This window comes from Drosophila mauritiana, chromosome 3R (assembly GCF_004382145.1).
Source record: "Drosophila mauritiana strain mau12 chromosome 3R, ASM438214v1, whole genome shotgun sequence".
NCBI lineage: Eukaryota > Metazoa > Arthropoda > Insecta > Diptera > Drosophilidae > Drosophila > Drosophila mauritiana.
The window spans coordinates 23,663,051-24,102,283 of NC_046670.1; the positions used below are offsets into that span (position 1 = coordinate 23,663,051).

Genomic DNA, 439,233 nt, shown 5'->3' on the forward strand with positions numbered 1-439,233 from the left:
TAAATTTTGACTTGCGCACTTTTTTCTCCCAGTCCCCTTTTGGGCCGAGCAGAAAAACGCTTACTTAATGCTTGGAATTGCCTCTCTTGGCAAATGATAAAGAAAAGAAAAACCCATAACTTGTAGGAGTAACTGAGGAAATCCAGAGGCTCAGCTTTGGCCATGTTTATGATTCCACATCTACGTTGCATTTTTGGCTCCACTCCGGAGAGCCGGCCAAGTGGTGGTTACATAAAATCCAAATTGAATTTTTGTCATCCCACTCGGTGCTCGGTGCCCCCCCTTTTTTTTTTGTTCGCGTCTGAACCATTTATGCAAACGCAGCTGCGGCGGCTCAGGCACGTCCTGCATTCCAGAACTCTCATAAAAAGGACATGCCATACCATACCATACCATGGCAGGCAGGACCCGTAGCACGTGTCATCGTGGGCCGTTCCTGATGGCGAATGTGCAGCCATAAATCATGGCCAGCAAAAAAAGGCGTACAGTCATGTTCATGAATGAATCCCTAATTACAATATCAACACTGTAATTGCAAATCCGTCAGGATGGAGGAATTCTGAAGAAAGGAAAGTGGATCTGTCAGCTGCTGTGTATCCTAGTATCCTAGCATAATCCCCTGTGTGGAATAGCGACAGTCGCCTTGGGTCATTGATGTTGCCACTCCAGCAGGTTCTCGCGTTTCTGCCATTTCAGCATTTGCTACCTTTGGTGGCATTTTTAGAAAAGCGCATTGTTGTCAGCGCGGAATGTCAACGCTGCTGGCAGGCGCCATTGTCACAAGATCTGCTCGCCAAAAACAACACAAACAAGTGGCAAATGCGCGAGAGGAGCAGCTAGGAAAATCCTAGAAAAGGATGCTGGTTGGCTGGCTAGCTAGCTGGCCGGCAAAAAGTAGTTTTTCATTTGCGCCATTTGCCGCTGCCGGCGCTCTGCTCGGCTTCTGCTTCTGCCTCTTCTCCCCTGCTGCCGAGTGGCATCAGCAGCGGAAACGGAAACGCAACGCCATTGTCACAGGGAGCCACCCCTCTCTATTTCCTCCCCCGCTAACCCTGCCCCTCTGCTGGCCACCATCTCCGGCCGCTTTTGGCCGTTGTTATTGTCATTGGAGCAAAACATTTCCGCCGACATGAATTTCGCTTTAGAGCTTTGTGTGTTTTTATTATTTTTCCTTTTTTTTTTGCTGCACCCGGGCGCTAGTTTATTTTTCCCTAATTCGTATTCCCTTTGTGGGTCAGGGCAATTACAGAGATGCGCTCATAATTAAAATCGAGGCAAAGAAGCTTGGTTAGTCCAAGGATGGAACTCCATCCGTTTTAGCCACATATTTAAAAATTAATTTGACTAAATTGAAACAACATTGGCCAGATTCCAAGCCAGACACACACGCAGTTGGCACAATCCTTTTTGCCTGATTGAAATGCAAAAACCCAATTTGTTGAAATTCGAATTGGCAAGCGAATGCAACAAATCAATCAGTTTCTATCAGGATATGGTCGATCCTCATCTGTGTGTGTGTGACTGAGTGTGGAGTGTGTGTGCTTGTGAGAGAACACACACTGCACACCTGGTCTAACCCGATGTCCATTCAACCAGGACACGTAATGTATCAATCTATTTTGCGGTTTATTCCATGGCCCAGACATCCACCGCATCCCCCAACCACCGGCGTGGTCGCCAATTCGTATTGGCCAAATGCGAGTGGGGGAATTAAATTAGCAATCTCCTCAGACATCGTGTACTACAAATGTATAAAAGATTGAAATCAATTCGGTAGCCACTCGCCATTCAAATACTGGCTATCCGCCAGTGATTAAATGCAGTTTTAAAGTCAAGGTGTACAGCATTATGTTTATGCAACGATTTTTTGTACCGAACAACTTTTTATGACTTCAACACAGAATGCTTTTTCAGCAATTATTTCCGAAAGCTTTCAATGAATCTATTTGGCAAATAAACAAGTTGGTTTTTTTATACTTGGCAAAACGTGGACAAATATTCAGTTAACCAGACTTATTTCATTGAATTATTGCCAATGATTTCGGTTTGCTGTTAGTTGTTATATTTCCTTTTTTAACTTTTTTAAGTCATACAAAAAAAAACTAATTGTGATTATGCAAAATACTTCAACGGACATTTTAGTGTATTTTTAACAACACTAGGTTAACTAAAGATGATGTCCATTTAACATATCTATATAAAGTATTCATTTGTATTTCACTTTAAATACATAAAAACAGCTAGTTCACAAAGTGCCCGTCATAAACCAAGTAAACCAGTTAACAGACCTGTTAACTGAGCAATGACACTTGCCAACACCATTTTAGTCCGAGAGTTGACAGACATTGTTAAGCACTCTTTTCATTGTCCCTTCACTTCCAATCTTTGGCAAACGCCTTAAATATGCATATTTTTGTAATTAGAAACTGGCTGCGGAGGGTCTGAGGGCGGGGGGCATGTCCCTGGGCCAAGTTAGCGCAAAACATTTTTTGCCGCCTCAATTAGTGGCAGGGCGTGGCAACTGGACGGGCAACTCCAACAACACCAACACCAGCTCAGTCACGTAGTCAGCCAGTGAGATCTCATTAAAATTAAAAAGCTCTGCAAAGCCATCGCACAGGGGCGGAGTGGGTGATTTCTTACAAAGGGTGCTGGGAGGATGCTGGGATGGGACGGAGGCTGTGCTAAATTTGTATAGACAACATGGGGGCGTGTAAGCCGGAGCAACACTTGAGGTCCAAGGGCTGGCAGGCGGAATTTAATGACTGAAATTGCACAAAGCAATGCTCGGATGGGCGGAAAAGGACAACGACGCCCATATATCTCACAGTGTTACGGCGCCAGCAGCAGCGACCTGCTCTCCGTTGGTGCAACTTTAATTAAGTTTCGATTTAAGCCAAGGACCCACATCGATGAATGTGTGAAAATCAAAATATCCAGCAACAGGGCGGGAAATTGGCACAGCAAGCAATTTGCTCCACACTTGGCTTGTCTTGCAGGTGGAACTGCACGAATTTGCATAATGCAAAAAGGAGTTCTGGAGGAAAGCACCTGGCTAAATTGGTGATGAGTGCAGACTGACAGAACGAAAGCTACTCTTTAAGTACATTTCTTTGCAAGCTATAAGTGCTCTCTTTCTCACAGCCGAAATGAAGATTTATGACCCCATCGTGGTCAGATAAAATCCAAATTAATATGCAAGTCGTCATCATTTGCATTTAGGACGCTCTAAGTAATGGCAAAAGTTTTTTCATTAAACTGTCACTGGCTAACTGAATCTTTTTGGGGCAGTCGGGGCAGTTGTTGCAGGCGTTGCTGGAAATTCTAGAAAAGCTTGCTCGCATTATTCACCCAGAAATGTGGCCTGCAATTCGTGTAATTTCGCCTTCAATAGAGCCTGCTCCTTGCAGGATTATTCTAATGGCCACAGCGACACACCCTTTTCTGCTGGGGGAGCTCGGTGTGGCGCCTTGTAAATATGACACAAATGGGTACAATAAATTGAAATAAATGCAACACGGGGCAGCAACAACGAATGGTAATGTTCCGACCACAGGGGAACTTCAACAGCATTCGTCGGTTATTAATACTCGGACTATTTGGGTTGGGGGTCACTAGACTGTGGCGATGGGAGTAATATAAATTGGTGTCATGTACGGCCAGCAAACACTCAGTCAGCAGCAACAACGTGGCAACAACATTTGTGGTTGTATAACCAGCAATTATAAAGCCTGCTCCTGCCGTTGCAGCCATTGTTATTTCGGTTATTGTTGTTACTGCCAACTGTGTGTGTGTTGCAATTTTGAAATAGAATGAAATATAAATATTAAAAATTGCGCTTATGCATAGAACACAAAGGCAACGAGGGCCCAAAAATAGAAGACCAAACTACAGCCCTACCGAACTATAAAACCCACTACGAAATCCTCTTTCGTAGAACTGCGCCAGTGTTTCGCTTTCTGTTTGTGTTTTTATGTTTATTTAGATGCATTACGGTTCGTTGCTATTTGCAGGCACTGTGCGTCCTGTCCGGTCCCTTTTGCCAGTTGTTTGCATATCCATTAGCTTAGCTTTTTATGTTTTATTTGTGTTATTTGTGCTATTTGTGCGGTGCTCTTCGGTTTTTGTTGTAAGCTGCCGCATGTCCTGGGACCTTTTGCATTCGGTTGCAGTTCGTTAGAGCTATGGGAAATGGTCAGGGGGAATGCCATAAATGTTATAAGGAAATATTGCCTTGGTTGGCCAAAGTCAGCACATCATCAATCTGCATGTTAATATCCTGCCATTGCATCGAGCAGAAGCCAGAAGGATGAAATCAATAGGTAATTCATTGTGTATTTCACTGGAGCGAGCACAATGGTAATGGCATCATTACTAATATGAACTCATGAATTAATGATCGAAATTTGATTCCATCTAATTACGATATGAACGTGTACGTAATGAGAACGTTGCGCATACGCCATGTTTAATTTTGCATTCTATATGGGGTTCTGTCATAAATTACGCATACGCAGCGTTTGATTTTGCAGTATCTGTTTCGGGCGCATAAAGCCCAGAATTTAATTTACTCCCCAAGAGAAACATTCTTAATTATCTTCTCCCGATTCTGATTGCTAGCCAAACATGGCGATGGCAACAGTTTCAAATTGTATTAAAATATATATCTGCGAACGCGCCGAACTCCTGCTTTCGCTCGACCGGCCGACTGGTCGAATGGCCGTGGCCAGTTCATCCTGTCCACTTCCGGCGCCAGGACCAATTCAAGCTGCTGGCCTGCAGCCTGTCATCCTGCCATGTCATGATTGTGATAAATGACGTAAAATGATGCCAGCGACAACGGGAACGACAGCACTGTCGGTCTTCGTTCTGCTGCCAGGATCCTCTGCCTACCTACCCGCTGCCCCTTATCCTGCCCCTTTTCCTCCTCCTTTTCCCAGCTCTGCACGTCTCTGATATATTTTTTATGTTTGCAAACACACACACACACACACTCATCGGAGACTGTGTAATTTCAGGACATATAAAATGCAGCCTGCAATTTGCCGCCGTCATCCAGCCAAGTCTCTTCTTTCTGGAGATGCAGCCAAAAATTGTACTTCTTTGGCTTGTTTGCCTTAACGAAATTGAATTTCCTGTTGGATCGCCCCCGCTTACCAGACAGCCCAACCCATCCCTTCCGATCCGATCCCATCCCTTGGTTAATAATTTAAACTTGTCGTGTTAAGGCAAACACTCAGGCACAAAAAAAATCATCGTGAAAGTTTTTCCGATTGTGCAATTAAATAAGCAAACACTCATGGCTGGCGCCTTAATTAAAATGCAAAGGGCTTGCAAGCCAACATATTTACACTCCGGCTGCGGGCTGGCTGCTCTATACAGCCTGCGATATTTGGCTCCTGCGCAGCTTTTCCGATAAGGGACGAAAAACAATAAGGAGCCAGGCGGGGCAAAAAGTTGGCGGGAAAAAGCAGCTATTGCTGCATGGAAACGAGCACATTACGCTAACGTAGCTAGGATAAGCGCCAAGTACTTAGGGGCCATGCCTGTGCTCGGGAAATTGGCTGATAATACACCTTAACTGGCAACTGGAGCAAACTGAGAACAGGAGGTCGAAGGATACACATTAATCTGCTGGCTAATGGATATTGGCTACGAACGCACTCGGAGAAAAGTCCCTTGAACTCGGTCTTTGTCTATTATTTTGACTTTAAAAGACTGTTGGATAACTTTAGCAACCGGGAAAACCCACATCAAAGTGCGCAGGAAATATTGAAATCACGTATAATTGAAATATTTATGCCTCTTATACCAGAGCATTTGTCTTTTGCAGCAACATAACTCACGGAATCGAAACAATCCTACCCTGTGGTCGGTGTTTTTCATATTTATTGCCACACTAACAAATCGTTTCCTTGCTGAGTACTAAATAGTCACTGCGTGGTGGTAACCAAAGTGACAAGCTTTCCATAAATCATTAATTACAATTTATTGTTGGCAATTTGCACCTTGCAGAGGCCAATTTATGTCGCCCAGTTCGATGGGGCGTAAATAAAGCGCAGCGCATTGCCATGGAAGGTAACCGGCAGTTCGGCGATTGTTTACGGCAGCCAACTAAAATATCTGTTGTCAACAACTATCCGTTGTCTTGGTAGTTTTCCATTAAGGCCATTGTGCGAATTTAACCATAGATCAAAAGTGTGGCAAATGTGCAAAATGGCTTATTAATCATTGGGCGTCTTATGCTCTGCGAAGCACAATGAACATTTCAAGCAGCAAACTAATAACGAACGAATTTGGTTAGCTCAACTAGAAACGATTTTAAATATGAAGTAGCCGAGCTGTGGGCCTGAATATTTAATTAACGCATAATTGAATGTAAAGGGAAACTGTGAAAATACGAAAGCGGCTGAAATTAAATATCGTATGCACACACATATGCATTTTTGCTGCTCTCGTAGGTTTCAATTGACAAAATATAATTTGTATGCACACAAAGGAAATGCAAACTTTCCACATTGTATTTGTATTTGCATTTAAATGTGTGTGAATGTGTTTACAATTGTCATGAATATTGCAATTTATTTGGCTTCTGCCGTCGTTTTTGCACCCAAAAACATTTGTTTAACAACAATTTGTGGCCAGGTTAGCCTGCTGCAGTCATTTCCAATGCCCAGCACCTGTCACTTCGCCGCCCCCCCATCCCCCTCACCAGTGTGTGTTTCTCGGTGTTAATTTGATATTTTATTTATTGTTGTTCAATATTTATACATAATTGTGTTTGCGCTTTCACTTTTATGGCCAGTGGACGTGTGTCTGCTTCAGATCAGAGTTTTAAATCAATTAAATCCAGGAATGGCCACAGAAGTTTCCCTCGTTTATTGACCGGCAAAGACCCCCCGTTAAGTGAGTTCAATTAACAATGAACGGCGGCATTTTTTAATTAAATATGATTTGTTCTACCTGGATACGGCTACTCAACTGTGAATTATTTCATATGCATGCTCATTGATCGCAATATGGGAAAAAGCGTGAATAAAGTAAAATTAATTAATAAAATACAGCTTGATTTACCAATTCAATACCGTACTTAGCCGGCAATACTACTCGTATATACCTTGAAAAGATAGATTATTTTAAAGCCCATAGCTCATGACGTCTACTGTTATAATAGACCCGGTTAATTCCCTTAAACACGATAAAACAGTCACCATAAATACTAACAATGGCTTCTGCTCCCCATAAATTTTGCAATCGATTTTCGTAGTAAAATCCAAAGGGTTTACTTAGCGTGGCGCTGTCAGCAGTTGAGTAGGGTAAATACGGCCCCAATCAACTCGTCTACAACACTATCAACATCAACGTAGCCCGATTTGGGGGCATAATTTTTATAGACCCCCCATCGCTTTAGAGGCAATATTTTGTATTTGGAGCGAATTTTCCTATTTTTTTCTGCCGGGTTGGGGAAAGTGGCGGCAAAATGGCGCATGTCAGAGTTAGCCAAGCAGAATGTGAATGCATTTTTATAGCCAGTTGAAAGCGTAACGTGATAAAATGCTTTGCGAAATTTTGTTGTGAGCCAAAGTTTAGACGCCGCCAGTCCGCAGTTTGCCCTTGGCTTTTCCCAAACGACGATGATGAGGTGGGTTTCCGCGGAGCTGCGTCTGTGTGTGTGTGTGTGTGCATATTAAAAGTCCTCACCTACGCAGCCATATGCCACATTGCGTCGGTCGACCTCCGCCGGCATGTCTGAAAGTTTTGCTGATAAGGTGGAAAAGTTGAAACGTTCATAAATCACGACACCAGAAAGTTATTTTCCACTATAAATATGCAATGGCCCTAGCTCACCCGTTTGACCCAACAACATTGTTGTGCCCAGTCCACTTGATTTGCTCATTTTCTGCGCAGGATTGGAAGATGGCTGGCCGGGCAAAAGTCAAACTGTTTATAATCCCCGACACTGTGTCAGGCAAACTACTACTTTGCCGATCGCCCGCCTAAGCCAAGGACTTACACTTGGCCAACTCGAACTCCAACTCCATCGGCTTTTGGGGCCAGCCGCAGGCCAGGTCGGCCAAAGAGATTTGCAACACTTGTAACACTTTGCCAACATGTTTACCTCGAAATGCTTTTGCATCCCGACCGGCTTTTGTTTGACTGAGTGCGGCTGCAGCTGCAGGTGCAGTTGCAAGTGCAGATGCATATCCTTTTTGCCGTGAATGGAGACTTGCCCCTTTTTTGTTGACCTCTTGGGCGGCGGGCACATCCCACCGCCCACACTGTGTCACCTCCGCCCACTTCTCCTTGGTGCTCCTGCACCAGATCCATTGTCCTGCTTTGTGTTTTTGTGCTGACATAAGTAATCGCTCTGATTCTGTGGCCCGACTTGTGCCGAGGCATGTACTACACTCACTGAACAAAGATGGCCCTAAAGTGCCCGGAATGTGATTGCCACTTGAACAAAAATGAGATACATTAAAAAACTTCTTGAATAATCAGTTTATGGCAATGCTAGAGGGTTTTTATTGCCCAAACTTAAGTATGATTTTCAATTTAATTTATTTAACATTTATATTTAAGATGCTAAAACTGCATTCAGAGTCTAGGCAGTTAGAACTGTATTTTGCTGAGTGCAAGCTCCCAATTGATTTATGTTCGGCAAAAGTGTTGTCGTTCACTTTTTGGTTTTTGTGAGATCCCTTTTGTGTGCCCAGAGCAATCCCAATCGCAATCCGAATCCCCTCTGGCTCCATGGATGCCTGTAAGGATTCTTTACTTGCGGCTTGCCATTAAGTTGTTAAGTTATCTATGTAGTATCGGCATTTCGTGCGGTTGGAAACAAACATTACATTATATTGTTGTAAATGTTCGAAATTAGAAATTGGCCGACACAAGGCGATGCTTTAGGATGCCCATAGGAGAGATGCAGGCCTCTATCTTGGCCATCTTGACCGCAGTTTGTCTGTCTGACGGCTCTTGTTGTTCGTGGAAGCCAATTTTTTCTGTCGGCCAGGCCATAAAGACGAACAATCGGGCTGTTTGGGAGGTCGAGAAACGGACGGTAATAAAGTAGAAACGTGCAAAAACTAGAAAAATGTGGTCGGAGCAAATAATAGAGAGAACTTAGCACAAAAATGCACAAAGTGGGTGGAGTACCATAAAGAAGAAAAAACCCCCAAAGTGGAACAAAAAAGAAAACTGAAATTCGACTATGAGCAAGTTTTGGCTACGTGCAATTCCTGCTCTCAGGTCACTTTTGCGGCATGTCAAAGGTTGAGGGGATGGGGCTGGTATTTTGTGGAGGGGTGGGCGGCGGGCGTTATATGTGGCTTGTAGCTTTTGGCCATAAACTTTCGCCTGTTGAAGCGCAAAGCAACAGAACAGGACACCCACCAGGGTTAGTCGTGTGCGGAAAGTGGAGATTGCTGGCTGAGAGCTACGGCTGGATTAGTTCAAAAATATCTTCCCCTTTGGTTCTATAATTCTTGGCCAACATTTAGCATACTTCCGGTTTTATGGAGATGGGTATTTAAGTATTTCTCCACCCTTTACCGCACGCAGACACCCTGTTTGCAGAGAGAGATCTCTTTGGACCTACGCTTCAGTTTCAGTCAAGTATGTCAGTTAAACAGTGTTGTAAGTCAATTACCTGCCTCTGAGCGGAAATCTCCGACCGCTTACATAAAGCTTACGTGTCCTTCTACTCAGCTCACTCTTGCCACTTGCCACTCGGTGTTGCCTACTTTTGTGCGCAGCGCTGTCTCACTTCGCCGCTTCGACTGTCAGGATACAAAGCAAATTCCCAATGCAACGACTGCATTATGATTGTCACTTCAAATCCTTGAAATGCTGATTGAATGGACGGCAATTCGCTCGGAAAAGCCAGTCGGCGGGAATGGGGAGGGAGGCCGGTGCCGAGTTGGTGGATACCGAGCACTCGAATGCTGACGCATAGCATCAAACATGGAGTGCAGCTGAACGTCACGCACTTGGCTGTCGCCGTTTTTATGCTGCCAATAATTCAAACTGCTGTGCGAATGCAAAAATGACAAGCCAAGTTCTCGACTTTCAAGTGGAATCGCAGAATCGCGGAATCGATGCGCAGAAGCACTCAGGAGATAACGACTGGCGACACAAACGACCGGAGCACATCTACATAGCAGAGCCCACTCCTCCACTGGTCTGTGGCATAATAAATGAACTCCTATTCCCCAGTCACGTCATTTAATAATGCAATCCCAGCCGATAGCTGAGTTGGCTCGCAAGGCTGTACAATTAATTTATCATCATAAAATTACGCAATAAATTTTGAAATGGAAATGCCTTGACCGCTGTCAAAAGTTTCCGACTTGAACTAGCTAAATAATTCATATCGCTACACAAAGGAAGTGCACAGGAAGAAACTTTATTCTACATAGTACATCCAATATTTAATTTATAAAAATTAAGAGTGTAGAAGAAGTTTTTCTTAGAAACATTAAATGACCTAATTTTCTTTAAAAAATTGGAAATTATCAGCAAAATCAATATTTTCCGGCATTTCCTTTCGGTGTGCTGTAAGTCGAAAAGGCCACCAATTTCGACCATGAAAATCTTTAAGAAAGTTTACGTTATGAATAGAAGGCCGAAAATAGGTTGCTAGCCAATAGCAACTGAATGTCGAAGAAGCTGGCAGATGAAGTTGAGTTTGCCCATCTGCGTCAGACACGTAAAGTTCCTAATTGAATTCCATGGAAAGCAGTGAGAATCTCGTTATGAATGGCCAACTCAAATTACTTGTATCAGTTGACTGGCTTAAAATGCTTAATGATTCCAACTTTTGTCTCGGCCAAATTGTGTTTTAAAATGTGTTTATAAAATTACGGCAACGAGTCAAATCAATTGAAGGAAACTTTTATCAACTTCATTTGCAGTGTCGTTTGCCTAATTAAAGTCAACTTAGTTTTCGTTTTGGGAAGTAATGGCACACGAGGAGGTGACTGGTGACTACAACGTAATGCAAACAAAGTCAGTTGCAGGAAATGTAGTTTTCTTATTTTTCCCGGCAATTCGCATGTCAATCATGATTTGCACAGAGAAGTTGGCTCAAAAGTAAATGTAAAAAAAAACGAAGGGCAGCAGTAAGTGTATAAAGGTAAAGTGAAACTGTTAACTCCATAGCACCCGTAGCACGTTTTTCATTTATGCGCATGGTGGCCAAAAAAGGGCAACTGACACTCCCAGTTGACATGCATTGAAATAGAAGTAAGTTGCCCAAGTCCTTGTCGCCACCTGCTAGCAATTGGCACTCTGGCAGGGAAAGTTTGACAAGGTGTTGACACGACACCTGCTCGAGTACGTTTTATACACTTTATACAGTCGAATGAAAAGCGAATATCTGAATCTGAATATACATATATACATATATATACATATATACATATACATATATACATATAAATATAACTTGGCCTACAATTTATGGCCACTTAATTTGACTGAATTTTGCGATTCATTAGTTGATGCGCCGCAACCAAGTGAAACTGCTAATTCCCATTTCGAAATTGATTTGATGTAATTAAATTTCAATTTGCAAGGCATTCAGCTGGAAAACACATACATAACTAACTAACTAATTTGACGCTCACCTGGTGTCCAATCTATAATATTTCATGAAACGAATTATTGACACCTTAATCGATGCTAATTATAAACATTTGTCCTCTAACAAAGCCGGAACATGGACAATTTGAAATGGCGGTGCCATGAAAGTTTAGCTAAACAACACATTATGCATGAGCGGGAAATTAAACTCTAATTTTATATGCATTATTTTACGCTTATTTGCATTTCGATTATGCTCGGTTCCATAACAATAACGAATAGGTGTGGTAAGAAGAGCACTTCAAAGGCTTAATTCGGTTAGAACGCTTGCCACCTCCGGTCCTGATTGACTCGCCTGCCTGTTGGCAGTCAAGGCATTCTCAGCTTGAAACCATTATTTTGATAAATAATTGAATATTGTTTCATTATACGGCGCAACTTGCCATGTAAATGCATTGTGGCTTCTGCTCCGGCTGCTGCTGCTGCTGTTGCTTCTGCTCCTGGCATTCTGCTTCCTGCTGCCGACATCAAAATGCAATTGACTTTTCACTATATTGCAACTTTGAGGTTTTATTGGAGTATGGGTGTGTGTGTGTGCCATGGGTGTTGATTACAGCAGCCACCACTACTACTAATACCACTACTACTGCACATTGCAGCCCTACGACCTCGAGTGCGTGTCTGCATTTCCGCTGACGTGGCCTTGTTGCCAATTTGGCAACACGACCACAGCTGCCAGCGACAATTTGAGGCAAGCAGCACTAGCTGGAGTGGAGTCTGTTGTTTCGACTGTTTTGTCTTCAAATTTGGTAGCAATTCAACCCAAACTTTGCCAGTGACTTGGATGCGGTGTCTGCTGGCTGTGGACCACAACACTTTGGCTTAATTTACCGGAAACTTTTCCGCAGAGCATCTCACATATGAAGCTTTTCCATTTTCATTCCGCTTTCCACTCGCGCGCGTTTTCTTCCTGCAGGCACATAAATTAGACTCGTCTATTTTCAGCAGCTGTCAATTGACATTTTTCCCGCAAAATGAAGCCATTTAGGCAAGTCGAGGGCAAGCCAATTCTCTTGGGCGAAAAGTCATAAACCTTCGGCTCCGCTGGCTGTGCAGCATAATCGTTATTTATGTGAGCGCGTGAAATGTATAAAAATGTTGCCTTTAACAGGCCATAAAATTCCACAGTGCGACGCGATATGGCGACCCGTTTTTCCGCTCTTCGTTCGCTGAACTGCCCCATTTCGTGCAGCAGGCCAACGTGGCGTATGCGTAACGTTGCATAATGCAAAGGTCGCATTGGATATGATTGGATTTTTGTTCGGTATTTAAAAAGCATTGAACTTATGGCGTACGCCAGCAGCGGCAAATGGCAGCAGCTAAATGCAACACTCGAAAGAATAGATTATCCTTATATGTAGATTAGCCTTTGAAGCAAGAACACTTAAATGATAGAAGCTGCAGCATTTTTACATTAAAAAATATAAAAATATTTGGTTTGTTTACAAAACCATTTAAAGTAATAACTTTCTCCTTTTTTTTTGCATGTTACTGCATTTTTGTCGCTATTTTTTGCAGTGCATAAGCAGCATCCATAGCTTTGGAATGGATTCCCCTGCACACAAACACCGCTGCTGTTTTTGATATTCTTGCTCCTGTTTAGCAACATTTATCGTCGTTTTGACATAAACACACATACGCACTCACACACAGGGATAATGGGCGGAAGGGGAAAGGTAGAGGGAAGCGGGAGCTGGAGCGGGTTGGGAACGACAGGCAACACATGCTTGGCAGCCATTTTCACATTATTTTGTAAACAATTTTAAGTTGAATGGAAAATGTTTATGTTTTGCCAGCGCCATCGCATGCTGCACCCTATTTAACTTGTACTTTAACCATTTGCAGTCGCCGAGCTGAAATTCAGCTTTTTATTTTTCTTTCGCCGTGTGCGCGTCTGCTTAGGGTTTTTAGCATGCGTTATTAAATTTATTGGACTTGACAGGAGCGGCCCTATAAAGAATACAAATGTGTACGTGCAACCGCACACGGCGTCATAAAAATTATATACATTTTTTCACATTGCTTATTGTGATTGTAGAATAACTCAACTCTTTGCCGCCATCAGCGGCTCACTTTTGTTGGTGTGCAAACATTTACACTGCTTTTCATTATGCCAAAGCACACCCACACAGCCATGTTTATGCAAATGTTTGCTAAATAGTTTACATCTTCGTGTTCTGTGTGCATGTGTGCCAGTGTGTGTGTGCGTGTGTGCGTGCGTGCGTTAGTTCACTGTGTTGGTTGGTCTCGTATCAAGCTTGGCATGAAGCCCTGGGCATATTTGCATAAATTACCACAGAATGACAGAAAACAATGGAGCACCACCGCTGAGTACTGGACAAGGGCATATATTGGTTTCCTAATACAGTAAAGACTGCTTGGAAAGAACGTCTCTTTTTAACACCATAGATCTGTGTGAGAATGTTGTCTATAAGTATGCACTGAAACATCAAGTTCGCTGTGGAAAGAAAGCATTTAAACCTTTAGCACAATGAAGCAGAATGTTTTTGGGGGTAGATAATTTGGTTCTCCTATATCCTTCTGTGCGTTCCCGATCCTTTAGACGCCATCCTTGCGGCACGGACAGTTACCGACAACCCACGAATGCGTAATATTGAAGTGGATTGATTGATCTGGCACATGCGCCAATAGCACTTGTACGCTTTTGCTTGAAAATAAATTTGATTTTTTCCACACTCCGGCTGCCTGTTTTTGACATGGGCTCCAATTAAAGTAACGTGCCACGCCTCGTAGCACGATTATTGATTGGTCGTTGGCTGGTGGTCGTTGGACTAGCTGCACTCACTGGCGGAGAGCTAACGTTTTCTGCTGGGATGTCATGCCCTATATTATAGAATTCAGTGCTCCTTCGGATGACGCCTCTGTCGACCAGGACATTATTGTTGCATACTTTTTAGCATGCGCTTAATTACATGGCATTAACAATGTGTGCTTGTGTTAGTTTGTTTGTGTGAAAATTATGCGCGTTAGTAGCGTTTTACATGCTGTACTGTTTTACTCGTCTCTCCTGTTTTTCCCATTTTTTCCCGCTTCTCCCTCAAAGGCAGCTCATATTAATTGAACAATTTTTTAGCATATTTTTTTGCTCGTTTTTGCGATTACTATCGCCGGACATTTTTACTCTTTTTTTCTTTTTTTTCTCCCACTGACCGCTGAATGCGGGCTGCTTATTAGGAGCCGCCCCGTGGCGGGTCTGCGTGTTTATAATTCACACTTCTGTTGAATGGCATTCGGGGAGTGCATTGCGCAATGCAATTTCTCGCTGGCAATCGGTCGTGGACATGGCCGTCCTTCCAGATGGCTACTTCCGCCATGAGCCGGGGTGAGTGGCGAAATGAAGTCATTACCTGTAGTTATGGCATGACAGACTTTAGTTGTCGTAAATAGCAACCTTAGTCAACGCCTCAGCCATCAGCCAACTTCTCCGTTTCGGGCCAATTATAACATTAGGGCCACAGTAGCTGCTGGAATGTGTAGCGAATAGCTCATATAATTCAGCGGCCTTTGCGTGTCTTTAGTCGGCAAGTACATAAAATATTAAATCCCAAAAGTAAGTTTGGAAGTTGTTGAAAGCTTAGCTGGTTGGTTTGTCCACACGCACTTTGCTGAAACTTAATATATATGGAATATCCAGCTGCGTTTCAGATTTGCGTATTTATTGCTCAGGGGCTCGGCTTTATTTCTGTTTTAATTCAGTGTAAACAAATGTTTATGTGGGACTTCCTTTTGTTTTCCATAATTTGCGTTTGTTCTCCGTTTCACAGTATCGCAGATTTTTGTTTCATTTCGCCATTCTATTTTCGCCCCACGTGTTGACACTTGCCAAGTGGCAGAGCCCGCGGCCATTTCACAGGGCCATTGTGCAGCCGCATTTGGAGCCATTGTTGTGGATTCCACCCACATCTCAGCTCGTTAGGCGCAGCACTCTCAGCACAATCACAAGGACACTGGAAACAAAATGTATAGAAATCCCATTTTAGATTCGCATATCACTCACGTGTGAATTTAATCAATAAAGTTTATTTATAACCATACTTTACCTTTTGTTGGCATAATCACATTAATATTTAATTAACATATTTATGATATTTTCCTGCCAATATTTTTTGAGAATATGCAAAATTCAAGCAAGAAAAAACATGAAATTAATACATTTTATGCTAGAGAAGTTAATTAAACGTAGAATTGAACATGCCTGTGTATGTACACATTTTTTGAACTTAGCAAAGAAATTTATTTTCATCATACATTTTAGAGCTCTGTTTTTTTTTCCTATGCTTAGTATGCATATATCCTCTGCAAAAACGAGGACAAGGATGAGTGTGGAGGGCACTTGAAAGCGACACGACTAATTGGAGCCAGCTTTCTTACATACGATTAGACGTTACGTATGCGCCCCGTTGTTCGGCATGTGCCAAATTTATGAGGGCCTTTTTAGCCATTAGGCGCGAGCTGTGAGCCATGAGCCGTGAACCGGGAACAGGGATCCCCCCAAATGGGTCACAAAACTGTCGTCGATGGGCGGGTCATCGGCGGACAGCCTTCAAATGCAGAAGCGTCGGATAATTAACGACGTGAGTGAGGAAACTGCTGAAATGGCGCTAATTGCAAAGCAATCGTCGCACGTGAAGGACTCGCTAAATCACAGTCTCTATCTCTATCACAAGTTCCCGGGCAAATAGCCACCATTACGGACGCTCGACTTCGCTCGGCATTATTTGCTCTCTACTTCTGGCTGTGCTGCCCACGGGGGAAATGGCCAGGATCTAAGATGACGAAGGTCAATATGCCTACACTTAACCCGGTTTGGTTTCCCATTTTTGGGTCACCATTCTGGGACTTTGTGTGTGTGTGTGTACTCCAGTTTTTATTGACAAACGCATAAAATTCGCTTGAACCTTTTGTTAACCCAGAGGACACCTTTGGGCACCAGGGTCCTCGTTCTCGGTGCCATTTCCTGCCGTGTCCTTTTTCCGGTACGCCTGGTTGTCTTGGGTTTTGCCTTTCATTTCGCTTACTTAAGTATTTATGAGCTAGCAATCCCCGGAATGCTGTGTGTCTTTATTTGTGCTGCTACTTTGCTGCCTTCTGGGCGTTAAATTGAGTTGGCCCACACATGGCCACACCTGAGCGATCATGGAGTTTCACTTAAGTGGAAATCTTTGGTTTTGGTTTGGTTTCCTCTGTTCTCTTACACTTTAAGAGCTGCGCCTGAAGAACTTTAAGGACTCGCCCAAATAAGAATAATATATAGCCCGCGATTACACAAAACTTTAGCTTGTAATTTCCAAGGGGAGAATTTAGTGCATTTGCTAATTTCGAAGCGGAAAAAAGGGAGCTCTAAGCCGAAACGGTTAGCGTTTTTTATCGCCACTCCTGTGCCATAAATATGCCTAGATGGTTGTCGGGACAAGAGGGGGGAATTGGAAGGACCAGCGAGGACCAACCGGCTTGGACCACACAATGTCTCTAAGTAGCTACAGCACTCCGGGGACCAATTACCCCATAGAGCCGGATCGAGTCAGGTAACAAGCTGGGTTTGACCCGCAGCCCTTCGAGTTTGTCGCTGGCAAAGCCAAAAAATTAAGTTACGTTTAGGCAAGCGAAAAAGTTTGGCCCAAAGACGGTCCGTCCCGCTCCGGCTGGCCATATGTTTCACTAATGGTCGCGCACATTGCGGCCATTAGGATATGGCGCCCAGCAGGTGGGTCCTTCCACCCCGCGGGTATCTGCCGACCAAGGATTTTGGCATGCCAGCCAAGTCCTTCGCTCTTTTCACTCTCATATCGAGTCCTTTTTCTCCAGGAGAGCGACAGAGTTTGGACACCCATTTTGGCAAAGAAATAAAAAGATTAAAGTTGGGGAAGTCGCTTGAAAGTATATATTTAAATCAATCTGCATGGCGTTACATTTTAATACTTGATTTTCTAAGATGTGCCTGCATTTTATATAACGCTTTGAAACTAAACATTTTAATGCTTGAGACATAGCTGCAAAGGATATGTTTTGTGGCTTATTATTGAATTATTGTAACCTTAAAGCTTAATCTATTACTATGATTGGCTTAGTGGTTTGTCATCCAATATTTAATAATTGGTAAATGCGCAGATTAAAGCTGCAGATAGCATTTCGCAAAAGTACAAATACAAACAAATCTACCTAAATTGGCCAAATAATCTGAAATGTTTGATTAAATTGCAGTGCTGTTTGTTTTTCTCTTCGAGCTAAATTAATGATATTTGAGACATTATCTGCACTGAGCGCAGTTAGGCAATTGTTGAAATACATATCCCGTTGCCAGTGCACCTGCTGTTAAACGTCGCTTAACATTTTCTCATTAGTTATAAAATCACTTATTTGCGATGCAAATTGATTGAAGTCAAATGTGGTCGTGTGCCGCATGAACTAATGGCGCACATTTCGTCTCGGGCTTCAATGAAATTGCATTTGTGCATGACCGAATTACCAAAACTTGAGCAATCATAATAATAATTATGCAAAGCAGGGACGGAGGCGCGCAGGAAACACCTGGAATTACGCACACACTTACACAGGGCGGCATTCAGGATCAAAAGGACGATTTGGGGGGCGTTGCGCAGCGCTGAGGACAAGTGCAAATTACTTTGGCTTTGTTTGGTCGTCGTGTCTGTGTTTATTTACTCAGGCTTGCCTCACGCAAGTATTATGCAATCCGGTCGACAATAACCTTATCAATGTCTCTGTGTGCAAATGCAAGTTGCCCAAATTGAAAATGCGACCTCCATGCCCCCTTGTAGTCGAGAAGTCAGCTCAAGTTTTCATGCAGTCGCATCGTCAAAAAGTTTGTCAAACTAATTTCAGTGACTCTGTCGTCTGTGTACTTTCAATTAAATAATTGTCATTACAAGTATGTGTCAATAAGCCCGACAACGAACTGCACTCGAAGTCAGCACTTTCCGCTTTGTTAGGCACTCAGACAATCCTGTCCAGACATTAATCAACTCTTACCCAGCTCAACCCAAATCACAAAATGGGGAATTTATGCAAAAAGAAAAGTCGAATAAGGAAAATGAGATTGCTCTGGAGAAAGGCAAACAAAAAAGGTAGCACAAAATTGAATGCAAATTGGTTTCCTTCTACAGACTTTTCTGCTGAAGTCCGCCATGTGCCATCAGAATCGCTGACCCTCTGCTAATTATGATATATGAAGGTGAGCCATTCGAGGGGAACACATAAAAAGCCATTTAAATAAATATTAATTGCGCTTCTAGACCAAGCCCCGCAAGTCCAGGCAACTTTGCCTAATTGTTTTTTGTTCATTACATCGCGCCCGTGGGTTTGTGGCAGACAGCAAACATATTTCCACAGCGTCATTAAATCACGGGTAAGGAAGTAAAAGCACAAATAATCATTTAATTGCCTTTTCAGTCCAGGCTTGAGTCACAGTCGTTACCCCAAGCCGGCAAAGTGTTGCCCATAAATAGTAACTACTGTTCAAAAGTGAAGGGCTGCGCCGTATCCTGCAGGATGGCGATGGCAGGCTGCCATGTGAGGCACCCAGGATGTCCGGATAAACCAAAGAGCATTTGAACACTCTAAAAAAAAAGGAATGCGCTCGAAAAGCAAAAGGCTTATTTCAGTTCCTAAAGCTTATATGGTTATTAAAATATATACTAATTAGCCTGCTTGCATGTTTGAAATAAATCTAAAACTAATTTAAAGGAAAACTCCATTACAATGATATTTAATAATAATATTCAGGCAAATGGATTTTAAATGAAATTCACACACTAGTTTGCTTTGTATGTAAAAAGTATTCATTTACTATGCTATCTAATTAAAAATAAAAGAAAGAACAGTTTTTACCTCAATAGAAATATTATCCTGTGAACATTTCTCGTTTTGGCGAATTATTTATAAACAATTGTGATATATTTTCATAAATATTATTATTTTTTTGTGTGCACATAGCGCCCGCTGATGAGTGAGCAGAATGTGGCTGCTTAATCATGGGGTGGTGGCGCGGGGAGTTTTTGGTGCGGCAAGGGAAGCGGAAATGATGCTCGCTGGCAATTTATTTGAAACCGCATAAAACAAGCGACGAGTAAAAATGTATCCGCCGCTCCTTTAGAATGTTGCTGCTGGTTGGTGTTGCCGCTGATTTTGCCATGGACCGAGCGGCTAATGAACAAACAGCGGAGCGCAGATAGGGAACGGATGATGGAAACCTCAGTAAACAACTGCAGTGCTGGTAAATAGACGCCGCCAAGGACTTGGCCCGTAAACAGGCTGGCTCCGGCTGCATAAGCAAAAACAGAAGGAAATGGCAACGGCAAACCAAGCAAAGCTGCCAACTAGAGCAACGTTATTAACTTGAATAAAAATATTTACTGCCCGTCGAGCACTCCAGTTATCAATGGTGATGCAGCAGCAGCAGCAACAGCAGCAGCAGAAGTGGCAGCAACAGAAGCGGCAGCAGCAGAAGCAGCATCTGCAGTTGGCGCTTTAGCGATGACAAGTCGCTGCATCCCATCCATCCAGGACTTTGATGACGATGATGATGCTGGTGATGATGATGAAACGCAGCACTTAGTGCGCTGCCGGCATTTACTTTGGCACTCACTTTTTTCGTCCTTGTTTGCCCACCCTGATTAAAGTTTATTTTAATTTGTTGCTGTTGTTCTTTGCCGTGCTGCTGCGGCTTGGCTTCATGCTTCCTGTTCATTTTCCCTATTTTCTTTTTTTTTTTTTTTTGCTGTTTTCGGTACACTTTCTTACTTTTGGCTTCTGCTGCTCCCCGTTAAGTGGCACAATTTGGTGCCGCTCAGGCCGCCGCATCCCGCCCCCTTTTTCTCAGCCGTTCTTCATAACGCATCGCCGCTCAGGCGTGGCCCCAAGTGCAGTCGAGTGCGAAAAGAAACCGCGACGGCATGGTAGGTGCCAAAAAGGGGGGCCGGCATCCCCAATTTCACCTGGCATTCCTGCCGGCATCCCGGCATCTCCATCACCATCTCCGACTCAAGGTGCCGCAGCTCGGCCGGCTATACATGCGCGAATTAATCTTAATTGAAATTCCTTGCCGGAAAGTCCCACGGGCCGCCGTATGTGCCATATGCTGTTTGCTCATGCAGATGTCGGGCCGTAATGAAATATTAAAGGATATTAAAATGCTCGCGCGAAACACGGGTCTTAAAACGTATTTGCACCGCATTAAATTCCATTTTCGCATTTTGGGTGCTCAGTGATGGAAAGTATTGTGTACCTCATACCTCGTATCATTTCTTCTTCGATTGTCATGATAAATTTTATATTAAGAATTGCAATAATATTAAAGCATATACATATATTTTCAAATATTAAATTCAATGTAAACAATCGAATTCTATTCAATCTACTCCTGAATTCAAAGCAGAAAGATTGTGTGCAAAAACAAACCACTTCGTTTCCCATCACTGAACTTTAAGGGGTGGCAATGGCAGATGCGAAAGCAAAAAGCGAAAGCAAATACCCATGAGGTTGGATTCCGCCTCCTTAAGCTCAGTTTATGTTCCATTAAAATGTTTTAAAATTCTATCCCACACGTATCCCCATATTCCGCTCTTGCGCTCTGCTAACAATTAAGCAAGATGCTAATTGTTTCACAAAGCATTCGCACTTCGTCGCTTTCCAAGCACCATGCCAAAGTCCCCCATGCCCCCCCTCCCGAAGGATGCCAGGATGCGGAGTTGCCCCGATGTTCGCCTTCGAAGCGTCCAGCTTAAATTGAAATTTAATGCCAGGATATAAGAAGCTTAAGCCCTCTCCCTCAGCTGGATATGGTTGTACACATGTTAAACACTTTTTTGCCACCTACAGCCAACCAGTCAGCCAGCCAGTCAGCCTGGGAGAGTTTTTAGTTTGAAATCCTTTGGCAGATTGCTAACCAACTGCCGGGAGAGTCCTTGACTTGCTCCACTCCTGGATTCCTGGATGTGCAGATTCTAATTTGTATGCAAATCAAAATCAATAGGATTAACCAAGTTACATAGTTGGGAAGCATTGTCGAGTTTTTCCAGTGCCAGAGAGCTGTTTTCCTGCAAAATTGTTTTCTCAAAAATATTTCATGACTGCCTTTCCCCCCTTTCTCCCTTTCCCCTTTTGAAGGTGAGTGTGTTTTCCGTCGATTGCAGATAGTGTGGGCTTACCAAAGTTTTCTGCTTTGCCTCATAAGTGCGAATTTATGTTCCAATGAAGTTACCTGACTTGATTATGAAAACGAGCCCAGGTCCTGGGAATCGAAAGTGGCCCACTGAAGTGTGGGCTATATGGAAGGGCTGTGCTTTATAAACAATTGAGAGCACTTTTAGGGGATTTCAGGAAATCTGCTACACAAAAATATAACTCGGAAAAGTAAGAGCTAAGTTTCGTTTGTGGCACAGTTTAGCATGTTCTTCAAAATGAGCTGCTAGACTCCGAGTTTAAGCTTTAAAACTTAAGCTTAACTAACTACTTTACTAATGCAACCAAAATTTTGAAAGTATTGGTGCGTAAGACCTCCAATGACTATTTTTTATTACTTGCTACTCCAACACCAGATTGAAAGAGCAAACTTCGGGACCAGAGCAAACTGAATTCGACCAACTTGTTGGCCATTTTTCATTGCTTGCTGACATGCAAATACCACACACAAATACACACACACACAGAGGACACTCCCGCATATGTGTAAATATTTAAAAACTTACGGCTGTCGGCAAAGAATAAAGGGAATTACTTGTGTGTGCCAGTATCTGGCTTACGTTTAGCCAGCGGTTCTGCAGTATATGTGGCATCCTGACACTTGGCGATGCCCCGTTGCAGACATAATCCTCCGGCCATATATCGCTATCTGTGGCGCATGTGGCTCCTGTTTCCGTTTCCGTTTCATAGCCATAATCGCCATGGCCAGTGTCGTCGCATCGCGTTTGGCGCATTGGGTGCTTTGTGCACTCGCAGGTGTTCGCGGCAGTTTTCGCCATGTGTCATGCCAAATCAGCAGCTGCAGCTGGCCAGGATTATGCCTTAAGGTGCGGAGCAGCCGATCGAACGAAGGGCGGTGGCGGTGCAATTAATTAATTTGATTAGAGCCTTTCGGGCGGCAAAGAAATCCCGCTCACTTTTGCTAATTTCATTAATGGCTTGCTCGCCGCACACAGCCGCGTGCCATTTTGCGTACAAGTGGCGCATTTAATTAGGCTAATAAAGTAATTCAGCCAGCGAGTGTAAATGAAACAAGCGGCGCGCAAAGAGAACGCAGATCCTGCCGGAGTTTCTCGCGCGAACTGCTAATAAAACAGTCATAATGAGTTAGCAGTAGTTGGGCGGCGCAGGAGGCGCTGAAGTGGGTGGCCAGCTCTTCACCCACATATGTATATCTATATATTACATATATCCTGGTTGCTCCTTCGTGCCAGTCTCAATAAAATTAAATTATCCCCGTTTATTTGTGTGTGAGTGCGCGCTTTGGCTGAGTTTGTAGCAAGTGATAAACTGATTAGCACTTTGCCTGCCGCCTCTACAGGCAACAGGACCATGAACCACGGATTCCGGACCATGGTCACCTGGACCCGGGACCACGGACCTCGCAATCCAGACTCCGCACCTTAGTCGCTGGACCTTGCAACAAAATGGTTGCCCCAACGCGGGCTAACGTGGCCGGTAAAATCCGGATATAATTAATTTCATAAATCATGCTCACTGCATGCGTATATTTATGGGTATAAATCATGTAATTAACTGGAGCAGCATAGTCCCGACCCGGGTCAACATATGGCCAATGGCCAATGGTCGATGGCTGGGCGAGTCGGGAGCCGTGGAGGCCATGATAAACAAGATATTAACGACTTAATTTACTGCAGCCCGTGTGCCGCGGCAAGTGTCTGCATGGCCATAAAGTGCAGGCACGCAACACAAATATAAATGGTAGAATAAATATGTATGTATATATGGAACGTAAGTGATGAGAGCTAACGCAAAGTGGTGCACCCTTTGGATTGCCAGGATTGCAGGATAATGTTCATAATTCTCCGAGTGGCCTAATTATAATTATAGTTGTTTGCAAAACGCAAGGCTAGCAGCACTAAAAAATGCACAGGGGAGTAATAAATATTAGTACGATTTGTAATTTATCAATCACAATCATTTTGTTTTATGTTCATGTTCACTGAATACTAATAATATAATATTTTTTATTAGTACACATTTTAAAAAACGCATAGACCCCAAGCAATTGAATGTAGCGCATTTAACTCCGCGTCTCTTGTGTGAAATTAAAACGCTTAACGGTCGTGCAAATTTCCCCCTTCTGGTAACCCTTTTGCTCGACTACTGTGTACGATAACCGCCAATTTTTCAATAAACTGCAATAAATGTTTATCCATTTATATGCTTGATGCAATTCTTCTTTATGTTGCTACTGTTGCCGTTTGTTTTTAAAAGCAAAGGTTGCAAAAAAAAAAAAAGAAATGCACCCATATTAATGGCGGTTCTGCACTGCTGGGTAACCACGAACTCCCGCACCCACAAAGTACTGCGAGTCCTTTTGAAGTTAAATTGGCTGATTTAAGTAAAATATTTTATTCACTGCCAGCCTATTATGGCAGTTAAAAAGGGGGTTAAGGGTTAAACAATGGTTTTTTAATATTATTCGGTGCATTTTCGTATGTTGTGTGCCACATTTGCCTCACAATATCATTAATAAATGTTACTAACTAAGCGAACATTTCAACGGAGCTGTCCTTTTTGTTCAGCTGCTGCAACAAGGAATAGGCCTTGCACTTTTGTATGGTGGCTCTAAAGCAGTGTCCATAAAAGGGTGTTTCTTTGAATTCTGCAAGCATATATGAAGTATGTGACCCATACTGATTATTCACTGTACTGCCTAACTTACTGTACACGTCCGGTAGCTTGCAGTTGATCATTTCCATTTCGCAGGTGCTCTTGAAACTGGTATAGCATCTATTATTATAGCCACATACCGCACGCTCGACCCAAGCAGCGCAGGTGGTACAGTTTCCCTCACCCTGCGTTGAACTCAGATACGATACTTAAAGCTGGGTTTGAAGTCGCTGTCAGATACTCAATATGCCACAAACTTACCCAGAAGAAGCAGCCAAAGAACCTTCATGGTCGACTGGCCGAAGGAAATGATCTTGCCCCACACAGTCGTGAGTTGTGGAAATGATTGGGTGTGGCGAATGGATTTCAGGGAATTTGCATAATCACCGCATGACTCGAGCCGTGGCGAGGCCTTTTACTTTATTACAAATGAAATTAGAAGGAAATTATAATTGCTGTAGTGTATGCAGCAAGGCAGGAGCCCAGGAACCCAGAAAGCAAACTCCCTGGATGTTGCATGTTCCTGCCGCCAGCAAGGAAATGAAAACGCCCCCATGTGTGAGCCAAAAAGCCAACGACCTGGGCAGGGCAGGCACAAACTGCAGAGCGGGGAAAAAAATAAACACACCGGAGTCGGAGGAGTCCTGCCGCAGAGCAACTATAAAAAGGACACCCTGCAACCGTGTGTACCGGAGTCTCTATTGGTGTCAGCCAGCAGCTTACAAAGTCAGACGCATGTGTGTGTGTGTGCTGTACGAAGGACGCTCCCAGCTTTTAAGTATAATTTTCCAGATACACAGGCCGAGCACTGGAGTCCAGGTGGCAACTGCTAGACAAAAACGATGTGCACGCCCCCACAAAAGACACACACACACACACACAGACAGGAGCGTACAAGAGCACAAGGAGCAGAAGGACCAGCCAGCTAAACGAGTAGGTGGAGAAAATTTAATATGATTATGTTGAAGTAAATTGCTTGAAACAAATGTTGCATGGGCATCCGCCCAGCGATCTCCACCTGTGCAACATATATACATACACCTGTGCATGTGCATATGTATGTGTTTATACACACACCCATCTATTTGGCAGCCAGACTTTGATTCACTCAGTTGGCAGACCTTTAAAAAGCAATTAAGGACAATACGATTTGGCCCTCAAAGGCTACAAGCTGTCAACGAGTTGAGAATGATGGTGGGTAAGTGCTCCCCTTATTGTGTGGCCAATAAAATACTTTATGGGCCTCTGTGATTTGTAAACAATATAAAGAAAATATGTTAGAGCTAGCAACAAAGATAGGATGGTATTTGTATTTTTTACATTTTGTTTAATAGGCGCAAGAAGTTTAACGAGCGAAAATCATTAGACCTATTATTGATGCCTCATTAGCGAGCTATCAAATAATGATATGCCATTATAGATGTCATCCCGTTGGTTGGTCATCCGAATGTGTAACTCTAATACTAATTATAATTATCAAATGATGTGCACACGGATCCACAGAAAAAGCTGTGGCAGTGAGAACATTGTTGCCAATGTCTGCGATGTGGCATGCCGCAGTTGGCAAATCAATTGACATGCCGCGATGCCAACCGTCAACAGCCCTCAGTCCATGATAATTAAATTGCGCATTGCATTTTAATGCAATTCAATTAAAATATAAAATATTTTTCAATTGGTTCACTGAAGCGGTTAGCCGTCGTTCGACTCCGAGCCACGTAATTAAATTAATCAACGATGCTTTCACTCATTGCTGCCAACGTCTATCTGCTACCAACATGTGAAACAATTCGGTAATACGTATATATTTCTCATGAAAAATAAATAGTAAAAAAAAAAGGTTCCAATTATTATGTTATGTTATGTATTCAACTTATTTGGGGTCCCTAACATGTGGCCTACCGGAGAAACCTCAAAACTTCCCCAATTATTACAAAACCATTGACTTTGGCTTAGTTGATTGACTCTTCCCTTTCCCAATCAATTGCTTTTCCAGAAGTCATTTGATTTTTTTACCGGTCAACCGCAATTGCAATTGAACGTTCAAACCCGAAACCAAACAGAAATTTCTGATGCTGTCTGCGGCTTTGCCTAATCGAAATTAGCTTTGGCCTCAAATAGGCGGTGGCAATTAGCCATCGCCGCGTTCTGGCGGCTTCTGGTTGGAGTTGGGGAAGCGGATGCTGAGGTGGGTGCCTGATGATGTCACATTCAATTGAGAGCAAGGACCGACATCCATTAGCCCACTGTCACTTTTAGCCCTTTCTTTTTGGGTGGACAAATGCTGCACAAAAGCGAAACAAAATAATTTAAAGCCTGGGTGGAGCAGCCAACGCACAGAGCACAAAAAAAAAAAAAAAAAACAATTATCTTCGCACTAAAGCCAGTTACAGGCTGCCGCAGTGGCAAATGATTGACACAAGGCTGACAGGCATTGCAGCTCCTGACATGAACAGGATCAACGGGGAATGACTCGTAGCCAGGATAGACCCTGCCAGACTCGCGCTGATGTTTTGTAATCTGCTTAAATGTAAAGTTAACAATTTCGCCCATTTGGTCAATTTGGTCAAGGCAAAACAAAATGCAAAACATTCACAGCCAGCAGTTGTGGGAAACTTTTTGAGAAATGAATGCATGCATGGGATCCTGTTTTTGTAAAAGCTCTGGGGCTCAAATGCACTCGCATCGAGGGTCGAGAGTGCTCGTCATTTTAGGCTGCTGGTGTAGGGCCACTTTGGCCAGACCCTGGGGTTTCAGGTCAATGGTTTGGCCAAAGCGCCAGACAAACGCACAAAGGGCCACTTGAGTGCCATCTTCCACGTGGCGTATGAGTAATATCTGCTCAGCAGGTGAATGAGGCACGGCACGTTGGGGCACCAAGACGTTGCGGCCTGTTAATTTGATTTCTTGTCAAAGCAAACGGCAGGTGCCAACCAACAGCAGACGGTATCCAAGGACGCACTTTTGACTTTCTCTGGTTTGCCGTTGACGTGACAATTTCACACGCAACACACACGGTCGCGTTTGCTCAGCATAAATAAACAATGGCTGACAGGATACATGAGCAGGTCCTTCCTGTGCTGACTTCTCGCCGCATCGAAGCGATAAATGGTTAACTCAAGTCATTTAGAACTCATTTGAGGAGGCATCCATATAAGGTATATAAGGTCTTTAGCAAGATGGTTTTAGTGCACATCAAGTCCCTCGAAAAGTGCACTCCCAAGTACAGTGGTTAATTATGCAAACTGCAGCATTAAATACATAATTAAATAGCTCGGCCATTGCATTTGCATACTGAGACCACCAGAAAAAAACCCACCCAACTTCGCCCCCCACCACTAACCACTGGCCAATGGCAGCTTAAGTCTTCCGCTTACAAAACCGCGCTGTGCTTCATGAATTTCATACAAAATGACAGGCGGTTGAGCAGTGGAGCTACATAGTACAGAAAAGCTTCATAAAAATGGCCAAAGCGCATTAAAATCGTGAGCGCATAAAAAGAATATTTTAAGCTAACAAAAATGGCCGCTAAAATGGCGGGAGTGAGAGAGAAAGAGACTTTGTCGGAAAGAATGGGCGCTTAAGCTAAAACGCTCCACCAAAATGGCCGGCAGAAAAGCGAATGATAAGCGCCGTTTTTTATGGAGCCCAGAAGAGCGGGCGATGCATGCATAACGCTGCAAAATGGTGACACATTTCAATTGGGGCTAGAATGGAAAAAGTAATAGTAGACTTATAAATGCTCTACTTATATGTAATTAACATATACAATATGGTACTGGATGTCAATATGATGTTTGTTCTCTTAGTTCAGTTAAGTATGGTATTTCAGTGATAGTTCTTTACAGTAAATATCAAGAAGCAATCTCACATAACTGGTAATAATGCAAAGATATCCTGCAATACCCTGTAAACTAACTAAATCTTGAACAACTTTGGCTACCTTGGAGCACCTGGCTCGTTCTCTTTTAGGGCATAAATCGCTTGGTCTAGTGCGGGGATAAAAATCAACACCAAAGAGCTGCACTTTTTAGCCTTGCCGCTATGAAAGGCGACCCACACATATACACACGCAATTGGATGGCTGTGAAATTGACAATATTTCACTGGTAAAAGCCGAATTTAGTTGCAGTTTGGCATCCGTTTTGGCCCATTGAACTTTGCCGTTGATTGCGGCAGCCCCCATAAAAAAAAGAAGAGGGCTCAGAAAAGCAAGGAGAAAAAAAAATGGGAAACACATAGCCAGCCGCAAGGGGTTGCCAATTCAGCCGGGCTCTTTAAAAGCTGGCTAAAAGCAGTCGCAGGCAGTCAGGCCGACAGGTCTCAACTGGGCCTTTAAGATGGCAAAAAATAAAGCGCAGCCAGGCGTGTAAAATGTTATCGCAACATCAAATTTCATACATCATAAAACATATTGGCTTAGAAAGTAACAATTTTGATTGCGGTAAGACGGAACACAGCAATGGGATCCTTTTGGGGCAAGCAGGCGTGGCATGCAATGAGGCGAGATGCTGAGACAGGGTTCCCAGGACCCTAAGCGGCTTTTGGGCTGGCTGCGTGCCTGCTCCTTTCTCGTCCTTGTCGCTTGTCTCCTTATCGCCATAAAAGGATCTGTAGAGGCTTCACGGCGCCTCTAAGTGGGCCATTCCGGCGCAATTTTGGGTCATGACGACAACGCCACGAGCTCCGTGAGCTCATATGTGGTAGTTTTCAGGGTCTGGATTCAGACGCTCAGACAACGAAATGACTTTATAACTAGCTGCCAGCCATAAAGATCCGCCCACTATGTTCTTCGATTCCAAAACTGCTGCCGCTGCTCCTGCTGCTAATCATTGATTCGGTCTCCGGCTCGCTGGCAAACTTTTCACTTTCCAAACTTTGGCTGAAAGTCATGAGCGAAAAGGGCTCGAACAACTTTCGCTTGCGGAAACAGGATGCGATCGTCTTCGGTGAGTTGGGCACTTTATTTCTCCACTGACGTTGGCCAAAAGTTAAGGGGGCAACAGATGCCGTTCCATTCCGAGACTCTCAGGTATAAATCAGCAGGGAAAATCAAGTGTGCGGGCCATGTATGCAATTAATTTTGGCCCAGTGCGTGGTAGCTGGTAACCTGGAAACTGCAGCCGGCGGAAATGGTTCGAAAGTTCAGTTCGCAGTGACAACAATCGGGTCGACAACCTGCCAGGCAAAAGACGGTATGGGGCATGGGGCATGGGGCATGTAGGCGAGTATCCTTGTCTGCCCGCATTGTTGTCAACCTTTTTGTCGTTATCCTTTTGTCTGGCTGCAAACGTGGCCAAGTGTGGCACAACTACAGACACACATGCGTTGGCACAGAAACACGCGATTCAACTTCTGCTTAGACACATTCACTTTTACGTCAGTCAAATTGCTTGTGTGTCGCTGGTTATCCACATACAATTGTGGTCAACAGTGTGTTGCAAGAGATGACAGAATAAAAATCATTTGATTTAATTTATGGAATTAATTTGGAGCACATTTAGTATTTACCAATCACATAACTGCTCAGTGTGGTCAAAACGAAGAGTTGACAGCCATAAAAGTATTATTAATTCATACATTCCCATTAAACTTACTCAATGAATGATTAATAATCTGTCTGTTAATTGCGTATCCTAGCTGTAATCACTGGCTGATATTTGATAAAATTATTGAGCTATAATTTAAAATAACACTGAGAAGATTAATGCAATAATCATACATTTGATTATTTATTTAGTTTGATTAAGAAGGAATGCATTTAATTGTTAAGAATGTGTAAAGCTTTGAATAAGTTTAAGAAAACCGATCATCTGTGCTAAAAAGTTGACCTCAACTATACACCATATATGATATTCTCTGCTCGGCTCAGCTGGTTGTTCATTTGAATATTTCATCTGGCTTTGACGCTGCACTTACTTTCGTTGCTCGTTCCGGGTGCACTTTAAGCAAGCTCCTTGCATCTTGCTCCTTGCCAGTGTTTATGTCGCCGGAAGTTAAGTTTTCACATGCGGTTAACGTCGCCTGGAGAGGCGGCATCCCGCACCGAGCCGTCCTCCTTTTTTGACCCATTTGTGGGGCCAGGAAAGACAGCAGACAGAAGACAGTATCCATAAGACAGAGCAAACTCCGGGGCTGACTGGCGTTCTGCCACTGAATCTGAATCTGCCATCCAGTTCTGTTTCAGTTTCAGGCAGTTTTAGCCATGCATCTGAGGCCTGTCGGCTGCCTGAATGTGAATGCAAATGCGGGACACACACACACACACGCGCTCGTTCACCTAGCTTATATATTGTGTAAATATGAAAAGTACTTAGTGCAACAATGCCGGATTATAGTTAAATTTATTAGCTAGTGTGTGCAGCTGGCAAATGGGTTGATGCACCACTTTTGCCCATCCTTTCGGGCCATAACTCACTCCAGTTTAGAGCGTTTGTGGCGTTTTGGTGGAAACTGCAGCAGTAGCAGCAGCGGTAGCTGACTACATTTTCTTGACTGACTTGATGCTAATTAGTTTTGCAACTTGTGCGCTCGAGCGGATGCAGCTCGTCCTGCGTTCTTTGCTTTTGGCTCAGCCATGTGATAAGTGATAAGAGCTTTAGCCAAATTTAATTTGCAATGCAGCCACAAAATGTTGTTTATCCAAGCAATGCATATCAGCTTTTGTGGCAGTTGCAGTCGCTTGTTTATTTGATGGCCAAACAAAATCTCGGCAGCCCCAAACCGAAAACGAACCCAGCCATCGAGCTGTAATTAATGATAGGGAAACAGAGATGTTTCCTACTAATTGACATGTGGGGGCGAACGAACCGAAATCCAAAAGATATTTCAAGACACGTGGTGTGCTGTGGTGTGCGCCCAGGAAATGAAGAGATAACATTAATCCAAGCTGAATACCTTTACGGACTGCATTAGTGATAAAATATAATTGGAAAATCCACTTCACATGCAGCACTCAGTGATTATGCTTCAAGTGCCTGGGCTTCTGGCAATGATCAAATCAAATGCATGGCTGTAGCTTAATCCGACTTAAAGACTCGACCACTTTAAGCAGCCAAAGATACATTTGCAAACGCTTTCAGTTTTTCCGCTCGCTGCGCTCCATTTGTATCTTTTATTCTGCCAACTGTCAGCAGCAGAATCAGAATTTCTGTGTCACTAAGCACTGAATCCTCCCTCAGTGTAATTGTCGAGCAATTGTATTGGATGCTGATAAACAGGGTATATATACGATATTATCTACTCTGAGGACTTAATCTTGTCATACAAATATATGGTTGCAACTTAATTTTACTGCATTTATATTTGCAATTAACCCATATCTAAATATTTATATTCTACATCTTATATTTTGTATTTCTCATATAAAAAGTGTAGCGAAAATTCGCTGATACCAAAACTTTTTCCTGGCAGTTTCGTTTCACTTTGATTTTTGTTGCGATTTATTGTGTGACAAAACCAACTTTTATCCCTGACATTTTTTCCTTACATCGACCATTTTTTTGTTATTGTTGCGATTATTATGATTCCTCAGTTGACTGCCGGTCCATTTTTTAATAAATCATTTCCGCTGCTTGAGCTGGGGAATATTATTTCCGCTTCCGCTCGACATCGTCCGTTGTGCCCCGTTCCGTTCCGTTCCGGCCAGAATTTTGCATGGCTGCCTTTATCCAGCAGTTTTCAGTTTTCAGCTTTCCCGACTCGGCCACAGCCGGGAAACGAAGAAAGCAGTTGTGAAAACCAAGCGGAGAGAAACCAAACGGTTTGGAATCATTGAAATAATTGGCAAATCGATTGAAGCTCCACCGACAAAAGGATAGCGCCATGGGGCCATTAGGAGATTAAAAACTACCCAAAGCTAGCAATTAACCAAATGGAGAAGAGGAAATAGCCGAAGTCATCCAGATGCCATACTCATCCCCGATCTATCGGTATCTGGTTCTTATATCCGCAGTATCTGTAGCATCTTCCATCCTTGGGAAATAAACAACTCGGGCGGAGCTCAGCATGCGGTGGTAAATGGCAGTAAAGCAATAACTGTAACCATTTATTTTTTGGCAACTACCCTCACACACACACACACGCGCACAGTGGGTGTCCTGCACTAATGTCACCACAAAATAAAAAAAAAAAAACCGAAAAACGCAATGCGATCTGACCTCAATGAGCGCTGGGATTTGTTCTCCGCTCGCCACAAAAAAGAGATACGGAAACTGAAAGGATATAAATAGTTCAAGTGGGTTGCCGTCTGCTGGAAATTTAATTCGTTTGTTTGGCAACAATTTCTGAGAAATTCCACCGAAGAATTGGAGCGCCAGCGCGCACTCGAGACAATGGGAAAAAAGGGCACGAAAACTCCGACAAGACAATCGACAGATGGGCGGGCCGGGCCAACTTTGCTCCGTTTCTGCCAATTTCGAGGGCTGAAATGTAAGCGTTAAATGCATTAAACTTGCACAGGACGACTCGAAGGAGCCCGGGACGTGCCAGCTGGAACAGGTAAGCGGAAACGGAAACTGCTAAATAAGCTTACTGGGCTACAAATGGCGCAGCAACATCTCCTGACTGTCAGTTGGCAGGTGCAAAAGTGGAGACTCGCTAACTTTAACCACCCATAACCACACCATCCATGCTCCACTCGCAGTTTGATTGTTTAAATATTTCATGAGATTTTATGGCAAGCACATGCTCACCCCTTTTTTCAGCCCTCGCCCTGCCACGCCCCTTCATATACATTATATTGATCCGAGACTCGCGTGCTGCACCCGCTGGAAATGAAATCAACAGCCTCCACTTGAGTACCCCCAACCGAGGCACAGATCGCACATAAATACCACACCATACCAAACTGACGAGATGGAGGGCAAAAATGCATTTAAAAATTAACAACCCATCATAAAACCGGGCCAACAACTCGGAACAAGTCCTGTCCATAAAACAGTCTCGGCCCTTACTGACCGACCAGATCGAGTGCTTACCTCCACGCCACTTGAATAAAATATTAATTTATTTATTTCACTTCTTGCTCTTCACGAATCTCGTAAAATGCGTGAGACCGCGCATAAATTTGAATTTTACGCTTTTATTGGTTAAAATTCTGGGACAGAAGATGTAAAATGTATAAAATATAGAACAATTTTTAATATAATGGAATAGAAACAAGAGGAAATCTAATAAAATATGAATACAATAATAAACTAAACTAAGTGGTTAAATATGTGATTTTAAGAGATTTATTAGAATTTGAAAATGTTATGAATATTATGTGTATTAACTTTTCCAGCATCTCTAACAAGAATACTCGTTAAATAAATAAACTTCTCAAATGGGCAAGGATTTACTGGGATTTTATACAGTGAGTGGCTTGATCTTTGCTTGCCTGATCTCCCGATGAAAGTTGGGCCATCAATTCCAGTTGCCACCTTGCCCCAAAGGCCACCCGCCACCGAACATGAACCAATTAAACGATTAACTCAAGTGCAGTTTCAATGGCAGCAACTTAATTTACCGCAAACAACCGCAGCAGTTGCAGTTGCAGCAGGAGCAGCAGCAGCGGCAGTGGCAGCAGCACAAACAAACAACTCAGCAGGATTCGCAGCAAAGGTCGCGGGAGTATCCCTGGCAACTGTCCGAAAGTTGTCGAAAAGTTTTCAAGTGAAATAGCAGCAGTTGCAGCAGTGGCAGCATCGGCGAGTGCGCCATTTCCTGTGTCCTGTGCACTTTCGAACTCGACTTGGCCGGCTAAAAGCCAACTAAGAAACCCGGTCACGTTATGCACATTTCGCTGCACTCGGCCAGGATAACTGGTGGGTGTTGCGGCAGGAGTGTAGAAGCAGTGGATGGAGTGAAGAAAACAATAAGCGGACGGGGCAAAAGGGACAACGCCCACGTACAAAGGCCAAAAAACGCATTTCATGCACACGGGGAGCGGGAATGAGTGCAACAACATCGCCCCGATGAAGACGCGGCTAAAATCAACGGCCAGCATGGCCAGAAATATTGGTGGCAACAGTTTCGCCAACGTAAATTACCTGGAAAATACGTGACTTTACCGCGGAACGTGCGAGGTCGTCGACGTGCGGGGGAAAATAAAAAAGGCAGCGAAATGGAAAGGAAAGGCTGAAAAGTGCAAACAACAAGCAGCTCGCCGGCGAAAAAGGACATCGGAAAAGCAACTGCATACATCCTGCCTTCACCAGGATCACCTTTTCCGAGGCCCCGTTGTTGCACGTGATGGCAACGCGTCCAGTGCACTTAATTCAATTTGAGCCGCCGCACCGCTGATAAGCCGCCAGCAACCCACCACCACCACGTGCCCCACCGAAAAAATATAAATACATAAATTCGGAATGAATATGCCGTAATGCGTTGCGCTCCCTTAAATCAATTAGAGCCTTCATAAACGTCAAAAATAATCCACTCGATCCACTCGCATCTGTGGGCCCCCAAGTTCCGTCTCCTCTGTATTGTTCTACTCCATCTAGCCAGCTGTAATGACTCTTGAACTTGACATTTTCCTTTCGGGAAATCCCCCATCAACGTTGCGCTGTCACTTATATTTTTAATCTCCTCCAGCAGCAGGAGCAGCAGCAGCAGCAGAAGGCGACACACTGGGAAAAGCCCGAGAAAATGTATATAATTGAGGGAGTGTGTAGTATCAACGAAGTTTCCCTATTTTTTTTTCGTTTTTGTAAGAGCGATTAACGCGAATGCGCAATTGAAATTAATTGTCAGTCAAAGTGGAAGTTGTTGTCTGGCGTTGCAAGACTGCTCCCCATTCGACGAAGACTCCACCACGCACGTGTTTAAAACGGATTTTTATTTTTAACTTTAGTCCAAAAAGGAGCCACGCTCTGTTTTCCGCTGAGTGTTGCGCACACATGTGGCGCAAATTATGTCAACGTGGATTTGTGGAGTCAAATCCGCTTCTGGGTATCTCCAGATCACGCGCTCACAATGGCTAGTGCCCCATGCGCCCCATTCCGGGCCAGAATGTGTTTATTTTCAGTCCGGAGGCGGCAAGGCAGGCAACTCTTCCCGACGCAATTTGAATTAATAAATTTTCGTATAAATTACAATTCTTTTTGATGGCTGTCTACAATGTTTATGCTATGCAACGCGATCTTTGCCACCGGCGGAAGCATCAATTAGGCATCGGAAAATACCTTAATCACTTGGAGTGTGAAAGCCACGCGACAGGATGTTTATGCCTATGCGTTGCAACCTAAACCAGTTCGAAATATTTGATTTCGATAGCAGAAACCAGAAATACGATAAGCCCTGCCGCCTAGCTAATAATAATAACTAGTTGCAATGATATCACGTCCACTTGCAACCAGTTGCAGGCAGATCTCCAGGAACTGGAACCCTCGGCAGCGCGCTTCATTTATCCCATAATTTGCATCTGCTGGTGCAAAACTATTTTTACATTTGCGAAAGTATCTCTGGTGGGGGCATGCGGTATCTGGAATCTGCTGAAGCGGCTCAGAGATGCGCCAACTTCCGGCCAAGCTGCATTTGCAAATTAAGAGTGCAACTGCAACTGCAACTGCAAACTGCTAATGCAACATTCACATATGTTGCGCATGTGCCGCTGCAGCAAATGCATCGCTGCCACTTGAGACTCGGAAATGCGGCTCATATGCATATTTCAACGCCTCCTCGAGGAAAACAAAAACCAACGGTAGCCGACGAACCGAACGAAACTCACACAAAATCATATCAAATATCGAAGGAAGCTGACAGCCATGGGATAAACAAAAAACAAAAAAGACAAAATATGAAATAACAATAACGCCGAAATGGGAAAACGGAAAGGGAAAGGGGAAGGGGAAGGGCAGGCCCAAAGTGGGCGGGGGTGGGGCTGAAAAAGAAACAAAGCGAGTTCAAAGCAAAGTATACAATGCGGATACAAGTGGAAACTAAATATTCACTGGGAAAATTTAATTTATGCATTTTTAGGATAGTAGCAGATAGATAGATACAATTATCTGGGGTTTAATAAACAGCATAGACAATATAAGAGAATTTAAATATGATTCTAAAAGATGCCACTCATACATGTATCCATAAGATATCTATTAGATATGTATCTATAAGATAACCGCTTTCTTGCAGTGTTTTTTCCCTTATGGGTTTGCTCCAAGCCTTTGTTTGTTCCTCTCGGCATGTGCATGAGTGTGCATGAAACTTGGTAACTTCTTCGTCTTGCCATTTGCATTTCCCACGTTGTCAGGGGAAAGGAGGCGATGGGGGGAAAACTCGGGCGCAGTACTGAGGAAAAGCCAAAGTCAACGTCAAAGTTGAACGTGTCAGATACAATTCCATTGCCGGAGCTGAAACTGTTGTTTCTGCCGGGTTATGTCTTTGTGTTTTATTATTTCGGCTTTTTGGGCCAAAGAAGCTGCCAGCTGTTAATTGGAATTCGGACTGCCCTTGTTTTGGGCGCCCCGCTTGCGATGAAATTTATACAATCTTTCTATTTGGCAGCGCTCGGGCAGCTCGGGAAACAGAAAGATAAATATACAAAATTAACACGTACTCAGGTGAAAATGAGCAGGTAGTTACCCATGCGATAGCAAGTGTGTGTTCTTGTGTGTGAAAGGACGTCTCACACACACACAAGACCACCAGTCGTTGAGCAAATAACCCTAATAAATAAGCCAAGTTAGACCGATTCGAGGGGCAAGAGGAGGGGGAGCCGGGTTCCAAGCCAAGATGTTCATGAAAAAAGTTAATTAAGGTGTTTGCCCCGCAACAACAACAAGGCCGGGCATTATATGCTAGATATTTATCTCCCGGCTGGGGAAAATGGATCTGGTTGCATGCCGCAGAGTGTTTGCTTTTGAAATGTTTGTCATTATCGTCGTTAACTTTTTGATGAGTCGAACGTGTGTGATAAAAGTGTCACACGGATTGAAAAGAGCGACGAGCGAAAGGAAAAGAAACAGAAAAACTAATAACGCAGACGGGCCAGAATGTGTGTGTACGTGTGTGTGAAGAGATATATGTAGGGATATGTATATAGAATGTATCTTTCGGATACCAATTGCCATTAGTTTATTGAGAATCCGAAATTTATGGCTCTGCGTGTCGTGGCCAACCACGCACAAATGGTCACAAATCTGGACCTGAAACACATGTGGGCCTGCCTTTCGTTGCTCCAGCATCTGTGGCACGTACAAATTTCATTTGTTGCACTATTTATGTGCGTCCCCACTGATGAAAATGAAATCAAATTAAATTTTCGGCACAATTCAAAGTGAAATTTTGCAGCTACCATCAACAAGGCAAATGAGGAATAAATCTCCTGTGCGCTGGGTTTTCCCATGTGGGCACATTGAATGGGAAATTGCTGGAATTTCCACTCGGTCAGAATTACATGCGCATATTTCGGTAATATCTTAGCTATTTACAGCAAATCCTAGGTATTGCAAATGAAAAACACGGGCAGTGTGGCAAATGTGTATTTTAATGCAAATGTGGGCGAAAAGTAGTTATAATGTTGCGTATTAAGCTTATCCATATTTTCTTTGCTTTGTTGAAGGAAAATATTTAAAATCCTTGAAAATTCTGGTGGGAACTCAGTAATAAGCATTACACTTTTTTAAATATTTCAACAATTTAATTTTAATTTACGACTACAGATAATTACCTATTGGGAAATGGAATCAAAACAAGATGGCTATGAAAATTATACATGAATTCAAAGATTATTCATAAGCATGTCCTTATTTTCCGTACGCCGTGCATAATTACAGAAAACACAGTTGCAGAGGGATACGATTTCCATTTGCATTTCCCATTGCCCGTCCCTGTCGCACTTCACACGCTGCTCCCCCGGGAGCTATGTCCCATCCTTGTTCCGCATTAGCAGAACGCACTTCCACTTCATTTGAGTCGCAAACGGCAGAGCGAGAGGGGAGATGTTATGGAAGTGTGCTTTTAATTGGCACACAACAACAACAACAACAATCAGTCTGCTACGTGCTGGCAATTACATTTTACATTTTACTCAGAGAGGGACTAATCAACTAATAAATCCATAATCACTGTTATTACGTATGCTGCCTGAGAGATGCTTAGACTTCGAAGTTAACCGGTTAAACTTGGCTAACAAGAACTGAGAACTACTGGCCAACAACAACTGCCGGCTTTTCCCCCAAAAATGAAAACAAAACAGTAGAAGGCTCTCTTCTCTCTTTCTCTACCACTTTCTCTTATACTCTTATACGAAGTACCTGTATTTCAACTGTATTCCTCTCTCGCATGACTTTTATCGCATGCGATTTGTTTATAGTGCAACGACCACAGACACGAAGATAATTCGTGTGTCTCTCTCTTTTTCTCCCTCGTATCTGTACGTACGAATGGTATTTGTGGGGTAGAAGGAACTGCTCGACTTAATATGTTGTTTGCAACACATAAGTCAATGAGAGCATTTATTCTTTAGAAAAATCCTAGTCAACTTACATTAAATCAACTGAAAGCTCGATTTCTCATATTATCACATTGTGTTTTTTCTACAAAAACTGTTTTATTTTAAATAACAACTCTTATCGGTACGTCAAAAATATCCTTATGTTTCGAGACTAGCATTTTTTTTCCTCATGTTTATTTATATTAAGCTGATAATGTATAAAACCCAAACAGCTGTATAGAAATAACTCCAGAATGTTAAAAAAGTAACAAAATATTATGTTATTAATAGTAAAATATTTTGATCTTACTCTCATAAATTATCATTAAATAATTTAAAATGTATTAACGAACTGGAGTTTAAGGAAGGTATAGACTGTGACAAAATTAATATAATTTAAGATAAAAAATATAAATAGTGTGATTACATATTTAAGTAATTAATGTTTTCTATATTGAGCAAAGGGTATCTTCTCTCCGACTCAGTCACTCTCTCGTCTTTCCCTCCACACTAAGCGCACTACCAGCTCTTCAGCTCTCAGTTCTTCTTTCTTTCCGAGTCGAGTTCAGTTTGTTTCGAATCGCCGACGTGAACGCACGCTTGTCGCGCTTGTAGCAGTTGGATTTTAGATTTTCCCAGCCAGAGTCGCGGGTTCGTGTGTTGTGGGCCGCTTTTGTTTGTCTCGTTTTATGGCCAGCGATTTGGCAACCGATGCGAATAAGCCAAGTTAGGAGCAACGCAACGCAGCACAAAATCCATAAAAACAAGAAACACAAGGCGCAATTAAATGCAAATGTGTGAAAGTGTAGCAAGCATTTAACCAAAAAAAAAAAACGCGAAAATTCGCGGCTTCAAAGTGCGAACAAGCGCGAACAGAGAAGCTAAACAACAGTGCCAGTGCGTGTTTGTTCGTGGCAGCTTAAGAAAAGCCAAATAAATATTCATATTTGCACAAGAGATCGCAGCGGAGTAGCTAACCTCACATTTAATAAAACACGTATTAAAACGGTAAGTATTTACGTCTCCTTGTTCAGTTATTACACTTTGAACCATGCCATCTCGCTCTGTCTCGTTATCTCCCATTCGATTTCGCTTTGTGCTAAGCTTCGCTTGGCGCGCTCTAAGCTCGGCTATCTCTGTCCCACTCGCTGATCAGTCCAATTCGCCTATAATTGCACAGAAAACAAAATTTACCTAATTGATGGCTCATCGGGCAATTGGTTGACATTTTGTGTACATTTTGACTGCAAAAAGATAAAATCAATTTAAAGTACATACAATAAGCTGAAAAATATTTGTAAACATCTTTAAATGGATTTATCAATAACATCAGCGTAAAACCGTATTTTTTCCTGTGCAAATTGGCGATGAATAACAGTTACAGCAGTTGTTACCGTTGCACAATTTTCCCCAGTGTTTGTGTGTGTCACACTCTTGTTGTCCACAATTTCCGTGGTTTTTCTCGGCACTTTCCAGGGAAATGTGCAAAATGCTGCAGTGCAGCAAGTGCTCTTCGGCCTTGGGGTGTGCTTTGCGTTTTGGCCAACCCATGAACGAAAAAAAAAAATGAAAAAAAGAAAACAAAGCCACACGCACTTGGCCCAAAGCTCACGAGCCAGCATATTAACACTCAAAATTTTGGCCAGAAACCAGTTTGGAATCGAAAAAAAACAAACAGACACAACAAAAGTTTATTTACTACCAAAGAGAGCTTCGTTCAACAGGTTTTCATTGCGGGGACTTTTATTTGTATTTAAGGTGGGAATTCCAGGGTAATGCTGCAGTTCGGCTTTGTGCAATTAAACGAACGTGATTTAGCCAATTATTTATAGAACCCTTCGATGGAGAGTAAACAAAGTTTCCTGTTATCTGGATATTCCATGCAGCAGAAGGGCTGGTGGTTTTTAGTTGCTTTTGATAGTGGGAAATATACTGATTGCCATTGTTGTATTAAATTACGCAAATTTATACAGAACTCATCGGTTGAGTGTGCTGAACAAAGGGAAATGAAATTCAAGATTCGGGATAACATCCAATGATATATGTTTGAGGTATCATTGATTTGACATGGACTACCCGGACCGAAGATTGAATAACATATAGTCATTACGTTTCATTCAAAAGTACTTCTTCTAACAAACTCGGAATTTCCCATCACTTAAAGTTAGGATTTACCAACCTGAGCGTCAAAAGCTGATAAGTTGTTGATTAGAAACAGCAAAACAAAATAAGAAAAGAAGCAAGTGATAATCTGCTCATTCGTACCAATTATAGTAAAAATTCTATCATTAAAATCTAAAATCCCGCCTGACCCTATGATAAACTTGGACTAATGTTTTAAATTCATTCATGATTCTTCTTGATTTTCCCATCTCCCTAAATCTCTTCTTAGTTGACATCCCTTGAGCACGAGCTACATACATATATATTAAAAATATTTGAAAACCCCAAGATTATCAAAAGTTCAACGCTTATCGCTCAGAAGCAGCACATCCCGAATTCAAGAACAATGCTGTTTTATCAACAGTAATACAATATATATAAATATTGATTGTATTTTTATTCCGATACTAAACATTGAGCTCCTTTCGCCTGCGGCTTTTCCGTATAACTGTACTTTGGATTTGGGTTAAGATTTTTCCTCTTTGGCCCAGATCAAAGGCAAAGAAGCTTTCAAAGCGGCTATAACAATGGCGGCAAGCTGATGAAAAAAATGTGAGTCTTCGTCTGTGAAGGTAAAACTGCGGAAGTCATTTAACAGTCTACTTAACTTCTGCCAAAAAAAAAAAGAAGTGAGCGAAAAAAATGAAGTGGAAAACGGCAAACTGCAAACGTTCAAGATGCTCTCGCTTGGGTCTTTCGTCTTGGCCACGTTAGAAAGTAGCTGTAATTGTGGCTCCGTTATTGTTATGGCCAAACCGCAGCCACTCGTTCAACTGCAGGCGGTAAAAGTTGCCCAAAATGAATTGTCATACATACACGTTTGTTATAAATATTTCTGCACAATGAGAGACTCATTTAAGATTCATTGTACTCGCTTTTTTAGTCGTTTGCTTTATTTTTCCCCCTCTCGGTATTGAGGGCGTTTGTCCACTCGGTTGATAAGCGAAATGGCAGAAAAACAATATTCAAAGCTGACTCCGCTTTGGTTTTTACATCTGCCAAGTGTTTTTTAGCTTTCTGCTATTTCACTCTTCGTTATTGGCGACTTGTGTTGATAATTAGCACGTCGGCTTTCAGCGTTTCTATGACTTGCGGTCCGCTCAGCGCGATGAGTCAGCCTGCTAAGCTGAGAAGAGCGTTACGATCGATCCAACATATGTCTTACTCTCCCGATCGCAGATCAGCAGGCGGTTAAACCCAAAGTCAAACCAGATCCGTGACGTAAATGGGAGACAACTACACGGTAAAAAACACAGCTTCAGATTGTATTTATAAGATCTGTTATTGAAAAGATACTATCCATATGAGATTCTTATATCGAGTATGTCTAATATAAACATTTTGTATTGTAGCACAATATAATATTATGTCATTTAAGAGTATAGCTAAATATAATACTTACCCTATCATTATCACCTGTTTCTTTTGAACATCTCATTTCTTTCCGTGTGATTTCGACGTGTGAGGTTTTTTACTCTCCAATCAGATTGAACTGAGATAGACCTGCCTGGCCAGTCACCGGGCTTATTGCGTTGCATTCAATTAATTAATTTCAATTTTATTGCTTCAGCTGACCATAAAATCGTGAAGGGAGGAAGAACCATAAGTTCCCCACTGCGACATTCTCTCGGTGGAGGGAGGGAAATGAAGTCGTTGCACTTGCTTTCACCCTAATGCCTTCATCAGCTGCACAAACGAAAAATCTCATTAATTTTCCACTGTCTGTCTATCTTTGGGTTATCTCTCCATTGTTTGTCCCCGTCCTAGTGCCCTTTATGTTCTCACTTTTTTTTTTGGCCCTACCTGCGTGCAGGAGTTTTCCCTCATGAAGTTTTCGGTCGCGACATGTTTTCTGATCCTTGGACTTGGCTAATCGATTTCCATAATCAAACAGATGGCGCCAGAATGGAAACGAGAATGAGACATAGCAAATGAAGCCGGGTAAATGTTGATATAATAAACCCCGTGTGGCAGGGCCAATTAGGCCTTACTTCTACTCACCTGTGACACAGCCACATATTTTCTCATTTGAATAAAGAAACACAACCACAGCAGGGGAAACATTAGACGCGCCTAAACGTGGAAATTAGCGGCCACAGAAAACGGCAGGGAAAAATTCAAAAAAAAAAAAATAAATAAACATACCGAAAAAGAGAAATTTAATTAAAGCCGCATAGAAAAAAATGCATAAATTTAGTCACCCAAAAACACCCACCCACCTGGCATGTAATATTTGTAACCTCATTGCGGCGGCGGGGGCAGGGGAAAGGCGGTGTAATTTTCACGGTTCCCGATCTGCAGCTTTTCACCAACTTGGCGGGTCAGTCCGGCACAATGATTAGGGTCAGTGGTGGGGTGGAAAGTCGGGAAAACTCCTGCCACCCAGCTGGAAAAGGAAAAGCAACAGCAGCGGCATAAGCATCAGCATCAGCAGCAGGTTGCCAACAATTTCTGCTTATAATTTTCCGTTTTTCATCCTCCTTTTCTTTTTGGCCCGCTTTGTTCTGGCCGAGATAAAAGCATTTGTCATTAGCATAAAATGTTCTGGCTCAGGTTTTGATCTGGAGTTTGGCCCGAAAAAAAAAATAAAAAATGCTACGAATATTTGAACTTCATTAGTGGGCCAGCGAGCACAAATGGGCACTTGGCTATAATTAAAATTTAAGCTAATTTCAATGCTCAGAAAAGCGGGCAAAGGCAAGCCGAAGAACAGTAAGTCAGCAACGATTTGGGCCAGATATTATAAAATACCTCAAATGGTGAATGTCCAACGCTTGATTTAGCTTTAAGAATGGAACGAACACGAACCCAAAGTGAAAGATAATGCATTGGGAAAATGGGAAAACCTACGCTTTTCCATTGATGGGCATTCAGTGATAAGAAATGCCCACGCAACAATAAGAACAGGAAGACACGTTTTTTCGTAGGTTCCAGTAAAAGGCGATCGAGTCATCATGCCTCGCCGAGCACCCTTGAAAACGTCTCTAGATTAAAGTCACCGATAAGTCGAAAATGTACTTAGATGGACAAGATGCCATGATAACGCCACTCCCAAGGGCCAACACTCAACACTTTGCGTGGTTGGTCTGCAATTAAAGGGACTTCTGCTGCGACTCCTGCCAACGTTAATGATTGATATCCGGCCATTCGGCCTGGGAAAATGTTTGAACATACACACACACATATTTCGCCTTGACATGATCCCCAATAACCGAAAATGTCAGGAGCCAGCCCCTCGAATTTACATCAATGTCATATCGCTTGAAAATTTAATAGCACATTAAGGGCGGACAAGGACTAACATTTGCATTCCTAATGAGACGCCCGCCACGCAGACACACACACATACAATCCGTATCCCCGTCCACGTCCAAACTGCAATTGGTGGGGACAGTCGGAATTATATAGCAATCAGTCGCGGACTGAAATGTGTCAATATGTTGCAGACAGGGGATGGGGCATGGGGCATGGTATCGGTATGTCTGCAATTTTTATGCAGGCTCTATAAACAATTCACTTCATCCAGCAAAATCGGAACAAGACTGATGACCAGCGTACATGTAAATCAATACACAAACAAATTATAAATGCAAACAGAGACGGGGCAGATGGGGCAAATGGGCCAGACAGGAGCGAAATGTCCGACTGTTTGCACAGATTGACGCCATTAAAATCAACATATGACAGTTTTTCCTTTTTTTTTGTGCCCATTTTTGTGGACCCTGGCCCTGGGAATACCAAATATATGTATGTATGTATAAATCCAGGCCACCTCTTAGATGGAAGTCAATGATAATGCCACCACACAATCAGAACTAAAAACACAAAACCCAGACACGAAGCCAAATCTGCGCTGGAGTCTTGCATGTTTTAAGCTGCCCGCTGTGTGGATCCACATAAGAGGTCGTAAAAAGCGGAGTATCACAAACATAAAATTGATTTTGATTCTTTTTTTGTGGGTCTTTCCCACTCTCTCTTCCTCTGCGAATGGTAGAAATCTGTTTGTGGGGACAGTGCTTAATTTTTAATCGAGTCGCGTGGGCAGACCTTCACAAGGGGCCCCCATTTAATATTGATTTCAGATGCCGAATCTACATAGCATTCCAGTACACATTAATTACTGTTATTATTAGGACACTGCGCATTAATTATGAACAAGGCAGCGTAGATATTATATCACAAGTGTCTGAGCAACCACTGTCCAGAGTCATAACCATAGTCATACTTTTTAATGGCCCATAAACCTGAAGGGCCAGAGAACATTATTGATATTCTCTGTATACACACATATGTATGCCTGCCTAATTTATGGCCCAGTCAGCACAGAAAGTTTAATGAACCTGCAGCTTAAAATCATAACTTCTATGGCTCCCGCCCATGATGATGATGATGATGATGGTACGGTACGGTACGCCTATCAGCCTCGCAACAGGCGAGTTATTAAAACTGACAAGTAAGTCTGAGAGACGCCGCCGCCACAGAAATAAGCGCAGCTAAAGTCAAGACCCCAAATTGAAACTCGAAAATATATTACAAGGCACCATACAGTGCGTCACGCATTGTTAAGGCAAGCGGAGGCGCACAGCAAGTAGCTTTATACAAAAATTGTGTAGCGAAAACGTAAATAATGTGGTAATAAAAGCGGAGAAAGTACAAATATTATTTGCAATAGGGTTAAACAAATGTATATAAAATCAGTGGAAAAGCAAACATTGTTTATTGTTGTTTCATAAACATGTAACTTCTTCAAAATACCTATTATAACTACGAAACGCACTGTACTTTGAGCCTGGCTTACACAAATGCCAGTAGGAAATGCCTGTGGCTTACTCACACATAACGGGGTCTTCTTCGGTTGGACTCGTCGTGATTGCCGCGTTGTGGCAACACCTTTGATGCGGCTGCGCATGCGCCGTAAAAAGCTTGTGAGGAATGCATTTTCCAATAATTTAGTTAGCGCGATAAAGTGGACGGGGCAAAATGGGGGTCTACTTGATGCGATTTTGTGGCCAACCAATTTACTGATGGATCGGATCTACCTCGATTATGTTAATCGAGGAGGGAACCTAGCGTGGGAATCTGGCCCGGCAGTGCCTCGCTGCTGAGATTTCCACGTAAGCCGCTTAAGCCGCAGAAGGAGTGGGATGTGATTTCTTCCTTCTCCGCCATCGCCACCGGCAAACAGACGAGTCCAATTTTGGGCTCTGAGCCATTTGACAAATAAGACTTTTCATGTCGACATCAGCGCGCTGTGGCAGCAGCATCAGTAGAAGCAGCAGCAGCGTTTCGTTTTGTAATTATTTTGCCAAGCAGCAGCAAAATGAAAAGGAAAATTCTGTTTTCATGAAAACTGTCAGAGGCCAAAACTAAAAGCAGACACAAGATAAATAAAGCAATGCTTATTGCTGTCCTTTGGCTGTGTGTTTGTCATGAAAACAGGACCGAAGGCCGGCAAACAAAAAACCAAAATGAAAAACAAAAAAAAAAAACAGAAAAAACGAGAAAAACAGAAGGCTGGCAAAAGAAAATGAAGCTCTGGAGAAAACTTTCATCGTTTGGTCGAGAAAATTAATTAAAAGATAATGACGAATTCGCTGTTTGAGTTCTAAACACATACACACTAAGAGAGATATTTTGTCAGAAAGCAATTAGAAGCGGCAACCAATTATGCGAAATAGTTTACCCAGGCAAAGGCCCCTTAAACTGGGGGTTCTTTGGGGTCCTGGGGTCCTGGCCTATCCCCCAATCGGTCTTATCCGTGTCAGCCCGCCCAAGTCACCCTGATGACCTGTTTGCATGTCTGGCACTTTGCCTGTCGACACTGACGCGCTGCCATGCTAAATATTGATCAATTATGTCGGTCCTGTGGGAAACTTGGAAATTTGAGCTGTCCCTGGCAAATGCATTCACACAATCCATCAAGCGAGCTTGTTCTAATCCAGTACATTATATTCTTCCTTTTTTTCTATATATATATTTGCAGGTAAGCAGAAGCACTGAGCAGCTTTAAGCATCCGAACATCAGAGCATTTTTTATTTGAACCTCCTTTGAGTGAGTATCCAAGGATTTATTTTGAAGTTGGGTCGTTTCCTGCCTGTTCAAACGAATTGTATTTGCTTTGTTTATCGCTTTTCAATTGTCTGCAATAGCTCTATTTATGAGAACTGAAGCATAAGGCTGGGAACGAACGAAAACTTTCCCACACAAATTCGACCTGTCAACCGGGGGCATGTTTAGCAGGCTTTGGCCGCAGGATAAGTGCGTAAATATAAATGAATATTTAAAAAGCTTTTCAAGTATTATTTAAATGCCCCATCTAAATCCCCCTGGGCTCCTACATATGGGCCAACTCTGACTGGCTAACTCTGGATGTTGCGAATTAACATTCAGTGCGCCCCGAGCACTACATTCAAATGTTTGCCGGCTAAAAACTTCCTCTGACATTCATTTCTTTCATGGAGCTGGAAGCGCCTTTTGTTGTTGCGGCTGGCCAGATAAGCAGATAAGCCAAGTTAAGGCGATTTCATGAGGATGCAGAGGCAATGCTGAAATTTCACGCCTCAACAGAGTATCGATTAGAATTGTTCAATTTCAATTATCATCCAGAGGCGACCGGGAAATGAAAAGATTTTCCCAGATGATGACAACGATAATGAGCAATGGGCGGGCATTTCGGGCGGCCCATTCGAGCGGGAAACATGGAAAACGTGAAACGTGAATTGCATAAAATTTAACACTAAATAGCAAGCCAAAAGAAGAAAAAAACAACAAAGTTGCTGACTTTCAGTGGAGTCTCAAATTGGGATTCTTGAGCGCGCGCCCCTTCTTCAGTCGATTGATGCGCCAATAAAATGAAATAAAACAAAATTAATGAGCAGCCGTTCGTGCTGAGCCAGCACAGCATTGGAAAATTGCGCAAAATAAATTAAATTAAGCGTTTGTTTCCCAGGATTTTTCGCCCAAAATCGAATTGCGCCGATTCGAGCCGAAGATGTATGGCATTTTAAAAAGTTTTAGCCCAATTTAGCGCAGTTGATTGTAAATAAGTACATACATATATATATATATATATAGTACCTACTCCAAGCGAGACGACATCTTCAAAAGCCAAGCAAATCGAAAATCGTGACAGGAATGCATGAGAGCCGATTTTCCCAGGGGCAACTGGGACTGGAGGCCCAGACTGGCCCTTTTTCACTCCGGCTTATTTATCCTTAGATCGCCTTAATTGCAGCACACAACGGCACACATTTGATTCAATCAAATACAGTCATTGATTTTGTGTCTTATTATTGCGCCTTTCTTTTTTTTCTTCCTTTTTTCAATGACTTCTTCGTATAATTGAAATTGCTTTTACTTTTTGCCTCGATTCCTTTTTTTTCTTGGTGAGAGAGGCGCAGAGCGCGATCTGGCTTGAAAATTTATTTAAAGCGAAAGCATTTTCAATTAATTTTCCAGCAGCGGTTTTTGGTGCCAGCCGACAACACCGCAAAACAGCCGCAAAGAATTTTATTTATTTATATTGAGCTTGCTGGAGCAAAAGTGTCAAAGGACGCAGGAGGCGGGCTGCTGGGTTTGAGGACCCCTTACGAGTCCTTTCCTTTTTGCTTTTCATGTAGATTTTATTTGCGACAAGCAGCCGCGAGTCAACAAACATAAGCACATACCCATGCCCAGGCCAAGAAATTGAATTTTACATGTATTTTTAATATTTACCAAGCGGCAGCAGCCCAGCAGCAACAACAATAAAAACGAAAGCGACTTGTTTGTCTTGTTTGCGCCCCAAAGGCAGCTACAGTTTTTGATGTATGAATACCCTTGCGTTCAGGACCCCGGGTCCTCAAACTTGCTGTTGGAGTTTACATTTAAGGGTTAACACTGCTGCAGGTTTCATTTTTTAAGAAGAACTTTTTATTATTCTTTTCGATATCCTACAGGCACCGAGTGTGTTGGTTAGTTTGTTTAAACTTTGTTTAATATCGATAGTATTAAATATTCCTAAAAATGCAGGTTGGCTTTAGGAAGCAGTGTTCTAAAGTGCATAAACTATCAGAGAATTATTATATTATATCTGTCAGATTTGGGTTATTTTCTAAGGGGTACTACCCATTCGATGCCCTCCTTTCAGTCAGCAGTCTCATCTGCATCCTTTTTACCGCCGAGAAACAAAAACTGAAGACAAAACATATTGAATTTCACCGCTGTCTGTCGGTTCTTTGCAGCTTGGCCCGCGCTTTGTTATCATTTTCTTTTCGGGTCCCACTTGCCATAATAAAATGGAAAATATTTGTTAACGTTTTTATGCAAATCAATGACGCTGGCAAGCGAGCTAAGCAAGCGGCATGGCCACAGAGGCGAAGATGCGGGCCAGAAGGAGGCCAAAATGGGTGGGTGGGGTTGTTGGTGGGAATTTATAATAAAATTTTGACATGGCGACAGAACAACTTGACAGCCATAAAACATCAAAAAGTTATCGCTCCATCCGCACCGAATCCCCCTGCATCAGCCTCGGGCGGATGGGATGGACATGTGTCCTGGCTCCTTGGAGCAAACCGTTTTCTTATTTTCCGCTGGTGCCGTTCGTAAATTTTAAAATCAAGAAAATGCGGGAATTACGTTTGTTTTTTCCTGCTTGGTTCTTCTCTTCACTTCACTTTTTTTTCGTGTAGCCCTTGTTTTCATCATCAGCAGTGAAATGCATAAAGTTTTTCGCAAAAGTTGTTGGCTGGATTTGTTTGTCGCAAAGGGTCGAGAATGGTTGGTAGTGAATGGAAGTGAATGGCAGTGGAGTGGGATCGAACAAGGAATGGGTAGAGCCGAAGGATCTGGAGATTGTGAAAGTTTACCCCGCTGTTCGCTGGGATTTTCCTGGGGTATTAGCGTTGTTAGTCCCACGTTTTGCCTGTGTTATACTTGATTTTGCCTTCGTTTGCCATTGCCTTGGCCCTTTCCCAATTTCGTGTACCCTCTCTACCAACTTTCTTCGTACTTTTCTTTTTCCCGCAGTTGACTTGACTTCACATTGCCTTTGGCCCTGGCGTGAAATTTGCTTTGGTGCGTATGTGCGTTTTGGGGGCAGAGATTTGTCAGCCTTCGAGTTGGAAAGGCTCGGCAATCTTTTTCTTGCGGTTAGAGGCGAAACCAATTTGTAGATTTGAAAAGTTTCTCTTGAAAAGCGTTAACAGGACACTTTGAATATTACAAGAACGAGAGGATGAGAGTCCTTTCCGACATCTTGGCACTTTTTTATGCCTTTTTCGGCACTCTTGTGGCGGTAAGGACAAGCGAATAATAAGTTGGCAGGCAGCTGACACAGAACGAGAAGTTGGCTTTTATTAGCTGCGAGACCCTTCAAGTATCTGGTAATAAGTTTTCAAGATTTTCCCTGATAACCAAGTAAATGGAGACCGGCGGAGGCCTCTCGGATTCCTGCATTCTTTTGTGCCCAGTCACTTGGGACCTATTCAATACTCCCTCCATGCTCACCTTTTCACTATGCCTCTCAAACGAGGCAAATATAAATTCCGAGATTAAAATCTATATGGTGTGCATATTTCGCGCACCTTGACTTGTTTGTTTTTTACCGAGCACCCTCTATGCTTCATTCACTTTCAATAAAAAAGCATAATTCTGGTTTTACAACGCGAGGCCGCCAAGGATAATGCCAAAGAATCGCCATACCAACGCACAGCGACATGGATGGCAAACACATTCCCTCGTCCGACTGTTTGCATGTGTGTGTGTGTAAGAGTGTGATAAAGGGGATTTAAGATTCAGCGAACGATAAATTGCGGTAAAAGGTGTCTCTTATTCCGGGCAACACGGATCCGGATCTGTATCCTGCGGCCATGTTTTGCTGATAGCCAAAATCTTTCGCATTGAAAACATGATTTTTAACTGGCAGAGCTGAAAGGCGAATACGACAGCCTTGCGTGTACCTTCGTGTGTGAGAAGGCTGTTTGCATGGTGCACAAATGAAATGAGATTTCCCAGCAGAGATAGAAATACTTACTCACTTACAGATGGAAAAATTGGGAAGTCTCATTTAGCCAACATTTAAATGTTATTTTGAGATTGAATGTTCTCAAATATTTAAATTTAAGGCAATATCTTGAATGAAAGCATCATAAATCTTTGCCTGTTGCCGGAATATTAAAAAATATAATATTCCTAAATTTTCTCTCTGTGCACAAATACGCACACAAGCGCGGAGGCAGACTAACGCACACATTCAAAGGCATATACATACGTGTTCCCATTCAGGTGGAGCATATGAGAAATTCTCAATTTGAATGCAAACATGTTGGATTATTATGATTTTCTTCCTACCGTTGGCAGTTTTTCTTGTTAGTTTGCTTGCTGGCTGGCTTTTTTGTGCTCCCAATGTGGTGGATGCTGAGCAGCTCCAGCTCCTGGGTATTTTCTGTGTGCGGAATGCCTTTGCTAGGAATCTCTTTTTTGCGCCGTGCTGTGTGACAAGTATTAAGTGCAATCAAAAGAAGATTTACAAGCGTCATGAATGAAATATTTGCACCACATATGGCCGCACACACGAACGATTCACAGATTGTATCTCTGTTTCTATCTGCATCCGCATCTGAAAACGTATCTGCACTTGCGCATAAAAACCCATTTCACGTGACTTTATATTTATGGTTGCCCAGCACATTACCCCAAAACCAAACACTTTGTCTATCTTGATCAGTCCGCAGGCGACTTTAATTATTGATTATGACACAGAAAACCCAACTGGTGGGGAGGTAAAAGTCAGAAGGGGTCAACTGGCAAAGTGAAAGGATGCGACATCGAGTTGTGGCAAAAAGTCGCTAATAAATTTGTAGCTCTTTGGTACGTGAAAGCGTGGCTTTTGCCCGCTTGGCTGTTTGTTTCAGCGCTTTGGGGTTTCGTTACATTTTCCCAGGCGGCGGTAGTCGCATGACTTTTGAATAACCTTTCCCACAATTGTTTGCGCTTGTTGTGCACCAAATTGCACAGACAATTGCCGGCGACTCACTGGATTCGCAGCTTCAGATTCGGATTCGGATTCAGATTCAGCTTGTATTCGAGCCACAGTTGATTGGCGCAACTCGCTATCACATTCGCATATTCATGATGACACACACATATACTCGTATGTGCATGCATAACTAAGCAATCCAGTTGGCAAACTGGAGTTCGCCTCCATGATTTAGCAATTGAGACGACTACTACGACTGCGACGATGACGACGAGCCACGATTAAGATGCGCCAGCTGGCTGGATTACATTGAATTGACTTTGGGGCCATAATTGATGGCTTTCCAATTCGCAGGGACTCGCAACAGCCGTATGGCTTAAAATGCGATATCCACCCGAGCCTTTGATGTAATACAATGCGCGCTTCTCGCTTTTGACACTCCCCAAAAATTAATGATCTGGCAAGCCGCAAAAACCAAGCGAATTCGAGTGTGGCTCTGGCTGGCTGGATGGCAGTTAATAAACGAGTACCAATTCTCATGAGTGGGGTGCCTCTTCTGGTTTCACTGGGGTTTTAGCTTTCGCAGCAGATTGTTCATTTCGAGTGGCACTTCTTTAATTAATAATCCATAGCCATAGCTGATAATTGCAAAAAGAAGAGTGGCTCATTAGCATGAAACAAATATCCAAGATGATTATGCTAGATTATCTAAGCTGAGTTATAGTTCAGTGCTATATGAGTACTTTAAAATATTTTAAAATGAGGAGATAAAACCATAAAATATGTATGTGTGTATAATCTTCACTTGTTTTCAATGAATCATTTCCGAAAATGATTCTTGATGTCGAGCTGCCAGTTTTGCTTTCCCGTCAAAAGTTTGACTTGAGCAGGCATTTAGAAAGCGATTTGTTCAAACATTTTTTTTGGGCAGTTATCGGAAGTTAATGGCTGCGCTGATAATTCCCCAAATTGCTTTTCTTGTCTTTGGAGCATAATTTACGCATCGTCGCAGGCGAAATGATGTGTAATACGTATATTTATATATGTATATACTATGTGTGCGCCAGCTGGCATGTGAGTGGCTCGTAAAATGGCCGTCCACAAAAAAAATTGGGCTCGAAACGGCAGTAAAAATCGATGCAGGCCAGATATACACCGCTGGCATGTGCGGCAGTATGTGCGTATTTACCAGAAATCTACCAGCGAGCTTTAAAGTGTAAAGCGTGTTCGTTCGGACGAAGACCCGCGCAAAATAATATGCTAAGGTTTAAGGTAAAATGCGGAGCGCACGGCTGTGGCAAACAAATATTGCGCATACGCCGTGTTAATTTGCATTGTTATCAGACGCCGCCACTGCGGTTCGCTGATGCGCATCCTTAGAGGCACGGCATGGCATGGCATGGCCACATCCCCACTGCCGCCGCTCCACGTGGCGTATGCGTAACTCCATACGTCGGTTTGTTTTTATGCCGTATGTGTGTATGCGTTATTAAATTTATTTGACTTGACGTGCTCACACACACACACACTCACCCGCACAGAAGGAGGAGGCAACAGCGGCAGAGTAGAAAATGAAATGAGGATGCGGAAATGGCTACACAAACATCGGCAACGGACGGAACAGACGGAAGTTACGTTCCAAGGTTTCGGATTCCAAGTTTTGCGGCTGCTGGTTGGTGGCTATGCAACTGCCCCAACTGTTCTCCTTTACATTTCTCATTCTCATTTAATATTTAAATTGCTTGTGGTTAAAATATCTCATGTGCTCTTGTGGCAATTTATATTTTAAATTATTAATTCTGCCTTATTACGTTACATTCAACCTTTTTTGCTCTCCCCCAATTCTCTTTACCATTTTGCCAGCTCAATTTCAAGCTCGACTTCATATTTATTCAAAAACATACGCCATGCCCAAGCAACAGCTCACATGACTTAGATTTTTTGGATGGGGGCGGATTTGCTTTTGGTTTGGCAATTGAATTTGGTCTCTCTTTGGATTTTCTATTTGCATTTCAAAAGGAATTTTCAATTAAAATGTCAACATAATTTAGAATTATTTCTCGAATCTATTCCACTCATGTAAATGGGATCTAGGCTGGATAATTTAATTTTATCTTGTTTTATATTCTTTAAACTTGGAGCAAAACGAAAATTGCATGTTGAGTAAACAAGAAAAATTACAGAATTACACTTCTCGGTATTTGCTTGTATCTTAAACGTTTCTTTAGAATTCGATGAAAAGCCATCACTTATTTCTTATCAATTATTTTTATTAAAAGACTAAAGGCATCGCACAACAAAAAACGTGTGCTCTTTGACCTTCAAAAATATATGTTTATTTGTGTCCAATTGAATTCAATAGAAGCCTTCGATTTATCATTCTTTACCGATAAACCCATGTTTGATTCCATAAATATCGGTTAAATGTTCTTTATCATTATTGTGCACTCGCTTTCTGTATATGGATGTAAAATCACTCTTTGATATTCATTTAAACTGAATAAAGGCAGATAAGAAGTGGCTGCAACTGAGTTGCTCTGACTATCAGTCTGAAATCCCCGCGCCCCCCTTACGACTATGTTCATATCGTTCTTTGTGCCTGATGGGTATTAAAAACAAATACATTTTATTCATGGCTGCATGTCAAAAGTTTTCGGGGAATATTCATTTCACAGTGGCTTGTATTTACCATATGCCGTACATACCGACGTTCTCAATTCTTTCGCATCCAACATTTTTTCTCTCTGGATGGAAAAGTTTTTCTTTTTTTTTGCTTTCATTCAGCGAGTCGCATGTGAATTTTATATTCTTTATTTACGCATAACTTTTCCTCACGCGTTGCGCAACAAAAGTTTGTAAAACCGCTGAAATGCAATTCGCAGAAGTTGCGCGTTACTAGAATGGCTGATGCAAATGAAACTTTAATTTGTATTCATATATAAAGCATATTTTTGTTGAGTTTTTCATAAGCTGAACACCGCGAAATGGTCAACACGTTAAGTTTACGGGTTTTGTTAGTTAAGCAGATAAACACGCTAATTGGTTGGCATTATTTTAAGCTGCTTTTGTATGTTGCCTTATTCCAATTTGGCATTAAAGCTCATCAAATGCTTATCTGCTATCAGCACCCAGCCAACTGCTAAAAGCTGCAGATCCTGGCCACGCATTAGGAAGCCCAGGCTCACTCACGTACACAAAAAATAAATGGAAGCCTTAATAAAAAAGGAAATGTCGCATAATGGCGTGTGTGTGTGTGTGTGTGACAAATGATACATAGCCCTAGGGAAAGAGGGTTTAGCAGTTCATAGACCCCCAAAGCAGACGCCCAGTATTTTTCATTAGGCGCGAAAAATATTAAACAGACGACAGGCAGAAATTATTATCCTGAATCTGGCAGCCAGCGGTGGCGATGATAACAAATTACGTATACGCATCACACATACGCCGCGTTGTCGCAGGAAAGCTCATCAGCGGGAGCTGGCATTCCGCATATTTTTTCCCGCCAGTTATATTTAAGCATCGTTTTAGCTCCACTCGAGGCAACGTCTGGCTGTGGCAGTTGGCCCTCTAAGCTGTTGTGATTGTCAGTTGCGTTGCTAAGCTGTTTCAGCCGGGTCGGGGGAAAAATAAGCAGGAGGACAGACATGAGGAGGAGGAGGAGGAGATGGTGGTTCCCTCTTCAGCAAACAATTGTTTACTCTGCCAGCGATGCGTGTGCTCGGGTCCTCGGGCACTTTATTATATTTGTAATATGTATTATGACATTTCTTTTATGGGCTTTTCCCTCTTACCCGATGATTTGTCGATCGAGCAATCGGCACGGCGCAGTGCGTTAAGCATTTATTAAGCCCAAATGCGAGGGTGGCATAAAAACCAACTTATGGCTACCCAAGCTCACGCAGGAAGTGGGCGTAATTGCGTTTCTATGTTTGCTATTTGTATGCCTTCATGTGTTCATTTCCGCACGCAAATAAACAGGATAAAATCAGGCAATGGCCAGAGACTCAAGCGAACCCAAGTGCCACCTCCTGCTAGAAATTATTGATCGAAATACAGGAGGTGCGGGTGCGATGTGAAGGGGGGACTTTCTGCAAATGATCCCGAGGCCACATAAATTTATTCTTTATGAAACGCAAGCATGCCAGATTGAAAGGGGTGTTGACAAATCCTGGGGCCCCAAAGCCTGACCTGCGGCACTTCATAAAACGTAATCCGACTGCCAGGGCCGCTTATGACAAACATAATCATTAAGCCATTATTATTATTACACTTATGGCGGGCGGGTTACGCCGCCCCCACGCACATAAATTACTCGAGGATATTGTGGGTTGGACCGCCGTGCCAACCGGAGCAATTCTCAATGATTTACGGTCCATATTCCGATTGCCGGCGAAAAAGGATGGCGAAGGAGCCAAAGGCGTCGCCGCTGCGTTGCCATCGATAAACAACTCAAAATGAAATGCAATTCCGAGGGAAAATGCAAAAGGAAGCTCCTCCTGGCTTCCAGGAGCCACGAGTCCTGCGACTGTCTGCGGCAGACCATCCTGCGTATCAAGTGTGTGCACAGGCTGACTTGTCCATCTATCTGTTTGTCGATATTGGAAATCCGATTTTATGGGTTTTTATTTCGTTTGACTATGCGCTGATTTTCAATTGCTTTCGCACTCCCTCGACGTTCACCCCATTTTCCTCCGGTCATCATTTTAATAATAACTTTTGCCAGGGATGCAGGACCTTCTCGTCGGAGTCCTTGTGCCCTTTCTCTTTTTTTATATATCCCAGTACGGCAAATTGTTTGTCTTTCATTCTCCAGTACCTCAGCCACTACCATTCGTTCTCGTACTCTGCGGTCCGAGCCTTATTTTTGATTTTATGAAATATTTATGTCTGGCTTTGGTCAGCAGGGAAATTGATTTTTCCTACCACCTCTTGGGGCCTCCAAGCACCCAATCACCCAATCACCCATTCCCCATTTCACGTCGCCTGTCACGTACATGTCCTGCGACAGCCTGTTGAGAAACAATTACAGCGTCCAAAAAGGACCACGCCCCTGCGTCGTCCGTGCGAAACAGGTGTTGACATGTGTCGCGGCAACGAATTAATAAATATTTTATCATTTGTATAAACACAACATTTCATTAATTTTTATATATTTGTATTTGTGGCCGCCGGCATGCACGCATATCCTTTTGTCTGTGACTATGCATATTCTTCTTAATTAATCGGCCGTGTCGCGTAGTCCTTTGTGTAAAATTATTGGTAAATGCAGCCGGCAATTAAATACTTAATGCCAAAGTGCAGAGTTAAACAGCCGCAGCGCAGTGCAGCGCAGCAGAGAAACCAGAAACCAGAGGCATTGTCAACATCATCATCAACAACAAAGGCAGCAGCGCCAGAATCGCCATTATCGTTATGTTAATGGAGTGGCGCTCCAAAAAGATGGCCATAATAATAATAATAATAATAATAATGATAATGATAAAAACGATAATGTGGACAATTCCTTTTTGCATATTTTCAGTATTTATTATCAAATGCTTTCAATTGGGTTTCAACCAATTAATTTTCATAATGACCACACAGCCGCCGTACTTCAAGAGCGACGTGCGATTTCAATAATTTTAATTAACCTATAGACAGTGCTTAATGTTGCCTGTAAATAAATTAATGTGCCAGCCGGCAGTGCCGCTTAACTTGTTAATCCTTGCAATCCCGAAATCTAAATGCCCCTGAAACGGCATTAGCCAGTTTGACACTTTTACTCACTGTTCTTGTCATTCAAACCTGCATATTAAAAATATCATTTTTCATTTCCTGCCCCCAAAAAAAAGTGGGTGGAAGAGGTTTGGGGTTGGGTGTCGAGTAGTTGGCAGTGGGTGAAGGTCGCACGCACATGACGACAGTCATCAGTCAGTTGGTTAACTCGCTGTGGCCCGCTTTTGGCCCACTCTATGCGTTTAAGTGCTTGTTTGAGGTTTACTCGCAGTGTGACCATAATCTGCCACAGACACTTACACACACAGAGCGACGTCAACAGATAAATAAACAAGGACGACAAGGACAGACAATCGGAACAAGACAGAGACGGGGCGAGTGGATATAAACGATGTCCTGGCATAGCCTGATTAATGATGTTGCGACAATAATTAATTATATGCCTGCATCGGGGGAGTGACGCCTGGTGAATGGCTGGGTGTGTTGTAAAATGTGCGATGTGGAGTGGGCTCAGTACAGGGTTTTAGTGTGGCCGATACCGCAAGTATTTCATTTCATTCGCGCAGCGTTTTACATGGCTCGGTGTTGGTAAGCCACAAAAGCCACTAAATGTTGCCTAAGCTGTTTTCACGGTGGCCAGTGGCGTAGGTTCGGGTTTTACAGGAGGTTCAACCTCAATATTTACCAAATTACGCTTCTGCATATAATGGAACTTACAAATGGTAGCTTTTCGAATGGGTACAAGAATCTAGTTTTAATCAACTGGAACTCAAAACCCCTTCAGTATTTTGCTGCAAACCTCCTTCGTTCTAATGCGAGCTGCTAGCACGTCAAAATATATTAGACTCGATTGTTATCGGACACTCCTTTAGCCACTCAAGTGCTGGCAAAGCTTTGGGGTAGCAATTAAAATGCAATTTAAGATATTTCTGCATATCCCTCGCCTCGAAATTCTTCGCCCGTGTTTTTCGCGTTCATTGCCAGCGCGTTTTTCACCGTTTGCGAGTGTGTGAGTGCATGATTTAGACATTTCAATTTGCATGTGTTAACATGCAATGCAAAAAGGATTCGATTCTTATCGCTGCCACATGCCAAAGGCCAAAAAAAACAGCACTGCCAGGCGGGAGCAGTGCCCGAGTCCTGTCTGTGGATCCCAGAAACTGTTGGCCAATACAGAAAGCACTTTCCGCCACTTTCTTTACTTCAGTTGGAGTCGAGGTTTATAATGGCGCAACTTGCATGGCATGCGATGTGCAGCACACTCCCACATATGTATGTATGTGCTTTTCGCTTTCCTTACCTCTCCGCAAATGTGGAAATTTGAATATCCTGCGGTAATTTCCACTATTTTTAGTACTTTGTTGCCCTTTTGAACTGTCATTACTGCGGCTTGCGGAGTTGAGTGAGGAAAATGCTAGGAGGAGTTGTCGCAAGGGGTTAAGTGACTGCCTGCTGGGCTTGGGTTTTTGGGGTGGCGCATCTTTTGTGCCATTCACGAGTTTCTTCGCCCTTCCGTTTTCCGCTTCTCCTTGCGCCCATTCAGCCCCCACAATCCTTTATTTGCATGCGAGTTGAGTTACTTTTTATGGATTCCTGCATAAGCGGTTGGGTTACTAACAAAAAATACAGCGACCATTTATATATATATATGTATATATATTCCGCAGAACTTGGCAAACTCACACAACTTTGATGGGGATTTTTGATTACTTCTCAAATGGCTTCCAGCTCCATCAAGTGCCCCACCGCTACTCTTTCGCCCTAATGCGCAATTAGAGCGCCATTCGTTGATTGAGAAATTAGCCAAGTTTGAGCTGCTCCCGTCAAAAGACCGTTTTCGGCGTGGCCGAAAGGACTTATGTGGCATTAAAACGTTCAGAAGCCATTCTTCATTATGCTGGCCAAAAGCGGATGACTGCGGACGAGTGCGGACGTGGTCATTGCGTGAGCCTCCATTTTGGCCACTTTCCCAAGCATATTTCTGTGTGCGTGACAATTGTCCGTGGTTGGGCAAAAACTTGGAACTCGCATCTAGCACTGGGTGCTTTTCAGAATGCCAAATGAAATGCTCTAATGGCAACAATACAAATTTTTTAAAAATTCTACTTAATTATCGCGAAGCAAAGATATTTTTCACATGGGTTGTACAGTGAAACCTAATATAGATTTAAATTTAACTTTCAAAATCGAGCATTACATTTTTGCTCTGTGTACTTAACCATCCAATTTCTCGCCTCTTTCCAAAGTCGCGCCTTGGAGTTTCGGGGAAATTGACCAGCTCCACTTGGGCTATTTCCACTAGCACATTAACCCCGAATCGGTTAAAACGCAGCGAGAGCCCCACAAAATTGGCACGTTAAAAGCGTCTATAAAATGCATGTGTAAACAAGCCCCGAACTCGTGTCCAATTATGGCCGGCACACACGGATTGGAGGGGCAGGAGCTGGAATGGGGAGCTCGAGGAAAAAGGCGCTTGGGGGAGATGATGAGGAGGGGCGGAAGCCGAAAGCAAACTTTTATCTAAACAAACAGCTCGTTTGGGCCAGGCCAAAATGGACGGCAGTTGACTGGCGGAGCAGCGAGGCGCGGCATGCTAAAAATAAATGAAGACATTAGCGACGCTCAAATGACATGTTATCGACTTTGAGGGCCAGCGGGCCAAGTGATGGCGGACACCGCAATTACCGTTAGCAACACACACACTCACATTACACACACATGACCCTGTATGTGTTAACCTGGATAATAAATAAAGAGCTATAATGAAGGTAACCTTTTGGGGGCAAAAAATAAAAGAGAAAAGGAGAGAGTGAGTGAGAACAACGCGGCTGTGACTGCGTTTGCCTTTCAGCTTTTTTAAGCGCGCTTCAGATTCTTGCGAATGATATAGGAACATGCAAACTTCCGGCGGAAGTGCAGGCGCGCGACAGAGACGGAAGACCATTTCCCCCGTACTCCCAAATACACGGACACGAAAAACCCATTAACACACACGTACACACTCATACATGTGCACACACACACACACTTACTTCGTTTTGGGTAGCCGTTTTTTATGTGTTTGCGATAAATTCTCATTTCGCCGAGCTGCGCTTTTTCGCCGCAATCAGTTGGGTGGAAGCAACATAAATATTTTACCATCCAGCCAGACTGACAGACAACCAGGCAAACGGCAAACAGCCGAACAGGCGAAGGGACCAAGGATCAAGGGAAAGGACATTGGACAGGACATGCTCGAAGGCGCTGGCGCTGGCGATGCCGATGGCGATGGCGAAAAGGCCACCACATAAAGTTACAAAAGTTGCGGCATTTTCAAAATGCAAATTACCATGTGCGAGTTCTTTGGACGCCTCACCCCTTGCCCCCTGCCCCTAACCCCCCCCCTCGACGCCCCACTAGCACTCAATCAAGCCACTCGAGCCCATCAATTAAAGGTCATTTACATGTCAATGCAGCGACCGGCGGCCAGCAGCAAATAACGAGAACAACAGCAACAAACCGCAAAGTTTTACACCCAGCACAACTTCTCTGTAATTGAAGCATTTTAGCCCACGTCATTCCACAGATTTGTATGGCCAACTGAAAACAGGGGCGTTGATTACACAAAGGGGGGTTTCGTGAAGATGGAAGACCAAGGTGTCTAGACATCATTAGTATGTAAGTTGTGCTTAAGGCCAATAAAGTCCTCATGACTCTTTGTAAAACTGCAGATCGAAGCATCTGATATGTGAGTTTAAGGAGCCCCCTTCGCCGACGCCTCTGCACAATGGCCCTTGCATGTTTATGGCCTCCATTAAAAACCATGCTCCTTTGGTTGGGCGCAAAAGACTTTTGTTACGAAATTGCATTTGCTGTTGCCAAATACTTTGCAGTTTGTAATTTTAACTGCGTTGCAATTTGTTAAGTGCAATGGCCAGTGTGTTTATTTTGGAGAATTTAAGTACAGACCCATGGTCTAGCTACAAAAATGAAGTTATTAAAGCCACGAAAAGATTGCCAAACAAAAACTGGCCAATGAGATTATATGTTTTTGAGCGATAGAAATTAATTTAAAGCCGCTTTAATAACCAGAGAACTAACACGCTAACGCACAAACTGAGGCCAACAAACGGGCCTTTGTTTCGTCAACATCATAATGTCGCCCGCTGTGCTGCTTCCGCGACAGCGGCTAAAAGTTCCAACCCCTCCCATCCCGTTTTGGCCAAGACCCCCCAGCCAGCAAACAGCAGCAAACAATTCGCACAACACCAAACCACCCACTCACCCATTCACCCATTCACCCACCCACCCACTCACTCACTCAGACACCACAGAGTGTACTAGTCTGATTTGCATTTTCGACATTGTTTGGCCCGATGATGAGTGCCACGCCTCCGACGCTGATGGAACCCATTACCAGCCCATTCCGCACTTGGCATCGACGGCAATTTATGCGTTGCATTGTTTATGACAGATTTATCGCAAGTTAATGACATGCGACCGCTGATTTATGTAGCCAACACAAATATGCCAACGAAATGACGCGGAGCTGACAGGACGAACGCATACTGAACGGCACCCGAATCAATCTGAATATCTGAATGCAAGGATCCGCCAGATAAAAGCACTAATGAGCACACCTCTGCGGATCGCAATGGAATATATGCCATTTGATCCGCACTATTGGATGAGTGCTGCGAAGAAAAAAGCTGCAACTGAAATCAGGACGCCGCGTGGAGTGATTATTTTCACATTAACACAACGGCATTTTCCTTTCGGCTTTTTAACTTCCTTGAAAGAGGTATTTAACTTATATGATGTGGTGACCTCTGAATATAATGAAATTCTGAATTATTTTTCTCGTAATGATGTTACTATCCTATTTTACACTGCATTTTACTTCACACCTATTTCATGTAATTTGTAAAAAATTAATCATGTTTTTGTGAGTTGCATTTTTAGATTGCCATTTAATGGCAACACTTTTAACATAATTTTTTAAAGAGTATTTCAAGGTTGGCCTATTCAGTTTCCACGTTCATCGTGCAGTTTCTTTTCCTTCTGTTGCCTGGGCGCTGTAATTTTAATAATGAGAAATTGTCAGCGCATAAAATGAAGTCCAGACAACGGCAGCTGACACAACAACCCACAGTAGTGGACCTTACTGAACAGCATCCAATTCCCGCGCTGCCGCCACTTTTAATTTAAAGCTGTTGTTGATGCTCGTATATAATAATAAGTGCTCGCTCTTCTTCTTGTGTAAACTTCCTTTCTGGTCCGGGACATGCAAATATTTATATGCCAGCGTTGAACTTTGTTGATTACAAAAAAAAAGCGGAACGGAAAGGAAAGGCACACGAAGAACGGAGCTACAAAAGTGAAAAGATTTTTTTGTATCCTTCAGATAGGTTTTTTTCCCAGTTGGCTGAGTAATTTTTTCGTTTTCGGGAAGTAGGTTAAGAGAAAACACACTTTTTTCAAGGCTCTCCTTTGCCTGCCTTTGTACGAATAAGTTTATTTGGCCAAAGGTCAAGTGTAATACAGCCGAGAGTGATGTGCTCGTATAAATTCTACACTTACATTTCTATATATCTGCACGATCCTTTGCGTGCTGTGAGAAATGGCCTAGCCAATTCGGAGTTCCAGTTTTTTGAGGTCAGCCATATATTTCAATTAGAGTTGAACATGCAAAGCATAAAGAATAAAATTCCAGCGGCATGAAGTCAAACATTCTCCGTTTCCACTCCGTTTCTTTCATATTTTTTTGGCTTTTGTGAAATCCGAATCCCAGGCTACGGAAAGCCATCGTGTGGTAATGCTAATAAAAGATGATTTATGCGTGTGGAAAATGAAGCACATATTCATTCTCGTGCAACTTCCCAGGGAACTTTGTTGTGGTTAATGCGTGCGACTCGCTTCCTGGCCAACAAGCGGCAGCAGCAACATGGCCATATCGACTTTCCAGTCGTCGAAGCAGTAGAAGAAGGTAATTAACACGATGCACAACGGCAACCACAACTCAAAACACCTAGAACGTCAGCAGCAAGAACAATGCATAAATCTACTTTCCTGGTTCAATGCGCCGGCTGCGGTGAGCAACAACAGACGTGATTAGAAAAGAAAGAAAAACCCAATGCGAGGGAGCCACCGCACAAGAACTAGTTTTCCTTTTTCATTTTCCTACCTTTAGCATAATGGGAAATCGAAGCCGCAACAAACGGTAAAAAAGAGGGGGGAAAAAGAGCCGCAACGGTATAAAGAACTTCAGCTAACCATGTTGCCCAGAATTGGTAAAAAGGCAACCGAGGAAGCTTAGAAAGTGCTGTGGAAACCAAAGCAGGCCAATGAATCGTTTCGGCCACATTTAAAAGGCTTTTCCAACACAGCACAGCAGACTGGCTAAGTGCAGCCGAGCGCGAATTATGCCCACGAAACATGTGTTGTAAAAGATACAGAAGAGGGAGTTGCTGCAATTGCAATTGAAGTAATTACAAATGCACAACCCATTCGGCGGCATTTTATATTCTATATTCTACATAGTAAATGTGCCGAACAAAGGCTGCAAATTGCTGAAAAACTCAAACAAAAGAAGAGAGCCGGCGAGTTGCATGAATGCCAGACCCAAATGCATACACAAATAAATTAGCAACTAAACAAAAAACAAAGGCGAGCTCCACCAGCAGCTGCTGCGATGTAATTATGTAAAAAAAGGAGGGCGGCGGCTGCATGCAACCACATGAGCTGCATGCTGCTGCACACACTCGCCTGGCAAACGTGGCAACACATTTGCACATTTCATTATTTAACAAAAAGATGGCAGGGCAATAAAAATGTTGCCTCCGCCAGCAGCAAGCATCACTTCTATTAACATCCATTGAGAGCTGGCTGCCCTAAGCAGGCCTCATTATGCAAACATCCACAGAAAGGCTAGAGCTTTGGATCTACCGAGCCCATGTCTATTAAAATTAAAATGCGCTCGGCTCGTTTTTTATTTTTTATAATCTTTCATTCGCAAAGTAAGAGAACCGAAATTGCCACACAAACGCGGAACAGCGGGGGGCAGGGGCAAATGGTCTGCCACTTCAGTGATTTTCAATATGAAAATGCAGCCAGACACAGCTGACAGACAGGCAGACAGACAGAGAGGCAGTCGAAATGGGGGGGAGTTTGGGGTGGCATGAATGCATGTTACCGCATGCTTGGATGAATACGAACGCAGTAGCATTATGTGGCAACAGTCAGGGATTGCGGTTTTCAGCCTATGCAAATTAGCAAGATATACGCATAACAGCCATAAACGCGGTGCAAGATAGTAGGATAGTAGATAACAAACTGCTTGCATTTATCGCAGCCATTTAACAAACTTATCGCAGAGATAATGCCTGTTAAAGACTTGACTACACAGTAACAAACAGTTCAATGCACCATTTAACTCAGAAATTTCGAGAAATAGAAAATAATAGCATAATCGGTAGTTGTGAAACACACATCATATTATGCTGTATCAGGTTACCTAAATGAACTATTGGGATTATTTCTGGTTTTTCCAAAATGGTATATATTGATTGTTTTTCCAACTGTGCATCTGCTCAATTTATGGAAACAATTGTCGATCCATAAGAAATTTAAATTAGCTGAGGTGCCGAGGTGGCGAGGAAAATGTTTCGATAATCTCTGCTAAACATGCCATGTAAAATGATGAAGAAAATCGAAAGATTAGTCCGAAGCGAAGAGCATGGAAAGTCAAATAAATATTTGCGAAAATACAGCACACATACTTGGTATTCATTCAATTTGGGCTCGAGTCCCTAACCCCGGAACAGAAAAAGGCAATTGAATTAGAAATTCTTGAGAAGTTGTCAGTTCAGATAACTGGCAATTTGTATGCGGCGAGCAATTAGAGAATTTTGGGCCTCAAAATAAAATAACAAAATAACCAAATAACAGACACACACGAATGCGACAGACAGGCGGAGATGAGCTGATGAATTTAGTCAGCAGGAGCTGGCCATGCATATAAAATAAACAAAGAAATACAAAGGATGCTTCCTTATTTATGGTCGAGTCCCAGAAATATATTCAAATATGTAGATTTGCCAAGTTTATTCCCCATGCCCCTTTCTTTCCCCCTTCTCCCCCTTTTTGCAAATGGCAAAAGGCAGGCAGGAAATAAACGAATTACAGAACACGACCTTTCCCATTTCGACCCGGTTGAAATTTGTCATTTATTTGCAATCTGGGCTTAGTTCTTAATTATTTTCTTGAAACAGTTTTCTGGCTTTTTCCAATTTCATTCGATTGGCCCCGAAATGCAACGCAAATTGAATGGAATTATTCTAGAAATTTGAATATTCTTTTTCGAGGAACTTTTCGGATTTTTTCCAAAGCCATGCCACCCATTGCGAGTGATTCATGTCAAGTTGCAGCAGCACTCAGTCAACGTAATCCTTTGGCCGCCTCTTGTCTGCATTATACGCTCTTGACTTGCAAATTGTTTGCGGTTATGGCTGCATTGCAAATTCTAAGTAACAGCCAGCTTAATTAAATTAAGCATACACATCCAGCCACGCCCTTAAGCGGCTGCAACGGGGGCGACATCGCTCATGAATAGGCATTACGTATGCGTTGAAATTTAAGTGGCTCACACACACACGTGTCGTGTGCACACCGAACACACACTTGAACACACACGTACACAGCTTGTTTGCCACTTCTGCGTATGTATGACATAATTAGTGTCATAATGACACTCACACACACACACACATGTATGCCACTTGTCTAGCAGACTAAAAGTTGAAAAGTCTCTGAAGAAATGGCCCCACCACACGAGTCATTTGGAATGCTAATAAGATGCCCTACTCTTTCACCTACATCCTACCCAGCTAATTTGCATATTTTTCACGCTTTTTGTTGCAGTAAATTACTTGAAAATACATTAAAAATGTTCAACCGGCTGCAGCTGCATCTGTAGTGGACGCCAGGATACAAGGATAACACTTCTGCCTTTCTCCAACCAACAAGGACATTTCTGAGCAAGGTAAGTGAAAATAAATATTATTACAGCTCGCCTAGCGCTGCTTGTAAATATTCATTACAAATTTTATAATTAATATCCGGCAAGCATAGGCGGTAAATAGTAAAAAAAAAATCCTTTGGTCACTCCATATTTGTATATCATTAAATATTTTATTATTCAATTGGAGCCCAGTTTTCATTTAACCTTTTTGTTTTGTTGTGGTTTTTTGTGTAATTGAGCATAAAGCGAACTACAAATATAAATAAATTGCATTAAATAAATATGGGACTGCCGTGGACAATAGACAAAGTGGAAAAAATTAGAGAAATAAAAAACGCAATTATTTTCACAAATGTGCAGCACATTGGAATACCATAAAAAAAATGGCCAAAAAGAGCGCGGAACACTTCTAAATTTTCAGCACTTTCCCCACCACAGAGTTCATAACTATTCACACACTCACTGTCAGCCGCACAACCAAACACACACCCACTTACACACCCACACTTGGCACTTGTTGTTACTTTTTTATTGCCACCTCTTGCCACACCATCTCCTTCGCTCTTTTTGCGAAATGCGAAATGCAAAATGCGAAAATGCATTGTGACAGCCATTTTTTTCATTTTTTGTAAATGTCAACAGGAGGAGCACGAAAAAATACGTATACGCCACAAACACTTTGTCGCCGCTGTGTTGCATAAGGAAAAACACTTTTAAAACATTTTCAGCGCCGCTTTTATGGGCGTCTAAAAACAAACGGGGCGAATAGAACAAAAAATGGCTGAAAGGCTTTACGCGGCAGCGGCCACTATTAATGTACTTTTATTCTTTTCATTCTGCGCTAGATGTGGCAGCGTGAGAAGGTCCTTAAAATATAAACAAATGCTGTCACGCACGACACTTGTTTTTTCTTTTTTTTTCATAACACATAAGCTTGCATTATCACAAATATCATATTATTTTTATCATAAAGGAGACTTACGATTTAATCTTTAAAGGATATTTGCTTAAAAAAAGTTGTCAAAAAGAATCACCTTGCCCCGAGCAGTATGCAACACTCTATCAATACATATAAGTCATCTGAAATATATTGCTACAGCCATGTTTTTTGTACCACATGTACAGTAGCTCTTCGAGTTGGTAGACAAATTATGCGTTAAGAGTGCAACCCTGCGGCTTAAAAAGAGCCCAAGAATTTAATTAAATTTTGACAGAGTTAGCGGAGGGCATGAAAAAAAAAACGCAGCTAAACTGCGTTAAAGTTGAGCACTGACAACCCAAAGCGGCAAGAGGCAAAACAAAAAATTGGTGAAAAATGTTTAAATTTCGCGCATGGTTTTCAATTGGACGCGCTGCTAGAAAACGCGAGCTTTAGAGCCCACTTAATTGGTTTTCGCTAGGCAACGGCAAATGCAACGGCTGCTGACCGCAAATTAAAATAAAAGCGTTGGCCAAAACCCACGAAGGCCAATGGCGTATTTGGCCCAGCCGAAGAATAAGCAAAGCGGCTATACAAAATTTAAATTGCATTTGCCAGTCCTGCTGTTTTGACCATTTTGCCGACCGAATGCGGCAGCGACCACGTGGTGAAAGGACAAACACAATGTGCACGGCTTATTTGACTTTATGCAAATTGATTGCATAAATAATTTATGATTAAGGATCGAGCAATAATTTGCCAATTTAAATGCACAATTAGTTTAATTGATGCACTGTCACACGCCCACCAATGCCAAAATGCAAGAAAAAAAAATAAAAATGCAAAAAAATCTACAAAAAATACACAAGCGTCAAATATGCAGCTGCAATCCGAGCGAAACAAACTCGACGGCTCTGTATTTGACAAATAAATAATAAAATGTTTATTTCCATTTCGAAAATGTTGCCATGTTGACAGTCCGGCCAGTACATAATTATGCAAAATTCAGCGCCAGCGTAAATAAATAAATAAAATAAAGTTCCAAACAAGCGACTGCAATTAAAATTAAAAATTAACAAAATATTTTTGCTAGCATTATAATCGCACACACACACAGGGACTCAAAATTAACACCCGCACATGGATGGCATCGAGTTAAAGCTCATTAAATTTGCATTTGCATACGAAATGCATAGTTTCAACACCTCGCACGCCCGCCCTGTCCAAAAAATGCCAACGTCATCAGCCCTTCTTAGCCAGAAAATATATATATATATATTTTAACGAATAACCAATTAATGCAGCCAAGCGGATGGGCTGCTCCTGCAACTGAAATATTTTCTATACGGCGCAAAATATGTAAATGTACAAATTTCATGTGAATTACCATCAAATTATTTTTTGGTTTGGTTCTCGCGTCATTCCCGCCAACAATTATGCAAAATATTTGTGTGCTTATGGCAGCTGCTGTTTCCAAATATTAAAGTATAATTAAGAGGTGGTTACCAGACGGAACTCCTCGTAATTAATTGCTTTGAAATCATAGAGCTCCATTTCAGCGCTTACCCTTTATAGTCTTAAATTTTCGAGTCCAGCGAAGTTTGAGCGAATACCACATAGCACCTTTATTCAACCACTATCTGTGCAGCTATCAGCACTTTTTACTCACTCATTTTTTCATGCACTTTCCACTGAGTCCTCGTGGAACGTTCATTAAGTTCGAGTGTTGGTCACAAACGTTGCGCATAAAGTGCACTTTACGAATTCGCGCATTTTTATGACAAGATTTCAGCTTTTCATTTTCATTTTCATTTGAAACCAAAAGGCCACGCAACTCCACGCCCCGCCATCTATTAAGGCTGTAACGAAATTTTTATTTACTTTCTTTTATTTGTACTTTGATTTAATGGCCATAAAAATGCGGGGCGAAGGAGCCAAGTGAACGCGCGTGCATAAAAATCACAAGGCACGCTGTGAATTTTAATACAACGCTGCGTATACGTAATGATTTCACTTCGGTCGTCGCCATTTTGATTTTCCATTTCACCAACAACCGTTGTTGTTGTTGTTGTTGTTGTCCTTGTTGTTGTTATTGCTATAACTGGTGACTTTAAATCTCCCTTTTTTATCCCTGCAATTGAAACATGAAATTGCATTTATTGTGCGGCAACAATGCAAACAGGGAGTACTGAATACTGACAGAGTCCTGGAAAATAGCCTTATGACATCCAAAAAGTAGGCAGAGATTTTTGATTTATCACCACAACACCACACACACATACATGCATGCGAGTGGTGCATCGGCATATACATATATGAATACTTATGTACATAAATTGAAATGAAGTGCCAGGCACTTTTGTGACCGTTTCAGAGATTTTAATCTTTATTTATAGCCATTGCGGTCGGCATTGTCCTGCGAGCACATCCTGCATTTTCGCGGCTATTGGTAAATTTATGTTAAGCAGCATCGGCACTCTCAGTAATTTTTGTTGATAAATGTTAATGTCTCTATAAACGCGTGTGAAGCATATAAATATATCAACATAAATGTCCATTTTAAATGTTAATCAAGGCGAGGCCAAAATCTATCAATATTTATACATATTTAATGCGCAGCCCCAGAGGCCAGAAGTCCAACAAAAAACATGCAAACTAACACAAAATATATTGTAACAATAAATAACCCAAATCAAAATGGGGACAAAAAGCGCCAAAATCGTACGGTTTTCGGCCGACAATGAAGGGCAATCAATACTTTTTTCTGGCCACTGCAAAACCAAGTCGGACATTCATCGGATGTGGTGACGGTTTGTCCGTCCGTCCGTTCGTCTATGTGCATTCGTTGCATAAAGCAATCAGTGCAAATATACACACAAAACTGTGCTCTTACAAATAAATATTGCATTGGGATTAAGCCCCGTCACAGATAACTCTATTCGCATGGTATGATTTCATTTCGTTTTTTTTTTTTCAATTGTATCTGGAATTTGGAAGCGTCACGCGGAAATATGTTCTGTATTTGCACCTTTTTTCAACGCGAAAAATTCACTAGAATTGTTAGCAGAAAACTATGCAAATTTGAATAAAATTTTAATATAAAATCAAAAGCAGGTACAGAAAATTTAAAATGAACTAAGCTAATGAGTGCCTCCAAAAAACACTGTCTTATTTAATAAATGAATTTAACTACTTGCAACTAAAATCCCTTCCACACATTTAAACATGTTTATTTACAGAAGTGCTAAAGTTTCCCGACGCCGAGCTAAAAGCAAATGGCACCAACGAAACTTGCTAGCTAAAGTGTCTTAATTATTGCAGCTACAACAGTAGGTGCTCCGACTGCTCGCCAAAAAAAAAAGAAATGACGGGGTGCCCCCTATTGAACTAAACCGAACGAAGCAATAACCGGAGCTCAAATGGGCAACAAACAGCAGGGTCGTGTGCGATTATTTATAACAAGCGCAAAATGTGCACAATTAGCGCTATATATGGCATCGGCCTATAAGTGGGCTACATTGGACCGCCATAATCATGGCAAGCATGCCATTTAGGGCTCCAGAACTTTAAACGTGACTCACATTACATTTCAGGAGGGGAGTTGGGTTGGGGAGCTTGGGGAGCACCGGCGAATTAAGCTGCATACAATAAAACAAAGCGAAAATTATGAGGGGCCAGCAGCCGCGGACAGGAACAACAGCAAATAAATGGAGGCGACTGGGCGAGTAAATAGAAATCAAGAAAGCATAAAAATGATCAGGGACCCCAAAGACCGACAAAGTTTGAATGCAGCGAAAAATTAAGTAGTTGCGCGGCTAGGAGGAACCTGTCCGCTCAGTCTCCCCAAAGAAACGAGATGCTGCGCCTCCATCCGCATTGGTAATTGAAGTGTACACGTGCGTCCCCTGGCAATCGGACTTAGCCACATTGGGCGGATTGTCGGCTAGTTTGGATAGCTGGCTTAAAATAGGTTGGGCTGGCCAGCACTATGCTGTATTATTTACAATATGAGGGCCTGCCACTTAGATCCCCATACGTAGCCCCCATCGCATGGGCCCATAAAACGCTGTTTAAATGAACGCTGGCCAAGCGTGGAATGGACGACATTTTCATTTACGATGCCAGTGGCTCGCGGAGGTGAAGCCAAATTGAATGCGGACTGGGTGTCTATTATTTTATTTCTATTCCGACGTCAGCCGGCAGCCAGCAGGCAACAGCCAGTACAGTAAAGCAACGAGGAACGGAACCCATTCCACCCGACGTCGAGTTGTTTATTTATGTGATGGACTGTGCGTGTGTGGAAGTTGCAGATAAATTTACTTAGCCGCCCGAGGAGAGCGCTCTAGTTGAGCAGCTCCCAAGCTTAAGGAAATGACAAGTTGCAAGAGTGGAAGAGTGGACTTGGCCAGCGAGATTGATGGTGCTGGAATGATGAAGCGGGGCAGAGGCGAAGAGATGTACCAGCCATTGTCTTTCCACACGGAAAGAAACATTGTGATCTGGAAGCTTTAAAAATCAATAAAATAATGCTATTAATTTTGGAATATTAATACATGTCTAAACCTATTCATTAATATTGCATAGAAAAAAGTTTGAGTATATGTGGTTTTTGCGTGCATGCTCCTTGAGCTTGTTTGCAGTGCGTCATCGCCCGGCGAGTGGAAATCAATTTACGTTAAATGTTTGCCCATCCACCGAATCTAAACACGGACGGCCACATCAACCTGGGCTGACAGGATGTGCGCTAAGTGAGCCAAGGAGCAAGTGGAGTGATGAACGATGGGCGAGGGAGCAGTGGAGGCGTGCAGGAGTGGAGCAGTCAGCCGCAAAGTATCCATTTGAGTGACTTTGGGCTGGATGCGAGGCTGAGCCACAAAGTAAACAATCGACCACTGGCGCTTCTGCGTTTTCTGACACGGCAAACAACTGGCGGTGCAGCAAAAACATCATCATCATCATCACGGTCTTATCGTCATCGACCTGGCCAACAAGAATGGGGCCTATTAAACTTGAATGCGTCACGCATGCTTGCTGGTTCTTCTGTTGGCCCCAAGAGGTGCTCCTCCACCTCCTCCGCCTCCTGCCACTGCTCCACTGCCATTTTCATGGGCTCAACAAGTTTTTGCATTTGTCTCGGGCACGAGCGCATTATGCTTAAAACTTTGCGCAAAACTTGGGACGACAACATGATTAACAGACAAATGACATTACAAAGCCTTTCACTTGGCGACTTCTCCTCACTTCGCTTCGCCAAGAAAACAAAAAAAACGGGGCTAGGGTTGGGGGAAAAAACTGCAGCAGCAGCGCCTTACTGCCTTTCTATTTCGCAGACAATGAGCGGGCTTTCAACGAGATCTGAAGAGGCAGTGGCCCTTTGCGATGGGATATATATGGGGGAGTCTCGGGTCTCGGGCTGGAATGCGCAAATCAGGTCTTAACCCCTTTTCTTTCATCTGCTTAGCTGTCTGCCGTAACTTGAACTTTCAGTGAGCTGTGCAGCTGGCAAGAGTAATGAGTGAGCCGAGTATCTTATGGATTTGGCATTGTCGCTGACTTTGAAGTTGGTTTTTTGTTCACTTCACAAAGTTGAGCTCTGCTCTGCTGATGCATTTACTAATAGAAATTTTAAATTTAAATGCCAGCATTTCGTACACTCATCCCGCCCTTTGGCGGTTTGCACTTAACGCAAAGGCGTTACAGCATAAGCAGCTTCAAGATATTTTCAATTCACTGCGGCTCCAGCACTTTCGCTTCGAGTCCGCACTTCTTTCGCCTCTGGAATTTTGATGCGCTTTGGCTGAAGTTCTACAGAGGAGTAGGAAAGTGTAGGCCATAAATAATGAAAGGGGACTTAATGTATTCATTCGAAGGATGCCTTAACCTTGCGAACCTTGCTATGTTTGTGCATAATTAGCTCAGGAGCAGCAGCAGCAGGAGCAGCTTGGGAGCAATTCCAAGTAGATGTTCTACATTTATCACTGGCTTTCACTACGCACAAAGCTGTATGTATTTATTGCAACTGGATATTTATGAAAGGTTTCTGAGAATGCCAGACTTGACATTTAACATTGTAAATTATATTGTAACATTTGTCGAGACACTTGGCTGTGTCTCAGTCTTGTGCATTCTTAATGCTCTTATTGAACCAGAATAGCAGATATGTATGAATTTAGTTGGGAGATACTTCTTTTGTGGCCTTAATAGTTTTGCACACTTATATGCGTTTTTGTTTTCCGAATAATATTCTTCTGTTATGCACTTAGTGAACTACAATCTTTCATTCAATTGTATTGGAAAGAAAAGCACTGCCACATTGCCAATCGAACAGTTTCCAATTTTGTGATATTAAGACCCGCTTAGAGACTCTTCACATGCCGCCCCCAAAAACATCTTGAGATGTGGAGTACACAGATGTTTACTTAAAGCTCCCGTTTGGCAATACATTGGCCCATCTGGCTGGCTATATAAACATGTCTCGGCTGCCTGTTCACCAAAGTGTTGGAGGCGATGCCTGTAAAACCAGAAACATGGGGCCAAAAGATTTGCAAAAGTTTTTGGGGGAATTGAAATCCTTTGGCAAACAACCGAGCAGCCGCACACACATATATGTACGTGTATGTTCCTACACACACAAACATTCGTATTGAAAATGGGGGAAAATGAAATATTGCCAGTGCAGTGGGATACAAAAACCGCACTTGGCCAGACTTTCGGTTTCCTAGCAGCTAGGGGATAGGAATGGAAAATGGTCGAAGGACACCCGCTCTAAAACTCCCTCCTCGAATGTACTTCACATGCGTGTACGAACTTTTTTGAAGCATTTGTAAGTTTTTAATAAGAAATTGTTAAACAACTTGTTCTGCTTTTTTTGTTTTTGCCTGCCTTACACTGCTTACTGCTTACTGCTCCTTAGGAGCTTTGGAGTGGCTGCTGCTGCCGCTTGGCAGAAATTGTAGTAATTAGTCATGTTGATTGATGAACGGGCGTAATGTGCGTGTGTGTGTGTGTTAGTGTTTCGCTCGTATTTCCTCTTGATATTGCAAAAATAAATTTAAAGGGCGAACAATATGTCAACGCCATTTAAACACTTTGGCATTTGCCGTAATCCCGACAGTCGAGCATTAAGAAAACTTAACCATTAAATGCCTGGCTGGGTGGCTTTTTTGAGCAGGATGATGCCTCCTCCGAAAGCCAATTTTCCAAGAGCAACCTGCGGGCGGTACGACTATTAAACATCGGTCTTGGGTATACCCACACACTCACATACCGAAGTAGGGTTTCCTCTTGGGAAGGCTTACATTGTGAACTCCTTGGGTGAGCAATAAAAATCCGAGGTGGAAGCGAGAAGCTTCCTTGGAGCTCCAAAACTCAAATTCTACCCACACAACCTCATTGTGCCATGCCTGCGGTTGTAATTTAGTGTGCCTAATGAATTTAGTACCGTTACATACCGGAAGTGAGCATGTGAGTGCAAAAATGCGCACTCAACTGGAATGTCTGTGAATCTTCATGGGGTCTCTGTATGTGTGTGTGTATGGGTTACTGCGTGCTGGTATTGAGGTTTCCCCAGTATCCTGTGTGATGTGCTCCGTGTGTGAAAATGTGTGAAAAATCTGCGCTCTGGCAAAACTTCGTTAACCTTTATTAACGACACGAAGCGTCTAATTAAACAAGACAAAATTTTAAATCGAGCGTAACGCTTGCGCAGGTATGTGTGTTCATAATTTCCCGACATGTGTGTGTGTGTCTGAAATGAGCAATTATTTTTAATTGCCTGGCGGGATTAAATTGGGTGCCAGAGCAGGATTCAATTAATTGGCAGGTCTCCAAAAAGTTTACCAAGCAAAGGCCACACTTCTAGCCTGATTGCCCAGAGTAAATGTTGGTGCTTCACATTGAGGAGAGGGAGCAGGAACAGGAGTAGATGGTTCCGCTCCAGGCGAGATGTCAACAAACCGGGGCACAATCCGCCCCAGATTAGATTGCATAAACAAAACGCGCTCGGGATATCAATGCGGATTGAAGGAGGTGCCTGGTTCCAGGTCTCAGGTCGTTTCTGGATATTTACACGGCCAGCGTGGCATAAAAGCGAAAAGTAATTTTCCTAAGTGAATATAAATGTTTAAAATCTTGGCAAGAAAAGCAACACAATAGCCAGTTTGCTCGGCAAACTGACTGCCTGGCCAACTGACTTGGCCAAGAAGAAATTTAAAAGGCAAAACACTGTGGGCGAATGTAGTTTAGATCCACTCATTGGGTGAAAAGTGCTTAAAGTTTAATGCCAAATTGAAGTTGGCCAGGACGAGGAAACCTTTGTCGTTGCAAAAACAAGGTGTCGAGTTCCGAACTCCTGTGGCCCAGCAAAGCGTGTCTATTTTGCCATCTAATAGCTTAAGGGGAATATGGTCGATATCTGCCATCTGATGGCTGGCAAACACTTGGCCGACACAATGCCTTCAATTTGCAATAACTATTAGCATTAGCATTTAGCCATATTTCGATAGCCAAACACTTTTCAAAACAAATAACCTGTCTATCTACCTATCTAACTATCTATCTGCTGTCCCATCAAAGTATCTTATCGGTAAGCTGCAGAAATTTAAAATGGCCAACAGTTGCAGATTTTTCGGTTGTCCAGAAATTTATCAAATTTAACGTAGCACAACTAAGATTGTGGGGGAAGTCAAAAATCAATATAATCTGCACAGCCGGGGGCCAACCCTTGGAAAATGTCCTAATTAATGAGGAAAAGTCACCAATTTGAAAATCAAATTACAGCGCGCATAATTAAATTGCCTTATCAAAATTTCATTCAAAAGCGTCTGTGGGGAGGCACAAAATACGAGACTTTTTTTATCTCAGCTTTCTTAGGCTAATGGGACAGTTGACAGTGAATGCAGTATGGCCTAAAGTTGCCGATTTCACGAGCGACAGCTAGAAGGCCAAAAACTTTTAATTGAATTCCTTTCAAATTGTACGTAATGGGCACAATTAAATTGTCACCATCAGATTGAGAGGACGTCAAGGAGGAGGAGCTGTGAGCTGAGCTGAGCTGAGCTGAGCTGCTGGCTCAAGTTCTCGTAGAGCTTTGGCAAAAATCTCGTATTATGCAGCACTCGAGCGCATGACAAATTCATTAAATGCACAAAGACCGTAAAGTGCTCCGCTGTCCGCATGGAGCAACAGGACGAAAGGATGTCGGTCGACGGGCGAAGAAATGAGGAGAGCGTTTTACAAAATTTTATACACTCCCTGACCGTAATTACACCACACAGAGGTAGAGGGCAGCTGGGATTACAGGGTATGCCGTATGGCGTATGGTGTATGGCATACCCGGCAGATGGGAGAACAGTAGTTGGGCGTGGTTTCGAGGTGAGCCAACCATGAAATGCAACATGGCAGAGGAAGCGAACTCCGAGAAGCGAAAAGGATGTGTGTGTGCTCGTTCGTGCCATATTTATACACGAGTGTTGTGTTGCCACTAGGTGTCGTCCGGTGCTTTGTGTGTGTGTACGTCCATTTTTTTTTTGCCCAGGAGTCATCCGGATTTTGCGACCCACAAACGTTGGCATTTAAATTAAATTCATTTTTCGGCCTTTGCCGCTCGCTCATACACGTCGTATGCGTGTTGCTAATGAAATATTTTGAACGGGCTGTCAAAAATTCTGACTGGCGCTTAATTAACCGTTCCTGATTAAGCCGCCGAATTCAAAGGACTTTACGCACCGACGTGCAATGAGCACACTTGCCAAATTTACTCCATTCGGCGCAATGGCAAATGTTTGTATTCAGTTTTATTTCACTTTCATATAATTACGTAAATGTTAATGCCGCCTCCGAGTCGCTGCCTTTTCATTACATTTCGAGCATTTGCTGTTCTGTCTGTCACTATGAGAATGATAAATGCGCTAAAGTTTTCTTCTAGTTAATTACTGAGTGTGCACTAAAGGAAAAATCACCTTGAGTACGGTATTTCGTAGAATAATTAGCCCATAATTAATCACAAGTGGATAGTAAATATGAATGGAATGATATTTTCTATGACTGCACATTCTTTCCGATTGACTGCCACACATTTCTAATCATTCCTTTTAATTTCTCCATTTGCAGTGAACCCATTTGGACAACATGAGTCGACTAAAGGCCGCCTCCGAGCTGGCAATGCTTGTGATGATCCTGCAACTGCTACAGTGGCCAGGATCTGAGGCATCCTTCGGTCGGGATGCGTGCAGTGAGATGAGCATCGACGGGCTGTGTCAGTGTGCACCCATTATGTCGGAATACGAAATCATCTGCCCGGCGAACGCAGAGAATCCCACATTTAGGCTAACCATCCAGCCCAATGACTACGTGCAGATCATGTGCAATCTGACGGATACCTCGGACTACAAGCAGCTGCCGAAGAAGCTGCGGATCGGTGAGGTAGACAGGGTTCAGATGCGACGGTGTATGCTGCCCGGTTACACGCCGATAGCCAGTATCCTAGACTATCTGGGCATAGTGTCGCCCACGACGCTGATCTTCGAGAGCGACAACCTGGGCATGAACATAACGCGGCAGCACTTGGACCGTTTGCACGGTCTAAAGCGATTCCGGTTCACCACCCGCCGTCTCACACACATTCCTGCCAACCTACTGACGGATATGCGTAATCTGAGTCATCTGGAACTGAGGGCAAATATCGAGGAAATGCCATCGCATTTGTTCGACGATCTGGAGAACCTGGAGTCCATTGAATTCGGTAGCAATAAGCTGAGGCAAATGCCGCGTGGCATTTTCGGCAAGATGCCCAAGCTGAAGCAGCTCAATTTGTGGAGCAATCAACTGCACAACCTCACCAAACACGACTTTGAAGGTGCCACCTCGGTGCTGGGCATAGATATTCACGATAATGGCATTGAACAGTTGCCGCACGACGTCTTCGTCCATCTCACGAATGTCACGGATATCAATCTGAGCGCCAATCTCTTCCGTTCCCTGCCGCAGGGCCTATTCGACCACAACAAACACCTGAACGAGGTGCGCCTGATGAACAATCGAGTACCCCTGGCCACGCTGCCTTCGCGACTGTTTGCCAATCAGCCGGAACTGAAGATCCTGCGGCTGAGAGCTGATCTGCAATCGTTGCCGGGTGATCTCTTCGAGCATTCCTCACAGATCACCAACATCTCGCTGGGAGACAACCTGCTGAGCACTCTGCCCGCCACCTTGCTGGAACATCAGGTGAACCTGCTAAGCTTGGACTTGAGCAACAACCGGCTGACACATCTGCCGGATTCACTCTTTGCTCATACCACCAATTTGACGGATCTGCGGCTGGAGGATAACCTGCTCACCGGCATTAGCGGGTAAATACAATACATTTATTTAGTTTCAGGCAATCGCCAACACTCCTATTATCATTCTTTAAGAGAAAAAGGATATTTTCTTAAAATAATGACCTATGATTTTTAATTACAGCGATATATTCAGCAACCTGGGCAACCTAGAGACCCTCTTCATGAGCAGGAATCGACTGCGTACAATCGATTCCAGAGCCTTTATAAGCACATATGGACTGCGACACCTGCATTTGGATCACAACGACATCGATTTGCAGCAGCCATTGCTGGACATCATGCTCCAGACCCAGATCAACTCCCCGTTTGGTTACATGCACGGCCTTTTGACCCTTAATCTGCGCAACAACTCAATCATATTCGTCTACAACGACTGGAAGAACACAATGCTCCAGTTGAAGGAGCTGGACTTGAGTTACAACAACATTAGCTCGCTGGGCTACGAGGATCTGGCGTTCCTATCGCAGAATAGATTGCACGTGAACATGACGCACAATAAGATACGTAGGATAGCGCTGACCAAGGATGTGCACTTGGGCGACGACTACACGAATCTGGTACATGTGGATATCAACGATAATCCCCTGGTCTGCGACTGTACGATCCTCTGGTTTATCCAGCTGGTGAGGGGCGTCCATAAGCCGCAGTATTCCAGGCAGTTTAAATTACGCACAGACCGATTGGTTTGCAGCCAGCCAAATGCCTTGGAGGGTACTCCAGTGCGTCAGGTGGAACCGCAGACGCTCATCTGTCCGCTGGACTTCTCCGATGATCCACGGGAAAGGAAGTGTCCGCGCGGCTGCAACTGCCATGTGCGTACCTACGACAATGCACTGGTCATCAACTGCCATAGTGGCAATCTGACACATGTTCCTCGCTTGCCCAATCTGCATCAGAATATGCGATTAATGGAACTCCACTTGGAGAACAACACACTGCTCTGGCTTCCTTCGGCCAATACACCCGGCTATGAGAGTGTAACTAGTCTGCATCTGGCTGGCAACAATCTAACCAGCATCGATGTGGATCAACTGCCTACCAATCTCACCCATTTGGACGTAAGCTGGAACCACCTGAAGACGCTGAACGCCACCGTGCTGGGTTTCCTTAATCGGACCATGAAGTGGCGCTCGGTGAAGCTGTCCGGGAATCCGTGGATGTGTGATTGTACCGCCAAGCCGCTACTCCTCTTCACCCAGGACAATTTCGAAAGGATTGGAGATCGCAATGAAATGATGTGCGTGGACGCTGAGGTGCCCACACGCATGGTGGAACTGTCTACCAACGATATTTGTCCGGCGGAAAAGGGCGTTTTCATAGCCCTTGCCGTCGTGATTGCCTTAACTGGTCTTTTGGCCGGTTTAACGGCGGCACTGTACTACAAATTCCAGACGGAGATCAAGATTTGGCTGTATGCTCACAATCTGCTCCTGTGGCTTGTCACGGAGGAGGATGTGGACAAGGACAAGAAGTTCGATGCTTTCATCTCGTACTCGCACAAGGACCAGAGCTTCATTGAGGACTACTTGGTGCCGCAACTGGAGCACGGTCCTCAGAAGTTCCAGCTCTGTGTGCACGAACGCGACTGGCTGGTGGGCGGACACATTCCCGAGAACATTATGCGCTCCGTGGCGGATTCGAGACGAACGATTATTGTGCTCAGCCAGAACTTTATCAAATCGGAGTGGGCACGCCTTGAATTCAGGGCGGCGCACAGATCGGCACTGAACGAAGGACGCTCGCGCATTATTGTGATCATCTACTCGGACATCGGAGATATGGAGAAGCTTGACGAAGAGCTGAAGGCCTACCTGAAGATGAACACCTACCTGAAGTGGGGCGACCCGTGGTTCTGGGATAAGCTGCGATTTGCCCTGCCCCATCGCAGACCCGTCGGCAATATCGGTAATGGAGCGCTAATAAAGACGGCGCTGAAAGGTTCCACGGACGACAAGTTAGAGTTGATCAAACCGTCGCCGGTGACGCCGCCGTTGACCACGCCGCCAGCGGAGGCTACGAAGAATCCGCTGGTAGCGCAATTAAATGGCGTCACCCCGCATCAGGCCATAATGATTGCCAACGGCAAGAACGGTCTGACGAATCTGTACACACCCAATGGCAAGTCGCACGGTAATGGCCACATCAACGGCGCCTTCATCATCAACACGAATGCCAAACAGAGCGACGTATAGGACTGGGAGAAGGCGGAGCTGTTCCAGTTCGATCCCGATGATGAGCTATTGTTCCGTTAAAGAGAAGCCTCCAAGAAGAACACTGCCACTGACAAGGCGGCGGTGAAAGGACCCAGCTGAATGTAAAAAGTCTAGAGAATATTATCGATTTCCTCGTGTTTGGTCAAGTTACAGTCGCCCCTTATAGGTTTAAATCTCTTGCGCTGGTAGAGAAGCTCCAGGAAAACTAAGTGAAAATTTCAAATTTCAATATTTCATGTGGCCTTTGTTGACGAAAAATGAAACAAAAATATTTAGTTTGAGGAAAGATGAAAACACACAAGCTAGTTTTAACCACATCACTCTGTTTTAAGTGTTATATGTAAGCTTAGCATAGACCCTGTGCAGACTCTTGTAGACATAAAAATCTCATTTATTTAGTAATTATTTGTACATTAGGATTATTGCAAGCTGCCGCATACAAAACTGAGAATAGCTCAATGCTAAAATACCTTTTGAAAATACCACTTTTATTTATGTTTTACCTTTGAACAGAATCTCAAACGAATCTGAATTTTGGACAAATCGAGCTTTATTTCGAACTAACTACTGATTATTTGTTAGAACGCAGCCTACAAATAGGTGGAACCACTTGCAATACACATACGACGTATCCAAATAGTAGAATAGACTCTGTAATTGTGTGAACAAACGCAACAAAAGCAGCCGAAATGAAATACAAATTGCCTTCTTTGTATGTATGTATGTACGTATGCTAGATATATTCATAATCGTTCATAATCGATTGCATTGCATTCACACCCCGTCTCTGTACATAAGCTGGATAATGATTTCTGTACTTTTCCAAAACTAGTATGTGTATCGCACAGCAAATCCAGGTCCTTACACACAACTATCACTAGTATCAACTGTAATCTCACGCCCATTTAAATGACGCTATATAAATAAGTACATACCGCGCGAAGACATAATTCAGTGGACACACATCATGTCATCTACCAAACAATTAGTCTAGCTCTTCATCCATACAAAAACCAGAATGAATATCGTCTATGATACGTAAATGTAATTAAGCTAAACTATGTGTATATCGTCTAAGCTATAGATTGTCTCTGATATGTAATACCTAAGGTACCTACAGATTTATGCAGACACACACTCATCTACTCTGTATGCGTATGAGTACATTAAATCTAATTGTATATGAAAAACACATACAACGCAAATAAAATATATTTTAAAAATTTAAACCCTTGAGATACGTACATTATTTATCCCAACCAAGGCAACAGAAGAGTAAGATATTCGTATATATTGTTTTAGATTTTATTATGTATACACTTAAAATTGTACACTCAGCCGTGGCTCGCCTTATTGAACTAAAAACAACACAACTCATAAATGTAAGTACAGATTGCCTTAAAGTAAAATACAAATCGTTTCAAAGGAATACCACTAACAAGCTGCACCCGAAAGTGTTAAAAATGAAATCACATCTTTTATGGAAGTAAAAAGCTGCTGCGCTATACAGGTTATACATTTTGGCGTCAGCGGAAATACGATTTAAGCAATTGTCCTTTGCAATTCTCTGGCGAATGCAGGCCGCATTTAACTATAGCTATAGGTACGGGTTAGGTTGGGGATTCTCCTTTACATACGAAGGGTATATAAAATATATAATGTGTATATATATGGTTCCGTTAATTGGTTTTCGTAAGTCGTCGTTGTAGCCTACGCGTATTGTACAATTTATATCAGCAGTTCGCCCCCCTCTTATCGCTATTTGCCTACTACGGTTTTCTTTAGTTTTCAATTGGTTTGTTTAGCTCACAATCAGTTCCAGTTTTCAGTAATGTCTTCTTTGGTGTCCTATGTTACTCACTTTGGGATCTCTCGCGACTTTAACTAGCTACCCCCGCTCCTACTCCACCACCATCTGTCCCCCATCAGCCCCATCATCCTAATGGCAAAGAAGGCGTCCCGCGACGACTTGGCTTAGATTGGCCCCACCTAAAGCAGCATGTCGTCATCGCTTTCGGTGAACTCCCCATTGGGCTCCAATAGCAGGTTGGCCTCCTCATTGGATTGCACCTGCAAATATAAAAAAAAAAAAAAAAAAAAAAAAAAAAAACATGTTTTCGAATGCTCAGCATTTTAGGAAAAATCTGTAGGTATTTGCAAAATGTAACTGCAACAATGAAACCCTTCGCTTAAGCACACACAAAACTCTGAGGAATTTATCAATTTTCTGGTGACTTACCCGGGAGTATCGCACCGCGGAGTTGCTGCGCCGGAAGAGACGGCGGACGCGCTGCCTCCGTGCCGGCGAAAAGGCCAACAGGCCCAGGCACGTCACGCAGAAGGTCACCGAGAGAATGGCCCCCAGGATGGCTGAAAAGAGCGGAGACAACGAAGGGGCGGATAAGTGACGGATTAAAGGGGAGGAGACCGTTTGGGCCAGCTGCACTTACTGCCCACGGACGCCGTTGGCCCAATGGGAGTAGCCGCCGGATCGGGACCAACTGTTGTTGTCGTTGTCGACGTGGCCGCCTTGGTTGGCTTACCCGCTGGCGATGCCTGGGTAGTGGTGCTGGTGGTGGTGGAGGTGCTGCTGCTGGTGCTACTGCTCGTGGAGCCATTGGTTTCAAAATTCTGCTGCGTCGTGCCGAGGGAAAGGAACTCGCAGATGCTCGGAGTTCGCTGCACATAAAGCAAATTGCATTGCTGGTCCTGCAAGAAAGCGGATTCGTGTAATTAGAAACTTTCTTCATTAAGGGCTGGGCACAAAATAAATAAATAAATTGATATGGGTATGGGGGCATAAATTCCAAGTAAAATACGACTGGACTCCGGCGCAAATTCGTGGCGCAACAACTGCTTTGCTGCTTGTTTCCGCCGGCATCCTGCTGCCTTGGTGGACAAAAAAAAAGGAAAGGAAAGGAAAACCCTTGCTGCTGTGTAACACTTTCACCCAAAGACCATTTCCGGCGCGACCAGCGACTGCAAAATGAAACAGCAAATGTGCGCATAATTTAAAAACTTTTGCGGCGCAACTGCAACTGGCAACTGCAAGTGGCAAGGCAAAAACGCTCGCTGGCTGGCTGGCTGAATGGCGAGTTGGCTAAAACTTTCCCGTCACGGCGAGGCGCCGCACCAGACACGAACATGTCCGCGAGGAGAATCGGGTGACTAGGTGGGTGGGTGGTGAGGTTGGATCCCGGAACAGGGACGAGGGACAAACGAGGCGGAAGGGGGCAACGCATTAAAAAGTTTGCAGCCATTTAAAATCCCATTTCATTGAATCGCTAATTTTCCAACAGTGCCGCTGCTGCCAGTTGCAGTGCCAGGAACCATGTACACAGATCCTTTTTGTTGCTGCCCAAAAGTTGTCCTTCGTTGTGCATATATACAGTTAGCTATAAATGCACACATACACTGCAAACGAAATCGTACTTCTACATTCAGCTATTTAAACAACAAGTTTTAAGCTAACCCAAAAACTAATTTATCAATTAAAGTTTAAATGCTCAAGGGAAGCAAATAAAATACGATGTAACTACAAAGCAGTTTGCTGCATTTCAAAATATTGTTTATAAGCTTGTATTTTTAGCATTTCACCGCAGAATTATTCGCAAAGTGTAGCAGCAAACGCTATTTTCCGCTTTGCAGTTCAAGGATTAAAGCGTGTTGTGCTCTTGCAGCGATTAGCTTTTCTTTTCCCCTCATTTCAACTTCCCTGCCAAGCTGACCAGAACATCTTGTTCGGCTTAACCTGTTGAGTGAGCTAAATTAGTCGGATGTATTAGCTGTCTGGAACTCGGAGCTCGGAAATGGAAATATTAAAGATCCCGGAGAGCGTGTCAAGCAATTAACATCATCGGATAATACATGCACACCAGTGGCAGGCCAAACTACGTTCGATTGTTGGCAGACGACAGTCGGTTAAAGGGGGTTGGCCATTGGGATTCGGGATTCGGGATCCGGTGTGTGGGGAATCTGATGTGGGATGTGGGTGGTGTTGGTGGACTATGGGGTGTCAGAGGCGACAACCCGCATCTGTGACATGACCCCCAATGGCGACGGCATTTGGAAACGTTTGTCGGTGGTGGCAAACAGCTTGCAGCCGGTTTAAATTTGGGTCAATTGCCTGGTGCCACAAATGCAAAATCGAAGCCAAAACAGGACGTCGGGAATGGGGTCCTGCTGTCCGGTAGAGTGAAACATAAAATCGACAACTATCGTATCGACCTAGAAAATGGACCGGCAAATATTTTCAATCAGCATCGCATCTCCGGGCGTAATTTTTGCGTAATGGACTAAAATGCGGTGTGACGATGACCGTCGAGTGTTTTTGGCGTTTTTTGGGGGGCGGAGAAAGGAGGGCAGCGACCTCAAGCACTAATTGCAAAACGTTTTTCGGACGGCGGCTAATTCAATTGCAGTTGGGCCACTAATTACGATGCATTGTGCTTGGCAAAATGGGGCAAAATATTTCTGCAACCTGCGGTTAATTGTCGCCCAAGCAAAACAAACAATTATTAATTAGCTTAAAGAGAGTCGGGCCGGCATACTAATGATGCTGCCTTCCAGAGAAGCCACAACAAAGTCGGATCCTTGGTCATTAGTCAAAGTGCTGCAGGCGAATGCAACTTAATTATATTATCACACACACACACGTGCGCATAAAAGGCATGTGTGGTATGTAATTTAATTTGGCCCAACCAAGCGACTCGTCTGCCTGCTGGCATGGCAATCCCTGGCTAACTATCAAAGTCCAAGGGTCATCTGGTCAATAAACGAAGGGGTCACAGTGCGAACAATGCGTGCATATCTCTTCATCTGATCCCCCATTTTGGAGCACCTGCATCCCCTGATGACAACAAAGACACGGGCGACACGAATGAACCCGGGAAACAAAAGCTCCAACCAGCAGCTAAGAGCTGGTGGAAGGTATTAGACAAGAAGCAAGAAATGCAAAGCGAACCGCAAAAACAGAAAATATGAAGAGACAATAGACAAAGGACACAACCACGCCGAGAAGGGCTGAAATGAGAAAGATGCACAGGCAAAGCCGATTGCCAAGTGGTAAGCATAACAAAGGATACCTGCCGCACTCCGAACCCTGAGCTCCGCCGCTCACCAGCTCCACAGCTCCTGACCTCGAATGCCCAACCACCCATGCAAACCACCACCCACTTTTTAAGGTGGCGTTGCTGCTGCGTCAGTTAGTCCCTTGTTGCCCTTTTGCGCACACATATTTCCTACATTTTCGCTTTGAAGCTCAAGCTCTGTGCCTTGTGGCGAGACTTTGAGAACGGACCCACCGACTGCCAAGATTTTTTGTTCGCATTCACAAAGCAGCCGAAAAATAAAGGGTAAGGAAAATACCTACAGGTAGCCTGAATTCGAGTACCCTTGCTGTGCAGCTGGCCAACAAAATTATATTAATAATTCTGCAAATTTGCAACACATTCCACATTTAGATTTTCATTATGTGCGCAGTAGGTTTCAAACAAACATGTTGTAATTTAGTAATATACATTTTACTATATACCCCTTGATAGAGCATTGAAAGAAAAGGCATGCCAAATATCCCCACAGTTTCCATTCCCACTGCTTTTCCTAGATGCGCATTTGGCACAGCGCTGAAAAGCGTGCTACACTTTTGAAATCCTCGGAGGAGCCAAGAATAAGCACCAGATGCCATGCTAACCGTTCCAGGTAGGAGAATACAAAGAATACTCTGTACTTACGCTCGAGATGGTACTGCTGCTCTCGGTCTGGTCGCTGCATATCAGCCGGATCTGGACGTTCATCGTGCCTGCAAGGAGTGTAAGCATAATAGGGCATTAGTTTCCAGAGCACTTTAATTAGTTCAAATGTAGCCCTCAATTCAAAACAATCTTAACCCTAATAAAGGCGAACAAAAGCAGCGGCACAGCAGGGATCCAGAAAGTCAGCCTCACCACTTTTATGGCCCAGACAACACAACACACACATAGTACGAGTATCCTTATCAAAATTTGAAATGATACAGCATAGAGCACAAGGGGGTTAGGCAAAGTGGATTGGGCCTGGACACCGCAAAGTTATCGCATAAAAGCCAAAAATAATTATCACCACAGACGACAACACAGCTTTAGCTGCTGCTGCTGGTCCTGCTTTTGCTCCAGCCGGTTGTCCTGGAATCCTGGAGGGTCAGGCTGCTACTGTTGTCGGTCAAATGGGTATATATTTGAGTGTGGATGGAGCGGGGTAATCAAAGCCTTCAGCTTCGGTCGCAAAGCCACACAAAATCTACAACTCGTTGGGATTTCGGCTAGCCAGGGACCATCTCCTCCTCCTCCTCCTCCTCCTCCTCCGGCAGCCACCCACATTTCTGGTATCTGCCAACGCCTGTCACTGGGCATATTAAAATTGTCTGATCGTTTGCAGATTGCGCATTGTCGTCCCACAATGGCGAAACAGTTTGTGTGCCGCACACAGTGTTTTAAAATAATACCATTTTACGGCCAGGGCTGCAGACAATGGAAATGTGTCATAATTAAATCCTCGTCAGTTTTATTTGTCAAAATAAAAACTTTTTGTTTTAATAGCAAAGTTTTAAGTGCCATGCAATGGCTCGAATAAAAATCATTGTGCGAATACAAGCCAGCTAACCCCGATGGCTCGGGGGAAATCTCGGCAGAGCAAGCCTCATGCCTCTTAAGCCCCCACAAAGAAAAAAATCCCCAACAGCCACCTCCAGTGCGATCCAACTGTCTGCGCTCTGCATGCATTAAATATTCATGCAGTAGTATCACATCAACCAAACAAAAAAAGTGTATAGAAAAAACAGGAAAAGCCCCAGAGAAAAAGAGAGATTTTCCCAAGTGCAGCAAGATTATTTTACCGCATTATCTCGCAGACAGTTTTTTTTCTTTCGCTAGATATTTTCTGTATAATTCGTTGTTCTTGTATAATTTCAAGCACTTTGCTTGCAGACGAACAAAAAGAATCTAAGTCGGAAGGCAAACTGCTGCCCGAAAATGTTGCAGTTGCAAGAACGGCGCCGCGTGAAAAAAAGCATGAGTGCCAGCGACAAAAATTACGCGATAAAATGCCGCGAGGATCCAAGTACTGTGATGGTGGAGCAGCAAGAAGTGCCCGGCACGAAAAGTGCATTGGGCTGTACGCCAAATCTAATGCGATTCCTACGTTTTCACACAAAACAGCCAAAAGCATACCAAAAACAAGGGAAAACGAAGGGCGAGTGCAAGGCAAACAAAATGGCGGCAATGCGCGCGTGTTTCGCAGGCGGAAAAGGAAGCGGAACCGGGACCGGAAACGCAAGCGACTAGCGACACGCGGATTCTCCCGCTCCTTGAGACGGCTGAAGAGCACCGGAATATGTAAATCGAATTAGCTGGACTGCATAAAAAGGACCCAATGCACACAGTCAAACTCACCTTCCCGACCGCAATTAGGCGACTCGTGTGTGAAGAATATGTTGACCAGCGCCTGCGAATAGTCCGTCATCGCCTTGCGATGCGCTCCGCAAATGTTTACCGACATCTTTGTGGCGTTGTAGTCAATCTGCAGGCGGAAAAGTGCAATTTAGAGTGCTCATTCGACGACCATTCAGCTCGACTCACCTCAATTTTGCCATCCTTGGTGAACGGCGCACTCTTGAAGTTGAAACGACGACCCAGCTCGTCGTGCACCAGATCGCAGGTGTCCGCACTGAAGGTGCACTCGTGCGGCGGACAGAAGACATTGGTCTCCCACTCGAAGCGGTAGGCGCAGTCCTCAATCGAACGCAGTACGGGCTGTCCCTAAAAAAAGGAAGAAGAGCGAGGAGGCGGAGCCATTAGGTGCATGCAGCAATTTGCTACAGAGATGGGTCCACTGGCCATGAAATAATCGCATATATGCTGCCACGCAGTCAGTTAATGTCCACAGAAAGCCCTGCCAAATGGCGATTCCTTCTGCAAAAACTCCTGAATGTGCAATTTTCCGTAACGGACTACACGAATAAAATTTTGAAACAATCTACGGACTATGTTATGTATCTCTTGGAACCAGTAATGGCAAACCATTTTAAATTTAAAGGTAAGAAAACGACTTTAGTAGCTTCTAAATTATGAATAATTTAAGGAGCTAGTTGCAGCATATCACGCGTTTTTCTGGCAGTGTACTTACCCGACCGGCACGCATATTACAGTTGAAAAGGATGTGCGTGGAGAGCTCCGTGGTGTTGTCGCTGGGACAGGGGTCTCCCTTCAAGTAAGCCAGCTCGGCGAAGGTGCGATTCCGTTGCGTCAGTGACACCAGAGGAAAGCCCATGCTCTGCGGACGAGAAGAGGTGATAGAGGTAAGAGGAGCTTGCATCAACATCGGAAAGAGCGAAATGTTTAACTTTATGTCTGAGATTGCGGCAAATAACTCGAAATCCCTGTCTGAGCCACGCACACGTTCCTGTGTCGCCTGCCCCTGGCGGTTGCAGCTTGTTGCTATCGTTGTCGTCGGTCTCCAGGCCAACCAACATCGAATCAGTCGGATTCAGTGTGGAGTGGCCGGCACATCGATGCGATGATAACTGGCGTGGCCAAGAGCCAGCAGGACATGCTGGTCCCAGTCAGCACAAACGACAATTTAATGAATAGTTCAATGGCACTGAGCACCCGACCAAAACGAGCTAAAGTTACTTCCTAGGAAAATAAGGTATACTTTATATGAAAGTCCTAAAAACAATATCATAATTAAAGTGAAGATCCCTCCGGCAAGTAAATAATAAAATTTATAGATATGAAGTAGTTTGCAGACTTTGGTTTCTACACTATTTGAAAACTATAAATACTAGTAGATTTAAGATTGCCATGTTTTTTAAGGACTTTAAGATCGGTAGAGCTTTCGACCAGCGTGTCGCCTGTGCAGCTGTTGCTGCTGCTGCCCCCATCGATGGAGCACGCTAACTGCTGCTATTGGCAATCAGGCTGCTTAAACGCTGCCAGCTATCCAACTAGCCGGCCAACGACGTGAGCTTAATGCGCAAAAAGCTGGGATAGCAGGTCCTGCTGGAGAGTATCTAGTGGGGTGGGCATGGGGGAGGGCAGTAGTCGGCAGGCGGCGAGTGCATTGGCGTTCGAGTGGCACAAGATTTATGCTCGGGTCAACAAGGTCGATGGCGGCAAGCGTTGCACATGTTGTCGTCTCATCTTAAACGTATTAGGGGCAGAAAGGAGTTCCAGTGCCAAGCTCTTTTGCTTCGAACTCATTTCGTATGCAGCTCAGGCGATGTTTTAGCAGTTTGCTCTATTATTTATTGCTGGCCGTTTCACTGGCCAGTTCGACCCAGTGTGTACCCTTTTGGAGCATCCATTTGAAAATCAAAATCGCAGCTAATGCGCCATCAGCAAATACACGACGAGATTGCGACGGGGATGAGCACCGTTGCCTGACCTTCAGCCGAGAAATCTCATTAGCATTCGAGGCTATAGGGGGGATCTGAGGAACTGAGGGGAACCAGAGGAAAATGGGCCACATCGAGGGGACTTTGTCGGCGCCAGCTTACAGACTTAAAACACAGGCAGCGGTGCTGCTGCTGCTCAGGCAGTAAGTTTTCCCAGTAGCTTGCTGTGCAAAATTTATTGAAAAACTTTCTTATCGCATTTGAACAAGCGAGTAACTTCTCTGTATGTTTCCGTTTGCCAGTGTGCGTGCGCCTGGATATTTGTGATTATTTTTTTTAAGTTTCGCAAAACTTTGCTCTCAGGGATAAGAGGGAAAAAAGGAAATGCCAGCGACGACTGGCCGGCCAGACAGAAAGTAACTTAATTGTTTGCAGATACAAATAAATGAGTTGCACAGAAAAAAAATAAAGGAAGACAAACACACAAAGGACACGGGCCAGGCAAGGCCAAGCTCACAACAAGGGACAAGGGAAAACAAGAAGAAAATCTTGACTTGATTGTTGGAAAATCTTTGGCCCAGCCAGGCAAACAAATCGAAAACTTTAATGCGCTGCAGAGCAACGGGAAAGCGGCGGAAGATTAAAAGAACTGTTTCGGATTCTCAAAAGGATTTCAGGACACGACATTTATTTAGAAAGCTGCTTCTAATTAGTGGCAAAACAATGGAGGTGGAGGCAGCTTATCCCTTAAGTTTCATTCCGTATTGCAAGGGAATGCCTTTCCTTTCCTACTTTCTTCTTTTTATAGAAGAAACAATGTTCAAAGGAGTCAGTTGAATTGTCTTAGGCGTATTGGTAAAATTATAAAAACCCAAGTACGCAAGGGAATCCCACAATCAAGGACATTTGTTAACTTGTGAACTGCCTTATAGTTTTCCAACTCAAATCGAAGCCTGCCGATGGAACAAATAACAAGGCCATGTCCGAGTTGAAAAGCAATAAAGATTTCCGCAAGTTCAGCGATTCGCTAGAAACATGCCAGCGCAAAAGGACACCCACTCAGGATCACTGGTGTGGGCGAATGTGGGCGGGTCATCTGGCCTGCGGTCGCATTGACATTATAGCCTGGTCGAGACAGAAATTCACAGGAATCCATGGAACTACAACAACAGTGACAGGAGGGGCATGACATTGAGGGCCAGGACAGTAACTGGGATAACAATAAGCACAATGGCGACGAGCAGGACAGGCGGGAGGAGTTAAAGCCCGCATTGTGGAGATGCTGCTGGCAAGGCATTCAGCTGTTTGCACAACAATTTGATCAATTTCGTTATTAATCCGATTTGATGGGGCGAAGAACCCCATCGGCAGCCATTTTGACGATTTTGTGGTTATTGTCGGAAGTGCAAATGCAAATGCAAATGGAGATGGAGATGCATCCACCGCAAGCTGAAGACCGGACCAGATGAGCGGGGAGGAGCGGAGGAGAGGAGATGGGCTGGGCCGGGCTGGGGTAATGGCCCCTGGGAGTGGGGGCCAATTGCCATGCCAGTCACATGCCCGTTGCCAAATTTGCACTGGCACAAGTCAAACGCCCCCATCGAGTTGACAATGGAGTCCCTGCATGCCAATGAATTGACTCGCACTCGCAGCAATCCAAGTCGAAATTCTCAGTAAAAATCAAACGTGTCGCTGATCCGGGGATTCCTTTAAGTCAAGCGCACCAGGCGACAAATGTCTGGAGTGCCAGTTCGTTAACCCACTAAGCCCAACTAGAATTTTAAGATGAAGAAAGCCTAATGATAATAATGATAATTTAATTTTAATTGTGTGCTGTAAGGTGCATTAATGAATTTAAACCTTGTTTTTAAGCGATACAAATTTTAAAAGATTCTACTAATTTCATGTAAATAATATTCCATTTAAAGCAATTTATCTTATTTTTGTGCTAGGAATACTATAAGTAACCTACTGCTAATGTTAAGCCATCCCCAAACTATCCAATAAAGCATTTTATGTCGTTACTTGTCGGTAACCGGAGGTCCTTGGCACACAGTGGGTTAATGGAATCCCCTCGGGATTTCGCAATGCTTCTTTCCATTGTAGCTGTTAGCCTGGGGATATGCAATGGCAGCACATTAAAATATGTGCATGCGATAACAGCTGAATGGGGGGCTTTGGGTTGAGTTCGGTTGGGGCGATGCCAAGATGCCAATGCAGGCGACAACGTTCGACAACTGCCAATGAGTGGGCTTGGCCAGGAGGCCACCAGAGGAGGAGGAGGAGGAGGTGCTGCAGCAGCAGGAGCAGGGACACCAATCAGGATGGGGAAGAGGGGCGGTTTGGGGTCCGTTCAAGTGCGCGTCAGCAGCTACGAGCAGCACATTTCCGTTTCCGCACACGAAATGCTCTGGAAACGAAGCATTTTCAAAATGCAAAACGTGGCGCAAAATGTAAACAGGGATGAGGGTACCGAAAGGTACACGGAGAAATATGATTTCCATTTCTTTTTTTATGGGTAAGGTAGTTTCTTTGCAATTTATGAACCTGATTATATATTTTACTTTTATGGTTGCAACATTTCAAAATGCTACGAGGAGCGGAAAAGTATGTATTGTAGGTAGTTATTTGTATATAAAGAAATAGTTTTAGAGGGTACATAATCTTCTATACAATATATATAATTATAAGTTCATTCTGAATATGTTGAACATTTATAATAGTTTTTTGTGATTTATTGACAGTGCTAGCTGCGAAAATAGAGCTATAGAATTTTTATAAAAATATATTTGCCATGACTGCGTTATTTCCAGGCTGATGGCATGAAAACAAAGCCGATGGCACTTTAAGCCGCCACCCACTTGGAGCCAGATGGAAAAGCCCATCCGCCCATCAGGCCATCAGTGCAACCCCCCGCCGAAACAACCCCGCCAACGGAAATGCTTTACAGGGCACGTCGCCTGTAGGCACACCCCCTCCACCCATTTTCTTGCCCCCCTCACACACACACACACACATCCGTGCACACATGGATGCTGCTGGCCGCTAAAAGCTGTTTTTACAGATATTTTACCCCCCAAGCCGCATTTTGCCATTTCCTTCCGTTCCGTTTCGTTACGTAGCGCGACGTTACGTTGACTGACCTTACGTTATGCTCACATATTTCACTCGCGTGCTGCCAGCCACAAACCCCCCCTCCCCCTACCCCCTGCAGCCATTAGAAGCAGTGGCGGCTGCCCTGCACTTTTTTTAGAGGGGTTTGAAAAACAACAATAGGTTTGTTTGTGAGTTCTTTGCAAACTAAAGTGGGTGTTATATGTTCCTATGAAGAAAACTCTTGAAATCTCCCCTACGCGGCTGCCACTGCTTTGGATCGCACAGTTCGCGGCAACTTAACTGCCTCCTATCCGTACTTTCCGCTTCCAACTCCAGCACATAGCCATTTCCAACGCGTACGTGCTTATTTTTTAGCAGCTTGAACAATGTTTTTGCTCCCGGGAAATTTGTGCAGCTTGTGATAAAAGTTAGAGCCGGAAGGTGCCAGAACGCGGGGTCGGACGGCACGAGGTCGACATTTTGGGCCTGGCATACGGAAAATGCACTGGCAAGAGCGATTGCCCCCTACCCCCATCACCCCCCTCCCGCACCAGTTGGCATGCATCCATTGTCGCATGCAATTATTGTGCTGATTGAAGTGGGGCGAGTGCGGTTGGCGGGGCAACTTGGCGGGGAGCCCCATAATTCATCCAACTTTCACAGCAAAGACGACCTGGCACTAAGCCGAAACTCAAGCTGCTGAAAGTCGCGAAGGACACACATTCGCGATGGCACGCAAACAAAAAGTAAATTGAATTCGCACTTAAATTATTATAATTTCACATTTGAACCAATAAGGAGAATAAGAAATATCTTATATCAGACACCAAAGCACCCCAAACGAATTTAAAGAATAAACCAAACTAAATCAGACCCACTTTTCCCATGCATGTGAATTATGGCCTCATGGAAAAATTTATGAATTATTGAGTCCCTGCAAATCCCTTCCAATTATCTCATTCATTTGCAAAGATTTTGGCCAGCGTTAGGTATTAGGTGTAGAATCATAGGTTTTTTTTTTACTATTTTGCGGTCCTGGGTGAAATCTGGTTGCGAGCAAATTTCATTGCATACTTTTGTGGGCTTAAGTATTTAGGCACCAAAAACCCCACAGAGTTGGACAGTTGCTGGACCACATGCTCAGCGAGGAGATTTTTGGCATTAAACAACTTTTGGCCGCTGTCAACGGCAGACAGTGCGAGTCCGAATACGAATCCCCAGTCCGCCAGCTCGAGGTTGGAGGTGGGTGGTTCCTCTTAATGAAGCAAGCAAATCCACTGGTCAGTCCCCTGGGCTCCCATTGGGAGATGCTATGCTGGGCGGGAGCTTTATGGTTTTTTTTTTCTTTTGGCTAGTGGGTTGTGGGTGGGTGAGGCTTAGCAATTAGATTGCTGCATATTTAATGCATGAATGGCACCGCAATTTCGGGCATTTGAGCAAAGGGCCACGAGCATATTGAGGCGTTTATGAGGTGGAAATACGAAGTGGGAGTGACTTAAATTACGAGCGATCCCCACGCTGTCCTCTCAAACGTTATGTGCATGCAAAGAGTTTCCAGCACATAAGCGGCTTTCCTTCACGTGGCCAAAACACCCATTCCCCCCTTTTGGCCCTTTTGAAGTATGCATACGGACAGCTAGGCTCAAAGGAATATAGACATACACATAGATATAGAAGGCCAAACCTATACCTTTCATATGATATAGTAATTATAGCTTCATAGTTAATTCAACTTATTCTAAACTTTATATACTACTGGATTTTTGATAATTTAACCTTGTGTATAAAATCAAACAGCACTGTTACTAATTGCTTGCCCCCAGCTGTGCGGATATGTATGTAAGGATGTGGATTTTCGTATGGTACTTACACGCTCCTCCTCGGGGGCGCCGGCGGCAGTCACTTTGGCCATGCAGGCAGCAGATCCGCCGGCACAGCCTAATTGGTATTTGGGCACTAATGGACGGCACACATTCAAAAAGAACTGCAAAGAAATAAGAGGGTGAAACGGAATTGGAACGGAGGAGTCGGTCCGGGTTTGAGTTGAGTGGCAAAGACAAAAGCCAGCAAATTACTGTGGGGATTGGCATGGTTTTGGTCATTCTTGCCTGTGGGAAATCAGGGGCTACAACGGCTCACCTTGGTCGTCTTGGGCACCAGGTGCTCCATGCTGGCCGGCAGCTCCACTCTTGCCTCGTAGTTGTCGGTGGCGCTAATCAATGGCGTTAGGTCGATCAGCTCGTCGCCGCTGCTGCCCAGTCCATCGTTTGTGTGGTCCACATAGGTGGTTGCCTTGCATCTAATCGGCTCCCGGCAGGCAAGCGGCGTCTGATATTGGATCAACAGCTGACAATTGGAGTCCTCAATTATTTTCAAAGAATCGCTACCGCCAGCCGTGCTGGCTCCATTGTCCTTCGTCGCATTGTTCGCACAGACAAACTCGATTTTTGTCGACCAGCGCCGCATGCCCGTTGCTGTGGAGCACTCGGCCCCATCCTCGTACAGCAAATACAGCGAACCGGTCTGATTGAAACGCAGCTGCGAGTTGGAGTTGCCCAGGCTGATGGTCGTGGAATTCTGCTCGTAACAAGCGCCTGCAAGTGAACGGGAAGCGCACGGATCAATTGTGTGCTCCACGGCTGGGCGCCAAGTGCCAAAAAGTCAGAAAGAAAAAACAAAGACCATCTCAAAGGCAAACAAAACACGAACATGGCCGGCAAATCCTGGCCGAAAAAAAACCCAAGCCATTCACTGAGCCAAATTAAGGGTAAGTCAGTTTTTATTTATTTTAAAAATAATTCAGTTGACTATTAAGTTTACGCCCTAAAGAATTCGCGTTTGCAGAATTCTCACTATTTTGCTCGACTGTAATTCACTATTATTTTTGGCAGTGCACCTCTGAGCACAGGACTTCGACTTCCTGCAAATGAAGCGTTACCCGCTTAGTGCAGGAATCGGGATAACAAGGAGCGGCAGTAGAAGCGACTGGACATCAAAGCCCAAATTAATTGTTCTCGTTGTTTGTCAACTTGCAAGGAGCGTTTTTTTGTTCCAGGACCCGAACTGCGAGAATGTCCAAGCAATCGGAAGGCTTTCAGTGCCGCCTACTGCCAGGACAATCCAGTGTCCAAACTGGCATCCAGACACAATGGACTCGGGAACGCAACGCATCAATAGAACACAATGCATAAATGCCGGTACATTTGCTTCGGTTCATGTAATGCTTTTACGGAATTTTAAATTTAATTGGCCAAAAATAACATTAAGTTGTTTGGATAGCTGAAAGCGCCCTGACAACCCAAATTTTATGGAAATAAACAGAATCACCTCCATGCCCTGCCCTGCCCTGCAGTTGTAGTCTCTGCCCTTTTCAATCTTCCATTTCACTTGCAACCCAACAATTTTGAGCAATGTCACTCACATTTGCCGGATTTTGATTGAGCGCTCTAGAGCAGACAGCATTGTGATTGTGATTTGACTCGAGTATGGTAATTTCAGATCCCCCCTTTCACTCCGCACTCCGTTCTCAATCCTCGGCTGCAAGCACTCTGCTTCCACATTTTTATACTTTATTGCAGACATCGGACAAATATCCACACACACACATGCAGGATCAAGAGCCATGACCAACAACGAGAAAATAACAAAAAACGATGAGAAAAAGACCAATTGAGGTGGCTTTTGGTAAATCGAAAAAGAAATCGACTGTCAACTAAATTGATAAATGACATTGTGGGGCTGCGTGACAATATATGTACTGCTGTATAACCCTGTGTAAGCATATATCTATGTACATACGTACGTACGTATGTATATTCCAAACAGGACCTGCTAGTGTCCTGCGGAAGAATGCAATTGAATTTAGCAGACCACAAGACTCGGAAGAACAGAAGACATCCTCTAAGGATTTATTTGAACAGACAAGCGCAGAACGGTATGTCCCTTCAGCTTTAAAATGGCTAAAAACAGTAGTTTATTATGAAATATAAATATAAGATTGTACATATTGAAGTTCAGCTCAAGACAAGATTGCAATAGCTTTGAATAACAATATCATTGGGTATATTTATAGACTCCTTTGAGCTATTATTTCAACCGCAGCTGTGTAACACATCCGGTCCAGGATCTATTCTTGCACATACACCTTGGGTGAAAATCATTTTCTTGTCAAGATTATCCAACGAGATTGACCTGGTCACAAACACACCGACCCAATACAGCCCCCCCAAATTGAATTCCCATGCAATCTCGGCTCAAAGCAGCCTTGGGCTTCGCATTGCGGTCATGAAACAAAACATTGTTTAAATTCCGCCTATTGCTGAGAAGGGTTAAATATAAGGAGCTGACTTTGTGGCATTGATAAGGCGAGAGTGGCAGCGGTATGCCCGAAATATTTCGGTGCCCCAAAAACAGCGAGGCCTGCGAAAGGGCAAAAAGCGAGGAACCCGGGGCAAATTGAATTTCAATAAGAAAACATCGAGGCGAAGGGCCAAAGTAACCCTAAAAACATTCACCATCAGCCGGCAGCAGCGGCAGGAGCGAGAAAAACAAATATAAAACGATTTAGTAGCTGCCTGATGCCACTTTAGATGGCGCATCCAGGCCAAACAGCTGCCGGCAAGTGTTAGTTACGGCTGGCAGGAGGAGCAGCAGGAGGAGCAAAAGCGGGAGGATGGTCCAGGCGGATGGAGGTTTTTGTCCAGTTCGGGACCAAATTGAATCTGCCCGCCAGCAGCAGCAGCGCCAACACAAATAACCAAGGAACCCTGGGCATCCGGAACCCTTCATAAAAAGGAGTAAAATGCGAAAACAATAAAAACAGCAAATTGAAATTATAAACAAAGCAGCAGCAGCAGCAGCTCAAGAAAAACAACAAAAGTTGGCACAGCACTTGGAATTTGATACTAACCAGATTTCCACAAAATATGGTAGGTTACTTTATGTAAGCTACCACAAAAATTAAAGAAATATACTTCTAAGACTAAAATTATTATCAATACTCCATGCCAGATAATTTTTACATTACATTCAAATTTTTGTACTAAAATGTTTCAGAGGAAATAATGTCTCTTTGTTAATTTTCACGTGTTGAAATGTGTTTACATTGTTTTTAATACCTTTATAGACTGCAAACCGCACTAAATTTGTTTAGACAATTATTTGGAAGAGGCGCAATTAAATGAGGTCTGCCAGATCAAATCACATGGTGCGATACCAATGCGTATGGCCAAAATCCACCCAATAGCCTTCAAAAATGAAATTTGCCTGCGCCCGCCATAAATAAATATAAAATGCAGAACGAAATCGCAAATGAAAATTACACAAAATGACAGGGAAACGCATGCTGCATAAGCAATTAACAGCAGCAGTTTGGTGGGCGGTACGGATTTGGTGGCGCACGGGGGCGTGGCCATAACTCACTGGCAGACTGGAGTGGGCCAGGGCCAAGCCCCCTGCCAAATGCCTTCAAATATTGAATTCAGCTATGCAAACCAGGAGATTTTAATGCCCCATCCGTGGGATGAGTTGGGGTGGCCAGCAATATGCCGTCTGCCAGTGTCAGCTGGGCGCCAAACAGCGAACGTGCAACGCAGTGTGCACTGTGAGAAAAGAGTGCTACTTTCCACAGTCAAATGGAATATATGTTTCTTTGGTATGTGAAGAATTGGAGTTTGAATCATTTACACTCAGTCTTTCTCCCTTCTCCTTTTTCAAAGTTTAGTTAATGATATATGTGCAACATATTGCATCGATTTCTCTCAGTGCAGGTAAGCGCCAGCTTGTTTACAAAAGCTCTGGCACGTCCTGCACCCCACTTTCGCGCATGTGTGTGCGTCTGCTATTTGCCTAACAAATGAAATTTTCATGTAGGTCTCTGCCTCATGGCCTGGACATCAGTTTGGCAAAGGGGAGCACAGTACAGCACACACTTATTTATTTGTTTAGGCCCAGCAGTGGGCCATGGCATCTCCTCCACAGACCGCCGTGTGTCTGTGTGAGCCGCGAGCGAGCCAGCCAACCGAAAAGGACGCGCCAACGGATATGCGTCTGCAGTCAACTACGAATGCAGGACACCACCCAGAGCGAACGCCCAGATACACATCCTTGCTCTGCGTGAGCAGCAGCGCCATGGATACCAGCCACCAGATACCAGTTACCAGCTACGAGCTACCAAATAGGGGACACGTTTCACTTGCCAACGGGCCGCATCAGGAAAAGTTGTTATTTGCCATGGCGAAACGTCCCCTATGTTGATGCAGCGCATACAGGGCAAATAAATAGAAAAATATCAAAGCTGCGGATATGTGGCATTATGTGCTGTTGGATTATGCACTGGACTGGCAGGGTAAACCATGTGTTGATATTTAAATTTCGCTTCACTCAACTATATATAAATATGAAGTTATAAAGTGTTAGATGCTTTACATCAACAGCAAAGCCTTTTGGGTTCCATCTTAGCCAACATCTTACATTTTTATGATTCCGAGGAGCTAAACTCGCATTTCAACATAAATTTTAAGCTAAACATTAAACATTCTTATAAAATATATCATCGAAGCAGACTGATCAGAGAACGCAGAGCATCAGAAGGCCGTTGAAAGCGTTTAGCTTATTACTGACGTCAAAAAAATGTAAATTGAATTTCCACGTGGAATGGCAGGATAGCCAAGGGATAGGAGGATTGGCTGGCCTAATGGTCGGCCAACCCACATGCATATATGTACACATGCACACTCGTAAATTATGTAAATATATGACGGACCACATCACAGATCTAAATCATTATCATCATACCACGGCATTTACAACTGCCAACACACAAGTGTGGGCGAGTGTACATGGAAGGACCTACAAATAGCCACTCGTGTGCGCTTTAATATAAACCGGATGAAATGGTCAACACTTGACCGGGCCCTTCCCATTTTTTTCCGGCATTCCTCTCCGGTTACGAAAACGATTATGGCCATAAGAGCCACTCGAGCAGAAGAGCAATAAAAAATCATTAATCCCGCACAGCAAGAGTCCTCGAGACGAAAGGGTTTAAAGCTTTAGCAGGTTACGATTTCCCTAACCCCTTTTAATTATGGCTCGCTCTTGTGACGAATAAGTTTTGCCTCAAACCTACATTAATATTGGGTCCACTTACCGCCATTTTCCTGGCAGGGTGCCCCAGCATGTGCGCACACTGCAATTGTATAGTTCTTGCCATCCTTAAGCAAAGTGCGAGCTGGCTTAGAGCTAAGCGAACTCAGATCCAACCTGTTAAGAGGTCACAGAAAGGACTTAGATCGTATTCCTTATATTTAAGTGTTGAGACAACTCACAGCTCATTTGTGGAGGTGAATGCCGTGCACGGTTTGAGATCGTTACAGGCCAAAGGCGTTACAAAGTTGAACTGGTAGGTGCAGGAATCGGCTCCCAGACCCGCGAACTCCGGATGGGCATTCTAAAGGAAAGATATGAGATTAGCATAATTATAAACTAAAAGACCTAAGCTACGCACCCTTATGAACTTGTCGCAGCTAAAATAAATCACGCTGGTGTAGTTTGCACTGGAGTTCTTGGCACAGGGCGTTGGCGACTCATGCCTGAGCAAAAGCTGCCCTTTCTCCACTACCGGATGCGTTTGTACGTTGCCGAAATTGATAAATCTATGGGGAAAATCTTTGACTAATATTCTCAAGCAATATTAATCAAAGTTCTACCCACCGCTCTTTTGGATTAGTGGCTTTACTATCAAAGAGACAAATGCTGCTGCCTGCCGGACACATGCTGTTCTCTCCATAAAGCACCGGCTTACAGACATTGATCACAAAGAAGGCGCCTTGACGATTGCTCGTACGATAGTTACTATCACTCAGCGGCATCAGGTCGAAGGTTCCATTTGACTTTGTGTCGCCCACTCTGCAACTATTGGATTGTAGGCCCTCGGGAATGGAAAGGCAAGCCAAAGGCGTCCTGTAGGAGATGTAAAAGGAACAGGCTTCGTTGGCCTAAAAGAAGCACAATAGTATGTTATTCAGAATGATAAAGAATCAAATTCAAGTACTTACGTAAGGCGTTATGTGCATAGGCTGGGCATCCAAAGTATAGTCGCAGTAGAGCCTTATATTCAGCTGGTAGTTGGGATTGTCGGCAGTGCCATTGTCGCATTTTGCGCCGCTTTTGTACTTCAGATACATATTTCCATTGTTGTAGAACAACTCGTGCTGACGACCTGAACAGTAAAGGTATCTTAGCGTGTGAGATACAGATAATGTGATGGTTAACTCACCCAAAATATACTCCTTTCCCTGTCTTTTGAGGCAAGCTGCCACATTACTCTCCCCATTGCAGGTTCTCGAAAGATTTCCGCATATATTGAACTCGAATTGGTCGCCTCCATTGTTCATGCTCTTCACCACATGGGCCAAGTCCGAGTGGAGGCCACTGAAGTCGAAGGTGCTGCCGTAAATGGGCTCCTTGAGTTTACATTCCGTGGTGGAAAATTTCTAAAGGAAAAGTAAACATATAACAGTTAAATATTTTCTTATTTCAAAGAAAACAAAAGACATTTTTTATGACGGGTTCTACTAGCTGTTATCGCTCCATTATTCAGCTGATTGATTTCTTAGCCATTCGAAATGTCGGCCAACAAAGACTGGAAGTGATAAGCGGGCGAAAAACATGCAATTGGGGGGCCTTGAACGGGGTCTCGGCCAAAAGGCAACAAGTGCGCAGTGAAAACAAACAAACAGCCCCAAAATAAACGCCCGCCGCCCACCGACCACCAACTAAACGCCCACTTACCAGCTGATTGGCTGCGTCAGCGGCGACACTCTCGCCGCAGAAGAATAGCAGCAAAACCAGGGAAATCACAATTGGGAAACGCATCTGCTGAAATGTCAGTAAATGAAATGCATAGTTTGTAGTTCAGTTTAAATGAATTCAGCATGTATCATCTCACCTGACGAAAATTTTCCTGCGTGGGAGCTGCGCAGTCCTTTTGGAAACTGCAACGCATTTTGTCACCTGCAGGCTCTGAAATATTGACACTAAATGAGTCAAAGCGCTGGAAAGCGTTTGCAGTTTGTTTCTTTTACTGTTTTATTGGTAATTCCACCTATAAGATTAGCGCTCTTTTTTTTCGCACACAAAGTAATTTGATTTCCCTTATCACAAGCTAACTGTTTATTTAGCATGAGAGCCAAGTTGTTATTGCTTTTCCAATTGGCTCTCTTCTTCGATTTTTCAACGGCGGTTCGCAGCAATTCTTCTTCTTTGCGCAGCAGAACAAATCAACAAATGCCGGCGACGCAGTTGCACGAAAGGCATGACAACGAACACAAATAGTGGCGAAATAACTATTTTTAGCTAAAATATACCTTTTTCGTATGCGGCTAAATTACCTGGCCAAAAAACAACACCTGGCTCTTTACAACTGTTACTTTACGTTTACAAGCGAATGGCAGCGCTCCGGAAGAAGGCGAGCTGCGTAGCAGTGTGGTAGCACTGGTCAAACAGCTGTTGCGCTTTTGAAAATACACTATGTTCGAGAACCTAATACAATTAATATTACGGTGTTACTGTTAATAGTGTTACATACATACTAACTTTGTTGTTATCAATGCTTTATTCAGATTACTTGAAATGATCTATAACTTTCTTTTCATCGTGTTATGGCTAATAACATACAATTTCTTTTTCCCGCCTAAAACCTTTTCACGTTGCCAAGTGAATGGCTGAAACCATGCAAACAGCTGTTGCGCGGGCATAAAACTGCATTTATATTGTTATTTACTATATTTACCCGGTATTAAGATGGCCGCAAATATAGCCGCCGCTGCTGCAGCTGCCCAAGAAGTAGATCCCGTGCTGAAGAAGGCCATCAAGTTGCTGCACTCGAGTAATCCCACCTCGGCGGCCGAACTGCGTCTGCTTTTGGACGAGGCTTTGAAGGCTCGTTTTGGTCCGGAGAAAAGTTTGACCAACAACATGACGCCACGGATGCTGGAGGATGAGGCGAACTTTGTCGGGCGGGCGGCCACGCCCCCGCAGCAGCCTATCAATGCGGACGAGATCATCAATTTGACCAACTCACCGGACAAGGAGCCCTCCGATTCGGTGGACACCATTGCGGATTCGGATGACGGTCTGAGCGCCGTGGGAATAGTTAACACCGGTGACACCGGCGACTTTGGCGACCTCAATTGCTGCGTGTGCGGCGAGATGGTTTTCACGGCCACCAATCGGCTGATTGAGTGCTCCAAGTGCGGTGCCATGTACCATCAGGAGTGCCACAAGCCGCCCATAACCAAGGAGGAGGCGGCCGATGACCAGGAGCAGAACTGGCAGTGCGACACGTGCTGCAACAAGCCAACGAGCAGCGGGAGGACAACATCCTCTGCAGCGACCGTAACGCCAACTGTCTTCATAGCCGACGAGCCCATGCCGTTGACCAGCAAAGCCAAATCGTCGGTCGCGTCGTCGCGCTCATCGAACTCTTCCAACTCCTCGTCGCCCTTCTACCGGCCCGAGCCCAGCAGCTCCACGAATGCCAGCAGCAGTAGCAGTAGCAAGCATGGCCACAAGTCCTCCTCTTCGTCGTCGTCCAAATCGCACAAGGAAGAACGATCCTCTAAATCCACAGCGGCGTCTTCACTTAGCGCCATCGGCGGAATGGAGAAGCACAGCAGCAGTGGAACCTCATCGCGACGCAGCAGCTCCAGCACCAAGTCCAGCTCCAAGAGCAGTTCCTCCAAGCATCACGAGAGCGGCAGCAGCAGCAGCAGCAAGCGCAGATCCAAGCAGTAATTTAGCATCTCTAATAATTAAGTATAAAATTTCACTCCGCATAAGATTCTGAACGTTTAATAACTCATTTTAAATAAATGATTTTTATAAATATGTGTGTACGTACTGCCGAATTCAGCCAACTGCATGCAATCCAGGATTATACGTAGGTAAATGTAGGAAAATATTTCAAGTTTTTATTAAAGAAGTTATAAACGTAAAAATACAGAAAACACTCCTATCCCTGGTATTTCCGCACAGTGACGGCTGGTGTCCGCGGACTACGGCCGGGTGTGGAGGAGTCGCCATGGCCGTTTACCTTGCGCAGGTTAACTCGGGTCACTGGCGAGCCCTGCTCATTCGAACTGGACGCCAACGCGCTGCGAGATGAGGGTGTACGTGAATCAACCGCTGTCGCCTTATCCTGTTCCTCTTTCTTTTTGCGTTTGACGTTCACAATTACGTTGGCATCCATGCTAACGTCGAGCTCGAAGTTGAACTCATAGGTCTTCTTGGAACGCGGCTGTGGAGTGAGGTCATCGTTGATCACGGTTTTGCCACCGGGACGTCCACGCAGCGAAATAGACGGGCTGAAATTGATCTTGGCATTGGGAGTCCTTAGTCGAGCTGCAGTGGGTGTTTGTGGCTTTGGGCTGGCCTTCGGTGTGCCCTTTGGCTTGGGACTGGTCTTGGGCGTAGCTCTCTCCTTGGGAGTTGACTTGGGTTCAGTCTTTACGCGCTTCCGGCCGGGTGGTGAACTTTCTGCGGCAGGAGCAGGAGCGACTCGCTTCAAGGGCGATACCTTGGCGTTTCGTGCTGATGGGGTGACCTTTTTGGCTGTCTTCTTCCGATATGACTTGTCCTCCTCCTCATCCTCTTCGCTGGCGGAGATTTCCTCGTCCAGTGATGAGTTCAAGACTGGCGAATCAATTTTCCTGGCTTTCCTGGCTGTTGCTGCCTTGCTCGTGCCGGGCGGACTTAGGTTATTGTTGCTGCTGGTCTGTGCCTTCAGCTTGAAGTCGAGATCTCCGCTGTTTGGAACTTTCAGCTGTTTGAGCGCACTTGAGAACCAACTGCGGCACTTGTCGTAGTCCGGTTCCTGTTTGTGCGTTAGTTTTGAGACATACTTCATGAAATCCCCAATTGGCGGAGGCACTCCCTTCGGAAACAGCGACTTCAGACTCTCGCCTATGTTATCCATAAATGCTTCCTTGGCCTTTTGGACTTTCAGGGGTACATCCAGTAGTTTCTGCGTGACCCACGGCAACTCCGCGCCCAGCCACTCGATAAGATTGTAACCGAGTATCTCCAGATCAGCTCGCCTGGTTGGCACGCCCAGATGAGCATCCCTGGATGTGTATTCTATGGTGCCATTATGCATCTTCTTGGGGTCCGGCTTGAAGTCACCGGTGACGAAGTGTGAGGCCAGGCCAAAATCCACCAGATACGCCTGCGCAGCGCCGCCTTTTCCCAGGCCCAGCAGTATGTTGGCCGCCTTAAGATCGGCATGAACGTAGCCGTTGCTGTGCATGTACTGAAAGACGTCCAGCATCTGAATGGCCAGTCTGTAGACAGTGCCCTCGGGCAGTCGCTTGCCGTTCTGCTCCAGAAACTTGGTCAGATCGCTGCCGTAGCGCGGCATGACTATAAATCGATGCTTTTCACCATTGACGTCCACGGAACCATTGGCCAGTATGTAGGGCATGCCCAGCGACTTGAGGCCGTTCTTCTGCATGAACTGTTTGATGTCCTCCAGCTTGGCGTTGCGCAGATAGAAGTGCATCTCCACGAACAGAGGACCATTGCCATGTGGCTCCTAAATACACGATTTTAATGGCAAATCTCAAAAAAAAAAACCAAACGAGCGGCACTCACGCATTTAACCACAGCATCGTAGTTCTTCTCACCCACTTTGCAAGCGGCGTAGATCTCTCCGAATCCTCCAACTCCGATCGAGGGCCCAATGCGCCACTGCCCCTTGGCCAAATCGGTGAAAACTGTGCCCTCCTTCACCTTCTCCGGCATCTTGTACAGCTTGCTTTTGGCCTTCTTGGCCGGCACCGCCTTCTTGGCCGGAGCGGCGGCTTTCGGCTTGGCTACACGCGGCATCCTCTGGTCAAGATCGTTGTTAAACAGCGGCCAAGTACAATTATTCGCAAATTCTACTCGAAATGCCGGGCTTTCAGGGTTGCCAATCGGCGCGGGTAGTAGCGTCCTCCAGGGCTGTCAAGTAAGTGACAGCTTAAAAAAAAATGTACCACAGCAGGACTACTTGTAAGAAACAACTTATTTCCAGGGCTGTTGCTGAGTCATTGAAACGTAAAAAAAAAAATGATTATGTTTTTAGGATATTTTTTGATAGACTGCTATGAAAAACGGCGCCACTTGTCAATGTGCGGCCAAAGTAGGAAGCTACCATCTAGGGGTGAGCGCATATCGATAGGCCAAACATCCAATGGTTCCGTGGAGGTCAATGGTGAAAAGCATCGATTTATAGTCATGCCGCGCTACGGCAGCGATCTGACCAAGTTTCTGAAGCAGAACGGCAAGCGACTGCCCGAGGGCACTGTCTACCGACTGGCCATTCAGATGCTGGACGTCTATCAGTACATGCACAGCAACGGCTACGTTCATGCCGATCTTAAGGCGGCCAACATACTGCTGGGCCTGGGAAAAGGCGGCGCTGCGCAGGCGTATCTGGTGGATTTTGGCCTGGCCTCACACTTCGTCACCGGTGACTTCAAGCCGGACCCCAAGAAGATGCATAATGGCACCATAGAGTACACATCCAGGGATGCTCATCTGGGCGTGCCAACCAGGCGAGCTGATCTGGAGAGACTCGGTTACAATCTTATCGAGTGGCTGGGCGTGGAGTTGCCGTGGGTCACGCAGAAACTACTGGCTGTACCCCTCAAAGTGCAAAAGGCCAAGGAAGAATTTATGGATAACATAGGCGAGAGTCTGAATGATTATGTTTTTAGGATATTTTTTGATAGACAGCTATGAAAAACGGCGCCATTTGTCAGTGTGCGGCCAAAATAGGAAGCTACCATCTAGAGGTGAGCGCATATCGATAGGGCAACCATCGATAAGATCCGTTCCACCCTGGCGTCCGCTGACGGCGTCTTTTTCCCGAAAAAATTTCAAGTAGTCGAAACCGAATTCCGTAGAAACAACTCGCACGCTCCGGTTTCGTGTTGCAACAAAATAAGCATTCCCATCGCGGCCGTTAGAATCACAGAGTGCCCAGAGCCACATTCGCAAGCAAGCGCAGTTAGCAGGCAGCAGAAAAATCGATTGAACAGAAATGGTAATTTTGCGGTGCATTTTTGAGCGGCAGCGCAGCTCGCTTTTCGCACTGCGCGTGCCCCTCGCGAATTAAATATTGATGCGGAGACGCGGACAACACAGTGCACGCAAAGTGGACACCACGTAGATCGCAACAACAAGCAGCATCAAAATCGGCGGGCATTTGTTATTGTGCTGCTGTTGGCCATCGGCCGTAACCTCACTTTGGCAGCGGTGCCTCCATTTTGTGTTTTCCTCTGCGACTTGTGCCACACTCGCTTTAATTTGTTGTTCTAAGAAATGCATTGTGCTGTGTCTATTCGCAGGCTGGCGGTAAAGCAGGCAAGGACTCTGGCAAGGCTAAGGCGAAGGCGGTATCGCGTTCCGCGCGCGCGGGTCTTCAGGTGAGTTTTACAATCTGTACCTCGGTTTTTGGCGCCTTTTCGGTACCCACCTCGCCAGCGAGCATATTCCACCACACCAACAGGGTGCCCGCCTTCGTTGGTTGGTTGGGGTTGACAAAAACATAAACAAGCCAGCCGGTCAAGCCAATTAACCAGTTACCCGCCTCTTCCGCCCCACACAGTTCCCCGTGGGTCGCATCCATCGCCATCTCAAGAGCCGCACTACGTCACACGGACGCGTCGGAGCCACTGCAGCCGTGTACTCCGCTGCCATATTGGAATACCTGACCGCCGAGGTAAGTGTGCCGCCGAGTTTTCCCGCTTTTCTCGCGGCACTTCCCTGTTGACATTTTCAATGTAAACATAAATATTCAAGAGAAATCATCTACATTCAGAAATTCTTACAGTTGCATTCCCTCCACTTTTCCTATTTGTGTACAGTTATTTGCAGTTATTTGCGTTCCAATTGAAAAACACAGTTTCTTATTGACATTTTGTGTGGAATGAAAATGATGAAAATGTACACCTAATTCATGAAATGCTTGAGGCGCGCATTATCAGTTGTCTGAATCTAAATAACTGTAGTTTTGATTTGATGTATACCGCTATTAATTTTCTAAGAATTATACCGTTTTATAGAGTTTTTGCTCCATTAGGCAGCCACACTTTTCCCGCCATTTTCCGGATAAACGTTTACCGTTGAGTTTTTTTTAATGTAACTTACGTTTGTTGTAACATTTTTGAAAATGTATTTGAAAGAGAACTCAATGGATTTTATGTTTACTTTGCTATTTCAATGTTTGTTTTGGTAATAATTATTTCCTTAATTGAAATATTCGATTAATTTCTTTGGTTTTCCCAATCATTTTAGGTCCTGGAGTTGGCAGGCAACGCATCGAAGGACTTGAAAGTGAAACGTATCACTCCGCGCCACTTACAGCTCGCCATTCGCGGAGACGAGGAGCTGGACAGCCTGATCAAGGCAACCATCGCTGGTGGCGGTGTCATTCCGCACATACACAAGTCCCTGATCGGCAAGAAGGAGGAAACGGTGCAGGATCCGCAGCGGAAGGGCAACGTTATCCTGTCGCAGGCCTACTAAGCCTGTCGGCAATCGGACGCCTTCGGAACATGCAACACTAATGTTTAATTCAGATTTCAGCAGAGACAAGCTAACACACCGACGAGTTGTAATCATTTCTGTGCGCCAGCATATATTTCTTAAACACAACGTAATGCATAATTATGTAATTCTAGCATCTCTCCAACACTCACAAGCATACAACATACAAACAAAAAATACAAACACACAAAACGTATTTACCCGCACGCATCCTTGGCGAGGTTGAGTATGAAACAAAAACAAAACTTAATTTAGAGCAAAGTAATTACACGAATAAATTTAATAAAAACTATAATAAAAACGCCAATCCTGTTATTTCCAAAAAACAAGACGAGATGTTGCGCTTGTGTCGATGAATGTATAGAATTGCAACTAGATGGTAATTAATTCCAGCTGTAAGAAGTACAAGTTTCTCATAATTGTGAGAAAAGTGCAGTAGTATCGCTTAAAGTTCAGTTTTAATCAGGGCATTTAGCAGCTCAAACACACTGTATTTGTAAACCTAATAAACGAGTAAGTGCCCAGAGCGAAATATCACAACTGTAGCTTTTATCCGAAAGATAATAATGAATAGACTGACGGTTTTTAAAATGCGTATTATTTCAAAGAAGTTGTAATATATTTCATTGAACAGCGAGCATTTACACAATAACTTGCTAAAGTAGACATTTTTTAGGATTAAGGAAGCAAGTAGCAACTACCTAGTGGATATGGAAAATGAGCTGTGGCCTAGCCCAGAAGATGGGGCTGAGCCCGCTGGACGTCGTCGCAACGCTCCTTAAGGTCCTCGGGATCCAGCTCCAGGCAGGCGCCCCACTCCACCAGGGTGATGCGATGGTCCTTGTTGGAGTCGCAGGACTCGAGGAAGGGTGCGATGCAGTGCTCGAGACTGACCAGCGGAGCACGGATGGGGAAGAGCTCGTGGCGCGAGACGGAGCGATCGGTGTCGCCGTCCAGGTCGCACCACTTCCACACGGCGGCGTTCGACCAGCGACGCGAGTTATTGGTCTCCGCCTCCAGCTCCATCTGCATGTAGTGCTCGGTCAGCTCGTCGCGCTCGGCCAGGTCGCGCATCACGTTGAACAGCCAGTCGCGCATACGCCTGGGGAAGTCTTTCAGGTCCTCGCCCTCGCAGCTTCTGGGCTCGTGGCAAGCGCCGTAGTAGTCGATATGCATGTGCGCGTTGTCCGGATTGGTGCAGCCGGGCTCTCCGCTGTCGCACCAGCAGCGCTGCTGGTACACGGAGCAGTCCGACGGCCAGGTCTCGTTGGTATTGGTGCAGACCAGGCGGCGGGTGTCCACCTCCTCGGGGCAATCTGGGATGCACACGCACTTGGGCTTCTCCTCCTGCATCTGGCAGATGCGGCCGGCTCCGCAGCTCATCGTCTCGCACGGATCCACCTCGACGACGGGATTGAGTAGATTGTGCTGCACTTCGGCCAGCCTGGAGGCTATCTCGTTCTCGCGCTCAATGTCATTGATCTGCGAATGGAATTCAGTTAGCGTATTAATTGTAATTGTGGTTTGGCTTGCGGCCACATGCCCTGTTCTTCTCCTCCAGCAGGCGCAGGAACTCCTCCTCGTTCTCATCGATGTCGGACAGGTCGAGGTCGTCATCCAGCAGATCCTGGTCAAACTCCACGGAGGCCTGGACGTGGCTCACAGCCAGCAGGCCCAAGCCGAGCAGCAGCCAAATTGAGCGCATCTCGAATGGCGATCTCAACTACAGGATCTCAACTATATAAAACTTTATATTTAAAAATATATTATATTTAGACTTTATTTGGCAACTAACAAAAGTCGCTTTATAAATAAAGTACATTATCAAGTCATTGCGATTGGGAAAACCCAAATTACTTTGAGATTAGCTGTGGCCATGGCCCAATTTCCGTTTCAAGGATTGGTTTGCGACTGTACCGCGTGCTGCGTCGTTACTGTACTCCACTGGCGATCTTGTAACGACCAACTTACGGGGTGGGTTTTACATCCACATACCGTGCGGCGTCTTTTTGCTCATTGAAAACAATTGAAGAAGCCGCAAAAATCTTGCAGGGTTCAAAAGGTCAACGCGAATGTGGCGCGCAGATACAGATGCATTTCCTTTTATGGGCAATTTTATTTATGGATCCGAAGATCTTGTGGATCAACAAAGCCAACTCATTGATGGCGGAAGATGACTACTGCAGATGTGGAGTTTTTAAAATAGAACGATGGCAATAGAAGGGAAACCAGGTGATGGATAAAATCTCAGAATTTTCAATGTTTTCCTTTCATTTCCTTTGCTTGCTGCAAATATGTAGTTTTCTCGCTTTTGCAACCGCAAATTTGAAATATGTTTGGATATTTGAGAATTTGGCGCATGTTGAACACATGTTCAGCAGATCAAATCGTTTATGAAATCATCTATATATGCAGATGCTCCTATTGATGCGAATATACCTGATTACAGCTGACCCTCCTATTGCTAAACACACACAGGCCAAACTCAAGCCGAATTTTCGTAATCATTTCAAGACGTCGCCCTAGTTCTATGCTGAAACTTAGTACATGTGCTATATGGCATATGGCACATCATTGGTTGCCCAACGACACAGTTGGCTTATCAGGAGCCAGCCCGACTTGGCCCCACCGCCGCTTATCAGGATCGGTCGCTTCCGTTTTGGGTAGCGCAAGCAAGATGTGCTTAATCGTCGCTTTTGTGCCGCTGAACATCAAGTCAAATGCGCAGCTATGTATCTGGCAATTAAGAAATGTATACGCGATCTCGCGGAATGGGGCTTCCAGGAATATCCGAGAGTGGGATGCTGCCGCAGTGCATTCCACATGTTGCACACATATATATATGTATATATCCAATATACTGCACATGTGTTTGTTTAATTATGCCGACGAAACTAGAAACAATGACGTGATGCAGTGTCCAAAATGCAATGTTTGTGAATTGCGAGTGAAATTGGACCGAACGCAGATACAATCTACTTGAATTGGCGGAAGTGCAGTTCGCAGTTGACCTTGCAAATCACTAGACTAACGTTTGCTCCTAGTAAACTCTCTTAGGAACTCTCAGTTCTGACCAATTAACTGGCCAATTTCATCGAAAATTAAATTGAAATAATTGATTGACTATTTGCCAATGAGCAAGGAACATTGAACTTGAGCAACTCGAGCCAGAGCTGAGCTTGCAGAAATTTGAGGAACAAGCAAAGTATCTGTATCTGTCACACACTTGTTTTGCCAATCCGATTACGACACTCAATCCTTTGTTTCACTGGGCGAGAGTACTCACTGTGCGTTTAATGAAAAGTGTTTCCCTTCAAATGTCTAATCGCGTTGGCGGATGGCAGGCGACTGTTTGCCTGTGGAAAAGCTTCGGAATGATTACGGATCGCCAAAGTGGAGCATGGAGCATTGCCCATGGTTTTGAGGTCGCCTCCAACGTGTTGGCTCCCAACATGTTCGCTTGGAATAAAAACACTGATTGCTTCGATTTCGGCAGCTCTTTTTTATTGGTCTCTTGCTTGTGAACACATAAAATAAATGGAGTCCTCTTCTACATACCTCATAGGTTATGGAAATCTTGAGCTCTGGTCTTTTGAAACAGGCCACTCCAGCGTTGCTCCGGGGTGTTTTTTTTGTTGGAAAAGAAATAGTTTGTTTGCTTAGAAAAGCGTAATAAAGATTCGATAACATGCTACACATAAGGTAGAAACTTAAGAGCACTTATAAAAACTTTAGTATATCCTAGATGAGATCCGTTACTAACTTACCTTACGAATTAACTTTGTCTCAAGCGTTTAATGGCTTAGTTTGTAGAGTAGAGTATGTTTAAAATTAGAGCGAAATTGGTTTGTTAACTAAATATAGTTTATGCTATCGCTAAAGAGAAAGAGACTTACATAAAGGCAGCTAAAACAAATACATAGTGTTGTTTTTAAATTGGTATTTATTTAAAATAAATATGCGTATGGGTTTTCATAGAGTTCGGTTAAGTGATAAATTGTATCTCGATAATGCAGCATAACGAATCTTGCAAATTGTGGACTAGACCTCTCTTATATCAGTGCTGCATTATATATAAAGATCAATTCAAAGCCCTTGGCGTGCACTACAGCTTAAATATAGGAGAGAGTCGAGAATAAATCGTAAGTCTAGTTAATCCGAAAGCATATACATTTTCTTAGCACTTTTTTTTTTTTGGGTATATGCCATGGTATACAAATAAGAAGAGATATATGTAGTGGATAAATTAACATCGTGTGAGACGAGATAAGAAACCTTTAACATCAATACATTATATAAGTGTCCGATTCTTGCTTCTTGTAAAAATTGACATTTGTTTTGATATCATCTCTTGTGTACATTGATAGTTAAGGCCACGCCAGTCAGCCCTGCGTATGATTTGATTTGAGTCGGGATTCGGCTTCGGTTCGCTTCGCATTCTTATATTCTTGTTTCTTGTGTTTTTTTTTGTTTGGACGTATCTTCTTATTTGAATGGTTTAGGTAATACATAGGCATCTACGATTAAACTACTTGTTTTGGGCCAATAAGCTCAGGCTACAGCTCCGTGATTTATGTCTAATTAATTGATCATGATTGGCAATTGTTCCTCCTTCCTCCAAAATTGCACAATCCTTCACCTTGTTTTACAGAGAGAGGATAAGATTTGAATAGAGAGCTTTTTGTAATTTTATATCGTATTTGGGCATGTTCTACGATTCAGAGTTTCATAATTATGTCTAGAGTAATTCGAACTGGAGAAGAGCTCGCTCCTCGCAATACGTTGTATAAAATAGTTATATATAGTCTGCCATAGCTTAGGTCAATCGTAGGGTAATCAATGGTATAGCTTAAGTGTAGAGTAAAATCGTAGTTAGTTGTCCTATGATAGAGAGACAATGCGTTAAGTTTCCTGCTTAGTAACTCTAAGCGAGTGTGGCCTAGCTTATGAACGAGCTTACTAAAGAGTGTCTTGATTCTTGAGCTTTAGCCGCCCAAAGAGCATCTAAATCAAAGAGAATTTTAGACATTAGTAATTACAAATAAACATGTACTTCAGACGTAGTGCATCAATGGCGAGTAGTATATGCGTATATGGGTATATTGGTGGCAAGACGTATTTGAGGTAGCTCTTAGGCATAGGCCACATTCAAAAGAAACGACTAATTGCGGGTACGGCTACTCACCCAATCTAGCGGCGATACTTGCTGTTGGCACTGCCTCCAGTGGCCACGGAGCCATTGGATACGCCCACAGCCTTGGCCCCAGTTGACGGCGGAACGCTCCCATTAGGCGGCAGTGGCCCAGCGTTGTAGCCAGGATATGCTGGTGGTTGAGGAGTGTCTACAATTAGTAGCTGTTCAAAATTACAGGTCTTTAATAATGGATTATACCTACGGTAGCTGTTGGGCGGACCTGTCGAGTAAGGATTCATGCGGTTTGCATTCATATTGTTATGCTTGGATGGTCCGCCTCCGTAGTTTTGCTGATAGCCAGAGCCGAAATTTGGTTGTGGTGTTGGCTGCTGTTGCTGAGACTGCTGCTGGTGGGATGGAGGAGCTGCACCCGGCACTGGGGGCGGCATGTTCCAGTTACCTGGAGCCGGCGGCGGTGGTCCATTGTGACCCATGGGTGGTGGCACTGCTCCAACCGGCGGCATCTGTTGCACTGGTGGAGGACAACCCCACTGGTTGGCGTGCCACTGCTGGGCACCCGGTGGTGGGGGTGGTGGTGCATTCCAGCCATTTTGTTGCGGCGGCGGATAGGGACCCCAGCCGTTCATCTGCTGCGGCGGTGGCTGCTGGTAGTAGGGCGGCATAGCCGGCGGAGGTGGTCCCCAGTAGTTGAAGTTTGGTGGTGGAGCGGACATCGGTGCCGGTGGTGGCTGTTGTTGATAGGGGCCCATGGCCTGTTGTGGCGGCACTGGCGGTCGAAAATTAGGTGGGGGCATATTGCCATTCGGTGGCTGCTGTCCCCCACCCTGCTGTTGCTGCTGCTGATTGAGCGATGGCTTCATGGCGTTGGCCATACCACCTGGCTGCTGTTTGTCCTTCTTCTCCAAGTTATAAATGGACTTCTTGACGTCCACGTGAACGTACTTAATTGCATGTTGCTTTTTAACTAAAGAGGATGAAGGTTGATATTTAATATCTAATATTTAGCATTTTAGCTTCTATGCTTACGGATAGCCTTATCCACTGCATCGTAGTCGTCGAACTCGACGAAGGCGAAGCCGCGACGCTTGCCAGTGGTTTTGTCAGTAAGCAATTTAACGGAGACCACATTCCCGAATTGGAGGAAGTATTCACGCAGGCATTCCTCATCGTGGTTATCCTTAAGACCGCCTACGAACAGCTTCTTCACGGAAATATTGGTCTCACGCGATTCGCGTTCGGGACGGGGCAGAGCACGCTTGGCTTCCACAGTTCTGGAAGCGAAAGGCCACATGGTATAGATCCATTTTATGTACGATATGACCCCCCACCCAGACTATACTTACTTGCCGTCGATGATGTGCGGACGGTTCTCCTGGGCCCTGTCAACCATGAGGGACTTTGTGTAGGTGATGAAGCCGAAGCCGCGAGATCTCTTGGTGGCAGCATCGCGCATCACCACAACATCGACCACCCTGCCCCACTGGCCATAGAACACCTTCAAGTTCTCTTCGGTGGTGTACGGGGCCAGCCCGCCGATGAAGAGCTTACGCAAGTGCTCCAGCTCGCATATGTCCTACCGGTGCAGAGGTGGAAAGTGGGTTAGCCAAGTGGGTTGGCATATTTGGGTGGTATGTGTGAAGGGAAACGAATATGGGTGCGTCACTTGCCAAACCGCATACATGCACAGAAATGTATGCGTATGTACTTACATCTTCCTCGCGATCTGCAACCAAAATCACATCGGTGGACTCGTCCGATTGGAGCTCATCCTTCACCATCGTGTTAGCAAATTAATTATCACTAAATTTAACCGAAATTAAGGAACGAAAAACCAGATTGCTCGTTGAACGTTCGAAGCGACGTGAAAATTGTGCTGTCAGTAAGCGAATCATTGACTCGATACACCTACGCTCTCTGTTTGTTATCGATAAGTTGGTTAGGGGTATTCTTGAAATTTCTTAAAATTTGAATAAAACGAACTTTTTCTAAAGTGCCAGTTTCCTTACTATCGTAATAATAAATACACGCACGAATTGGAAATGCGATAGCTGTCAAATTGTAATAAAGTTTTTCAGAAGCAAAGCCAAAACCACCAACACATACTAGTCTCTTTATGCCTTCAATTGAGTATTCAACTTAAGTTCTGATGTCGGATTCGCCCCATGAGGAGCACCGCTTGTGCGGCCTGGGAAATCACACGCTGAGGTCCCCGTATCGCGTAATCAGGAATCCGCACCTGCTGAAGTTTGGCCAGATGATAAACTCTGAGCTGCGGTCGCAGCCACTGTGCCTCTCGTGCTACACGCAACTGGTCCGGCTCTACCGGCTGAAGAACAACAATGCGAAGAGACACCTGGCAAATAGACAGGCAGCCAGTGCTATTCTCTCGAGGAGCAGCAGTGAGAATACTCATGAGTCCGCGGCTAGTGTGTCCACAACGGAATCCTCGGAGGAGCAAGGATCAACCACCAGCGCAGCGCCGGCGGCGGCTGCTCACGGAGCAAGAAGCCAGTTGGTGGAGTCCAATTCTTCCGACGATACACTTTTCTCCGATGACGATCCCAGCTCGAATCTGAGTTTGAATGCCGTGAATGGAACGCGTCTACCAAATGTGCAACCGATTCCGAAAAGGCGCCAGTTTGTACATCTAAATCATGAAGCCATGGCCATTTATCTGGCGGGAACTACTGGGGGATAATACTTTGTTGCATTTTGGATATTGTCATAAATTCAATTTGAAATAACACTGTTACCATCTCTGTCACCATCTATCGATAGTTTTCGCCATGGTATTAGCAGCAGAAACAGCTGGCTGAACACCAGGGCTGCATTATTGTTTGTTAGTTTTGCTGTTTGGTTTTTAATAAATTTCCTGGGTTTCCTCAAAAAACCTCTCTTATATAAACAAATTAAGTGCAAAATGCTGAGTCCATAACACACGTAAGTCCGTTGGCAAGAAGTGAGTGATTCCATCGAATAGTGCAATTTCCTGCAGGCAGTTATGTTTTCACAATGGCTTTTATTCAATCTTAATCTAAACAGTTTAAAGCTCAAATAAATGTAATTAATTAGTAAGTATTAGCAAATGTTAATAGGCGTTGTTGTTTCTCGACGTCGCTGCTGCTGTTGTGGTTGTTGTTGTTGCTGGCGCTGGAACTGGTCATCGATGTCGATGAAATTGGCATCCTGCGTGTTATCCTTGGGCAGCGCTGCCGCCGTCGCTGCCGCGGCATAGTAGTTTAGGCCCACGCCCACCGCCACGCCCCCAGTGACGCCTCCGGGGGGCATGGTCGTGGCGGCCTGACCCATTATAGAGCTCATAAAACCATTGGCCACGACAAAGTTTCTGAAAAATTGATTACATCAAAGTACAAAATAATTTCGAGACGGGACACAAGCCACCCCCTCCGGCAAAAAAATATGGAAAAAAAGATATCGTCTAATTGGGTCTGTGTGCGCATAAATGTCGTAAAATTAATTTCGTGTTAATTTTATGTTGGCCATCAATTAAACTAGTGACATTTCCCTAAATTACTTCCGTTTCGAAAATGCAGGTATAAATACCCAGTTAAATCCTCTTCACGAGCTATTCATCAACCTTTAATTTATGTTCATTCAAAGTTAGCTAACTCAATCAAAATCCATGATATCTTCATACATATGAAGCACAAAAAGATTCAAATTTGTTTTAAGGGAAACCCACCTGTAGTGCTGATCGATTTGAGCCTTTTCAATGCGCTTGTCCTTGGCCCTGCGATTCTGGAACCAGATCTTGATTTGCGTCTCGGTCAGGCGCAGCGTTTCGGCCAGCTCGAAGCGACGACTCCTGGAGATGTACTCGTTCCGATGGAACTCCACCTCCAGGCGAAGCGTCTGCTCCGTGCTGAAAGTGGTCCTCTGGCGGCGTTGTCTTCCCTCCTTGCGACGCCTGCGAGCCACTGAAAGTCAGATACATTGATATCCTTACAATCAATTTGTATAATATAACTATTAGTTATGTATATCAGTGTGTAGCAATAACGACATCCGTCGGATAGCATCATTTTTTCACAGCCCACCCCCACTTCCATTTATGGCCAACACAATGGAGATGTTAGAGCGAAATTAATCTTACATTAACAAACCATTAAGTTATGAGCGGGACTAAACGTTTTCGAATGTGGTTGCGTGTTGCTGTGTCAGTTAAACAAATAATTAACCACTCCGATCCGTGGTCCGTCGTCCTTCCTTTTCAACCCCTCCCCCCGCCCACCTGCCAGGATTCGTCGGTCGCGTTTGTGGTGCACATTAGAAGTGCATTTACCACGTAGTTTCTGTTCTCTATGTTTTTTATAGCTCGCTTTTCATTTCGGCAATCTATGCTGATCCGGGAAAGTTTTAACAATGCCAACAGCTGGCTGGCCATCATCATCAGCATCACCATCATCATCCTCGTCGGAATTCTCGGCATCATCCGCTCTTTCGAGTTTTCCATTCTGTCGTTTGATTGTGTGCATTCGCAGTGTCGCCGACGATGAAGCTCAACCAAGCGCACATTATGCCCCACTTCATCCTGCAACACCGAGCACCTGCCACCGAGCAACACCCACCACAACCACCCACTCCATTGTGAGTGGTGCGGTTTAGAGTCTAATTGATGTAACAAGGCGAAGCTGACAAGTTGCTCGTCGGTCGTGGGCGGGGGGTTGGTTTCCCCGGGAAGGGGTTGCTTTGTGGGCGTTGTAATCTCTAGCTTTTGCTTGATTACCCATAGTCCGGATGGCTCTGGCGGGGCTTAAGCTCTTCCCTGATCCTTGCCGAAGGTTTTTTTAAATCACGTGTGAAATTCGATAGCCAAGTGTCCTTTCGGACGGTTTGTTGTGGCTAAAAATGAGTCTTCCTCGCTTAACCCTCCTCGCTTGCTGTTTGTGTTTGCTTTTTTAGGTTTCCTGCCGAGCTCAATTACAATGCCAATTTTTTCAGGCACTTGTTATTTTTTGAGATTGACAAAAGTTTGGCTTATAAGTTGGTTGAGAAAAGACGTTGTATCTTAATAATATAAAGACTAAGTACTTATAGTAACAACCCAGCTTTTTTAGTACTTAATACACCAACTATTCTGAATCTAAAAAGTGCTTGCAAATGTAGAATACTTTTCAAAGTTGCATCTATTTACCCCATATCGATATGCCTTTAACTTTGATTTCTTGCTTACGAATGGGTAACCCATTCACCCTTAACCTGCGATCATTTTCATTAGCCGACGCATTTCCATGTTTCAATATCCCCACCTCATCTCCGCACCTGGCCAGTGGCCACCGCATCAGGAGCAAACGAAAAAGCCGCAAGTAAACGAAAACTTTCACGGCTCAATGCGTTTTAATTTTTTCTTGGCATTCGGTTATTTTTTCCTTGGCTAATTTCTTTGCATTTGGGAGTCAGCAGCTCATTGTGTGGCATTGCCCCACCTTCGTTTTGTTTCTTTTTTCCCAACTGATTTTACATAATCCTGGCCAGCGCGCTCGCTGCGGAGATGTGGGGATATTCAATATTGCAGCACTGGCGATTAATCAGTTTTTTGCGTATCCGACTTTTTGCAGTTCCTGCGGAACCAAGTTCATCTGGGCTGCACCTGCGCAGGCGTGTGAAATGCTCATCACTTCCTCTGGGCCTTTTCAATCGTAACTTTCGAACTCTTTCGGGGATCGGGCGGAAATGTTGGCTCCCCTGGGCTTCAGCTGTCCGCGATGCTTGCTCCTGCGACGCGGCGCCGAGCGTTGGGCCTCCCTGGCCCGCCAATTGTCGGGCAGCAGTTCCCAGGATGACGCCAGCAGCAAGGATGCGGCCGCCCAGGAGGCAGCAAGTGGCTGTCCTCCCAATAGCACAAGGACGGGCAATGACACCACCAAAGCCAAAGATAAAACCACCAAGGGAAGGAAGCGGCTCAGAAACATAGAGGTAATGTTGTAAGCTAGTAATTATCACTGCTATCATAGGTTAAATATCAGTTGGTAAGACTGTAGTTCGTTGCACAGAAAGGATCATCGATCTAGTATGTTAATACACAACTTAGTGCAGTTTAGTGAACGTCTCAAGTTACTGAGATGAACTATTCAAGGATCTGAAATGTTTTCACACTCGTGAATTAACTTTCCATCTTGAAAGGAAAGAAACTTCTTGGAAGAATCATTGTATTGTCCAAAATATAACTTGTTTTTCCCTTTGCAGATACCTCCCGAGCCCACCACCTGCTGCATGTCGGGCTGCGCCAACTGCGTTTGGCTGGACTATGCACAGACGCTGGCCAAGCTGCTGGGCGACAACGACGAGGAGGCGCGAGAGATTGTGCTGAGCAAGATCACCGACCCGAACCTGAAGATGTTCCTCAGCCTGGAGCTGCGCCAGATGGCGAAGCAGCGGGAGGAGAAGGCGGCGGCGGAGAAAGCAGCGAAGCAGGGAAAGCCAAAGACATCCTCGCCCTCGCCGTAGTACAAATCCCCGCTTACCCACTATCTAAATATCTAGTTAGGACCAAATTCGTAGTAGCTCAAATTTACTCTTGTACTTAGTGTGTAAGAACTAAGAAACCTCACAATAAACATGTAAGAGTTAAGATTCTGGAGGAGTTATTTTGGTATTTCTAAAGTTGCAAATATTCTACACATTGTTAAAAATCATTCGTTTTAAATGTAAGTACTCACGAAATGCGGAAAAGCCGGCGCTAAAGTGCGGGTCACTCGGAAATCCGGTTGGGAATGCGTGCGGCAGGCCAGGATTTGCTGTTCCACCGGCGGCAATAGCTGGCGGCGGGCTCACGTAGCTGAGCTTCTGGTGCACCAGCTGCGGCGGATGATGGTGATGATGATGCTGGTGCTGCTGGCTGGGATGCTGGGGATAGTCCTTGGCGTGGCCGTAGAAATCGTAGGCGGGATATGCGGCGAGCGAGGTGCGCTCATCGCTGATGGAAATGTCCGGCGAGGAGACACTACCTCCATCACTGTGATAGGGCGTGTCACAGGGCGGCGGCTTGTGGGCGTGTGTTCCGACGTCGATTTCCCCATTTTCCGAGGAGCGCGTTTCCAAATGCCCGTACAGACGTTCGAAAAACTGTCGCGGCGACGAGGGACGCTGCGGCACGGATAGAATCGTAGTGTTCGATATGGGATCTATGCTGTCGCTCCTTTTGATGGCCGGCGAGCCGTCGGGTGAGCCAATCTCAGCTTTGTGGCGTTGCATTTCGTTCGAGGATGTGCCGCGTTAGCTGTCCAAACTAATCACTTGGGTAATCGGCGAGCGACTGAAGTGCCACAAATAATTCTACTTCCGCTGGTCAAGCGACGCTTATCCTGACGTCGACGTCGGCAGAGGAACTGGGTGAAAAAAAAACAAAGCAAATTACGCGGCACATCAAAAAATTAACAGCAGCAGCGGGGGCGCCTAAAATGCTGCTTACTAATAATAATAATAAAAAAAGGACACCCTTCCCACCAAACACCTGAAGTGTGGCCTGAAACCCGTTTTGATTGGCTGAGGTGCCGTACAATTAACCCCTAATTTTACTTCCGGCCAAAGTTTCACTTAAGGGTGGCAAGCAGTGTGCCTAAATAAGCTCCGCCCAATATTAAGCAAGCAGTACTCAAGTGTTCATACAAGCAGAGTGTGTGTGCAGTCCCTGGCTTAGCCAAGTTTCTTACCATACAAGCGCTTAGCTAGGACAGCCACCTTATGAGCGAGATCCCTAGAGATGGGCAAACAGCATTTGCTTCTTCATGCATTTTTCAAACTACCACAAACGGTCCCTCTAAATGGCAAAAAGTCTATATAAGCAACCGAAACGCGCCACTATCTGTAATTTTACATAGCGCGCGCGAGGGATCGAATCAAATCGAATCGAATCGAGTCGAGTCGAGTTCGTGGATTATATCAGCATGGATAATGTGTTCCCAAAACTTCGGTGCGTAAACGTGTGTTGTTTTGGGAAAGAAGTATCGATGAAGTGATAGTGATCGATAGAACGAAAACGAAAACAAACGATTACGGTTATGTTGCCAATCCGTCTGCGCTGCGCAACCGATTCGCATGTACCGTTAGTTCGCGCAGCTGTCTCAGCCACCGAAAGTGCCAATAAAGAATAATAACAATAAACAAAGACCAACAAGTGGTGACGAAAATAAGAAAAAAGTTACATCCCTTCGATTTTAGCCAATTTCGATTTTGTTTACCCGATTCCCCCCCATTCGCTCCAACCACGCAAAATGAGAGCAGTGCAAAACAAATAAAAACAGAGACAGAAATTGCAGCGACTTTTGTTTGTTGTTTTCGGTCCGGATATTAATTGAATGGCTTTTATTTGGCCCCGGCGTGCATTTGTGTTTGTTTCTCTGACGGCTTTGAGCTGCGTTTGAGCAATGCAAAAATATTTTGTTAAAACTCGTTTCGTTTCGTTTCGTTTAGAGCTTATTTGGCTTAAGCCCGCGAGTGTGTGATTTTCAGTCGCCGACTTTTTTCCATCCATCAATTTCGGTTTTTGTTACACTGACATATGCAAATTTTTTGAACATTTTTCGTGCGTTTTTTTTTTTGAGCTCAATTTATAAATACCTTCTGGTTGCACAGAAAAATGAAATTCAGACATGAACATGGACTTCAAAAGTGATCAAACTCGATTTTAAACAATTGCTAAACATTCACATTTAATAATTACAAACAGTGACTTTAAATTTATACATAAATTTGTGCTGAAAGAGAACTAAAATTTGCAAAGACCATAAAATAAATTTGAAAATATTTAAGTGTAGTGTTTTGCATCTTTAGAATGTCTTTTTATTTTTTGTCGTGTGTAGAGCCTCTTCGGCATTTCCTCCTTCAGGCGATGTTTAATAAAGCGAAACCCACATGTTGTTCATTCTGTTTTCCATCCAAAAACAACGGGGAAAAAACAATAACATCAGCCTTTTCATTCCCATTGACATTTATGAGCGGCGCTAAGGGTGCATGCTGCGCTCTCGCTCGCACACAGCAACTTCCTGCCTCTGGCCGTCCCGCTCGTACATGCAGAGGCGTGGGCGGAGGCATTCGCGAGGGGTTTATTGTGGGATTTCTTTTGATTCCCTAATTCCCGCCGCGGGATTTCTCGTGGGCTCGTTTTCATTATCCTGCGCATGCGCAGCATATTACGGGAAAATTGTTATGGAAATGAACGCGGACTTTTATGTTTGATTGATAGAAATGTCGCGTACTTACCAATTAACAGCGCAACAACAACGACTAACAGCTGTTGGCAATGTGTGTTGTCCGGTTACCGTTAGAAATGCGAGTGTAGAATAGTAATGCAAGTGGTAGTAAACATAATAGTGACGAATGCACATGGATGTTAAGCCAACGGACACTGGTTGCCTTGAGATAGGAAATGTTTTGGATTCAAATATCTTAGGATCTGTTTCATATTTTATTTACAAGCATTCTAAGATTTGTATACTTTTACATTTATTAAGATTTTGTGTTTATTTTTATTTATTTACATTTCCCTTGAACTTGATAAAAAAAAACTCGCTTGGAAATTGGAATCGCTTGCTCCATTGGGAACGCTATAAATACTTGCCAAGCCATTCCAAATCAGTTTTATAGCCTTTCCCTATTGCCGCCACTCCAAAGTGCTAAAGATTGGCACGCATATGCGAACTTCTGACTCGCACCGTACTAATCCCACTGTTTATGCTCCCTTATCTTTGCAGTGCCAAAAACGTCTGACACACTTTAGTGACTTGGACGGACGATCGTTTCACTAATTGCCGACACACATCATTTGCCTAATTGGCGGTGGAAAAGAGTAACAAGTGCGAAACGAGAGCAAACGTCGAGCGCAAATTGAATTTACGGTGCCCCATCAAAGTCAAGTCGGCCGACTCCAACTAATTTAATGATCAAAAGTAACACATTTTTTTCGCATTCGGCGGCAGCCGCTGAGCGGTGTTAATTGAAAGTGTCACGCTTCGTCACAATAATAAATATAATTCCCATCGACTGGCTTTCGTCTATGTGAAGTGAGTGCCCGAGTGAAATGCGGTCGGTGGAAGTGGCCCAAAGCGGCCCATCTGCCATCTTCTGGCTCGTCCAAGTGCTAGTCGTGGGGGCGGCACAGGCTGCCACGCCCTTCGCGAAGGAGTACCGCAACGCGGGACTCTTCAATGGCAACACACTCGTCGATCTGGACGGTTCCACCACCCTGGACATGGGCCAGGAGAAGCCCACCAGCAGCAGCAGCGGCCTCAGTGGAGGCTTCAAGTCGGAGTCGTCGGTGGTGCTGCCCGGCATGCTGCAAAATTCAGGTGGGTTTTAAATTATACTTAAAAAATACTATTTAAAAGATTAATATTATAAGAAACACTGTTCCTTTTTAAGTTCTTTTTATTTATGGGTGTTTTCAACTTAGTTTCTCTATGTTTCCATCTGTCCTTCTAATGGATTTAGTGGAGCCAACATCTTAGTTATTCCCAGAATTATACGAACACAAACTTCATTCATGCTCGTCTTATCAGACCCAAAAAGAGCCCCGAATAAAGCGTGTGTGCTCCAACGCGGAAAGAAGGAAGTGTTCACTTGGCCGCCGCTTCAGGTATATAAGCATTCATATACATTCATATGTGCCGGCGCTTATCTAACCTTATCGCACAACTCTTCCTGGGACCCTTTTGTGTCCCCCGATCGTGTCTTCGGTTTGTTTGCGACCTGCGCCTTGGCGGCATCATATTTCCGAAATGGGGAGGAGGGCACACAAGAGTGGGGAACAGATTACTCGAACAAGTGTATCTGCTGTCTGCCGCTTGTCTCTGCCTTTTGCATTGTGTCTGTCCCGGTTTGAGATGGTCCTCCCCAGGTTTTTTCCCTGGTAATTCAATCTCAGCTGCACTCGAGAGCGAAAGAGAGCGAGATGAGTGCTGCCCAGCTGGCAACCAGGATGTCAACCGCAGCTCCAGGTTCCATATACCCATGTACCCATCCCAATTGCAATCCCAATCCAATCCCATTCCCATTCCCGTTCCCGTTTCGGTCACGCTCGGCACATCCGCCAAGCAATTTTCCTGCCTCATTATAACGAGATTAAAGCGTAATCACGGGGAGAAACTGAAGAAGACGTGTGCTGCAATGGTAGAGACCCAGTTGGGGTTTCTTTATAGTTTTAATTTCCATTGCTCATTTTGGGGTTCTTCGATCTTTGCCAAAGTGCGAACTTCCTGTCCCTGGCCAGTGAAAGGGATCTTCGGTCTCGAGTGTTTACCTTTCCAACCGAATTCTGTTTCTTCACCCTCTTTTCCCCGTTCGGTATTTCGACTGATTTAAATGTCATTTAAGCCGCTTAACGTGGCCCGCTCTTGGCTGCTACGTTTCTGATTTTTAAGTTTTTACGACGGCATTTTTAAGTTTAATGGTAGTCCCATTTTATGAGCGTGAAAATGAAAGTACTTTCGTCAAGTCACACTCACTGTCTCCGTCTCCGTGTCCGTCTCCTTTCTCCAAACCCTATCTCCCTGCGTCGGCCTTTTCTTTTGGAGTTTTGTGGCCCTCGACTCGACTTATGACTCGACAGCAATTTAGGGGCTTGGGTGAACTTGCGGACGTAGTATATTTGTGGCTTTCTTAAATGTGTCATAATTAAAGGCAACACATTTTCGTGGGCCGATATGCTGGTTGGGATTTTCCATAACCCTTGGCCAGATTTAGATCAGATTTGGATATGGTCGAGATCTGTGGGTGGCCACAATGCCCGGAGTAGTATCGAATTTCCCTAGCTGGAAACCCATTAAATCTTCACAGTCCATTTCCCTTATAATACGCTATTTTCAGGCATTTCCTGAATTCCTCGAGAACTGAATGGGAGCCCAAAAGACCGTTAAAATAGTTGCACGCCTTTGTGAATACATTTTAATGCATTATTAATGCCGTGTTCTTCTATCCCTCGACCTCTCCATTCATCGCAATGACTGGACATTGGCCAAAAATATGAAATGCCCAAGGCGGACTACCTGAATGTTCTCTGAGCTGAAAGAGAGTTTTTAGTTTTCGGGTGCCGGGCAGCAGCGTAAAAATTTCAGCAAAGCACGCAAACTTTGGCCCACGGACCAGTTTTTGGTAGACTGGGTCTTTTCTTGGTCTTGGCTTTGGTTTTGGCTTTGGTCTTGCTCCGAGTGCTGAGTTCCCAAGTTCCCCAGTTCCCGAGTACAGTACGCAGGCGCAGAGATCTTGGCAGGAGGCTGTTGTCGCTGCCGTTTCTTCGTCTTGGGGTCCCTGGCACTTCAACTCTTCAGCATGTATTTAGATAGGCCAACGTCGAAAGATACAAGCGGCCTGTATCTGAGAGTTCGTGTTGCGCTGTGTGTGCTAGCGCACACAGACGGGGTCAGAATTATAGCACAAGTAGCTGAAGTTCTCAAGATCAATTGGTAATCTGAAGAATCCAACAGGATTTGGTACTTTTAGCTTATTATAAACTTGTTAATAATAATAATATTTAAAATGACTTTTCCGTCACTTTATTTAGTTTATAGTTCACAGTTTATTAATATAGTAAACTGATTTTCTTCTGTGGCTTAACAGATAAGAAATCGTGCCCATAGTGAGTTACATTTGCCAAGACCTTCCATTCCGATTGCTATTATCTTGCCCCCAGTTGTGTGTGCCTCGGCCAAACAAAGCCAGCCGACAATCGTAAAAACTAAACGACGAGAGAATTTATGAGGCCTCAGCCGTAGTGGAGTCTCTACACTATTCAGTATTCGGCATTCAGCTTCATCTTGAGCGGTATATATGGTAGATCAAGTGCCAAAGTCAGAGGGAACGGGCATTCCTTCTCGAGTTAGATAACAGGGCCCCGGCCAGGTTGTGTGTCATGCAAATGCAGATACAGATAAAAACCGAATGCAGTTTTGCAGTAAGCATATATATATAAATCAAGGCAGCAGGTAGCACAGACAGGGCAAACGACCCAAACGACTCTAGCTAAACAAAAAAAAAGAAGAATGTGAGGCGCAAAGTGCGAAATATCCCACAGAGAAGGTGCATCTGTTAGATGCATTTTGCGCTCAGCATCCCGAGCATCGTTCCCTTTAGGCTCATTCTGAATCACACATCCCTCCGTCGGTTAACGTTGCCACGCTAATTTGACGAAAGCCCATTTCATGGCATTTTTCCAGCACGGCCAGCGATTTCATGCTCCGAAATTGGACTCTCCGCATCGTACAGGTAGTTTTTAACACCTGAAAACCGAATCGTTTAGTGTGCGCAAGTGTCTAGCCTCCATCCACGTCCACATCCACGTCCTCGACCACGTTCACGTCCACTTCCACATGGAATACCCACCCACCTCAGGGGCCTCGTGTTTACACCTTTTGCGAAAAGTCAGGGAAAATGAAACGGTTTCTTCGCATTTTATGGCCCGAACCTGTTGTGTTGCACCCTCCCTCCCTCTGTGAAATTTTCATTCTTTTTTTTTTTGTTTTTTTTTCTTTTTTGATTATCCCATTGTTTGTTTTACCAGTCGTTTGTTGTTGCTATTTATTTGTTTTTAATTTTACATTCAAAAAGAGAACAAACGCGCACACGGTTAATGGATAAATTGTGCAAGGCGCTGGAGGAGTATATATATATACGAGTATATTCTATTCGATTTGTTTATCCAAAGGGGGAAAACATTTCGGTGCAGTGCAGCCGCCGACTTTCTATATAGGCAAATTTGGTAGATTTTTATCTACAGACAGCATTGTTTGCTGTTTTGGCCACGGGACAAGACGCAACCCAACTAACAACACAACCGAAGCAAAGTGCAACAATTTGGGGCCATAAACCAGCCACCTACGTTGAATTTAACCCGACTCCCCCCTGAAATTGCATTGGCAAACAAAAGACAGCACTACGTAAACAGGTGTCTCGAAATGTTTTCCTTTCTGCGCTTTTCTCCCCCCTTTGCTTTTTAATTTGAAGAGTAACCGAAACTTTTTTTTTGTTTTTGGTTTTGGCAGCGGCCAACGCATTTCCCTCCCATTAAAATGGGGAAAAATAAAACAAAAATCTCCTCCCACACATTCACGCAGCTAAGCAGCAACTTTCGATTAGAAAGAAAGTGCCAAACAAAAAGTGAATGTTACCCAATGAGTGGAAGACAACGGAGGTTCAAACGAAACCCAAAAGTGCCATAAAAATATGCCATAAACGCAACAAAATCTCAGAAATCAATTGTGATCTAGTCGCGTCTCTTTCGCCCGCTTGCAGTCCGTCTCTTTCGCTCGCTTTCAGTCCGTCTCTTTCGCCACAGAATTCCGGCAAAAAGGGCAGTGAGTGGAGGCGATATATACTCGTGACGTAGGCGTTTCGATCCGGCGCCGATCTCTTGCGATCGTGTCGCCCTCAATGCTAATAAGATTTAACACGGAGACAAAAAGTTGGGATTGATATATTCTGGGTATAATGAATCACACTGCGAAACCAGATATATCTAAAGTTTACTGCTATCTTATAGATTGAAATGCCATTAAGGATTCTAACTTGTTGTTAGAACAATATTTATTGTAAAGACGCAACAATTTGTATTCACTTTTGGAATCATTTTGTTGGAATCCAAAAACTCAAAATTCAATCTTTTTTTTTGTGTTCCAATATTCAGCTTTCGAGTGTAATTTGATTGTGTCTCTGTTGGTTTATTTGGCTCGCTGATAGCCGGCTGGCTGTTTGCCATAAACATCTCGTAAATTGAAAAGCGAAGTCATTAAATTTGAATCTCGGCACAGCAGTTGAAGTTCATTTGAAAACTTGACGAGAATACAGCTGCAGATGCGGGCAGATGCAGATGCACATACATGTGGATGCAGAGCATGTGCAGCCGCAACGAATGAAATAAAAAAAAGCAACGAACTAAGCTGAAAATTAACAACATTATTATGTATTCATTATGGTTCGGTTCTGACGTCCCACATGCAGCAGTTTGTCTAATTGAAATAGAAATCTCTGCCTCTCCAGCCAGCAGTTGCACAGATGTTTTATTTCAAGTTTTGACTTATGTTCTGGCTCACTCCATCCATCCCTGTCTGCCGGCCTCCCTCTCTCTTTCTTTCACTTGACATTTGAACTTCGGCGTGCAACAACCGCAACATTCAAGTTGCATAAATAACTTTTGTTCCAGCGAAGACGTCGCTTTTTGTCTGCTGCTCGCTGGCTTGTTTGTTTGTTTTTGGCCTTTTCCTTTTTCGGCTTCTTATACAATGACCTAGAAATTTGGCTTTCTTTTTTTGGCCTTTGTATGCACATGCTGAAGAAGATCCATAAATTAATGGTACAACCTCAAGATATGGTTAAATGCACAAACAGTGACATTGCTTTATGGTGGTTCTCAAAGCGGAGGTACTAAGTTCAGAGAACGAGGAAATATCTTTCGAATTTGTCATCTGATGCATTCAAAACAAATTTCAACTTGCTCTTGTAATGAATAGTAATGAATAAAATGTTTAGTAGTGAATGCCTGCCTAATCATTATATTAATGATAAGCTTTATGGGTTATACAACTATTTTTTGCGATTTTTAAAAGTGAAATACCATGCCCCACCCCTCCAAACTAACTATCCCCGTTTAACGTTCAAATATTTTCTGCATTTATTTTAGCAATTTCCTAATCGTTTAACATCGCTTTGACCTCCACCCGAGGCGCCAGCCATCTCTCCGCTTTTCTTCTGCACTTTTTAGCCGCTTTTTTCTGTGCCTGGCACCCACACGGAAATCAAAGTCAAAGCCACAATTATTGGCTATAAAAATACAAGAGGGAGAAAAATTACCAATTTCGCAGCTGAAATGCTTAGCAGAAATTGCTTCCGCACTGAGCAATTTGTCACGGCAACACACCCTCAGGGATCTCGGATCGAAGTGCCGCCATATGACAGAATCGGCTGGCAGTGCGAATTATAAACCGACTGATCCGATAAATGATCAAAAAGCGCAGCGCCGACATCGACGGCCTGTTGCCAATAAACAGTCAATTATTGCAGACAGTCGAGTGCATAAAATTAAATTCGAATGGGCTGGGGGCACATCCGTCAGTCAGTTAGTCAGTCAGTCACTCAGTCACTCAGTCAGTTAGTAACTAACTCAGTCAGTTACGCAAATCTCGCCAACAGGCGCGACAGCAATTGGCCAACACTAAAAAAATATGATCGTAAATTTATTGCATTGATATTAAGTACTTCGTTAGCCTCTTAAATCCAAACTATCCGTAATCAGCTTATACTTACAAATATGATGATGCTTTCTTCTGAAATTGACACTTTCTTTGTTAATTTTATAATAAAATTGGTTTGATTACCATATTTTTTTCCGGTGTAGCAAAGATTTGCATTGCTGCTGTTTGCTGTTTGCTGGGCTCGCTTACCTTGCTTCGACTAATTCGACGACGACTGGCTAATTTATGCCAATTTATGGCATGTGGCCCCACCCCTTTGGGGCGGCTGCCCGCCCACTTTGCCACCCAACTGCGGGTCGTCGTGAGTGGCGCAGGGCCATATCTTATCGGCCGATAAGGCCATTGTTGGTAAGTGGACAAGCAGATCTGTGGCAACACACTGCCTGTTGTGGCGGGATCTTCTCTAAGCCGCTTACAAGGTAATCTCTGCGTAGCTGTGGTGGCAATATTTTGATCAGCATTCAAATGCCTTCGAACGTTCGCATTCAGAAATAACCCAAATATTTGTGGCTATTAAAAACTTTTCTTTCAATTGAATATGGCTCTGAGCTTTTGCGTTTGGTTTCGTTTGGCGCCAATGAAAATTTCATCATCATCGGGGCGACAAATGTTGTTCGCATTATTTTTGGGATTTTCTTTTGGCCGCTCTCTTCGCGGCGGCACTAAAATTAGTTATTTAAACGACTTTTTAGTTGCACACCGAGAAGGTCGGGGGTGTCCCATGGCTGAGTCATAAAATCGTTATTTTATAGCCGCGTTTACATGCTTGACACAAAAGTAACCAATGCGCTTCATTAAAATGTAGTAACATTTAACATGTGCGTGTGTGCACTGCATTTTCATTGTTCATAAACATTCCTCAAAAGTTGATGACAACTAATGGTTTTTGCTATGTATATGAATGTGCTCAATTTAAATGGTGTAATATTTAAGATTGATATTTTATCAGTGCATGTATCTATTTGCCGCACAGCTTTATGCTTTTTAATGTAGATTTCATTTTTTTTATGACATCCCATGTTTCTCCACATACCTCATCAATTTAAATGCAATAACACTTAAAGCTATGCATTTATGAAATGAATTTTCATCATTCAATTCGTTGGTTTCGAAATATTTCCATCGATCTGTTCTATCGTTGATATGCAAATGAAAACTTTCCACAGCTTTATCTAATGGCTTATCGGACTTGGGATCGCATTCAAAGAATTTCGGTTTCGAGTGCCATCGATTGATATTGATGGGGATCAAGAACTTATCCACTTGATATGTACATTGTTACACACTTCTCGCTGTGTTTTGTCATAATTTTTAACAATTTATGCACATTTTTCCACATGTACCGTTGGTCGCCGAACGGCTTATCACGTTTCTAACGGTACCCGGTCTCTGGTACTGCCCCCCAACTCCAAGAACTGCCCGTAGTATCCCTGCCTGCCCCTCGGGCGCTTTTCTGGCTCTTTGTTCGCATACGATTATCGACTGTCTTCGGAGGGACAGGTGAACGAACCTCATTTCTGGCATGACTATACGAAATGATCGATTTCATTGTTTTTCGCCAGCTGTCTATTTCACAAATATAATCGTTTTTGAAATATGCATATCACATAATTTATGCACGACAACTTTTAGTTAATGAACCAGACTCCCGAAAGAGTTCGCTGTAAATGGTTGATAATTAAGGCAAATGTATGGCAAGAGTTCCCTGAACCCTCCACAAATATAAGATCATTCTGAACTTTCACCGCAGCCAATTTGACGTTTGATGTCCCATGAAAACGAATTTACAAGCGTGCCGCTCTCGGCCATCGCCCCATTTTTACCATTACCCCGCCCACTATTTATTTAACAAGAAACAAAAGTGTTAAGACCCGAAAAGAAATGTGTTCACATTCGGGCTACAAGTTAATTAGCCACAGAAATAGACAGCGAAGGAGCGCGAGAACAGATGAAAAGAAACCAATATGAAAGCTATAGATGTAGATACAAGATACACGGGCATCCATGAGATAGCCAGCCGGCCGTCCATGTCAACAAACAGTTCGACACGCTCGATCGACCATTAAAATTGTTTTGCCCGGCGATCGGTGAAGTGAATGTGAATTTCATGTTCCATTGGCCAGAACTCTTTCGATCCCGCTCAAGATCGGCCCATTCCCGCCGTATCTGTCACAGATCTGAAGGGGCCTTTGGCAATCATAAATCTCTCAACACCTCGCTGAGATTTGATCTAAATTTACGCTTAATAATAATCGCTCGGTTCCTGCCAAAAGTGAAGAAGAAAAACAAAGACACAAACACATTATTCGCAGGTCAAAGACTTGTCTGCCTAATGGACCCTCATCCGCAGCGCTCTCTACTTTTAAATAATTGCAATAACCAAGGCCCACATTCAACTTGACCAAGTGCTTCAAAATGAGACATGGCCACAACGGATTTTGGGCCATAGTGCGGTGATTGATCGTTCGTGCGCCACTCTAACAAAACGAGAAGCTCCCAATCCCAATCTCATAAAGTGGAAGGAAGGATGGGAAAACCACTTCAGTACGCTCATGTTTGGTAGGCTTGTTTGCTGTCTTTCTCGTTTTATTGTCTTTGCGATCGTTGACATTCGATTGCTTCACCATGGTCAGCAAACGATTGAAATCGTATATGTGTTGCACAGTGCGTTTCAAAAGTTGTCGGATAAGATAGCATATGCAGCAGATCATAAGGAGTTTCTTGATCTAAAACCTAGAAATTTAAATTCAACAGCTTGCAATTAACCCAGTTAATTAGTTAATTGGTCTTTCAAAAATCACCATTAACAAGCTGATAACAGCTTTAGCTAATGAGCATTGAAATTCAATATTTTCGAGGCGCACTGTTGCGCCCGCGTATCTGAATGTTTCGATCTAAATATAGCGGGCGCCGTGACACTTGACTATATCTTGTATCTTGCATCTCGAACGCTTGACCATGTGCGGTTAGTGCGACCAGTTTGTGGGCGTGTCGTCGACCGAACGATCAATGAGCGACCACGACAGAGGTTAATGCTAAGGCGACCAAGGCTAGTGCATCGTGGAATTGTGGATCAATTGAGTGTCGCGGCTTTCAGGGGCTTTTCTGTTTTTGTAGTCCAGTGTTCACAGTTACATGCCGTATCTATGCCTTAAAAGGCGGCTGTCTTTGAGCCTCGTGTGTCATTGCCGGCCGGAGGGGCTGAACGCACATTAGCGGTACAGAAAGGCACAAACCCATCATAGCCATATCAAATTTCGCGGCTAGGCCAAGATAATTGATTGGTTGAGTCGGCCGGTCGGTCGGAGCTGTATCTGTAGTTGGAACTTGGCTTTCGGCTTTGGGTTTGGCTCAAAGTCAAAGCCGCACGCCCGCAAGTGCTGACATTTGTTCGGTGTCACGACTCGGCAAACTGGCAGCCAGAAGACAACTCCTGGCATCTTGAAGGCACAAACAGTTTGTGTTCTAAGTCGGTCGCATTGTCAGTTAGTCAGCTAGTCAGCTAGTCAGTCTGGCTGTTAGTCAGTCTGGCTGTTAGTCACTCACGAACTGTGGAAACTTTCTTCCGTGCCGCAGAATGACAGCGGCAGAAGTTGCACAGCCCAAAGGAGGCCCAGCATCCACCCAGATGCTCATCATGGTGTCATTGATCCCGGGCCATCTCTTCGCAGTTGCAGCATAACAGGCATGGAGCATTGTTCTGCAGGAGGCGCAAGTCGCCGTCTTCGTGGGTTTTATCGCCTTTTGCTGATCGGCTGCAGCTTGCGGTACTTGCTCGGTTCAAGAGTCAGCACTTTCTAGCCACAGTGGCGGTCAAAGAAATATCTCACAGGATAGCTTAGCTTTTATACCTCAAACAGTTGTAAGCCTTTAAAAGCATACTTAAAGTTTGATTAGAGCATCCTAAAAGTCGCTTGCTCAAATTGTATCTTTACCCCTTTTTTTTGCATTTAAGATAAATCTGTGTTCTAGAGCTACTTTCTTGACCACTTCTGTATGTGCCACATGCAGTTGCAGTTGCAGTGCCAGTGGCAGATGCAACCAACAGTAACTGGCTGCAACATTTTTGCGAAAATTAATTTAACAAGAACTGACGACTTATTTTGCAAGTGCCGTCATGCCCCCCAATCGCCTTAAAGAAGCCCACAAAATTTCATTATATAGAAATTTTCGATTTTGGGTAAGTTTTCTTTATGACTTCATATGGCTTCGGACAGCTGCAAAGTTGGCGGCATCGCTTTAATAGCCTCAACTTTTGGCAACAAAATACGAAAAACGAAAAAGAAAATAACGAACCCAAACTTGTTTTGGCCACAGAAACTGGTTCTCTTGGCCAAAGAAGAAGTCTTCTGTTGTTATTCTTTTTTTTTTTTTTGGATTTTTCGTAAATTTGTTTCTAAGTTGGGCAAAGGCGAAATAATCTTTGGGCCGGCGGCGCAGGCCAAGTCGAAGCTAAGAGGCTAAGAGAAGATATTAACTAAATGATAATGCTTAGCAGGTAGTTAAGGGCTCGGTCCGGCCACGAGCTTAAGCCAGCTTCCTCCTTCCCCGATCTTCTCAAGCGGAAGTCACCATTTGGGCTTTGGCTTCTATGGTACTTTTTAACTACGTGCTTTTGGCCAAGTCGCTGCTATTACAGTTCGCTGGCTTTACTTGGCGATTTCCGCTTCTGTTTCCACAAAACTCTGATTGACACAACGCAAACTCATTGAACCAACAAGATCAGAACGTGAAAATCCACTTGGAAAACCGTCAGTCAGTCAGTCTGTCTGTCTAACTGACTGTTTGAGTGCTGCCCCCAATGGAAATTCATTTTCATCGCCTCAATCAACAATTTAATTCAATTAAGTTTTGAAATGTTTGCGGCACGTCGGCCGAAACTGCATGAAAAAAATAACAAACACTACTGCAAGCGAAAACAAAGCAGCAGCAAGAATGCAACGGCAAGGCGCACCAAATGTGTTTAATTATCAGAAACGGAATTTTCATGAACCACCAACTAAAACAAATGCCAATAAAAAAATGTGCATAAATTTGAAGACAGGTCTCTGCTGCCGGCAGAACGTGCAATTGGCCACTATGGAAAATCGTTTGGGAATGTTGGCCAAAAACGTTGCGCTGTGCTCACTTGGTACTGGCTAGTACGCCAATCTTGGCCAGCATTTCGTTTTCCCAGGCAAGTTCACAAGGCAAATTGTGGTCCAGCTAAAGGGGGAAAAAGTGGTACAGCCAGTGTTAAACGTTACACTTTGTTATTATACAAAATATTAAAGATTGCATAAATAATTCCAATTTAGAAAACAGCAAATAGGTTGGACAAGATGGGGCAACAACAGCATCATTGACCTCTTAAGGAAATATCCATAAATATTGCTGAATAGAAACAGCACTCATTTGCATAATCGTTTTGTCACTCGAGAGCGGGATTCTTTTGCGTTGATTAATGAATGTATTAATATAGCGTTAATGACTTGGACCGGGAACATTCAGTCCAGAATTAGCTCAGATTATGCCAATCCGTTGAAATCTGGTTCCTGAGAGCTAGGAGCTTCACTCTAAGCTGCTTAATCCCAAACTAGTTTGGTTATTTACGCTACTTGGTTATTTACGCGGGTATACGTTTTAATTTCGCCAACTGTATTCGGCGGAAGTTAGCGGAATCTCTGGCGGGATCTGGCTGGATAAGTAAAGATACAGATACATATATCTGGTATGTGAAAACTTATGTTAAACACTTGCCGCAAGACCTTGAACGGCAGACGGGTGGCGGAATCATCTTCGTTTCCTCCATAAATTTTGGTCAGTTTTGTAATATTTTGGCCATAAACAAAAAGCACTGAAAAATGGTTTCTCTTCTGATTTTAAATGTATATATTCCTCTGTTTCGACCAAAAGTAATTAAGAGTCTCATTGAGAGCCTGAATAAATCAATTTCGCTTGGCTTCACACTTGAGAGAATGCAATGCTAAAGGCAGCGATTTGCAATAATGCTGATTATATGATGATATCATATGCGGGAGGAGTGTTTCTGCTTGGCAATTAGCCGATCTGGGTGTTTTAGCATTCACTGGGTAGTCAAGCTGCCTATTACACACATATGTATATAGAATCCCGCCTGCCGATTGCAAATGCGATGACTTTGGGGGCCGGACGGGTTTCAGACGATCTTATATAACCAGCTGAATCGTGACTAATGGCAACAGCTTTGCGTTTGCTAATATGCATGGCGGCTTATCACTCACTTCTACTTCAGAGTATCTTATGCGAAAGGGGGTCAAAAAATGGATACTAACCCAACCAGACTTAATTTGAAATATTAGATACTCTACTAAAACCATTTCCCGAGAGGTTTTTAAGATTGTTTTATTGTTACGCACATTATCTTAAGAACCTTAACTACACTCAGCTTATCTATTGTTGTTACAAGTCTTAGCATTGACCTGAATGCAAAACCATTTATAGAGCTTTCCGTGTAATTGCACTTTTGATAACAGAGATGCTTCTTAGCATTATCTTTTGTTGATATTTAATCACATCGTTGAGCTAAGTAAGAAAGTCTACAGGTCAATGGAACTAAACACAAAAAGACTTTTTAATATAATATTGAATGACGAAATAGTTTTCAGTAACTTTTAATTTGTCATCAGATCTTTGGATATACTCATGAAATCAGAAGCGTGAGAGAGCATTGAACCTTTAAACTTATGTTGTATTTCTTCATTTTTATGACTTTTGGAAGTTTCCATTTCGAGAATGTTGAATAGTTTTTACACATGCCCAGCGTAACAAGTGGAATTTTAAGTATGGGAGATGGAAAGCAGTGGAAAAGGTGTCTGGAAAATAATTAAATAATAAAAAGTATCTCTGAGTGGGATATACATTCATTTAAATGCCATTTAAAACAAGGCAAACACGTTGAATCATCGCCATTAAAACCCATGATGACAATGAGAAAACTAATAAAACTTCCCCCCAAGATTCTCAGAATCTAAGCTTTAAAATTATATTTTACTGTTATACTCTGGGATTCATACTGAATACGATTTTTAGTAGCTGGTGAGCTAGGTTTAATTGATTAATAATGAACATTTTTACACAATTTATTCACGCATGATTTCATGATTTGATGAGCCAGTTGAACCCAAGTTCAAGTTCACTTGGCACAGTCGGCGACAGGGAAAAAATAAATATAATTAAAAATTATTATGTCACGCAATGTTTACGAGTGTTTGTCGGCTCATTGCGCAATTTAAGCGAACGCTTCGATTTCTATACACACACAATCGATGAAAATCCGAAATTGACGTAATGCGTTTTTGATTGAACATTTTGGGGCACGTTTCAATACCGATCGGGGGGCGCCGCATGAGTTGCCAAATCAAAACTACAAACAGTTTGTGAATGAATAGCTTTAAATTGGCGTGTTAATGACAACAACAACAACAGCAGCAACGAAACTGTAAACTTAATTTTCAACATTATTTTTCGCAATACTGTTGGTTATTTCAGCCGATTTTGCCATTGCAAAAGTCAGCGCGCGCTTGACCCCAAAAATGAAACTTTTAAATTGATTTTTATTATTTCTTCAACTTGTTGAACTCAATCAATTAGCCGGAGATAACTCGATGTGGGTGTCAGCAATGGCAAATTGTCGCCGAACGAGAATTGTTTGAAATTTTTCATCGCTGACCTTTGGTTTTCAAATCTAGTATATGCTTTTCGGTCGCTGCTTCCTTCATAAAAACTAATGTTTATCTTTCTCTCTCTCTTGCAGGTAAATAAACAGTTTCCACATGGAGTTACTCGCCATAATAGCATGCACACTTATAGCCACAAGGAAAAGCTGAAAAGCAGAAAAGACTGAATAATTATTCATTAGCCAAGTGCCAAAAGCGTATTCAAATGAAGTTGCCCATGTGAAAAGCCAAAACCGAAACATGTGTCAGCCATGTCAATGCGTTTGGCCCAAACCGAAAAGCCAAAGTCGCGGCTCGAGTGAATTTGTGCTCTTTTGGCCAAATGCGGTTTTCGTTTTTTAAACGGCTCCGAGTTGTTTAGGATGATTTTCGCCTTTTCCCTGGCAAACAACGCCGGCGGAAATTTCATAATCATGGTAAAATGAAAATGTTACATTTTATGAAAATGTATTATTATGTCCGTCATAAAAATGTCATTGAATGACACTTGCGCTTGTCCGCTGCACTCCGAAAACCACCTCCACGGAATATTTTGACAGCAGCAATTTCCCCCGGAAAATACAAATAAAGCCCCCCGCCTTCTCTTTGGATTTCCCAACACTGCCACAGCCCTCTGCTAATTTTTGTTGATTCAAGCAACTTGCATTTTATTTTCAACTCGGTCGCGGCGCCAACGCAGTTACATACATACATACGTATGTATATAGATAGAGAAACCAGCAAATTAATAATAGAGAAAATCAACGAAAATTGAATTAAGTAATTTTTGGTTTCTGGGTGAACTGCAGTCGACGTGCGATCGCAATTATTGCCACGATTTGCGGCCATTTCCGCTTGGCTGCTGCCACTGCACTATGGGGCATTTGGCCTGTTTTTTTTTACAAAAATTAATAACTCCTAAACTATGGGAGATATTTGGATGAATTTTTTTTTTATGTGTTATATATGCCCCCAGGAATATTTTGGAAAAGTGGGCGTGCCCCAACTCCGCCCCAATTTTTTATTTTTATTTTTTTTTTTAATATTATATTTTTAAAGTTAATTTTTTATTTCAATATTGTATACAAATTAATAATCGTCTTCGTCTTTACAATCAATAGAGTCTGAAGAATCGGTGTCAGGTTTAAATTCGCAAGCTAGCATTTGAAATTCAAATTTTGAATGACTTCTGGTGGAAAAGATAGTCGGTTATGTTTTCGAACGCGCCTCTTTATATTTATTGATGATATTATGGGATATTATTTATATTTGCCTTGGCTGGGTTCAAAAAAAGAATTTTAAGTATGTCTGCAAGATCCAGTAGGCCGCCCTTTCGTGCAGCTAGCATTGCAGCTTGACCCAAAAGACGTTCGTTGTGGTTCTGCGCCCATACGAGTTCATCTACTTGCTGTCTTCGGCCACTCAAACTTTTAAAATAATATGACGTTTTCGGGCATCCAGCTAATTTCCTTTCCTTTTTATTTTTCTCTTTTACCTTCAGGACTAGGTGATCTTCTAACCACTTTGAAAAAACTTTCATATATTTTTCGATTGCATTTTCTCCAATTTCGCAAAAGATTGACTGAAAACATTCGTTATTATTACTATTCGTTAATCATTCATTAAAGTCTAGCTTGCTATCAGAAAAACGCCCACTAATAAAAGTGCAAAAAGAATTTTCCTTTTGACGAACACCCTTTTGCTTGCGCCACACTTCCAGCAGGGCAGCATTGGCAATCGAGATGTTGTTCCCTAAAAAATGAAATTTCTCAAAAACCCGCAAAAAACGCACATAGAGACTACCTGATATGAGTTAGGAATTGAACACACTACAACATGGATATAAACACATACTGAACAAATTTGAACAAATTTTTATAGCTCTATTCAAAGTTGAAATTTTTTTCTAACAGCTACATGTTGACACCACTTGCTAAATGTACAAATTGTTTGAAATAGACGCACACAATAAACAATATATTAATACTCTTTTACGATCTTCTTTTAAAATTTTAACACTTTGAATGTTAAGCTAAATTTTGCGCGTTTTGCAGCCACCTGGTATATGCTCGCAACAGCCGACTTTAACAGCTGTTATTATAACAGTACACTGTTAAAATTACTTTTGCCGGCTAAAACATAATAGTCTAACGTATTTCCAATGTATTAATACTAAAATACTTCAATTTTGCATACTTGTGAAAAACACATTTTTGCAAAAAAAACAGGCCAAATGCCCCATAGTGCACTGTGCATGTGCCACTTGTTGTGGGCTGAAAAACGGGCGGTTGGGGAGCGGAAATACCTTCTAGTTAAACAGTGGGGCCAATCTCTATAATGCAAGTGGTTAATTATGTTTTTATTAATGGATATGGTGTTTGACTTGTGGCTTCAAATATGTTAATAATTGAGGTGACGATAAGATGATCACACCCAAAGGAAATTTGAAATTGTCCTATCTTACTTCACTTTTTCTTGAGTTTATATTATTTTCAAAAAATATATAAATGTATACGTTTAAAAGTTTGATTTTTAGGAAAGCTCTTTCGGCTTTTAATAGTTTTTACTGAAATTTGTTTAAGATACCACTTATCAGTCTACGTGGTGACGAAGCGCACCAACTAAAGTTATGAATTATTACTTTAGAAGATACACAAATATTTATGTTTAATATTTCATTTCAACAGAACACATTTGCCTTATCCATTCGAATGTTTCCACTGTCGTTGGGCGTTTAACCAAAAAGTGCAACATTTGCTTCGCCCATGGTGCAATTGAACTTGTTGCTGGGCACCCCGTTCACTTTATAAGCTCGATTTCCTCGCTTTCCGTACTTAGCGTACTTTAGGGGCCTTTGGTTCTTTATTTCAGCAGTGCTACGGTCTCTTTTTGTTTTGGGTAATTAAAAGCCGCGTTCAAAGTGCAACGACTGTGGGTTGCATTTGCATAGACATGTGTTCAAACATTTGCGTTGCGCTTTCTTGGCTGACAAGTGTTGCTGTTGCTTTGCTGCGGCTTTTCGAGTCGCGTGGGCGTTTCAATTTAAACAAAATTTCCATTCTACGGGCCACGGTTTAATGGCATTAACAATATAGACAAGACACGCCCAAGCCACCAAGTGGCTGACTGAGTGACCTACTGCACTCAAACGATCGGCGACATGTTGCAGTCACAGCAGCGACAACAACATGTACAACATGTTTCTCGGCTGAAACGAATTCTGACACCCGAATTTGCTACGCATTTTCAGGGAGTCATTAATTAGTCAAAGTTGGAAAGTTTTCATACGCTCCTGTTTTTCGATATATATTTATATATTTTTTGGTGAAAGTTTCGCTTTTGAGAAGATATGAATTGAATTGAGTTCGGGTCAGGCCTAGATTCATTTTTCATAATTACAAAATCGAATCGTACATTACCTTGAGCTCAAACTGCCAAATGGTAACGAAATGGAATGGAAAATGTTGATGCATCTCTCGAGTATTTTTCATATTCAATGCTCTGAAGAGCTTTCAAGCCTTTGTGGTCCATATTTTTGTGAGATGTGATGCCCTGGAAAAAGTTGAGTGAGTGCTGGGGTATGATGTGTTCTTCATCATGTTCTTGTGTCTAGATATCTAGACAATGCTACTTAAACATTTTCTTTCCCATTTGTTACTTTTTAGTTTGTCATTGTAATTTGTTAAACAAAACATGGGGTATCTTCCGTTCGATACACCTTTTTTTCCGGCCAGCATTCCTTAACTCATTTTCTTTGTCTTTTTCTCAAAATGCACTTCAAGCTGCAAGTTTTGAAGGCTCAAGTGGCACTGGAGTTGTCAGCTGTTGTTGCCGCATTGTCGCTGTGTGGCTTTAAATGCAGCTGCGGTTTCTTGGAGGTGGCCCGATCCGGCTTGGCCTGGTCCGCTCTGCTCCAATCCATCCATCCGAATCCGAATCCGAGCGGGCTCTCGAGCCATTAGAAGCGCATGTCTGTGGCCGTGTCGACAACAATCAATTGCCGGTGAGCGCATTTTATTGGCGTCATCAAATTGGCTTTCCGTGGAAATCCGCATTGCCGGAGCGCGCAAGCCATCGACTTTCCCAATAGAACTTCGCAGCCAAAATGGTCATCATCATAATCGTGATGGCCAGCCAGGGCGATGATCATCTGGGACATGGCCGATGAGATGCTCCGATTGTTGTCCGAAAGCCATAAATACGAGCTGACATTGCTTGGCATCTTTTAGTGGCAATGCAGCTCGGCTGGGCTGCCCGCATTCTGTGGCCAGGAGTTTTCATCTGGAAAAGAGTACCCAACTCCCCGAGATGTGAGTATGTGAGTGGAGTCGAAAAGGCAGTATTAATTGTTCAAACATACTCGAGCACACACACTCGCGCACACCTTTCAAGGAAGCATTTTCCGAGCTTTTCACATATGTGTGTATGTGTGCAGTGTGCGCCTGCTTCATTTTCCTTTATTTGCACGATTTTTGCCATATTTCTCTCCACGATTGGAGCACGATCCTCGGATCTTGGACCGCGGACCGCCCTCTTTCCCCCCAAAATGGTGGCGACATTGTGACGTCGTCGTGTTCGCTGGCAGATTATGATCAACATATATGTATATATTTGTTTGTATGTACGAACATCTTGTGTCTTTGCTGTAACCATGACAGCGAAATATTTTCTGTTGGTGCCGAGCTGCCATGTGTGAAAATATTTATTTTCCATCTGCTCATGCGGGCCAGCAATGGGAATGTATTTAATGGGGGGAGGGAGGGGAATTGTCTAAAGCTCTTGATGCAACCAAATTCGGAATCGGAACAAACAAATCTCAGTGGATGATGGGCTTTTCTGGGTTCTGGAGTGCATTGGGGCAAGACCTCAAATAGTTTTAAAGCCATCGAATCAATTGAAGAGGCTTCTCCCAAGTGAAGCTTTAAAGAGCTCTTTGAACTAGATATTTTACAAGCTCGAATTGGGATCAATGAATGTTAGAGGAATTTAAGTAGGCAACAATTTAAGTCGGAGTCAACTAACTTGGCATATAAATTATCACTCTGCTAAAGAATTTTTAAACTAAAATTAATCTTTAGTTTAGGTATCATTTGTATCTGTATAAGAGTTACTTACTTATTGCCGCTTAAACTCTGGCATTTCATTTTGCGAAGTTTAAAAAACATAATTGAATATCTTGTTCAAATTGGACTTTGTTTGATTTTCAGACTGCAGTCTTTGCACTGCCATTAAGCCAAGTTCTTTGCGAAGAGGAGGGGCTCTGAGTTCCCATGTTGTGTCCCACTGAGCATAATTATGCTGCTGTTGCAAGCTGCAGGTTCTTATAGTGGTGCTGTTTTTTACCCGGTTTTTATTTATTTTGTCTGGCTCTTTGGCTGTTTAGCTGCTCATTTGTCTTTTTGTCTGTCTGTTGGTTTCTTGCCTTCTTGTCTGTGCGGAATTCGGTCAAGAACTCTTGGTCTTGGCTGGTTTTGTTCGATTTGATTTGTGTGACATGTGGAAGCTGTCGGCTGCCGCATTATTGACACCTTATCGGGCGTGAAAATTCAAATCGCCCCCTTTTCGATGATTATGCATGAGCGGAATTCACAAAGTACACAAACAGACCATGTGTGGTAAATGTTGCTTTCTACGCATTTGTTACACGGCAAAGTAGCGCTTATCATTTGCTCAGAAATTTAATTATTTCGCCTGTCAGTCATTCAGATCCCAAAAAAAAAAAAAGAAAGAAACAGTAACGTAAAGCATTTTTTAATGAGCCGCTACCGACCTTAAAAAGAAAGTCAGGCGACATGTCTGGGCTACCTTGGATAAGTTTGGACTTCGTGCCAACATGTTTCTGCTGTTTGTATTGTACTCCGTATCTTGAGGTCTCCCCCTGGAGTCCCTTGTTCGATGACTCTGCTCATTTGTGGATGGATCTCTTGTCGGCCCAGGGTTTTTTTCATTCGCATTGTTTTTTTTTTTCTCAAAAGATACATACGGAAGCCGTCGAAGTTGTTACACTCATTTTTTGGTGAAAGAAAACCTCCAGCTACCGTTTGTCAAACAATTTCTATGGCCGCAGCAAAGAAAGGATAACCATCATAATTGATTGAACCAAGTTTTGTGAGCGCAAACAAAGGCAAACCTTGGCTGGTGTATAAATCAAACTCATATCAGCACTTCTTCATCAGCAAAGTGCTGCTTCCATACAAAATAACTAATTATATTTCGCACACAAGTATGTAAATAGCCCCCTTTGGTTTAATATTTGAATTCGGCCAGCTTTCATTTCGCCGGTGTGCAATATATATTTTTTCTTTTGGCTAATTGAACAACTCGCTGACATTATCATTGGCCACTTTCCCCGCAAAAACTGTGAACTGTGAACAGCGAAGCTACCGAACAGCCAACGGGCTGTCAACTTCATTAGATTTGATTGCGAGTGGAAATATCATGGAAAACATTAAACGCCTCTGAATAAATTCGAATTAATTGATAAACACACTGAAACCGGAATAAAGATAGAAATAAAACTATCGGCCATAGAGGCAGTCAGCGTTTAGCTGGCCAATTTGCAGGCCAAAAACTGCAACCGTTTGGAAAAAAGTCCAAAAAAAGCAAAAAACGCAAGTTAGTGGCTGCGCATGCGTCGACGGATTGCGCAAGTTCACTCGGTGGTGCAGTGGTGCATGGTGGTGCAGAGTGGTGCAAAGTGGCTGCAACCAGTTGGCAGACTTTTGCTTGGCGTGCGTTTAAGTTTTGAGCAGATTTTGTCGCATTTTTTTCTCTTCGCTGTGCAGGCAGGTATTTGTTTTCACAACTCCCCTTCCCCCTCCTTTCGGCATCCTGGCTCCATCCAATGGCTCTATTTGATGTAGACCGACTAGCTGGCTGGCCGGCACTTTGAACCATTTGAACTTTTGGCTTTTGTCTGATTTCGGTTTGGGTTTCTGTTTCGGCATTGCTTGCCCCATTCACCCACCACCCCATGGGGCATGTTTTCTTTGATATTTCTTTTTTCCACTTACCAAATGCTACGACATTTCGTCATGCTAATCAGCATGGAGTCACTCGCCGGCTAATTGGCTTAGACGGGCTAACTGGCTAACTGGCTGCTTTGGCTGTGGCTTACGATTTGTGAGTGTGCGTGGCTATCAGATTACTTGACATATTGCAAAATTAGATTTATATACGTATGGTCAGATGGGCTGAGGAATGGGGAAACGTACGCTAGAGTGATGCAGCTGACAAAGAAATTAATGCGGCTATCCAATGGAACTTGATTTGGCCCAGAGCAAGTTTCACTTTCCACAAAACCCCTTTGAATGAAATACCTTGAAGATCAGTGTACTTTCTGCACATTACTCAGCCATTTCTTGTTTATCATAATCACTTAAGAAGACTAAATGGCTTCAAAAGGTGCTTTAATGATCGTCTCTAATGAACAAAGTGCCCATTATACATAATAAAGTATCCCAGGGCTAAGGCTATAAATTGAATTAAGGCCGCTTAGGGCCAATTTTACTAATGATGCAGAAATATCGAAAGCTTCAAAGATTGATTCTCTGTTTAGTACTATTTGCATCCGGTTGTAACATACTTGGATACTAGTTTGTTTTTATGGGTTGTAAATAAATAAATTGGATGTAAAAACTTTGGAGCTTGTTTATGAGTACAGCCTACAAAATGTATGCTATCTGATCTTAAAACAGTAATGTAATTGTGATTTGATTGAGTGGAGGATTAGTTACGCAAAATATTTCCTACAAAGATTGTAACTGTTCTCGATCCGAGATACCGCCCCATTTCCTCCCCATTCTGATTGAGCTGATTGAATTTCGATGTAGTTTACTCAATCAAGTCCAATGCCAAAGTCAAGTCGCTTATTATTACCCCATTTGCATTTACTAATTTATTTATTTACTTGTCTGCCTATCTTTACTGTATCTTATTCTTATGCAAATGCAGGTGATATGTGTGTGTGTATCTGGAAATTATGCAAATGCCAGTGGGCCGATTGCGCCTTTTGTGACGTGCCAGCCAATTTAATTTGTGACATTTGCTTAGACAATTTTCTCCATAAGAATTTCGAAGTTACTTGCACTGTATCCAATCCCCTCAAGATTTTTCGCTGCGTGTGTGGGCCTGGTTACCCCAAGGAACTAGCGACAACATGAAACAATTAAACTCAACATGCATTTATGTCAAGTTATTCGCGCTGCGCCGGCAATTAGAGAGCAAACGAACTCGAAGTGGGCAAAAGCTGATCGCTGGGCAGTAAATTAAGCCGCACTTCCACTACCACTTCCATATGGTTACGGCCACAGTCCGACAGCTGCAGTTGTAAATTTGATTTTTATGGCCAGAAACATGTTGCCAATTGGCAGCCAACTGGAATGGCCTGTCCAGTCCAAAAAGAGCCTGGAAAATTGCGACAAAAAAAATCAGTTTTCCCGATATCTGTCACCAGTCATCGAAATGGAAACCTTGCCGACTTTTGAGGTGTTAATTTGGCCACATGCCGAAAGCTTTGGCCATAAATTCAAGTCGTGTTCACGTCGCGTGCAATTAGCCGGGCCAAAATCTTCGGGTTTACGATTCTTGATCTATGGAAGCTGATGAAGAATCTTTGGTATGGATTGTATGGATTTGGCTTTAAGATCTGTTAGCTGGTTCAAATCTTATTCTTATAGCATATTCCTATAAGTACACATAAATCATTTTTAGCACGTAATAGTAGTGGACAAACTTTGTTGTTTGGTCAGCTGAATGTTAATTGCTGCTCGAACAGCCGCAGTCAAAATAAAGAAATAATAAAAATCCAATTTGAAAATACCCAGTCTGAGTCAAAAGCATCTGACTGAATCCCAGTCGAAGTATTATTTTTTTTTGTCCAGCAAGTAAATCGTGACAATCATGACAAAAATCGAACGGATGTTTGAAACCAGCAAATGCAAAAAGACTTTTTGCTTTGCTTGTTGGATTTTTGGCTGGCAATTTATCACAAAACAGCGAAAAAAATCTAAAGAAAATAAACGATTTCAAGCCAATAATTTTTGAGACAGGCAAACAATAGTAATTCATAATAAATTGTCATTTGACGTGTTTGAAATGTATTGGCAATTAAAAACGCAATTGAGGCGAATGGAGTGAGTGGAAAGGGCGGGACAGATCGGCGCTCCTTGCTGCAGTGAATCCAACTGGGTATATGAGTAGTAGCAATTTTTGGAGTTCATGAACCAAACTCTGGGTGTGTAGAGCTGGGTCATGATACTCGAATCAAAGCAAATCAAATCAAAGGCAAGGCTACTCAAGTCTCAGCTCAATACACTAAGTCTAAGTTGTGTTTTTTTATGATATTGGAGTTGATTTAAATCAAAAACTATGTTTATAAACAAAGCCGCAAAACTCCAACGAATTCTTAGCAATTTGTTTATATCTCTTTTTTTTATAATTTGCTTATTTGACACTCAATTTCCATAGAAGAACACAAACGCTTCTTTTGCTTAAAATTTTTTGCTCTCATATTTTCCATATTTTCGTTATCGTATGGTCGCTGACGTGTGAAGACGTGTTTTCATCGAGCTCCGCATAAAATCGGTTGTTTTTTAGTGAAGTGAATATATAAACATAATACAAACAAATAAATCGAAAGCGAAATAGACGCTCTGTGCGATGCACCATCGCTCGAATACATATTCTGTGTTTGAAATAGTTTAAGCAAGTAGTTTTACACTATGAGCCAAAACGACACTCGAGTTCAGCGACAACGCGAGCAAGACGACCGCCGGCTCTCATTGCAACGAAACAACGCGTACTTCTCTTACGTCTCCGCGACTTCTGCAAACAGCGAGCGGTCAATCACCCCTAACCCGACAAGTTTACCATTGCCAACAACTCAAGAAAGAGCGCGTTCTTGCTCTCCCTCACTACTGTTACAAAACCCCCAATCTCCAAACACTTGCGAAATTTCTTTACGCTTACCTACGGTGACTAGTACTGTGACAACAACAACCACTGCAACTGCAATCACAACAACAACTGGAACGGTATCGTCAGCTCGCTCAATTTCGTCGACGCAAGCATTTGCTCCTACTGAACCAGCGATCAAAACAAAAACACAACTTAAGGGTTCTGCTGCGCTACCAGCAAGCCAAAACGTAAACAAGAATGCCGGGTCCACCATACAGACTGGAATGGATCGCTACATAACAATAAAAAGAAAACTCAGCCCTCAAAATTACAAAAGCCAACAAACAGAAAACAAACCAAAAATTTCACGCGACAATGCTAACATGCTCACTAACAAAACGCCAGAAAACACCAACAGATTTGAGCTGCTGGCAAATTCTACTGATGAAAGTATACAACCGACAAAGTCACCTAAGAAGGTCAAGCCTCCTCCAATATACATTCGCGAAAAAAGCTCAAGTGCACTAGTGAACAAAATTGCCACACTTATAGGAGAAAACTCATTTTATGTAATACCCTTAAGAAAAGGGAACATAAATGAAACAAAGGTTCAAACTGAAACCGAGGATAGCCATCGTCTACTAACCAAATTCTTGGATGAAGCAGGAAAAAACTTTTATACGTACCAACTAAAAAGCGCAAAGGGCCTACAGGTTGTTCTCAAAGGGATTGAGGCAACTGTTTCGACCACTGAAATCGTAGAAGCGCTCAAGGAAAAGAACTTTAGTGCGAAAATGGTCATGAACATATTAAACAAAAATAAGGAACCACAACCAATGTTCAAAATCGAGTTGGAGCCAGAACGCCAGACACTGAAAAAAAATGAAGTTCATCCAATCTACAAGTTACAGCTCCTACTGCACCGGCGTATCACAGTGGAAGAGCCACACAAGCGCAATCGCCCAGTGCAGTGCACTAACTGCCAAGAATATGGCCACACTAAGGCGTACTGTACGCTGAAATCTATTTGCGTAGTCTGTAGTGAAGCTCATAGCACAGCGAACTGCCATAAGAACAAGGAAGACATCTCTGTTAAAATGTGCAGTAACTGCGGTGAAAGTCACACAGCGAACTGGCGTGGCTGTGTAGTATACAAGGAACTAAAGAACCGCCTTAACAAACGCGGAGAATCAATACGCGCTCAGACCACCCACATCGCTCACACCCCGCCACAATCGGGCCCGTCCTACACTGCACCCCCCCCTACACATCGTACCAGTCCTAGCATTTCCTTCGCTAGTGCCTTAAAATCGGGAATTAAATCCGTGAATCCGATAACACAAAAGTCGACTTCTACTCGGGAAGAACAGAAAATAACTACCTCGAACGAACAAACGCAGCATATATCAACTGGCATTGAAACGATGATGATCTCACTCCAGCAAACCCTAAAAGAGTTTATGACATTCATGCAAACCACAATGCAAGAGCTTATGCGAAACCAAAATATGCTGATACAGCATCTTCTGTCATTCAAATCAATATAATGTCTCCACTTCAAATATCTATGTGGAACGCGAATGGCGTTTCACGGCATAAAAACGAACTTGCCCAGTTCTTATTCGATAAAAATATTGACGTCATGCTCCTCTCCGAGACACATCTAACAGACAAGCACAACTTCCATATCCCAGGATACTTATTCTACGCCACAAACCATCCGGACGGCAAAGCCCATGGGGGCACTGGTATACTTATCAGAGGTCGCATCAAACACCACCTTTATAACAGAACTGAAATGGACTACCTGCAATCCACTTCCATAAGCATGCAATCCAGCAGCGGCCCCGTCACTCTGGCCGCAGTCTACTGCCCACCTCGTTTTGTAGTTTCTGAGGACCAATTCACGGAATTTTTCAACTCACTCGGTGAGCGATTCATAGCGGCCGGTGACTACAATGCCAAGCATACGCACTGGGGATCACGTCTTCTGACCCCAAAGGGCAAACAACTTTATAACGCGCTCATTAAGCCGCGAAACAAGCTCGATCATGTGACTCCGGGTAGGCCTACATACTGGCCAGCAGATCCAAATAAGCTACCGGATCTCATTGACTTCGCAATAACAAGAAAGATTCCAAGAAATAATATTACGGCCGAGTCACTTGCAGAACTATCATCTGATCACTCTCCAGTTCTACTTACTCTCTGGCACCGACCACATATAACTGAGCGGCCCTACAGGCTGACAGGCAACAGGATCAACTGGGCAAGGTACGCGAAATATGTTTGTACTCACATGGAACCGACTCAAACAGTATTCACCGACGAGGATGTTGATCGCCTGGTCAAATCGGTAGAGGAAACACTTGTTGCTGCAGCCAAGGCCTCTACACCTCCAGACACACACAAAATGACAAACCATAGCAAGACAAATCGTGAAATCGAACAGCTAGTACTTGAAAAACGAAGACTAAGAAGAGAATGGCAGAATCATAGATCCCCAACGGCTAAGGAACATCTAAAAATAGCAACACGTAAACTAACCAGGGCACTTAAGCTTGAGGAAGCCAACGCTCAGCATCTATATATCAAACAACTATCGCCCACCAGTAAAAGGAACCCTTTGTGGAAAGCACACAAAAGCATACAGCCACCGGCAGAAACAGTCGTTCCACTGCGAGGTCCCTCTGGAAGCTGGATACGCAGCGACGAAGATAGAGCTAATGCGTTCGCCGATCACCTTCAGAAAGTATTCCAACCAAATCCTGCTAGCAACTCATTTGTACTCCCTGTAGTAACTAAAAGCTTGCCCCCTATAAATCCAGTTACATTCAGCCAAAGTGAGATAGCATCTATCATAAAAGGTCTTAATCCCAAAAAATCACCTGGACATGACTTGGTGGCACCAAAAATGATCATAGAACTCCCACCGTGTGCGGTTCTGACCTTATGCCATCTCTTCAACGCTATTACGAAACTTGGATACTATCCCCAAAGGTGGAAAAAGGCGGTTATAGTAATGATTCCCAAGCCAGGCAAAGACAAAACGCAACCCTCATCCTACAGACCAATCAGTCTCCTAACGTGTCTCTCGAAACTGTTTGAAAAGGCATTTTTAAATCAACTAACTCCCTACTTAAGAAGGCGAAATACAATACCATCGCATCAGTTTGGCTTTCGCAAAAATCACGGAACGATCGAACAGGTCAATCGCATCACAAACGAAATTCGTACCGCTTTTGAGCACCGGGAATACTGTTCAGCTATATTCTTAGATGTTGCACAAGCATTTGACCGAGTCTGGCTGGAAGGACTAATGTACAAGATAACAAAACTGCTTCCCCAGAACACGCACAAAGTGTTCGAATCGTATCTCTTCAAAAGAGTGTTCTCAACCAGGTGTAACAGTTCAACTTCACACGACCGCGTTATCAATGCTGGAGTCCCCCAAGGTAGTGTACTGGGCCCCGTTCTTTACACCCTATTCACAGCAGACATGCCTACAAACTATCAGCTCACAACCTCTACGTTTGCTGACGATACCGCAATACTTAGCCGATCTAGATGCCCAGCAAAGGCAACAGAGCAACTTGCCTGCCATCTTAAAATAGTGGAAAGATGGTTTGCGGACTGGCGCATTAAGATAAACGAGACCAAAAGCAGACATGTAACCTTCACACTGAACAGACAAACCTGCCCACCCTGTACCCTGAACAATACACTTATCCCACAAGCAGACGTTGTAACATATCTCGGCGTTCACCTAGATAGACGCCTCACCTGGCGGCGACATATAGAATCTAAGAGGACTCATATGAAGCTTAAAGCAGCCAATCTTCACTGGCTTATTAACTACAACTCCCCCCTTAGTCTGGAATACAAAGTACTCCTCTACAATACCGTGCTGAAACCCATCTGGACATACGGCTGTGAACTATGGGGAAACGCTTCAAAAACCAACATTGAAATCATACAGCGAGCTCAGTCCACGATTCTGCGAACTATCACTGGGGCACCATGGTACCTACGCAGCGAAAGCATCCATAGAGACCTCCATATAAACCTTGTCAATGAGGAAATTCAGTTGAAAAAAAGTAAACATCAAGCAAAGCTCGCCGCACACGAAAATCCTCTCGCGAAGTCGCTTACGCGAGTCTACAGTCAGAGCCGACTGAAGCGCAAAGATTCTCCAGCCCAGCAAAGAAATCCTAGGGCCGTCTCTAACTAATACAATTACTTCATACTGTAATTAATATAAGTTATATAATAAGATTTGAATAATTATTGTTAGTCTCACAAAAAGAGAAGATCCAATAAATAACGCAATAAGTTTAAAAAAAAAAAAAATATTTTCCACAAAAATGCTGATTAAAGGTCTTTGTTCTGTCGATTTTGGTTGCTGTTGCTGCCCGTTGTCCCAGGTCCGCCCATTCTCGATTTATTTTGCCTTATTTTTTTGGCCACTTTTTTCATTTTTTTTTTTTTTGGAGTTGCATGTTTTGGGCTTTGCAGTTGAGTGCAGTTTGCTTAGGGCGTACTTAAGTGCCGTTATTTTAATAAACGCCGCTTGCGCATGCGCAGCCTCAGTTGGCCCTGTTTTTTTTCGGTTTTTTTCGGTCTCATTTCTTTTGTGTGCCCCAAAATACTTTCTTCGCATAAAAGAAATTGAAATACTGCTGATGGCAAAAAGCTAATTTCGGTTGCTTAAGCAAAATGTTGGCATGTGCGAGGGGGGGAAGGTGGGGGGTGGCGGTGGCACTGTCTCATAAAGTATGCCATTTGTTTTTCGTAATATTTATTTACTCTGGCCATTGCATAGAAGCATTGTTTGTTTATTTTCGCTGCGTTCTGTTTGTCGCTTTTTGCATAAACATTTATGCAAATGTCAAATGCCTAATTGACAGACAAGAGTGCCAAGTGCCTGCCGCGCCTTTTCCCTAAAAAAAAAGTGTATGAGCCTGTATTGAGTGTTACGACTATCAGATACCTAATGTTGCTACTATTCTCCTTAATAAGCCGTGCTTAAATGGGTTTTTTCTAATCAAATTCTGGTTATAATCTGAAGATGCTAAAATGTTTAATAGTAGAATTCGATTACCATGCGAACAAGATTACTCCAAATAGCTCATACCCTTGAGTTTCCCCAGTACCGCGTCTAAAATCCATGACAGTGACCAGGCATTGTCTAAGCTGGCAGCAAATTACAATTTACGATCGACGATCAGCGAATCGAGCGACAGCTCCACATTTTGTCAGCTCCACATTCTGACGGCGGGAACCCTCTGATTTGGAACGACCTTGAGCGGCTTTTGTGCGGTCCAATGGAGCCGGGGAACCCACCCTGCACTCCACTCCCCGTGCTGGGTACTCAATTATCTAGATCTACGCGTTATAAAGTGATCTAATGAATTTACTTTATGCGTGTTTCATTTGATGGTGATTGTCCGATAAACATTTTATTTCGCTTTTTATGGCCCTAGCTGGCTGCTGGCGTCTGTCTTGTTTGTTTTGAGTGAAAGTAATTTGTCGATTATATGTTTTTTTGTGCTGTGTCTATATCTACTACGAGTCGATGGCTGACACGCCTAGATACTTGGCACATCATGTGCTAAGAGCTAAAATCCGAGAGCTGGTCCACAGATTCTCTGACTCATCCAAAGAAAGTTTAAACAATGCCTTTCGGCCTGTTAATTCTTTGCCTTTCCCAAACACCAGAAACTGATGATCATGATCATGGTGATGGACGTAAATATAGTTGTAGTCATCATCGGGGCTTTATGGCTGCTCGAATGCCTACAACCACTTATTTAGTCGATCATTTTGCAGCAGGTGAGGAGAAATTTAAGTTTGGGCGTGGCCGAAGATGGGCTGGTCCTGAATTATAAAAGTCGAATTTGATGAGATTGTTTAATCATGGCATAATTTAAGACCGAACTTTAGAAATCCATTGTATTGAAATTCACCATCGTTATGCGGCAAATTGGCCCATCTGCTTACTCTATCTTCGATCTGATCTCCTCGAGAATTGCTTGAACTCAACTCATTGCAATGGACAAATTGATTTGCCATATATGGGCTGTATCATTGGAGTCTATCCACGGTCCCAACTAGTCGATATCATTATTTATATCGCGTCAAGATCACAGCAGTCTGCAATTCCAGAACATTTACATGATCACCTGAAGAAGATGCACGCCCATCGAATTGGAATTGTAAGTCGGCGACGACGACAGGCGGACTAAAGGCAATCATCCATTTAATAACCAATTATCATTGATCAACTGCACGCCCAGTCCCCAGAGATCGAGCTGGAATACCAAAAGACAGAACACTGGCCAACTGACCACTGAGCAATATCAATTACGAATTACATCTGATTATCCGCCTCTGCCTGGGAATTGGCCATTTCCATTGCCAATGCCATTGCCATTGCCATTGCCATGGTTGCGATCATGGCCGCAGCTCTCAGGATTCAAGATGCCAGATTGAAGATTCAAGATCCATGCCTGGATCTGGAGTATGGGATTGCAGATCCAACTCCCGCCTGGGGGATGTGTGTGTCTGATTAGCGCATAAACAAGTTAATGCCATTGATGATGACGATGCTGAGCCACCTGAACAGACGCCAAGTGCATTGCAATGGGCCGACCGACGGGATCTGGATGCGTACGTGGTGCGATGTTATTGTTTTCCTTGGCAATCCAGTATCAAGATATATTGGGCAGGGGCTCCTGCAGATAAGACCCAACTTCTGGCCTGTTTGGGAGTCTCGGTGCGTCTCCTCGACTTCGTCGTTGTCTTCGTGGTTGTCGTGGTCGGTTGACAACAGAAACTGGCGGCGGCTTGGTAAGCTTTTGATCTTGACGAAGTTTTAGCCGCCGAAGCCGCTGGCAAGAGCCTGTGCTGGTACCATGTTGAACTTTCCCAGTTTTCGTCGTCTTCCTAGAATATGTATATGTATCTCCTTCTCTGTTTGCCCAACACTTTTTTTCAGGGCACGGAAGGGGTGGCGATATGCTAATGTTGTTTGGGTTTGGGCAGCCAAAAGTCAAACACTGTTTGTTGACGTTACCTTGAATTCGTAGGGAAACAAGCCCCAGCAGAGCTATGCGAAGATCTCTGGCAAACAAAGATGTTTGAGATATGTCATGTGTTCGGAGCGGACGGATCTTGACATCATAGTTAAGGTTCAATTGCTCTGGCTGGATCGTCGTTTTATTGACTAGCATGAAGTGCAGTTCACGAGAATCTAGAATATGTGTTCTATTCCCTGGCTTATTCAATACCAACTCATTAGGGAAATTTATGGAATAGATCTAGACTTAATCTTAAAAGTGTTTGCTTAGTGTAGTTTGGGAGTCACCCTCCCGAAAAGTCTGGGAATGATTTAATTCGTCGGCATTAGCGTGGACAATTGTCTGTGGGAGTGCTGTGACTTGTGTGCTCCTATGCAAATGAGCGGGCAATTATGCTGATCAGCGCTAATTGAGGGAGCCATAATGACCCACAGAGTGACTAACCCAGTTCCCTTTGCTTCGTTCTCTTCCGCAGGCTGCCCGCTGACGACGAGTTCCCATTGCCTACGCTGCAACAAGGCGGGCTGCATCAAGTGCCCGATGTACCTGGTGACGGACACGAGGCAGTGCGTGGATCAGTGCCCCGCCGGCTACTTGGACCAGTGGTCCGCCCACACGGAGTTCATGGGCCGGGTGTGTGTGCCCACAGGCTATTCTGGGCCACTGATGGCCGCACTAGCCGGACTTCTCGGTGGCTTCCTCGTTTGCCTGTCCCTTCTGGCCGTCGCCGTGATGCTGGTTAAGAGGAAGAGGCGGCGAAAGTCCATCAAACAGAAGCTCATCAACGAGAACACCATGGATCGGGCGGACTTTATGAGGCAGCTGAACGAGATGCGTCCGAATGCGGAGTACTTTCTGGCCATGCTGAACGATACCCGACGGCAGATCAGGAAGCTCTATTTGTCGGGTGAAGTGGCGGCTGCCAACTCGTACAGGCCCATCGTCCGGGATCTGGCCAAGCTGCTCATTCTGCTGAACAGGCCGATCGAACTGATTCCCGCCCCGCCGCCAGATTGGTCCAGGCTGTATGCCTGGTCGGAGCAGGCCCTGGAGCGCTACAAGCCCCAGGTGGGCCAGCTCATCGACTTCTTCCAGGCCTCACACGGTCACAGTGCTGGCCACCACGAGGTGCTCTACGCTGCGCCGAACAAGAAGAAGCCACTGCAGCAGCCCAGCATCTTCCGGCAACAGGTGACGCCCACGGCGACGCCGCAGGGAGTGGGCGAACTGATGGCCGGCGATCGGAGCAGCAGTGCCTCGGCGCAGCAGAAGCTGCACCTGTTTGGCTCGCTGATCAGCCTGCACGAGTTCGAGGAGCCCCGGGCCTCGGATCCTTTCGGCAGCAGTTTCAACACGCTGAAGAGCGGCAATCTCATCTCTGATCTCAACGCCAGCTCGCTGTGGCTGGAGGACGAGTTCTACAAGCTGGGCTTTCGACCGCAGGACGAGATCACCACGGAGCTGTAACCGCATCACAAAACTCATACTCAAAACTTAATGCAAACTAAGTATTACCCCGGCTGGCGGCGCTAGCCGTTCGAGTCTAGCGCCAGTTCAGCTGGGGGAATGGAGCATTTGCGTGCACATTCCGCCAGGCCATCATCAACTTCGACTTCATCGACAAGCTAACTGGGAGGCCGTTTAGCCGGAGCCGCTAAATGCCCACGCTTAGAGCTTAGTTAGATCAGTTAAGCAAGCAAACTAGTCACGTAAAATCACAAACAAAACCATCAACACACAACGATGCCGAGGAGAAGGAGCAAAAGCAAATGCAAATGGAAATCGCGTGGAAATGAATTTAGTTTTATGGATTTTACAAAAATCGCAACAATCATGTAACGAACAATATTCAATATACACACTATAGAAATACTATTCAGATAATAACTAAGATGATTAGCAGTATAAAAGCGATACTTATAGCTATAGCTTATGTAGACAGAGATTATAAACCTTAGCGAATACGAAATGGATAATAAAATCGTGTGCCTTAGGATTGTAAAATATGTAACAATTTGTATTATTAACCAGGCGCCGTCATCCGACCAAGTCAGCCAACGCTAAGGCTCCTCGTACTTCCAGAGTATGTCGGGTTCCTCCTTGAGCTTAAGCTCGCCATGTCACGTGTCTTCTGTAATTGTTTCCGTTGCGGCTACGCGCTCCGGCACCGCCTTGCCCTCGCTGACCAGCATGGACAGCTCATTGGCATCATAGCCGATCAATAGCTTCAAATCGCAGTCAAATTTGTATGCGAACCGCTTGCCGGACACCTTGGAGATCATATCCCCATCGTAATAGTAGCGGAGAGCCCTCGACAGCTTTTCGTAGTTCATGGCGGGTTTGTTTTTCTTCTCGCCCCAAAGGCGTGCCACTCGATCCGGGTCAGTGAGCTTGAATTCTCCCTCGGTGCCCACCCACTCAATAACGTCTGTGTGCTCGCAGTCGGTGAGTATTTCGAGTAGGAACTGCCAGAGCTGCACTTGTCCATTATTACCGGAACCGATGGTAGTGTAGTTTGAGGGACTCATGGACGTCGAAGTACTTTCAACGGCTGTGAACGAAGTATATATTGTTAGCTTAAGCTGTGGTGTCACATGCACGTCTACTTACAATCGGAACTCTTGACTGCTTGATAGGATTTCCGCATAATCCGCTGTTCAAGCGAAAGGCTGCCCCCCGAAACGGTCGATATGGAGTTGGCCGACATGATTCTTGGTTGCTTGGGCTTCCGCTGCTCCTCCGCCTGTTTGTGCACTACGGACACAAAATTACATTCTTTGAGCAGCTGGAGGTGGGTCCAGAAGATGTTGCCTGGATCACGGGGCAACTTCTGATTGAACTCCTCGTGCGTCATTGCGCACAGTTCCTGACCGTTCATCTGCCAATCGCTCATGTTGATGTCACCTAGTTCGAACTGCTTGACGGCCCACTCCAGCCAGTACGTCACGTGTGCGTGTGTCCATTCGTTGGCAGCCTCGGGTATCTTGAGGCGTAACTGTTCTCGCTTAAACTTGCTGTCCAGAACCCAATTCAAGACTGGCTTGACATCCTTGGACTCAACGGATTCGTCTTCGGAGTCTTCTCTGTGCATGCGCTTGATTGGGGTTTTGATGGGGCTTTCGCTGGAGGAACTCTTCTGGCTGGCCGTTTCCGGCGGCGAGAGCTGACCCACCACCTCCTCGGCCAAGGCAGCCAGTGCGGCCTCCGTGGGCTTCAGGACGTCGGCGATGTTGATGCGCTTGCGAATAGTTTGTATCTGCACGTTGATCTGCACCAGGCCTTCTCCCTTGACGCACTGGTCCACGAGATTCTTGTGCGATTCCAGCTGCAGGAGAGTGGAGGCTTAGGTAAACACTTTATTTTGAAGCAGATAGACTCACCTCCTGCGCGTCTTGCAGCCAAAAGGTGTAGTAATTCAGGCACACTCCTATCTTTTGCTCAACAAGTGATCTGTGGACAGAAATAAGGGTTATTTGCATGGCAGATGGGGTGGTAATCTTCGCCAGACTTACTTGAGCATGCTGAGCGGCTCCCGGATGTCCATGTGCACGATGATGATGTCGTCCGGCTCCGCCTCCGTCTCCACATCGATGCTATCCTCGAACATTTCGCTGGCAATCACTTCTTCTGCAAATTGTTTACAATTTATAAATCGGTGTAACAACAGGTGCGTCCCAATTGGGAAATGGCATTATTCCACTTACCCAGGGCACCGCCGACGCTGAGCCGGCGTATTAGCTCATCCGACAAGTCATTGCTGCTGTTCATCGCGGCTTAAAATCGCAAATAACTGCCTATATTAACTAAATGTTTTTAACAAATTTGTCTCGTGGATTTATTGTTGCATCTTCAGTGTGACCGTGTGCGGTGGGTGTGGCAATACCAAATAATACTAAGTGGCGTTGGAACAGGGCTGCATAGTCACGGGCCAGTATTGCCACCAATTCTATCTGATTTGAAAACCTTGGCGGTTCTTTTAAAAATGATAAAAGTTTTAAAATAATGTGAATATGAGTTTCAGTTAGCAAGTGTCAAATACAATATTAGCTTTAATTATGAAAAAAATAACTAACACCATATATATTTAAAGAAAAACATCAACTGTTGTTTAGTTTTAAAAGAAGACATAATTTTGTTATACTTTTTACTGGCAAATATTTTTCCACAGTTCTAGTTATCTTTTCCTGTGCAGAAATTCATTCATCAAAAACTCGTAATAAACTTATTCTTGCCATCCAAATTTCTTTCATCACAGGCTATTAATATTTTAAGCCTAACGATCTATAAAAATTAGCAATCTGGTGACAAAGTGTGTGCTCGCCCCCTCAAGTGATTTCCTAGAAAAGCCATCGAAATTAATTGAGGAATTCAATTCGCAACAATAAGTCGATGCTCAAGACACCCACTTGTGGGTGAGTGGTTCGCTCTTCATGCGATATCTTTTCGCCACTTTCTTGCGGTTCAAGACTCAATTGGCCGACACAATTGGCCATGTTTGTGCGTCGGCCTGACTAGGAAGCACTTGGATGTTCCCACAGGCAAGTGAAGTGGCCAAGTGCTGCTCATTTTCAGCTAATGCTGATTAAATGCCCCGTAACACGATCAGTGGGTCAAAGCGGTGGGACAAAGAATGCCAATTGTGCTATGGAGCAGAGGACAGCGTCAAGTGCACAGCGCACTTGTTAACACAAGCGATTTTCCATGTACCATGTACCGAGATATGGACAAAGTCGGCTCCCGGCCTGAAAAGTCCGGAGTTGGGAGCATTACCTCATGCTGTTGACTCAGTTGGCTCAGTTGATGAACGATATTTGCTTGCGAATATCTTGCTGATGACAATGTTTGATTTTTATTCGGTATTAGCTAAAAGTGATTCAATGTCTTCCACGAATGTTCTGGCACATCATCATCCCCATTTTTGCAACCTTGCAACTCCATTTTCCCCTTCCGTTTCCTGTCCGACAACGAGGGTCTTGTTTTGTTTGGGGACTAACACTATGCTTTGTTTACTTGCCAAGCTGTTGACTAATATTAGCCAGCTGGCCAAATTCAGGCGCTTCAGGTCAGTTTTTGTTTCATTTTGCGTACTTTCCAGCCATTTGAAGTTGAGTCATTGTCAAAGTCGTCTCATTTGGATATTATTAGATATGAAATTTCTATCTTTCTCTCCACACAAACCCTTATTACTCATTATATGCTAATGAGCGCTTATATCATTGCACGTTAAGTATGCGCCGCATTGACCTTCTCGCAGATAGAAATCTAGGCAGACCCAAAAATTGTCTAGGTCATGACACCCAGCTGCAGTGGGGTTACAAACAGATGAACCAGCCCAATGACAACGTGGAAAACTCACTCAAAACCAATAGCGAATGTACATAAAACTATGCGCAGTCATTGTGGCGCCGTCGACTGCCAGAAATTCCCATATATTCGGCTGCCAAGGACCGTCGAAATGAAAGCACAAAAACACCAAAAATAAAGGAAAACAACCCCTTGGGGTTTTCGCCTCTGGATTATTTGTCGGCCGAGCGTTCAACTCCACGGAATTGCGTCACTGGATGGCTAGAATTAAATCAATAGGGACAACTCCCACGCGGAGCGCCAAAGTGGAGCACCAGAGCCCGGGACTTGGAGAATTTGCATTTCCGTGGCCCATGCTGAATGGCCAGTATTTGGGTCGTCCAAGGATTGCTATCGCTATCGCTGTTGTTGCAAGGACATTTCAAAGGCGGTCGGCGGTTTCTCGCTCTTCGTTTCATAATTTCTGGTTTTTAATTAATTGGTTTTTCGAGTGAGTTATGCTGGCTTTTTCGGTCTGCACCTAGAAACCTTCGCTCGAATTAGGGGCAGGATATGAACTAGTTTGTGACCCGCTTGCTATTGGTTTTTCGAAACAAGTCTGCATTATTTATTGGCCAGTTGAGGGCAGTGCAGTCACGTTATTGATGAACCGTTTAAGTGGTTGCTCAAGAAACAGGACATGGATATGGTCTTCTAAATGGCTTTCTATCATGTTTTGGCTATTTCCGATATTATAAGTTCACCGTTCGTGGATTGAGTCACTTCTGCATTTGGGATTCATTAATATTCCGCGACTGTGTCACCACCACTGGCCAAATTATGGTAGCCAACACTTGTTCGTATGATTTGCTTTCAATTGCGGATAGGCCATCTGAGTCATTGCGGCTTATTCGCTGATATTTATTATCTATCTCTTGTATCATTGCTAATTAATTATCCATCCACGTTTCATGTAAAGTGTGAATAACTTGTAAGTTTCCTTTTGATTATAATGTAGAATATTATAGATATATATTTATACTTTCAGACAGACATATCCTTTATAAGCATGTGCTATGATTTACTTAGCAAAAGATATACACACTAATATAGTTTGACATTGAGCACTATGCACTCAAAAATATCAGTTGCTCAAAGTATAAGGGTAATTAAAAAATATATGCAAAAATAAAGTTAGAGATGTAAGCCTAAAATCATTTGCTTTGACATTTTTGCTTGAAATATTAAACCTTTTTTATAAACAATAAACATTGTTATCCATTTAAGGGTTCTACAAATGTTTAGAATCTTTAAATAGAATTTATTTCGAGTGTTCGAAGTTCGACTGTTCGCACCGGCAAACAACGGTTGCTTTCGAACTCGAACATGTTCGCTGTCAGCTGGCTGGGTGCTTAACTCGCATCGCTTTCAATATTGAACGACAGTCTTGTGGCGCAATTGAAACGCGACGGTTTTGCTTTTTCGGAGCGCGGGTGCTGCCAAAATATCAGAATTAATAAAAGTGCCGACCGCTCGCGAGTTTTGTTTCTGGCCAAAAAGCGATTGCTATAACGCTTATTTGATTAAGTACGCAAGTTTTGTTACTTTTTTATGCTCTTATCTTTGAGAGCGTGCGTGTGCGCTTTTGTTGCCTTTTTGCCACTACCAACAAAGTGGGCGGAATTTGTTGTGTGGGCGTTTTGTTTGCCATTTAGAACACAATTTCAGCGTTGGCTGAAAACTAGTTAGCCAGATACATGAATAAAAAAAAAACACACACATGTTGTAGCATTTAAAATTCAACTTCTTTCATAGCCAAAACGGCCGAACAAAAGACCGGCGGGCTAAATTTAAAATATGTAACGAAAATAAATAAAACAGCACAAATTTAGCTGCGTGACATTGCCCCTGGCGGCCAAACAACAATAGGCGGTTTCCATCGATTTGCATTCGTTTTCCCTTCGCTCTAATCAAAATACAAATCCAAATCAAAAGCACACACGCACTCACAAAATGCACGCTATCAGCAATCAAAGTGTAACGGCCAACGCTGCAAAGTTGCATATAATTTAAAAAATATATAATACTACAATTTCTTGTTTCGTTTTGGAAAACAGCTTGAAAAATCTGAAAAATGCACAGCAAGCTGTAGGAAAAGCCCACGAATTGTGTTGTGCCAGCCAAGTGGAAAAATCAAACGAGGTGAGTTTGGCAATCGCTTGAATTGATTTCGGATTTTTTTGGTAGCATGTGAATCCGAAGTGACCCGGGCAGATATTGATTTTGCGGGGAAGGTGTCCTTCGGCCGAATGCAATGCCGGTTCCGAGTGCTCCACAGCAGCTGGAATTCCCAAGGACGCTGCCTGCTGCAGTGCTTGAACTTTTCACCTCCTGTGAAATGAGCCCACCGCCCCCTTGAAACAGCTGGGAAATTTCCTGTGCTCGCTCTCTCTCTCTCTCTCTTAATCGCCGGCAGCATTTTCCGCTTTTCCGTGTTGCAACAGCTCGAGAGTGTTTTCCATTTCCATGCAACGCCGAACAAGTGGCAGCAAGTTCTCTTAGCCGGCGCTTAAAAGCGGCACGTGGGTGGTTCTTTGGTTTGGTGGTGCCCCAAGTGGCGTGGGTATCCAGACCTGCACCACCATTGCTCACCAGAGACTTGGCGGCTCCCAGCGGGCACCACTTGTTTGGCCATTTGGAGTGGGTTCGCTTCTAATCCACTGCCGGAAAATTCCTTCCAAACTTTCAATTTCCTAAGATTTTGTAAAATAATCTTAAATATTCAATAATCTTAGAAAATATTTATATATTTCATTATATTTTCATTCTCTTGGGAATGAAAAATGCCGCGTGCCATTTTTATAGATGTTTCTTATCAATAATATCATATTTTCATGTCGTGTTGACATGCTGTTTGATGTTTCACCACAGATCAAAATATATGCCTAGCATGTTAGATTTTTCACTAAAATCTTTTGTGAGAAATTGCCCAAGACTACCATAAATTTTTGTACTGTGCATGTAAAAAGGCAGTTTATGTTCGAGCCTTTGGGTAAATGGGTCGCCTACTGCAAGTATGATGTTATAAACTATATTTACACCAAGCCCACTCGATAAATTTGCCTTTGTTAATTTTTCGCTGCACATTTCGCATTAATTAGATTTCAATGCTGCCCAATCAGGCGGCAATCAAGTACAGTGGACACTCGCCGGCATTTGTTTTGCGCTTTTACAGCACTTTTAATTTAACACTAGAGCGATTTTGTCGGCCTTACTACAATCAGATTTCAGCCAGCACAGGCATATGTGAGACTTTAATTAGATAAAAGTCCTGCGATAAGCGACTCACAATGTTGAAGAGTGCGCCAAAAAAGAAAAAAAAGAACAACACCTCATAAAAGGGGCTAGTTGTATCCGCTCTCCATTGTAATTTCTGATGCGAGGGGTTCCCTTATCTGTTTATTTGATTTTCATTTGGGCATGAGCTCATCGGCGGCTGCAGATTCGGTTTCGCACTCAGGTAGTGATGAAAAAACCAGAAAAAAGATCAAGTTGCCTATATGGCTTATACTTCTACCCCTTTAGGAATCCACCCTTCAAAATTTTCGGGTATTGATTTCACATTACTGCCCCTTTTGGCGCGTGTTTTCAATTCATTTTAGTTGAATCGCCACACGTTTATTCGGGCAATTTAAATGTTTTTATGATTTTTTAACCCCTTCTTGATTGTTATTATTGTGTGATTTAATTTCTAAGCGCTATGGCTTCTTGCGCTGCATTTGCATAATTGCATTTGCCGCACATACATATATAGGGCGTCCCAGCTTTTTCCACTCCAATTTCAGGCCATATTTTCACCCATGTATGCATGCCACCCATGGAGTTTTGGTTGATTGCTGCGTTTTGTGGTTTCCCGTCGATTTTCCCCCCTGTGAATTGGATTCGGCTTACCTTTTTGTGGTTTCGCACCTTGTCGGGATTTAAGGGAAGTGAAAGGGCGGGATGGGAAAGTCTCGTCTATATCATACCCTTCTCTACGATTTTCTTACAAGAGAAAGTACAAATATGTCCTATATCTTAAATGAAATTAAATTTCCTATTTTATTTAATGAATAATAATACTACTTTTTTCTGTAACTTTCCTCTTATCTCTATTACGTTAATTTCCACCTCAAACATATGGAAAACTTTCGATTGTGTTTCCAGTTCACCATCGAGTCTGCCCTTTTAATGCAATATGTAATGGTTTCTTGCGTTGGTTGATACGCTTTTTTATTGCACAATTCACGCGTAATGTTTGTTTTTTATTTCTGTCTAGGCTGGGGCCCCCTTTGGGAAATTGTTGCTAGTTTCATAAGTCATTTGATAAGAACAAATGATAATTGTGGCGCTGCTGCAACGAAAATAACAACAATTAGACGAGGCAGCTATGCTCATTAAAATGGAAAATGGAAAAGCGAGAGAGGCGAAAAGCAAACAGAACTATTTCAAGTGCAAAGTGAGGTGAGAAATTCTTTCGCCCACCCATTTCATTTCTAGTGGGCGGGCGGGTGTCAGTGGGCGTGGCGAGATTGCCCAACTAGCTCGACATTTTTCACTCTCACTATCGCGGCCTCTATTCACAAATTATTCACACACGAGACTCTATATGCAATATCAAACGAGCACGCAACAACAACAATAACAACAACTACAGCAGCTGTCGTAGAAAAGGCATAAAAATTTTAAATTTTTGTTGCCACCTTCAAGGTCAACGAATATCGTTAAAATGCCTTGTCGTTGGCCTGAAGAACCAGAAAACAGAAAGCATTTGTTTGCCATTAAGCTATACGTGTGCAGATCAGCTCTATATATATATTTGAATATATATGAATATATGCACAGCCGACTGCATAAGAGTGAATACTGAATATGTGAGCGCAAAATTTCATTCATTCATGGGCCTCACATGATTGATAAGGAAGGCGGCGGCCTGATAACTTTCCTGCCCAATTGCCTTTGACTTGGGCCGAGCGTTATGAATATTAATAGTCCGGTGACGTCAGCAAGTGCATTTGACAGATGACAAAACAAAAGATCAAATGCAAATGGCGAGGGCAGCCAAGTGAATGAAGATGAATGGGGGTTTGAATGGGAAGGGCTCAGAGTTACAAAAATACATGTGCACTAAACGAAAATTCATTCATTCATTTGATGTATTATTTGTATATAATTGTGCTATAAAAAATGGAGTAACTTTTACTTAGGCCAAACAACACTTTGTTTAAATAAAATAACACAGAAGGTGAGAAAGCCAGTGTTACGAAAATATTCACATAATCATGAATGAGGCGGCACTTTTCTCATTACCAGCACTGACTGAACTGACAACTTGGGCTGTCACAAGCATTTGACATTTACATTTGACTTGGTAGCAACAACCACCTGCAGCACCCAGGGCGTAACTAATTTGACACAAAAAACAACAGAAATTGGGGAAAGGGGATTTCCCCGAAAAGTGCACCAAGTTGCCATCAGATCGACCATCATATACATACTGTAGTTAAATCCATCAAATGGACGAGGGGTCATAAGCTCAACTGCCAACATGCAATGGCGTTAAATTTTTATGCGTGCCATGGAATTATGACACAGTGTTTCTGGGTGGGAGGTTGCGTTGCAATTGTGGGTGTGTTTTTCCATTTTCCATCGCCTGGTCACGCCATGCAGATGGAAAGCCGCAGTTTTCCGCCTCAAGATAGCAGGCCAGAATTCGCTGGAGTTGGTGGAGAAAAGCGAAACGTACACCTTTACATTTTACAGCCATGACATCAACTTTGGAGTGCGACACTATCTTTATGGAGATTTATTAGATTGTGTGCTCTTAATTTTATCACGTTGATTAAATATTTTCGTAATCTCATGTAATTGTTTCAGCCGAGATAGCAAGGGAAATGTACTTTGCGAAAATTAACTCATATGCGTTAAGTGACTTTCAAGAATGTACAATTAATAGGAACACTATATGCAGTGACTTACGTTAACTAAATATTTTTGTTAGTCTCATGTAAATGTTGATGTGGATATGGCCAAAAGATAGCAATTAGAGGAAGTGAGCTCATGGTTAGCTTACCAGCTATCAAGAAAAAAAATTTCATTGAACAGAGAGAAATCTTTAAATATGATCTTAAATGTAATCCAATAAATAAGTTAAGATACTAGACATGATAAACATGAGTAATCATTGAGATGGTCGGTCCGTAATTAGCCCACTCATTTTCGTGTTCATTCGAAGCTAACATCAACATCGAGTGCAACTCATGCCAGTTGATGGACTTCGAGACCAAAAGCCCCAATAACCTTGAAACGGTACTGAGCTTACGTCACTGGGCTCCACAAATAGAGCCGAAAAAAAATAGACGGCTATTGTCCGGCTCGGAGGCATTAACCCACTGCCACCCCCCAGTGACCACAGCACACAAGTGACAACGATGAATGTCACCGAGACTTTTGACGGCAGTTCCCCCGCTCGATGAACACGAAATTGGAGCGCACGCTTCATTCGCCGGCAACGGTGAGCCGATAAAAGCTCCACGTTCGCATAGCAAGTGTAGTTGAATAGATATGGATACGGATACAAGTTCGGATGATTTACGGCTCCTTCGATAGTGGCAATGGCAGGTTGCTCGCCCAGTGGCCACTCATCGGATCACCTATAAAAATAGACAGCCAAAATAAACGTAGACGCGGAAAAGTCGAGCGAAACTAAGGCAGCTATTTGAAATTGGCCGAATCAAACAATAATTCTGAACAAATAAACACGCAATTTTCTAGATCCGCATTCTATGGCCAACATATGCGGGAAATACAACACCTTAGCCAAATTCAGCCAAGTGCTAAAAATGTTTATTGGCTAATTTCAATGACCAAAAATGTGCAAATGTCTGTTCAATTAAAATGCCATTCCGCATAGTTTCGGCTTAGCAACTAAGGAATGCTAAGCGTTAATCGAATTATTGAGTACCCTGGAATTTGACTTAGCTCCGCAAAAGTATAGACTAAAAATGATTATATTTAGAGTGCAGATTAAATATTTCTTTACAATTATTATAATCTTCAAACCATTTTCTTGCTTTTGACAGCAAATAGACAAGTCCTATCATCGATTTTCTATAATCACTTTGTCGATGAATTCAGCTAATATTCAGCACGTTTTCAGTTAATTTTCTTGGAAGTACTTACAGTTCACTTATAGCATATGGTTAATCTTTCAAATAATTAATATTTTCGTTCTTAGCTGATAGTTTTGTTGAGAGGGTGCGTTGAACTCTAGGCGAGGAACTTACATTTTAATGGAGGCTCGTAAAACGATTGCTCATATTACGCATACGACACGTGCGCCGCAATGGCTTATTAGCAATTGGCGCCTTTGTAGTTGCTGTTTTTTTGTTTTTACCCACAAAATATGATTGATCTGTGCGGTGAAGTATTTCTCTGACGCCGCACTGTGGGATGCTGGCGCTGACCCAGTTTCGTTATTTACTTTCAATAATATCTATGAATATATTCGCCTGACAAAAGCGAAACGAAAATAAATTCTGGACCATTGTTGTTGTGTTTTCTGAGCTGTGAGTAAATTGCTTATTTATATTATTCGGCCAGAAGCCGCGGCGAAAAGTGACAACAATGACGTCGTCGTAAGGCAAAACGAAAACCAAGCAAAAAGTGCTATTAATTCGCCATATCCCCTTGGGTTTTGCTGTATTGTTTGGCTTGCGGTCTCACTTAATTGGTTTTTTTTTTAGTCTACCCAAAGTTGAACCTAATGATCAGTCATCAGCGCTTACGTATACGTAATATTGCACTGGCCGTGTTGCCCCCGCAAAATTGTGGGCGTTTGTAACGCTCTGTAATAATAATACTGACAGAATGGTTATTTCGTATTTCGTATGCCATAAAGACAGATAAATTATTAAGTGCTCATGCCTGACATGAGCAATAATTTGCAATGCTAATTCGCAATTTGCTAACCTGCCATGGAAACAATTGACAGTAGCCACAAAATGTATATTTTTTGACTGTGCGGCAGAAGAACTAAACAATTTATGCATACTAATGTTTATGGTTATTAAAGCTGACTTCTGGGAAACTATTAAGTCATTAGAAGCGGAGCCAGTGCGAAGTCGCTAATTGGTACCGAAATTTGTGCAGATTTGGCTGTCGCACTTCTGACCTCGGGTCAATGCTACATTTACAAGACCCAAAACCCTTGTCATTGTCACACGACAAGTGAAAAGGCATCAGCGATGAATAACCCATGAATAACCCAAGACAAGGCCATGACAATTACATAATTACCAAGTTGTGTGCTGGCAATTAACTCGACACTCCACTCGTTACTGATGACGCCCGTAGCGAGTGTAGAACGAGTGTCCTTTGCGTTCAATATTTACACTCGTTAAGCAATAAAATTATTGAACATCAATTGAAGCACTTTTCCAATTTTGCCTTTGTGTAAGGGCCGTCGAAGGCTGCGCACTCAGATTTAACCCAATAAATGTCGATCTAAAGTGCGTAATGTAAGCGCTAATTGTTCCAACAAACCACAAAATATCTAGCAGTGGGAAGTGCGGGTCATCCGCGGGTTCAATGATTATTAATCAAATGCCAGTTTAATTATGCGACTTGTTAGAGACGCACAGACACTCGAAATGGTACGAGTATTCGTGTAATCACTCAGAATCCCCGCTTTTCCCTCTGCGGTCAGTGGCTTCAATTAAAATTCGTTCCGCCGATAAAATTGATCGCCCAGCGAGTCGGTCCAAAAATTGAAAGTTTACGACGAGCTCGACTTTTTTTGGCACTAGAATGAATCGGTTCGGTTCTTGTGTTCTTGGCGCCCAATCGAATGAATGTCAAGTGTGAATCCATTGAAGACCATTTCACTTGATGGCCCTTCGTTGTCTGTTTGTCCCTCCATTTATTTTTTTTATTACTTAATATCTTTCGTTTCTCTTTTTGGTAAAGTATTTTGATTGTTTTCCTCCTTTTTTCATTTTGTATCTTTGGCTTGGAGTCGCGTTCCTCTGCAGTTCGTGGCGAAGTTTTATCGGGTGCGGTTCTTCGACTTCAGTCTCCATTCAGTTTTTTGCCTTTTTTTTGCAGTTTGTTTCCGATTTCGTCTGGATAAACCAAACAAGTATGATTCCGCCGATATTCAATACTCGTTTTTGGGTCTCCGCTTTTGGGCTTCGCTTCGCTTTGCTTTTCTGACATTGAACTTGCCGCTTAATCATTGTCAAAATATACACACGATCACAAACAAAAAAAACAAGCCATTGCATTCAGGCTTTCGATAAACAAATTTGGTTTTCCTTCGGTTTTATTGACTTTTCGCTGCTCGTATTTGCATTATAAATTAGTTTTCAATTTACGGCACAAACATTGACCAAGTGACATCATGAATTGTTCGAGATTTTTTACAGAAAGAGTTTAACTTCACCAAGTGATTAATAAAATAAAAAAAAGCGACCATCTATCTATCTATCTATATCTTTAAAAAGATAGATATCTTAATTGAATCTATAATTGAAGGTACTATGATATCGGTGGATTGTAATATTATTTTAATACCAATACAATTATCATTCAGATGCTTTTTTTCCGTGTACTTGTCAACAATATCATGTGCTGAAAGATTTTTTAAGCAAACAACGAACAAATAAAAGCAAAAGTAAATCCGCAAATCCGTGGGCGCCAACCATGCAGATGCGTGAAAAATGCGAAGGGGAAGGGTAATTGAGCGAAAAGCGAAACGGAAATGAAGGAGCTAAATATTCCAAGACGCCACGATTTGGTTGGCTATTTTTAGAGGACAGAGCTGATGAATCAAATATTTTCCAGCGCGAATGTCAAGGCGAATTTCCCACTGATGGGGTCAAGTCAAAGGTCTTGATTCCACGCCCAGAGATTGCATTTATGCGCTGTGATTTACTGACTTTGACCCCCGACAAATGCGAGGTCACCATTTATCTTTGGTCAATTTGATGGAGAACATTAACTTATTTCCATGTTTGATACTATCCCAAACTCTTTTCAGGCCAAAGAAGACAACGTCGCTATTAGGAGGAGGCCAAGCCCCAAAAAGCGAGGACAATACCGCCGTGGACCCATGCAAATTCTGGTGAAATCTCTTGACTGGAGCCGCAGCTGAAGTTGCTGCTCGCCGATCCAACTGGCGCAGATAGATTGCTCGCGGAGCACATTTCCGCACTTGGTGGGACAGTGGGACTAGACTGTTTGTATACACTGCATCCATCCAGCCGAGAACCGATCCACAAGATGCCCGGCCACTTGCACGCCATAGATCTTTGAGGCCAGGCCTGCAATATTTGAAGAGCACTGCTGCACTGCTGCTGGTGCCGCAATCTGTGGATAAATTGTAATAAATAGCCAGACAAACGAATACTTGGCACAAAAATAAATAAGAATCGAAGAACGCGGAACGAAAAGCACTGCGCACGCATTGCAACACAGATATCTGGATTCGTAGCCATTCGAGGTGTGTGGAGTGCATTGGCCAGATCGCTTGGGTCATAATCACTCCTCATCCAACCCCATACCACTTTCTGGACTTCTGACTCCACATAGACGTAGGTCGCGGCCAAAAAGTGTTCCAGCCCAGAGGCAATCGCAACCGGAGCGAGGTGTACACCTTTGGCACCATGGAGGGCGGTTACGTCAACGAAGGTGAGTTGCAATCAAATCAAGTCCGCGCACTCAAGTGGGTGCCATGCAATGCTCCAGAATGCCTTCGCTCGTTGCAATTCTCATTTTGAGTTTGAAATGCTGTCGATTGCCTCGAGATTTATTGAATTTCATTAGGCCAGTTTCTTCTCAATTCTTTAAACGCTAAATGGTTTGGAGTGTAAATAAAATCCCCCATGCAAATTACCTTCTAAGCTATTTTGAAGATTACAGAAGTATTGAGAAATTGTTTCCTAATTAAACTACATTTATCATTTTTGGTTTTTATGAAAGCTTAGATTAGAATATGTATACTTAAATTCGTATGAATACATTTTGTCTAATATTAGTTGACATATAATAGATATTTATTATTCAAGCTCTGAATTCTTGGCTTTTTATTTCGTTAAATTTGAAGATAAAAATGATATAGTTCTTTTTTGAAAAAGAAATAATTCGTCTGGCTTCTGTACATTTGCACGATTTATTCGAAAACCAAGTAAAGTTAATTACTGGGAAATGTTTATTTCATCAGCTAATTATTCATAGCCGCCCACCAGTGCATATAGGATATATAGTATATAGGATATGGACGCCATATAGACACTTACATCATGACCGTTTTCGACAATGAATACGAGTATTTGCTCATTCATTTTGTGGTTTCTATGCGATAAGCTCACCTATAATAACTAAAAATATTTCCCGCACAATGCAGCATTCCATTCAGCAAAACACCGACAGATGTTTGACTTTGAATTCGAATTTTCGAAAATCTCAAAAGAACGATGAGATCTGCACAGTGACACCGAATTCTGCAATCTATCAGCAATGCAAGGCGAATGCGAATGCAAATGCAAATTATTCAAACAGACACTTCACTCACCATTAGTCAGAGCACTGAGGCAATACATCTAGATTTGCAATATTTGTTCTTTTATTTTTTGGCAAACACTTTGGCTAATAGAAATAGACAATTACGTTAACCGACTGAGTCACAGCGCATCTCACTAATCAAAAATCAACGAATTCTTTCAAATACCTGCTGCAGAGGATTCTGACGCCATAATGGGCGTGGAAAGTCCAGGTAAATTGAAAGATCTTCCATATATAATCACTTGTTCTACACACGCATAATTATGGGTCTGCGAGGTGGGGAAACTGGATTGCCATTTGAATGGGAGGAGGAGGGCCAGCCACTTTGATGACGCCCAATTAAAGTCTGAGATATGGGTGGAATTGAGCACTGAAACCCGTTCTGCCCACCAGTGAATCCCCCATTTTCGTAGGGCATCGCAATCGGTCGCTGACACTATATACATATGTATCTTAAATCTTGTGACGCCACAACTGCCAATGTCGCATTCTATTTTTGCTTTGTTTTATTTACATAAGCGGATTAGCGAATGTAAATCACAGACCAAATTGGTCATGCCCATCATATTTGATTCTACGAATATTCTATATCTAAAAGTTATCTATCTATATTGTAAAAAAAAAAAGGAAACGTAAAGTAGTCAGTCCGCTGACAACTGAATGTTCCGCAAAAGGCAAAACTGACTGGCTGTCTTTCAATTTCAAGCGGATGCTGGGCGATTTCAATTAATATTCATTTGGGAGAAGGCAAAAACTGTCATAAATTATCGGTTTTTTGCAGTTCCTCGAGCGGCGTCTTCAAGTACGTGGCGTCAAAAGTGCAACGCGGTCACGTCTTTCACGGTTTGAAAATTGTTTTCGAAACGGGCTTATGATGTCATCTCGGTTTTTTAAGGACTGCAAGCGAAATAAAACGACAATAAATTGCCGGTTTTGTGAATGCCAAAAACTTTATTCCTGGAATTCGATTCTTTGGGCCAGCATAAAATCTCATATATCTTCTTAGGATCGTTTGTCTGGCCAAAGTCGCTCTACCCCGTCTCCACGGAGCAAAAAAAACAGTTTAATTTTTTATGTTTATCGAGTTCACAGGAATTGCTGATGGCAGTCGAAATTTATATGTATTTATTTGCTCTTGAATTCGGTACATAAACACACTTCACAGCTGCGCAAATGGTTTAATGAAGACATCTGAGTACGCCATTAAATTGTAATTAAACTATGTTTGCCAGCAGCGTTTATGACATTGGAAACATGCTGTAAACAAAAGAAATTATGCTGTAAATCAAACACTAAATTAGTCATGCTCGGTTCGCTTTCAAACTGACCTTGTGACCTTGCGCGGTCTGTGGACTATACATTTTATATGTAAGAACATAAATAAAAGCCCAACGATGACGACAGCATGACAAATGCCAATGCCCCAAAGTTTATGTGCCCCACCGGATATTGGCTTAGATACCCTGGCTAAAGGGTATGCATATTTTATCATTAAATGGGAACAATTCGAACACCTAAAGTTACTAATTACTTTCATTCATTCATATTCTACAGAGCTATTCAGAACTACTAAAGTTAGTTAGCATATTAAGAGTATTAAGTATTCGACTGGAATAATATTTAATCCCTTGCCTATTTGGGCATCAACTTCACCTTTTGCGCATTGCGCTGCCAAGAATGAGACTGTTTACATAATGAGGCCTGATAAGCTATCAAAATTTGCATAAAGCTCGCCAAGAAGCTAAAATGAAGGCGTTAAGCCTAACACCTCCAACTTATGACAGATATAAAGAGATCTGAAGTGGGCCAGCAACACATTTGAATTGCCGTCAAACAACTTGGCTTGGGCATTAAACTTTTCTTTTTTAAATCGTTTAAGGTGTTCAATTACACGACATGGAAAATGCATCTCAGGTTGCTCAATGTCGGAATTCGAATGGGCCATTCAATATGTGATTTATACTTACGTTCAATTGTACGATCAATTGTTTTTTGAGTGACACATTTCGCTGCACAATTTTCTATATAGAGAATTATTTACTTTTACTGTCCCCATTTCCTCGAAATGTCAGTTTTCATTGGCCACTGGAAAATTGCATTCTCCAACGGCATTTGTGGTCCAAGTTCAGGCCACAATCGCTGGCCAATTGATCGGTTGCATTAAGAAGAACACATGATTTGCATTTAAATTGTTTTTGGCCTGCTCCTCGTTCGACTTGCAACGGAATTCTTCGCAAGTCGCCGTGTTTATTTGCATTGGCGCCTCGCCGGTTTTGAACACTGAAATAATATTACATAATAAACATAATATGCATAACTAAAATATATTTGTATATATCGTATGCATCGGTACTTTCTCACTCACAATGACTCATTTGAAACCAAGTTGCAGCTATTATATTTAAATTTAAGGTATATTAAAGCAAGTCTTAGCTTTTTTCCCAGTGCACTTAGCCGTTTTTGGCCCTGAACATTTATCGACTTGACCAACAACCAGCAGCGGCAAAACAGTCGTGGAAATGACGTCAGCTCTTGTGCATACAATTGAAATCAATTTGCAGTAGCGCCAATTGCTGTTGACATATTTCATCTAAGGCGTTTCATTTCATTCCGAGCAATGAAAACTATGCTCATGTGGATATGCAAATTTTATTAGTCAGCAGCAACTGAGTTTTGTGCGCATGCGCGCAGCCATGTTGATGATTTTCATTGGGGGCAATGTTGCCAATTTGAAGCATATGCATATGAAAGTGGAGAAGTAGTCATCAGACTTTGGCCAAATATCTTGCGAAATAGGAAGTCAACTTTGGAGCTGTCCGTCTGCCAATTTCGCGGGCTAAGAACAAGTCGAGCCATTCATTTGCTGTCGATTTTATCTTGCCTAAGACTAACTGCCTGTCAAATCTTAAGCATTTTTCAGCCACATTATTTAGCCGCTTTATTGGCAATAATAATATTAAATAATTTATTTTAATGGTCTGCCGAGCTAAATGGGGCTAAGTGATTTTCGGTGTAGATTTCAAGCTCGCTCTTGGCATGCAAAATTATGTTGGTTGGTTTTTCACCAACATTCTCGAACGAAATTAGCCAAAATGGCCAACACAAAAGACCAGGGGCAGCTCGTGACTTAGCCACCGTCACTGGGGATTGAAAGAGTTGGCTTTGCATCGAATGCATCAAAGTAAACGGCGTTGAAGGCGCAAGATGCTATCCGTCAGTCTGCAAAAGCCGGCGCACGTATTTGAAGCCCCTCTAGATTGGCGTTTAATAGTCAGATAAATTGTGGTGCCTCTGGGCACCTGAGCTGCATATAAGACATGGACGAGCGTTTGTCATAATGCGGAACAGATTCTTATCGTTCACTATAAATGACAGGGTGTAGATACACAGACAGTGGGTGAAGTTAAGTGCAGATACATCTGTAGTTGGATCGCAGCAAGCTTCGAATTTGCCACCCACACACAACTCATAATTGGATTACTCCAAATTCCCATAATTGGCATCCGTAGGCCAGCTCTAAATTAGCGCAAAAAGCGAAAAAAAGCGAGCGAATAAACGGAAATGTGAAAAAATCCCCCTGGCAATTAATCAATTTTTTTTAATAATAAAAAACAAACCTTGGGCTGTGTGGCGTAGGCTGTTCCGACGATTGGACACTGACAAGCCCTCGGGCGGAGATCGCATATAGATGCTGGATTTTCGAATGTATGTTCTGAGGTGTTGCGGGCTTCATTAAACTCAAATTAGCTGCCCCTTTCGTGGCAGTGGATAAATGACAGCGATAAATCAAACAGCATCCAATGTCGAAAGTGCGAGTGTATCTGGTGGATCAGAGGGCCTGGATAAGCCACCCACCCACATGCGAGATCTGAGAAACTTGGCTAAAACCACTTACGTATGTATCTCATTTTCGCGGAAACCTTACTCATATCGGGTCAGTATTTCCTTAGATCTGAGCTAATGTGGAACTTAAGGCACACATTTCTGACAGGCAATTATAAGCAAAATGTTTCGAAAATACTTTCACCGAAAAGGCGTGACAATGTCACTGCCAGGCAGCTGAAAACGAGAGCCAAATAATTTGGCTGACAGCCAAATAGCAACCGATTAAATGAGCTTCATAAAAAACAAGAGCTAAATAACAAAACAAAACGTCAAGTTTACAGTGTGCAGCCATAATTTAAAATGCGAATATTTCCTGAAAGTAAATAATAACTTAGGTATATTTATGCCAACAAGCGTGTGTAACGAGCAAATGATTGGTTATATACGATGACACTTTAATACCCATCAAGGACACAGAAAAAGATGTGACTATTTAATTATATAAAACTATGGTTTATGCACATTACGAAATTACGTGCCAATTTACTTAATGATCTGATATGGAAAAGCACAATGGGCGTGTCTACTTTGATGGAAAGTGGGTGGGTCCAAATCAGATATTCACTTTCGATAAGACTCAAAATGCTAACTGCATTCAAATAGGAAAAACAATTGGCCATAAATAAAATATTAGAAATATTTTATAATATATTACTAAAGCCCAGAAGGTCGCACATATTTTCTTTTAAACTTTTGTAAAATCTTTCATAAATTTCAGCATTTTTTCTCCCACTTTTAAATGTATTTTTTATGAATGAATAATTTTCCGTTGACTCGCAAATATGCCAGCAGTTGTAAAACGCTTAAGCGATTTATTACAAAAAACGCCAACCAATTTATTTAGTCGTCAAATCAGAAACTCATCAAAATTGTTGCATGCCATAAAACAATCAAAACTACTTGTAGAAAAATGCAACGTTTTTCTACTTATCAATTGCGAAAAATTGTAAAGAATTAAGTAATTTTTTTGCCACATTCACTTGGGTTACGTGTCGTTGATAATTAAAACAGGGAATTGTTTTTTTGAACTCAAGGCAGTGAAGTGACTTGAAGGGGCAGCTATGAAGACCCCTCAATAAAATTTAAGCCTATGCCACTGACAATTTGAACAGAGAAGTGCTTTTCTACCCTTTTTTTGGTAGTTTTGGAGTTTATTCAACCTGAAGTAGTTATTCTGGCCAGGTAGAAATCCACTGCTTTTATATCGTCCACTTTTTTATGGCATTTCGTGGACATGCAAAGCGTTTTTTTTTTTTCAGAGGAGCTTCACCCACGAGCTGCATGAGCGGCTTTTTAGCTTTTGTATCTCGAATCTCGTGGTTTGGCCGGCTAATTAAAATTGGGTTGTGCGAGGTTTATGAGTGTCTAAAAAACACTGACGGCTGCTTTGTTGCCCGGTGGCGTCATAGTCATAGTTCGCATTGGCCAAATGGGAATGAGCGCTAATTTAATTTACAAATTAGCCGCACTCGAAAACTGCATGGCAAAGTGTCGAATTGAGTGCTTTAATTTGTCATTTTTTCAGCTGGGGAAGTTTGTGCCTGGCATAATGTAACAAAGTGATCGCTAAACTTTGGACAAGGTATATGACTGGAATTTAGAATTAACTGCTTAAGTGCTTTGGGCGGAATTTTAAAAATAAATTTGGAGCAAACGTAAATGAGTCACGTTTGTATCGCATGAACTTGGTAAACTTGATTACTATCTTAAAATTCATTCACATTTCGTGTTGTTACAAACATTTGTCAAATCTTAAACTATAAAATGCAATTACCTCTTCTTTTATGCTTTTTTTTGATACCCTCTACTTCATTGCATGCGAAATGCTTCGTTTTGCTTGGGCGTAATGGTAATCGTATGGTAATTGCCGCACTGAAGCGAATTGCATTTCGAGTTGCACGTCTGTTGGGGCATGAAGTGGCATGGCGAATGGCGGGGTGCCACGCCCACTACGGGTAAGGGTGTCAACGGCAGTCGTTGATAAATCACAGCCCAAACAGCCGAGTGAAAACATTCCAAATCTCAAGGCTTGTTTGGATGCCAAATGTTGTCATACCCACTCCAGAGCCTCTCGAGATCTTGAGATTCTCGTGCCTCTTGGGTGCAAAGGTGGCAAGTTCTGTTGGATATGTCACCATCTCATCCGCTCGCATGCGGATACAATGTGTTGGGGGCAGCTTTTCTCATCGAGGGGGGGATCCCTCAAGTGTGTCAGTATAACTCCGTGATATACAATTATAATTACGTCTTGGCTGTTAATTCTTCCCCAGCTCTTTTGGCTACCGTTGGGTAACTGCAAATAAAGCGACTGGTTTTCTTTTTTTGGTGTTCACTTTCTTTGGGGCTCTGCACCGGAAATGTGACCCAAAGGGGTCCAGCACATCTGGAACTGGAAGCTTCCAGTCGACGACGCATAATTAAGTGCATTGTCTGGACGACTTCATTAGTTGCCTGCTTTTGTTTTCCCTCTTGCAACTGGAAAATATTGAATATTAAAGAAATACAAATCGCGCTTTCGGGCGGGTTATGTTAATGCCATGTTTCACTTTCCATTTGTTTGCTTCTCTTGCAAACAAAACACATTCGAAATAAAACTCGGTGCAATTCAACGAAATCGAGTTGGCAGCGGCGGAAATCAAAGCAAATGGATTGGGTCAAGCTCGGCCAGAAAGAAGTAAACATAGCTACAGAGTTGGAAAAGCCCCGAATAAACATTGCGGCTTTTGTCTGTTTTCCCTATGAGTACGAGATGATGAGAGATTCGTTCGTGGATGTGACAACAAATGAATGGTTTATTACCTCTGCTGTGCATGCAACATTAGCGATTCCGAGTTCCACGAGTTATGCTGACGTTTCCGCAGAATTTTTCCGCACCCACGAATCATCGACTGGAATGGTTCATTAGACCCATGCGAAATGTGGTGAAATGGGGGAGAAAATAAAAGCACCAGAACAGGGCTCCATTGGAGTTCCTCGACACGTTCTGGCCACCGAGTTCACTAAACTCGTGGCCGATGCGATCAGTTGGCTGACTCCCCCCTCTTTCTAGCCTTTATAAACATTCAGCAATTGACAATGCGAGGCGGCCAACATATTTGTTATTGTTAAGCCCAGACATTTTGGCTGCCTCGGCAAAACCACTAAAAAGAAAAATAAAACTTCGAACGAATGTACTTTTGTTTAGCAACTTAAGTGGCGGGCCAATTAAAAGTCTAACGCGACTTTGTATGTGACACAATATCGCTGTGTCAACTTCGATCTTGCACATGTTCCTTGTGACCTATATAGCATTTCTCCCGAAGCCAAACATGTGTTTTGATTTTCACTCGGCGTTAATTAATGCTGAAAGTGTCAGGAGATTTCCTTTAACTCGTCAAAAACTGGGTCACTAAAGTAAAAGGGATATGCAAAAAAGACGCCAACAGATTCCTGACACATGGCGGGCATTAAGAGGCAGTGAATCAACCCAGTTGCGCACCTCCAACTCCATATGAAAGAAGAAGGAGAAGAGCGTGAAAAGGGATTCCACACACCAGCGGCTGGCTATCGCAGTTGGGGCATCTTTGTCTGGGGCCAGTTGAATGGAACTCACTTGTAAGCATGACCAGAAGTTGTTTACATAACCCACATACCTCGTACCCCTTTGGGGAAAATGGGTTATCATTAAATATGACACAGACAGCGAACGTATCCAATTGAATTGTGTGTGTCCACCAACATGAACAATTAACGAAAATAACAGTGAAGAAAATGGAAGAAGAAACGCTTGTTTGACTGCCTCTGATTTCGATGAATCCGATAAGATATCACTTTTGTTGGGCGAAGAAAAGCTGCCACGGCCGTTTGATGACGTAAATGCGACAATTTCTTTCCAATTAAACGTCAGCTTTGTGATAAGAATGTATCGTTTTTGGGTCTTGCCCAACATAAGTAGTGTTGTAGCAGTTATTTTGTTAAATATTTCCGGACTCATATCGAATTTCCCAGGAAAATGGTGTTGATTGCATTAGCAATAATTAATGAACATGCCATTGGGAATCTCATAAAATTATAATTTTTTTATGACATTCTTAGTGTAGAAAACTAGAAGTCTGTATAAAGTTCCACACCGTTTATGTTCTTCGATTTAGCCAAATGACTTCCCCCCAAGTTCAAAGTCGAGCAATCAAATTTTTGTTATGGCTGCTATTGAACTCTAGTTAGCGTCTACATGTGCTCCAAAGTGTTTGTGATGTTTTGGCATTTAACGCATGATTGAGTCATTAAGATATGGAGTAGTGCCCCCTCCCCCCGCCCAACGATCCTCTACGCGTAACTCGAACCCACAAAGTAAAACGATCTGGTGTATGTGTGCGAAATGCAAACAGTTGCCACATTTAGGTTTTATGAGTTAAGTTCATTTTCGATTTCGTTTAACGACGCAGCCAAACCAGAACGTGTATCATAAAACTAACCGATGGGAAATGGTATGGGGGTTCCGAATTTCGGATAGGTGGTTGCCTGGTTGCCTGGGCATTTGGTTTCGTTTGGGTGATCAACTGATTCGATGATTCATTCATTTGGCGGTTTTCAGCTTGGACGTCGTCGGCATGGTGAACTCATCAGATTTTGATGGTCGAGAACAGAAAGTGCTAAAAGATATTATAAATTAGGTTCGCAAACTGGCATTTTCAAGGATTTTTAGATGGCAATTATATTGGGCTTTAAGTGTCAGAGAAATATTGATTAATAGCAGAAGATAATTCATAATTTAAAGTTCAATTCAAATGCAACTAAAGTGTTTTACTTTGCTATTACAAAGCATTTAAATTCAAAAGTGATTATATTTAAGCATCTCTGTTTATTTACCCACTGCAATCTGGAGGGCATCAAAACACGGACTACTCGGAAGTGATTTTTGAGTGCCATTGTTCATCGTGTTATTCTATAAATGTGCAAAAATCATTTGGGGGAATTCAAATTTCCTTATGTCTAATTATAGATGTGGCTGCCGATCTGCCAAAGTTGAATAACACCGAGGTGCTGACACACACACACTCGCAGATTGCATGAACAAATGTGCTGCAAATGTGCGTTTTGTATTTTTAGCGATATTTGAAACATTTGGCGCCGGCAATCGGCAAATCGCCCCTGTGTAATTTACACTCACGCATCGCTGGCAAACAACAAAGCGGGGGAAAATCGATTGGAGGAGGGGGCTAGAGTGAATGAAAAATCAGACTAGCCCCCTGCAGCGACACGTGCCACTGAACGCATTTTCATTTGCCGCCTCGATTTTCCCCCTCTCAACAGACGCGGCGTCAATTTAATTAAATGCCGTTCAATTTAATTGCCAACAAACCGAATTCACCCGCACCTACATACCCTGTACATTAAATACTTTTACTTTTAATTTCCTATCCCGCATTTCATGTTTATTTCCCATCATTTCGCTCACATTGATCAATCACACGCTCATCATATCATTTAGTTAATAAAAAATCAAACATCCAACCATTGCACCTTGCTTTCCTAATTCATTTGGCTTCAAATTCAGCTTGCTCTCTGTTTTTTCTTCTACTCCTTCTCGTCGAGCGCAGCCATCATATCCTTTACCAATCCCAAACTGCAAATGCCATTGATGGCATCTGCCATTTACGCGCCCACCACCACCACCACCACCACCACATCAACAGCCGGCACTCCGACATCAGCCAAAAACGCATCCGCATCCGCATCTGCTTCTGCTTCATTATCATCGCCAGCAGGTCCTTTGGCGGCAGGATCGGCCAGCACATCCTCTGCCGCCGCGGGCGGAGGTCCTTGGCAAGGACTCGTTGCCAAACTGCGTAACTTTAAGCTCGACGATACGAAAAACATACGAAAACGTTTCCATTTCGATTACATTTCAAAGGACAGATTTTTGGGTATGTTTCAAAATTTATAAGAAATGTTTTAATGCTGATGTAAAAGAGATTAAAAAGAGGTACAAATTTGCCACTCTAATGTAGTGTTGTATAACTTGCATAAAAACAAGCCAATGACTTGTAGAAATTAAGGCAACTTTATAGATATCGCACCATATAGAGAACATTTTTTTACGCCGATCCAGAAGAACCCGACTTTTAATCAAAGCGAATTAGCATGTTCGTTAAACTTTACGCGTTCGACATTCCCACATTAAAGTTAAATTGCCCCAAAATGTCGCCGGTGGGCGTTCCCATTTTTTGGTGGCGCCTCACGCTTGCGGCCCACACAATTTCACCGCATTGAACGAAAGGCGGGAAAACGGCTTGATTTGAATATGTTTTATTGCCGCTTGACGCTACTTAAACTTCGACTTGTGCATATTAAATTGATATTCGGGTGGGGCATGCTGCGGTGCTAATGAAGTAACAACGGAAATTGTGGTTCATCATGTGTTCATCAGAATCAGATTTGGTTCCACCTCCCACTCGGCGGAGCAGCAGCGGCAAACAAACAATAAATTTGGGCTAAATGGAAAAGTCGGAAAAGCTTTCAGGTCGCTGCTATCACTGAGCTATGCTTCTTGACAACTGATTTATCAGTGGCACACGAGATACGTGTGCCCCCTTTCAATCAGCTTGCAGCTGCAGGTGGTGCAGTTGGTGTTTTTTTATTTTCGGCTGCACCACATAAATTCCAACGCACCACCATGGTCGAAGATCAAAGCCGGAGGATGCCGGTAATGGGGAGCAGATGTTGGAAACCCCCCAACCCACCCGCCGAGATGAACTGCAGATACATTGCAACAGGTGGGAAAAAGCTGGAAAATCGATGGGAGTGCACGTTAGAAAGTTACCGCAACCTTTCCACGAAACACGGTCGCTGTATCTGAGTGAAATTTAATTAAAACACACTGGCAATGGTTCACTGACATACCGATGCCTTTCCTATAAAAGTGCCATGCGCACACATCATAAAAAGTTTGAGGCCTCCTCCTCCAACTCCTCCTCCACCTCCATCGTTGAAGGCCAGCGGGAAATTGGTAATGGTAATCGGGCAGTGGCAATTGAAAATTCGCAGCACGTGCTTCTGTTTCTGCTCCCGTTCCCGTTGACACAGTGAGTGCGGAAAGTATGCCCACTTCATGCCATCTGATAAGCTCCTCGCGAGCTTTTTTTCCACTTGTTTTTTATCTACTTCCGCGAGCGTTGGCATTTCTGCTTATCACGATCACGGTTTTCTGCTTATCTGATGATCACGCACTTATGTATTTTTAGCGCAAGGTTTTTAGATAAGACTACCAGGAAAAACGCAGTTTTCCGTCGAAGAAAGTGGTGCAGTTCTTAGTCATCTTAAATTGAGTTAAGTCATTCTGTTTATTCTAAATAAACCCCTTTCTGCAGAAAATCATTTGTTCCTTACTTCAGTTCAAATGATCGCATACTTTTGGTCGCCACTGTTCTATGCGTTTTGGCGCAGGTCCAACAAGTTTGGTACTTCTTAGTTTGTTCAACGGACTGTTTTGCCCCTTATAATGAGCTAAACATTAATTTTCACTTGAGTTAATTTTTCGCCATAAAGAGCGAGTTTAACGATCGGTTTAGGCCAGCAACTCAGCGGGGTGGATGGAAAATGAGGGGAAAGGGGATTGGTTTTTCACATGTCGTTCTCGACACTTCGCTAAATGGCCCGCTAACATTCTGTGTTTTCCAAAGCACTCGAGCCTTGTCTAAATTATGCTATAAATCAGTTTGATGTTGTTGCCATCAATTGTTTACATGGACGGAATGTATGCATATAATGCATTGGCATTCCACGCATTTCGAAAAAATAATTCGAAGCGATGATCTATAAACAAATTTTGAGTGCAGTGAAAACAATCAATTAATTGGACAAAGCATAGACTTTATGGCCCAGTTGTAAAACTCCAGATATGTGGGTGTGATAATTTCGGATGGCTTCGTGTTCTTTTGGGGGAAATGCATTTATATGTATAATAAAAGGGAAGAAAACTTCTTGAATTATAAGCTTTTAAATTTCTCAATCAGAGTCTTAAATTGTGTTTTATATATTTTCCAGGCGGTCAGCTGAAGACCAAAAATGGCCAAAAGTACGTTTTCAATGGACCCCCATCGGGCGTTTATGTGTCCAAAGCCTGCCTGATCATCGCTGCCTTCATCACCGTGCTGGCCCTACTCTTCACCATTGCCATAACCTATTTTGTGACCAGGCAGGGATTGAATCCCAAGGAGGTGGCTCCCAGGTGAGTGCTGGTGAACCCGATCCATGTTTAATAAACGGGTGTGGTTTGCCTATTAAGTTTGGCCGGGTATTTGCTTTATTTCGCGTTTCCGTTTTGCATTTCTGCTAAACGTTTTGGCAAGCGTGCTAATTGGCAGTCGAAGGCTATATGTATGACCTCATTCGGAAAGTGAAAGCAGTTTATGCTTTTCCTCCGACGCATTTCGAGGTGTGGAAGGGTCAAACGAATGGGAATTGGGTGTGACCCGAGCACTTTGCATACAACAACGAGTCCAAACTGATTTGTATCCTTCCACGCAGTTGCATCACCGCCGATCATCCCGATGTGAATGCGACGCCCATCCAAACCGCCGGCTGGGTGAGCATGAATTCCCCGCCTCCTCTGGAGGCAGCCACGCCCACTGCGATGGCAAGTCCCACGCCTACAAACACACCCACCGTAACCACAACCTTGGCCATGCCTGCGTCGAGTGCGAAGCCCGAAACCAGGATGGTGGATCCGAAAGTGGGTGACATTCCGGCGGTGGAGCCAGCAGCAGGAGAAGTCGAGGATAACACGACCAAGCCCATCAATCGTCCACTTAAGCTCTACGAAGGATGGCGTCCACTTCACTATAGGTAAGTGAATCACTTAGCCGCTTGGAGCAACAATTGCTCTTAATGAATATTAAACCAAACACGCGCCGCAAGAACCTCATTCTGCTGAAATTGCTTTGCATGCGCGCATTTCAATTTCAGCGAAGATGCAGCTGACATCTAAATTGCTCACTCAGATTTTCCACAATTTCCGGCTCTTTTTGCTGCCACTGCAAATGCCGGAATCGATCTTATTCTTATCACGCTGACACTTGATAGAAAACTGTATCAATTTGTCTAGCTAAAACGTTTTGATCAATATGTGTTTTGACAAGCTAAGATATTAGCTTAATAACTTTAACGTTTAACGAGATAATTGGGATTAAGCCATCAAGAGTTTAGACAAGGCAATTACCGTCAACTGGTGATAATGCATTTTATTACACAAATTATAAGCAATTAAAGATTTATTCAGAAATTTGTAAACTAGCATCACATCCACTGGGTGGAAACTTACATAGAAACTGAAAATAGGATTGAAATAAACTAAGCAGTAGTTCTAGAAAAGTTTCCCAAAGGCTGCGCTATTAAATGGGAAATACATGCTAATGGCGTAAACTTATTCTCATAAATACGGATACACAGCCGCCGAGCCCTTATCCTTATCCTTGGCAGCTACTCCACTGGCATCCACCCCAAACCAAAGCAGCCCCATTGACGTCACTTTTCTGTGCTCGCGCGGGTACAACACATTTACTTTTCTATTTCTATGGAAGGAAGTGGGTCAAGGATTGAGCCGTTGCAGTTCAGTAGTCGCCGTGTACCAAAGTGGAGAGCCCAGCCAGCCAGCCACTTGCAGTCGGGCTAACAACTTGTTTAGGCCACCGCAGGAGATGGCCAGTCAGGAGCCAAAGAGACCAGTAGTCAGTGGGAAATCGGTTAGGCCTATGCTATCCATCCATCCATCCATCGGTCACAGTTCGCAGAAGAAGCGGCAGAGATCTAAGGAAAGAATTGAGGCACGCCGACAATCGGCATGACATAATGCGCCAAATAGATGGCCCGATAGAAAGATACAAAGATAGAAAGATACTTTGCTCAATGAAGATGCGCGGCTCCCCGGTAGCCGCATGCATTAATATAATTGACACAGAAAGCACAAGCTGGGCATTAATTTGTGCACCGCACGCAGCCTAAAAAATAAAAACTCCAGATGTGGGGAAAGTCCAGGGCAATCCGGTGGATGGAGTCGATTCTTGATGGATGGCGGCAAGTGCAGCACAGTTTTGCCACTCGAGCGGATCGATGGCAAGTGATTTTGCAGCTGCCGATCAAAGCGTACAACAGTGTTGACCGGCTGTATCTGTATCTTCGTCTGTGTGGCAGATACTATCTGAAAGCTCGCTTCCTGGTTGCACCCAGAACACGCATTGTAAGCCAATCGCCTCAATTAATTGCAACTAGGCGCAAAGCCCGCACCCAGGGGATTGCAGTTTGGCCAGGGGTTGGGTTGGAGGACTCGGCATTGGAGTTGGAGTCGATGGATGGGGCTCCAACTGGCTGGCTGCATCTGCCAGCGGGTCTGTGGCATTCTTGGCATTCGTGTGTGAGCGAATGAGCCGGGGGAATTGATATTCAATCTTTGTGAAGTACTCTAGCAGCCAGGGGGTTAGTCAACTTTTCGGAGATACTTTATGTATTTAAAATAATTTCGAGAAATTATTTTTAATTGTATGACAATTAATGGAACGTCATCTTCTTAAATATATTTAGTTGCAAATCACTTTATTTAAATGCCACTTACATTATGTTCTTCAATCGAACTTAATCAAATAGTTGAAGATAGGTGTGTTAAATATAGCAGAGTTTAGCAAGCATAGAGCATTGCATATTTGTGGTTGCCAGCTAGCCAATTATTGCGCTTCTTGTTTGCTTTGATTTGATCGCCGATGCGGCTTTTGATGGCATGCATTTCATTTGCCGCCATTCCGAACTAATGGCGGCGTCCGAAGTTCGAGGCAGACTGCAATGCCCCCGAATGGCGACGAATGGGTGCCAAACACATGTTTGTTTGTGGTCCCCTCTAATTTGCCCTCTTGGCGGGCGATTGATTGATTGATTGATTGGCACTTTTGATGGCAGCGACCTGGCGTTTTTGGCCAACATTTGCATTTCACCTGCAAATGCAGAGCATTTCCCGTTCTATTTATATGCTACCATCTAAACCATATGATACTCCTCCTCTTGCAGCCTTTTGATTGAGCCAAGTGTGGCAACATCTATCAGCAACGGCAGCCTGACCATCGAGATCGAACGCGATGTGTCCAAGGTGACCAGCTGGGAGCCCATCGTGCTCGACGTGCACAACGTGAGCATCTCCAATGTCCGGGTGATCCGCGCCCTTGCGGATGGTGCCAGCAATGCCAGTGAAGAACAGGACTTGGATTTCGACAGCGACTACGGGGAGGATAATGCCACGTTTGTGATTCAATTGGGCAAGGCTTTGGCGGTGGAGACCCAGCTGAGAGTGCTGCTCAGTCTGGATTTTGTCAGCCAGGTGACGGATACACTGCAGGGCGTCTACAAGACCAGCTACACCAATCCGGAAACCAAGAATGAAGAGTAAGTCAAGACCTAAAACTCCAGGAAACTCTTTTAACTTTACTTTTCCATTTACTTTTAGATGGATGATAAGCACTCAGTTCTCGCCCGTCGATGCCCGTCGCGCCTTTCCCTGCTTTGATCGACCGGACATGAAAGCCAACTTCTCGATCAGCATAGTCAGACCCATCCAGTACAAGATGGCCCTGTCCAACATGCCCAAGTCGGGCAGCCGCCGCTTCCGTCGTGGCTTCATAAGGGACGATTTCGAGACCACGCCGAAGATGCCCACTTACCTGGTTGCTTTCATCGTGTCCAACATGGTGGATTCGCGGCTTGCCAGTCAGGACAGTGGGATAACGCCGCGAGTGGAGATCTGGACGCGACCCCAGTTCGTGGGTATGACTCACTATGCGTACAAGATGGTGCGAAAGTTCCTGCCCTACTACGAGGACTTCTTCGGGATCAAGAATAAGCTGCCCAAAATCGATTTGGTGTCCGTGCCGGACTTTGGATTCGCTGCCATGGAAAACTGGGGCCTGATAACCTTCCGCGATTCGGCGCTACTGGTGCCCGAGGATCTGCAGCTGGCCTCCTCATCCGAGCACATGCAGGTAGTGGCCGGAATCATTGCCCACGAGCTGGCCCACCAGTGGTTCGGCAACCTAGTGACCCCGAAGTGGTGGGACGATCTCTGGCTGAAGGAGGGCTTCGCATGCTACATGAGCTACAAGGCGCTGGAACACGCCCATCCGGAGTTCCAGAGCATGGACACTCTGACCATGCTGGAGTTCAAGGAGTCGATGGAGCACGATGCGGACAACACCTCGCATGCCATATCCTTTGATGTGCGCTCCACCAACGATGTCAGGCGGATTTTCGATCCCATCAGCTACTCAAAGGGCACCATTCTGCTGCGCATGCTCAATTCGATCGTGGGCGATGTGGCCTTCCGTTCGGCCACTCGTGATCTTCTGAAAAAGTTCGCCTATGGAAACGTGGACAGAGATGATCTGTGGGCCATGCTCACGCGCCATGGTCACGAACAGGGTACTCTGCCCAAGGATCTGAGTGTCAAGCAGATCATGGACTCGTGGATCACCCAGCCCGGTTATCCGGTGGTCAATGTGGAGCGTCGTGGTGCTGATCTCGTGCTGCGCCAGGAACGCTATCTGCTGCCCTCCAAGAACACTGCGGATCAGAGCACCTGGTTCATACCCATCACCTTCGAGACGGATGAGCTGCGCAAGGGCGACAACATACCCACCCACTGGATGAGGAGCGAGGACGAAGAGGAGCTCATCGTGGGCGATGTCTTCGCGCACAGCAGTAACAGCGACAACGTGATCTATCTGAATCTCAACCGGCAGGGTTACTATCGTGTCAACTACGACATGACCTCTTGGCTGGCGCTCAAGAAGAACTTTAGCACATTGCCCAGGATCACAAGGGCACAGTTGCTGGATGATGCACTGCATCTGTCGCAGGCGGAATACCTTACCTACGACATACCGTAAGTTTGAATAGTAAGACAAGTAATTGAAATTATTAACATAAAATACGATCCTTTAGATTGACCTTCCTGATGGAGCTGTTCGATGCTGTGGATGATGAGCTGCTGTGGATTGCCGCCAAACCTGGTCTTAACTATCTGATCTACAACCTGAAGAGGGAGCCTGCCTATGAAACATTCAGGGTAGGAATCCAGTGAAACTAGTTACTTTTAGAGTGTTTTATAATATATTTTGTTTAACCAGGCCTTCATGAAATTCATCGTACGTCCCGCTTTTGATCACTATGGCCTGAATGAGCCGGACAATGAGTCCCACTTGCAACTGAAGCACCGCGCCCTGGTGGCCTACTTTGCCTGCAAGTTCAACTACGATCGCTGCACCCAAAAGGCGCAAATGAAGTTCCGCGAGTGGATGCGTGATCCCAAAAACAATCCGTAAGTTTGTACCTTAAATGAAAAAAACTTATTATAAACGATGCTATCATAAATCAACAGCATTAAGCCAAACCTAAAGTCTGTGATCTACTGCACCTCCTTGGCGGAGGGCTCGTCACCGGAATGGTATTTCGCCTACAAACAGTACAAGACAACCACCAGTGCTTCCGAGAAGGAGGAGATACTCACCTCGCTGGGCTGCACCACCAAACCCTGGCTGCTGTCCAAGTGAGTTACTAGTTTGATCCATCAAAGACCAAAGTCTGATGTGCAACAACTTCGCAGGTACCTCAACATGACCATCAATCCAACATCGGGCATACTGAAACAGGATGGCGCCTTGGCCTTCCGCGCGGTGGCCTCCAATGCCATTGGTCATGAGATAGCATTTGATTTTCTGCAGGGCAACATAAAGGAGATTGCCGAATAGTAAGTGATACTTTGTGTAATATGTTAAATTTACTTCAATTTATTTTTGTTATTTCAAACCAAAGCTATGGCGATGGCTTCTCCACGCTGTCCGAGATGATCAAGTCGCTGACCATCTACATGAACAAGGACTACCACAAGCACCAGCTCCTGGACCTGGCCGCTACGTGCCGCAAACTGGGACTCCATGCCGTGGAATCGGCCATCGAGTTGGCCCTGGAGCAGGTGAACAACAACATCTACTGGCGCAGCCACTCGTACCACAGCCTGAAGAACTTCCTTGAGGGGATCGTCAGCGAGTTCCAGATCAATATCTTTTAGGGGAGCATATGGAAGTTGGAAATGGGGGAGAACTCAAATTGATTTCAACCAAAAACGCGATTTAGTTATTGTAACTATTACCATTATTTGTATTCGTGCAAAGGCCTCAAATTAATTTAATCAAACGAATTATTTGCGAAAAGTGATATAAACGTGTAAGTTAGCCAGCATAATTTAGGTAACCGATTTACTTTTTGCAATTGTATATTTATTTATTTGTAAGACTCGCTTCTTTTGCTTTTCGGCATTGCTCTGCAACGTTCCTACTAAAAAATAGAAAGCAATCGGAAAATGCATAGTTCGAATAACTCCCATTCATCACTTCAGGCATCAGTTTAAGTCCACAACACAATATCTGCCGCGAAATATCTAAAGTGTAAAACCTGTATTATCTATATCTATATCTATACTTATGATTGTCAAGTACTTTGTGTTTGCACACCTTTAGATCCTAAGTGAATCAATCTAGCACTAAGTAAACCAAAAATCTATTTTGTAGTCGATCCTATCAAGGAGTTTAAAGGTCCTGGAAGGAAACTGAGCGTGGGAAGATATTGAAACTGAGTGTCCTTAGTACATGGTTTAAATTGTTTGCTAAAGCAAGAGTAGTACACACACAACACACAAATATATTTATTAATGTACGAGTACCTATTATGTATTTTGTAAAGCCCAACACGGAAATACTTGTATTGCTGCTGCACAACCATGTAAATAAGTTTTAAAGCTTACACTAAACACTTAAATAAACTATGTATTTACGTAATTTTATTCAAAACTCTTATTTAATTACTGCTCATTAACTTTGATTTATTTTGGGAGTTTTGAACTTGGCGGTTAAAGAAATTAAATCAACTGTTTGTGCGGCCCTGAAATGCAGTATTTATAACAGTACGGTCACACTCGGCTCGGATCGATGTGGCGTTTCAATTCCCGCCGTTCCTCTTTTAATGCAATGTTTTTAAACTCTGATTTAATGGATATTTTAAATGCTAATATTTTAATAAACGAGTAAACATATATCATTAACCAATTTCTCTACTTTATAAATACATGAATAAATTGAACTTGATGGCAACGCTAAACATTGGTTTTCAAGATTTTTCTGGGTTTCATAAAACGGTCTTACTATCAACTAAGTTTTTGTAAACAAATATTAACACAGCTTGTATATTAGAAAAAGTAAGTATATAACGAAATTAGCAACAAAATATGATAAATTAGGTTACCTAATAAAAAGCAGACCTCTTCGTTGACTTTTGTGTTATCAATCATTCGAATAAATTGGTGTTTTTCTGACACCCTAGATACCAGGCTTTGTTTTGAAATCTGTAGTTCAAAGTACTCAAACTCAAACTTCATGCAATTTCATTTAGTGAGCAGAAGGAAGTGGGACGCTTCCGAAGAGGACAGATTCATCGACATCTGGATCCACAACTTGCATCTGTTCGAGCCTGGCAAGAAACTGACGGAAACCTATGCGCAACTGGAGCCCTATTTTCGAGATGTTGGCGTGGAGATCAATGTCCAAGGAATAAAGTCGAAAATGGAATCCCTGAAGCGGAAGTATTTCAAGTCAGTACATAACTTTCAGATGGAGAATCGGTTTGATAATCTCTGAGATTTCAGTTTGCTACACTCCGACCAAGAAGACCAAGCTATCACCTGGAGGCACTTCGATGCGATGGCTCTGGTGGTGAGAGCATCTGCCAACGAGGTGAAGGATTCGGAATGGAAGGACTATACGCAGCCAGCAAAGACGCCTCGTAAGAATCCATGGAATTCCAACAAGGGAAATGTATCTAATCGAAGATTTCGACCTTTCAGATAAAACGCGTTCCTCTGCTTATATGAAAAATCCCGCACAGCGTATCAAATATGGTTCGTAACTCATAAAAGTTTAAATTGTGTACACTCTAAACGGTTTTCATTTGTTTATAGAGACACCATTCAAAACTGTCTTCGTGGATGAAAGTGCTGTGAACTATTTTAACGATGAGGAAATGCCCAACGCCAAAAGAGTTAGAAAAAGATTCAGCAAAAGTAGCAACGTTAGAGTAAAGGGGCGAAGAGTTTGGCAGCCGGCGGAGGAATGCATATTCGTTGATGTCTGGGAAAAGTTCGCCAGTCATATACAGAGTGATAGGAAGAAAATGGATGTCTACAAGGATATGCATAATGAACTGCAGCTGCGTGGTGTTGGTATATTACCGGGCGATGTCAAATCCAAAATTGAATCACTTATGCGCACGTTTAGGTAAGAACTTTATAAGCCTATTATAGTCTTATATTTCATTACCAATAATTGCAGAGCACAGCGAGATTCGGTGGGAGATAAGTCTGAGTGGATTCATTATTCGAAGATTTTAAAGATCCAGACTCCTATTGATTTCACCAAGCTGGATGTATTTTCCGAGCACAGTAGCAGCTACGAAGACGATGCATCCTGGTTCAAAGAATTGGAGCCGAAATCGGATCCCGATCCTACCAGCCATCCACCGAGCTCTAGCGATTCCGTTGTCAATCAATTTGACAATAAAACTCAGCCGAGCTCTCCCGCGTGCAGTGAAGTTTGTTTTTGGTCTGATCCTGAACCCACACACTGCAAGGTGTCTATTGAAATGTTGGACCAAGATGAGTCGACAAAGCAGTTCGAATCTCCCTCCATCGAAAAGCATAAGGCTGCCGAAGAATTTAGTCAATTTGTAACAAAAGAGCTAGCCGTCTTGAATGATGATTTGCTAATAGAAGCAAAACGCCAAATATACAATATCATATGTCTCATGCAGAAGGAACAGAATGAAGTAAATAAAAAATCATATTGACCAATTAAACGTATATCTTTTCATACTTAAAATTAAAAAAAAAAATCACTAAGGTTCTACCGAGATTTGAACTCGGATCGCTGGATTCAAAGTCCAGAGTGCTAACCATTACACCATAGAACCGCGATGTCAGCCTGGCGCAAAACAGAACATCTACTGCCGCTAGAAAACACGAAAGAATTATCCTATTTTGGACACTAAAATTATAAATAAACATTTATGCATGAAATTTATTTTTTTAAAAAGTTTCTAAGCTTCAAATCTTTATATGAAAAAAATAAAAATAAAATTTGGTTTGAGAAGGTTCTACCGAGATTTGAACTCGGATCGCTGGATTCAAAGTCCAGAGTGCTAACCATTACACCATAGAACCTTTATACGGGGCACGCTGCTAAATGACACTTTTCTGCTGCGGGCACACTTTTCTATGGTGTGTCAAGAAGGGGGTTGGAAGATAAGGAAACGATAGTGGATTTTATACGTTCAGTTAAATATTTAGAATGCTTTTGAAACAATCTAAACCAAAGTGTCACTTTGGCATTTTAGGTATATCGAATGAGCACAGATGTTTGTTGCCAGGCAAGCCGGTAAAAGTTTGTTTGATCGATATACACAAGATTGAATAAAAACATCGAGCTGCTCCTTTATTTATTTGATATTGCAAAGCCGAAAAATGGAAAAGGAAAAAAAGAAATCTCTTTTGGAAAGATACAATATACCAGTGCACTATTTGGATTTCGCTCATGTGGAAAAGTGCACAAATGCTCGCGAAATGGAGAAAATCGTCCAAATCCTGCGCTCCGGCGAGGAAGGTCATTATCCGGACTTGCAACGTTGTGCGGAGGAGAAACTGAAGGCACTGAAACCGGATAGCAAGCTATTTCGCTATGAGGAACAGATAAAGCCAAGCACTGTCCTGGACAAAACCGAACTAAAACCCATTTTGGTAGGTTGTCTTCTTCATTTCAAATAAATATTTAAGGATTAACCTGTATTCATACCTTAGGATTGGACTGACTCCATTAAAACAAAGGACAGTGCTCTCAATGAGCTGAAGAAGGTTAAGCAGGATTTGAATCTTCCATCTGTGCGTAAACTTTCCAAAATCGATTTGGAGAAGCAAAGTGAAGCGGAGAAACCAAAACCAAAGCCAAAGGCTGCATCTCAGACCAATACCACGAATAAGGAGGCTCGAATTAAGTCTACGGACTACAGAAAATGGGATAAGTACGATCCCGATGAGGAGATACTGCGCATGGATTTGAATGAGGAACGCGACCAGGAGCAGATAGAGAAAATCATTTCCAGTCACAATAAATCGGTCGCCAAGGAAGAGTTACAGAGCGAAAGGGATTCTCTATATGAACGCCTTCAAGCACAGCTAAAGAATCTAAGCCAGCTGGAGAAGGAGCAATATGCTGAAAGGTAGATATATCTCAGTGCATTATTATATATTTTATATATATATACACTTTTTTTAAAGACATCGACTGCGTGGCAATGAGAGCTTCAAGGCCAAAGAATATGAAAATGCCATTGAGGAGTACAACTGTTCCATAATATACGATCCTGAGAATGCCGTACACGCTTACAATAATCGCGCCGTCGCTCGTAAGTAATCATATCATTAATAATGCTCTTTAATTAACAATTTCTTTTTCAATTCATTTGTAGATCTCAAGTTGAAGAAATACTTTTCGGCCATATCGGACTGCCAAGCCTGTCTGCAAATCGATCCGATGAATATTAAGGCACACCTTCGTATGGCTGAGGCCCACAATGCCGAAGGAAGACATCTTGAGGTAATCATTTTGAATACTTCCATCTTTCTTAAAGCTAAAACTTTCCGTTTCAGTCCCTAAACGCTTACCAAAAGGTCCTCGACCTTGAGCCAGATAATGCCATAGCCAAGAAGGCCGTGGAGAAGCTAACTTCGATGCTGGGTGAGGTGGCTCCGTCCTCTGCCACACGTTTGATAATTGAGGAGATCGATCCTCCGCAACTGAAGACTTCCGAAACCAAGAAGATGGCTGAGATAAGTGATCCAACTGTGGTCAAGAAACCCGAACCAGCAGTCTCGGCAAGCAAACCACCACCCATTAAAGACTACGATCTAGCCGAGTTGGTCAAACCGAATCGCGTGGTAAAAAGCAACTTGGTGTCAGCCGCCGAGGCCTTGGGTAATAAGTTGCAGGCCACCAAGGCAGGTGCGGCTCCAAAGAAGCCACAAAGTCCACCTATGACACCAAAGGAAACCTTACTGCGTTTGCCACAGGACAACCTTAACAATAGCAATAAAATTCTTATACAGGAAATTTAGAGAACTGCATACAGTAATTGCAGCGTGATGTTTTTACGATTGTAAACTTGTTTAAAAATACATTTAATGCAAATAAATAGTGGAAAAATCACTCCTTTGTTATGATCTTAACCACCAAAAAATGAAATCACGTTGAGTTGTTTGTATAATTTAATTACAATTTCTTTTAATATACCGTTGAAATATTTGTCATAAATTTCGTTTTTTACAATATAACTTGTATATTTGGTTTTGTAGTGTGCTATCCGTAATTGTATTGATGTTATTTTCAGCATTTTGTTCATCATCGCATTGTTTTCATTTAATTTGGATATAACTAGACAGAAAAAGATTAAGTGCTGTTGGATTTGGTTTAGAGTCGAGTGTACGGTAGCAACACTAATCAACACGTACATTTAACAAATCTTTAGGAATTTCAATACATTATAGTATAATAATTTATAAAATGGAAATGTAGCATTAAGATGTGTTTGGTATTGTTGAACCTTTGCTTTATAGATTAGCCCCATTTAAAATATGCAACATAACAATTAACAATTTCATAATTCATCTATATTATTCGTTATTTGTTTTGTGATCTCAAAAGCGTTTATTTCTGATAACCTTTGAACGTCACACTCAGTGATACTATTTTCATATATTATTGATATACATATATATATTAAATTGTGTTAACATATTTCAATGAACATAAGCACGTACAATATGCTCGGTTTTAAATTATCCGATGAGGTTGTAGGCGATATACACGGAAATAAAGCTAGGAACTTAATCAGAGCTAAACTAGGGAATGTTGAAACACCATTGTATACTGGAGCGATGCGTACATATAATGTAAGAAGGTGAAATGAGATGGAACTGGCTATGTGACCCCGTTTACTCGTGGGCCTGGGACTCCTGCTGGACGAGCTTGAAGCGCCGGGGTGACTTGATGGATCCCTGGTGTCCGAACAGCGACTTCAGCTGTCCATTGTGCGTAAGGACCTTGCGAATGTAGCGCGACACGAGGATCTGGGGACGCTGTTTGGGCGAAAAATCATATGTTCAATTACATTCCATTGAGAGGGGGAGTTAGTCTGGATCACCCACCGCTTGCCACTCGTTCATGACCTCCTTGGGCGCGTTGACCTGATCCCCATTGAGGCGGTTCAGCAGGGCCACACACACCACCGCTGCCTTGATGCCGGCATGGTGGGTCAGGGCCGCGAAGATGGTGCTCTCCATCTCGATGTTGACCACGCCGTTCTCGCGCAGCTTCTCCAGATAGTCCATCTTCTCGTTCTCGCTGAAATCACAGAATGCTCCGTCCAAACGACCCTGGCCCTCGTAGAAATCGTTGGTGCACAGCGTCTTGCCAATAATGGTGTCGTACGGATCATCGGGACTGGCCAGGGACTTGAGCTCACGGGCCAGCTTCTTGTCCAGCTTGGCAGGACGATGGATGGTCTTGCCGAGAATGGTCTGCAAAACAAGTGACTATGGTCATCTATCTCATTGAGGTGATATTTCAGCCATGACTTACAAACTCATGGGAGTTCCTCAGCTGCCCATCGAGGGCATCTTCGGTGATGATGACAGTGCCACCGTCGACGCCAATTCCTCCGCACGTTCCTATCCTGATGAAGACGGGATCCTTGCACTTGGCGTGGTACATCAGCTTGATCATCTCGTGCATCAGGATGCTGACCGAGGGCGTTCCCATGCCATGGCTGACGCACAGCACCGGGCCCACTTTGTACATAGAGTAGCGATATGAGTAGGCGCTGATGTCCTGCAGCTGGGTGCCCGCTGGCAACTTGTAGCCAATCTCGTTCATTATGAAATGGGCAAAATTCTCCATGCGCTTTGGTGTGCCGCCCATGCAAACGAACTGAAATTAAAAAGAGTTAACAGACGGGTTAATTAAGTGAGCTTATGAAAGGGAAAAAATCGGCCTAGTGTCTCAGATTTGTAACTATATAATTATTTATATAAAACATACCCTTAATTGTAAATCGCAAATCGAACCAGTACTAGATTAGCGCATTCATATATTTATTGAGTTTATGAATCTGACTAAGCATATAATTAGCTTAATTGGCAACAGCTAATGAACTCGTTTCGATAGTGCCCCACTTGACTTGATAACAATCAAGGTCTAGGTCTGGGTCTAGTCTTTATTTACCCGCCTCAGACTATGAATAATTCAGGAGACCACTCACCTTAACGTCCCCAAACATCTCCTGCAGGTCGTGGCTCTCGCTGCCCAAGGCCAGGTGATAGAGGATATCCTGGTCCATGAGCTCGATGTTCGAGTTGCGCAATTTGACGGTTCCATCGGAGTACCTGCAATTAAAACGAACACAAAACGAATTAATAAGGATTAAATTCTATTCGTGCCAGCGGGGGCCATAAATTAACGCCCACTTCAGGTCAAGAAATGAATGAGTTAATTACTTTCAGCTGTCAGAAGTAAATCACACTTAAAAATGCTCGTTTTCTGATAAAAGATAAGGTTATCTAAGTGATTCCTAGAACAAGCCCCCAAAAGTGTAATCAGTGGTTGGGCAGGAAGAAATTCGTCATCGCTGGAATAATTATTTATTTTTTAGGTAATGATGAGCCAAAACATATTATAATGAGCTCATTTTTATGAAATATACGTTAGTTATACACACAATTTTGTCACACAATCGTGAGTAAGCACTATATTTGAGTATTTAATGGCCACAAAATGTCAGCTTCAAATTTCGTATTTCTAATCAATATTTGAATCAGAATTGATATGTGTATTAGTGACTATATTTATAGAGACCCCCATGCGATGTAGGGGGTCTAGGGAGCACAAATACCCAACCAAAATCATTATCAAGTGCGTCAAACGGGGAGTCGGAAAAAAACATGTTAGAAGTGTGAGCAAAACAAAAAGCAAAATTTCTATGACTCTGGGCATAATCAAATGAAAACCCCGTGTAGTCTTGACCTTGATTGATAAGCGCTAAGTGAATATATTTCGTAAGCACTCCGGCAAACATCCGATTGAAGCATAACTCATGATTTGATGAGTTCGGAAACCGGACAGGATGAAAAGTGAGCTGTGAAATGAATACAGGGTAATCGAGTAGGCGTCACACCCACCATTCTGTGCAAATATTTTGCCAACTGGCGTTATTTGCTCAGATGAAGAGCTGGTTTTGTGCCAACACAGCGATTTGACATCAGGCAAACTATTGATTGCAGACTGCAGTGCACAGATGGATTTGGATTTCCATTTGTTTTCATTTCTCAACATAAAACGGATGTTATTGGTTGCTAGGAACCGAGAAATTTCCAGAGCAACTTTCTCGCGCCAAAAGTAACAACCCTCGGCTGTCTTAAGAAGCAGCTGCAGGACGAAAACCGGTTTCAGCATCCTTACCGCGTTATCCTTTTCACGTACGCATCGTCCGTCTCGTCGTCCTGCAGCGAGGACCTGTGGGCGCAATCGTAGTGGGCCTTAAAGTCGTGCGTCTGATTATCGGTAATGGTGGGCGGCATGATGTCACCTCTCGAATGTCCTTTCACTCACAAACTCACAAACCAACTAACAACTAACAGACGAAGGAGCAGCCAGCGAGCCGAAACAAAACTAGTTACTCGTGTAGACACGTCAACGCTTCGAGCGAGACTGAAAAAATTGCTTGGGTTTCGCCGGGCTTTATATAGGCGGCTTCTGCGGAGCTGTGTAGATAAGACAATCTTCTCGGCGAATCGGAAGTTATGCTGCGCAATTTGATAGTGGAAATGAAAATATATTGCACACTATATGGTCGTGTAATAGAAGCCTCTATAGAATTACATACATACATACATATTTTTATCAGTTCAGAGCGACTTATGATGCATCACTAATCAAGTGCAATTGGCAACGAGCCTTGAGGCGAAATTGCAGCGAAGCATAACGGATTTGCGTAATTCAATTATTGCAATTTCGCTGCTTTATTCGCCGTATGAACAGGGTGTTCGATCGGGTCCAAGCAGCCGAATCATTCGTATAACATTTCAACTTTAAATTCATGCAAATTGGCTTGGAATTTTTGGTTTTGTATATTTTAAACGGGTTTTTTAGCTACCAATTTCGCTACACATTCTTCAACTCTGATATTTGCAAATCAGATGCAAATGAGACCAATTCAGTTTATTTTCAACTTTGCCAAAAATTGGCAACTAATCGTATGGAACTAGGCACCCTGTTATCGTAACTGAAAGTTACTCCACAAAAAGAAATATTTCGCCATGGAAAAGAATGTGAGCAGCGCAACTACCACTATTGTAGGCCCAGTCGGCACTGCGTCATCCGATGTCGGTGGCTTTAATTTCGAAGTCAGGCCATTAAATATACATAAACAGACGACAGCGAAAGACAAACGAAAGAGGAGCTCAGTGTCCACACACAGATACTCCTGCACTCACACTGGCAAACAGAAAGCGAAACAATCAGCAAAGAAAAGAGCGAACTTAAACAAACAAAAAGAAAAATAAATAAAAACGGGTAAGGCTATAAGATATCTGTTACCTTTTACATACATTACAATAACGAATTTTAAACTGTCAATATCTAAATTAATTTATATTTTATATATACATATACATTTATTATATTTACGCATATATAGTACAAAGTCTTGTGGTGCTACCTAGTGCAATATACCCGAATAATGCGCAAGTAGGAGGTACCAAAAAAAAAGAAAAGAGCAAAAGGCAAAAACAAAGCTTAGTCAAAAGCAGTCTAAAAGGGGGCTCGGCTATGTTGGCACAGCAATTCACAAGAGGGAAAGAGAGCTGGACAGAGACAGGGAGGCAAGTAATAACAGAGACAGAGAGAGACAGCGCAATTGCAATAGAAAGAGAAGTTGGCTTCTATGTACGTGACGCGGCTCACAATTTGGTTTTTGAGGTCGCATTTGGGCGGTGAGCAGAGTGCGGCAGCGGTGGAATTTACTCAATGGCCATACTCGTAATTAACTTGGCCAATTCCCCGTAACTACCATTAATGGACTTTACCAGCTGCAAAGCCGAACAAAAATCGCTGTTTATATAAGCCAAAACTATGCGAGACTTGCTGTGATATTCGTTTGAATGGCCAGTGAAATAAAGAAAACTCATTAACCAACAAAAATCATGAAAAGAGTGGTTCAGTATCAATATTCAAGTTTGTTTTCGTCATATCATCGCTGTAGTGCTTCTTGAGGTACCCTTTGTAATTTGAGATGAGTACGCAATCGTGGCCATTTCAAGTCGTTTCTTTGGGTCATTCCACTTGGTTGGTTACCATGGGTAAGCTTGACTGTCACTGGCAGCAACAAATGTCACTGCCATGAATCTAGTCTTTCCTTTGTGAGCTCAAGCACTTGATCTATTTATGGGTGACCCAGTACGCCTTAGGATGTTGCAAGCTAGAAACAATTTCTATCCCAACTAAAGTAAGATCTGTCTCATTTTTCTTAGAGTGAAAGTTCATAAATCCAGAATCGATTTCAATGTTTGGCAACTTCTTGGAAACGAGCAAAAGCTTTTCCAGCTTAGAGAGTATTATGCATTAGTCACGTCACACGGCAAACCATTAATCAGAGAGCTTTAAATGGATATCCTTTAAGACTGTGAAGCCCCTTTCAACCGTACCTTTCGCTCATTCCCCAACAAAAGGGGCGAAATGGAATTGCATTTACCCGGACAAAGCTATTGGGCTCTTCTGCAGGTCCCAGATAAGATATGGCTGGGTAATTACTGAGGGCCACTGGAGGTGAAAGTCAGGCGAAAGGTCATGCCAAGTCCAACAATGAGACGAGAAATGCAAATGAAGCTGTGGACAATGCAGATGGCTTATGAAGAAGGATTACTCAGCGCACCCGAAAAGAAATGAGAAATTGGGCGAAGAAAGCAAAAGTCAGGGCCAGTTGAGTGGGCCAAGTCGTGTCGTCATCCCAAATTGCATTACTCACGCACCACTGGCCGCGAACCAAGGATCGCACCCACTCCTTTTTGGGTGTGGGCGTATTGGCAATATGGCCCTTCAACTGCCTGGTGGCGTATGCCATGGGCCCGCCCGAATCGATAATTGGCTCTTTATTGTTTCGCCGGCTTTGAACTTGCGACTACTGTGCGTATGAGCAATGCCAGAATGGAGCAACACCACCCACTCCGAGGCGCAAGGTCACTGAATGCCTGTAGAGATAATAGAACGCCCCCGTTGGCTTGTTACCCATTTATATTCGCACTTTGCCAGCAGGGAATGTGCAAGATACTGTGTCTGATCTATCCTATTTATAGGTCTCAGTTGTGGCTGACATAATAATTCTGATAGCTGAATGAGAAAGTAATTAAAGGCAATTTGCGGGTAGCCGCAGTTATCCGATTATGTCTAAACCAATTAATAACGATTTCGGTCATTGGGAAAAGGAAGAATTACTAATTTATTGCGGAAGGCAAATCAGATTACAGATTAAACGCATTTATGGAAAAGTTTCTTATTCCACGTTATTTATATTAGTTTTTAGTCACACAGTGACATTAATTAAATTTTTATATATTAAATTTGGTTTGTTTATCCTCGTATTTAGAGAAATAATCTGCATTATACTTTTAGGCGGAACCCTTCTTACTCATATGTAGATACTCTTGTATCTAGATTCTACATATGATTTTCCCCTGGCAAGCTGTAAAGAAATTGGCAATCCACCTTGCTAGTGCAAATTGCTGTAACACCCGCATTACCAACTTTTCTACCCCCCAACAATTGTTGGCATATTGTTAGTCAGCTGAGAAGTTTAGTCACAAAAGTTTTTATTTATATCCCCATCATTGTTGGTGCTCTTCCCCCCAAAACTTGCAGGCGAGTAAAACAAAAACTTGGAATTAAGTCAGCCCAAGTTGGGGCCATGCTGTTAATTTCAGCCAGAAAGTTAGTTGCGTGGTGTGGCGGCACTTGTACTTACTCGTCGAGCTCCTCCTCGGAAAGGGAGGCACTGTTTCCGGTGAGCAGCAGCGACATCTTGCGGTGGGAGCCTGCAAACAGAAAGCGAGGTGAGGGTGAGATATTGAAACGTAAATGGAATTTTTAAAAGCGGGTAATTCCAATGTGAAAAGTGGCAGCATCTTTGGCAAAGACCATGCTAAGTCCATTTAAATGCGTGCCACATTCGGAGGCCTAAACAAGCTTTGCCGTAGGCTGCAAAAAGGGGCAATAGCAGGGAAAAAGGGACTACACAGAAAGAAATCTATTAAAATTCATGAAAAAAGTGTAATTGAAAATGAAAGCCACATTTAAATGTATACTAATCCCACACATTGAATAAGTTAAGATGTATGTATATATTCATTTTATAGAAAACTGAATGCGTTTTTGTATGTGTACAGCGGAAATGTGGAAAGTGCGCACAAAGCATTTTGACAGCTTTTAATTAAAAAACGTCAGGGAAACGTCACGTGCCAACATCAATGCGAGGGTTCGTGTGTGCTGAAACTTGGGGGATCGTTTGGGGGACTCCTCGGAGTCCTTGAAATGTTTGCAAACCCAGCCGGACCGGCCAAATGTTTGAGCTTTTCATTCTGCGGAGGCTTATCCGCTGGCACTTTTCGCAATATTTTGGCCCCAAGATGGGGCACGTTGCGCCAACATGAAATGCCTGCGCCTAAAAGTTGCGCCATACTCTGCACCGAAAGTATCTTTCTGTGTTGGGTGTAGTTTTTGTTGTGCGCTGGGCGAAAGTTCAAGGCCAGCCACAATTAGCTTGACCAGGCAGCCAGCCACTCAAAAGCGCCGAAGGGTAGGGCAAATGCGGAGTCCTCAATTTGTCCACTTTGTTTATACTTGTTTTCCAGCAGTGTTTACTCGGCTTCTGGCTATGCCTTGAATTTGAAATTTGGAGAAAGGAAAGCAGATGGAACTGTTGCATACTTTTTGGGACTTAGAGGCATCAGGGGATTATATTAAGAGATTTATTGAAAGCTTCTTGGAAAAACCATTATAGGCAGGATATTGCAAAGGTATTTTCTGGAGCTTAGTAAATTTCGGGGGTGGAACTTAAACGAGTATGAACTTTAAAAGATATTACATGTGATTTATGGGAAGAAACTTAAGTTCAATTATTGTACTAACTAATAACGGACTAAGGAAGGAAGGATGTTAAAAGTATTTTTCTAAGCTAATTTAGAGTTTGCGTCTCCACATCATGAATCATCCCTCCATTGACAACGAAGATAATCCATTTTAGTGTCTGCACAGCTTGTTGACCCATTAAAGTGGATATAGCCTTGAAAGCGTTTGCTGAACCATTCCAATGGACAACAAGCCAATGAATGCAGATAGAGCCAGCTGATGTAGACAGAATAGGAGGTACATAATGAATATAGGGGTAGTAAAAGGAGAAGGGTTGATACAATTACTGTGTTCCCTATTCTCCCGAGAACTTTTTTCAATTATATCTAGAACCCTCGTTGGCTAGCAGATGTTTCCAAGACAGTGCAGCAGTCGCATCAGCTGGCTCGTGTGTATCCTGCGACACAGGATAAGACCAAGAATCGAGCTATTGATTTTCTCCGCAGACAGCATTAACAGAGAAAGTTTCTCGTCTCACACACACCGTACTTGGCATATTTATTGTTGCTGTCGTTTTTCCCGCTCCACTGACTTACGTAAAGAGTTCTAGGTGTTGTGTTGTTGCCTCTTGGCTGCAATTTGCCTGATATGCACCAAATAAAGAAAATCGCAGCACTATTATATCGCGTTGCCTTGTCACGATTTTCTCGTTGGTATTTCGATTGCTGAATTGCTTTGTTTATCTGCAGGCACGTGAAGCAAACAGGAACGCTTTCTTCCTCTTCTCCACACTCTCTCTTCCGATACTAAATCGCAATGGCAAACGGACAGCAGAGCGACGAACAGAGCTGCGCGAGGTTTCAAAACCAACTGACTGAAGGGGAGTCCCACACAGCGAATGGCTCGACTTTACTCGGCCCAAAAAAATCGCTCACTCTCTCGCTTTTCACTCGACGCTCTCAAGGAGGAAGCGGCGAATCGCAGACTCACTCGGATTTGAACTCGGCCAAGTTTGGCCAGTGTCCAGGGGCCCACAGCTAAGCAAGCAAGTCCAATAAAAACTGTTTACAATTTCTTGGAAATCTCACTCGAACGAGAGTGCAGGATAGATGAGAGGGTGTATTTGGGCGGGGTAATGGTTTTCTGTGCAACAGCTGCTGCGCAGACCATTTTACACGCGCTGCGCCTCCGTCTCCTAATTACTTGGCCTACAGGACATGAGCTGACCATTAAAGCTGAATTAAATTATTTTTTAATGTGCACTTAAGAACCTTAAAGGTGTTGAAAACTGAAAAACACGGTAACTCTCCACTTGTCGTATACGCAACCTGAGTGATGTGGGGGTGGACGTTGCGCATACGCCATGTGTGCCACATCATAACTGTTAGGCAAACACAACACACACACACACACCAAGTCGGTATTTGTTTATTCATTTTATTCCGTTTTATGGGGGTCGTAAAGCGTTTCCCATTCGAGCGGATTGAGGAATTTATTGAGCAGAAATGTAAAGGATTTTCTTAATGGAAATGCTGCTCAATACATTAGAATGATTTTCTCGAGTTGAAGGGTGCGTAAATTCATTTAAGTGTGTCAAAATAAACAGCGTAATGTTTTGGATTTTTGTTTAAATCAATATAAAATTTTTTTCTTTTTAGCGGAAACAATGGGATGCTTATTTCTCACATTCCCAACGGGTAATGTTTTATAGGTGTTTACCACAAAAACTTTTTGTTTAGATTTTTAGAAGCAATATCTTTTCAATGCCAAGGCATGTATGAGTTCAATTAGATGAAAATACTGTAAACAAGCCAATGAATTTTCCCTTCCCCTTTTCCCTTCAGATGAGATCACATCAGTCCGGTGGTTTTAATTAAATGTAATCAATAGGCGGCTTGACTTTAACTTGACATTGACATTCAAATAAATTTTCCCTGTTCTCTATCGCTTAATTTCTAAGCTTTCACATACAGCCCTATGTATATATGCATATATATACACATTCATGCCCCAAAACATCGCCATGGTTGACTGCGGCCCAGACGGAGATAATAAGTCCAACATGACACGACACCGACATGGGCAGTAAATTCGAATTACGAGTTACGGTGGGCGGATTGGGCCCTCCCCCAGCGAAGAAGAGGAAGAGCGAGTGGTGCCAGTAAAACGGTGACTAAACGGTTCGCCTTCATGGATTTTCGACAATCGAACGGCGGCTCCGCTTCGAAGGAGCTAAAAATCGTCCATTTACTCAAGTGACAAGAAAGAAATCTTCATAGACATGGCCTGAAATTTCCATTCCACTGCATAGTAATAATCATCAGTATTTTATGCCGCGAATCACATCGCTTTATATCTCAATTGACAAGACATCGCTCATACGCAACGTTGGCTCAACAGTTGAGAACCCGGCATATGGTGGATTTGGGGATAAGGACCCAGCCCAGCCATTAGGAATTTTAATATCTGGCGCGTGTCAAGCTCTACGAAAATAAAATGGTCAATCACATATAGCTTAGGCACATGGATGTTTGGAAAACTAATGTTCCAAGCTGGTATGTCATATTGAAAGCCCATATAAAACAACTGCAAACTATAAATATGTCCATTTTGAGCGACATTTGAAGGACATCAAGGTATACAATCGAATATATTATTTAAAAGTTCAGCACACAAGCTGAAAAATGTACTATATTTTCATTTGTTGAATCGATATCTTTATTTTTAATGTGCATTGCTCCTTATTCACTAGGCCCCTGCAGGATATTTCTCTCAAGAGCCACCCACACAGACGCTCATTTCGTTGATCTGTTTGACAAATAAATACTGATGTTTCCCCACCTCGTTGACACGACACTTTGGATGAATTTTCCATTTCCATTTCACTTTGCAGGCAGGAAAATGTGACGAAGTCGCATCTGTTGTTGACCATTTCCGCAGCGAGTGTCAACAAAGCCTACCAAGAAGTGAGACAAGCGTGTTTTTGGGGCAAGGAACTTGCGGCTGGAGCGAACCCGGCATGCAGGATACCACCACGCCCACATTCCAGCACGCAAAAGCGGAAACGCCGCCCCTGGATTTCCGCCCCCTGGACTGAGTGCTCGTTACGTAAGCGCACAGCTCTCTCTTCTCTTCTATTCTCTTTGGGAGAAACAAATTTTCTGCATCGCAGTGCGTTGAACTTGGCCCAATTCAACGCAGCTTTGAGTGAGTTTCTCCCCTGGCCATTTTCTCGTTGAGTGTTTGGGCCACCTTGCTCATTGGGCCCACCCCTGACTCCTGCCCAAGGGAGGCGTCAAACTAAGCGCTAGCGTTAATCTCCTCCAGCGCTTATGATGATTATGGCGTTCGGGCACGACTGGCACTGTGGGTACAAATCGCTAAATGGTTAAAAAATAAAATATCTTATAAACAAGAAACTTATGACAAAATCAGAAACACCATTTACATAATAATCTACAAAAATTTATTGCTGCTTGGGATATTTGTTAGTATAGATCTGAAATTCAATAAATTATTGCCTAAAAGTAGTAAATCAACCAAATTAAAAAGTAATAGACAAATAAAATTAAACACAGGGAAAAGAGTACGCCACATTAAATGGTAAACACCATCATACTAATTCCGATGCTTCCTTAACCTGAGCAGCCCCCTGAGCAACCCATTCCGCCACCTTTTGTGGCCAGTAAGGATGCCTGTGGTAAGCCGAGAGCCTTCGCTAATGACATCCCAACCGCGAATTCCCAAGAGGGAGTGTCGCTCATTAATTTGGTTTGGTGAAAGGCGGGAAATGAAACTCAAGACGCGCTTTCATTTTGCTTTTGTTGTTTTAAAGATCATATTTACTTCAATCACAGCACAGAATACAGAGAATATTATCTAATGGTTTACTTGTCGCTCGAAAGGAAACTGGAAAGGAAACTTTAAGGAAAAACTATTTCCATGTGAGTGTGAAGTGTGCATAGAGGAAGTAGCTTGTTGGGTGTGATGTGTTTCAATATGTTTTTGGTGGCTGGCGAGGATAAAAGTCGAGAAGGATAAGCTGCAGAGAAAGTCGAGCTAGTGCGGAAAAGAAGTGAAAATTTTAAAGAAGCAGTTTTCTTATGTGTAGGGTTTTATCCATATAGACTTGTATAATTGTTGACATGTATGTATAGAGGATTACTCTTTTTTTGTTATTTTGTGGGCATTTTTCACGCTAGTTTAAAGTTTAACACACAGCTAACATTTAGAGTATTGTTTATACGCCTTTAGGGCAATAATGCAATTACGTTTGTATATAGGTTGGTGTATACTTATTACGTTGCTAGTTACAATTGTTGACTGGTTGTTAGTTCTACAGTAAGATCAGGTTGTTGAAATGTTTGTCTCGTAGTGGTACAGTGGTTTTGAGTGGAGGTCGAGTCACGTCGAGTCGTTCATGATTGTTGCGAGTTGCAAAGAAAGGCATTAAGAGCTAACTAAGGACTTTCAAACATTTAAACTTAGATTACATTATTACAGCTAAACATAATCTCAATGGAGGTTTTGTAATTAAATAACGTTGTGCTATTAAAGCATGTAGAATGGTAAAATAAAATTATCCTTAATAGCAGCAGTGTTGAGCACATGTATAACTCCTCCACCATCTCCTTCTCCTTCTATTAAGAGTAATCTTTTGTTCCAGTTTGGATTCGATTCTGGTTAGGAAACGCGATTGTAAGAATTAAAATTCAGCCTTCGTCCCTTTGACTAAAATGTTTCACTTCCTTGTTGTAGTTTCAGCCTGTTCAATATAAATAATCGTGCGGAAAAACGGCGCGTGCGGGCAGGTAGCAAGGATCATGTTGGTTGCGGTAGCGACGCGCCAGGAAAACAGCCAGGACCTGTAGAAGGAAAGATCAATTAAACAATGCTCAGCAGAGATTCAAGAATTTAAATGAAATGAATGAACTCAAACTAGTATATAAACAATTCTCACCCTTGGTCTCTTGTTGGTTTTTGCTTAGTCAAAGAGTAGGCAGTCAGGTGTTAGTACAATTTTTGTCGAAAGTGTTAAAGAAAGTGTGTTGAGAGTAAAGGGAATATGTTTCTTAGCTGATTGCTTGGTTTTTGGGTTAAACGCTTTGCTCTCTCCTTCTATATATATCTCTCTATAATATGTATATATGTCTAAAGTTGTATATCAATTACGAACTAACACATTACGTACATAGTTCTGCGGCAATGTGATTTAATATATATGTATGTATATATGTATCTGTAGATGGTATAAATATAAAGGATGCTTGTATATGTATGGTATGTCAGCCCCAAGGGCCATGAAATCATTCATCGCAACATTAAACATTTAGCAGAGACAGAGCAGATATACATGCACTAAAGAATTTTCGAATGTTTCTGTATCTGGAAAATGTTTATCTCTCTCTCGACTAGCTTCTAATTTAGAGAAAAGCGCTGGGCAAGCCCCGCGGATCCTTTTGATTGCGATAGCGAACTGTTAGCCAGACGCCGACGAACTAAGTGCAGCATGTGGGGATTGGTTTGAAAGGAAATTGGATTACTTAAATCAGATATACATTAATCTGCACTTTACCTCAGTGAAGCTGAAGAAGATGCCCAGACCGCCGCACAACTTGAAGGCATAGTCGATCTTGTCCTCCAGTAGGGGTCCACAGGGTTCGCAACGACAGTCCGGCTCGGACGAGTGGGCACAGCACTGTTGATTGATCAGCTCGCATGAGGGCTCATTGGGCGGGGGAACCACGGAAGTAGTGCTCGGTGCGGTGGCATTGAATCCGCAGCACTTCAGGCTGTCCTGCACCTGTTTGCGCAAATCCGTGGGCACCGTCATCCATCCTTGCTCGGCGAACTGCTGCTGCTGCTCGGAGTTGACGGCCAAGCAGGAACTGGCGATGGAGAACTGGATCAGGAACAGCATGAACAGAATGATCATGTACTGAAGCCGCAGAGAGTCTAAAGGTTAAGGCTAAACCGGGCAGTGCTTCTACAAAATATAACATTTGCTTTCCCATGTTTCCAATGGGGGTCACGTTGTGATACCCTCCGGCTGACGTCATGGAAGCACAACAAACGAGGCGGCAGCTACAGCCACTGAGGCCCACTCATAATTTCAGTCATTATGGGCCCGCTTTCACTGCGGAAGTGGGTACTTGTCTAAGTACGCTAATTGTTCCACATGCCACGACCTTCGTGGTGGGCCACAATAGCGGTCAGAACAATAGCAGCGCTAGGATATGAAAAAGGTCCTGCAATGAAGCTATTTAGTGCTTTTAACTTTAAGGAAATGATTTTTAGCAGTATCTTAGTAAGATCTGATTTAAATTTTTTGATGGTGATTTGATGTTTTAGGTCCCTGCTTTCATTAGCTTTATACTTTGAACGGTTAACTATCATTTAAAGACCCTATTGATAATTTAATGCTATAGTATTGCGCTGCTATTGTATTGACTATGACTGTAGCTGCCTGCTATGTACATATGTGCGCTTGTAAATTGATAGGCTTTGTGGCAAAAGGATACGAAGAAGAGCATCACTTGATGGTGCTTGACGGCTCCGGCCAGTCCCAGCATGGAAATGCATATGAGGATGACACCGCAGGCCAGGATCCCGCCCACAATCGGCAGGTTGGTCACGATGGAGGCGGCACGCGCGTACACGCCCACTCCAATCAGCAGGAATCCAATCATCTGGGGGTCGCTCGCACACACACACACAGGCAAAGCAAAAAAGGAAGAAAGAAAGGAGGCAAATGAAAAAGGACACAAGGATTCTCGTCTTGAGGGCAGCAACAACAAATGGCCGAAAGGTATGTATACGCACACACACACGTGCAGATTGCACCTGGCACCGCAAAGGAAAATCAATACATATTTATGTACCGAAATGATACGAAATCAAATTATTCATTTTCCATTGCTTTTCTTGTTGTTGCTGCTGCTGCCGTTTATTCATTGTTACTCTTCCGTGTTTGTTGTTGCTGCTTTTGCCTTTGCACAACTGTTGTTGTTTTTCCTTTCATGTTGTTTGTGTTTGCGCTTACCACATACAAAATGTTGAGCGCAATTAGCGCGTTTTTCGAGCAGGTGAAACCGCCGCACATGATTTATGTTTGTTTATTTTTACTGGCTGCTAAAGAATCTGCTTAAAACGAATTTAGCTAATTGAATTTATTCCGTCTACAGAAGTTTTCACTTTCAATATAGATATCGATTTCGATATCGATACGTTGTCCAGTAACTAAATCGATTGATTTCTTTCGGTGTTATCGGAATATTTGAAATCGCATTACAACTTTAAAGTAAGCTCAAAAGACACAAAAACTAAATAATTTGTTGATAAATGAAATTCGTTTTCTTTAAGTTATGTTCTAAAGCATAATAATTGTTTTATACAAACACCAGTAGTAACGCACATATGAGTCTTATCGATAAGATTTTCGTTTGACTCTGTGTTAAGGCGGTTTTTTCAAATAGTTGAGTAAAAATTTAAAACGCTGTGTTTTTAAATACTTTTATTAAATCAATTTTGAGACTTCAAGCAAACAATATTATTTTAAAGAAAACCTTAACGTCAAGTCACTTTGAATGAGAATCAGCAGGCTCCCAGTTACGGATGAGAATACCTTATTGACCAGCGAGGTATTAAGTTCCAGGAGGCCCAGTGGCATAAGTTTGTAGTCGATGGTGATTACCTGCAGCCAGAAGGCGTTCACCACCTGCTTGAAACGGGCATCGGCGTGCTGCAGATCGAATCTCTGCAGGAGTTCTCCAGTTCTCCTGGTCTGAAATCATTCATTCTAAGTATTTTAGAATTTTCAGGATATGACAATCACCTCCATGAGAGTTTCGTTACTTATCCGAGCCACCATGACGAGTTCCAGGAAGGGAACAGCCAGAAATACGACCAAAACAATGGCCAGAAAGAGATCGAAAGGCTCCTCGTTGATGTAGTGATCCGCAATGGCCAAATACTGATTGTAGCATCCCATGGTGATGCCGAGAAGGTTCACCATCATCGATAGCACCATGGACCAGTCCGTGAACCGAAGGTAATTCTTTGAGCGGCAGGCAGTGACGCCATATTTCCTGGCTAACTCATCCAGAAGATCGGCTAACTCGCAGAAGCGACGCATCCGGTAGTAGGGCTTATGGAGATTCATCTGGACAGGTGACTGCAACATATTGGCCTCCTTGACAATGCCGTGCAACTTTCGATTCACCGCGGCAACTATCAAATTTGCAATTACCAGGCCGCCGAAGAAGCAATTATTTAACTGGTTCGACACAATCAATGGCAACATGGTCTTCGTGGTCGTCACACTCGTCCACTGACTTTCCGGATGGGAGCGTCTTTGATATAGAATCAGGGTTATATAGGCGATAAGGGGACAGAACACGATCTTGAGCAAACTATAGATAAATGCCCGCCACACAATCATCGCTGAAATATCCAGCGAATCAAGGACCTTAAAAAAAGGCACACTATTCTGAAAACGAATTATCTGTAGTGTTTTTCCCCATTGGGTCACATAGTTGAACAGGCAAACGCAGACGTTCATATAGCAATATATTCCAATTGTATCTCGTAGATTGATCTGGCCAGTGGAAATTTCTTTATAAATATTCCATATGTAGAACAGTGCAAAGAACGTGGCCACAAATAAGCTATAGATAGTGACCGCTTTGGAAAACACAAACTTCTTGCGTCTGAAGGAAAAACGGCCGAGATAAACGCCGTAAAGTATGTTAAGACAACTGGACCCGTAAACACAAATCGTGACCACTTGGGTATGGAGTTTTCCTCGCCGGAAACGAACGGGAAGGCTTCGCTGCCAGATGGAGCGTAGTCGACGTGTCTGCCTTCGCAGGAATCGCATGGTACTGAGGATGAATTCGAGCTAGCCACTTTGGTTAAATTGCCTCTTAATTACCAAGCTGCTTATCGGCGATTAAATAATGTATTAGTCAAATGAATCACAGAAGTATTATGTTAGAATCATAAACATGACGCTCGTGCGAGTTACAATTAAAAATTATATTGTATATTTTCATATAAAACTTGTAATTATTCTGTTGATTACCTTACTAAGTGTGCAATTTTAATGAATATAAATAATAATGTTTTCAAAATCAAAACTTCAAAGATTTTAATTGTTTATTTGTTATTTAAGAATGTTTTCTTAGCTGTAATATTAAACAATTTGATAATTCCCACTATTTGAAATCAACGACTGGTTCGTGGTTCACTGCGAACTAGTTCATTGCAGTCAAGTTGAACCTGCCAGCACTGCCGCGAACCGGAACCACAGTCAGCGAACGGAACCTGAACAGAACTGGAGACGCGACGCAAATGGAAAAGAAAACATAAACGCTGAAAGCTGGAAAAATGCGCTGTAAATCGCCAGCCGTTGGATTGCAAGTGCAAAAGCGCGTTGCCGAGTGTGCCCGTGAATAAATCGCAATGGAATAAGTTTGGGAAATTGCGACAAACAGCAGCGCAAAGCGACGGAACCCACACACGCCCCCGCACCACCCCCCCGCGCACCTAACGGGCGTTGCTAAATAATTTCTCCGGGGCGCTCCGCTGGACAAAAAGTGATTTTTTTTCTTTGGTTTTTATTCGTTGGCGTGCGCGTATAAATAAATAGCCGAAAGAGCCAGAGAAAATACAAGGCGGAGAAAATAAATCGGAGAAAAATCAGTACAAATCAGCGAATAGAAAGTGTATACCGCCTGCACTTGTGCCTGTATGTGCGTGAGTGTGAGTGCGAGTGAGCGAGTGTGTGTGATGTGTGTTTGTGTGCGGGGCGGAGAACACAAGGTGCAAAATGTTTACAAAAAAATCGCATGCCGACGTGAAGAAATCCACGGCCAAGTTGCAGGACTCCAAGAAGGATTCCGCCTCCCGATTGCGACACCTACGCATGATATTGGGTGAGTAGAACCTAGGATATTCCTGTCCAGATCCTAACATAGTTAATAGGCATATTTTGAAAACCCTTTTCGAAAATAACTATTTTCCAACCACTCGCCGTTGGTTTGCCCAATGAAACCAAGGTCTCGCGTTGGCGGTTCTGTTGACTGTTAATTATTTCATAATTTATTTGCATTCATAGCAATAACAATGAAACTGGTTGGCTTTATTTTTTATGCATATACTTTTTTTCGGCTCGGTGGGCGTCGTTCGCACCATTTTCGTTCCACGGTGGCTCGCTCTCAATGACGTTCTGCCCACAGGCTGCCAAACAACAGCAAAAAGTGGATCCACAGTGCTGGCCATTTCCTGTTGGGCGCCAAAGAACCTCCACATATGCGATGTACCCCACATAAGCCCCCCCATTCTTCCCGTAGAAAAACATTAATTTATGCAAAAACGGAAAAAAGATTACAGAAAAACATCTACACATGCTCCGCTATGTGGCAAGCGAAAATGTGTGAAACACGTTAAATGATAAAGAAGCGAACAAGTGGAGCTACAGTGTGGACTCGCTAGCGCGGACACAATTTACAATAATAATCAGCTTGCTTTATTTGTTTATTTTCTGCTTATATCCGTAGGTATTTCACACTGAAAACGGTGACTAAACTTAGCTTATTCATTTAGAAATGAATCAAATCTGAAAACAGAATATATGTTTTTACATCTTAAATAAATACACCCTTCAGTAGTCAAAACAAAATGCACGGAATTCTTCTAATTCTTCTTCTCTAATGAAACATGATTGCAACTTTTGATTCGGCTTACAGAATTTCGCCTGTATAAGCGAACAATGCACAGCAAGTACGGGTTTCGATATGAGCAATCTCCCACCTTCGCCAGCTTTTTTCAGTGGCTTTCTTTTTGTGTCACCTCAGCTAACGATTTCCAACAGGTGCCCCCCGCTACAGTAAACTACAAATACACCTGGCCACCCTGCGAGGCACTATTGTTGTTATTTCCTATTGTTGTTGCTGCCCGGTTGCCATTGTCCCTTGGCAAATTACACGCATTACACATTCTTCCCAATGGCTGCGTTACCAATTGTTGTTTTCTAACCCTTACAATAGGAAAATTACACCGAAAAAAGCTTTTTATTTTCTGTAATAAAAAGTTATCGAAACTCATATCGTTTATTGGTTTTAAAATATAATTAAACCACTTTAAGAAGCTGCTCATAAATATTTGTTACTTTAGCTTCACAATTATTTCAAATGACTATTCATACTCTAAAGTATCATATATGAATACAAATAGTTTAATATTTGCTGAAATATTCTTTAAAACCTATCACATTAGAATAGTTATCTAGAACATCAGTTCCATTTAATCGAAATAGACTTTTCTCTAGTTTTGTTTTTTTTTTCTGTGCAATGGTATTCGTCTTCGCTCTGTGCGTTTTGGCCTTCTGTTGAAACCGGTTTCAAAGGTTTCTTACTCTGTTTTACCTCTTTGTTTAGCTTTCTTCTGTTTTGCAGTGTGTTTTGCTGATGACAGCAAGCCGGCAATGGCAGTGTACCCCCCAACTCCCCGACCACCCACCTACCTACCAGACCCCAACTTCTCTGATTCATCACAAATCGCTGAGCACCCATCATAACGTGTTCTTTTCGTAACTTGACTTTAAATAGCTTTCTGGCCTCCAATTTACTTGTTGTTATTGTGCATATCGTCATGCGTGGTTTGCTATATGGATATGTTGGGAAACCATCGCCATCGTCTGGATAGGATTTGGCGATCTTATCAATGGTGACATGCACAGGTGCTGGGTTCGATGTTGCGTCACTATCTTGGTTGTTGCCCCCTGGCGCCATTTTCTTATCACTGATTTACAGGGAAAAACTAAGTCTACAATTTGGTAATATGTCAGTTGAATTAGTTTCTTATCTATGTAACGACGGCCTTTCAAGTTAATTACTTACGAATATCAGGTGTATTTCAAAGAGAATGGAATCCGTTTTGTCGATAGCCCTCCTCTCTAATACTTATGGAGAATATTAACCCAATATATGCAACTCTTATCTAAATTGTTGACCTATTTATATATATATTTCAGATAATGTGGAGCTAGAAGAATCGAAGTGCCTGTTCGAGACCAACTACAGTCATGTCTACTTCATACTCTACGACACCTTTATTCAAGCCGAGGCGAATCTAAAGCAAAAAGGTAAATTAAGCTATTCTGCGATTATCGCAGATCTGAATATATAATGTGAATCCAGTTGCAAAGATGTTTTTCTCAGCTTATTTATTTGCTGCTTAAAAAGAACTTAGAACAATGCCAAAATGTGATTGTTTTGTGTGTCTTATATTGATATTTTTTCATTTTTGTAGGTAAATAAAGTAATTGGCTAAAAAACAGAGTATCTGCACTTCGTTGACTCGTAGAATACATTATTGTTTTTCGGCCCATTTAATTTTGGTTAATTTGCGCGTATCTTTTGAGACCTTTTAAGTTCCAGCAATTAAACAAAACCAACAGCGACGATGTTAAATCTTGTGCTTGTTTGGGTTTCGGTATCTTTATGCTTTGTCCCATTTTTGGTAGAGCTAGTTATAAAAAAAACAAACGTGATATTCTAAATTGAACTCCTCATCTATTTCTATTTTACCCCCTTTTCTCTCTCTATTTTTGTAAATCCCCTAACTGGCAGAACTTCCGTTTCACATTGGTAAGTTTATGTGGTTTCTTATTGACTTGAATTGACCATCGAACTGCATCCGCTTCCTTCCCGCGACTTTGCTTTTGAACTCTGTCTACCATACCCACATGTGTCCACGTCCCATGGTCTTTCTTCTTGCGCTTGAAATCTCAGAATCGAATACGAATTGCACCATATGCACATCTCTCTCTTTCTCTCCCTCTGCATCTTGTGCTTGTCCAGACATTTCGATTGCATCCCAATTAGCAAGCAGGAATCTCTAAGTGGCTAATGGAGTCTTTTCACCTATAGAGCTCTTTTAATTTATTAAAACAGTGCACAAGGCGCATCGCGAGGAACTGGACGGTTCGCTATGGCTGCTGGAGAAGATTCTGTGCCTTCTGCCGGAATTGTTGGCCCGTCGGTGGCAATGCCATTCCCTAAGTCGCATCATGGCCAAGCTACTGCATCTGGGCAACTCGCCCAAGCTGCGACGCGAAGGTGTCAGGTTGGTAAATCTCTTAAGTACAATCCGAAACGAAATCTAATCAAATTATCTTTCCTCAGATACTTCTTACTGTGGTATCAGACACTAGGCGAAAATGCACCAGGCTACGTGCACGCCATGTACGCGGACCTCATCCCTGGCCTTATTGTACCCCAGAAAGGTGTGGTCGGTCCGGATACAGAGTTCAGTGCCTCGGACTTTCTCACTCATCCAAACATGAAGGCGGACGGCGGGATGGCCTCCGTTTTTCACGACAACGCATTCTCGCACCCCGTGCAGAGTTCGGAGGTCGTTGCCCTGTTGCCACCTTCATCCAGCGAAAAATCAGCGCCACCGGATCCACGAGATGGCCTGGAGGTACTGCTAAACAGCATGGTGCACACGACGGCCTGCCTGAGATGGCGGGATAATCGGGCCCAAAAGGATCATCGGGCATTTGCCTTCCTGCTGCAGCGATTTATGGATGTTTTCCTGCCAGTATTTTCGCCCAACTTTGATGTCAGTTGCTCTATTTACAATCCGCGATTGGACTTGCCCGTCATGCGATCCATAAACAAAAAGGAGGAGGTAATGGCCTCTTGCGTTGTGGTCCTCATCAACTGGGTGTCACGTTTCACCCACGAGCGGTTGCTGAGCCACCGATTGGACTGCACCTTACACATCGAGGACGTGGACCAAGTGCGTCTACACGGCTATCAGCAGGGTCTAACTGTCCGGGATGTGTTATATGTTAACCGCGAGAACATCAACTTTGTGCACGAGGTGTATCGTCAGGCGTTTTTGCTTAACTTCACTTCGAAGCCGCAAATAGAAGCAATTCGCACAGCAATCGCAGTTTATCGCGACTGGATGACAGGCGAGACGCCTCCACCGTTTCTATTGGAGCCAAACGATGATCCCCCGCCTCCATCAAATGCGGGTGGAACTCCCAGGAGTCAACGACTTCGCACACCATCTTATGTGGGCGCAATTGCAGGCTCCAAGGATCAGTTGGTACTTAGAGCTGGCCGGCAAAATGTGTTACAGGTAAGTCAACTTTTTTATGCCGACAGAATTTCCTATTTAATGTTTTCTATTTTTCAAGGTCTTTGTGACCAATGCGGCCAACGTGTTCCTGGTGAACACGGCCAACCTGAACATCTGCTTTCCCACCCGCTCGCGAAGTTATCGCTCCACGCCACTGGAGGAGCAGACGGAGATCTGCAAGAAGGTGCTGAATGTGTACCGCACGATGGTTATGAACACGGAAATGGACACGCGCACCTGGGAGCAACTACTAATGGTTTTACTGCAAGTGACCTCAATAGTGTTACACCAAAACCAGCATACATTGCCAAGTGGCACCAGCAAGAGTGCCACTTTGGGCGGAATCCTAGGGTCTGCTATATTCCAAACTCTCATTGTCACATGGATACGAGCGCACACCAAAGTGCCTGTCAACGTGCTGCTGTGGGAGAAGTTTTTGACTGTCCTGCAATCTTTGACGCACCGGGAGGAGCTCATTATTGAATGGAATAAGACGATTCAAACTCTGACTCGTGTGTTCTCGCGATACACTTACGGCATAAACTTGCTGGATCTACCTTTGGATCGAGTGGCTGAAAGTCGAGCGGAAAAGAGACGTCGCATTGGCAGCGTCTGGCAGGGATCGGGATCAAGCAGCGCTGCAAATGGCGGAAGTGCTGCTTCTGCTGCAATTAGCCAGAACAGGCAGCGGGAATCTCTGGCGGAGTCGAGCAGCAGTCGCTCGGAGGAGACCTCGTCGCAGGTCCCTCTTCCAAATCACCCTCGACCTCATCACCAGCACACGCAATCACAGGGAGGAACTGGCCATGGAACACGACCGATACCTTTAACTCCCATGCTAAGTAGAAGCTACAGCGAAGGAAGCCTAGCTTCAGCGGCTCGGAGTTCGAGGATACGACGTCGACGGGCGGCTACTCCAAAGCCTAAGGCGCTACAGCCGTCACAACTCGCAGAGAATCGCACTAATCCGCAGGACTTACGGCGCGCCATGTCCCTTGATTCGTTGGCGCGAAAAGGTGATGCAGAGGAAACGGACAGCTACCAGGAAGGAGACAATGAAAGTGGAGCGGGCTCGAGGAGTCCGTCTCCCACCGCCAGCAGTGGAATTGAAGGTGGCTCCATCAAGGATGCCCAACTGCAGATTGATGCGAGTTTGGATGATGCGAATTCTGGTAGTTACGGAAGTGGCAGTAACTCGGGCAGTGTTTCCGGACGTCGCTGTATTATTCTAGGAGGCTCAGCAGAGGGCTGGCATCCAGATTCCACCTCAATCATGTGGAAACGCATGCTTGGTGCTCTAGGCGATGTTAATCGCATTCCCAAAGCGGATTTACACGCCCAGGTGTTTATGCATCTGCTAGAAATGACGCAAAATCTCATTAAGATCAAGCAGAACCAAGGAATATCCACGGATAATCAGAGCACGCAACCGATACCTACTTTGGTACCGCCCATAGGAATTGTGGCACCGTGGTGTTACGGATCCCTTTCTCTGGATCGATCCTTCAAGAAGGGCAAACTCTGGGCCCTTCAATTGCTCTGTTCGCTTGCGATTCAAGGTGCTGTGAACATGCAACAGCTGCCCCTGTTCTATCATGCTCTCCATCAGCTGCTGACTGGCGAGGATCGGGACTTAATTTATGCAATTCTCAAGCACTTAGAAGGGCCTAGGCTCCTAAGTTTGCTTTTGCCAGGACACACCCTGCTGCTGTTGGACTTGGTCCATGCAAGTGCTATACTGCTGACTTCTCTGGAGGTCTCTAGGAGCACACCAAGAGCGGAGGTTGCCGCTCTCCTGGGATCGCTGCTTTGCTATCCGTCCTCGTTGCTGACACGCTCCGTCCTGCAGCCCACGCCGCAGAAGTTTGAGCTTATGGAGTGTTCGGACTTGCAAGACCACATCCTGAACATTGTGCTGCGGTGCGCCAGGCGAGAGCCTTCAGCCAAGGCACGATGCATTGCACTCTCTCAGCTCGGACAGTGGCTGCTAATGCGCCTTTCTCAGCCATTGCCGGCTTCGAATTCCGGAAGGGCTAACCTCTTTCAACAGGCGGTGCCGCATCACAAGGATGTGCATCCTAAGGAGACCTGTGTCTACAATCCGCGCATAAAGGAGGTGCTACAAGTGCTGCTCCAGGCGTTGCAGTTTAAGCATCACACCATTGCCATTGTAGCTGTGGATTCATTAAAGCTGTGCGCCGAGCGTGGACGCCAACTGGCGGCTATTGAAAGAGTTCCCCAGCTAATCATCACTGCCATCTGCAAAGCTTTGGAAATCCAAAGCGTAACCAAGCCCAAGGATTCCGACAAAGTGGTGCTGACTTCTCTGATGTTGTGCTTGGGCGAATTCTGTATGGCTATTCCTGCTCCTATTATGCTGACGCCCTTCAACGAACAAGGTGATACGCTAGTGCTCCAGGTACTCAGGGTACTGTTGCAAGTAGCTTCCGGTGCTCCGCGTCATGAGAGAGTGAAACTGACGGCCGATGATGACTTTGATATGCACATCGCACACGACGACCTTCAAGGCGATGGACGCCTGCCGGAAGCCACCTATCAGACCTCCGAGACCATCCAGAAGTGCATTACAGCCATTAAACTGTGTGCCAAAGCAGTGTCCATGCATTTGGTCACCCACATCGGTCACTTTCCTATGGGAATTGGAGCATCTCGCTTGAGTTCGATGGTCGAGGAGCAGGATGACATTGGAAATGCCGCCTATGGTGGTCAGGTGGAGACGAGACGCGATTCTGTGGAGCTTCCTTCTGTTGTAAATGCCCAAAATATGCAGCTATTCATGCTAAACTCTGGTCTGGTAGCCAGTTTTATTGAGCTGCCTACATTAAAACTTCCCGGTGGAGGTATAACCGCTGGCTTGGTTACAGCCGATAAGCAAGTTCGGGTCCTAATGAGGGATCTTAATGGAAAAGCTTGCTGGGATGCTTCTATCTTGTATTCAGAACCGCGCAAGGCGGAGGAACCACTAAAAACCACACCAAAGATTCAACACAGCCAACCGTTGGATTCCATGGCGTCCTCCATGGTGACACATGAGCTGCAAGCTCCTCGACACACTTTGCGACACCGACCGGCGGGAGTGCTGCCATTGGCCAAGGACATGGCACCGGATCTGGATCAATTGGACGATATGTTGGCCTATATTGGACACACCAGTCCAGAGTGTGTGGCTCCCACTGTAAGCCAGCTGAATGCTCCAACGAGCAGTCCTCTGAGTGGAAACCAAGAAGCTCAGGCCATTTCGGTAATTCTGAATCAACGCCTTTTGGAGCAGGAGTTCGTGACCCACTCGACTCAGGCTCCATCGCCGGCATTGCGACACGCCAGCTCGAATTCCTCACTGCAGCAACCGGATCAGAGGTCACTGCACTCCGCAACAGCCTCCTTTGATTCATTGCCCACCCGCACAGAGATGCCGTTCCAATATTGCCGGCTGCTCTTTTCACATTTGGGACTAGCAGGCTGGGAACGACGGTCTAGGACGCACTTGCTTCAGAGGAGCGAGAAACTCATGAGAGAACTGAGAAACGTTGATCTCCAAAAATGCCGGGAAACCCACAAAATGGCGGTTATTTATGTGGCCGCCGGGCAGGAGGATAAGGGAAGCATTCTTAGGAATACGAGTGGTAGCAGCACTTACGAGATGTTTGTTTCTGCCTTGGGTTGGGAGATCGATCTGGAGACGCACAACGGCTTCTTGGGCGGATTACCACGCCAAGGATGCGGAGCTACAGCTCCCTATTATGCTACTCCCTTTCTCGAGGTGGTTTACCATGTGGCCACCAGGATGCCCTCAGACTCTTCGGAGGCTATGCTCCTGAAGACGCGCCATCTTGGTAACGACGAGGTTCACATTGTGTGGAGCGAACACAATCGGGATTACAGGCGGGACATATTGCCCACTGAGTTTTGCGATGTGCTGATTGTGGTTTATCCGCTGCGGAATGGTTTGTTCCGGGTGACTGTGAACAGGAAGCCTGAAGTTCCATGGTTTGGACCATTGGCCAACGAGAGCGTGGTAAGTGGCGCCTGCTTGGCCACTCTTATTCGGGCAACCGCAATCAATGCCAGTCGAACGAAGCGCGCAGCCCTGCCTCTCTACCAACAATTGTAAGTGGAACTTATATGTTATTTTATTGTATATTCTGAGTGACTTTTATGTTCTTTTCTTCAGCTACGAGGAGCGCAACCGGTCGTTGGATAGCGTATCATCACGGTACAAGGAGAGCACCACCTTCGAAGACTTCGCTAGCCGCATCTACAATCCCATGCCACTGTCTACGCTGGGCACGCTAAGGGAATCCAATGCTAGCAGCTCGGCCGCACCTCTGGCTTCTGCATTGCTGGATCACAATCGTGCCTCCGTCAAAGGTAAGCTGAACTGATGGTTTGTGGAGAGCATTAATAACATTTCTATGCATCCAGGTTGGGTACAAGCCTCCATTGACTCAGGGCCCATAATGGGGATTGCGCCATCGGCCTCAGCTGGATCCACCGCGGCCATGGAGGCAGCCTCCGGAATGTCCTCCGCTTCGCCGCGTGGCCCTCGAAAACTGGGGGCTCCGTTCAAGAGCGTGACCAAGAAGCATTCGCTGCAGCATATCGCCGTCGGAGGCGGAGCAGGAGCTGGCGGTGACACGCCGCCCGAGAGCCCAACATTGCCGCAGCGACGCTTCAAATAAAACGTGTCCCTTTCCTCCGATTCCTGGTACTACCTGCACCCATTCCCTTCCCCACCAATCGGGCCGCGGGCCAAGCCAGGCCCGAAAAGATGCAGAGAGTTCTAATGCAAACGAAAAGTATTGCGAAACACGTTTCCTCCTATATTAGTTGTTGTAATTTATTTCGGTTTCCAGCTTAGTCTATCAGTGTATTTAACTATTTATTTCTACGGCTCCCAGTCGAGGGCTTCTCTCTACTACTATCCGCTCTATTTGATTTCCCATATAACACTGTGTTGTAATGCTTTGCGAATTTTATTTACCTAGTTACAATGATATCTTTTTACGTATTTATTTAAAAGTCCGCTCGCCTGCGATGCGGCTGTATTTTGCGTCCACTCAAACACTAATTTGAAATTATGTTATCTATGCAATCAATTATGTTAATTCATTCGATCTATTGTAAGAATATTTAGTTAATGAGCTTTAAGCATTCGAGTGCAAATTGATTATCAGCTAGCTGAACAATTGCTTTTTACGCATTTACTCAGTTTTAATCACTGTGCTGCGCTGTTTATCCAAAGCAATCTGTTATTCAATATTATAAATATATTGTATTTCTTTCCTTTTATGTCACATTTTACGCTTGGCCACAAGACGCAAATTCAAAGAATTCGAAAATCGTTTTAAGTGTCACGCACAAAATGCAAGAATAATCAAAATTCGAACATAGAAACTTGCTCTGCCCATTCAAAGCAACACATCAACTACTAGTATTATGTAATCGAGCTATATGTATAGGTAGCCTAGTTGTAAGCATTCTCTACTATCCAAAACCCTATCAGATGTCGATGGCAATCGTCACTAGGAGTGTGAGTCTTAGAAAGGAAAACAAAACAACAGAGTAACTAAAATTGTTCAAACAATCGCCTTTTATTTGTGTGTAAAAATGAAATTGTTATAAGATGATTTATTAACCAGTATAGGGATGTTCTTCATTTGTATTTCACTGCGAATTGTTTCAACGAATTGATCAAATTGATAGATTTATATTTATATATATTTACACCGAGATATGTTAATTTTGTATTTATGTAAAACGGGCAACTGAAAGTTAATTGCAATGCCTTTTTGTTGCACAAATGTTTTATGAAATCTGTAGTCTAATTAACACAATTAACTTTAAGCGAGTAAACATTTTTGTATAAAAAAAAAAACGCAAACAAAACCCAATAAATTGAAAAGCAAATTAATGCTATGTGAAATTTGTAACTAACACCAAGTAACGCATTATATACAACATACATTTACAACTACGATTTAATATGTATATTAATTTACTAATTTATTTGAGAAACAATCGAGTATTTTTCGTACAATAAATAACGTGAATTTCAAAGAGTTGAGCTCCAGCTGCGAACTTGTATTCCTCTTCCCCGTCTGCCAGATGTTGTTAACGTTTGCTGGTAATTAGCTGGACACGCAATCGCTCTACTGACACTCATTTCGCGTCTCCCAGGTGGCCCAGACTACTTATGGGCCCGGCCGGAGAGGTCATTGCCTTGACTCCTGTTTTTGGTAGTTTCTTTTTCAGGGGTGGTTTGCACCCGACCGCCCCCCGAAAGGGACAGACAAGTCGGCTGGCTGCCAGGGATCAGAGATGGCAAATGTCCAGGTACCAGGACAATGGGCCCAGCTGAATGTGGTACAATTTATTGGTAAAGTATTTAAACTTAACATAAAAGCAAATAATTATGAAAATAACGTGCTTATGACTTCATATTTAAAATACAAAGTTGCAGATTACGCTATATATTTCTTGCTCGACTATAATCTTTTCTTGGTTATACATCCCCCAAAGATAGCCCACCACTGGCAGGGATCTAGGAACGCTCTATGCTGTTTGCATAGTGCCGTAACCACCACTATCCATTCAGTGACGCCATAGCATTTGAATTTTCCCCGGAGCAGCGGCAAATACCCCTAATGGCTCATAGCCGCTTGGCGTGCGCACAGTTCTCGTCGAGCGGTCGTGTCGTCTGAACGTCTCCAGTTGTGGCTTTTCTTTTCCATCGGGTCAGACACACCAAGCTAGTGCCAAGTCCTACCGAACTGAGTGTTTCGAGTCCAAAAATGCGCACTCAAGTGCTAAGTTTTTGTTTAGCAATTTTGCTAATTGTTTGTCTGTTGTAAACAGAAGACGTATGTAATTAGATGCGGCAGCCAAGTGCCGCGGATCAGAGATGGGGAGCCGGCCGCAGAGGATACGCCGGATTGGGGACAGCCTGCAGATGCTAACCCGGGAAGCCAGGAGCGAAGTGGTGCGCTGCGAACGTAAGTGGTTTTATTCAAAAAATGCGTATACGCCCTGTAGAACATGCTTAAATCATCCAAGCTTAAGTGCTGAAATCACTGTAAAAATATTTTAAATAACTTTCACATGATGGTAAAGTGTTTAAATTGCGAGCTTTTTTTTATAAAATAAACATTACTAGCTATGTTCGTTTCGAATATGATTGATCACCACCACCATAACTCACCTGGAACCTTGTAACTCTGTAATTTTTTCATGTACGTCGCATTATCTGCTGGGGATTTGCATAAGGGGACGACGTCATCGTCAGTTTCAACATTGGGGCAAGGAATGATTTGCTTGTTTATCTAACGGTGGCGAAGACCTTATTATGACATGTGTGGCTGTGGATTCAATAGAAATCGTCAGGGCTAAAAATGTTTATCGCCTGCGAAAGGCATTCTAACCAGAGGAAATAGTTATTATGGTTTTTATTGGGCGCAACTCAGTCTATAAATAAGTTCCTTGGGTGGTAATTGTTTGGTTTGCTTGTGGTTTCAAAATAGGCTTAGAGCGCGATAAGCACGAATTAAGCAAATTATAGATTACAGAGCAAGTCATTTTAATATTTGTTGCTAACTAAGAAATTATGATATCTATTATATGATTCAAAACATCTGTTTGAAAAAGAAAGGATTAATAGTTTTTATGAAAATGACGAGACTTGTATATGCGATAAGACCCTCGAAACTTGAACGGCTCCCAAGTGACGAGCTTTATTGTTAGATGGAGTTTCGCGTTTAGCATAAGGAACCAGAAAAAAAACTAGATGCCTGCCAGGCACGCGATTTGCAGCACTCACATCGACGAGTCCTTCGAAGGCCTTTTGGCCGCTAATTAAGTTCACCTTGGACGTGAAAAAGCGGCGTGTTCTTTCAAGGTCATCGGCGATAATTGCGGCCATGGCAACTGCCGAAATGCCGAAACAATGGTCTTGCATACAGAACAGGATATTTGTGTTTCTATGAATATCGGATTAATGCGCGCCTCTGATTGAGGCAGCTTAATAATGGAAGATACAAATCGAACTGTGCATTTGTTTATTTATAAAAATTTATAAATAAACATGAAGGGAATAACGAATTTTGCAAATAGCTGAAAGCATTTAATGGAGTATAAATTCGCAAGCGTAGTTAACAAGGAGTACACAGAAATAAAACAGTGTTACGCACTTTCATAAGTAATAAAAAAATCTGCAAATATATAAAAATTAAAATTGTTTCGTAATTTAAACTACGCTTCAAAGTTATTCTCAAAACCCACATTCGCACCAATCAGAATGTAAAAATAAAACAATGAATTCCCATCCCACGCACGCCGTTTGTTATGAACAAAACAAGAAAATAAGAAAACAAAAAAAAAACAGTCAACAACAAACACGAAAGAACCAAATCAAAACAAAGGCAACCAGTTGCAGATTTTCGAAATCAAAACAAAACTGAAGAAGCTCGCTCCGGAGAGCCGCCATAAAGGCAACAAACACACAGTGAACTTGAGCTGTAGATATCGCTCTCTGTGGAGCGAATGAGAGCGAGAGAATGACGAAATCGGCTGGAGAATTATGGACTGGCATATATAGTCGCCTCAGTGTCTGAACAACAGTCACGAAAGTCGGACGGATTGAGAGCGCATAGAACGCAGAATTTGGAACGGTTTTATATCTTTTGGATGCGTGCCCGAACGTCGCGTGGATTAATTTCGTGTTTGGCAATTAACAGTGCCATCGCTTTTCATGCAAATCAGTGATATCGAAGCAGTGTAAATAACCCACATAAATGTCAAATCGAGTATAAGGCGCCCACATCCCCCCTTCCCCTTTCCCACCGCAAACCAACCCAAAACTTGACCTTGACTCATGTGCCCAGACGGATGTCACTTTTCCCAAACCAAAAACACCCATTCCAAACGACTTTAAGCCACTGAAAAACTCATATGTACATATGTATGTATGTTCGAGAACAAAAAGGTGTTAATTTCGGTTCGTTACGTATACGTAATGTGACAGGAAAATAGAAATGGAAATTGAAAGCCCGAACAACTGCCGGTCGCGCCAAATGTAAATTGATAGCCAAAGTGTTTCAAATACAATTGCTAAATTCGGTTGGATACCTTTCATATGTACAAACGAATACACCCGCACACTTTCGGTAATTTCAAATCAATTAATCTCAATTATTTCGATCGGTCAAGTGAACAGAATCGAGGCGAAAATCAAAAAGGCTGCGCGCTACATTAGGTTTGCTGAAAAGTGGAAGCTAAATCTATGATCGCAGTTATTAATTATATTTCTTATAAATTTCTGTAAATCCCTCTTTTTGCAAAATAAATTTTTGCCCTCATGTTTCGTAGAAATCACATAAGCTAAGTAAATTCAAAGTGCAAACGATAAAGACCGTTGCCCGATAAAAAGGCAAATGAACCATGTTCAACATATTTCATTTTTGTGATTACATACAGAAATTAATGCAAGTTTCTGACAAATTTTAACATTGTTTTCCTAATAAATGTTTATGCCTTATTTTTCATATCCATCAGTCACGTAATTTATTCCCAGCGAGATCCATAAAAATCGCGTTTGGAAAACAGATGTAAATTAAAAACTATTATTAGAAGTTTTGTGGATAAATACCAGATAAATGTGTTGAAAATATGTTTCGGGTGTGATAAAATTAAAAAAACCACAATAAAAACTAATATGCCAAAATGGAGCTGATAAAAAAATACAAGCAAGGAAAGCTAACCACCAGCGATATTGGCCATCTAAATCGTACGTTAAACATAAAATATTTTAACAATTTAAATATGCTTATTGTTTTTAGCATAAATACTGAGGGCAGCCCTTGGTTCCTAAAATACATTTTTGGGGTCGGCCTTCGGAGGGCTGAAGAAGGTGAAACCCAAAATAAAAAGCAAGATCCATAGAAACATTTAGAAATTAGAATGTCGCGTACTGTGAAAAGCCAATTGGTTAAATTTGAGGTGAACTGTCTGCTGCTATTGACAGCAAATGTTCAAGTCAATTAAAGCCATTTCACGGTTTTGTCCATCAGTCATGGAGGCTGCTTTTTGGGGGCGCGTCTTTCAGCATCAATAAACCGATTGAGTATATGTATTCGAGTGTTTTGAATGTTTCGAATGGGCAGAGACCGACCCAATAAATAATTCGATATACGTGAATTCACAGTGGGAATTCTGCTCTTCAACTTGTATATAAATTCATTATGTTTTTCAATTCATCGGACATAGATTGGAGCTGTTGTAACGTTAATCCCAGATAAAAGACAAGGCCTTCCAGCATTTCCAACGGCTACCTAAATTTGCCAACTTTATACAGTTTTTATAGCATCAATCAACTCATTAAAGGTGCTAAATTGGCCAACAGCTTTTTGGGCCCATACGCTAATATAAACTTCGTTGTGTTTGAATATAAACAATTTCACACTTGTGTCTTGCTGGGTCTGCCGATCTTCATCCTATAAATGTGTATAGTTCATTTGATGCAGCTCTCATCTGTCGATAAGTGGGGGAAGGTTTATTTGAGTGGGCGAAGTTCATAGTACGCATTCGCCATGTGGTTCCTGTTAATGGCATTAACGAATTGGCTAAAGTGCCAAGCTTCCGGGAGCCGTCGTTTGTAAACAAACACTTAGTCAAGAGTGATAGGAAAATTGTTAGCTGCTTGAAATGCAAAATTCAAAGAAGATTCTTGAAATGAAATTTTAAAAAAATTAACTAACTTTGTTGTGTAGCCTAATGCTGGTTGAGATTACTTCGCCAAGCTATTCGTAATATTTATTTATAGTTTTCTCTGCGAGGCTTCGCTTCTTTTGGGCCAAATTCAGTAACGAAACCTGGCCAAAAGCGATTGAGCTAACGACTGTCGACTTCTCGACTACCGCTGAATATTATTTACCCATGTTCCGGAGATGAGAGCGAATTCATGATGGAAATGATGTCATTCCGTTGGTGCCACTTTGCGACTGATCGTGCAACGCGCAGTAAATCGCTTTGTATCTATATGTGTATAAATGAGTCGGTGGCCGGCCAAAAAACATTCCGCTTAATGCGTTCAAAGCACTTGGGGCATGAAATCTGCGGTAGCAGCTCATCATCTATTCTCTCTATAGACATGTAAAATACAGCTGTCCATTATGAACCATAAAATGGAATGGTAATATAACATTTTCCCCTGATTTTGACATAGGACTTTTATTATGCACTCCGAGCATAGTCGTATATTTATCCACGAATCTGTTTGTTGACTCTGCCAGCGAATTGTTTTCTCTTTATTTCGAACAATATGCGGGAATATTTGCATCAATTGAAATGAATTTTATTGGGAGGCAGTCACGGTATCGACGTCATCTGAAAATGTTTCGCCCCGACTCGTTAACCGAGCTCTAAAACATTTGGCATGATATCATACCGCCGATAGAAACTCACACAAAAGCGTTAATAAACGAAGACCAGTTCACAGTTAGCGGATTCTTACACAAAACAAACAAACTCAAGCCGAACATAACTAGAAAGCCATAAATTATCGAATGTCTAACCTTCAATCACTCGAGTTTTCCATTTATTCATAATTTCGAAATCCATTGTTCGCAACAGTGCGTATACTTGATTTACGGCTCCTGACAGAGCCATAAATCGTTGTTTTTCCAAATGAAGCCATGTCTATTTGCGATCCATTAATTTCAAATTCAAATTTGTCAGCGGTCCGTTTGATAGAACAACATGTTTGCAATGCTAAAGCGTGCCAGAGGTTAAAAGTATGATTTCATTGTCTGATTTCTGATGTCTGTGTGCCATATTCAAAATGCAAAATCCAAATTCAATAAGAGAATGAAATGGAACCTAAGCAAATTCAGGCTCGTTTTTTGAATTTTTGTTCAGCTGAGATCAGGAAAATATAATGAATATTTGAAACACACATTTCAAGGTTGCCTTAAATTAACGAATTATTCTTACAATTTTTAAAGTATTGATATTATTATAAACTTGTTTTTTTGTTTTCTATTTAGATATGGTAATATGTCTCATGGTCCTGATAGCAGTATTCTCCATACTATGGAACATATCGCTGAACATGATATCGGGCGATCTGTACGAGGGAATAGTCAGTGCCAAACTTATCTTCCGGGAGCGCAGCGTTGATAAAATGGATGAGTCCAGCAAGGAGATCCTTCATCGGGATTTCATCAAAGCCACCCAGTATGCCTATGGAAGGCAGTATTCCGTGCAGGATGTCACACCTGAATCGCTGAAGAGCGAGAGCCGTAAGATAGCTTGAAAATTTATCTTTAGTTTATAATCAAATTAAATTCTTCTTTTTAGAAATCTATAAGTTACCGCATATCTACGAATCTATCGAGAATCGACCGAAATTGGAGCGTCTCATTGCTGAAAAGAAAGAGGAGGTTATTACTACCACGACGACTCCTCCACCGAAGATCACTTTCAATGCTGAGGCGGATCGCCACTTTTTGAGCACAAGTAAGAGTAAAGCAGCAAATTTTATTTAATTTATTAATAATAGATATCATTTTACCGAAGTGTCCATCGATGTTATGGCCACTCTCTGGGAAAGAGGACCCGGAGCTCAGTTTGTCTACGTATTTCCGCTCATATCAGAGATCGTGGCCATTATATGGACAGCCATGTGCTTGATTTACCAGACAGGCAGCAAAAAGAGCTCGTGAGTAAATAGGTTTTAAGTAGGTAACTAATGCTCATAATCATTTAATAACCGAATAATATTTTTCAGAGTTCTGCCGAAGCCGTGGCGCATTGTGGTGCCCTCCATCGTAATCTTCTCGGTGATGAGTTTGGGCAGTGTAATCTACACGATCCTGACCCATGGTCACCTAAAGCGCCTGTGTGGCCAACTGCGGGAGAATCTCACAGATCCTACTGCCATCACCTGCGGCGATGCCATCGCCCTGTTGCGTCCCATCATCCACGACCACAACGTATCCCATGATACTTATCTGGAGCTCTTCCGCTGCAGCTACGTGATCGGCATGGTACTGTGGATAGTGGCTCTGCTGGTCATGGTGCTGCGTTATGTATTCGCCGTGGACTTCCAGCTGGTGGACATTGATGATATGTTCGATAGCGGACGAAATGGCTCTGCCCAAGTCCAGATTCAACCGGTGTACACTGAGGTAGTGCAGCAGAGCAGTCCACAGCACCAGACGCAGATGCGTCCGAGATCGGAGGATGACTATCAGAGTGCCAGGTCGCGCTTGAGCGATCTTGCAGTGCCACTACTGGAGGTGCAGAGCCAGTCCCAGGTTCCGCCAACGAGCTTGGCCTAATCCTGCGGCTAGCCAACAGATCAGCAATCTCAGGTTTATTTTTATACGTTGTGTTAGTGTTTAGTATATCTAACGACTAAGGAATATTTTATCAACTAACCCAATGTAGGCTAAGTTTTAGGGGACCCTCTAGTCGAGAGTCCTCGATCAATCGATATTTCATTGATAGTTTTCACTATCCTTGCTTAGTGAACTTGTGCCTCGATATCAAATATCTAAAATGTGGCTTCATCAAGGCTATAGAAAATACTACAATACCATTATTGTGGCCCAAACCGAGTTTATGCAACCTAAAGCTTGCATACTCTTGGGCTGATGAGTTCAATCTGAGCTCGATATGCCTGATTAAACCACATTGTGCAGTCGATTCCTTCGACTTTAACCTCTGGTAACTTAAATCCATGAGTTTTATTTAAAATGCAACACAAAACCGAAAACAAGTGCGAATAAAATACAAATATTGTGTATACAAGACAGGAAACTCTTCAAGTTCCAGCTTAAAGCAGTTTCATGGTGATGGTCTTGGTTTCCAGATAGTTATCTAGTCCATCTTTGCCCAGTTCCCTGCCAATGCCAGAGTGCTTGTATCCACCAAATGGAGTGGAGGGCAGCACGGCATCATAGCAGTTGATCCACACAGAGCCGGCATCCACATTGTTGGCAAACTTCAGGGCCTTGTTGATGTCATTGGTAATAACGCCGGCGGCCAGACCATATTGCACATTGTTGGCCCGATCGATCATCTCCTCCAGGGAGCTGAACTTGAAGATCGATTGGACGGGGCCAAAGATCTCCTCCTGGGCAATCCGCATATCATCCTTCACGTCCGAGAAGACAGTGGGCTCTACGAAGAAACCGACGTTGCCGATCCTCTTGCCACCAGCCTGCAACTTGGCACCCTCCTTCTTGCCACTCTCGATGTAGCCCAACACCTTGGTCAGCATGTCATCGTCGATCTGGGGACCCTGCTGCACATTTTGCTCGAAGGGATTGCCCACCTTGCGGGCCTTAGCCTTGGCAGCTGCCTTGGCCACGAACTCGTCGTAGATCTTCTCGTGAACGTAGGTGCGACTGCCGGCACAGCAACTCTGGCCGTGATTGGAGAACAGCGCCTCGTGGGTGGTTTCCACGGCGAAGTCAACTGATGGGGGAAAGCAGGAATTAGTAGGTTCAGGGTCTAGTTTCAATGAGATCAGCAACTCACTGTCCGCATCATCGAAGACCACAACGGGACTCTTGCCTCCCAACTCCAGGGAGACCCTCTTCAAGTTCGACGTGGCTGCAGCCTGCATGACAATTCGTCCGATGTCCACGGAGCCGGTGAAAGCCACCTTGGCAATATCAGGATGAGAACTGATAGCAGCACCGGCAGTGGGACCGAATCCGTTGACCACATTGATCACACCGGCTGGGAAGCCAGCCTCCTTCGCCAAAGCAGCCATGTGAAGGGCAGTCAGAGGAGTCTGCTCCGCGGGTTTCATGATGATGGTGCATCCGACGGCCAGAGCAGGACCCCACTTCCAGGCCAGCATCAGCAGGGGATAGTTCCAGGGAATGATCTGGCCCACTACGCCCACCGGTTCCTTGCGGGTCATGGAGACAAAGCCGCCAGCGGGAATGGTGTCGCCGAAGAACTTGTCGGTCCAGCCGGCGTAGTACTGCAGCGTCAGGATCGAGTAGGTCACATCGAAGAGGGCCTCAGCGTAGGGCTTTCCATTGTCCTGGGTCTCCAAGCTGGCCAGGAATGCCTTGTCCCGATCCATCAGGGCACAGAGTCTGCAGGGGATTATTAGTATACTTTATTTACGTGTGATTTAAGGGTGAAACTCACTTGTTCATCAGATTGGTGCGCTGCAGAGGACTCAACTTGCGCCATTCCGAGTCGCGATGGAAGGCTTTCTTGGCCGCTTTCACAGCAAGGTCGATGTCAGCCTAATAAAATTATAAAAATAATCAACAGGTATATTATTATGACTATTTCACCATCCTATCTCTTTCGAGAATGCTGGACTCACCTTATCTCCCTCGGCGACCTGGACAATCTCCTTGGACGTAGCCGGATTGAAGGTGGCAAAGGTCTTGCCCGAAACCGAATCAACGAACTCATTGTTGATGAAAAGCTATAAATAAATTAATCAAGGGAGTTGGCACTTAATGCAAAGTAAATGGAACCAATGGAATCTTCCCCCACCTGACAGTAATTGGGTTCGCACTGGGCATAAGTATGCTCAAATTTCGACCACTTTCGTGAAACAGCCAATTGGTGTGCCAGTAATTTTTGCAATTTGTTCATCATTGTTAGCCCAGTTTGTCAGCGATTACTTATCCGCTCAAACAAGTTATCAACCCCCCGGATTGGCCCATTTCAATTTGCCGGGGACACGCGATAATGTAAACACTGTAAAGTGTAATTCTAGTCACGATTCCAAATTGTTGAGGTTTATAAAAAAATGACAAAACTGTTGACAATAAACCAAAGTAGTTTGAGGCTGTTATCTAGTGTTGATTTAAATTATAATGGGTTGTTGGGCGATAAGAAATCGTAAGACCAGCGTTCTTAAACTTTCAAGATAAAGTAGTCCGCTTATAGTAGTCAATTGGAAACAATAATAAATATAGAAAAGTGGGCTATAAAAATCATGGAATTATAGGGAGTTCTTACTTTACAGAGAAAGAATCTTTACTAGTTGATCTTATAATTGTTTAGTTTTCTTTTATATTTTATATTTCTTAATTTCGCCATTGTAAATGAGCGTTCAAAGTCTCATCCGTATCAGAAAAAAAAGGCAAGTACATGTTGGACCCCTACGAATGTTTTCTTATCAGCTTAGCAAACTTCTTAATTATTATTGCTCTTTTTTTTGTTGAATCTTTTTATTTTTTCGTCCCACATCTGTTGATAACAATTTAAGCCCTCTATCTGTGAACAAACTAATTGCTGTTTTTTTGAAAAAATATTCGTACATCTGCATAAAGAGGCCGAAATTGCGAATATTTGTACATATGTGCGTAAATTGCGACACAAACGAGTTTGGTGTGTGCTGCGTTTTAATAGGCAGCATACTTTAAATCATTTAACTTGTATTGCAGGAAGTGCAAGTTCAATGCACCTGGCCTAAGTGCATCGAAGTAATAGGGTATTGCATTATTTAATATACAGCTGCCCACACAATATTTTTACATACTCACTTTTGTGTACTTGGGCTTGGCGTTGGGATCGGCCATATTGAGCAATATATACACGTTCAAGAACTGGAATAGAAACCGGCTGTCTGGGAGTCGTCGCGAAACTGAAACTGAAATGCTGCCAGATGCCGATTTATATAGAGCCCGATAACTGGCTATCAGCGATTTGTTTTGCACTGCCGTTCATCACATTCTCACTGTGCTTGTGGTCCTCCTCTGAATTATCATATGCCGGCCGGCATATACAAATGCCCTACAATGTGTAGGTATTGTCCATCGATTTTTTAAGTTATAGAGTTTAAACAAATAGTTGTACTAGAATTTTTAGCTAAAATAGAATGTTTTAAAACTAAATTTAATTTTAGCATACTTGGTGATATTGATTTATCACAAGCAATTTTTAAACGCACTTGTGTGTAATTTGACCACTGTAAGCTTTTGGCTGCGGTTAGTGTCTTGGCTAGATATCCAAGACGCTGTCTTATACGAATTGTGTCTAGGATGTGGTCTTATACTTTAGTATATAATACCCAAGCTTCAATAAATATATCAATGGGTAATATAAGAAATTTGCTTCATTAAATGTAAATAACATAGGTTAAATAGTCATATTTGCTAATAATTTTAGACACTTGTCGTCTGGATAAGCTGTTTGCCATTGTAATTTTTTATGGGAAAACTTTCGTATTTGTAGGTGCGTTGAACCAGTCCATGATCCAGAAATTTCAGTTTGCTCAGCGACTGTGCAATGTAGTTGCTGAAACAGATCGGCAGCTAAGTATAGATAGATCAATATTGTGACACCCACCCACCTGTAGTACTCGTAGTCGTAGCGCAGGTAAGTGGAGAACGGCTGCAGTTCCAAGCCATCCGGGCAGATCGGATTGCCATGGAGGCTCAAATACTGCAGGTTGGGAAATAACTTTCTGATCAGTCGCATTGTCGTCGGCAGGTCACTGAACTGGAATCGATAAGAAATTGCAATATTTGTTCATTTCTAATATACAGCAATTGAACTGTGATTCTGTGGCCTCACCTCATTTTTGTTGAGCATCAGTACTTCCAATTGTGGCAATGGGCAAGTCAGTGTCCTCAAATGAGCCTCATGCATGCGATTGCTGTCCAACACCAAATGACGCAGCTGCTCGAAGTCCGCCAACCAAGACAGATCCTTCAGACAATTGTGACTTAGATCCAGTTGCTCTACATGATCAGCGTGCCTCCTAACTAATTCCGGGGGCAGTGTTCGTAAATTCTGTTGCACCAAAATCAGCTAAACGGGTAGACAAAATAAAAGAGATACTACTTTTAATCTTGGCTAGATAAGCTACCTGACTGTCGTTATTTTGAGGCCTTTGCATTGCTCTGAGATAAATCGTATCTGTGGTTAGCGAGATACCTCACCGGCGATCTCCTCGTGAGCAACTGAAATGAGTGCTCGATGGTGCTGCAGTCGTAGGCGAATGCTTTTGTTTTTAGGCTGTCTCTTAATTTTTTCGTTTTCATTTTTTACATACCCTACATAGATGATTTTTCTTGGCATTTGCTTTTATATAACATTTTTGTTGATAACCATATGGAAATGAATCTATAAATTATGATTGATAAAGATAATCAACTATAAGTAAGTATTAGCTCTTTGGTTTTAGGCTAACTAAAATGATAAGGCACTTGGAATCAACAAGTTAAAATATTTCCGAGATTATGAGGTATTCAAGAGTTGAAACCCTAGACTCCAGTAACCTACTCCACATGCTCTTTGTTTGCGTTTAACTTTGTTTGGCTTCTGTGAAGCTTTTTTCCACGACTGACGATTTCTTTCATCGCCTGAACTTGTTCAAGGCGAGAGAGGAAGAAAGACGCGAGTGATAAGTTATCTAGAGTTAAATGACATGTAGATGGCGCCAGCGGGCGACTATGATTGCACATAGAGTATACGACAAGTGGACTTAGATAGGAGTCGACGTTTAGTAACGGCCATTTAGGGGCTAGTCCTTCGAATGGCTTTAAGCCACTTCAAATCGGAACTGGTCAAGTGCAAGTCGCGCGATAAGTGCTCCACAATGGCAAAGAGCTGGTAAATACATTTTTAATTGCCAGCTGGCCGGCAAACAGGCAAACAGAGATGACGGCCCACTAAAGAGCCGAAATGAAAAGGCAAATGGAAAGACCAAGCGTGTTTTTTAGTGGCCACACTGCGATTGACTGCAAATGGCTAACAAATTGGACTGGAGGCTGGGGGCTGGGCCAACTAGTGCCAAACAAAAGGGGATGACAGCGTAAGTAAATAAAGCGCGAGATACGAATTGCGGCTCACAGCATTTAGCCGGGCACTCAATTCAATGAAACCCAACCATACGCACCGGCAGATGGGTAGATACTCGTATAATTTTGCGTATCTTTGAGATACGTGAAAAGCAATCGGCCTGGCTGGCAGCTGTTGCAGATCCCGCGAAAGAAAACCCTTTACCCTTTATGTTTTGACCGCTGTCAGTGACAAAGTATTTGCCACTTGCCTTTGTCCGCTAACCATCTTATTATTTCCCCTGCTTACACTCTACTTTTGGCCGTAATAGCCGTGTGTGTAACTCTATATATAGGCCTTTGATTGCCGTGCGTCTCAATGGGCATTATAATTCAATGTCAATATTTGGGCACAAGTTAAAGGCAGTTGTCCATGGCAAGTGGTCTTCAATTGGGTAAGGCGTTACCCCTGAAAATCCACTTGAATAAATAAAAACTTTGTGGGAGTGAGTCCCTGGTATCTAAAACTTTCTTTTCCAAGAATTCCTTTTGCCATTAAAACTCGTAGTAAAACCTGTAATGACGTTGTATGTTTACCAACCACTTTGATGACTAATTATCAGCACTTAATTCTATACATATATAAAAACTAATGAAATATTTAACTTATCCTGAAATTCAATTTATTTTCCTCATTAAATTGTTGGAGCAGACTGGTATTAGCCTCATTAACACTGCCATAGGAACCTGGTCACGAAAGCCAGGTAACCACCCTCGTAAATAAAAAGTACTCGACTTGCTCCAGTTTTAATTACTTCCCACAGGCTGTGAGTGAGTTACATAAAACCGGAGGCGATGATGATGGGTTGGGATAAGGGCCTCGATAATTGTGCTAAAATCGGGTGACCTTGACAAGGCGGCAATGCCAAGCGGTGCAAAAATGCTCTGGTTTTCTGTGGTCTCTAATTAACGAGATAATCGACGACGCCGATCGCAGTAATCATCGTCATTATGCTCCTCCGGGCTAGCTATTAAGTCACTTAACCGAACGATTTGTCAACGTATTCAAAACGGGGGGAATGCCAGGGAATAGACCACATTCATCTGCCATTTGTCATAATTTACGGAGTGTGGGCTGAAGCCCCAGTTAAATATATAACATCTACTTGCGATCTTTTTTTTATAAACTTTTTGGAGCATGATTTGCATGTTTGGTTTGCAGTTGCCTTTTTATTTTCGGTGTTTGTGGTAAAAGTGAAAAATATACACTTGCTTTGGAGTGTAATAAAATTATTTAATATGGTAGTCGGAGCATTTCTCGGAAATCAGTAAATCACTTTATGTGGAAGTCAAATTTTTACAGCCTAGGTTAATTTGAGGTTTGGGATCGTAAGTGAGTTTGATTTTTATGTGAACTTACTTTGGTGTAAATTGATTTAAATGGTTAACTATTGAGTAGAAAGTTCAATACTATGGGTATGAGATGGGTATCTATATCCACTTAAACCACAAGGTTTGCAGCAGCTTCTACTCCGTTTTTAAGCCAAGTGACCTACGCATTCTTCGCTGGCGATGGAATGCGCCTCTCCACTGCCATTGGCCAACTAATCGACTTGTGGGTTCACATCTCAATGACAAAGCCCCAAAGTATCTGCCCCTTCGTGTGCTTCTTCTATGGCTTTTTCTGTTCGTGGCACTTGAATGCAACAAGTGGCAAGTCAAGTGGCGCGCATCCCCGGTCGCTTCGTCTATTTTAAGCTGCTGCGATGGAAATTCCCCCCAAGAGGGACGCAGCTCCCCGGCAATGTCAATTTGAAGCGATCGAAGGGCAACGAAAAACAAGACTAAGCCAATGCCACGAGGAGAAGGGCAGGAGATCGAGTATTCGACACAAATCAATAACTCATCGATGGACGTGCTACTGCACTGTTGACCTGATTTTCACCAAATTTCGAACCCTCGATGACACAATCTGCGGCAGCTCCTTTGGTCTTTCTCGCTCTTTCTCTTGGGCAGGGATGGAATAAAAATATAATTTACCTTAATAGAATTTATTAAATTTTTGTATCTAATCACTAGAGATCACTAGAGATTTTTCACCAAGTTTTGCTTTTGTACGTATATATTTAAGGTATTTAAGCTTGTAACTCGGCCAAAATGGGACCCACAGCTAAGAAAAATACCTTTTTAGAGAGCTAATGACCTCAGCAAACCAACGCGATCACAATTGGTTTGATTCCAGAAATTGAATTTTTGGTCAAAATTTTCATTTTTTATAAGGGGTAACATTGTAATTTTTCGCAAAAATTGGCAAAATTTTTTTTTTTAATTCTTAAATGCCAATCGTTTCAGAATGTTTTTACGAGTCCAACAAGGTATGACAATCTATATTTAGACTTAGTTTACGCATAATTTTGACATTTTTACTAATATTTCTGAGCAATTTTATCACTTTTCACTGTACCATTTATTTATGTATTTGTTTAAATAAAGTTACCTTTGCATCCCTGCTTTTATTTTTTTATTCCGGGCCCTTCTTCCTTCCTGACAGCGCTTGACTCGTTGGGCTTCTTCTTCGGTGGCCAAGTGCACCAATTTCCAATCGATCGATCGGTGACGTAAAGCCCCAAAACCCTGTTGCCATTACGTACGCCCCCCAACTTCTTGTGCCGCCTTTTAGCCATGTCGATGTAGTTATGGCCATAAGCTACATGTGTCCGCACAGGCACTCGACATTTCTCCACCTCGCTGCGTCGAGATGCGTCGAGATGCGTCGGCTGCAATTACGATTAATGATTTCTGTGTGTGGACAGCAAGTGGACAAGCGTCTCGATTCATCTGATTACTGGTTGGTTACTGGGTATTGGGTAGTGGGTACTGGCGCTCTATTTACTTTCGATCCAATGGCTGTGTGCAGCAAATCCAATTAAACGCCGCTCGCTATTCACTTTATTTGGGTAGCTGCTGTTTTGTTTTATTACTTATTGTTTCGATTTCGTTTTCGACGCTTAATGTTTGGCTTCAATTTGAAAATTGATTTTGATTTTGATTTTGTTACGATTGTTTCGTAATTGTTGTCGTAGGTGTTGAAAGTGTCCGCCGTCAACGGTTGACAGTTCGGGGGAAATTTGGAACTGGCCTTGAAAAGCCCTTCGTTATTGTGTTATTTTTGGTCTGATGACTGCTTGTATTTATAGCTTTATAAACGAATTTGTTAGGGTTTAAGAATGGGTTAAAATGCATTGTATTGTATGCAATGACTGGGATCTTTTAAAGTAACCATTGTTAGTTCCATATGCAATGAGACAACATTGAAGTTTAATGATACTTAAGAATGAGTAGAAATAATTATAATTAATTACTAAAGCTGAAGGCATAAAAAACCTGCAAATTTGTCTTTAAAAATGACAAAGTTACACATGTATTTTATCATAGTTAATAAATTCTTAGTTCAATGTCCTAGAAATACACGTTGTTTTGAAATTTTCCATTCATTATTTAGATTTCTTGCTAATCATGCGGAAAAATAGATTATCCCTTGACTGGATTGCCGGGGAATCACTTGACCCGGCTGGCGAGGAAGTCCAAACTGGACAAACAAGTTCCTCGAGGCGTCACATGAATGAAGTTCATCAATGGGACTCGGTCGAGTGTGTAATCGTGGGTCACTTTCGATTTCGAGCCAGCGATTTAAGTGCGCTCCAATTGTGAAAATAACACTTGGCGCACTTGGCCGAAGGTTGCGGCTGCTGCATCTTTCAGATGCGAGATATGAGATACGAGATGCGAGCTACGAGCTACAAGATACCAGATACGAGATACTCAGCGGAGAGTGTTACACATAACGATTTGGGCAAACATTATTCGCGTTGGCCCAGGGCGTTGATTGTGGACTATGGGACTTGCCCCCTCCTGGGAGATTCGATTTGCAGCCGGGTTTGCTCCAATTTCTCGCTTGTGAGCCCAAAAGACACGTGTCGCAGACTTCTCTCCGCATCCGTATCCGTATCTTCGCTCTGCGCCGCCTTCTACTCGCTGTTGGCCAAGTTCATCCGACGCTCTTCGCGTCTCTTTTGATGCTTAATTAAATTCATTTTTTCGTTTATTTCGTTTACCTTTTGTAATGAGACTTTGAGCACTCGGAGCTGCGGACATCGAATCATATAAATTCGGACCGCGGCGGCCAAGTCAGCATCAGTCGAGCATCGAGCTTCTCCATCGAAGCATTTCATCGAGCCAAAGGATTACGGGCTTACTAAGCAGCACAGGATTTCCGATTACCAGAAGCAAAATGCGTGTCTCCTCGCTGTTCGTTGTGTGCGTGGCCTCCCTGGTGGCCACCACTTTGGGTCGTCCTGAGCCCCCATCCCCGTACTCCTACCACGGGTTACCTCAGCAGCAGAGCCAGCGGGCTTTGCCACTCAATGGTAAGTGGGCGGAGGATGAATTCAAAAAATTCAGTCAGATGAAAGCTATTTATGTGACACAGATAAAAATATGTCAAAACTTGTCCTTTAATTTAGTTAATACTTTATCTTAAAGTTCATTGATTCAAATTAGTTTATGAAAATGACAATTATTAAAAAATGCAAGATTGAACATTGATTATAGTAATATAATACACCAAATGTAAATATATTAACTCAACATATTAATCTTAATCTTATTAATCTTTCTTTTTGGACAGCTCACCCCGTTCCCCCGCAGATTTACCAGCCTCTGCCCCAGGAGCAGTCGTTCGCCAACTTTGCAGCGCCCCAGCAGACCTACTTGCCACCCCAAATGCATCTGGATGCCATCGAGCAAGTGGCTCCCACTGCCGCCGCCGCTGAGCCCCTGAATGCCTACGATGACAGCTACAACATGGCCCACCGCCTGTCCGGAGTGCAGCATGCCAGTGGCTACAACAATGGCCCCCAGGAAACCAAGGTGCACAAGCACATCTACGTCCATGTGCCACCAAAGGACTTCGAGGAGGAGGATGCCATCCAGACCCGCGTTCACCACCAGCAGGGACCCAAGCAGAAGCACTACAAGATCGTGTTCATCAAGGCGCCATCTGCTCCGGCCATCCGTCAGCCAGTTGTGCCACCACCACCCCAGAATGAAGAGAAGACTCTGATCTATGTGCTGCACAAGAAGCCCGAGCAGGAGCAGGACATCGTGATTCCAACGCCACCACCCACCAAGCCATCGAAACCAGAGGTTTATTTCATCAAGTACAAGACCAAGAAGGAGGAGGCCCCCGTCTATGGACCCCCACCTGCAGAGATGGAGCCCCGTCAGGCCACCGCCGAGGATTTCGCCCCATTGGCTGAGGTCGCCGATGTCCTGCCACCCACCACCCTGGCTCCCGCTCCCGAGCCGGAAGTAGAGCAGCCAGCCATTCCCTCTGCGGTCTACGGACCCCCCACTGCAGCTGCCTATACTGGTGAGGAGGTCCAGACCACCTTGTCCGCACCTGCCAACCAGTATCTGCCCCCTGCCACCGCTCCCGCCGCCCTGGCCATTGAGGAGCCCTCAATGGCACCCATCGTGGTGGAGGAACAGCCGGAGCAGCGACTGGCTCCTTCCCATGTGCCTGCCACCAGCTACGGTCCTCCCAACCGCTACTTCCTGAAGAAGCTGAAGTGAAGATCGCTGCTCTGAGATGGTGATGCCTTAGCCAATTTCACAGTTTGTCATAGTCTAATGTCCATTGGATGCACCTCTTCCCAATCCCCTGTTCCCAATTCACACATGCACACGTGCCAAACCTCCCCACATGCACATCTCGTTGTTTGTTCGTTTGTATAACTTGTTACATTTGTTTTAATAAAGAGTAGATAATAAATATCGAATTTATAAAAAAAACTAAATGGGCTTTAATGTGGAATATTCATCAAAAGTTTTATACACTTTCCTTAAGCACAGTTAATGGTCCAGTTAATTCGGATAAAACACAATGGATTTCGCATTTGAGTGATTTAATGATGGCTCATGCCGCCTAATATGATAATTGACCCTGTGTGAAGACGTGACCTTGGCGATTTTACAGCCTGCTTAATTGCGTTACGTTTTGTTAATTTCGGCTGTAGGCCCAATTTCGACGGTTTTCCTCATTGCTGTGCTCGTAGAAAAATCGTAGAGTAATGGCCAAAATGGCAAAGCAACATGTTGCTGAGACTTCCCGCCAAAACCAACAGTTGGCTGTGGGTTTTGGTGCCTGCGCAAAGCGATGTGGCAACATGTGGATGGAAAAGCCGGGAAAAGGAGTACGAGGAGCTGCCTTTCGGGCTCGTGCCCGTGTTTCGTGGCCGGTTGATCAGTCAGTCCGGATGAAAAATCCGGCTGCACATTCAGTTCGCTTTCTGTGCCCGCGCGAGTCGCATCGTTGGTGGGCGTGTTCCTTCACTTTTTGTCGGTCGTCTCCGTCTGGTTAGCGAATTGCGTATTCTAACTTATAAGCCCATTAAAAACACTCAGTCCATACAATTTAGAGAGTGGTCATAAGCAGCGAAAACACAATCAGTAAACAATAAACAATTAATGAATTGCGACTTTAATCACGTGTCCAACAGTGCGTATACGCAATACGGAAAGTGAGTGATTGCAAGTGAAATTGTCGGCCATTGTTTCAGGTCATTACATCTGGCATTGGCATTGACATTGGCAGTCTCGACGACTTGCAATCCCCTCGAGGGTAGCACCAGTCCAATCCCAGTGCCTCGCTGCACCAGGTGAGTTGTAATGAGATTTGTTTACCTGCTAATCAGCTTGTCCTCTCCGCCGGCAAATGGCTTGTTGTTTCCGCTTGTTAGCATTTGGCTGAGTTTCACACATCTGCTCGCAAGTTTAGTTCTGGTTGGGATTGATACACATGACTATAATTCACGGACGAGCTTCAGACCAACCTTCCTTCTATAGTCAATATATATTCAGTTTTGGTAACTCTTGACTGATGTGCCCAATCAGATTTATCAGGACAAGAGGCAGCCATAAACTGATAAAAATGAAATTCCTCAACAAATTTGTATTGCATTAATGTTCCTTTCCGGTAGCATCATCAATCAGCAGTTTCTTGTGTTGCAGCTGCACAAGTTTACTTGGACATAAATAACATAACACATACGCAACGTTGTCCATGGCGTAGCTGTAAGTGTTGCATGAAGTGGACTTAAGCAGGTCTTATCTCCTAGTTCTCCAACCATTTTGCTTTCGTTGACAACCATTCCTGGCCGGGCTAATTGTAAATTATGCAGGATGATCCCAAATTGGAGCAGTTTTTGGGCTTTGTCCTTTCACCAACTTAGTCCTTGTGCGCTGCCATTGTTGCACGTGATACATAAAGTTATTAAATTCTCTCATTTTTTTGGGGGCTTCTTTAAGGCATTGCAGCCTTAGTGAGCATCAGTGTTGAACTTAAACGGTTATATGGCTTGAGCATTTTTATCATATTTACCGACTTGGCTTATATTTCGAATTTATGTTAGCTTTTGTCGTTCGCTTAACGCAATGTGGCATTGTTTTAATTGTTTGTTTGCCGGCATGTTACGATTCTGGTTTATTCATTCGGAAAACCGTTAAAAATAATAATACATTCAGTGCCTGACATTCGATTTGTCTTCTTTTTAGTTTTTGCATCACAGCTGAATTTGTTTGAATCTCATTTCGGACACGATTCAATTTGCCGCCCTTACTTGTAATGACCCTTGTATGATTTTTCATAGTTTTCGATTTAACGCCATGAAAATGAATTTAAGCAAAGTGAAATATAAAGTCTTTAACCCTTTAAGAAATTAAAAGAACTAATTGAAAAGTATTTATTTTGCCAACATATTTGGTCAGTTTGAGCTTGGGAAACAATACATTTTGCTTTTGATAACATCTATTGGTATTTGATTTTGTAAATAAACTGCTTTTAGCAAATAACACACAGTGCAAACAGTTCATAACTAAACAATTCTTTGTAAAACATTGTCGAATGACATATGCCCTTTGATTAGATTGTTAAGATATAAAGTGTGTGGTATATAATTCTAATATCAGAGAAAAGTGTTTGGTTGCAAACAATTGAAAAAATGTTCAACAAAGTGAAATGAGGAAGCCTTCTTCTCAAGTGGCTGCATCATATGTTTTCGGTGACGTTTTCAGGTCTGTTTTATTTACTAGGAATTGATTTTCGTTAAAGCACTTAAAATATAGTAAGATAACAAAAGAAGCAATATGGCAACAACAAGGTAAATTTGTTTACACTGAAACGCGAATTTTTAAAACAGTTTACTGTCCCCTGAATTTTCCATTTCAGGAGAGATAATAAGTTTGTGAAGATATCTCAAACGTCTTTCTAAAAAATTCCATAAACAATCTGCAAGATGCACTTGGCCAACCCGGCTTTTAATATTGAAAATTCTTTTGCCAGAAGTTTATTCTCGGCTGAGCAAAGGCATTGCTTGACTGCCAAAAAGTATCAAGTCATTCTGAAATTTGTGTGCAGAGTGAGCAACATTTCGATGCCTTTTTAATGATTTTGGGATTTTTTCAATGAAATGCAATTGATTTCAACTAGAAAAAAAGAAATTTCTTTGCTGACTTTTTACGCACACTTGTCCACTTCCACTTGCAATGACTTTTGCCAAAGGACTGGTGTCATTAGGCGATCAAAAGTGACCATTAGGTCATTTGGGATATAAAGCAATAAAAAATGGCATTCGCTACGGAATGCTTGTCCACGAAGGTAATCAATAAATGATTTTCTTTTAAACCACTCATTGAAAATTTTATGGGAATTTAATCGTAGCAAAACTGTGTATGTTTTAATAAACGCAAGATTTTCGGATAATGGAAAATTTTTGGGCTTAAGGGCTAAAGGCATCCGTTTAACCTCTTTCAAAAAGCAACAAATGATACAGGGCTCTTTTCTTATGGAAATTCAATAGTTTTCGTCATCGGGATGTGCGGAAATTTAGACGGGAGCCTCCGCTTGAAAAAGAGGATAAACTAACTAAGGGTAATATGCAAATCACTTGGCTCAAAGTGTGATTTCAACCGAAAGTAACACAGGTTATTCTTTGATGTAAACATTCTTGTAAATCGGGTTGTCTTGGGATAAACCCCCCTTGGGTTGTCCCTTTTATTGCAGCCTTTCATTATTGTCTCTCAAAGATTGTTTAAGCTCTAAAAATAATAACATTGCTGAGTCACTTGTCAGTGGTTTTTCTCACATATTTTCTATTTGCCACTTATAAAGGAACATATGTAAGTTCTTCACTCAATCTTATCAATAGTTACAAAAGTGCTAATGGAGCTGCAATATAAAAGCGGGAATTGCTTAGAACAGCTCTCATTGTAGGAATATAAGAAAATGGAGTTGCAACTAGGTCGAAAGTATTACGAAGGTGAGAAATAATTAAAAATAATTCATTATTTCAAAGGAGCTTACTAGTTTTTCCCAATTTAGTGTTTTGTATTTCGGCATGGATATGTCTGATGCGTCCATCTTTTGGATCCATTATTAAGGACTCTGTAAAATGTACCGAGGGTTCAGTAGCTGCTGACATGGATGACTGCGCCAGCTACTTTCAGTGTATCGACGATGAAACTGTGCACCTAAATTGTGCCAATGGAAGTTATTTTGAAGCGAATAATGAAATCTGTGTGGTGGACGAGTTTGGTGTGTGCCCTACTTCACGAAGATTATGCTTTGATGGAGATATTTTTGAGGATCTAAATGATTGCCTGTCCTACGTCAAGTGTATTCGTGGAGATCTGGTAAGACAAAGCTGCCCGGCAGGGAGCTACTTTAATGTAATATCGAAAAACTGCCGAATGTCTCGAACTGGATCCTGTGCAGCTCCAAAAGAAATATGTTTGGAGGGAGAACTACAATTGGACTCCGAGGATTGTGCCGGCTATCTGGAGTGCTTGAATGGAGTCCTTGTGAAGGAGAAGTGTCCCATTGGTAGCTACTTTGAGCCCATATTCAAGCTCTGCCAGGTGGATGAGAATGGAGTGTGTTCGTCTTCTTCAAGTGAGTGTACAGATAGAGAAGTTCGTGTGGATCCAACTAACTGCGCTGGCTATTTCAACTGCGAAAATGGAAGACTAAACACTAAAACTTGTCCCAGTGGCACATACTTTGAGCCCACGTACAAAATTTGCACTGTTGACTTAAAAGGAGTGTGTGTGGACCCACCAGCTAAGTGCACCGAAGGACAACTAAAAATAGATCCCAATAACTGTGCAGGATATCTGAAATGCATCGATGGGGAGTTTGTGGAGGAGAAGTGTCCAGGTGGTACCTACTACGACTTCAAGCTGGAAACTTGTTTGGTGGACACTGAGGGCGTTTGTGTTACAATCAGAAAACTATGTGTCGAAGGACAGCGTGAAAAGGATCCCAAGGACTGCGCTGCCTACACACAATGCATTCGAGGTAGGTTCGAAAGTCTTAGGTGTGATTCTGGAAGATATTTCAATGTGACGCAGGGAGAATGCCTCGCCGATTTGGACAAAGTGTGTCCAAAATCACGGAAAGATCATTCAAGGATTGTAGAACATCATCAATATGTTGAAAGTAGTACCTCTAGTACTGAGAGTACTGATGCTGATTTCCAATCTAGTGATTCTGCTCTGCAAGAGCTTACTTCCCAAGCCTCCTGTATCTTCGACTTGAATGGAGCTTGTGTAGGTCAATCAACAATCTGCACGGAAGGGAAAAATCAACGAGATGTCAATAATTGTGCAGGATACCTTAAATGCATCGATGGAGAGTTGGTGGAGGAGGAGTGCCCCGAGAGGACCTACTACGACTCAAATTTGAAAACCTGTTTGGTGGACAATTTTGGTGCTTGTGTCACGAATTCTAGTACCTGCATTGAAGGAATTGTAGAAGAAGATCCGAAAGATTGCGCCGGATACACCCAATGTATTCGAGGTAAGGTCAAACCACTCAAGTGCGCATTTGGAAGGTATTTCAATGGAACCCAAGGGGAGTGTCTCATTGATGAGGATGAAGTATGCGCTAAGTCAAGAGTTGACAATGACAGGGACTTAGAAAAGTTTCAGTATTCGCAGAGTACAAGTGAATATTTGCAGGAAAATACAAATACGGATAGTACAGTTGCGGATTTTACTACCGAAAGTTCTAGTGCTGATTTCAATCGATACACAGATTTGAATCCATATACGGATACGGAAAGCACTACGAATGATGTTCCTATAAGCACGGAGGGTTATACTTCCGATTTGCAAACAACTGCTATAAGTCTGCAGCTCACCACTTTAGGCGGAGTCCACAATCTGGAAAACAATACCGGTACGTGTGTCTATAACAATAAACTGTTTATAGAAGGAATTCGAGAGGTGAATCCCCAGGATTGCGCTGGATACATAGAATGCTTTGAAGGTGTGGCTACGGAACTTAAGTGTGATTCGGGCAGATACTTCAATGCAACCCAAAGAAATTGCTCCATTGATGTGGATGAGGTCTGTTTAAAGTCAGATAAGACAATGGTTCTCGATTTACAAACTACTACTGAGTCTACTCCAAATTTCACCACCTCCGTTGACCCGTTTGCCAAATGCAGGGATGGTCAGCTCAGGTTAGATCCCAAAAACTGTGCAGGATTCCTGAAGTGTGTCGATGGAGAGCTGAAGGAGGAAGTGTGTCCCAGTGGCTTCTTTTATAATTCTACATCGAGCAAATGTGTGGTTGATATGCGAGCCACTTGCGTCACTAATATCAAGTTCTGCATAGAAGGAGTTCGCGAGGAAGATCCCAACAACTGCGCTGGTTACAGACAATGCATTCGAGGTGTGGTTCAAAATCTGAATTGTCCCCTTGGACAATACTTTAATGTGGCAGAGAGAGATTGTCTTATGGATGTGCATAAGGTGTGTGCAAGGACAGAAGAGGTGTATAAATCAGATGAGGTGCAACACAATGACACTGGTCCACCGCTTACTAAACCCGATGAGTTCTGCATCAGAGACATAAATGGGGTTTGTATTGATCCACTTGCAAAATGCAGAGAAGGACAACTTAAAATGGATCCTAATAATTGCGCAGGATACCTCAAATGTCAGAATGGCGAGCTGATTGAGGAACTTTGCCCCAATGGCTTCTACTACGATATGGAACTGAAGATATGCTCGGTTGATAGGAGAGGAATTTGCGTCACTAACATACAAATTTGCGATGAAGGAGCACTTGAAGAGGATCCCCATGACTGTGCTGGTTACAGGCAGTGCATTGGTGGTCAGGTCGAAAATCTGAAATGTCCGCCTGGAACATACTTTTATGTGCCCCTTCGAGATTGTCTTATTGATGTGGATGAAATCTGCGTGAGGCCAGAATACAAATATTTCGAATATTAACGTGGAATTGATTATGTTCTGGAAGTATTTCTATACAATAAGACAAGAATATTTAAATCTAAAAAACGAAGCAAAAGAAAAGAAACAGTAATTGCTCTAATCAGGGTAGCTACTTTACCAACCTGATTATTTTCGCATGAATAATAAATATGCAGGCATGATAAGTTCGAAGTGTATAAATCTAGTTAATTGGGAAGTAGCCATTTGGTAACCGGGACTTTTCGGAAAGTTTTGTATTGCTGCCGTCGAAAGCAGAAGTGACTGGCGTTAATGCGATAAAATAACTTGTATATACTAATCAGCACGTTCTGTCTCAGTATAATCAACTGTTCGAGCTGATTAACTAGACATATAACATGGATTTCGAGCTCCCTGTCACTATTAAGTGTGAGTCACTTCCAATTGAATAGGAAAAAACAAACTAACTAAACGTTTAATAATGGACTTGCAGTATTATTTGAATTTTATTGTTATTTTCTCTTCGCCAAATGGGCGGGAAACTAAGTAAGAACCATTGCCTCACTTTCAACTTTTGTTTTCTATCTTAACATTCACCAAAAACACGTTAAAAATGAAGATGTTCTTGGTATTTCCATCTTTCGGTGGTGGTGTTGAGGGAACTTCTGGAGCCAGGGTGGTGATGGGAACTTCAGGAGGAACACCCGTTGTCGAAGGAAGCTCAGTGGGAACAGGGGTTGTGGATACATCCTCGAGGACCTCCGTTGTCGACTTGTCACCTTCTGGATCAACAGTACTATCAACATCCGGTTCAACGGTTGTCGATACTTCCGGTTCTGCGTTTGTTGTAGATGTGTCTTCTGGCTCTTCCGTTAATGTGGTATTCTTATCGGGTTCTTCTGTTGTAGACTCCTCGGGAACTTCAGTAGTCGAATCCTCAGGTTCTTCGGTTGTAGTTGAGGGTTCAACTGGCTTCTTGGTCGTTGTAGTATCTTCCTCGGGCTCCTCGGTTGTTGAATCATCATCATCGCCAGGTGCTGACGTAGTAGTGGTCGACTCCTCGGAATCTTTCGGTGTAGTAGAAACTTCTTCGGGCTCTTCAGTTGTTGAATCCTCAGAATCCTCGGTGGTTGTTTCCTCTTCGTCATCTTCTGGAGCTACGGTAGTATCATCATCTTCGCCAGGTGCTGACGTAGTATCATCATCCTCAGGACTTGTAGTGGTGGACTCCTCGGATTCCTTGGGTGTAGTAGTATCTTCTTCGGGCTCTTCAGTTGTTGAATCCTCAATATCACTGGGTGATGTAGAGGTTTCTTCGGGGTTCTCGGTGGTTGTTTCCTCTTCGTCACCTCCTGGAGCTACGGTAGTATCATCATCTTCATCTTCGCCAGGTGCTGACGTAGTATCATCATCTTCAGGACTTGTAGTGGTGGACTCCTCGGATTCCTTGGGTGTAGTAGTATCTTCTTCGGGTTCTTCAGTTGTTGAATCCTCAGAATCCTCGGTGGTTGTTTTTTTCTCTTCGTCATCTTCTGGAGCTACGGTAGTATCATCATCTTCGCCAGGTGCTGACGTAGTATCATCATCCTCAGGACTTGTAGTGGTGGACTCCTCGGATTCCTTGGGTGTAGTAGAAACTTCTTCAGGCTCCTCCGTTGTTGAATCCTCAGTATCACTTGGTGATGTAGAGGTCTCTTCGGGCTCTTCTGTGGTCGTTTCTTCTGGGGCTTCCGTAGTTGAATCTTCTGGTTCTCCGCTTGTAGTAGTCGAGTCTTCGGGCTGTTCGGTTGTAGTAGAGGATTCTTCGGGCTTTTTGTTTGTTGTGGAATCCTCTTCGGGTTCTTCGGTTGTGGACTCCCCTGGCTTACCCGTTGTCGTCGATGTGGAGACGACGGTCGTCGACTCATCTTCACCATTATCAGTAGTAGAAGTAACTTCAGGAGCAGCTGTTGTAGACTCTCCGCCATTGTTCACTTCTCCAAGTCCGTAAGGGGATTCCTTGTTTACCGGCACGTAGAAGATACCTTCTGCGACAAAGAAGTTTATGGTAGCACCCATCAAGACTGAACTGTATGTATTGCCACAGTTGTTCTTGTTGGCGTCCGCGGTGGATTCGCACTTCATCGAAGGAAAGTTGTTCCACAGCAGCGCCTCCACGTAATACAGAACAGCTCTTGTGTGTGAGCAACTGCCGGTTATATCGATACCACAACCAGGCTGTGATCTACCGCCGTTCATGTAGAAAGCAGCTTTTCCGATTGGCTGGCCGAAGCCCAAAATGGCACCGTTTGTCTGGATTGACTCCACATACAATGCATCATCGCTGGACAGACGCTTTTCGGTCTTTGAGTAGCTGATGAGGGGAGAGGCAGGATCCAAGCCCACGATTTTTCCCACCTTGCCAGAGTTCACCTGCTTGGCGGTGTGTCCTGCAACGTGAGCGCCCAAACTGAAGCCCACAATTTCCAGAGTGTCCAGGCTCATGCCGTATCCCTCCACTAGGAAGTCCACAAGTGCGGCTATTTTCTTTCCAGCTCCTGGGGCTCCGGCCACAGAGGTAGCGTACTCCAAGGAACGCCCACGGAACCAGTCTACTGCAATCATGTTGTAGTCGCCGTACTGGAACCAGGCATCGGCTATCCTGGTGTTCACCCCATCCTTGTAGTTTGAGTTCCAACCGTGAATGGTGATTCTATAGAGCCATTACAGTTAGTTTAAGGATCAATTGATCTCTTGCTTGCTCACCTAGTTGGATTTTTGGGATTGAAAAATGAGCCATCGATGGAGGCTTGGGTAGCCTTGATCTGCTGTCCAGTGCTAGGATTCTGCAGCGTGTAGAGGTAGAAGTTAACCGTGTTGGTGGACAGACGACCTTCCAACGCCTCCTGAGCCTCGTAGTATTCCAACTGGCGCTCCGCCTCCGCTTTACCAATCCATCTTAGGCCACCTTCCCTTTGAGGGACAAACCATCCATTGATGCCATGATCTCGAACCGAAAGTTGGTCGACCGGCCAGGCGCTGGCTAAATTCAATGCATGCTAGGTTACCGAAATCTGTCAATGTGCAAAGTCTTTACCAGCTATCACGCAGCCCAGCACAAGAAGGCACAATCTCATCGTTGAAGTGAATATTTAGAATGGGTTACTAGTAGTTCCTGGTACTGCTATTTATACCTTCAGTCTGCAAATGTTGAATGAGAACCAAATCTGCGCAACAACAGTGAAGTGATTAGATCAAGTTTAATCAGTAAGATTCTAAGACCACGAAAAAAATACATTACTAGCACTTAACAAAATTCTTGGTAAACTATTTTGGGCTGCACAATTTTAGGGTACATTTCTAAAGTAATATCATTTCAATTTAAAAAAAAAAATTCGTTATTAAATTATTTCTTAATACAACGAAATTACCAAACTATCTTTCAAATTACATGGTAGAAATCGCAACCGTTAGAAAGATAACCAAGTTTTTGCTTCATATAATATACAGAGGTGGTCAAAAGTATTTACACAACGAGCTTTTTTTTCAATTAGTTGACAATTGAAAAAAAAGCTCGTTGTGTAAATACTTTTGACCACCTCTGTATAATTTTTGCATTGAAAAGCTTTAAGTTAAAGTAAATCTAGTAAGTCCCCAAACTTGCGCCCCACAATCGTAGCCCGTAATATCGGTAAAATAAAGCTCACAACGGATTGCTTTCGCTCACAGAGCTTTCACTCAATTTATTAGATTATAGACTGGACTTAGTTGCCCATTCCGTAGGGAGCATCGCTACGGACGGGAACATAGTAATCTCCAGCGACCATGTAGGCGTTGGTGGTGGCTCCCATGCGGACGGAGCTGTAGGAGCTACCGCACTCCTTGGCCACAGCCTCCTCGTAGTCGCCGCAGCGCATGGTGGGGAAGTTGTTCTGGGTCACGGACTCGGCGTAGTAGATCACTGAGCGGCTGTGGGCGCAGGATCCGGTGAGATCAACACCGCATCCGGGCTGGCTCTTTCCTCCGTTGGGGTAGAAGGCTCCCTTGCCGATGGGCTTCAGGAATCCCAGGGTTCCTCCGTTGGTCTGGATGGACTCCACGTAGTAAGCATCGGTGGAGCTCAGGCGCTTGTTGGGGGAATCGTAGCTGAAGAGGGGCAGGGCGGGGTCCAGACCAATGATGGTGTGCAGCTGGCCGTTCTTCACATTCTTGCCAGCATAGCCAGAGACATGGGCGCCCAGGCTGTGACCGATCACCATGGTGTTGTCCAGATTCAGGCCGTGGTTGCTGCGCATAAAGTTGATCAGGGTAGCGACCTGCTCGCCGACTCCGGGAACAGCCAGAACGGAGGAGGCGTAGTCCACGGAACGAGCACGTCCCCAGTCGACGGCAATCATGTTCATGTCGCCGTGGGTGAACCAGGCATCGCGGACACCGTAGTTGATGAACTCATCCTTGCTGGAGGACCATCCGTGGATGGTGAAGCGGGTGGGGTGGTTGGGATTGAAGTGCGAGCCAGAGATCGATGCTGACGTAGCCTTGATCTCCTGGGGAGAGTTACGGTTCGAGTTGGTGTACAGGTAGAAGGTGACGGGGTTCAGAACGTTGCGTCCCTCCATGCGGTTCTTGGTCTCCAAGTAGGCCTCGGCGAACTCGCGGTCCATCCACTCCATGGTACCATCGGCCTGGGGCACATACCATCCGTTCTCACCATTCACACGAACCTCCACGGCATTAGCTGAAAATGCGAAATGATTGCCAATAATTTAATCAGGATGATATTGTGGAAGCTTCCCGAACTTACCCGCCAGGACACAAAAGGCCAAGGCCAGGAACAGTTTCATCATTGCGGCAAAGTCAACTTCAACTAATAACTGTGGGTGGCGTGGTAGCTACTTTATATGGATGGTGGGTCCGATCAGTCGATCAAATCACAGACAAGTTGAAGCATACCACTTAAGATAGGCCACTGGATTGGCCACTCGGACCATCGGCCGTTCCGATAAGAGCGGAACATGTGTTTCGGCAATCTGTTCTAAGTTGAATGTCCATCTTGAATATAATTTGATTGAATTGATTTCTTCTGGGCCGCGTGTCCCTATGAAGTAGTTCACGTTTCCGATAGGCAACAATTGTTGACGTACAATTCGATCAGGGCGTTTATCATCTTTGTGTGGAGAGATAGACTATCTTCAGTCAATTTCAGTTTAGAGAGTATCTATGTCATAACACCACTCTTCAAATTATATTTAAATTAGATATAAATCGCATTCATTTCACGCACAAGTGAATGATAGGCCATTTGTTTTCTGGCAGAGTTAAGCCTTTAGTAGCTTTCACTATCAGTTGCTTGCTTGTGGCCACTTCGTCAATTCTAATCAATATTCAATATTCGCTGCCAAAATATCACAGCTGGTCACCAATTTAAATATAAAATTAATCGCAAAAGCTTTTGAGTCCTAAAAATCAGTGAATGGTTTATCAAAGAAATATTTCTTGTCACTGCTGCAGAGGAATTTTAATAGTATATAAATATTTTAATTGCTGAGATAAGAAGCTTACTTCGAGCATATATATATTATCATCATCGTGATTACTTAGCTTATATGTTTTCCTATCAATAAAAACCAATCCGCCAATGAAGATGAACCCCCAGCAAAATGATTTGATTAAAAATGCAGACTATCTATAGACCACGTGACCGTGACTTGCCCAAAGAAGCTCTTCATGAATGGCGACTCGAATTCCATAGAGGATGGTTTACCCGTCCTCATCCACTGACGTGCGACAAAGCACTTGGCGATTTGACAGTGATTAGAACCCCCTAAGAGCCCAATCAAGATGCAGATAGACTGACGAAAATAGACCACCTGATTTTTTGGGAGCTCAGTTTATTGTTATTTATTCTGCATTGAGATCTATTCAGTTTGCCCGAATGGAGCCTCACTGTTTACAGGCACATAGAAGTGGCCCTCCACATTGTACGCATTCGAATCCTCTGCCATGCGGACGCTGCTAAAGGTGCTGCCACACTTGTTGTCCAGAGCAGCCTGGTAGTCCTGGCACTGGATGGCTCCGAAACTGTTCTCGGTGACAGCCTCGGCGTAGTAGAGAACGGACCGGGCATGGGAACAGGTTCCTGCAAGGTCTACTCCACATCCTGGTTGTTTCCTTCCTCCACTCACATAGAACGTGGCTTTTCCAATGGGCTTTACGAATCCCTTTACGCCACCATTGGTCTGGATGGACTCGACATAGAAGGCATCTTCGCTGGACAGTCGCTTGTCCTGCTTATCGTAGCTGAAAAGCGGCAGGGCAGGATCCAGACCAACAATTGTGTGGACTCTCTTCTGGCCAACTTGCTTACCAGCATAACCAGCCACATGGGCACCCAAACTGTGTCCAATCACCTTCAGGGTTTCAAGTGACATATCGTGATTTTCGTGCATGTACTGGATCATCTCTCCCACTTTGGTTCCAGCTCCAGGAACAGCTCGTACGGACATGGCATAGTCCACGGACTGGGACCGAGCCCAGTTCACAACGATCACGTTAAAGTCTCCCTTTGAGAGCCAGGCCTTGGTTATATCGACGTTCATGCTATCGGTATATTTCCCCTTCCATCCATGAATGACAAAACGCGTTCCATGGTCCTTGTTGAAATGGGAGGCTACAATTGAAGAAGCATCGCCAGTAATTTCTTGGCCTTCCGTCGGGTTTTGTTTCGTGTACAGATAGAAGGACACTTCATTGGAACGGAATTCCAGAGGGGAAATGTTCTCTAAGAGCTCTTCAGCGTCCTTTTTGTCCATCCAACCAAAAGTGCCATCGTCCTGGGGCACATACCACCCATTTTCGCCATTGATACGCTCCTCAATAGGAAGGGCTATACCTAAGAACCAGGAAATTATTATTTAAATCGAATTCGTCTAGAAAACCAATTAGGACATACCCGTTACTAATAATGCTGCTAGAAAAAATAACTCCCTCATGTTGATATCTCCGAAATATGTAGTCTGCTAAAGGTTTATTACAACCGTTTTTATATCTTGTAACTTATCAATAGACAGTCTACTTGAGATCAGAAAACGACTGTTATCATTTGATAGTGTTATATATATGGTAATGACATCAACTGATAGTATGCTAATGACATTATTAAGTTGCATGTGTTGCATCTATCTAATAAACCTACATTACAGCCCGTAGGAATATGCTATCTATAAAGTTTTGTATTTAAGTGGTTTGAAATCCTAGTACTCTTCACCTGCGAGTACTTGAAAATCGAAATCAAAGAATGGCTGAATTTTATTAGAGTACTCATTTTTTTTGTATTTTGATAAGATGATAAATATAATAGTTCCCCTCTATTCGATCTTGCCGAAGGGGGCCTGGCCGTTTACGGGCACATAGAAGTCACCCTCGACCATGTAGGCGTTGGTTACAGCTCCCATGCGAACTCCACTGTAGGTGCTTCCGCATTCGTTGGCCAACGCAGCCTGGTAGTCGTGACACTTAATGGTTCCGAAGTTATCCTCGGTGACGGCCTCCACATAATAGGTAACGGATCGCCCGTGGGCGCAGGTTCCTCCGATGTCTGAACCGCAACCTGGTTGATTTCGTCCTCCATTCGGATAGAAGGTGCCTTTGCCAATGGGTTTTAGGAAACCCTTTTCGCCGCCATTGGTCTGGATAGACTCCACGTAGAAGGCATCTTCGGTGGACAGTCGCTTGTCCGGCTTATCGTAGCTGAAGAGAGGCATGGCAGGATCCAGGCCGACAATCGTGTGCACCCTTTTGCCTCCCACCTGCTTTCCAGCATAGCCAGCCACATGAGCACCCAAACTGTGCCCGATTACTTCCAGACTCTCCAGGGACATATGATGGTGTTCGTGCAGATACTCAATCATTTCCCCCACTTTGGCTCCAGCTCCAGGAACAGCTCGCACCGATGAGATATAGTCCACGGACTGGGCACGATCCCAGTTAACGACGATTACGTTGTAGTCTCCCTTCGAAAGCCAGGCTCTGGTGATCTTGACGTTCATGCCATCAGTGTAGCGTCCATTCCACCCGTGGATTACGAAACGAGTGCCCTGGTTCTTATCGAAATGGGAGTCTTCGATTGAGGAAGCATCAGCCCTGATTTCCCTTCCCGTGGTTGGGTTATGTTTGGTGTACAGGTAGAAGGACACGTCATTGGAACGTGGTTCGATGAGTGAATTTCTATTTAAGAGTTCCTCGGCGTCCTGTTTGTCCACCCACTCAAAACTGCCGTCTACCTGAGGCACAAACCAACCATTTTCTCCATTGACACGTTCCTCAATGGGATGGGCACTAACTAGAAACCAATAAATGTTACCACTATATCGCATTAATACTCTCTATAACTCACCTGTTGCCAACAAAGCCGCTAGAGCTATGAACACTCTCATATTGATATCTTCGCAGAATCTAACGTACTAAGCCATTTTACCACAGCTTTTATAGGCTGTAAGTTATCAAAAAGCAGCACCACATATAAGATCAGGATAGTATTATAAGATAATCTTATCATTTTCGGGCTATTTATTCGTTTTTAATGATTGTATTTGTAATCCCCAATATGACGACATGTATTTACCCGAAGAAGAAAGCACACGAAAAGCTTCACAAATATTTGTAATCTATTGCCAGTCAGAACAAGATATTCTCGATTGATTTCGAGTGCTTCGAAAATCCCAGTGTACTTCAGTTATAAGTACTTTTTAGAACGGTGATGGGTCCTCCATATCGATGGGGGTTGCTAAGTATAATTTAGGGGCTGGCGAAACACGACTCTAAGAGCAAATCATAAATACTTTCATGTCGGATTAAGTCAATTAATAATTGAAATACAAGTAAACATATTTTTGAATAAAAGAGGGGTTAATCCGCAATTAATAAAATCGCTAATTAAATGAAAAAAAGATTCTAATTTTTGGAGTATTCAGTAATGTATTTTATTCAGACAACATGGTTTTACTCGATCTTGCCGAAGGGTGCCTCGCTGTTCACGGGGACATAGAAGTCACCATCGACCATGTAGGCGTTGGTAATGGCTCCCATGCGAACGCTGGAGTAGGTGCTTCCGCACTTCTTGGCAACGGCGTCCTCGTAGTCGTGGCACTTAATGGATCCAAAGTTGTCCTCGGTGACGGCCTCGGCGTAGTAGAGGACGGAGCGTCCGTGGGAGCAGGATCCGGTGGCGTCCAGTCCGCATCCGGGCTGGCTCTTGCCTCCGTTGGGGTAGAAGGCTCCCTTGCCGATGGGCTTCAGGAATCCCAGCTTGCCGCCGTTGGTCTGGATAGACTCTACGTAGTGGGCATCATCGGTGGACAGACGCTTAGCGGGCTTATCGTAGCTGAAGAGAGGCAGGGCAGGATCCAGACCCACAATGGTGTGGACACGCTGGTCTCCGACGGTCTTTCCGGCGTATCCAGCAACATGGGCTCCCAGACTGTGGCCAATCACCTCCAGGCTGTCGTAGTCCAAGCCGTGGTGGTCGTGCAGGTACTTGATCATCTCACCAACCTTGCCACCGGCTCCAGGAACAGCCAGGACGGAAGAGGCGTAGTCTACGGAACGGGCACGGGCCCAGTCAACGACGATCACGTTGTAGTCGCCCTTGGACAACCAGGCCTTGGTGATGCGGGTGTTCATGTCGTCGGAGTACCTCTGGGTCCAGCCGTGGATGACGAAGCGGGTGCCATGATCCTTGTTGAAGTGGGAATCCTCGACGGAGCCGGACTTGGCCTTGATCTCCTTGCCATCGGTGGGGTTCGACTTGGTGTAGAGGTAGAAGTTCACGGCGTTGGTGCTGATGCGGCCCTCCATCTGGGCTCCGTTGGCCATCAGATCCTCGGCATCCTGCATGTCCATCCACTCGAAGCTTCCATCAAGCTTGGGGATGAACCAGCCATTCTCTCCATTGACGCGCTCCTCAATGGGCAGGGCACTCACTATTAGAAATAGCTCATCAATTACATGCCTCTATTGCCAATTTGGTGGACAACTTACCTGCTGCCAGTAAGGCGGCAAGAACAAAAAACACCTTCATGTTGGGGGTCTCAAACTATTGTGGTGGAGAAAGCACTCATTTCACGCTTTTTATAGGCCTGAAATAATCACCGTAATCACCATTAAATATCAGTAAGCACTTGAGGCTTTGACAGCTTCTGAATAATAAGATAGGGCCGATACAAACGATTAGAACGTCGTGCTTTGATAGCGTATCGTTTTCTCCAACGAAGCTGATAAGGGAAAAACCTAATACAGTAGAGCTTTTCAAGTTGCATCAACGCAAAGATAAGGTTCAGGGTCACAACCCTAACCCTGATGTTATTGTAATATTATTTGCATATTCTATTATATCGAAATATAAGGTTTTTACTCTTATAACTTTTCGTTTTACTTTTTTCTTTAAATCAAATCTTATAAAAGTCGATTATAGCACCTAAAATCGTTTGTTTATTTCAACCATAAAACCATTGTTAACTAATGACTAACGAACTCAAGGTAATGGTCAAGTGCAGCAATAAATATCAATAAACGGTATTGGTTGGCTAGCAATCTTATGGTTTATGGTCGGCTAGATCCGACAAGGAAGTTCATTGAAGAAACCAAGTCATTATTTGTCGCCTTTTTATGTTCCAAAAAGTCAGATATCAAGCGGAAATCAAAGGGATTTCACAGAGGAAAAAAACAATTTATTAATGCCCATAAAAACATATTAGTAATAAAGCGGAGAATTCGAGTTTTTTAAAGTTTATTGAGTTTCTATCAGTTAATCATGCCGAAGGGAGCCTTGCTGTTCACGGGCACATAGAAGTCACCATCGACCATGTAGGCGTTGGTATCAGCTCCCATGCGAACGCTGGAGTAGGTGCTTCCGCACTCATTGGAAACGGCTGCCTCGTAGTCGCCACACTTGATGGATCCAAAGTTGTCCTCGGAGACGGCCTCGGCGTAGTAGGTAGTAGAGCGTCCGTGGGAGCAGGCGCCAGTCAGGTCCAATCCGCATCCGGGCTGGGTCTTTCCTCCGTTAGGATAGAAAGCTCCCTTGCCGATGGGCTTCAGGAATCCCAAGTTACCACCATTGGTCTGGATGGACTCCACATACCAGGCATCATCGGAATTCAGGCGCTTGTTGGGTTTGTTGTAGCTGAAGAGGGGCAGGGCGGGGTCCAGACCAATGATGGTGTGCACCTGGCCGTCGGTGTTCTTGCCGGCATATCCAGCCACATGGGCGCCCAGGCTGTGACCAATCACGTACACGTCATTAAGATTCAGACCGTGGTTGTCCTTCAGGAAGTTGATCATCTTGGCAACCTTCTTTCCGGTGGCAGAGACAGCCATAACAGAGGTGGCGTAATCCACGGAACGTGCACGGGCCCAGTCGACGACGATCACGTTGTAGTCTCCCTTGGAGAGCCAGGCACTGCGGATGTCCTTGTTCATGCTGGCGGTGTAGCTCTGGGTCCAACCGTGGATCACGAAGCGCGTTGGGTGGGCGGAGTTAAAGCTGGAGGCATCAATGGACTTGGTGGACGCGGTGATCTTCTTGCCCTTGGTGGGGTTTGAGGAGGTGTACAGGTAGAACTTCACGGGAACGGTGGTCAAGCCACGGCTTTCCAGCAGCTCTTGGGCTTCCATCCACTGTTCGGCAACGTCCATGTCCACCCACTCGGAAGTGCCATCCTCCTGGGGAACGTACCAGCCGTTCTCCCCATGGACGCGCTCAGATTCCTTGATCGGAATAGCCGAAGCTGAAAGGATGTTTAACATATTAGATGGGATTCTTTAGAAATAGAAACTCTTAAATTCTTACCGGCCAGAGCAAAGAATGCCAAAATCAGGAATGTTTTCATAACGCAGTAGAGCCCACAAGTGATGGTAGTTCAGTCCGAAACCCATTGCTTTTATACGTCCCCAGTGGGCCAACTTATCACGGAGTGATTAAATCGGCTGGCATTACTTTGGCTGCCTGGGAGGTTTAGGTACATTTGAATCAGCCGGCCATACTGCCCATGTTTTTTTTTAAGAACTCCAAATCTGATGGTTCTTTTATCGGTTGATTGGCTTTTCAATTGCGCCATTCGTGGTCGATTTGCGAACTGATTCTTTGATTGTTGGGTGTTAATGAGTATGGAAATTTGTATGTGTTGCCAATAAATTCCAATCGAGACACGAGTCATAAATGGTGGTAAACAGTTGCCTCCACTATCGGCTATCGATTACAATGGTTGGCGTTCTCAACCAACTTAATCTTCTGTAAGTCGGGCTAAGTGGACGTAATTGTAGGTATCATTAAATGGGCATTTAATTTAACACTCCAGTGCATTTTTGTTTTGCTCGACTTGTGTGTTATCTTGGTCAGCTGGTGGTTTGTAATCTGTGGTATGAAGTGCTCAGCGAAGGTATAGAGCTGGGGCATTGAAGCCTGAAAATAACAAGCAAAAATATATTCAATTCAAAGTAATCTTTTGCTGCAGCATTAAACAGGAAGTGTAATATTACAATGCAGCCGCCTAACCGGAAGTTACAATATTGAAATTTGTTAAAAAATTACGGCATACTTTCAGGCACTTTTTAAATGGCCGTTTCCCCTTAATCATCGCTTATTAAGAAATTAATCCAACTAATAACGTGAATATGAACATGAACAGAAACCGCAGACCATCCACAACTTTTAACTTCATTATTGTTCATTATGGACGGATTCAGTGAGCATTTTGAATTAATATTGAAGAGTATTGTATTCCACGTGAATCTGTCTCACATCGTGATATACGGGTTTTGGCGTTTGATTAAGCAAATTTAATAAAAACAGCTCGCAAATAAAACAACTTATACCCATTTAACATTCGTGCGTCTAATATTAGCTTTTCCTTGTGGTTATGACACCCAAAGTTGTCGGAAAATCAAACAGCCATGCTTTAAATACCCTACTCGTCGTGTTTTAAGGGGACTCTTGGACACAAATCCCTGGATTTAAGTGGATAATTAAAATGAGTCAGGAGTATAACTTAGGCACTGTAATAAACGCAAACTATCCCACTCATATATAAATGAACCGAAGGTGGAATACATTGTTATCAAACTGATGGGACTCAAGAGCTCGCTCCAAAAATATCCTATCTGACGATTAACTGTACGAATCTGAAGTAGAAAGCGTGCAACTTCAATCTTCAATCCACCAGGTGCACATACTTGTTGTCAAACACTTGACATGCTCGAGAGCTAATTGGGCCACAAGGACACACAGTCCACCTACGGCAGCCAGTTCGTTATTCAAATATTTGTGCGTCATGCCTCATGTGGGTGGTGCCTTCCACTATCATATTATGCAAATAAATGTGGCAGTTGACTTTTCCGCTGGCGAAATTGCATTTGCAGTTCGCTCATTAATTATAATTACAAACATGTCAAACAAAGTGGGAAAACGATTTTGCTGAAAATAGCAAAGATGTTTCTGGCTTTGATTGGGTGTGCACATTCTTATGAGCGAAATATCATTTTTGGCAGCCCCTTTCAGATTCGAAAACTTTAAAAGAATTAAATTATTTTTTAAGCATAGTTTTTATTGCACAGTCATTAGTTAATCATGCCGAAGGGAGCCTTGCTGTTCACGGGCACATAGAAGTCGCCCTCGACCATGTAGGCGTTGGTATCAGCTCCCATGCGAACGCTGGAGTAGGTGCTTCCGCACTCCTTGGAAACGGCTTCCTCGTAGTCGCCGCACTTCATGGTTCCGAAGTTGTCCTGGCTGACGGCCTCAGCATAGTAGGTGGTGGAGCGTCCGTGGGAGCAGGCTCCAGTCACATCCAGAGGGCAGCCGGGCTGTGTCTTTCCACCGTTGGGGTAGAAGGCTCCCTTGCCGATGGGCTTCAGGAATCCCAGAGTGCCGCCGTTGGTCTGGATGGACTCCACATACCAGGCGTCGTCGGAATTCAGACGCTTGTTGGGCTTGTTGTAGCTGAAGAGGGGCAGGGCGGGGTCCAGACCAATGATGGTGTGCACCTGGCCGTCGGTGTTCTTGCCGGCATATCCAGCCACATGGGCGCCCAGGCTGTGACCAATCACGTACACGTCATTAAGATTCAGACCGTGGTTGTCCTTCAGGAAGTTGATCATCTTGGCAACCTTCTTTCCGGTGGCAGCGACAGCCATAACAGAGGTGGCGTAATCCACGGAACGGGCACGGGCCCAATCGACCACGATCACGTTGTAGTCTCCCTTGGAGAGGAAGGCCTTGCGGATGTCCGAGTTCATGCTGTTCAAGTAGCTCTGGGTCCAGCCGTGGATCACGAAACGGGTAGGGTGAGCAGGGTTGAAGTTGGACTTGGAAATGGACTTGGTGGTGGCGTAGATGTGCTTGCTGCTGGAGGGGTTCTTGGGCGTGAACAGGTAAAAGTTCACGGGAACGGTGGTCAAGCCACGACCCTCAAGCTTCTCCTGGGCCTCCATCCACTCCTCAGCCACATCCATGTCCACCCACTCGAGGGAGCCGTCCTGCTGGGGAACGTACCAGCCGTTCTCCCCGTTGACGCGCTCGGATTCCTCCAGAGCATAAGCCGAAGCTAATTAGAGTAGAATAAGATATTGAAATACGGCAGGGTTTCGGGATATGTTTCTGTTCTTACCGGCTAGAGCAACGATAGCCAAAATCAGGAAAGTCTTCATATTGTAGTTAACCCCACAACTGATGGTTCTTCAGTTCGCCAACAGTGTCTTTTATAGGTCCCCTGGTGGTTGACTTATCGACAATTGATTAGATCGTACGGCTTTGCTTTGGCTGACTAGGTGGTATGGGTACATTAAATTAATCTGATTGTTTGCTTTTCTTTATTTTTTGGAATTCCGAATCAGATCGCATTTTTATCTACTGATAGCCTGTCTTCAGCTGGCTCTAGACTATTTTATTTGATGAAATAAAAGCAAAAGTTCTGTGACGCTTATTGTCTGCGATTTATTTTGCAACGTCGAAAGGTTGAGTTCCATTTTAGCATGACTACTAGAGAAAATATCTTATGTTTTTGTATATAAGCTGGCTTTCTAGGCTTAAAGACTTCGTTATAAAGGAAAACAATAATATTATTAGGCGCTGTAAAAACATGATAGGCAAATGTTTAGCTCCATGTGGTTTTCCAAGGCATTTTAATGGAAATTAAATATTTTTTGCATTCAGCCTGAAAGACAGTTAAACAAATTTATGCACCAACCAGCTTAAAAATCTGAACTGCTACCATTTTTCAGGAGAACACAAGACGTTGTTACATTTTCAATGACACACAAATCCACAGCTCGACTTGTACGTGAGTTTGTTTTTTTTTTTTTTGTTACTAACATCATGTTTAATGCCATCGGTCTCTAGAGGCTCCTTTAATTTGAAATTTTTGCAAGTCTTTATTTTCCGATATTGGGTTATACCAGTAGAATTACAAAACCACGTCCTAACAACATGTAATTATTTCACCTGTTTCGGCATTCGCGGCACACATTTGCAGTTTTACATCGTTGTTAATACAGAATTAATGAGATGTTCATTAATAAAGAGCTGCTGCTTACGTTGAATAATGTTGTTGGCCTATGCCTTTCAACCTGCTCTCTGATTAAATATCAAACCAAAATCCTTTACCTTTAATTCCACTTAAAACTGGAACCTGAACTTTAGATGGGCTACTTTAAAATTGCATTATTAGCAACCTCATTTTCTACGTTATCGAGAGACACTTCAAGTAATGCGTAATTTACTTTCATAGCCAGCTTATCAAATGCCTGAGAATACAAAATTATTTGAATAACATTAATCAGTAAATTCCAAAGCTTTCTCTCGGAAATATAAGCGGAAGTGGCCTGACATGGGATATTGACAGTAGCCCAGAATTTGGGAGAATAATTGATAAAAAAAATCTAAGATGGAGGCCAGGCAAAATAAATGACAAAAAGAAGCTCCGCACAGTTTAGACCTTTGCGAAATTCCCAGCCATTTTATTGATCTGAGATAACCAATTTACCCTCTTGATAACTTTGCCCTGTTCTGGCAGGTGGTGGGTGGGCAAAATGTTTGTGTGGTGAGTGATGTCAGTCGATGTCAGAGTTCATTCGGTAAGTTATTAAAACGAAGCGAAGCTTACATGAAAACAGGAACGTGTGTAAATCCTTAAATTACTTGTATCCCCCAAGTTTTTAAACTCCGTTTAAACTTGAGAACATTTATTGTATAGAAAGGCAATTCCTTTGCTTTTGATTTAAAAAAAATCTTCCACATGATAATAGATACATTTCTTTTATTTTTAAATTAAACTTGCCTTCTATTTTCTGCACATTGAAACAATCGAGAAACTCTTATACTGACAGCCGCCCCAAACTATGCAACGTTTTTCGTTCAAATTTATCAAACGAATTATTAAGTAGCCGCAATGTAGTACAGCAAATATTTAAGAAACTGAAGTAATTTAGGCCTCAAAATTTCACTTGCAGGTTGGCTGCCAGCAGTCGAGTTTGAAGAGCCGGGATTTTCGCCCAGAATGCTGAACAAAGTTTTAACTTAAGAGTTTGCTCTTCTCCCATTGACGCGCTTGAATGGAGCTCCACAATAGCCATCGGTTGCCTGGTGGCAGCGAGAAGATGTACTACATAGCTCCCCAGCAGGCGCTGCTGCGGAACGAGAATGATGACTACCAGGAGGGGTCCCTCGTACTGCCGGACCCCGCATCACTACTTTACAATACCACCGCACTGCCAGCGGGCGATGAAGGGTCCAGCTATGGATATGGCTCCACCACGACGCTCAGTGGCCTCCAGTTGGAGACCTATAATATCACTGTGCTGATGAACTTTAGCTGTGACGACTATGACCTTCTATCGGAGGACCTGTGGTCCAGTGACTACTTTAAGGGCATCGTCTACATGCTCTACATTCCCATCTTTATCTTCGCCCTGATCGGCAACGGAACAGTCTGCTATATAGTCATTTCCACACCTCGCATGCGCACGGTCACCAATTACTTTATAGCCAGCTTGGCCATCGGCGACGTCCTGATGTCCTTCTTCTGCGTTCCGTCGTCCTTCATCTCGCTGTTCATCCTGAACTACTGGCCGTTTGGCCTGGCGCTCTGCCACTTTGTGAACTACTCGCAGGCGGTCTCAGTTCTGGTCAGCGCCTATACTTTGGTGGCCATCAGCATCGACCGCTACATAGCCATCATGTGGCCACTAAAGCCACGCATCACAAAACGGTAAGTTATAAAACAAATTTTTATTAATTTATTTAATAGCCATGGCTCATTACTGCTAATTTCTGTATGCATCTGTACCATCTACCATCATTTCATTTTCGAAATTAAATTTCTTTTCCACTAAATTTATACAATATTTTCTATTTGCCATTAACAGTTAATGCAGTTAAAATAGTAAAACTATTTAAGTACTTTCTCCAAAAGCGTTTCCTAAGAGTTTCCACATTGGCGTGTCTAGATACCGTTAAGTGTCCACCGGGGTATTTACATTTGTGTCCACTTTGACCACTTGACCTAAGCCACCAGGGAATGGAGCACCGGTAGGCTTTTAGTAAGACGGCTCACAGTGTTGATTGGCTTATATAGTAATCGGAGACCCAAAAAATCCGAGGCATGCGGCTTGTTAACAAGCACTGGCCGCACTTATTGCAACCGCCAATTTGCTTGGTAGCTGAATACAGCGGTTTTCCCTCGGAAAATCAGCAACCTCGCGGTGTCAATCCACTGACATCCATCTCATCTTCCGCCGAGTTCAAGAGCTGGCGTGGGTATTACACGCTTGGACGACTTTTAATGTCTGTTACATGTACACAGATAAAAATTAGAAGACTTTGAAAAAATAGTTACTCAAATCGGAATCTCTTTTACAAAACGTTTTAATTGATTAAGATAGATACTGATATTTGGAGGATTAGGTTTGGTTCTTTTTAATCATAGATGCTATAAGCTTTGCAAACTTAACTATGATTTTTTCCTGTGTTGTCCAAATGGAAATCTTGCTGACGTCAGTGTTTGCAAGTGCGTGACTCTGTTTCATAGTAGTTGTGGGCCTCGAAAGTCATCCGGCGTGGCTTCTGCAAATATTTGTGGGGACATAATGTCAATAAAGCTGATAATTATTCAACATGACCGCCATTTATCACCGTACAGCGCTCCTTGAGCCAAAACAAACCGAGCTCAGTGCTTAATGCCCGCTTATCACGCTCCATCAACATACAGCATCACTCATACGCCACGTTGAAACGAGAGTTAGTTTTACAATTCATTAGAGTAACATTTAGATGACAAAAGAAGCGTATTAACAATATGACTAAAAATACCCAATATTTAGAATGAAATCAACTCAAATACCTATTTAAATATGTTCTCTTCCTTCTTCTGCAGCTATGCCACCTACATCATCGGGGGCGTTTGGTTTATTGCACTTGCCACCGCACTTCCCATACCCATCGTCTCTGGACTCGACATCCCCATGACGCCGTGGCACGAGAAATGCGAGAAGTAAGTACCGAGCATTTCAAACAGCAAACAAGGGTAACAAAATGTCACAGATTACTTATTATTGACTGATATTATTCAAATGCGGAGAATGAAATCTATTTAAAAGAACTCTTTTAAGGGAAAATTTTAAGCATTACGTGTTGCAATATTAGGCAGTGAAATTTAAGAAAAATTAATTTCGGCGAGTGTTTTTCCTTTGTATCATTCATGAAAATGTATCCGTGCGAAGACGAATATGTCTGAAATTAGGCCTAAAAGCTGGCCGCACAGTATTTCAACACAAAGGGCAAAGGGTGCTGACATTCCTGGAGGTCAAGTAGAGAGCATATTTAATGCAATACGCACATTTAGGAGCATTCCAACACAATAAAATGAAATCGTGGTCTAGGATAATGTAATGCAAATAGTGAAATCATCTGCATGCCGGGGGCACGTTCTACAAGTCATTTCTGATTGCTAGAAGTTGACTAAATGTTGTTATGAGCTAGATGCAGCTAGAACCCATCTCAAAATGAGGAAAACGAGAATTTGTTTTGGAGGAGCCACTCATCCTGTCATTGCTTGCAGCAGCTAGAAGGGCTTAGAATTAAAATGAAACTGTGCACTCAACCGAGAGTCCATGAGCGTATGTGCGGGTGTCCTTTTGTGACAGCTGATTCTCGTTGACCACCAGAACTGACCACTTGAAACTAATGCACTGCTCCTCCCTTCTTCCATGTGATGTCCTTTGTGCGCGTGCATCCATCAGATACGTTTGTCGCGAGATGTGGCCGTCGCGGACGCAGGAGTACTACTACACCCTGTCCCTGTTCGCGCTGCAGTTCGTCGTGCCGCTGGGCGTGCTCATCTTCACCTACACCCGGATCGCCATCCGCGTCTGGGCGAAACGACCGCCAGGCGAGGCGGAAACCAACCGCGACCAGCGGATGGCACGCTCCAAACGGAAGGTGAGTCCATTTGAAACCCTGAATCTCCTCTTCTGAGCCACCGCAAAAACTAATTTGCGCTTAAAATTTACCCTTCCATTAGTCAAATCCCTGTGAGAGTGGCCATGGCTAAGGGGTTTTGTGCGAAAATATATGGTGACTTCAAAAGGATCGAAAGTAAAAGCAAAGAACTTAGGATGTGTAGTACACTTGCATAATTTCAGTAAGTTGTAGATGCACTTATTGATTATTTATATTATTATGCCTAAGCATACACAAACAATTTGCTTAATGGAAATAATTGTTTAATGCATAATAATTTTTAATCAACGTGTTATGTACGATTTCATGATGTTTGATCTTAGCTGGTTAAAATGTACAACCAAATTTACGAAGCATTTGAAAATAGTTTGCAAATAATTTTGTTCAATGAGCACTTTTATGGCCCCCCGAAGTTTATTTAATTGTTATTATTAGTAAATATTCCCCAATCCGTGTGCTTATATATATTTCGAACTTATAATTTAAGCAAATACCAGTAATCGCCATGCCCAAAACTCCTCTTGCATAATTTAAGCCATCTCCTGTTTGGGTTGTGTTGACTCCAAAGTTTAACCCCAATCGCAGCACCTTGCCGCTGCCTCGATCTGCAGTCAATGACAAGCCCCCACTTGTTGGCTGCTCCAAGTGAACTCAAACTTAAGTCGAAGCCCAGGCTCAAACTGAGCCATCAGCAGGATGGAGTTTGTGGAAACGACAGCCACGATGACGACAGCTGTCGAAGCAGCAATCTTCAAATTGATTTTGCATTTTTTCCCCCTTTTTTTCGCTCCGAACAGCCGAAGAAAAATCTGGGGTCAATGGGGAGCAAGCGTGCCAAGGCTGGCTTCCTGCTCCTCACTGTTGATTTTATACCCTAGCAGGGGGTAATCGCACATTTTGTACCACTAACAACTTGTATCTTAACTAACAATACGGCAGTGTTCTACTCTTTCAACGTCCAAATGGATAATGGAAAGCCAATCCATGTCTGTAGATTTGTTTGAGCCAAGGGCTATTTTACTTTTACATAAGTTAGTGTGTTTAAAGCTTTAACTTCTTGAGCAACTACTTGTGTTATTTTTCGAGGCGGATTTTGGGGCTGTGGCAGCGTGCCAAATGGCATGTAATGCTCACATAATCACACTGTGCAGACACAGACACTATTTACAATAAACTTGCACGAGCCGAGTTTCGGCAAAAGTAAATGAGAAAAGATTTATGCGGTGCATGTGGTCCGTACTTGGTACAGGGGTCCCCGAACCTTTCCACCTATCCACTTGCCAGCTGGAAGCCTCTGCGATCCAACGAGATTGCCATTGCGTCTGCGTACAAGTCGCCTTCGCCTTCGTCGTCTGAAGATGCCATCCAGCGTTTTGTGGTCTTCCAGGAAATCAATTGCGATGAGGGTGGGGGTGGGAGTGCTACGTAACCACTATACTTGTCAAACGAGCCCCCAAAGTCGATGGCCAATTGTGCAGCTGAGCCAAAGAAGAAGACAGCCGAAAGCCAGTTGGCCAAAAATGTGGACATGCGAGCGGGCTAAAACCTTTCCTGGACAAATGACAGACCCACCCCTTAATTTATAGTAATAATTGGGAAATATCTTATCTCAAAACTAATTGAGTTATTTGAGATTCTTTATAATTTTATCATTTTCAGTGCATATTTTGTGGTCTGTTGTAACAAACTTTTAAAATACAATTTACCTTCTTATTTAAGGGTCCTTACTGGTGGACATAGTTCAGTAATTAAAATGCCGTATTTGCTGGAGAATGCAGTCACAGAGTGCCTGAGTTGGCCCAATGACTGCCCAATTCCAGAGATCAGACAGTCATCCGACAGGGACTCCTTCAGCTGGCAAACAGAAAGAGCCCATGCCAAAAGATGAAAATAAAAACAATTGCTGACAGTTTCGCCCACCGCTGTGCAATGTTACCCAATTTGAGCCCAAGGCAATGCAGCTTCATCTGCCATTCACTTTTGCGATGCAGTGGCTCCAAGTGCGGCTCCCCTCCAGTGTCCAAGCTCTGACCATCCTTCGATGCAGTTGCCCAAAAAGTGGCTACCAATAACTATTTGGTTACTTAACCCGGCAACAATTTTGCTGACTTGGATTTCTCATTTTCTCATGACGGCTCCCTTCGCTCAATTCGCTGCCATCGTCCATCGTTGACAATTTCTTCCTTGTGTCCCGGCGTCTATCGAACATTTTTGCCAATTGGCAGCTGAAATGATTAGCAAATTGCTCGATCTCCCCATGAGACCACGACTGTGTGTCGCAGCTTCCTCGAAAATCGTAATTGTCGCCCGTTGTCAAAAGTCGATTGGAAACCACAAGTTTATTGGGTAATCTTGTTCAGACTTAATTGCTTGTGTGGGCAACTGGAAGGATTTATGAGTGACTCGCTCGGCATAACAATTAAAGTATAATTCTACTAACCAATAAAAGAGTCACTGGACCACTTCTCTTTCCTTCGAGATAATTCACTCGGTTTTTGCTGGACAAATGGCATTCCCTTTTGCCATTGCACTTTTTCAATATTTGTCTAGTGTTTCCTAAATTTGTTTGCACGAGTTGCAAATCGCAGTCCATCATCTAATTGCTGGGAAACACACCGCTGGCAAAACAATCAGTCGGAATGGGAAATCCAAGGGGGGGGAATAATATTATTGCTGACTTGGGGCGATGACACTTCATAGTTGTCAGCGGGGACGATTGCGGCTTTGGATTGAGTACGTGTATCGCTATTACTTCTTTATTCTTTTTTTGGTTTTTGTCTTTTGCACAACCAACTATCGATCTGCTGGGCAGCATTTGCATCTGCCATCTGCATCTGCATTCGAGTCTGTTTTGTCAAAGTGTCGACTACGAGTGTGTAATGTGTAGGAAACGCGGATCGTTTGGCGCGATTGCTTCTTGTTTGCTGGCGAAACGTTAATTGCATAATTGACTGCAAGAGGCGTAACTCTTGGCCAGAAAGTGCCCATGCATTGGCCATCGTTGTCATCGTCATCGCCATCGCCATAGTGATCATCATCGCCATCGTCGTCCTCTCGATATTTGAGCATCTGTTGGCCGCCCCATGGCTGGTCAAAATGCAGACTGATGAGCCATCCAACTGGGCAGGTCCCGAACAGGAGGCGGCCAGCAGTCCAAACCGCAACGGGTTACCATTTCTACTTTTTCTCTTTTGCATTTATATGCCTCACAAGGGGTATCTGTTATTTTCAAATAATTCAAGTCGATTCGAATGCATATTATACAAATATGTTCCATTAAAAGTATTCCTGACTATAGTTGTGAATAGAATATATTGATCTTGGAGAGCAATCTTTGTTCTTAAAGAGTATTTTGGAATGCGGTCTGCTTGATTAAAGTTGAAATTTCTTGTTTTATTTCTCCGACTGAGGCTGTGGCAGACGTTGCAGCCGCGTCATCGTCTTTTCTTTCAGCTGAATTGTGTTAAAATGTTAATTTCGCGTTACGTAATCTGTGTCATATCCAGCAGGCAGCAGGCAGCCAGGCGGAGTTGGCCGGGCAGCTGGGATCTTCATCATCGTCAGCTCATCCACATCCCATGGATGCACGGACACAATGGGGAGTGCATGTGAAAAAAGTGAGAGGATTCCCAGGCTTGGCCAGTAAGCTCGACTTGGTCTTCCCGCACAACCGGCTAACATACACACACACCCATCAGATACAACTGTGCACACCCACACACGCTGCAGAGTGCCGAGTGTTGAGTGCACTTTGTGCGTTTTGTGGCAAATTAAAAGATAAAACCCACAGAGCCGGCAGCTGCAGAAGCAACCACTCCGCAAACAGGCTGCAATTAGTCTCCCCTTCGTGCGATTTGTTTATCTCGCCGCTCGGATCTTGGATCTCCTCCAGCTGTGATTCCGGTTCCCTCTGCGGATGCACGGACCACCGGATGGGTAACACTCGAGCCCTTCCATGTCATTGATTTATTTACGCCCAATTTATTGCTGTCTATTCCTGCATCTGCGTATGGCAGGAAACAACTTTGCAGAAATACAGAAACTTTGCTTCAGCTCACAAAGATTTCATTTTATTTTTTCCCATGCGTGTAAATGTCAGCACGTTATAACAATGTAAGAATTTACACATTTTTTAAATATAAAGGCAGCAAACCAGTAATATTTTTAATGTTTTCTTGTGCAATTCTAATACTCTATGCATCTGAGTTGCACGTTAAGGAATTTAACTGCTAAAAGAAAAAAAGAGCTGTAAATTTAAATGCCAGATTGTTTAAACAAGAGAACATAAAAATACCTTAAAAATTCCAAATTAAAACGGTTGCAATTTTTCTAATAAATAATTATCCAACACCTACACACATATATTTGTCCTAACAACTTGGTTTATTCATGGCACTCACAAATATTTGATGAGTCCTAGCCAAATGTTGGATTCCTAATTCTGCATTAATTATGCAAGAGTCTACTATTTGTTCGCAGTCTTGTGGACAGATCGTTGGACTATTACATAATGAAGCGTGCAGTCCATTAATTATGGAACAAACAAGTAGAAAGACATTAGCATTAACCATCGACTTTATGGGCAGCTCATTTGGACTGTTTGCCCTCGACTATAAAATTTATCAGCCTGTTCGTATTCGGTCAATTTTGGCTTAAATCAATAAAACTGAATGTGCTGGTGGTTCAATGGCCAGGAGCTTTGCGGTGCTCAGGACCATATATCAGCCAATTAATATTCGTAAATTAAGCATAGACAAGGTGAGAGGACAGTTCGTGTATGTAAATTGTTTTCAAATCGTTTACCGTAGTTGCCGTAAAGGACAAAGTCAAAGAGTATTGATGTCGCTCCACACCGATGCAAATGAGGTTTAATTATGGTACTAGGAGAATTCTCTGTCATTTGTTGGCCCGAAAGAGCAGTTTGTGGCCAAAACAAAACGCGTTGGTAGCTGCAGCTGGTAGACAGCTGTCCGGTAATTGTGGTTGCATCTGCTGTTGATTGAGAAAACATCTTGTCCAGCCGTTGTTTTTGCCCCTCACCTGTCTGTCTGTTTGTGCTTGTTTGTCGGCGTGGTTTGTTTGTTTGTTTGGCGCCCGAACAAGTTTATTCTACAAAAGTGAAAGGTTCGGACTTGCATTCAACTCTTATGAATGTCGACTGGGTGCAATCTGTGTCAGTGACGCACTAAAAATGTTCGGACTCGAAGACGAGTGCCCCTAATGGAGATGATCACTTGAACTTAACGACTATATTTCATTTGCGTACACTTCAGATAAAAGTTCTTTTAGTTCTTTATAATAAATAGATATATTCGTGGCTGTTTTTTAAAAAAGAAGGAAACAATCATTTAAAAATTAGCTAGACTACATTCTTTTATCGCCAATAAATTATGCTTAAAGTTTTTTTTAACGTGTAGCCATACACAACCTAGTTATATTACCATCACGCAGTCATTGAGCAAATCAATGGGGCTGCTCATTAATGTTAGAACTATACGACCGCATCAAATTGCAGCTGCTACTTTGTCACATTGCGTATACGCCTCGTATGGCGTGGCTACAAATGAATGGGAGAGTCAGCTAACAAGCTAGCCCGTCGTCGACAGCATTTGGATAATGCAAATTTGTAGCTGACCAAGGATGGTGAACTATTCGAGTCAAAGTTCAGCTCTGCTTGCGTAATAATTGGAAGTGGCAAATTAACGCAGACTTAGATAAATTAAAGCTAATTCATTTCGAGCAGCAAGTGCGGCATTTAATATACTACTTAAAAGTTCATCACTCGTTATAGTTGTTATGGTGCCAAGATCATCAGTTGGGCCTGCCCAGGGAGTCAAAATTTGTGATTCGCGGCATTTTGAGCCCGTTTTCGTGTATCCGTGTTTCAGCCTTCCAACTGAGCGGCTTGTAATTAAAACGTGAACATCGCCTGCCGGGCTTTTATTCAACCGCAGGTCCACACCCTCCATGGGAGTATCTCCCGCCTCCGACTCCAGCTGTGGTGTTCATTTGCTGGCGGGGTGATAGCATCAGGTGGACAATAAAAATGCCTTGACGAGTTTCAATTAATGAAAAGCAACATCTCAGCAATTATTTACTTATACTTTTAACCGCGCAGCATTTTTAACTCTTTGTAAATAGGCCGCCGTTATATAACATTTGAGTAAACCTCTTTAAAAGTTATAAATGTTGTTAGGAATTTTCTTCTGTGCAGCAATCAAATGGAAACCAACAGGTAGCTGGTGTCGGACTTGAGAAATGGCAGACACGAACAATTTAGATTAAAGCGGATCCACCAGAAATGGGAGGGGGATGCTGGTACTTTCGAGCCCAACGCTTCCCTATTTCACCCATCGAACCATACGAGGAAATCCCGCACAGAAATAATTCAAATTGATAAGCCACTGTTAATGGTCAACTCTTAATGACCAGTAGCAGCGGCGAAGCGGGTTAACGTTAACTTGCCTTCGTTTTGTTGTTACTTCTTGCCTCATTGTTGCTGGTGTTGTCGACTGCCATTATCTTTGAGTTGGCACTTTAAACTCGTAATTAGTTTACACTTGCGGTAATTGCGGCATAAATCTTCAGCTCGCCAAGTGTCGTAATATCCAAGGCACACATACACTGGCTCTCACATGCGGAGCAATCCCTATCTGGATCCCTGGAGGCGCACGAGTGTGGCTCTCGTTCCCAACAACTTTATATCTGCATCCCTTGCCACACACCACCTTCTTCCCAGCTGCTTTTCCAGCTCCATTCCCATACCAGCCCATCGGATGCGATCCCATCCATGCCAACTGCCGCAAAATGATTTGTGGCCTTAAGTGGAGCTCGGAACGTCGTGCTCTGCAGAAAAGTTCAGCAGCTGGCTTGTGGACTCCAAAAACATGGCAACAAAAGCAGTTCGACTTGGCTAAAAATAAAAATTAAATTCTCCAAAAAGTATAATAATATTAAGAAATATTTCTAACCTTTTTGATGGAACACATCGCAATGTACGACCAAAGCTTCGTAATAATTTCCAGAAAGTCAATATAAAAATGATATGTGAACAGTTTTGTTATTTGGTAGGGTAAATAACATTCTCGCACATAAACCTTTTAAAACAGATTTTTAATATTTTATATTTCGAGTGCAGAGACTGCGACTGTGTGACTTTTTGCCGCCAGTTTGAGTTCGCCTGTTGTCATGCCATTTGCAAATAAACAGCGCCACTGCAAATATCATTTCTATCCCGACTGCAAATAAAGGCATGAGCATGGCTCCCCTGGACAAACCCGCATCCCACTCTTAGTGGTTCTCATGGCGAAAGTAATATGGCCATATCATGGCTCGGACCTGGCCCATGACGCAGCATCTGCGACCTTTTCCGCTCCCCGAGCAATTGTCTTTGCCGGAGCGAGTGCGTGGGTGCCTTTATGGGTATTGTCGCCCCGTTTTATGGAGCCATGGAGCTATTAAGGTGTCGTCTGTGCGACTGTTGCCACAATTGCCCCATTGTCTGCCAGGTACGGAAATGTCGCGTGCTAAGGGCTTCCCCCGTTTTTGTACATATTTGGCTTAAACGATAGAGTTAATACAATATTGGGGTAAGGAAGGCTGAAGTTCACTAGGTTAGATGCAATGGGGATGGAAATGCAATGTTGCAGCTCATTGGATATCTCAAACTAAATGAAGATCAAAATTTTGATATGTTAGCTTTAAGTTACAAGAAACTTTATTTAATAATTAAAATACTAAGACAAAAGTGCCTAAAAACCTCGAAATCTCTTGTCAGATCGAGTAAATTAAAACCGCAACTTGAGCTCGAAAACGGAATTGAATTTCGTTGTAATGGAAGATGTTAACAGGATAGCTTAAAAGAAAGAAACAGAGTAAAATTGGCTGGGAAAATGGTTTCATTTTGTTTTTCTTCGGCCAGCCGTCTGCAATGAAATGTGAAAATGTGCGAAAGAAGCTTGCGAAAGTGAAGCACTTTCTCCCGGCTCGATTTTCCCGAAAAGTAAACAACGGTTCTGCATATAAGTTGTAGATACAGATACCGAAAACCAGATAGCTGGCAACCGCCGGCGGACCACGACACGACCATGCATATCCGTGAGATACATTTGCTGATGCCTTTTGGCCAGCATTGTGGCGCCTCCACTCGCTTAATTAAAACGTGAGCATTGGCGGCTGCTGAGTGTACGGGAGAGTAATGACTAAAGGCGAGCACAAGCCACACCAATTCGCCCAGAGGCACGCATATCAGATGCAAGTAGATGCAGACACAGATACATTCATGTGGCTAATGTACTCGTGAGGATGCCAATTAGTGGGTGCCTCGATAATGGTGCGATTAGCATAAATGCGTAAAACTTTCGCGACAACCAGCCACCGGGATGTCCAGTTGCAGTTGCGGTTGCATAATTCGGTGGATCGCATTGCCGCTCGGATGCATCCGTGAGATACGCCCCAATTCGCACAATTAAGTGGTCACATGGTCACAATTATATGACCAAGGGGCAAAGAAGATGCCATCGGCGATGGCCAACACATTGGTTTCAACTTTTGGGTATACCTATTATTAAAAACTTAAAACTATGCGTAAGAACGTTAAATTTACTAATTGAAGTTTTAAAAATTAAAGAAGAAAACTTATATAACCTTTACCCAAATGTCAATGCCGTATCGAACGTACAGATAAAATCCAAGCCCGTCGAAGATTTGCCATTAAATGTAACCAATTCGACTTTACTATTATTTTATGGGTATTAACATGGAAAATTACAAGTATTAAATGCTTAAAGCTATCTTTCCTGGTCAATTTCTGCCCACGTTTCTATCCGTCTCTTCCTGGCGGGCGAAGTCGTGGCCAAATTCATCTGAGAAAGAAGAAAAAAAAGTGCAAGTATCTTGTACCGACGAATGTGCCCCAAACTGAGCCTTGTGTCCGTGGTGGTTATGCCAGAGTATTTCCTGACACGTTTTCCCATTCGAAAGGTTAAATGTTGAGCCCCTTAGCCAAGACTTCGCCGGGTGCGCCTCCTTCGCCTTGGCCAGACACTTTTGCGGACTCCGCCGACTGCCAACTGGCAGACCCACAACTTACAACTGGCTGGCTGCAACTGTGGCAAGGTCTGCAAGGTTAAAAGCGGCCAGCTCGTGAATGCGACCACTTGCGGTCCCATTTGCAACTGCTGCGAATCCGCGAATTGCGGATCGCCAGCCTCCGGATGCAAACCAGTTCCACCAGTGACCTTTTCGTGTCTCGCGCAATTTTCATAAGCCCCTCTAATCGAGCCGCGTGTCAAGTGCGTGAGTCGCAGCATCTGGCGATGATTAAGGGGCGGGGCAGTTGCTGCAGATCGCAGATATATATCTCCCAACTCCAAGGAAACTGGCCAAATGCTTGTACATTTTTCACAAATTGAGCACGCAAAGTTATGCGCCACATCCGTTGCCAACTTTTGCATCAAAAGTGCGTGTGCCTTCAAGTGGCAAACTGACTTGGGATTTAACGCTTTAGAGGTGTTTAAATTGCCTTCATTTTGGGCCTTAACGAGTTGGCCTTGCCACAGAATAATCGATCGCTCTTTAGCCTTTTTTCCTTTCGTTGGTTACGCAACAACTGATAAGTCCCTTTCACTCTTCTTTCTTTGGGCCATTGATTATCTTTTCCGCATTTACGATGAAGTCATTTTGGCAAGGGACAATTATCACCACATTGCATACGAATTCGTGAACGCCCCGATCCGCCGGCCATCGTCAACATCTCGGACACGTTCGCTCATTAATATTTGCACTGCCAATTGAAGCGGTTTCGGGTTGTCTTAACCACTAAAATGGAAATGATGACAACACCAGCGGCAGCAACAACAACTGCAAAACAAGCAACGCCGGCTACTTTGCATGAATACAAACCGCAACTTGATCTGCAAAGTCAGAGCAAATCGTAGATACTCTATAATAATGCAGAAAAATATTTGTTACAGAGTTATATAAATTTAAAAAATTTTAAAAATATATAAGTTCAGAAAACTATTTTACAAGTAATTGATTAAATTTAGGTAGATCTAAATTGTTTATCTACATATAGGGTAGTAAAAATTTAGTGCATGCTGATTGAATAAACCAAAGCGGCAGATTCCAGCATTTAATGAATTAAGGCAAATTACGCTATGTAATTGAAAGTACAACGAATAATAAATTATTCCTAATTGTTATTTAATGCTTAATCTACTTATAAACGAAATACAAAGAAGACTGAACTGTGCACAACCATTTAAGTTGCAGTTTCAGATTAATTACGAGTGACTGCATGTGACGTTAAAAAAATACTTCAATCGGCAGCGTCTTCATCTTGGATGGCAGTGCCTAAAAGCGAAAGTTAGCCAGCCAGTTCCGATGGGAATCTCAATCTCTTTGTGGACTGGTCATTTATCTTTGGGTTCAATTTGCGCTTACCCAATCGGTTACGGAGGATTTGGGGTTGGGGGTGGTGGCGCCGAGGATTCCCATGGCGATATGGTCACGGATTTTGGAGCTGGGGGTGCTGCCTTCCATTGGAGAGCCGGTCCATGGTGGTCATCCTTTTTGGCGCGTTGCCACGCGTTTTGCAGTCACCATAAATCGCCTTGATTATCGCGCCATTCCAATTGACGGCAGAGGTCTCGTCTCATCTTTCATAACTCGATGGCCATTGCATCCTGGAACCGGGTTGCGTAACCAATCCAATGGACCACTCTCTTTGGTTTGACTGTCATTTGTCGGCCGTTCTTTCACTTTTCGCTCCATGCCCTTAATTGATTTGAACAAGTTTTCAGCCTCGGCCGTGTTTAACTTGACAATTTCGTGTTTCCCCTGGCATAAAGTCTCACTCCCTGCAGGCCTTCAGTCCCTTGAATCAATCTTGTGACCCCAAGTTACTGGTTTATATTTCAGACCTTGTGCTCTTGGCCAAAGTGTGAAAACTGAAACCCATTTACGCAAAATATGATTTCATGTTTTGACTTTTGTTTGTGTGAAGGAAGCTGCTTTAAACTTGGCTGTCAACTTCAATTACTTTTGCCAAAGTTGTCGGCTTTCAATCGAAATTGAATAAGACCAGCTTAACCGAATTACAAGTTCCTTGAGAGCAGTTGAGGAAGTTTTTCAAGGTTTGTCCCGTAGTGCCCAGAGTTTTCCTGACTTCTTGGGAGCTCTAAAATCTCCAGAAGACAAATCAAGACTGCAGAGGATTGCAAAAGACTTGAAGTTAACTCCACTGCCGCACGCAACAATGGAAAGATACACAGATACGGTGATACGAAACTATCTGCCGCCCGAAAAGTAAAAGGAATCCCAAACACCTCACGCATATTTACGTCTTCGACAGTGCAATTTAAATAATTGTGGTTTCTTCTAGCCGCAAGACTGAAGACTTGGCCAATTGCATAAGCCGGCCAATAAAGTTGCGAATCCGACTATGTGCTTAATGACCATTTGCATTACCTTCTTGCCAAATTGCACGGAGTTCGTCCAGAGGAACTGGCCACGTATCGAGCAGTGTATGGGGATGTCTTTGATGAATTACGAATATTTCGACAGATATGCAAATGCGAATGTAGCTGCCATTGTTGGATCGATGGCCGAAAGACTCGCACGTTTTTCCCTTTCTCGGCGGCTTTTCTTCGGGTCTCCGGGTTTTTGGGGCACGTGCAGCTGCTGATGGACAGATACTCGTAATGATGAAAAATTGCGCCCAGGAAATGCAGAAATGAAAATGAAGAGAAAACACAAAGCGATTTCCGCTGATTTGGGGGAAAACCTCTTAATATGCCACACAAAAAGATATTTACATTTAATATGCATTTGCTGTCTCCACCCCAAAAACTAAAAAACAAACAAACAAATCTACCTCAATGACCGCGATCCCACACAATTTAACCCCCGCGGTTCCCACCGCAACCATAAATTACACCGCAATTGGCATTATAAACTCAGTTCCAATCCACAGATTTCACCTCCATTTCAGTTATATGTACTTCAGTTTGGGTGGGAGCCGCAGATATTTGAAATCCAAATGCAATAAAAGTTTGGCACATGCAAATCCAAGTGAGCGGCATGCCCTTATTGGCATACAATGTGCTTTTCTCGCTCATTTTTATGACGAAGAGGGCACATCCTTTAATATGTTAAAATATGATTTAATTCACCTAATATTATACTGCACAAAATAAAGAATATTCAAAAGTTGTATGCAATATATTTGGTTTCAAATTTAAATACATATGCTGTTTATACATTAAATCTCTAGTTTTCTCTATTAACGAAAATGAGATGCTGATATTTTTGAAAGCCCAGATGTTGTAAACCACTTTATACTGCTCACTTTTTTTTTTTTGCTGTGCAACGCTGTTGGTTTTAATTATTTCATTAGGTAAACTTTTACGATATGCATTAAGAGCAGACTGGCGCACAATCAAAGTCGGCAGTTTTTTTTCTCACGTTTTCGCTTCTGCAAACTCGGCAGCATTCAGTTTTAGGATTCATTCGAATTGCACCTGATTTGTAAAATTACGCATACGCCCCGTTGTGCGCCCGTTTTATGGTCTCTTTTGCATTTATACCTATGCACATTTCTTGGTACTCACAGGTGTGAATTTGATTTTTATTCGCGAATTAAGTTGATAGTTAGCTTCGTAACTAGTCTCCCTCGTTGCGAATCCATATGGAGTAACTCCTGCCCAACTTTGAACTTCGCAGTTACTCTTCCGCGGTGCCAGAAATGCAGCCAAAGTTGCAACTTCAAAAGTGATATAGGTGAAATGCGTTGGATATGTGCGAGAGGTGGCGGATGATTAATGTTCTGCACTTGACACGACTTTTCCATTTGTCAGTTGGAAAGAAAGGCACCGAAATGCGGTGCAATAACACCACTCAGCAAATTGTAACTGAGTGGTATTCAACTAAAATTGTGTCCATTAAACGGCCACTCTAAATTAAAGAAAAAATTGCTAAAAGTCATGCAAATTTGAAATTGCAGGGCACAAGAAACAGTTATCCGCAGGTGTGAAAGTGCTTTGCAGCCATGTCCGACATTGCAACGTGTTGCAATTAAATTAACAACTTCTTCTGGGTTCTAAAACGGAAGCCATAAGTTGCAAGGATAAAGGTGGAATGGAGTGGAATGGAAAGAAAACGAATGCGGCTTTTTTGCACTTGTGAAATATTTAGTCGCTGAGCTCGGGGCTTAAAATTTATTGAAATTAAAATATGTTTTTACTTAATTCGTTTGCTTTCGCAGTTCATGGAATCTGTGCATTGTTATACAAGTAGGTTTTAAAAAAAACTTGTGTGGAAAAAACCTAAGCCTCTCAAATAAATTGTTGGGGTTACTTGTTGTTTAATCCAATTTCGAAGTGATAGCTGCGGCAGACATCTGTAAATCCAAATCCAATTTAGTTACAATGGGCAAAAGTTTATGCAGATACACGCACCAACTTTTAATTGCTGCCTGCAAATGAAGGTTAATGACAAGACTGCCAACCACTTCGAATGGCCCATTCGCTATCAGACATTAACATTTTCATTTGCCGGCGGCCTTAGACAATTTGCCGCGATGCTTGAATTGCCAAATGGTCAAACCGTTAAGCGAAAAGCCAAAAAATAAAAGCCAACTCTGTGGCAAAGAGTCGTTGACACTAATTAGCATTTAAAAGTGAGCGAGCAGAAACTTTTGCGCCGGCAGAAGAGTTCGAGTAGCAACAAATTCAATTGAATTGAACATCTCGAGCCGTTGGACATCCGAACATAAAATAAATAATAAGTCTGCAGATCGCGAATCGATGCTCCGATGCGGCGATACCATCGCGGACAGATGGAAGATGCAATTGACGCGCCGGCGGCAACATACAACACACACCGCAGCCGCATGCAACATGCACCAACTGAGGCAACACCAAAAATGTCAAATGTAAAAACGGCGAAACCGTTCAGTCGGCTGCACAAACCAAAAATACAACAAAAAGCCAGAGAGAAAAACGCAAAGAGCCTAAACACAGAAATCGCATACAACAATAAAAAAAAAAATTTGCACGCTGCCGTTTGCCTAACAAGCAGGAAGTGTTGCTGGGCAGACTGGAGATGGAAAACCGAGGAGGAGGAGGAGGAGGAGGAGGATGAGGATGAGGTGGTGGCGAGCGGGATGATGCCGCCGGTAAAAACCAGCGACAATGGATGCAGGAAGCAACAACTGTCGTCGTCTTAGCCGACTTCCTACCCATCATCCGCCGCCCGCCGACTCGGTCCCCAAAATCATAAAAATCCCCCACTTGCCAGGGATGCGCCCATCTTTTTCTCAATTGCGTGAGCTTTATCTTTCAGTGTCAAACTGTAGGTATTGCATCTTTGTATCTTTTATGCAACTTTCTGTTGTTTCACCGCCCACCGAGGCGTCGGCACAGTGAGCAAAGTTCAAGTCATCGGAATCCCAGCTATGCATGTTCGGATGCCTGAGTAAACAAATTTCCCCCTGACATTTTGTGGGTTCACACATCATATGCAAATGATTTTGTAGCTGCACGAAATTTTAATTACTTCTACTCAGAAATGGATACATGTCAGGAGTTTATTTACAACGTATATTGGAAATTTAGTGGCGAAATAAATTGTGTGGTTGGTATTAATTTTGGAGTCAAATTTTTACTTGAAAACGAACAGTGATCATTAACCTTATCTAAACGAAATGTTTAATGTTAAAAATACGAGAAAATATTGCTGGATTATTTCAAACCAAGCGTAGCATCCATTTGTCTAATATTTGAATTTCCCTTTCCTTGCAACCCATTCAAATTACGTCCCACATTACAACTGACTGAGTTAAGCACTCCAGTACACTAAATCTCACACAGTTGACTTTACTCCAATTTAAACGCTTTTTATCGTCCCCAAGGCATTGTGCCCCCCATCGACTGTGTTTGGCAGCCACAGACGACCGCTGCTTTTAGCCGCTTATTTTTAGCCGCATTGTTGAGCGTGAGATTTATCGCCAGCTGCGGTTTCTTTTTGGCCTTTTGGCGATCGGCGCGCTTTTGGCGCTATTTTCCCAGCGGCATTCGGAAGTTGAATGAAAAACGTTTAGTTTGGGGAAAAGGAAAGCGCATACTCACCCTTAAGCTAGCGAATACCCTTTTTCATTATATTGCTTTAAAATCCGTTTTTTTAAATATTTGTTAAATTAAATATTTCATTGGTACAAGCTACATTATTACAATAAATGTTATTAGAATCCAAATCCAAGCCCATTGGTAAAATACTATATTTTACTGTTTTTAGTCATAACTTGACATAGAAGTAAGCCACAGATGGCCGATGTGTATTTTTTTACATCTTATCACCTACAGAATCGAAACAAACTATTTCCAGACTAATGCGAAAAAAAATTTTTTTGTCAAAATTTTCGATTTTGATAAGGGGTACCATCATAAAAATTTTCGAAAATTCAAAAAAATTTTTTTTTTAATATTAAAAATAATTTGAATGCCAGTTTAAAGAGAACAATTTTTCTAGCTCATCAAGGTATGACATTCCATATTTAAACTGATTTTTCAGAGTATCTTAGAGATGCAAACTCAAAAAACGTTTGCATTTCAAGGCGACCGCTTTTCGTGGACTCAGATGTGAACTCGAACTTGGATTGCAGCTCCGATTTGCATTCCCATCCGTCGAGTGACATTCGGAGGCAGCGGAGATGCAGATTGAACGGCCACTGGTTGCTCCTCGGTGGCGGGTGCTGTTGGCCAGGCTTTGAATTCGGTTTAATTCGGCTCTTTTGGCTCTTTGAATTCGATTTCGTTTCCCAGACCGAGCAATTTATTGCAGCCTCGAGTTTGTCAATACACGAAAAATCGCTCGACGCTCGTTAGCCAAGACAGTGTTTGCATATGGCAACAGTTGCTCCTGGCTCAACTTGGCCCGAAGAAAAGCCTTTTTTAGCTTTTTTCTTCGGTTATGCAACCGCTGAGAGCGATTCAAGGTGAAATCGCAATAGGAAACACTGCCCGGCTGACAGCTGACTGCAGTTGCGTTTTAATTTTTATTATTATTATTCCTAAGAGCGCGAGCATCAGCGAGTTTAAGCCAACATCCTCACGGGCATCAAAAGGCGGAGCTGGGTTGTGTTTCCCCACCCCCCACCAGGTGGTAATTACACACAACCAAGCCACAAAGTCGTTTGTCAAGTGTCGTTTATGAATTGCCGTGATTCATGAGCACTCGAATTTAATTACCAGGATTGGAGAAATGCCCATTCCATTAGCCGCAAGAAATATGAGTAATCGAGTGGGCTTGAAAACAGTGTCAAACAAAACTGTGATGTGTCAAAAAGTGAAATACACTCATTGATTTCTGAGGTGAGCGCTGTTTGGGGCATAAAAGTGTTAATTATATGTCAACTACTGTATGTTTCTATATTTATTTGAGTCGTTACTGTACCACCCAGGGATTATTTTATGCACCAATTCGTTCCCCCTGACATATGTTTCTTCTTTAATTTTTTATGTCTTTATGTATGCATGCCCTGCTGATGTTTTTTCATTTGAAGCTGCCGACGTAAAAAAAATTTAACAATCGCATCGAATCGTACAATAAAAATGCTGACCCGAAAACTGACATCTAATTGAATAAGTGTTGGCTCGAATTACACTCTCTGTCACCTTTCTCTGCTTTGTATTCGGTTCATTGAACGTTGAGTTGGCCCGAACTGATGGACATGGACCACTTCATTAAACTTAACACAATTAGCCGTCTGGATACGAAAAGTGGCAGTGGAACGAAGTTGATTGGCTTTAATAACGTTACGTGTTAAGATTAACAGAATTTTATTTTGTTTACAAGTTTGAATTACGCAACACATCAATTCAACGAGCCATTAGTGCGTAATAGTTGTAATAAAATAAACAAAAAATTACAGATTTAATTGCAACTGAAAAACTATGATTCATTCGTACGCGGAATGATTTCTTAAATCTTTTATATTTTGTTTTATGTTTTTTGATTCTTCCAACAAAAGCAATTTATCATAGAAACGTATGTAGTTATTTTTTAAAAATACTTGTTTGTTACTCAACAAAAAGTGCAAACTTGCAACATACTTTATCACAGCAAAGTATATGTTTTAAGTCGTATGAAATATGCAACTGTGAGCCGAAATTTGGTAACCTCACATTATGCACCATACCCATTTTGGGTTTCAAAAACAAACGCCATCCAGAGCCAATATTATTTGTGATTTATTTGCCATGGCTCGAACGCCAAGGATGTCTGACAATAAATACCATCCCGCCTGGCAATTACTTTCGCACACCAGACACGGCCAACCCAGTTTTATCGTTATCTATACGGAGAATCTACGGATCGCAGCACTCGCACAGTGGCACACTTACACACACTCGCAGTCACAATCACAATCACACTCATTCAGTCAGTCATCTCATCCATCATGGCACGTATTCGCATTTGTCGTGCGAGGGGGGCAGGGAAATTGGGCCCCCCTAGAAAAGAAAACACAAAGGCAGCCCAGAGATCCGCAGACAGACATCAAATTATATTCGAAATTGCCATTGTTTGCAGAGTGGAGAGACTGCGAGCGCATCGGGAGTTTTCCTACGATTTTCACTTTCGTTGAGAGCAGAAGCGTGCAGAAAATTTCCAAATTCGAACCCCAGAAAAGCCTCCGTTCGCCAGGCCAGCTGACGCTGAAGTGAGGGATCGGTTTTAACCCAGCAGCGGCAAAAGCAGCGGCAGCCCAGCGGCGATGAGAGCGAAAGTGCACGACACTGGGTCTCGACTTGGCCAAAATTTGTGGCCAAAACGAGGAGCTCGAAGAGAGAGAGAGAGTGCTCTCCAGCACATCCACATCCGACAGCGGGAAATCGGCGGTGCTGTAATAAGTTGATTGTGCGGTAATTTCGGTTTCACTTGCCATCCCACACAGACAGGCAGACGGTAACCCCACAGATACAAGTAAGCTGCGAGTTAAAGATACAGATACTTTTGCAGACAGAGACACAGACAGATGGCCAAGACAGCGCCTCATTATTGGCCTGCTCGCCACGCATGCGCAGTGCCCAGAAAGCAAAGTCGCATCATCATCACCATCACCAAAAAACAAAATACGAAAAACCCAAGCCGAAACGGAGACCCTCTCGCAGTTACAACAACTGCTGATGTTGTGGTAGTGGTGCTGTGCATCTGGCTGGATTTCTGTATAAATTGGTGATGCGGCTGCAGTGGTTCGTCAGTGAAGCATTTGATTTGGTCTAATAAACAGCAGCCGAGTGCAATCCGAGGATATAGCAACGTGAGGCACTTAAAGCTTTGAGTTAACCCAAACCGTATAACTGAATCCCCGTCTTGTTTCTGTTCTTCCCAAAAACAAAAAATCATTGCATCTACACAAAACCACAGACCGAGGATTACTGTGACATAGTGACGAGTGCTAAAGTGTGTGCGTTGTGAACGAAAAAGCCGTGAATCCCCATCTAGTATCCATAACCCGTGATTGTTCAGCCATGAAAGCCTTCATCCTAATGTCCTGCCTGGCGCTGGCCGCCGCGCGTCCTGAAGCCGGATACAACTACAACCGTCCTGGTGGCGGCGGTGGTTCTGGCGGCGGCTCCGGCGGTGGCATTGGCGGTGGATTCGGAGGTGGCTCCAGCGGCGGCTTCGGCGGCGGTTCCGGCGGAGGATTCGGTGGTGGATTCGGCGGTAGCAGCGGCGGAGGAGGATTCAGCAGCGGCGGAGGCGGTGGCTTCAGCAGCGGCGGTGGTGGAGGCGGAGGCGGTGGATTTGGCGGTGGATTCGGAGGCGGCTCCGGCGGAGGATTCGGCGGAGGTGCGTGGCCTCACTTGCGACTGTAATCTCAATTTAACAAAACATAATGTTATTCACCCACAGGTGGCAGCATTGGCGGATTCGGAGGCGGCGGCGGTGGTGGTGGTGGCACCACCTTGGTGCAGAAGCACATCTACGTGCACGTGCCACCACCAGAGCAGGAAGAAGTGCGCCAGCGCCCTAACCTGCCCATTGGCCAGTCCCAGAAGCACTACAAGATCATCTTCATCAAGGCCCCATCGCCACCATCGTACCAGGCTCCGGTCATTCCCCTGCAGCCTCAGAACGAGGAGAAGACTCTGGTCTACGTGCTGGTGAAGAAGCCCGAGGATCAGCAGGACATTGTCATCCCCACGCCCGCACCCACGCAGCCATCGAAGCCCGAGGTGTACTTCATCAAGTACAAGACCCAGAAGGATTCCAGCGGCATTTCTGGAGGAATCTCCGGCTCCACTGGTGGCTTCACCCAGACCAACACCGGCAATGGTTACTCCTCTGGCGGCGATGGTGGCTTCACTGGTGGAGACAGCGGCTCCATCTCGGCCCCGTCCAGCAACTACGGACCACCTGGAAAGTCCGGACCCTACTAAATGGATCTTCAACCCATCGTGAACTCAAAATTGCGAACTTCGAACTCGGCCCAAGCTGCTGACTAGTCCTGTCGTTGACACGCCCCCAAACTCTCTCATTTGAGTACCACATCATCCACATCACATTAACCACCTCACGATCTTCGACCACCATGTGTCCCTGAATTATCTCAGACTTGCATCACTCCTTTTCAACAAGGGGGCGGCGCTTTCGCCCACGACTTTTGTACATAATACGTTTCCATCCTTCCGTTTCCACTCACTCTCACTATCCACCTTTTTGCATCTGTACATTTTTCACCTTCAACTGAATTAGCGTCTAACCTTCAGCCCTGCCTGAAAAATTCTATTAGCTAATGGGCGACAAGTGCGGGTTCCTTGGATGGGAACCTCATCTGGCGCCCGGAAGAGCGAATGATGATGATGATGATTTGTAGCAGAAGATGATTTAGCGGGGCCTGACTTGCTCCATACATATAAATACATATACTTTAATTATACTAGGCTTAAGTACGTTATGCACAAATAAAAAAACAACGGTGACAAAATTACGAAAAAAAAACACTAAGATATTTTTATTTTACACTATGCTAAATGGTACTTAGTAGCCAAGGAAACTACTTAGCTGATAATTTTCCCCAAACTAATTAAGCTCTAAAAAGGGCTAGTTGCTCTCTGGGGCAGTTAATTAAACTAATTAAAAGTTAATTCCTTACTTCGGTTTTCTTTTTTGATAGATTTTACTCATTTCTGTGGATTGACCACCAATTTATATCCTTATAATTAATTTGAATCGTTTCTTGGCCAAGTTTTCATTTAAACATTCAGCTAAGTTGCGGTGGAAAGCGTGCCAAAACTTTAAAACTGTTTTAGTGGCTCCAGTTGCACAATCGCGAAAAGTTGTTTTTTATATTATTACAAGTTTTCGGGAAAAGGGCAGGAAGATCGTTCGCCTGAAGTTTGTTCATGACAAACTGTTGCTCCGGTTTTTCCCCTCTCATTACCAACTGCTTTGAAACCCTCCAATTTGCCTTTGCTCCATTTTCTTTGTGAATTTCTGTTTATTTTTTTAATCTCACAATGTTTAATGCCTTAAGTATACAGACAGCTTGGCATTGTCATTGCCGGCCGAGCTTCTTTCCCTCATTTTCGCCAAACTCTAGTACTTTCACTTCATCGCGATTGTTGCTGCTACCTTTAACCCATATCAGCCTACTTTATATTGCAATAATTAAGATAATTCAGATGAATTTAATTTTGTAATTACGCTCTCAGGCTTGTTTACAAAAACCGGGGCTTACATAAATATTCATCTCTCGTGGGTACAACAATCAATTTATACATTAAATATATAAAATATGTACATATTTTTTGCTAACAAACATGTAAAATCGAAGTTATCTAAAGGGGTGGCATTCAAATATATCACCCAAACGGGTTAACCATATATTTTCGTCTATTTTTTACAGGGGGCTCAGTTCAATTCGGTGTGCCTTTGTTCCCAGCCTCATATTTCACTGGCATATGCTTCGCTTCCGCCTGTCTGGGCCAAAAATGAACTGCTGCTGTTGTTTTTACCATGACTATAGGTTTGCCAACGGCTTTTGGCCGCGCAATCAATGGCAATCCGTCATACAAAGCGTCGCCCTGCGGCACACATTTTGCTGGATTTGTTTGAAAGCCTCTCACAAATCAAATATGAATTTAAGAAAAGCTCGTAAAGCTTTTTATTTAATATTCAATATAGTTTAGTATAGGTATTAGAACGTTCTAAGTGAAAGTATAGTTTGGTAGCAAGAGCTTCTTCAATAAGCCTAATTAATTCTGTTAGCCACACGTGAGGCATTTTTTTTGCCCGGATTTTCCTAGTTTGCTCGTAAACAAGGGAACGTGTTGCCCGGCTGGCAAACTGGCCAAAAGAGGACATGCTGTGTAACAAAGCGACCATAAACAGGGCTTTGCAAGTGGGCAATTGGCCGGAAAAAACGATGAAGTGGCCAATGAATTGAACATGTATAGATCCTGCCCAAAAACCGGACATGACCGCTTGCAGTTGGGAAATTTGAAAAGTTTCTTTAGTTGCACATTTGTGCACTTTCCTTTTCGATGGAAATATCCCTTTGCTTACTTACCAACTGTCATTTGCACTTTAAACAACAATAATTTCCATATACATGACCCCTTTTCAAAACATAGAATAATGCAGATGATGTGAAATTCTTATTGCAGTGTTAGCTTAAGTCAAACTTTTTATATCCTGAAGAACCCAAAAGCCAAAATTCATAATAATGCGAATGAATGAGCTTTTAAAATAGCCCAAAATAAATATATGTACGTGGCGGTATGAAAATACAATTTATGAGGAAAATAAAATCTTTAAATTTCAATTTGTCCAAGAACGCAAAGCAAACATAAAGAGATTTGTTCAACGGACACTGACTGGAAAATACATTATTTTATCATAACCGACGAACATTCCTCCTCACAGCCAGAAAAAATATATATGATATGTATGCTGTGGGCCAAGCCAACATTTTCATGACCTTTACTGTTCATCCGGTGGGCGTGATGTTTCCTCTTGTTTGAGTTCTTTTTTTTAACACGCCCACAATAAATCGCAGTTGAAACACTTGCGAAAGGTCAAAGGCAAAAAAAAGGAGACTGAATAGCACATTCGGTGTCCTCTTTTAATTGACAACGCTGAAAGGTTTATGACACTTTGGTGCTATAATTAAATGTGCGTATTCCTGCCACGCCCCCTACCTAACGAAGGCGTTGGGTTAATTATAATGTATGCATGTAGGTCGTAAAAGAAAAAGTAGGAGGTCACGAACCCAACAAAGCACAGTTTTCCTCAAAATCCGTCAAAATATTCCTGTCTTTGACTTAAGTTGGTTTTATCGTCTAATATGGCTTAATGTAGCATTCATTTTCCTAAAGGAAAAATCTCCAGGAAAAGCCTTATTCCTTGGACTATAAATCGCAAAGCCTATAATTGCAGCAAACAAAAGTCCATTTGGCACTCCACCCAGTTTACTCCCATTTCGTGTTTTGCTTTCTTTTATTATTTCATTGGATTATTTTTTATGACTTTACGGGTTTTTACGGTTTTTTGTTGTGGTCATTTGCTTATTGCAACCAATTTATTTTGTTCACAAGTTTAGGAAAACGTAAAAGCGCAGCTCCTTAACTTTTGAGTTGCTCCACTAAAGTTATTATAAATAAAAAGCATCCACAACCCTTTGATAGCTTTGCTGAAATAAAATTGTAATAAAAGTCATCTTGGGCCTTAAAATAATTCATTCAAATTGAATTCCAATGTTAAACAACACTTTGTAAACTTGTGCTGTAATTTGCCGTGTAAATTAGTTGCTGATTAGTTTTGGCCGTCGGCCGAGCGAAATGTTTAATGACCGTTTGATTTTGGCCATTTCACGGATAACAACTTAAGAGTTGGGCGCGCACCTAGACTGATTTTCGGGTTGTGGCTTTTAAATTACCAAAACTATTACCAACTTGGCTTCTTTTTTTTCTGGCACTTTCGCAATTGCTAGGCAATTAAAAGCTGGTTCAATTACCACATCGTAAGACATGCGGGTGCCCAGGGGTCAGTTGTTATTACCGGGAATTGGTCAAGATAACTTGGGGCACGAGCTAATCGATAAGTGAAATGGATTGATTAATGGTTGTAAGCTTCAAAAATTGGTGCTCTACGCTTTTATTGATCCAGTTTCCGTTCGCGGTTGTTATTATTTTATTTCACATTTTTTTTAGGACCCGGTTTTCTACTCCCACGCAAAAGAGAGATTTCCATTGTGCAGCGTTGTGAATATAATTTTCTGCTTTTAATTTTCAGCAAACTGTGTGGCTTACTCTCCATTCACTTTCAATGTCATTAGGCTAAGCAGATAGAAAAAAACGTTAACACGCCTTTTTTGTTGTTTACTTTAATAGCATTAATAGCATCCGGAAATTACTTAAATCTGGCAAAGCGCAAAAAAAAATACGCGCCGTAGAAAGCTTGGATATCGAAGTTATGCCTTTAGGGATTTTATTTTGAAAGGAGAACATATTTACAAGATTAATTATCTATTCTTATATGAGAGCTTGCCCAAGCAACACTTCATTAATAAACTCAACTAAAAGTACCTAGAATTTGCCTGAGACGGACGTGTCCAGTAATTTAATTAGTGAATTACTTTGGAGAAAGGAACTGGAATAAAGTCCGCTTGGTACCTCATCACAACCTTTCTATTCCACTCGAAATGGAGCCCTCACTTTCTACCTCATTGAAGCAGACTCGCCGGATCCAAGCTCATTTGTCAGCCTAAGACTTTGATGGCCCAGTTCCAAAAGCTGCCCGCTTTGATTTTGTGGGTGTGAATCCGAAAACATTTTGATGAATTACAACACGGCTGTACTGAGCCGCAAACATGAGCTCATTTTTTATGTAAGCCCAGACGCGGCATAAACTTTGATGGGCGGACTCAGCCATATCCAGCAACCGGTTCAAAACCAAAACAAATCACCGAAAAAGCCAAGTGCCTTGTGATTGCAGCTAATGCCGGCAGCCTCCGCAGCCGGCAATTAAGTCATGGAACTGTCACGCTCAGGTGGCCAAAACAAACTGCCAAAATAAAGATGAAACTGGAGCCGCAGGCGCTGAAAATATAGCCGGCACATATGACATATGGGTGGAGAGTCAGCACTTCAGTCGGCCGAGGCATAAAGACTTCTCCAGACGCCAGATGATGTTGCAGTTTCCGCCCACAGTCGACGAGTGCACTAGAAAAAAATCAACTTTACAGCCTTAGTTTTTAAAGAAATAATCACATTTAAAAAAACTCTTTTTGTTCCAGTGTGGGGTTAGGGAAAGTTGATGCCAGAGTTCATCCGTCTGCGGACACATGTTGGGGCCAAAGGTCACAGCTGGCGGAGACGCGTGTCCAGGCGTCAAGGGGAAAAACAGCATGAACATATTTGTATAAACATTCATTACGAGCTTGCTTGGGCGCACTCTGTTTGCTCCTCGTCTTGCTGCCTTGACGTCCAACAACGCGGCGTATACTTAATGTTGACATTGTTAACACTCCCCGGCTGGATGGCCAACTAACGAGCCATTAAAGCGAATCAAATGGCCGCGTTGAGCACTCGTTCAGTTTGCCCAGCTTAGCTGTAGACTGGAACGGGAAACTGCATCTGAAATGGGAGAATCGACCGACAACAAAGGCGGCCAATAAAACGACTTGGCGGGTTCATAAAATGCAACTACCAGCTGGCCCAGCGGAAAACTGCCGCCAAATGCACCCATCTGACATCAGAAAATTGTCGGAGACCGAGATTCACATCCACAACGACATTGGATTCAGTTCATAATCCCCTGCTATTGAGCAAGACTCCATTTTTAGTCCCATTACCCGCCGATTATGCCATAATATTTGCATGCAAATATGATTCAATTTATATCCTTGCAAGTCTGCCTTTTAAGAACTCATCTCTGACTTCGCAATTGATTCGTTTATTGCTCTTTGCATCAACAGGCTTTATCTGTCTGTCTTGTTAACAAAACTTAAAAGAAAAAGAATTAAAGATGTACATAATTCAGTTTAAAAAATCCTTGGAAGCCATTTTCGCATAATTAGCTAAAGCATTTTATATTATGAGGCTTCGAAATACCTTTTTTGCTATCTAAATAATTTTTTTTTAGTGTAAGAGACCTTAGATGTGCAAACTGAACCTAAGATCTTTATCATGCCTTTGTTTCAGGCAGTAAAACTTTATGTCTAGTTTTTTATTCAGGTGGTCACGTTAAAGAGACGTGGCCACTGAGTTCATCGTTAAAGTAAACTAAGCCACCATATTCGCAATTCGGTTTCAGGTCGATTGTATCTGCTTGCAGAAAAACAATCCAAACTCCTCTGAATTGGGCAACTTTTATAGTATATGTGATATTAAAGCCACCTAAAGAAATGATTTAGGATATCCTTAAAATATGAGGTTTTTCCGTTCACGGAATGGAAAAATAAAACTCAAACAGAGCGAAAGTTTTATAGGTAACTTGCGTGTCAAATAGAAAGTAAAATGTATGATGTCTTTTGCATGGAAAGGGGAAAGTTTTCGCAGTCTAAAAGTAGGCTACACAAATGTCAAATTTGCTTGCCAGGCAACCATATTTCATATTTCCTAAACCTCATGATGCTACGTTGAAAATATGTTGCAATAGACCACAAAGGGGAGTCTATATAAATAAAATTGAACTGGGTGCTTTTATGTTTTATGGTGGGAAACACAAACAACAGATTTTACGGCTTAACAGTCTGGGAAAACGAAGGTCAAGGTCGTTGAGTCATAAAAAAGCTTCACGACCGCGGTAGTCCTATAAATAGATTTTGACATTCAGTGTCCTTAAATTAATCTCCCCTCCTCTTCACTTGCAGATGGTCAAGATGATGCTGACGGTTGTGGTTGTGTTTACCAGCTGCTGGCTGCCCTTTAATATTTTGCAGGTTGGTTCTTCGTTTCCGGTGAAAAATCAACAATTCACTCGAATCATATTCTATAGCTATTGCTGAACGACGAGGAGTTCGTCCACTGGGATGCTCTGCCGTATGTGTGGTTTGCGTTCCACTGGCTGGCCATGTCGCACTGCTGCTACAACCCAATCATCTACTGCTACATGAACGCCCGTTTCAGGAGCGGATTCGTCCAGCTGATGCACCGTATGCCGGGCCTGCGTCGCTGCTGCTGCCTGAATCGTTTTCTGCGGAGCGGCGCCGATCGCATGAACGCAACTTCCGGTGAGATGACCACGAAGTACCATCGCCAAGTCGGCGATGCCCTACTCCGGAAACCCAAAATAAGCATTAGGTGCAAGATCCTTCATTAAGTATCCGTTTCCGTTTTCGTATTCGTATGGTTGCGATTTTGATTCATTGAATGCCAGTTGGCGATCATCTGGAATCCATAGTCCTTAGCCTTGCATGCCAATTATCAAGCACACAAACACGCTACCGCATGACTAGTACCAAACTGCATCTCTTCCCGTTCACTAGCTTTATATTTTAAATAATTTTCTAACATTATCCTCTCGTTTACACGCACAACTGGCGAAAACAAAGGAACGGGTCCAGCACTTCCCCTCAATCGAATGAACACATCCACCACGTACATCAGCGCTCGTCGAAAGCCACGAGCGAGATCTTTGCGAGCGGTAAGTTCTGAATTCTTTAGATGCATTTTTGCAGATACAAAAATACCAAGTAATAATTGAATATGGCATATCGAATGTCCTGCAAAATGCATTCCATTTTCCATCCGCAAATTAATATAATATTAATACATATGCATGTTCTCCTACTCGTTACACCTCTAATAAACTAGAACCCATTATCGTGCGTCGAGACGTCACCACTGCGGTAGCTGCCATATCAAAAAATAAAACTGATTCACCGGTGCGGCGATCGGGGAGCTCAGGTGGAACAGAAGCAAACAGAAGCACCGAGTTTTAAGTGCGAATCAACGTGAACCAACCAACCAAAGATCGAATTGCCCATTTTGTTGAGTGTATATGTGTGCGTGTCCGAATCTTTTAACCTGTATTGTAAGTGTCAACTCAATGTAATTTTAATGAAAGTATATTAAAAGTAATTAATTAAAAGTATATACAATATTCACATGCAAGTATTTTTGATCGTAAGTAGCAAGTTTCCATTAAGCCCAAAATGATGCAATGAACAATGAACTCTCTTAGCTAATACAATTAAAACGTAGCCTACTTATGAGCTGCGAGCTCGGAGGGTTTCGATTGAGAAGCGCTTTACCATTAAGTTTATTGCGCCAGCATCCAGAACCGTGCAAAAGACACCTGTATATTTGATCTAATCATATGGCTAGCTTAAGTACAAACGGGTAGAAAAATCACTTGACTGTTCCTGTTGCAATTGCTTGTTCGTCGAGCACACCCACTACCAAATGCGGCACTTGGGCTGGTCGGGATTCATGGGCGTTCCTCGGGCGCATTTGAAGGTTCTGGCAAACTCCTCCGAGTTCGAGAGCACTCCACGCAAACGCATCTGTCCCGGGCAATGGGAATCGCTGAGTGCGTATCGCGATGCTGCCGGCGTGTAGGTCTCACACCACAGATTCCCAAACGAGATGAAGAAGAGCTGCTCGTGGGAATAGTGCTCCAAGCCGGGCAACTTGGAACGCTCGCGGCCAACTTCCTTCACGTAGAGGCGGTACGCGTAATAGGCCTCCCGCATTCCGCCGTTGTCTGCGATATTCTCGCCCAACGTCAGTTCGCCATCAATCTGAAATCAGGAATTATATATTACGAAAAATTTAAATTATTCATAAGCAACGTTTCCCTATAATTTGCCACATGTACTCACATATTCATCAATGTCCGCGAGGTGGTAGCGGCTATATTGTTCCACAAAGCACTCGGTGCGATTGACATACTCGTCGATGGTCCTATTTGACCACCACTCGACCATGTTTCCTGCGCGGTCGAATCTCCGGCCGCTGTCGTCGAAGCCATGTGTGAGTTCGTGGCCCAGGATGGTTCCAATCGAGCCGTAATTGAGCGCCCTGCCGAGGACACAGACCAACACACGGGTTAGGGCCATTCCAGGAGGGTATTAGTGCTAGGTGCGGGTGCGGGTACGTGCCTGGGTGTCTGTTTGCTCGGCTATCTGTGTGCTCAGTGCTCGGTTTTTAGTGCTTAGTGCTATTCCTCGGCGAACTTACTCTAGGCCAAGGTCGTAAAACGGGTATTGCAGAATGGCAATGGGCACAGCTGCAAAAGAAGATAGTGTCAGGATTAGGCACTCCACAAGTAAGTGTTGTCCACACTCATTCACAACACCACTGAAGTTCAGAAAGTCGTCAAACAATCTTGATTTATTTACATTACTCTGTGGTCAGACTTAGTAAACCCAATTCAAGCAAAAACTTTGTATAATTGTTAAAATGTATTCAATTGTTTTCTAAACTTTCAGTGGTATTTTCTTAAAGTGCACTTACTGATTGCATTCGATTGAAACGTATGAAACGCATTCACATTCGAAGGGGAAGTGGCCCAGCCAATGGGCTCCGGCTTATCCATTTCGTTCAGTTTGTCCATCATCTGCCAGTGGACGAAGTCCATGAGGTTCTCCAGGTGGGTGCTGGCATTCACCTCCGCACCCTCGTAATAGGCATTTAACACGCTGGCATTTCGCAGCCAAGGGGGAAATCCGATAAAGCTCTTCATCTCAGCTGACTTTTGAATGGTCTTCCGCTTGGTAGCCGCATCCATCCACGAGGTGGACTTCACCAGGCGATCGAAGGAGCGTCGTATATCACTCAGCATCCGCTCAACTTTAGGCAGCTTTTCCTTGGTAAAGTCAGCGTCGGCCAGGACATAGCTCACTGCCATTCCAAGTAAGCTGTTTACTCCATTGGCGCAGTAGAGGGATCTCGGCGTGCTGCCCTCTGTTCCAATGGCCACCCGCATGTACTCCGAGTGGAGCAATCGCATTGAACTCGATGTGTGCAGGACCAGCTCCTCGATGGTGCTCAAAAACAGGTATGATTCGATGTGGGAGGCTGGAATGTCGTCAAGATACTCCACAATGTTCTGCAAATACGTGATGTCCGCCTGGCTGGTTATTATTGTCAGATTCTGGGTCATGTGGACATTGCCGGCGTGGCGGGTTCCCTTTAGAATCAATTCCATGTAACGAACCCAGATGGGCAGTGTCTTGGGTGCTATGTTCTTGTCAGTTTGGTTCTGCAGATCCTGCAGGGTGATGTAGACAATGTCATCTGCCGGGTTCTTCGACGGCTTGGTCATGTTTTCGGCCTCCTCTTTCAACTTAATAATTTATGAAATATTTTTTAATTAAATTATATAAAGGTGTGCCTTTATCATATACCTACCTCATGCACCTTCCTTGCTACTCGAACGCCCTGTTTGACCAACTCTGTGATGCCCAGAGTGGCCTCCTCCTGGTTAACATTCGGATCCACGTAGAGCAGATACTTTTCGATCACTTTCCGGACGTAGTGCAGATAGGCTGTCATTCCCGTGCTGGTCTGCTTGGCTGCCTCCTCCTCCTCGCTCTCCCTGTCCTCCTCGCTGTCGTCCTCATCATCGCTGTTCTGCATAAAAATGGTCTTGCGATGGATCTTACGGAGCATTTTGTGGGAGTCGTCGTTGTTGCTAAAAGTTATTCAAGTTACTTTATAAATCGAACTTATTCATAAAGCCATTTTTGTTACTCACAAGGGAAACGCCGAATCAGTCTCTGGAGTTCCCAGGGCAATGCGGTTGATGGTGCGGTTGAAGGGATCCGGAAAGACATCGAATCCTATGATGAGGTCCATGGTGAGGTGTTGCTTAATGGAAACAATGGTCTGCAGCCAGTTGTATTTGACATTGGCTGCCTCTGTGGCATATTTGGAACCACTTCCCAGGGTGAGATTTAAGGCGGAGGGCAGAACGGGTAGTCCAAAACGCAGCAGATAGTTGATCAGCGGCTCCAGATCCCGCTTGTCCAGCAACTTGGTATCCATGCAGGCTCTGTACATAGTCTTGGCCTTGCCCACAGCTTCCGGTTCCGATTTGGTGATATTCGAGCGGAGGAACTCGCGGACCACACGCATTATGTGCGCCTGACGCTCCCGGAACCAATCGTTCGAGGTCACCGAGTCCGGACGCGGATGCTCGTTGGCCCACCTGCCGCAGGTGAATTGGTAAAAGTCCTCGCAGGGATCAGTCTGCTCGTCCATCGCATAGATGAGGCTGGCCGCTGTGCGGATGCACTCCTTGCTCCGGCAAATCGAGCTGGATTTCTTAACTGGGATATAGCGCAAGAGTAAGTTTCAATTTTATTTGTACTAATAGTGCTTAAAAATACGTACGGCCTAGGCTTACGACTATGATTGCTATCAGCAGAATGATTACAAGGGCTAGCAGTCCGCCAAGCACCACTTTGTGGTAATAACTCCGACGAAACCTTGGGACAATGGCCATTAGAAGTTTAGACAATGGTTAATAACTGTGAGGGGAGACACTTACTTGGATTGTATGCCAATTAAGTTTGGGGGTATGGGCTCGTATGGCAGCTGCTTTCCATTCGCACTCTCCGTGGCCGAATTCTGTCCATGTCCATTGGCAGTTGCGTTTCCATTGCCACTGCCATTGGCTCGAATCGGTGCCGAAAGAAGGCTGAGGTTACCTGTAATCGGGATTCAACAATCTTTGATTACAGTGCCCACACTGAGTACTAATTGGTCTCTGGCCAAGCTCAATTAGATTTGAGAAAGGGATTTCAATCGATGGCAGATACACAAAGATACGTTTTATTAACACTAATTAGTCGAACGTTGTCAATTGTGTTTGTGCCCCCAACACCCATACCACCCACCGCTTTTCAATGTTCGTGTATACCCCGTTATCTTGATCTGGCGCATTTTTCTGTCTCTGTCGTCATAGGACAGGTGATCCCATTCCTGGGGGTGTCCCTAATCGCCTGGCTAATGCATACACCTGTCACTGGCAACGTCCTGCGAATGCGGACCTGCATACACTCCAAGTCGAAGACAACAAGCGTTTGAAACTGGTGACAACGTCCGGTTCAACGGCCCCAAAACATTTCGCGTGTCCGGCAGCAGTTTAACCCATTTTAAAATATTAAAGCCCATTAAGCCCCACGAACCGATCTCAAATTTGCATGGAAAATAGGGACAGTAAAGGCTTCTCCGTTCAAACACCTAATCCCGGTCATTTACATGTTTGCACACTTTTAGAACGGAGGGTATTATAGGGGTCTATAAATATTTGTTTTGCAATCATATAGCTTTTCGTCCTTTGTCAGATGTAATCGTTAGGTAGCACATAATTGTAAAAAAAACAAAATTCCAAAATAATAACCCATTACAAATGTTTCGTTCTCTATCCGTGCTGATGTTCAATACATCTCAAATAGAGACAAATCTCTTTGGCATGGCCGACGATGTGTACAATACCATTGAGATCTTCAAGGAGGCTGCCAGTTTCGAGGCCAGGATTGGTAGACCCTATAGAATGATTTCGAGCCTTATAGACTGCTTGGTCTTCATGGTGGTGGCTCTAATGGTGGTCGGTTTCATCATGCACGATCGCATTATGCTGTTCACAAAACTGGCTAGGATCAATCAGAGAATTAACCAAGAGGTGACGGTAAAATCAAAAAGGATTCGAAAGCCCAAAACATCCGATTCTCTCCCAGAAGAAGATGATACCGTTAATGCTGTGGATCAGTCAGAAGAGGACGGAATCAGCGTGGCAAATTCCGAATATGCAACAGATGACGATATCGCAACCCTTCAACCCATTGACGATGAGGATACGAGTAAAGCCGCAATGCTCGGAACTCCCAAATGGGCCTTTAAATGGCTAGCCTCTATAAGAAACAAAAGTTTCGGATCGATTTACGATGGGTGGTTCCGGTAGATTGCATCTACGCGTCACACATTGTAAATCGGTTTAGTCATTTTCTGAGTTCCATGACATACGGATTTGCGGTTGACGATTTAAATTGGTTATTAGGCAGATTCCAGTACCATAAATTGCCTTATTATACTCGATATGTATATGAACATCCACATACGTTTAAAAAACGAACATGACTCATTTAGTAACGAATGCATTTAGCAATAAAGGAAAATCCTAAAGTGAGTTAACAAATTTTTACAAGTAATCTAAAACAGATTTTTAGTTATACATTAAAACAAGACTGAAAGTCACCTTTTGCTAATTGGCTTTTTTAACTAGTATTTGTTGCCAAGAATGCCGTTCCTAACTTCACTGCACAAGATTTCGAAAATTTAATTTCAAGGTGAATCTATCTTGTTGCAACGGGCAAAAGTTATTTCAAATAAAATCCTTTTAATATATGTTCATATAATCTTTTAATTCTTACAACAAAAGGCACTTACCTGGCGTCTGCAATCTCTGCAGGGGCAACGGCTGCTGCTGCAGATTGTCGCCAAAGAAGCCATGGTTAATGTTGCCCGTCGTCCAGATGCGATTGCGATCCTCCATAGTCATGTCATGAGTCAGTCCAGTGGAAAGCCCCTGATTATTGCATATTGCGTGTGATTTTTCTGCTCTTTTAACGCAGTGTGCCGGTGATTTTCCTAGACACTTCGGGGCATATCAATGAGCCGCCGGGTGATGAGCCTTATCCGAATGCACGTCACAGCGCCCACATGTTGCGCTGAAGCAGGGAATAGTTGGCGACCAAGTGGAAACGGTTTATCGGTTTTATCGTTTGCTCATTAGCCGGAATGTTTGCCTTTTTTCACCGCTACTGCCAACAGTAGGCAGTTGCATAATTTGGCATTATGTGGGGCCGAAACGAGAGCTGGAGCTAGAACTCTGGAAAAATCGACTCGAAGTGGAGCCAGTGCAGCGGGTGACTGGTCTAAAGCAGCGACTACCGGCGTATTGGAGCCCGGGCGTCGTCAACAGAACGTATTTATACCAAACAGCCAGCAACCGAATAACAACAACACGGCTGGCTGGCTGGCTGGCTGGCTGGCTGGCTGGCAATGGCAATAGTACTACCAACAAACAAATCAGGCAACCCCCATTAACTCCTTCGGCCATGCAAATGTGCTGCGGCAATTACGAGCCGCCAATGCGACCCACTAGCCCATCTCCATTCCCACCCAGAAACGCCGACACTGTCTGACTGTCCTGCATGTTGTCCATATCCTTGTTTGTAGTTCCATTGTATCCATCATGGCTGGGGTCGCTCCGTTTCGTGAAATGGTTTGTAGCTAATATACAGCAATATAATATATGGTGCATTACTTAACAAATGATTTAAAAGTAATTAGCGCCGATAACGCAGGCGTACTTAAAATACAGATGTGTAAACGCCGACTGTGATTATGTATTAAACGTGCACCTTTGTCGTGGAATCTGGCTACTATTGCTAAGTGATTAGGGTACTAATCTGAGGTATGCAGCGTTCGGATACAAGTTCCAGTGTATTTCCACAGTGAATCAGAACAGAACACGAAGGGACGCCAAGTGACCACAATCCGCGCAACGGAGCCAGTGGCGTAATGAGAAAAAGTACATTACAAAGGGCAACCCAAACTCTACGAGTATACATGTATAAAATCGGCGGTCGGAGATATATGGATAGTTGCTAATTGATATGGACGCGGGTGTGTGTGGCTGTTGGGGAAGTGCATGATTGATGACCCTGGCCAATGCCCAATCGACCAGGGCACGACACTGGATTTGGCCAAACGGGAAAGGATACCTAATAATAGTAATTAAATTGCGGCACTTTGCCCGCCCACAACGAATCCACAAGCATTCGCATTGTTCGGCCTAACTTTGACATAGTTTATTGTGTCTGGGAATCGATAAATACTATTGATTTCCACATGTGCCAGCGCCAGCACCTCAAGACACATCGCGCATACGCCCCGCTGTCAGTTGGAAACTCCAGCGCCAGGAAGCCGAAGGCGATGCATGTTATCCTTTTGCCGGTGAAAGCCACCCCTTTGGGGCAATGTGTTTACACTCACTAGGGTGTAATTGGTTTGCGCAGCGGGGCGAACCGAATTATTGTTAATAAGCAAATAAATTGTCCACCAGGTACTCGCTGATGGGTTCAAAGAACTTTACTTTGCTGGCATGTACTTGCATACATTTATTATACATTATCTTTTTTTAACATACATTTTTCAAATCGTTATTTCTATCTGTCTTTTTTTTTTTTGTGTTTTGTGTTTTGTTTTGTTTTGTTTGTATTCTAGGACTAATTACTTGCATTTCTAGCTTAGGCATTAGACGAGGAAGCCAAAAATGAATATATGACACGAATGTGGTTACAGTGACTCGACTTAAAGCTCTAAATTAATATGCACATTAGTCTATGTGTGGATTCAGCAGATTATAGAATAAATCAACGACCCCTGATCAGTTTGGCCTGCCATTCTGTGGTGGGTGAAACTTCATGCTGCAAAAAAAAGAGATACAATTTATATATTTGGTCTAGTTAACAAGGAAATAATGTCACTGATGCTGTGTATATATTTAGCGTTGTAGTCTCAGTCTGAAAAGTTTGACTCTTCTAATCACAAGAAACATTATTCTTGAATTAAAGTACAATACTTGCTAAAGCACAGTTCGAAAATCCGCATTCGAACCTATTTTCCAAACTAGTGAATTGCAGACATTATACTATCTCATTCCGATGGATCGCGTCGTTGGCAATTTCGAGAACAAGTTTAAGCATTTGGTGAAGGCTGAAAGCAAGGGAATGGCCCTGAAGCTGGTGGGATTCTACGCCGTCGGCTGGACCCTGCGCAAGTTGGTCAAGTGAAGCGTTCTCATGGATTCATTGAAATCCTCTACTTATTGGTAGTCAGTCGTTTCTGTTCTGTACCTATTTTTCAAATTTAATGTACGAATAAATCGTGGCCTCACCTCAATATCACATTGTCGCAGCCCTCGACTGGAGAATCCCATTTTCCAGAATCACCCAGTCTTCAACGCGCACTTGCAGCAGGAGGGGATCTTGAAGGAATGCTGCACCACGTCCAGTTCGCCATCGCTCGTGATGCTGGCCAGGGTCTGCTGTGTGTAGTGCTGCTTGCAGATGGGATTGTAGCTCTGCGGAAAGTTGGCGGCGAAGTCACAGGGTTGGTCCGCTCCTCTGGAAGTGAAGGTTTGGCAATTAGCAAGGCTAATGGAATATATCATAGGTTCAATGTATAACTTACTCGCACTCCTCGATCTGGATGGCCTGTTTGTACTCATCGTTATTGACAATGAACTGCCAGGTGTCGTCCGCCCGCATGCCCTTCTTTGGGTACACCAGCTTCCTGATGCTCCTGCAAAGGAATCGCTCGTCTGAGCCACCAACGCGAGAGCTCACATCCGTGGGCTGAAGATCATTGCTAAAGAACTTGGCAAAGTTGTTTTTCAGCTTCTGTGTGAGGCCTGAAAGGTCCGGATAGTCGTCCACATTCGTGCAGAAGTTCCTAAGGTGTTGGCTTTCATCCTTGGCGCAGGGATTACGCTCCTTGGTGTCATTCCTCAGCGGACGCGGTGGCGATTGTGGTGGCCGATACTTGGCTATGGGGGAATCGGGGAAGACAAAGGCTAAAATTAGGCAAGAGCCAAAGGCAGTTGGCCAGTGAGTATGGGATCGATTTAGTAGTTAGTTGTAAGGCATGTTCGGGTATCGAATGTAACTGAGCTAATATACTTAGTACTTACTATCCGATGGATGTCGGGGGGGTGTCGGCTGCTCGGATTGCACCTCCGTGTCCGTCCTCTGCAAAGATACGAACGTATCGTTAAAGACCAGATTCAGCTTTCCATTCGGGGAGCGCTGCACTTTGAAGTACTGATCTGGTTGGATCAGGCTGTGATACTGATGGTAATGGCGGTTCGTTTCGGGTATCGGGGATTGATTCTGGTTCTGTTTCTGTTTCTGGGGCAGATCGTCGTGCTGGGTGGGTATGGGCATGAAGGGTGCACTGTCCGCGGTCGTCTGTACGGGTAGAATTAACTCGCGTTAGTCTTTAGCCAAATGGCAAAAAAGGAAGCACAGAGACAACACACAACCCAATAAGATACCAAATGAGCAGTGAAATGGGGATGCAATATAGGGTGAAGAGTAGTTATAAGAAAGCAGCGCGTTTCACATCAAACACGAATTTTACAAAGAAATCATGCATTTGCCTATGTATACACTTACATTAAAGAGGACAACTCCCTTATCATTGTTTACTGTAAAAATCTCTTTGATGATACCATCATATTCCTTGGGCTCGTACTGTAGCAAAAATGGCGAAATAAAAAGACAAGACAATAGACTTTAGTCTCGGTTGAGAAGTTTTGACCACACCACAAACACATTAGGGCTATTAAGGTATTAAGCATAACGATACAACTGGGTCTGTTTCGGGACACTCGGGGACACTGTGCTCACACCTGTAAGTGATAAGATGATGACTCTCCGGGTTCGTCATTCTTCATGATAGCCAAAAGGGCCTTATAGTCTGCCTCTGTTTTCGCTGCCCTCACCTCGGCCTCGTCTCGCTTCGTTAATTCGATTTTGATATAAACTATCTGAAAGATACAGGTGAGAGTTTTGTTTGCGGTTCATCAACATTGCCAAGACAACGGAGTATATATTCGTGGGTCGGTGCTCGGGCTCGTTTGTTTGTCAACCCAGACTTCTCTCTCTCTATTGTCGGGCACTACATTTGCGTATTTGAAAGGTTTGAACAGCTGTTTTCCGGGCAGGCGCAGTTTTCTCTCGCCATTCCCATTCTATAGTTCCGTTGAGTTAGGACCCGAACCTATATACATATAACAACAGCCAGAGCCCAAAATCAGAGTTGATAATCCCCGCGAGCGTTGCCTCTAGCTTAGCAACTTAAGATCGGAAGAGGGACAGATCACAAATAATTTTGTTATCAGCGCAAGTAGTGAAGACTGGAATAATTGACAAATCTAAAGGCAAGCCGATCCTGAATAAAAATAAACATAATCCAACCGGAAAGTTAAATATATAACTGATAATCTGAGGACCCAAAATATCCAGATAGCTTGGCGAGTTTTTAGACTTATCAGCACTTTGAGTGCTACTCTCTAAAATATTCGTATGGTATATACATACATATATGCAGTGGCATAATTAAGCCTTGATAATAGCCCCTAATCTTGTCAAGACTTTTTATTATGCTTAATTTCTCGAATAGAGTCAACAGAATTTACCCAAATTAAAATTGGGTCTCGACGAGCACGTAGAAAACCCGCTTTTAGGTGCCAACCCATAACCCATCTAAACTTGATTGCCTGAGAACTTTTGCGATTTCTCGAAAATGTTTTTTCCCAAGCCCGACAATCAATTAGCAATCAACCTTTTTTTAAACGCGTTCATCAGTGTTTGGCGTAGAGTCAACTAAGGCAAACATTGGATCGTTTTTCCATCACAGTTTTAGGTTTTCCGTGAACCCATTGGAACTTAGCTAGAACTGAAAGCGATCTTTAGAACCGGTTCGCTGCGGAATTCGCGAAAAACCGGAAAGACTAACGTTCTCGGGCGCTTTTCAAACGGATTTTCTAACACTCGACGCCATCACTATTACGGACTAATTGCTTTTCTCACAGAGATCATCATATTATTTGTCCGGCAGTAAATTACATCCAAAGTCGTGTGCAGAATGTCTGGCATTGTTTGTGTCAAATTAATATTATTGTAATGCCTATGATGTGCATTTATCACATAGAGAATGAAAATTGCACATAACCTGCCGCTGGCAATGCGAACAGGTTTTCCAGTCTCCTCTGGCTAAATTTAAACTTGAAACTGCCCTTCGACTAATGGAACTGCTAGAACAACAACGGAAAATCTAAAATAAGTCTTAATAGCTAAAAAGCCCATAGCCCAATATATATTGCAATGAAATGACAGTTATGTTAAGCATAGATTAACACGGAACAGAAAAACAGAAACACAGTCGAACTTTCATAACTGGAACAAGCGAGCGCACCTGTTTCAAACAAAAAAGAAATCAAGTTCTGGAGTCTTAAGATCTTAAGTTCTTGTCAAAAGAAGACAACGAATTTGTTAGCTTAAGGACACTTTAACCTTTAATCGGATTATATAGCTTTGGAATAAATTAATAAACTAAATTTGCAAGTTTCCCTTATGGAGGTTCGACTGTCTTGAAATTTGTAAAACTTCTCACCATGCCCACGAAGGCGGACAGCAGCAGCAGGACTTTGAATAGCGATATCCACATGGGCGTCATCATACTCGACCTCTGGTTTAATCAATTGGGTTTGTAACTATATAGATTCTGCGGACGGCGAACGTCTGCGTCGGGGATTAGTAATAGTATTTAGCAGGTGATTGGCGAATCGGTGGCGCCTTATATAAAATAAAAATTTTCTTATTTCTACAACTTTGTTATTAAAGCGGCGCTGCTGTTGTTTTTAGTGATCTTTTTATGGGCTTTGCGTATATAAAAAATAAACAAACTGGCACGACTAAATGTTAATGCCGGGCCTTTATACTGGTAGCTGTTGTTACTGTTGCCTGCTATTTATTTATAAATATTTTGCGCGGCGGTGGCTATTCCGTTTTGTTTGTTTCCTTTGCACGTTTGCGAGACACAGACAGACACTTCAATTAGTCGGTTTGCTTTTCACTTTAGTTTCGCTCTCGCCGCTTTAGTGGAACCGTTTTCGGATCGCTTCGATTTGGTTGCTCTGATGATATTGATATTGTTTATAACCGATTTGGCTTGGCTTGTCCAAGTTAGCTGATCGCAGGATCTGTGGGTCTTGTTGAACTTTTCGGCTCTGTGCGCCGGCTTTGAGTGACACGAAAAGCGCGAGATGAATGCGCTTTTATGGACCTCAAACCCGATACCATCTGCCACCGATCTTGGGTGTGTTTATAGCGACGCGCGCTGGGATTTTCCGATCAGATCGAGAGTTTCACCATATCTCCCGGGCATGCAGAGTGTTAAGCATTAACCAAGCTCGATTTCGACAGCGATTGCGATTTCGATTTCTCGCGATCGAGAACACACGACAGCGAGAGCGCACGTCTGGGAGGCAACTGAAATGAAAACTGGAGCTCGGCTGCTCCGCCAAACAATTGCTCGGTGCTTAAGTGCAGCTTTAAGCTAGCTTGCGAGAGTGCGAGCGAGAGCGGGCGCTGAGCGCGAGCGAGTCGCCGGGCGGAGGCGGCGGAAGCGGGATGGGCAGAGAGAGCGGGACGTCTGGGCGAGCGGACAGCGATTTTATCACAGCTGACTCGGAGCGGTGCTACTACCATAATTGCGCCTGCTTCACGAAAAACTTTACCAGTCGGAAATATCTGAATCATCTTACACTTGGAGAAAAGTAACGTACTCCACAATGACTAAGATCCCGGAAAGAGGTTTATATTAGTGGTTGAACCAAATATAAATCACTGTTGCTTTATGAGTAATATCGAAATGTAAACCAAAATTTATACAACCCTCAATTATACCATTATATCACATAAGGTCCAAAATACTTTCCAGAACTTTTCCGTTGCAAACATTTCATTCATCCTAATCTCAGCATAGTTGCCGTAAAGTTTTTTATAAAATGTACATATCGTTTGAGTGTGGCATTTTACACCAAAAATTAGCTTCGTTATCGCAAAATTTGTGAAAAAACAAAATATTACGAAAAATAATGTTTGGATGCCTTAAAGTCAGAGCTTTGTTATATGCGGAAGTCAATCAAAACTGCATTTGGATGATTAGGTTTCCGTTTGAAATAAGATGGCATCGAAAGCAATGAAAACTGTACTTAATAAATACATACATATGGATGTACAAATTTGGCCTTTTCGTCGACCCATTTTAATAATCAATCATTATCTGTGCGCTTGTTGTTTGACATCCGCGATTAAAGATTATTGCTTTTTTATTAGGTATACTAAAAGAAGCCGCGTTTGAGTTATCACTTATCACTTATTCAAAATCCAGAATGAAAGAAAGTTTATACGTAGCCCGAAAATCTAGGAATTTCCCCGAGCTGAAAATAAACTAACTTTGTGGCCAGTGGGTGTTGATTACCACCTTCTCTGTCGGGCTAAACCCATGTTAGCCAAGTGTAGGGCTTCTCACAGTCGGCCAAGTTGACCTTTTGCCGGCCAACACCTGTTGCTGCTGAAAGTAAAAGTGGTGCCGGGCCAAAGCTCGGCTTCAAAGCTCGCGGAGCACACCTGCTCTGCTCGGCACCACCACCAATGAAACTATCCCCAGGTTGGAGCCCATCTAATATCTCTAACACATTTGATATTCCGAACGGGTGCCGCACACGTCAGTTCCGTTGGCGCACGCGTCATGGGAGCCGCAGATCCGAATCGCTTAAATTAGCCAGCCAGTCGCCGCCTTGGAGCGTGCTGGGGCGCTGGGAAAGATATGGTGCTGACTCAATTGGTAATTCCGAGAACGGCGGATAAAAAACCGCATCTTAAACTCGCACACTGCAAGTAATCGCCATGTAAGCGACATCTGACGCAGTCGTGCATGAATGGATCGCTCTTGTGTTTATGTTTATGGCCCAAAGTGGATGTCGTTCGCCCTGGAAAAACGGGAACTTCTTTTGCAGAATGCATTTTACTTGGCCATATCTACTCATAGCCTTCCCCCGACTTATGAACCGATGACTGAGTTAAGGCCATTTCGTAGAAACGTCAGCTAGACCGTTGATTCATAAGAATTTCTTTATCAATAAATACGTAATAAAATGCAATAAAGGGGGACTGTGGCGTGTAAGTAGATATACGTGATCGATAAATAAATTGCCTGCTGATGCAATTTTGTATTATTGTAGTGCCCATACATATCTGTTCTAAAAAATCTAAAATTCTCGGAAATCAATTAAGTCCTCAAACTGAACAAGCCAACAAACTTGTTTAAATCTACTTGCATACTTTGGGGATCTACTAAGCTTGTGGTGCATATACTTAGGAGGTTTTAAAATTGTATTTTTATGAGCCAAGTTAATGGATATGATTTCAGCTTCCACTATCCTAAATGCTAATTTGAAATCCATTTAGCAGTAAAAATTTATGTTAACACCACCTTAACTAATTTCATTAATTACTTTCAGCGAAACTGCTAAAGTTACAACTTATTAGTAAACATTGAATCATACGTTTGTCGGAGAATTGATACATTGGAAAAGGTCAAGACTTTTCACAATGTCTTGCAATAGTTGTAGTGTGATTAACTTTGTAGAGCTTTGAATGCCTGTTAATATGTGTGTAGATTAGCTTTAATGAGCAAATATACTTGCTATTTTAACTTAAATCATTTTAAGTATTATATTAGCACAAACTTTGCTACCATTAGGTAAGCCTAAAGTCTTAATTTGAAGTGCCAAATGAAAATCACACAGCCTAAGTAATTGGGGTGCCATTTTCCCAATGACTTGATCCAATTAACCTAATAGTTATTAATCGAGCGGGAAACGAGCTCATTTAGGGCGCCCATTAATCGATGTGGCACCTTGGCGATCCAGATGAGCGGCAGATTGGCCAATCGGGCGAGGATGGTCCAAAAGTCGGGGCAGGTCAAGCGAGCCAGCTGGCGGGTCAAGTTAACGAGAAAATGGTGAAATAGAAATAGAGATACGCTTAATGACAGCCTGCTCATGCATGTGTGTCCAAGTGGTCCGTCCGTCTGAATAAGTAATGAAATTGCATTGCACATTCAATAATATATAAATTCAATCGGGGCACAATTAAAGCGGCACGGCACCTGAGAAAAATGTGGACGCGCCGCTTTGCAAAATGCAATTTCAGCCATGACAGCGCCACACGCCAGCGTATTTCTTGTGCGTTCGCCTCGAAAATAAACATTCGAAACAGGCAACGAACAGGACGAGATCGCGGCAGCAGCTGTGTTGCTCAATTTGTCGGAATAGGCCGATTCGATTGCATCATAGCCATAATCTCGGCAGCATTATATTTTGACAGTGGCGCAAAAGGGGGTATGAAAAATGGAGATGCCCCTTGCTGGAGTGCTAGGCAAATATATAAATCCAAGCATGCCAGATGCTTTCACTTTTTTCCTGCCCAGCTGGCTGGCGTTCCATATCCCATATACAATGCACCAAATTGAATCATGCCGTGCAGTTTCCTCTCAACTAGACACACAAATAAAGCATAATAGAAATCGAACAAAAAATTGCCAAAAACGTGTTCATTTCCGATATGGATTTCGGATATTTTTGTCCCCGCCGCAGCCGAACATTTGCGAATTTGAAGTTGAAGTTCATTGCGCAACTAACGAGCAACTGCAGCAGGAAGTCGAGGAAGTGGAGTGGACTTTGGTGGCTCTGGTGTTCGGTGTTCGCTGGTCGATGCTCGGGTATTTTCTAGCATTTCCCAATGCGCAGCGGCCTGTTATCGCACTTCACGTTACACTCTGAAAACTTTTCCCAACACATTTTCACATTGCGCTCGCTCTGCCAATTGCCCCACGTCAATTAACAAAAAAAAACCAAGGCACAACACTAGCAGCCGAGGAAAACCCATGAAAAGTGAGTGAAAAATTAAAAGCACATGTGTGTTTTTTGGCCTCGGACTTTGGCTGGATGATGATATAAAAAGATAGAAAAAACCCGAACGCCATAATGGCAGGAAGTGGCACTCGGGAGCCAGACGTCTTATAAATTTATTTATGAGAAGACCCAGGACATGAATTCCCGTGACAAAAATGAATTCAATATTAATTGTGGACTTATTGCATTCCCGTGTTATCTCATCGCTCTTTTATCTGCCATGAGCCGATATAAATTGTATGTTAATTCAATCTTACTTCCTTCCTTTTTTAAGTTTGACCGGTTGTCGTTCGATAGTTTGCTTTTATTATCGCTGCGGTGGCGTATACGCAATATTGGGTGCGGAACATCAGTTAAGTTGAATTGGATTCACTTTCTGTGCATTCAACTTGAACTGAATGGCCACATTGTCGGTTCGACGGAAACTTAACTTAACCACAAATTATAGCGCAAAAAACATTTATATGTCCGAACTCCACTCTTTAAGTTGACAACCCAATAAACAGTGGCTAAAATATACGAACAGTATTAGGAAAACAATTTGAAGAGGGAAAAATAGCGGACCATCGCATTTTCCACGAATTGCAAATGGCCTTCAGCTCAATTAACTGGCAATTAACTTGTATCATAAAAAAATGTTGTAAATATTCAATCGCTTTTTTATGCAAACTTAGAATAGGTCCAAATGCTAATATTCTAATAGTATTGTTTTACATATTATTTTTATATTTTTCTGCGCCATAATTTGTAAGCAACATTTTCATCATAGGGTATTACCACTTAAAACCCTTTTACGGCAGCTACCGCCCCCAATTGCAATTATCTTGTCCCATTAGTATATATTCGCCGGCTATTACATGAGTCGGGGTTTTTCTTCTTATTTTCATTTTCATTATTTTGCTGCTGTTTGGTTTGTCTCGTCTTGTTTTCCTTTTGCTGTTTAACAAATTTACAGTTTGTTAACTACGAGTGCTTAAGTATTATGTTTGGGCCAAGTTTTCTTCATGCTCATTTCGCGTTTTGCATTTATGCAGTTGGAGTTGCAGTTGCTATTGCAGTTGCAACTTCACTTGGCAGTTGCAGTTGGTCGGTCTGGGCCCATTTCACTTTCGGTTAGATAACCGCAGTCCAGTAGGAGGTGGGGATTTTTCGAATCGTGGATATGCCTACGTAGGACTTACCCATTTGGGCCGACTTTGTCACCAGGGAATGGAAGCAGGCAGGCATCTCACAAACTTCCATTGTTAACCCCAGCATTGTTAGCCTTAATTGTTTGGCACGTTTACAAATGAACCGCTTTTGACATAGTGACAGTGAACTCTTACCGAGAGGAGGGCCCAAAGGCTGGCTTGCACCCATTTGTCGCAACATTAGATAATGGCTTGCCCTCAAGTTCGCACTGTGTTGATATTTGGGGACTCAGTTTTGGAGTCTGCAGTTGAAGGCTTTCATCTGTAGGCAACGCACTTGGGTTCAAGGTTGTTGCTCTCAGAAAAGTGGGAGACTAGAGATCTGGCTAGCTTTGGGTCAAGAATATATTACGCTACTGAAGGATTTGTAACATACTCAATTTGTGACATAACAAACTACAATACTACTCCTATCTGCTTAGTGCCCAACATTCACTATATCAATTATTTTGTAAGATATTGATTCAATCTTTAAATGTACTACTAAATGTGTCAAACTGGCAGGGATTACAACATAACAAGCATAGATAGCAACAAGCAACATAGTATTAATGGAACTACAAAAATAGAATCTCAGAATATTGCCAAAGCAAAGTCTTGTCCTTGCTTTACTTCTTTCGATACCAACTTTTCCATTAGCGATCATGCCATTTCAAGTTCGTTGCCTCAGTCTTTCGATTGGGCCATGTCAGAAAACGAAGCCAACAGTGATGTTTTTCGAGCAGTCGAACACGTTTATGCCACCGAACTTAATGAGCCGCATTGCAGTTTTCGGATTGCCACATGTGGATAACACCGATGCCGATGCCACTCGAAACGCATTGAACCCCAGACACTCGTTTGCGGCCAAGAGGCTGTCATGAAAATGTCGGCAACGCTGCCAAAAAAAATATATAAAATAAATTGTAACACAAAAAGAGCAGGAAAGAGAGGGCAACACTCTTAACCCCGCCACTAAGAGCGTTCGCAAAGACCCCCAAAAACCGCTCAAAATGCACTTCGCTGCCGGCTCTCCGGTGATTTCTTTAAATAAGCCGCACAACGCGATTTTCGAGCACAGTTCGAGCGCAGACGTTGCCGAGATATAGCCGCAGCTACAATATCCCAAGATCGGGAGACTCGAATCGGTGAAAGAAAGTGGAGAGTGAAATTTTGTGTGCGCGCTGCAAACCGCTGAGACGAATGCCGATGACAAAACAAACGTGAAGCGAAACGGTTCGAAATCGAAGTCGAAAAAGTGCGGCGGCCAGAAGTGCCAATTGCAAGTGGCCAAGTGAAGAAAGTTGGTGTGAAGAGGAGACAGCGCTAAAAAAAGAGTATCTAGAAAATAAAAAACAACCCGAGGACGTCATCGGTAAAAGTGAATTTTGATCTCGATTTGCCGCCCAGCTAATCGAAGGCCCAATTTGAGCTAAGTCCACGAAAAACGCAGGCGCACGAAATGAAGGTAAGTCCACAGGATAGCGCAGTGAAAGTTGATCCGAATACTGGACTAATTGAGCGGTCTAATCTTGGACATACATCCCCTCCCCCTCCCGTCACATATCTAGTTTATGCAATTTCTTTGGCAAACAAGTTCAAGTGCAAGGCATTCTGCACCGAAACCCGTTTTATGTATGATGTTGGCCACACATCGCTGACGCTATTAGCTAAGCTCCAGAGCTGCGTGATGTCTAGCGCGCGGTCTCGCATAAGTGACTAATAGAGATGCTTCGCATTGCGCAACTCATGGATAACCCAAAAATCCCAATCGATGCTTCAGTGCACTCCATGGGCGGCTAGGAAGATGGAGTTGTTCAAACTAGACCTTCAGTCGCTCGGGGTACCTTATGTCATGACTGGCAAGAAGCGATGACCATTTGACCGAGTGCGAAGGTAAATGTCGTGCATAATTATTATGTCAGAGCCGCTGGCTTCTATCCCTCAGCGGGTTGCTTTCGAAAATCGTTAAGAAATTTGAATACGGCCCAGGTGATGATATGCCAGGCGGAGAGCGAAGACGAACCAGGTGAGGCGAGGCACACGTAGCGACAATAAACGAGTTCGTAAACCGAACCTACCGCAATTAAGTTACCAGTCAAAGTTGAGGTAGTTAGATATAAATATGTATACGAAAACGAAAATAAAAAAGACAGTGTAGGCATTCTGCTCATCGACCATTAAGCAATAATATTAGTATGCTAATTATTTGTGAACACGGAATAAGAGAGCGAGTGTGTTTCGGCCACCAAGCCGGCAAATACAACACTTTCACTCTCTGACCAGACAAAATATTGGCATTAACAATGAGCAAACAGAAAAAGAAAACAACAACAAACAGTGTCGGCCAACTAAAAAAAAGCTATCAAAGCGAAGAGGCTAGGATGGGAAAATGGTTTTGGCAAATATTGGCCAACAGTTCAATATGCCAATGGATTCGAGCGAATTTTGCACACCGTTAATTAGTCAGCTGAACCATAAATAATAATTGTGGCCAGCAATTAACTTTCAATTATTTGCTGCCACTGTTTTATTATGTTTCTGCTTATGCAATCCCAAAACGAAGAACAATATTTATTTTGATTAATCAGTGCATTTGTATGCAGATTGCAATTGGCCAATTGTTTGGGCCATGGCCTGGGGCAATTAATGCATTGTATAAGATATCCCAACATATTTGGCCAGTCATAATGGAGGTTGCGCCATCGCGGGGAGAAAGGCTGCCAATTCAATTAATATTTTTCGAGGCGGTTCCACTTTAACCCAAATAAAAAACTAATTTAAAACGCATTTTTCAAAAATATCAATAAAGCTTGTTCAACATTTCCCCATCGAAATCTGGTTCAATTTCAAGATAATATTACACAAAGCTTATAAGTGGATTGCACAAATCAATGGCCAAAAATAAGGCCAGCGTAATATCAACCAATGTTTCCTACAATTTCATAAAAATATAAAGCAATTGAATGGAAGGAAATGATTACTACTCACGAACATTTATGGCGTTTAACCAAAACGTGGAGAAAAAAGAGATATACATTTAGTTGATGAGGTTTAAAAACGTATAGTCAAGAAAATGATATCAACGCTCCGGAAAGCCAATTAAATGATTATTTAATTTTCATTTTCCTAAACCACTTTTTTTTTAATCAGCTAAACGTTTCTTATTCACTGCCTACAATTAAAAAATATTATATTCGGATAAGAGTTATAAAATTGTAATCAAAAAACTGTGGAATCAATCAATTAATACTATTACGCACAATTGCAATAACAATTGCCAAAGATTAAGTGGATTCCACGGCGCATTAGCCTCAATTGCAATTAGCATATTGGCAGGTTGATGGAGCATGAAACGGCTGCGAATGCCGCAAGTCAAAGCAACGTTTCAGCCTCCCTCTTGGCCAAATTGGTTATGACCATCCACCCCCGCCAATTAGTCCAGTCCGCTCAACTGTAAAGGATGAGGGGTCTGGTTTTAGTGGGTTTTGCGTACGCAGATCGAGGATTACGAGTTACATTTGTATATCGGCGGTAAGTGGCAGATTATGATTGCACACGGTGTGTGCGTGTGTGTGTGACTGTTGACAAATGAGTGCACAGATGTGGCAAGCGGACAAAAGCAGCAACAAAAAAGCGACGGTGGTGCAACCGCTCTGCAGAGACACATTTCGGCAATTGAATTTCCTTGTTGTCTACAGCTTTTGTTGGAGCTGTCATGTAAATTATGAATAGTCTACCAAAGATATTGCAAAATGTACTCTCATTTTACAAATTGGGTGCTCTAGTTTTGTATATTTTTGAATAGGTACTTGAGTTTTGGCCAAATTTGCTAATTTATTTAACCACATTTAGGTCTTCAGCCTAAGTCTTTTGCTGGTGGCCGCCCTCCCTCTGATGTGCCACGCCCTTCCAGCTAGCGATAAGTCCCTTTCCCTGGAGGACACAGATCTGGACAACGAACCGGGCGAGAGTGTGAAGGAGTCACAGGTGCAAAAGCGGTCCGGCAGCTTCGACTACGTGGCGCACCTGAAGTCCGGCCTGCTGTCGGGAATTGGCCAGGCCTCCGCCTCAATCGCCTCCGGCAGTTCCGGCGGAAGCAGCGGTGGCGGAGACAGCTACAAGTCTCACGAGATCGTTGTCCATGTAAGTTGACATGGTTGACTATGAAGCTGCATTTTCTTCAGCTTAATCAATTAAATGCGATTAATCCACTTAATTTCTCCACCATTTCCAGGGCAACTCTGTGGACTATGATCCCTGGTCGTTCAAGAAATCCGTGCTGAACACCATCTTCCAGGCGGTCAAGGCCATCACCGGCGGGGTCACCGCACTCAAGGGTCAGCTGATCAAGGGCAGCGGCTACGCGCTGAGTGCGGGCGGCAACCTGGTGGCCGCCGGCGGCGACAAGGTCACCGACGTGGGCAAATCCATCATCAACTCGGCGCACATCAACTCGCACACCTACGCCACTAGTCACTCCTCCTCCGGCGGTGGTCTGTTCGCCAAGCTGACCTCCTTGTCGGGCGCCTCCTCCGGCGGCAGCAGTGGGCACAAGACCGTCTCCGCACCTGGACCCGTCGTGCATCACGAGAGTAAGTACACTTAGAGAGAGAACAAGATACTAAGAACTTCCTTATGTGTCTATAAGGTTAACCCATGAAGCAACCAAAACATATATAGTTACATATGTTCAATCTCCTTGTAGTTCAGCAGACACTCTTATACAAAGAAATTGGACTAGGTCGCGATACTATAATATTTATTGCGATGCATATGCCATTGTCCATTGGGCCATGAAATCAAAACATATTGTCTTTCGCTTACGTAACTCGGTTGCTGAACTAGATGCATGACAATTAAGCCGCCTAATAACCAACACAGCCGCACCTGGCCAAAACGGAAGAGGCAACTCCCAGCTCCGATTTAGCGGCAGATCCAATGGCCAAATCGGAGCATGGAGCGTGCAATGAACCTGGCCAGGCCGGCAACTTTCGTTTTCGCCAGCAACCCGTTCCGTCGGCATCGGCGACTGCGTTCCACTTTACCCAACTGAATGTCTCCGCATTTGTCTCGTTGCAGCGATCACCACGTACGAGATACCCACTGGCCACGCCAGCTACGGTCCGCCATCGAAGCCCCCGTCCTACAGCAGCGCCACCCACCAGTACCTTCCGCCGGTGGGCGGGGCCAGCTACAGCGGCGGGGCGCCCTTCAGCGTTAGCCACCCGGCGGCCTTTGAGTCGCCGCCAAGCAACTATCTGCCATCGGCCTATGGACAAGATGGTGCGTAGTTACGGGTCTGGACAAACAGAACCTTCTAAACAATCTCCACTGTACATACAATGCTTTGCTAACAGAATTTGGTGTCGGTTCTTTATCTGATTAACCATAATAATAATAATAATATTATGAATCAATTTGTACTATATTATTTGTAAATACGATTATTTGAAAATCTTATGTTTGTATATATTTTCTCTGACTAAGTTGTACTTGATATGCCTTCCCCTTTTGCAAAACATAAACAAAGTAATTGATAAATTTCTAGAAGTGTATCTTAAAGATGGCTTGTCCCATCAACTTGCAATCGCAAATCACTCAGCTTTATTTGCATACTCAGCCGCCCCGCCCCCATATCCCACCGCCCTTTTGGCGGCCCTCATCTTATTTCCGCACACAGCAAACAACGAGTAGAAAGTGAAAGCACCATTATCAGTTGCTCATGGCTCGTGAAGACGAGGCAAAATCCGAGATACATTGTAAATACTGTAAATATTAACACCGCCAGTCGAGATCTCTCCTTGTGCGCCTATTGATGTATGGCCAGGCCCATGGAACTTGTTCCAATGGCACATTTCCTAGGCTAAGTTTATTCGATTGTTTAACACATTGCGCAAGCGAACATTAATCGATTCATTGTACATAAAGACATGTGAACATGTTTCAATAATTTATCATATCTTATTTATATCCGTTACTATCATATACGTTAACCACCAGTAGTACTTAAGTGAGTTGTACAGTTATTAATGGGGCCATTTGCAGTGGCCACATGTCGCATACTTGATAAAGTTGCGCATACGTATTTAGCCAGTGGCCCATTAAAGAGTCCAGCGAAACCTTCAATGAAGCGCGGTCTATTGACTATCCTCATTCAGCTAACCAAAACTAAAACCGGAATTCATCTACGAACATCATGCAAATCATCCTGAAGCTGCGCAGAAATGTACAAAATGTGTAAAGTAAACCAATCATTTTGTACAAAGAATCTAAACTCATCTAACACAACAAGAACAGTTAACAGAGAAAACTAAATTTCTAAAATAGTATTAAACCTTTTCACATCTTGCACACTTTTCATTTTTGGAAAGCAGTTTCCTAGTTTGTTAATTAGCAAGAGTATTTTAAGATTTCATAAAGCAAGATAATGAAAAGTTTTTATACTTATTGAAATACACCCACCAACTCTTACATAAACAGACCAAGCCAAGTGTAAATACCCAAACATAAAAACACGCAAATATTTAATTTGGTAAATCTAATGAAATCTCATTGCATACACACCTCGACAACAACAACAACACCACCACAACAAACAACCACATCATACACCCACAAACTCAAAACGACAACCACAAAACGGCAGCGACCAGCGCAAATAGCAATGACTTTAACATCTATGGCCGCCACTCCAAGCTGACGGATGAGGAAGCCCGCAAGGCGGCTGCACAGCTCCAGGAGATCCTCAGTCTCCTGCCCAACGGGAAAACTGAGTACACGGCCTCCAAGACAGTGGCTTTGGATACCAGTTTGCCAACGGGTACGGGTTTGGAACAGGCTGAGGTTTATAACAGCTATGGCATACCGCTGCCCAGTAACCTGGGCACCTTGGAGTCCCTGTCGCACACAGAGTCCATAACAGCTGCCTATAATCCCGCCTCAAAGAATCCGGCGGATGTGTACCACCAGATGGCCAAGCGCCCGTCCGCCGAGGAACTCTACATCCAGAAGCATCCCAATGAGGGCTACGATTACTCGCCACCCGCAGCTGCGGTTCCGCCACCGCAAGCTGCTGCGGATTACAGGGTGGAGAACTATCACGCCACCAAGAGCAATGCCCTCAAGGATCTGACGCCCATTATAGCCGCCTTGGAGGTGGCCAAGCGGAAGGGTAACAACCACGGCAGCGGACCCGTCTACTCCATCGAGAAGCAGGTGCACAAGCAGTCGCCCCACTTCCAGTACCTGCCGCCGGTGGTGCAAAAGTCCAAGTACGTGTACAGTGCACCACCGCACCACCAAGGACACAGCGGTGGCTACAAGGTGCGCCGCCAGGTGGCTGGCGGCAAGCACACGAAGCGCGTCTTCCGGCCGCAGGACTACGAGATACAGGATCCACTGATGTTCAACCGCCTGCTGGAGGTCTAATGGGATCGCCCGCAGTTCTTAGCTTATAGTCCTCTAAGTCATGTGCAGCATTTACCTAAATCTATTACTTATTTATGTTCTCGTTATCGCAATGCTAATCGTAATTAATTATTTATTGAGCTTCCCAGCGATGGTTGGCAATAAAGCGCGCCATTGATATTGCATTCGAATGTCTCAGCACAGCATGCTCCAAAAGATCCCCAGCACCACCAATGAATCACCCACTATCTCTCTATCTTCTCTCGCACACCCACTTTCCTGCGCTGCTGCACCACCACACACATTGAACCGGGAACCCTTTTCTCACCTCTCACCGATCTCTTTGCAGTCTACCATCAGTAGAGGACGATGAGGAAGCTGTGGACCACGCCCAGTTCGTTAACAGCACCGTCCATATCTCCACGTATCATAGAGTTAGTCAAACCGTTCCTGCCTATTCCGAATCTATCTGCTGTCACTCCCCCCATTCTATATACATTTCCGAATTCGAAGAACCTCGTTAAGAGCAACCCAGAAACTTCAGTTGGCATTAATTGAACTTCCCCATCTTACGTTTAAGTATTTAAATTAAATAAATCGTTGATTAAACACGAAGACTTTTATTTGGTTGCTACATTTCATTTTGGCCGAAAAGTATGCTACACAAGCCGCGAAATACCAGGTAAAGTTTATGTAAAAGAATGGTAATTTCATGTAGACTAAATACTACATTTATAAATGTATTATTCATTTGGAGTGCCGTATATCAAATATATATATATATATATATATATATATATATATCAATCGCAATAAGACAAATATTTTATATGTATGATTATGGACAATTTCTTTTAGCCCTGCAAAAATTTTGTATTAATCTAAGCCTGAAAGAAGGCTATGATTTATACCATTAAACTATCGTATAACTATTGAACTTAAGCAAATTAAATCTCCTCGAACAAAGTTAAATTTATTACAGGGAATTTTTATTATCGCTTAGAAAATCTGAGGACAGGGCACACCTGTGCGATTAGGACCTAGAAGCAAAGAATCTCTGGGTTATTCAGGATGAGGGGCACTGCAACCGCCTGCTAAACTCCAGCTCAGTAGTAGCCGAAGGTGATGTCGTGCAGCGGCTGGGCATTTCCCTGGGGCAGGGCGTAGTCCCGGGCTAACTGATCGAGCAATCCGGAGCCACCGCCTCCACCACTGCGAGCCTGTGGCCGTGGTTGTGGCTGGAAGCTCGGCTGCTGCTGGACAGGGCGAGCGCTGGGTCCCTGGGATTGGCCGAAGCCCACCGGTTCCAGCAGCGGACGTCCACCGGAGGCGGGAGCCAGGAATCCCTGAGCCCGGGCACTGCTCGGAGCTGGTGAGGCGGGGGGCAGGGCGTAAACGGGTCGGGAAATCCGCACATTCGAGGGACCATCGCCGAAGCTCTGCGTCTGCGAGTAATCCGGTTCCGGGCGAGCGGGACGCTGCAGTGGTGAGTAGAGTACGTCGGTGGTGCGCTGAGCACCAGGAACCTGTAGTCTTGGCGGTGCCGGACCCACCGATGGTTGGTGGTGCTGTTGTGGCAGATGCTGTGGCTGCGGCAGTGGTTGGGGCTGCGGCTGAGGAGCTGGGGCATACTGAACTCGACGTGGTGGCTCCTCCTCCTCCTCGTATTGCACATACTGCGGCTGGGGTTGAGGTTGTGGGCGGGGCTGAGGGCGTGGCTGGGGACGCTGAACACGCTGTAAAAAATTATAAGTTTTACCAAATTAATTATTATTCGATTAAGTGTGTGTTGATACTTACATAGGGTTTCTGTGGGCGCTGTGGTGCCGGCTCATCTGCGTAATCCGGTTCCTCCTTGAGAGTTTCATCCACCAGTGTGGGTGGTGCCACGGTGATACCTTCTCCAGACGGCTGGAAGCCATACTTGTTGGCTCCGTACTCCACTACTCGAACTTTTCCGGTCTCGTCCACATATCCGTACTTGCCCTTCACTTCGCCGGTGGCCAGTTTGGTCTCGATTTTGAAGGATCCATCAGCTCCCTCATAGCCATAAGTGTAGGAGCCATCTTCGTTGTGCCTGATGTGGAATATTATGTGTAGTTAGTGTAATTGTATGTCTAAATTGTTACCCACTTGTTGATCTGCTTGAGGATTGCCACTGGATCAGCCCGTGGCGCTTCAGCTCGAGCAGGAGCGGCATTAGCTCGCAGTCGCAGAGGAGCAGTCCTTGGTGTGTTCTCCTGGTAGTCTTGGTAGTCCTGTGACCTCACCATACCCACGCCCACTATGAGGCAGCCGACAAAGAGCACGCGTTGCATCTGTAAGTTAAGCCAATTCTTTTTAAGTCAATTAAATCAGTGGTGATAGGATATAAATGGGCATAAGTCTGTCTAGTCAAATGACAACCGGTTAGTTAATTGCACCCTGTCTGCCAGAAGAGTTGGGTTTCCACCTCGCCCCTGGCCATCGAAACACCTTGACAGTGCATCAGAGTCTGAGTGCTGGCCAGAATGCCAGAATGCCAGAATGCCAGACGGCGACGATGTCTACAAAAGTCTTAAGTCAGGCTGCCTTTCACTTTTCCGCCGGCCAATGACACCCTCAATGCCAAGCGGGAACCAATACCCCGGATTCAGTTACAAACACTGAAAGAAATAACTTCAATTTCGAGTCAGAAAATAAGTACAAGCGAAGTCAATAGAATATGGGAATTTTGTGAATAAGATTCTCTTAAAATTTTAAATTTACGAAAACATTTTCCTTTTTATTTCTGTGTAGTTGCATAAAGGCCGAGCCCAGTTGAAAGCCCAATCCCAATGACACGCGATATGGCCGCTCAGCAGGATGGGCTGGACGGGATTAATTGAATGCCCAGCAGTGGCGTGGAGAAATGCTACCGGGAAGAAAGATGCCAAAGAAGCTGGGGGAATGCCAATTATCGTTGCCCAGCCATGTGACTCCCACACAACGAACATATCGCAGCTGCAATTGGGTAATCCGGCAGCAAATGCAGGGGCGAAGAAAACCCGAAAGAGGCAGGCACGCAAATTATGCATGGGAAAATGGGAAAGTTCCCACACTTGCCGAAATGTGTTGCAAGTATGCGGCTGCGGCAAGCAAATGCCAAAGAAATTTGCGCGAAATTACTGAATAACTGAAAGACAAGTCTGTGACTATCCATGTTTTGCAATTCGTGGGAGCTTTTCGCATAAATCACAATAATTGCAATCAAATATTTAAATCAATCCATTACATTTCAAAACATTTCTCAGTATCTTGTGAAGAAGAGGATTCGCCGGACTCACAGAAATGGTGAAAATGTTAGTCCTAGGTTTTATGGCTTTAGCCCAACAACAGGGCCAACGAGCTTTGATGGTCAGAATCTAGCTCCGGTTTTTGGCATTTTGAACTATGGTTTGTTTTTTCGGCCATTCCGCATGCCAAAACCTTTCACTAGCTAGGCTCCATGTGCTGCAGCCTTGGCGCGGACGGACAGGTGGACGGACAGGTAGTTAGATACAGGCACCGATACAGATACAGATACAGGCACGGCTAGAGATAGAGATACATCCAGGCCACGACATGCTCGGGGGACCCAGTGCACCGAAAACCGAACAGAAACTGACCAAAAAGCTGACTGCCGCGTGTGAACTGATCCAAAGTTTGCCTTTGATATTTTCACGCTGGACCGAGGGGGGGGGGGGCACAACTATGTGGCAGCGGCGCGCTTGTTAGTGCAACTTGTGCTGATTGAAGTTCCTGCAACTTTTTTCTCAAGAAGCTGCGTCGTTCATAAATTATGTCAAAATCCAGTTACCAAATTGGGTGCTTGGTGGACTGGATATCGGGCACAAAGACCTGGCCAAATGTCGCTTGTAGCCAAGCTGAACAATTGCGATTGGGGCTGGGAGCAAATTAACGGTTCGCTCGATTTGCATAGCAAATTATGCGATATTTGCACAACATTCGCCGCAATGGCGATGACGTAAGTTTACAGATCAGTACCTCCCCTTTAGTCGCAAATACACCCCTTTTGCGGCCACGCATCTAGTGATTCTGTCGAACGACCTTTGATATTTACCACCCATCGACATATATATCCGCCCACTCACATACCACTTTCATGTTGAACTGTTGAATTGTATCCGCTGATTGGCTTTGTGGGGCCAGCTATTTCGAATCGATTAAGCCCTGAATGCAATCGCAAAAGGCCTTCGCTGGCAACACCCAGCCGAATATCGAGTGGCGAAGACAACAAAGCACTTTCAATTTCAATTCCAATTCCAAATCCCCTAATGAACCGGGTGACTATCTTGGGCAAATCGGCCAATTCTTCGGACCGACTTCGGTGGAGATCGCGTGGAGTATTAACTTGTGACCGACGGCAACTGAGCCGCCCAGGTTGTTGTATTTCGCTTTATATACCGATCGCGGAAAACCTTTTTCCCTCTCCCATAACGGACCAAAGACCCCACATCCCGCACCACTGCACCACTGAGCCACACCAACGGCCGCAGCACCACAAAACTTCACCAACGAAAGGACGGAGAGCGGTCGCCAGTGGAAATGTTTCTCTGGAGAAAAAGATATAGAGATATATAGAGAGAAAGAGAGGCTGCGGAGCTTGATCGAGCTTGAGACAGCGAATTCATCGGAGTTCTCTCTGTGCTTTGAAGAGCTTTTCCTAGCCATCGGCCCAGGAATGGCCAAGAATGACCATATATATAAAATATACGTAATTTCATATGCATTACATTATTTTACGTCAATAGAATGTAACTCAAAAGAAATGTTCCTTTTTAAAGTTGAAACTTCACCCAACGTTAAAGAAAGAATTTCATTTTACTTGCTTTGCCAATTTCAAGAGTTTTTCTGACCCCACGACTCAACGAACCCACTTGTTGTCGTTAAGTACCACAAAACAATTTAATAAATTTAACAAATTGCTTTCGAAATCAGGGTGGTAGGTAGTCCTACCTCTAACTCCGACCTTCGGTGCGCTATGGCAACTAACCTCATTGAGATGTGGCCATCCACGATAATTAATCAAAACTGTGAGGCCCATAAATTGGTAAAATATGAAGCAAAGTTGGCAAGCTAAGTTTTTGAGCACTTTAAAACTGGTTTGCCTGTAAATTGTATAAAATTATGTTTTAACAGTCATAATTGACATCCACTACAATTCGAAAATATGAAATACTCTCTTTAAAAGAATATAAAAGTTAACCGAATAGTTTACAAACCAGCCAGCGAAGAAATATCTTATTTATTTCCATGTTGTTTTCGGTGGTTCAACTGTGCGTATGCTTGATGTCTGAATCACAACCAGAACCAGGCAACGTGTCACTTTCCAGAGTGTTAGCCGCACCCCACTCCTTCGCCTGCACTCTTCCGCAGCCACGCGGAATGGCCTTGCGGGAGTCATTCTGATGGAATTAATGACACACCACGGGTTGCACTCCGTTTTAGCTGAACAACCACATGAACCAGGCAGCAATGCAACCCGCAGCGGAATAGCAATAGTTCAGCTGAAAAACTGGTCGGCCACTGCACCACATTGCCGCAGATCAGGAAACCGTCAACGATTGCCTGCCCCCCAGTTGCGACCCGCTTCTCTATCTTTATGCCTCCTTCAAGTGCCGCCCATGACGCAGGGCGATTTCCAGTCTTCAAGTGCGTGTGATTGTTATTTCGCTTGTCAGTTGGTTTTTTTCTTTTTTTTTTTGTTGAGTATACCATTTTAAAGACTAGTTTGTGTCCGGCTTTTGTTCGTGGGCAGCGGTCTGGGGGGCAAATGGGCGTGCACCTGAACTTGCGAGCATGCGTAGACGCACTGCCACGATCAAGGTCGAAAGAGTTCGCTAAAATATATAAAAAAAAAATACGGTATTTATATATAACATAATTTTAGAAATGGTTTGACAATAGAACTATCTTTTTAAAGTATGCTTCCACGAATCTTAGCATTTCATTCATTTATTTCCAGCTTACAAATGTACATTTCCCCCATTGATTGCGAACTATTCAATACAATTGAATGCAGCGCCAAAGGAGTAGAATATTTTCAATGCGACACTCGACCCACTGCACTCATTTTTGAATGGGAATCATAACAATTCCCTACCTACGGCTTTTTGCCACCTCAGAAAATGGTGCTGCAAAATAATGTGGTAAGTGCAGCAGCTGTTCGCAAGTCAGCCATGGCAAAGTAGACAGTATGCAGGAAATTCTTGAGTCATGCCAACGCCCCAGCAGCCGACCAGTTTCGCTGTTTTGCTCTGCGGAATTATATAAATGCTGAAAATATATACAAATAATTCAAAGCCTGTAATGTGTGCTTGTGCACTGCTTTTTAAGAGGTGCAGTCTGGACTTGATTCTTCGCTGGTGCCGCCAGCAAAGCGCTTTGAATGTTTGACTTGGCCAACTGGCACAGTGGAAAGGAACTTGAATGGCGCACACAACCAAATGTATATGACAAACTATAAATAGTGACTTTAAAATTAATCAGGGAATAGCTCTTAGTTGAAGTATTAAACAACTTTTTTATTGCAATTGGTAATCATGCGTTTTAATAAAACGGAAAACCTTTAGAAAATTTGAGTCAAATTCAATTAAATTACCTAATTAATAGCTCATTTGGGCTAACGAACAGTTGAGTACCACGCTGATTTAAGCTCTTTGTTTGCCCATTGATCCGAGGGTGACTTCCAATTATCCAACCAGCTTTAAGCCACCTCTTCCAGTACCTGCAGTACCCACACCCAAAAGACAAAGGCAGTGGTGCCACCCAGCACCAAGTACATAGACCATAGACCATGCTTATGGCCAACAGCTTATGGCCAACTGGTCGGCAGTTGGTGGCAGTGCATTTGAAAGTGGTTTGGGGCCAGCACATTGCATAAGTGCACCAAATTCCAGTCAACAGCAAATCCACTTCGGTTTTCAATCTGAATTGGCCACAATGCTTGCCTTTTTTTTGTTGTTGTTTTGGCTCGATCATTCTGTGTTGACGTAATGGCCTAACGATTATTGGCCACTTGCTGGGCTCTTTGCCTTTATTTCAATCGGCTGAATTTTGCTACGATTTCTGCTGTGGGGCGGCTTAATTGAAGCGGAACCTGCTAGTTGGCTAAATTGAATGCCAAAGCAGATATTTCAAATACTTCTCAGCACTGAGAACAATTACTTGGCGGTAAGTGACAGCGAAAAAGGTAGCGTAAATTGATTGAATGTTTGCTAGCTGTATTTAACACCCTAATTGCCTTTGATTTTCATAGCAATTACCAAAAACATTTAATGATTTCATAACAACTTCGTTTTCTCTGTTAACGCTTCAGGTCTCGAAACTCGATTTATTACACACATTCAAGAACATATATAAACAGGTACAGTAATAGATACATGTGTGGGTTGTGCGGAGTGACTGATTTATTTGGCAGTAACAAGTTGACATTGTCCTCGGACACTTCAGTCCCTGACTCTCTGGCCCAACTCAGAGGTGATCCCCCCATCCAAAGGACATCCTTTCTACTTCCGGCCCGTATAGTCGATGCTATAGGAACCGGTGTAGAGGTTGAGGTTTCGCAGGGAGGGATGATGTTGCTCCGGCAACCCTCTGTATGGCTGTTGCTGCTGGGGATTATAGTAGTTCTGGGCCGGTGGCTGGTAGTAACGGGGCTGCGGAGCCGGGGGATTGTAGTACTGGGGTGTGGGATTGTAGTACGGCGTTTGGGGGGCGGGCTGCCGAGGGGGCGGGGCGTACGCCTGCTGCTGGCCGCGGCCGAAATCGTTTAGGCTGAATTTACTGGCCGGTGAAAGGGGGCGATTGAACTTCTGGTCCTTGTAGTACACCGAGGGGTCCTCGCGATACTGGCCATCGTCCAGTTCGTTGGGTCCCAATGGATAGGGATTGCTGTTGGTCAGCGTTGGTGGTGGCACATTGATGTGGCTGCCAGCGGGCTCAAAGCCACGCTTACTGGCTCCATACTCTATTTCCCGCACTTTTCCCTGGTCATCCACATAGCCGTACTTTCCGTAGACCTCACCATTTGCGTACTTGGTTTCGATCTTGAAGCTCTTATCGGCCGCTTCGTATCCATATGTGTAGGATCCGTCGTCGTTGTGCTTGTCGATCTGCTTGAGAATGGGCACCGGTGTGGTGTAATCCTGGTGTTGCGCATACGCACCGTGGGCCGCCAGAAGCAGAAGCCCCAAGCTCAAGGTCTGCAAATTGAAAAACAAAGAGTTTAGTGAAAGAGTGACTCAAATCGTTTGTATCATTAAATCACCATTTCGGTCACACCCATCTGTAAAGACAGCAATTACACATGAACTTTTATTGCCTTACTTTGGGCTAAATACCTTAATTAGCTGCTCTGATTATCAGTGCACCAACATTCACTCAAGGACATGGCTGAGTAATAAACCAGCAATTAAGTTACTCTTTATCATAGACACTGATCTGAACAAACCGGTTGGCTAAATTGCATTCTAAAAATTCACTGCGCAAATTCTGAAAACACTTTTTTGCATACCGATATGAATATCGAGCTTTTGGGGATGTAACACTATAAACCACCTGGCTGCATCTTACCAATTTCAACATGTTGCCAAGCTTAGAACCAATTGTCAATGTCGAACCGTTTTCACCAATCTCCCAAAGTAGTAATGCACTGCGAAAATGGAAAATGTGCTCTGCACTTGCACTCGAGACTCTGCGAATCGAAACGACAAACTCAAAAGAAAATCAGGGCGTGCAACGCTTTTTATACCGCAGTCAACATTTCGCAAAAGCGGGCCAAGAGGGGAAAAAACCATGGCAGAAACTAAAGCTCCAAGCCGAAGTCTCTGGATCTGGCGATCAGCTGCGATCAGAAAACGAAAACGAATACGTTAACCGAGGCCCGAGCTCCCGATCCGATCCGAGAACCGATTCGACTTGGCTTGGAATGCAGCATAGAAATCGAAAGCGGTCGGCGGCCAGCTGGACGTAAGTACACGAGCGGTATGCCCACTCACTCACCTCTACAGGTAATTCACTTACCAGCAGCGGGCCGACGCGCAGCAATTTCCAATCAGGTTGTTAACGTCGTCTACTCGAATTCTTGGCCAGCAATTTATGCTTCCAGACCGCAACACTCACGCATACGCAATGAGATCTGAGCAGCAACAGTGATGCGAACTAGGTACACTTGGCACTTGTTCCATATCCTACTCATATGGGTACACTCAATTTATAGACGACATTAAAAAAGTACCTTTGGCATCACTGAAATCCACAATCCAGAAAAGAATAAAATGCCAGTACTGCGAGGTGCGGAAGTGTTGCACTTGCTAAGCATTCCAATTATGCAAGTCAATTCCCCCCCACCTGCTAATCGATTGCAAATACCTGGCCAAACACCTTGCTCCCAGTGAAGTGCACTGGCCAATAGCAATCTGCAACCACAACATGCAATTTGACAGCGGATTTAGCCATTTCTCTTAGCCTCTCAAAACTCACACTTGATGCTGGCAAAAGAAAGCAACACAAAAACTTATATGCTGGTATACTGACCTAGTCAATGCTTTGGCTAAGAAAACTGGTTGCTGAAATTACGTCATAGATAGGCAGCAAACAAATGTGATGATTTGGCTAGATCTCTGGATATTTCTAGAATTTAAATCAATTTATAGAATTTATTTCACAAACAACCAGTTACGTAGGATCCAATTGATATAAAATAAATAGCCAAAGTCCCCAAACCACATACAAAACAAACACAGTTGTCAACCTACATTATAATACTGAATTTATTCCATTTACTTCGGGGGATTTGCGTCCATCCGTTCATCAAAGCAATTCATGAAATAAATTCTGCCAGTCCCCTTACAGATTCACAGATTTTCAGGTCTCACTGCGGCAAAGAATTAAAATGCATGCGTATTCAAAATAAGCATATTCCCATGATACATAATTCATAATTCGTTGTTTTCTGTGTAGGTACTTATGTGAAAACCACAAGTTCGTTAACCCAAGAACCGCAGACCTTGGTCATGGTTGCATGCAGATAAATACATTCGCTTGGCTTCTTTTCCTCACTTGAGTATGCATCTATGCAAAGGTAGTTTGCTAGAATTGTCATCTATAATTAATTGGAATATATTTGCTTAAGAGAGATCTACTAAACCACATAAATCCGTCAGCATTACAGTCGTCACATCTTAATGATCTTGTAGAACCAGTTCGGCTCCAGCGAAAGTGAGATAATTACCGCCTAGAATATATGGCTAAGTATATAGAAATACGTATTATGACAGTATTTTAGAACTGCTGAATCTTACAACTGGAAGTGGAGTCGCCGGCGAGGCAAAGGCTAAGTAATATTATAAAAATTAATGCATTTACGAGCTAGGGTATCGCAACAAATGACTCGAATGATTTAGGCACCCTGTACGACCACAACAAGTCTAATGCGGCCAAACTCGTTTACTTACTAATTGTACCGAAAACAGAGAAAACAGAGGAATAAATAAACTAAATATATATAAAACGGCAAAACAAAGAAATGATTTTAAAAGTTATACATTCGAGCGGTTCATTTCGAATAAAATTACCGGAGGCCAGACAGAATCGTCATTTCAATCAGAGCATTCAAAGAAAACGGTTCTAGTCATCACATTTTGGAATCAAATCATCAAGATGATCATCAAAGTTGCCAAGTTCCTGAGCATTGTAGCCGTACTTCTTTCAGCAGTTGATGGAGCTAGATATCTGGCAGAGAAACGTAATGAACATTCATTACAACATATTAAGTTAATAATATTCTTAAATGATTACTTACAGCCGACTTCCTAATCCCCTGCGTCGTGGGGGATCCCAACTTGAATGTCTGCCTGACCAAAAATTTCCAGAGTTTCTTCCATCAGTGGAAGGATGGAATTCCCGGCTACAATGCCGTGGGATCCTTTGATCCTCTCTACATCAAGAGGGTGAAATTTACGCAGGATGCCAGCAGGTCTATAGCTATCAATGCCGATCTGAAGGAAGTCTATGTAGCAGGTGCTGGTCAAGCATTAGTCATGGAATCCAGGTAAGCTATTCAAATATTCTGACGAAATCAAGTTTGACCATAAAAAATTCTCAGCTGGGATCCCAATCACTATATAGCCAAGACTTTGATCTCCGTGCCCAAGCTGCGTTTCAATTTCGATTACAAGGTCAAAGGACACGTGGTAGCGCTGAATCTCAATGGTCATGGCAAGGGATACTTCGAAGCTGGTAAGATACAATCTACAATTTATGCGAATTACTATCTTAAAGCCGCTTTTACTCAGAAAATGCTCTGATATTTTTGGAATTGGCTGTCAAACCGCTGGCCACCTCAGATGGTTATTTCGCTGATGTGCAAAGTGTAAAGGTAAATTTCCGCGAGATCAAGCAATTCCGCATCAAGCTGGAAAATCTCTTTGGCGGCAACAAAGATCTGGAGGACGCTGCGCACACTTTGTTCAACGAAAACTGGCGCGATTTCTATGAAGTACTGCGTCCCGCGGTGGAGCAAACAGTTAGCGGAGTGCTCCTGGATCGGTTCAAGAAGACCTTTGTCTATGTACCAGCTACCTATTTGATTAAAGACTTTCACTAAATGCTAAACTAGCATATAATCGGTTGGTTACTTCTATGCTATTTTAATGGGTTCTTTTGCTCTGTCGTTAAGTATTAAATAGGTAGTAAACATGTGTTTGAGCTTATAAAATATGTATGCTTGATTGTTTTTTGGTGACACTGTATTAGAATTATATTACAAATTATTTTCATATCTTTGCATTTAAAGTATTTCTATTATATTATCATCTCTAGATACTTTTCTCACTGTATGGTATACTCGCTATTAAGTCAGGAAATAGGTGAATTAAAATTATATTATATTAAGCAACATGATTTGCTCTTGGCCCCGGCATCGTTAGGTTGCTGTAAGTCGTTACCATATATGAGAACCCGAATCTCGGATCTTGGCTGTTGAGAATAAAACGCCGGATCACAGCAAGTAGCCGGCTAGTCGGTTTCAAAGCGTGACACTGTTTGATGTGACTGAGCAGCGGCTGCCTAGGCCGCAGATAAAAAATCTACATATAGTATTCGCTGAGCTACTTAGATACTTAACTACTTAATTAATAAACACTTGCTAGTACGGCACCATGAGCAGCACGCGCTACGGCCGCACTTTGCTCGGCATTTGGAGTGGATTATTGGCCATTTCGTGCCTGAATGAAATCGCCATGGATAGGTCGATGGTTTCAGCCGTTGCCTACTATTCCGAAAAGCGTAAGTGGATGTCCTTAGAGTCGCAGTTCCTTTCAATGTTAGCCAATCGAATCGCACAGCTGCCTTTCTGCCATCTTGTCGGATCTACGAACCGGGCTTCACCAAGTGCTCTACGAATAGCATTCAGAAGCTTCTCGATCAGTTGAACATTGGAATACCAGAGGTGCTCGAGCGGTTCGGTCCCTTTGATCCCATGAGAGTAAGGGATATAGTCTTCAAGCAGGATAACAACGAGGTGGCCACCATCAGAGCCAATCTGACTGACCTGGTGGTCAAGGGTTTCGCCAACACAAAGGTCAAGGAGAGTCGGTAAGTACGAAGAAAATGAAATTCATATATACTGCTGCTGTTCGAGTTAATAAAGCTCTGCAACTTCACGAAACAAATAACTTAATAGATTTAAACCCTAACCAAATATCTTTTTTCGACCACCAGTGTCAGCAAGAAAGATTTCAACTGGCAGACCAAAATATATCTCCCGAAAATGAGATTGGATGGAAGGTATGAAATGGCCGGGCGAATACTCCTTATTCCGCTGAGTGGCTCTGGAAAAATATTTATTGAGATTGGTAATTAGATTTCTTTCGTTACTTAAATACGGGTGTGGAAGCAAATGGGCAGCTAACACGTTTAAAATTTCGCAGATGATCTGGACATTTTGCTACTAACAAAAATACGTCTATATGAAAAGGGTGGCTTCACCTTCGATAACGTGACCTCTGTGCAGGTTCAATTGAATCTGACCAAAGTGCGCACTTATCTGGACAATCTATTCAATGGACGCAGCAAGGAGGTGGAGCGCAGTACGAATGAGTTTTTCAATGAAAACTGGCGCGATTTCTACGAGGCCCTGAAGCCACTCATCGTTGAGACGGTGGAAAATATCCTGTATGACGTAATGTCTACGGTTTTCCATTTAATACCAGCCAACTTTTTCGTTGAGGACATACCAACGCCCCAGCAACTTTATGGTCCAAAGGAGATACTTGGTAGAAAAGAATAGTTGAGTGATATCTATTATTGTTAACTTGTAGTACGCCATCCCATCCCATAAATTCTTTCAACATGTGTAATAAAAATCATAAACGAATATCCTTTTTCATTTTATCAGTAAGCTTTATTATATAATGAGAATATTGCTGTCTTGCCGTTGAAGCTCAGGCTCGAATGATATCAACCCTTTTGGGAGAGAAATATACACCGAACTCCCTCTCTGAAAATGAGAAATAATTAATTTATTCAAAAGCTGTTTGAATCATAGCTTACCATTCTTGTCCACGTGATACGAGCGTTTCTTAAATATATAGGTCATCAGCATGGCGACTATTATAGCCAAGATGAAGGCCATTGCACCAATCGTTATAAATACCCACTTCAAGTGTCTTAAATTCTTTTCCTGGCGTGTAAGGGACCCAATTGAATCCATAGATTGGCATGAGTATCCATCTATCGGACTCTCACCATCCCAGCAGACACAAGACCCCGGAAATTCGCAGAATCCATTGAGGCACTCGGGCTCGCAAATCGGAAGACAGATCAAATTGTTGTCGTCCTCATTCCTGTGCAGCTTATATTCTTCACTGCAAGTACATGTTCCTTCGACGCAGGTTCCATTTCGGCAGTTCTGATCACAATCTGAATGCCCATGTAGCTTCCTCTCAAGCTGGCAACTTTTACTTTCTTCAACAAAAATATATCCGTCATCGCACTTGCAAACATCTGGAGAAACACAAAGCCCGTTGACACATCCGTCCTTACAAAAAGGTGCACAACTGATTTCCGTTTCATTGCTGTATCCTTCATTGCAGGAACACTTTCCTGGGGCAACACAGAAACCGTTCTTGCATCCACCTGGGCAAATTGGAGAACATCTGTTTTCACCGTCCATTTCATATCCATCATTGCAGGAACACTTTTCTGGGGCATCACAGAATCCGTTCTCGCATCCTCTGGAGCAGATTGGTGTACATCTGTTTTCTGTTTCCATGCTGTATCCTTCATCACAGGAACACTTTCCTGGGGCAACACAGAATCCGTTCTTGCATCCACCTGGGCAAATTGGAGAACATCTGTTTTCACCGTCCATTTCATATCCATCATTGCAGGAACACTTTTCTGGGGCATCACAGAATCCGTTCTCGCATCCTCTGGAGCAGATTGGTGTACAACTGTTTTCTGTTTCCATGCTGTATCCTTCATCACAGGAACACTTTCCTGGGGCAACACAGAATCCGTTCTTGCATCCACCTGAGCAAACTGGAGAACATCTGTTTTCACCGTCCATTTCATATCCATCATAGCAGGAACACTTTTCTGGGGCATCACAGAATCCGTTCTCACATCCTCTGGAGCAGATTGGTGTACAACTGTTTTCTGTTTCCATGCTATATCCTTGATCACAGGAACACTTTCCTGGGGCAACACAGAATCCGTTCTTGCATCCACCTGAGCAAACTGGAGAACATCTGTTTTCACTGTCCATTTCATATCCATCATAGCAGGAGCACTTTTCTGGAGAAGCACAGAATCCGTTCTCACATCCTTCTGAGCAAATTGGTTTACAACTGTTTTCTGTTTCCATGCTGTATCCTTCATAACAGGAACACTTTCCTGGGGCAACACAGAATCCGTTCTTGCATCCACCTGAGCAAACTGGAGAACATCTGTTTTCACCGTCCATTTCATATCCATCATGGCAGGAACACTTTTCTGGGGCATCACAGAATCCGTTCTCACATCCTTCTGAGCAAATTGGTTTACAACTGTTTTCTGTTTCCATGCTGTATCCTTCATAACAGGAACACTTTCCTGGGGCAACACAGAAACCGTTCTTGCATCCACCTGGGCAAACTGGAGAACATCTGTTTTCACCGTCCATTTCATATCCATCATAGCAGGAACACTTTTCTGGGGCATCACAGAATCCATTCTCACATCCTTCTGAGCAAATTGGTTTACAACTGTTATCTGTTTCCATGCTGTATCCTTCATAACAGGAACACTTTCCTGGGGCAACACAGAATCCGTTCTTGCATCCACCTGGGCAAATTGGAGAACATATGTTTTCACCGTCCATTGCATATCCATCATAGCAGGAGCACTTTTCTGGAGCATCACAGAATCCGTTCTCACATCCTCTGGAGCAAATTGGTGTACAACTGTTTTCTGTTTCCATGCTGTATCCTTCATAACAGGAACACTTTCCTGGGGCAACACAGAATCCGTTCTTGCATCCACCTGAGCAAACTGGAGAACATCTGTTCTCACTGTCCATTTCATATCCGTCATTGCAGGAACACTCTTCTGGAGCATCACAGAATCCGTTCTCACATCCTCTGGAGCAAATTGGTGTACAACTGTTTTCTGTTTCCATGCTGTATCCTTCATAACAGGAACACTTTCCTGGGGCAACACAGAATCCGTTCTTGCATCCACCTGAGCAAACTGGAGAACATCTGTTTTCACCGTCCATTTCATATCCATCATGGCAGGAACACTTTTCTGGGGCATCACAGAATCCGTTCTCACATCCTTCTGAGCAAATTGGTTTACAACTGTTTTCTGTTTCCATGCTGTATCCTTCATAACAGGAACACTTTCCTGGGGCAACACAGAAACCGTTCTTGCATCCACCTGGGCAAATTGGAGAACATCCGTTTTCACTGTCCATTTCGTATCCATCATTGCAGGAACACTTTTCTGGAGAAGCACAGAATCCGTTCACGCATCCATCCGTGCAAACAGGAGTGCAGACACCTTCCAGCTTCGTGTATCCGGCATTGCAGGAGCACTCGTTGGGCGCCACGCAGACTCCGTTCTGGCAACCATCGGGACAAACGGCCAAGCAGACATTGTGCCCTATTTTCGTATATCCCGGCAGACATTGACAGACGTCCGGGGCAGTGCAGTTTCCATTCACGCATCCGTCTTCGCAGACTGGAGCGCAGTTCCCATCGATGTCCTTTTTGTAGAATTTGTTGCACTCGCATTTGTCGGGAGCCCGGCAAACTCCGTTGCTACAGCCATTTTTGCATTTCGGCTGACACTCAAACGATTTGGACTTTGGCTTGGGAATGAAACCTGGATTGCACTCGCAGCGATTCGGAGCCGCACAGAAGCCATTGGCTGCCTTGCAGTTATCCTTGCATGTTGGCAGACACACCTGAGTGGTTGCATTCAGCTGGTATCCTTTATTGCAACTACATTGGTTGGGTGTTATACAAGTCCCATTGGGACAACCACTGGCACATTGGGGTATGCAGTTGTTTGTCTTTTTGTCCAGCAGATGGCGCGCGGAACAGATACAGCGGCCAGGAGATTGGCAGGTTCCTCGACTGCAGCCCTTGCAGTAGGGCACACATCTGCACGAATGAAAAAAATAGAAATTTCATATATCAATTCGATGCTTTTGTGACCAACTTAAAAGTTTTCATTTTGGCATTTATTATCTCGTATGTGAATTTTACAATTTCAAAGCCGTTTATGACCTCCTAATCAACATTCATTTCCTTCCGTTTATGGGATTATATTTGTATTTTACATAGCCATTATCATGCAGTTTATTTGAACACAATAATAAATTTAATGAAATGCATGAAGCTTTCGTTGGGAATACAATCCTACAGCTTGGCGTTTATATATGCCGAGAACCTCTTTAGACACTTTAATTTTTAGTTTCAGGCAACTTGAACTTCAAACGCTAGAAAACGCTACATTCCGATACATTAAGTAATACAAAATGTCCTGATTAAATAATGGTTATACCAAATAAATTAGAATAATGTCATTCTTGGATTTTTATTCTTTTAGATCGTATTACCTACCGGTTAGATGGATCGTTATTTAGGTTGACATATCCTTTCCGGCAGGTGCAGACATTTGGTTTCGTGCAAAAGCCACTTACGCAATTCACTTTGCATTGTGCAAGACATCTGAGTGGGGAGCTCCTTACTTTTTTGTAACCCTTGCAGCAATCCTTCGTTTGAACGTTCTAAGCACGGAAATGAGTTAAAGAATGAATTGCATTATTATTTTTGATGGACCGCCTACCACAGCAGTTCCTTTATTTTTCCTAGTAACAATAATATTACAGATCTGAGCCGCACCGAGTCCGAGGAGCAGGGAATATATTGTTATTCTACAAATCCGCATGGTGTCTTTAAGTATTCAACCGACGCCTATGCCTTTCAAAATATTACTAAAGACGCTTGTGCTAAATATTTTTGCAAATGCTTTTGCTTGAAACAAAACCACTGAGGGGACTTATCTGAGAACTCAATTCAAGCAAAGCCCATGGAGATTTTTACCAAGCGTTTAGTGGAGCTCAATTGCTTATCGCAATTCTATTTTCCTTTATAAGAAGAGTAAGAGAGGTCTCGCCCAAAGAGCAATAAACAAAGGAAAATTTGAAGGTCTTTCATTTGTTGTTACAGAAGTCATTACTCCAAATATTTATCATATTTTTTTCAATTTTTCTTGCTTGTCACTTTTTGCCATAATCAATGTCAACATTGGCACTACACGCGTTTTAACACTATTTAGCAGAATATAGGGTATGTATCAGTCGGGTCGACCAAAGATGGGGTATACATATCTCTATTTTACTATGTTAGTGCAGTGTAATCAAACTAGGATTGTGTATAAGAACGAAATATGAGAGCATAAGAAATTGTAATGAAATACGAGAATAAAAGTATACAACGATCAGCAGAAGTTTATATACTCTTGCAGAAGATCTATAAATAATAACCTATATCTAATATAATATTCGAACACATCTGATGCATTTTTTAAGCTCAGAGAATCATTTAAAACAGTCGGTGATTCTGATAAAAAATATATATTTAAGTTACGAACTTCTTATCAAATTAATGATACCCTTGTTTAGGGTTTAAAGGGTGATTGGCTCTTTATAGAGGTTATTACAATTATAGTAATGTATTGTAAATGCTCGCAAATGTAAAATATAATAAATCGATAATACTATAGTATAATACTTGACCATGACATAATTCAATTATGTAGGACTAACATTTATAGTTAGATGAGAGTCAGGAAAATCTTTGTAAATAAATTCCGGGACAATCCCTCTCACATTTTTTGTGACTTTATCCCACTCAATGGATAGGGATACCCAGAGCAATCTCAAAAATATGACATCATTCAAGCGATTTTTGAAGTTTGATCCATGTATTTAGACTTATTGCAGTTATTAGATAAATAACACAATGTGTTCAATTTGAAAGATGCTCCATTTAATGTTTTTATTATGGCATCTAAACACTTTATTGCACCTCAGTTGAAGCAATTAAGTTCTCCCAGATCCAAACAGAGTCGAATACAGAGATACAAACAGTGTTTTGTTCGTGTCAGCGTATTTTCCAGATAGACATTAAGTTAGCTTACCGGTTCGGTTGCAAGGTAAAGTCGCTACAGTTTCAGAGTCGCATAACAACAGCGATGGCAGTAGCTACACAGCGAGAAATGCTGGTCATAAAGAATATTTATGTATTTATTTATTTTTATCGATCTGACAAATCATGTTTAAACGCATCTCTATCTACTATTAAGTTAAATTAGCGCTAATATAAATTCGAAATAAAGTTGTTATATACTTACTTGAAATAAACCTATTGATAATTTTTCATTATGTGATTGTCCCGTACTCTCGTGCAATAAATATGGAATAAATTTCATTTTGCACTGCGAGCGAATGAAAATGGCTCGATTCTGGTATTACCCAGAGTCTCCAGTCAGTCATCAGCATCGGCTATATATATCGTTCAGATAAAAACTAGCGCTACTACGAGTTGTATCTCATTCGCAGCTCGTGCGTAGTAAACTCGATTAAGGATCTCCGCTGGTTGTGACTGCGATTCCGGCAGTGACAGTGACGCAAGCTTTCCACCATGCTCCTAATTGGATTACTAATGCTGCTCCATGCCGGCCTCCAAGGAGTCCAGTGCGTTGCGTTCTACACGGAAAAACGTGAGTCCACAAAAGGACTTTAAAATTATGAGGATATGGAAAAAAAACTAAGCAATTATAAAGTGCTATTAAGAGTGAACACAATGCTGTGTATAATATGCATTCTTTGCAGCCTCCTATATTGAGTCCTGCAAGATTTATGAACCGGAGTTCACCAAGTGCTCAACCCGCTCCATACAGGCATTTATGAACCAGCTCGTCATAGGTGAGATGTCAGTATGTTAACCACGACTTGTGCGACTGACCTCCTTTGTTATCCTTTAGGCGTGCCCGAAATAAAGGAATCCTTTGGACCCATCGATCCCATGAGGCAGGAACAGTTGGTGTTCAAGCAGGATAACAGCGACGTGGCCAACCTTTCCGCCAATCTTACGGATATGCTGATCAGGGGCTTTGGAAAAATGCTGATCAAGGAGAGCAAGTGAGTAGCTATCGATTCCAAACAGCCGTCAAGAGCGATCAAAAGTTGCTCCATTGAGGTCGTTGAGCTCCTCTATAGGCAAACATCTCCGTTGGGAAACTCCCAGACATAAGTTTGTCGGATTTGATAATGCACTTATGTACGTTTCTATACCTGTTATACCAATTTAATAGCAAAGCGCTATTTATACCATTTAATATTATTTCACATTGATCTATCAATTAGTTTTGCGCACGTGGTATTGTGAGTCTCAATAAATGTGCCAGCTTTCGTGTTTTGCATCTATGAATAATGAAAAATTTATAAATAGGTGTAAAGCATTTGTATCTTAATTTTATCACCAGAGTCAGCAAGAAGGATTTCAGTTGGCTAACTAAGATCTACCTGCCACAAATGCGAATAGATGGTCACTACAAAATGGTCGGTCGCATTTTGCTGGTGCCTCTGCAGGGAAATGGAAAAATAGTCATGGAAATAGGTATAGGTAGTTGCTAATGCTAATTGTTACTAAATTGATAACCGGATTTTTTGCCACTGACAGATGATTTGGACATACTGATGAGCACCAAGACACGCCTCTACGAGAAGGGCGGCTACACATTCTACAACGTGACATCCGTGAAGGTAAATCTGGAGGTCGGCAAAGTGCGGACCAGAATGGATAACCTCTTCAACGGGCACAGCAAGGAGGTGGAAGATAGCACCAATCAGTTCTTCAACGACAATTGGAAGGATGTCTTCGAGGCACTGCGTCCACTGGTGGTTGAAACCGTGGAAAGAACGCTACTGGATCTTCTCCACAAGACATTTGCCCTATTTCCGGCCAGCTTCTTTGTGGAGGACATACCCACCTCCTTAACCTTGTATGGTCGCAAGTCACACATGATCACTTGAAAGGTGTTCTATTGAAATAAAATCAAACTTCCTTCAAACTGTATCTTCTCTATGAAGACCCTACTCTAAGTTAAATTTAAATATTCCAAGGCAATCAAAACAATTTGATAGTTCTCAAAACATTTTTCATTGATTTCAGTTATATTTGTTCATTGCTGTCTTTTGATGAGTTTATTTTTTTGATTTTGTTGCTTTTATTCTCTGCGAGTGCCTAGACTAAATGTTAGTGTAACTTATTAAATGCTTAGTTTAGAGGTATCCTAATATGGGATGGCACAGTGCTCCACATCCGGCTGCCAGTTCGAGTCGATAGATCAGTAGAACCAGTCGTACTTGAGATATTCGCCCTCGTGCTTCAATGTGGCAATCGAGGTGTGGCGCACGTGTCCCGTGCGCGCGAAGATCCTGCGATTGCCCACCGGCTGCAGGGTCCTGAAGTTGTCCACCAACGCACCATCCTGCGTGTCCGACAGCTGACGGAATCGGGAGATCTGCTTGGGCGAAATCGGGATGGGATCGGGGAACAGTATCCAGGTGACGGCCTCCGAACAGGGCGGCGTGGTCAGGGAACCTGTAGAGTCAACACATAATACTTAGTTGAGTGACATCAAAGATAAACATCGCTTGTAGACATCGATTCAATGTCAGTTAATCAGTGATAGCTTATAGCTTATAGATAAAAGCGCTCACCGAATACTAATGGCAAATGGAAAACTATAGTAATAAACATATCTTATTGCTTGAGACTAGAATAGCTTACCCTTGTACGTGTAGAACTTGTCCACATCCACGCCAGCAATCAGCGAGGATAGCGAGAAAGTGACGTTCAGCGTTGCCTCCTGATTGGCATCGGCAATCAGATGCAAATGTCGGTTAATGGTCACCAGGCCAGCACCCTCATCCTCGTCGAGCTGTATTAGGAACATAAATGGGTTTAAAAATCACTCGCAACGAGCTCAACCACTAAACCACTCACATTGAAGAAGAAACCCAGGACGGCGGCACCATCCGGATGATTAAGAGCCTCGCCAATGGTCGCGTACTTCTTGTTCCTGTGCACAATGTGCATCTCCATGGTGTAGCGGATGTCGTTAATAACGTGCTCGGAGCCCCGGTTGTTCTTGTCGCCCCAGTGGAAGTGGAGGCCCTCCACCTCGAACTCACCGGGCAGTTTGGCGCCCCGGATGTAGGGTAGGAAATCCTCGCCCACCTCGGTCACATTGACCTTGGGTATGGTGATGGAAACTGCAAAATCACCAGATTAATTAGCACTAGTTCTCTACACTGAGAAAATTGGCCAGAAATAGGTATTTTCAGTGGTTGTCAACTCAAATCTTACCCGTGTGTCCATTGTTGATCATTTTCAGTGGGTAGGGCAGCAGGTTGTGATAGCCAATCATGTCCACCGCCGGCATATGAATGGCCATTGTCTGAAAGGAGGCAAAATGGGCTTAGTTGGGTTCCCGCTTGGCTGGGCTTTAGGTGGGCTGGTCTTACCCGGCTGGTGGTGATGGCAATCGGGGATTGGGTCTTCCCTGCACAGTGACCATGATGGCGGGCCCAGCGACGCTGGTTGGGCTCGGAGTAGCCAAAGACATGGCTGCTGACAGCTGGAAAGGAAGGGATGTGGTGTTTAACAGACTTGCTTCACGAAACAAACAAACAAACTCATTTATATATATAATAGGCAAATAAATGCAATCAATTAGCCGCTGGAATGCGCACTTAGTCCTGAATCAGGCGAACTGATTAAAGTGTTTCCCCATTTGCAGACTGAACGTCATCCGCAATCTGCGATCTTGAGTCCACGATTGATGAGTGATCACGTGCCCGTGCCTATGGTGCCTGGGTGCTATTCACCCCCTCGGTTGACCTTCTCCCGATTTTCCGGTGGCTATCTCTGACATATACGAGCACTTGTGAATTACGGCATAATAAATGGGTCTCCATAGCAAATATTTAATGTCTCTTTCTTTTTTTAGTCAATGGCGGTGGGCAAATAAATAACTTAAGTAGGTAAACAGGTAAACAGGCGTCCAGGGAAAGCTAGGAAAGAGTGCGAACGCCAAGGGCACGTTCGGGCCAATAATTAGATATCGTTGCGATTGATATTGATTTGGATACCCAGATAATGGGGCGGGCAAACAGTTTTCATTATTTTCCAGCGCGATTGAAAGCTGGCAGCAAATTCCATGGAATCTTTTGCAAGGCGAAAGGAAATACTTATTTAACGGCTAATTTGCATGTGATTGGTGATAATTTCTGTTTGAAAAGCTCGCTGTGAATTAACATATCATATGACATGGTTTTCCATTGTGCCATTGTCTGCACAACTGGTCGATATGTCGATGGAGCGCACAATTTTGTGTGCACTGCTCGTCGCTTGATGAATTAGCCTAATTAGTTGTTTATTTGTGGTAATGTATATTATATTATTTATTTCAGTCGCGGCTATCAAAGTCTTAGATAATAAATTAGTTAAATTGAGTATTTTGTCAGGTATGGCCATTGAGCATTATGTCATCCACTCTATATATTATAAACATATTACTTTGAGCTATTATTTGCATTTGTTCGTTGTAATTGATTCTTTAAGTCCGTACTAATTAGGAAAATAAATAAATATTTCAAAGTCTTAGGGAGTAGATAGCAGATTTTTATTTAGCATGTAAATAGTATTTATAGAGCTTCGCCACAGATAACAGATTGCATTTTGAGTAGGGTTTGAAGTGCTAATGCCTGGCCAAAAGCTGAAAACTCAACCACTTCAAGTCCGGCAATACGTCTAAATCAGCCGGCGGCCAATAAAGTGTATTAATTGACAGTTTCGAGTGGTTTCAACACCATTAAACTGGTCAAAATTAGCTCCGTGAAGTGTGTACTTATGACTGCTAATGCCAAGATCCCACCAATATCAGCTATTGACATTTCGTAATAGACACGAGCAGTGTGTCATACACTCGTTTCGAAGGAAAATTATTAATTACTACTAAATAATGATATATTGATAAGAAGAAAAGGAATTTAAACAGTACGCAAATTATTAACAATTTAATTTCATCAGAAAATCAAAATTGTTATGAGTGGCACCCCACTTTTCTCAGTGCACAACTGCCGGGGGTATGACAAACCATTCATTCTTGAATAAAAGTACTTCCCACGAATAGATATCAATTTATGGCTATTTTTGTTTCAGTTCACTATATCTTACTGCACAGCTTGGACCCTGACAAACGCGGATGAGTCACAGGACTTCGTAGAAATGGATGTGCATTTACCTTGCGACCAGCAGATTAGCAGAAACGAAGCCTCGAAGAAAGCGGTCAGTTTCATGGTGGTTGCGTTCTTCCAAGTTCTTAACTCCTGACGAGCGGCTATAGCACCTTCCGATCGGGTGACGGATTCTAGACTGCGCGGACGTTTCGCTCGCGGAGCACCTTCACAACTTCCTCAGCGGGCAGTCAACGAACTACTTGAAAATTCGAAAGCTGAAATCCCCGCCCGAAGCGCGTGCACCGCTCACACAGATACACACACGTACGCACACACCAGTGCAAAAGTGGACGAGTCGCGCGAACAGCCGACGATCGATCGATCGGTGGGAATTGGGCGGGGGTACTGGAGGATCGGTACATAGTGCAAGCCACCCCACTAAGTCGCCCACTTAGCGAAATTGAGTTACCATACACCAGACACAGACAGGTGGCTGCACCACCCTGCGTATGCTTAACGCACAGCCAACACGGCGTATGCTTAACGTCACGGAAACTCAATCGTACCGCCAAGCCCAGAAGGGCGTCATTATGTCGATCAATGCTGGCCAAAATCAAAAGGGTAAAACTCGTCATAATTCGCACCTAATGCCGCCCTCGATCATTTACGATAATATTTTGTTTTGCATACAATTTGCCCGATTTATTTGTTTGCTTTCGGATAGTCACTTCGCGTTACTAAGCCAACAAAGTCGCGACAACGTCACGCCGAAAGTCGCTAATTACGAGCGGAGTCCTCAAAAAAATCCAACCGATCGATCGCGATGGGATGGGGATGGGATGGGGATGGGGGTGTATTCATTGAGCGACTTTCGCACGTTTTCAAGTTTCGGCTTTACGAATTGGAGCGTTTTCGGTTTTATTATGCCCAGATCTGAGTTGTTTTTTCATGCGTTACAGAACGTCGATATTACACTTGTATGGGCAGTTCGTGATCTACATGTAGGAATGACGGAGTTTTTAAATTGCATATATTGTATATATTGTATAGAGGGCAGTCTGATATCTATTTATATCTTTATGGTGGCCATTGAGTAGTCACACAAAGTCGGATATTTGCAATTGAATTGTCCAGATATCATAGGCCTGACACTTTGAATGCCAAGGTTTAGAGTGGGATTTCAGTTGTCAAGTCCAGTCATAAAAACTGGTGGAAAGTGGTGATGGAAAAGGTGTTACTTCTTATTTTAATACAGATAGTGGGAATAGTTGATCTTTCAAGTAACACATAAAAAAAACCTAGGATGATCATTTTAACTGTAAGTTTGTTAGCCATCTCTTCAGCTACCAATGTTATGTAAACTATAGTTGGTAAGAATTATTATTTTTCAAGCTGAACATTATATGAATTTCCTTCAGTTAATCTCGTTTTGCAAATAATTCGATTACCGGTTCTATTCGGTCCGTTCGGCTTATTAGTTTTCTCGCTGCTAATTTAAGTGTTTGGACACGATTGTGAAGAAGAATTATGGCCCAAAAGGTGTCAATATTTGTCGGGGTATAATCGCATGATTATCACATGAGCAGCTTAGCTTGGCTGAAAAGGAACTCCCCAGCGTTTGTGACATTTCCATTTAATCCAGCATGCTATTGATTACGCAAACGCCGAGCAGAATAAATCAATATTTGCTAGATTACGCCTCCATATCGATCACTTAGCCAACTGTCCGCATCGATCAACAAAAGTGGAATAGTTCGTTCGTCAAGAGCGAAAGGTGGCTTCTTTAGAGGCGGCACTCACGTGCCGGCAATTAGCAGCCTTTTAGCAAACTATTGTCTATCTTGTGAGATAGCAATCATCTAACAGCTAATATTAGTAATAAAGTAGTTACAGCCACAATTCGGGGAGCCTCCCAACGCACTTGAGATGCTCGGCGAGTCGCAATAACTCAATTATTTGGCCATAATGAAAAACATCAAATCCGATTGAGGCGATTTTACGAGCGATCTGGTAACTAGACATGCTCACTCCCTGCATATAAATACTTAAAAAGACATTAAACGAGACGCCGAATACGGCGCATACAAATCAGCCCACTACTCTCGCCCAGATTTCGCATAGACGGGCGCACCTGCAAACCGTGCTAAGAATCCCAGATAAGCGCACCAGTTTTATCAATTAAAAACACCTAGACGGTAGAATGGATCCGCACGGAATACTCTATCAGTGATCGAATATAGCGTTGGCGTCATTCCACAAGCCTCCGAGTGCTCGAAATGTCAATGGGGGCGACAGGAGGAGACTTATTTTTGGCCAAAAATCGCGACTTGTCGTCCGTCGAGAATGGCTTAAAATAGACCCATTACTTATCAGCCCTAATTGATTAGTGGAGGCATGGGCTTACATCCCACGCAATGCTCAATCAATTCAACCTTATCAATTGTTTTGCTTTATCTTTCGCTGAAATCTTGTGGCATACTTTCGCGAGCGGCGCCAAAAGATTGAATTCAAAACGGTTCGTCGTTGAAACGTACAAAAATCTTTATTACAAACTGCAATGCAATGCAATGCACTTAGTTAGTAAAATGAGGGACAAAAACAATAACCGAATCTTTAAACAATAAGCAACAGAAGATTATATGAAACTGCTTTATATGGCAAATATCGACCTGAATATCGCACCTTTGGCAAACAGTTTTGGCTTACTTTGGTTTAGATTTCGAATTTAATGAGTGCAAAATAAATGCTAAACTAGAACTCAATACTAAACTACTATTCGAAGAATTTGCACTTTAGGTAAAAAAGTTTTTGTCATGGTTTATAAATATAAATATAGAAATATGAAATAGTATTGACTTCTTTTTCCAGTCCTTGTGATGTACAGGTCATGTTTTCATGTTTTTCCATGCTTTTTTAGGTATTTTCGTTTTTGGTATTCAGGTTTGACGAGCGAAGCTTTCTCGTTCTCAAGCTTTCACATCAATATAGAGATTTAATAGGTAGTCATTTGGAAGGCCAAATAGCTGGATCGTTTGAAAAATGATTCCATTATTTTCACTTTCTTTCATTTCGATGGCAATTTAGTCCTCCTTCTCCTCTTTGGCGGACATGAAGAGCTTCTGGCAAGTGAAGGTCAGCGAGTCTACAAAAGGAAAACCATATAAATGTCGGACAATGCCACACACTGGGGTTAATGTGAAGGGCTACTCACCAATCGTGCTCTGCACCCATTTCGGCTTATTCTTCCACACGACGCCCACGTAGTAGAAAGGTATGCCAATTATGGTGATTAATACCCCCATTCCGACCTCATAGGGCGCCACATAGATGGGCACGACGACTAAGAAGGCGCACACGATGACGAATACGGCGGGAATCCACATGGCGACCTGTGACAGGAACAAATATAGTTAGAATAGTCTAACACGTAAGCACTAAGATATAATCGAAGTATTTAAATTTTTATCAGTACAAAGATTTCGTTGGCTGTAGAACGTCTAAATTGCCAATATTGATTACGCTAAACTCACTTTAATTGGCCGCTCCATGCAGGGACGGGTGTAGCGGAAATATAGAACCGCCGACACCGACAACATTATAAAGAACGATTCCACAATGCTGGCGTAGGTGATCAGCACATACACATCGCTCACCAGCAGCATCACAATGGAGAGAAAGCACTGCCGAGAGGGACACAGTCAAATCAATTAGGGATTAATTACATAATATCATTTGTGCGCTAATTGAGGAGCGCAGCTCACCAGAAAAACGAGCGACGGCAGTGGGGTGTAGCTCTTCACGCTGATGTGCGACAGAATCGCCGGCATGTGTCCATTGCGGGCACCCACAAAGCAGATGCGGGAGGAGGTCATAATGTGGACGGAAAGGCCGCCAAAAGCAGAGATGGCCACCATGAGGGGTATGATCAGTGAAAAGACACCGAGAATCTTATCGCCAAAGGTCTGTGAAGAGAAGTGATCAATTAAAATCATTTGAAAATCCACTGGTTTATTTGACTTTTGCGATTCCGATCAAATAAATTAAAATTCCTAGCAGTCTATCGCAGTTTTGCGATTTTTAGCTACAAATAAACAAATAGACATTATAGGGCTTGCATTATGTTTGAAAACTAACAGATTTTAAGCTTATTCAGCTTTTTTTTTTAAGTAAAATAGTAATTTGACTGCCTAATCGATCGGACTGCAAATCGTGGATAAACTCTTACCACAGCGATGGCATTGGATGCGATCATCTCCGAGGGCGACAGCACGGCCAGATAAGCCACGTTGGCCAGCACATAAATGCCGGTGACCAGAGGCAGTGAGATGTAAATGGCGCGCGGCAGGTTGCGATATGGATCGCGCAGCTCCTCCGTCATGAAGTTCAAGTAATTCCAGCCGGCGTACGAAAAGATACCGGAGTAAAAGGCTACCGACATCTTGCCGGGATCAGTCTCAGTGTTATCAAAGGGTCTCGTGAAGTTCTCCACGTTGCCCATCAGCATCCAGACCAGGCCGACCAGGATGATCAAGACCAGGGCGGCGATCTTGGTGAACATGATGATGTTTTGCATCTTGGTGGTCACCTTCATGTAGTACGAATTTAGGTAGGTTAGGAAGCAGATTGTGATGGCCGCCAGGAGCTGCAGCGCTATTTTGGGAATCTCGCAGGCTCCGCCGAAAAAGGGTTCCAGCACGTAGGAGGCAAAGGTCAGGCCCATTATGGCATTGGTCGTTGGTCTGTAAGAGATAAGAGAACACAATCAGTGGAATTTTTTTTTGCTGACTACATTCAGACATATGTCCTGCTGATAATGTCCGCATGCAAAAGTGGAAAAGCAGATATTTGCGCTTATCGCCGATCCTAAACAGCAAAAATAGCAGGCAATAAAACGCTCAATGCAGAACTCGTGGAACTGTTCAATAAATAAACTTATATAGCGCAGATTAAATGATAAGGCTCGTTTTTACTTTCTAATGCTCTAATACACAACCCATGGCTTAACCTTGAAAAACCGGCTGCATCCACACCGATCCGAAGTATTCCATCTTTCTAGTCTTATCTGAGAAGTTATTGACCCAGTCTAAAAATCAGATTCTGTAGCACTACTTCACTTTACCTTATTCAATCTACATATGTTATTTCGTAAAAAAACGTAAAACTGAAAAAAAAGATTGATCAGCTATTACTTTCCTTCTGGCGATAATAAAGTAATTCGAAATCAATTACCGAAAGGAATTTGATACTGTATTTATGTTTTTCCAACCAACGGAGATAAGGGAACTTTAGCGTCGCGAATATTCAAACAATATTGACCAGTAAGACTCACACGAATATCATCATGGCATCCCAGAGATACAGGAAGGCCGGCAGTGATCCGTAGGCCTCGAAGATATACGCGTAATCCCCTCCAGATTTTGGTATGGCAGTACCAAGTTCCGCGTAGCAAAGGGCACCAATCATGGACAGCAGTCCGCAGAGCACCCAGATGACCAGCGAAGCGCCCACGGAGTCCACATTCTGGATGACGCCTTTCGGGGACACAAAGATGCCGGATCCGAAGATGATGCCAAGGATGATGGCCACTCCTTCGAGGAGGCCCAGCTGCTTCTTGATCACAACTCTGCTGCTGTCCGACTCGGCGGATCCCTCGCGACCCTGAGCTTTCTCGGCAGGATTGCCCGCTGGTTGGGCAATGCTGGACGGAGGATTGCCGGAACTGGGGGTCAGCAGGACCATTTCGCTGGACGGCGACTGCAGTTCATCGGCGGCGGGCATGACGGCTATATATGTACGTATTATGTCCAAGGGCTATGGTATTATTATCCCGCTGCTCTGTGACACAATCTTCGCACGCGACGTCTGAAAGCGAACTGTAACTGTTTCTTTGGCCGTTGTCCCGTTAATTGATTAAACAAGGCAAGTGTGTTCGTGGGTGTGACTCCGCGTATGTGCGTGTGTGTATGTTTATTAATGTGTTTTTCAATTGTATTGTATTTGGCTTATCTACTCCTGCTCTTCCTCTTCTTCCTTTTCAGCCGGCTAGCGTTAGTTTGTTTTGGTCGGCTCTTCGTTAGCTGCCGTCTCGCTCGCGCCAGCAACACACCCTGCAGTTGAGTCTATCGCACATAAAACTCGCGATTTAAACGAAAATTCACACTCTGTCTCGCGGAATTCGGTTAATGGGTCTGGTAAATAAGAGCAGACATCGAGGTAACCGCCAAATTGTGCAAAGTCTGCGGTTTAATTGTGGAATTGGCACAACGTTGCTCAAAGGTTTTTCAACCCCACGTTTTCTCGAGCATCGCAGCAGTGTGACCAGCGCCCGGGTGACTGTAGAATATCAATTGATGCTAGTGTGTTTTTTTGCGAGATACAGGGTGCAATTTTTTATTCAAAATTATAATATATAAATGTTCCCGCCGTCAGTCCCGCCGGCTATCCTGCTATCTGTCCCACCGACTGTCCCGTTGTCTGTCCCGCCGAATGTCCCGCTGTCGATCCCGTACATAAGGGTACAATGAAATTGAAGTTGAAAACTGTATTTTATAGATTGGAAGGTATGATTAACGAGACTTAAAAATAACAATTTTTAACAAATTACTGCGTGTTAATAAATATCTCACGTGCTCTCCTCTGATTTCTTATCGACACGAAAAGTAGACCAGTCTGGTACGTCTATCGCCTATCGCCAATCGATATCAGTATCCAAATAGATGAGCTAAAAGCAAATCGACAGAGAAATACGGATCACAAAATGGATTTTGGGGACCTGCTGCGCTACGCGAAAAAAAATAGTGATGCGGTCACCAAGGAGGTAGTGGGTACCATGCAGATGTCCAGTTCGTTCATCGCGTGAGATTTTATGCTCGGTGAACGCGATTGCATCTGCATTCCCTTTGTGACCCAAAATAATTTATTTTTCTCCACTATCGCCAGGGGCAGGGGAACTACTACAGCACCAAGTACTCGCCGCCCAAGAAGCAGTCCAAGGAGTCCAAACAGCTGTCCAGCAACATCCAGAAGTTTCTCCAAAAGAAGGAGGCCGAGGAGGCGGAAAAGAAACGCCAGGAGCGCCAGAAACTCAACGATCTGCTCGCCAAAAGGGACGAAAAGTCCAAGAACAAGATACGTAAAATGCTAAAGGTAACCAAGTCGGCCAACAAATCAGTGCTGGAGGATGCCAAGGACTACAAGGGGGCCATCGACGGCCACGAGGCGGGCGAGGGTCAGGGCGATGACTACGGCTACGTGTCCACTGAAGCGAATGCCTTTTACGATAAGTACATTGAAAAGGTTCGGGATGTACAGGAAGACAAGGGATTCACGCCCAGCAGGCCACAGTCGCTTAAAGATCTCTCTGGGACAAAGGAGCGCGTGAAGGCGGCCATTACCAGGGAACGAGAGGAGGCCAAGGGTCACACACGTCAGAAAAGCAGCACAAGCACACTGCCATCCAGCGCTACCAAGTCGAAGGAGTCCTCCGCGGCCCGTTCTTACAGTACCTCCAAGACCCTTTATGATCCGAACGCAGAGAAGCTCGAGGAGGAGCGCAAAAAGCGGCAGGAGGAGGAGCAGCGCAAGGCGAAGATAAAACGGCCTGCTCAACCGCCGCCCATGGACTTCCAAGCCTTGCTTCGCTTAGCTGAAAAGAAACAGCACGAGCCCGTGGTTTTTGAGGTGGAGAAAAAGAAGGAACCGGAGCGTTTGCTGTCGGCCCGTGAGAAACGCGAGTTGGAAGAGCGCCAGCGGCAACAGGAGCAGCGCGCCCAGCGGCTCAAGATGCGGGACAGTGAAGGCAAGGAGACTCCGAAATCCATCCCCAATCGCATGGAGCCTAACGGACGCATCCCCAAGCTGAATCAAGCCAAGCCAGCCAATGCACCAAGTGATAGTTTTAAAAAACCAACTGCCCCACAGCCAACGAAAAGCAACGCGAGCTCCACCAGTTTATCCAGTTCCAATTCTCATTCCTCCACCAGTCGCAGTTCTGTCTCCAGCTCAAGGCCCGCTACTAAATCAGCTCAATTGACTGCTCGACCTGGCGCAACTGCATCGGCGGTTGGAAAACCAAGCCCCAGCTCTAGCAAGGATGTCCCATCCAAGAACCCCTATGCAGCTACTTCCCTAAAGGGAACTGTAAGAGAGTTTCCACCTAGGGATCAGTCAATCAACTCATCCTTGGATCGTCGAAAAATTCTGGCAGCCGCAAAGACGCGACAGACTCCTTCCTCGGATGTTCAGAGATCACAGGGCGGACGGCAATTCCCGCCCGCAGATGTCAAGAGACGAAGAACTAACGAGCCGCCAGTCACCAAGAGTAAATAGCAAGCTTGATATTAAAAATGATTTTCGATTTCATATTTTGTTCTATTTTTTAAGGACGCATTTACGACGACGATGATGAGGATGAATACGATTCTGAGCTGGATGACTTCATAGATGATGGCGACTGCGAGGAGGACATATCTTCCCACATCCGCGACATTTTCGGGTATGATAAGCGTCGTTATCAAGGAATAGACGACGACGATCGTGGCATGGAATCCAGTTTTGCACAAGTGCAGCGCGAGGAGTTCATCAGCAAGAAGCTGGGTACGTAGCAAAGCACATTACCAATAAAAACCCATAATAATGATTATACATTCGCAGGAATGCAAGAGGATCTCGAGGACATGCGCATGGAGGCGGCGCACAAGAAACAAAAGAAGCTCGTGGCGAAAATCAGCTCACGCTCCTAGGACAGTATTTCATCTCGACGTGGGCTAATCCGTCGCCATGTGGAGTTTCCACCTGATTTACCTCTTTGGCTTAGAAACAAAACTTTAAGCCCACAAATTAGTTTTTGTTTTATTACCATGCAATGAGATGAAATGCAATGCTGATCTGAAGGAAAACAGGACAGGAAAACTAAAGAAGTGCAAAGGAAAAGGCGAAATGCGATGAAGATTGGTTTGCTGAAAAATAGCTTATTTTTATATCATATTTTAGTCGAATATCCATGATAAAAGCCACAATGTTTATAGCGGGCTCATATTCGGTATATGTACAAGTACATATGTAAACAATATATAATTTTTTGTGCGGACGACTACATCATGTAGCCATAGGAACAGTTGGAAAATTATTACAAATAATGGAAAATGAAAACTTTCTTGCGTTTATTAAAGTTATTAAGTTAGCGTAAGAAGCTCATTAATTTACAATTCTCGTTTGTTTTTATACAAATACAAAATTTAAAAAAATTATGAAGTTATGACATTGGTTGATTTGAAGGCAGTCATTTTGAAATCCTTTTGTGCGTTTGGCATTTAATGGAAATCCATTTTGAAGACATTACTTCTTGTCCTTGGCCTGCAGCTTTGAGTGGATCATGTCCTTAAACTGCGACAGAATCTTGTTTTCGCGCTTCTGTCGCTCCTCCTTGCTGAACATGGCCAGTGCTCGCTTCTCGTCGGCGGAGTACAGCTGGTTCTCCTTTCGGATACGGACGGCCTCCATGCGACGATGCCTGCTGCCGCTCATTACATAGCCCACAGACTCGAAATTGGCGATTTCATCGGATGTTAGGCCGATTTCACCACGGCGGGGAATTCTCTTGCCCTCGGCAATGTAGGCAGCCATGGCGGCACCTTCTCCTGGCAGCAGCGCCTTGCCGAAGTCCTTTTGATTAAGGCTACCGCCGGGTCGCAGCGAAGGTCCCACGTCCTCGTCGTTGTGCGAGGCACTTTCCTTGTTCTTCGACTTGCTGGCACTGGAGGAGGAGCTCTTCTTGGACTTTTCCGCCTCTGACTTACGCTTCTTTTTCTTCTTTTTAGACTTTTTGTCCTTTTTGCTGGCGGAGGACTTCTTCTTTTTAGGCTTCTTGATACCGTCGGCTGTCTTTTCCAGCCAAACATCTTCCTCCTCGGACTCATCTTCGCTGTCAGAACTAGAACTGGAACTTGAGCTGCTGGACTCGTCGCTACTGTCTTCGCTGCTTGACGAACTGGAGGAGGAACTCGACTCTTTTTTGCTCTTTTTCTTTTTGGATTTCTTTGACTTTTTCTTCGACTTCTTTTCAGATTTCTTGTGCTTGCTCTTGCCCTTTTTCTTTTTCTTCTTGGGTCCTATGTAAGAACCCTTCACGAGCTCCACATCGTTGGTTTCTGGCCGGGATGGGCTCTTGCCCCAGACATCTGGCACGCCTTCCTCTCCGATGCGAACTCTCTGGTTCCTGCGGGCATTCACAGCCTTGGAGTCACCTTTGAATTGGTGGTTGGACGATCCTCTGCCTCTGTGCTGCGACCTGGACGATGGTTCGGCGGGATCATTAATGAAACTACCTTCGGGAGCCCTTCCCCGGAAGGGATTCTGCCGCCTATCGTTGTTTTCATGATAACGATCGTTGGGCCAGCGTTCCACGGATTTTGGGCGGGATTTGCGGCTTCTGGACGGGCTTCTCGAGGAACTGGATCTATCACTACTGCTGCTGCTGTTGCTTCTGGAGGGCGAGGAGCGCGTTCTACGGCGTCGAGGCTCTGCATCCTTTTCTCTGGAGCGACGTGAGCTGCGATTGGAAGTCCTTTCCCTGTGGAGCTCCCTCTCCCTGTCTCTTTCCCTCTCTCGCGAAACCGATCTCCTGTGCTGCGGTTTCTGGTAAGTCCTTCTTTCCGAGCGGGAACGAGCCCTAGAATCGGACCGGCGACGTTCCCTCTGCCTGCTGCGACTCCTGCTGCGTGAACGCATGTGGAAAATACAAGATTTTAACAATTTCACCGGAAAATGCAAAACAAACGTTTGTCGTTATGGATGAGCAGACTATGATAACCTACCCAATCGATAGTCGCCGCTCATCGATAGGCAACAGCTGATTTAGTGATTTTAGCTACAGAAGGTCACACCAAAACGAACTTTGCAAATTTACTCGCCAAAATAAAGTTTATTTATCGCCAAAAATGCTGTAATTTAAATATAACATAAAATATAGGAAAACTACCACGTGGTACCAATGGCACGCATTACTTGGAGGGGTCACTCCACTCAGGAGTTGCTGTAAGACTTGAAATATCCCACTCCACAAACGAATCACTATTTTGCTGTTTTTATTTATTGTTTACTTGTTTAACAGATCGATTTTGCGGCTTCGTTGGTCATATATGAAGCACTGCTGGCACTCCTTAACCTTCAACGCCCACATGAACTCCTCCTACGCCTCGGACGTCTGCCTGACCCCCATTTTTTGGTTTGTGGACAACTACACTCACTGCCTGGGACCGGTAACACTATGCAACATAACATTTATTATTCATATTATTAAGCTCATTGAATTTGTTTAGTTTTTTGTGGTTGGCGTGGCTGCCTTGACCACTTCAGTCGTTAGTATTGCCTATTGGATTGGCTTGCCCTTTTGGTGGGCCAAAAGTCAGTTGGTGACCTACTTCCTCCTCATTGTGGGCAACTGGCTGCTGCTCAATGTGGTTTTTCACTATGTTATGGCTGTGATCACGCCGGCGGGTCATCCGCCAGAGGGCGTGTCGCTAGTAGAAGCGGTTAGCATGTGCGGCAAATGCATAGCTCCCAAACCACCAAGGACTCATCACTGCTCCATCTGCAATCGCTGCATCCTTAAGATGGATCATCATTGTCGTGAGTACATGAAGGTTTCTAGAGGCTTCCAACATTAATTTTCATATAACCAATATATAGCTTGGCTCAACAATTGCGTGGGTTATGGTAATCATCGGTACTTCTTCCTCTACATGACGTACACCACTCTGGGTTGCCTGTTTCTTATATTGTTTGGCTTGGAGATTGGCCACAAATACCTGTGGCTGGATCATGGCGAAAACTGGACAGAAATTGAGCCCTTGGAGGGGCAGCCAGTCAAGTTTAACCTCAGTGGGCACATCATTCCAGTGGTAAGCCAGTAAACAAACTTGTGCTACTTTCTTTATTTCATCTTTCCTTCACTCTTAACATCAGACACATCCGAATGAGTATGATGAATTTATGCTGCCTCCAGCCGTGCACAATCTTCCAACACCCATTGTGGACACGGATGCCGCTTCGCCCGGTCGACGACGAGCGCTTTGGTTCATGGCATTCACAAACGTGGCGGTGGTCTTGGCTCTCGGTAGCCTCTCCATCTGGCACGCCAAGCTAATCACTCGTGGCGAGACCAGTGTGGAGGCTCACATCAACGAAGCTGAGCGAAAACGGCACCTCCAGCAACAACGCATTTATATAAATCCCTATAACTTTGGCACCAAAAAGAACTGGAAGCTGTTCTTGGGTCTGGTGCGGGGCAGATCCTTTTGGCGAACTGTGCTGCTTCCCTCCTGGCACAAACCCGAGGGTACTGGGCTTAGTTTCCACACGGTAAATGACGCTCCCTTCGAGGACGAGTGGCCGTAATTCCAACATAGAAGCCATTGTGATTTCAGCAAGTCAATATTAAGTTAATAGTTTACGTTTAAGCTCAATGTAATAGGAATCAAAAGTTCTTAATTAGTAAAATGTAGTATTTTAAATCTTCTACTCAAAACTGTAATGCAGTGCAATGCAAAGGCATGTACTTTGTTTCCATGACGACTAGGACTAGGCACAATGACGCTTTTATACTACTACTAGCTTAATAAAAGACACAACTAGCATACAAATCATTTTGCGTTGTCCTTGACAGCCTGTGCCGGTATGGCAACTTGTTGCCAGGACAAGGTTAAGGCTATCAGTTTGTTCAATAAGGCCTAGAAGAACTCAATACCTAAAGATGTCGAAGGCTTCCGGATCAGAAGATGAGCCTCTGGTGCCAGATGACTTTGATGATGACTTCTACAAGGAACTATGCGACAAAATCCCTGAGGTATCAATCTGGAAACATAATAAACATATGTAATAAGCATATTATGCATAGGCCACCAAAGCTCTGCGGCAAAAGGATACTCCCAACAATGCGGATAATGTCCAGAGGCTGCTCATCTGCGGCAGTCGCTATAAAAGCGATCTCAGACTTGAGAAGGAACGCTCCCAGGAACTTCGAAAGGAGATTGAAAGCCTTGAAGAGCGCTTAGAAAATGCGGCTAAGGTCACCAAAATGGACATGGCCACCATTGAGGAGCTACGTGGAGTCATAGGTAAGTAGTTCTGAAGGATCTGTAAACAAAAAATGGCTATAATAATAGTTTGCATTGGCAGAGGGTGCTTGGAAGCAGAAGGATGCTGCTCAGATTCGTGAACAATCCGCCCAGGACGAGGTCCTTAGTCTTCGCGAGAAACTGGATGAATCAGAGCAGATGGTGGCCCATCTAAATGAGAAACGGCTGGCCATGAGTAAGCGGGACGATGGCAAGGAACGGGAGCGTCTCAAAGCCGAGATTGCCGATCTCAACAAGCGATTGCAATTGCAACGGACCTACGCCACGGAACTGGACCACACCATCGAAGGATTGGAGGCTAAAAACAAGGAACTGCTCAAGCTACTGGATGTTCGTTAAATGATTACTCTGTTTTACCACAAAGCTAAACAGTATTTTACATACCAGGAAACCTCCAGCGATGCCTGCAACTTGAAACGCAAAAGTGATGCCTTGACCAAGGAACTTTCTACGATGAAGACCGAGGAGTCACGCTACCAGGAACAAATTTCTCAAATGAAGTCCGCCAACGAGCACTTAACCAAGGTGAAAGTGCGCCAGAACCTGCAGATTCTGTCCCTCAAGACGAACCTGGAGCACTTAAACACCCAGCACAATGCAGCCAACAACAAGCTGGCCAAGATCACAGTAGACTTGGAGTACACGGTGCAGGAAAGGGACAAGAACAAGCGGGCTCTGAATCAGCGCATCAATCTACTTAAGGTGCGCGAGGATGAACTGATTAAAGTGCGACAGGACAACGGGAAGCTGGCCAAGTCCCAGGAGGCGATTGCTCGGAAGTATGCGGTATTAGACGAGGCCAAACGAGAAGTGGAAACACTGAACATAAGGCTAAGGTAAAGGATCTATATTTGATAAAAGATAGTCTACTAGAAAATTTTACATATGTTACAGAACCCAGCTGGGCACCCAAGACAAGGAGCTGGAGTCGATGCGCCGTGTGGTCCATCACTTCGAGAAGAACAACGAAAACTTGACCAAGGAGCGGGATTCGCTGAGGCGGGAATTGCAGGCGGAGCACCAACAGCTCGAGCAGAGCAATGCACTGCACCAAGAGGCGCAGCATGAAGTGCGTGCTCTTAAGGACACCATCACCACAATGGACACCAAGCTGAAGAAGCTCAACGAGGACGCCAACAAGCTCAAGAAGGAGAAGACCAAAAAGCTGGACGAGATTCAGCACTGGATAGACAAATTGGATGCGTTGCAGAGTAAGACTTGGAACCTAGTGATCTGTAAGATGATATCTGTAGCATACTTTTTCCAGATGAGATGCACTTGAAGGAGAACTACGAGATCGAACTGAAGCGCACCATCAGCGACTTGGAAGCCAAGTGCTCCAAGTTCCAGCAACAGCATGATGGTCTTGCAGCTGAGCGCCATACCCTTCAGCGCAGTGTCCAGCTGGCCGATGAGGAACGACAGAAACTGCGCGATCAACTGGTGAATCTGCAGGCGCACGTCGAGAAACTTAAGGCCAAGATCGGGTACAGGGATGGCGAGATGTCCAGACTCCAGTTGCAGATCGATCGCATGGAGAAGGAGCGCCGACTGCTACGCAACGACATCCGGCATGCCCAGCTGGGTCAGCAGCACACCAAGGCGGAACTGCTGGACAAGCGGAAGGAGAACGATCGGCACGCCAAGTCGCTGCAAGAGGACGAGCAGAAGCTGGCGCGCCTGCGCAAGGATGTGGACAACCTGATGAACGAGAAGAATGCCATCAGTGCGGCGCTGACCAAACGCAACGAGGAGTTCGATCGACTCAAGCACAGCCAGGAGAACCTGCAAACGGTTTACGATCAGACCCAGAGGCAGTGCAGCCAGTGTCAGGACGATATGCGTCTAATGGGCGTGGAGATAAAGAATCTGCGTACGGAAAGGGATGTCCTGCGCGCGGATAGAGAGAGTGCAGCGGATCTGCGCCAGGAACTGCTGCAAATGCATCGCATGCTCAACCAGGAACGAATCAAGGCGCGTGCCCTGCAGGACGAGATGGTCACGCCCATGAATGTGCATCGGTGGCGTCTCCTGAGCGGCAAAGATCCAGAAAAAATGGATCTGCTCGGACGCATTAGCATCCTTCGAAAGCAGTTGCTCCAGCAGAACGTGGCCGCCTCGGAGCAGGAACGGGCGCTCAATGAAGCCCAACAGCTCTATGCGGCCTTGAGGGAGTTCATGCTTAAGCTTCCCAGCCATAAAGTGCGGGCGGAGCTCAACAGCGTTAAGGTACATATATCCAGATGGGATTGCTATAAAGTATGCGATCTAATTATTCATCTTCCAACAGGCTAACCTATCCGCCAAGGATCGCAAACTGAAGGTTCTGAAGGCCGAGCTCAGTGCCCGCGAGGCAGACGAGAAGTCCAAGAAGGAGAAGCTGGAAGAGATGCGTGTTAACTTGGCTCTAACCAAGACCCAGTTGCTAGAGGAGAAGAAGCACAAGCAGAAGCTTCTTGAGGAGCGACAGTTGCTGGAGCAGATGCATTGCTACTCCGCGCCCGCCCAACTGCCTAGGACTCTGGGTGCGGGTTTCAAGATGGTCAGTAGTCTACTCTAATACTACTATTACCTTACAATATATCATATATATATAAATGCTATGAACAATACACATTTTTGATAATAATGTTTTCTTTAATATTCTGAAAGTGAAAAAGATACCCTATCGAAGTTGGAGGCTGTCCTCCATATGTACATATATGTGGATACCATCATCCAGCTTGTGGAGATTAACTTTCGCAGGTGGCAGACATGTCGAACACCTGTTCCGTAAATTCATCCTCGGTCGCCTTACCATCGCGAATCGAGAAATCCCCCCTGCCATTGAAGTTCTTCTTGTTCTCCAGATGATGCAGGCGCAGTTGCTCCTGGAAGCCGTCTATCAGGTGCTCCCTGGTCTTGAGGTCGATCTCGTTGATCCTGAGCTCAGCTTTCATGGCCTTGAGTTGGCGGGTCTGGCGGCGATTGATGCGCTGCTGGATGCAGAGCTTCTGGCGCACACTCGGATCGGGGAGATTCGCCATCTGGCGCTTGAACTCCTCGTGAACGTGCTCCAATTCGGCCAGCTGCTTGGCCTTGTTTTCCCGTTCCACGGATAGCCGAATGTTGCGCTTCAGCAGCTGTTGAATCTTGCGGATCAACTCGAAGCGGCGCGGATCCTTGCCCAGCAGGACTCGCCAGCGATGGATGCGACAGGGGCGGGACAACTCCTCCGAGTAGGCGGATACCTTGAGCCTCTCCTGGTTGAGCTGTCGCTCCAATCGAATCACATCATGGCGCATGGCCGCCTTGTTGCCCACCTCGCGCTGCATGCATTCGTGCGAAGTTCGCAGGTTTACCACTTCCAGTTTGAGCAACCTGATGTCCTCCACCCTTTGGTTGTACTGCATGGTTCCCCGATCGATGGCCTTCTGCATCATATCCAGTTTCTCCCTTAGCAGACGCACCTCATCATTCCTCCTAACCATTTGCAAGCCCACCAGACTCTTCTCCTTGGTGACCTCGTCCAGGGCGCAGGCCATGTGCTTAAAGCGCTTTTCATCGGTATCGATGGTGTGGGCGGCTTGTTCCACCCGGATCTTCATCTCGCGAAGATCCGTCTTTGTGCTAGCCAACAGGCGACTTTTGGCGTGAATCTCGTTCTGCTTCTGCTTCACAGTTCGGTTCAGCTGCTCAATCTGGTTCTTCAGGCTGGAGATCTCCTTTTCGTTAATGGCCAGCGAGCTGGTCATCTGGTTGATCTGGTGCGTCAACTTGGTCATTGTGTTCTGCAGCGTGGAGCGGTCCCTCGAGCACATGTCCATCGTCTTCATCAGCATGACCTTCTCCGATTGGATCACTTCCATCTGCTTCTTGACGTTCGTGAATTCCTGCTGTTTCTGCTGCAGCTCCACTTGGAGCACCTCCAATCGCTCAGACTTCAGGGCAAGTGTCTCTGTAGGAATCCAGTTCGAATCAATTTCAATATCTAATGCTTTTCTTTGCATGCTCACCCTCGATCCCATCGATCTTCTTGTAGGCATCGTTGAGCTCCAGGCTCTGCTCCCTCTTTTCCCGAGCGATTTTCTGCACCTGCAGGTCCTTCTCGTCCAGCTGCTTGTTGGCTCGAAGCAGATCGCTTAGCAAATCCTGCATTTGGTGGCGAATAGACGCGATTTCGTGCCGGACTCCGGCCACAATGTCATTCAAACGGCTGATCTCTGCTCTCAGCCTGTCCCGCGAACGACCTATTTCCTCCTTTTGGCGGATGGCCTCATTCAGCTTGGCGGTGGCCATCAGCATCTTCTTCTCCTGGACCTTGAGCTCATTTCTAAAAGGTCGTAAGGTAGTATCAATACTATTCTAGAAATATTATACTCACTGATTGACCAGAACTTGATCGTTGAGCTCCGTGTTCTTCTTGGCCAGCAGGTGGAATCGTCGCTCCAGGATCATCGAGTCGTCCGCCTTCTTTTTGGCATCCCGCTCGGCTGCACGGCGCGCCAATTCGAGATCTAGCTTGTCCCGTCTCTGGGCATCGTTGAGACCCTCGGACACCTTTAGACTCGTTTGCAGCTTGTTCTTCTCATCCTCCATGATTCGGAGGGACTTGGTCAGGGTATGGTTCTCCCGCGAAAGACGGTCGATGCGCTGCTTTAGTGCTTCGTTGGTGGCAGCCAGCTCCACAAAATCCTTCTCGACCGCCTGGAGGTCCTCGTTTTGCTGCACCACGGCGACCAGCTCCTTGTTCAGATGCAGCAGCCGATCCTCGTACCTATCCTGCTCCACATTACATCTGTGCTCCAGCCGAAAGTTGTCCAACTCGGCTTTCTTCGCCCGCGCATTGAGCTTGGAGATAATCTCCTTGTATACCTCAATCATGACTTCCACCGACTCCGAGTAAAGGCGGTTAGTTTGCAGTCGCTTCTGGTGGTCCTTCAGCTCGGCAGCCAGCCGATCGCGCTCCCGAAGGACCAAGCGATGAAGTTGGAGGTCCTTGCTGCGAAAAGGATCAGTTCTAGTAAACTAGGAGACCTCACTGGGGGGTATAGTAGATGAACTCACGTAGAGATTGGCACCTGATCGGTCGTGCCTTTTGTCATATTTGATTGATCGCTGCGCACCAGTGACATCAGCTGCAGCTGCATGGTCTCCTCCCGATTCTTGGTCGCGTCCTCGTTCCGCCAGGCGTCCTCCAAGGACTCACGCAAGTGCTCCATCATCGCCTCCGAGATGGCCGTGGTCCGCAGGGCCAGTTGCAGCTTCTCGTCCGCCGTTCTCACCTTCTCATGCATTGCCCTGCCCTGCTCCACCTCGCTGGCGTAGTGCGTGTGCAGTCTGGAGAGGATGTCCACGTACAACTTGACCTTGCCCGCCAGAAAGGGGAAGCGTTCGCTAAGACTTTGCACCAGCTGGTAGGAGCTTGAGAAAAACTTATCGTTAAGATCACGCAGTAGATTTATCTGCGCCGGCTCTACGCTCTCCCGGAATCGCTCTTCCAAGTTCATCATCGAAACCGACTTGGAATTCACAGAGGTGGACTTAAGGAGCCTGGACATCTTGCGCTTCGAGGATTTCATCTTCAGGGTATCAAGCAACTAAGAAAAACAACCGCCAAGGATTGCAGGATAACGAAGAAATCCTCCCGAAAATCAAAGAAAAAAAATTCAAAATCAACAAAAAAAATTGTTGTGTAATCAGTGTGACGTTCTAGTGTAATACATTGTATTCAGGATTGCCCCATTCCAAAATTGATTTGAAAAATGAATTTGAATGGTTTTTATTTAAGCATAAAATTGCGTATATTTCTTAAACTCAATTTACAGATTTTTCGTTTGTTACATTCTTTTTACAAGTTTGAATCAGAAAATATATATGTATATATGTGTTTATCTTTAGTGTTAATATAGTTGTTATTATTGTTGAAATTCAATTTAAGGATTTCATCTTGCCACATACATCTACGCACTTATTTACTCCAGCTAGGTCAAATAGAAACGAATTAACATAAGCGAATTAATACATATAAAATTACGATAAATCACAAAAAATGTTTCGCAAAAATTTCTGCTACAGTTAACGCCTACTAATCAGCTTGATCGCACAATAATGATACTCGACGCTAGAAAAATATACATACATTTATCTACACCTCTAACTGCCATTTAGTAAGGCCTTGGCTAGTGACAAAGGATCTTGCAAAGTTAAAGCTTACGGGTAAAAAACTCTTGTCCACGCTAAAAGGTGCTTCCCTACGTCCCGGAACAAAACGAAGAACAGAAAACAAAATGTGATATTTATAAAATGCGAGCCGAACTTAAAGCTGGCGCTATCTTCTGATATGAACAAATATCGTTTAGTTTAGTCTAGTTTAGTTTAGTTCGAAGCTTTATTGTAGACTCGTTTGATAGACGCTCAGTTGGTCCTTGGTTTGGAAATAAAAAATATATAGCTAGGGTAATATATATATTTAAGATATATATGATCTATACACGCGGGCCCTGGCTGTGGTCATGTGGCCCCATCGCATGGGATTAGGATTACGTATAAAATAAAGAAAACAATGTTTGCGGAACAATTGCGATTCACAGTTTGCTTTTCCTCCATCGCGGCCACATTTTTGGTCGTCAGCTGCGCCTTGTAGCGCCATTGGCCAGTCCTAAGAGGCGCTGGCCTGAACGCTCTGAACACTCTGCACGCCCTGGACACCCATGCCGGAGCGCACCTCGCGCACATAGCAGTCCCGGCAGACGCGTACCGCCTTGGTCAGTCCGTACTTAGGCAGCGGAGCGGAGGCGTTGGAACAGACGCCGCAGAAAACGCCACCGCAGTTGCGACAATGATGACGCCTCCGGAAGGCAGTGAAGGGCGTCTGGCAGGCCATGCATCGCGGTGCCTTGCCATCGGGTATCCACGCTGGCGGAGAAAGCGTTGCTGAGGTGCTCGTTGCCGATGAGGGCATCTGGGTTTCGTTGTTGCTTTGCAGGCGTCGGCGACTGCCACTCCTGGCGCTGACCGGGGAGTTCTGCTCGGAGCTGGAACTAGTGGAGGAAGCGCTTGAGGGCGTGTTACTGCCCACGGAATTGTTGCGCTGTCGCTGCAATTGAATTTGCAATTGCTGCTGTTGCTGCTGCTGCTCCAGCTGACGCAATTGTGCAGTGCTGCTGGTGGCCGAACTGGCTCCCTCCTGATCCCCCAGACTTCGACTGCGCGTCACATGCGAGCGACTGGTGGCCGTCGTTGCTCCACTGGGACTACCCTCACCAGACTGACTCGCCAGATCAATGGTATTATTTCGCTGCATACTGGCGCCGGCGGAATGGCGCTGACCAGTGGCTTGGTTGCCACCGCCGGCGCTGAACACGTTGTCCAGCTCGGGATTTACTTCCTCGGCTGAGTAAATGCTTTGGTTGGAGCCGGCGCTCTCCTGTATCACATCGTTCTCGGAGGCCCGGAACTCGAACAGCTCCGACTCCTTTGTCTTTTCCGGTATGTCAATCTCCTCCTGGGCGGACGACATGTTCATAAGGAACACGCTGCGCAGGATCTGGCGCAAATCGGATGCGAAGTTCGTTTGCAGCTGATCGGCCACCCCGGCGATGCAGACAAACAGGCGGTGCAGCAGGTTCTCGGTGCTTCTATTGATGAAAAAAAAAGGATTAGTTCTGGGGTAAATCAAAACCGCAACTATTGCGACTAATTTCACTTACTTGAACTTGAGGCGCGCCGTTGTGTTGCGCATGGCCAGTGATACATCGTCGGACAGCGAGGAGGCGGCACTGGTATCGCCGCTGGCTAGATTCTGCTCACGCTCCGGCTGAATTGTTTCCGCATCCGCCGCCTCCAGGCTGCAACGCTTGCGACCACTGCGCGTCGTGCGATGCGGATGGGGCTGCCGATGTTGATGCTGATGAGAGTGGCGGTGGTGATGGTGATGATGGTGGCGCTGGTGATGGCGGTGATGGCGACCGCTTGGCTGCTGCATATGCTCCTCGCTCGCTTTGATTGTCGTGGGCTCTGCTAGGGGTTCGTTGTCGCTGCTGGGCAGGCGCAGCCGCTGCAAGGTGCGGGTGGCCGCCAGCATGGCAGCACTGGTGCTGGGCTCTTCCTCCTCGAGTCCCTGGTGACTCTGCTGTTCCGCCGTTCCGTACTCATCATCTTCGCTGGCCACGAAGTTGTCCGTGAGAGGAACCTCCTGCGGCTGCAGCAGATTGCCCAGATTGGTGTTGGGTATGAGGTAACCGGAGGCACAGTCCGCCGCCACGATGTCCTTGAGCAACTGCTCTTCGTCCGTGCCATCGTCGCTGCTTTCTGGATCCTCTTCATCCACGTCAATATCGTCATCGTCTTCGTCCTCATCGTCGCCATCGCTCCAGTCCGCTGGTGGATTTGTGGAGCTTGTCGCCGCCGATGATGTCGAGGCTATCGAGTGCGAGGGTGTCGGCGAGGGGGTTGGCGAGGCGGTGGGCGTACTGGTGGCCGACAGCGACAACATGGACGGAGAGCGCAGCGTAGCTCCCTCCACTGTTGGATTAGTGCTACTGTTGCTGTTGCTATTATGGTTGTTGTTTCGCTGATCCACCAGCCGCTCCACAGTCCTGTGCGTATTGGTTGTCCCCGCGGTGGTGGTGGTGGTGCTAGTGGTGTTGGTACTACTGCTGCTATGGTTGTTGTTACTGCTGTTGTTATTGTTTTGGGTGCTGCTCATCGTGGGATGGGAGCTGTGCTCTGGACTGGGCGCTTCAATGCTGCTCGAGCCAAGTGGCACCTGGAGAACAAAAAGGATTCATTAGGCTTCAGATTGTACCTTTTGATTTTAAGCCAGGGGCTACCCACCTTAGTGTTGATGTCCTCGTTGGTGCACAGAAGCTTCTCCAGTTGATACAGTTCCTGGTTGTTGAGATTGCGCAGGAGATCGCGGATCTTGATGAGGATTGTGCGGAAGGGACGGAACATCTCCGACAGCTGATCACCCGGCATGTCCATATTGAGCGGCCCCTTGGCATAGACCACCAAGCCAGCAACAATGGCCAGCCGCGGAATGGAGAACATCAGTCCAGGATCGAAGGCATCCACCATCTCCTGGTCGAGCAGCCCGATCTTCAGAGCTCGCTGCAGCGTCTCCGAGAAGAGCACTCCTATCCACTGCTGCATCTCGTACTCATGCCGAGACTTCACCTGCACCATGGCGCTTACATAGCTCAACTCGAACTCGGCGAACAGTCGGTCGAAGATCTTCAGACTTTCGTATAGCTGCTCCGTGGTGGAATCGTTCAAGTCCAGATGCAGTGTCTTGCTGTTGGGCACATTGTTCTTCAAACACTGATCCCTCAATAGGACGCGCACATTGCCCAAACTCTTGGTCACCGCTTGGGCCAGTGGTCGCATCTCTTTGCTCTCCGACTCCCGGTTCATAATCGAGGAGCCCGCCGCCAGGCACTCGGCACCGAACCACAGTTGCCCTGCCAAGTTCTCCTGGAGCACCTCCTCGGGGAACTTAGCTCTAAAGGCACGAGGATCACGATCTTCGCCGAGTAGTTCCTCCATTATCAAGTTCGTGATGGCCAGCACTTTGTCCTGCAAACGAGATGCAATTATATTTTGTCCAGTTAGGATGCCAATCTTCCAGAAACCCACCTGATTCTGCCGCAGTCTGCTGACCAGTCTGGTGCATCGATCCGGCTCCGCGCGTCCATCGAAGCTGTCCAACTCGCTGGCCACCGCTGTGAGGGAGCGATCCGCATGGAAGAAGCGGGCCAGCAGCGATTTGTCATCAGCCTGTTAAAATAAAATGGAGATGCAATTTGGATGAGTAATTGGACGTAGATAAGCAGTCCCCCAGCTTTCCCGCTTTCCCCCAACTGAACTCAATGCCAGCTTATCGCTCCCCAAGTGCAACAAATTATAACGGGCAATCGCTGAACTTGAGGGATCGTGTGACAACTGCAATGGGCAATGATTGGGGGATTGGTGTTGGGTTGGAGGTGGTACACGGCCGACACACGATGGCCGAATGGCGATAAGGATGACTCAATAAGCCACTAAACACGTAGACGCTATCATCCAGCCATACATACGAGCGGCTTAATTAGCACCGCTAATTTACGTTGATTTCACAACAGATCCACAAATCACGTATGCTAATATTGGGCTCTAACAATGCGGCTCAAAATAATAAATCACACTTTGCATTGCGAAAATGTTCTTTAGCTATTTGTATGAAAAATAACTCATACCCAGGATTTGAACTTATTTTAGTAGCTCTCTTTAGTACAAACCCTTTTGACTTGTTTGGTAGTTAGGAACGGATGTTGTGGTACTTTCAGTTTGATGGCCGCTGTAAGATCAGCGCCATCGATTTCGCAACCGGTGCTGTAAGCCGATGCCACGAATAACAATTATGTGCCTCATGTGAGGGGCACAGCCTGCCCACTGGGATGATGCAATCTTGGATGAGCGCTTCTTTCCTCCCATCCAACATGCAACAAGTGGGCTTAGCCGCGCCGTGCCTGAAATCTCAATGATCCATTAAATCACGTGGCTCTACTTAAGCGGCGCTGCCAACCCCAAACAAATCGCACGAGATATACCCCGCTGGAGAGTACGGGGTATGCAAAGGTGCCGTAGGGAGGGCAGCAGAGCGAGCGAGACAGAGAGACTGACGATAGAGCAAGTTATCGGCGGTTGGTTGAACTTGTTTTCACCGGCCTTTGTGTGAGTTGCTCCGACTGCTGCTCGTCCAGTGTTTTCGCATATGTGCTCCGCTTTAATATTGAAAGCGGCAAGAGCAGCTGGCCGTGGTGGAAAGGAAACGAATGCACGGAGCGAAATGTGTTTATTATAAAGGTAAACACGTCGAGTTCGAGTCAAAAGCGTCGACTCTCCGCCCCAAAAGACCAAAACTGCGCAGTTCGGCAGGTTTGTTTTTTTATCGCTGCCAGTTAAAGGTAGTCGCTTGTCAATGAGCCGGAGGTTCGAGGTGTTGGCGGGCATTCACAAAACTTTAACTCACATTCGAAACAACGAATACGAATGCGAATACGAATACGAGTATGTGTACTGGGCACAGCTGGCGAGTTGTTCAAGGGAAATTTGTGCCACAACAAAGACTAATTACGATAGCAGTTGGATTTGCACACCGAGAAAAACTCGAAAATCATTCGTAATTCAACTAAAATTGGCGAGCGCATTTTAAAGCATATAACTCACACATTTGATTAGTGCTAAATCAGTTGAAAAAAACCAGCTATATTCTTTCTTAAGTTTTCATTTTAAGTAAGATATTTATTTTTAATTGTGTAGTTACGCCACGAATTATGAAAAAGTAACAATGATTCCATATGAGCCACTGCAAATGAGTGGTTATGAATGAATCACACCACGCGATTCGATGAATCGCTGCAGAATATTGTATTCGTTTTTTTTTTACATTTCGTCATAGGCCCAAGGGTAAATTTGGTTTTCCTTTGTTTTCTTTTTTTTATTATTTTTTTTTTTGCCATTTGTTTACACAACAATCAAATGGGCAAAGCTCTAAAAATGTTTGAGCTTCGATTTGGCGTGTGTTTGATTCGCTGTCGCAGTCGCTCTGTCACTTTGCGAGAATGGCCAAAAAGAATAAGCAATCTAATTGAGAATTATAAATTATATAAATTGAGCAAGGCCATGCGTAAATAGTTCAATGACTGCCCAAGAAGAGCACCCCACCACCGTCGGAATTCCCCCGCTCCCGCTCCCATTCCCACATTCTGTTGGCCGTCATGACGACGCTGGCCAAAACGTTGTCGACGCCAGCCACTTTTTGTAAGTGCCAGTCGTTGTAGCCATTAATTAGCGTCGCAATTTGGACACAAACTGGTTGGGAGCGGGCAAAGAAGGCAGGGAGTTCCGTGTATGAGAATGTGCCATATAGAGAGGATAAGGAAGGTTCATAATATAGTTGATAAGTAAATACTACCGATAGTAGCCGGGGAACTACACATAATTCCGTAATTTAGAAATTTGCGTTCAAGAATTTTAATGCATAAAGCAACTTTAAGCAACTTAAAGCTCTCGATAAGCAAGCAGACTCATTATACTTTTACTCACTGGAGCCTTGAACTTAATAATGAATGATTATCAAAAGCCATTTACATGGCTCATAAATACATGAAAGCATTTAGCCAAATCCCAAATGTAATTAAAGAGTTAAAAACCCCTGACAAAAAGGCAAATGTTAAATGGTAATTAAAAATTTCAAGCTCATTTCGAGCCAAGCGGAACGACCAGAAGTTGGAGGAGGAGGTACGACTCCAAGGATTTCGCACTGGGCCATCGTGACTTATTCATTGCGAAACTTGAATTTGGTAAATTTTTGGCCTGCGTGATAAAATATTTGTTTGCACACCAAATTCGAGCAGAAAGTGGGCAAACATTTGAGGAATTGATTCGCAGGCGATAAGGCAAAAGTTCTTTGACACTGTTTACCTCTGAAAACAGACCACACCTTTTGGTTTCATATCCGAATTTGTTAGTAACTGATCCACAAATGTGCGCGTTTATCCAGCGAGTTATTTGCATATCGCCCGGCTGGAAGCTGCCTTTGTCGAGCATTTCAATTGTTGTTTCAACTGGTTTGTGTGTTCAATCAGCTAATTAAAGGTGAGTAACCGCTACCGTCTCCACCATCCCATCCCTTCCATCAACCAACCCAGCAGCAAGTTGCCGTTCACGGACGATAACAGAAAAACAACACTCAGAAGATATGGAGCCGTAGCGCAAATGGTGAAACCAAATTTGCTGCTCGACTTGATGTGGGTGAGAACCGCTTTCAGTTCCAGTTGAAGAGGAAAACAAATGACGCCCGAGCGAACTCGAAATGCAAATCATGGAAAGGAAGTAGTCAAGTCGACGGCTGAGAATTACGGTCAAAGCCTTCAATTATGAGTAATGAGATATTATAGGTTCAACTTTCTAATTGCAAGCCATAAGACATTGTGGCAAAAACGGTTTTATAAACAAAAACGGCAACCCCAAATTATATACTTAACAAAAAATCGTAGATTTTATGAACTTATTTATGACAGTAAATTTTTTACTAAGTAAAAAATCTCACTCATTTTGAAATGCAAGCTAAGTAATTATTCGTAACTAAAGCTTGTGTTTCGCACAGTCAAAGAAATAAATTATCCGGAAAATGCTGCAGCCAAGCGTGCGATTTCAGCCATCTGACCATAAGGACATCTGCCTGACGTCACAGTTGTCCGTAGTGGTGACCATGACACGCGCAACAGGCTGCCTGCCATCCCACCCTTCGCATCCGTATCTGTATCTGTATCTGAATCCTTGAGGGCAGCCAACGACAAGGACACTGGCGAGACAGCCTGCCTTTGTATCTTTGCGAACAAATATTCGTCCCTGAAGCTTTTCGCACTCGAAGGACCAAAGGACCTGGCCGTGTTTGCTGACGCAGGAAGGACTCAGTGGAATTGAAAATGAAAAACACGCACTTGACATTGAATATATTCGCACGATTTGTACTTTTGACAGCTGGCTGCTGCTACTCGCTACGATTTCAATTGGACATTCGCCAATTGAGGAGATTCTCTAAGAATTGGCGCTGGAGGTGAATCGCAGGGCGAATGTCGTGACCCGCGTAACGATTCAATTTGGTCCCGGCACCTGGCTGTCATCGGTTAATTGAGGGTATACGTCTGGAAAACTACCTCTAGAGCTGAGAACCACCGATCAATTGAATTCAATTTCTGCACAATTCGCGCCGCTCGAGCTGCAAATTAAGCGAGTAATTTAATTGGCTCAAATTTCAAATATCAAATGCAAGTGCTAAAAGTGACAGGCCCATCATAATTCCGCATCTAACGTTTCGCACTCAATAGATGAAAGTGAATTCACGTGAATGTGTCATGCGATTGTTATCTAAAATCAAAATCCAATGACTCTTATGTAAATTGAATAAGAACATTAATTTCATTTATACTAAAGATTACTCACGTGAATTCGCAAAAAGATATAATTAAACAATTATAAACTATTTGCATTCATATAGCCATCTCACGTGAATTCGCACATCAGCTAGCTATATTACTTATAAATCAAAGCACGTTAAGACGAAGCAAAGATAACTTGCTATTACTATTATTAACCAACAATAAAACAAATATCGGAAAATGCGTCGCAGTAAAAACAATGAAAGCAATTGTTAAGAATGTGAGAAAACAGTAGAAAACCTGTAACACTAATCAATAGCGTTGGTTTACTTGTTTGCTTGTGATATAGGGAAAAACCACTCGAAATACAAAGATTAAGTTCTGGGAACTGACTAATCAGCCATTCGCATGATAAACAAACTCCTTTGAGGTATCAAATGCCTAAAAGGAATTTCCCTTTTTCAATTCCCATGAATTCTGTTGAAGTTGCATTACATCTTTAATGTTTTAAGAGCAATTTCGCTGTATAACCTACTATTCAATTCAAGCAGACGAAAAGAGAAAGAACGAGTGAAAACTGAGTCACGGTCAAATCGTATATAAATAAATGAGCTTGATAAACAAACGAAAGCTACTCGCGTAAATATAAAGATTCAATATCAACACGGCAGATAGCCAGCCTATATATATATATACAGTATATATATAAACAACGGATTTGCTTTATACAGGACATATCGACAAACATAATGATTGCAGCCCAAAAAGCATAAAATTCAAATTCCCCCGCGAAAGTAAAAAAAAAAAAATGAGCAGAAATAAATCGAATTATCGTGGGTGCATTCAACTCTGCTGGGCAAACAAAGTGCGCAAGTAAATTATACGAATTATAACCCTTGCAAACGGATAAACCGGAAGTCGATTTAAGGATTTTTATTTACGGCAAACTGCTCAAAGTTGAACGAACTGTCCACAAAACGCATAAACGATATGATCGGATGCAGCCGGCCAGCCAAACCAGTGGCCTTTTTTTATTATGTCATAATTAAGTCAGTTTCTTAACAAATCGAACGGAGAAATTTGCATATCAAAATTGCCCAATGTAAATGGAGAAGCAGAAGGGCGAAAGAGTGGAAAACAGCTGGCGATGGCAAATCGATGCGGAAGAGATGACAAAATGCGCCCAAGAGACAAATGCCAATAAAACCCATCAAATAAATTGGATAATAATGGATGGGGCGGCAGAAAGATTGGGGAGGAGAGGGATTGTGGGCGTGGGGGTGAGGATAGTCGGGTGGAGAAAGAGGTCATCATCGTCATCAGCTCCATTGCATATTCATGAGGCCCCAAAAATGTGTCGCAATCGTTGATAAACTGAGACCGAACGGGTCTCACATTTTTTAAATCACTTTGTCACCGCTTTTTGCAGCTTGTTTTTATTTTTATCGCATCAACAGGTTGATTCCGCTTGAATTATTTGCATTTTATGATTAAGATCTGTGAAGTTCGATTTAATGGCATATTGCAAAAACGCAGTTATGTTTCATAAACGAGTAGAAGACGTTTTCAGATACATTTACAACACTGATTTCAAGAGTGTCACTCTATAGTTAGCGATTGACAAACTCCCAGAAACGCAGTTATGTTTCATTAACGAGTAGAAGACGTTTGCAGATACATTAACAAGCGTAACTTTAAGAGTGTCACTCGATAGCTCCCAAACTCCCAACTTTCTAGTACTTTAATAACTTCATGGAAACAGCAGTAGCACTAATCAGATTAACCTTAAACTTGCAGGATTACTTTTCACCTTTCTGGAGTCGTGCGTATCGCAATGTGGATTCGATTCCCCCACCGATTTTTCAATGGCTTCTTCTCCTACTGCCATCCCAGCTAGCTGGGATTTTCCATTTGCTGTGTACCACTGCCACTGGTATTTAATAATCTTGACACTGGCCACCGATAATACCCCCTCCTGCCTGCTTCACTCCCAACAATGACAACTGAGAAGATAAACCACAAATCGCTTTCACTTTCCAGCGGGGGTTAAAGTGCGCTCGTCCGGCACTCGGAAGTGTCGATAATTGAGTAACCAAACAGCGGATTTCTGGCGGGGAGCTGGGTGGGTGTGCGGACGGAGCAGTAGTGTACGTGCAGTACGTGGGCGTTGGCGTCCACACGCGCATCCGATCTCCCGCTCCTCTCATTGATATGCCGGCCACAGCCACAGACACGGCGAGAAAAAAGAGAGACCTAGACTCGCTGTGCCTCCGCCTTATGTAACGAGTGGAGTGCACTGCGAGAAAAGTTGATGTCGCCGGCAACTGATAAGCAAGGGCGCTCAGTGTCTGCCGGCGATCGGGATTAGGTAATAAGTGGGACGCAATGGCCGGCGGTGTCTGGCGGGCGTAATGCAATCCGCAATTGAAACCACCGCCATTCGAAAGTAGGAGAGTGGCTGCCGAGTCCACAGCTGCGGTCCGACTGGGCAGCTGGAGTGGAGTGGCCATTGCACTCACTTCAAACTCCTCGAGGAGATCGACTCGTTGTGAATGTGAAAATTTCACCGCTTTTACTTTTCCCCGACTGACCGTTGCTATGGCCATTTGAAAAGCGTTTTTATTTTGGGAAACTGTCTGCACGTCTGGCAAAAAGCGTAACGAATAATTGACATATCGCTCGCAGTGGCGGCGGCGGCGGGCACGTAGACTGCCTTGGCACAATCTCCGCGCCGAGATGGCCAATGAACCAAGTGGTCCACCTTGGGTCAGGAATTGAGCAACGGCCGGTCGTGGAACGGGGTTTTCCGAGGTGCATCGCAGGCCAACGTTTGACCTGTAAAACTAAATTATCAGTTTGGCGGAGTGCAAGGAAAAGTGATCAATAAGACGGCTAAAGCCCTGACAGCCTTCAGTCGACGTCAGTTGTGATAACACGGAGCGCAATCAATATGAAAACATTGTAGAGTAATTTCAGTTTGTGTGTTTTCGTGGCTGCACAGCAGCAGTAACAGGAAATTACTGAATAAATATGCGGATTAAGTTGCTAACCAATATTTAACCAGAGACTGCCTTCCGAGTAAATAAGGAAAATAATCGAACACTGAGCCAATAAAAGAAGGTAGAGGAACCCAACCAAGCAGAGCACTAAATTATTTGATTTTCGGTTTGGAAACGTTACACAATCTTATCGCAAATGTAAGATATAGCCGACATAAATGGGCTACATGGGTGTCCGCAGTCCGATAAAGGCGGTACTGAAGTTCCAGCAACTGAATATCGATCCCCGAAGTGCAATCACAATGAAAGAGCATTCAACAGTGGAAAACTACTCAAGTTTCTATATATTCAGTAGGAAATAATGTCATGGGAAAGCTGGCGGCTAGCTATTGAGATAACGACTTAATCGATGGGATCTCGGGGAATCTACGTTCACTATGCCAATGCATCTGGGTTGAAAATGATTGTAATCGCCACACAATCATGCTGCATATAATTATTTCCTGTTTGCGGTAATAATATACAAATATTGCTTATAGGGTCATGACTGAGAAAACAAGCACCCACTTTGAATATATGTATATAGCTATCAGCGTTGATTCTCTACTAATGGAAATAAATCGAGTTTAAATAGCTTCTACTGATTAGCTTTGTTTGCCTTAGTTGAATAAAGGGGTTTCTGGGCTAACTTTGATTTGAAACAATGAGATACAAGTGAAATGAATAGATATTTGAGTCCTTTTTCAATCGATCAACTACGAATCTACTTACTTAGCCATTTTAGTCACTTTTTCTGTTGAATCTGTGATTTCGGCACGATTCGCTAAGCTACGTGAGCTCAATTCATGAATACAGGTTGTCTATACGTAGACTTCTATTATCAGTATAGTGTATGTATTCCCTGGACCGACTTAATGCGTCACTAAATCCACTAAATAGCGCGTGGATCACGAATACTTGGACACCAGGGACCAGTGGACATATGTGGCCTGTATTATCAACTAATTTCGTGTTAATTTTATATTGTTCCACCCAGTGGAAAAGTTGCAAGCTAGCTGACAAAAGAGCTGTTGTAAGTGTTTCCCCCGGGAAATTAGAGGCAGGGTCAGGGAACAAGACGCTCAAAACAAGTTGATTAAATCATCCAAAGCAAATAAAATGGTTAGCTGAATGTGACGAAATATAAAGCCCGATCACGTGCCTTCGTTTCCGAGGAATACGCTCAAGAGATTCGCAATGCGATGACCTCAAGTGCAAAAGCGTGGAATTAGGTGTTGTAATCCAATAGAGGTGTATAAGGTGTGCGCCCTTCTTATAATACCTTTTCCACATACTTTGCAACTAGAACATTTATCAGTAGTTAAGAAATACTTGTGGTCTATGAGTCATTGTGCATGGAATGCCATCAGTATGGTGTATAAGATTGCCGTAGCAAATGTTTCAATTAAATGTCTCAAGCTTTAATTATCTGTGAAGCTGATAAAACTGACGATAATATCAATGTCTAATCTATGTCAAATTCTTTTCAGATTGCCGAGCAAGCTTTCATATAACTTCAACAGTGATTGGAACAAAGAATGCTGTCTATCATGACATTTCGCTTTCCTTTCAAAGATTCCATTATAATTAAGCCCATGTAATGATAATTATGAGTCGAATCTATATCAGAATCTTTAGCTTAAAGCCCCAGTCAACATTTTAATTCATAATTTGAATAGTGATTAGAAATGACAAATGTCTGTCGTGCAGTCAGTCTGTAGTATCTCGGAGTTGCCTTCAGGCGACTTCCATCAGAATGCTGTTTATCAAGACTTTCGTAATGTTGACAGACGACATTTGTGGCCCACCTTGGCGGCCTTTACTTTATATATTCCAACGGACTAGAACACCAAATTGAGGCCAGCGGCGAGCAGAAGCAAAAGTCGTTAACGGTGACGCCGGCAGTGGCGGCACATGTCAATATGGCCCAAATTAAATGCACCGCAAGAAACAGGTTGCTCTCGTTGTTGTTTCTCGTGCTAGTATATCGCTGAAGTTGTTGCTATTGTAGTTGTTGTTATTGTTGTTGGCACGAGCAACAAGCAGACACTCGCACAATCACCACAAGCAAACACAAACACAAGTACAAACACATTGTTGCACTGCACTAAATGTGTGTTGGCCAACGGGTCGTATACGCACCGAGTCCATTCATGGCGCAGATGGTGAAAATGAGCTTGGGGCAACTTGCTTTATTTGTACAAGAGGTGTAATATGCAGAGCATGCAGAGTGGGTTTCAGAACAGTTAAGCGTTAAATGAAGTAGACAAATACGATAGAGATTGCATTAAATGGGGTAAACTGAATGAATAAACACATGCAACGTGAATTCTTAATGCAACAAATGATGATACGAACATTTTATGGTTAGTTAGCAGAAGCATTAATGCTTTGAAAGCAAATAAAACCGAAAATATTGGGGTAATAATAGCTCTCGCTGGAACAGGTTTCTTTGGTGTTTATCTTTCTATTTATCGTTATTATTTACTTGTAAGGTCGTTTCATAATGTGGCTGGGATTGCGAAACGCACTGCATCCGCATCATTGAAACAGAAATGGGCATTATAATCGGTTGCCATTACCAAGAGGGCTGACTTTGCTGCCACTTAACTTCCTTCACTTTTGTCAGAAGAAGTGTTTTTTACTCTTCGCACCAGTTTTCTCGGCCATAAGTTTAAGTTAAGAAAGCGTAAATAAGTGAATTTTTTTTTTTTAAGCTGGCTAAGGAGATAGCTGCCCCCCGTCGATTCCCGTGGTTCATTCAGCTCGTTGCAGTCATGACTTTCTTAGGCTGAATTGTTAAACGGCTATTGTTGTTGTAATTTCCATTTTGCCAGCTCATGTTTAATTGTTTTGCGGGTAATTTTGTACTTTTATGCTTTTGTTGTAAGCCACAAGTCAGAGTTTATTGTGTTAATGGCCGATTTTCGTGCTGACGACGCAACAGACTTTAATTGCACACCTTTGCAACATGCTCCAAAAAGCCGGGGGAGAAGTTCGAGAGAAGCATTTCAGAAACAACCGAAAATAATTGTAGAAACGATAGTAAAATGAAAATATGAAAAAAACCCAAGCCATCAACGATTAAATACAAAAAAATCAGACATTGCCAGCCACCCATGGATTTCACTTTTTTATGGCTTACTTTTGTTTCTTGGCGATTCGGGCCGTAAGACAATTCAATGCCAACTTCAAATGAGTTTATGGCAAGCACACAAAGCCAAGACACATGAGAAAGATATCGCTTGGCCAGCCGAAAAGCAGCGAGTAGAAATACCAGAAACCAAGCTGGGGAACTACTAGTTTAGGTTTTGCTTTTGAATGAAATGATAGAAGAACATTGCAAATGCCTTTGTTTCAGCACTGCTGGGAAGACCCAGCAGCCATCGCAATCTGACTACGAATGCGAATCTGAGCCATGTGCTCAATAATGCTGATCGACCGGCAGACACTCACACAAATGCGATTCAGTCCGCACCCACTATTTTTGCTTTATATTATTGTACATGGTTACGTATACATTTATGCATTCATCGTCAAACATTTATAATCAAGTATCCGAAAGGCAAGCGCAAAAAATAAAGTATAAAAGTGTTTGCTTTATCGTCTGTACAATACTTCCTATATGTGTGGTGTACGAGTTTAGATGGGAATATACATATATATACATATATTTATATTGTATAGTGTACATTGTATTTATGCAAGCAAATTAAATATGGGAAAATGATGTAACGCTATTGGTTTTGGGCTCACAGATCGAGTGCTCGCCACATCAGAGATAATCAATTACAGGCGCCTGTGGCGCGTGCCGCCTTCTTTCAGAGTTTTTAGTGGCCCCCAGTTGCCAGTTGGCAGTTCCATTGACTGCGGATCCGATCGCGTTTTTTGGGATCTGGGTTTCGGGGCAGTCGCCTCTTTCCCAGCCTCCATTGTCTCGGTTTCTCCTCGCCTTTGTCTGTCTGCCTTCAGCGCGTCGTCGGTTTCGTTTTTATGAAAATTTATATGCACAGACGGAGTGAAAACAATTGCATTCACTGCATACTCTACCTTAGGGTATATAACTTGAATGGAAATCGCCTCATTAATCTGTGCCCACTAATATGCAGGCTTCTAAGCAATTTGCTTACATTAAAGTGTAAGTAACAAGCAGGGTTTTTGGAAATTAATCCAAATTGAGTAGATTTCCTAGTTAAAATCGCATTCATTTACTCACTCGTTGTTTGCTAGTTTCTCGTTGCTGCAATAGAATGCAGCGGACAGGGTTGACACACCACAAAGCACAGCAATCTCGGATTATGCAACTCGATATGGCAATGCCTTGCGACACATCTGGCAACGCTATCGCCGTGCGGTTTCTGTTTATTTTTGAATCGCAACAAAAGCGACCTCGGCCCAAGAATCTCACTTTGCAGGAGAAAGAAAGTTGACACAATCGCAATCACAAAGACGAGACGACACGAGACGAGAAGGAAAAAAGAAATGAAATGAAAAGAAAAGAAAGAGAAGACCAGGAAGCGGCGGCGGAAAAATTGTGTGCAGTCAATGAATGAAAAAGAAGAGCAGTGCGGTAGATGCCAGACGAAAGAGTTGCAAGCACACACATGTGCGGGCATGAAAGCAAATCAGAAACTTAAGACGTCTGTGTGGATTTTCCGTTTCGTTTGCGAGGCATTTTCCACCACCAAGAAAATAAGGAAAACGTACCGTTACTTACGAGCTGCATGCGAGATGGGCGGCGAATGGGGAAGGTGTGGAGATGGAAAGAAGTGTGTTAATTAACAAAGCAAAGTAGAGAGCAACTAACTACGAGGCATCCGGAAAGTAAACCGAAGAAAACCGTATTTCCATTTCGCTTTGATCACCTTTGCAAATCCAATTGGAATTTCCGAATGCATTTAGAGCGTAATAAATCATGCAGCGAGTCTTAACGAAGTTTTCAATTATTTATGGCCAAAGAGTTATTTGAAAAGTGAGGAAATACCAAAAAAAAAACCTCATTACTGTTTATATTTTTTTTTTGCCAATAAGATCGCGAGTTACGAAATGTATTTCCCATTAAAGTTTTTATTTCAAAGTATACATAAAAGTTGTTTATTATAGAAACACCTCTTCGTGGTCTATGTTATCTTTTGGAATGATTGAGTAGCCATTTGAAGCCATTAAAGACCCGCAAACTTGACTTTACAGCTCTTACACTCCGTTGTTGGAAAACAAATGCAAATAGAGCTGCAAATTGCGATTTAAACGATACTTTCGCAGCCCGTTAATCGATAAACACCAAGCCCCCTCGATCACCTGCGATTAAACGTGATGCGCAGGCAAATCCCGCCCACTCCAATCCACTCGGCGATATCTTATCTAATCGAAGTGCCAGCCACAGATACAGACAATACAATATCTTCCCGGCTATTGAGCACTCGAAAACAAACATAAACATCCGAGGCCCTTCTGCCCACAGACGAGACCAGACCAAACCAGACATCTGTTTGCCATTTGATTCGATTCCGAGAGTGGTGGAGCCCCCTCAACACCCGACACAAGTCTCGACACTGACCTCCAGCACCAGGTAACCGAGGTCGCACAAATACACACCGCACATAGTCATAGACATAGCCATATGTACAGCCATATAGGGTGTTTGCCTTTGATTTAATGGATTTGCGTGTAAATTGCTTCTAATTCCATTTTTCCTACTCTTGAGCACAAATAGAAATCTGGCGACGGCAATCAAAATGTCAAACGGATTGACTGATTGACGAGCGATCGGGAGGAAAACTGGATGAGGGGCACGAAACGCGCTCCATCGGTGGCGATTTATTTTTGGAGGCTAGGGTCTAGCGGTTCACATTTACCATGTACACACATACATATTCCAGACACCCGAATTTAGGGGGGCTCTCAAAATAGAAACAGACGAACTTGTGTGCATGGGACAAATCGCTTCCAGAGCAACATGAGTTCACCTCACGGAAAAGTTCAATAAACACTTAATATTATAACATTTTGGACAATAACAAAATATAATATGAAAAGACAAAATGTGTAGGGTAATCCAGATTGTGAATTTTGTAAGTTATTTATCAGGTTGCATCATATATGTACCTCCAATGGGATCTGAAAGATCCGCCTTAGCTAGTTCCAACTGTAAGTTGGATGGCTAAGAATAGACTGCTCCTCCAATCGCTGGAGCTTTGACATTGTTTTCTCGAGTGATTTTCCACAGCAAGTAGCGAGGGGGATTTCCCCGCTGCGAGCGGAACAGAATAGATCCCAAATTACCAGGCGCAGATACATAAATTAGTTGGCTTTGACTTTAGCTGCTTTTGCTTGTAATTTGCAACACGAACGGACTGGCGCCATATTTGTTTTTGTTGTTACTTTGGGCATGTGCATGTGGCCGTGCATGTGTTGGTGAGTGTTTCCAATTTGAATTGAGAGTGCAGCTTGCACACACGTATTGTGCAAAAAAACAAAAATGTAAAAACAACACGCCGAGTTGCAGTTGCTGCAACGTCAGCGAATTCGAATTAATCATCGGAAACGAAATGCGGTTAAAACCCAGCTGGCTAACAGGGTGCGAGCGAGAGGGCGCTAGCCTATAATGAGAATGAGCCAGGGCCAAAGGCTGACGTCACAACGGCACAGTTAAAACACACACTGGCACATTTGACACCATTTGTTACTCTCTCTCTCTCTCTATCGGGCTCTGCTCACTATTTTAATTAATTGCGCTGCGCTCTCTCTCTTGTTGTTGTTTGGTTTTGTTTTAGTGATAAGAGGGCACTACTAATCGGGTTATCGTTCATCATTTATGCGAAAATAGGAGCAGAAAACAAAAACTGTACCTTGGGTTTGTTTAGCCAGCGTTTAAACGTGTCCATCGCAGGAGGTTGTTTCCTTCCAGCTGCAGCTCCACAGTTGTTGCTCTGCCTCCTCCCCTCCTGCTCCTGCTACTCGTCTTCTCCTCTTCCGCTGCTCTTTCTTGTTGTCCTTGCTCTCGCGCACACAAACACACTCACTTACTCACTCGCACTGTACACCAACACAAGCGCGTACGAGCCAAACAAAACAAAGAAAAATGCAATTTGTTTGGCAACTGCTAAATGCACATTACTGATTTTAACACTTATTGTGAATTTTGTTTAAATGCCTTGGCCTCTTCGCACTTTGCTTTTCTGCCTTTTGTTGTTCTCCTATATCCTCTTTTTTGCTTTTTCACTTTTCGTGCTCCTCACACGCGTGACTCTACGGTCTCATTAGGTGGAGCTGCATTTCCCTCGCGGAAACTGCGTCGGTTGTCCTGTGGCGGCCTGCAGAGGCAGTGCGTCAAAGCGGAGGCTGACCACTCGAATGTCGGGCGACTCGGATTGCAAACTTTTCCATTAAACTCGCGCAGCACTCATCCGCCCTTCGCGTTGCGATGCGATTTCCGTCGACAGCGGAGCGTCCGTGCGTTCGCAGCAAAGTTTTTTTTTCGATTAATGTGACCAGTCGGCGGGGTCTGCGATTAGCAATGCCAAGAGTGTGGCGCTCTTCGGTTCGCGGGAAAATGTCACGGACGTGTAAAAATATTCTACACCGTTCACACTAGCAATGCTGTTGTATGTTCTGGATTTTCAATGTTTGACATAAGCTTATACCTAATTACATATCTAATCATTAAAATTGGTAAATTGAACAATTCTTACTATTAACTTTGATGGGTATTTGCTAAAATCTGCTTAAGGATTTGCAGTAAGTATCAAAGTTCTACCTCCGTATGTAATTACTTCATAGCGTAGTTAAATTAATAAATTAGAATGAGTACAAACATTTACAGCTCGAAATGCTTCAAATTTACTCAAAGTTCGAAAGTGAACTAAATTTTAGGTTAACAGGTTCGCTTCCCCACTGCTTGTCAGTTCGAAAAGGTTCGAGTGCGCACTGTTCGCCAGCGGAGTTCCGCACCCTGCACTCACCTCGCACATCTGCCATTTTTAGTCCCATTCAAGTTTCGCTTGCGTTTTCGCGTCGCCTGGTCACTAGTGTCGTTTTTGTAAGTTGTTGGGGTGGGTTAAAGCCCGCGCGCAGAGCTATAATTTTATTCCTGGAAAATCGTCGTTGGCGCTGACCGCGTCGCACTGCAAAGTTACCGTACGCAAACGAAAGTATTAGCCCTTTGTAGCCGGACAACTGTCAAACGGATTTGACTGACACAAGAGCAGTGATATTAGCAGCGCAACGGAAAGCAATTATACGACATAAAAATGTTCTCACGACCCAGGTAAGCTTTTTTTTTCGTTTATGCAAGGACTCGCCTCGAAGGATTTGTGAGCGTGTGTGCCTCGGTCTTGAATTATGTAAGAATTCGCGATGCGGGAGGAGCAACTGCCCCAGCTGGTAGCCCAGTGACCTAGTCACTCGGATCAGACGAGCGGCCGCCAAGGCGTCCGTGTGTATATACAATATATTCACATAGTATATCATCCCATTTCCCCTTCTCTTTTTTTGTTCCTCCTTTTGCTGCGCAGCTTTCGTTTTCACTGGGAAACGCTAAGTGCGAGCGAGATAGGGATTCCGATTGGGAATCGCACATGGCCTGGCATTGACCCTTTGGCTTCCCTCCCTTTCTCGCACTTGCTGGTCCCGTTCGGCGAACAGCTGTTTTCAGAATTTTCACTTTTCCCTTGCAATTGCATAAGCGTTTTCGAACTTGCATGTCTTCGTTTTTTTGGCTGGCAAACAAGAAACAGCTGAAAAAATCAATGGGCTGCAGAGAGAGAAAAGCGGTGCTAGGTATCATAATAATATGTGCTCTATTCTTCGGTGGAGGAATATCTTCGCACATAATTCGTATGAATTTTCTATGATTCATAGCTGGATAGGAAGTACAAATACAAATGTATTCTACTGTTTAGCAGTTTTCTAAGAAAAAACAACTAATGGAAAGTTCTTTATCATACTTTTACAATCGAAAACAATTTCTTTCCTGTGTAGCGAAAACACAACACCTTCAATACCATGGACATGGACATATATTCGAAAGATGGTCTGGCGGAATTCTAAATTTAGTGCATATACCGAAAAAATGTGTGCTTTGTATCGCCACTGTCAGCGTTTTTCGTTGCCAAGTTCATCAAGAATGTTTTCAGCTGGCCCGCTATCTTGCCTCTCGTTCCCACGCAAACCGTTAGCCAGAAATTTGGCTAGCAAAAAGAGGAAAGACGTAAAGAGTTTAATGAACTTGGCCAGCTTTTGCCTTCAGACTCCAGTTCTTAGGGGTAATGTTCTTAGGGCCTTTAGGACCCTAAAAATAACTATTGGTAGCACTTGGAGATATAGAGGGTATCATTTACGACACGCACTTATTCCGTGTATTTGGCTCAGATATGCGAAATTGTTTAGCACTCGACGTGGTGGGGGCTCATGTGAGTGCCATTCACATAAATGGAAAAAATTGACGAGTGATAGCGTGTTACCTAAACGATAATTATCAACCCAAAGTGCTCGCCTTTTGTCGGCGTAAGGGATCTCGGGGTTTCCAGCCCGGCGCACGTCACTAACCGGTTCCAACTTGACCAAAATCCAACAGCGACACCGATACCGACCCTCTGCCAAACCCATTCCCATTCCCCGCGAGCATGATTCCATCAATGAACCGCAAACACAAATTAGTCACACGCCTCTGTCCCGCGACATTTGCCTCTCTCGTAATTAGCACCATCTATTAGAACTGCCAGCTAGCAAAAACCAAACAGCAGGGGTCAAAATTATAGGGCAGCTTATAATATATGATCTTCGATTGGCACTTCGATCACAGTTACAGTGTTGCATAATCAGAACCTGTTTTTAATTAATTGATCTACTAATGAGTAGGTGTCCATAATTTATTTTTGTAAGCTCTCCACTACGAGTTGTTAGTTTCGCAATCTTATCTTGGGGCATTTACGCTTCAAAAACAGTAAAACATTTTCAAGTTCAATGATCCAATTGGTTTTGTAATTCATTAAATTGATACGATCACAAGGAAGTGGCCAGAAAATTAGCTACTTTAGTTGTCCTTAAGGAGAATAAATAATAATGCAATTCAGTCCAAGCGGTAGAACTTAACTTGTAGTTTCAAATAGTTTTTATACTGAAGATCTTTGATTCTGAGGCACTGGATTAGATGCTAGAGTTACGGCCGCGGCTGTGCATAGATTTTTATCGTGATGTTGCCAGGCCATCCATCCCCCTTATCGCTGGCGCTTTGGATTCCGGGGGACAGCTGTAAACAATGCGGCTTAGTTTCCTTCTTTTCTGCTTTTCATTTTATATTTTGGCGTGCCCAGCGCGGTGATAAACAAAAAGCAGCTGACGTCGACCTTGGGCATGGCGTTTTTATTCCATAAATATGTACATATGTGTGTGTTTGTGGGTGAACAGGGGGGCCCCCCAGTGGCAATGTGAAGAATGACAGTGGGCCCACCTCAAAGTCAAGGGTTCCCAGGGGGTTCTCCAATTGCCACGCTGATAAAGTGATTCACGTAATGCACTTTTGCCATTTGCAGCTTATGTGGAACTGTGGGCAAATTGTGCCGATGCGGCACTTCAGCAACAGGAAAGACTGCTGTGGCAGCAGCAACAGTTCCCACCGCTCGGCACTATCATGAGGTGGTGGGCGATATCATCTGCCCGTCTCAGGTGCGCGGCATAGATCACATCCGTGATCCGCGACTCAACAAGGTAAGGAGCACTAAATTAATTGTGTGGCCTTTAAGTTTTGTATTCACAAATGCTTTTCTTTTTAGGGCCTGGCCTTTACGCTGGAGGAGCGCCAAACTCTGGGCATCCATGGATTGCAGCCAGCGCGTTTCAAGACGCAAGAGGAGCAGCTGCAGCTCTGCAAGATCGCCGTTAACCGCTACACGGAGCCGCTGAACAAGTATCTGTATCTGAGCGATCTGTACGATCGCAATGAGCGTCTGTTCTTCCGCTTCCTGTCGGAGAACATCGAGGATCTAATGCCTATTGTGTACACGCCGACAGTGGGCTTGGCTTGTCAGCGCTTTGGCCTGATCTACAGACGTCCTCATGGTCTGTTCATCACCTACAACGATCGCGGACACATCTTTGATGTGATGAAGAACTGGCCGGAGCCGAATGTGCGTGCTATCTGTGTGACGGATGGCGAGCGCATCCTGGGACTGGGAGATTTGGGAGCCTGCGGCATGGGCATTCCCGTGGGCAAGCTGGCATTGTACACGGCTCTGGCCGGAATCAAGCCCCATCAGTGCCTGCCCATTGTGGTGGATGTGGGCACCAACAACATCGATCTGCTGGAGGATCCCCTGTACGTGGGTCTGCGTCAGAAGCGAGTGGTTGGTCGGGAGTACGACGACTTCATTGACGAGTTCATGGAGGCCGTGGTGCAGCGCTATGGCCAGAACACGCTGATCCAGTTCGAGGACTTTGGCAACCACAATGCATTTAGGTTCCTGGACAAGTACCGCAACACCTACTGCACCTTCAACGACGACATCCAGGGCACCGCCTCCGTGGCCGTTGCTGGACTCTATGCCTCCAAGCGTATTACGGGCAAGTCCTTCAAGGACTACACCTTCCTGTTTGCAGGAGCCGGTGAGGCCGCCATCGGCATCGCCGATCTCACGGTAAAGGCCATGGTGCAGGATGGTGTGCCCATCGAGGAGGCCTACAACAGAATTTACATGGTCGATATCGATGGACTGCTGACCAAGAGCCGCAAGGTGGGCAACCTGGATGGCCACAAAATCCACTACGCCAAGGACATCAATCCGATGTCAGATCTCGCCGAGATTGTCTCCACCATCAAGCCCAGTGTATGTTATATCATTTCTTATTTCTGATAGAATTTTTGGTAATTCTAAACTGATCAACAGGTTCTCATTGGTGCCTCGGCTGCCGCCGGCATTTTCACACCTGAGATCCTGCGCACCATGGCGGATAACAATGAGAGGCCCGTGGTGTTCGCCTTGTCCAATCCCACCAGCAAGGCAGAATGCACTGCCGAGGATGCTTACAAGCACACGGATGTGAGTTATTTGAATTGGAAATTACAATGACCAACTCTAATGAGATGATTGAAATGCACAGGCTCGCGTGATCTTCTCGTCGGGCTCTCCCTTCCCACCGGTCCAGATTGGTGAAAAGACCTTCTACCCGGGCCAGGGCAACAACGCCTACATCTTCCCAGGCGTTGGCTTGGGCGTCATCTGCACGGGTACTCACCACATACCCGACGAAATGTTCCTCATCGCCGCCCAGGAGTTGGCCAACTTCGTGGAGCCCAGCGACATTGAGCGCGGATCGCTGTATCCTCCGCTATCGAGCATCCGCAACGTGTCCATGAACATTGCCGTTGGCGTGACCAAATGTGCCTACGATAGAGGTAAGATACCAATAGCATACCAATCTTGATGGAACAGAAAAGATGACTAAATTTGTTTACTTTTGTAGGCTTAGCATCCACCTACCCGGAGCCACAGGACAAGCGCAAGTGGCTGGAGAACCAGCTGTACAACTTCAACTACGAGAGCTCGATGCCCGCTTCCTGGGTTTGGCCGCGGATGCCCTACATTAAGACTCGTGATTTAGTCCCCACAAAGCTCTATGGAAAACAAAGTGAAAATTAATTTCTTCTTTATTTTATTCTAGGCGAAGAAAGCCCGCTCATTGCCGCCATCAAATAAAATAGCATTAATGCGTTCAACTGGTTGATGGCACCGTTCTGTTTTGCATCTAACACACTCTACTACTTCCAAGCGTACACCATCAGCACCAAGCAACAAAACAACCAACCGACTACTAACTACCCTAGACTAGATAAATTTCCAGTGCTCACTCTTTTTTAATGTTTGTCGATCGATCCGTTGGCACCGACAGTCGAACTCAGCCGCAACTAAGAAATGATTAATATGTTGTTAATATTAAATAATTATAACACTTAACAAGCTGCGGAGTCAAGGGATCGGTTCTTAAATGTATTTTCAAATTGTTTAATAGTATTATGTATGTATGCCATGTTTTTATATATGTAAAAATTATCATGTTATTAATTTTGTGATACCGAATCGAACGATACCAAATGACGACATTGACTTGACGACTGTGACGGTGACTACGCCTCCGAAAAAGCAATTACGCAGTATTCTATTCTATGCTATCACTATCCTATCTGTATTTAATCTATGCTATGTTTATGGTTTGCTGTAACTTAAACACCCGATTGGCTTCGCAATTCCATTCCTCGCCGCTTGCCATAACTATCCCGCATTATCAGTGTACCCCAGCTTCCGATATGATCTGCTCTGTCTACTACTACTACTACTAACTCTGACGGCGGCATCAAGCGAGCTCTGAAGCTATACTTATTTATCAAATTCACGCTTAATCACAACCCACCCGAAATTCGACAATTGATTGATTTATCTATTGCTATATGCTCCTTTCGTTCACACACAGAGAGCGAGGAAGTAATGTAAATTATCGAACCCCCTACAAACCGACCGCCTAGAACAATTGGCTAGACAGCAGAGCTAACTGGTGAGAACAACCCAAACAAGCAAACAAGCAAACAACCAAACAGCCAACCATGCAACCGATTCCACATGTAAAACAACTTAACTCGCTGCCGTTAACCACCACCAACTATCTAAGTTAGAACATTATGCTTTCTATCGATTAGTTCCCTTATATCTGTAGATATATTCGAGCGACGATTATGTTTGTTGTTTAGCCATGTCTGATATTTATTAACGCAATTAAGCAGCTTTGTTATAATTTATTGTTAAAAGGTCGAGCCTAATGTATCAGTAACTAGAAACCCTGCCCCTTATCGATCGGACCGATTCAGCCATTGTACCACTGACTAGATGATGATGATGTGCGATAAACAATAAAACGAAAACACAAGTTAAACCCAGTCGATCCTTAATGCCAAGTGCTGGCTTCAGATCTCTTGAGATCTGGATGCCCCTTTGTTTTCAGAGCTTTCGCGAGAGTTTCAAGTTTGTGTGTCGGCAAGAGAATGAGAGAGGAGAGGCTTGGGAACGCATTTGATCCTAACTCGTTTTGTTATTGTCTCGGGCAGTATAAACAAATGTTTGAAAATATTCGGATATTTCCATAAATTGTTAATTCTATTCCGGATGACGGGGCCAGAAGCGATGTGAGATTAAAGCTCCGATTTAAACTCGATTTCGTTCTCTCATCTGCTGCTGCTGCCGCTGTCGGTATAAAACGCAACTTCTCAGCTTGTTATCTCCCAGTCGCGCTTGAAACGTCTGTTTGCCCAGAAATCCACGTCACACGCACACGTACAGGTTCCGAGCAGTCCAGATCAGCGATTCCAGCGAGATGATGATAGCCAACAGCCTCGCCGTCTTATATGGTATTGCCATCGTCTCGTCGATGGGCGTGCAATCTGCCCGAGCAGGTTAGAGGAATTCTCCGAATCCGCGTCGGTGGGATGCTAATGCTAATATTGGTGTACATTATTGCATGGGCCAGACTACGCCGACGACTGCACCACACCGGATGGCGATCAGGGTCAGTGCATGCCCTTCTCCTCCTGCCGCACCATCGAGGAGCGCCTGACGGAAGCCCAGAAGGCCGGACAGAAAGTGCCAGCCGACTACGCCAGTTACCTGCAGAAGGCACTCTGCGGCGAGTTCAATGGAGTGGTGAGTCCAAGAATGAAGGCGACAGAGACGCAAAGTTCAATATACTATATGGTCAACATTATCTCCATTCTCTATAATTAAATCAAACAAAAACCCCCTGCGTAAATGCGCGCTGAATTACAATGAACTACAATTATGTTATTCATACATAGAATGAAACTCATTGATATGAAAAGCAAACTATAAATAACTAGATTCCTTGTCATTTATAGATTCCATATAAACTAGATCATTTTAATGACGTCTCTTTTTCAGCGCCACTTCTGCTGCCCCTCAGCCAACATTCAGCACAACTCCAAGGTGATGAGCCTGTTCAAGGACGAAAACTTCGACTGCGGCAACTTCCTCAGCCAAAGAGTGGCCAATGGCTACGAGGTGAAGCTCTCCTCCAGACCCTGGATGGCCCTGCTCCGTTACCAGCAGTTTGGAGAGTCCAGATTTCTGTGCGGCGGAGCCATGATCTCAGAGCGTAGGTGTTCCTCCCAAGAAATCTAATGTGATTTTTAATAATACGTATATCGCTATAGGCTATATCCTGACTGCTGCCCACTGTGTCCACGGTCTTCAGAACGATCTGTAAGTAAACGAATCCCAATATGGAAGCATTCGTATCTTAATCTCCATTTGCATAGCTATGAGATTCGCCTGGGCGAGCACCGCATCTCCACGGAGGAGGATTGCCGGCAGCAGGGACGCAAGAAGAAGTGTGCCCCGCCAGTTGTGGATGTGGGCATTGAGAAGCATCTGATTCACGAGAAGTACGACGCCCGCCACATCATGCATGACATAGCTTTGCTGAAGCTCAACAGGAGCGTTCCCTTCCAGAGTAAGCCAAGTCAAGTGTGAATCTCCATCAACATCTATAGCTGATTGTATATTCCCCATGCAGAGCACATCAAGCCCATTTGCCTGCCCATCACGGACGAGCTGAAGGAGAAGGCGGAGCAGATAAGCACCTACTTTGTGACCGGCTGGGGCACCACGGAGAACGGCTCCTCCTCGGATGTGCTGCTCCAGGCGAACGTGCCGCTGCAGCCGCGATCCGCCTGTTCCCAGGCCTACCGCAGGGCAGTGCCGCTCAGCCAACTTTGCGTGGGCGGTGGCGACCTGCAGGACTCCTGCAAGGGCGACTCCGGCGGCCCACTCCAAGCACCCGCCCAGTACTTGGGCGAGTATGCGCCGAAAATGGTCGAGTTCGGGATCGTCAGCCAGGGTGTGGTCACCTGTGGACAGATTAGCCTGCCCGGTCTGTACACAAATGTGGGCGAGTACGTGCAGTGGATCACGGACACCATGGCCAGCAATGGTCTGTGAGGAGCATCATCATTCGTCGGCAGTTCTTAGAGCGTGCCTTAGTATTAAGTCAAACCCATAAATATATTAAACACATATTTGTAAACTCAGTCAACACCTTTGCGGTTTTATTCGAAATGTGTTTTGCATATGACACCTTAATGGCAAATGATTTGAGTGACTCGATTTGTGGATACCCTGTGGGATTGAAAATCATAACGGATTAAGTGAAAACCTGTTCTACTCTCTTTTCCCCAACAATTTCAATTACTTGTGTATGAATCATAAATACATCTTTTATTACTATTCAATGGACATGTGATTAAATGCACATTTTCTATGAATATTAACAATCAGAATTATTGTGTAATAGACTTGTGAGGAATATCGCTTGAATCTCGAGTGATAACCAAGAGTGTTGTGTGTTGCCTAGTGGCAATAAGTACCCATTGAGCTATTAATCAACCGCGATAATGTAGCTAATATACGAGTTCAATTGAATTGTTAGACTCTCCAGCGAATTTAAGATAAGCTTTAGATTGGATTAACGAGTATGTTTCTTTCCAAGATGTTAATAAGAGTAGGATCTAAAGTTTCCGATCTGTCCCAAGTGACGTGCGTTCTAAACTTAGCAGGATTTTTATCGCAAACCGCAAATTTCGGGGGATTTTTTGCACGCATGGCGCACTTAGAGATCTAACCCGGCGATGCTGGGAATTTCTGTTCTGGAAATTCCATGTTACACATCCGACTCATATCCAAAGAACGGGTTTCGATATGGCTATGTCTGTGGCTATGGCGACGACCTGCACTTTGGGCGTAGCCAGGTGAATGGGGAATTGGGTAGCATACTAATTGAGCAAAAAAGTACCGCTTCAATCGCCAGCTCAGCCCACCTGTTGAACCTTAACGACGCGTGCCAGTCCCCGCGACTGCAGCGTCGATCTGGAGATGCCGGAGAATCAGATACATGGAGGGGCAGAGATGTAGCGACTTGGAGCGACCGGCTAATCGCCAGGGGGTTTCCTGGAATTTAATCGCTTTTCCCACGCTCCACGGTCCAAGCTCCACGATCGCTTTTCGTATCATAGATGTAGTGAAGATTATAGTTTTCAAAAGTGGTTATGCTTTTATAAAGAATCAGTATTTTAACAAAACATAACTAATGTTAGAAACAAATATTATATTTATATCAGCTATTAAGTAAGTGCTTTATAGCGAGCGTAACTTTATAGTATTGTATATACACCAACTCAATTAGATAGCTAGTATCTGAAACTAGTAGTTCTCCGCCTTGCGCTTGATCTTGTGGAAGTGCGGCAAAAACCTGTATCCGTCGATCTGGGATTGCGCTCAGCTATTGATCATAAGTGCTGTCTGGATTGGATCGTATCGGATTGGCGCTTCCCACAGCACGCGAATCCGAGCTACAAAAGCTCGGCACACGACGATCTGGGTTTCATTACAAGTTGATCTGTTCAGCGCGCACGTTGGAGAACTTAATCGTGATCGGGAACGAGATCTCGGAGAGCAGAAGCATTAGCATCCGGACTTGAGACGGGTTTTTTACAACAACAGGAAGGCGTCCCACGTTGAGATTACGGATTATTGATCATAGCAATCAGTCAGGATGGTGTCTGCGGCGTTTGGACTTGGACTGCTCTTGTGCATCTTGCCCCAGCTGGTCAGCAGTCGTAAGTAATCAGAAGTTCTATCCTAGGAATTGGAATAATATTCCATTGGCTTGCAGAGAGCAGCTGCGTCACGCCGGCCCAAGCAGCCGGTCAGTGCATCCGATACCAGGAGTGCCCCTTCGTGCAGAAGATTCTCGGGATCTACGGTCGGAATATACCACGGAAAATCCACAACCAAATTAGTGAGATGCAGTGCAGGAGCACTACGAATACGAGGGTAGGTGTTGATGATTTCAAAATAAGTTAAAATATTGAAGACCATTAAATCTGTTTCTGGTTTCTAAAAATATTCTCTAATAAATCCACTTGAATGTTTTCAGGACTTCCATCTTTGTTGCCCCAACGAGGCCACCCCACAGTCCGCACCCAATCGGGAGTCGCAGCGGAAGGTCGTGCGATCGGAGGGCGGAAATCTGAACCGGTATGATCGCCAGGGTCTGCAGCTGCTGAACTCGGTGACCAACTGCGGCAACAAGGGCAATCCCAAGGTGAGCGGTGGAAAGACGGCCAGGCCAGGCGACTTTCCCTGGGTGGCCCTGCTCAAGTACAAGATCAACGATCCGCGTCCATTCCGCTGCGGCGGCAGCCTCATCAGCGAACGCCACATCCTGACCGCCGCCCACTGCATCATTGATCAGCCGGAAGTGTAAGTTCCTCATGCTACAATTTCATCGCATCGTAATGCAATCCATATTGATCTTTCGTACTAATTGGTTCAACATCTAGTACTGATGACTAATCTGTGTGAAAATGGTATTCTGCTTTTTAGAATCGCGGTGCGCCTGGGTGAGCATGACCTGGAATCGGAGGAGGACTGCCACTATTTGGGCGGCACAAACCGCGTGTGCATTCCGCCCTACGAGGAGTACGGCATAGAGCGCATACGAGTGCATCCCAACTATGTGCATGGCAAGATCAGCCATGACGTGGCCATCATCAAGCTGGATCGCGTGGTTAAGGAAAAAACGCATATCAAGCCCGTGTGCCTGCCCATCGACCAGAAGTCCCAGGAACTGGACTTCGATCAGAGCTTCTTTGTTGCCGGCTGGGGCGGCACCGAGAAGGAAACTGTGGCCACCAAGCTTCAGCAGGCGCTGATCACCAGGAAGAGCCTGGACGAGTGCCGACAGTACTACAACAAGGGTGAGGTGAACGACAACCACATCTGCGCCACGGGAACTGGTATCAAGCACACCTGCCAGGGAGATTCCGGCGGCCCCGTGTTCTTCAAGCACCGCTTCAAGAACACCTACCGAGTGGTCCAGTACGGCGTAGTCTCCTTCGGCGGACGGCTGTGCGGACAGAACCAGAACCAGCCGGGAGTCTTCGCCAGCGTCATCGACATGCTGCCCTGGATCACGCAGAACCTTCAGTAGTGCCAAACGATACTCTCTTTCCACAAGACACCAACTTATTTATATTCTTATAGTCTTAAGATTTCTTGCCGCAGGATTATCTAGATTTGTAAATTACTTTAATAAATACTATTAGCAGCAATATTTAAAAAGCAATTCTTTATCTCGGTGGGACTTGGATCCTTTAACAACAAACATTTTTACGAAAGCTTGAACTACACTTATGACTCATACCTTTTCATATTGTTCAAGCATAGCTTTAGAATTCCGAATAATTTCGATATACATATGTATCAGAGATTCTTAAAAATTTGTTGTCATGGCCTTGAATAAAGTTCTACTTGAATATCATAAATCTTTCGGAGAGTGATCATTCTATAAAAACGTGATTTCTTAGAAATTCTATATCATATGGCTATCAGCTTCGACTTTTGATCGAAAACTGAGTCATTAATAATGGTAATGTCGTTGGTATGCTATAATTTGCGGTGCGCTGCATTTAAAACCTAAGATCTTGTCTGGGAATACGTTTGGATATATAAATATATATCTGCAAGTTAATAGTGAGCAATACTGACCAACGACCTTAAAAGTCCAATATGACCTATGCTTTTAAGGATGTCCATATTATTAATTGCCAGGCGCGTCTGTTTTATGTGGGCTCTAACATTGAACTAAATCCAAGCCAATAAAAGTGGGTAGTTATTTTAATGTAGGCCAAAGCGGAAACAATGGATAGATGGATATCAGGCGGCCCATTGTTACCAAAAGCTCGCTGTCGAAAAGAACATTTGGGCAAACAGTTTCCTTTTCTCCGCCGAATAGTTAACAATGCGTAGCCGCTTCCACGTATTTTTGCTAAAGATGTAACCTACTATATGTAATCCATATAGTTCCAATACAAAATCATGTTTCTATTGCAGGATTCTATACTTGGTGACCATTTACCACACGCTGCCCTTCTTTGCGAGTGTCTCCGTGTCGCTGCTCAATAGCTATCTCTCCTCGTCGGTTTCATTTAATCTGGATACTATATAGTAAGTTCAAATAGTTCAAAAGTATCCTAAGCTAACTTCCATTGTCCAGCTTGAATTGGAACTCCACTTTTCCGGCCATTACCGTGTGCGAGATTTATAACGCCGAGAGGATTTGGGATCTGAGTGATTCACATTTCGGCGTGGAGCACGACATGCACGTGGATGATTTCATTTCGGAAATTGTATTCTATCGAGGCGTCTGCAGCAGCTGCGAGGATTGCTCCAGGATGCGATGTCCGTCCAACTTTACCCACCTTGTGGACGTGGTGCGTTGCGTTGCCCAGCTTGCTCATAGTACTACCTTCTAGTTATATCCCCGAATCCTTGCAGTTCCGCACCAAGTGCCATCAGTTGCTGGTGAATTGTACGTATCTAAACAAGCTGTTCGACTGCTGCGATCAGTTTCTGCCCATGCCCACGGAGTATGGACTGTGCTTCTCCTTCAACTCGCATCAGGCACGCAAAGTGTCCCATGTCCAGTTTACCAACAACCGGATGACGGGACCGGGACATCTCAGCTTCCATGCCGCCGCCGACATTCAGCTGTACGTTCATGCACCAATCGATGTGCCCTACCAGTTCTCCGAGGGCATGATACGGGAAACGGTGCTACTGGGTCACTACAAGGAGCTGATCCTGAACGTAATCGAGGTGCACAACGACGAGAGTGTCCAGGACCTAAGCATGGAGCAGCGGCGATGTCGCTATGGCCATGAGCATGTGCCGGAGCGACAGGGAATCTACGACTTCTACAGCTACTCCGGCTGCGTGGTGGAGTGGTAATACTTAATAAACTTAATATAATGGACTTCATTCATAGATTTATGTATAATCCTTAGTACTGTGCTACTGCAACTGGACAACTGCAACTGCACCAGTCACTTTATGGCCATTCCCGGCCAGAATTATCTGCCCGTTTGTGACGTTCGGGGCCTGATCTGCCTGACCCGGATCCGCGACAAGATCATGACGGAGCGCAAGTCCTGCGAGTGCATGAGCTCCTGCGAGGAGCCGGAGTACAACATAATTTACAACTCGGCTGATGAGTAAGCATATTAGGAAGTTTCATTACCACATTTTAACATTGATAAGTCTATTAAGTAAATGGTTACTTAATAATGTATCTTTTAACTTTAAGGGATGATGAAGCCTCAGATGAAGTGTCCGAGATCCGCGTGGCCTTGGTTGAGCTGCCAACACAGCGATATGTTCGTCGCGTAACCAAGACTATACTGGACTTCTTGAGTAAGCTACTCTATCCATGTTAATCTATAATAGTTTTAAATTTGCCTGTTGCCGTTTCAGTTTCCCTTGGAGGACTGGTTGGCCTGTTCTTCAACACATCCGCCTTGCGAATGGTGGAGACCATTGTTATCTGTCTGCGGTACAGAAAAACGATTGTGAAGTGGGTTAAGCGGTTTTTTCTTGGCACAGTTCAATATTTACAGATCTTGGACCAGTCGACGTAAATCACAATAATATCATAAGCATTAAATCATAGTTGTCTTTCTATAGGGAGTATGCGTGTGCCGGATGCACTTGTACGAAGTGGGTATTAGGAGCTCAGCTCCGTGTCATCTTTTGTGCCACATAGGCTGCGCTATCCGGGGAATTGTGCCAATTGGGCGGCGTTACGAACTGCATTAGGGTTTGCATGTAGTTGGGGAGATACATGAAGCTGGAGAAGAGCACCAGGAAGAGCATCACCAGGAAGAATCCATCTGATTAAAAGCAAATAATCCGGATTAGCCGTTGGCTTTGTCGCCCAATTTCGATACTCACTGATCAGCTTCTTTTCCCAGGGCTCTAGCATGTTCACGCACGTCACCAGTTCGTACTGCCGGTAGGCGTGGCTGGCCAAGTGTTTTAAATTTAACATTTTCGATGAGTAAAGTCCAATAAATTCGCGTCGCAGGAAATTAAGTTGTAAACAAAAAACATATGACAATTGGTGTAGCCAGACGTTATGAAACTTGAATCGTATAAGCATTTCTGTAGCAGCCAGCCTTCAACAGTTAACTAACACAACACTGCAATGTTAAGTCTTAACATACTGTAAAATCATATGGCGCGATTGTTTTGATTATTTGTGATCACATCTTTTGTTTTTTAAGTTTTTGAACAAGAATTAAGCAGCCCGGAGCTTAAAATGAATAATAGATTTGTTCGGTAGGTTCCAGAACATACAGCTCTCTTAGAATCCATATAAACTTGGTGTCTTTCAAGGGTTTGGGAGCCATCGCAACCTGAAGCAATTGAAAGAAGACCATCTGTGTCCCATGAAAACCTTCGAATATTTGATAAATCCTGCTGGGACATCTCACAAAGTCCCACAAACAAGATCCTGACGGGCAACAAAGCCCTGGACACTCATTTTGGAGGTGGAATATCCTTGGGTCACCTGGTCGAACTGATTGGCAATTCGGGCACTGGAAAAACGCAAATGTGGTACGTTATAAACTATTATTTTGTTATTAACTATGATTTACAAATGGTATTTGTATTAATTGATAGCTTGCAACTTTGCCTAAATGTACAAATTCCCAAGGCAGCTGGCGGATTGGAGGGCAGTGCATTATTTATAGACACTCGACAGGATTTCCATCCTGACAGATTAATGGGTTAGTAGATGGGATAAACTATTTCTCTGGTGTAACTAAACAAAGTCTATTTCTAGGCCTAGCTCTGAAACTGGAAAGGCAGTATGCACATAGAGTTCCAGAATTTAAGGATCACAAAATGCTTCAGAAAATCCATTATGTAAGGTGCCCCAAACTGGATCAATTAATGGCCACTGTGCTCAGTTGCCACAGGCATCTCGTGGATCATCCCGATGTAATTTATGTTATTACATATATTTCTAATATCTCCTTCGCTTTTATAAAATGTTTACCTAGTCTCTTGGTAACACCTCAAAAAATGAAATGAAATGAAAAACATGCCTGTAACTTTAAAAACGCAACTGTCTCCTTAGATTAAGCTGATTGTAATCGACTCCCTGGCTTTTACTCTGCGAATGCTTGAGGATGGCGCCCATCGTTACGAGCTGCTCCTGGAACTGCATGAAAGCATGCGGAGATTGCAACGTCAACACGAATTGGCCGTAAGTCCTCACAATCGATCAATTTTGCTTTCCTTTCATAATCCCGTCCAACGGCAGTGGGTCTTCACCAATGTGCTCACGCATCGCTACGTCAAGCAAAAGTTCCAAGTGGAGCCCGCCTTGGGGGATCTGCATTCGCACTTGATCAACGAGCGCATCTGGTTTACGGGCAGCTCTGAGCTTCACCTGGGCAAGTCGTGGCGAACGAGTAGATTAATTAAGGAATCCGAATGAGGCTGCATCACTTTTACTTTGTGCCGAGCTTAAGCATTAGTTAAAAACAGGTAAATGCGTAGTAGGATTAAATATGAAATTATCAGATGATATATTGTTTTTCTATAAAATAAAAATATGTTAAGCAAAAGATTAGAATCGAAGCATTAGCACAGGAAAGAGGAGCAGCAGCAGCATTGGCAAACGGCATCCTCAACCACTTGCCATGATGCGCTGTGGCACAGAAAACGGATCCGCAACTAGCGCACACCCAGCCAGCTGCTGAGCACTTGCTAAAAGCTCCACCGGTCACCTCCACTCCACGAGGAGCCCGATGCCTATCGATGGCGCAGCTCCAGATTGACAGGCGAGCAACGCCTGATTTATGCGCGCGGCGCAGGAATGTGGCAAAGTGTAAAAAGTGTTTACACATACGAACGGCGACACCCAAACCAGACTGCCGATCTCTAGCCCGCGGCCTTTTATTATACACTGGAAAAAGTAAAGTATCTCTTTCTAGATGAATATTTGAATGATTCATTTGGTAACATTTCATGTCATTTACAATATATATGTTTAACTTTGGCTGTGTACAGTGCAATGCTCACTTTTGGAAAAGTAGAACCAAATACTTGCATACGTTATTTTTTCCAGTGCACTCCTTAGGCGAACATGGAGCTCCGGGCAGCAGCTAGTCACGCATATGCAGCGACAACTAATTCAATTTCCACTTGCCATAAGGAGGCGGCTGTTTAGCCGAGTGTGCACGCCTAATTGGTAATGCGATCGGCTTTATTGAGGCGCTGGAGTCGAAGCAGCACTTGTGGCTATAGCTCTACCCATATGGCTTAGTCTCTGGATCGGAATCGGTGGATGTGACTGGGCCTGGTGCTCACTGCCTGGCGGAGTTCGCTGGTGCAGTCACAGGCTATCGCTGTCGCTCAGCGCAAATCCCATTACGTGCGATCCGTTTCGAGCCATAAACATGTAACAGCTGCAGAGCCGAGCTCCCCTCCCAGTTTCCACCGATCCCACCCGATCCTAGCCGAGTTTCCTGGCTTCCAGCGGCGCAACTTGTCGCTCGAACTTAATTGCCTCGGTTGCGCTTATGACTTTCGTGTGCAATGCATCCTCATCCACATCCACATCGCCGCTCTGTGACTGCAGCATTAGAAAGTAACTCCAGCCGGCGGATAGCTATAGCTATCAACATCGGGCTCGCATCGTCTTCGTCGTCATCGCGGAGATGCTGGCGCTATTTTCGACACCGCCTGGCCCGCCATAAATTTCCAACTGCCCTGTAATGCACTTGCACCTCAAAAACTAGAAATAGTCTGACTGAGCCGGTGGCACCGAAAAAAGTTTCCGAGATGATCGGAAAAAGATTTTGGTATCAGTAAAAAAACACTACAGATTCAGATTTGGTATAGATTTTATTTTGGAATCATTAAAAGGCAATGTTAAGTTTGGTCTTTGTATCATTGTATTTTTTATATTCGTTTCTGGTAAATCGTAATGGCTAATATATTATTTACTACATTAGTTTTAAATATTTTTCTTTTCGTGTGTGTAATTTACCAAGCTGGCAAGTTGAAAGTCCATTTCCCATTTTCCATTTCGTACGGCTTTCAATTAAAACAAAAAGCAAAAAGCCAACAAACATTCCGAGTTACCGAGCATGGCCTGGCAATTTGGCCACGACCTCGTGCACCGCCAAAGTTCAGGCCCAGAGTGGCTAATTCCGCAACACCGCGCCGCCCCGATGGCAGCGCCCGATAGCAGGAGCCACGGCCACAAGCTGCGGCTCCAGGAGGAGCCACTCTGCTCCACTCTGGCCGTGAGATAATCAAATGTTGGCCAAAAAGGATTGCACCGCGGCCGCTGCCGCCGCCTGGCTTATTGTTCTGAGAAATTGTTATTAATTGAGTTGTACGTTGCACCTGGCAAGCTTCGATTTGGAAAGCACTTCACTACGTCTCGATGCCTAATCTGCTGCCCAGTGGGTGGCCCTTCAGCATCGGCCATTGACACTACTAAATGGCCCGGCTCCGCTCATTTGCCCAATTTAATTTGGCCTGGCCATCAATTTTGGCCAGGAGAGCAGCAGCCGCGATCTCGTCTCATTTGCATGCCCGTAATTTATGCCCATCAATTAGCTGATTAATTTATTTGGCGTGGAGCGAGAGCTGCGGAGCATCATGCCCAAAACGCTTGTCTAATTAGACAAATGCGCTACATTAATGTCGCCTCTGACATTTATAAAGCGCGGTTCTGCCGCAGTTGGGTGATTTTTCACTGGTTTTCTGGCTCCTCTTTCTTTCTTTGGGGGCTTCAGGGGGCTTGGTAAATCAATTAATGAGCGACTAAGAGGGGTTAAATGGCCAGTGGGATTAGATCCCAATGTTTTGACATTCAAATCGAATTAGTCACTTTAATTGTGATTTTTTGGTAAAGGTCCCTGAAGCTTAGATAATAAGCAGATCGGTAAAACACTTAAAGGCTCATTTTAAAAATCGTGGTTAAGCTAAATAAATATGTAGTCATATAAAATTCGATTTATTTCTCTAAAGATACTTCTTTGATGGTAGTTCCATTCCTACGACTTTCACTCGGACGTTTCCCAGGTCTATTAGCCAATCAATTCCCCACCTAAATTAGTTTATAATGCAGCTTATAAATGCCACTTGTCCAGCAAGACACGGATGTGCCTGGATCTTGATCCAGTCGCAGCGTGTTTCTCAGCGGCAATCTTCGCCTGCCACTGGCGCAGGGGAAATGAAAATATTTTAATTAAAACACAAACTAAACGTTTACTGCTAGCGATGTTATCCATAGCAATTCATACAAATAACAACGACAAGTCGAAACTGGCTACCAGTCGGTTGGGGTTTGCAACTCCTCCAGGAGCTCTGTGCAGTTGCTGCTGTTGCTGTTGCTGTTGCTGCTGCGTGCAACAAATACGGCAAATGTTGCATGTAACAGCAGCAACATGTGTCGCACAGCGCCTATTTGAATATATATCAAATCAGTTTCAGATAATTTTCTATAACAGCTCGACACACACAGGCAAATGGACGAAACATTTGTACGAGTTCGTTGTCTAAGTCTTTCGTTTTGCTAGCCATGTTGCTGCTACTTCGTCCGCTGCCGCTGCCTGCGAGTGCATATTTTACGCGCTGCATTGTGGCAAACGGATCGGGCCTCGAAATTAAGTTGTTTTGCATAAAAGCGCCATAAAAAGGCGCAGCCGCGGCAGAGGCAGCAATTGTGATTAGAACGACACGACAGGCACGACATGCGACATATGAGACGATGCATTTGCTGCAGTGGCAGTTGCTGATGTCGCTGCTGCATTTGCCTTTACTGCGTCCTTACTTACATACATATATGGCCAGCAATTGTCGGTCGAAAATTGGCGGCTCAACACGAGCGACGTATGTCATCAAATGGCACTGCCATTAGCGATCGCCAAAGAGATCCTCGAGTGGAGGATCGCGTCGGTGGCAGCTTCCTGCGGGCAGTAGGCAAATGCTAGGCACCCAGCTCCTGTGAGCTCCAGCTCCCTCGCAGCGGCCAACTATTATCAATTTAAGTTGGCTAATTGGTTTCAAATTTATGGACCTGTATTTGATATTTATGTCGTCTACGAGTGCTGTGTGCCCCGCAATTCGCCTGTCTGCCGGCCGCGAAAGCGAGGCCCTGGCTATATGGCTGCTCCAAACCGATCCGATGCGATCCGCAGCGACCGTCGCTGCCTTGGCATGCTGCAAACAACGTAATTGGCTTTCAATTTGCTGCAAATTGTTGCAACAGCCACGACAACGGCGCAAAGAGCCAAGAGCCCAGCGCAACCGAGAAACATATTTAGATTATAGACGGATAAAGTTTATGTACGTTCTGTTCTGGCTGGGCAACTTTACTTTAGCTCGAGGACTGGCCCGTTTCCTCTGCTGCCGCCGCCGCCGGCCGGTCCCCGTCCACCATAATTCCAATGAGTTATATGCCCATCATGTGCGCTCCTTGGCCCTTCAAAGTCGAAAACGTATCGCGCGTTAATTAAAAAACAGCAACAACCACCGAAACATCGGGCAGCGCTTGCCAGCAAAAATAATACAGAAAAAAGCGCCAAAAATGCCGCTAAAATTTCGCTCGGCTGCTCGGCGGTTCGAAAAGGGCGGCTACCAAAGTCCAGGCCTTGGACAGTACTGTTCAATAACTAAATAAAACACTTGAGCCGCCGTACACTGAAAAAAATTATACGGTTATCGTACAATTTCAACCAATTATGATTGATAATAACTAAAGCTGAAAAATCCACAATTTGGACTATAGTAAGTTGTTGTATGCAATAATATTTGATCTTGAAATTGTATTGTCGACGTTTTCAACCAGTTAACCCTTAACTAACTAACTAAATCTAAGGCATAATGTTGTGTTTTTTTCTGTGCATGGAGGAAAATAAGAGAACGAAAGGCAGCCACAATCAAGCGAAAATTCCTGGCATTTTCTGCTTCATTAACAACACACTCATACTCGAGAACCCGGCCATTTCGTTTTGTTCGAGCCAAGTTTACCGCTGACGAAATTTACGCACGTTGTGGTAAAAAAAAAAAAAAGCCCAGCCACCTCTGCAGTATCTGTTTTTGAATCCACTGCTTCGGGCCTTGATCATCCGCTGAGCTTAGTTTTGTGTGTTTCGGCCGGCTCTTTTTGGTATTTTAATTAGAAACCGAACAACGCAAAATGCATTGCTCGCTGCTCGCTGGTCGATTTCGATTTCGATTTCTTTCCTCCTGGCCTTCTGATCTGTTTCGCCGGCTTCTCCATTTGTGTCCCGATCCTGTCCTCTGATTCGATCCGTTGTAGTTCCCAACTTGCATTTGGTTTTCACATTCAATTAGCGCATATTTCAAATGCGATCGCCGCAATCCCAGCCGAACATATTTCTGTTCGATCCAGACGAGTCCAAATGACAGGAAACGATGCTGATGGAAAAAAACTCCAAGTCCAGAGCTGCCTTATATCATAAGATAGACCTCTAAAGGTCTTATTGCCATTTCCTCCATATATAATATGGAATTCTAGCTTATGATTAAGCCCCTCCGCCCTTCGAAAAGTATTAGAACGCCATCCATTTGTATGTCTTTTTCTATCTTTATTGATATTACTTTACTGCGTCTAGATCAAAATTAATATAATAAATAAATATTACTACACAGATAGGTATATAATACAGTACAAAATCGTTTGAATCTTACCCGGTTACACAGCTACCTAACTACGAGCATACAACTATATTATTGCGTACAATTGCAAACAACTTTTAAAGTCTAACGCGTTGCGGCTGGTTCTTAGTTTAATACTACCAATCTAACTATAGACAAAATACAATAACGGTAACTGCTAATTTACAGTATTTACAGCTTATACACAATATAGAGCGCGACGATCCTAAATGAGAACTATATACATACAGCTTGTGCTAGCCAAGGAGTAGATTTCTTTTTATATATATCATTACCTTTAAATGAATGTAAATGCGCGCCTGGGTTACACTAAATATCACACTGTGTAGGATGTTGCTTAGCGAAGAGAAGAGTTCGGAATTACACTATCTAACTTAAATATTTTGGGCTTCCACATCGACATGGCACTGCGGAAAACGCCTGCCTAACTGAACTTTTAAGCTTGATCCACAAAAAAAAAGTTATTCTTATAGAGAACTGGTTTAGTATTAAGATAAGATCAGGTATACAAATAAATTGGCCCAACCCGTGGCCATGAAATGCTCGATTAACTAGCCAATTTATTTGTGTACCTCATCTTTGTCTGAGAGACCTGGACTTCGAACTTTACGTTTTCAACAGAGCCACTCCGTTGTGGCGCACCTCAGTATCCTTAACAATATCCTAGTTTTAATTACGCTACTAATGCACTTGGAAATAGCGCCCGTGCTGTGGCAATTGGAACTTTGAGCTGGCTGTGGGCGGCTGGTTGGTTTCTTGATTGGTTGGTTGGTGAGATCACGGCTAAACCATCACAGTGGTGGCAAGGACATCGGAGCCCTCATCGCCCGAGGAGGGTGGCATGGACTTGCAGTTGATCGACCGCTTGCCAAAGTCCTTACGCGGACTGTCCAGCGAGCCCACCGTGTTCTTCCGCATGTCCGAGTTCTGGGTCTTGTGCAGCAGAATCTGTGAGCTCCGCTTGTGCGCCTGCTTCAAGCCCGTACTGGAGTCCAGCTCACGCTCGAAATCGCATGGCGGGAATAGTGGCTGCGATCTGTGCAAGGCGGAACTACTAGCCGCCGAGGCGGCTAATTCCGGAGCGGGATTGAGGCTTAGTTCCATGCCGGTGGCCGCCCGCAGGGAGCTGGTGCTGCCCTTCAGCGGATTCGTATACCTTCGCAGATTCTCCTCGTTCTGCAAATTATTGGACTTTTCCTCCTCGTGACGCAGTGCATCCAGCGAGGGAGTTAAGTTCATTCCCGAACTGGTGCGATAAGCCAGACGCTGTTTCCAGTACAGACTGATGAACACCGAGAATCCCACCAGGACTATAAAGACACCGCATAGCACTCCTATCAGCAGACTGTGACCCGATCCATCAGCTACGCGGGCCGTTTCCAACTTGACCTCCACAATGGAGGTGAGGGCAGCCAATTTGGCATGCTGCAGCTCCAGTTCCTTTCGACGCTGGATGCCAGTTAACTGCCTGGAGCTGAGGAGTTCTCCCAGCAGACCCACCGCCACTGGCAACTGGGGATCATTTAATTTACTGGAGGACTAAAAGTACAAAGAATAAGCAAAAAGGTGTTTCGATTAGATATATACGCTTATGAAAATTGAATTAGAATGCATAAACCATTTGAAGAACTGTACAAATAACTTACCACAGTTAGTTCAACGGTATCATTGGTGCCCGTTTTGAGATCGCAGAGCACCATAAGCATTCCCGGATCCTGGCCAAAAGTACTCGCCGGCTTCTTGATCAACTGGGCAGCGAGCAGCACCCTTACCAGGGAGCAGAGACCCTCCACCGAAGCTCCCTTGCCTACTCGCTCCAGGGCCAAAAGGATGGTGAGTCGGGCGCAGTTCTCATTGACCACGGCCTGATTGGGCCAGCAGCTGGATTTGGCTGGCAGTCGGGGTGGAGCAACCCGACGCGATGGTTCCAGTGCCCGGCAATCTCCACGAACATTACAAGGCGATGACAGGCAGGTCTCACTCAGTGCCGGAACGCACACCTCGTGCTGTTTGCAAACACCGGACAGATTCGAGGACTTGGAGAGCGGATCCACCTTATAGCAATTGGGCAATCCACACCAAAGGTTCGTGCACCGAGAGGTGCCGTTTTCGCAGACACACGCATTGCAGTTCTCATCGTCTTCTGTTCTTCCGGTTAGAGCAATATCCAGCCAGTTTTGGCTTCGGTTCAGAGCAGTATACGGAGAGATAGTGTTGCTTGCGTTCTGGCAGGCGGACTTGGGATCGGAGAGCACTAAAAATGACATAAAAAATAGTATTGTTAGCTTGCTATTCAACACTCAAATTATATTTAAGTCCTTAAATATTTATAAAAGTTTTAAAGTAGCGTAGGCAACTTACAAATTTCACATCGCAATCCATGCCTTCCTGGTGGGCAGATGCAGCTGTATCCTCCGATTCCGTCGATGCAGGTGGCACCGCCCTGGCAAGGCTGTGGCGAACACTCGTTCACATTGATGCGGCAGTCAGGGCCGGAGAATCCCTGAGCGCAGACACAGCGGAACCAGCCCGCTCCCGACTCGCATGTTCCGCCATTGTGGCAAGGCTGCCCACGACACTGGTCAATAGCCTCAGCGCAAAACAGACCAGTCCAACCTGGCGCACAGCGGCAATGCGGCTGCAGAGCCTTGTCCGGAGCTCCAGGCATGCAGGTACCGCCATTCTGGCACTGACCGGCATAGCAACCTGTAGCGCGCTCCGAGCAGCGTTTACCTACAGGGGAAAATATAAATTAAAAAAATTAGATTTAATTTCGAATTTGTGCAATTGGTTATGGTTGCCCAGAAACAAAAGACTTAGGCAACGAACTTATTGCGAATTGTCCAAACTTGTTACCCAACTAAACCAAAAACCAATTCTTTATATTTGTTTAGCATAAATATACTTCCCAGAAACGAAAGACTTAAGCAACAAACTCATTGCGAGTGTGGGAGCATAAATCCATAGAAAGAGGATTGCCATGACCGTTGGCTTGGCTCGAACTAATCGAAAAGTAAAAGTGTGCCGACATAGATCGATGTGACTCTGACTGTATCTGTATCTGTATCTGTATCTAAACTGTGGCCAAATCTATGTTCATTTTCTGTATCTGTGTCTGTGACAAAAAAGCGAAACGCGTGAAATATGCAAATCGCAAATTAAAAACAAACATAAATCATGGCAAAGGTTTGGCCTAGCCGCGGTGGGCCCCCCCAGGAGTTTTTGGCTGCCACATGTGGCAAATACATTCGCCGGCTACAAAGACTGCGACTAAAGCGCAAATAGTTTTTTTTTTTTTAAAGCTTCGCGGCTCAGCCGCATTCGCTTCAATTTGAGGCCGTAATGACTGCCGACTTTCAATGTTCAAATAAATGCGACCGACCCGATCGTGTGTGTGAGAGCGTAGCGCTCTTAACTTAACGTGGCCAACACTCGTCTCGCGCCCATTTAAAGCCCCCAAGCGTTGATAATGCGCCAGTCAGTCAGGCAGTCGGCATACAGCAGGTTTTTATGCCCTCTCGGCAGGAGTAGTAAAAACTACTCGGTGAGGTTGTTAATTTTAATCGCATGGTCTAAAAACACTACTTGTAAATTGAGTTTGGCATAATCAAAAGAAATAATTGTTAAGAAAATGTGTGTTAATTATTTTGAGTATGTTTTATATCTATGGAGTTTTTTCCCCATTTAATTATTTAATTTCGATTGATTGCTTCGATATTCCTTCACCACTTTCACTGACCCCACTAAAAGCGGTCTGTCCCTAGGGTATTTTGCCAGCGGCTTAGCTCCACTTTTGCAGTCTGCACTTGTTGCAACGCTTTGACGTTCACTTTGGCGGTATATGGCCGCTTAAAGCGCACCCGACTCAACCCGGCTCAGTTCGCCTCAGTTCAGTTCGGTTCAGTTGAGTTGCGATGAGCTCGCAACCTGCCCGACTCATCCCAAATCATCTCATTCCGTCGCGACTCACCTGTCCAGCCCGACATGCACTCGCATGTAAAGTCGCCGTCGCCGTCAAGGCAAATTCCCCCATTTCGACAAGGATTCGGCGAGCATTCGTTGAGATCTGCGGAAAGTTAATGAGTTTGCCGTCTCTGTGCATCGGTGGGTTGTGCATCGGGATTACTCACTGTGCTCGCAGAAGGTGCCGGTGTGGCCCACATGGCATTTGCAGAAGGTGCCCACGTCGCTCATCTCGCAGCTGCCGTGTCCGCTGCAGGGCAATCCGCTTGGCTTGGCCATCTTCCTCGTCGTTGTCGCCGTTGTGGTGGTTGTCGTCGTCGTTGTCGCTGACGTCGCTAGGCTGACATTGGCGAAGCAGCCCTCTGTTGGATTGGGGGACATGATTAGGCTTATTAACGCAGGGTTACACTCGAAAAAATATATGAAAGTGTACTCAATTTTATATGTCTATGTAATATAAAAGCCCTCCAAGAAGTATACTTTCTTTTAAAGAACAATTTTGGATTTTGTATACACACATATTTTTCAAGTGCATGGCCGTGGCAGATCTCGTCTCTCGGAAGACGACAAAAAGCTGGCAATCTGCGATTGATGAGCTTAATGATGTCTTCATCGGGGCGAGATCGGTTCCCATGGCCTCTTGGCGGTCTGTGCTATTTTTACTCACCGTTGCAGGGCGGCTGGGAGCAGAGCGGACGCAGTTGCTCGCAGTGCTTTCCGGCGCGATCCGGAGGACAGTGGCAGTAGTATCCTTCGGGCGTGTTGAGGCAGTGGCCCTCTAGACATGGCGACGGTGTGCAGTTCTCCTTGGCCTCCTCGCACAGAGATCCCGAGTAGCCCAGTGGACAAATGCAATTGAATTTGCCCACCATGTCCACACATTCACCACCGTTTCGGCACGGGGAAGTGGCGCACTCGTCGATGTCTGTCTCGCAATCGCGACCCGTGAATCCAGCGGCACAGGCGCACCTATAGTCGTTGACCAGATCGATGCAGGAGGCTCCATTCCGGCACTGACCCACACAGTCATCCAGATTCTCGGCACAGGTGACTCCGCCCCAGCCCTCCTTGCAGATGCAGGCAAAGGAACCCGGCTGATTGCGACACTCCTTGGCATTGATGCAGGGTCCGATGGCCATGGATGTGGATGCCACCGCACTGGTCAGAGCGGCCAGAAGAGCAGTACTGCTCAGATTACTACCAATGATCGCGGTGGCTGTGGTGGTCAGCAATGCGTTCGCAGCGATTCCGGCGGAATGCGGCGCTTCGCACTCGTTCACATCCACCTGACAGACATCGCCATGCCACTCCGGCGGACATTCGCATCGAAAGCCACCGATTAGATCGATGCAAGTGCCACCATGCTCGCAGGGACCCCCGGCGCACTCGTCGATATCTGGAAAGGAATGAGGGGAAATTCAAGCAGATTGTTTAAGTGCCATCGAGAGATAAAGTGCAAGCACTGTGGGAAAATACTTCCCAATATCACCACAATAAATTGAATATATATTTGAATGAATATTTTAATAATTTCTAGGATAGTTTTAGAACTTTCATGATCTTGCTGATTTTAAAATATGGTTGCTCTTAACTCATTTAACTATATGTTTATTATTTTCCATTTTGACACTAGCCCTACTTTTCTCTCCGTGAATGTGTTGATTTTGCTGCTGAGCTCTCGAGCGGCAGAAGCTTGAGCAGGTGGCTCTTAGCCCGAGCTCAAGTCATTGAACTGACTCGCGGATGGGCATGGGTATGGGAGCTTGAACCTGCGTGCCTGGCTTATCGGTTGCCTGAAATCTTCAGGAGAGGAGGCTTCCTTCTCAAACCCCTTTTTTTATTTCCTTCAGCAGCACGCAACTCATTTGTTTGTATTATGGAGGGTCTGATAAGAAGGGCACCCCAAAAATAAAGTTCTGACCCTTCGCTGCCCATTAGGCCGTAAATAAGGTCAGATTGCAGATCAGCAGCAGTTAAGACAACTTTTGACTCAATTAAGCTATATGAAATATTACTTATAAGTTTCCCACGAAATACAGAAAATATTTACGACTGATTGATACTTTCATATCACGGACTTTAAGCCACTTTAAGTGACAATAATACTACAATCAATCCATTAATATGCCAGTAAATAAAGTCAAGCTCTTGCCAACAATTGAAGGCCCTTAATTGGCATGCCAAAATGGCCAGTACAGATGTAAATCCTTCAACGCCGCCGACTCATTCGTTTTGGGAATGGCAACTCAATTAGCTTACGGCTTATTGCATTGGCCAGCAAATAGTTTCTGGTGAATGTGTCGGTCGTGCTCCAATTGGAATGCAAAACCGAAGCGAACCAAAAATTTGCCGGACCACCGTGGCAACAACAATCATAATAAGCCCATACCCAAGCCCAAACCGAAACCCAAAGCCAAAGCAAAAGCCAAAGCCGGCAACAATAACTGGCTGTGCGTGCTACGTTTCATTTCATTCCATTTCATTTCACTTCATTTTATTTCGCTACAGTCAAATGCGTGTGTGCTCAATTGCATGATCGAGCGGCAACATTGCCGCACAACAGCAACATCAGCGGCAACAGCCACTACCAACTAACTTGGCCAACTGGCCGGACAAAGAGCCCCACATTCGGCTGAGCTGTGGCTAATCGCGTGCTGTGGAATAAAATTAAATCAAAACTCACTTATTTCGCATGTCGGTCCCGTCCATCCGGCTGCGCAGTCGCAAGTGAAGTCGGGGGCCAGTTGCTGCTGCAGCTGCAGCGAACCTAGGGACACCAATCCCGAGGAGCTGCTGGCATTCAGCGCCTGCCCCTCCGGCCGCAGGTGATCCAGGCTGCGCATCGAGCTGCTGCGTCTCACCGGCCTGCCCATGTTGCTCCTGCCATGTGATGTGCGATACACTTGGGCCTGAGTTCGGTTACTCGTCTGCAAAGATAGCCGGATACACTCTTAAAATAGGTTCCATAAGATAGATAGATAGATTGCTGGTACATAATACAGATGGAATAGTACGGATAGAAGATGCAAGGGAACATATCTTTAATAATTGCCTAGAGAAGATTTCTTCTTTTAAGCTAATCTTGTTTTCTTCAGATAGTTATAGCACTAGTTTCTCCGAGTGTCTTGTAGATAAGTGCTGATTGGGGGGCCTCATCCATAGCGTATTAAATTAGTTTATGGCACTGCGAAGAAGTGCATAAATCTGCGACTTACCTTGAGTGTGCATGTGCCGCCGTTGCGGCATGGCCTGGTGGCACATGGGTGCTCCACGATCTCGCACTGCTCGCCCGAGAGGCCCTCGGCGCATGTGCAGCGGTATTTGTCCGGAGCGGTATTCTCGCAGGTGCCGCCGTGCTTGCAGGGTTCATGGGTGCCGCAGAAATTTAAATCTGTTCGATGCGTAAAGCGAAACTATGAAATATGTATCACGGCATAATGGGGCATTGATATTATCGATGATACCCCATACCCCCATTCCCACTTCAAGATTCGCATTCGGAGTGGTAATTGCCAGGTTACTTACCTTGATCGCACAATATGCCACCCCAGTTGGTGTCGCACACGCATTTCCAGGCGCTGCCGTTGCAGGAACCATGTTTGCAGCCGGGATAGACCATGCACTCGTTGCACAATGGACCCCGCCAGCCGGGTCTGCATCTGTGGATTAAATCGAAGTTTTGATGAGTCTCTGCGTCTGCTTTCGCTGATTGGTAAATGGAGCATAGAGGACCCTAGTCCATGGGGTTAGCTCAAAGTTGAAGGATTCAGCAGCTTGGGAAAAGAGGTTCCTCCATAAATATACCAAGCTCTGATTGCAAAATGGGGCATCGCAGACCTTGGCCGAAAGGTGATCTTCATTGGATGGGGCACAAATGAGAGTGTTCGGATTTGCATCTTGGGAAAATCCAAGATGAGTCAGATTCGCAAGCGTAACTTTGATTTCAAAATGGGGTGTGAAAGACCCCAGCTAAAAGGTGAGCTTATTGCATGGAAACATGAGATGGCATCCAGATTTTATCTGCAGCTGGGAAACTTTTTAATGTTTCCCCATTCGAAAATTAGTTAGTAAAGCACCTGTCTTAGTTGAAGCTCTTCTAATTATTGTATATTGCAAAATAATAATAGCCATTTATATGGCAGGCCTAAGCCATTGGGTTTCGAAGGTTATCTGCATCTTGGGAAAACATTCACCCATTATTCATTCGGCAATTTGGGCTCCGGTGTTTCTTTACATTTCAATTTGGCCTGGGAACGCATTTGCCTCTGGCCAACCACCGAATTGGGTCACTCTGAACTTTGGCCTTGATGCATCAAATGCTAAAGTGGCAGTGCAGCCAGTCGGCCACTTTGGCCACTTTGGCCACTCCGGCAACTACCATAGCCGTTCCTGCTCCAGCTCGGGGCGAAAACTGCGATTTTATCGCTGCAACACGCCAAAGTGCAGCGGGATCAAAGTTAGCCAGCCGGGGCCATCGACTATTGAGCCTTTGAGGCATCGAGGTATCGAGTTATCGCCCGGCGAGGTGCTAACTCTACAAGCTCCGGGCATCACGTCATGCTCGGCGATAGTCGACATCGCCGTTCGATGTCGGTAATTTATGATTTCATTAAAACGGCAGCCTCTTGTTATCTGGCTGCGAATCGGCGGCTCTGGTTCCACCGGCCTTCCCGGCCAGCAAATCGCAAATCGCAAATGGGCCAGCAACGTGCAAACAGCAAAAGTAATTTTTCTTCTGGCTTATAATTGTTGCGGCGCAGCGGAAATCTGCAGACTTTTGATGTTTTCTAGGCCACACTAATTATTGCTATTTAAAACCAGGACGGGAGGAGGTGCCCAGAGCGGACTGGATGGCAGAGGATGCCTGACAGAGCATCATGATGCAGTCGAGAAATGCAATCATGGCCGCCGGCTCACGTATTCTGTGTTACGCTGCAGCATTAACAACGGCAACAACCACTGTTGCCGCTGCAGCTGCAACTAATGCAGCAGCAACTATTGCCGCTGCAACTGCAACAGGAACAACCGAGGCACAAACGTTTTTTCGTGCTGCTGCGGTCTTGGGACTTGCAACTGCACTGCGAGAAATTGGCTGTATGAGCAAAAGATTAACGTTCTATATTTAAAGATTAAAAGTTTGAAGCTTAATACTTATCGATCAAGATATATTTAGATCTTAAAGTTAGGGACCATTAAACAGTCACTATATTCATTAGTTTCCAAATGATTTAATTTGTTTTTCAGTACATTTTCTGTCGAAGCTCCTTGCTGCGCCAGTCGCTCCATGTTGCCAACGTCTGAGCATGACCGCTCCAAAGAGGCGGCCTGCAAATTCTAACCAAAAAAGCGGAGCAGGGGGAGAAGGAGCAGTTCCTGGCCAGATCAGCGCTTGGCCATCGTGCGGGCGTTTGATTAGCCTGCTCTTTGGCCGCGAATCGCATTGGTACTGGCACTTGATTGCAGATTATATGGCTGGTTACAACTTTATAGCACTCGGGTTATCTCCCAAATGGGCAGTTACCGAGTGCGAACAATTTAATAAGGAATGCGGATTGATTGGAAATGAACCGATTGCATCAGTTTCAGCTAGTTTCCCATTTCATTTTAGTGGCAGAGATGGGAACAATTCAATTCGCGTTGGTAGTGGTTTTTTAGCGTAAAACCAAAAGGTTTATGCTCATAACTTAATGAATTCCTATCCAATTTCATTTTTAAAACCAATTCTGAGCTGCATTTCACTTGTACAATTATGGCAAATTCAAATTATACATGAAAACAAAAATTAAAATTTTTGGTATTTTTTGAAATTTTGACGATGTTACCCCTTACCAAAAAGTGAAAAATTAAAAAAAAAATTTTTTTTAAATTTTTTAAAAGTTTAAATGCAAATCGTTTAGTATTCAAAATTGTGTTAAAAATATTCGTATCTTTTTGATTTATCATTATTTTTGGAAGAGTTATGAGCTCAGGACTACCGTACTATAGCGTTTTTTGGTCAAATTTTGAGTAAATTTCAATTAATTTAATTTCTGAAACAATTTCTAAGCTGCTTTTGACTTATATAAACTTTGTACATTCAAACTTTGAACGATATAGAAAATAAATTTTTTAACGATTTTTTGAAAATTTGATGATGGTACCCCTTATAAAAATGTCAAAATATGAAAAAAAAAATTTACCCCATTTCAAAAAAGTTGGAACACAAATCGTTTAGGCATCAAAATAGTGTTTCAAAAATGCATACCACTTGCATTTACTTTTTTATTTGGCTGAGATATGAGCTTAGGAATTTCAGAAATATGCAGTTTTTTAATATTACTCTGTTAAAAGAGAAAAGCCACTTAAATCTGCACATAGTCGTACAAATAACTATAATAAAACTCCGTGATGTCTCCCATCATTGACTCGACCATCGACTGATTGGCATTTTCCTGAGAGAAACGCTGCCAACTATTTCACACATTTAGCAACGAAAAAAAAAGTGGCACTGAATAAAAAAGGAGTAGTAAAAAGCGCCCCATGTGAGCTAAAGAACCCATTTCTCTGCCACCGATCTCGCGCAAAAAGAAACCACTCTTGGCCATTATCATAACTGTGGCCTGGACTGGCTGTCGATTTTGAGCCAGCCGAGTGGTGGCGACTCGGTGGCCAGGGCCATTAAGGCGGCCCCAAAGTTTAGTGGCCACATGCAAAAAGTGTCATAATCACATCGTTAAGTGGGGTGGCAGGGGGTCGTAATTACAAAGGTCTGCCATCTACTCTCCACCGTTTGATATGGAGTGTGGAAAAAAACAGGTTGGTTCATAAGCTACTTACTCGCATTCCCCCGGACGATCGCACTTGCCGTGGACGGGGTCGCAGCCCGCCTTGCAGATGGCCTCCTCGCAGTTGACGCCCTGCCAGCCATTCAGGCAGAGCTTCTGACCCTCGGAGCCGCAGGCGTAGTGACCGAACTGATCGTCCCGCGGACGGCAGAAGGTCGTGCAGGTCGTGTTGTAGTAGGTAACGGCGCATTGCACCCGGACACGGTAGGTGATCCGCGCGTTCCGCCCGATGTGGTCCAGCGTCTTCCACTCCGGCGACGGCAGTATCACGCCCGAGTATGATGTTTCCTCAATTAACCTCTCCGCATCTGCATTTCATTTCATTTCGTTCGGTTGTGGAGTTGGGTGTTTTTCGGGTCAGGATTGCGATGGGCGGCGAGCGCGGCATGACAATTGTTGTGGTGGTTGTCATCGGATTCGGATTGGGATTCGTTGTTGGTGGCATCAACGTTGGCGTTCCGGTGGAGCAGGGGCAGGGCGGAGGCGAAATGGGATGTGGGCAGGAGAATTTGAGAATTTAGTTAGTTGTTGGCACCATTTCGGGCGCTTAAGGATGCACTCAGAGAAACAATAGGGCAAAACTTGGCAAACAATTTAGTGGGTACTAATGTAAGTTTACATGAGTTTCTCTGAGTGTTTTCCCCTGCGTCGTCGCTTGCTAATTAAGCCAAATGCCTGGCTGGCGAACAATAACGAGCCGCGTGCAACAAGCAACATGCAACTAGCAACTTGCAACTTGCAACACGGGGCTGTGGTAACGAGCACAAGTCTCCAATTGCCACCGCACTTACCTGGATAGGATGTGTTGTACATATCCAACGCCTGCAGTATCAGCGTAAACGACTTCTGTAATTGAACGTGAAGAGAGAAGGAAAGGTGGCATTTAGTTTGGAGTCTCTTCAAGTTTGACTCTGCGCTGACGCTAATGGACAGTTTAATCTCAGGCTGCCCGCCATGCAAATGAAGACAACAAAATACAAAAAGCAAAAAAAAAACCCAGAAAACAAACAGCAAACCAAACGAGCAGACGAACAAAACGATCAGACAACAAACAAAGCGAGCCAAAGCAAAACTAAACACTTTAATTTCACGCAGGAGAAGCGGACTTTCTAAACAGACTTTAGTTTGGCCATGTCCATGTCGCTGTCCATGGCACTGCAATTGGCCAAAACCAAATGCGAAATGCAACGCATACCCAATTCTCTTTGATTTCTATATTTTTTTGCAATTCATACACTCTCCGAGAAAGTTTTTTAATTTTAAAAAGAAAGAAAGGACTTTACTAATAAATTCCTTTATCAAAAATAATAATGTGAATGTAGAAACTAGAAAACCTTGCAAAATTACTATTACTATCCTAGAGCATCCACCATTTCGACCTTAAAAATCAAGAGTTTTCTCTGATTTTTTCCAACTCCTATGCATGGGCCCATAAAAATTGAAGATCCGATGTTTCTTTTTTTTGTAATTTTCGAGCTGTAGAAGATTTCTCGTTGGGCAGAAAGCAATTAAACGTCGACGATGTCTGGATGCCGCCGCTGGATGCCAGGAAATGCTCATTTAGCAGTGGGAGGCGGTCGCCAGTGGAGGAGGGATGATGGACAGATCGCCAGATGGGCGGGCCAACGAATGGGGGGATTCCCATATTCCGGTGTAATTGCCCTGGCGACGCGACACTAAATCAGTCCAAAGCAGACATTGGCTAATTGCAGACGGATCAACATCAGCGACAACAACTTGACACACTTTGCAAATCCATCCATCCATAAACTGACCACCCTGCTATCAAGTTTCCGAGCTCCATTCAATTTCCACGCGCTGCCATATCGCTGTCACTTAAGTTATGTTCCGGGCTCGAGCTAAAATCATGATCCGTCTGGATATACGGATATATGTATATATGGCCAGCGGAAGCGTATCAATTGAAAATGGCGAAGCGTTTGGTTTTGAATTTCACAAAATACGAGATACTAGCCAATGGGAGGAAGTTTCGATCTATATGAATACAAATGGAGGCGGATTGGGTGAATAAGATTGATTTGAGCAGGAAAATTAGTTTCTCTTTTACAAAGTAGCTTTCAGTGAGACAATTCTGAATTGGCCACCGACATGTTTACACAATGTGAAGAATCTTATCTTTTGGCCAAAGCATATTCAGCAATGGAAGCGATGGGTTAACAAAAGTGTTTCATCTCGAGCAAAGTGAATTTTGTGCGGGTAGCAAAATGGATCAAAAGCCCACAGTTTATTTGGGCAGTCATTCATTGATCTTGAGCAAAAAGTGGAACAGGCACCACAAATACCACTCGAGATCGCTCAATGGCCGCGCACGCGCACTCCAGATCTTCAGGTCTGTGGAACTCGGAAAATATTGTCAAGTGAAATTCGTTTGGCTCTGTTCGGCAGTTCGAATGCTTCAGGTGGTTAGTGGTTGGGTTGCTTGGTTGGCTGGGAGAGGGTCCCTTGGTGAAGTCGGTGTTTGACAGTTACATCGAAGGCCCGCCGATGTTATATGTTATGATGTGTGCTCTTGAGGCCGGGCTCAAGTATTTCCTAAGTCATGTTTATGAGTCTTAACATGCCATTCACTCAATCAGCAGCCGGAGAAGAAGTCATTCAATAAAAAGTGGGACAATCGCGACCATATCGGCGGCGCTTTTTTTTCTTGATTTTTGTCTTTCGGTTTTTGAAGATTTTCATGAGTTTGTGAAAGGCTTCTTGAGGGTGCCTGGCAGCCAGACAAACTGACTAACCGACTAACTGACTGACTGTCTGCAGGCGAATATTACGCTGGCGGTATGCAGAATTCATCGCGTATTCGTTCGCCTTCTGGGCACCCAGTCACAGCTTCGAGACACTCACATGTGAATCGCGGAGCCAAGGAGCCGAGGAGCTTGGGGAACTGGGGGAAAGAGCACTGGCAAAGGCACAAGATTAAAGCGAAACCAAAGCGAAGCGTAACGTATCGCCATCGCCATCGGCCGAGCGACAAGCGCGACAAGGTAATGTTCCCACGAAACAGGTTGTCCGCACTTCAGGCCACGACTTTGCTGCTCACGGGGGGCGGGGAGGGGGCCGGGACTGGTGGAGGCACAGAACACAGGCGAGCCAGACGAAAGCCCCAAGCCGCAAGTCCCAGCCCAAGACTAAGACCAAGCCAAGACCCAACCAAGAGCAAGACCAAGACCCGGCTCTGACGCATGCCTGCTCCCCCGCCACACCGCACCGCATCCCAACCACAGTGGAACCTGCCTAATGTAAACGACGGCGCATGCGCATGCCGACGTCGACGTCGATGTTTTGCTGCACTCGAAAAATAATTAAATTAATTTGCTGTTCAATTACACAAATTCCTGCGACTTGAGCCCATATATTAATGAAAAATGTCATTTAAAAGTAGGTTTAATAGCGTAATCAAAAGTGAGTTTATGGTTAAGCACGATTCAATAATGTTCTTTTATGGCTTGCACAAGAAATACACCTTATTAACTGGATTGCAATTGTGAACTGTCATAAAATCTATGAAATATATAATGAGAAATATTTAATAGAAATTGAAAACCTCCAATTCTTTGGATTTCATTTAAATGAATAGATCATTTGTGTGCAAGTGCTGCAAGCCGTCGTATTAGTTTGGACACCGATTTGGCCAAGGCGTGTAATTGTTAACCAAGTTGGCTTTGAACAGCACCAAAAACAGCAGCTAACAACCGTCAGAACAACAGCCGTACATAACAACGAAAAATAAAAAAGAGCAAGAGCAAAACTTTAATTCAATTCTGCGACTACACCCAGTCAGGTTACATTTTTACCTTAGCCCAGTTAAAAGAACTCAGCTGGCCACGTTTATTTTATGTTTTATTTTCTCGGTCCGAGTGGTTTTTTTCTTAACCATTTTATTCCCTCCCAGTTTGGCAGTCATAAGCCCGCATTATGCTCACTTAATTAACCGAAAGCCGCTTAGGAGCTGCCCGGCAAAGAAGTATAACATGGAACATGAAACACAATTTTTAATTGCTTTTTTTTCGGCTACCGCCGACAGAATCTCCGCAGACCAAGATGACGATGGGCTGGCCAAGGGTCTTAACTCCAAAGTGAGCTGGTCGAGACGCGATGAGTAAGCCGCTTTTGGTGCTAGCCTTGGAATTTTCACGCCCCATGATTCTGGTGCAGCCCACGCTGGAATTTTTGGCCACAGGAAGTAGCGCAGAGAATCCGCTCGTTGTGGAAACCCCACATAGACTATGCCCCCTCGCTTAATTTCTCGTTTTTCTGCTGCTTTTCATAAATACATATTTTTATCAATCCGGCACGAGCTCGGCTCATTCACATTTCTGTTGCCGGCTAGACCTTATCGCCCATGGAGCGTTCAGTTCAGCTTGGCCGCTCTCCAGGCGGAACCGAGCTATCTTAAGTCGAAAGAAACAATAACGAAAGCTGCCCACAAAGTGAGAGGAGAGCTCGTGCCGAAAGCGTGCGTCTTGGTTGCAAAGGGGTAACATGGATCGGAGTATATATAGTATTTATGGGAACTGCACTTACCGTCCAACGAAACGTAAAGGGCAGCACAATGGCTCCCACACCCGGATCGCTGAGCACAAAGCTGGAGCCGCCCAGTATCTTGGTGGTGGCGTTGCCGAACGAACAGCCCGTGGATATGCTGGCACCCTGCTCCGTGGTCTGGTACTCCTTCAGGCACAGCCGGAATGCCGTCGTGCATGGCGAGCAGCCTGAAATTAGAATTCCAGCACGGGTTATCATCACACTCGCAAATATATATATTTCATATACTATGGAAATGCAGACTTTGTTGCCTCGGAGATTGCATAATTGCCCGGCATCGTTAAATACAAGATAGAATATATATATATTACTACAGAACCAGAAATATGCAGAGTGAAAATTCTGCTGATAGGCAAAAGAGCCTTGACCTTCTATTTCGGGTAAGCCAGATAAGAAATATCGGAGAGCTCAAGAATTCAGATGGAATCCAGAATTTGCATAATGTTTTATGTTTATATGTTTAAAAGTGTGATAAATGTAATGGAACAATTGAAAAGTTCGTTACCATGCCAAAAGTTACTGCATTCTTACGAGGTCTTAACTTTCTTTGACCAGCAAAAAAGGCGATGAAAAATCTTGCTTTTAATAAACTCGAAGATGGACTTACCTATCGTCTTGGTGGCTCTAAGTTCCGCTGGCATGCCGCAGCAATAGCCGTTGAGTAGATGGCTGTTGGTATTTGAGATTTCTAATATTTCCAGCTCGAAGTTACCAGCTGCGGATATCTGTGATGGAGAACATGGGCAAAATTAACCAAAAAACGCAGAGTATAATGAAAACAAGCGTCGAGTTCCCAAATCGATTCAAATCAATCATGACCCATAACGAAGACACCCCTTCCCCCAAAAAAGAGTGAATCCCAATCGAATAGTACCCTCCCCTCTGAGCCAATCCTCCCTGCCCAGCTTACATTCCAAATCGAATAATATGCTCAACACTTTATGGATCTGATCCCAGCTCTCGTTCGCCGGTTGTAAAAGCTAATAAGCCACCTAGGGCGCTCTGATTGGGCTGCGGTAGAGGTTTTAATTAAAAACAAAAATAGATGGATCGATACAAGAGTGGAAAATCAGAAAAGTCCGATGAGCATACCTCGTAAAAGTGGTAGGCAAATGAAAGGAGCCCGATAAATCTGGCAGCAAATGAAACACGAAAATAATGAGAAATATTTTCCCCACAAAGCGGCTTAACTGTTCGGTTTGGCTCACTTAATCAAACGAGATATCCAGCAGTTTGTATAATTTAGAATGGCTTTGTGCTCCAACTGGAATCTGTGGGCCCGGAGTGGCCACAAATCACGCGGCCATCGATAGGAGCATTTGCCATAAAATTAATAACACATTAGATCGCCAATCGGCGATCTCTCGCACTCGAACGCTTCTGACAAATGGCACATAAAGTTTAACTATTCTTCGGCCAATCGCTTATCATAATTTAGCCAGGAGGCGAGCTGCCTCCTGCATCTGGAAGCCGCATCTTGACCATCAACTTTGTAGTTTAGGGTTCATTACCGGCCGGCGGATGGGTTCTGCTTCGCGGAAAATATGCTAATGAAAACCTGGGACTCCTGCTTTTATGGTTTCATATTTCAGTGAATTTATTGTCATGGTCTTTGGTAGCTGGCAGTGTTGATAAGTTTATTAGAAATAAATTGCAATTTAGCCGGGCCTCTCGGCTAACGGCATCCACCAGTTTTGAGTCACCTGCAGCTGCAGATGGAGCCTCAAAAAACAGAAAAAATAAAGGCCGACAAAAAACGAAACTCCAGCTCAAAGCCACATGCATTGTTGATCATGCCATAGATCAATCAAATGCAATCCCCTCCGAACCCCTCGTCTTTCAACGTCTTGGCTTGAGTTCGGTCTCTCTTGGCGTTTTTTCGAGATTTCCTTTTGTTTGGGCCTCAAACTCGAAGACTCCAGTGCAACCGGGTCCTCCTCAAACTGATTGGATTCTTGGCCGACCATGATCGAGAGATGCCAAATGGAACCGGTTCTGGCTGCTTACTATTTATTTATCACATTTCCTCGGGCCGTGCTCCTCATTCATGAAGCAGGTGCATCCGCTAATATTCCGGACAAACTTTGACGTAATCAATTCGATTAGATAAACCACCAGAAATACTTAAGGAATTAGTGCCGGGGCGCCACATGTAAACTGGTGGAATATGGGAGCGCTTAATGAAGCCGACACACGATGTTTAATGTGAAATTAAATTTTAATTAAGTCTGCTGTAGACAGGGAAGCAAAACGAATCTTGGCCATAAAGCCAACTGCAGCTCGTCGACGTGGGAGCTCGATTTCGCCAACTCACATCTGATTTTGGGCTTTTTATGCATATTTCGCAGTCAGTTTAATACGCAGCTTATGATCAATAAATGTCAGCTCAAATGAGAGAGATCCTCTGCGGCTTTTCGGCTTTTTAGCCTTTTCCCAACTTGGCATCCCAACTTGGCCGAGTAACTGGGTTAATTTCAACTGACATGGGACCATGTGAACTGAGGCGATATGATCGCGGATTCGCTTGACCAGTTGACTGGCTGGTTTTCCCTGGAAGTTGCCCATAAATCGTCGCTACAAAATATTTAACTTTTATTTACTTCATTAACAACTAAATAGTTGCAGTGGGACCGAGGTGGATCTTTGCTGCCGGCGACTTTTATCGCCTCGCTTACCCTAAATCAATGCAATCCCCTCTACCAAGTAGATAAATGTGTGTAATCAATTTGATTGCCCCACGGTCGGCCACATCCCGGTATGCTCTTCTGGGGACTGGGACTGGGACCTGCATGCTCCTCGGTTTCTAATGTCTGGCTCTCGAGATCTCTGGCGTATTAATCAAATTGTTGTTAAGACCCCTCCTTGCCCAGCCCCGTTCCTCCAAAACTACCTATAACTTTCCGGCCAACGATTAATTTTTATGTATTTCTGAACCGTTGGCTGCCGTTGGCTCTCCGACTCTTTGCCTTTTTAATTGCCGCTCGGGGCATCTCCGCTGGCATCTCAATACATGTTTAGGCACTTTGTGTAACACTTTATGACGGCTACACCCCGAAAACCACCTAGCTCCTCCGATTCTCGACTACCGTTGCCATGTGGGAACCATTTCGTAGAGATGGTTCTCGTAGATAGAACTGCCCACTAATCTGGCGGATCACTTTTCGAGGGGTCCTCCTCCATGCGATCGTATTAAACTCAGAATTCTTAACCAGATGCTTTTTCTAAAACTCGAGAATGACTTTATTTAAATGCCAGTTTAATCGTTAAAACTTGAGGAATATTTGGACTAAGTGCAGGTATCAAAATGCTGGTAGATTTGTGGAAATTTTAAAAGGTAATGGATACATCAATTTAAAAGGAAAATGAATCCTCTATTTCACTCTCAGCATATTCAATCTTATTAAATTACGTAAGGCTGTAAATGATTTCTGTTTGTTTATGCGTTCTAAGAATCTTGTTTATTGACATATGCTTGATTTACTGCTTTGAGAAAATTCCAGCGTAAGAGCTCTCATTAAAGACAGCTCTTCGGGATGCGAAGTTGATAAATCACTCAAAAAAATAAACCCCAAAATCATCATTATTTACGTCCCCCATCAAAACTTTGCCCTCAGCCATTGCCAATTCGCATGGGTTGAATCAACTCTGGCTGTTTTCTTTTGGCCTTTTTGCCAAAAGACACTACACCCGCATGTATTTGGATCTGGGGCTTTTTGGGATTATTGCTTTGGGGATTCGATCGTTTTTGCATGTTGGCTGCTTTGCTTACCTTATGGACTAACAGTATTAAAATTAAAGCAATTAAGTTGCAGGCAGACTTTAATGATCGACAATCGCGGATCGTCGATGGCAGGGTCGCGATTTTGGGTGCCCGATGCCTCGGACGCTGCCTTTTTGTCGCCGTCTTCTTGGACATTCCCAGGCTGTCTGGTGATTCTATTGTTGACTCCGACGACGACAACGACGTAGACGTTGCTGGTTTCCGCCGAAAATGTTTCCTAAACATTTTGTACATTCTGGGGGCGTTTGCGAGCGTGATGCTGGTTGGCGATCTAGATGGAGTTTGTTTCGGATTCACTCTGGTCTGGATTGGCACCACACAAATGTAAATTCGCTGGGCAGCCTTAATTAGCCCATGTATGCAGATTTTGGTGCCTTTGTTTGTTTCTAAGTTGCCACACTACACTTGCTCTGGATAGCTGAATAACTGGTCGTACTCTGGATGCTGTATCATTTTCTCCACTTTGCCTTCGTTTTGTTTGGTTTTGCTTGGATAATGTTGTTATCACACACAATTATTATTTATTATTTATATGGACCTTAGTATGTGCTTCTCTCGTTTTTGTTTTGTTCACACTTGACACTTCCACTTGATAGGCGCTGATGTTTTGTAGATCTTTAGCTGTAACAATTGTCGAAGGAATTGGAATTGAAACGGGCTGCGCGAAATCTATTTCACTGTGCATCATCAACGCTAATTGACACGCAGATGCCACTGCTGCAGTTGCAGTTGCAGTAGCAGTAGCGGCAACCGCAGCAAGCCGCAACAAGTGCCACCAGCCACCGCAGCAACATTTACTTTTGCCAGACCGCAAAAAGCGGCAACGTGCAGCAAATGCAAATGCAATTCAATTTATGTTAATTTAACGCTGTTACTGCCGCTGCTGCTGCTGATGCGGCTGCTGCAGTTGCTGCTGCTGCGACTATGGAGCCGTGTCTTTGGCCACAAACAATTTGCATCTTGTGCGCATATTAATTTACAGATATTTTCACTCTTGCTCACATTACTCATTCTTCCTGCCCTCTGCCTCTGCCATTCCGGCCAAGCTATCCATCCTCCCATGGCCTTTAGCCCCCCAGCCCGCCCCGGTTCCTCCTGCTCGGGTGTTAATTGTCCATTTAATTAAGTAATTTGCTTGGGGCCTCCTCCCGGCTGGGGCACGGAACGGAAGTCGTTGACTTTGAATCGAAACCCAGATGCTGCCGCTCTTGCTCATGCTGCTGCTGCTGCTGCCGCTGATGTGGATGTTGCTGCTGCTGCTGCAGGGCATGACCGGAAGTGGCTTTTGCAAGTGGATGATGCAGCTACCTCCCCCTTAATACCCCCTAATACCCCTGCTTTCACTCTTCTCTCTTGGCAATTTGCAAAACGGCGAATGAACTAGTGGCGGCCTCAAAACTTTATTGTACCCTGTATCTATTTCTATTTCTATTTCTAGTGACTACTGGATATACTCTGATTTATCAAATAATTGTGCAAGCAGATCCCCGTCTTGAACATAACGATCTGAATAAGCTTTGGACCGTGCTAGATCCGTAATTTGTTGCATATGGTAAATCATTGAGCAGTGCATCGAGCATTTTCCGCGCTCTCTTGATCAGGGGCTTTCCCATGCTCGTACCACCCATTCAGAACCACACTGATTTCACAATCTCTCTTTCTTCAGCTGCACGGAAGAAAACTACAGCTTCATGAATACTATATATTTCATCTATTTATCTATATAACAGATTCCAGATTCTTTAAATTTAGAAACAAATACGTTTTAAGCCTCGCTTTTAGAAAGTCAAATACTTTGAAAAGGTTGTTTGGGAACCCCACTTATTAAGTTCTAGTAGAAATTTCTCTATGTGCGCCCATTATTATTATTTGTATTATCTGCGTGCATTATGAACTAGTCGGCTGTTTTCATTCTTTCTCTCTTTCACTTGGCATGTTTCAATTCCGCTTCGTGTGCTTGTGTCCCTGTTTTTTTGCCTGTGTGCGTTATCAATGGAGCACACTGTGGCCAGCGATTCCCCCGGAATGGGGCACTCGTTTTCGCATATTCACATTGTTTGCACTTTTACTTTTCGCCTTTGATTAAACACAATTTTGACGGCATTGTATTTTGATATATTAATGTATTGTATTTAATTGAAAGGTATTTCCGTTTTCCTTGGCTCACACGATCTGGGCTCAGGAATTAATCACACACTCTATGGAAACACACACATAGCAAAATGTCGGCTGATTGTCGATCTTTCGATTTGCTTTTCTTCCACCGAGCATTTGTAGTTGATTGCTCTTCATCATTTGTTGTAATCAGCAAGCAATTTAATTCGATTGCGGCACATTAAACACTTTCACAATTGTTATATGGATGATGGTCGGTGGCGTTCAGTTTGGGTACACAATAATCCAATTCGAGGAGGGGTTTTACCGTTGACAGAAAAGGGGCTCATCACCGCTCGAAGCACGGCGCTCGACTAAACGCGTTAACCGAATCCTGCGGCATTTCCAGCCCTCGAGCAGCATCCATTCACGGGGCGGAGCAAGTCACGCGAGAGTGCTGCGGTTTTCGGTGGTGGTAAAGGTGGTGAGGTGATGGTGGTGGTGGTGGTCTGCAGTCTTAAGAGAACTGTGGCTCGGTCCGAACCACCGAAACCGCTTTCAAAATAAACTGGCGACGACTTCCGCTGAGTGCTGCGTGCGCTTCAGGCTTCGACTAACGACTGATTGCCTCTGGGCACAAGTTGCCGTCGATCCCGAGAGCTTAACTCGCAGCGTTTCTCTCTGTGCTTCTCTTTGGAGAAAACCAGTTTGCTCTTCGAGCCGTGCTCTTTAGCCAGCCGCTGATTGGTCGTACGACTGTATATAGCCCCGGGGCCCGGAATCTGAATCGGAATCGGCAGTTAATGGAGTTGCTGCCGCTTCGGCTGCTGCACGCATGCGCGCCCGAGGCTCCCGGCTGCCCTTTTTTACGATTCCAACTTAATTATGCCAATAAGTGCATTCTGGGACTGTGTGTGTGTGTGCTCCAGATCTAGTAGCTCCAAGGGACTGGCAATTAACACCTAATATGAAGGAACGCTCCCACAATCTTTAACGCGTGGGAACCAAATCGAAAGATACTAGCCCGGCCAATTATTAACCACACAGACAGAGCGGCGACTTCCATCCAATTATCTGCTGGCCAAAAGTGTATAAATCAAATTTAAATGCAATTGGCCTATCAGTGCAGCCAAAACAAAAGACTTAAGCAACAAACTTGGCAATTACATGCGGCCAACAAGACAGGCGGCAGCATCTTTGTTGTTGCTGCTGCCTGCCTTACTGTTGTTGTTAGCGGCTCATATTTCTTGAGGCGCATATCTAAATATCGAATCATGTTGCTGATTTTCCATTGTCTGCCCACCACAGCAACAACTGCTGCTGCCTCAACAACTGCAACAACACATAGTAAATCTCATTGTGCCGTTGTGACATGACTCTTGTTCGACAATAGATAAAACAAATTGACTTGGTGTGTGCCCAAAATGTCTTCTCTAGCCGTCTTCCCTGGCCATTTGGGTCTCCATCCTCCTCTATTTGGTGGGCGTACTGGGCAGCGGTCTCCCAGCTCCTTTGTCATCTTTTCTCGCTTAAAAAAAGAAGAAAAAAAACAGAAGAAATGGAGAAAAAACTGCACTACAATGCCCATTATCAGCTTACATATCTGCGACAAGAGACCCCAGAGCGGCAATTGTACGGGCCACCGCGACGGCAAAGGCAAAGGCAACTGCCAGCGGCAACGGCAACGGCTTCGTTGTCCAAATATGTTGCAAGTTGGTGTTATTCTTCACACGGCATCATAAATTTCACGTATAATTGACGCTTTCAGTTATATCAAAATTGGCTAAAAGGCGACGACCAGCTTTGCGTTGGTGGCCAGCAGACTACAGCCTTCAGCCATCAGCCTCCAGAGACTTCGAGCTGGTGCTGGTGCTCCCCAGAGATATTATTTTTGCTCACTGTGGCTTACATTGTTTTCGTTTTGATTTCAACTAATAGCAGACAACGACTTACAGGTGTCTTTGTGCGCGTCTCTCATAATTTGGGGGCACTCTGTGTTGGCGGCTTGTTGGACACTTGTTCGTGTTCGATGGCATTTCTTTGTTGGGATTAGCTTTCGTTTTCTGGCCAAGTGTTTTTGGTTTTTTTGGGTTTTACTGTCACATGTAACAGCTGCAAAAGTGGACCAGGGCGGTGGCATAAATCCATAAAATCAAACATATTGAGTAATCAAAATGTTAAACCCACCCTCTCGACAAAGGTTCACCCCCTCAAACCAGAGACCCTCGTTGGGCGAGTTCATTAAACAAACAGGCAAATATGTTGGCAATTTCAACCAGTTGGTTTTACACCACTCAACATTTTATGACAGATTTTTCAAGTGTTTTTTCCGCCTCCTCGTTTTTCTTTTTTAATTTTTCACTCCTCCTGCTGCCGTTGTGGTGGCTGTTTGCGGTTAGTGGTTTCTGGTGGTTTAGTGGTCGCCACATAGTGGCCGCCCTTAGTACGGAGAATCATTGCCTTAGGTTAGTTGTTTACGAAGGCTTTTATTGGCACAGTGCCGGGTCAGGAGATTTATGGGCCATATTTTTTGCGTAAACTTACGGACACTTGAGAGAATACTCAGGCCAAAGAATTGGAAAAAGAATGGGAATTGGAACTGAGCTCAAAGAGGGCAGCACTTTTCCCGAAAACCATTGCGGTATTTACTTTAAAGATCTGTGAGTGTTAGCTAATAGCATTTCACACTCTTTAGCTAAATGGTGTAGAAACTACAAATTCTATACAAAAGAGGGGTCGCTGAACTGAACGAAAATAATCTGATCTTATTAATTTAAATGGTTATTGCACTGAGAAGCTTGTGTAAATCTAAGGGTTGCACTTAACACTTACAGCCTTTAAATAGTATTATCTCGGCTAAATAAAATAGCATCATTAAAAATTATAGATCTTAAGCTAAGTTAGGATAATATAACTTTTCAAAATCAGAATAAAAATATAACGAGATTATGAAATTGGCTTTTCTAAATGAATCCACTGCGACTAAACTATTATTAATGTTAATGGTGCGTACAGTTTAACTAGATATAGTTTAACTGCAGACTATATAAAACTGATATTATTGGTCTACTTTTTAGCAATGTTATGTGGTTCTCTAGGGGCTTGGAACCCATCTTTGTGCCATTCGGCAGCTTAACGAACTTACCACTTTCCAGTTGTGTTAATGAACAGATTATTCATGACGCACCATCCATCAATGTGACCACCTGACCTGAGCCCGCAATTTGTACCACCTTACCCGAAATCAAAATCAAGGCACTTGTGAACCTCACACATGTTCGCGCAAATAGGGGTAAAATGCTAGAGGTACGCCTCATTTAACCCGAAATCCACCCCTAGGCGCTGCCAAAACAAAATCCAATTGCAAAATCAGTAAGGCAAACAGGCTGCGAACGCATCGCATTATCACACGAACAAAGGCGATTAATTAGCGACGATGGGAAGGGGGGAGGGGGGATGAAAAGATATGGCAGAGATATAGAGATCGGAAATCGAGCAGGGTTGGTCTCGATTGCGCCGACGCAAGCGAGTAATCGAGATGGCTGCGCGTGCTCATGTCTTTCGCCAACATGTGCAACTGTTACCCAGCGAATGCGACTGCGATGACAGGGAAGAAGGGGTTAAGGGAAGGGTTGTGGCAAGGAGTCCTCATATCGAGCCCATACTTTAACCCATACACGTGCATATGTCATTTTTATAGCGCTATACGTGTTTGCCATAAATCCATAACAATATGACAAGTACAAGTACTTTAGCGGCAGCCTCTCTCATGTGCAACATGTTTGCACGTTCACGCCACCGCCAGTAGACAGTAGACCAACAACCAGGTATACCCGGGCACATCCAGTGCAGATGCAGAGACGCCCTGGACCGACTGGAACTCCATCTCCGTCGCCAGCTCCGAATGGGACACCTTGCCTTCCATTTGGCGATTGCGATCGCACTGCGGTCAGGATGATCTCCATGCCGTGCTCCTCATTTGTGCCGCGGCTGCTATGTTACTTGCACTGCAGCATCATCACACTGGAAAGAAATAGTATAATATGTACAAGGGTACATATACTTCATGTGGCCTATTTACATACTAAAAATTATATTGTAGTGTAATTAAAATATTAAATGTTTAGGTTCAAAGCCCGTTTAGTATTTACCTAAACATAAAAACATTTTTAGGCCATGTTGTGCAGCTGTATTTAACCTTATAATTTATTAGGGTAATGCTGGAAATTATGTAAATTTTTTTACGAGTGCAGGGTAAATATTTCGCGCTACTCGCCACCGCCTGACATGATTTACATGAAGTGAAGACGCACGTTTTTATTACATTTTCGTGGCTGTAAGTGCACCCAAGGCAGCCTGGCCACCTAAACCACCACCTCCTAAGCACCCAGGCACCACCACCACCACTTCGTCATCAGCGGTTTGCCTTTGATTTGCGGCAAATGTTACGCACTGGCATCGCACCGCATCGAGGAAGTGGAAACCAACAGCTGTGCAAGTGGAGGGTTAAATGTGCGAATCATTTATCATTTTTGCTGTTACAATTTTCAAGTGTACACCGCCCTAGCTCGCCAACTTGCCCGCAATTAAGCAAACAATAACCTTTCCCGATACCGAAATCAAAATCACAACCAAAAACCGAGGAAGATCGGCTCATCTCCGGGGTTGGACACTTGTCACTGTCCGGATAAATGTCGCCCTTCTCGTTCGCGGCTTAAGTCGACGTTTTAATTTTAGTTTCCCGCCTGGGTGAACTTCTTTTTTTTTTTTTGGTTTCTGGAAAATTGAATACTTTATTCATTGGAAGATCGTAATCCTCAAATGAGATTGCTTTAGAGTAATCGCTTCATTTATGGAGGATTCTCGTTCTTATTAAGCTTCATTAGGCTTAAATCAATTCGGTTGGGAGTTGAAAATATATAGGCGAGCTGCTCATTTGGGGCCCAAAGTTATGTTTACATAGGAAAGACATTTGTTACCTAGGTGGTCCCTGGAGGGTTCTCCTCTTTCGCCTCGTTCCCAGACCCATGTAGCCGCTGAGAAATTTCAACTAATTAAAATACCTATAAACTCTGCATGTTGAGTCCTGTTCGGCGGCAGCATTTCCAGCATTTCGTTGGAAATTTTCAAACAGAATCGTCGGGATAAGCAACACGCCAACCCAACAAATGACCAGCCGAAACCGAAGACTGAAAACTGAAAACCGAAAATCGACAAACCCAAAACCAGGCCCTTCGAGCCGGCCAAAGATGAATGGTTGGAGCTCGGCAGGGTTGCCCAGAGCCCCTCGATTCCCTGACCCCTCCATGCCCCACAAGCCAACTGACAGCAAACAGAAATCGACAGCCGTGCGGTGTTTACTACTCCAACAAGAGATCCCTAAAAAAAAAAATAAAACACAAAATAAAAACAAAAAACCGGACAGACAAAAAATCGAAATTCACTTCTGATCGCATTGGGGAATGGAGGAAGCTGGCCATCAGCCGTAGCTCCACTCAGTCCCAGTCCAAATGGACAGCTGAAAAGGAGGCTGGAATTCCGGCCCGACTCGCGGATGGCTTAAAACTTTTAGCATTTTTAATTAGCGCGTTCTTTGTTTTCCTTTCGTTTCGTTTCGTTTAGTTTAGTTCAGTTCGTTCGTGCTGGCCGTCGAACAAAATGAGAACAGATTCGAACAAAACGAATTGTATTTTCGGGGCCTGCATGCTAATTCCCTCCCAGGAGGCGAGTCTAGGACGACCAGAGGCGTTACCTCCACAGGGAGCTGTAAAATAAATCACCACTGGGTCATAATACCAACGAGAAGTACGGGAAAATAAACAAGTAATCATATACTCATGTACTTTATTGTAAACGTTTTCCTGTAACAGGGTAACTTTCCTTAAATGGCATGAATAATAAAAACACCTCTCCTAATTAAACCCTTAATTTAATAGTTTTAATAATGGAAATTATCTTATTTTAACTTATCTTCATTTAAACACTTAAACCCCCGAATTTTCTGTCTCCGCCCCTGCTTAGTTGTTTTATCAGTTTCCAGATGGTGATGCAAAAATTGACCTTGAGCCCAGCTAACCGAGTGTAATTAGCTGGTCTTTCGAAGCAAATATATATTTCACCATTTTTCGAAACATTCTACACAAAGTTATGCAAGAAAGAAAACGAAAAGCACTCTTCTAGAGCTACGCTAATCTTTTTCATTGCTGGCACTTTAATAACCGCTCCTTCACAGATACTTGAATAGATGGTTAAATTGTCTCCGGGATGCGGATACCCAGCCTCCGTGTTCTGGTCGCAATCTATGGAGGTCTATCGTCGCTAAGCCGTTGCAGTAAATGCCAGACGAGGATTTATAGCAAAGTACCTTGACCAATTACGCAGGCATGCCAGTGGTTGCCCCAGCTCGGATCCTCCGACTCCAACTTCGATCTGCCGACCATTTGACAACGCATCGCGGAGCGAGGACAAACATAAATATCAATTACGGGTCCATAAATTTGAAACCAATTAGCCAGGCGAAATTGATAACAGTCGTTCGGCTCAAACGCAGCAATTTTCCAGCGGTTGAGCTGAGCAACCAGCGATTTGCAGTCGCCGGCAAAAATAGTTTTCCCCTCATCCGCGTTGACGAGTCGCTTGGCGAGGATGCAAACAACTTAATACAAATTGAAGGCTCAAAAGCCAAATGTTTAGTTCTCACTTTAAATGTAAACGGCAGCGCTCGCAGATTGGGGCGAGACAATCAGCCACGGCAACCCTGAGATTTCCAAGACACACTGCAAGAGGCAAGGAGACCAAAGACGTCTCACAAACTGCTGCAGCACACAAGCACATGGCCAGGCGCACATGGCAGCGGCAGCGAGCACTACTTAACTTTTCGACACCCAATGAAATTTTCGCACATTACTGCCAAAAGTATCTAGATGCAAAAATATCTGCCGAGTCGTCGCTGCAGTTGCAGTCGCTGGCTGCATGCAACCCAACTCGGCGAAGAGGAGACTCCATGCCAAGCTCATATCTGCATCTCGGCTGGTAGGCAAATGCAATTTATTATACGTCTGGGACGGGACCCGGCCAGCAGCCAGGGAAGATCACCAGATGAGATGGTTGCCCCGGCGCGGAGTAGGGGTTATCCTCCACACACGCAAACCTTTGGCGTTTTTCTTATTAATACATTTTTAGCCCGTTCGCCGCTGGTGGAGGAGGACCCTCCGTTTCGCGGGGTGAGGGGCTGCAACTGAAATCAGATAAAAAATGCTTCGCACACGATTAGGAATTTTTAATTAAAATATTTTGTACTGCTGTTTGTAGTTAATTTCGTACAAGACTCTCTCTGAGGCATACAAAGTGCTCCAGCGGAAGGAGCGGAGGTTGGCCCAAACGGAGGCCACAAGCACCTGCATTTCATTCCTGTTGCAGCGGCTTACCTGTACCTGTGCACCTCTTGCTGCTGTTGTTGTATGCGTGTAGAACAGCACAAAGTACGCGATCCGATTGCCACAGTCGGAGTTGTGGCAGTCCGAGCTGGATTTCACGGTGGCTGGAGGGGGGGAACAGGGGCACCGCAAAAGGGTGCCGAGCTGGCATAAAAATCCTTGTGTTTCCTTTTCGCTTTCGTGCCCAGTTCGCGGACTTGGCGCAACATTTCAACCTGCCACTGCGGTGGCAGCATTGATGGGCGTATACATGCGATTCACTGCGCTCCTGCCCCTCATCCTTCCGTGGCTCTGCCCCTACCATTTGCCGTAGCTGCATCGTTTAGCTTAACTCAACATATTTTTAAAGCCGCGATCTCGGCGAGCAGCGCGGGAGGTTGTGGGAAACGGGCGCGGGCGCATCGATGATATATTTAGTGGCAGGCAAAACGTAAGACTTAGGCAACGAACTCGCGATTACGACACAGCATGAGGCATTGCTTATATAGCTGGTGCATCGCCAATCGCACACATACAGTGAGTACTGACTGATATTGGGTGTAAATATTATTTAGTTCTAAGGAGAACTTATTTCAATAAGTTATTAAAGGAGTAACCTTATTATTTAGATGTTTAACATTTTTAAATGTAATGCTCTCAGCTTTTAACACTCCACAATTTTCTGTACACTTTAAAGTTGGCTGGGTTTATTTTAACTCAATTCACCTGTTGCGCTGTCCACTGTGGCTATATGCCAATTGGCGCTGCCCTGCACGACTTTTTTCATCAGCTCTTCTCGTCCCCATTGCATTTAGTCTTGGCCATTCGCAGTGTTTTCATCCTCTCCTTTCTTTCGGTGTTTCATTTTTTGCTGCCTTCTTTCTTATATTTGGCTTGGCGCAAATTGAAGATCGTGTTAAACGCTTAAGTTGTTTCTGCAGCCCAAGAGGGCCAAATGGTGGAAGGGTGGCGAGGGGGGCATGCAACACATGCAAGCCACAATGCATCATTAGCGTTGTGGCAAATGTGTTTTTGCCACACAGACGCGAGGACAGACCGAGATCGTTTTGTATCTTTCAGCTGAGGAGACCGTGCAGCAAGTGCAGGAGACCAGTTCATTGCCTTCCGTCCACTGATTACGGCTGAGCCGTAAATTATGACTAATTGATTAACAAATTCTTTAAACAGAGGAACAGGCAAATGGCCAACACGCACATGCCGCATAAATCAGAATCTGCATTCGAACTTTCCACTTGTCAACGCCGATCTTTTGTAACTCCATGGTGATGAATCTCCGCCAGCTGACGCATCACGTGCCCAGCATCCACAAGCTAATAAGCCAGAGATTTAAGTTCTCACCTTGGAACGGCATTGTTTGCATCTGACTTTGGTTTTAGGTTTTCCAGCGCCTGTTTGCACAACAAACATGAGCGGCAACCAACCACTTGGCGCGGCAATTGTCAACGTTTAAAATGCAAAATGTGTCAAATGCGTTTCTCTTTTCGTGTATCCAACAAATGGAAGAAAAATGAGGCTCAAATGAAGGGGTAAATAAAATGTAAAATAAATTTACCTTTTGCGTGGCCTGAAACAAGCGACGGACAAAAAAGCGCACGCACAGATTTTGTAAATGAAGTCAGGAGAAACATATATACGAAACAAAAACCAAGCTATATTTAACATAAACGGGGGCGTACTGGACTGTAGGGGGCTAATACGTTGGCGATCGAACGAATCGACATTCCTCACTGGAATCGTGTCGTGAGATTCTATATTTATTTGCTTAGTCCATGCGAATGTGAAGAGCTCGAGGGAGTAATGAGTAATCTTTGGCTTGGCAGGTGATTGATTATGCTAATTCGGGATTAAAGCCCATTTGCCGATCAAATACGAGTGCTTGTGTTAATTTTTCTTAACTTTCTAACAAATGCCTTTTAAAGGCACTCTCAACCGAGTTTTATTCATACTTACGATTTTCTGACCTTTTTTTCATAAAACATTAAGTTCGAAATGTTTTTCCCATTTCGAAAGTGACCTTCTGCACGCTGAATTTATTGACATCTCTTACCAAACATCAGAGGAATGTAATAAATTTCCATTACTTGACTCGCTTACTTCTCACCTTGAGCTGCCATTCTGGACAAGTCTTTTGGCCAGCTTTTAGTGCACCGGGTAATTCGTGGGCACTACGCCTCACAGGCGAGTTCAAGATTACCATAAGGTTTGTACATAAATAAAGCCAACTGTTGGCCACAAAAAAACGTAAACTTGTTCTGGCCTAAAGCACTTACAACGTATTCGTATTTTTTTTGAACATTTTGAAAACATTTCGAGTCGCAGCGTGTACGAGACATACAAAACAAACTGGAGCAGCGCATTTAACGAGTGAGCCACAAAAAGCCAAACATTTGAAAGTCTGCCGGTTCGTGCATTATATTAATTTGAATTTTAATTGCAAATTGCAGGCGGCAACGAGTGTGGCAAGTTGGAGCTTTTTGTATGGGCATGGGTAATCGTAATGATTAAAAATGCAAGGCAAATACACTTCATTATGGGCCCATTTTCCGCAGACATGTCAGTCCAAGTCCAAGTCGAAGTCGAAGTCGCCGTCAGAGTACCGGCCACATAATTCACTCACCCAACGGAGGATGCATGCAAAGCAGGAGGAGATTACAAGTGCAACGCATTCCCAGGTTACCGATTTCATCAAAATGATAAAGAAGCCGGCTTGACGGACTGCCTGACTGACTGGCCGGCTGACAGAGCCTACTGTTTGCTCTTGGCCACAAGAATGAAAGCCAAAGAACATCCAACAGCCAACAGCCAGCGGCAACAATCGAAAACATTTAAGCACTTTGTGCTATGCTCCACTTGAGCCGCGTTGCGTTTCACATTCGAGTGCAAAATCAACACACAAACCCAACGTTACTCAAGGTGCAGGCAAAAAAGTAAAAAACCACAGAAAACACCAGAAGAAAAACACGAACGCTCGGCGGAGATTTAAATGCCTATCGCAAAGACACATCGACAAACCGCGTCTCCATGGGCAGGGTCCAGTTTTCGGAGTCCAGATGCGGATCGTAGTCGGATGATGTAGATCCACTTGCGGGGACGGTGGCACTTGTATTGATCTAATCTAACCACGTCGGCGTATGTACGCCTGTCCACCGCGGTGGTCTCCTTAATGAGTGGGCTTAAGGAAGGGTTTCGAACTACCCACGCAGCCGTTTATTGAGAAATTACCAAGTACAAAATGAGGTGTCAGCCTCTCTGATTCCGATTCTGATTCTGATTCTTTCAATTCCAATCTCCAAATCGGTGTGCATAGCTCTGACCAAGTTTGTTGCCTCAGTCTTTTGTTTGGCCTCAGCATATTTATGATGACAAATATGGCTTTTCCTTGGGTGTGGGGGAAAAGCAGACACCAATCGACACCTTTGGCAAACAAAGCCTTAATGAAGTGCGTACCTGCCACAGAAAAGCCAAAGAGCTAAGAGCCCCGAGCTCTCTGGCCGGCAAATGGAGTGTGTAAATTGTATGGTAAAATAAATACATAAAAGAGCTCAAATCCCGATTTATGCTGGCTTAAGCGAGCCAACGTTCTATAACTCAAATTAAAAGCAATTTAAAATCTAAATAGAAGGGAACCAATAACCGAAAATCCGAGCCGAAAATGAGCATTCCATTCCACGCAAACGGGCCAAGTCGTTTCAGGCCCGGCCAACAGCATTCAGATCAGCTCGACAGTTTGCTCCAAATTAAAAAAGTATAAAACCATAAAGACGACAATAATGACAGCCCGTTGATGGTGACAACGACCATGATGACGATGATGAGGCTCTTGGGGGCAGGGGAAATGGGCTGCGATCGAGAATGAGACTCCACTCCGCCGACTGGAGGGGATTGCTGTCTCCAGAGTGACACAGGCAAATGTCTTCTTTGTGCTGGCTTAAACGAAAGCGAGGGTGGTTGCAAGAGTTTAGGATTTTGAACTTTGTTAAATAAGGAAACATGTTTAATTACTTGCATGTTTTAAGCTGCTACACAATATGTGTCATACCAAAAATAAGGTAGATGTACATCGAGTTAGCCGAAAGGAATTTCTTCGAGAATCCGTACTCTTTAAGCCCCCCTCGTTATATTGCCTGGTCGCATGGCCGCTTATTTTTTTCTTCGCCGGCTGAACCTAATAATCCTCATGACTCGCATATCAAATGACAACAAATTTACTGCGGACGTCGACGGCGACTGCGGCTGAGACGGAGGCAGAAACTCCGGCCGCAGTGTCAAATTGAGCGACAATAGGCGATGGACAAAAAAAAGGGGCCACAGTGGCAACTGTAACGTTTTGTTGCCTTTCATATAGGGATCCCACTCTCGATTCATGTGTGTGTGTGAGTGAGTGTGCTGTGCATTTGCCGCTTTAATACCTTTTAACACTAATCGCATCGAGCGAAGCGCAATCAGTTGTGATGAGAATATAAATAAAAACAGAAAAAAAAGACTAAAGAACCAAAGAACTAAACAAAAAGCGAACGGAGGGACTGGGATTCTGGCGATATACACGCTGGCTCACATACTATATCTGTTCATATATCAAGCGTCGCCCTAGACGCTGAACAAGAAATAAAAATCGTTCAAGTTCTTGGATCCCGCGACGAAGATTTTCTCACGTGTTGTTTGCATTGGTTTATTTTTTTCGATTTTTGGTTTTTGGGTTTTTGATTTTTTCGATTTTCAACTGCAGAGTGTGAGTTTTGAAACTGGAGCTCTCCTCATCAGCATGAGATGGAGATTTTTGGATTCCCTTCTTTTTTTTATGAACGCAGTGAATTTTTATGTTCCGATGATGAACTGTGCACACGACCCGAGGAAGCCACCAATCCGGAGACTTTGGGCGGCAACATGACTCAGTTCGAGTTGGACTTTTGGCCAAGGTCTTCTGGCTGCTTCCCAGGTTCGGGTTCGGAATCATCGAACAGGAAATTGCTACAAATTCTTGATGAGATTTACTATGTGTGTTCTGGGGCCCTAATGATTTCTATTTTATTTCGTTCTCCTGCAGCCAGCCGTGGCATATGCGGATCGCTGGCTGGCTGTCTGTCTGCATCTGTATATCTGTATCTCCTTCTGCCTGAGCTACTCACTGCAGGCACAGTACGTGGCCAAGGCGGTTGAGAGGCTACAAGTTCATCCCGGGATCTGTGGCTATGTTCTGGATTCCCATCCAACACATGCGAAATCAGTAGATCACGAAATGAATAGCCATAAATACAATGGCGGGAAAAGCAAGGAGCAGCCACCAGAAAAACAAAAACAGAAAGCACCACAAACGCTCTGACTGGCCAAGAGTAGGACTTACGAACGGGCAGCCGGACGGACGGACAGATAGGCATGTAGACATATAGACATATGGGTAACGTTTCGCCATTTAGCTCGATTGCAGTTGCAAACATGCGATTTTGAAGAGGTTCGAATTGGCCAAAAGCGACTCCAGATAGCAACCGACGAGTCTGCGTGCCAAAGTCGTCCTCTTGTGGTTCGTTGTGTGGATTAGGAAGCACTTGGAAAAAGAACTTTGGAATCAGAATAATGCAAACAAATTTATAACAATACTTAATAATATCAATATTTTTATACGACTGCCCTTATTAATAAGAATTTATTGAATAGCACAAGAAAACTAATTTTCCAACTTTGGGAAGTCTCCTTTAGATTGAAAATTTATATATCAAACCTACAAATTTAACTAAATATTTTGCTCACTGCAACCATGTGCCAATTTATTTCTTTGAGTGTAGGATATCCGAGAATCAAATTCCAGTGCTTGGGAATGGAATTTCGAAATTGTGGCAGCCACAGCGGCAGATTCTATGTAAATATAGCCTAGCTATGATCGAAAACTAACCAACTTTGTTTACAGGCCAGCCATTGCGGTTGTGGGGCAGCCAGGGCCAAATGGGCCTTTTTATTTTTTTTATTGGCCCCAAAACATAATAAGTTCCTTTCTGGGGCCATAAAACGTCAATTGACGGTGGTGCAGCTACCAACGTTTACGGCCGAACCGCAACTCCGCAATACCCGACTTCGCAATCCTTCTGACAACACCCGCTGCTTCTGCCGGAGAATGCGAGGCAGTAAAGGTAGTAAAAACGTTGGAAATTAATTAATCTTCACATGCAACTAAATTAACGCATGATTGCTGGCCCAGCAGCAGCTCGAATCCGGAGCCAAGTTCGAGGAGGTTGAGCTCGAGGATTTATTGCATTTATCGGCCAATCGAATTGCGTTTGCAGCTAAAGATTTATACATTTTATTCGGATGGCTGCTCGTTTATTTACCCTTTTATTTTTGTTCGAAGGATAGCCAATGCGGAAGTGCCGGATGACACGGATCGTTTGGTTACTTCTAATTAAACGTCGCGTAGCCTCAATTTATTTCACTCGATTTGTTCGGTTGACATTAATGAACACGGCGTTGACATGCTCTCGCTGCCACGACACAAAAAGTAGAAAACAAAAAATTGGGAAAAAAAAACAGAGACCTGAGGAAAGCGATGACACCTCTTTGTGACCACAAGCACATCGAGATGTCTGCCAGTGGAAATCATCAATTAAATTAGCCAGAGTTAAAGCCAAAGTTGTTTGCAGAACATTTGCAGAGCCAGCTGCAAGCTGCAAACTGCATTTCGCGATTTGCCATTTCGCGGTTTGTTAGCTCTTTGCATTTTGCCTGGCCCTGATCCGTTGGCTTCATTTGCATTTGGCCAGAAGACAAGAGACGAGCTGCTGCTGCTGCAGTTTCTGTGGCTCATTTAAGTGTTAAAAATGGCAGTTACATGAAACCGAGCTGGCAAATGTTCCGTTTACGTTTACGTTTGTTTCGTGCCCATGGCTCTGTGCTTTATGTGTTTCCCGTCTTTCCCGCTGCTGCCAGCCGAGTTCGTTGCCTGAGTCTTTTGTTTTAAATATTAAACGGGCCCTACAAATCGCTGCCAAGTTGCCTTCCGCTCCCGATCCCGAAGCTTCTGTGGACAACTGCACAAAATTTGTCATTTTTCCCGCGGTTTCGCGGCTCATTAGTCAGGCCGCACATTTTCGTGGAAGGCGCAGACGCAGACAGAAAGCTGCCAGGCGATGACAAGCCAGATTAGAGACCCCAAAACGACACTGTCCCTGCTCCAGCTCCAGACCTCGATCCCTCCGCCCGTTCCTGTTCTTGTTCCCACTGCTATGTCCATGTACCTCGAAACTGAATCGAGTCCCAGGCGACCCAAATGTTTATTTGCTTTGCAGACGCAAGGGCCTGACACTTTCTGTGGCGATTTTAATTAGAAGTTGGGAAATGGGAGTTTCATTTGGGCTATCAACGGAGCTTGGCTAATAGCGATAAATTATACCTAAACTAGGCTTGGAAAATTACTGAAATTCCTTTTGAAAGGGTGCATAAAAATGCCACTCCGAACCAATTGATGAGTCAAGCATGGCATCTAGGCATATGGCCGCTAGATTTGGACTCGCGTGGTTCGCACGCCTCATCTCGGCTAAGAGCCAAGAGCTAATACAAATAGCAAATAGTGGTAAGAGCCGATGGACAACAGAGGGTATGTATGCAGTTCGCCCATCTGCCACTTACCACTCGAAAGCCAAATTATAATTTCATGGCTTATAAAAGTCATATTTGTCTTGCGTTTGATGGAATTCCCATGTACGCGCTCGTGTGGCCCAAACAAAACGTAACTAAAAACATTTCTTCACGCTTCTTTGTGTTCCTTTCGGAGTCTGTTTGTTGTATTTTTGTTGGTTCGTTTGTCCGTTTTCTATTTACACGCAGCCGCCGTGTGCTGGGCAAACAAATTTTAACGCTCAAATGCTAAAAATCCGAATGGCCATTGGGAACGGAACGAAATGCCCGATTCCCAGCGGCCGGCAGAATCAGCACCTCAGAACGAAGCGTAAGGAATTCGTAATTAGAAGTGAGACTCCAACTGCTGCAAGTCAGCCACAAATTGCAAACAAAAACAAAGGCCAGTTGTTGACTCGACAATTCAAACAACCATTTCTGGCCCGCTGTTTGGCCAAACAGTTAACACCCAGGCACTCGAAAGTAAATGAAATCGATCCCCGCCGCGGCCACTAAATGTTCAACTTTAGCAGCTTTAGCTTCGACTCGAAATGGGCGTTCACAGAAAACACAATTAAAATTTAATGACGAAAAGGCGGAAAAATAGTTAAGTGCAGTGCAGCGTGCAGGTCTGCGGTTCCTGTTGCCAGCAATCTCGGCTCGGTCCTTCAAAGTCCCGGAGAAAATTGCCTTTTGTTGCCCAAAATTGAAATATGCTATCATAATGCCAGCGACACAAATGCCGAATTTGGTTTCCCCTAATAGTCACAATGTACAGCCCGCATGGCATGGCATCGCATCGCAGCGTATCCTACATGGAGCAGCCTCCATCTGTCCATTTCGTTCCGATCAGGACACTGAACAAAAAGTTGTAGCATTTGTTCTATATAGCAATATAAGTTGTGAACTAATACCAAATTATAAATACTTACTTATAAATACTTATTTGTAAATATTTATTGGAACTAAGACATACCATTTATATACTCATTTACATTTCCATATTTTTCCAGCCCTTTAGTTCCTAGTTTACTTTTCCCAGTGCGACTCCCTCAGTTTTTCCGCCTTTTAACGGTTGCCGGCCAATTGCAACAAGTGATGTCCCACGCTGAGTCCCCCCTCACCCCTGCAGCAGACTCCTCCCTCCTCTTGTTTCTTGGCAGGGCATGGACGGTAAATTCGATTAAACCCCAAATAGGTTTTTGGCCAAGCG

At 43.8% G+C, this 439,233-nt stretch overlaps 61 protein-coding genes and 2 non-coding genes across 104 annotated transcripts; 30 read left to right on the top strand and 33 right to left on the bottom strand.

Annotated features, from left to right (window-relative positions):
• Positions 1-24,275: 24,275 nt before the first annotated feature.
• LOC117144689 lies at positions 24,276-24,802 on the bottom strand. Its single transcript, XM_033310013.1, has 3 exons — positions 24,760-24,802; positions 24,551-24,706; positions 24,276-24,490 (listed from the first exon to the last, which is right to left on the bottom strand). The coding sequence occupies exons 1-3, from the start codon at positions 24,785-24,787 to the stop codon at positions 24,372-24,374; spliced, it is 303 nt and encodes a 100-aa protein (XP_033165904.1). The 5' UTR covers positions 24,788-24,802; the 3' UTR covers positions 24,276-24,371.
• Positions 24,803-25,016: 214 nt separating this feature from the next.
• On the top strand, positions 25,017-32,528 carry LOC117144308. The gene is made up of 4 exons (XM_033309420.1): positions 25,017-25,235; positions 25,291-25,431; positions 25,591-25,696; positions 32,453-32,528. Exons 1-4 carry the CDS (start codon positions 25,053-25,055, stop codon positions 32,482-32,484), a joined length of 462 nt encoding a protein of 153 aa, XP_033165311.1. The 5' UTR covers positions 25,017-25,052; the 3' UTR covers positions 32,485-32,528.
• A 6,967-nt stretch (positions 32,529-39,495) lies between these two features.
• Positions 39,496-82,445, top strand: LOC117145592 (protein toll). Its single transcript, XM_033311298.1, has 4 exons — positions 39,496-39,925; positions 66,652-66,772; positions 77,781-79,018; positions 79,131-82,445. The coding sequence occupies exons 3-4, from the start codon at positions 77,799-77,801 to the stop codon at positions 81,199-81,201; spliced, it is 3,291 nt and encodes a 1,096-aa protein (XP_033167189.1). The 5' UTR covers positions 39,496-39,925; positions 66,652-66,772; positions 77,781-77,798; the 3' UTR covers positions 81,202-82,445.
• A 64-nt stretch (positions 82,446-82,509) lies between these two features.
• LOC117145593 (cation-independent mannose-6-phosphate receptor) lies at positions 82,510-103,140 on the bottom strand. 8 transcript variants are annotated; one of them, XM_033311304.1, is made up of 18 exons: positions 103,078-103,140; positions 102,636-102,709; positions 102,479-102,562; positions 101,964-102,180; positions 101,743-101,906; positions 101,399-101,682; positions 101,193-101,340; positions 101,014-101,135; positions 100,836-100,948; positions 95,828-96,282; positions 95,559-95,672; positions 89,383-89,529; positions 88,836-89,015; positions 88,650-88,776; positions 86,955-87,022; positions 83,673-83,931; positions 83,462-83,592; positions 82,510-83,292 (listed from the first exon to the last, which is right to left on the bottom strand). In XM_033311304.1, the coding sequence occupies exons 2-18, from the start codon at positions 102,690-102,692 to the stop codon at positions 83,212-83,214; spliced, it is 2,751 nt and encodes a 916-aa protein (XP_033167195.1). In that variant the 5' UTR covers positions 102,693-102,709; positions 103,078-103,140; the 3' UTR covers positions 82,510-83,211. The 8 variants fall into 8 exon arrangements, with proteins under 8 accessions (XP_033167195.1, XP_033167192.1, XP_033167198.1 ...); XM_033311301.1 differs by having other exon boundaries at positions 102,479-102,565; XM_033311307.1 differs by having other exon boundaries at positions 83,766-83,931; positions 103,054-103,134.
• Positions 103,141-103,278: 138 nt separating this feature from the next.
• Positions 103,279-104,575, top strand: LOC117144974 (integrator complex subunit 12). Its single transcript, XM_033310439.1, has one exon. The coding sequence runs from the start codon at positions 103,490-103,492 to the stop codon at positions 104,480-104,482; it is 993 nt and encodes a 330-aa protein (XP_033166330.1). The 5' UTR covers positions 103,279-103,489; the 3' UTR covers positions 104,483-104,575.
• Positions 104,576-104,636: 61 nt separating this feature from the next.
• Positions 104,637-106,808, bottom strand: LOC117144970 (nucleosomal histone kinase 1). The gene is made up of 2 exons (XM_033310431.1): positions 106,337-106,808; positions 104,637-106,277 (listed from the first exon to the last, which is right to left on the bottom strand). Exons 1-2 carry the CDS (start codon positions 106,568-106,570, stop codon positions 104,700-104,702), a joined length of 1,812 nt encoding a protein of 603 aa, XP_033166322.1. The 5' UTR covers positions 106,571-106,808; the 3' UTR covers positions 104,637-104,699.
• A 783-nt stretch (positions 106,809-107,591) lies between these two features.
• LOC117144978 (histone H2A.v) lies at positions 107,592-109,583 on the top strand. The gene is made up of 4 exons (XM_033310445.1): positions 107,592-107,771; positions 108,076-108,153; positions 108,336-108,449; positions 109,025-109,583. The coding sequence occupies exons 1-4, from the start codon at positions 107,769-107,771 to the stop codon at positions 109,253-109,255; spliced, it is 426 nt and encodes a 141-aa protein (XP_033166336.1). The 5' UTR covers positions 107,592-107,768; the 3' UTR covers positions 109,256-109,583.
• Positions 109,584-109,852: 269 nt separating this feature from the next.
• On the bottom strand, positions 109,853-112,657 carry LOC117144975 (SPARC). Of its 3 annotated transcripts, none has more exons than XM_033310440.1 (3): positions 112,563-112,657; positions 110,820-111,023; positions 109,853-110,758 (listed from the first exon to the last, which is right to left on the bottom strand). In XM_033310440.1, the coding sequence occupies exons 2-3, from the start codon at positions 110,979-110,981 to the stop codon at positions 110,006-110,008; spliced, it is 915 nt and encodes a 304-aa protein (XP_033166331.1). In that variant the 5' UTR covers positions 110,982-111,023; positions 112,563-112,657; the 3' UTR covers positions 109,853-110,005. The 3 variants fall into 3 exon arrangements, with proteins under 3 accessions (XP_033166331.1, XP_033166332.1, XP_033166333.1); XM_033310441.1 differs by having other exon boundaries at positions 110,820-110,999; positions 112,563-112,655; XM_033310442.1 differs by having other exon boundaries at positions 110,820-111,013; positions 112,563-112,618.
• A 101-nt stretch (positions 112,658-112,758) lies between these two features.
• Positions 112,759-116,332, bottom strand: LOC117144971 (ribonucleoprotein RB97D). Of its 5 annotated transcripts, none has more exons than XM_033310434.1 (6): positions 116,141-116,332; positions 115,775-116,004; positions 115,458-115,702; positions 114,673-115,395; positions 114,462-114,618; positions 112,759-114,157 (listed from the first exon to the last, which is right to left on the bottom strand). In XM_033310434.1, exons 1-5 carry the CDS (start codon positions 116,207-116,209, stop codon positions 114,467-114,469), a joined length of 1,419 nt encoding a protein of 472 aa, XP_033166325.1. In that variant the 5' UTR covers positions 116,210-116,332; the 3' UTR covers positions 112,759-114,157; positions 114,462-114,466. The 5 variants fall into 5 exon arrangements, with proteins under 5 accessions (XP_033166325.1, XP_033166324.1, XP_033166326.1 ...); XM_033310433.1 differs by having other exon boundaries at positions 112,759-114,280; XM_033310435.1 differs by having other exon boundaries at positions 112,759-114,600.
• A 106-nt stretch (positions 116,333-116,438) lies between these two features.
• LOC117144976 lies at positions 116,439-117,200 on the top strand. The gene has a single exon (XM_033310443.1). The coding sequence runs from the start codon at positions 116,578-116,580 to the stop codon at positions 117,127-117,129; it is 552 nt and encodes a 183-aa protein (XP_033166334.1). The 5' UTR covers positions 116,439-116,577; the 3' UTR covers positions 117,130-117,200.
• Positions 117,201-117,253: 53 nt separating this feature from the next.
• LOC117144977 (oxidoreductase-like domain-containing protein 1) lies at positions 117,254-121,035 on the top strand. The gene is made up of 3 exons (XM_033310444.1): positions 117,254-117,371; positions 120,011-120,368; positions 120,639-121,035. The coding sequence occupies exons 2-3, from the start codon at positions 120,126-120,128 to the stop codon at positions 120,897-120,899; spliced, it is 504 nt and encodes a 167-aa protein (XP_033166335.1). The 5' UTR covers positions 117,254-117,371; positions 120,011-120,125; the 3' UTR covers positions 120,900-121,035.
• LOC117144973 (homeobox protein rough) lies at positions 117,431-121,704 on the bottom strand. Its single transcript, XM_033310438.1, has 3 exons — positions 121,112-121,704; positions 118,135-118,369; positions 117,431-117,777 (listed from the first exon to the last, which is right to left on the bottom strand). The coding sequence occupies exons 1-3, from the start codon at positions 121,644-121,646 to the stop codon at positions 117,510-117,512; spliced, it is 1,038 nt and encodes a 345-aa protein (XP_033166329.1). The 5' UTR covers positions 121,647-121,704; the 3' UTR covers positions 117,431-117,509.
• Positions 121,705-122,261: 557 nt separating this feature from the next.
• LOC117142416 lies at positions 122,262-157,288 on the top strand. The gene is made up of 3 exons (XM_033306369.1): positions 122,262-122,364; positions 124,145-124,738; positions 155,758-157,288. Exons 2-3 carry the CDS (start codon positions 124,471-124,473, stop codon positions 156,747-156,749), a joined length of 1,260 nt encoding a protein of 419 aa, XP_033162260.1. The 5' UTR covers positions 122,262-122,364; positions 124,145-124,470; the 3' UTR covers positions 156,750-157,288.
• On the bottom strand, positions 157,065-159,160 carry LOC117142415 (DNA-binding protein Ets97D). Its single transcript, XM_033306368.1, has 5 exons — positions 158,987-159,160; positions 158,795-158,909; positions 158,663-158,732; positions 157,893-158,607; positions 157,065-157,833 (listed from the first exon to the last, which is right to left on the bottom strand). Exons 1-5 carry the CDS (start codon positions 159,048-159,050, stop codon positions 157,403-157,405), a joined length of 1,395 nt encoding a protein of 464 aa, XP_033162259.1. The 5' UTR covers positions 159,051-159,160; the 3' UTR covers positions 157,065-157,402.
• A 2,863-nt stretch (positions 159,161-162,023) lies between these two features.
• Positions 162,024-190,905, top strand: LOC117143256 (aminopeptidase N). 4 transcript variants are annotated; one of them, XM_033307821.1, is made up of 14 exons: positions 162,024-162,152; positions 162,683-162,767; positions 170,644-171,293; positions 172,342-172,377; positions 181,631-181,957; positions 184,077-184,260; positions 184,560-184,877; positions 187,086-187,457; positions 187,519-188,949; positions 189,009-189,132; positions 189,194-189,384; positions 189,445-189,612; positions 189,670-189,813; positions 189,879-190,905. In XM_033307821.1, exons 3-14 carry the CDS (start codon positions 171,269-171,271, stop codon positions 190,132-190,134), a joined length of 3,576 nt encoding a protein of 1,191 aa, XP_033163712.1. In that variant the 5' UTR covers positions 162,024-162,152; positions 162,683-162,767; positions 170,644-171,268; the 3' UTR covers positions 190,135-190,905. The 4 variants fall into 4 exon arrangements, with proteins under 4 accessions (XP_033163712.1, XP_033163714.1, XP_033163713.1 ...); XM_033307823.1 differs by lacking the exon at positions 181,631-181,957; XM_033307822.1 differs by lacking the exon at positions 172,342-172,377.
• Positions 190,906-191,233: 328 nt separating this feature from the next.
• LOC117145212 lies at positions 191,234-192,968 on the top strand. Its single transcript, XM_033310780.1, has 6 exons — positions 191,234-191,316; positions 191,511-191,709; positions 191,764-191,900; positions 191,962-192,015; positions 192,076-192,391; positions 192,446-192,968. Coding segments are annotated over exons 1-6 (1,221 nt in total). The 5' UTR covers positions 191,234-191,315; the 3' UTR covers positions 192,960-192,968.
• A 42-nt stretch (positions 192,969-193,010) lies between these two features.
• Trnaq-uug lies at positions 193,011-193,082 on the bottom strand. The gene has a single exon. It is a non-coding gene; the product is annotated as a tRNA-Gln (tRNA).
• A 178-nt stretch (positions 193,083-193,260) lies between these two features.
• On the bottom strand, positions 193,261-193,332 carry Trnaq-uug. Its single transcript has one exon. It is a non-coding gene; the product is annotated as a tRNA-Gln (tRNA).
• Positions 193,333-193,632: 300 nt separating this feature from the next.
• Positions 193,633-195,370, top strand: LOC117143778 (sperm-associated antigen 1). Its single transcript, XM_033308607.1, has 5 exons — positions 193,633-193,905; positions 193,966-194,384; positions 194,443-194,570; positions 194,634-194,761; positions 194,815-195,370. The coding sequence occupies exons 1-5, from the start codon at positions 193,633-193,635 to the stop codon at positions 195,277-195,279; spliced, it is 1,413 nt and encodes a 470-aa protein (XP_033164498.1). The 3' UTR covers positions 195,280-195,370.
• Positions 195,371-195,435: 65 nt separating this feature from the next.
• Positions 195,436-204,189, bottom strand: LOC117144592 (uridine phosphorylase 1). 2 transcript variants are annotated; one of them, XM_033309871.1, is made up of 6 exons: positions 203,932-204,189; positions 202,233-202,302; positions 197,481-197,604; positions 196,802-197,149; positions 196,369-196,740; positions 195,436-196,299 (listed from the first exon to the last, which is right to left on the bottom strand). In XM_033309871.1, exons 2-6 carry the CDS (start codon positions 202,286-202,288, stop codon positions 196,156-196,158), a joined length of 1,044 nt encoding a protein of 347 aa, XP_033165762.1. In that variant the 5' UTR covers positions 202,289-202,302; positions 203,932-204,189; the 3' UTR covers positions 195,436-196,155. The 2 variants fall into 2 exon arrangements, with proteins under 2 accessions (XP_033165762.1, XP_033165761.1); XM_033309870.1 differs by lacking the exons at positions 202,233-202,302; positions 203,932-204,189 and adding an exon at positions 198,677-199,008 and having other exon boundaries at positions 195,437-196,299.
• A 2,959-nt stretch (positions 204,190-207,148) lies between these two features.
• On the bottom strand, positions 207,149-210,548 carry LOC117144163 (tetraspanin-13). Of its 2 annotated transcripts, XR_004459630.1 has the most exons (5): positions 210,378-210,548; positions 209,857-210,024; positions 208,911-209,273; positions 208,296-208,833; positions 208,108-208,200 (listed from the first exon to the last, which is right to left on the bottom strand). XR_004459630.1 is itself a non-coding variant. In XM_033309198.1 (4 exons), exons 1-4 carry the CDS (start codon positions 210,435-210,437, stop codon positions 208,105-208,107), a joined length of 687 nt encoding a protein of 228 aa, XP_033165089.1. In that variant the 5' UTR covers positions 210,438-210,546; the 3' UTR covers positions 207,149-208,104. The 2 variants fall into 2 exon arrangements, 1 of the variants encoding a protein (XP_033165089.1); XM_033309198.1 differs by lacking the exon at positions 208,296-208,833 and having other exon boundaries at positions 207,149-208,200; positions 210,378-210,546.
• A 336-nt stretch (positions 210,549-210,884) lies between these two features.
• Positions 210,885-212,278, bottom strand: LOC117144616 (putative gustatory receptor 97a). Its single transcript, XM_033309910.1, has 2 exons — positions 211,170-212,278; positions 210,885-211,118 (listed from the first exon to the last, which is right to left on the bottom strand). Exons 1-2 carry the CDS (start codon positions 212,211-212,213, stop codon positions 210,885-210,887), a joined length of 1,278 nt encoding a protein of 425 aa, XP_033165801.1. The 5' UTR covers positions 212,214-212,278.
• Positions 212,279-212,655: 377 nt separating this feature from the next.
• Positions 212,656-223,537, top strand: LOC117142580 (probable Rho GTPase-activating protein CG5521). Of its 2 annotated transcripts, XM_033306649.1 has the most exons (8): positions 212,656-213,270; positions 215,370-215,480; positions 215,968-215,985; positions 216,292-216,463; positions 216,523-217,489; positions 217,548-221,617; positions 221,682-221,878; positions 221,933-223,537. In XM_033306649.1, exons 1-8 carry the CDS (start codon positions 213,165-213,167, stop codon positions 222,187-222,189), a joined length of 5,898 nt encoding a protein of 1,965 aa, XP_033162540.1. In that variant the 5' UTR covers positions 212,656-213,164; the 3' UTR covers positions 222,190-223,537. The 2 variants fall into 2 exon arrangements, with proteins under 2 accessions (XP_033162540.1, XP_033162541.1); XM_033306650.1 differs by lacking the exon at positions 215,968-215,985.
• Positions 223,538-224,210: 673 nt separating this feature from the next.
• Positions 224,211-231,299, top strand: LOC117143890. Of its 2 annotated transcripts, XM_033308792.1 has the most exons (6): positions 226,123-226,279; positions 227,057-227,288; positions 229,546-229,800; positions 229,859-230,017; positions 230,078-230,219; positions 230,289-231,299. In XM_033308792.1, the coding sequence occupies exons 2-6, from the start codon at positions 227,225-227,227 to the stop codon at positions 230,839-230,841; spliced, it is 1,173 nt and encodes a 390-aa protein (XP_033164683.1). In that variant the 5' UTR covers positions 226,123-226,279; positions 227,057-227,224; the 3' UTR covers positions 230,842-231,299. The 2 variants fall into 2 exon arrangements, with proteins under 2 accessions (XP_033164682.1, XP_033164683.1); XM_033308791.1 differs by lacking the exons at positions 226,123-226,279; positions 227,057-227,288 and adding an exon at positions 224,211-224,502.
• On the bottom strand, positions 231,235-234,139 carry LOC117143889 (aldehyde dehydrogenase X, mitochondrial). Its single transcript, XM_033308790.1, has 5 exons — positions 234,031-234,139; positions 232,857-232,961; positions 232,673-232,773; positions 232,046-232,617; positions 231,235-231,982 (listed from the first exon to the last, which is right to left on the bottom strand). The coding sequence occupies exons 1-5, from the start codon at positions 234,064-234,066 to the stop codon at positions 231,339-231,341; spliced, it is 1,458 nt and encodes a 485-aa protein (XP_033164681.1). The 5' UTR covers positions 234,067-234,139; the 3' UTR covers positions 231,235-231,338.
• A 445-nt stretch (positions 234,140-234,584) lies between these two features.
• Positions 234,585-235,466, bottom strand: LOC117143891 (leucine-rich melanocyte differentiation-associated protein). Its single transcript, XM_033308793.1, has 4 exons — positions 235,359-235,466; positions 235,064-235,300; positions 234,840-234,988; positions 234,585-234,784 (listed from the first exon to the last, which is right to left on the bottom strand). The coding sequence occupies exons 1-4, from the start codon at positions 235,386-235,388 to the stop codon at positions 234,652-234,654; spliced, it is 549 nt and encodes a 182-aa protein (XP_033164684.1). The 5' UTR covers positions 235,389-235,466; the 3' UTR covers positions 234,585-234,651.
• A 5,006-nt stretch (positions 235,467-240,472) lies between these two features.
• On the top strand, positions 240,473-242,124 carry LOC117143629 (extensin). The gene is made up of 2 exons (XM_033308404.1): positions 240,473-240,698; positions 240,959-242,124. Exons 1-2 carry the CDS (start codon positions 240,563-240,565, stop codon positions 241,903-241,905), a joined length of 1,083 nt encoding a protein of 360 aa, XP_033164295.1. The 5' UTR covers positions 240,473-240,562; the 3' UTR covers positions 241,906-242,124.
• A 397-nt stretch (positions 242,125-242,521) lies between these two features.
• LOC117143230 (RYamide receptor) lies at positions 242,522-295,040 on the top strand. 2 transcript variants are annotated; one of them, XM_033307780.1, is made up of 8 exons: positions 242,522-242,990; positions 265,069-265,826; positions 266,991-267,107; positions 267,856-268,054; positions 293,958-294,026; positions 294,083-294,387; positions 294,639-294,730; positions 294,901-295,040. In XM_033307780.1, exons 2-8 carry the CDS (start codon positions 265,171-265,173, stop codon positions 295,026-295,028), a joined length of 1,566 nt encoding a protein of 521 aa, XP_033163671.1. In that variant the 5' UTR covers positions 242,522-242,990; positions 265,069-265,170; the 3' UTR covers positions 295,029-295,040. The 2 variants fall into 2 exon arrangements, with proteins under 2 accessions (XP_033163671.1, XP_033163672.1); XM_033307781.1 differs by having other exon boundaries at positions 294,083-294,317; positions 294,901-295,035.
• LOC117143227 (chitin-binding domain protein cbd-1) lies at positions 245,613-248,817 on the top strand. The gene is made up of 2 exons (XM_033307776.1): positions 245,613-245,648; positions 245,711-248,817. Exons 1-2 carry the CDS (start codon positions 245,615-245,617, stop codon positions 248,626-248,628), a joined length of 2,952 nt encoding a protein of 983 aa, XP_033163667.1. The 5' UTR covers positions 245,613-245,614; the 3' UTR covers positions 248,629-248,817.
• LOC117143229 (flocculation protein FLO11) lies at positions 249,031-251,702 on the bottom strand. Its single transcript, XM_033307779.1, has 4 exons — positions 251,663-251,702; positions 251,332-251,608; positions 250,225-251,278; positions 249,031-249,924 (listed from the first exon to the last, which is right to left on the bottom strand). Exons 1-4 carry the CDS (start codon positions 251,700-251,702, stop codon positions 249,154-249,156), a joined length of 2,142 nt encoding a protein of 713 aa, XP_033163670.1. The 3' UTR covers positions 249,031-249,153.
• LOC117143234 (phospholipase A1) lies at positions 252,279-253,421 on the bottom strand. Its single transcript, XM_033307785.1, has 2 exons — positions 253,370-253,421; positions 252,279-253,303 (listed from the first exon to the last, which is right to left on the bottom strand). The coding sequence occupies exons 1-2, from the start codon at positions 253,410-253,412 to the stop codon at positions 252,330-252,332; spliced, it is 1,017 nt and encodes a 338-aa protein (XP_033163676.1). The 5' UTR covers positions 253,413-253,421; the 3' UTR covers positions 252,279-252,329.
• LOC117143237 (phospholipase A1 2) lies at positions 254,484-255,557 on the bottom strand. Its single transcript, XM_033307787.1, has 2 exons — positions 255,518-255,557; positions 254,484-255,457 (listed from the first exon to the last, which is right to left on the bottom strand). Exons 1-2 carry the CDS (start codon positions 255,555-255,557, stop codon positions 254,484-254,486), a joined length of 1,014 nt encoding a protein of 337 aa, XP_033163678.1.
• Positions 255,933-257,000, bottom strand: LOC117143236 (phospholipase A1 VesT1.02). The gene is made up of 2 exons (XM_033307786.1): positions 256,961-257,000; positions 255,933-256,906 (listed from the first exon to the last, which is right to left on the bottom strand). The coding sequence occupies exons 1-2, from the start codon at positions 256,998-257,000 to the stop codon at positions 255,933-255,935; spliced, it is 1,014 nt and encodes a 337-aa protein (XP_033163677.1).
• Positions 257,528-258,653, bottom strand: LOC117143233 (phospholipase A1 VesT1.02). Its single transcript, XM_033307784.1, has 2 exons — positions 258,604-258,653; positions 257,528-258,545 (listed from the first exon to the last, which is right to left on the bottom strand). The coding sequence occupies exons 1-2, from the start codon at positions 258,641-258,643 to the stop codon at positions 257,566-257,568; spliced, it is 1,020 nt and encodes a 339-aa protein (XP_033163675.1). The 5' UTR covers positions 258,644-258,653; the 3' UTR covers positions 257,528-257,565.
• Positions 259,335-260,459, bottom strand: LOC117143231 (phospholipase A1 VesT1.02-like). The gene is made up of 2 exons (XM_033307782.1): positions 260,414-260,459; positions 259,335-260,351 (listed from the first exon to the last, which is right to left on the bottom strand). The coding sequence occupies exons 1-2, from the start codon at positions 260,451-260,453 to the stop codon at positions 259,366-259,368; spliced, it is 1,026 nt and encodes a 341-aa protein (XP_033163673.1). The 5' UTR covers positions 260,454-260,459; the 3' UTR covers positions 259,335-259,365.
• Positions 262,168-263,269, bottom strand: LOC117143232 (phospholipase A1-like). Its single transcript, XM_033307783.1, has 2 exons — positions 263,229-263,269; positions 262,168-263,165 (listed from the first exon to the last, which is right to left on the bottom strand). The coding sequence occupies exons 1-2, from the start codon at positions 263,266-263,268 to the stop codon at positions 262,180-262,182; spliced, it is 1,026 nt and encodes a 341-aa protein (XP_033163674.1). The 5' UTR covers position 263,269; the 3' UTR covers positions 262,168-262,179.
• LOC117143238 (serine, glycine and glutamine-rich protein) lies at positions 286,291-288,072 on the top strand. The gene is made up of 3 exons (XM_033307788.1): positions 286,291-286,397; positions 286,505-286,930; positions 286,994-288,072. The coding sequence occupies exons 2-3, from the start codon at positions 286,609-286,611 to the stop codon at positions 287,518-287,520; spliced, it is 849 nt and encodes a 282-aa protein (XP_033163679.1). The 5' UTR covers positions 286,291-286,397; positions 286,505-286,608; the 3' UTR covers positions 287,521-288,072.
• Positions 295,041-295,185: 145 nt separating the features above from the next.
• LOC117143228 (endothelin-converting enzyme homolog) lies at positions 295,186-300,982 on the bottom strand. The gene is made up of 9 exons (XM_033307777.1): positions 300,484-300,982; positions 298,583-298,742; positions 298,426-298,520; positions 297,788-298,361; positions 297,442-297,724; positions 296,545-297,376; positions 296,269-296,317; positions 295,911-296,109; positions 295,186-295,829 (listed from the first exon to the last, which is right to left on the bottom strand). Exons 1-9 carry the CDS (start codon positions 300,593-300,595, stop codon positions 295,485-295,487), a joined length of 2,649 nt encoding a protein of 882 aa, XP_033163668.1. The 5' UTR covers positions 300,596-300,982; the 3' UTR covers positions 295,186-295,484.
• On the top strand, positions 299,379-300,390 carry LOC117143239. The gene has a single exon (XM_033307790.1). It carries the CDS (start codon positions 299,447-299,449, stop codon positions 299,996-299,998), a length of 552 nt encoding a protein of 183 aa, XP_033163681.1. The 5' UTR covers positions 299,379-299,446; the 3' UTR covers positions 299,999-300,390.
• A 1,290-nt stretch (positions 300,983-302,272) lies between the features above and the next one.
• LOC117144664 (protein spaetzle) lies at positions 302,273-307,166 on the bottom strand. Of its 15 annotated transcripts, none has more exons than XM_033309970.1 (8): positions 306,280-307,166; positions 304,514-304,651; positions 304,278-304,355; positions 303,915-304,070; positions 303,794-303,851; positions 303,295-303,649; positions 302,999-303,227; positions 302,273-302,528 (listed from the first exon to the last, which is right to left on the bottom strand). In XM_033309970.1, exons 1-7 carry the CDS (start codon positions 306,343-306,345, stop codon positions 303,050-303,052), a joined length of 1,029 nt encoding a protein of 342 aa, XP_033165861.1. In that variant the 5' UTR covers positions 306,346-307,166; the 3' UTR covers positions 302,273-302,528; positions 302,999-303,049. The 15 variants fall into 15 exon arrangements, with proteins under 15 accessions (XP_033165861.1, XP_033165858.1, XP_033165865.1 ...); XM_033309967.1 differs by having other exon boundaries at positions 303,295-303,676; XM_033309974.1 differs by lacking the exon at positions 303,915-304,070.
• Positions 302,666-303,003, top strand: LOC117144665. The gene has a single exon (XM_033309982.1). It carries the CDS (start codon positions 302,766-302,768, stop codon positions 302,892-302,894), a length of 129 nt encoding a protein of 42 aa, XP_033165873.1. The 5' UTR covers positions 302,666-302,765; the 3' UTR covers positions 302,895-303,003.
• A 5,708-nt stretch (positions 307,167-312,874) lies between the features above and the next one.
• LOC117144683 lies at positions 312,875-319,836 on the top strand. 2 transcript variants are annotated; one of them, XM_033310005.1, is made up of 5 exons: positions 312,875-313,285; positions 315,673-315,963; positions 316,055-316,412; positions 316,900-317,103; positions 318,467-319,833. In XM_033310005.1, the coding sequence occupies exons 1-5, from the start codon at positions 313,280-313,282 to the stop codon at positions 319,246-319,248; spliced, it is 1,641 nt and encodes a 546-aa protein (XP_033165896.1). In that variant the 5' UTR covers positions 312,875-313,279; the 3' UTR covers positions 319,249-319,833. The 2 variants fall into 2 exon arrangements, with proteins under 2 accessions (XP_033165896.1, XP_033165897.1); XM_033310006.1 differs by having other exon boundaries at positions 312,878-313,285; positions 319,577-319,836.
• Positions 319,837-320,194: 358 nt separating this feature from the next.
• LOC117145252 (tyrosine-protein phosphatase non-receptor type 23) lies at positions 320,195-323,623 on the bottom strand. The gene is made up of 4 exons (XM_033310834.1): positions 323,344-323,623; positions 321,361-321,545; positions 321,028-321,304; positions 320,195-320,963 (listed from the first exon to the last, which is right to left on the bottom strand). Exons 1-4 carry the CDS (start codon positions 323,350-323,352, stop codon positions 320,334-320,336), a joined length of 1,101 nt encoding a protein of 366 aa, XP_033166725.1. The 5' UTR covers positions 323,353-323,623; the 3' UTR covers positions 320,195-320,333.
• A 2,922-nt stretch (positions 323,624-326,545) lies between these two features.
• Positions 326,546-327,970, bottom strand: LOC117143445 (extensin-2). Its single transcript, XM_033308153.1, has 2 exons — positions 327,823-327,970; positions 326,546-327,452 (listed from the first exon to the last, which is right to left on the bottom strand). The coding sequence occupies exons 1-2, from the start codon at positions 327,832-327,834 to the stop codon at positions 326,757-326,759; spliced, it is 708 nt and encodes a 235-aa protein (XP_033164044.1). The 5' UTR covers positions 327,835-327,970; the 3' UTR covers positions 326,546-326,756.
• A 1,883-nt stretch (positions 327,971-329,853) lies between these two features.
• LOC117143723 (circadian clock-controlled protein) lies at positions 329,854-330,886 on the top strand. Its single transcript, XM_033308525.1, has 4 exons — positions 329,854-329,995; positions 330,055-330,301; positions 330,356-330,489; positions 330,546-330,886. Exons 1-4 carry the CDS (start codon positions 329,911-329,913, stop codon positions 330,854-330,856), a joined length of 777 nt encoding a protein of 258 aa, XP_033164416.1. The 5' UTR covers positions 329,854-329,910; the 3' UTR covers positions 330,857-330,886.
• A 315-nt stretch (positions 330,887-331,201) lies between these two features.
• Positions 331,202-332,624, top strand: LOC117144868 (protein takeout). Its single transcript, XM_033310276.1, has 4 exons — positions 331,202-331,536; positions 331,596-331,845; positions 331,972-332,105; positions 332,181-332,624. The coding sequence occupies exons 1-4, from the start codon at positions 331,410-331,412 to the stop codon at positions 332,537-332,539; spliced, it is 870 nt and encodes a 289-aa protein (XP_033166167.1). The 5' UTR covers positions 331,202-331,409; the 3' UTR covers positions 332,540-332,624.
• A 7-nt stretch (positions 332,625-332,631) lies between these two features.
• LOC117144867 (fibrillin-2) lies at positions 332,632-336,713 on the bottom strand. Its single transcript, XM_033310275.1, has 4 exons — positions 336,586-336,713; positions 336,360-336,526; positions 332,803-335,897; positions 332,632-332,749 (listed from the first exon to the last, which is right to left on the bottom strand). Exons 1-4 carry the CDS (start codon positions 336,685-336,687, stop codon positions 332,694-332,696), a joined length of 3,420 nt encoding a protein of 1,139 aa, XP_033166166.1. The 5' UTR covers positions 336,688-336,713; the 3' UTR covers positions 332,632-332,693.
• Positions 336,714-338,444: 1,731 nt separating this feature from the next.
• Positions 338,445-339,887, top strand: LOC117143946. The gene is made up of 5 exons (XM_033308880.1): positions 338,445-338,523; positions 338,636-338,728; positions 338,788-338,944; positions 339,289-339,422; positions 339,486-339,887. Exons 1-5 carry the CDS (start codon positions 338,445-338,447, stop codon positions 339,836-339,838), a joined length of 816 nt encoding a protein of 271 aa, XP_033164771.1. The 3' UTR covers positions 339,839-339,887.
• Positions 339,888-339,982: 95 nt separating this feature from the next.
• Positions 339,983-343,288, bottom strand: LOC117143472 (carbonic anhydrase 2). The gene is made up of 6 exons (XM_033308186.1): positions 343,117-343,288; positions 341,336-341,448; positions 341,178-341,268; positions 340,815-341,083; positions 340,599-340,749; positions 339,983-340,409 (listed from the first exon to the last, which is right to left on the bottom strand). The coding sequence occupies exons 1-6, from the start codon at positions 343,169-343,171 to the stop codon at positions 340,153-340,155; spliced, it is 936 nt and encodes a 311-aa protein (XP_033164077.1). The 5' UTR covers positions 343,172-343,288; the 3' UTR covers positions 339,983-340,152.
• A 2,554-nt stretch (positions 343,289-345,842) lies between these two features.
• On the bottom strand, positions 345,843-349,380 carry LOC117142714 (large neutral amino acids transporter small subunit 1). Its single transcript, XM_033306873.1, has 6 exons — positions 348,381-349,380; positions 347,277-347,790; positions 346,813-347,013; positions 346,582-346,731; positions 346,263-346,440; positions 345,843-346,193 (listed from the first exon to the last, which is right to left on the bottom strand). Exons 1-6 carry the CDS (start codon positions 348,827-348,829, stop codon positions 346,132-346,134), a joined length of 1,554 nt encoding a protein of 517 aa, XP_033162764.1. The 5' UTR covers positions 348,830-349,380; the 3' UTR covers positions 345,843-346,131.
• A 363-nt stretch (positions 349,381-349,743) lies between these two features.
• LOC117142713 (protein SPT2 homolog) lies at positions 349,744-352,254 on the top strand. Its single transcript, XM_033306872.1, has 4 exons — positions 349,744-349,868; positions 349,991-351,371; positions 351,434-351,646; positions 351,704-352,254. The coding sequence occupies exons 1-4, from the start codon at positions 349,809-349,811 to the stop codon at positions 351,790-351,792; spliced, it is 1,743 nt and encodes a 580-aa protein (XP_033162763.1). The 5' UTR covers positions 349,744-349,808; the 3' UTR covers positions 351,793-352,254.
• On the bottom strand, positions 352,186-353,865 carry LOC117142715 (NKAP family protein CG6066). Its single transcript, XM_033306875.1, has one exon. It carries the CDS (start codon positions 353,777-353,779, stop codon positions 352,388-352,390), a length of 1,392 nt encoding a protein of 463 aa, XP_033162766.1. The 5' UTR covers positions 353,780-353,865; the 3' UTR covers positions 352,186-352,387.
• A 62-nt stretch (positions 353,866-353,927) lies between these two features.
• On the top strand, positions 353,928-355,692 carry LOC117145112 (palmitoyltransferase ZDHHC16). Its single transcript, XM_033310632.1, has 5 exons — positions 353,928-354,085; positions 354,162-354,309; positions 354,370-354,679; positions 354,740-354,951; positions 355,016-355,692. Exons 1-5 carry the CDS (start codon positions 354,042-354,044, stop codon positions 355,445-355,447), a joined length of 1,146 nt encoding a protein of 381 aa, XP_033166523.1. The 5' UTR covers positions 353,928-354,041; the 3' UTR covers positions 355,448-355,692.
• Positions 355,693-355,802: 110 nt separating this feature from the next.
• Positions 355,803-358,747, top strand: LOC117143895 (cilia- and flagella-associated protein 58). Its single transcript, XM_033308799.1, has 7 exons — positions 355,803-355,895; positions 355,947-356,166; positions 356,228-356,517; positions 356,575-357,023; positions 357,082-357,398; positions 357,455-358,416; positions 358,478-358,747. Exons 1-7 carry the CDS (start codon positions 355,803-355,805, stop codon positions 358,745-358,747), a joined length of 2,601 nt encoding a protein of 866 aa, XP_033164690.1.
• A 66-nt stretch (positions 358,748-358,813) lies between these two features.
• LOC117142632 (cilia- and flagella-associated protein 58) lies at positions 358,814-361,859 on the bottom strand. The gene is made up of 4 exons (XM_033306736.1): positions 361,234-361,859; positions 360,551-361,168; positions 360,183-360,499; positions 358,814-360,124 (listed from the first exon to the last, which is right to left on the bottom strand). The coding sequence occupies exons 1-4, from the start codon at positions 361,746-361,748 to the stop codon at positions 358,920-358,922; spliced, it is 2,655 nt and encodes an 884-aa protein (XP_033162627.1). The 5' UTR covers positions 361,749-361,859; the 3' UTR covers positions 358,814-358,919.
• Positions 361,860-362,528: 669 nt separating this feature from the next.
• On the bottom strand, positions 362,529-380,618 carry LOC117142631 (lateral signaling target protein 2 homolog). Its single transcript, XM_033306735.1, has 5 exons — positions 379,981-380,618; positions 365,806-365,946; positions 365,005-365,745; positions 363,879-364,936; positions 362,529-363,806 (listed from the first exon to the last, which is right to left on the bottom strand). Exons 1-5 carry the CDS (start codon positions 380,014-380,016, stop codon positions 362,828-362,830), a joined length of 2,955 nt encoding a protein of 984 aa, XP_033162626.1. The 5' UTR covers positions 380,017-380,618; the 3' UTR covers positions 362,529-362,827.
• Positions 380,619-381,162: 544 nt separating this feature from the next.
• LOC117143411 (NADP-dependent malic enzyme) lies at positions 381,163-387,052 on the top strand. 2 transcript variants are annotated; one of them, XM_033308105.1, is made up of 7 exons: positions 381,163-381,398; positions 383,665-383,839; positions 383,905-384,954; positions 385,015-385,167; positions 385,229-385,523; positions 385,592-385,756; positions 386,597-387,052. In XM_033308105.1, exons 1-7 carry the CDS (start codon positions 381,382-381,384, stop codon positions 386,614-386,616), a joined length of 1,875 nt encoding a protein of 624 aa, XP_033163996.1. In that variant the 5' UTR covers positions 381,163-381,381; the 3' UTR covers positions 386,617-387,052. The 2 variants fall into 2 exon arrangements, with proteins under 2 accessions (XP_033163996.1, XP_033163997.1); XM_033308106.1 differs by having other exon boundaries at positions 385,592-385,720; positions 385,790-387,052.
• A 331-nt stretch (positions 387,053-387,383) lies between these two features.
• On the top strand, positions 387,384-389,224 carry LOC117143412 (serine protease grass). Its single transcript, XM_033308107.1, has 6 exons — positions 387,384-387,569; positions 387,644-387,816; positions 388,072-388,285; positions 388,344-388,392; positions 388,449-388,642; positions 388,706-389,224. The coding sequence occupies exons 1-6, from the start codon at positions 387,491-387,493 to the stop codon at positions 389,128-389,130; spliced, it is 1,134 nt and encodes a 377-aa protein (XP_033163998.1). The 5' UTR covers positions 387,384-387,490; the 3' UTR covers positions 389,131-389,224.
• A 1,340-nt stretch (positions 389,225-390,564) lies between these two features.
• Positions 390,565-392,286, top strand: LOC117143547 (phenoloxidase-activating factor 3). The gene is made up of 4 exons (XM_033308287.1): positions 390,565-390,803; positions 390,860-391,020; positions 391,124-391,449; positions 391,573-392,286. Exons 1-4 carry the CDS (start codon positions 390,740-390,742, stop codon positions 392,177-392,179), a joined length of 1,158 nt encoding a protein of 385 aa, XP_033164178.1. The 5' UTR covers positions 390,565-390,739; the 3' UTR covers positions 392,180-392,286.
• A 703-nt stretch (positions 392,287-392,989) lies between these two features.
• Positions 392,990-394,678, top strand: LOC117145687 (pickpocket protein 19). The gene is made up of 7 exons (XM_033311429.1): positions 392,990-393,024; positions 393,082-393,195; positions 393,245-393,461; positions 393,526-393,974; positions 394,035-394,241; positions 394,334-394,440; positions 394,501-394,678. The coding sequence occupies exons 1-7, from the start codon at positions 392,990-392,992 to the stop codon at positions 394,662-394,664; spliced, it is 1,293 nt and encodes a 430-aa protein (XP_033167320.1). The 3' UTR covers positions 394,665-394,678.
• On the bottom strand, positions 394,243-395,139 carry LOC117144942 (serine palmitoyltransferase small subunit B). 2 transcript variants are annotated; one of them, XR_004459680.1, is made up of 3 exons: positions 394,978-395,139; positions 394,642-394,916; positions 394,243-394,574 (listed from the first exon to the last, which is right to left on the bottom strand). XR_004459680.1 is itself a non-coding variant. In XM_033310396.1 (2 exons), exons 1-2 carry the CDS (start codon positions 395,072-395,074, stop codon positions 394,759-394,761), a joined length of 255 nt encoding a protein of 84 aa, XP_033166287.1. In that variant the 5' UTR covers positions 395,075-395,139; the 3' UTR covers positions 394,601-394,758. The 2 variants fall into 2 exon arrangements, 1 of the variants encoding a protein (XP_033166287.1); XM_033310396.1 differs by lacking the exon at positions 394,243-394,574 and having other exon boundaries at positions 394,601-394,916.
• A 119-nt stretch (positions 395,140-395,258) lies between these two features.
• On the top strand, positions 395,259-398,025 carry LOC117144941 (DNA repair protein RAD51 homolog 3). 4 transcript variants are annotated; one of them, XR_004459678.1, is made up of 8 exons: positions 395,259-395,364; positions 395,422-395,643; positions 395,710-395,816; positions 395,873-396,030; positions 396,170-396,298; positions 396,356-396,582; positions 396,658-397,012; positions 397,166-398,024. XR_004459678.1 is itself a non-coding variant. In XM_033310395.1 (6 exons), the coding sequence occupies exons 1-6, from the start codon at positions 395,345-395,347 to the stop codon at positions 396,530-396,532; spliced, it is 813 nt and encodes a 270-aa protein (XP_033166286.1). In that variant the 5' UTR covers positions 395,259-395,344; the 3' UTR covers positions 396,533-396,632. The 4 variants fall into 4 exon arrangements, 1 of the variants encoding a protein (XP_033166286.1); XR_004459677.1 differs by having other exon boundaries at positions 396,658-398,025; XR_004459679.1 differs by lacking the exon at positions 396,658-397,012 and having other exon boundaries at positions 397,166-398,021.
• Positions 398,026-402,397: 4,372 nt separating this feature from the next.
• LOC117142782 (protein serrate) lies at positions 402,398-423,608 on the bottom strand. Its single transcript, XM_033306973.1, has 15 exons — positions 423,311-423,608; positions 420,877-421,509; positions 417,715-417,832; positions 417,087-417,274; positions 413,336-413,390; positions 412,537-412,852; positions 409,246-409,379; positions 408,936-409,111; positions 408,404-408,647; positions 406,388-407,116; positions 405,888-406,082; positions 405,728-405,823; positions 404,119-404,490; positions 403,404-404,011; positions 402,398-403,296 (listed from the first exon to the last, which is right to left on the bottom strand). The coding sequence occupies exons 2-15, from the start codon at positions 421,120-421,122 to the stop codon at positions 402,541-402,543; spliced, it is 4,233 nt and encodes a 1,410-aa protein (XP_033162864.1). The 5' UTR covers positions 421,123-421,509; positions 423,311-423,608; the 3' UTR covers positions 402,398-402,540.
• Positions 423,609-439,233: the final 15,625 nt, after the last annotated feature.

Coding starts and splice junctions, on each gene's coding strand:
- LOC117144941 (XM_033310395.1), top strand. CDS start 395,345: ATGAATAATAGATTTGTTCG. Junction 395,644..395,709: donor ACTGGAAAAACGCAAATGTG/GTACGTTATAAA, acceptor ATTAATTGATAG/CTTGCAACTTTGCCTAAATG. Junction 395,817..395,872: donor CCATCCTGACAGATTAATGG/GTTAGTAGATGG, acceptor GTCTATTTCTAG/GCCTAGCTCTGAAACTGGAA.
- LOC117144976 (XM_033310443.1), top strand. CDS start 116,578: ATGTCGGATTCGCCCCATGAGGAGCACCGCTTGTGCGGCCTGGGAAAT.
- LOC117143895 (XM_033308799.1), top strand. CDS start 355,803: ATGTCGAAGGCTTCCGGATCAGAAGATGAGCCTCTGGTGCCAGATGAC. Junction 356,167..356,227: donor GGAGCTACGTGGAGTCATAG/GTAAGTAGTTCT, acceptor TTGCATTGGCAG/AGGGTGCTTGGAAGCAGAAG. Junction 358,417..358,477: donor CGGAGCTCAACAGCGTTAAG/GTACATATATCC, acceptor ATCTTCCAACAG/GCTAACCTATCCGCCAAGGA.
- LOC117145593 (XM_033311301.1), bottom strand. CDS start 102,692: ATGCGTTGCAGTTTCCAAAAGGACTGCGCAGCTCCCACGCAGGAAAAT. Junction 89,016..89,382: donor GTAATATGCGTGCCGGTCGG/GTAAGTACACTG, acceptor TCCTTTTTTTAG/GGACAGCCCGTACTGCGTTC. Junction 88,777..88,835: donor CCAAGGATGGCAAAATTGAG/GTGAGTCGAGCT, acceptor TTCCGCCTGCAG/ATTGACTACAACGCCACAAA.
- LOC117144978 (XM_033310445.1), top strand. Junction 108,154..108,335: donor CCGCGCGCGCGGGTCTTCAG/GTGAGTTTTACA, acceptor CGCCCCACACAG/TTCCCCGTGGGTCGCATCCA. Junction 108,450..109,024: donor TGGAATACCTGACCGCCGAG/GTAAGTGTGCCG, acceptor CAATCATTTTAG/GTCCTGGAGTTGGCAGGCAA.
- LOC117142580 (XM_033306649.1), top strand. CDS start 213,165: ATGTTTACAAAAAAATCGCATGCCGACGTGAAGAAATCCACGGCCAAG. Junction 213,271..215,369: donor ACACCTACGCATGATATTGG/GTGAGTAGAACC, acceptor TATATATTTCAG/ATAATGTGGAGCTAGAAGAA. Junction 217,490..217,547: donor GCCGGCAAAATGTGTTACAG/GTAAGTCAACTT, acceptor CTATTTTTCAAG/GTCTTTGTGACCAATGCGGC.
- LOC117144867 (XM_033310275.1), bottom strand. CDS start 336,687: ATGCGGATTTGTAGAATAACAATATATTCCCTGCTCCTCGGACTCGGT. Junction 335,898..336,359: donor AATAACGATCCATCTAACCG/GTAGGTAATACG, acceptor TCATTCGTGCAG/ATGTGTGCCCTACTGCAAGG. Junction 332,750..332,802: donor GTATCACGTGGACAAGAATG/GTAAGCTATGAT, acceptor TCTCATTTTCAG/AGAGGGAGTTCGGTGTATAT.
- LOC117143256 (XM_033307821.1), top strand. CDS start 171,269: ATGGAGGGCGGTTACGTCAACGAAG. Junction 187,458..187,518: donor CCGGAAACCAAGAATGAAGA/GTAAGTCAAGAC, acceptor ATTTACTTTTAG/ATGGATGATAAGCACTCAGT. Junction 189,613..189,669: donor AAACCCTGGCTGCTGTCCAA/GTGAGTTACTAG, acceptor ACAACTTCGCAG/GTACCTCAACATGACCATCA.
- LOC117145212 (XM_033310780.1), top strand. Junction 191,710..191,763: donor CTGAAGCGGAAGTATTTCAA/GTCAGTACATAA, acceptor CTGAGATTTCAG/TTTGCTACACTCCGACCAAG. Junction 192,016..192,075: donor CGCACAGCGTATCAAATATG/GTTCGTAACTCA, acceptor ATTTGTTTATAG/AGACACCATTCAAAACTGTC.
- LOC117142714 (XM_033306873.1), bottom strand. CDS start 348,829: ATGCCCGCCGCCGATGAACTGCAGTCGCCGTCCAGCGAAATGGTCCTG. Junction 347,014..347,276: donor CATCCAATGCCATCGCTGTG/GTAAGAGTTTAT, acceptor TTCTCTTCACAG/ACCTTTGGCGATAAGATTCT. Junction 346,732..346,812: donor TGCCGTCGCTCGTTTTTCTG/GTGAGCTGCGCT, acceptor CCCTCTCGGCAG/TGCTTTCTCTCCATTGTGAT.
- LOC117142715 (XM_033306875.1), bottom strand. CDS start 353,779: ATGCGTTCACGCAGCAGGAGTCGCAGCAGGCAGAGGGAACGTCGCCGG.
- LOC117144975 (XM_033310440.1), bottom strand. CDS start 110,981: ATGCGCTCAATTTGGCTGCTGCTCGGCTTGGGCCTGCTGGCTGTGAGC. Junction 110,759..110,819: donor TGCTGGAGGAGAAGAACAGG/GCATGTGGCCGC, acceptor TTCCATTCGCAG/ATCAATGACATTGAGCGCGA.
- LOC117143411 (XM_033308105.1), top strand. Junction 384,955..385,014: donor TCTCCACCATCAAGCCCAGT/GTATGTTATATC, acceptor ACTGATCAACAG/GTTCTCATTGGTGCCTCGGC. Junction 385,168..385,228: donor ATGCTTACAAGCACACGGAT/GTGAGTTATTTG, acceptor TGAAATGCACAG/GCTCGCGTGATCTTCTCGTC.
- LOC117142782 (XM_033306973.1), bottom strand. CDS start 421,122: ATGTACAAAATGTTTAGGAAACATTTTCGGCGGAAACCAGCAACGTCT. Junction 412,853..413,335: donor GTACAACACATCCTATCCAG/GTAAGTGCGGTG, acceptor AATGAAATGCAG/ATGCGGAGAGGTTAATTGAG. Junction 409,380..412,536: donor GATCGTCCGGGGGAATGCGA/GTAAGTAGCTTA, acceptor TTTAATCCACAG/ATGCAGACCCGGCTGGCGGG.
- LOC117143233 (XM_033307784.1), bottom strand. CDS start 258,643: ATGAAGGTGTTTTTTGTTCTTGCCGCCTTACTGGCAGCAG. Junction 258,546..258,603: donor TGCCGCCTTACTGGCAGCAG/GTAAGTTGTCCA, acceptor TATTTCTAATAG/TGAGTGCCCTGCCCATTGAG.
- LOC117145112 (XM_033310632.1), top strand. CDS start 354,042: ATGGCACGCATTACTTGGAGGGGTCACTCCACTCAGGAGTTGCT. Junction 354,680..354,739: donor TAAGATGGATCATCATTGTC/GTGAGTACATGA, acceptor ACCAATATATAG/CTTGGCTCAACAATTGCGTG. Junction 354,952..355,015: donor GTGGGCACATCATTCCAGTG/GTAAGCCAGTAA, acceptor TCTTAACATCAG/ACACATCCGAATGAGTATGA.
- LOC117144689 (XM_033310013.1), bottom strand. CDS start 24,787: ATGAAGGTTCTTTGGCTGCTTCTTCTGG. Junction 24,707..24,759: donor TCTTTGGCTGCTTCTTCTGG/GTAAGTTTGTGG, acceptor CCCAGCTTTAAG/TATCGTATCTGAGTTCAACG. Junction 24,491..24,550: donor CAAGCTACCGGACGTGTACA/GTAAGTTAGGCA, acceptor ATATGCTTGCAG/AATTCAAAGAAACACCCTTT.
- LOC117144616 (XM_033309910.1), bottom strand. CDS start 212,213: ATGCGATTCCTGCGAAGGCAGACACGTCGACTACGCTCCATCTGGCAG. Junction 211,119..211,169: donor GTAACGAAACTCTCATGGAG/GTGATTGTCATA, acceptor GAATGATTTCAG/ACCAGGAGAACTGGAGAACT.
- LOC117145687 (XM_033311429.1), top strand. CDS start 392,990: ATGCGTAGCCGCTTCCACGTATTTTTGCTAAAGAT. Junction 393,462..393,525: donor TTACCCACCTTGTGGACGTG/GTGCGTTGCGTT, acceptor GAATCCTTGCAG/TTCCGCACCAAGTGCCATCA. Junction 394,441..394,500: donor GACTATACTGGACTTCTTGA/GTAAGCTACTCT, acceptor TTGCCGTTTCAG/TTTCCCTTGGAGGACTGGTT.
- LOC117145252 (XM_033310834.1), bottom strand. Junction 321,305..321,360: donor ATCCTCAAGCAGATCAACAA/GTGGGTAACAAT, acceptor ATTCCACATCAG/GCACAACGAAGATGGCTCCT. Junction 320,964..321,027: donor AGCGCCCACAGAAACCCTAT/GTAAGTATCAAC, acceptor AATTTTTTACAG/CGTGTTCAGCGTCCCCAGCC.
- LOC117143723 (XM_033308525.1), top strand. CDS start 329,911: ATGATCATCAAAGTTGCCAAGTTCCTGAGCATTGTAGCCGTACTTCTT. Junction 329,996..330,054: donor TAGATATCTGGCAGAGAAAC/GTAATGAACATT, acceptor GATTACTTACAG/CCGACTTCCTAATCCCCTGC. Junction 330,302..330,355: donor GCATTAGTCATGGAATCCAG/GTAAGCTATTCA, acceptor AAAAATTCTCAG/CTGGGATCCCAATCACTATA.
- LOC117144665 (XM_033309982.1), top strand. CDS start 302,766: ATGGATCGCGTCGTTGGCAATTTCGAGAACAAGTTTAAGCATTTGGTG.
- LOC117144971 (XM_033310434.1), bottom strand. CDS start 116,209: ATGGTGAAGGATGAGCTCCAATCGGACGAGTCCACCGATGTGATTTTG. Junction 115,703..115,774: donor CCGCACATCATCGACGGCAA/GTAAGTATAGTC, acceptor TTTCGCTTCCAG/AACTGTGGAAGCCAAGCGTG. Junction 114,619..114,672: donor AGGTCCGCCCAACAGCTACC/GTAGGTATAATC, acceptor TACTAATTGTAG/ACACTCCTCAACCACCAGCA.
- LOC117143472 (XM_033308186.1), bottom strand. CDS start 343,171: ATGAAACTGACCGCTTTCTTCGAGGCTTCGTTTCTGCTAATCTGCTGG. Junction 341,269..341,335: donor TTGCCATCACCACCAGCCGG/GTAAGACCAGCC, acceptor GCCTCCTTTCAG/ACAATGGCCATTCATATGCC. Junction 341,084..341,177: donor GATCAACAATGGACACACGG/GTAAGATTTGAG, acceptor GTGATTTTGCAG/TTTCCATCACCATACCCAAG.
- LOC117145592 (XM_033311298.1), top strand. CDS start 77,799: ATGAGTCGACTAAAGGCCGCCTCCGAGCTGGCAATGCTTGTGATGATC. Junction 79,019..79,130: donor CTGCTCACCGGCATTAGCGG/GTAAATACAATA, acceptor TTTTAATTACAG/CGATATATTCAGCAACCTGG.
- LOC117144977 (XM_033310444.1), top strand. CDS start 120,126: ATGTTGGCTCCCCTGGGCTTCAGCTGTCCGCGATGCTTGCTCCTGCGA. Junction 120,369..120,638: donor AGCGGCTCAGAAACATAGAG/GTAATGTTGTAA, acceptor TTCCCTTTGCAG/ATACCTCCCGAGCCCACCAC.
- LOC117143891 (XM_033308793.1), bottom strand. CDS start 235,388: ATGCAAAGGCCTCAAAATAACGACAGTCAG. Junction 235,301..235,358: donor CTCAAAATAACGACAGTCAG/GTAGCTTATCTA, acceptor CTACCCGTTTAG/CTGATTTTGGTGCAACAGAA. Junction 234,785..234,839: donor TACGACTACGAGTACTACAG/GTGGGTGGGTGT, acceptor GATCTGTTTCAG/CAACTACATTGCACAGTCGC.
- LOC117142632 (XM_033306736.1), bottom strand. CDS start 361,748: ATGAAATCCTCGAAGCGCAAGATGTCCAGGCTCCTTAAGTCCACCTCT. Junction 361,169..361,233: donor GATCAGGTGCCAATCTCTAC/GTGAGTTCATCT, acceptor TCCTTTTCGCAG/CAAGGACCTCCAACTTCATC. Junction 360,125..360,182: donor GAAGATCGATGGGATCGAGG/GTGAGCATGCAA, acceptor GGATTCCTACAG/AGACACTTGCCCTGAAGTCT.
- LOC117144163 (XM_033309198.1), bottom strand. CDS start 210,437: ATGTGCGGCGGTTTCACCTGCTCGAAAAACGCGCTAATTGCGCTCAAC. Junction 210,025..210,377: donor CGCTCAACATTTTGTATGTG/GTAAGCGCAAAC, acceptor AGCGACCCCCAG/ATGATTGGATTCCTGCTGAT. Junction 209,274..209,856: donor ATCAAGTGATGCTCTTCTTC/GTATCCTTTTGC, acceptor CTGCGGCTTCAG/TACATGATCATTCTGTTCAT.
- LOC117143238 (XM_033307788.1), top strand. CDS start 286,609: ATGAAAGCCTTCATCCTAATGTCCTGCCTGGCGCTGGCCGCCGCGCGT. Junction 286,931..286,993: donor CGGCGGAGGATTCGGCGGAG/GTGCGTGGCCTC, acceptor ATTCACCCACAG/GTGGCAGCATTGGCGGATTC.
- LOC117142416 (XM_033306369.1), top strand. CDS start 124,471: ATGCGGTCGGTGGAAGTGGCCCAAAGCGGCCCATCTGCCATCTTCTGG. Junction 124,739..155,757: donor CGGCATGCTGCAAAATTCAG/GTGGGTTTTAAA, acceptor TCTCTTCCGCAG/GCTGCCCGCTGACGACGAGT.
- LOC117144592 (XM_033309870.1), bottom strand. CDS start 198,795: ATGCCGCCCACCATTACCGATAATCAGACGCACGACTTTAAGGCCCAC. Junction 197,150..197,480: donor AGATGTTTGGGGACGTTAAG/GTGAGTGGTCTC, acceptor TTTTAATTTCAG/TTCGTTTGCATGGGCGGCAC. Junction 196,300..196,368: donor TCATGAACGAGTGGCAAGCG/GTGGGTGATCCA, acceptor TCGCCCAAACAG/CGTCCCCAGATCCTCGTGTC.
- LOC117143946 (XM_033308880.1), top strand. CDS start 338,445: ATGCTCCTAATTGGATTACTAATGCTGCTCCATGCCGGCCTCCAAGGA. Junction 338,524..338,635: donor TGCGTTCTACACGGAAAAAC/GTGAGTCCACAA, acceptor CATTCTTTGCAG/CCTCCTATATTGAGTCCTGC. Junction 338,729..338,787: donor TATGAACCAGCTCGTCATAG/GTGAGATGTCAG, acceptor GTTATCCTTTAG/GCGTGCCCGAAATAAAGGAA.
- LOC117144683 (XM_033310005.1), top strand. Junction 316,413..316,899: donor ACCCGTCGTGCATCACGAGA/GTAAGTACACTT, acceptor GTCTCGTTGCAG/CGATCACCACGTACGAGATA. Junction 317,104..318,466: donor ATCGGCCTATGGACAAGATG/GTGCGTAGTTAC, acceptor ACAAAACGGCAG/CGACCAGCGCAAATAGCAAT.
- LOC117143232 (XM_033307783.1), bottom strand. CDS start 263,268: ATGAAGACTTTCCTGATTTTGGCTATCGTTGCTCTAGCCG. Junction 263,166..263,228: donor GGCTATCGTTGCTCTAGCCG/GTAAGAACAGAA, acceptor TACTCTAATTAG/CTTCGGCTTATGCTCTGGAG.
- LOC117143239 (XM_033307790.1), top strand. CDS start 299,447: ATGTTTCGTTCTCTATCCGTGCTGATGTTCAATACATCTCAAATAGAG.
- LOC117143227 (XM_033307776.1), top strand. CDS start 245,615: ATGGAGTTGCAACTAGGTCGAAAGTATTACGAAG. Junction 245,649..245,710: donor AGGTCGAAAGTATTACGAAG/GTGAGAAATAAT, acceptor TTCCCAATTTAG/TGTTTTGTATTTCGGCATGG.
- LOC117143890 (XM_033308791.1), top strand. CDS start 224,412: ATGGGGAGCCGGCCGCAGAGGATACGCCGGATTGGGGACAGCCTGCAG. Junction 229,801..229,858: donor ATCGCTGAAGAGCGAGAGCC/GTAAGATAGCTT, acceptor TCTTCTTTTTAG/AAATCTATAAGTTACCGCAT. Junction 230,018..230,077: donor TCGCCACTTTTTGAGCACAA/GTAAGAGTAAAG, acceptor ATTTTACCGAAG/TGTCCATCGATGTTATGGCC.
- LOC117142631 (XM_033306735.1), bottom strand. CDS start 380,016: ATGGACACGTTTAAACGCTGGCTAAACAAACCCAAG. Junction 365,947..379,980: donor GCTGGCTAAACAAACCCAAG/GTACAGTTTTTG, acceptor TTATTTTAACAG/GCTGATGACAAATCGCTGCT. Junction 363,807..363,878: donor ACGGCGCGCCTCAAGTTCAA/GTAAGTGAAATT, acceptor TTTCATCAATAG/AAGCACCGAGAACCTGCTGC.
- LOC117144868 (XM_033310276.1), top strand. CDS start 331,410: ATGAGCAGCACGCGCTACGGCCGCACTTTGCTCGGCATTTGGAGTGGA. Junction 331,537..331,595: donor TGCCTACTATTCCGAAAAGC/GTAAGTGGATGT, acceptor CGAATCGCACAG/CTGCCTTTCTGCCATCTTGT. Junction 332,106..332,180: donor AAAAATATTTATTGAGATTG/GTAATTAGATTT, acceptor AAAATTTCGCAG/ATGATCTGGACATTTTGCTA.
- LOC117144974 (XM_033310439.1), top strand. CDS start 103,490: ATGGCCGCAAATATAGCCGCCGCTGCTGCAGCTGCCCAAGAAGTAGAT.
- LOC117144664 (XM_033309965.1), bottom strand. CDS start 306,345: ATGATGACGCCCATGTGGATATCGCTATTCAAAGTCCTGCTGCTGCTG. Junction 304,652..306,279: donor TGTCCGCCTTCGTGGGCATG/GTGAGAAGTTTT, acceptor TGTATCTTTCAG/ATAGTTTATATCAAAATCGA. Junction 303,228..303,294: donor ATCCAGATCGAGGAGTGCGA/GTAAGTTATACA, acceptor CTTCACTTCCAG/AGGAGCGGACCAACCCTGTG.
- LOC117144970 (XM_033310431.1), bottom strand. CDS start 106,570: ATGCCGCGTGTAGCCAAGCCGAAAGCCGCCGCTCCGGCCAAGAAGGCG. Junction 106,278..106,336: donor ACGATGCTGTGGTTAAATGC/GTGAGTGCCGCT, acceptor TCGTGTATTTAG/GAGCCACATGGCAATGGTCC.
- LOC117143237 (XM_033307787.1), bottom strand. CDS start 255,557: ATGAGGGAGTTATTTTTTCTAGCAGCATTATTAGTAACGG. Junction 255,458..255,517: donor AGCAGCATTATTAGTAACGG/GTATGTCCTAAT, acceptor CCTGGTTCTTAG/GTATAGCCCTTCCTATTGAG.
- LOC117143547 (XM_033308287.1), top strand. CDS start 390,740: ATGGTGTCTGCGGCGTTTGGACTTGGACTGCTCTTGTGCATCTTGCCC. Junction 390,804..390,859: donor GCCCCAGCTGGTCAGCAGTC/GTAAGTAATCAG, acceptor ATTGGCTTGCAG/AGAGCAGCTGCGTCACGCCG. Junction 391,450..391,572: donor ATCATTGATCAGCCGGAAGT/GTAAGTTCCTCA, acceptor TCTGCTTTTTAG/AATCGCGGTGCGCCTGGGTG.
- LOC117143629 (XM_033308404.1), top strand. CDS start 240,563: ATGCGTGTCTCCTCGCTGTTCGTTGTGTGCGTGGCCTCCCTGGTGGCC. Junction 240,699..240,958: donor GCGGGCTTTGCCACTCAATG/GTAAGTGGGCGG, acceptor CTTTTTGGACAG/CTCACCCCGTTCCCCCGCAG.
- LOC117143229 (XM_033307779.1), bottom strand. CDS start 251,702: ATGAGATTGTGCCTTCTTGTGCTGGGCTGCGTGATAGCTG. Junction 251,279..251,331: donor AATCCCAAAAATCCAACTAG/GTGAGCAAGCAA, acceptor ATGGCTCTATAG/AATCACCATTCACGGTTGGA. Junction 249,925..250,224: donor CAACGGAGGAGCCTGAAGAA/GTTTCTACTACA, acceptor GGTGACGAAGAG/GAAACAACCACCGAGAACCC.
- LOC117143236 (XM_033307786.1), bottom strand. CDS start 257,000: ATGAGAGTGTTCATAGCTCTAGCGGCTTTGTTGGCAACAG. Junction 256,907..256,960: donor AGCGGCTTTGTTGGCAACAG/GTGAGTTATAGA, acceptor ATTGGTTTCTAG/TTAGTGCCCATCCCATTGAG.
- LOC117144308 (XM_033309420.1), top strand. CDS start 25,053: ATGTGTGAGCCAAAAAGCCAACGACCTGGGCAGGGCAGGCACAAACTG. Junction 25,432..25,590: donor AGGACCAGCCAGCTAAACGA/GTAGGTGGAGAA, acceptor TCTATTTGGCAG/CCAGACTTTGATTCACTCAG. Junction 25,697..32,452: donor CGAGTTGAGAATGATGGTGG/GTAAGTGCTCCC, acceptor TTATATCCGCAG/TATCTGTAGCATCTTCCATC.
- LOC117143778 (XM_033308607.1), top strand. CDS start 193,633: ATGGAAAAGGAAAAAAAGAAATCTCTTTTGGAAAGATACAATATACCA. Junction 193,906..193,965: donor CCGAACTAAAACCCATTTTG/GTAGGTTGTCTT, acceptor TTCATACCTTAG/GATTGGACTGACTCCATTAA. Junction 194,571..194,633: donor CAATAATCGCGCCGTCGCTC/GTAAGTAATCAT, acceptor ATTCATTTGTAG/ATCTCAAGTTGAAGAAATAC.
- LOC117143234 (XM_033307785.1), bottom strand. CDS start 253,412: ATGATGAAACTGTTCCTGGCCTTGGCCTTTTGTGTCCTGGCGG. Junction 253,304..253,369: donor GGCCTTTTGTGTCCTGGCGG/GTAAGTTCGGGA, acceptor TCGCATTTTCAG/CTAATGCCGTGGAGGTTCGT.
- LOC117144942 (XM_033310396.1), bottom strand. CDS start 395,074: ATGTTAAATTTAAAACACTTGGCCAGCCACGCCTACCGGCAGTACGAA. Junction 394,917..394,977: donor CTGGGAAAAGAAGCTGATCA/GTGAGTATCGAA, acceptor GCTTTTAATCAG/ATGGATTCTTCCTGGTGATG.
- LOC117144973 (XM_033310438.1), bottom strand. CDS start 121,646: ATGCAACGCCACAAAGCTGAGATTGGCTCACCCGACGGCTCGCCGGCC. Junction 118,370..121,111: donor CGCCGGCTTTTCCGCATTTC/GTGAGTACTTAC, acceptor TCTGACTTTCAG/TGGCTCGCAGGCGTCGCAAG. Junction 117,778..118,134: donor CAAATCGATCAGCACTACAG/GTGGGTTTCCCT, acceptor TCAATTTTTCAG/AAACTTTGTCGTGGCCAATG.
- LOC117142415 (XM_033306368.1), bottom strand. CDS start 159,050: ATGAACAGCAGCAATGACTTGTCGGATGAGCTAATACGCCGGCTCAGC. Junction 158,910..158,986: donor CAGCGTCGGCGGTGCCCTGG/GTAAGTGGAATA, acceptor AACAATTTGCAG/AAGAAGTGATTGCCAGCGAA. Junction 158,733..158,794: donor GAGCCGCTCAGCATGCTCAA/GTAAGTCTGGCG, acceptor TTCTGTCCACAG/ATCACTTGTTGAGCAAAAGA.
- LOC117143230 (XM_033307780.1), top strand. CDS start 265,171: ATGGAGCTCCACAATAGCCATCGGTTGCCTGGTGGCAGCGAGAAGATG. Junction 294,027..294,082: donor TGCCCTTTAATATTTTGCAG/GTTGGTTCTTCG, acceptor CATATTCTATAG/CTATTGCTGAACGACGAGGA. Junction 294,388..294,638: donor AAACCCAAAATAAGCATTAG/GTGCAAGATCCT, acceptor GCGAAAACAAAG/GAACGGGTCCAGCACTTCCC.
- LOC117143231 (XM_033307782.1), bottom strand. CDS start 260,453: ATGAAAACATTCCTGATTTTGGCATTCTTTGCTCTGGCCG. Junction 260,352..260,413: donor GGCATTCTTTGCTCTGGCCG/GTAAGAATTTAA, acceptor ACATCCTTTCAG/CTTCGGCTATTCCGATCAAG.
- LOC117143228 (XM_033307777.1), bottom strand. CDS start 300,595: ATGACTATGGAGGATCGCAATCGCATCTGGACGACGGGCAACATTAAC. Junction 298,362..298,425: donor CATAGTCGTAAGCCTAGGCC/GTACGTATTTTT, acceptor GCTATATCCCAG/TTAAGAAATCCAGCTCGATT. Junction 295,830..295,910: donor TCGCGGACATTGATGAATAT/GTGAGTACATGT, acceptor TCCTGATTTCAG/ATTGATGGCGAACTGACGTT.
- LOC117143412 (XM_033308107.1), top strand. CDS start 387,491: ATGATGATAGCCAACAGCCTCGCCGTCTTATATGGTATTGCCATCGTC. Junction 387,570..387,643: donor CGTGCAATCTGCCCGAGCAG/GTTAGAGGAATT, acceptor TGCATGGGCCAG/ACTACGCCGACGACTGCACC. Junction 388,286..388,343: donor CGGAGCCATGATCTCAGAGC/GTAGGTGTTCCT, acceptor ATATCGCTATAG/GCTATATCCTGACTGCTGCC.
- LOC117142713 (XM_033306872.1), top strand. CDS start 349,809: ATGGATTTTGGGGACCTGCTGCGCTACGCGAAAAAAAATAGTGATGCG. Junction 349,869..349,990: donor GTGATGCGGTCACCAAGGAG/GTAGTGGGTACC, acceptor CACTATCGCCAG/GGGCAGGGGAACTACTACAG. Junction 351,372..351,433: donor CGAGCCGCCAGTCACCAAGA/GTAAATAGCAAG, acceptor CTATTTTTTAAG/GACGCATTTACGACGACGAT.
- LOC117143889 (XM_033308790.1), bottom strand. CDS start 234,066: ATGGCCGATCCCAACGCCAAGCCCAAGTACACAAAA. Junction 232,962..234,030: donor CCAAGCCCAAGTACACAAAA/GTGAGTATGTAA, acceptor ATTTATTTATAG/CTTTTCATCAACAATGAGTT. Junction 232,618..232,672: donor CGCACCAATCTGATGAACAA/GTGAGTTTCACC, acceptor AATCCCCTGCAG/ACTCTGTGCCCTGATGGATC.